The 446,018-nt window shown below is 35.1% G+C and overlaps 22 protein-coding genes across 38 annotated transcripts; 11 read left to right on the forward strand and 11 right to left on the reverse strand.

The window, feature by feature from the left end:
• Nucleotides 1-6,402: 6,402 nt before the first annotated feature.
• LOC123308202 lies at nt 6,403-13,350 on the reverse strand. 2 transcript variants are annotated; one of them, XM_044890777.1, is made up of 5 exons: nt 13,244-13,350; nt 13,139-13,190; nt 11,697-11,773; nt 11,364-11,511; nt 6,403-6,604 (listed from the first exon to the last, which is right to left on the reverse strand). In XM_044890777.1, the coding sequence occupies exons 1-5, from the start codon at nt 13,307-13,309 to the stop codon at nt 6,468-6,470; spliced, it is 480 nt and encodes a 159-aa protein (XP_044746712.1). In that variant the 5' UTR covers nt 13,310-13,350; the 3' UTR covers nt 6,403-6,467. The 2 variants fall into 2 exon arrangements, with proteins under 2 accessions (XP_044746712.1, XP_044746713.1); XM_044890778.1 differs by having other exon boundaries at nt 13,139-13,183; nt 13,244-13,312.
• Nucleotides 13,351-15,547: 2,197 nt separating this feature from the next.
• LOC123307652 (CCAAT/enhancer-binding protein) lies at nt 15,548-18,608 on the reverse strand. The gene is made up of 2 exons (XM_044890046.1): nt 17,133-18,608; nt 15,548-17,045 (listed from the first exon to the last, which is right to left on the reverse strand). Exons 1-2 carry the CDS (start codon nt 18,107-18,109, stop codon nt 16,994-16,996), a joined length of 1,029 nt encoding a protein of 342 aa, XP_044745981.1. The 5' UTR covers nt 18,110-18,608; the 3' UTR covers nt 15,548-16,993.
• A 5,814-nt stretch (nt 18,609-24,422) lies between these two features.
• LOC123307844 (long-chain fatty acid transport protein 4-like) lies at nt 24,423-54,409 on the forward strand. 2 transcript variants are annotated; one of them, XM_044890302.1, is made up of 10 exons: nt 24,423-24,886; nt 32,115-32,221; nt 34,340-34,490; nt 36,566-36,806; nt 41,280-41,514; nt 41,800-42,001; nt 42,721-42,916; nt 47,199-47,544; nt 53,813-53,900; nt 53,989-54,409. In XM_044890302.1, the coding sequence occupies exons 1-10, from the start codon at nt 24,791-24,793 to the stop codon at nt 54,298-54,300; spliced, it is 1,974 nt and encodes a 657-aa protein (XP_044746237.1). In that variant the 5' UTR covers nt 24,423-24,790; the 3' UTR covers nt 54,301-54,409. The 2 variants fall into 2 exon arrangements, with proteins under 2 accessions (XP_044746237.1, XP_044746238.1); XM_044890303.1 differs by lacking the exon at nt 24,423-24,886 and adding an exon at nt 31,868-32,019.
• Nucleotides 54,410-58,866: 4,457 nt separating this feature from the next.
• On the reverse strand, nt 58,867-68,126 carry LOC123307240. The gene is made up of 3 exons (XM_044889470.1): nt 67,869-68,126; nt 66,654-66,735; nt 58,867-64,361 (listed from the first exon to the last, which is right to left on the reverse strand). Exons 2-3 carry the CDS (start codon nt 66,724-66,726, stop codon nt 59,392-59,394), a joined length of 5,043 nt encoding a protein of 1,680 aa, XP_044745405.1. The 5' UTR covers nt 66,727-66,735; nt 67,869-68,126; the 3' UTR covers nt 58,867-59,391.
• Nucleotides 68,127-70,872: 2,746 nt separating this feature from the next.
• On the forward strand, nt 70,873-79,870 carry LOC123307852 (zinc finger protein 260-like). The gene is made up of 7 exons (XM_044890312.1): nt 70,873-70,952; nt 71,010-71,366; nt 71,422-71,594; nt 72,917-73,118; nt 77,976-78,156; nt 78,635-79,005; nt 79,061-79,870. Exons 1-7 carry the CDS (start codon nt 70,893-70,895, stop codon nt 79,748-79,750), a joined length of 2,034 nt encoding a protein of 677 aa, XP_044746247.1. The 5' UTR covers nt 70,873-70,892; the 3' UTR covers nt 79,751-79,870.
• Nucleotides 79,871-83,155: 3,285 nt separating this feature from the next.
• LOC123307771 (XK-related protein 4-like) lies at nt 83,156-112,865 on the reverse strand. The gene is made up of 5 exons (XM_044890197.1): nt 112,256-112,865; nt 103,651-103,979; nt 85,861-86,022; nt 83,928-84,204; nt 83,156-83,792 (listed from the first exon to the last, which is right to left on the reverse strand). Exons 1-5 carry the CDS (start codon nt 112,543-112,545, stop codon nt 83,582-83,584), a joined length of 1,269 nt encoding a protein of 422 aa, XP_044746132.1. The 5' UTR covers nt 112,546-112,865; the 3' UTR covers nt 83,156-83,581.
• A 326-nt stretch (nt 112,866-113,191) lies between these two features.
• On the forward strand, nt 113,192-114,783 carry LOC123307944 (trafficking protein particle complex subunit 2-like protein). The gene is made up of 5 exons (XM_044890448.1): nt 113,192-113,345; nt 113,404-113,573; nt 114,193-114,280; nt 114,364-114,443; nt 114,494-114,783. The coding sequence occupies exons 1-5, from the start codon at nt 113,313-113,315 to the stop codon at nt 114,537-114,539; spliced, it is 417 nt and encodes a 138-aa protein (XP_044746383.1). The 5' UTR covers nt 113,192-113,312; the 3' UTR covers nt 114,540-114,783.
• Nucleotides 114,542-115,879, reverse strand: LOC123307943 (queuosine salvage protein). Its single transcript, XM_044890447.1, has one exon. The coding sequence runs from the start codon at nt 115,741-115,743 to the stop codon at nt 114,754-114,756; it is 990 nt and encodes a 329-aa protein (XP_044746382.1). The 5' UTR covers nt 115,744-115,879; the 3' UTR covers nt 114,542-114,753.
• Nucleotides 115,880-118,946: 3,067 nt separating this feature from the next.
• Nucleotides 118,947-122,216, reverse strand: LOC123308201. 2 transcript variants are annotated; one of them, XM_044890775.1, is made up of 10 exons: nt 121,938-122,216; nt 121,783-121,867; nt 121,335-121,696; nt 121,175-121,276; nt 120,797-121,120; nt 120,182-120,743; nt 119,987-120,127; nt 119,397-119,931; nt 119,154-119,341; nt 118,947-119,094 (listed from the first exon to the last, which is right to left on the reverse strand). In XM_044890775.1, exons 2-9 carry the CDS (start codon nt 121,803-121,805, stop codon nt 119,174-119,176), a joined length of 2,217 nt encoding a protein of 738 aa, XP_044746710.1. In that variant the 5' UTR covers nt 121,806-121,867; nt 121,938-122,216; the 3' UTR covers nt 118,947-119,094; nt 119,154-119,173. The 2 variants fall into 2 exon arrangements, with proteins under 2 accessions (XP_044746710.1, XP_044746711.1); XM_044890776.1 differs by having other exon boundaries at nt 118,974-119,107.
• Nucleotides 122,217-123,317: 1,101 nt separating this feature from the next.
• Nucleotides 123,318-124,300, forward strand: LOC123307653. Its single transcript, XM_044890047.1, has 2 exons — nt 123,318-123,895; nt 124,242-124,300. The coding sequence occupies exons 1-2, from the start codon at nt 123,382-123,384 to the stop codon at nt 124,247-124,249; spliced, it is 522 nt and encodes a 173-aa protein (XP_044745982.1). The 5' UTR covers nt 123,318-123,381; the 3' UTR covers nt 124,250-124,300.
• Nucleotides 124,301-128,959: 4,659 nt separating this feature from the next.
• On the forward strand, nt 128,960-129,943 carry LOC123306842 (protein Vhl). The gene has a single exon (XM_044889006.1). It carries the CDS (start codon nt 129,188-129,190, stop codon nt 129,701-129,703), a length of 516 nt encoding a protein of 171 aa, XP_044744941.1. The 5' UTR covers nt 128,960-129,187; the 3' UTR covers nt 129,704-129,943.
• A 1,246-nt stretch (nt 129,944-131,189) lies between these two features.
• Nucleotides 131,190-134,426, forward strand: LOC123306339 (exocyst complex component 3). Its single transcript, XM_044888307.1, has one exon. It carries the CDS (start codon nt 131,521-131,523, stop codon nt 133,762-133,764), a length of 2,244 nt encoding a protein of 747 aa, XP_044744242.1. The 5' UTR covers nt 131,190-131,520; the 3' UTR covers nt 133,765-134,426.
• Nucleotides 134,214-143,015, reverse strand: LOC123306340 (UDP-glucose 4-epimerase-like). Of its 2 annotated transcripts, none has more exons than XM_044888308.1 (6): nt 142,604-143,015; nt 142,243-142,546; nt 142,073-142,186; nt 141,838-142,017; nt 135,338-135,451; nt 134,214-135,281 (listed from the first exon to the last, which is right to left on the reverse strand). In XM_044888308.1, the coding sequence occupies exons 1-6, from the start codon at nt 142,825-142,827 to the stop codon at nt 134,880-134,882; spliced, it is 1,338 nt and encodes a 445-aa protein (XP_044744243.1). In that variant the 5' UTR covers nt 142,828-143,015; the 3' UTR covers nt 134,214-134,879. The 2 variants fall into 2 exon arrangements, with proteins under 2 accessions (XP_044744243.1, XP_044744244.1); XM_044888309.1 differs by having other exon boundaries at nt 142,609-142,833.
• Nucleotides 143,016-148,142: 5,127 nt separating this feature from the next.
• Nucleotides 148,143-162,016, forward strand: LOC123306287 (A disintegrin and metalloproteinase with thrombospondin motifs adt-1-like). The gene is made up of 11 exons (XM_044888196.1): nt 148,143-148,768; nt 152,310-152,487; nt 152,547-152,960; nt 154,788-154,999; nt 155,062-155,253; nt 157,991-158,119; nt 158,178-158,430; nt 160,196-160,420; nt 160,470-160,587; nt 160,650-160,825; nt 161,697-162,016. Exons 1-11 carry the CDS (start codon nt 148,503-148,505, stop codon nt 161,955-161,957), a joined length of 2,424 nt encoding a protein of 807 aa, XP_044744131.1. The 5' UTR covers nt 148,143-148,502; the 3' UTR covers nt 161,958-162,016.
• Nucleotides 162,017-162,252: 236 nt separating this feature from the next.
• Nucleotides 162,253-203,024, forward strand: LOC123306286 (phosphatidate phosphatase LPIN2). Of its 5 annotated transcripts, XR_006536896.1 has the most exons (15): nt 162,253-162,565; nt 180,827-181,294; nt 193,571-193,738; nt 194,017-194,543; nt 194,623-194,798; nt 195,499-195,753; nt 197,140-197,248; nt 197,302-197,530; nt 197,761-198,019; nt 198,184-198,296; nt 198,350-198,498; nt 200,084-200,438; nt 200,546-200,649; nt 200,798-201,277; nt 202,058-202,259. XR_006536896.1 is itself a non-coding variant. In XM_044888192.1 (14 exons), exons 2-14 carry the CDS (start codon nt 181,115-181,117, stop codon nt 202,182-202,184), a joined length of 2,751 nt encoding a protein of 916 aa, XP_044744127.1. In that variant the 5' UTR covers nt 162,253-162,565; nt 180,827-181,114; the 3' UTR covers nt 202,185-203,024. The 5 variants fall into 5 exon arrangements, 4 of the variants coding, with proteins under 4 accessions (XP_044744127.1, XP_044744130.1, XP_044744128.1 ...); XM_044888192.1 differs by lacking the exon at nt 200,798-201,277 and having other exon boundaries at nt 202,058-203,024; XM_044888195.1 differs by lacking the exon at nt 200,798-201,277 and having other exon boundaries at nt 197,164-197,248; nt 202,058-203,024.
• Nucleotides 203,025-203,574: 550 nt separating this feature from the next.
• On the reverse strand, nt 203,575-246,206 carry LOC123307808 (dynein heavy chain, cytoplasmic). 2 transcript variants are annotated; one of them, XM_044890249.1, is made up of 37 exons: nt 245,775-246,206; nt 244,493-244,766; nt 244,180-244,435; nt 241,950-242,479; nt 241,604-241,847; nt 241,201-241,509; nt 237,081-237,216; nt 236,651-237,024; nt 234,778-235,143; nt 234,220-234,722; nt 233,879-234,161; nt 230,603-232,108; nt 226,742-227,402; nt 226,073-226,354; nt 225,725-225,959; nt 225,359-225,669; nt 224,621-224,709; nt 222,347-222,582; nt 222,045-222,222; nt 221,787-221,987; nt 221,206-221,734; nt 220,963-221,150; nt 220,411-220,880; nt 219,902-220,355; nt 219,512-219,746; nt 218,425-218,984; nt 218,144-218,345; nt 216,399-216,597; nt 210,917-212,432; nt 210,441-210,664; nt 209,232-209,687; nt 208,963-209,176; nt 207,867-208,061; nt 207,098-207,742; nt 204,903-205,100; nt 204,674-204,845; nt 203,575-204,061 (listed from the first exon to the last, which is right to left on the reverse strand). In XM_044890249.1, exons 1-37 carry the CDS (start codon nt 246,019-246,021, stop codon nt 203,799-203,801), a joined length of 13,941 nt encoding a protein of 4,646 aa, XP_044746184.1. In that variant the 5' UTR covers nt 246,022-246,206; the 3' UTR covers nt 203,575-203,798. The 2 variants fall into 2 exon arrangements, with proteins under 2 accessions (XP_044746184.1, XP_044746185.1); XM_044890250.1 differs by lacking the exon at nt 216,399-216,597 and adding an exon at nt 217,820-218,015.
• Nucleotides 246,207-246,411: 205 nt separating this feature from the next.
• On the forward strand, nt 246,412-248,398 carry LOC123306788 (CDK-activating kinase assembly factor MAT1). Its single transcript, XM_044888931.1, has 2 exons — nt 246,412-246,668; nt 247,215-248,398. The coding sequence occupies exons 1-2, from the start codon at nt 246,545-246,547 to the stop codon at nt 248,033-248,035; spliced, it is 945 nt and encodes a 314-aa protein (XP_044744866.1). The 5' UTR covers nt 246,412-246,544; the 3' UTR covers nt 248,036-248,398.
• A 1,658-nt stretch (nt 248,399-250,056) lies between these two features.
• Nucleotides 250,057-253,296, reverse strand: LOC123307654 (ras-like protein 2). Its single transcript, XM_044890048.1, has 4 exons — nt 253,051-253,296; nt 252,750-252,837; nt 252,487-252,674; nt 250,057-252,360 (listed from the first exon to the last, which is right to left on the reverse strand). The coding sequence occupies exons 1-4, from the start codon at nt 253,153-253,155 to the stop codon at nt 252,139-252,141; spliced, it is 603 nt and encodes a 200-aa protein (XP_044745983.1). The 5' UTR covers nt 253,156-253,296; the 3' UTR covers nt 250,057-252,138.
• A 2,332-nt stretch (nt 253,297-255,628) lies between these two features.
• Nucleotides 255,629-314,124, forward strand: LOC123306805 (transcriptional activator Myb). Of its 5 annotated transcripts, XR_006536957.1 has the most exons (14): nt 255,630-255,808; nt 289,218-289,323; nt 291,274-291,423; nt 301,229-301,461; nt 301,543-301,687; nt 302,099-302,396; nt 302,907-303,082; nt 303,140-303,355; nt 303,575-304,009; nt 304,934-305,101; nt 305,167-305,274; nt 306,451-306,575; nt 310,435-310,551; nt 313,147-314,124. XR_006536957.1 is itself a non-coding variant. In XM_044888955.1 (13 exons), the coding sequence occupies exons 1-13, from the start codon at nt 255,768-255,770 to the stop codon at nt 313,264-313,266; spliced, it is 2,313 nt and encodes a 770-aa protein (XP_044744890.1). In that variant the 5' UTR covers nt 255,630-255,767; the 3' UTR covers nt 313,267-314,124. The 5 variants fall into 5 exon arrangements, 4 of the variants coding, with proteins under 4 accessions (XP_044744893.1, XP_044744890.1, XP_044744892.1 ...); XM_044888955.1 differs by lacking the exon at nt 306,451-306,575; XM_044888957.1 differs by lacking the exons at nt 306,451-306,575; nt 310,435-310,551.
• Nucleotides 314,125-315,382: 1,258 nt separating this feature from the next.
• On the reverse strand, nt 315,383-316,885 carry LOC123307427. Its single transcript, XM_044889726.1, has 5 exons — nt 316,752-316,885; nt 316,478-316,661; nt 316,315-316,425; nt 316,115-316,238; nt 315,383-315,687 (listed from the first exon to the last, which is right to left on the reverse strand). The coding sequence occupies exons 1-5, from the start codon at nt 316,826-316,828 to the stop codon at nt 315,398-315,400; spliced, it is 786 nt and encodes a 261-aa protein (XP_044745661.1). The 5' UTR covers nt 316,829-316,885; the 3' UTR covers nt 315,383-315,397.
• A 4,807-nt stretch (nt 316,886-321,692) lies between these two features.
• Nucleotides 321,693-402,895, forward strand: LOC123308715 (sodium-dependent noradrenaline transporter-like). Its single transcript, XM_044891493.1, has 16 exons — nt 321,693-322,585; nt 380,403-380,471; nt 381,398-381,640; nt 387,604-387,735; nt 389,988-390,050; nt 390,147-390,330; nt 394,632-394,765; nt 394,822-394,961; nt 395,647-395,750; nt 395,803-395,927; nt 396,513-396,625; nt 396,679-396,819; nt 396,872-396,971; nt 398,272-398,372; nt 400,126-400,293; nt 402,121-402,895. Exons 1-16 carry the CDS (start codon nt 322,114-322,116, stop codon nt 402,217-402,219), a joined length of 2,388 nt encoding a protein of 795 aa, XP_044747428.1. The 5' UTR covers nt 321,693-322,113; the 3' UTR covers nt 402,220-402,895.
• Nucleotides 402,896-405,654: 2,759 nt separating this feature from the next.
• On the reverse strand, nt 405,655-436,665 carry LOC123308714 (ankyrin repeat and IBR domain-containing protein 1-like). 4 transcript variants are annotated; one of them, XM_044891490.1, is made up of 14 exons: nt 436,538-436,665; nt 428,005-428,300; nt 424,982-425,208; nt 422,974-423,153; nt 421,988-422,159; nt 415,110-415,270; nt 414,437-414,670; nt 414,206-414,380; nt 413,197-413,405; nt 412,747-413,047; nt 410,646-410,788; nt 410,378-410,575; nt 409,964-410,129; nt 405,655-407,637 (listed from the first exon to the last, which is right to left on the reverse strand). In XM_044891490.1, exons 2-14 carry the CDS (start codon nt 428,171-428,173, stop codon nt 405,818-405,820), a joined length of 4,155 nt encoding a protein of 1,384 aa, XP_044747425.1. In that variant the 5' UTR covers nt 428,174-428,300; nt 436,538-436,665; the 3' UTR covers nt 405,655-405,817. The 4 variants fall into 4 exon arrangements, with proteins under 4 accessions (XP_044747425.1, XP_044747423.1, XP_044747426.1 ...); XM_044891488.1 differs by lacking the exon at nt 436,538-436,665 and adding an exon at nt 432,259-432,382; XM_044891491.1 differs by lacking the exon at nt 436,538-436,665 and adding an exon at nt 429,179-429,235.
• Between the last annotated feature and the right edge of the window lie 9,353 nt (nt 436,666-446,018).

Genomic DNA, 446,018 nt, shown 5'->3' on the forward strand with positions numbered 1-446,018 from the left:
CGATTTGGGGGTGCTGCTCAAAAAATGAATCGAAAAAAGTTCTTTTCCGATATCTCTAGAACGGTACCTGGACAAATGAAAAAAAAGGGTGGACAAACATAGACCTACGATGGACAAACAACCCTGAAATTTTTGTTTCAAAATTCGCATTTGGGGGTGCTAGCTTCACATAGCTATATAAGCGGCTTCAAGACACAATTAGCTCTTTGGTCATTTCTATAATGAGCTTTCCCAACCTGAATCCTTGATGAATCTAGTCATCGTGCAAGCAGGCGCTGCATCTGCCTCTTCTAGACTAGGTCATGACTCCCCTAATTGTTCGAGCCTTCAACTTGAAAGACCTCTGCATGACTGGTCTGTTGAGGCTCACATTCTTTGTAGATGATGTTTCAGCTCCGGTGACCGGTGACATTTCTCATTTTTATGCTGAAATTTCCCAAACAGTTATTAAGAGACAAGATCAATAGTTGGGACTACAGTAACAAGCTCCACATAGTGGACCAAGCTATTGGCCTATTGGATTATTTTGAAGAAAGCCAGCAGCACAAAAATTTTGAAAGGGATTTCTATGGCTAATAGATTCATCCTTTGATCTGTGGTCCTTATGTGGACTTGATTAACACTTCGGAATTTGGGATAGGTCACTAAAACATTATTTCTCTATATCTATTTATTTTCTACAACTCGCTTGGTTTAAGCTGTCAGAAAACCATTAACACGCATGCGTCCCGAGCTCTCTAGATAGACTTCTTGATGCGCTTCTCTCACTCCACTACCGCCTGGCGGGATCACTGCGGTTCCACTATTGCCATTTGCTGATAGGTGATTATTTTCCTAGTTTTGGGGAAGTGGTCCTACAGATATCTTTTAATAGCCGATCAAATTTCAGGTTGTTTTCGAAATAATTGCTAACCCATCCTCACCTCATTTAAAAACGAAACATCACAGAGTAGTCGATTCATCGGTCATTTATAGTAGCTTTGATTTGTTGATGTGCATCATTTAAGAACACAAAAAGGACAATATGTCAGAAGAAGTAATGAGATGGGAAAAGATGATATTAAATTTCATGAAACATACTCATATCATATGTATTCAGTTCTTTTTGATACTCCTTTTGGATTTTCGTTCTCAACATCCCAAGAAAAAATACAACATTATTGTTTATAGAAATAGAATCTGAGTATCACATTGAAAGAACCTCTGAAATCAAACCAGAGGAAGATGAAGCGTGATCTGATCATAAGAATTTCAATTTTCTGATTAAAATAAAGAGTTTTCTCGAAATTTCTCGTATTATTCTTTCTAAATATTCAACCTCCAAATAAAAAACCTCATGTCATCACAAGAGCAACTGTTCGTATTATATCCCTTGTGGATCCCAATGAAAGTGATTTTGGTTTATTAGGTACTAAGATCAACAGAAAAAACTTTAATTCAATTTCTGATTTACGACTCCAGGGCCAGATTTCGTAAAATGCCAGGAATATAAAACAATAATTTGAACATGATTCAATAAACCCTGGTTGCATGGAAGTTAAAGTGACTCAATTTAGAATTTTCTTTGATCGAAATATCTTACAAAGTCTACGGTCGATTCGCTATTCAGCCCAGTAACCCGTAATTCTTCCCTTCAGAAGATGCTTCTTCTAACTATTCGCAACGATTATTCCAATAAACTTCATAAAATTAAACACAAACAACCATTAGATTCCTCTGATTGAAGGAAAAAATAAAAAGAAACAATAAACAGACTAATATCGAAGTTGATTTCCCGAAAGGAAAACCTTTTTTGGGAAAGTTAAATCCGTCAACTATTACATGATCTCCATGATTGAAAGCTATAAAAGAGAAAGCCTCTCGAGTACCTATACAGTCTAACAAAAAAAAAAAAAATAACCATAAACAACTTTGTCCATCTCAATAAATCGAAGTGTTCGCTATACATAGATACATATGTATCACATATGTAGCCTCGACTGACCCAGTACCCATGTCTTCATATTCTTTTTGAAATTTCCCCGACAACTTGAGGTCACTGGGAATTGTTCGCACGAGGAGCCAAAAACAGATGTGAGTCCTGACTCCTGACCTCGAGCTCGGTGCATCATCAGCAACATAACAAATTGACGTCTTATCTTGGTACTAGGTAACACAAACTGCAATTCCTGGTAATGGGGAGCAATCCGAATTTACTGAGAGCTACTTGATCTGATACTAGAGGACCAACCTCTTGTTACCCTGAGTCGAACATGCTATTCCTTAATCACCCTTTTTAGCCCTTCCACAACGTTCCAGACCCATTGATTGGTTCCGGTATTGGACACCTAGCCAAGTAGGTACCTACGACCTTGAGGTGAATGTAGAATATGGATATAAAAATTATTTTCATTAGAAGGCGAGCCAACTCAACTTTCAATCCATACAAATTGATGCTGCCAAAGATTGGATCCAATTTCCTTCAATCCAACATTTCCGCAAATAGAAACTGCATGAATAGCGCGGCATAAACAGCATGATAAATAAATACGCTTACCCAACGAAGGTCAGAATGTAGTCGAGGAAGTCATACCTGCAAGCCGACATTGATAATCAGAATTTTACTATGTCAACCTAGTTCTCCAACTTTCAGTTTTTGTTTTTTGATCGAGTCTGCGTGCAGAACTCGATTGATAATTGCCTGCTTGTATTATATAATAATCTGCGAGATTCTATAATAGTATGTAAAAACATGTAGACTTCAATGCGGTTGTTGATTATCTAATTTCTTTTCTTTTTTAAGGCCTTGCTATTTCTTCGTATGAAAAGTTTATGTAAGGAAATGATAAAGGTCTCATGAAGTGTAGTAAGGTCGCGAACGTTTGACGACAATAATTCTTGTGTTTCAGTAAAGGTTTAGATAGATTACACACTTCACTCTACGACCAGAAGTGTCATTTCTGAGATATTAGCCAAATTGTGTGGACTTATATGCTAGATTCGAAAGGACTTCTTGCAGAACAAATGGATGATACGAATAATTGAGAAAATAAAAAAAATAAGTCACGAAAATAGTTATTTTCCTATCAAAAAATAGGTTGAACGTGCACACTTGTAGAAAAATACTTTTTTCTACAAGCGTGCGCGTTCAACCCTTTTTCTACACGCATTTCATGTTGCAAAGAGTCACTTTCCTCAAAAAGTGCGAGAAAAACACATTTGCGTGCGGGAAAGAAATAGCAGTGGGTTTTTCCGCCCGCAAATTCTGAAGTAAATTAAATTCTGTCATGTCCCTATGCACCAAATGCCAACGATGGGATAGTATGGTAACGAAATGCAGAATCACGTATGTCATTATAATATCGTGCGTTCAAAAAAATTCGTCGTCAAGTAGGCTATGAAATTTTGAAGGCTGATGTTCGGTGGCTGAACGTATGTCTTTCCTTGAATTACTTCATCTTCCCAAAATGTAAACAATGATAACATTAACCTATATATCGTAATTCTGTACGGAAAGGCACTTTTCAGAAAAGGTTACCTGTTAATTTCACCCAACGTTCGAAAAGCATTTCTTTCATTGAGTAAGATGACAAGAATCCAAACAATCTGAGGCGGTTAGAAAAGTTCTTCGTAAAAATTTTAACCGTCCACTATTTTCATACGTAAGAGGCATGAGAGAGACATGAATCTTGAATTGATCGTGGTAGTATGTTTTTTTTGTAAGAAGGTTCTAGTTACTTCAGTCATATGAAAAGATCACAGTAAGATTCTCAATAATATGTTTATTTATTTTCTATAAATATTGAATTCATTTGGCCATTACTGAAAATCCATGACTAAACTAAAGAACTGAATTACATGAAAATGGCTCTTGGACAATTTATTAAAATTCAATTCAGCTATAAAAAGGCATGATGCTTTCTCCTTCATAACGTTCTGCTATTGAAGTTCCATAAAAGAAAGTAGGTCCACATTTTCCCTTTGACTGATGCATACTGTCAGTATGCTAGTATGCATCAGTTCAGTATGATACTGAACTCCAATTTTTCTCGGATGCTACAAGGTTAGGTAATCACAACCTTTTCAGTTTTCTGATAACATGTCAATCTTTATGGAAACAAATGGATATCTTTTTTTCAAAATCGGGTGGCATATGTCAACGGATACTCCATCCACTTGAGATAAAATCTGAAGAGAGGTTTGTCGAGCTTCTGTCACCATGTTTTCATTATTACTGAACTCTAGAGTTTTCTTTTTTGGTATACCACCTTTTGTTTGAACATACCTGTTTCGTCAACACATCGCAAAACAGTACAATGGAAAAATTCATTCTTAATAATCAACAGCAACATAGGCTTCAATGAAGTCGCCGGAACAGAATATTTCCATTTTCCTTCAATTTTCTTTCCAATTTTGAAGTAGAATTCAATAGTAAAAGTCTTTCACACGTCCGTAAAAACCATCTTTATAATTTGCTGATAATTTTAATTCAACAACAACCCAAAATGCTAAAATGACAGTTCACCTGGAAAATAGTAAAGCACGAGCTAAGAATTACGTTTAGTCACGAAATATCGACGTTCAAAATTCCATAGCCTACTTGACGACGAATTTTGTTTGTCTATGTTTTGAACGCACGTTATATGAAACAAAGATCATAGAGTAGAAAGATAGGAAACCAAGTGACTAAAATGATGTGGCGCCTTCTGTATTTCAAATGTGTTTTTAGTGCCCTAAAACTGGTTAGAATATTAATTAGAGAGCCATTCGCAAAAACATATGAAAATTTCTGAGATTGCAGATGACAATTTTGATCAAAGAGATTTTGAATGTTTGTTTCTCGTAGTGCATTTTGTTTATCTAGCTCGTTCTAGTTGCTGATTATTGAATTTTTTTGTCTAATTACTGGGTGAAAACCTCCAAATATCATTTGGAAATTATTGTATGGTGAAGAACTGTGGATCAAATAAAATGAATTTCCCGAAATTATGTTATTTACTTTACTAAGGAAAATGGAAATGTAAGTACTAAAACTGGTAACAAGTTAGTCGGTCATTTATTGATTTTCATTTTCAGTGCTCCGAAATGGATAAAATTTTCATGGAGTAAAGACAATCAGCAAACACTATACTACACCATGTATGTACATTGAACATTTTAATGTTGAGTAGGTACTGTTCATCCACGTAAATTGTTGTATTCAGGAAGTATCCCTTGCATGAAGGGCCCATTTAGGGGAATTTATGACTTTTATACGTCCATTCAAAGATTCTCAATTGCTACTCCTTCAATATTTTCAGAAATGCAATGGATTTATTGATTTCGATTTGGGAATCGAGTGACTGTCAAATTGTTGTTTGGAAAGTCAAAGTTTTATGAATCCTGCTGTGAGTCTTTCGTTCATTCAAATCAATTTGTATATTGTGTCATAAACAGACCATACCATAAATACATCATGAAAAAAGCATTAAGAAACTATACTGACGGGCTAACATAGAGGACTTTTGTATACCTCTGAAAGATTTTTTTTAATTGTGGTTCTGCAAATTCTGTGAAAATAATATGTGGGTAACTGAAATGTATGATGGAATATTGAATATTGGTTCATATTAATTTCTGTATATATTGTACAAATTCAACTAAGTTTATCAATTCAAAACAATTTGACGTATTGCCCAGAAAGGTGTTATACCTTTGACGTATAGCAGATCACCATACCTATACTCTTGTGTCCTAGACAAGCTTTATCCGTTGTCCATAGTTTAAAATTTCTGTGAATTTTTTATAAATTGCAAATAAAAATATACCACATCCGACAGCGTATTTCATTGATATCAGTTGATTCCAAACAATGTTAAGATGAAAACTAACATCGTGGTCAAAAAAAAACCATACTTCTGTTTTGTTGCTCAGGATGTTTGTTTTCTGGTCTCAACAAAATCGATATTGAGATTTAATACGAGTAATATAATTCGAATTTTGCGCCTATCAATTATAAAACAGAAAACTGTTACTAAACAGTTTTTCTGTATTGACAGTACGTTTTCAGCGACATCTCATTGTCAAATGTGTTTTCACTGGCCAAAATGTAATCGGTTTGTAGTACTACAGATATGAGGGCGTTTCCTATCTTTATACTCTATAATCTTTGATATGAAATAATCAAATAAAATTTCGTATATTTGGTAAATATACTGATAAAGGTATTTCAAGCGCTTGTAGAAAAAATATTGTTCCTAACTCTAACTCTAATAGGAATGAAAATGAAACTGAGGATTTGGTTATTGTTAAATCAAAGTGTTATTAATATTATTATATCGAGCATTTCATGAAGATTTTCACTTTTTTCGTGAAGAATTGTTGTCTTATTAAAATATATGTTTAAATATTGTACGAGTATACTTAGCAAGAACTTATCAGATGATTTCAAAATGTATATATTATAATATTAATTCATCCTTACATTAATATACCGAATGATTTTTTTTTCAAACTCCCATAACTGGATGGTGTCGATGATGCCCCCATCTGTGGTGTCGAACTGACATCTGAATATTATGATGCTGCTGATTCCATAGCTTCTTGCCCAAACTCCAAGCTATCAGTATTATGTAGGAGTGAATAACTGTAAAATTTAAATCTTCATAATTCCTTCATCATTCTTCAAAATAAATATGTAAAAGTGACTGAAATATTTGTGACACAATGCGTGAAAACGGTTGAAATTCGAATTCGAGGATTTAACCATTTCATCCCTATGTTCAATGGAGGGTTGATAAAAAACGTTTATCCATTTCTGACACGAAAAGGATGGTTAGCCTTAGAAAAACTCCTCATTAAAGGTGCTTGACAAACTACTGATGCAATTATACATAAAATTCGACATGTTTGACTATTTTTCTACATTTTGTAAATATGTACCGTAGTTTTTTTGGAGAAATGTTTTGTGCTGCATGTATAGATATTCAACTGTAACTAGATACATAAAAATTATTTCATTTTTCCATTACTCTTCGACAAAAGTGGAAAATTTTGAAAAAAAAAAAATACAGGAAATTTTCAGTTATCAGAAATCTAATATTGTCTTGAAAATTGCATCTCAAAATCAAAATTTTCACAAAGAGTTTGTTTTGATAGTATGCGAAGACATAACTGAAACAACATCCATCTAAAAACTTCTTCGAGCAAAAAGTCTTCAAAATAGAGTCTGAGTTTTCATGTTCTTGTATGATCTGTACTTCATGCTCAAGATTGTATATAATTTATTATCATGAATAAAAATATTCCTTTCTGCCTTCGAATATGTTACTCTCTATTACCATACCTATAACTTTTTCCCTTTCCTAGGATAATTTCGCTTAGTGATTCGATGTGGAAACAATGATCACTAGATTTACACTATCTCTCATCATCAAATTATAATCTTTATGAATATTCTGTTCATAGTTATTTAATAAATTATGTACTTATCACATTGGCATGCCATAATACGTTCATTTACCACTATTGTAAATTGAAAGACAATGTGGTTCACTGGACCTATAAATGAGCTCCAGATGGAAAATTATAAACTGCCTTCGATACGGTACTGCTAACCTTTTTTTCATGTCTGCATACTAAAGGGTTTTTCACGTTATGATCACGAGGTAGCAGATAAACGTAACAGCCAGTGTTTATACCTGTTTTGTGAATTATGCGCAATGGTCGCCAAAAAAAGTTCCCAAGAACTCTCAGATATCAGACTAAGAATCATGAGGGAACATCAGGGTCCGAACTAATAGCTCCACAACGGTTTTCCAGAGGATGTCAAGGGTTTATCACCGAGCACATTCAATAAAGCTGTCAAGAAATGACTACTGGAGAAGACAGCGTAAACTCTCGATGGATTATTCTGATAATCCTAGATTTTTGAATCATGCGCATTATGATTTGGGCCCACATCACGTCAGTGAAATCTACATATAGGCACTTAAAAGTCTCGTCGTTCTCGACTGTTTGTGTGAATAGGGGAAATTAAAGGAAACCGTTCAAAGAGGAAACACCTGACCTAATACGTCAATGTATGGAGTAGTTGGGGAGCCGAAGAGGGAAATTCAGGATTTACTCGGGCGTGTCAGATTAATTTAAGGGGACATACCTTGGACCCTGTAGAGTACCTCTACCAAAAATTAGACCTGTATAGTGTATATAGGGGGAATAGTCTAGGACAGCCTGTCAGAATAGTAAAAAAAAAAACGATCATTGTACATACTCGAGCGTGTCAGATTAAGATATATGTGGTTAATTACATGTTGAAAAGTATATATTCTCTTAATCTGACAATTCAAACGTGTCGAAAATGTGTGGGAGTGCGCCAAAGTTACAAAAAAAAAGCGTTACGTGTACAGGGTGGGCAAAATTCGATGTTTTAGCACTACAGTTTTTAAACCAGAGGAGATACACAAAATCTGATACCCCACTCTCGTTCTCTTTTTCTGAGAAACTAACAATAGTAGTAGTGATTTTTGGACACTTTCTTTTGTTTTCGAATTATAAGCAAAAATTGGAAAAATGGCGATATCGAAATAAATTTATATCTCCGCTTATACTGATGATAGAGATCTGAAATTGAAACATTCTACAGGCACTTTTTTACGTAGAATCCAGTGGCGTGCTCGCCTTTTTAGCAGGATTTTTAATTACGAAGCTATGACCCAAAGTTATGTTTTTTTAAATGAGAACACTAGTTTTCTGTGCAATTTTTTGAAAGCTTAATTTTTACTGATTTCAAAAATATATAACATCATATGGTTTGTATCAATATAAATAATAGAAAATGGTCAAAAACTTTTTTTCTCAATATTTCTATGGTTTCAACTTTTGACGAGCACAGAAAAATAGTTGAAACCATAGAAATATTGAGAAAAAAGGTTTTTGACCATTTTCTATTATTTATATTGATACAAACCATATGATGTTATATATTTTTGAAATCAGTAAAAATTAAGCTTTAAAAAAATTGCACAGAAAACTAGTGTTCCCATTTAAAAAAACATAACTTTGGGTCATAGCTTCGTAAATAAAAATCCTGCTGAAAAGGCGAGCACGCCACTGGATTCTACTTGAAAAAGTGCCTGTATAATGTTTCAATTTCAGAGCTCTATCATCAGTATTAGCGGAGATATAAATTTATTTCAATATCGCCATTTTTCCAATTTTTGCTTATAACTCGAAAACAAAAGAAAGTGGCCAAAAATGACTACTACTATTGTTAGTTTCTCAGAAAAAGAGAACGAGAATGGGGTATCAGATTTTGTGTATCTCCTCTGGTTTAAAAACTGTAGTGCTAAAACATCGAATTTTGCCTCACCCTGTACATTCTCGAGTGCGGTGGCGTTTTTTCTTATTTTGAAGCTAATGATTCAAGAATAACGGGAAATATATAATCTGACAGTTTTAGCAAGCCGAAACAAACGAAAATTGGCCATAAAGGTCACAAAAATCAGTTTTTTGGAATTATCTCCTTCCTTGGTCTTCAAATATTTTTCGCATTCATTATGAAAGTTGTAAAGCATAACATTTTCTACAAATTTGCCCAAGCAATTTTTTCTACGTTCAAACGTTTTTGAGATATATGGCGATTAATGCGAGGTGTTTAGCGATACATGCTGAAGCGAAAATTCACTCGTTGGAAAATAGTACATTCTGAGGTTCAGTAACAGACAACACTAAAATTTTCGTGACTTATTTCGAAATACCTTATCATTTTGACAGTTGGATGAATGTAGATTAGACTGGGATTCTACATTGACCTTGCCCTTTCGCATGTGTGGCTAATCTTCTCGCCCTTATTGCCCTCTAACTCGAGAACTGTTAAGAGTATGTAAAATTGCTTCGGACAAAAGTTGTGTAGAATTTTATTATCTACAACTGTCATAATGAATACAAAAACGATTAGAGGTACAGGCAGGGAAATATTCGAATAAAAAAGAATTTTTATCATCTTCAAAGTGTCAGAGTAAGAAAATCCTCCCTGATTAGTGTCAGATTAATGGGTCAACACGTTTACAACACCGAGATTAACCATCTGTATGAAAATCTGACACGCTCGAGTATGTAGAAGTAACGATTTTTGTTTACATTTTCAAAGGACCTAACCTAGCCTAACCTAACCTGACCTAACCTTGCGTCACGTCCAAATTGTCAGTCCCTTGAAAAGTAGCTTCCTTTGGATCTAATTAACACATCCTCCAAAAATCTGACACGCTGGAAAAATTTTTGTTTTAACCATTTTCAACTCTTGCGTACGGTCAGTCCCACCGCGCAAACTGTCAGATAAGCATGAATTCATTATCAGAGACACGTGGGGCATATACGGAATCTTAATCTGATACGCTCGAGTATGTACACCTGACGATTTTTTTTACATCTTTGAGACCCTGCAGACGCTTTCCCCACCACTGAAAGTGCATACATCATAGAATCTTTTTTCTTTCATAATCCACTAGGTCTCCACGACGCTCGAGTAAATCCCGATTTAGCATCGTCGGCACCCCAACTAGAGGAAACAGTGTCTTTTAAAATATCAGTATACCGGGTGATTCATAACCATTGGGATATTGCCTCTAGGAAATAACAATTTGAATCAAAATATGACGATGGTGAAAAAAAATCAAAGTTGTAATATTTTTTCGTTCTTTGTTAATAAATAGAGCGTTCATTTCACAGAGTCAACAAAATCAGCACGGAAGCATAAATATGGAAAAGTAATCTCATTATATTAATTAATTTCTTCGATTAAAACAAATTATTTTTTCATGTTTTTGAAAAAGTGATATGAATACGAAGAAATGATTCAGTTCTCAATTTCTTTTATTGTCCAAAATATTCAGGAGACTACGAGAACACTGTGAGACTCTTGTACGAGACTCGAGACGAAACCGAGAAAAGTCTCTTCTGGTATCGTAAATGACACACATGAGTGCAATTATCTTGAAGGCATTCTTGAAGGTATCATACTGACATTATTAAAGAACATCTCCAAAAATGTTTTATTGCTTTCTTGCTTCCATAATATCTGCTCAATTTCATTTCTATCAAATTACTGGTGTCTAAGAAAAACTTTTAAAATTTATTTTCAGCTACCATCTTGAAAGGGTTGTATCAAGTCTGATAAAAGAAAAATTATATGAAACACTGAGACTATTTTCGCAAAATTTTCCGCAACTGTTCATTCACACCATGCATAGTTTCAACCTCCTATCCATTGAAAATCGTTATAACAATAATCATGAAAAAAATCAATAGAGCTTCTTTCTATTCATTGAGTTTAACAACCCAATAAATGCTTTGATAATCTAGTATAGAGAAGAAAATGATTCTAGTTTACATATTAGGTATCTTACCGAAAAGTGTACAGGCATAAAGTGAAATACAAATTTTCTCCGAATCGTTCCTCTTTCCATGTATCATGAAAACCACAACAGCGGCAACTTTCGCAATTAATGCACCAAAACCAAAAAGTACAAAGAGAAAAATACACACCAGATCGCCCTACAAAAAAAAAATATAATTAAATGGACTATAATTTTAGTATTCCCCTTTTGTATTTTATTTAATTATGTTTGAATGAACTTCGTGAGGTAGCTTTCCATTCAATTGACCCAATGTACCAAAAGAAAGCAGAACAAAACAACTATTTCAATTTTCATAAATCGAAATGAACCTTTTTTACTTACTACCAAAATGCCAATTAGAAGCATAACTGCTCCTGCCATGAAGATGAAAGCGTGAAGAATGACAACTGCTCTCTCAACTAAAAAAGCAGAATGTGCAAGTTAAAACTTCGTATAAAAATATCATAATATGTATTTTCAATCTGCCAATGTAAAATCCCCACTAGAATATATTTTAAACATAGTTTGTTCATATAGCTAGAAGAGAATCATAAGTATATAAAAAAGATGGTCGCTGATATACAGGAAGTATTTTTGGCAGCTGAAAGAACACATCAAAATAAATCATTTCACCAAAATATCTCATATGACAAGATGATAGACTTATAATACCGCAAAGTCGAATGCAAGTTCGTGAAATTTTGAGTACAGATCTGTTTTCCATGACTTTAGTCAACGGTATGCAGCCACCTTGTAATTGTTGTTACTTTTTTAGTTCGATGAAGTTGTTGAAAGTTAAAATATTGATTATGGCATAAAATTCCTGTTTATGGTGAATATACGGGATGTTTCCAAAGGTGAGGCTTTTTTTTGACAGAAGGTCTATATAGAATATTCAAGGTGGCTGAGCTACAACTCCTAGAATTTCGTCAAAATTTCATCGAATTTCAAGTACGGTACTGTAGAAGGTGACTCCGGCAACAGAAAAACGAAACGAAACAAAACCTTGAAAAAATTGTTGTATCGTGCGATTTGACGTGAAAACATTCAAGAAAATTGAGACAGTATTATTACCCTATTGCACCCCATTTTTACGACAATTTTTGGGGTCGAGCAAGAAGGAGGAAAAAAAATCAATTTTTTTAGACTTGGTTGTATTTTTCTGTTAGTTGGTGTCAAAATGAGCCATTTCATAAAATCGTTAAGTTACTGAATAATGAGAAAAATTCGGCAATCCTAAGTTTCCATTTTTATTTCAACGTGAGAAACGAACGGCCAATATTGTTGAGTCAGTCATCACGAGTTAGTTTTTCCCATTGCTTTACGATAATTCAGATAACAATGATCTAAAGTCGTATATTGGGATCCATTTCAGTAATTATTTGTGAATTTTAAATTTTTGTATAGGTGATTAAACGCTTCATTTTGACCAGTTCTATCTTTTATTGAAAAAAAAACCTCAACTTTAAATACACCCTGTATACAACCATTGAGGGGGTTGAATACTCAAAGATAGATAGAAGTACTTATCTCAAATGCCAGATAGCGCGAAAGGAAGAAACAATTTCATTACATATTCTTGTTAAAAAAAAGTTATATACGGCATAATATATACGGCATTGAAAGTGCTGTGAAATTGAAATGAGCTTTTCACAAAATAACTTTTTCTGCGAAGTTCTTAATCAACGCCACGTTTTATGTACTCTTTCTTTCATATGTTGTTGATTGATAACATTCTCAGGCACCTGAGGCACCTGTCTCTTTAAAAACTTTAAGAACATCACCTTCAACAAGATCCATAACACGTCCAACAAACATCTCGCCTATGGCTATGACCTGCAAGGGTTATGGTATCAGAAGAACAGAAATCGCACAATTCAATGAATCACCAAAAAAGCAATTGCTGAAAAAGCGCATCCAACTTCCAAGGATATAAACCAAAAACATTGTTTCATATTTAAAATGCACAAATTTCGAAATGACCGAAATCTGACAGTTGTTATAAAAATAAGTCATTCTCTTTTTCTTCCAGAACAGTATTCTTGGCTGGGGGAATCATTGGATATATTGTACTCAAGAAGTGGATCAAGAAGTACTTGTTCTGCTTCTGGTCCATCTATCTATATATTGGATGATACTGATGTGTATAACATGTGGTTCCAACAGGACTGTAGATGATTCCACATACCACATAGCCCGTGGAACAATTCATTTACTGTGCGACACTTCCTGGTCATGAGGTCATGTACTCTTTTTCAGCGAGGACCATCTTATATAAAACCACTGTATTCTTTACTATTAATTTTATTTGAAGTTGGAGGTTTATTCCACAAGCCTCTATTGGTTGAAAGAAAAGATGTTGTATAGCTCAATAATCCAAGTTTGCCAACATTAATGTGAAATAGTCATGGAAAAATTCGACCAAAGTAACAGCAAATCAATGAAGGTCGTTTACCATTTCCATATGTAAAATTATTTTATGTAGGTACTTTGTTTTTCAATAATGAGGAAGAACAACAATTAAAAAGCTTTGTTTCGATTTGATTCAGATTTGCACAAATTTCGGAATTAAAATACATCAGGGATCTTCCATAATACGGATCCGTCCATATTCAGGAGGATATATTGAAAAATTCTTAGCCTACTATAGAACCAAACAAAATTTCAATGTCAAAATATTTTATTACTCAATATATTCTCCTCTTAATTGGATACATTTATTACAGAGAACCTGCAACGTCTCCAGACCTTTCAAAAAAAATGTTTCTTCTTGCTCTGCAAACCAGACCTCCACAGCTTTCATAACCTTCTCGTTGGAAACAAATTTACGACCTTTTAAACTTTTTTTCAGTTGAGGAAAGAGATGATAGTCGGATGGAGCCAAATCTGGTGAATAAGGGGGGTGTTCTAGTAATTCAAACCCTAAATCACGAATTTTTTCAATGGCAACATGAGATTAGTGTGCAGGGGCGTTGTCCTGCAACGAAACACCTTTGGATAGCTTTTCGCGTCTTTTCTCTTCAATTTTTTTCCGTAGAGTGGTCAGTAATGTCGGATATTGTTCTACCCTTATCTAAAAAATCAATCATGATTACTCCATGACAATCCCAAAAAACTGAAGCACGAACTTTTCCAGCAGATTTTTGGACACGAAACTTCTTAGGTCTTGGAGAACCAGAGTGTGGCCATTCCATCGATTGTTGCTTTGTTTCTGGATCGTAGAAATATACCCAAGTCTCATCCATAGTAACAATTCGGTTTAAGAAGTCTACATCGTTTTCAAATCGAGCACAGATCGAACGCGATGCTTCTACCCTTGCATGCTTTTGGTCAACATTCAAACATTTGGAGATCCATTTTGCACCAATTTTTCTCATGTCCAAATTGACATGAACTAGGTATATGATGAACGCGTTCGTCTTCGTATGAAATATTCAGTGCTTCAGATATGCGTTTTAGCCCAATTCTACGGTCTGATAAAATCATGTCATGAACTGCATCGATATTTTCGGGGACTGACACAAAAACTGGCCTTCCCGATCGGTCATCATCTTCAATGGAAAATTCACCTCTTTTGAAGCTTGAGCCCAATTTTTCACGGTCGCATACGAAGGACATTGATCACCAAGGGTATTAAGCATATCTTCGTAAATCTGCTTACAGCTTAACCATTTTGAATACAGGTACTTAATGATGGCTCGATACTCCAATTTTTAGATTTTCACAAATTCGTTGGACATCTTTTTCTTTCAATTTATTGCGTAACTCTGGTTTACTTTTTTGACCTCAAAGTTCACACAGACACTTGTAATGAGTTATTGTTCGTTGCTATGGTAACGCAATATTTTTTTTATGCATGGTCTAGTCTAACTAGATATTAATACATACTCGTACATCCTACTTTTCACGGAAATATGCCATGTTGTTACTCTTGTCTCAACCAATGTTGACGTACCAATAATTTTAACCACCTACTCAAAGGTAGATATTAGAGCCTTATTTTCAATCCTTATTTGATGACGATTAAATCGAGTTCGACACTCATGCATGTATAGGTAGGTAGTGATAGAATTCCGTTTTCTAATTACATCTTGAACTCTGAATTAAATACCTATGATGTAAATAGAAAAAAAATCATTCTCATCATTAATACGCTAGGTGTTGGTAAGAAAAAACTGAAGATAATACGAAAATATTCATCAAAATTTATTAAATAAAAACAAGAATGAAAGTAGTAAAAAATGTACACCCTAAAATATTTATATTACAAATATGTACTTCTTTGGAAATATTTAACATTAACGTACTTTACACTAACATACATAATTTAAAACTATATATTACATTATATAAAACTATAAAGTACAACAGTGATATATTTTTACAAAAATATATCTCTTCAAAATACAAATATTCTTATATTAGAAGGTACATTGCGTCAATGAAAAACTAACTCGTACTTCGAATACAAAATTCAAGATCACAATAAAGAACGGAATAATTATTTACTTTAATACCCGTCAACAAACTCTTGGTTGAAATGCGAATCAGAATCGGTGTTCGCATTTTTGTTCAATAAATTAATTAATAGAATATTTCGTGGGGAGATCCTGTACAAGCATTACGAAAGCAATTTTTACGAAAAACTGTCTCGTATTTGGAAACTAATAGAATGTTGTGATGTTTTTATAGTCACTGGGATGGATGATAATAATTGACAATAGCACCAAAGTTCCTGAACACATGGTGGTGTTCCTCAAAAATATTGCTGGATAAACAAAACTGACTAGATATTTCCTAATGTGCATGAAAATTTCAACTACTTTTTTGTTTGACACTTAATTCTCCACATATGGATCATAATCTATTCGAATGTGTTCCAATTGAGAGTATAACTTAGAGACCTATTCAGAAATAAACAGTTTGAAGAGCGGATTGAATGATCGATCAAAGAGTAGGTATAAAGTGAAAGTTCAAAAATGATTTCTTTCATCTCTGCAGTCCAATGTGTAAAATGTTTAATTAGGATTAAAAATAATTTAAATTATTTTCATTATCACATATTATTCTACAGAATTTTCTGAACTCCACCACTTATGTAGTTTGTTCATATCTACATACTAGATTAAGCTTCGATAGAATATGATCCACAGTAATTATCTAGATATTTCTTCGCATTCAAGAGGCAAAGCATGCAAATATGCTGAATGAAAAACTTCAGGATAACAATATGTATAAAAATGGTTTAATGAATGAACAAAATTGGTCCTTTTTCTTACATAAGACTGCTGGATGTGGGCTCAACTTGAGGAGTTGTCTTCTTCAGATATCCATATCTTGATACTTCAGTTCTTTTCAGAGAACCTTTGCGGAGGAGTTATAAAATTTCAATTTGGTACTAGACCAGGAAGTCATATATTCTGATAGTTAATCCAAATGATGGTTGATTGTTAGAATTTTAAATATAATTTCGAGAGTTGTTGACTTCGGATTCGAAAATGAAAAACTGACTAGATATTTCCCAAAATTCAACATGAATTTCGAACGCCACCAGCGTTGAGTTTATTTGTCTCAAGTTTATTGTCTCTGAATTTGAATCAGTTAAATTTTCGACTTTCAAGCTTGAATTTTTCTCGTGTCTACGGTCCATAGTCGTGGGCCATGTCCATTAATTGATGTCTTACATCAGACCTAGAGGGCAAAGGAAACAATCAGAAAATCACCAAACTACTTTTTAAGGATTGAACAAATTTCCGACTTTCAACTAAAGATTCTTACATGTGTTGTTGTTGGATATGTAGATGATCCAATTGTTTATTGAACTCTCTGTGGAACAGTTCAGACGCTTGTCCTTGCATATTGTTGCTGATGAAGTTTCGCATAATGGTCACTTCTTCGGTTAGTGCTTCGATTTTCTTAACCAGTTTGTCGTTTTCTTTCATTAGAAGTTTGACTTTTTCCTCGGTTTCTCTGGTTCTAACTTTCGCTTTTTCGCGACTTTTCCGGACTGCGATGTTGTTCCTCTCTCTTCTTCTTCTGTATTCGTCACTGTTTTTGTCGCAAGGTTTGACGCTCTTTCTTGCCACGTGGTTGGACATGAGTGAACTTTTGCTCTTCATGGCGTTCAAGTTCAACCCATGGTGCATAACTGGGCTTGGGGTAAGGGTTGTGAAGGTTGCGTTAGGGTTCGTTGGATACACTCCGGGCATGTAGGAGTTTGGGACAAGGTTTAAGTTACACGTCATTCTACGCATTTCTTGGGGATCTATAGGTTCTTCTTTGATGCTCGGCACGTCACTAGCAACGGAACTGTTCGAATCACTGTTCGAGTTTTGTGTACCGGAATAGGTAGCACCACTGTGCACAGGTTGGGGCATATAAGCAAGGGTTGTTCTGGGATAATTGTTGGCGGAAATGCCACCAACTTGTCTCGAATGGAGAGTTTGGAGATGCTTCCCCGACTGACTCTGCAGAATATCGCTGAAAAGTCCATCGCTGAAGTGTGAGTCGTCTATGAGGTTGTGAAGATCCAACGAAATTTCTGGCGAACTCAAGTCGTTCAATTCCCCATGCTGTTGAAACTGTTGGAGTTGATGCTGTTTCAATATGGTGGCTGTCTGTTTGGACGACCCGTTGTTGTTCAATGTTGTCAAATTATTATTGTTGTTATTGTTCATAATGACCGACTTTTTCACTTCGTTATTGTTCAATCCCGAATTGTTTTGCTGGTTGTCGTACATCTGCGGCGATTCCATCTTCCGCACGCACAATAATGATGTCTTTGAATATTCGGAACTTTCTCCCGATCCAACTTTCACTCAAACCGAAATCAGTTTATTTTCCGGCAGTTCATTGGGATGTTAAACCCATCTGAAGAACGTAACTCAGTTCATCATTTTCGCACTTTCCGGAAATTTTTTTTCTTGAATCACTAAAATTTTAATCTAAAATTCTATCGCGCGGATCGCGACAGTTTGTTTTCGATGGTAACTCGTTTTTTTTTCGGAATTTCCACGGAAACGCACTTTTCCGGAAGGATGAAACTTCTCAATTTCGAACTGATACGACCGAATAAAATGGCTCAACCGCAGCTACTACTTGGTCCACACCAGCGTGCGCTCGCCAAGCCAACTTGATGATATGTACTAAGCTTTCTTAGCGCTACTCCGATCAGTTTGTAAATGTGTAGTCCCCACGCTTGCGCTCGTTTTGGATTGTCACGTTGCTCTCTCCACACCAAGGAGGTGAATAGCAATGCACCGAGATTTTTGGGAGTAGTACATAAATCTAATGAAGTACTGACGTAAGGACTCGGTTGTTATTGATCTCAAAATGATCGATAATGATTAACACTGAAAACAATTTTTTGTAGATCTATTTCTTATGGTTACAAATACAAATATCCCGACTCTCGAGTTGTAGGAAATATTCAAGAATTCAGAAATTGGCTCAAGCATCTTATTAGATAGGTATCTTCCATGAGTTATAGTTTTCATTACTCAAAAATGCATTTACCATGAGATTCATAAATAGATGTCTCGTCTTTGTGAATGCATTCTCTAAACAATTATAAAGATAGTTTGTTATGTATATAAATTTCTCCCGAATTCTCTGAAGATAGACGCCTTCCAAGGATAAAAAAATTCGAACTGATAAAAGCGAGATCAAATTTGGCAGAAATGATGACTTTGTTGAACACTCATAACTAAATTTTTCGAACCCCTGTACTTATAAGGGGTTGCAACCTCCAAACCCTTGCAGTATTTACTTACTGCTTTTCGATGGAAGAAATATGAGAACAGTGTAAGCTTAGGAGCTTACACACAGCACAGCTCATTTCATTTTAGGGTTTTCAGCTTTCCTTTTTATCCCAAAAACCATAGCTGAGCAAAAATCAACTAAATATTACCATACTTAACTGTGTGTGAATTTGGTCAACTTTTGAATTGAGCAAGTATTTTGTTCATGTTTAATTTACTCGAAAACAATAGTTTTGGGAGTATGTAAATTTGCAAAGAAATGTGCTGTGGTGTAGAGTTGGAGAAATTCGACTAAGAGTCGAATATCAATATTTCATTTCTGCCATATTTCGTCGAGATGTTATTATCAGTTCATGAGGCAAAAAATTCTCTAATTGTTCTATCCTTTGGTAGGGACTATCTTAACCGGTGAAATTTTTTTATGCAAAATTAAAGTCATCTATTATTAAGTAACTATCCTAAGCAAAAGAATAAGGAAAATTTATTTTCCTGCAGATGATCTCTATTATTCCAACTGCTTCTTTTGTTTTGCTTTGAAGAAAGTGCGAAGAATTTGAACCCGATGAATAATTAATCGGTTATGATGAGAAATTTTCCAGAAATCGAATAAAAAAAATTAATTGTAGGGAATTTGTTAATGCTGATATGGAAAAAACAACTAAAAAAAAAGAAAGATAATGGATGAATGTGGACCTTCCAATGATAAAATATGAAATAAATCACAAAACGTTGCCATTCCTGATAAAGAAGTTCAAAAAATGTAGGAGAATATGATGAGGAACTACACAAAGTATTTGTAGAAATGAATCCTTGAATAATTATAATAAAAATCGTTAATTGCATTACAACATAGAATACAATGAAAAACTCTAGTGAAATTAAGCTACAATCACTCTATTCAAAAGAAAGCAGAAAAGTAATTCGAAAAATAAATACAAAATAATATCAATTCAGGTGACCATATAATTATAATACATATTATCAATTGATTTTAATTATTACTAATTTGAATAAATGATGAGGGCCTAATAATGAATATTATTTCAAATATTAATAAAAATATAATATAATCAATATAAAAAATTTAATAAAAAAATTCCCTATACTGTTTTTTATCAAATCACTAAAACGACTGTATTTATATAAGGCTTAACTAAACACTATAACAATGACGATTGGCAAATTGCAGGGTTTCTTCAATATCGAAAAAGAAGTCTAAATGAAAGTGGAATGAAATTCAAAATCAATTCCTCCTTTGAGAAACGAAAGTGACATCGAACATATCAATTGTTTTCGCTATCATTGAAACAATTTGGTCCTTCCGCCACCATTAATTTTCACATTCTACTTTTCCTGTGAAACTCCATTGAGGCACAGCATCCCTATTTTTGGAAAATTATCTGTTGAGAGATAAATGGGAAGATAGCCTGAAATATGATTTTCAACATTTCCAATGCAATATACAATCAAATCCCTCATAACAATCTATTTCATTCACTTCCCGGGATATTTTTTTTCATTTTCCACTTTCATCCATAAAAATTCTGTCAGTTCCGATTTGAAATAATCGAAATAAATATGTGATCAAACAATTTCGAAAGAAATTTACTGCTCTCGCTGAATAGAATCTCGTTTCATCTGAGAATTTTCGGCTTTCCCTATCTTAGAAATTCAAAATGCAGATAATTCTCCAAAATTATGCGCACATAATGCCTAAACTGCCAATATATAGTTGCATAATGGCGAAGGGCCAAATACGCATCATAGGCAACGGGATCTTTGAGCCAGTGTCACGGGCCAAGTCACGGCATCATCTGCCTCACAAAGCATATTTATGCCCGAGCTACGTCACTGTACGTCATAAACCTGAATCACACGTGGAAGAATTCGTTCGAATGTGGGTCAGAACACAGCTGAGGAATTCATTGAACTCCAAGCTTGTAAAATTTACATGTGGTGTCCTCTACACTAATTATTATGAAACAAAACGGAAAATAACCTTATATAAGAGGAGAAAGCGACATCTGACAATGAGCGTGTGTTCTATTGAAGAACAGAGTACTGTCCTTGGCATTCTTTAAGCCATTCTTAAAAATCAAACGAAAGATGTCAGGATAGTGGATTTGGTTTAATCAGTCTTCGTCATTTGAGCATCTCTTTGAAATTATGAATTAGGTACCAACTTTTCTAATAAGCTAGGATCTCATCTTTTTTATAAAGTACATCTCAGCAATTCGAAGAGATGCTCCGATCAATTTGTAGACATTTTAGTCATATTTTTCTACATGTTGACCTAGGGTCCAAAAACCGTGTTCATGAGAAATAACGAATATCCCTACTCTACGGAAAAATGTTCACCATCATTGAACATTATTTTCTGTATTTTTCCTCTTCCTTCAAATTTTCAATACTTACGTGAAATCATTACTTTTTTAGCTCTTTCATATTTACTTCCCGAAATTCAACTATCATTTTTATTGAAGATCTTGTGGAAAAACATCATCTGTTCTCAATGTATCTTCCGCTCCTGGCGCCGATGGGAGAACACCTCTGTTACTTTAGCGTTGCTCCAAAGCTTTCGCTAAGCCCCTCAACCTTCTTTTCAGACAATCTTTTCGCACCTTTCCCTTCCCTCTCACTGGCGATCTGCTACCGTTACTGCAATATATAAGGATGGCGACAAGTCCTTACCAAACAATTATCGGCACATAAGTTTGGTACCAACAATAGCAAACATATTTGAGCGTATCTTAGCTGACCAATTTTGGAGTTTACGAGGGTTAACCACTTGATTCCACAGGAGCAACACGTTTTCCTTCAGGGTCGTTCAACCCTCACCAATCTCCTTTCTGCTGGTGACCATTGGAGTAGAGTGCTCGACGTAGTATATTTAGACTTCTCGAAGGATTTTGACCGTGTGCCCCACAAACGTCTACTCAATAAACTGGAACATCTTGGAATGCGTGGTCGTTCGTTATCGTGGATAGAATCCTTTCTGAGTCAGAGAACTTTCAGGGTAAAGGTTGGTGGGACTTCTTCGTCTAGTGAGGAAGAGTTTTCAGTGGGGTCCCGCAGGGATCGGTGCTTGGGCCGGTTCTCTTTCTCCTGTGTACGCTGATTTTCCCCACCTCATTAACTCCAGGTGCCGTTGTATGCTGATGATACAAAAATATACGGAGTCCCAGCATTGAACGATATAATCAGCTGCAACAGGACCTCGATATTGTTACGTAGTGGATAGAGGACTGGTTGCTTCCACCCAACAGTGACAGGTGTTGTGTCTTGCATATGGGTAGGAATAACCCACCTGGGCATACACGCTTGTTGGCAGACCTGTTACCGTTGCTGAGACGCAAAGGGATTTGGGTTTGATCGTTACTTGTAACTTGGACTGGTCTGAGCATATCTCGTCTGTCTGTGCTAGAGCTAAGAGAATCACATACACAATCCAGCACTGATGGAACCTTTAGTTCTCTGATTCCAAGCAGAGACGAATGGCTCCGTTACAAGGAACTCTTTCTACTTTCTACAAGAACCTTGCTGGTTTACTGATGGCTCCAGAACCATTCAGGGATCTGGAGCCGAAGTCTATAGTCGTAGACCGCTGACTGAACTCAGTGCCAGTCTGGGAAAGTAGGCGACAGCATTTCAGGCAGAAATTTTCGCCATTGATCTATGCGCCAGTCATTTGCTTAACATGGGTTGGGCGGGTAGGTCAATAAAAATCCTAACGGGTAGTCAAGCTGCGATTAATTCTCTTGCAGCAGACAAATGCAACTCGGCACAGGTATTTGAATGCAGATCTAAACTCTCCAAATTGGGAAGTTTAAATAGACTGCAACAGATTTGGGTACCTGGATACTCTGGCTTCAGAGGCAACGAAGTATCGGATGCTCTAGCCAGAGAAGGCGCAACATCAGTGCTTATTGGCTCGGAACCAAGTATAGGAATTTCCAATTCTTCAATCAACAACAACATCTAGATAAGGCAGAAGGTCCTGGAGTACTGGCGCAACCGTCCTGGACTGCGTCACTCGTACAGGGCTATTTCAGTGCCTCCCAGCCCATAAACCAGTCGTTGGCTAGGATTTTCTAGAACCAATCTGAGGTCTATCTTGGCGGTTTTCACGGGACATTGTAGACTCAGAGCCCATCTTGAAAAGCTTAGCATCGTCGATGACCCGCTCTGCAGACTCTGCTTAGAGGAGGACGAAACGATTGAGCACATCCTCTGAGACTGCCCGGCGGCAGACAGGGTCAGACTTGGAGTATTTGGTACTCCGAAGATGGTCCTAAAGGAACTCAAGAATCCCTCCCCTTCCGACATCATCTCTTTCTGAGTAGGATAGAACTGGAGGGAGAGATCTAGCTCTGCGAGCTTGCCAGTGTGCTACAATAGACCGCAGTGGCAGATTTGGTTTATCCGTCCAACACACCCAGCAATCAGTAATCAGTACACAATCTAGAAATCCTTATGTATGTGTAGCATTCAGACAATGAGATTGCTTTACGAGAACTATGTGAGGCCGATTATGGAATATGCCGGACCAGACTGGTGGATTTCCCTCCAAGGTGATAAGAACTTGTTGGAATCAGTCCAGAGATGGACCAGAATCCCATTTGCCTCCCAAAATTGACCTAACTATGCGACCAGACTGCAAATGTTCGGCTTATCTTCTTTCGAGAAACGTCGCAATGTAGAGGCGACTTGATAGTTAGATACTTATCGAACAACAAATTCGGTGTTGATCTGCGGCATTTGTTCGAATTTATCATGAATAACCTTTGAGGACATGCTTTTAAGCTTGCCAAGGAGCCATTCCGGACCAACACACGGAAAAAATCAATATCCTCCTTACTTAAAGTAGCTACTTGTCGAGTACCTATAGGTACTCTACTGGAGTTGAATCTTAGTGATTATTTCACACATTATCTTGATTCAATACCAGCAATTTCTAAGAATACTGGATGGGAAAGTGTGACCCATAGCTAAATGTTTTCTTGAAAAAATTGAAAGAATTTTTTCTTGGCATATGACAATATCTTTGAAATATTAACATTGTGCAGTAGTTACATGTCAGCTCTTATTTTGATACAAAAATTGTCCAAGACGTGATATACTTAGCAGAGCTCGAAATAACCAATAAAATTCAACGTCAACGAGTCAAAATATTTCCATTTAGTAATGCAGCACCCTGTATATGTCCCTGATCCTTCAACGAACGTACTTTATTCAGTTAATTCAGTCATTTTCCTGTCCCGGTCGAAAAATTCCAATTTACTGATTGTCATGAGTGAACAATCGGACTATTTTCCAATTTAAATTGAAAAGTGGGTAACAGAATCATCCGCATCGGGCAGTTAGGACTTTGAAACCACCCAGAAACGATTATCCGGTAACAAATAAACACACATATCATTTTATCGAATTCCCGATAAGATTTAAGTTCATTGTAACACCCGTGCTATTCTTAGTAAGTTCCCTTTACGTAAATCCGAGTGGGATACGGGTATTTAGTTCTCTAACCTACAAAATGGATCAACACAAGATAAAACCGATTTGTTTATAACGCTGATTGACTTCTTTGAGCGTTACTGCGATCTTCATCTCTCGTCGTGATACTAGTGAAAATATTATTAAGTTTTAGTGAGAGTGACTTATGGTAGCACTTGAAGAATGGAGTCTTTAAGAACCTTTCTCGGATACCTGGATATCTTCGATATAGGGCGATTTCTCAAGAGAATCATTCCATCATTTCCTCAACAGGCGACTGTGAGTACCTTCATCAGCAACTTGTATGAGTATTATTGAAACTGCAATTCTTACTTGAAGTTGAAGTACGGTATTTTTTGGCATATAAGGTCCAAATATAGGTAGAAAATATTTAAAATTTGCAATCAAAATGTTGCACGATAACATATGATTCTTTTAATTATCAGACGTTGTGGCATAGATAGGATAAGAGAATTGATATCCTCTAACGGCCGTTTTCAATGAAAAGTCTCCTAATTGTCTACCTGTTATCATAATATGAAAAATTTCCACATTGAAAATATTCATAGAGAATCTTTGCGGAAACTAGTGAAAAATGGGGAAAAAGCTTTCGCGCGCTTTTTAACATTCATAACCATAGCGATTATTAACAACTTCGTAACTTACTTATAAGTAAGTAGACTTTAGGTTGATATATCAACCTAAAGTTTCATCGAATAAAAAAGACTTCTGGTTGGTTACTACAGCTCCATTACAATAGGGCATTCGGAATAGAAAAAAAAAACAATTGAATTTTAGCACAAAATTTTTGTTAATTTTCGAAATATCCGATCTACAGTGTATCAATTTGAAACCCTTTATATCTCGACCCCCAGCATAGGCAAATAGATATAGAAATTTTTTGTGTTGGGAGGTCTGACGTTACCGCACCCGAGGTAGAGGTAGGTTCGGAAAATTTATAAAATTTAATTGTGTTTAGAGCAATTCTGAGGCGTTCTGAAATTTATTGTAGTTTACTCAATTTCTTCTTCATCAATAGCAATAGCAAAATAAGGGAAAATGCCGTTTCACGTTACTGAACTTTGGAGAAAATCTGAAAACCTTGCTGCCGAAATATGCATGGAAGAAATCCAATCCAACTGAGAGGAACATTATTTAAGAAAATAATCACCCCAATTAATAATTCTGGCAAAAAATGGCTGAAAACAACGAGAAAACTCCAGAATAGTTTTTCCTCTTTTGGCTTCTTCTCTTCCTTCTTTCTCTCCTTTTTTCCCTCCTTCGTCCTTATCTTGTCCTTTTCTTCTTCTTTTTTTCTGGGGGGCTCTCTTCCCGCTTATATGACCCCCAGGCTAAATCGGACAAAATACAAAAAGAGATAAACTTTGGTTTGCAGGGGGACATTTTATACGGTTGGTTCCAATCAATTTGTGCCAACCCTGTGAGCGTGATGACAGCAACCCCTAAAATCTTAAATGGAAAGGAGGTTGAGTGAAACCTTGTTTTGAAGGCAATTCGATTACCTTTTCAAGAATGCCTTAAACTTGACCTTTCTTCTTATTTTTATCGTTTCGGATTGGTTTCTCTGAATTTACCGAAAATTTCTGGCAACAAATGCTAGTGTAGATCTCTGAATTAATTGTCTTTTGATTTTCGAGAGCCACAGTTTCAATATGACCGGTGTTCGTGAAGAAACACACCACCATTGGCTTTGTTCGCTTCTCTTGGAAAATTGAAACACCTACACTGCTAATTGGCTTTTTATTTATGACTCATAAGCATAATTCCACAATTCACCATCTCTCAGGAGTCACGATGCTGTATACTGAATTGGATGCACCTCAGTTTCGTTCTGTGAAAATTTTAGGAACCAACCGACACGTGCATTTTTTGTGCATCTGTCTGCATTTATCATCACCAATAGAAATAAGCTGATCACTATTCTTGAGTACGATCACAACTATGTCGGAAGTCATGATACAATAGGGAATACTCCTGACTAAAATGATGTATTTTTTATGAAATATCTTTGAAACGTCACATTTTGAATTAACTATTTCAACCGTTTCCCAAAAAAAGTTATTTTGAGTATTTACTTAAAAATGAAAAATAAAAAAGGGTGTTTAAAACTTATAGCGTTTCGTTTCTATTGCACAAGTTGGCAACATCGACTGAAATATACGTTGATAATGAAGGACAACAAATATACTATCTTTATGAGATAGACAAAAATGGCTGTCTATCAAGTCTGCTACGAACGAGGAAGGTCGTAAAATTTTAAGGAATTTTTATGGCCAGTTGCTGTTGAGGCCCGCCAGTGAGAACGCGCCTTATGATGGGTGTAAATCAACAGCTGTTATTTTATAAACAAGAAATTGTTATTTTTCAAACAAGCCATTGTTATTTTTCTTTTCTAGTAGGTGCTGTTGCCAAATCGTAAACTAGAAACGAAGCTATTTAAATTTTAAAACCTCATATTCGAAGAATGATTTCAAATAGTTTCCGCGGTGCATTTGAAAAATTCATGAATGAAACTCATAATTGTTCAGTTCAAACTTGCTTATGCTGTGATAACCCAAATTGAGGAGAATTCCCTATTCCGTGCAATCCTTACAGCGCGGAAATTTTCACCAGTTTACAGCAAGCCAGACAGAAGTCTGGCTTGCTGCAAACATTGCAACTTCCAGAAAAACTATAGTCTTGATAGACTGCTCGTCAAAAGTTAAGGTTATTGAATGAATTCGTATTATTTCTTCCAAAAGACTCAATCATTTTTTTAAATTTTTATTTGTTGAGCTCTTCTGCTTAGAAAAATATAATGTATTCACAGTATTAAAACACGTGAATCAATAGCTACCTGATTCTCACTAAGTTAATAAGAAAATCCTGCTCAATTTATTGTCAAAGTTGTGGCACAAGATCTCTGAGCTTTGGAAGCGTTTTCGTATGTGGTGTTTGGGCATCAAGCGTTCTTTGCAATTGTTTTCAACTCTGAGAGGAGGTAATACTAGATGTGAAAAACCCTGGTTTTCTCTAGCAGTAATTAATGGTGGTATATGTGAGATGTTCACAACAACAGTGGCCTGCAATTGAAATTGAATTAATAGTAAGAAATGCCCACAGATAAATCAAATTTTCCGATACAATATACAATACCGGCCCAAGCCTATTTTGAGGATTCAGCTTTAGTAACCAAGAGCTAGTGTTGTCAAAAACTGTATTTTGCTGACGGTGATCATTATATAGGCCTTATAAGAGATACGGGTCTCTGTAAATGATCGTAATCATGTAAATCCTGTATGTAAAGCAAGCTGGATTCAAATTATTCTGCCCTGCTCTTCAATGTTTATTTATGGGGCTATGTATGCATGATTTTCATTGTCGTAGTCACTATCATAGTCTCAGCATTATATCAGCTTAGTCTCAGTCGTTGTTTCAACGTTCAAGGTTGCATAATGATCCAGGAGAAAAGCACAGGTTCAATGTGATTTTATGACATCGTTAGTGTCATGTATAAACTGACCTTAAAGTGGAAGAACATAATTCCATGGGGAATCCAATTCATTTTAGACTATAATTTTCCGATGAAAAATCACCTTAGTTATCAATTCACCGGCTTCACGAAATTAATCCAATGCTAAAGTAGCATTTTTGTATCTCCATTTGAGACAATAAATATTATTTGGGCAATTTGTGAGTTGAATAGAAAAAAAAATATTTTCTTATTTCTCAGTTTTCTTATTCAAGAATTTAAAGCACTTTTTGAGCGTTCTCTTATATTGCATATACCTTATTCTCAAGTTCAAAAAAAAAAGAGAAAGAAAATCTTCTCCCATACATCATCTCATCAAAATATAAGAAATTTTTTTGTCAGACAATCTAAGTTATCAGCATACTCTTGGCTGAAGTTAAAATGGGATATAAATACGGCAGCAACAGTAGCACAAACAATTTCACAAGCTCTCAACACAGTGACACAGTGTCCAAATTCATCTGTTTCGTCTTTCTGAAGTCGGCGTCGCCTTCCACAGTCCCGTACTTAAAATAATGAAATCATATTGAACTTGAGGAAATGTTAACTATTCAATATTGAATATTGCCAGTACGATTGATTCAGTTATTTTATACAGGTGATTTTTGGCGAAAGGATTAATTTTGATGAGTTATACTTTTTCAGCGACTCACATTTTTCTTTCCATTCCTGGGTACTTTTTTAGTACGGCGATCGTTCTCCTTATCTCTACTCTCCATAAATGAAACATTAGGAAATGTCTCGGAATATGTCATCTAGAAACGAAATCATGGACAAAAAGATGGTTATCCCCTTTTTTAGGAACTGAAAGAATGTATATATATACAGGAATACAGGGTGACTGGTGACGTACAGGACAACGGCTAAGTGAAGATAGAGGACCTCAAATAGAATGAGAATTTGGGATTCAAATGTCCCATAAGGGTATTCGATTCGGAGATACATATAGGGTAATTTATGAAAAATGCTAAATATCATCGTTAATATGCTGAACTTTTGGCTGATATTTCATAAGCTTCTTCCTATAGGCATTCACTGTCATCACAAAAAAAAAATGCAGGCTCGTATTCAAAAGTTTCAATTTACTTGTCTGATGAGAAATATCACACGGTGTATGAGATAAAAAAAATTCACATAGAAATTTGAGAAGTGCGGGAAAAACTAATGAAAAATCTGTTTTTTGTTTGAATGGCACAAATTTTCTATTGTTTTAATGATATGTTGAATTCAGAATATTACAATATTTTTATATTCACATCATGAATAATAGTATTCCTGATAAAACAAATACATACTGAATTCGAGGCGCTAGAATGAGCCTGGCTTCAAATATTCCTTGAAATCTCGAAATCCATTTTTATCAATTAATCGTTTGATATCATAAAAAATTTCATATGTTGTATGAAACAATATTTTTTTAAGTCTAACCCCCTCAGAAACTGTTAGAAGAAAATTTGTCCTTATAAAGTTTACATTATTTTGATGAAGAGTAAATTTTGTTGGAAACACCAAGTGGATTATTGTTCCACATTTTTCAGTTTAGTAGAATGAACAGGAGTTCTGGAAGTAATTAAAGTCAAACTTATCTTAGGCGAGATGTACAGGGCGTGGTGAGAACAGCTTTGTTAGGGGGCACAAGAGACTTTGTGGGCGCCGTGAGATGTAACCCCTTCCTAACTATCAACTATCCTTGACTCGAATTTTGTGTTTTTGTTTTATCAGGAATTTTTTTTTTCATGATTATATAAAAATATTGTAATATTCTGATTTCAACACATCATAAAGATCGACCATAGAAAATTTGTGCCATTCAAACAAAAAACAGATATTTTATCAGTTTTTTCGCTCTATTCAAATTTCTATTCGAATTTATTTTATCTCATACCTGACAAGTAAATTGAAATTTTTGAATACGGGCCTGCAATTTTTTCTATTTTTTTTTGTGCTGACGGAGAATGCCTACAGGAACAAGCTTGTGAAATAAAGGCCAAAATTTTACCAGTTTGAGGTCCTCTATATCTACTTAGCCATTGTCCTTTTTGTCACCCTGTATATATAGGTATCTTTATCGAAAGACCAATCATAGAAAGTAGAATATAGGCAAAGATTATCTCTCTTTGATACAGGGGACATAATACCATGATAAATAAGGAAAAATGAGAGACGTGTCTTTTATTATTATTTTATGAATGAAATATTTAATTTTTCAATAATTAAAATCAAAATTGGGAAATTTCAATACACTTTCTACTTTCTAAAAAGATTGAACTCGTTCTATTTGCTCAGAGTGAGTTGATGAAATATCATATTCGAAGTTATCTCAATCATTTTCCAATAATAACATTTTTGAGATAACCTCAGAATATAATTTTCTGAATCAACTTTTATTTGTTTTGTCCCTCAACAAATAACTAATCATTTCATTCATTCCTGAAGTTTGTTTGACAGATGAGATAATAAGGATGAAGTCTCATAGCAGTCATAACAGGATAACTACGAAAATAATCAGGTTTTCAAAGTACCGACACCGATCTGATCAAAATGTGTTAAGGATAAGAGTAGTACCTACTTGCAGCAAGAATTATTGGGGCACTGCCTACAGATAACTGTGATAAGGCCTTACACATACAGGGTGACTAACCAATTTCGAACTGCTTGATCGGAATCCAAAGAAGCAGACTAAAACTCAATTCTTCGATTAATAATTTTAACATTTCATGAATCATTCATATACATATTCTCAACAATCCCTACAAACAATTTTGGAGGTGTATTATAGGTACCTAGAATTCATGAAATGCCAAAATTATTCATCGAAGCATCGAATTTCCATTTCTTTCTTTAGTTTCAGGAAGTCACAGACTAATCAAGCCGTTCGAAATTGCTGTTTTCCCTTATTTCAAGTTTTTCCTTGATAAATCTAAGAGTTTTCATTTTGAGCGTATAGAGTTTATCTGAGTTACCCTTCCTGTTTTTTCACGTAGAATCGACTGAAATAATAAAAAATATATGTTGTATGTTGTAATTTGAATACAATTTTGAATAATGATTAAATTTATTTGTCCAAATGGATGATCTTCTCATATAAACACCCTGTACATTTTCGATCAAACAGCAAAGAGTGTTATGATACTACATAATATCAAAATTAAAAGTGGTAAAAATTTCTTCAAAAAAAACATCTCTAACTGATATATTCAAACAAATCTGAGCTGTTTTTCATGAGAATCCCAATAACTCATGAAACGTTGACTTTTTACCCATGTTTACCGTTGATTTTGCCATCAAATCAACTATCTAACAAAGATATACTCGATGTGCCATTTTTTTTTCATCAAATGACAATTATTGTCACAGGCAATTATGTATTCACAGAATTGATTCAATCGCACCGGGATCTTATATATTATTATTTAGTGACGAACAGCCGGACGAAAAGTGAATCAGGACGACAAATACTCGCCTACGGAAATAGTCGACTTTTCGTTCTGAAATTAATACGTAAAATGCAATTTTTTGTTAAGGTCGACGAAAAATAATTTTATTTCTCCACCTAATTTGGGCGAAAAAATTATTCGAATTAATTGTTTATTCCCGTAATGTGGTAAAAGATATTATGTATTTTATTCTTTGGAATCCAATTATGTACTAATAAAATTTCAAGGAGAACCCGCAAAAATTACTAACGCATCATTGGTTTATCAATATCTTGTTCTCGAATAAAACTCATAGACAATAGAACCGAATAATACAATAGTTTAGTTTCGGCAGAATGTGGGTATCGATATGATGGGAATGGATGATTGAAAATCGATTACGCTATTTCAACTTTATGAATGAATAGCGTAACCATCCGTTGAGAGGAATGTCTTTTTTCGTGGTATACTTTATTGTATCTTTATTGAATAATTCAACCTAATAATCAGAAAATTCTCTTTCGTGATACTTTAAATTTTGAATCACAATTGTTTTCAGGATTTTCTAGCGGTGGTAATTACTATTGGCATAACATCATCTGTTCTTACAGTGTTACGGTCCAAACTCTTCAGAATCATCATCAAAACATTTCCTAGAGATATCAAGTGAGTACCTGTTTTACTATTACTCTGTATATATTCAAGAATTAGACACATAGATCTAATTGATTAAATTTTCATGACTGAATCAGTGCAAACATACAGAACCATCCATCTCTTACTTAATAAAGTTTTTTAACACTCTGTAGTGGAAACAGCCTAGATGACAATAATTATTTCGACTAAATGGCAGTAAATGCTGCGTAACAGTGGCGAATTTAACCTAAAATTTTAATCGAGGGATTAATAATCATGTAACCGAAAATGGTAGCAACAAAACATAATAACAAGCGTTGTTTCTTCTGTGGAAGCAATAATAACTGAAAAGCAAAAAACCTCAATCTAAAACCATCTGTTACTTTTGTAACAGCGAAACGCATTAATTGAAAATGAATTATAGGATAGGGATTGATAGTTATTCCATTCACTTTTATTTTAGCACACGGTTGGCCATGGAAACTTGACACACTTCACTCTGTCTCTGTACGGTACGAAAATGTGGGGTTATGATGCTTGTCAAAACATTTTTGGGTTTTAAATCAACGCTATGTTGCCCGTTCTACGTAAAAGTTTCTGTCATTACGTATTTTATCACAATGTCGAATCTCTTCGGAAAATATGTGTCGAACCATAGACATAGAGACATGGACTGTGCCTTCCCTTTATATCTATGCATGAAATACGGTCAAAAAAAGTGACAGAGAGAAAAACACGTCGGGAATGCAGTTGTCTTTTTCTAGAATTTTGATTGGTCTACACTCACCTCTATGTGAACAAAAAAGAGAAAGGTAATGTCCCGACGAGCTTTTCTCTCTTTCTAATAAATAGCCAATTTCATGCTGGCATTGCTCAGTCCATGTCTCTATGTCTATGTGTCGAACATAATTGAAGTTTATACAAATTGATTGAAGGCATACCAAATCCAGTTATTTGCATGGAAAATACAAGAGATCAGTATAATATCATAATATGCACTAGCTTGAGGAGAGTTAATGTTCGTTATCTTCTTATGCTAAAGTTTGAATACGTTACATCAAGGGCGGATTTAGGGGGGGGGCACAGGGGCACGTGCCCCCCCCCCAGACGGACGGATCTTTCTATACATACTTGAACTCTTAAAAATAAAAGTGAAGTTCATTTCTCACAGTTACTGTTGATTTTTTTGCTCGTCTGCCCGTTGTGCCCCCCCCCAGAAAAAAATCCTGGATCCGCCCTTGCGTTACATCAGTTGTAGATTTCAGAAATATAAACCCGAACATGAAATGCATATGATGCAGTGGTTGGGAATGGGTATCTTCCGAATGAATTAACAGATAATTACAAGAATGTTGCATCTTTGTCTTCAACAAAAATAATCTTGTATCAATATAAGTAAAAGGAATTGAAGGAAGTTTCGAGTCAAGATGAACTTCACCTTTGAACAAAAATTTCACACGAATAAATAATTAATAGGACAACTGGCGCGTATTTGTGGCTGTTCATCTTAATACATTGACATTGATTAGGTCGTATTTATTGGTACCTTAAATGAAAAATAGGAAAATCAATTTTCGGGAACTTATTCTACGATGACATTCATCGAAAATCCTGTAGTAAACTTTTCGCCTTAATTCACTCAAAAATAAAATTCTCAAATGCCACCACTTTTTTATGTCTCCCAATAGAAGAAAATTCTTCGTCATCCTCGTCATTCACAATCTTTCTGATTGTGGAAATATTCAGCTGAAATATAAGACGTTTAGATTCAGATGAAACATTATATAAATTCTCTTACATTGAATATGTTCACTATCGTCTGACGTATTGTGGATTTTAGAATAACTTTTTGAATGAGCGGACCTGAATTCTAAATAGCACTTCCTGAAACCTTGTCTCTTTTTTCAATCACTTTCGGCATTTTCGTATTAAAAATTGATATAAGGTGATATTGTGGCAACGGCGTTATGACATTAACGACACTTCATGAGTGCCAACCTTGCTCCGTTCTAGTAACAAAAACTTGAGAAAATTATTTCATGGCCAACCGACTGCTAAAATAAATGTGAATGGAGTATATAATATCACTGAAAATAATTCCCTCTCTTTTGTATAGTAGTAAACTGATTAACCCGTTTTCTATTTTAGATTGGTATGGATGTTTATAAGATTGAACTACTTCATACTATACAGAACTTGGTTAAACCGCACAGTGCCTAAACTTTTCAGACAAACCGTTAGGAAATATCCTAAAAAGATTGCTTTCCACTTCGAGGAGCAAAAATGGACTTTCGAACAGGTAAGTATTATTTTTAAACGAACTCTTGGAGAATTCGCGGCGTAAGGAGACAATTATTGAATTCTGGTAGCTCAGTGGTAGAACACTTGACCGGCGATCAGTAGGTCTTTAGATCGAATCCAGCCTGGAGATGTATTATAATTTTTTCAAAATTCAATAATTGTTTGTTACGCCGTGAATTCTTTATCATTTAAAAATTTATCATAGAAGAAAAAGCCTCTTCTTTGAAAAATGTTATAAAAAGTAAAAGGTTGTTGCTATCTTTATTCCTCTTTATTATGGTGATATTCCTTTATTTGCAAAAAGTCTAGAGCTGGCTGTAGATATGTAACGCAACAAGAATAGGGAATACTGCTTCTGACGAAAATGATGTATTTTTGTGAAATATCTTTGAAACATCACATTTTGAAATAACCATTTCAACCGTTTCCCAAAAAAAATTATTTTAAGCACTTAAAAATGAAAAATAAGAATGGGTATTTAAAATTTAAAGCGTTTTATGAGAATTGCTCAAGCTGGCAACATCGACTGAAATATGCCTTGATAATAAAGGACAACAAATGTATTATCTTGATGAGATAGACAAAGATGGCTGTCTATGAAGTCTGCGACGAACGAGGAAGGTCGTAAAATTTTATGGGATTTTTATGGCCGGTTGCAGTTGAAGCTCGCCAGTAAGTAGGCGCCTGTAGATCAACAGCTGTTATTTTATAAACAAGCTGATGGGACATTGTTCTTTTCATTGTCTTGTAAGCGCTGTTGCCAAATCGCAAACTCCGCACAAAGCGATTTAAATTTTACAACCTCATATTTGAAGGATAATTTTGAATAGTTTCGCGGTGAATTTGAAAAAATAATGAATGAAACTCATAATTATTCAGTTTAAACTTGCATATGCAGTGATAACCCAAATTGAGGAGAATTCCCCATTAACAATATACCACAGCACACCAAAGAACCTCGAAATTACGAGCTCTACTGTTGCATCTCTGTACCCGTAGCGTATTTCACTTTATTTCAAATTAAATAAACCACCAGGAACTATATTTTTTGTTTACGATGTTGAACCATAAAAAATACAGTAAATTCTTTCCGTTGAAACTCTGACTAACCGACTAATTCGAATATCGTTTTTTTTATATTCGTCTGCTCCTCATAGCTATCCATAATCTTTTTCACTATGTATATTGTATGTTAATTTACAGGTCTGTACTATAAATTTCATTCCATTTCGGACGAGCGAGAAAACACAAAATATAGGCATATTGCCTATGTGCGTCTCGCTGGTCCTTGGAAATTTTGAATATTCCTCGAGTTACTATTAGGTATTATATTTTGAACAGACTACTGGACTAAATTGAAATTGAAAATGGGTCCTCTTGTATAACTTTTACTGGGCGATATTTTCTGAACTGATTCATTCTTAATGATAGTTTAGCAACACACTGACAGAAAAGGACTTTCTTCCTTCGAAAACAGCATGTAAAAAGATTGAAGATAACTAACTCCAAAAATTAACCAAAAAGATAGATCCTATTCATTCAAGTTAATCACCATAAGTCATAAGTTTGATATACGATGCGCACAGTATTTTCCGGTTTTATAATAAGTAACTATATGCAGCAACAAAAATATCACTTTTCACGAATAACTTCACATTTTTCAACACTTCTCCACAATACATCAAGGTTTCCTTGCTCAAACAAAGATATCGCAGTGATTCAGATTCAGGAAGCGTGAAGACGAAAAAATTGGTCTACGACGCCCTATTTACCTATTTAGAAACACAACATGTAGATAATTTTATCGATATTAGGGAGGAGCACCTTTGAGAAACAACATTATTATCTGTCATTGAGGGAGATATTTTCGAATAATTCTGGCAATGATAAAACTTTTTAAATCGAAGAATGAACCTTTCTTTCGAGGCCTTTCCCTTCCGCTTCGATCTTCCCAAAACAATTTATTAAAAATTTAAAAAGTCTCGTCTTTAACCGAAAGAACTGCTTAAATTTGTAACCGCCTTTCCTAGATCAGCAATCAATGTACTGATCTACATTTGTAACTTTTTCTAGGTGGATCAGTTCTCGAATCAAATTGGAAATTACTTCAAGAGTCTAGGATACAAGAGAGGTGATACTGTTGCCCTCCTAATGGACTCCCGACCTGAATACGTATGTGTGTGGTTGGGCCTAGCTAAAGTTGGAATTATAACAGCTTTGATCAACACTAACATGATGTCTCAACAAGCCCTGCATCATGCCATAAAATCGGGAAATAGCAATTCTATAATTTTCAGTTCCAAATTCAAGCAGAGTGAGTTGAGAAACAATGCATGATATTTGCATTTTCTACAATAGAATATGTTATAGTTAGCCGATACTAGGATTAATAGGTCAGCACTTGCCATTGATTTTCTGCAACCCATTGTTGTTTCGCATTCAGATACCTATTCCAAACAACTTTTTCGGAAACAATTCCCTCTACTTCTGTCATTCATTAAATTATTCAGGTGCCCTATTTTTCCTCAGTGGATACCTTCTGATTTTGCTGAATGTTGATGGATCAGTTTACTGAGAGGAACCCTAAGATAAGATCAGAAAAGAAATAATTTTTAGCCTCCAAGTTGGTCTTATTCCATTACTTCTTCAAAATTCCTCGACACCTACCAATCTGCATCCTTGAAATTCGAGTTCTTTAACGGAATAAGAAATTTGTCAACCTTATAGCAGTGCAAGTCCAAAGCTTTACATTTGAAGACTTGATTGTAGATATATTTTAGGAGTCCTACTGCACTGCGATCATTCTATTAGATCCCTGCTGTTTTCGCCGCATAGCCATCTACAGCTCCTCCTTCAGTTACAAATTTCTCATGACTTCATTTAGTTAGAAGAACCATATATTTATTTAGAGCCAGACACATTGAGTCTTTCGGTCCGTTTCTCCTTCTGAAACTCTTTTGTACACAGAGTAAATAAATAATCGGTAAATTTTTTAGCCACAATATTTCACAAACAGGTGAGTTCTCACTTTGCAGAGACCAGTGAATGTACCTCAACAGCCTCATTCTGCTTTTCAGAAGCGAATATATCATTTCATTTGGAAAATGCAATCAGCTGTTGTCTTTCTCCTGGAGTATTCGTGCGGTGAGCATATTTCTCCCTTTTTTCATTTATACAGGGTGTTTCATGAGTGATTGGCCATAGTCTAAAGCCGGGTCCAGACTATGTAACAAAACATTTTATTAACAAAGTTATACAACAAATGTGTTATACAACTTTGTTATATAACTTGTTATAAAATAGCAGAGACATCCAGACTATGTAACGAAATAAAACTAAACAAAAGTGTTCATCTGGAAGCAGTGGCATCTGTAGTATTGAAAATGTCCTCGAACGTAGAGGATGTCATTTTGGCAGCAGCAGCTTGCGTTATTTTATGTAGACGAGTGAAATCTCATCGTTGAGAGCTAGGTGAACATTATAGTGGAACAACTCTTTTGAAGGATCTAGCAATGGCTGACATAGACCCATTTACAGGGGACATTAAATGTGATGGTACTTTAAAAATTTCCTAAGGATGACAAGTTTTGATTTCGAATACCTAATAAATCAAATCGGCCATAAAATAGGCAAAAAAGACACGACATTTTTAGATGCAATACCAGTAAAAAAAAGATTGGCGCTGCAGTAAATGTTTAATGTTTAATAACACAAGTGTGGACAAGTTGCGGCGTGTTTTATAACAAAGTTATATTACTTTCTTTGATCTTTACCGACACCTGACGGATAACATAAAATTTGCTATATAGCAAGAAAAATGTTGTATATCATTGTGTTATATAACTTTTTCACTTGAATTTCTCTAACAAACTATATAACTTTGCTATATAACCTGTTTTGTTACATAGTCTGGACCCGGCTTAATGGTGAATGCAGGTCATACAGTCCTTTCAGGAAAGTTGCTTGTTTTATATCATAAGGCTATGAGTTTCGGAGATACGGAGTGATTCATGAACATTGTCCTAAATTTTCGATTTCGATCGAATTTAATTGGTTTGTTCACTTCAGATTGCTCTTTCAAATATCAATATTTTCAGGGCAGTACTCAGAATATCATGATTTTTCTTTCAAGCCCAAATTTATATTTTACGAAAGCGCTGAAGTGCCACACAAAAAAAAATAATTCCAAATGAACAATTCCGACTTGCGTGTCGGAATTCTGAGATACATGTCAGAATTCTGACTTGCAAGTCGGAATTCTGAGATACAAGTCGGAATTCCGATTTGTAAGTCGGAATTTTGAGATGCAAGGCAGAAGGAGGGCTGAAATAGGTCTAATGACTTTTGTTTTTTTGCATTTGATCCGTGAATGTGTTTTTGGCTTCTTGGAGGAATTTTGGATGAATGAAATGATATTCTATTTTTCTCTTCGGTTGCACCATAGCTGAGCTGTTCCAAAGCTTCGTGCTCAGTGCTTGTGAAAGCACTTGGGAGTATTTTTGTACTCCCGAGAATTATGCTCCTGGGAACTTTTCAAAACCTTTCTTAGTGCTTAATGATTTATCTAAATTCCTACATCCAGTTTCATAATCAAGTTCAAAGTCACTTTGAGTTTCGTGCCTATACATGCCTTAAATGAGACAACAGAGTACAGAGGGCATTTTGCTCACATGATTCGGCAACAATCGAATGCAACAAAGCAAATGTCATTCGACCAATTCTAGCCCCACTACTGTCTTGCATCTCAGAATTCTGACTTGTATCTCAGAACTCCGATTTGTATCTCAGAATTCCGACTTGTGTCTCAGAATTCTGACTTGTAACTCAGAATTCTGACTTAGCAATTCGGAATTATACATTTGGATTTTTTGTGTGGCCCGCCAGCGTTTTCGTAATATTTCTTACATCTCTTACAGAAATTTCGTTATCACCATGAAAAACTACATAATTTATTCTAAGAAATTCAATTTTCGCTTTGCATGGCACAGGAACCGGACGAATTCATATTTTATGTCATTTTTCCGGTCCTTATTCGGTGATAATATTTATTGTCCTTTGCCGAGATTCCAAATTATTTTAAATTCTGTTCAATTCTTTTTCATTACAAACCTTCAGCACATACTGAGTGTTCGTAAAGAAGTGATTAAAATTATGTAAAGTCGATCCGCGAATTCTTCTGAAATTACAAATTGAATTTAGATACAAATGATGTAAACCCTCTTGGAAAATGTAATCCGTAAGTGTATTTGCTTCATTACACAAATAAGTATCAAAATTTATTCTTCCGAAAAATATTTACCTTATTATTTCCTTTCATAAAATAACAATAAAATGAACATATAAGAGATGTTCGAAATGGAGTTCTTCCATTTCCTAGCGCTTAAAATCAGATTATTTATTGCGCTTCTTATCATATCGGGATTTTCATCAACTTCTGCGCAGGCTTCTTCTATTCTCTGTCGCAAATGCTCCCGTGAAGTATCTTTCACTTTTTCTCGTACACTCAACGGGAACTTAGGGTTTAAAATGAAAAAAAGTTGAACAGGATTCAAAAAAATTCAAAATCTTGACCGAAGACAATGAATAATATTACCAAAGGACTAAAAACAGGACCGCATTTCGAAAAAATGATAAAACATTAATTCGTCAGGTTCCTATTCCCTTGTGACAAGTGTGCCATGCAAAGTAAAAATTGAATTCCTTAGAATGAATTATGTAGTTTTTCATGGCAATAACGAAATTTCTGTAAGGGATGTGAAAAATATAGATTTTGGAGCATGGAAGAAAACTCATAATATTCTGGGTACCGCCCTGAAAATATTGATATTTCATGAGCCGTTTTTAAGAGTTTTCTGATGTGAACAAACCCATAAAATTTGATCGAAATCGGACCTTGCATTCCAGACTTATGGCTATGGCAAATTTAGGACAATTTTCATGAATCATCTCGCGTCTCTGAAACTAATATCCTTAGGATACAGATACAAAACAAGCAACTTTTCTGAAAGGCCTGGATGACCCGCATTCACCATTAGTCTATGGCCAACGACTCATGAAACACCCCGTATATTTCCTCTGTTATTCGCCAAGATGGCATCTACCACGAGAATACTAGTACGGCGGTTTTCCTGTTGGACTGCTTAGCGTACAGTATATTATTTCTTGAAATACCCTAGTGAGCAAGTACCAAAACCACTCTGAGTTCTTTACTTACCATTTTGGATCTCCGACTATGACTATAGGAATGCAAATCCTTTTTCTTCGCCAGATTTCAGCTTGAAACCCATGCTTCAAGGGGCCAGTATCTGGTTAACCCATATTTGGGCTCAATTTTTACTATCCCAGTTCCTTCTTCTATTGACACTTAGGTATGTGAACCATAGATAACGACTTGAGTATTCTTAATTAGCAATGATCTACATTGCATGACTTCGAACGCGACAATAATTAACAATAGATGGTTTTTGTCATAAATTTAAAATACTATCATTTTTTCGAGTGAAGAATTAGCGTTTTCAATCATTTTTCGAAATAGCAAATTCTTTATACTTGTTTTTATGGAGACATACTGTTTATTATATGCTGGATGAAGTTTGGTCAACTTTTATATTTTATTGCGTCAAGTATGTGGCTAAGAAAAAAGAATCGTTGACTTGAAACAATTAAAAAATCTAGAAAACTTTCATTTTGTAGACCTTTTTCCACCTCCCATCCCACTTCATCTTTTTGTAACTCATTCCATTTACATCGATAAAAACTATCTTTTTCAAGTATTTTCTTTTCACAGTCGTACAAAAAGTTAGAACATTGATGCCTGAATTGAAAATGTTTCAATTCAATGATGGAACAGAAGAAATTATTCCGGATGCCGCTGATATGATGAAAGAATTACAAAGTTTGTCAAACAGCCAAAACTCTTTGGATTCTGATATAGACAAGGGAAAATCAGACGACAGGCTTATCTACATTTATACGTCGGGAACTACTGGATTACCAAAGGCTTCCATCATAAAAAATTCTAGGTAATTCTTTTCCTTTCATCAATAGATTGCTCTGGTCCTGAAGAAGAATTTTGAGGCAAATTAAAACAGAGACAATTTTATTTTATTTCACTTACGAAAAAACATCGATATTACGATACATCGATATTTAATAGGTGATATTTTTTCATACATCGATGCACCGGTTGATTGTTGTTTCATTTAATGATATTTGCATGTCTACGCATAAGCTATTCTTGAGTTAAGTGATCATTTATATGAAAGCGCAAAGTTAAAATTCGCGTCTGATTTTTAGTTTTTCTTCAGGTACCATATAGGATATATAGTATTTAATTTAGGAGTGCAAATAAAGCCTGAGGATGTGATATACACACCTGTCCCCCTCTACCATTCACTTGGAGGGATGTGCGGAGTTTCACAGGCGCTAATTGAGGGAGCCACTGTCGTTATTAGAAGTAAATTTTCAGCAAGCAATTTTTGGAAGGATTGCGAGAAATATAGTTGCACGGTGAGTAAATTGATTCAAGATCGTGAAATTATGTCGAACTACAGGCTACAGGTAATAAAAACGAATAGGGGGTTATGGCATCGTATAAAGACCACCAGGTCTCTATACAATGGTCATGGGTTGCCTAGAAATCTGCAGAATGGTGGGGAGCGCATCCCTGACCTATGAGATAGAATCTTTCATAATGAGTACGCTCCACCGAAGAAAAGCAGATGCTGACCATGGTTTCGGTCACATTTGACCTCATCAGAGCAACATAGATGGAAAAACGTTTTTCCATCGGAGCAGAAGCTATGTTGCTCTGATGAGGTCAAATGAGACCAAAACCATGGTCAGCATCTGCTTTTCTTCGGTGCAGCGTACTCCATTTGGGGCCCTGACAATGGCAAATTGGATAGATCAATTCAGATCGTAACACTTGATCATATTTATATCAGCGGGTCCATTTAGTTGTCCTGTCGATGGCAAATAGACTAGTTCAATTCGGATCGTAACACTTGTTGATATACGAGTGGTATGCATCTGAATTTAATTCTTATTGTATTCATTGCCAGGCGTTAGCACTTCATTATTGCGTATTAATTCTAGATATTTAAATTTTAACACAATTCCTAGAAATTTGGAAACATGTCTCGTATAATGTATTTCCACACTCAAGGATACATAATATTTGGTATGTACGCACTAATCTCTATTCATTCTGATCTTTTTGGTTCCAGATATCTCAGTACATTGGTGAAATGGCTAGGTATGTCATATTAGCTCACCAGAACTCTTCAGATAAACCCACCTACAAACTGAATAAAATGTACGGAAACGGTATGAAGCCAACGACATGGAAACAATTCGTCGAAGCATTCAATGTTGGTCAAGTTTACGAGTTTTATGGGAGCACAGAAGGAAACTTCGGTTTGTGTAAGTTGGCGTTTTGAAGAAATTCACTAGTATGAGGAAGTTAGGGTTGAAAATTTTCCAGATATTTATAGATTATAAATTTTCGGCTTTTCTTATATCCGTCAAATTAGTTCAGTAGATATGTGAAGTAAAGGGTTTTCCGATAAGGGCAGTTCGAAATTAAAGTAGAACAAACAATATGTGTGTGAGGAATCAATGAAATCCTTTCCTAATTCATTCACAATTCCATGAAAAACACTACTAATAGAAATAGACCGGATCAAGAAATATGAATTTTTCATAGGGGGTGTGATTGTGGCTTTTTTGATTGTAATATCTGTGCTACAAATAGGGGCCAGAATACTTACAGGCCTGACTAGTTTGTCTTAAGCGGAACTCCGTCGAACTACTACATTCTGACGCATTACAGAATAGACTAGTTTGGTCAAAAGATTATAGAGTTATCAAATTTTTGTGCGGACACGTATTCTGAAAAACGTGTTCCCTTAAAATATATAACCAAAAATATTTCGTTTCATGTGACAATAAAACAAAACGACAAATGTCGTTTTTACGCCAGTTTGAGGGCAGTATTCGATGCAGTTCGATGTGCGATTCACGAAAATGTCGAAAATATATATTTCATAGGGCATATTATTGGAAATAATCAAGTTATAAGGGTGCGAAACAGATTATTCAATTTTCACAAAATGAAAGTAAATCTTCACTCACCTGAAGATGCTATTGTGATAGCGAAACACGTGTCGTGGTTTAAGAACTCATTTTGAGAAAATCGTTTAATCTCTTTCAAATTTCGGCAAGCTCTGTTCAAATAAATTTTCGGTCGCCACTATTTATAAACTCGATCTAAGCGCTTGATACCTATGTTGGTGATACTTCGCCACCACACTACACGGCAAAGACAACACGGGGAATCACCGTTGTTGTTGTTGATACACCACGTAGACAGTGCCGGTTTATCCACTGGGCGCTTGGGGGTGGCGCCCAGAGGCCCGGAGGCGAGAGGGAAACAAAAGGGCCTGGGGCTAACAAAATTTCATTACTTTAGATAGCTGACAATTTCTTTAAATAATAATTTCCATATATCCCACATCTACGCCCTTGTCCGTATCTGTAAAGGTCCGTCGGTAAAGGGTAGGCGGTAGTCATCGAGGTTTGGACGCTGTGTAATTCTATATTCCATATATGCAATTTGAAGTATAGAATGACAACATCATAATCTTAGTACCATGAAAAATAGATTCAAATTCAACCGTGTCAAAAAAGATGCACTTTTATCTCAAATATGCCAGCCAGTATGCGTAATGCGCATCAACTTTTTCTCACATGTTCTCATAGAAATCATATTATATATTATTACTCTAGAATGCTAATCCAGTAGTAAGAAATGCGGCGAAAAATTGACAGTGGTCGTTAATACGAATGCGCATCATTAGTTTATTTTCTAGTAGAACGTTGCCGAGTTTCTGAATATTCTGTCGATCGAATCTTATGAAGAGGGGGCAATTCATGTAACGAAGGTATGTCGGACAACAACGCGTTTTGTTTCAGTCATTTGATTTTTCACTGTTGCACGATCTGCTCAGAGGTAAGAAGTTTTAATTCACATTTTCTGAAATGTACTTGTGTACTTGTCTATCATTTTAAAAATAATAAATGCAAAAAAAAATTCAAAACTTGAATGAATTATCGAGTTCCACTGATAGCGAATTTCATTGATGGTATATAGATATAGAAGTATTGCACTAGATCAGGATATTTCGAAATTGTTGCACTCAATGCTTAGGTACCTGTTCATCTAATCTAATTTGCGATAATATCGAATTGCATTAAGATCTTCTGGAATTTTTGTTGTGAGTTCCAAATATTTAGTTAGCACCAGTTGTGACCATGGAATTCGCTATATAAAACTCCAATCTTCAGCCAATTCACGGTTTGGTCAAACAATCAATGAATACTCAATAATACCTCTATCGACAAATTTAGATTTGGACTTATAACACGTCACCTCCGAGATCCCGATATATTTTCATTGAAACCTGCAACATCATTATACTGATTTTCTAAAACAAACAGCGGGTTTCATAAAACTTTTATTGCCCGATCAACGATTTGACAGTAACTGGATTTCAAAAACGAAGTCACTAAAACTTTTTCATTCCTACATATATTGAAGAAGTAGCAACTGAGAATCATTGAATGGACGTATATAGATCATAATTCGGTGGGAGAATGGAATTTCAAATTTTCCTGACAGAATTATTGATTGAAAACAAATTGACGTTTATTCACCAATCAAGCGTTGATTCCCTGATCGAGCTTTATGAAACCGGGGGTAAGCATATATAAACACAATTAGTCATCCATGCATGTGTTCAATACCGACAAGAAGTCCTGTATGAATCGAAAAATAATATCTCATTTATACCAAATAAACAATTCGACTGACATAGGGTAGGAAAGTCTAGGCAACGTTCGAGTTGAAATAAACTAATGTCGCGCATTCGCTTTAACGACAACTGTCAATTTTTCGCCGCATTTTTTACTACTGGATTAGCATTCTAGAGTAAGTATATATATTATGATTTCTATGCATGTTCTTTACGCTGTGAATCAGTAAAATTGCCAACAACCTTTTAGACAAGCGTCACCGAATGATTCGAATACTGTTACTTTTCGGGGCTTTTTCTCATATTTCGAAAAGCATTTTCATTTTCACTTTTCCGATATCAAAATATCAATTCCGGAAAGGAAACAATATATCTATGGGTAGCATATTTCATTTTGATTTTTTAATTGTAAGTGCAAACTATAGTCTATTTGTGGTATAAAACAATACCTTTCGATATTTTTTGTGCTGAATTGTGCTTGCTCTGTGGTGCTTTGTACCGTTTAAAAATAAATATGACAGACCAGCCAAAAATTTCGAAAAGGTGGGTTTCCACGGCTGATTTTATGTACCATGTTGTACCATTAAAAAATTAGCAATTAGGAAAAAGTTATCTCAGCACTTTCTTTGTTCTCAATGAAAGCAGATGCAACGAAAGTACTTAGCTAAAATTTTTCTTTTTCTATTTGAGATATTCTAGGAAATCAGAGATACAGTCGTGAAAATTCAAACGAAATAACTCAGTTGTACCTATAGAACAAAACCGTGTGGAATAAAAAAAAATTCAACGGCATGAAAGGTAGAGCCAAGCCCAATTCAACGGAAATTTTCATTCTCATAATCAAAAAGTGCTGGACCAACTTCACATTCATTGAAGAATAATATTCTGTCTTTCGAAATATACTATTCATAGGAGCGAAAAATAAGTAACAAATATCAATCGTGCTCAGAGAGAAAGTATATGATTTGTTTCTCGTGATATATATATATACCTATTTCAGAATTTTCAATTTTTCATTTATTTTCCATAAAAATGCAATTTTTTTTTTTCATCTTCATTCGAACATTTAAATGTGAACATAAAAATATATTGGTTTATTTTTGTTGATATGTTGGCGAATTCAAGAGATCCGTCAATGCCAAAGGGGCCCGTAGATCTTCTGCGCCCAGGGCCCGAAAAAACCTTAAACCGGCACTGCACGTAGACGTATTTTCCTTAAGATATGTTTATTTTGCTTGTTTTTATTTTTTTGGAAATAGGTACATATTTTTTGACGGCATAGGTTTATTTCATTATCCTTCCCTGAAATTTGTATAGCATAGAATATCTCTACTGAAATCTACTGAATTTTTGACAAGTGATGAAGTTAAAATCGAACTGGCAACCCTGGTATCAAGGCTATGAGCGTGGTAACATCAATCTTAAATAAAGAAATAAAGAGTGACACATTGTTTTGAAGGTAATTCGATTGCCTGAAACATTTTCACTAAAATGTTGTCCATTATTTGTAGACAAAAATATAACCTATTTTGAAATTCGATCCTTACGTTTTGAAAAACTTCAACTTGAATTTTTCGGCATGCGTATTCGTATTCTTACGTTCAATTATTCCACATATCTGGGCTGTGCTTCATAAAAAACTGATTTCAAATATCCCCAGTGGACAAAATCTAAAGGTGTCAAGTCTGGCGAGCAGGGTTTTTCAATTGGACCTCCTCTACCAATCCATTTCTCTTGGATATGATCTGATATCTGATCTTCGTCATTTGCCTCATGATCAAAACTTTATTGCACCAGATATGCCCATATTCATTTATGGAAGATGAAATCTTCCAAAAGTTCGACAGATCAGCGTCCGACACTTTATGTTACCTTTATCATGAATTTTATAGTTAATCTGGACAACAAAATTGGTGCTGTTGGCTATATACCAGTATATGGAGACTTCGCTGTTCCAATTGCGTTGATCAAATGTAACTCCAAAGGTGAACCTATCAGAAATGAAGCAGGTTTCTGTGAAATCTGCGAATACAACGAGCCGGGTCTTCTCATATGCAAGATATCCAAATTCTTGCCCGTGACCAAATTTGACGGCTACACAAACGAAGAGTCGACAAAGAAGAAGATCCTCCAGGATGTGCTAAAGAAGGGAGACTTGTATTTCAACACCGGTGATGTCCTTGTGAGGGATGATCACGGTTACTTCTACTTCAAAGATAGAACCGGCGATACTTTCAGGTAAGTACAGTACATATCATAGATATCTTGATTCGCTCTCGAGGTACAGGGCGTTTTTGAATAATGACTGTTTCAAATATTTCGCTAGGTATATGTATATCTTGGCTTATGTTCGAGATATTCGAAAAATTCCAAAAGCATTTTTTTCAGTAATTTTTATGTTTCATATGATATCTGTGACGGATCATAATATATAGTCCAAAGATTATAGAGTAGAAAGATAGGAAACGCCCTCATATCGCTAGTACTAAAAACCGACTACATTTTGGCCAGTGAAAACACGCGTGACAATGAGATGGCGCTAAAAACGCACTGTCAATACAGGAAAACTTTTCGATAACAGTTTTCTGTTTTTTAATTGAGAGGCGCGAAATTCGAATTCTATTTCTCGTATTGCATTCCAATATTGATTTTGTTTCTATCAGAAAACAAACATCCTGAGCGACAAAACAAAAATATGGTTTTGCTTTGTGATCAGGATGTTAGTTTTCATCTAAACATTGTTTTGAATCAATTGATATCAACGAAAAACGTTGTTAGATGTGCTATATGTTTATTTGCAATTCATAAAAAATTTACAAAAATTGAAATAGTGGGCAATAAATGAAGCTTTAACTAGGACACTAAAGTATATGGTGATCTGCTATACGTTAAAGGTGTTGTTTCTGTACATTAGGTTGTTCTGAATTCATGAACTTAGTTGAATTTGTAAAATATACATACATATATCAGAAATTAATATGAACCAATATTCAATATACCATCATAGCATACTTCCAGTTACTTACATATGTAAGTATTATTTAAAGAATTTTCAGAACCACACATTAAAGAAAAAAAACTTACAGACATATGCAAGACCTGTATGTCAGTATAGTTTCTTGGTGGTTTTTTTATGATTTCCTTATGATATGGTCTCTTCATGACACAATATACAAATTGATTAATGAATGAACAAAACACTCACAGCAGGTTTCATAAAACTTTGACTTTCCGAACAACAATTTGACAGTCACTCGGTTCCCAAATAGAAATCAATAAAACCTCTGCATTTCTGAATATATTGAAAGAGTAGCAATTGAGAATCATTGAATGGACCTATATAGATCATAATTTCCCCTTAATAGGCCGTTCATGCAAGGGATGCTTTCTGCATACAACAATTTACGTCGATGGACAGTTCTCAATTGACCTGCAGTAAAATGTTCATTGCACATGGTGTAGTTAGTAGTGTTTGCTGAAGTAATTGTCTTCAAGCCCTGAGAATTTTATCCACTTCGGAGCACTGAAAATTAGAATCAATGAATGACCGATTCACATGTTACGACTTTTAATACTTACGCTTCCATTTTCCTTAGTTGAGTGAAAAACTTAATCACGTAAAATACATTTTATTATTTGATCCACCGTTCTTCACCATTCAATAATTTTCGAACAATATTTTGATGTTTTCACCAAGAAATAAGACAAAAAACTTCAAAAATCAGCAACTAGAACGAGCCAGATAAACAAAAAGCGGAATGAGAATCAAAACATTCAAAACCTCTTTGATCAAAATTGACATCTGAAATTTTAAAAAAATGTCATATATTTCTGCAAATGGCACTCAAATTAATATTTTAACCAGTCTTAGCGTCTTAAAAACACGCGTGACACACAGATGGCGCTCAAATCGCTTTAGTCGCCTCGTTTCCCATCTTTCTACTCTATAATCTTTGATATAGTCCATTCAAGAATGATTGACATCTCGGGTGGCTATGGAAAATTGAATTTAAGTTGGTAATAACTCTTTAGTTGAGATTCTGTGTTGGTTTTTTGAATAAACAGTGATCTATATGTGAATCTATGCACTGACCGACGATAATTTGAATTTTGTTCTTCTTTTTATGTTCTTAATTCAATCTCACAAATTGAGAAAATAATTGTATCAATTTTGAATGCTGATTAATATGCTCAGAATTTCAATATTTCTTCTTTTCAAATATTATTCTAGGTTGTATTTATATTCCAGTTCTGTGATTGAAACTATAGAAATTATTGAATATCTTTTGTGACGAGATATTAAGCTGCGTCTGGACTTTCAAGGCCTATTGGGATGTCAATCATTCTTGAATGGACTATAAATCAATTACAATTTCATAGAAATAGAGGACAGTCGGTATTTTTCAAATAGGACATATTTTTGAAGGCAGTTTTTCAGTCGCAGATTTGTCGAAAAGTATCCCGTTATCGGTTTTTCAAAAATGTAATTCTTTTCAAGGATATATTTGACATTGGACATCTTATATATTCGACTTACTTTATTGCTCTTTCGAGTTCGTCCTATGTTGCGTTTCTATTCGAATATTCGATCCAATGTATGTGTAGGTATTGTTCATGAAATTGAAACTTTCAGATAATTAACTTTATCGAAGAAGATTACACAACAGACACAAAATGAATTGAATCTTTAAACAAATGAAAAATATTTATATTTAAGGTGTGCCATGTCAAGAATGAATAAGTCGAAAAACTGAATATATTCTGCTACTAAAGAACTTCGTTGGAACTTAAATGGGGAGTGCCCTATTCAAAAAACACCAACTCTACTCTATATCTATGAAATGGTAATTTCATAAAACAAAAATTACAGAAAAAAATGTTTTGGAATTTTTCGAATATCTTTAACATAAACCAAGATATAGCGAATAATTTGAAACATTTTTTAGAAACGCCTTGTAACTCTGGAACGAATCAAAATATCTGCTTTATGCTATCTAATTATTTCGAAAAAAGATATCGGTGGTCCTTGAAGATTTTTTCTCAGTCTTTTAGGCCTCTGTATTGATAGTCAGATCTCAAGACCTATCTCAGTTGTTACCTTCTCATTACTGTAACAGCATCTCAAGATGACGGCTCAATAAACTCATATATGTCGTTATCAGTTTGATCTCAAGAAGCGAGTCTTGAAACTCACCTTGAATATCTTGAGTAATGGTCTTGAGCTAAACTTGAGATCACTAAACAAAAAGAGAAATAAGTATTTCTATTTTGCTCGATATTTTATCACTATGGCTTGCAATGGAGTCTAATGAAGTAGATTTTTCGATTTCAAACGAACGGACATGACATCACATTCTTGTTTATCGAAGTGGTCGATTTCATCGTAGTAGTTGACCACGTCTTCCATGAATTCCATATTTTACTTCGATAAGGCCGATTTGTGAAAGCACAAAATAGAAATTCCTGTCAGTTCACATCTTGAGTCAGGTCAATCTAATATTTGTGTTTTCCAACTACATATATGTACAGGGTGGTCAAAATTGGTGATACCTGAATTACAACTTTTTCAACCCATCGAGATAGAGGAAACTGCAAGGCACATTACGGTCGTCTTTTTTCGAGAAACTATAATGCCATCAACTGCATTACTCTATCTTCTTTTGTTTTCGAGTTATGGGTCAAAATTATCTCTATATTTCTGTTCAAGCTAGGATGTTGAAATGAAAACATTATACAGACACTTTTTTGATAGCAATCCAGTGGCGCACTAAGATTTTTTCCAACAGTTATATTTGCTGAGCTATAACATAAAGATGTATTTTTTTATGAAAACAGTAGTTTAAAATGACTTAGAAGGACTGAGGGTGATGTATAATATATTTCTGAAAAAATGGCGATTGTTTCTAAGTCATTTTAAACTACCCTTCTCATCAGAAAAAACACAACTTTATGTTATAGCTCAGCAAATAAACCTGTAGGAAAAAATCATAGTACACGCCACTGGATTGCTATCAAAAAAGTGTCTGTATTGTGTCTTCATTTCAAAATCCTAGCACAAACAGAAACGGAGATGATGAGCAAAGTTGAAATCGCCCAAATTTAAATTTTGGCCTATAACTCAAAAACAAAAGAAGATAGAGAGAAATGCAGTTGATGGCATTTTTAGTTTCTCGAAAAAAGACGACATGAATGGTAGATTCATTTTTCTCTATCTCGTTGGGTTCAAAAGTTGTAGTTCAGGTATTACCAATATAAGTAGTATTTTTGTAGACCATTGTAGACCATTATATTTGAATAAGAGAATAAGACTTTTGAATAAGAGCCAGGAGGGCCTTCACAGTGAAGTGAATGTTAGGAAAGATTTATTTATGTTTGAAATTATATATTGTAGAATTAAATTAAGTTATAATTAATAGTTACACACAGATTATACTATATCTGGTATGATCTCTGTAACGTAAACCATGTTTATAGATGAATAAACATTATTATTATTATTATTATTATTATTATTATTATTATATATTAGATAATTTATATCGATACAGGCTTGTCAACACAGAATAAGAGAATCATATACTGATTGCATGTATTGCCTATATATTGAGGTGATTGGACTGCATTTGAAATTCGTTCCTTTAATTATTGTTGATTATTAATTTCCACCGCATAATTTTTTTTAATACTCTCCATACAAGATAATCCAAAAGATTCAAATCAGGTGGTATCGCAGGGCATAGCACCTGACCACGCCGATCATTCCATCTGCTATTGGAACTTTGGTGTAACCAGACCACAAAATGCAGTGGTGCAGTGTCGTAGCCTACCATTGAACTCAAGAGTTTAATGCAGCCTACTTCGCATTTCTAGTAGGTTGAGGGTAGTCGTCTATTAGGAAATCTTCTGTGGTTCCCCCGACAGGGTTTTAATTCGTTACCATCAGAAAAGTCGTAAACAAAACAATATTAAAACAATATTCACATTCTTCTTTACAAAAGTGCATGTTTAACAGAAGAACTAAACCAACAATGCCACTTTTAAATTGGTAAAAAAAACTCATGTCAACAGATGACAGATAACTAGAAATAAATTTCTCTGAAATTAAATTGGTCGCATACACGAACTTTAAAGTCCAATAACTTGGAAACGAATCCTCATCAGAAAAAAATTTCTTTCACGTTTTATCAAAAATTTCAATCTATAGAAGCCCCTTAATTTTTTGCCTCAAGTTTTGAATCGCCCTATATGTATTTCAGAAGATTATAGTTTTCGTTGCCAATTTACTATTGCATAGCACTTCGATGGTCGGAAACTTTTTTGTGATTGAATAGGTATACCGGCAAAATTCCTATATTGATTTTACCATTCGTTCTGCCAAAAAAGTTAAACCAGTGCAACATCGAAATATTCACCGTTTTTGAGTTACAAGCATTTTCATGGTCGAATATCAAAGTTCATATTTTTCATGAAAAATATAAACCTTGAACTCATATTCAATTGGAACTGCCTATGCCACGTTTTTAATGACGTGAGGCAGTGACGGCTCGTGTCCATAAGGTGTGGGTCGGCCCGACCCAGGATATACAGGGAATATCCTGGAATTCGGCTCGGCCGGCCGATCTACGCGTATTCAAGAAGCTTCGAAATCACCGTGCCCTTATGAATTCACTAGGAATTACGAATTTTTATGGTCAAAAAATCACTAAACTACTCTTATACGGTACGAATACCCTTTTTCAAAAATCAACTATTCATTCAATAAACAAAAAATCTAACTATAATTAGAGATATATTATATTTTCATTGACTAAACTACTCTTAAACGGTACGAATACGCTCTTTTCTAAAATAGACATAATATTTAATGATTAACTATTCATTTGATAATATAATATCTTGCAATAGTCAATAGACAATGAGGAAATCTAGAAATATGAAAACTAAACGCCCAAACCATAGCAAGGTAGGCCCAACCCGTGCTGGCCGACCATGTATGTATCTAGCAGCGACATAATACGATGTATTGTACAGTTCAACTTGGTGATAACTGCGTGCGACGTAGGTGCCATAACTTGAAGCGTTTCGCTATGCTCCTGCGGCTGGCCGACCTAGCGTGTTTAGCGTAAGGAAAGAGAACTTCTAAATAAAGTAATTCAAGTCGACTGGGGCGTCATGTTGATCGAATTAAGTTGTAGTTTGTAGTACGTTATACTAGGGAATTAATCGAGATTTGAATATTGAAATTGATCATTTGGAATAAGTTTCGAAGAAAAAAATAATTATAATTATTTTCTATTTCTCGATTATTTTTGGGTCGGCCCGGCCGACCCTGCATACCCTGACGAGCCGTCATTGACGTGAGGTCCAATATTGAAGGAAGCCAACTTTCTTAGAACAAAAGATTCCACAAGATACCCAACTTCTGGAAGCCGACATATACGTCTTCTATCTCATCTTCTCCAACTTATAGATCACTTAATAGCTATAGTCCGAATTACAATTTCAGATGGAAAGGAGAGAATGTATCCACTACAGAAGTAGAAGATATCCTCAGCAGTGTTTTAAACAAGGATGTAGCTGTATATGGTGTAGAGGTGAGAAATAGTGTATTCAATTAATTGAGCGATCCGTAATTAGGGATAAAAGATGTGAAAGAATATAAAAAATTCTTTGTCTTTCTAGATTCCCGGAAGTGAAGGCAAAGCAGGAATGGCAGCTATTGTAGACCAATCAAAATCCCTAGATCTTGAGCAACTCCTTCGCATCTGCCAATCAAACCTTCCATCATACTCGATACCGATATTTCTTAGGATTGTTCAAAAAATTCCACAGACTGGTACTTTCAAAATTCAGAAAACAATATTACAAGAGGAAGGTTTCGATAGAAATGTTATACAGGATGAACTATATTTTCTGAACCCATCCACGAAGGAATATGTGGAACTTGATAGTAACATATATGAGGATATTATCAATTCGAGAATAAGACTATAATCCGAAAATATAGTACAAAGAACCGAACATCTTCAGCATAAAGAATAAAATACATATGGTTGTGGATAATAGTAAAAACATCGTGATGGAATTAAATTTCAAAATTAAATTCTGATCTTTCTTTCCAAAATATTATCACTTTCCAGTCATTGTTACTCTAGAAAGACGGATGATCGTATATTTTTATACAAAAAGAAGTACTGTACAGTGTACAGCACTCCAATTCAAGTAGTTGAACTTGGGAGCCATGAACTGTTGTAGGAATCTGCAGAGAAAGTGAGGTTTTGGTTCAGCCTTTGCGTGACAGGTGGCGTATCGTGATGAGATATCTCAAAGCGACGTCCCAAGATCGCATAAGACTACCATCCTCCGCTCGAGGGATTCAGTGCTATACTGTACTGACGAGGGAAAATGATACCGAAACCGGTCTACAGTTGCACTTGAATTTTTCGACTTCTCTGGGATTTCCTCTGATAGTTCATGACTAACTCACATTATTGGAACGACAATTCCTTTGGAATTGTTGTTTCCATTAATTTTTCGTATATTTTTATACTCACAAGTCACAATAAATCGAATCAAATTAATGGTGTTATATTCTGTTTTTATCTGTAAGCCAATCTGTAACTTCCCATAAGCTTACAGGCAAAGATTATAGAGTAGAAAGATAGGAAACGCCCTCATATCGCTAGTACTAAAAACCGACTACATTTTGGCCAGTGAAAACACTTTTGACAATGAGATGGCGCTGAAAACGTATTATCAACACAGAAAAACTGTTTAATAACAGAGTTTTCTCTTTTAGAATTGAGGGGCGCGAAATTCGAATTCTATTCCTTGTTGACCAGAAAACAAACTTGTTGAGACCAGAAAACAAACATCCTGAGCGACAAAACAAAAGGATGGTTTTGTTTTGTGACCAGGATGTTAGTTTTCATCTGAACATTGATTGGAATCGATTGGTATCAATGAAATACGCTGTTGGATGTGATAAATTTTTATTTGCAATCTATAAAAAATTTACAAAAATTTGAAATTATGGACAACGAATAGAGCTTTGACTAGGATACAAGAGTACATGGTTATCTGCTTTATAGTTACGTCAAAGGTGTTTTTTCTGTGAAAACGTTTTGAATTAATAAACTGAGTTGAATTTGTGCAATTAATATCAGAAATTGATATGAACCAATGTTCAATTTACACAAGGATACACATTTCCGTTACTTACATATTATTTACAAAATTTTCAGAACCACAATTGAAAAAAACCTTACAGAGGTATACAAGACCTGTATTCAAATTCAAGCCCGTCAGTATAATTTCTTCATACTTTTTCATGATTTCTTCATGGTATGGTCTCTTTATGACACAATATACAAATCATAGATACAAATTGATTGACGAATGAACACTCAGAAGGTTTCATAAAACTTTGACTTTCCAAACAACAATTTGACAGTCACCCGAATCCCAAATCGAAATCCATAAAACTTTTGCATTTCTAAATATATTGAAGGCAATTGAGAATCTTTGAATGGACGTGTAAAAGTCATGTAAGGGATGCGGCCCGCCTACACTTTCGCGGAACTCGATTTTTTGTAATTTTTTTATTCTATTGTGTATATTTCCACGAGCTGAGTTCAAAAAAATACATACTTTTTTTACAGTGCTTTCCCTATTCATTAGGTTTGTTCCTCAATTTTACCTTGTATAAGAGTTCTAAGGTACCTAGTAAATACCCCTAGAATTGAGATTGGAATGCGGATCATTTGATAATGAGCGTTTACTGTATAATGTTTTCAACTTTTCAAATAAATATAATCAATATAAATATACAATCTATGACGCTAAGATGTGATAGCTTAACCCTCTAATACCCAAGTCCGCCTTGAGACTGGTTGCATATAAGTGGATAAAAAATTATTCTGCCCATGTCCGCCTTCAGTATAGGTTCATTTTGTGAGTACAGGTGTTAATGTAAATCAGTAAACTATTTGCGAAAAAAAGATGTAGATTATACATAAGCTAATTTGAAACTATACGGAAATAATTTTAAAAAGGAAAAAAAACTTGGGCATTAGAGGGTTGAATAGTGGTTTCAAAATGTAACTTTACCCAATCATAATAAAATAATTGGTATTTTGCTCTTACCTATTATGGCTAACCTAACCTAACCTAACCTGACCTAAACTAACCTAAAATAAACAAACAAGTATTAGAATCAAGAATTGAATTAAACTCAACAATAGTATCTAATTTCATTTAAATCTTCCATCGCATCGTGTAAATATGACGGTGCCAAGGAAATCTGACGTTAATTTCGCTGAAAAATAATTCAGTCATCTAATATTTTTCATTCTATGCTTACAACTGACAATCATAAAATTAGAGTATACTAAACATTACCCAGAATACTCTTAACACTCCAGTACTCGCGCGTCCGATAGATACATAAGCAATACGTGGAGCCTGATGGGGTATATTGTAGTACCCCGCGCGAGTACTGGAGTGTTAAGATTGAAACTTCAAGGTGGAGTAACTTTTGAACCAATGGTTTCCTAATGTTGAAACCACATTTATTGAACTCGCCTCGTCAAATTACATAAGATAGGACTCCTCCCGAAGTCAAAGCAGCAACTAGAATACACTTAATATTGGACCTTCAAACAAAATGGCGTAATTTTTGAACCAATGGTTTCCTAACGTTGAAACTTTTATTGAACTCGTCTCGTCAAAATACATGAGATAGGACCCGTCCTGTACAAAAAATCGACTTCCGCTAAAGTGTAATCGAGCCATTTGATCCACAGTTCTTCAACAATAATTTTCGAACGATATTCTGAGGTTTTCGCCAAGAAATTAGACAAAAATTTCAATAATCAGCAACTAGAACGGGCTTGAAAAACAAAAGGCGATATGAGGTTGTCTATGGATACAAGAATCAAAACATTCAAAACCTGTTTGATCAAAATGGCCATCTGACTCTGACATCTCGCAAAATTACATATGTCCCTCGAATCAAAATTTTAACCAGTCTTAGGGCCTTAAAAACACATTTGAAACACAGATGGCGCTCACATCACTCTAGTCGCTTCGTTTACCATCTTTCTACTCTATAATCTTTGCTTACAGGAAAATTGCAGTTCTGGACGTTTCCAGTAGCTGTGTAGCTTACAGGTATCCATAACTATTCACGATAAGTAGTTCAAAAGTAACACTGTAAATAAGATACCAGGAAAATTTCCAGAATTACATTATTTACGAATCTGTAAATCGGACACTTACAGATCGATCCGTAATCTACAGCAAAAATTAGAGACAAATAATCTTTGCGCTAGATTCGCTAGATTCGTAACTTTAATTAAGAATGAAAAGCAGAATATAACCATAATTCTATACTTATAAATGAAATTGGTGTGTCTGTCTGTAATTATCGAATATCTGAATTTCTTTGAATCCTTTGGGTTATTTGAATGTTATCTTGAAATTTTTTTTGTCTGTCTATTTGTCCTGGGTAATCTCAAGAAATTTTTTCATTTCGAATCATTAGGCGAACTCTCATGCTTTTAAATGCAAACTTTTATTGAATTTGTTATTATTGGAAAAAAATCTTTTGTCAGTAGATTCTACGTACAAAAGTGCCTATATATATAGAAGGTTCAAGTTTCAGATCTGTAACTTCGGAGACAAAAATGTTGTGAGAACATTTCTAGATCGTCAAAATCTCAATTTTTGCTAATAACTCAATAACGAGGGATCGTGTAGGAGGCTACGTTTTTCACCATTCTTTGTTTTTCTGAAAAAGAGCTCGGAAACGTGGCATCGGTTTTGCTCTAGTTCTTCTTTCCGAGATTCCCTCACTGGACATCGAATTTGGGAAACACCCTGTCTAAACAGGGCGTGAATTTATTTTCCTAAAATTACAAGTAGGTATACCTGAAAAATGAAAGCAACTATAAAAATTATAACAAATATGTTGAATTATCAATAAAATTAAATTAATAATCAATTAGTAATTTCATGATAATGGATTCAATATTTCTAATAATTTATTATTGAAAATCACTTACCAACCAAGTCAACTAACCAATTTTCTCAAGTTCTCAAAAACTTCAGTTTTCAGTTGAAAATTGGTAAAATAAAATTGTCTGAGCGCAAAAATGTTAAGCACAAGTTTCATTTGAGTTTTTCGTGCTGTTTTCAAGTATGAAAACGGATTTTCAAAATTTCGATAAACAGGGTGTTTTTTCAGTTCAGAATTTTTTGTTAACCTGCACCTGGATTTCTTGTGGTTGTTTGAGTTATTCATTCGAGCTTTTGAAAACATGTGTGTCAAATATGAAGAAAATGTATAGTCTGTTCCGCTTGTTACGATCCCAGGAAGAAATGAACAAAATTTATAAAACACAAAATGTGACAAAAAATGTGGTACATATATCTAAAACTACCTATGTTCGCCTTTTGTGCATTTCCGTTTCCCCTGCATATTTATTGAAAAATAAAGGATTCGCACTAGAATCCTAGTTCCGACATAAAATTTCATTTTAATGAAAAGAATGACGACAAATATCTAAAACATCAGATGGTTTTATTTTACATGAAATTCATGATGAACATATTTACATGAAAATGGGGAAATATATACAGTATCATCTAGTAATCTAGAATACAGATAAATAAGACTTAATATAAGTGTATTACAATCCTTTCCATTTCAAAACACATAAAATTAATCTGTTGAAAATAATGGGATGAAATAAAAGCACGTTAAAACTATAGGTTGACTAGTGTTCAATTGAAAATTAAAAAATTTCTTTTGTTGCAACCGCATCAATGTAAGCAGCAAAAGTAACATTGCTTACGAAAAACTTTGATTTCAAATAAGAAACTACTCTGAAAATAAAGCTAAAGATACGCCCACACATTTGCACCATATACAACATTTCAATGAAAAAAACAATAAGCCATTGTTATTTCAAACATTATCACAGAAATTTCATGAGAATGGCATTTGGTTTTGGAGTTGAATTTCATTTTTTTTCAATAATAATAAATTCCTATCTTTTGCACAACAACGAGTAGAAAAATATATTATTTAATTTTATCCAAAATATCCTTAAAAACTATATTTTTGGTGAACACTTGTGTCGAATCATTTAGCAATTCACCCTGATGTTTGGTTTTCACTACCTGAACTTTGACTGCATTCCAACATCTAACCCTAGAGAATGCAACATAGAGTTGACCATGAGCGAAAACGGGAGTTTCAAGGTAAATTCCCACTTGATCGAATGTTTGTCCTTGCGCCTCATTTATTGTTAGAGCAAAGCATATTCTTACTGGAAATTGCCTCCTTTTAAGAACAAAAGGAATAGTTTCATCAGTAGTAGACATGTCTATTCTAGGCACAAAAACAGTACGTCCTGAGAAACGACCCGTGACGATTTTGGCCGTTAAAAGACAATCAGTGACAGCTAATACTAACAGTCTAGTGCCGTTAATTAATCCTTCCGATAATGATAAATTTCGGAGAAGTATTACCGGCACACCGACTTTCAGTTTCAGTTCATGGATGGGAAGGTCACCGGGTGCGATGGTATTTAAAAATTCTTCTGGATAGTTCATCATATCATCTTCATCCCCTGAGGCTATGCTATCGTTACTGAGACACGTTATAATCGATCCTGGAAATGATTCAAGCAGTTTGTCGTTCAGCATATCACAATGTTCGTTTTTCGGACAAAGTATAGCCCGAGAAGAGAGTTGTTCAGAAGTTAGATCTTTAAGTTCTCCATATACTTCTCCAACAACATCAGTCGTCAAACAATGAGCTGGCAGTTGCACGCTGTCATTGGAAAAGCCGGTCCTATTTTCATTAATACTACCACTTCCGAGAAGTTCTAGCCAACTAGCGAAATATTCTTCCCCTTTATTCGCGCGCATATTGATGGTGAGTTTTAGCAATTTAAAATGACTCCAGGACATGCAATTAGTGAAGAAAAGATGACGTTCCCTTACTATGTCAGTTGCTACGGGTAATAGTTGCTTTACGTCTCCGCCAAGGAGTACGCATTTACCGCCGAATGGACGGCTGTCATTGCATACATCTTGTAGGAGACGATCAACTGCATCCAGCATATAAAAATTTGCCATAGAAACCTCGTCCCAAATTATTAGCTGAAGTTTTCTCAATTCGGCCGCTTCCTGAGATTGTGCCATAATGGAGGAACGGGAGTCTCCGTCCAAATCCAGTGGTAATTTGAATGCAGAATGGACTGTTTTACCATTTTTCAACAATAAGGCAGCGATCCCAGTAAAGGCGACAGCTAAGCAGGCAATTTGTCGTGAGCTGCAATAACTTAAAATTGTATTATATAAGTGGGTTTTCCCCGTGCCGCTGCTTCCCTGAAGGTAGAAATATTTGTCAACTTCATCCGAATCGATTGCACCAATGACACGGTCAAAAACTCTACGTTGATCTGAATTCAAACCACCAAGGTCACAATGTCCGGATTCTGTATTTAATTCTTCAGCTTCAGCATTGATACCAAAATTTATATCTGAGTCTAAAGGCAACGGTAGCTTGAATTCTTCTAAAGATTTACCCATACTTCCAAGTAAATTTTGGATATTATGTAGGGCATCATTTTCAGGCCTACTTTGAGAAAGATCTTTCTTGCGAAAATCTTCGCTCATATGTTGTTTAAATTTAGTCCAGAGAGCTGGGGGATCGCCGACTTCACAGTAACATAATATAAAAACGAATAATTTCCGCAAACAGCTTGGTATATCAATCAAAGCCGCTTGTGCTAATGCATTTTCCCATTCATCATCTAAAACGACCAGATGTCTAGCCCGCGCTGCCTGCTGGAACGTGGAGTACGTGATACCATCAACTGTGCGAAGCTCCGCAAAAGATTTCGGACCAGAAACATGCAACAATAACGTACGAAGATGAAATCTCTCAACATATTTAGGGCTTATGCTATACATTCTTGAGATCACACATACACGCGTCCTAACCCTCCGAGTCCAACGGTTGAGTTTTGTATTAAATGTGTAAAAAATTGGAATTTCACAATATTTATATTTACGAGCTTCAGGATCATTAATGTTCAGTTCGAAGAACGCTTCGAGAAGAGACATTTTTTCTTGTTGATTCAAGAATGCCTCTTCTTCCTCTCCATCTTCAAATTGCACGGTCCGTTCTCCAGGGAGATGAACCGGTAACCTTAAAATAGAATGGCTTTTACCTTGAATAGGCAAACCTAACAATCTCCAAGCCGCTTCCCCCGACGATATATATCGAGAATCTAAGAATGCCTGGATTTCGTCGAAGACAGCTTTCCCTTTTACCTGGAGAAGGGCAGCGTCTGATTCTTTATTCATATATTGAAAAATATTCTTGACTGATCCTACACTAGTGACATATTCGACGTTAATGTGGCAGTTATATTTCTCACACAAGTAAGGGTTGTAGGGCACCACATCCCTATTATCCACCGTATAAGAAATACAATTACGCTCAACAGAAGCTTTTCGGCCATCATTGCGTCGCCTATATGTTGGCCGCCTCTTATCGAATAAGGTCATTTCCGAAAATGATTTTGGATAATACTTTGAGCAATAACCATCCACCATGCATGGTGAATTTGGATCACGCTTGCCGCAGGGACCATGGATCATGGAGGTTAAAATTATCTCCAAAAGTCGAGGATTATCTGTGGGTAGCTCCGCACATATTAACTCGTCAACATCAGATGCACAACGAGGCTTATCTTCATCAGATAAAGTCAAGAGACAATGCAAATGAGGTAGACCTCGTTTATGGAATTCAATAACATACACATACGCTCTAACGGTACCGAAAATTTTATTTTTCAGGATGTCTTCGAACAAAGCCTTTCTTTTCAATTCAAAAATTCGTGCAATTAATTCTGGTCTGTCCTCCGCATTCAACATACTACTTCCTAAGTTGTCCGTGATCTCCGGCCATTTAGGATTGCACGTGAAGGTGATAAATAACGAAGGTCTACCCAATTTCGATTGTATGGCCATTGCGTCTTGAAAATTCTGTCGCATGAACCGGGGACTTCCAGTATAAGAACTTGGTAAGATTACTACCCTGCCAATTTTGCTTTTTCGTGATCCTTTTTTTCGACCAATATAATCTTGCAACCCAATATAATTATCTGCGCGTAGCTTAGCTTGATTGACTCGCAAATAATTTAACCGTTGCGTCTCTAATTGGACAAACTTATCCACAATATATTGTTGCGTGAGTCGTCCACAAAGAACTAAGGGATTGAACTGATTCAAACGAATCATTAGACGATAACAAATAAATTCACGCATGCTAACCCGCTTATGGTTGTCCTTTTTCATACAATCTAAGAACCATCCATATTCCCCATTAGGAAAGAGTAAGGGATAGCAAAGTGTATCTCCGATTGGAGATATTTTGGGAATATCTATAGTGTCGGAGTTGTCTTGGTTGTAATAAATTCGAATCTGTCCTGGTGGCGGCAGATCCCCATCAGCGGTACTGAAGACGGCACCAATTTCGTCAGAAGTTGTTGGCGCTGCATAGATTTTCATATTTGTATTAGGTTTCTCGTTGAAATAGAGGCCAATTCTCGGTATAGCACTGCTATCCGAAGTGAGACCTTGATCTTTGACCACTTGGCCTAAGTTACGATATATTTTGGTGAATGGATGAGTGTCCCTCAATAGAGCATCCAATTGTTCCAAAAGATTTTCATCACATCCGTCATGATCTTCATTAGTTGATCTTCTTTGTTTGGCTTCTGCTGAGTCAATAAAATATAGGGAGCCAAACTTCGGATCTGAAGTGTTAATATTCGCTAAACGGTGGTGAATTTGACCTGATACGACAACAACACGTGAACCATGTCCAATATCTGTTCGTAGAGTGGTTGTTGTTGAAGCTAGGGCTAATAGAGTATTATACTTTCGAATGTTTTTTAAAAATTCTTTTGATAGTGAATGATTACCGGTGATTAATGATTTGAGTAATTCTGGATAAGTGGAATTAGCTGGTAAACATATTGCACCTTTGCTGCAACAGAACATAATTTCATTCTGAAAGAATAATGCTCCACAATGAAGACATACATAATTCATTTCACCCAAATAGTGTGAGGGCACATTTAGTACGTCGCTAGCACTTTTATGTGCCATATGTTTATCAGGTGGATTACCAACTGTATCATTAGTTTTATACATTGAACTTGATGTGAGAGAAGGTTGGAGAGAATCAGATGATAGATTAGAATGAACGCCGTCATAGACACTTAGTTTTACATATAATTCAGTATTTTCCAACGCATTCACCGATGTTATTTGCACTTCAACAGGAACCAAAGTATAAAGAACATTTGAATTATAAAAATGCGACAAAAAGCTCAGTAAAAACTTAATATGATGGAATTGTATTAAACATGCAGTACCTTGGTGTTCGATATGCCTTCCGTCCGGACCTCTACTATGAGAATCGAATAGAAAGAAATGATTTCGTTTCTTACTGACACAGGTTGAAAATAAACCGCAGGTTAAAATAGCTGACTCATATTGCAGAAAGACATGCTCTAATCCGTCAGCTAATGTGAAAAAAGGCCCTTCAGTGTCTCCTTCAACGCATCCAGTAACTGAATCCATATCATTAATTTTCAAGATGTATGCAACATCACCAATTATGAACTTAGGATAGACTTCAATCACCATCAAATTGTTGTCAAATTGATTGTCTGAATAACGGGAATTCTTAACTGTGATAGACTTTTTATACAAACAATCTCCGTAGTCTAAAATATTATCTATGATTACATAATTCCATGTCTTGAAAGGAACAAGTTTGTTATAAGCCAATGCAACGGCAGCGATGGCCGTGCATTGGTTGTTTCGTGAAAGACTACTGAACCGATCATTATCTTGACATCGACTACCTCTCACAATATTTGAAGATCCAGGAATAAATGGTGTTGACGGTGGTGAATCCTCCATACTAGTAGTGTTAGGGGTATATCCTGATGTGGCATCATCTAAAAACAGTACAGCATGAGGAAGCTGGAGCTACACAGGAAGGTATTGAATCCTGAGCATCTCCATGTTAAAATTCTAATTACATTAATCCCAAGCAGAAAATCACATTTTCTGTACTATGATCACAAAACTCATCAGAAGAGTTGATTATAAATCTAATATCTCTTGTAGTCATTCGGGGCAACTGTGCGCACTTTTGCCTTTCAAGCCATACCCTGTTTCAAATGTTGAAGCTAGGAAAATTAAAACATATTCATAAGATAGAAAATTTCTAATCTATACAAAAACATCAAAAAGCAAACAAACAAGAACGTTTCTTTCCGCAAAAAAAAATTTACTAGTGAAAGTCGGAGTGCGTTCACATGCCCCGTATTGCGGGTAAGTGTGCGCACCCTCACGGGTAAGTGAACGCAGTGCTTAGTGAACCACACAAAACAAATTACAAAATAATGTCATCAAAATGTTACAATATTAGAGAAATGCTGTTTATTGTCAATACAGAAGCGCCTTTTTACAAGCAGTGCATTATTGTTCGTGCCTCCATTCCTGGTGAACGCAACACTTGATATTTTCCCCTGTTGGTGGCTCTTCATATTTTTCTGAACAAAAAGGATAATATTGATCGAATCTTAACCAAGAAAATCAACAAAGAATTTGCAGAGATGCTAAAAATTAAAAAGAAAACTAGTGAATTAGATTGATTGCAAATAAAAAGATAAAGAAACGTCGCACGGCGCACTCCTATGAAAAACTAATTTGGCGATTCTGCGCCCTTGCTTCATCCAAATAATGAGCCCCTCTTTCATATATGAAGGGTTCAGAACTGAAGTGAACCAAGTCCATTCAGCCTAGTTTTGAGATGAATGGCTTAGAAGTTGTTTATCTCCAACTAATTCAAAAGTGACTTCTTTATTCATTATTATTCTTATGTAAGCATATGCTTACATTCTAATCTTTTAAAATCTAAAGAAGTCAATTTTAAATTAATTGGTGATAAACAACTTCTAAGCCATTCATCTCAAAACTAGGCTGAATGGACTTGGTTCACTTCAGCTCTGAACCCCTCATATCGCATAGTCGAAATATACGCACTGCGAACACTTACCCTCTGCGCTTAGTTACCCCGAATGACTCTATGATAAGCTGCCTGAAACTTTTAACATGGTTTCCTCTCCACAGAGATGACTCTATACAGGTTGAAGCTAAAATAACTATTGGGTTGATGCGGCCGATACTCGATGAAAATTCATAATTGAACTAAAAATAGATTATACGATTTTCACAAAATGAGTTTTCAAACCACGACACGTGTTTCGCTATCAAAATTGCACCTTCAGATGGGCGAAGGTGAACTGTTTACCTTCAACCATCTGAACACGTGTCGTGGTTCAAAAACTCATTTTGTGAAAATCTATAATATATTTATGTATTATAATTTATTTATTATTTTACAAGTAATTATTGTTTCAAAGCTGTTGTTTTATTGTTAATTTGTTCTTGGCGTTGAGAATAATAATTTTGTTAATGAGTTCTTCAATTCAATTGAGGCTGTTAGTAGGGGAGTCCAAGAAGAAAATTTGGGATTTAATACCCTATATATATAGGGTGCCCATAAGAAGTTTGAGGAGAAATTTATACTGGATCTGTTTGAAATTTTGTACAAGGACATAAAGCAAATTGATCTTCTTTCTTAAAATATTTGCAAGGTTTCATGACTCCCGGTAACGAAATGAATATCAAATCGCTTATTTCTAATTGAAAGTCCTGTATGTTATTACATTTTCAAATGTATTTTCCGTTTCTACATTTATTTTGTGTGGCGTTCCCTGTAACTATCAAAGTACCCTCCATAGCTAATAAAAAAGATTTTTTTTTAATTATAAATTATTCTACTTGCATAATTATGCTTCAAACTAAAGCTTCAAACGTTGGATTTCAGAAAAAAGCATAAGTCGAGCCAACAGTTTATTTCACTTCCAAATTTCAAATTAGATGAAGCATCCTAGAACAAACAGAAACAGAGATGATGATCAATATGTTGAAATTTAATTAATTTCATTTTAGCCTATAGCTCGAAAGCAGAAGAAGATGGAGGAATACAGTTGATACCATTTTTTTTTTTTTTATTTTAAGTTTGAAAAGTTGTAGTTAAGGTATTACATTATGTCCATCCTGTACAATAAATAATATACAACTAAAAGCGTCAACAATATACAACAGCTTAAAAATTCAATCGAAGGAAATCAATATCGATGGAACGAAGAAATGGAATAAAATGAGATATCAAGTACCTTGTAGTGTGATCCTGGCGAATTTAGACGTTTTTCTGTGAGACCAATTTTTACTTCTTTTTTTTCTTGCCATCTTGTGTTGCTAAAAAGTGAAAATATATTATTTTTGAGGGATGGTGAATATAGAAAATGATGTGTTTATGAAAATTGGAAATCAGTATACATATTATGAACTACACACAATTAACGACATCAGAAAAAACAATTGCAATTTTGTTCACGAAAAAAAATTTATATTATTGTTATTGAATCATGATCATTATCATCATTGCAGAGCTCTGACCACATGGATCTTTAGTTTTACAATCAATCCAGAAGAGATGATGAAAAGTTGATGGCAAATTAGGCGACTGCCTTACTGGCTTCCTCATGGGTATAATTTTTAGGCAGCCAGTTTTCAGCACTTGCAACTATGTGTTCATGGCAATGGCAAGGCTGATCTGCTGATTTGTCTTTGCAGTACAAAAAATATGTAATGTATCAACAGTGTCCCATCAGAAGGTCCACGATTATTCAAAACTCAACTTGTGCTAACTTAAGAAGGCTTCATATGTTGGTCGTTAAAAGCACCACAAATCTTTTCGTCTATGCAAGTTTGGGATTGTTCCTCCAGAGGGTTGCTCTATTGTTCATCTCACGTTGTTAGACCACTGCTTTATATTGATCTTTCCCAAACCTGCAAGGAGGTGCAAGTCAAGCGGATGTTAACTATCATGACCTTTCTCAAGTAACAAGTTCATCTGCTTTTTCATTTCCTTCAATGAAGACTGGCCCTACCCATAAAAGGGGTACCTTATTGCCTCTAGCCAATTGCTATATGATATTGAACAGTTCTCATTTCAGCAGATAATTCTGTGCAACTCTAGGATCCACTAGTTGACCTGGCTATCATTTGAAATGCCTAGGGTTCCTTTTATTATTCTTAAGCACGAGTATAGAAAGCTGGTGTCTCTGCCTATAAGAGGGAGGGCTTATATCCCAGCGGCTTAGACATACTTAGTTTCTGTACACATACAGCAAACCCTAAGCCTCAAAAAAAAAAAAGAATAACTCTCTCTAACCAATTGAGTTACTTATTTCCTTAATTGATACTTCACCTTTTCTTCACTAAAATAATGTTCATCAAAAACAACCTTCTAACAATTATGTTAGAATATTAGTAATAAAGTAAATAAAATAAACTTATTGATTCGACCAAAAGAAAGTGTCAACTACCTTTAATGATTTGAATCATTTATGTTTCACCACATCCAGTTCAGATTTGATTTATAGGTCATATATACATCCAGTTGAGTTATAGGATTGGGGATTAAAATGTTCATGCAAATTACTAGTCACAATTTCCAATCAAACTTCGCTATACTCCTGACTTGCTATTATGCCTCCATATACATACTATATTTTCAATAATAGAGGGACTTGGGGGCACCCATATTACTATAGTTTGAAGGAAATCTTTTTCATTTGCATTATCAATTAACGTGCGTTCAAAAAAATTCGTCGTCAAGTAGGCTATGAAATTTTGAAGGCTGATGTTCGGTATATCGACGTTCAAAATTCCGTAGCCTACTTGACAACGAATTTTTTTGAACGCACGTTATATTCATTAACTAGCATAGTTACTTGGAAACAAACACAGAATTTATGATATGTGGAAAACACGAAACACGTCCAAGGTGTCCATAGCCAACCGAAATTTTAAAGATCCTTAGTCCTCAGGGAAATCAGAAAACAATCAACAGAGGTTTGCACTCAAGTCCAAAAAATTTTTAATGTATTAATGTAATGAAATGAAATAACATTTTTTTTTCTCAATTTAAAAACAGCAAAATAAAAATTAGCATAGGTAATGACAATCAGTGAACACAAATCACGGGGATCTTCGTTCACTGGATAAATGAATAGTTATAACAAAGAGTGGTTACTCTTTGGTTATAATCAAAGATTATAGAGTTAGGAAGATAGGAAACCGCCTCATATCGCTAGTACTAAAAAGCGTATACGTTTTGGCCTGTGTTGCACACAATTGACAATCAGGTGGCGCTGAAATCGTGCTCTCAAACTGTTGAATAACAGTTTTCTACTTCATAATTGAAGGGCGCGAAATTCGAATTCTGTTCCTCAATAAAAGGGCGCGAAATTCGAATTCTATTCCTTTTATTGAATTCGAGTAGACTTGGTCGAAACCAGAAAAAACATCCTGAGCGACAAAACAAAAATAGGCCCTTGTTTTGTGATCAAGATGTTTTTTTCATCTAAACATTGTTGTGAATCAATTAATATTAATGAAATACTGTGTTAGATTTGCTATACTTTTTATTTGAAATATATAGAAAATTTTGACAAAATTGAAGATTGTACATGGTGTATTCAAAGGTCAGGCTTTTTTTTAACGGAAGATACAATTGGTGAAAATAATTCACCTTGTTACACAAATAATTGAGCTCTGAATATAGGACACAACAGAACATGGTGAAATGTTATATATCAAAGGTGTAATTTCTACACAATACATTTTTTTCGAATTAATAGAATCAGTCGAATTTGTAAAATTTTTATCAGAAATTAATATGATATTCTATACAACATATCTCAAGAATTCTTTTACATATTAGTTACAGAATTTTCAGAACCACAATTAAAAACAAATTTACATAGGTGTAACCTGTATGTCGGTAAAGAATAACAAGTCAACTCCAAAATGCAAATAACTTCACTAATAACATGAATTGCATATCAACATAATAATACATATATCCAGCTATAAATGATAAAATTCAGTGATAAATTGAAATAGGTACGTGTATCTATTCTAATGTATAAAATTGTAATGTAAGAGCCTAGGAGTACAAGTGCATTTTATTTGGTTTTGAGAAAATCAGATTTAAAGTTAAAAATTATTCCCAAATTCGACCTGTCGGTTTCTCTAGTACTTTGTATTGCTCTGTCTTTTTCACTTGAAGTTTTGGACTTACTCTTTTATACCATCCTCAGCTTGTCCCACCACTTACTCATAGACAACGTGGTGATCGCCAAAGTGCAACTCTTCACATAGACTAATTTCATCGTACATCAGAGAACAAATTTCTTTTTTCTGTTCAGTATTTGGGAGATGCAACCTCAAAGAATCTATAATGACTCTACGTATTCCAGGAGAAACTTTTTTACTGCAGTTCACCAAGTCAATGTCTGGACATATTGAAAATCCTATTCACTTCAGAGTACTGAAAATAAAAATCAATCAATATCAGAGTCACATTGTACGAGTTTCAATACTTACGTTCAGATATTTATGGTAAATTCAAAAAATTTATATTCGGAGAATCTTTTGTACTACAGTTTCCACAGTTCCTCATCATACAATAGTTGACATTTTGAGCAAAGATATTTTTCTTTGATTTTGAAGTTTTCACCAAGGAAATACACAAAAAACTCTAATAATAAACGACTAAAATGAACTAAATAAACGACGAGCGGAAAGAGAATCAAAACAAAACGGCCATGTTTCTTCAAATCTTACAAAAGTCAAATTATGTTTCTCCAAATGGCCGTCGAATAAATATTTTAACCATTCTTGGCATCTTAGTACAACAATTGAACCACAAGGTGGCGCTACCGCAAGTGTATACGCTTGGTTTCCTATCTTCCTAACTCTATAATCTTTGGTTATAATCTTTGATAAATGGAGCATAATTGTTGGTTGCCTAGCGATTCGTTTGTAAATTCAAATTACCTGTTTTGTTATTATTATTATGTTATTATTATTATGTGCTACGGCGCTACCACCCATCAAATGAATAGTTCCAAAGATAATATCTTTGAATAGTTCCAACTGAAGTTTGTAGTTCCACAGCCGCTCTTTGCGTTGATTGAAGTATTATATAATACTTATTATATATATATATGTTATATATATTATTATATAATATATAATACTTCAATCAACACTGTTAGAAGCCACGGATACTCAAACATGTTTGAGTATCCGTGGTTAGAAGCAAAGATATCTTTGATTTAGAAACATAGACAAACTGTTTAGAACATAGTCTTTGTCTATGGTTTAGAAACAAAGAGGTTAGAAGTTAGAAAGCTGTGGTAGTTCCATTGAACTAAAGTTCAATGGGTAGTTCACACTTCACAAGTATCAATTCATAATAATAAACTGTCAGATGATTAAATTTGTTAATATCTGTTAATAAAAGTTTAGTTTATTTAGAATTTAGAAACCAAAATTTTGAAATGCGTCAATTTCGTATGCCTATTCAGCATACTAAAAATTTATCCAGATTCAAGAGACAGGTACTGTTTTGTTTCTATTGTTGTTTTCAAATAATTTTTATTGAATACTGATTCCAGCTAGGAAGTATACTTAAAGAATTGAACACATTCGACGAAGAAGAAAAATATGAAGCGTTCTCGTACTTACAAGGTTGTATTTCTGCTAAAAGATTTAGCCGAAAGAAACAAGCAAAAGGAGTTAAAAAAAAGCAATTATTAAAAAAACAGGTTTTCAAATGTAAAGAATGTGAATATACAGATTCAACCAGGAAGGGCATTTATATGCATCTGGAGAATCATTCAGGGTTCCCACTTTCTTGTAGATCGTGTAGAACCTCGTTCAATAATGATTTATCATTTGAATGGCATTTGAAATTTCATTGTAGACCAGCTTCAAAAAAGAATGCTGTATATGTTTGTAGTGAATGCCCAAGAGTGAGATTTATCAATGTCTGTGATTTTTTTTTTCTGATTCGAGTCTCCATTTCAGAAATTTTCATCCAAACAGAACCTCAAGAGACATACAGAAGGGCATAAAAGAAATAATTGTACTTATTGTGAGCAAGTTATTACCAATAGGAAACTCCTCATTCAACATTTATCTGATGTTCATTCAATTAAATTAGAGCGTGCAATAAACAAATGTTCTATTTGTGATAAAAGGTGAGTTGGTGCATGGAAATTTTCCTTTTTGAAATGTATGTACATATGCATCACAAGGAAACTTCAGTTCTTTGCAATTACTTACTAAAAAAAGGAAAAAATGGGATCACCCAGGAGCCTATTCAAGTGGCAAAGTCCACCCGAAATTCCACAGCCAAACAATTAAAATTCAAAGTTACTCTATTCTCCATTTCTTAAAATAGCAGTACCGCTGGCATCATTTCTGCCGTGATCTGAATGGGTACCCAACTCTGGTACAAAGGTGCTCGTTAGAGGGGACAAAGGAGGCTAAACCTCCTCATACAGCTTAGCACCAACATTCAAGTTCATATATTTCTGACCTACCATAATTGTCAAAAATAAATTAAATTTTTTTTTTCGAAATTCACCTCAAATATGTGTACAGGGTATTTCATGAGTCGTTGGCCATAGTCCAATGGTGAATGCAGGTCATCCAGGCCTTTCAGCAAACTTGCTTATTTTGTATCCTAAGGCTATTAGTTTCGGAGATACGGGGCGATTCATGAATATTGGCCGAAATTTGCGATAGCCATAACTCTGGACTGCAAGGTCCGATTTCTATCAAATTTTATGGGTTTGTTCACTTCAGAATGCTCTTTCAGACGGCTCATGAAATATCAATATTTTCAGGGCAGTACTCAGAATATCATGATTTTTCATTCAAGCCCCAAAATCTATATTTTTTACATCCCTTACAGAAATTTCGTTATTGCCATTAAAAACTACATAATTTATTCTAAGGAATTCAATTTTCACTTTGCATGGCACACTTGTCACAAGGAAATAGGAGCAGGACGAATTTATATTTTATGTCATTTTTTCGAAATGAGGTCCTGTTTTTATTCCTTTGGTGAAATTATTTATTGTCCTTTGCCGAGATTAAATATTTTATGGATATGGTATGGAGTCGGTAGGTATGTGGGACTTATAGAGTTTTTTACACTAAAGAATATTTTATGTAGACTGAAGGGAGAGGTTATGGAAGATATAGCGATGGTCTGTATATACACATTTGGTAACCGAAAGTTACCAGAGCGGTTACTCTGGTGACAGATATTGAACCGAATTGTCATGAATTCGACATATACGGACCCACTTACTAACCAGACGAAAGGAAAGTGTATATACAGACCACAGCCATAGTGAGAATCAAAGACTATAACTAACTCTATAGTCTTTGGTGAGAATCAACCTTATTAAGGAGGCACGTTATTACTTTTGATATATTATTATTAGCTGTTCGATGTTTTTGCACGGTAAAACAATATAATATGTTCATTTTATTTTTCAATGCTTTCTAGGTATGTCAAAAGAAGGTCTTTATATTACCATAGGCAACAGCACCACAAAGATAAATTCGTCTGCTTAGATTGTGGTATCATTTGTGAAAGTTCTGAAGAGATCACTGCCCATCAAATAGAACATGAGAAAAAGAAACAATTCACATGTAGCAAATGTAATCAGAAATTTAGTAGGAGACAACAGTATTTGTTCCATATGAAGGTAGAGTGAATAGAATATTTAAAGAAACTTTTGTGTAGATTGATAGATTTACGGCCAGTTTTATAATCAAATTTAAAAAACCTTCAAGCTTATAGTTTCTTTTCATGTAATTTTCAGGACTAAAGGAAGCTTATATCATAAGCGGTGATCGAAGTGCACTTCGGCACGAAAGCGCGAAAGGAGAAGGCGTTCTGTATTAACCTTCGTAATGAAATTCTAGTCTAGCACGGAATTCGAAGTCGGCAAAATTTCTTGCAAGCTGGATCATATGCTTATGTTACATGTTAAACTCATTCGAGTATTTTGTTAGAAGTTTATTGCGAATGATAGATTACTTGCCAATTTTCGTGCCGAAGTACACTTCAGGCCCGCGAGTTGATCACGAATGCATGATAAGTTTGATTATGCAACTTGCCATTATACAATGACCGCCAAAAAAATCTGTCCACCAAAAATTTGACTCGTGGCTATCACTTTTTCCATTTTAATAATGAACTTTTAGGTCGATTTCTCTCAACAATTATGTTGACATTTTGATTCAATTCACAATGGGGAATTCCCAATTTGGGTTATCACTGCATATGCAAGTTCAAACTGAATAATTATGTTTGAGTTAGATTCATGATTTTTTCAGATGCACCGCGGAAACTATTCAAAATCATTCTTCAAATTTGGGGTTTTAAAATTTAAATCACTTGGTTTCGAGTTTACGATTTGGCAACAGCGCCTACTAGACAATGAAAAGAACAATGTCCGATCAACTTAGTTATAAAAGAACAACTGTTGATTTACAAGTCGCTTTCCAGTCAAGTGCGCAAAACCCCGGGGCTTGACGCACTGGAGCTTCACGCTCTTGCTTTGACGAGAACTCTTAATATTAACCACAGAACACAAATAATATATTAACTGTCAAATTAACCACGCCCCGCGTACTGGAACGGTCTAAATTCGGAGCGGTACGCTCCCGGTGCGCCTCAGGTAATGACTGGAAAGCAGTGCAAGACGCGTTCTACTCTGTAATCTGTGACGCGTACTTACTGGCGAGCTTCAACTGCAACCGGCCATAAAAATCCCATAAAATTTAACGACCTTCCTCCAGAGACCCTTTCTCTATGCCTTCCTCGTTCGTCGCAGACTTCATAGACAGCCATCTTTGTCTATCTCATCAAGATAATGTATTTGTTGTCCTTTATTATCAATGCATATTTCATTCGATGTTGCCAACTTGTGCAATCGAAATGAAACGCTTTAAATTTTAAATACCCATTTTTATTTTTCATTTTTAAGTGGTTAAATTTTTTTTTTTTTTTGGGAAACGTTTGAAGTGGTTATTTCAAATTAAATGTGACGTTCCAAAGATATTTCATTAAAAATACATCATTTTCGTCAGAAGGAATGTTCCCTATTGGGAACATACACGGTGTGAGACGGTACAAATATTTTTTAACTGAAATTTTCAACATCCTATAGAATGCTACAAGCTACAACTACAAGAGGGGAAAATAGTGTCAATATGAAGCCCATGCTTTATAAACATTCTGGATCGTCCGTATAGCCAAAAAAGTTACATGTTTTTGAAGGAAAACCTCAAAATGTAGCCATGCTAACTTGACGTTTTGAAATTGGATGTGACTATTGCATTCAAAGTTCTTTTTTGAACGCGTGTAATTTTTTGATAACAGAGATGATAACGTTAATGAAAATCCAAAATATTCATAAATCATGGTTGTAGTTGCAGTTTACCTTCACCGACAGGTGGGAAGAAGATTATACAATTTTCACAAAATGGGTTTTTGAACCACGTCACGTGTTTCGCTATCACAATAGTATCTTAATGTGAAAATAGTATAATCTTTTTCAAGTGCTGAATTCTACACTTAACAGAATGTTACCAATTTTGGTTTAAAAAAACAGTAACTTTTTCCTATACATTCTCGTAACTTTGAATAAAATTTGAACGATATTATCATCGCAAAAGTAATAACTCGAAAATTACAAAAAAACAATGAAAATCAAACGAGTAGTTCACCTTTGAAAATGTGTCAATTTTGATGACTGGATTTTTTTGAAGCTTCACTTGATGGACTGGAAATTTCCTCACTCCTCACTTCCTCAATAAAAAGTTTTAACAATTGTTGAGACTTTTTATTAACAATAAAAGATATTACGGCAAAAACTGCACTTTAGTAGGTTTTGGTTAATTATTTCCAAAAAAATTATACCTAGTCTCACTCTGTTACTTGTTGAAAAGAAATTGAAAAAATCGCACAGTATAGACGATTGAGAACAAAGAAAACTTTTGCTATACCTTTTCGTCTTTTCGTAACGTTTTAACGTTACCTACTCTATATACTCACAATTCGCGAATTTGTAGGTTTTTGACGACGCCGACGCTCAAATCACGGTTGAGTGATAATGATCCTTTCAGTACGTCAATTCCAGGTCTCTAAAAGAAAAATCTGTCACAGAATGTTGTTCCATGAATGTTGATTATGTAACAAAAAAATTTAAGTCTGCACTACGTACACATATCGTCAAAAGTCTTGGCCTCCCTAGGTTTCTCAAGAAATAAAATATATATGTTCTGGAAATGGGACGAATATTTGCCTCTGTTTCATCTGCGATGTATTTGATAGAAAATCTTTGTTTGTTACTCTTTGCTTTATGTAGGATGAGACAAAATAGGAAAAATGAAAAAAAATAAAAAAAATAAATCTATCGATTATTTATTTCTGATTAATTCAACAACTGAATCCAAATTCAATACTCCGTATTACCACCTCTTCTTTCAATCATCTGCCCAATACGCCTAGGTATCATACGAATCAAGTCATTGATGAAATTTTCAGGCATATCGTTCCATTCTTCCTGAATGGCTAAGCTCAATTCATGAAAACTTGAACTTGGGTTTTGGCGATTGGATATTGCTCTCCCTTAGTAATCCCATACATACGGCACAGGTATTTGAATGCAGATCTAAACTCTCCAAATTGGGAAGTTTAAACAGACTGCAAATGATTTGGGTACCTGACACTCGGGCTTCAGAGGCAACGAAGTATCGGATGTGGTAGCCAGAGAAGGCGCAACATCAGCGCTTATTGACCCGGAACCAAGTATAGGAATTTCTAATTCCTTAATCAGGGAACGGAACAAGAGCTGGATAAGGCAAAAGGTCCTGGAATACTGGCGCAAACGTCCTGGACTGCGTTACTCGCACAGAGCCATCTCAGTGCCTCCATGCCCATACACCAGTCGTTGGCTAGGATTTTCTAGAACCAATCTGTGATCCATAATGGCTGTTTTCACAGGACATTGTAGACTCAGAGCCCATCTTAAAAAACTCAGCATCGTCAATGACCCGCTCTGCAGACTTAGAGGAGGATGAAACTATCGTTTCGTCGATGAAACTATCGTTTCGTCGATGAAACTATCGTTTCGTCCTCCACAGAGGATGTGCTCTATCGAGCAAATGTTTTGAACCCTTCGTGTGCGGTGTGGTGCGGCGTTATCATCCTGATAAATGAAATTATCCCCAAATTCGTTGGGCAGATGAACAATGATTGTTTCGATGATGTTTTCTACGTAGATGGCACTAGTCATTCTTCGTTGAACGATAATAGAGGAGTACGGTTACCGAACATTATACTCCAAGCACATTGTTCATCCGCCTTGGAAGGGCACAACTTCCCGGGGGGAATTGAGTCGCTCTAGTCTGCCTGGACCTCTCCAAACCCTTTCTCGCCGACTATCACTTTGTGAACCGAATCGTAACTCGTCCGAAAAATGTACGTTGTGCCATTGTGGTAAAAGCCAGTCTTGGTGGTGTTCTGCCCATTCCCGACGGGTAGCTCTATGTCCTGGTGATAGCCTAGGTACTCTTAAAGGACATCTTCCCCTTAAATTTGAGAAATGCAACCGTCTCCTTATTGTACTGGTTGAGACTACCCGTCTATAAGTCCTCAAAATATGTCTTCGAAGGGCTGTTACAGATACCGTTTCGATATAATTGTCGGGCAACACTGTCGGTTTCCAGGAAAAGAGCCACTATGCGCCTTACTGAAGTCCGTGGAGTATTCAAACGTTGCGCAATCTGCTGGTTCGACGAAATTTGTTGATGTAGGGCTACTATTCTTGCCTAGTCAAACTGAGAAATTGGATGTCTCGTCATTTTCCACAGACTATTCCCCATATTACAACTTTTGTTATTCGCTGAAAACTTCGAATACACCTATGTATTCTCCTGAACAAGAAAATTTTTTTGCTGGTTAATTGTTTTCATTTAAGTGATAAGGTAGTGAAGATTCGACACACAAAAAATTGTCATGTTACATTAAACAAGTTGAGAGATGATGGAGGGGGGCCTAGACTTTTGACGATGTGTGTTTATTTTTTGTTTGAAGTTATTGTACGTTTGAAGTTGTATTTTAATCGTATGATTTTTCCGTTGTAATCTATGAATACTGTTTATGGATTGAAACATCTTTCATAAATAGAGAGATTAATCTTTCAATGGAAATAATAAATCACTATATAAATAAAGATTATAGATCCTCTACACTCTATAATAACGTGATTGATATGTAAATTTTTGCAGTTACCACATAATATAGTCCAGTATTCCTGTATGATCTGCATGTCAAGCTTACTAGCACATTTATCTATATGTCCCTCATCGTAATCCCCTATTCCTGAAATATAACAGTTTATCTCTCGATTTGCCTTACATATTCGTATATGTACCTTTTTTATATTTTGCTCAAAGCTCTTATAGAGACCTTCACCAAAGTCTTGTAGAAGTTACACTGTCTAGTTGTTTCATTTTAAATTTTGTTGTTGATCTAAATGGTTTGATTTTAGAAACATGATAGCTATAAATGTCTGACATGTAGAGAAACGTTCGCATCCAAAATTAAGATGTTACTTCATAAAAAGAAAGGACATATTGTTGAAGGATCAAGACCTACATTTTCTTGTCCAGATTGTGGGAAGGATTTTTTTCAGAAGAATAAGCTCATGTTTCACCTGAGGAAGCACACAGGTAACAGTTCGCTTTCATTCTTTGTTTTGTTTATTCATGATATACTTACACGAAAGTATGCCGAATTTTGATTCTAGAGTATAAAAACTTCCTTATTTCAAACGGCCATATTTCTTTATCGGAACATGACTCTACTCCTGAAAGCAAAAAAAATGTCTCATCAACCATATGCCGGAAAAAAACCATTTCCGAGATCTTCAACAAATAACACTTTGGTAACGCGTTTAATTATCACAGAATTTTTTTGTTAATTCTTCAAAGAGGTTCTGTGGAAATGATTCTGCCTTTTCTTTGTATTTCCGGGTTTTTAAACGGAGAACAATAGAATTCTTACTAGCTTCCGATTTGGTTCATACATTAAGAATGAAAAAACTGGCAACTTTCAATTGATTTTAATATTTTATTTTGAGATAACGCAGATTTGTTCTGTTTTTTCTGATATGTTGATCTTGGGTAATGAATATGTCCTTTTTTGCAGAAGATAGGCCCTCATTGAGTTGTCATTACTGCGACAAAACTTTCCAGTCCCCTTACGCTTATTATAAACATAGTACGACAGTTTCACATGAAAAGTGTAGTCCTGAAACCAGTGTTTTTGTATGCGAAAGCTGCGGTAGCCAATTTCCAAAAAAATATTTGTTGGAACAGCACAATTTAAGAGTTCATAACAACAATAAAGAATATGTGACTTGTGAGTTTTGTCCATACAAAACGAAAAATAAAGCAAATATGAAACGACATCGGGACACCCATATTTCCAATGGAAAAACATTCATATGTGATCAGTGCGGCAAGGACTTCCATAATATTGCCAGTCTCAAAGGACACATATCCTACAATCACACTCAAGTGAGTATTTTTGTGTGAGAATAACAAGAGTATTCTGTTTTCAAATTTCTTTCAGAATAAACAATTTAAATGTGATCAATGTGAAAAAACATTCAAAAGAAATTCAGAACTTATCAGACATCAAGGAACCCATTCTGACAGTAGGCCTCATGTGTGTGAACTGTGTGGACAGTCATATAAAAGATTAACTCATCTAAGACGACATGAAAAGTCATCGCATAAAATTGAAACACAAGCTAGGACAAATCAGAAACTTCGTATTGATTCAGACGGCACACTTATACCTATTGAGCATAAAAACGAGAAGAATCAGCAAATCAAAGAAACCGAGTCAAATGATGTGGAAACAACATCTATTCCAGTATTTTCGCTGCTTACATCAGAACCATTAGCATTAGTTAAGAAAAGAGAAAATTGTACCAGTCAAATATTGATTGCAGAACCAGCTCAGGATATAACATATTTTGATAATATCTATACAAGTAATACAAATTCTGAATTGAATAACTTGAAAGATGAGATAATCTTGGATATGTCAATGATTGGCAATACTTCAGGAACTCATTACTTTTTGAATACACAGTATACAAATGATCAGTTGATTCAAGAGTATATAGGACATGAGAATATGCAGTTTGTTGAAAGCAATATAAGTAATTGTAACAATTCAGTGCCTTCTAATAGATATATTTTCAACAATATTCTGAATTTGACAGATAGTCAAGATTCTAACAAATTGATTTGAACATAGGTTCTCGTTTATTCCCGAAAGGAGATCGAGCTGTTGTAGATTATAATTGGATTGGACTCATTGATGGTAAAATTATCGTTTGTGATAGGATGTCCGTCTCGACGTAAGCGTCAGAAAAAAAAACTAGGGGGGGGTGGGTGGGTTTAGAGTGAGAATGTGATGGTAGGTACCTTCAATGAGCAAAATTCGCTCAATTGTGAGTTATATTCATCTGAAATTTTTTTCTCATTAATTGATGCAACACTAAGGCGGATCGGCCACCGAATGCGAAGTTGCGCGAAGCTGAGCATTTTCAGTACTAATATAATTGACAAGCTACGAATCGAGTGACGTAGCTCGTGATTTAGCATTGAAAAAGCACAGCTTCGCCCAACTTCGCATTCGGTGGCCGATCCGCCTAAACCAACTGAATTGAAACTCAGTAATTTGTCGTAAAGTAGGTACACCCTGAGACCTTATGCCCCATGGTTCACGCGCATGCAGTTAGAGACACGTGTGGGGCCACAAGTCCTAAAAGTTCAGCCCGGGAAAGGCACCAACTTAGTTGGATCTCTAGTATTTTCGAAAATTTATTTTGGGAACATTGGGTTGAGTTCATTACCTGGCTGAGTGACCGCTCTGGTTTTTTAATTTAAACGAGCGCGAAAAAGATCTCCACGTATTTTGATCGCTTTTTATTTTGATCTTTGTTTTTTTTTTCAAATTTTTAGCGGAACTATGTTTATTCTAAGAATTTGAATTATATTAGAAAAATGGGTTTTGTTTCCATTTGGGGAAGAGGTGAAGTAAGATGCACCACCATCTTTACATGCATTTATTACTGTTTATTTAAATACTGAAATATTTTGTTGAAAATATACCTTTATATTCAATATGAATCGTGTCACTCTTTTCACTAGCACTTATTTTTTGAACCCACAAATTATATCTGCGTCATAAAACGTTCCAAAGACATGGTCAGGAATCTGTAAAACTTTAGATTTGAATAAGTTAATGTGGATAACCTTAGCTTGTTTTTTTTTATTTCTCTTACTGGACATCTTTTGAAATGGATTAGAGGGAAATATAATGAAGATGTATTGGGATTTCGATATTTTAATTGTAAAAAAAACATCAATAGATATTTACAACAGTTTTTTGCCAACATTTATACAATTTGATCCCTTCTTTTGGTAGGCAATAAATCTTATAATTTGAGGTATTTCGACACTACTTTTAAAGAGATAATGCTACTTTCAGAGCTACAGTATTCCTGAAAATTTTATTAAGATTAGAAAACTGCAATGTTTCTTCAACAAGATACAATGTCTTGAAATCGGCCAATTCTAACATTTTCTAGTGGATCTAGAAGAAATCTATCTTGTTAGAGTATATGACAAAATAGAGTGCCAAACATGATACCTTTGTATACAGGGGATTTGAATTAAATATATAAACTGGACAAAAATATGTATTCATGTACTTAGATGATCATTTTTGCCTTATCATAATATATACTCAGAGTTACAAGCATAAGCGAGATGCAGTGTGTTTGTGGTCATTATTCAGCAATATTTCTTTTAGTGTGAGTTTAAACCTCACTATTTTTCGGGCTTAAACCCGATATAGAAATCTGGAAAAAAAACGAAATGGCGGAAAACCAACAAAGTATGCAGTTTTTTCTCTCGCTTGGGTTCAATTTTTTTCTATACTCGATTATCTTAGAATTACCGTGATCAGAGACGAAAAAGAAATCTCACGTGAAGTTGTTGAAATTTTTCGGCTTTACACAATTTTCAAAGTTAAGTACTTCAAACTCCTGGTAGTCCTACAGAACCTTAAATTGTGGCTCTAGGCTACCCGGAACTACCTGGACGGTTGTATCCAATAATCACGAAAACAATGTTACTGAATTCTACACCATATTTACTTTTATCACCAAAAAATTATTATATTATGTGATCAGAATCCATTACATTTTTCAAAACACACACAACTCATCACACTCAATCAAATATTACTGAAAAATGATCTTATGCACCCTGAGGCATCAATCTTGCTTATGCTTCGAAACCGGATATATGATATGGCAATAATGGTTCTCCTGATCTCCTCTAGACAATTTTATATTGTTTGTCAAGTTTATGGTGTAACACACTGTATAGACTATAGTATAGTATAATCTATATACAATGATAATACTATTCATAACAAAGCATCAAAATACGCTATTCTGTTTTCAATTAGAATTTCATCACATGTAGATATCAAGGCTGAAAATTATTGAATTATTTTATTTTTGAAATATACTTTATATTGCGAGTGTAGTTCAACGGACGAGCAATTTTTATTATTATCTTAAACATAAAAACTTACTTTCCAAAATCGGGTGCGTGAAAATATTAATAAATTATTGTGGAGCTATTTTTGAAAATTCTAAAAAAAATTAAATTCGAGTGGAAAAAGTTATAAATTATGCAAGTGAACAAAAACTACAAACATTTTTTAGTCGAAATCTCGCGCTTTGAAGAATCTACAGTATGCAAAAAGAGCTTCTGGTGGTTTGTAAAAATATTTATAATAAATTCCTGTATCAAAGTTTTATATCATGATTAACTGTATATTCAACTGAAATAAAAACTCAACTGTTTCAAGCGCTTCATATATATTAAATTAAAATCTTTGTTTGTTTCTTTGTGTTCTAAATTTTATTCTCACTTTTTTGTGTTCATCACTTCTATATCTTTGCATAAATTTAAACCGCACTCAACAGTAGATCACTAATTGTTTTATACAAAAATAAACAAATTAATATTTCTCTAATATAGAATAAAATGATAAACATACCCAATAGTTGCGAATACATATTCGCTTTCAAAAAGTGCTCAGTTCGCAAATCCTTTGCTCATACTGGTCTATACTATGTACATAAAAAAAATAAACACTCTTAATCACGAGAATAAATAAATAGTACTTCGAAACAAAAATGAAATATTCAGAATAACGTGTGTAGTGTGCAGTGATAGATTTTCGAAAATTTCATTTTGAAATATTGACCATTAAAGCAGCCATTCTTCACATCAATATATATCCAAATCTCATTCTGAAGGACAATTTACATTTGGTAATGCCACCTGCACTAACAGAAAATTTCAAGGCATGTTTATGGTACTACACATTTAATTAGTGCAAAAAAAATTCGAAATCTTGAATTTTTTATCTATGTCTGGAAAAGTTCTGGAGTTACGTAAATAAGGTCAAATAATATGATGATAAAAAAATGATCAACACATAGCCTACATATACTGAACTTGTAGGCTATGATTAACATTAACTGAATTCCACAACAACGTAAAATATGAACTTTCAACAAGAAATATACAATTTTTTTGTATAAATATCTCATAATAAAAAAGGCAATATTAGTAACACGTTTAATTGGCATATAGGAAAAGTTCCAAAATGCACATGTGTCAAAAAATATATATGTAAATATAACAACAGTACACCAACAAAAATCATACGATATACCTGTATGATGCATATCACAAAGATTTATACAGAAATACTCATAAATATAAAGATCACAAAATTTCAAATAGAATCACAAACAACAAATACTGAAAAAAAAATTATCAGAAATGCTTTCACATCATTGATGAAACAAAAACTCTCTATGTTCACCAATAAAGTTTTTGGAGGAAAAGATGAAGAAATGGTTTGAACACTATTCTCAACTACCTGGATGTCCTTCAAGGTTAAGTAGTGGTCTAAGAAATCGGTAAAAAATTCTCTATAAAAGTGTAAAAGTGTTACTATAGCTTAAATCTAAAGAAATACTAAAGATCAAGAACTAGATCTCCTCATGTTGTAAGACTTGCTGTAACCTGGCTTTCCAAAATTCACATCAGGCAACTTTTTTCTGTTTATTACTGTTGGGTGGAATTTACTATAATAAATTAGAAGGAATATGATACCTAGGAAAAATGTGAACATTTGAGTACCAGCTGCACCATAGTATATCAGGGGTCTGTCATTTGCGTTGTTTGCTACACACCTGAAATTTATAGTAGTTTATAATCGAAGTTAAAATTTTCTGCAAAGTAATAATGAATCAAATAAAAAGATTTCTTATTGATCGCAATAATATGTGAAAATGTTATTCTAGAATAATATGAAATGGATAACTCACCAAACGATCAGTGCTCCAGTATTTTCCATAAAACAAACTAAGTAATATGCAAGATAAAGATATCTAGTAGGACCATCTTTGGGTGATATAAATGCCAAAACATAAGCTAAGCCTAGTGCTACTGACAGTATAAGTTCTTCACATCTGCTACTGCAGGAACTCTGGTGATGACCAATAGCTAGCCAGAATGACATAATACCCCAATGAAAGGCACATATGCAACCCATCCAAACGGGAAAAATGGACGCTAAAAGTCCTAAGGCCAATACTCGAGACACTGAAAAAAAATGAGGCATGAAAATAAATCCAGAAAAGAAGAATAGCCAAAAAAGCATTATTCGAATAGTCTTTTTATAGAACATAGTAGCGCAAAATATCTTTTCAATATGAACCTGACAAAAGTTCTCATTTTGACATCTCTCAGAAGGGGTGCATATATTACCCCACGTTTTTCACGAAATATTACTGTTTTCGGACAGGGATCAACTGCTGCATTTTTCCAGCATCTCTCGTAAGCAATCTGTAAACTGTATGGTTTCACCAACATGATTTGTGAGCAAGTACTACTCTCATGCATATCAACATTTATTAACATCTTGGGAACCGAAAAAAAAATCTGTCTGGTAACCCTGTGAACACCTGTACACTGGTCCTGGCATTGACTAAATGAAATGGTGGAAGTCTGCTTGTGGCAATCAGACTTCGTGATTTAACTGTGCCAGAGTCCGGAGCCGTCTTATAGTACCTCCCCATACAAAAATTATAGAGCATAGTTGGTCTATAATCCTTGGTCTCTATGGACAGCTGTGAAAAGTATGAAATGTAAAGCCTCCTTCCCATTATATTCCACACATATTCAATGGAATTTGGAGAAAATCCAAGGCGCAGTAGGTGATCGAAAGTACTCGGGCTACATCGGTATCGCCACACGCCAAGTCACACTAAAGCGACCATTGGCGTAGCTCTCATAAAATTGGGCGGTGCAGTGCAATAAATTTAATCAAATCAATTCTCATTCACTAACCCGAAAAACTCGTGGAAGTTTCTGCAGCGCTTCTTATTACTTATTCATTACATGATCAAGTTTTTCGCACAAAAGTTGAAGGTATTTTAAATTATCTCCTTGATAACTTTTCCATTGTCTGTGCTACGCCACTGTTAACGCACCAAGTTCTGTCAGTGAGCTTGACAATGACTCCTTCTACGTCATACCGTTCCACGCGGTTTTAAATGAATTGCACTTGCGGCAGCTGTCATACTGCCACGAACAAAGAGACCTGGCGATCAGCTACTATTTATTACATCTACTAGAGCACTGTGGGCAAGCCGCTCGACAACAAAACCAATAAATATTACATCTGTCTCCACTGCGAAGTGTTACTGTTCTACGGCCATACCTATGCAAAATCAAAGCCATCTAAGATACTCTCTAAAAGGCAAAATCAAAATTCGTCGCCGAGGATAACATTATGACATTTTCGTCTCTCCATGCTGCCATTCCCTATATATACTCTTCTGCAACCGTCGACCACATACCACTGTCACAGTGGTCCTGTCTCTATGAACGATATGAAGGGCGTCCCAATGGCTCGAATGCGACATAGTAATAGCTTCCCCTTTTTTTACGAACCCTAGACAGTTATTTATGTTGCCTAGTAGGAAAAAGTTCTGGTAGACCTAGTTGTCTGAAGCACAAATCATACATTATCAATATAATATACTTTGAAAATAGTGATTCTACTGCTACTGCCATAAAATGAGTTGAAATTCTTTCTTCCTGGTGTATCACCCATGAAGTCAATATTTATACAATATTAGTTTGAGTCATAATCGATTTTGTAGATTTGAAATTTTTAATTTTTTTACTCAGATTTCTTCATAGACGTAAAGAAATGTATTCCAATCACACTGAATGACAACGATAAAAACTTACTTGCACTCATAAGATGCCAGCAGAAAGCAATCAAGGATGCGCTGAATTTGAGTTTATTCTTGTCATCCCTTGAATAGCGCACAGATCTGTGGTAAGAAGTTAGGGCCCAAGCAATAGAAATTAGAGCCATCATTACAGTCCATAATTGAAGTATTGCAATATCTAGAAAAAATGATGGTGAAATGAAAATTACATAGTACATATGAATATATTATATATTCTTTTTTTAGTGGAATATACAAATACATGGTCTTCAGAAGTAAAATGATCATGATATCAGTTGGCTTTAAAATAGTGTGTGCTGCTCCTTACTGAAGCGTTTTTAAATAAACATCATAGAATAATGTTAATAATAATGTTTGAATACCGTGTATAATATAACAATACCAGAGGAAAACAATACGCGGATTTATAACGTAAATGTAGATTTTCTCATTTAGGCACATCTCGATGCTCGAGCTACGGTAAATCATAATGACCATAAACAAAAATAATCAACCACCATAACTTAAAGAAAAAGGAGAAAAATCATTCAGTCGAGGAAGATGCTGACCATGGTTTCAGTCTCGTCAGAGCAATACAACTCCCACCTCGACGAAAATGGAACGAATTGATGGCATCTGTATTCGATGACTGCAAACGGAGAGAGAAAATGGGTGAAAAGTTGGATTAATGAAAGAAGTCTTAAAAAATTATCAGTAACTTCGGTGGAAGAGCAGGAAAAATTTAGGAGTTTCATTGAAATTTCGTTAACCCGGTATAACAATGTCAAGATTCAAATATACATTGGTATATTTTTGAGAATTTCAATTCAAAAGATTCACTCGAAAAATTTATTTCAAGGTATTCAAATAATATAGTAAACATCGCATAATCAATTATTGTAAAGGCTAGACTGTCTTGTTGTCACTTTTGCTACGATTAGGGTCGATAGCATTTTGACCTGCCCTCGCATACAAAAGGGGCATTGAATTAAAGAAAGAAGGAAAATTTTAGTACTTTTTCAAAACTGACGCTCGCTTCCTAAAGTCAAGTTATAACACATAAGAGGAAAAATTTTTTTCGGCGAGTTATTCATTCACTAATGTATGTGTCGTACGAAAATAAAATGATGAATTATTTAAGAGATTTGGAATACAGACAAAATGTAAATATGACCCCAATTTCAACGTTGAATTGTTAATGAAAGTGGTAGACAGTAGATTTGTATCATTATGTAGATTAAGAAGAGCTCGATTTTTAAGGACATACGAGTATTATGATTATTGAAATCGAATCATTTTGGGTTGACTCATATTGGTACAAAAATGGATTGAAGGAAATCGAAAACTATGGTCTATAAACTGTAAATTTCTCGAACAACAGGAGAGTGGCAGATATGAAAGATACGAAGTGTCCCAAATGAAATCCTTTATAACTAATCCCACATTGTTTTCAGGCGAGAAGTCAAGTTGGTAAACCAATAATTTACTTGTAACAACAAAGATGTACCTACTTTTTATCATTGATTTACAATTACGTATTGCAATGTTGTCAATTTAGTTTAATCTGAACAAGATTTGGGTGATTCAATTATTCATAGTGTAAAGTACCTCCTTTTAATGAATATAAAAGTAGTTTCAACACTATTATTGATGTTAAACGTATAATTAAAATCTCGTATCGTGGATTACTGAATAGTTTTTTCATTCAATATTATATTTCAACCTAGAAAAGATTTATTGCAAAATGATTTTATGGACCTGTTTTTTCGCCGTAGAAATAACATCCCAAGCCAATACTCTCCGTGATCGATCGCATTACAATTATTAATTTCAACAGAGCATCACCAGTCTGACCCTCAATGGTAGTCGATCTAGAACGTCGTTTTCAATATCTCGTAATAGGACCTCAATTCATGTAATATCCACAATAACATTCAAGTGCAAGGCTGCCTTCATAAACCCAGTGAAGGACGTAAGCACTTTCACAAATGATTGTTTGGTTTTCACCTTATAGCGAATTTACTTCCGCTTCGTTTCTCAATCAAAACCAAATATAAGGAGATAAAGTCTCCTTGTAGATTATAGAGACTCTGTTTGATACGGTTATATAACAATTCAGAAACCAACGATATGAAATAGATATTCGGTTTCATGAGCAACTAAATAGAATGCCATATAATTTCTCATCTAAGAATTTTGAATATTCTACGTCTACAAACAAAAAGTAGCTATCATCCTTATGGATAAAACTACAGCATCATTTTGTCTGATGCACGTGAAGAATTTAATAACCCAGTGAATTACAAATTTTTTTGGTATATTGGTAAATTGGAATTCGTCTTACAAAGACTTTATAGGACAAGGCATAAGAAAAAGCCAAAGGCTCGCAAAAACACTTGATGACTAAAGATGCCCAATTCCAAAGAAATCAAAGCTGAACGTGCTCTGAGAATCCATCCAAGCAGAGGAAACAAGTTATCAGAACATTGTTTGATGGATAAAAAAATGTCGAAGATAAAAAAAACGATGAAAAACAAAAAAGTACTTCAGGAAAGAAATCGAACACAAACTGACGTAACGGATGAGGATGAAAATGAGAGTTTCTGCATTAATTTATCGCAATGAAGAAGATAAAGAAAGGAGGCGCATCTGATTGATCCAAAGTACTCGGAGTCAGTCGGGTGTTGGCTCAAGCTAACTTCTCATTAACTAACTCGACCAACTAGTGAAAGACTCTTCAGTACTTCCAGTAAACAGCGTAAACAACGTTTTGGCAACGGATGTCATTTCGTCCGTGTTTCCTCTACTAGTTATGTATATCATAGTACAGGATGTCCGAGTTAAAGTGTCCCTATACCTTATCGTGAAAACTATAGGATCTAGAAGAAAAAGTTCTATACAAAACTTGTATGCAGTCGATTGAACTTTTATTTTATATAACCCACCTTAATACAGGGTGCTCTGTTTTTTCCTTGTTGGTATCAACTTTCTTATTTTAAAAGGAACATGCACTCTGTATATTATTGCATTTTTGAATTCCTTGTCTAATTTTAATGTAATTTTGGTATGACAACCATGGTCCTATAGCAATGATTCTGAGATATTCGAATTTTTCCTAAAATTTTGACACAACTAAAATGGCTGACACTAGTTTTCTAATGAATGTATAAAAACCAAATTTAGCCCATCTCTTGTCAACATATTAGATCATACGTTACATCACTATTTTTTGTAATCTGATATACAGGGTCTTCAAAAATTAAAACAGAAGTTCAATAAAAATGTTTTTCAAATGACAACCTATATTTTTTCTTGTTCATCATGTAGAGCAGGTTAAAATGAGCAAAAAATGTATATAAACTTTTTCTGTAAAGTGAATACTTTCAGAAATATGGACGAAATAGTGCCCGTAAGAACCAACGATAATTATTAATTAGTGTTGCTGCTATTGATTTTTTTGATAAATTTAATGAACTAGATAGACTAATGAATGTCAAAAACTCTATTACTCATAATCAGTACTAGTTCACACTTCCCAATAAAATAAAATTATTTCAATTTTGAAGAAGAGACTCAACTAACAGATACATTTTTCTCAAAATAATCAAGTAGTTGTCTGACAACACAAAAAAAACTCAAAAATACACAATTAGATAAGTGCTAGTATCCACAGTTGCCATATTCTATCAGCTTAATTAATTAATTATCGTTGATTCTTACGGGAAAATGCACTATTTCGTCCATGTTTCTGAAACTATTCACTTTACAGAAAAAGTTTAAATACATTTTTTGCTCATTTTAACCTGTTCTACATAATGAACAAGAAAAAAATATAGGTCGCCATTTGAAAAAATCAAGTTTCGATTGAACATCTATTTGAATTTTTGAAGACCCTATATATCAGATTGCTAAAAATAGAGATGTAACGTTAATCCAATATGTTGACAAGAGCAGGGAAAAATTTGGTTTTTATACATTCATTATAAAACTAGTATCAGCTATTTTAGTGAGCACCTACAGCTGTCAAAATTTTAGGAAAAAGTCGAATATCTCTGAATCGGTGCTATATAGGACCATGGTTGTCAAACCAAGGTTACCTTGAAATTTAACAAGGAATTCAAAAATGCAATAATATACAGGTTGTTCCATTCAAAATAATAAAGTTGATACCTACAGGAATTTCGATAGATTACAGACAAGTTTTGTAGCGAACATTTTCTTCTAGATCCTTTAGTTTTCACAATAAGGTATAGGGACACTTTAACTCGGGCACCCTGTACTACAGATTTTTTTATTTCGAATAAACATTGAATTCATTTTTGTTCAGGATATGACGTCAAACCATATTTTAAACACCCAGTATTTTAATTTTTTTCCAGTAGGTATGGTCTACTTATTAAAATCATCAAAAACTTAAAGATAACGAACCTACATTCATAAATGAACGCTGAACCAATTAATTGGTTTGAAATCTGTCCAAATCAGTTTTTTTCCATATATCTCAAATTATATCATTTGTTTTTTCCAGATTTGGTACAAGAAAGTATTTTCATTTTTTTCGATTAGGTAATGATCGCTTTTATGTGTCTGAACTTTCTAGATAAAAAAAAATGGTGAAACCCTCGAATCTAAGTGATTATTACGACAAAATAATGTTCCCCTAATTTGACGTTATGGAAGATCATAGATTATTTGTAATTAATAAATATTTTCTAAACGAACGAGAAAAATTGTAACGTGCGTTCAAAAAAATTCGTCGTCAAGTAGGCTATGAAATTTTGAAGGCTGATGTTCGGTATATCGACGTTCAAAAATTTCATAGCCTACTTGACAACGAATATTTTTGAACGCACGTTATTAAAAGAATAACATAACATAAGCAACGCCCATTTTACCCTCAATATTCTCTAATACTAGATTTATACATTAAGTAGTTTCTGAAAATTTTGCGTTTTACAACGTCCATGTGCTCTTTCTAAATCAGGAACCATAATGTTTTGACTGCTGAGTTGGTTATTATCGAAGCGTTTTATAGGCAACTCTTGAATTTATTAATACGTTGTAAAATATTCGAGTGTTAGCGATGTTTTAATAAACAACCTTCCTTTCTGAATTTATAGACTTTTCATTAGACTCAGGTCACGGTCAGTCTGGGAAAGAGAGTGAGTGACCAATCTTAAAAATTTCAAAATAAAAGATCCTAACAACTTGAATTCACATTTGGCGATTCACCGAATATAACCAATCACTCTTTAGGAAAACCATTTCCCATGAAAATAAGTTGAAAAATTCTTACTTTTAGGGAGGCAAATATTTACGTGTTTATTGGACTTTTGATGGCCTTGGTTATTTAAAACGTACATATGCATAAAAGAGAGGAAGTTATTGTACAGGTCGAACCGAAATTTAGTAGGTTGATGTTATTCTAAATCTTTTCCGAAAACGAGGGAAGGAAATTTGTGGGGATTTGTAGAATGAAATATTTCGGACTTCATAATAGGTACTTGAAATAAATAATTCTACAAGTTCGAATTTGCAAGCCCGACGATCTTACCTACCTATTCATGATCTAAAATGGTAACGAAAAGTAGAGAAAAAAAATGCTTGTTCAGATAATAGAACTGCTAAAACGCTGGGCAAACAATGAAAGTTTTTGGCTTGATAACTTTCACTGAATACGTAAAATTCCCAAGAATATCCGTCTCATTCTAAATCGTAGAACGTAATCCCTACCAGAAGGATCGGTTGTGTGATACGCACAAGTCCGAAAATTCCCATGTGGCGAATAAGTGGCATTGGAAATAGTTATAACTATGTTAATGGGATGTTTTCGTAAGAATTACCAAATTATTTTACCACATTACGACATATTGTGACATTACTTGGTATGGCATTTTTTATGTCGAAACTTTGAAGCACCTCTAAAATCTAAAATCTAAAATCTTATAAGGATAATAGATAACCCAAATAATCCAAAATGTTGACGTTTATGGAAAAATCGTGAAGGCTCCGAATTCATCGAAATACGTCAATTACAAGCTTGAGAAAATTTGAAGGTTGTTGTTAATAAAAAGATGAAACGTGTAGATAGCTGAATAAAAGTTGGTATACATCAAATTTTAAATCCCTATACAAAAAAAAACAGAAAGGATTCTACGTTGAAGAATATATTCATGATTTTTTTATTCTACCCCATAATCAGAAATTATGTGTATTAAAAAACTAAGATAATCATAGATACTTTCAAAACAAAAAACTCTCGAAAATTGTAAATTAAAAAATCAGAGTTAAAATAGAAAACTGTGATCAGTACTTTATTTCCCTCAACTATACATTTGACAACAAAGAAGGACATTTATAGCAAGTTAAGAAGGACACAAGTACAAAACATGGTACTTAAACAAAAAAGGATACCCGATGTAGGCGGAACCGTATTATGGAGGGAGGGCACAATGTCAAAACAATTTGGAAATAACGCATTCAGTGTACAGGGTGTCCCTATACCTTATTGAGGAAACTAAAGGAGCTAGAAGAAAAAGTTGAATACAAAACTTGTCTGTAATCAATTGAACTTTTATTTTTTATAACCCACCTTAATACAGAGTGCTCCGTTTTTTATCTGTGAGTATAAACTTTCTCATTTTGAATGGAACATCCTGTATATTATTACATTTTTGGATTTCTTGTCAGATTTTAAGGTAACTTTGATATGACAATCATGGTCCTATATAACACCGATTCTGAGATATTCGACTTTTTTCTCTAAAATTTTGACAGCTTAGGTGCTCACTAAAATAGCTGATACTAGTTTTCCAATGAATGTGTCAAAACCAAATTTTACCCAGCTCTTATCAAATATTGAATAATTCGTTACATCTCTATTTTAAGCAATCTGATATACAGGGTCTTCAAAGATTAAAGTTAAAAATTCAAATAGAAGTTCAATCAATTAATCATCATTTTATTATTATGATCAAGTGTTGAAAAAACATTCTCTTATTCTAGTTAAAAACATGTTTCGATATGTAGTCTTTAAAATTTGATATGTAGGTTTGTTATAAGGTTATATTTGTAATGAAACTACTTATGTATCTATCGAAATGAGCAGTTTTCCTCTTTTTAAAATTTTTTTTTAAATGTGGTGCAGTGTGATAATTAATTTACGCATACAAGGTGTTTGGAATTTGGAAGTTAGTCATTGATGATTGTCCCAAAAAAAGACTTGACCTGTCTTTTTTTTAATAAGGTTGGGATCCAGAAATTAGGAGAATAAAAATTTGTTGATGTCTCAAGCAGGATAAGTAACGTAGATCTCAATGTGATACATACTCTAAAAGAGCAATTCTTCTAGTAATAAATCTGGGAAATTCATCGTGCTCGAAGCAACAGTTCGGTCTTGACGAATGTTTAACTGGCATCATCTTTTTCTGGATTATTGTGCTTCCGAAATGGTGGATTTAAAAAATAACATTTGTGTAAGCCCTTTTACTATAAGTGCCACCTCCGCAGGAGGATCTTCAAAAATAAAGATGACTTAATTCAGCAAGGAGCATTTGTAATTTACTCCTACTTGAGAAATTGACAGCCAGTAAATATGGAATATTTTCACTGTTAACTGTTTAACCAATCAATGGTTTCATGATGTCGATAGGACACCACATGTTAATAGATATGTCGATCATAAGATCTAGAACATTCGATTATCGTTCCTTCCTTCGATCCTCTCGTCACGTGATAGTGAATCTATTTTCAATCGTTCCTCCAAAAAGTTCACAAAGATTTGTACAATTAGGTTAAAATAATAGGAATCCAAGATTCGAATGTTTTCAGTGAAGCTTTCAGTAACCTTCAATTCGTTACGAATAAAAAACCCATAAAAAGGGTTCAAGCGATGATAATTAGTGAAGGCTCTTTGTTGATTCCAAGAACAACAATAGTACTAGATGTTTTTCCCAAGGTCAAAAATCGGGCATAATTCACTGCTGAAATTCTTTCAATCATTCTCGGCCTATTCGAACTGGTTGCATTCAAGGTCTCTCTAGAGAGAATTTTTTTAACGAATGGTCAAGGTAACGAGGTCAAATCGTAGCGTAGTAATCCAAAGCATAATTGCTTTGGAAAAATCAGAACTATTTGAGAATAATACTTGAAGGTAGAGTTCCCGGCCGATAAAGCCCATCCCATTATCGATTGTACCATTCTTCTTTCTTCACAAAGGCAACCTTTTCAATAACCACAACCGTAGCGGATATGCATTTATAACCCCACCTATATCGGATATATTCTAAAAATTTGGTTCAGTGTTTCACTGAAGGTTTGCAAAAATTTATTTTGCAATTTTTTCGCAATATGATAAAGAATGAATTTGTATAAACTGGTACCCTCTATAGCCTAAAAGTCTGAACAAAAATCTGAATTCCAAATTTTTTTCTGATGACAATTAAGTACCTACTTCAAAAGTTACAAGTGGGTGGTGTTGCTTCAGATAGAACCTACACCAAACAAGCATAACTCGGGAATGGGAAGTAAAGGTACATAATACAATGCGGACCTGGTGTAATAAATTGTAATAAAAATATACATACCCAATAAATTGTAGTATTCTTCCGGTTTTGACGCGGTGATTTGGTTGATACAATTCGGACCTGTTATAATGAATTGTAATCAAAATGTAATAAATTGTAGTATTCTTCCGGTTTTGACAGGTTGATTTGGTTGGTGTAGGTTTTAGTCATTGCTGAAACCCCTCAATTGATTTTTAATTACCCTTATTTTTGACAAAATTTAGTGCCTCTTTCCCCTAAGCCGCAACCCCATATGATGACATCCGCTTTTCAAATGAAAACTTATACATATATAAGTGTGGGCTCATTGGGAAAGCTCACGATAATATCTATTTTTGAATTTTGTGATTTTGAGGCGAAAAACTTAAGTCTCTTGAAAAAAAAATAAAACCTATAGTTTCCTAAACAATTTCTTTAAATTAAAACCCTGAAATACGTCTATCGAGTTCTGACTGTATTTTTTTTTTCTGAATATTTTTCTCCAACTCCTTAGCCGCAAACTTCTATTTTTAAATAAGAAACGTATAACATTTGTAGGCTCATTGAAAATCTCACGGAAAATGGAATGTCACCATAACCTCTGTTTTTGTTAATTCTTTTGTTATAAGAGAAGCACAAAAAAAAATTAATAGTTTATCAATTAATTGAATTTATTGAAATTAAGACGCTGAAACACTCTAATTGAGTTCCAATACATTGTACTCATCTTCTAGCAATAAAATTGAATATTTTTCTCCGACCCCTTAGACTCAACTCCATCCAACTTTCGTTTTTCAAAGGGAAACATATACCATATGTGGGATCTTCGGAAAACTCACGGAGTATGGAATCCAACCTTAGTCCTTGTTTTTTTTATTCTGTGGTTATCAGAAAAAACACAAATGTCTCTTGAAAATTAATTCCACTTCTATTTTTCAAATACAAATATACACCAAGGGTGAGTTCGGAAAATAGAACCCCACAATAATGTTTTAATTTTACTTTGTGTATATCAGAAGAAATGCAATCACAGTCTGTCGAGATTACTTAATGAATAACTTGAAATTGAGACACTGAAATACCTCAATTGAGTTCCGATTGTACTTATTTTTTTGGCAATAAAATTGAATATTTTTTCTCTAACTCCTTAGCCGTCCTACCCAACAACGAATAGGAAAACTAATTTTATCATAATCTTTAATTTTATTTTGTTGTTTTTGAATGAATTTTTTTGAGTTTAAGTAAAATAAAGACTATGGTAAGATTCGTTTTTCCGTGAGACCGTGAGATGATTGGTAGGGGTGGTATTAAAAAAAATAAGTACAGGGTGGGCAAAATTTATTGTCCACTGAGAGGATCTGGAGAACCAAAGCAGCTAGAAGAAAACGGATGACACATACTCTAGCTCTTTTTTCCTGACTAGATAATCCATATCTGAAAACGTATCATTTCTAGATTTTGAGTTATGAGCAATAATTGATAAATTGCCATTTTCAATTATGCTGAATAATGATTCGACAATCGGTAATTCCGATCACAGAGTATTGAGTCCATATTGTCTTATTATTATTCAATAGTGAAACAGGAATCAGGAAAAAGTTCATATTTTTTCTCGTGAAATATTCGGGTGGATAGTTACCTATGATACATTGTTTTTAACCAGCAAAGCAAAAAATCACTTTACAATGGAGTAATTTGAAGAAAACTATTGACGTCCTACGGTGAGCTCAGATTGATCAATAGGAAATTTAGTTTCCATTGTTTCAAAAAGGAATATCATAAAATACCCACTGGGGGTTCTCTATTAGTCTATGAAATTACACTTCAGAACATCCAGTGTTTATGTGTATAGTTGGTTCTTTATTTTGTGAAATCCTGCCAAGCCTCAAGTAATGAAAAATAAAGCTATGAAATGTGAACCTAAACACCAATTTTGTTCAAACTTTTAATTCGCAGAAACCTGACAATCCACTTGGTTCTGTACCCGTTACTACTGATGGTTGGTAGCTTTCTGCATAACGCTGTCCAATTTCTGATAAACCAGACCACAGCAGGTTTATCTTCCTAGTGATAGTGCAATATGTGGGAATTTGTCGAGATGATTTTGTGTGAACGTTCATAAATGACGAAATATCCGTTTCCTGGAAACTATGAAAATCATAGATTTCATACGATTGCTCGATAACAAAACAGGAGAATTATTGTGTCGCAATCTTCTACTGAGTTTCTTACGTCACTGTACGAGGGAACCGAGAACAATGGTTTGTTTATTGCCATTTCTGCCTTTGAAAACATACCTTCTATTCACTCAATAGAAATCCCATATCTGGTTGTTAACTGAAAAATGCTGCAAATATTAAACATCGGTTTATTCCGAATACTATTCGTTGAACATACTCTGAAAGAAGCGTACATGTAATAATATACTAACTGACAAAGAATCTGCAACACCCCGAAGGAGCTGTTCAAATTTAAATTTTTTTTTGGTAAAACAGTTGGCCTATAAGTTAGCTGTGTTTGGTTCTTTCAAAAAGCCACGTTCGAGTTGGTTGTTTTTTTCATATTAATGAAAAAAACAACCAAGATGATACAGAAGAAATTATTGGGACTGTGACTATAAAACCAAATATGTAATCATCTCGCCAATTAGAAGCGGAAATTGGAATCCCTCGCAGAACTGCCTTGCATATTCTAAAACGGAACAATTTCAAGCCATACAAGTACATATCGTAAAGTTCATAGACTGCAAGATTCTGAATAATAGAAGAACTCAATTTTGCCAGTGGCACATGAATAAATGTTCTGAAAATGAAAATTTCTATAGATCAATTATTTAGACTGATGAGGCATATATTGGCAGTAATGGAATAATGAACCGATATAATCACCATTATTGGTCTGATGAAAATCCTCGCCAAATTATGGATAACGGAATTCAACAAGGGCGATTTGGTTATAGTGTATGGATAGCGTTGGATGAAGATGGTGTTTTAGCCTATCACATATATGAAGATAATTTGAATGAGGAAATATATGAGAATTAATTGCGTCAGCATATAGAACCATTCATCGATAATCTTCCTCTACGAGAATTAGAAAAGATTTATTTTCAACAAGATGGTGCATCTCCTCATAATTCAAGGAATATCAACAGTTTTTTGGACAGGAATTCTGGAAATAATTGGATTGGCACAAATGGACCTATCAAATGGCCGGCTCGATAACCTGATCTATCACCATTAATACCAATAATTGGACCTCTTTCAAATTCACTTAGCTAAGGATGAATTCTGCGTAGACGTGCTCTGGGCATTTTAACAACAACTGAACATTGACTTTGGATCTCCTCGAACAGCTGGTTTTTTCTAAAATTTAAAAAATTTGCAAAAAACAGCTACAATATTTAAGTAACACAAAATGTTTATATGAAAAAACCTGCAAGATTTTTTTCTCCAAATTTTAATCATTTACTTTTTGCTGTACTATGTAGGTATGTTTTACCAAAAAAAATTTAAATTTAAACAGCTCCTTCTGCACTTTGCACTTGCACTTTCTTTGTCAGTTAGTATATATAAAGGGAAATAAAAAATGATTTTGAATATGTACTGATATATTAAGTTCGGTGTCTACATACAGCATAATGACAACAATAAGCAAGACTGATTTAGACATACAACATAGTAGAGAAATAAACAAAATAAAGAATCTACCTTGTAGAGTCTACACGTTAAAAATGGTTCCTTATGTAACAAATTTGGTTCAATATAGGGTGCTCTCACTAATTTGAGAAATGTTTTGACAATTGTCCGTCAAAGCATTGGCGAGCTGTTGTAATGTCTGCGGTGGCTCGGGTAAGCGGTGTAATTGCTGTGATATTGCAGACTAGACATGCCTAGACGGGCCAATTCATTCGTTCAATGCGACTTCTATGCGGTAGTTGGCAATTTCTGGCTTGGTGTGGATGAGCTTGATCGTCGATTAACGAAAAATTGTCACCGATGACTGTCGCAAATTGAACAGTAATAGGTTCTACAATCAAATCACGAAGCCTTATCTCTGTCATGGTTGCCTAAATGAGGAGTGTAAGGTTTGTGTGTCCAATAAAACAAACGCCTCCCCAAACGCACACTCAGCCAGCACCGAAAAGAGTTGTTGACGCCATGAAATGTTCATTATACCGTTGAACCTCTTTCTCACCATACCAACATTCTCCATCCGACTCAACGTACGAAACCTTTGTTTAACAAACACACTAATTATTCAAGTTGGATGTTTTGTTACATGACTTATATAGGGATTCCTCTTATTTTATTGTTTTCTTAATTGTATCTTTTGGTTTCTTTGACGTTTCCTTTTCAAATATATTGTGTCTAAGGGGAGAATAAAATTATTATTATTATTATTTGATGACTCTAGCAACTTCTGAGATTTATTCGAATATTTTCAATGAACAAAAAATATAGTGATTTCGAAATAAGTTGATTCCACATTATGCAAGTAACGAATCTATCTTTTCTCATGATGCGTGATTTACTAAACTAATGCTTTCAAGCAGTTCTGAATCGGTGGCGGCCTGTTACTTTCAGAACTCTATATTCTCTACCGATCAGACATTTATGTTTGTTTCCGTTACAATAATAGTTGTAGATAACAAAAACCAGCTTGCACAAATCGATCGATCCATTTATTTTCAGGATATGTAATGTGTTTCAGTATCCTATATTTATTTTGCGTATCTACCCAATCTCCGGACGAATAAAAAAAATGGCGTTCGCTCTCCTTTTTTACTAAGCTTTAACGTTGTGGAATGGGAGTAAAAATCAATCTTATAGAGATGGAATAAACGGAATGACGTCAAACTGAGCCATCGATGCGGCAGATCGTAATTGAACATCTGAGTGATTTTAATTCAATCAGATTCCGACGATCGATTATGATAGGAAACAAGCCGCGTGTGTCAATGGGAGGAATTTCAATAATTTGCTATCAATTGAAGGCCTCGTCGAGCATAGTGAGTAGTGAATGAGCGCCATATCAAGGGCGGCTCGTCAGAGGAGGCAAGGGAGGCTAAGCCTCCTCATAAAGCTTAGAGCTAAAAAACATTCATTTTGGCATGTCCTTATTTTCTATATAAATTTTCCGAACACCTGAACTAGATATTCAGATAAAAATTAGTTCATTTTTCGGTCCTCCGCTCATAAAAATCCAGCATAACAATCATATAATCCACCGGCCGCGTACGCGTCCGCCGCGTCGAATGTGAATATTTCCTAGGACTGCCTATTCGGACGGAGGCTGTTGGGCCTGCTGCTTCCGTTGATAGTGTAACTCACGCATACGTTCTCTGGACTCACATACTAGCCGAACAAGAATTCAGCTGACTTACTGTACCATATTCGCCCGTAAAATGTACCAGAGGAGGCACAGCTCCCCTGTTCTCCATCGATTCTTTCGTGCCGTCTTCGACTATATTCGCATGATCTCCGGCGGTAGGGGCGTTGTTGGCGGTAGTTGTTATGATTTCAATTTTCAATTTGAATGTAACGAGTTCGTGGAGAACTGGAACTTCGGGAAATTTGTAATATATTCTTGTTAAGATAGGTGTTCTGTTAGGGCGTTAGGGGTAAGTACTGATACGGATTAAAAAATAAAATGGAATTGAATATTGGGAATTAACTGTACACGTTGTTAAAACCTTTACAAGACCTCCACCAAATTTAATTACACTAAAGTCTACCGAAAATCGTCAGAATAGAGGTTTCAGTGTTGTTTGGTACGATAAATGTGATTGGTTAACTGGATCGATCAAACGGGAAAAATTATTCTGCTGGCCATATTTACTATTTTCTCATCAAACAGAATATACTTCATGGTTCAAAACGGGGTTTTCAGATTTGAAAAATATACCGCGTTCTATCGAAAGGCATAACAAGTCAAAGGAGCATATAGCATCCCCTTGCATTGAAAATTAGTTTTAGAACTGGCAACTTTTCATTATATCGAAGAAGTATACTTTATTGACTGATAAGAGTTTGTTCCAACACTCCTCGAAAACTATAAGGCCTGCCGCAGACATGCAACTTTTCAGTTTTGCAACTGTTTAGTTGCAGAATTGAGCACGATGAATTTATATGGGGCCACGCAGACATGCAACTGAAAAGTTGCAGCGATTGCCTTTGTGTGCGCCCTCGAACCGCTTGCAATCAAACTGTTGCGCAACTGAAAAGTTGCATGTCTGCGGCAGGCCTTAGCCTCCTCAGCTCTCATGACCACGAGCCGCCACTGCGCCATATATATTTATATATTCAGCAATTTTATATGGCGCACGCATTCGATAGCGGAGTGTGATGTGTTTTCTCAATATTCACAGAAATACAGAGATCCGACAAATCGGAAAAATAGTACTTCGGTGGGAAGGATCTTGGAAAATTTAATAACTATTGAGGGGGTCCTTTTTGGTCCGAGTTGAAGAGACTCAATTCAATAAAATACTGACTTTTCTCGATTTTTTTTAAATCGTCTTCATGGCTCTACAATAGTCGGTACAACATTAAAACGTTATTTAAAGAAGGCAGCATTATAAATCAACAAAAAAAATTGCACTAATTTAAAAGAAAACAGATTTTTTTTGTATATGAACAATCTATCAAAGTAATGAACATGAATCAAAGGCAAAGCAAACGAAAACTGAACAAATCAACGACTTGGTTATATAAACATACATATAAAAAAGAGTATACAATATTGACCCTTCAATGAAATGAATTGAAGCTTCTTACAGTGTCAGTTGGTCTCTATTCTAATTTTCAGCAATAAATAATCCAAGGATGATACGATCACAGACATAATACATAATACGGAATCTAATTCGAAGTAATGAGGAGTGTAAATGAAATATATTCAATGTCAAATAATCAAATCTCAAGTAGGGAAAAGAAACAATATATAGACACACGAACATGACCAATATTACGTTAAGATGTGAAATTTCTTATTCTTTGAATTATATCGAAATAGCCCGTGTTCAAATTCTCAATATCACTCCTCTAATTGAGAGAATTTAGTTTTTTTTTTTTATTTCCAGCATTTCACAGAACAATCTTTTCTTTAAATTAATTTGGGTATCCAATATATTCACAATGTCAAAGTCGAACGAGTGTAATTCATTGAATGTCCAGCTAATGCTGCGTTATTATCTTTTATTCTAGCTGGATTGTGTATTAATAGTCTCTTTTGTGCTCAGCGAACCTCGTTCTTAGATACATATTCGTTTATCCTATATATACTTTGTTACACTATCCGCAAGGTATACTGTAAATAACAACAGATCTCAAGTCAAGAGCAGTTTTCGATTTTCACTTGGAATAAAATCGCCCCAACGGTATTGGCTGGTTTGAAGGCAATTTCAACAATTTTATTTCACAAGAGTTGACTCACCCTTTCAGTTAAACCCTGTATATAGGGAATCTTGAAATATCTTTTGGCTGTGGTTAGTGGTCTTAGGTGTGCTGTAAATTTCAATCGTGTTTTTTTCCGAATTAGTGTAATATTTTCTTTTCTTTTATTTATAAAGCTGCCTTCTTTAAATAACGTTTTATTGTAGAGACCTGAAGACGATTTTAAATAAATCAAAACGTCGGCATTCTGTTGAATTGAGTCTTTTTGACCCAGACCAAAAAGGACCCTCTCAATATTTATTAAATTATAATACAATAAGGTCTTTGAAAATACATCAAAATTTTAGCGTCTTTTGTTGAAAAGTTTCTTGGATTCAAAAAATTAATTTATTTTCCAATTATGCGATCCTCACAGAATTACTTGTGTATGGTTTTTTTGTAATCCCTATGTTTGATAATGGGCTATTAAAACTCATCTTGTGTGGTATAATATGAATTGTGAATATATTTTAAACACAAATTTCTCAAGTGGTTACATAGGTGAATGTAAATGTGAAAATCAGGACTCGATTTTTAATATCAAGAAAGGAATATTTTAATAGAAGAAATTTACCGGACATAACTCTCTGAGAAATATAAACCGTAGATACGTGTTTCGAGCTTTCGGCATTCATCAGTACCGTGAAAAAGTGCACATATGAACAACACTTGGTGGAAAGTCATATAAAAACGAACGGAGTCAACAAACAGAAGCACATTTGCACATTTGGGATTTCGGCTTACAGAACCTGCATTCCAGGACAACAGCAAACGACACCACGGAGGCAGCTATAGCTACCTTATTTTTTCTCAGAAACCGTCACTTTTATCAAGAAATTACAGAAGACCTTGTTTATACAAATGAATCAAACTATCAAAAATTTATTTTTCATGTATAATAATACAAAAAAAACTTTCTTGCGAAACAAATTTTAGATGTGGCTTTTTCTACAGCAACAAAAATGTTTTAATTGTGTTCTCACTCCCAAAGAATGCTTGCTCAATTTCATTTCTTTCAGTTTTCTGGTTTCTAATAAGAAAATGAAAAATTGCAAGAATTTTCAGGTGCCATCTTCAGCCCTGCATCTAAGCAATGCTGCTCAAAAAATAATTACAAAAAAATTAATATTTCAGCGCATACCATTTGAAAAGATTTAGTTATTGACATTTTTTAGGAGATCATTTTCGAAAAAAATCGTCCTTCTAATCAACTATAGAGTGATTCGAAGACCGCAGAAAACTTGAAGAATCTTCGGGAATTCAATAAAAACTATCACGAATTTATCTCCTACGATTTTCCAGATCTATAGCACTGTTGACTAACTGTGTATATTGTTTTTATTTCATGTGCATCATTCGAATAGGAACGGAATTGTGACGACCAATGTAGTAATCATTCAAACATTAATTTTGGCTCATATATCGAAAACAAAAGAAGATGTAATGATGCAGCTGACGGAATTATGTGCATGTTTCTCGAAAAAACGTAGTGGCAATTGCCATTAATTTTCCTCTATCTATTAGGGTTAAAAGGTTACAGTTAAGGTTTGGCCAATTTTGCCAACCCTGTACACTAGAGAGCAATGGGCGAAAATTTTGAAATTCCATAATATTTAGTTCGATGTCCCTTAGTAAGTATCAGCGCAGAGTACTTCAAAACCAACTGCAATGTGTTATAATAAATCATTCACAAAGACCATGTATAAATGAAAAACAGAAAAACATTGTAACTTTGACATCAAGACGAATTCCAACATACATTAAATGTTGCAAATTCTCGGCGTTTTCATGAGTATGAAAAAAAAAAGAAGAGTTATCATCACTCACCTTCCGGGAAGGGTTTCTTTCCAGGGTGTGTTACCTCCTCCTTCAATAAGATCACTAATTGGATCAAAGCTTGCGGCGCTGCGTGTAAAAAGCAGTGAAATAACCTCAATAAAGCACTATTGGTGTCTTCGTCTAACATTTTTCTGTAGTAAGTCATCTGTTCCGTATAGGAGCTGGTCGAACCAGCAATTTTGCTCCTAAGTCCGAAAATCAATGTATCCACATATCGAAGTAGCGGCGCCAGCTGTAGAAGAAGCACCACAATCCGTACTATCCAGTTCGTAACTGAGGTCCTTCCAACAGCTGGATCGTCGTGGTCTATAATATACCTAGAAATAATTTTAGAATAGGTTCAACTGGTTCATGAAACTTTTCATCATGTTGATTTAATTTTTTGCATAGTACTCTTGTGTCAAAAACGTACAATGAAACACAAAATAAATATTTTAAATCCTGATTGATTGAATCGCCTTCAAAACAGACCCCTTCGGAAATAATAATATAAATAATTTTTAGGCGAGCAAGCATAAAACAACACTTCCCAGCCAACAGCCCTGCAAAAATACCTGACTACTTCATAGCACAAATGACTTTTCGTTGAAAATTCAGGTATTCCGGAAAAACGCTTATTTCGAAAACAAATATGAGTTGTATTTTGGCGTTGATCGCTGTTCAAAAATATATTCTGACGTCACTAGTTAAATCATCGCCAATGAATAATGAATAGTTTTGAAAGCTTCACATCGGGATATGATGACACAAGCGACTGACAGCGATTTTCGGCTCAAACTATGCCAGAATCTGCTTTCAATATTCACGAAATATTTTCAAACATTTTTGAGTGTGACGTCACTGTTGCAACGCCAAAATACGTTTATCTTTCAGAATCTATGAAATATTTTTGAAAAACTTTCACGCCAAAATACAGCTTTAGTTTGCGATTCGTGAAACACATGAATTTCAGCGGTCAGTCATCTCTATTACTTGTTAGTTACTTTCTTGGAATTCTAAGAAAACCCAAGGAAATCCCTAATAGTTGGGCTTGGGGAGCCCAAGAGGGAAATTCAGGATTTACTCGAGCGTGCCAGATTAATATAAGGCATATAAGGCTGTAAGGGCAGATGCTTTGGACCCTGTAGAGTACCTCTACCAAAAATTAGACCTGTATATAGGGGGAATTGCTCGGGGAATTATCTAGGGCAGTCGGTCAGAATATTAAAAAAAAAAGATCATTGTACATACTTGAGCCTCGAATTGTCAGATTAAGATATATGTGGTTAATTAAATCTTGAAAAGTATACATTCTCTCAATCTGACAATTTAAGCGTGACGAAAATGTGTAGAAGGGCGCCCAATTTGTCTCGTGTACATTATCGAACGCGGTGGCTTTTTTTTTCTTATTTTGAAGCTAATGATTCGAGAATAACCGAAATAATATAATCTCACAGTTTCAGCAAGCCGGAACAATAAAAATTGGATATATATTATAGGTCACAAAAATCAGTTTTTTTATAAACTGTGATTTTTTTGCTGGTATCTTTTTGGCAACATTGTTTTTGACAGATCACGCGTGAATCGTGTCTTGTGTCAATGTAAAACTTGTTCAGTTTGATCTATAATTTAATCATGAATCGACTTACGAACGAACAACGCTTGCAAATTATTGAATTTTACTATCAAAATTCATGCTCGGTTAAGAGAGTGCATCGCGCACTTCTTCCAATTTATGGGCATTTTGGTCGGCCTACTGAGGGAGCTATTCGGAAGCTTGTGACTAAATTTCCAACGCAGTTTACACTATTGGACATTAAACCAACAACACGCATACGTAGAGTGAGGACCGAAGAAAATATTGCGGCTGTATCCGCCAGTGTTACTGATGACCGTGAAATGTCGATTCGTCGCTGTTCGCAGCAATTGGGCCTCTGTTACTCAACGACGTGGAAATTTTGCGAAAGGATTTGGGTGTAAAACCTTATAAGATACAGCTTGTCCAAGAATTGAAGCCACACGACTTCCCACAACGTCTAACATTTGGTGAATGGGCGCTGGCAAAGTTGGAGGAAGATCCACTTTTTTATCGAAGAATTGTGTTCAGCGACGAAGCTCATTTCTGGTTGAATGGATACGTCAACAAGCAAAATTGCCGCATCTGGAGTGAAGACCAGCCAGAAGCATTGCAAGAGCTACCATTAGCTTTGTTTTGGTTCGCACTTGAGGCGGTTCCGAATCGGTTCAAAGTAGTTGAGCAGCAATGGTGTGGGAAGCTACACGCATGCTACGCGCGAGCTTACGCTGAATAAATAAATATGCGACTGTTTTGAACCGTTCTGGAACCATCCTAAAAGCGAACCAAAACAGGCCTAATGCATCCTGAAAAAGTCACTGTTTGGTGTGGATTATGGGCCAGTGGCATCATCGGGCCGTACCTCTTCAAAGGCGACGATGGGCGAAACGTTACTGTGAATGGCGAGCGCTACCGTGTGATGATTGACGATTTTTTTTGCCCAAAATGGAAGAATTGGACATGCCTGACATGTGGTTTCAACAAGACGGTGCCACATGCCACACGGCACGCGAAACAATGACCAAATTGAGAGCCGCCTTCGGTGAACAGTTTATCTCACGTTTGGGGCCCGTCAATTGGCCGCCTAGATCGTGTGATCTAACGCCTTTGGACTATTTTTTGTGGGGCCATGTTAAGGCTCATGTCTACACGGATAAGCCAGCAACGATTGGTGCACTTGAAGCCAATATTGAAGCATTTATTCGTGAAATACCCGCCGATATGTTGGAGAGAGTGTGCCAAAATTGGACCTTGCGCATGGGCTATCTAAAGCGGAGCCGCGGCCAACATTTACATGAAATCATCTTCAAACATTAAATTATATTGATCGTTCTACCGAGTCCAATAAAGATTACATCAATTTTCTCAAATTTTTTGTGTTTTTTTTTTTTGAAAATCAAATCCTACACCTCTTAAAAAATCACCATTATCTCCTCTCCTTGGCTTCAAATCGTTTTAGCATTCATCATAAAAGTTGTAGAGAATAATAACATTTTCTACGAATTTAGTCCGAAGCAATTTTTTTCTACGTCCAAACTTTTTTGAGATATTTTGCGATATATGTAGGTACATTAGACTGGGATTCTACATTGACCTTGCCCTTTCCCATGTATGGCTAAGTTCCTCACCCTCTTACTCGAAAACTGTTGAGAGTATGTAAAATTGCTTCAGACAAAAGTTGTATAGAATTTAATTATCTACAATTTTCATAATGAATACTGTTACGTTTTCTTCGCTTAATTAAACCATCCGACTGATTAAAATTATTTATTTACACTTATACTAACACTTATAACTAACAAACTAACTGTGTCATTACTATTTATTTCCACTAGACCGTCGCTTCCACTGTGAACTATACTGTACTGTACTCCTACCTGCTCCTCCGCTGGGCTTATATCTCGACTTATATTATAGGAGCCGGAAACATTACCGTGCCTTCGCGATTGTTCTCGCGATTGTTCTAGAAGTAAGTCTCGGTGCACACGGGCGATTTTTCTCAGCGAGCTCGCCGCGAGAATTTCTCGCCGCGATTTAGCGGACCAAGGATTCCAATGGTACGATTCACACGCAGAAGAGTTGTTCACGTGTGAATGGTACCATTGGAATCCTTGGTCCGCTAAATCGCGGCGAGAAATTCTCGCGGCGAGCTCGCTGAGAAAAATCGCCCGTGTGTACCGAGACTAAGCGGCCGTCAGGGCCGGACTGGTTACAATACTAAAACGGTTAGAGGTACAAGAAGGGGATATTTAAAAAAATACATTGTTATCATCTTCAAACTGTCACTTGGGCATATACAGTACAGGGTATCCCAAATTGCTTGATTTGGGCTGTTTCTGGTACTTCTAGACTAGATACGTAAAAACGTTGAGAGGAGTCCTGGGCTCGATTTTCGTGAAAAGTCCATTACTGAAAACCGTTTCACGATATCTTCATTTGTCTTGAAGATATGACCAAATTTTGATATTTTGTCGGTTTCGAAAATATGACGTAACTTCTTTATTTTCGAAAATATCTGAAAGCGGTAAAAACTTTCTACAGGCACTTTTTTATTGGAACTACGATACCATATTTTACTTTTTTTATCTCTTGTACTAAGGGTGGAAAAAAACCAACTTCGTTATTTTGAATACGAATGCATTCTTTTTTTGGTCTCATATCATCAAAAAAAAAAAAATTAGCTCAGGACTCCTTTCAACGTTTTTACCGATCTAGTCCAGGAGAACCAGAAACAGCCGAAATCAAGCAATTTGGGATACCCTGTATATTAATTAATCTGACACGCTCGAATAAGTAAAGAAATGAATGCTGAAAGAGCATACATCATAGAAACTTTTTTACTTTCCTCCATCTACCTAATCTTCAAAATCCACTAGGTCCCCAAGACGCTCGAGTAAATCCCGATTTATCATCATGGGCTCCCCAACTATAATATATCTGCAACTATAAATGCCAAAGGTATAAAAACTAGCATATTCCCAAACAAATGACCTATAGTGTATACGATTCCCAGCAGGAATAAAAAAAGATGATATTATCAGATTTTGAATGTATTGGCTCCATTCTAAAATCAGTTGTTCTCGATCAATTCTAGTGATCAATAGTTTTTCTTTTGTTTCATTTTCTACTCGATCGCTATGCAACGCGAAACAAGCAATTTGACCCAAGAGGAATTCCGCCCGTAGCGGAACTACTGCTTAGTAGTTTTGCGAGAAGAAGAGTGGACATACACAAGAATTGCAGAAAGGTTTGGAGTTTCCCATGCAAGTGTGTCCAGAATGTTGCAGCGATTCAGGGAGACAGGTATGAATGTCCGAAGACCAGGACAGGGTAGACCACGGATAACAACTGCCATTCAAGAACGTTACTTGAGAGTTTCTTCGTTGAGACAACGGTTTGCAACCGCTCGCCTCCTTCAAATTCAGCTTGAGCAAACTCATGAGGTGCAAATTAGCACTCAGACAATAAGAAATCGCCTCAGAGAATATGATTTAAGGCCTCGTGTCGCGGCAAGAGGCCCAGCTCTTACCCCAGCCCATAGAAGGGCGCGTTTGGATTTTGCGAGAGAGCATATCCATTGGGAAGAGGCCGATTGGGAAAGAGTTCTCTTCACAGATGAGTCTAGATTCTGCCTCTACCATTGTGATCGACGTTTCCTCGTATACAGACGTCCACATGAAAGATATGCTCAGTGCAATTTCCTGAATACTACTGGTTTCAGGAAGGATCGATTATGGTATGGGGTGTATATCTTTGACTGCTCGCACAGACCTAGTGGTCGTTGATAATGGAGCTATGAATGCTGATAAGTATATAAGGAACATTCTTGAAGAGCATGTAGTGCCATTTGCCCCATACATTAGTGAAAATTTTATTTTTATGGACGATAATGCCAGACCCCATCGTGCGCGCATCGTTCAGGAGTACCTTGAAGAGGTTGAAGTCTCTCGAATGGAATGGCCAGCAAGAAGTCCAGATCTCAATCCGATTGAGCAGGTTTGGGACAACCTCAATAGAAGGCGGAGAAGTTCAGAAAATCATCCAGCTACTCTTAATGACTTAGGAATCCAACTCGGAGAAATCTGGGAAGGATTAGATCAGTACATTTTAAGATCACTCATTTTGAGTATGAACCGTCGTTGCCGAGCTGTTCATTTCTCTTCTTTCACATAAGATTCGGTGAAATCCTGAATTTTTCTTCCATTGAATGTGTCTTGTTTCGTTCAAAACCTTCCCGAGAGAACATAAAAAATAAGTTATAAAGTCAATGTAGAGTTAACTTTCATTAAAATTGAGATTTTCAGAATGTGCGTTAATTTTTTTGCGCAGTGTATATTCAAATATGTATACAATTGTTGTCAGCCGAGTTTCCAGCAAGACTTTGCAAATTTTAAAAATTAAATAAAAATGTTGCAGTAGAAAGTTTAAAAATACCTTTTCTTGATGGAAATGTTTTATTCCGAACATGCTGAATACGTTCTATAGGGTGAAATAATTTGTGCTTCAAAAATACCTCTAGCAATCCTTTGAAGTTAACTTAACAATTATGTTACAGTAAAAAGTGTAAAAAATACCCGTTGCTGGTTTTTTTTAATGGAAATTGGTTATTCCGAAACTCATTCCAAACATGCTGAACACAGTCCATAGGGTGACATATTTTCTGCATCAAAAACTACCCCCCCAACCAACCCTCCGAACTACAATGCCTGTAAACATTGTGAAAATACACGTTGCCCGGATTTTTGGATGGCAATGGAGATATTCCGAACATTCTGAACCTGAACAAGATATATAGGGTGAAATATTTTGTATATCAAAAACCGAACTCCACCAATCGCAGTTTTTACCTAGCTTTTGACAGTGACATATAACTTCCACTTCGGAGGGTTGGCGGGGGGTAGTTTTTAATTCAAAAATTGTTTCACCCTATAAGCCGGCCACAGACGCAGAGAGAAGACGGCGTGCAACATGTAACATGCAAAGAATGACAACCATCAACTCTCGCACTTATTGCCACACACATGAGAGAAAAGAACGCGAAATAATGCGCAAAGAACACTTATTAATAGTAGTAGTGCGAGAATTCGTCAGTTCGAAAATGTCATCAGTGGGAGATGAGGAATATTGTCTGATGGCAGTGGCATACGCTTGTTTGGTGAAAAAGAAGCAATTGAAGTCGCATCGAGAGAGGAAACCAAGGAGAAAATAGGTTAAAGAATGGATTTTGAAGAGAGACCAATTTTTCCATATCAATCTTCTAAAAGAATTACGTTTGGAAGTTGAAGACTGACAAAAAGAAGAAGGTCATAATACCATAAGGTCGGCACATAAACTTCATCCTCTCCTGCTCCCGATTGTTTAGATTCCAATACTTTTTTGAATTCCCGTCGGAGACCACCACGAAGGGTGTTAATTTTTGATTTTACCGATTCAATTGTTGCGGATTTTTCAACATCTTTCAATTTAGCTAGTAAGACATTATATGCGTAATTCTTTTTCGATCGGTCCATATATTCTTTCGATTTCGTTTTCCACAAAGATGGAAAGGACCTACGAATTTCTATGAACTCCGTAAGGAATTCGCGGAAGAGATTTCTCAGGTCCGACATCGTCCTTGGTGCATTTCGAGCCGAAACAGTACCAAATATGAACTCTTGATACTCTTTGACAGTACTGAAGACTGAAGCTGCAGCTGCTCGATTCGATTTACTGTATGTATATTGCCTACTGCACTGGTGTAGAAGTCCGTTCGTGCATAAAATCGGCCACACACGGACGTTCATGCTACGCGCATCATGCAATTTTTCAGGTTTTCAGGATAGTTCGGAAGAGATGAATGACGAAGAACATGCAACATTCATGCCCACACACGAGCGTGCGTATTCGTATTCCATCAAAAAATCCCGATGAATTGGTGTTGTTGGTGGGTAGTTTTTAATGAATAAATGATTTCACCCTTCACTCTATGTGTTCAGCATGTTGATTACAACCCATTTCCATAAAAAATCCCGAGCAACGGGTATCTTTACATTCGTTTTTTACTTTAAGATTCCGTTTACGCGAGGCAAAAGAGAGCGTTTTCCTCACTAATGTCTCAACAATTTACTCGAAAACGGTTTGTAGTATCGATATGATTCAAAAAGGTTATTCAAGATTTTCGTCATCACGAGGGACTTCTAAGAACGGTTTTCCATTAATTTCAATGACCCTGATAGTTCAACTTCGAAGGGGGTAGATTTTGATGCACAAAATATTCAACCCTATAGATCGTATTGGGCATGTTCGGAACAATTCATTTCCATCAAAAATTCCCGACAAAGGGTTATTTTTACACTTTTTACAGTGACATAATTTTTAGATTTTTTAGAATAATGAAAGACTACCTACCGAAACATCGAAAATTTAAACGGAATATATCTTGGCGAAATATGTTCTAGGCTCGGTTATCGGAGAAGGAACTACTTTTAAAATCGTTTGAAATAAAAAAAAAAATTGAAACCAATAAATAGTCTTTTATTAGATTGAATAACTATCAAATAGTCCCCGATTTGCGGAGATTTGAGATCGCTAGATATGTGACGTTTAATAGGAAAATTCGATCATTATTCAAGAGCGCATTCTACCTATAACAATTATTTGGAAAATATAATGTCGATGCAGATGGGGCACCATGAAAAAATATTGATATGTACTTTGTTCCCTCTCACTTTATTTGTCCCTCTGTAGAGTCATCGGTTTTCAAGCAATCATAGGTATATATTGTATACGCATTTATTCCTCTGAGGGACAGTTTATAAAAAACAAGAGGGAGGATGTCAGATTTATAAATCGTATATACTTCTCTCCGAAACTCTAGCATAAATGGGGGGGGAATAATTTTGAACACATTTTTCCATTAATGTTCTAATGTTGTGCATTGAAAGGGTTAATTGAACATGCAATTTCTAATTAATACTACCAATACCGACTTATACGTATTACTGTTGTAATTTTATATAGAAATCATGAAATCAATGTTAACAATAAAATGGAACTTACCACCTTAAACTAACTGTTGTCATTAGCATTGCAGGCACTAAGGTAAAGGTTAACGTTATAGCAAAATATGTTCCATACTGGTGTATCGAAAAATAGTACAACAATAAAACGGCCAGTATTAGATCCACAAAATAAGTAATTATTGATAAGGCAATACAGATCACATGAAAAATTCCGAAGTTATGAACATTTTCACAAACTTTATCAGGCGTTTCACAATATTTTAAACTCTCAATTTTTGCCAAAGACGAATCTCTGGAAAACCGCACAACAGTAAAATTCTCCGACATTATGAATTCAAGGGAGCCGACATTTTCACAAGATCAAATTGTATTTTCGTGACAACTATCGGTCTTTCCACGAACACTTCATATTTTGGAATCATTGGGAAGTTTCTTTCCTTCGTCCACAAACATTTTCAATATTTCATTTTATGCCTTCTATCGTAAAACAACATTTGTAAATAAAGTCCCGGATCAACGTTCCTTCAAGAAACAAACATACATTCATGCGAAACCTATCAACATATTATCCTTTCTAGTGCGACTGAATACTGAATTGAATAATATTTTCATTTTCATCCTATTATTTTTTACATTTGTCAGATATCAGCTGTTTTTGACACCTGCAAAATAATTGTCAACCACAAAGTATCACCGAATTTTAGGAAAAGAAGAAAACATAGACATAAAGAAGAAAATAAGTTCTTTTCATTTACATAATATTATAATATAATAGATACAAACTAATTTCTTCTTTCGGGAAAAATTTCCCCACATGTGCTCCTATTTGATTTGAAAATAAATCATTTTTGCTACGCCCAACAAATGGCGATTGTCACAGAAGACAAGAGCATGGTTGTCTATGCACAAGAGGAAGTTTGATCTACTTTTGATACAAAGCACAGAACCAAATTGTGATAGGTCGAAGAGGAACAATCTTTGTTTTGAACTAAAATTGATATATTTTTGGTCTATGGTTGTGTGTGTCAAATAGGTTAAAAACAGTTTGTTTACTATTTTCTGAATGAAAAACAAATTAATTCCTAAAGAATACTATGGCTGTATGCGTTGCTATTATTGGGAAAGATGTAAGATGAGATTTTAATCATTAAATCCTTTTTCAACTAAACTATATTGATTTTTTAGAATTCTCCTAAATTTATTTGTTGTCTGAACCCTGATGAGGAACTACGTTTTCAGTACAAAGTACTGTCATCTCTAGATATTGTGGAAGAGAAAATTAATGGAGGTAATAAACCAGTTGACAACAGAGAACTTTTTCTGGGAATGTTATATGCTATTGAAACACATAAAATGTATCCTTCAAAATTGTATCTGTATTGAGAAAATAATTGTTCACTTCAGATTTCATTCAAAATCTGCAAAGAACACAATAAATCTAGTGACCTGTACAATCTCTAAACTTATGTGAGGTTCCACAGTCTGAAGAGACAAAATACAAATAAAATGTCATGATCTTCTATAAACTGAATGAAAATGTTTATTCAATATTCATACAGGGTAGTCCAGTAAGAATATTACTCTCTTTATTCAAAAAAGATGCTCAAGAAAAAATAGAATCCTTGAAAATGTCCAGTCATATGTTAGTACAGACGCCATTGGTAGGGCAAAAAAAATTTCCATCACAAAACTTGCTACCACACAGAAAATTGAGGCCTAGCAAATCTCATTCAAGTATCTCCAACTATTTAGAAAATAATTTGATCTTCTAATCAAATTTCAACATGCTCTGTTAGGCATTTCCCAAATATACATCAAATTCGATTTTCTCATCATCTACTGTATTTTCCACTTGAACCTGTACCACCCTGTACAGTAAATATATTAAGTTGTCATTTTCCAAAAAGGTGTCATTGCTGAGGATAATAACATGTACATTAATTTACTTACAATGGAATTTTCACTTGGAATCAGATATGGGTATGTTACAAATACCAAAATTAAATTTATAATAGTTGTTGATTCTTCAAATATGGCCCTACGAGACAATGAAATTAGATCGGTAAGCTAAAATTGAAATTTAGTAGGTGAAAAACAAATATCAGGTATTATAAAATTGTTCCTTTTCAACTATATTCATTTTAGATGTTTAGGAAGATACACTCTGAATATACTGATATAGTTTGTAATCCATTCTACACACCAGGGGAACCAATCACATTCAAGCAAGTATTTATATTATTTTTGTTATGTATCGTAATGAATTTGATTTTAGATCTTTTACAACAACTATAAAAAACATCATGACTGGAACAGTTTGAAATGAGGCAAAGTAAATTTATTTATTTAAATATACACAATCACAGTTATAATTCTCTTAAGTGATTATAAAACCTTCCCTGAAAGATTCCCAGATATAGATATCCCAGCTATCTAGTTTAATTACTTGAGTCATCTTTTGATTGAAAATATAAAACTGCTTCAATTTGTAGACCCCTTGAATAATTCTTAGAAAGATAATTAAAGTTTATCATCTTAGTAATAAATTGATAGTGTTTTATGGAATGGAATTTTTTTCTTCAGTATATCTTCTGCATGTTTTCTTCTAAAGTCCCATAAAAAATGATCAATGAGGACTGAATTCACATCTGCCTTGGGCAACTTCTTCAAAATATATTCCTTTAATAACTCAACGGCATGAATTGTGCAACCTCTTATCTCAACTTCTTCTACATCCCCATTTTGTAATATAATATTTTCGCTCAATATCTTTGACAAATTATCTGAATACTCCAGACAGTCAAGGTATACTAGAACCTGAGGTACTCTATAATCAGCAAACATTGATATTTTATCAATATCTTCAAAGTGGCCCAAGCCTTCATTCTCAAAACAAGCCCATATATCTCCAACTAGAATTTGGGCACGTTTATAAAAAGTTACTGTTCTACCTCCATAGTTTGCTTCATCACAGAAGCATTTAAAATTTTCTACAATTGACTTCAATAATTTCTCAGCACTCTGATCTGCCTCTTTCACCATCTGTTCAAAACTACCACTGTACTTTTCAAGTAAAACGTTACCAACTTCATGTAAACATTTAACCCTTTCTGACAGAAGAGGTATTTCAATATCTGTATCACTTTTCAATATTTTAGAAAGTTCATCAGTGGTTATGGTAGAATAAAACTTAGGATCTAAAAATTGCGGATTATTTTTTATGGCTTTATTAATTGCAGCACACAGGGCAAAATATCCAGTATAGCCATCTACACGCCAACCTAACTCGTCCTCATTGTGCCAAAAACAATAATTCAGTGTATCAACTACAAGTATCCAATCTAAAGCCCATGGGTCATTTGATGTGGGATGAAGTTCAGTTTGACTAAAGTTAGATGGAGAAAGTTTTCCACTTTTAACTTCATCACAAAGTAAATCTCCTAGTTTTCTCAATCCATCTGTTTTAATTTTCACATTAGTTGAATGAAGTGAGATATATTCAGCTGATACTTTGGGCGATATCATGTTTGAAATTGTCTATTCAGAATTATCACGTGGAATGAAAGCTAGCGTATCCAGGGACAGCCTCTCTGAGTATTATCATTTATCTAACCAAAGATTATAGAGATTAGAGTTAGGTTTTGTATCTGACAAATGAAGCTACAACGGTACTTTTTTTTTTGGTAGATGAAATTAGTTGCTCTTTGGAATTAGTTGGGGAAACTCTTAACTTTGTTTTAAATTTCAAAACCACACATTTACACACCATAGACATAGTCTATGTTACACACATAGAGAAAGAAGTCTTTGTCTATGGTTACACACATTACAGAAACAATTTTTCTCTAATCTGTGTTTTAATCAAAGAGGTTCCTCTTTGTTTTAACCATGGAGGTAAAGGATTTTTACGTTAGATAGTATGGAGGGTACCCTGCATAGTAGATAGAGAAATAAGTACTTGGTACGGTACTATCACTAGATCTTTTGTGACCAGATCAGAGATATCTCTGGACCCAAAGATATTACCAAAGAGGAACTTATCTAAAACTAAGATGTCTAAAACACTGGTGTGTGCACTTGTCACTTGCATCAACATTTCAGAAAATTGGGGATATTGGATCAGTTTCGTGGCGGCGCCACCATATCATTTGCTTCGTTCTATCCTTGTTCTACCAAAGGAAGTCCAATGATACTCTCTCGTTTTATTTTCTTTTGCGTTGATATAGCGAATATCGATCAACGAGTGCAAAACATGTGCAAAATATGAACTGGTCCATTTTGTCAGCTGTTAAGGATTATTTGTGATTTACAGTTTAATTTTCTTTGTGACAACAAATCTGTCAATATTTCAACACTATCAAATAAGGGTTCGAAGGAGTATTTACAATTATTCTTCAAGATAATTTCCGTTTGACAAACTTAATTCGTGTGGGAGGTTATTCAATATAATTTTAATAAAACACAGTTGACGGAAAGGGAAGTTTCACTGTATTTACTCATGCAGAATATTCGAAGAATAGACTCGAATAGATGGATGTATTTCTGATTCTCAATACATTTTCACAATTCACATTACACATTACGTATTTCCAATACAGTTTCTTTGAAATATTGCTGAAGTTGCCATAAAACTTAGCAATATCCGTCCCGACTGTTCGTTCATCTGATTTGGTTATGCCTCAAATTCCAACAACACCGAATTCTTAGCTGTAGTTCTTGACTGTCCATACAGAAAACTGAACGACATGTTGAATAAATGAATGTTCTACATCCCTTTCTCGAAACTAATAAATTTTCACACATCGCTTATAAATACAACATATTCGTAAGTCGTAGTAAAGTATTCAAATTATTTTCAAATATCAATTGACAATGCTCTGTCAAATTCTAAACAGCGCTACCTACAGAGGGAAAAACGAAATTGATCCCATATCCCCACGAAATTAAAAACAAAATCGAATCAGTGAATACACCAGAGTTTTAGACATCTTATCTAAAACTAAATCTTTGATATTACCAGAGAGAGTCTCTGATATTACACAATATCTTTGTCGGGACCTGATTAGGTTAGGTTAGGCGCTCTGTTTATAACATTGAACTCTATGGTTCCCATAGAGTTCAATGGTTTATAACGAAGTAAACAAAAACAACCCGGGGCGTTGAAGTGAGACGTCTGATGCGGTTATTCAATTGGTTGCCGAACCATTAGAAAGAGATAGGTTGCTCTACACCTTCCGTCTCAGTTGGACACACTTTTCGTCGTATTCAGTACCTAAGAGGCCCTTCCAGTTCTTTTAGAGTTCTGTTGAAGTAAGAACTGCTGGCCAAAGTTGATTTGGGACCAGTCCACTTCTATAAAGCAACCTGTTGACAACTAGTATTATGTTAGCATACATTAATTGTCTCCAGGATGCCAAATCATATCGACCAATCAGAGTGCAGCGCATCTCCCGCCAAAACTTTATCTTCTCTCTGACCAACTTTTCCCGGGACCGCGTTATTCTCGAACGAACTTCTTCATGTAATGTTACCAAAGATCCTCTTGATGATACTGAGTTACCTTCGAATGTATTACAAGAAGGTAATTATTTAATCATTGCTTGTTGACTATAAAAATATTTGAACGAGTTTCTAATGTTTGCCTTTCAGCTTGTGGTAATCTCTATATTAGTTTATCAGTTCTAAAAAGCAATTTTTATTTCTACGTTTTAATGATCAATATGGATCTGCGTAACTGCGTGCAGTTGACTGTTGTTAATTCGTTTCGATTTCAATTTAGCTAAATGGACGTCAAGTCAAGAATGTTTGTTAGGTTGGGGTGATTGAAGGCTGCCATTCCTCCCGATTTCAAAAGCTGTAAACCTCCCTACTTTTCTGAAATCTCCTAATGAATCCCGAATTCCCATATTTGCATTGAAATCAATTTATACTTTCAGGTACGATTTTACCGACACTAATAGATATAACTGGGGCGATGGATTTGTAAACGAATCCAAAATTGGACGAGTTTGAAATTGATGTGGAAATTGACCAACTGTTCAATTTGTCGAGTGATGGTTTGAATTTATCGTTTATCAATGCCTCTGTATATTGAAGGTTGCGTATCAAATTTCAGTTGTATTAACTAAAAGCAAAATGAGTGTCCCCTATATAAATCTATAATGATTCAAGGTAGAGTTCATTTACAGACAAAAATCATAAAATGCTTTATGAGAGTCACCAAGTTATTAGAAAGAAATAGGAGGACAAGCACTCCTATGAATGATTTGAAGAGTAATTGAGAATAATTTTGTGACTTTTGAAAATAAAGACAAGGGTAAAATCAATTCAAGTTTATTTCTGCAAAAAAAGTACAAAGGATGTATTCTCAAAAAATAGACACTTATTAGTATAATTTTAATATAATTGTTAGAAAGTTACGGAGCCTATAGCATTTTTACATAATCAAAACTATCAAAGCATACAGCAACTACTGATAAAGAAATTGTTGAGCTTAAAATTGAAATACTATTGCATCTCCCTTCACACCTAAACAGCATATAAAAAAATACAAGAATAGGATAACAGATATTCTATTCGGACAAAATAAAAAAAAAATATCAATTATCTTTGTTTTTTTCCCAACACATATAGTCATACAAGAGGTAGCAACTTGTCAGTTCGAAAAAAATAAGACTCAACATATTCTAAATGTAACTACTGATAAGACCCTTTGTTAGTGGAAAAATTTAATATTGCTCCATCACCTCCCACCACCGAGAACATATAAAAAAACTACAAGGCTTAAAATATTATACATTACATAAATTCAAAAGAAATAAGAGAAAAGTAATAATAAATTTTCCTAAAGCAAAACAGCACTCCATCACCACTTTCCTGAAAAACTATGCTATGTTAAACATATATTATTTGAAAAATGATCAAACCATATTTACATTTTCAATATGTTCAGATTCTACTTTTTAGTGGGGTAATAAAATTGTTTTTCAATTTTCCTTTTTTTCCCTCTCTGATCTTTATTCTTTTGTAGTGTGTCATATTGCTTGTTGATATTTTCCACCATATTATCAAAATCTTCATCATCTAATGATTCCAATTTCATAAAAATCTCCTTCATTACAATCTACAATTAAAATCCCATGCAAAGCTATTCCCATCACCAAAGATTCCTAGTTTACCTCTCGTTTTTTGCTTGGATCTAGAGTAAGAACAGTATTTTGGTTCTGTATTGTCTCATCTAGGAATTCTTTGATTTCTGTCCTCTTCTGTACTCCACTTGTTGATGGTTCATCAATAGGTGGGTAATTTTCAGCAATACCTGGACCTGGAAAAGAATCGCTTCTCTTTTCGATCAAAGCAACTGCATGTATGTGTTTACATAATGCAGTTTTTACTGTGTATTCTGGACAAGTACATTGGTATTTATGAATGCAGATTCTACATTTATCACAATAAATAGTTCTACAATCGTCATCACACAATTCATTATAATCAACTATATAAAATTGGTCCCTCACCTTACTTGAGAAAACCTTAAACTCACCAGAATCTAGACAGACAACTTTCTCCAAAACTTCTTTTTCTGCCTTTATATGAGCCTCTCTATTAACTCTTGATTGGTAGGAATTAACATTTGGCCTTTCAGACTCGATGACTCTTTTCCACATTTTTTCATTAACAAGGTCTTCTAATAAGTCTAATAATTTCTCGATTCTGGAATTGATAGGTTGTGAAGTGAAAAGAGTAGTTTATATATATTAAATTGTACCGTAAATTTTGATGTCCCTTCATTTTATTATATTTAATTACTTTATGCAGGCTCTCAATAGCCATATTGGTATTTATTCCTACATTTATTCTGTGGCAGTGGGCCCACATCATAATTCTCTCATTGCACTGGAAATAATGACTGAAAATAAAATAATGAAATGGTTTTGACCATACTGACTATATGGTAATTTACTTCTGTAAGTATTTCAAGAAATCCAGTTCATTTTCTTCTTCAAGATATTTAAAATATTCATCTTTCAATTCTAGAAATTTTGAAATACTGGTCTCTTTCAAGATATTTCTCATTCTTAATTTCATTTCTTTCTTATTATCTGGTTTCTTCAATTTATTCCTGCCTTGAATATTCCAGTTTTTGATGACATGCCAAGTGCAGAGTAAGCGTCTTGGCTTTTCAACATCATCCATTGCTTCGCACCAAGCATTAAAATATTTTATGTCATCATCTGTCATAATGTATTTGCATCTTAGGGACTCTTGAAGTCTTGCTTTTAATGACCTGAAAAATATTTTCTGGATCGTTTGATCCATACGATTACTTATTAAAAATGCTACTGGGAATCCCATATTATTTTCATCCTTGACTAAAACTGTGGTGAGTTCCCAATTCCTGATATTTGTTCCATGGGTGCCGTCAATGCAAATGATTTTGCTGTATTTTCTTAGCTTTTTTTCCATAATTTTATTCATAAAGGCTAAAGCAAAATCCTCGTTTCTCAGCTCAGGGTAATTTTCCCCTTAAAAAGTTTAAATATCAGGAAAATACAAATAATCAGTGAAAAAATATTACCTATCTGTTTGAACAAAAAAACAGTATTTTCTTCTTGACTATTCATTTCTCCTACTTTCAGGGCTGTTGCTGTCATGTCATCTGTATCACGCTGTTTGTTTATATTGAATTTACGTATAATGTATGCAAGATCCCCTCTTGTTAATAAATTCATTCTGGTGAGCTTCCCTTCCTCTAATATTCTCGCATCCTCAAGTATTCTCTCTTTTGTAACACCAGCACATAATTTTTCAGCGAGCATTTCCTGTTGATCCTTCGATAAATGTTTGGCTCGGAGTTCATCATCATGGCCAGCATGTGTTTCAATATAGTTCACTGTTACTCCTTAAATAGAATGAATCAACACTAGTACAATAACTATATTATGAAAAGTGTTACCAGAATTAGTTATTTTAGCACAAATTCTAGATGGACATAATCCTGATATTTTAATGCTTCCTCCTGCTTTTGAACATCTTTGGTTACTTTTACTGTCATATCCTGAATAGAAGTAATTGAATAATTGAGTTACTTAGATAGACAGCTTAAATATACTCACCTCTTGTATTACTCCTATTGCAATTATAGTATATGTACTCATCATCTTTGATCTTTTGACCTCTTTGAAAGGCATAATCTATATTTCTATTGTCAACTGCTCTCCAAGCTTCAAATTCCTCTTTGTTTCCAAAATAAAGAGTTGATCGTATAATAGTCAAAAAATGAATTTTTTCTATATGATCCACTAACTGGTCATGGCTTCCAAATGATAATTTAAGTTTATCCTCACAAAGTGGACATTTAATATTCTTCGTGTCCTTTCCTGTAAGTGGCTCTTGCAGGTGCACCTGTTTTATATGGCGGTTGAATGTAGACACACTGGATAACCTTTTGCCACATATGTGACAAAGAAGCTGTTTACTACAAAAATAGCAAGCTGATGACAACAATCAAATCACCCCTATTCTGTAACTCAGATCGGAATGAACCATATGAATAAACTTTACCTTTCTTGATCCATATCGATCATTCAAACGTAGCAATAAAAACTGCTTTTTAGAGCTGATAAACTGATATAGATATTACCACCGGCTGAAAGGCAAATATCAGAAACTCGTTCAAATATTTTAATATAGTCAAAAAGCAATTATTAATTAATTACCTTCTTTCGCAATCTGTATAAGCGATAATAATCGCTGTTTTCGAAATTTAATGAAAGAACAAACTGAAATGCGAAATTTTGAACTTATTACATTCACAGATAACAGAGTATCATCAAAATTAAGAGGATCTAATGGTACGATTACATGAAGAAGTTCGTTCGAGATCGAGAATAACCCGGTCGGGGGAAAAGTTGGCCAGACCAGAGAAATGTTTTGGCGGGAGATGCGCTGCACTCTGATTGGTCGATATGATTTGGCATCTGGAGACAATTAATGTATGCTGTATTATGTTCGGCCTAATGCGCATGCGCAACTAAGTTAGGTACACGTGCTATTAATGGTGCAGAAGCCAGTTCTGTCGGGAATGCGAATAGATAAAGGCTACTCTCACTATTAATAGTTTCAAGCGACCATCGGCCATTTTGTATTAATTCACCAGTGTGTTAAATAGATCTTTAAATAAACTTTGTTAAAACCGTTTCATCAGTTTTAAGAGTATCCACCCTCACATGGTAGCAGCGCTTGTGTGTATGTGCGTGCGTATTAATTAACAAACAGAAGACCACGTGTTAAACAGAAGACTAGAAGACCACGTGTTAAACAGAAGACTAGACGACCACGTGTTCAACAACAAGCATGTTCAATCAAGAAGAGATGATCGAGATGGACCAATCCGATGCAAGCGAAAGGTCAACGATGGGAGTACCAGAAAATATTTTTGCAATGCTCACGAACACCAATTTCGTGAAGATGTTGGCAGAGCAAATAAACAACTTGAATCCTCCGGCAACGTCAACAGGAAGCACAGTATCAGAACAATCTGTGGAGAAGGTCAATATACCCACTTTCATAATACCTCAATTTGAGAACAGCGACAAGCTGAGGGGTCATTCCAATTTCCGCTCATGGAAACAAAGAGTCGAGCGTGACATTAGGGCCCTAGGAAGATCCCAATTTCTACTGCACAATATGGGTGGACCAGAGTGTAACATGAGCGTAGAAGAAAAAAACATGTACAACGCTCAAGTGCTACAATACTTGGAAGCATCTTTGCAGCACGCTCCCAGAGCTGTAATAGAAAATGAAGAATCGGCAGCTGAAGCCTTCAAGAAACTTATCCAAATGTTCGGCAAAAATGATGTTCAAAAAATGGTGGAAGTTTTGGACAATTTTGGAAAAATTACATTTTACCCGAAGATGAACCCGGTGAACTTCGTATCACAATTCGAAAAAGGAGTTCAAGAATTCAAGGAACTGGGCTTTCCGTTGGACCCGAAGATCATAGTGGGATATTTTCTACATAAAATCAAGGATGCTAATGGTTTCTTGGCGTTTTTCACCACAATGGCTACACTACCAGAGGAAACGAGGACGTACGAGTTCGTAAAGAATGCCTTTCTGGAGGTGGCGAATAGCCAATATTTTAAGGAAGCAGAAAACAGTATGTATAAGAATGAATCAAATGATAGTTTGGATATTTGTTCCGAGTGTTTTGGTATTACGGGTGAGAATCTCAATACTGAGATCAATGAAGTGTATACTGTATGCTCTTTTTGTATTGACGATCCCATTGGGGAATGTACTTTTGCTAATCCTAATTCAGTTTCAGTGCTCTGCATCAAATGTGGTAAGAGAGATGATAATAATTGTTGTGATTTTTGTTTAGAGAATAGGTCTGATCGAACAAACAGGGATGGTTCAAAGAAAGAGAAATATCCAGCAAAGAGGTCTCCTTATTTTAAAGAGAAAAGGACAGAAAAGAGTCCTTACACACTGGATCAGTTGGAGAAAATAAAGAAAATGACACCAGCTGAAAAGCGCGATGCAAGTTGCAGAAAATGTGGTTTGATGTTCCACAAGTCAAACACATGTGTGAACACAGAGAGATTCTGCTTTTTCTGCCATAAGAAGGGACACGAAAAGAAGGACTGTAGGAAACTGAAAGATCAAAAATCTAGTAAGTCATTGTTCGATTTGAATAAGTTCAGTATGTTTGCAACATTTCTAGTTGATTCTGGTGCATCTCACCATGTAGTGAATGTACAGAATATTTTGTTGAACTATCAGGCTTATAAAGAGCCGATATCTGTTGTTTTGGCATCGGAAACTGAAAGCACTATGTCAATGGGTCAGGGAACTCTTCCATTATTAGTACAGTTTGGAAAAAGTTCGCACATTGTACATCTAGCTAATGTTCAGTATGTCCCCGAAGTAAGGGATAATATTCTCAGTGTCCGTGCATTTAATATTCAGTTTGGGACAAGTCTTGTGCTAAATGCTAATAATGGATTTATTTTATCTAGAAAATTAAGAAGAAAGATCTCCCTGCTCTTTGTATCGGATGGCGTTTATCGAATCTCAGCAAGAGTCAATCCTGGTGATACAAGTAGTATCAACAAAATTAATGTAAATAAAGTAGAAAGTATAAATAAACAGTCAAGTTCGAAAGATAATTCTAGTTTTAAAATGAAACTCTCAGTTATCAAATCCAATAAGAAAGTCAATAATAGTAGAAGAGACACGCAAATTACGTAAAAGATTTACTCGTAATCAGTTAAAAATGTTGGCTCAGGAAGGTAGTATGTGGCATCGTAGAATGGGTCATATATCATCTTCTTACTTAGGAAAATTACCTAATGTTGTTCAAGGAGTTAAAGAACTCACGTATAATCTCAGTACTGGTAATTGTACAATTTGTTCTAAAGCAAAAATGACCAGAAAAACATGTGCAAAAGAAAGAGATCGAGCCACTAGAGCTTGTGAAATTCTTCATTCAGATCTATTAACTGTCAATCCGCCAACACATTACACTAAGAAAAAGTATATTTTAATTGTTCTAGATGATTATTCAAGATATGCACAAATTTTCCTGATGAAACAAAAGTCTGAAACTTTCAAGTTTTTGAAGTCTGCTTTGAACTATCTTCAGTCATTATTTCCTAGTCCTGGTCAATTCAGAAAATTACGTTGTGATAATGGAACAGAGTTCATCAGCGAATCTTGTCAACAAGTTCTCGATCAGTTTGGTATTCAAATTCAGTTAGCAGAACCTTATCAACATGAGCATAATGGAACTGCTGAAAGGTTCAATAGAACACTCCAAGAAAGGGCTAGAGCCTTGTTATTTGAATCAGGCTTTCCAAATACTTTCTGGGGTTTTGCATTTTCGACTGCTTGCTATCTATACAATCGTACGCCTCATTCATCATTAGACTTTTTGACTCCATATGAAAAACTCTATGGAAAACAAGCCGATCTGCAAAATATAAGAATTTTCGGTTCACAAGCAGAAGTTAGAAATGAAAATGTTCCAAAAGGTAAAAAGTTGAATGCAAGATCCAGCACAATGTATTTAATAGGATATACCGATACTGGCTATTTGTTGTATGATCCTAAAACCTGTAAGACTATTACATCTTGTAATGTTCTAATAAATGAAGAGTTGACATACAAGTCATATGAATCAAAGTTATCAGTCCCAAGTGATGAATTAACAGTTTCGTCTGAATCTGTTGAGTCCAGTGAGAATGTTTCTGTTACGCCCTCTGTAGGCAATTCTGTTGCGTCCATTACGGACATATCTGTTGTGCCACCTACTGGCAATCCTGTTGTATCAGTTGCAAACAATCCTGTTGAAATGAAATCAGTTGAACAAAACTCTGATTCTGTAAGAACTACAAGTCCAGTACAGAGTAGCTCCAACAATTCTGTTGATAAAATAAGTGCTACAAATATGTTAGAAAATGTTTCAGTTAGCTCTCAGATAAATAATGAGATAGAATATGAAGAAATATCCCAGCTAGATGATTTTGATGGCAATGAAACCAGTGGACTTGATATGCCGCAAATTTCAGTTAATGCCACAATTTTGAATCCATTTGGTTTTGTATATGATACAAAAATCTATCAGACAAGTAAAACACCTCAAACATATCTGGAAGCAATGACATGTTCAGAAAGTAGTAAATGGATTACTGCCATTCAGTCCGAACTTGAAGCTATAAACCAACATGAAGTTTGGGAAATTGTGGAAAGAAAACAAGGTATGAAAAGTATTCCGTTGAAATGGGTATTTACAGTTAAGGACAATGGTGTGTGTAAGGCTCGTTTAGTTGTTGTAGGATGCAAAGATACTGAAAAGTATACTCCTGAGGAAACTGCATCTCCTACACCAGCTCTATCAGTTGTTAAATTATTATTTGCATTGTCAGTTTCTAGGAATTGGCATGTTGAACAGTTGGATGTCAAAACAGCATTTCTTCATGGTGAAATTGATCGACCAAAATATGTAAGTGTTCCTGAAGGAATCAATCTTGATAAATCAAAGGTAATATTGAAGTTACGAAAAGCTCTTTATGGATTATCTATAGCACCGAAATGTTGGTTTATGACACTTGATAATTTTCTGAAGGATTCTGGTTTTGAATCAAATTTACGAGAACCATGTTTATATAAGAAAAAGGAAGATAGTAATATCGTTTTGATTTTAGTATATGTTGATGATCTATTAATTACAGGTAGTTGTAGAAACCTTATTCAGGAAAATGTGAATATGTTGAAGTCACGTTTTAAGGTAAAACAATTTGGCTTTCCTACAAAATTTCTTGGTTTGGAAATCACTAGATCAGAAAATCAGTTGTTTCTTCATCAAACACAGTTTGTTAATGAAATGTTGAAGGAATTTCGAATGGAAAACTCAAATTCAGTTGACACTCCTTTAGTTCCTCAAGGAAATCATAAAGTTCCGGAAGTAACGAATGAAGCAGATTTTCCGTATAAGAAAGCTATAGGTTCCCTGCTGTATTTAAGTATGTTCACAAGACCTGATATATCCTTTGCCGTAGGTTATTTGGCTAGATTCCAAGCTAATCCACAGCAGTATCATTGGACATTAGTTAAAAGAGTTTTCAGGTATTTGAAAGGTACAAGTCAGTTAGGTCTAAAATTCACAGTAGGATCTCCAATTTTGTCATGTTATTGTGATGCAGATTTTTCAGGTGATAAGTGTGGTCAAAAGTCGACCACAGGCTTTGTGATTTTTGCATTTGGTAATCCTGTTGTATGGTGCTCAAAACTTCAATCAACAATAGCACAAAGTTCAGCAGAAGCGGAATTTATTGCACTTACTCATGCTACTAATGAAATTCTATTTTTAGCACAATTATTAGAAGAGACTGTGGGTCTCAGAGCATTTCCAGTTAATATATATGAAGACAATGAAGCAGCAAGACGTAACTGTCTGGCTAGCACAAGTAAAAGCCGCTTGAAGTATGTGGAACGTAAATATTTATTGATTCGTCAACACGTAAGAGATAAGAAAATTAATATTGTGAAGATCAATACCAATGATCAGATTGCTGACATTCTAACAAAACCATTGAATGCAGCAAAGCTCACTAAGTTTCGTGATCACCTTGTATTCTATGAGGTTTGATTTGCATGAAAATATCCAATCCAAGCATAAGATGATAACCAAGTAATAAGTCATAATGATTCAATATTATAGGAAGAAAATGAGAAAAGTCAACGACAAACTCAAAACATGCTCTGTTTGATCAAACATTTCATAAGTAATATTAATTTTTTCTTTTCAGTCATTATGTATACCTTATCTGAGTAGTGTTATAAATGATCTTCGATCTCAAACATACTCTGATAGTGAATTCTGTTGTTTATCTTAGTATCTTGACAGGATCTTCGATCCCTTAGGTACTTTGGTAATATGTCTGTTGAGTGTTTTATCTGTATATTGTGGAAAGGTTCTTCGTTCCTGGAAACATAATCTGATAATACTCAAAATTTGTTGTATATTTGTTCGAGTTATATTGGAAGGGTCTTTGGTCCCTGGAGATATAATTTGATGAATATACATGTTGAAGTGTTCATTTGAGACATGTAGGAAGGGTCTCCGGTCCCTGGATACATACTCTTACGAATACTAGTGTCTTGATTTGGAAGGGTCTCCGGTCCCTGGAAATGATAGATGCGAAATCCAAAATTCTGACCACATGTGTGTAATGAATTAATCATGTTAGTCCGATATGATGGAACATACTATGTATGTGATCAGTCATGTCATTTATATGTTGATCTACTATGTGATATGCATGCATTATGGCATATGTATCTGTTGATCAGTTTCAGTTGATATGATGGTATAATATCACTTGTGGGAAGGGTCTCCGGTCCCTGGACACAATGTATTGATACCATACCAAATATTAAGGACAGTTGGTTCGCTATAAGGAACCCTATTCCATTGTCTCACAGCAACAGCTCTGTATGGTTCCACTGACAATCCTGTTGTAGGTTTAAGGCTTGATTTATATAAATTCTAATAAAATACTATCTATTGTATACTTTATATATATTCTATATTTCTTAGTTTATCGAAGTCAGTTAAATGGAACTTTCAGTTTTCTGTTGATTAGTTGTCAAGTCCTCAGTTTGGGAGGGGGTGTTGAAGTAAGAACTGCTGGCCAAAGTTGATTTGGGACCAGTCCACTTCTATAAAGCAACCTGTTGACAACTAGTATTATGTTCGGCCTAATGCGCATGCGCAACTAAGTTAGGTACACGTGCTATTAATGGTGCAGAAGCCAGTTCTGTCGGGAATGCGAATAGATAAAGGCTACTCTCACTATTAATAGTTTCAAGCGACCATCGGCCATTTTGTATTAATTCACCAGTGTGTTAAATAGATCTTTAAATAAACTTTGTTAAAACCGTTTCATCAGTTTTAAGAGTATCCACCCTCACAAGTTCAATGTCTTTGGACCAGCACATAGAGAAGCCAGCTGCGTCTGGACTATGGAGGCTACCCTCCATAGGAGGGTCTCTACCACAGAACTAATACTCTAGCCTCCATAGGGGGGTCCAGAGACAGAGGTTGTCTCTGGGAGGGTCTGGATTTTCAAGGCCTACAGGGATGTCAATCATTCTTGAATGGTCCATGGTTCATAGAGAGCTGTTGTTGTTTCTGGCATAGAGCATAGAAAAATGATATATTAAATAGTCTTCTGTGGTTGTGCCATCGGAAATCTGTGATTTTTAGTATTCCCTAAAAGTTGGGGTTTATTTTATCAAGCATTAAAATTAATTATCTATTTTTAATTTGTATGGATATGAGTAGTATTTTACTAGTACCATCGCCCTCTTCTCTCCAACAGGTTTGTGGATTTTCTAAAATTGAAGTGAAGTGCTTTTTGCTATCGTTTTCGAATCGTCAATAAATTTTAAATCTTTGAAAATGATTCAGTATCCGCCACTACGTTCTCAGGAGAGTGAAACTCGATGCTATATAAGATTCATGAATTTAACAGAAAGAAGAGTTAACGTTGTATGGGTTAATTTTAGTGGATTGTTTGTTTCCTATACAACTTTAGATCGAGGCCAATTTGTAGATGTTAACACCTTCAAAACTCATCCATGGATAGCATTTGATGATAAAACCCAAGACAGAATGCATATAGACAAAAAATTGGTTTATCACCCACAAACATTCAGAGAACATTTAGCTGAAAAATTACCTGGATATAAATATAGAGAAGGCGTTGAAAGCAGAATTATGATAGTTATATCTCTTCCTGTACATAGTTTAAAGTATACTGTTTTGCTATATCTTAAAAATCACTTGAATGATCCCCTCAAGGTTGATCAACTGGATTTACCTCGGTTATTAGCAGATTCCCTCAAAGATCTTATTGAAGAAAGAAAAAATTTGCAAAAATTGCCTCTTCATAGGATGTGTCCAAATATACCATAAAATGATCAAGAATTGTTATATGAACAAAAGAGTATGGATATAATAAATTGATCAGATCTGGTGAATTCAAAAGTAGATCTTGATTGCCTGCTAAAATTTGGAAGAAAAATGAATTGCCATAAGTTTTATTGTGGGTTTTTCATTCCATTAAATGGGAAGTTAAAATTTCTATGTGATAATATGAATATATGTATTATTAATCCTATATTTTTGCAGAATTAAAATGTTTTTCCATTTTGATTTCAAACTTTCCTTGTCTTCGTTACTTGTGAAATTGTTATGTCTATTTCATTTTGACTTACTCTATAAAAAGATATTATTTACTGTTGGAGAGAAGTTACTGTATTTTACTAAGTTGTATATTTTATACCTAATACATTTTTAACATAGTTATAAAATTGGCTCTTTATGTTATCTTAAATTTAACTCTCATAATCATATTCCTCTTCAGAAACTGTTGTCCTAAAAAAAAGCAGCAACTTTGTTAAATTTATAGAAAAAAAAAACATTGTGACGGTTCTTGGTATTTTCTCATCACATTAATTATTGGGATATTGATTGAGAAAGAAAGTATAAATTACTAAATACAGTTTTGAATGCAGATTAGGTTTCACACGGCCGTCTCTTAATTTTGTGTCCATCTATTCATGGAAAAACTACCAGCGAGCCAAGTTCAGCCCTTGGATTTTGCCAAAGCAAAAATTTGGCTTTGCCAAATGGAGAGATGCTTTGTTATATTAGTGTTCTGTTCTTTGCCCAAAAATTTGAGGAATTACTGGCAACTGGCATTACTATGTTATCTGTGCATAGACACCAGTGAACTCATAGAGAAAGAAGGCCTTTGTCTATGAGTGAACTCTAAAAGAACTGGAAGGAATCTCAGCTCTCTTAAGCTCAGTTAAGAGGGCTGTGAAGGAGTGGAAGGCACAGAACACGAATATAGTCTCTTACCGAATATGGTACTACCAAAGAGGTTCCTCTTTTGGGTATTCTTCTTCTTCTTGTTCGCGTCTTTTCGACGCTTGGGCTCGACTCTTTTGGGTATTACCAAAGTACTACCCACAGAACACGAATATACTACCACAGAACACTAATATTAATATTAATATTAATAATTATATACAGAGAGACAACTGTCTCTACGACGAAAAGTGTGTCTCATTGAGAGGGGAAAAATGGGAAGATGTTGGGCAACCCCACAGAACATCAAAGATTATAGAGTACTCTATAATCTTTGATATCCATCTGATCAAAGATATTACCATAGAGAATGGGAATGTCTCTGGATTGTCTCTGGATATTACACAGTAATATCCATAGAGAAAGGGAAAAGTCTCTGGTAATATCTTTGCATCTGATAGACACAGAGCTCTGTAATCTGTGACACAGAGACAAGCTCTCTGCTAGCAAAAGTAGCAAAGAGGAATCTATGCTGCTAAACATAGAGTGACATAGACTCTTTGAACGTTTGAACATAGAGAACTGTTGTAGTCTATCTCTATGGTCTGTGCTAATGATAATGATAATATTTATATTTCATAAAAGATAATTTCAAAGTGCTAATGAACTGAGAAATTGCAAATAAAAAATTATAGCATTCTACTCCTTTTAAAAAATTGTATCTACAAAAAAAAAATGGGTGTACTCAAGATATATTGCTGGGATGAATCGAGTTGAGTGCTTAATACCAAAGAGGTACTAACATCCTAGGACATTTCCATTTTAAAGAGCATACACTAGAACTTCAACCTTTAGTGTTAATAAGTAAGGGGCGTACTATAATAATTATAAAATTTCAATAATTTCCTAACGTTGAAATGGCTTCTCTTGACATGAAAGTAATTGAAGCCGAAGCTAGAGAATCTGCAAAAAAACATGTTGCAACAATTATAAAAAAGCATGGAAAACTCGAAAAAGTTGATCAAATCAAGAGAAAGATAATTCGTCAGAAGGGATCCGTAGAAGCACAATTGAAATCAACTATCCAACAACAACTTGATGGAGTTCACATCGGTTTGGAGAAGCTCAAGGATGCTCAAGTAGAAGTGGCTGAAGTTGACCAAGATTTATGTAAAATGGCCGAGCTATTTAATCAAGTGCCAAGCTTATATCATAAATTAAGTGTAGTTAGAGATGAAAACATGAAACACTCACAATATGTTACTGCACGAGAGAATTTGAAACATATTTTTACTGTTCCAGAAAGTGTAGAAAAAACCAAGCAATGGATTAATGAAGGAAAACTGCTTCATACTCACCAATGCTTGAGAGATTTGGAAAATTCTCGCGATGATTTATTATATGAGCTCCATAAACTACCTAATCAATCTCCTCACGACAAATCAATGTTGAAAGCTTATTTTTCTGAAGTTGAGGAACTTTCAGTTTTACTTGAGAAACAGTTACGTCTTGTGCTATCAAGAACCCTTAATACTGTGAGAAAAGAACCAACAGTAATCGTGACAGCATTGAGAATTATTGAGAGAGAAGAGAAGGCAGATGAAGAGGCTTTAAAACAAGAGAAACAAACAGGATTCATTGCTCCAGGCCGCCCAAAGAAATGGAAGAAAATGGCATTTGAAGTTTTAGAACATTCAGTTGCTACAAGAATTGAGGGTACTCAGGTAGATGAAAGATCAGATAATAAAAATTGGCTCATCACTCATTTAGAACTTATACGACAACTGATCCTTGAAGACCTGAGAGTAGTTAAAACACTTTGTGTTCCTTGTTTTCCACCTAGATACAATATAATTCATGAGTATATAAAAATGTATCATCATTGCTTGTCTGTACATTTACAAGAAATTATTCAAAATGGTCTTGAAGGAAATGAATATGTTACTGTTCTTTCTTGGGTATATAAAACATATTTTTCTGATGAGCTTCTTAGTCACCCTGATTTGATGCAGTTCACTTCAAAACTAGAAAAAGAAAATCCACTTCTCCCAAAAGAAGTGCTGAGTCAATTACAAAATGAGTATCTCAATAATATGGAAAAAAATTATGCTGAATGGATGAAAAATACTTTGAATTCAGAGAAACAAGAATGGTACTCATCTATAGAGCCACAAGTTTCCCATACATCTGGTACAGGTCCAATCATAATCTTCCAAATGATAGATCAGAATTTACAAGTTACTAAAACAGTGAGTGACCAACTTACTTTTGAAGCATTAAAGTGCGGTATAGATCATGTTATAAGATATGGAGGTTCATATAAAGATGAGATACTTGAATTCAAAAACACATATTTTAATGATAGGAAGCAGGTACCATTTTTTACACACCACATGATAACTATTGTAAATAACTGCCTGAAACTTGCTGATTTGAGCACTCAATTAGAAAAACAATATCTGATAGGCCTAACAGATATTCAAGAAGAAGATAAGAATATAGTGAGAGAAAAATTCAAAAAGTTGAGAACAGTATTTTTAGAATTACGAAACCAATCTGGAATATATTTATTAGAGGAACTCTTCTTAGATTTGGAAAAATATTTCTCTGACCTCTTCACTTCAAATTGGCTAGGATCATCAGTTGCTGTAGATACAATTTGCTTAACAACAGAGGACTATTTTCAAGATTATAGTGGTCTTGCACAAAAGAACTTTGATTATATTGTATATCAGGTGAGAAGAAGATATGTTGAAAAATACTTGACATCTTTACTGAGCAAAAGAGTATCTTTCAAAACTTATCAGGAATGTACTAACGCAGCTTCTCAAGTATTGAGAGAAGTAGGCCAATTGAAAAACTTATTAAATGGTTTATGTAAAGACATAAGTGGTGATGACCCATTTGAAGCAATTACCGTACTAGTCGAGATCCTAAAGAGCGATGATGATATGCTATCGTTTGAATTGCATAGAGTTGTAGAAAAGTATCCGGATATCAGCGATGATCAGTTGTTGAGACTGATGCATTTAAGAGGAGATTTGAATTGGTCTGATGTCAAAGATAAAGTATCACACTTGATAAGGCCTAAAAATTACCTCCCTCCCAGTATTTTCAAAGGACTAATTTTTCCCAAGCTGGTGAATTTGTTCAATAATTGATTTATGTTATCAGGATTATATATAAAGCTTAACATGGTGCAGTATCTAATTTAAACTTCAGCAAATTAAGAAGACATGGCGATTTTAACTGTGCTTTATATTGGCCAGACTTTTTTCTGGAGTGAGAAGTTACTTGATGGTAATGATAAATTGGCAGATATATCAGTTTACAACAAATGAAACGATGAATGTAAGATGCTCAATGTTTCAAGTTTGAATATCATTCAAGATTTAAATGTAATGGACTATAGTAGTATATTTTGGATATATTGATACATATTGATAATTTGATTGGCCAAGGTATGAACATTGTTACTTCTTCACCTGCAAGAGTATTTCATTTGGAAAGCATAAAATATTCAAAATTGGGCCGAATTTACACCTCATAAGCAGATATGAAATTTAGTTCAATCGTTTTGTAATGTGTGTAAATGATAATGCAACAGAAATAACTGACATTGTATTACTTTATTGATGAGTCCTGTATAACATGGAAATGCTTCAAACACTGGTTGTATATCTAACCAAACAAATCAACATATATAACAATAAATGGAGAATAAATAAATAAATAGGTTAGTGCAATAATTAAATGAAGATAAAATTTATCAATTTATAATTATACTCAATTGTTGCTGAATAAAATTATTGCTTGTTTTCAATGTTATTTTTCTTGAGAAAACAAAAATAAAATATCTCTGATTCATATAAAAAAAACTACAAATTCTCTCTTTGATGTTCACATTGTATTAAAAATGTTATTTTATGCAAGACGTTCTTTGGCAATTGAGAGTTCCCTTCATGATCATAATTAAAATTTTTGAGATCTTCATTTTTGTGTTAGTAATATCTGGGGAAGGAACTTTTGTGTTTCCATTATAACTATACAATTATTGCTAGTATTTTAGACACAGAAATAATTTAAAAATTTAGTATTACTACAAATCAAATCAGTTTAAAAGTTTCAACTCTTAACAATAATTTTCATCAGATGTAATACCAATTTGAAGTTTGATGTTACGAATATGGTAATTTAAGAATCATCTTCGTTGAATGTATGAATGCCAAGTTTCATTCCTCGAATAAATATCTAGAAAGAAATAAATAGGGGCGTTTCAGCTGAAGCCACTAGGATTGTTACTCTGCCAATTCCATGTATCTTTGCACATTTCATCAATATCCTTATCTGCACTCCAGTTCAGTTCACTCTTTGCCAGGCTGGCATCAGAATAGCATGTAGCGATATCTCCCGGCCTTCTGTCAACTAATCTGTACTCCACCCTTTTTCCAGATGCTCTTTCGAACGCTTTAACAACCTCGAGAACGGAATAACCTCGACCGGTTCCTAAATTGTAAGCTTGAAAGCCTAGGAATGAAGGGTCTGAAATTTTTTCTAAAGCTCTCAAATGACCAATAGCTAGATCAGTAATGTGTATATAATCGCGGACACCTGTACCATCCACTGTATCGTAATCAGAACCAAAAACCCTGAGAAATTCTCTTCTTCCAATAGCAACCTAAAATATTGCAATTTGAGATTTATTATTTCTATTTTACATGAATAATATTCCACCTGTGATATGTACGGCATTAGATTATTGGGAATTCCAGAAGGATCCTCCCCAATAATTCCAGAATGATGTGCGCCAACAGGATTGAAATATCTCAAGGATATCAATTTCCATTCCTAGAAACGAATTCAATCAATTATTAACATCGAGTGCTCACCTTTTACTAATAATAGGGAAACCCGGAAGAACACAGCAGTATTAATGCTTATGAGTATAGTGTCAACCTATATCTTTTCATCGATCCAAGCCCAAAGACTCAAATTTCCACTTTATAATCATTCTTATTGAAAAAATCATCACATTTCATTGATATGGGTACATCTAAGATGTTTTTAGACATCGCTTCATTTTTGTCACTTCAAAATCTTGTATCATATATCAACTTTGATCAGATGTTACATACGCATCATTTCAACTCCTACTCACTTCAATCAATCATAGATAAAGATTAAGTTACACATAATAATGCTACCTCGACACTTCGAACGGGAACGTCTAAAAAGATCATGCCCTGTAAAAGCTCGAATTTCGCAAGTACGCGAAAGTTTGGATAATATGAGAATTATTTTATTACCTATTCGTCCGAAAATTCTATACGGAGGTATAAAACCAAAACTACCAACACGGAAAGCTGGCAGACCAGAGGTTTCTCACACGGAGCCTTATTTGAGTTAGAGTCTCTCTAAAATCTTTGGATACGTCATATTCTCGAAAATAAAAATTATTTTCAAATATGAGAGGATGAATAAGGAAGCCATCAAAATCCATAGACAAAAAGGCGGCTACAGACGGCATGGCAAGCCTTGGCCAGCGTTTGAACGAACGTTTGTGGAAACGTTGGTATATTCTCGATATTCGTGCACCGACGACTATACACACGACATGATTATCTTGGCAGTCTTTTCGAGGCAAGTGAGAAGGCGAACGTTGAACAAGCGTGCGAAAAAATGGAGTCTTATTTTTATGATTGACGTTTTGTGGACCCCAAATAATGGGGAACATTTCATACAACTTAAGAAACTCTATAATAGTGTCATTGCTCCAGTTTCAAGTCATTTTCGCTTAAACGCTACGCGCGACTTCCTTAATAAGGGATACTTACAGATAGAAATTGTTAAAACAAATATGACTCGCGTGTCGTTCGTACGGGACGCCTTGGAGTACCCGAAAAATTCTTAGCAGTGTGTAAAAGCCTTCATACCAACAACACCGCTAGAATACAGCATAATGGCTCTACAACCGACCATTTCTTAACCAACCCTGGAATAAAACAAGGCTGCGTGTTAGCGCCTTTACTGTTCAATATTTTCGCCTTAGCTGTCTCGATAATTGCTGACATGAGTATGCCTGTAAGAGGTGTTGAAATAAGATTCAGATTTGATGAAGGCCTGGAGCGCCTCAAAGCAAAAACCAGTACAAAGTACAAAGTTTATCACGGAACTTCCATATGCAGACGACTGTGCTCTTATCGCTAGCAGCTCAGAGGATCTACAGATAATGTTGGACACCTATAAACACATATACGAAGCTTTAGGCCTTAGACTAAATATCGACAAAACCAAAATCCTGGTAAGTCCACCAGAAAGCCTTCAAACAGATATCAGCCTGTACAAAGAAACTATAGAACAGATCGAGCAGTTCAAATACTTGTGAAACTTCATAAATACTAGGGCTTACCTAGACACGGAAATACACAACCGTATCAATTCGGCATCAAGGGCATTCTGTAGGCTGAAAGACAGAGTGTATCAAAATCACGACCTCGATCTGAAGATCAAGACAGCTGTTTACAAAGCAGTGGTCCTCCCAACTGGACGCCCTACAGGCGACATATTAAACAGCTTGAACAAACGCAACAACGTCATCTAAGACAAATAATGCACATCAGATGGTTCCACAAATTTCGAATGCAGAAGTCTCGCAACGGGCGAGTTGTACAACAATTGAGACTCAAGTAACGAGGGCCCGACTCAGATGGAGCGGCCACATTCTGAGGATGCAAGACACAAGACTCCCCAAAGTAGCTCTATATGACGAGTTGACAGAGGGAGGCCGGAAACCAGGAGGCCAATATAAGCGGTTTAAGGATATACTACATCAATCCCTAAAATCAGTTAATGCCAATCATAACTGGGAAAACTGGCGTTAGACAGGTCACAGTGGAGGTCTTTGGTACACAATTATAGTGAAGACTCGAGAAGACAGAAGCGGCCAGATGCCAGATCTGGTTGGGGACTATCCGTGCGCGGAGTGTGGAAGGATAAGTAGGTAACGGTTGGGTCTCTTCAGTCACAGGAGGGCACACAGACGCAATTAGCCCTAAAAATTATAAGTCTGTTCGCACTGTTTTTTTTTTTGTCTTTTGGTAGATTTATTCCCGGTAACGGGATACAGCAATGTAATGTAATGTACGGTGATCAAGACCACTGGCGAGTCTCGACAAGTCCTTTCGATGTGTGTTTAAAATACCGCCTTCTAGGCCAGCGCCAGCGTTGGCTTTGCCTTGCCATATGTTTTGTATACATACGATGCGCAAACTTTGGAACGAGCGGAGGTTTGCCAAGGCTTGCCGTCTGTAGCCGCCTTAAAAATAATATAACAGAAGAGAAGACTCCTGTAGTACATAGCGCTGGGCTGTAAGTAATCGATACGAAGAGTATAAAACCAATGCGATGTGGAAAGGATCAAAGGAAGGACTAATAAAAAGGATCGACTATGAAAATAAAATAAAAAAAAATAATAAAGGATGGATACTACTCAGAGTGGGAATATAAATAAAATACAGTTCCTCCGACGCATTCGGATTAAAAACCCGGTGAGCTAAGTTTTAGGTAGAAAACCTGCAAGACCTCTACACAGTATCAGGCCCTGGAAGCCTTCATAAATTAATCGCGAAAAATCAGTTTGTATTCAGACTGTTTGTTACAAAAAAAACTTTTATAAATCGACTCATATAGATACAAGTTACAGACGGAATAGAACAAGCATATTATCTTTATCGTAAAATTTAATAATTTCGTATGGCGCAAAGTTTGCAAATTGGATAATCGTTTTAACATTAATAATAAATTATCTCAATGTGACGCAAATACATATTTGCAACGCAGAAATAAAAATTTACATTTAAAAGATAATGACAATGATAACAGGTGGATTAACGGAAACATAGCGAAAGAATTCCGAAAGGAATATGCATCATCGTAGCTTATTAGGAAAAAAAAATTGGTGGATTTTTCGTTCTTATAATGTATGAATTAATGAAATGGTAGATAAATGCTCTTTATGTGAAAAAAATATTAAGTTGTTGAAATCTGAGGTAGAATGATCAAATATGATCATTCTACCTCAGATTTCGAACAACATTTGGAGACAATAGGAACCTAAAGTGTGAAAAATGTGCAAACTGGGCAACAATTTCTGAAAAATTGTCTTTCCAATAATGTGACCTAGTCATGTACGGGGCGTAACGAATATCCCGTCATTTCAAGTCAAAAAAGTGTTCAAAGTTAGTTGAGAGGTGTTGAGAAGCACAAAAGGGAAATTCGTGATTGACTCGAGATACCTTGGAGCCAGTAGAGTACCTCTATCAAAAATTAGACCTATACAGGGTCCTGCAATAGTGGGTTAGGCTTCCATAGCTGCCAAACCAGACGTTTTAGAAATTTAGTTGAAAAGCATTCCCTTTGTACTTTCAATTCTGTATCTCAAGAAATTATTTTCTAATATACAGGGTGTTCCCAAATAAAATTATTTAACGAATGAGTGATTTTTTAAATGGAACACCCCTTATATTTTTGCATATTTTCAAAGTTCAAGCACAGAATATTACATACTTGACGACGAATTTTTCAAACGTTAATTGAAGGTTCTATTTCTTCAATAAATGTGAACCTAACTTATATCATTGAATTTTTCAATTCAAATATGAATAACTTTTATCTATCACGTCATCTTGTCACGCTTACACATGAAGATCGGCGACCTTCATGATTCAAACTTTAAGTCAATGTTATCTTTAGAATTTGTTTTATTCGATCGTAAACGCAATCGAACAATGATGACCAACTGATAGCTTCATGTGAGAAGGTCACAATATTTTACAAATTTAGCGAGAAGGCAACGCAGGGAATTCCGATATGTCATGTACATTCTATTGTTTGGTGTTACAATCAAAATTCAACGTCGCGTCGGTTGAATTACCAAAATTCAACCGACGCCGACACAATAATTTCGGGTAGGTACATAAACAATCTTTTTTATATCTACCAACTTCTCCAAACGTTGCTTCTATTCTCCGTTTTATTTTGAGACTTGAAAAATTAAAGAACAAAGCAAAGGGAAAATCATACAGAGTGGATGGAAAGTAACGAACCAAATTCCCGGTATTAATTTTATTTTGAAGAAATTTTCATTCTAAATTATTTTTCATGTATACTTGAAGAGCTTATTGTCATGCACCCTATTCAAGGGGTGGAGACAGGTTGACAAAAAAACCCTAAATATGAATTTTGTACGATACTTTTTACTCACTCCGTATAATCTGTCGCCTCAAAGATTCAAATATCGCATTTTCTTCTATTATTTTTTTCGACTATCAGAATGTCTCGAAACGTATGTCAGAATTCCATAATTATTGGGTAAGAAGAATTAAGGAAGAACAGAATACTTTCTGAGTTCTCATTCAATTGTGGATTTTGTTTATTTCCATAGTGAATCGAGAATATACTAAGAAAGTTTGTATTTATTTCCTGGTGAATTCTCGAACAACGTTACCTACTGGAAATGGTGAACCAAAATAAAAGTAATACAGTTCAAGAACCTCGGGATTTGATTGAATAACTAGGTCCAACCTAATAATACACATTAGAGTGAATTATACAGTTATAATCATTGTATACAAACATTTTGAACGTCTTTTAAATAACCTTATAACCTACAATAATCCTTCAAATCTTGTGAGATTATGAAATTGTTTGAATTCAAACGGTGTTACCCGTTCGAATCTGAACAAGACGTGATAAAATTCAAAAAAACTGATCTATTCAAATAAACGGACTTGTTATTTATCATTTGAATACCACCTGATAAGAAAATAAAACAATCTACAAATTTGACAAATACGAAAGGTGGCGTGATTTGAATCATAAATACACTTACATGAAATTGCTAAAGATAGTGCATCGAATTGAATCTATATAATAATATGATATCTTAAAGTCGACCAATTCAAATAATTTAACATCAAAACCAGAGACAAACTGTTGTCTCTCTAAAACTGACTTCCTGGATTTATAGATCACCTTCTGTTTATGCCCTAGTTTGATATTCTGTATATAAAGCCAAAAAAAATAAAGCAACCAGAAATTTAAACTTCTGAACCCACTACCAGTGGAATATTGTTACTTCGAAGTTCGAACTAAACAATGTTTCATTCAATACTAGCTGTACCCGCCTGCTTTGCAGCAAAAATTTTTTTATAAGAAATAACACTTCACGAATTTAACTTCATTGCTGCGCAATCTAAATGATATAAGGACCAATTGGATTGCTATTCCGTCTGCAAATGGATGATGCCCAACATAGCAGCATAAATTTGTAATAGCATTTTTACTTGATATTTTTTACCTCAAGAGCTGGATAAATACAGCGCCATCTAATAAAATGGAAATAAATAACGAATTGAATTTTTACAAAGTCTTTTTTTTTATACTAGCTGTATGCTTGTCTGCAAAAATTGAGATTACAAGTGGACTCAGATTTAACAAAAATAATATCTGGAAATGTACCAACATACAAATATCAATTATAGATCCTTTATGGCAGCACTAACCATATTGGCACCTATTGATCCTACTTAAAAGAAGGAAAATAATGTTCTACACCACCAATACTTTCATCGAATTTTCAATGTATTTTATAATAACCAGTCAGTAGACAAATCCAACAAATCAAATTTCAAAACAAACAGCCTACCGGATCTAGACTCATAATGATATATCTAAAATAGCAACTTTCCTTTATGTATTGATTACATAAATGTCAACAATTAATCTTTATATGAATCGAGCATTCTAATATCTTAAAGGTTCTGATCTTTTTTACATAATTCGTTTCTCAATTTTAAACCCTCAAAATAATTCAACTGGAGTCAAAAGCTGTTGTCTAATAGTATTTGATAATATGTTGAAATTGTTCATCTTTTGCTTCAATGCAGTAATTAAACTATCCAAAACAAAAAGAAATTTGAAAAACCACCGTTTCATATTTTCTAATTTAAAATAATACTGGTTGCATATGAAGCTGAATAGGTAGATCTATGTATTGAAATGCTCTCTTAATTATTTCATTATTTTTACTAGGCTGAAACTCGATTTATTAATTATTCATTAATAACAAGTTTGAAGAAGGGTTGCTTATTCCATCATTTTGTTATTGAAAACCATAAGTGAACCTTATTTTATTTCTATCAAGTATAATTTGAAAAAATCTGTATTGTGCTTACCGGATAAGCAGTACAAAGATCCTTGCCAATTTCTTCTACAAAATATTTCGTTTTACCATAAGGATTTGTACAACCTTGACCAGTTGGATGGTCCTCTGTTAATGGCAAAAATTGGGGAGTACCATACACTGTTGCTGAAGATGAGTAAACCAAAGATTTCACACCATTATCATGCATTACCTAAAAGCTTGAAATAATAAAATTCAAAATGAAAACATACTGCATAACTTTTTACCTGAAATAGATTATTTGACCCCCCAACGTTGTTTTCATAATATGATAGAGGTATTTGTGTAGATTCTCCTACAGATTTCAAAGCTGCAAAATGTATAACGGTGGAAATTTTATGCTGCAATCAAAATTTCAGATTGATTATAGAAATGGTTTCCTTCAAAGACTTAATACCTTCTTGAAAATTTTATCTAAGTCATCCTTATTTCTTATGTCCACATTGTAAAATACCAGTTTTTTTCCAGTAATCTTTTCCACCCTTTTGAGAGACTCTGGTTTGTCATCTTTGGAGGGGGCATGACAATTTGATAAATTATCAATAGCTACTACAGTGAAATTAGCATTCAATAATTCAACTACAGTATGAGATCCAACATAACCACCCCCTCCAGTCACAAGGATAGCTTGAGAATTTTTTCCTGTACATTGGCAAGATTTACACGACATGTGTGGATTGCTCCCTTCGAAAATCCAGTACCTAAAATTTGAAATTTAAAATTTTAATGAGCGGTAATATTTTTAGGTTAGATCTCACCTTACTTTGTCAAATAATCGAGCGGTATGATTGCATAGGACACAAACGCAGTAATATATATAGCTTTGAATAATGAGGAGGACATGGTTATCAATTTTCTTATCAGTCACTGCCACTCCAGATAGTAAATAATTTTGTACGGGGTACTTATTTGACGGTCGTCTACGTGGTCCAAAATTTCTTATGCTTACACTTTCGTCAAAAGAAGAAAGAAAAATTTTCATATTGAACCTTTTTCAACACTTCATTTAGATGATCACTTCTTCGATAACCGAAAATCTTCCAAAACGGAAAGGGGATGAATTAAAATCATTCAAATTCACGGTACTTTTACTTGGTTTGGTACTTCGAAACTGCGGTATTAGTACCAAGGGTGGCGCATGAGCGTTGATTTGTATGTTGGTTGTTGGTTGACGAAGAACAAGAGGAAGCAGGAAATCTGCATCGGAAAGAAACGTCACGTCACCACATAAACACTCAAAACGGGATGCTGCGAAACCGTAGATGATTGAATGAAGACGAAGAAGTGGAATGAACAGCTCCAGTTCTTCGTGGAAACTTGATGGGGATTATATTAGCACTAATTCAAAATCGCATGATGCAGAGGAACCTGTCTTTCAAGTTTAGTTTGGTCATCTCTAATCTTTTACCCGTTTACCGCATATTTCGTACTGTCAGGTGTTCAATCTATACCTGCAGTAGGTATTCTATGTAGGTATATACGAACGATAGTACTGACTTCAAAATGGGTGATTAAGCTCCTTTAGAAATCCCCCATCAGGTATTGACCTCAACATCAACGGAATGATTAATTTATATCTTGCTGTAATAGGTCATCTTTATTTCGAATACAGTTTTATTTCGTTACTCGCGAGTTCTATATTCAGTTGAATGAGATTTTGTCAGGATTTTTGTGAGAATATGCAAGTGGAGTTCCGCATTTCGATATTTGTTGTCCGTTTAATTTCATGGTTTGAAATCGAATAGAAGACAAAAGTTGGACGATTCTTCAGCCATTAATATATGTACCTAATGCCAAAAAATTGTTAACAGCTGACCATAGGATAATTAGAAATATAAATTAGTAATAAGTTTCGAAATTATTCATAAATCCTATTCTTCTTTACTATCAAAATCCAGAGGGAGCAAAAGCCAATAAAATAATTTAGTACACCAATATTAAAAAAGTTAGTTATGCCTATAATGAAAATGCAATGATGCTATACATATACAACATATGTATATAGCTTCTTGACCTATATCCGGGTGCATATATATGTACATATGTATAATTTTTTTTCACCAAGTTTACTAATTATTATAATAATAGTTACATGCCTATAGTCCATTTTACTCGGGAAAATGCATCTCAGGCACCTTTATAAGCTTTTTTTCATTAAAAGTTAAAAGGACTCCTACGAGTCTATTAAAAGAGGGTTTTGGCACCCCATGCAGACTCTTACTTCCGAAGGAAAAGAGCCAGGAGAATAAATACCGAACCAATTAAATTCAAACTCGGTATACTAGTGAAGTACCGATAAGAAACTTCTGAAAAATTTTCTGGGTATCACTAGCAAATAAAAATCTGAAAAATCATGGTAGCTGTGTGCATGCAGGGCCGGCCTAAGCATCACTGTCGCCCCAGGCAAGGATTTTTTCGGCGTCTCCTATATATTTTTTTAAAACATGGATATTGAACAAGTTTTTGTCTGTAATACGAGTAGCATAATAGCATCAAGGAACACCGGATCTTCATAAATGATGGAGTCAAAATCGTCTCCTTCCGCAGTTTACAATTGTTATTTACATGGTTTTGGAAACAGGAAGTTCAAGAAATTTCAATTTGAACTTATTTCTATAATATTTGTTAGCATGGAATATGAAAATTATTTCTGTTTTTCTGTGGGTATATTACAAAGGTGTTCAAGGGAGGGGGTAATTTATCGAATGAATTATCAACATGAACACATTATTGTGTTTCCAACAATTTCTTTCTTGAATATTTTTTTTTTCTCGGAATGGTGCAATATATATGTAGCTCTGTGGGAGGGGCGTAATTCTTCACCCCTCCCGCCTGTAGGACTGCCCATTCAAGGTTGAGATATTCATATTTCATATCACAATTCGATTATGAAAACCTGAATAACTTTTTCGAAAATTTTTGACTGTTACCTCATTAATCGAAATAACAAATAATTGAGGTAAACGTGGAAACGTTTTCACAATATGTCAGTGGTTATACAGGGTGTTTCATGAGTCATTGGCCATACCATAGAGAAAGGGTCTCTGATGGCCATAGCCTAATGGTGAATGCAGGTCATCTAGGCCTTCCAAAAAAGTTGCTTGTTTTGTATCCTAAGGCTATTAGTTTCAGAGATACAGGTTGATTCATGAACATTGGCCGAAATCTGCGATAGCCATAACTCTGGAATGCAAGGTGCGATTTCGATCAAATTTTATGGGTTTGTTCACTTCAGAAAGCTTTTTCAGACGGCTCATGAAATATCAATATTTTCAGGGAAGTACTCAGAATACTTTTCTTTCAAGCCCCAAAATTTATATATTTTAGGTATGGTACATCCCTTACAGGAATTTCGTTATTGCCATGAAATCATGAAAAACTACACAATTTATTCCAAGGAATTCAATTTTCACTTTGCATGGCAAACTTGTCACAAGAGAATAGGAATCGGAAATCGGACGAATCTTTCTATGTAATTTTTTCGAAATGCGGTCCTGTTTTTATTTCTTTGGTGATATTATTTATTGCCTCCTCAATTCCCAGTGAGTATGCTGTGAAAAAGTGATTAAAAGTAGGTATGCATAATCAAACTATGAATTCTTTTGGAATTACATTTTGAATTTAAATTCAAATGAAGTAAACCCTCTCAGAAATTGTAATACGTGAGTGAGTTCGCTCCCAAACACAAAAAAAATTTGATTTATATTCCGCAGAAAATATGCTTCATATGGCTTTTTTCTAACATTGAATAATACATCTCTGTATTAATTGAATTCTAGAAAAAAATTTCTATGCTTCCAATTGAAGGGTACGGGGGAAAAACCATAAATATAGAGACATGGACAGTGCCTTCCGCTTCCCTTTCTGAACATCGGGCTTGCAGTTGTCTTTTTCTAGAATTTTGATTGGTCCGCACTCACCTCTATGTGAACACAAAAGAGACAGGTATTTCTCCCCAACGATCATTTCTCTCTCTTTCTATAAAATAGCCAATTTCATGTTTCATGCTGGCATTCCTCAGTCCATGTCTTTATGTCTATAGGAAAAACTGGCTATGTCACTAATTTTTATAATTGGGGTTACTGCGCTCAGATTGTAGCCAATCCAGAGTATCTACTATTTCAGTATATCAGACTGGAAATAAGTGTCTAGGTATAAGTTATAACAACATCGTTATAAATAGACAAAGATGAGATGAATAGTTGATCAAACAACCTATCCGTTCCTCCACAAAAATGAATTGCACATAAAAAAGCCCATATCTCGAATTCAACAAAATGTGACTATTAGACCGGTTTTTCCCGTGTACTGGCCTGTACCCTTCAATTATAGCTGTCAAAATCGGTTATTGAGCCTTACATATTTAAAGAAAGGTTAACAGGAGAAATCTATTTAAATTTTATTCAATATACTTTATCTCCATGCCTAGGGAGGATTTTAATAACAGGTGAATTCACTTCCACAGGTCCTCACAAATTTAGAGAAGTTACGCAATATCTGAATATCAACCTTCCGAAAAGATAGATAGGAAATGGCGGACCTGTGGCATGGTCCCCAAGGTCCCCGGATCTAACGTCCTTGGATAATTTTCTGTGGGGTTTTTTGAAAGAGAAAGTAAATGCCACTGAAATAACATCCCGGGAGCATTTCAGTTGAGACAGAGGATAGAAGAATCCTGCGTAGAAGTTAAACAAAATCCCGATATAATAAAAAGGGCAATGCATAATCTGATAATCTGATTTTAAGAGCTAGGAAATGTGTCGACATGGAAGAACTCCTTTACGAACATCTCTTATGATAGTATATTTTCATTGTTGTTTTATGAAAGGAAATGTATCTAAATTCAATATGTTATTTATTCAATGAATTCACAGCTCGATTTTGCATAGGTAGTTTTGATCAATGTTTTACGAACGCTCATTGGGTGCTGCGAGGGTTTAAAATGAAAAAGAGTTGGACAGAATTTGAAATAATTTAAAATATCGATGAAAGACAATAAATATTATCACCAAAGGAATAAAAACAGGACGCATTTTGAAAAAATTACATAAAACATGAATTCGTTCGATTCCTATATTCTCTTGTGACAAGTATGCCATGCAAAGTGAAAATTGAATTCCTTTGAATAGATTATGTAGTGTTTCATGGCAATAACGAAATTTTTGTAAGGGATGTGAAAAATAAGTATAAATTTTGGGGCGTGAAAAAAATTATGATATTCTGAGTACTGCCTTGAAAATATTGATATTTCATGAGCTGAAAAAGTCTGAAAGAGCTCTCTGGGACAAAATCGGACCTTGCATTCCAGGGTTATCCATTAAACTAGGCCTCAACTGATTGCAATAGGAATTTATTTTGTATTAAATGCTGAAAATACAGAGAGTTATACTATTTCGGAATCTCAATGAAACGGGCATGTTTTTTCTTGCATTGGCTCTCAGGTAACCATATTATTTTATACGCGCTAGGTTGAACGGAGAAGTTGAGTTAGATCTTTTTTTCATGAAGAATTATTCATGCGCCTCAAAAATAATGAATTACATTCGATAGATCATCTATCCAGGAATACTATCCAAAAAACAGTTTGAAAAAATTCCTTCATTTAGAGTCTTGCCTGCAAAACGAGTGGCGAAGGGTGTTATTCTCTTGAATTTCCAATATCTCGAAAACCAAGGCACTTTTACTTAACGTAAAATATATTTTTTTGAACCGCCATAGAGTCCCGCAGGCTCCATATTATTCATTCATTACGCCACACCCTGTATATTTCCATTTACATTTTAACATGTCATTGGGGCGATATAAATAATTAATTAACATATACTCATGATTTAACTGAAAATTTCGGTATTTTGCCACTTTTTTGAGCTATTTTTAGAGAAAAATTAAAAATAAAATATTAACCTCCCAACAATAAAAAGATACCAACATCGATAATACATGAAATGCGTTTCTGCAAGACGATTTAATATTATTATAATATCTAGTTATTATGGTATCTTTTTCGGAAGTAAAATGCAGGAAAAACCGATTATCGTTATTTCATTTCCGGCGGTTTTAGCGCCCTTCAAGCATATCAGACATAATTTCATTAGACAAAGATTAGGTACTTATTTTTGAAGTTCTATCATCCAAGAGAGGTACTTTTTTTTTGATGAACATTAGTTCAATCCGAAAAGGAATATCTTTGATAATCATAATACCCATTTACAGTATTTTTAAAAATAATGTTTTTTGATTTGTGCGAATAATGAATCAGAACGTTATACTCTATAGGCTGTGTTCAATCTTGGTGCTCTAAATGAAAACTTCTGTTGATTTCCATACAAAGACATTTTTGGGATTCCACAATGATTATCCGGAAATTAGCATGAAACACTTGGCAAAAACATGAGTCGGTACCGGATCAATTCTGAACCAAAGGGGCCGACACCGATAGTCATATACACGTCACAAGTTAAGGATGATTAACTCTTCCACCTGTCTGTCTTTTCAAAAAGTTCGTTCACATCGAGAGGTGTCTGTGTTCCTGGAAATTATTCAAAAAATATGGTAATGCGACATATCCAGTGGTACCCCCATATATTTCAGCGTAACTGTACCTTAGAGTAAACAATTATTATAAAAGAAGTCAATAACAAAAAACACCATTGTCTTATGTGCAACGCCAAAATGATTCCCTTCTTACTTTTCATCTTGTTCCAAGTTAGTTTGAACGTTGAGAGTTTCACGATTGAGGCCTTGCATGATCACATGACTGATTCCGAGTTGGCATATTATTTTCAAAATAGTGATAGAGTCCGGGTGCCCAAATACGAAATCGTCTATCTACCAACAATAATACCCCTTCGAGAAGCTGATCGGTACGAAGCTGATGAAAGTGAGGATGAAGCTATCGAGTATAAGTTTTCTGCATTTGAACAGTAAGTATGATACTTTTGATTTTATTTAATTAATTTTTTGCAATGACGAACTTTAACACGAAGGCTGGAAAGGGTCCTGAAACAGTGTCTCGGTTTTTCATATCTACATTAAGAAACAGAAAATAGGAATCTATTTTTCTCTAATTACCTGATTTCTTGAGCTCTACTATGATAGGGTGGATGAAAGGTGAACTTCAAGACACTTCTTTCGAAAAAGTGATATAAAACAACTAGAAATAATGCTGGTAGTGGTAGCGCTAGTAACTCCTGAGAACTAAACGATTGAACAATATGTACTGAACAAAGTATCTCACGTCTTATAATTTCACTTTCTTATATCTATCAATAAAGAGCTGTTTCAAAGAAAACTAGCGAACTTCAGCAAAGGAAATACTTCGACGGAATTTTTAGAGCCTTTTGTTGGCGCTTCTTATGGATTGATTATATAGGAGAATGTATTGATATCTAGTTAGCCTAGACCAGTTCCATGCATAAAAAAAATATTTCGTTACCTTAGCAACGAACAATAACTCATTAAAATTGTCGGTGTGAAGTTTGAGGTCAAAAAAGTAAATTAAAAGAAAGAATATCTCCACCGAAATTGTGAAAATTGAAAAATTTGGGGTATCGAGCCATCATCAAGTACCTGTATTTAAAAGGGTTAAGAGGTAAGCATAATTTACGAAGATATCCTTGGTGATCAATGTCCTTCGTATGCGACCGTGAAAAATTGGACTGCAAGCTTCAAAAGAGGTGAATTTTCCATTGAAGATGATGACCGATCGGGAAGGCCAGTTTCTGTAATCCCCGAAAATATCGATGCAGTTTATGATATGATTTTATCAGATCGTCGAATTGAGCGGCGTTACACTAGCAGGGCACCTCAAAGAATTTTTACGATTTTTATGCCCTCGTTTTGCTCTCATTTTGCTCCGTTTTGCTCACCACTCAGTTTATTTTGCCCACCTATATACAATGAGTTATAGACAATTCAAAGTGCCCTGCTCGTTCGTTTTGCTCATTTATACTTTACGCGATTTCGAAAAAAAAGGAAATTTTTTCTTACCCTAGCTTGTGGCGTTTTGCTCTTTTCAAATCTGCAATTAGTTTTTCTCTACCACTTACCGTTACCGAGATATAGATAATAAAAGTCCCCTGCTGGTGTAATATATTACACTAGCAGGGCCCCTCAACGGATCTTTCCGATATTGGTTTCGATCGAAAGCCCTCGTTTTGCTCGTCAGTCCGTTCGTTTTGCTCATCAGTCCGTTCGTTTTGCTCATTTATACTTAACGAGTTTTTGAAGGAGACAAAATTTTGTTTCTTACCCTAGCTTGTGGGATATCTGCGTTTTGCTCTCGTTTTGATCTTTCCAAATGTGCAATTGTATTTTCTCTACCAGTTACCGTTACCGGGATATAGGTAATTCAAAGTGCGCTGCTGACCACTCTACAGGAAAAATTTTAAGAGAAAAGACGCGGAAAGCTATCCAAAGGTGTTTTGCTTTTGCAGGACAACGCCTCTGCACGCACAAATCTCATGTTGCCAAGCAAAAAATTCGTGATTTAGGGTTTGAATTACTAGAACACCCCACTTATTCACCAGATTTGGCTCCATCCGACTATCATCTCTTTCCTCCACTGAAAAAAAGTGTAAAAGGTCGTAAATTTTCTTCCAACGAGGAGGTAATAAAAGCTGTGGAGGTCTGGTTTGCAGAGCATGAAGAAAAATTTTTTTTGAAAGGCTTTTAAAAATGTTGGGTAATAAAATATTTTGACATTGAAATTTTGTTTGGTTCTGTAGTGGGTTAAGAATTTTTCAATATATCCTCGTAAGATATACTATAAGCTAATATGCATACATTTAGAAGGAAGAAGATCCTGCATATTTTAACCTGGATTTCTATTTCGATTTCGCTAACCTCTTCAGGAAAATTTGAAATTACCATACAGAATTTGTTGCTTGATCTGAATTTTAAGGTATAGATTTAATTTTCGTTAGTTAAGAGTTAAGGGTAGGAAATTCTTACCATGGATTTCATAAAAAAATTATGATATACCGAAGTCTTTAATGAGGAATTAGGTTTTGAAATAAAGGGTATGAAACTGTAGCTTACATCGAAGGAGAATAGCATGAATAGTTTCGCACTTGTTTGAGATCGCCAGTACCGCATAACTCGACGATGCCGACTAAGCTTTCTCAGACATGGGTAGTCAAATGTAGATAGCTATGTATCTGTGTACATTCGTTCTTTTCCATCACATTGTTTGCGATGATGATGATACAATCCAATGAAAATTCTAATCAAAATTGATGATCTAGTTTTCGACTACCAAAACAATTTGCTGCCGCTCCGACGACAAATGATTTGAACAGCTTGTAGAGTGAAAAATGCTTATATTCACAAAAAGTATTTATGTTTGAAGAGGACATTATTATATAAGCTTTACAATGATACGGCACGTTTTTTTCATCCAAATAGCCTTAGAGGGGTGACAACCTTAGTATAGGGAGATGGTCATCAAAAATATGTCACATTGATTCTAAAGTAGACGTGTTGTGCCATTTTTGTAATATTAATTCAATTTTCTTGTTATTCGACATACCGGCGAGGCTTTTTTTTACAAAAGGTAGAACTATGGTCAAAATGAAGCGTTTCACCAAAAATACCTCTACAGAACTTTAAAAAAAGTTAAAAAAGATTACTGAAATAGATCCTTATACGACCCTAGATCATTTGTTATCGCAAAGCAAAAACACTTAACTCGTGATGACTCAACCATATGGTTTCGTTTAGGATAATGGCTCGTTCGATTTTTACGTGAGAATGAAAATGAAAACTTAGGATTGTGGAAATTTTCTCATTATTGAGTAACTTGAACGATTTTATGAATGGGACTATTTCGTTACCAACTGACAGAAAAATACTTAGGTGATGGATGAAAATAGAATATCAGTTCAAAATTTCACCAATAAAATTCGTCTAATAAATTATTGACAAATTTTTTCACAATGGTCATCACAATCTTCTTCTTGTTCGAACCCTTCCAACAAATGGTCATAAAAATGGGGTGAAATAGAGTAACAATTATAGCACTTTGTCGACATAAACAGTTTCAATAAACTGTCTCAATTTTTTACCCCAAACTGCACGATACAACATTTTTTTCATGTGACCTGATCTGATGCAACTAAACAGATAGACTCGAATGTGCTGAACCATTCATTGTCCAGCGATATGTTTATTTTTTGTTTCGTTTTTCCGATATCGGAGTCACCTTTTACATTCCCATACTTGAATATTTTATAAAGACAATTTTGGTGAAATGACTTCTTTTGAAGAACTTCTGTCAAAAAAAAAGGATCACCTTTGAAAACACCCTGTGTATCGCCAGACACTAGATTCGTTGTCCGGTGACTATCAATGTATCTTAATCATCCTCAAAAAATGCTGAAAATACAAACTTGAGGATTAGGTACTACAAAATCAACAACATAATTACTTGCTCGAATAAACGAATAAACCTACCGAATTTTTTAGGCCCGTTTCTCTCAAACTGAAGAGAAACAAAAATTTAATAGCTCCCAATTTCAAGACCGTCATAACAAATGGCGATTATGATACCGAAATTATCACCAATCATTCTAAAAACTGCCATTATCTTCACGAAGACGACAGTTCGGTAGCAGCCATCAGCATCTGTCAGCCTCAATCTATCGTGAGTGAGCTCATACCGACTGCTGATGCTTTATTAACATCGATCGTTAATTTTTTCAGCAAGGAATCATAGTTTTGAAGAACGAAACACTAGAAATTCATCCCTTAACAGAACGACTTCAACGTTTAATGAAACTTCGAGAGCCTCTTCTGGAATCCATTGACGGCTTCGATTTCGATGAGAAAGTTCCGCATCTGATCAAGAGGGCCAATTTTCCTTCAGGCCGTCTAGATGATATTTTTCCAGTATCTGGCAATATGCTGGATACCAATGATCAATTAATAGATATTGATACCTCAGAAGAACTGATATTTGATTTCAACGCGAAAGAAGCGGTTAACACCAGACCAGTAGGGGGATTAACACTAGAAGTGGCGATGTTTTTCGACGAAGTGGCCTATAAAATGTTTGCACCCTTCATGGATTACGATAATAACAAGTTGCAGGACATGCTTCTAGCTTACCTTAATGGTGTAAGTATGATAAACTCTAGAATCTAAAAGACTGTCTAAGTTCAATAGAAGGTCTAGTGACTGCAGTCACTAGAATGAAATGTGATGTGTTGCTAAATGAATTCTCAGTTTAGGTGCAGAAAATTTAACAGGGGAACAGTAGGCTTCCAGTTACCTACCTCGCAACAATTTCTGAGAAAATTTAACTTTCTCTTCCAACCATGTGTGTAGTCCAAATTACTGGATGATAGATTAACTGATCAGTCTGTTTTACAAAGTTTTCCCAACTCTTGAATTTTTCTTGCTCGTGTAAAAAGTGTAGGTATAGTAACCTTCCTCTACTGGTCAGCAATTTGAAGTAGTCGCGAAACGTTCTTGCAGAGCTAACACCGAAACAGACAAGAATGAGGTCAATTTTCAGTGGAGAAGGACATAGTGAGAGTGACACATATCATTTCGAAGGTTTTGCATTACTATTTTGAATATTTAAAACTTTTCTGTTTGGTTTGAGGAATAGAATCCAGGGAATCGAGTTGTTAGGATTTTTGATAATTCACTTCTGTGAAGTAGGTAATTCAATTCTTATTCAATAATTAATAGATTAAAGAAAATGTTACAATACCAATCGAACTAGCCATTTGCCATCATTTAGGATGGCGACGGAAAGACCTCCTCATCAAAGATGAGTACATATGCCGGCCATAGTTTCGGTCTTATTCGACTACGTCAGGGCAACGTCGATGGAAAACGGTACGGTTCGAGTTCAAATACAATCGGAATTGAAATAAAGAACGACAATTTCTACACTCTTTCTGCAGTCGTAACCATGCTGACCATGTACGAAAAGAGTAAAAAACCAGAAATAAACATTCGGGATATGCCTGATGAATATTTTGAAATAGAGTGAAGAAACAACTCAAGAACATATTGTTCAGATATTCTTGAACAATAGGACTGCCCAGCAAATTCAAATCCCTTTTCAACAATATACAGGGTGAGTTTTTGACTCGTACAAATATTTTACAAGTAGATGATAGTGGATTCTTGAGGTCAAAAGAAGCACTTTTTTCCCTTACCATTTCTGAGGAATCGGCTCGGTTCAAAAGATACAGGCTATGGAAAAACCATTAAAAAATGTTTTTTTTTAGTTTTCACAAACGGTCTTATCAAGTGGAATGAATTTCCGAATATAGTTTTTCATTTATTTGATGAATCTTTTTCGAACACAAATATCATCCTCGTCTACCAGTTTTCTCATTATTATGAAGGTACCATGAAAATAACAAAAATTCAAAGAACCCAACTCTTGAAACTATAAGTTGGGCGCTATCTGATGAATATTTGAACGGTATGTAAAATAAAGGAATCTCTCATTTTTTTTACGTATAATGTGCCGTTTTCGAGTAATTTGATGTTCAAAAATTGATAAGTAGGTATCTGTGAAAAATTGGGTTCTTTGGCTGAATACATATATCTGTTTGAAAGATCCACAGATGTGTAGTGTCACAAATTCAGTCAGTTATTATGAAGGTAATTTTGTTTTTCCAGGGGTGGTACAGGCCATTATGAAAACTTATAATGGTCTTTTTATCAGGCCCGAATCGAAAAAAATGGTATTGTAAAAAAGTGTTTCTTTTGATCTCAAGAATCTACTGTTGAAATATGTATTTGTACGAATCGAAGACTCACTCTGTATAAACTCATCTTCTATTTGAAAATTCAAGAGGTTGAGGTTGTCGCATAACCGATGATATGATAATGGTTTTCATGTTGAAAAAAAAATCGTTTTCCATAATCTTGCTTTTCCGTTTTCTATCTGTCACCCTGTATATGTATATTTTTTTCAAGGTCCAAGCTCTCTACCATCAAGCTAGTCTTGGCACACCCCTTGAAATAACTTTAGTTAGACTGGATATAATGAAGAATCAACCGCCAAAAATGTACCATCACAACGGAGAAAGATCGAAATTGCTGGATTCATTCTGTGAATACCAAAATAGTTTGAATCCCGTTTCTGATTCAGACCCTGATCATTGGGATATGGCTCTCTACGTATCGGGGTAAATCACGCTGAAAATTCAATCGTTGTTTTATTGTCATTCTTCCTGCTTCATCATTTTAGATTGGACTTTTACGCTATGGAGAATGGCAAAAAAAGCGGAGCAACTATGGGGCTGGCAACTGTTGGGGGTGTTTGCCATCAACAGTATGCATGCATCATTGCTGAACTTGGAACTACCAACGCTTTTGGAAAACCTTATCCTAGTGCTGGATTCACCAGTGTTTATATCCTAGCTCACGAGATTGGACATAAGTAAGCATTTAAAAGCTCCTTCGGTGTTTCTTTCTGGTATTTTGTTGATTTTCGAAACATGAAACATGCTATTAGAGATCAAAAAATGATCTCTCAACAGCGTTCCGATGGAAGTTTGTTAGGCTTAATGTACAGGATGTTTCCTAATAGAATGTCAATATCTATAGGGGCGATTTTTGGGCCCATTTTAAGAAAAAAACTTCATATGAACATATGTCGCCTAAACGTCTTACCTTTTGAGATATAGGGTGGTAATGTTTTCAAAAATAAATCATTTATTATTGATATCTACAATACCACTTCAGATATTTTAATGAAACTTGTCATACATGTACTATGAATCAAGAGGCATTCTTTAATGTATCACGTATTTTAAAATTTCCATCAGTGGCGTTCGTACGTAATTTGACCAACCTATTTATCCTGAAATAAAAATTATTTTTGAAATTCCCAATCATTTCTTACCAAAGTTGATCACTTGATTTTTTTCAATCCGATGCACGGTTTTCGCTTATAAAAATAAAAAACGTTTTGTCTGCATTGAAATAAATTACATTATGTATGTAAGTAAGAAAGAATTATTACTTATCGTAGTGGGCTGTGGCCAAGAATTTGATATTTCTGTTGTCAAGGCGGTTGTCATTATTTCGTGTAACAGTTCATCAGTCTTATTTATATTCAGTTCTTCGCGTCTTATTTATTTTTGAAAACTTTACCACCCTGTATCTCAAAATGTAAGACGTTTAGGCCATATGTTTATATGAAGTTTTTTTCTTAAAATGGGCCCAAAAATCACCCCTATAAATATTGACATTCAAGTAGGAAACACCCTATATAATTAATCTGAAGAAAAAGAAACTCTAACATCCAGTTTCATAATCAATTTTGAGGTCCTTTAAATTTTTATACTGCTTTTATTTCTACTAAAAAGAGGAATTGAATAAAGAGCGTTAACTTTGAGCAGGGCCGGTTTATGAGCAAAATGCTGTGCGAGGAAGATTATCCTTGAGTATTCACCTTGAGTATTTGAATACTCAAAGGTATCATGGAAAATTCCTTACGTAGATTCGGGTGACTTGGGACGATTGTTGCATTCAACTTGTCATATTTTCAAAACGGTGACATATTTTCATCTGAAAAAGAGGTTCGAATATGCTTAATGACTCAGACTATTGATCAGGATATATACCATGCTTCAGAATTTGGATATAAATTTCGAAAAAAATAGAATATACTTGTCCCAAGTCACCTACTGATTTAGGAAGCTTGGAACACAAGTTGAAATCCATTAATTTCTCCACTCTCAAATGAAATATGTAGGTGGCTTGGAACGGTGTATAGGTACATAGTTTTGAAAAATTAGAATTTGTGATTATATAGTTGAAATTCGGTAAGGAAATTGAATGATAAACCCCTATTGAAGCGAAAGTAAATATTTTGCAACTGAAATGTAAAAAAAACTAAACAAAACAAGGGAACTTTGATTTCTTTCATTCTTTGGTGTATCTATTCGGCATTGTCCCAAGTCACCCTGAAACAAGAAAATAAATGAATGAAATCCATGTTGCCATTCGATAACAACCTTGTTTCATGACATATCTAATATCTCAATATCCCACATATCCAGAAAAAACAATTACACATGCACAAAGTGAAACACATATACAGGACACTAGAAATAAGGACCATAAAAAACGCGCTTTTACTTTTCTGAATTCGTTAATTTTTCCTGTCAATTCAAACGCTCTGGTTACAGCATGCTCAACAGGAATTAATTGTCAAACTTACCGAAAAGACGCTACACAATCTTATAAGTTTATTCCTTCAGTCATAAATGGTAAGAAACAAAGATATCTGCAAGGGGGTAATTGTCCCAAGTTAAAGGACTGTCCCAAGTCACCCGAGTCTACCGGTATTTCTGAAGATAAAATGACCTAAAGAGTCTTTCTTTTATGGAAATTATGAAACTACCAACCACCAACCGTGCATAATTATTTCGTTAAAACCTTGAATAATTATGTTATGAATAATTTACTGAAAAGAACGAAAACATTTTTTTTCTACAAGCGTGCGCGTTCAACCTTTTTCCCGCACGCATTCCAAGTTGCAAAGAGTCACTTTCCCAAAGGGTGCGAGAAAAACGCCTGCTATTTCTTTCCCGCACGCAAATGCGTGCGGGAATGGATTAGCAGGGGTTTTTCCCGCACGCAAATATTATAGAGTAAATTGAATTCTAATAATAATAATAATAACCGTTCTTTATTGGCCATCGACCGAAGTCCTTCAGCCTAGTGAATTACAAAAATACAAAAAAAAAAAAAAAATTCATTCTATTTCAGTTTCTTCACTGCAGCTCAGATAGTCTGTCCATCACACTTCGAGTTGGAAATTTTCTGTGTGGGTTAGTTACCGGGGGGTCCTTGTGGAACATGATTTCAACATCCTCTATGTAAAAATAAATATGGAGGAAAAAAATTGCAATTTTATAAAAAAAATGAAAAATTGAACATTCTGAAATAGGCATATATCATAAAAAACAAATCATATACTTTTTCTCTAAGCACAATTGATATTTGTTCCAAAGTAATGATCTGGTCTCCTCTGGTTCCAGAGTGTTTAATTTTCGGTTTTTTCTTAGGCCAATGAAAGGGGTTCGTGTTCTTTTCCTGTGTCCTTTACTCTTTTGATTTCTGTATGGGGAGAACCGAAGGATACCCACTTATATATTTTATTCCAGCTTGGGAATGCACCACGACAGTATGGGTAACTCATGCTCTAAAGAAGGATACATAATGTCACCTTCCAGAGGAACCAACGGGGAAACGCAATGGTCTTCGTGCAGTGCTAAAGTTATGTCGAAATTAGGGTACATTTCCAAAAAGTAAATACTTCTATTCAGAAAAATGACAATTGCCTCTTTTCAGCTGGGCGACTTGTTTGCGAGACGGAGGTAAATACTCTAAGCATTTGGACCACAAAAAGTTCTTAGATCATCCGGGGCAAAAATATACAGCGAAGAAACAGTGTGAAATATTACTCAGAGATAAAGATGCTGTGGCATCCCCCAATCAAGATCCCTCCAATATTTGTTATAACTTACAGTGTAAAACTCCACATAGGAGTGGATATTATTTCGCTGGGCCAGCACTGGATGGTACAACCTGCGGAAACAAAAAGGTAGCTACTAATATTTCAACTTTCACATAAATTTATTATCTGAAATTTGCTGTACAGGCTGTTCAAGTAATTTTTTAATAGAAGATAGAAGTAGTCAAAATGAAGAGTTATACGCAAAATACTTTCAAGAAGACTCATCCATAAAATAGACCTCAATACACGTCCCTTGATCGTGTATGATCCGAATAATCGAGAAAAACGTAAAATCGAGAGAACACCTATTCCATTATGATTTTGTAATTGACACTTTTGATTTTGGTTTTCGAATGGGAAAATAATAACATAATAACAACTTAAGATTAACGTATACTTCTCATCATCTTATGAATTAGGTGATTTTTTATGAAATAACAGGAATAAATTTGCGACACCAATTTGAGAAGAAGTAGAAAAAGTTCAAACACTATCAAATAGGTGAATTTGATCTCAATTATCCACAAAAATTGTACGAATTGTTAAAATTAGGTTGGTTTCTCAATTATCCACAAAAGTTGTACGAATTGTTAAAATTAGGTTGGTTTCCTCAAACATTTTGTGATTGGGTACAAGTCGTCTTTAATAAACGGTGTTCATTATTCGATCCTATTCTACACTGAACTCTTTTCAGGCGGCCGTTGTCAATAATCAGACACGTACTTGAAATTTCACGACATTGCATTTTACTTGGCAGGCTGATAACTTCACCAACCTTCGACAGTAAAAGAATAAGAAGAATATTTTTTGCTTCTATTTTTCATTAATTTTCGATCAGATAGAATTCAAAAGCCATATATTCTTTTTAAAAAGTGACAAAAAGAGATATAAGGAGTGGATATAAAAGGTTGACTTTGTATCTGACTAATTTATCCATTATTTTGTTGGAATCTGAAATATCAGAAAGTTTGGACACCAGATCCTTTTTTACTTTTTTCAAATGTTAATTTTGAGCTACGTTGTATAGAGGTAGTAAACAGTGAGTTTCATAAACATTGCGAACAGATTCAGGATAATAATCACTGAGTTATTTGAAGTCGGAAAGGTCTTTCGAACACAAGTAAAGGTACAGGGTGTAACATGTTTTCCAAATAAATAACAATTTCCTCGATTTCGGCAATCCATGAGAGGACTGCACTCTAGCTGGCTGCTGGAGGCAGCCCTTTTCAACAATTCTTCTGTTTTGAAAAGCTTTCTGATCTACTCAGGTATTTTTTTGAATAAAAAACGGTTTTCAATATTTTACTGACAAAGACATAGACTGTTTTGGTTCTTAATCGAATAAGAATTGTAGAAATAAATTTAATTTTGGAAGAAGGCACTGCGTTACACACACACACCACTGTAGTTGCTGAAATATTTCAAGACTTTTCGAAAAATAACGAGAAATTCGTTGTTCATTTGGAATACATTCAAACCCTGTATCTTGGAAACAAAACATTTACAGACAAAGCACTGAAGATCCTTTCTGACTCCAAATAGCTCATAGAAAACAATATCTTGAATTTGTTCAAAATGTTTATGAATCACCCTGAACATGTGTTTGTATAGATAATAGATTTTCCTCTCTTAGTAAAGAAATAAGGTGCTCATCTGAGATCGAAAAAAAAATTGAAGTTATAGTCAACATTGTTGAAATGGTTTTCGATTTATTATTTATCAGAAAATTTCGCGTTCCTTTTTTGGCTTTTTTTTGGCCTATAATATGGCCTCTCTGTTATCGGGAATTCCCGAAAAGATATAGTTTATTTCTCAAGGAGCCTACCTAGATTATACTGATTCTTTTGAATAGATCTGCTTCGGTGGAGAGTGCTTGAGTAGAAGCCTCCCAGTACCTACGCAAGTCGTTCCAGGAGGATGGAGTCCTTGGAAGGAGGGAACGTGTAAATCATCGTGTATCGAAAAATCTAAAGGGTACACCACCAAACGAAGAATCTGTAATAATCCACCACCAGTAAACACCGATCTTGGATGTGAAGGTACTAGCGTTGAGTTCGCTACATGTAGGGATGAAAAGGTGATCATTATAACGGCAATAAAACAACTTTCTAATCACATATTTCCAGATATGCAAAAAGAGAATAAGTGTCGTTGAATATGCTTCAAAAAAATGCAAAGAGTTTTCCAAGGTTTTGTCAGAATTGGACCCGAAAGGAAGCGGCTTGCAGGCCCCACACGAGGAAGGTAAAACATTCAGACCAAATCGAAAATACACTGGAGCCATATTTTTTGAATTTTTGTTGCAGGAAGAATATGGATGGGATGTGCTATTTTCTGTAAGCGAGGGGATTCTGGAACTTTCTACACCCCTAGAATAGAGTTGAATGATTTGGGGATCTCTCCGTATTTTCCTGACGGTACCTTATGCCACAGAGAGAACAATCAGAAGTACTACTGTATGCATCATCATTGTTTGCCCGAGGTAGGAGTTTTATTGGGATACTCTCTTTAGTCAGAGAAGACCTTGGCACGAACATTCTAATTAACTAATGACATATATTGTGGAAAACAGTGTTCACATTCACCTCACATTGTGGTTAAGTCTCAAATCATTGATGTAATAATCAATAATTTTAGAAAAACTTTGAAAATTTCGTCGCTCAAGTGTGTTACCATTGCATAAGTATTCAACCACATTTATGTTTATGGTTTAACTGAAAATTTCAGTCCCTTTCCAGAGTTTGAGCTATGCTTATGCGCCTGATGCAGGCATTCAGCAACAGCCGATACCTCTGCCGGAAAATTCGTATTCTCAATTTATTGTTTTCGAAAGTAGACGTCGTCAGTTTTATCTATCTTTATAGGTAAAACTGACACAAATTTGCGCTGCGCACTATATTGAACGCTACCAGCTGGAAGAGTTGTTGTTTTCTGTTCGAATCAGTCCAAGAGGAGTCATACAGGGTGACAATTTAAAAACTTGCCAGGCCAATTATGTCGCGACAAGGAAGTTTTCAGAGAAAATGCCGGAACAAGTCAATTTTTATTCGAAGGGGGACATATTTTGAGCAGAACTGTAAGCCGAAATCTCCTCAACCCTCTAGGTGTAGGGGCTTTCACACCTAAATTTTTTAAAAGGAATAGGGGTGAGATTTACCTCAATTGAAAGATCACTTGACTCTCTACATGTTTTTTCAGTTCTACCAAAAAAAAACCAAGAGAACCCTTAAAATTAAAGAGATACTAAAACTGATTATGAAACTGACCGTAATTTACTACACATGCTTTTATAGAAGCTATAAATCGATATATTGACTTCGAATACTATGGTAATCGATAATTTTGGTTTACAGAATTTCGTATTCACGAAGTCATCATCCTCTTTACTGTTCGGATTGGGAGATGATGTTCCCTTTTCCCAAAACGCCCATCCAAATGAAGTTGTTCCACCAGAAATAAAAAGCTATTTGTCTTTGGATTCGCAAGGAAACCCTCTCATGACTAGTTTGGGTTCGACAAAACTTAAAAGTCAAGATTGGGAAAGTAATGACTACATAGAAATACCAGAGCTGACGCAAAGGTTGAAAGGAGTTTTTCCCGATTACATGAAGTGAATTGTGTATTTTATTATTCATGAAACAAACTTTTTGTACTTTTTTAGGAAAATAAAATAATTTATAAAAGTAGCTGTTTTGAGATCATCTGGTTTTCTAACAGAAAAGTTTATCTGTATTTCTTTATTTGTGTATTTTGAGTCCCATGCCTAGAATGAAAATACTCGTAATACAGGAATATCGCCCCGAACACTACATTATACATGATACAGACATATGCATTTTGTGCTGCCTACCCATATAGGATGCTTTTGAACTACTTTCCTAGTAATCTTGACTACTTATCAGTTGTCAAACTCGAATAATCCAACAGTTAAGGATATCCTTTGTTCTTGTGTGATTTCTCGAAAAAACCTACAATAAACTATAGCACAAAGTATACATAGCTGCTTCTAATCACCGATATAATCCTAGTTCGGTATGTCAACACGTTATTCATTTCATTCACCATTATTTTGCTTTCATCAAAAGTGATTTCCCACTGTCACTTCTTCAATTCAAAATCAGCTGATTGAAATCAATAGATTTAAGGAATTCCCTTCTTGCTTTGTGTGGAACTGTGTTATTTCTGAGAGAAAAATAGGAAGTTCAGACAAGATTCTTATCAGGTATGTAAATTTTGGATATAAGTTTTTCTGGAAATCTATGTGCGTTTTGTATATCATAAATACGTTTCTTAATTTGATGTTCGGCTTTCTTGCAATATGGTAATATTTCGGCAAGATCCTTGTTGAATGTGGGCATTAGTCACTAATTCATCAAAAAATCCCAAATTAATCAACGGTGTGCATCGGATCAGAAGGAATATGAATGACCGATTTTCGTTCAACTACAATAACTTATTTCTACAAAGTATAATACATTCATAAACTCAAATTATAATCAATCTCATTATATGGATCCAGAAATTGATTTTCAGTGCTTATGTTAAATGTCAGCAGTCAATAATTCTTATGAAATTCAACCCTCTACAAATTCAACTTACCAAGTTAGCACTAATCTTTGCAAGTTGCAAGTAAAATGAGGATAATAATTCATTAAGACTCTAAATGTGTGAAAGATTCATATTTGCCTTTTGTTCAGATTTTCCTACTTTCTGTGGAAACCTTTCGGAAAAAACATATATGTATTGCCCAACACTGATTGATGTTACATTACATTTCACTTAAGTTCAAAGTAATTCAGACATGTAATGAGAAATTGGGCTACGAACTCGTATTCACCACATCGAATAGAAGGAATTATATTATACACTCGGTTATACATGTTATTATAAGTGTTATAACATTCAGGGGTGTTTGAGATCAAAATGTTCGCTATTGATATTGATCGATGTCAATGTGCAATGGGCAATAAATGTTGGGCAAAATAGCTAGCAAAATAGCTAATTTTAATTGATAGAAACTGCGTTTTTCTATTCCATTTCACATTTAATTTCTTCCAATTTGTGACTAGTTGTGATTCCAGTATAGGCATTAATGAATTTATATATGCCATAAATTCCTTAAATCAATCACTGAAATTATAATTATAACAATATTCCTGAAAATACATATTTTTATCACTAATAAATACGATGTTCATTTCTTCATATTCAGTTATTTTAGCTTTTCCTTCTGCGCCCAATATTTTTCATTAATTCTAATGATAATGCGCTATTTTCAATGCAGTGAGCTTATTCGGAGCAACCCTCATTCATTCATTCGAAATTGACGACGCAGATACCAAAAGAATATCTATATATACAGGGTGTCCCAAAACTAGTGAATCAAACGTCACACCACGATAGAGTAGATCAAATACTATCGAATGACACCAACATTAGTTGAGCGAAAATGTACCGTTTCCAAAAAAACCTAACCTGAAATTGCCAATTTTCGGTCTATTCTTCTAATCACAGGGCCAATTTGTGATTAAGGATAGCGAATTGCGCCAATATCATCATCTCTATAGAGGGGTTTATTCTGAATAATGAAAATTATGTGGAAAAAACAATTGTTTTAATTTACTTTTCTTAGGTTCTCGATTAACTACTTGAAATAATTTTAATCAGGTGTGATAAAACAATAATCTAGGATTAATATGATTTAAAATCGCTATCCTTTTTCACAAACTGGCCCTGTGATTGAAATAAAATATTTCGAAAATCGGCAACTTTAGGTGGTATTTTCATAAAATTCTGATTATTTTGGAAACAGTACATTTTCGCTGAATATTGGTGTCATTCAATAGTATTTGGTCTACTCTATCGTGGTGTGACGTTTGATTCACTAGTTTTGGGACACCCTGTCTGTAATATATTCGGATATGAAAACCTCTATTAAAAGTATGTTGGCTAAAAAAGAATATTGACCACGTTTGTTTCACTATTTGTCAAGATAACAAATAAAAATTTTCATAAAAATTTTAGTATTTCCAAGATTTAATAATGTTTCGGTTCGAATCAGGTTTATAATTGACTTATTAGCTCGCCTTTTAGTCATTAAACTCCATTTCAGTAACCTTATTCTGAAATAACAATTAACAATTGAAATAATAATTACCAAATGCGACAGTCCATATAATATCTCAATCAATTTTTGTGATGAATCTTTTTATCGCGTTCCATTAACATGATTCCATCAACTTTCATAGGTATTTCATTATGGAAATATAAGGTTTATTTTCGTTGCCATATATCTGATAACCTTCAATTGCACCGTTTTATTTTTATGAATCTTATTTCGCAGAATTTCACTCATTGATATTGCTTAAAATCTAGTTCTGATTAATAATAGAAGGAAACAATGTTTGTATTTGTTTAAATTAACTTTTTGAATTGCAAAATGGGAATATTATTTCGTTGACTTTGATTCAAAATTCATAGTTTATATTTTCGTCAAAAATTTTCACGTGCATGGGATTAAGCGTTAATACAATGAAAAAATTCTGAAGATTGTCTTGAGCTCGGTCTTGAGTGCTGATTATCTGATAATGTTTAGAATAATGTTCCATGGACTATAAAAAAATAATCATGATTTTAATCATGACGAATTATTGATAAACCTGGCAATAAACTGTTATAGGTACTTTTAGAGTTCGAATTCAAACATAGGTGGTGGTTTGAAGGGGTGAACTCGTATCGGAAAAATTGAAATGTAAAAGTTGTAGATAATTGAAATGTTTACAACTTGTATTCACGAATTTCCAACACCACCTACAATTAATGGGGAGAAACGCATAAAGGCTTTTCGTTTTTATTTATTTTTTGCAACAAAAAGTTTTGATTTACATACGTATATGGAAATCAATGAAAATTTAGATTTTTAGGTGTAAAACAAGCAGTAATTTTTTTGGGCTAAATATGACGAATTTTCGAAGCAAACATTTGTTTATTACTGATAAGCACTCGCTATCTTATTTTTTACCAACCATTTGTAGCGAATTGAATAACTATGTGTTGCTATACCTTGATATTCAGACGTTATGGTAGTAAGAAAGGATATAAGTCCTATCCTATTTCTTAGTTAAAAATGAGAGAAAATGTTGCAATGGGAGCAATTAAATCGCGTACTTTGTTATCTTGGGGAATAGCTATTTTATGGACATTCAGAGCAGATGAATTTATGACGCAACCAAAGAAGAAGTTGAATATAATGCTTAAGTAGTTGGCTAATATCAGCCCCTTTTTTACTTAAAAATATACGTAAAAGTTCACGTTCACTGACAGGAAGATGATGTCTTTTCAGTTAGAAATCTTTCTGCATCTCTAATCCATGAATAGTTGAATAATGAATCATAAACCTTGATTAAGGGGTTAAATTGGCTTCTGCTGTCAAAATTATTTGTAGCCAATTTAAATTTATAATTTCTCATTTGTCATTGGTTCTTTCCCTTCTTCCAGGGATGATTTTGCTGATAACACAACCTGTGCTTGTGTTACATAAATACGTGAATTTTCGAACGCTTGATAAGAATCATTGCCATACCTACGGATGGTAGCAAAAATTTAAAGATATTCATTCATTATTTGGAATAGGTATAGATTTTGTTTGCTGTATATTTTTAGTGTTTCGAATTTTTTTTTTTCTGCTCACGCCCCTCTGCGCATCTCCATTGCCCCCTTATTTTGTCTGGCTCTTCTACAGCCCTCTTAAAAGTCCCAAACTTCCACAAGGGAACTTCAAGGATCCATCAAATAAGTATACCAGTATTCAATATTCAAGCCCAATCATAAACATTCTAGTGAAATTAATAGTTTTCACCGAATTGGGGTCAGTCCTATTTTCGTGATTATCGAACAAATAAACGAATTTCTGATTTCTGTTACAGTTTTATAACAGCATTTATGCATAGAAGATAGAAATAGTCAACCAAAAAAACATTGTTACATCATATCCTCCTTTTTCATTCGAATAACCGAATAGTGATGAACAACTTTGTTAGGGAGTATATCGAAAACTGATTGATATTCATCAAAACCCCGAAATTAGGCCTTGGCCTGAAAGTTAATAAACCAAAAATGGTAATGATACATGCACATCTCCCAATTCGAGTTACGGTATGACCGGTTTCGTCGTATTGATCTTTTTCTGGTAGTTTTCCAAGCACCGGTATTGAATTTAAAATAAGGTGAACGTATCCAAGCATGGGTATTATTGACCAAGCAAGATCCCTCCATCGTCTTTGTATCATACCATATCGTATGATACACAAAACACTGTTCGTTATTGGACGAATTACCATGACGCCATATCTTGTGAGGCTCTTTTCCACGTGCTAGAGCCAACTTCCCGTATAGACAAACTGCGATAATATCAACAAACGATGTTGTCACGTTTATTCTGCGCTCTGACTTATTTCTAAACGAAAAACCTAGGCTGAAATAACACAGAGTGATATTGCTTTATATTTTTTTTCCATATATTTCCTTAATCTACCGAAATTGACAAGAAAATTTCATTATGCCTGAAATTTTGGCAAGACGCTGACAATTTTTAGTGCTACATGTTTGCCGGTAATTTTTAATTTTTACATGTTTTGTCCTGATATCCGTCTTTTGTGCAGAGTATTTTACTTAGAGTACTCTGTGTACTGCATTTTCAATGTCCGAATGTGATCTGGCCAGCGATCCCTCTTGACTCGCCTGCGGTCGCTTGACGAATTGTTGTACTTCGATGACTGCAGGTAGTAGTTAAATTTGGGAAAATGAATTGGTGTAGAAGTCTGCAGACAAAGTGAAATTTTGGTTCAAATTTCTTAACACGTTGCTCCGATTTCGCTTAAGACCCCATCCTTCGTTTGAAATATTCACGCTACACTGTACTGACGAGGGACAATGATCCCGAAACCCGTATACAGTTGCGTTTCGACTTCTGTGGGATTTCCTACGCCCGTTCATGTCTAGCTCGCATTATTGGAACGGAATTGTTGTTTCCAGTTTGATGCTTTGTGTAGCTTTGAAAGTTTTTTATGACCTTCCAAGAAAAAGTTATGGATGCCTATGGAAAAGAATATCTACTTGTAAGGAGAGGCGCTACGAGCTATCTATTTTTTACCTATCGTTTTATATATGGAGACGATTGCCGAAGTATACTCGTTACGCTACCCTAAAGATGTGGCAATATTCTTGAAACTGGCAGGCATTACGAAGTAATTTTTTTTTTCATATTTTCTGACGTCAATGGATTGAATTTTTTGAATAGACTTATTTTATGTCTTTACCTTCCACTTTTTTGAAATGAGCAACCTTTGTTTGAATATTTTTGCTTCTACATATTCATGAACATACAAATGAGAAGTGATTGTATGTTGCTCCCGACATTCCGGAATATCGCAAAACTTAATCTTCCCCATTGTTTAGGCAATTGAATGTGAATTATCATAATCGTTCAGATTCAACCTATTCAATTTTGAATAAAGATTTGTATTCTCACTTTGGATGATTTATCTTCGGCATAGACAATGGGTCAAATTTCGGCAACTCGTTGTGTTTTTTGTGTTTTTTAGCATAAAAAACGTTCATGACTGGCAGAAATAATAAAACAGTATCAACCAGGAGCAAAATTCAGTGAGTCGATATCAATGTACCGTTACAACGGTATATAACAAAAAGGGTTATTCAATTTTCAAAAACAGATTTTCAGTCAATTAATCTTGTGCAAGCTGTTATAACACTATGCAAAAATTATTGAGAAATTGCGTTCATTACTGGCATAAACTCAATACAAATACATGAATACATACAGTGTGAGCATAAAGCATGTAATAAATTTATTAATTCGCACTGGGATTTAAAACAAAAAAATGCTGGAACACTTCGATCTACTTTTTAAAAGGGACACATTTTAGGCATATTACCTTTTCTCTAGCTTCACCCCCTGAGTGGGGGTGAGGGCCACCCCTAGTCTTTGTAATGGGAAGGGGGGTCGAGTGATACTTCATTTTAAAGGTCTCTCGCTCCAGATTACAGCCCTATAGTTTGAAGTTGCTGGTGTTATCTTTGTTCACATGGCAGCTTGTCAAAATTCCTAATTTTATTAGTTATCTCAAGCTGTCGTATTAACAGAAATTACAGTAGCAACTTCAAACTCTAGGGTTATAACTACCTACCTCAATAATGAACAATAACTTACTTTACTTAATTAAATATTCGAACTGAAATCCTTCTTGTGCCTGACACTATCCCAAACGATCGACAAATTCCTGTTGGACCATTCCGAGGATCATTCTTAGGCTAGGCGCAAATAGAAACGCAGGTTGGTGAGGTGACGCAAAGTGACGCAGCTTTTTCCTGTGCTGCACGTACTATTTGACAAGTCACTATCACGCTTTATTTGCGCGGTCTTGGTATTTTCTAGGTTTTACAAAAACTCACGCTGCGTCACCTCACTAACCTGCGTTTCTATTTGCGCCAGCCCTTATAGTTTGGCAACTGATATTAGCACATTCGATTCTAATTCTAGTTTTTAAGTCCGCAATCTTTTCAGATTTTGTTTTATAAACAACATTTTTAAATTTCTGTTAATATGACAGCTTGAGAAAACTAATAAAACTAGGAATTTTGACAAGATGTCATGCTAACAAAGATAACACTAGCAACTTTAAACTCTACTTCTATAATCTGAACTGAAGCGAGCGACCTTTAATTGAGGTATCACCCACCCCCGCTCAGAGGGTGAAGCTAGAGGCAAGGTAATATGCCTAAAATGTGCCTCTCTCAAAAAGTAGATCGAATTTTTATTTTTTTATATCCCAGTGCGAAAAAATGAATTTATTCCATACTTTCTGTACACAGTGTATGATACATGTTAATGTTTCCTCGGTTCTTTCGTACTGAATGGGATGATTTATGTAAGTTCTCTAGTTGTTAATCAGTTCCCCTCGTCAAAACGACACATAGATACATAACCTCAACTAAACGTCTTACCATAAAAGTGAGCGCAGTATTTCGGGCATTCAAAGTGTTCTGTGGTGTTCTGATTATAATATCAGTTTCAGTGAAATGGCATATTTTCATCAGTTCATCTGTACGAAAAATTAAACAACAGTCCTTATATGATGCTCGATGATCTATGAAGTCTGACGTTGCATGCCCTTAGGAATGCGTGTTCACCATGTATATTATATTATCACTCTTATCTTATAAGAATGTGTGCACCAAGAATTAACCTAACTCCCGATTCTAGCGTTAGACTTCTTCTTTCATGGTGTAGAAAACCTGGCAACAACGGAAACTACGAAAAAGGAAAGTTGTTTGCTTCGTTATCATTGGTTTGATTCGGGAGGTGTGTTAACTACGCTTCTACTGGCCTACTTAGCAAAACAAGTGACGTCAGATTCCCCTCGGGGGACAACAACGCGTCAAGGCCGAAAAAATAAAATTCCACTCGAAAACAACAATGAATTCATATCAGACAGGAGGCATTGCGTCCTGTTGTTTCTAGCGAAATTATAAATAACGAGGAAACACTTCACACGTGCAATGCGTGACCTTAGAATTTTGCGAATTTCAGTTGTAAACAGGCCTCAGAATTACGCAGGAGTGTAATTTGCAATTTTGAAACAACACGAACGATAATTTTTATCACATTCGCAACAAAGCAAGTAAGGGTGACCCCTTACCCTCTCAGCACTTATTTGATTTATTTTTATTGCCCAAAAATTACATTAGTTACAGTATCTTTGATTCTTTGAGGCATCTTTCATTGCTCCTAACTTTTATTGCAAACTCGAAGCTTATCTTCGAGATCATCTCATAGATGTTGTTAACAAATTCTTATAGTTGGGGAGCCGACGATGCTAAATCCGGATTTACTCGAGCGTCGTGGAGACCTAGTGGATTTTGAATATTAGAAAGAAAGGTTCTATAATGTATGCACTTTCAGCGGTGGGGAAAGCATCTGCATATTTTCGAAGACGTAAAAAAAAAATCGTCAGGTGTACATATTCGAACGTGTCAGATTAAGATTCTGTATACGCCCTACGTGTCTCTGATAATAAATTCATGTTGCTCTGACACTTTGCGTGGTGGGGCTGGCCGTACGGAAGAGTTGAAAATGGTAAAAAAAATTTCGACCGTGTCAGATTTTTAGAAGATATGTTAATTGGACACAAAGGAAGCTACTTTTCAAGGGACTGACAATTCGGGTGACACAAGGTCACAGCGGTCCTCTGAAAGTGCAAAAAAAAATCGTTACTTGTACATACTGGAGTGTGTCAGATTTCCATACAGATGGTTAATCTCGGTGTTGCAGACGTGTTGACCCATTATCTGACATTAACCAGGGGGGTTTTCTTAATCTGACAGTTTGAAGATAATAATAACAAGGTATTTCTTTCCAATATCTCCCATCCTGTACCTCTAATCATTTCTCTATACATTGTGAAAGTTGTAGATAATAAAATTCTATAAAACTGAAGCAATTTAACCTAACCGTTTTCGAGTTAGAGGGCGATAAGGGCGAGGGGCTTAGCCACACATGCGAATGGCCAAGGTCAATGTAGAAACCCAGTCTAATCTACATTCATCTCCATAGTCCATATATCTCAAAAACGTTCAAACGTAGAAATTGCTTCGGAAAAAATTTTTAGAAAATGTTATGCTCTACAACTTACAATGAATGCGAAAACAATTTGAAGCCCAGGAGATGAGATAATTCCAAAAAACTTATTTTTGTGACCTTTATGGCCAATTTTTATTTTTTTGGCTTGCTGATTCTGTCAGACTATATTTTTTCCGTTATTCTTGAATCATTAGCTTCAAAATAAGAAAATAATCCACCGCACTCGAGAATGTACACGTGACGTTTTTTTTTGCAAGTTTGGAGCCCTCCCACACATTTTCGTCAAGCTTAAATTGTGAGATTGAAAGAATATATACTTTTCACCACATAATATGAGGTCATATCTTAATCTGACCCGCTCGAGTATGTACATTGACCGTTTTTTTACTATTCTGACAGGCTGTCCTGGACAATTCTCCCTATATACAGTCATACAGATCTTATTATTGGTAGAGGTATTCTACAAGGTATCTCCCCTCATATTAATCTGACACGGTCGAGTAAATTCCGAATTTCCCTCTTGGTTTGGGCTCCCCAACTTTAAAGAGATCTGTTCGTATTGGAATGCAATACAATAATTTTAGGAGCAATTCTGAATCAGATCATATCGAATTTCCATCATTTTAAAAATATAAAAAAAATCCAGTATTAGCTGCAACCATAAGAGAGCCTAGGTGGGGTTATGCAGTTAACGATCACAATGGGTCAGCTTTAAATTAGTGCCTTAGAAATAACGACTTCCATCTTATCCAGATTTATGCATAGTTTCTTCTAATGTAGATTCCAGACCTCAACGTAGACCAATTTCACTCTGTTCAAGTGATATTCTTCATACAAATGCATCTTTATTTAAGCCTAGATGGAACTTCCCATTCAAATTTAAATTTTAAAATGATCTTCTTTATAACTTTACTCTTCGTTTATGCTATGCCGCTGCTAAGAGACATTGCCAGTTTCTACGTCATCAAATCTGTTTTGGAACTTAATTGCACCTTCTTTTGCAATGTGCGAGTACAAATATAATACTATGTTTGTAGGTGATACTGGATTGTTTTGTCATTTTCGTATTGGTGGTAATTCCAAATTTTCACTGGCTCAGTAGAACCGCTGTTCTACTAAGCCAAACTAAACTGAACAAAGCTTATTCTATTGGCAAATTCGAATTAATGATGAGAGAAATACACAATTTATCAGACGAAGAGATTAGGTACTTTTATCACGGTTTGACTCTGCCTTTTTTATGTCTTTTTTATAACTTTTTTGCAATTTTTCATTGTTATGTCCATTTTATTATTCAGGTTTTACTTTGTGATGAAGTCCAGTTTTCTGAGGAAAATTGGAGTTCATCTTAGTGCATTTCTTTCGTTTTAGATTTCCGCCTTTGAAAATATTTTAATTCTCGAATATTCCGTACGTTCATTCCGATAGGCAGAGTAAATGTAAAAAACCGCTTATCTGTATTTCACGTTGTTTTTCTTACATGCCGCTGAAGATTTCGACGTTTTTCATCTGTTGATATGCGATAAACCGGAGCTGACGACGTTTTTCATTCTTGTCGCATTCTGGAATTTTCAGATTTTTACCGTGAGAGGGGATATGCCTATAAAAGCAAATTTTCCCCCCGCGACGGTCACTTTTGACTGTTACTTCAGTTCTTCGGCTGACTTTTCGACTTTTGACTGTTACTTCAGTTCTTCGGCTGACTTTTCGACTTTTGACTTTTACTTCAGTTCTTTCGCTTCGCTTCAGTATTTTCGATTTTTCGCTTTCTAACGTGGTGACTTCTGTTATAGATTCAATTAATTTTCGGTATTTCTTTCGCCGTTGAAGAATAATCATTTTGTGTTTGCATCAGTGCTTAGAGTTAATTTTTTAGTTTTTTTCTTTTAAATCCTTTGAGTTTCGAGTGCTTGAAACAAAGGAGGTAGGTCCCCGTCTGTACCGTTCAGTTTCTTTGTTAGACCTACGCCGTTACTTCTTTAACTTTGACACTGCTGTACTGTATCGTTTTCTGTTGTATTTTATCGTTCTTTACCCTGTTTCGCGAGTCTGACTTTTCCCTTCGCTATCAGTCATGGCGTGTTAACCCTTGGGGTACTGAAGGGAAAGTTCCGTCAACCCCCCTGTCCGCGTTCCGCGTCATAAGTGTTAAATCCGAAATCTCTTCTTTTCTGTCAGTCATGGCGTGTTAACCCTTGGGGCAGAGAATAAGAGACACCGCACGTAGTCAGTGAAATCCCGTAGTTGCGCTAAAAATAGACATTTTCTTCGCTGTCAGTCATGGCGTGTTAACCTTTGGGGCAGCGAATAAAAGTCTCGAACAGATCCACCCTTATTGTGTTTCAACTTGTTTCAAATAAAAAATAAATTATTCGCATTTATAATAGAAATTGAGCGTGTACGCATTTCACATAACAATTTATGTGTAACCTAAACCGACCTTGTGGGTAAGTACATATGCATTATTATTTCAGAACTAGCTGACCCGGCAAACCTAGTTTTGCCATTTAAACTATTTCTAGGGTAGATAATAATAACTAACTCATCGTGATTGCTCGATTGGTCGTAAGAAAAAGGAATGCCTTTTTTTCTGTTCTGTACAATTTTTTTTGGGAATATTTTGTTATATAAACCTTGCCCTCACAATAATAAACACAACAAAAAAAGAATTGTCCAATTTGGTGCGATCGTTTGAACAATAAAGCATTTTGAAGTAAACCATAGATCCTCTTCATTAATATAGAATAGATATTAATATCCAATATCGATTATTTTGTAGCGCATCCCACATATTTTGCGAATTATAATTAACCAAATTTTTCAAACAATAAAAAAATCCTGACAAAAATTTTCTCATCAAGTTGTCTTTGTGAATTCTGCATTATAAATATGTTCCTTGTATAGCGTAGAATACAGGGTGAGTTTTTGACTCGTACAAATATTTCAACAGTAGATATAGCCATTTTAAAGTTTCATAATGAGCTATGCCAAAATTACCTCCAGCTAAATCTGTGACACTACACACCTGTGGATCTTTAAAAAAAAATTGCATTTGGTCAAAGTACCCAATATTTCGAATTTCACATTTATTTTTTATTTTTGAACAAATTACTCGGAAACGGCGCATTATTCTAGAAAATATGAAGAATACTTAATTTTTATGGTACGTAATGGTCATGATGATAAAACTGGAATCAAAAACCATATTCCGAAATTCATTTCATTCCGTTTGTGAGATAGAACTAAAAATAATTTTTTTTATGGCTTTTCAACAGCGTGTTTCTTTTAAACCGATCCGATTCGGCAAAAATGGTAAAGGAGAAAAGTGTTTCTTTTTACCTCAAGAATCTACTGTTGAAATATTCGTACGAGTCAAAGACTCGCCCTGTATAATATGACAAACAGATTCTTCTTCTGCCAATTGTTGAAGAATTTCTGAAAGACCTCTGCTACTCCCTTAATTTTCGTTAAGCTTGTTAGGTCCTGTAACTGGGTTCATTATGTTCGTTGCGTAAATCATAAAGGGGATTATGAATATGCTCTTTGGTATTTCAGGAAGAGTAATGACATTGAAACCGTATGGTAAGCTACAAGCGTGCCATTGTGCGAGTTATCAGCTTTAGGATAGGACTGTGAGCCTATGTTTATACATATTTCTTCTAATTTTGCTGAAGAAAACCAGCGACAAGTCAGTTTTCTAGCAAATAAAACTGGTACAACTGGGGGACGCACGTAAAAACATTAAAGTTCATTAAATGTACATAAGTCATGCTACTATCATGAGTTCATTTCATTGTTTAGACTGAAGAAAATCGCAATTTAAACACCAGCGAATATTAATTATATCAATTTGCAGTTCTTGCAATCGAATAACCTCTGTTGCTTTCAGCTGTTTAGCGATTGTGGGTCGTTCAACTTGTAAGAACCACTTTCGAGATGAACGTGGCTGACGAAATAGTATGTTACATAAAAATGTCTGCGGATGGTGAAAAGATCAATGCATACTTAATTCGGCCTGAATTTTTTGTCTGGGCATCTATCAAGTCTTATTCACAATTGGGAATTACAGTTATTTTAAACAATTTTCATTCGGTACTGATATAGTTGAGAGTAGCCTATACAGGGTGTTTTCTCTTTTCACCCTTAAGAGCCTTAGGACCCTAATTCACAATCAAGTGATTGAAATATTACACACAAAATTGCATTTGCTATAATACTTGATAGGTATTATACTTTTTATTGCATGTGTTCAAGTAGTCATCAAGTCATGAATAGTTCGAAAAATGTTTTTTTATTCGGTCGTTTTGTCTGAGGGTGTTGTGATATGTGGTAACAAATAATAATTTTGTTCGTGGAACTTTTGAAGAAAAATACTCACGAAGTACTTTCAGCTAGAAGGTTAATTCAACCTCAATTTAAAATTGTAATATTTTTTGATACTGTTAGGCATCCATCCATATGTATTGCGAATGTTTACCGCTTCGCACAATGGAACATGTGGAGATAATAACTTGGGGGGTTTAGTTTTAAGTTATGGTACAACGCACGTGTGAATCATGGTACGTAACATGTTTGATCAACCACCGAAGTTGAAAAACACCTGGCCAATTGCCCCAGAACACCTTGAACTCTTCATTGGCGTAGTTGAACATTTATTTTCGCGTGAATGTGCTTAGCCTCTCTCTTTTCTTATTTACAACTGAATTCGAAACTGGAGAAAATCTTGGAATTGGTAAAAAAAAATTGCTATTACATTTTTTTTTACAGGGCGTTTGGTAAACATGCGACAAAAATTTAAAAGGTTATTCTCTAGACTAGACTATAGGTACATAATGGGAATATCGAGGAGAATATATTGTTCTTTAACGTTTTTTGAAAAAGTGGTTCATTTCGAAGATACAAGGTGTGAAACAAGTTTGCTCGTTCCCCGGACTTGAAACCTCAAGAGTATTTTCTTGTGGTTTTATCTTAAGTCATTACTTTAGGCCACTCCACTGGAAAATTTTGCGAAAACACATAATTTTTGCATGCAACTCAACTAGAAATGAACTTGGTATGCTTGGAAGAGTCGGGCAGGCAATAATGAGAAGAACTGAATTTCATTAAAAAACTTTTGTAATTATTGATTAATACAGGTTGTATTTGAAGGTGAGAAAATTCCAACAATCGTCGTAAAAATGGAATGAAATGTAGAAACATAATAGAACTTTCAAGAAACTGCCTCGATTTTCTACATTTTTTTTTTCACCCTAAATTGCACGATGCAACAATTATGATTCTCTCAAAAGTCACCTGATGCATCTAATCCGTTGAACTTGGTACTAAACCATTCATTGTCCAGCCATATGTTCATGTTTTGTTTCGTTTTTACGAAGCCGGAGTCACCTACCATAGTCCCATACTTGAAATTCAATGAAATTTTGGGGTGGTATCTCAGCCATCTTGGATATTTTATATAGACAATTTCTGGAAAAACGACTTATTTTGATGAGTTCTACAATTCGAGCTGAATTGGATAGGTGTTGTCCTAAAAACAACTTTTATTCATAATAGATATTTATAATGTTGATAATGTAATTACATACTCATAATTTACGAATACTGAGTATTTCCCGAATAGGACTATTCACAAGTAACAATTAGGGCTTTTAATTAAATTACAGTCCGAATACGATTAACTTAGGTTCTTCAAACCTTTGAGACCATTTTCACGATTTGGATTTTCTGTATATTTTTATAATACGCATTTGTTTAGATATGGTTTTTCCTAATCACATCCGGTAACTTTTACATGAAAAACTGATCTGTACTTTCGATTTATGGATGATATCTAGGATATTCTCCAGGAATTGTCAGGTAACTATGGTTTCGATTCCCACAATGAACTCGCAACGAATGATTCCTTTTGTGTGTTTTCGTATCAGTCGTATGACGAAAATCTGATCGACCTTTGTACCTTTCTCCTTGGGAGTGTTCGTTCACTGCAATCATTATTTGAACCAAATATTTCACATGGAAGTTCACCATTGCGATACACTCGTATATGATAAAACGCCGTAATGTGCATAATTCTGACAAAATTGGTCGCTTCACAATACTTCAAACAAGATTAACCGCTAACAGGAAAAATTCTGGGTTATCAAATTGTTATTTGTTTTTGAAGGAAAGATGCAAACAAAACGTTGACAAATACGAGTATGTTATTTTGTTTGTTATTCTCATTAAAAAAGTTATAAACCCCTCCTGAAATTCTGCAACTTGAGTTGCAGATTCTGAATACCTACAGAAAGTATTGGAAATTGCAAAATTTATATAATGTAATGATAAATTCCTCCATCTAGGCTTATTATACATCTATCGACTTCAATAGAGATATTATACAGGGAGTGGCGTAATTAATGGATGGTTTGATACCTGCGGGTAGAGGACGTTCAGAAAAATATGTTTTATGTCTAGTAAAAGTTCCTCGGTTTTCAAGATATTCGAAATTTTCATAAATTAAAAAAAATACACCCTTTTCCACTCTTTTTAGGTGGCAAGTCTGCAAATGAATGAATTTTTGTAATTTTTTTTTGTAGAGTATTCTTACATAGATGCGCTATCGAATTCAATTTATGATTTGTTGGTGCATGCTAATTTTTTTTAAACTAAGATCGAACTAAAATTTCCTATTATGCATATTTTGCAGCTAAGTTTGACCTAACGTGGTGTCAAAAAAAATATGGTCACATGAGTGCCAAGTTGAGAAAACAACATGCCAGCTTCATTGCAATTCTAGAATGATATAACTTACTGTATTTTCAGCATTTGATACAATTCATATTATAATGACTCAAGGTCTAGCAATGTAAACCTTGTTTTTAAAAATTTTTAGCAACTGAAATGAGACGTGCAAGCAGAATAAAGCAATCATTCGTTAGAAGGTGTAGAGCATCTAGTAAAGCTCCTGATGGCAACTTTGAACACCTTTCATGAAACAGAATTCAAAGAAACTATATTTTTAAATTGTTATTTTCTTCCGTTTTCTTTCAATATGAAGCCCCTTAGTGTGAAATTAATATATTGAAGTGAATTTCAAGTAATGAAGTAAATTTAAGCACTTTTGTTATTAAGAAAAAAAACTTAAAATAAAATCATATTACATTTAGTCGCACTTTACAAAAATGCTAAAATATATTTCATCATTTGAAATTAACTCAAAAATATTGATTTCACCACTGTGGAGTTTAATAATGAAAGAAAACGAGACAAAATAACAATTAAAAAAATATCGTTCTGCAAAAGATGTTCAAAGTGGCCAACACCTTTTAATGAATGATTGATTCATTCGGCTTGCATATAAACAACTTTTACTTTTTACAACTTTTACAAAAGGTGCTCAAAGTGGCCACCATGAGCTCTAATACATGCTCTACATTTTCTGATACTGATTGCTTTATTCTACTTGCATTTCTCATTTGAGTTGCTAAAAATTTCAAAATCAAGGTTAACATTAAATAAGGCCTCAAGTTATTGTAATAGAAATTTATTTTGTATTAAATGTTGAATGTTGGAAATACAGAGAGTTATACCATTTCGGAATCTCAATGAAACCGGCATGTTTTTTCCTATTTCGGCACTAAGTGGGAGCGCCTACCAAAGTAGCGTAGCACTGACATGGCACATACGTGACAAAGGCGTTGCATAATTTTCAGATTTGAACTGAGAACGACATATTTCACGCAATTGACACTTCACTCAGATGTGCGATATCTGAAAATTATGCATCATCTTTGTCATGTATGTGTTATGTCAGTGCTAAGCTATTTTGGTGGTTAATCTCATGAAAAAATAAGCGCAACAGGAAATTTGAGTTAGATCTTTGTTAAAAAAAACCAAGCAGGCGCCCCAAAAATCTTAAATTATATTCCATAGCGCATCTATTCAGGAATACTATCCAAAAAACATATTGAAAAAATTTCTTCATTTGGAGTCTTGCCTCTAAAACGAGTGGCAAAGGATATCATTTTCCTGAATTTTCGAAAATCTCCAATATCTCGGAAGCCAAGGGACTTTCACTAAACATAAAACATATTTTTCTGAACCACCATAACGTCCTCTACTTGCAGGTACCATACTATTACATTCATTACACACCCTGTATATCAGTTTATTTTAATAAACTGATCAAAATATCCAAAACGAGCGTTGTTCACCCTGACAAACAGCAGAGATGTTCCCCCTCACAAACAGCAGAGATGTTCCCCCTCAGAGCATTTGTACAATTTCAATTTCATTTTATAAAGAAAATAATATCAAAAAAATATACATGGGGAATAAATTCAAGAGATAAATAACAACCATGAGAGTTTCCCTGTTGATAAAATTATTCTCGTATTGGGCGATTGCATTTCTACAGTCTTCTTCTTGCACCCTATGTTCGGAGTAGAAATTGCACACGAATATCAGTTGCATCTTCTAGTCTTTGTCAGAATCTTTCATTTAGCTTTCTGATACGTCCTGTGATTGGCTCAACTTTATTCAGTTTGTACAAGAGTCTATTGAAGGGGTTATATAGGAGTTTTCTTGGGTTTCTCAACTTCCTGATTGTTCTGAGGGAGGATGTTTCTGCCACTTCGATTATCTTCCATAAGTATTTCTTAGAATTTTCATATAGGGGATGTCCATATTCAATTATTGGTCTATATATTGTTTCGTAGAATTTCGTTGCCGTTTTCATCTCAATACCTTAATCCTTTTATGTAAGACCTTTGAAAAATCTAGCTCTCATGGTGGCTTTTTTCTTCATGTTGTTAGCGTGCAGTTTAAAGCTGGTTTTGTTGTCGAAATGGACACACAGGTATTGGTATTTTATTGATGCAGTAGATTTTACTTTTTTATCGTTTATAGATATAGATGGAGAGTTTTCATTTATGTTGTGATTGAAAATTAGTAGTTGTGATTTCGCTGGGTTAACTTTGAGTCTCCATCTGTGCTGTGATGTCACCTGTATGAACTTGAAGGTCTTCCATGCAGCCTTCAAGTGTTTTCTCATGCGAAATAGCCATAGTCATCTGCATATTGTAGATGTAGAGTGTACTGATTGTTGTTAAGGTGTTGCCCCCATGTCACTTCAATATATCTTGAATAGTGATCCTTGAGGTGTTCCTTGCATGGGTGTGAAGAAGTTAGAAAATGTATCCTTTATTTTCACCCTCAATTTTTCGTCCTCTAAAATCTAAATAAGATTTAATGGTATGAACAAGGTAGACAGGAGTATTTTTCTTGTGTAGTAAACCTTTGTCCATACACTATCAAACTCGCTGCTGCTGTTTTTCCTGTTTTTCTGTCGTTCAGTTGAGCATTCTGTAGATTGGAACATAATATAGTGAGTGGATGCAGTGGTCATTTAATAGTTATCGTTTTAATACAATTAACAGGCAGGAAGACCTAGGTCGTTAGCCCCTTGAAACATTGTTTCAATAAAGTTTATTACTGCTACTGCTACTACTATTGTAGAAAAAAAATTCTCCGAAAGTTTGTTACAATTTACACAAAAAAAACCATTTGAACCCAATGCAAACATTCATTCGAAGAGGGGAACTGATTTCAAAAGACCCTCAGGAATAAGAACTAGATCCAGTCCTTGCTCCAACAGTCTCACACCTAATGCTGGCACAACAACAATAATTTAGCCCCCGGCATCGCAACATTTCCGAAACGAAAACGAATCGAGTCATGTGAACGGCTTGTTGTTCACCTTATTCAACCTCGCCAGCATTCCCTTCTGTTTATGTTTACGTTTTAATTTTTATCCGCTAATTTGCGATATTATTGTTGTTGCAGATGCCGGAGAGCGCCGCGCAGGTTCCCGCCGTCAATCCGTTGGAATAAAATCGACTGAAAGCGAGCCGTTGAATCATACGTGAACGTGTTCCCGTCAGAGCGTAGAGTTCGTACATGCGACAAGTGCGTCCTATTGTTTTTAAATCTTGAACCTTAAACCGTACGTTGAATCGCGGATAACCTGATAAATCGCCGGGTCCCTTGGACTATGCGCCTGCCAGTAGTGCGACCCTTGAAAGTTTGGTGATTTTTTTTCAGCGCGGGGGTGACTGCGAGCAATCATCCAAGATGAATTACATGGAACGGATGATCTCGAATGTCCGGGATTTTTACAAGGACATCAATCAGGCCACCCTTACCGGTGCTATCGACGTGGTGGTGGTTGAACAGCCGGATGGCAGTTACAATTGTTCACCTTTCCATGTGAGGTTCGGCAAGTTGGGTGTGCTGAGGAGCAAGGAGAAAGTGGTGAGTTTTTTTAAATCTTTTTCACTCGTACTCGATGAAATGATGGTGACTGCAGGGCCAGTCTGGATAAATAAAGAATAGGACCCAATGGTCCTAGTTTAAGCTTTCGTTCGGAAAAACTCTTGTGGCTTCAATGTTGTGCAGTAAACAGTGCATAGAAAATTTCACATCGTCACAAGTCCAACCAAAACAAAATCATTCGTTCGATAAAAACTCACTTATCAAAATAGAACACATCTGATTTCTGATATTTTTGTAGATTTGAATCGAACAAAAAATGCTAATCTGAATGAACCTCTTAATGAACTTACAGTTTAGAATGTATATTTTTTTAATTCCATCTAAGGGGTTTTTCCAGCCAGTTAGGAACTACATACCTGCAGCCTTGATGTCTGTTTGGACATCCTATGACGAAGCTTAATTTTCAAGAATAAATCAGATTTATGTGTATAAGGAAAATTATCTGAAAATCTAAAGATACCCTTCGCCAAAAACATGATTTTGGATACAGGGTGTCTGTAAAAAAATGCGAAGGACTTAGGGAGATGATTCTTTGTGAAAATAAGCAGGGGTAGTTTCTATAAATTTTTTTCGAAATCGACCTCCCTTCCAAGATATAGCCTTTGTAAGGCGATGAGACGAGTTGACAGTTATTAGGGGTTGAAAATAACAACATGTATTTTAGCGTGAGATAGTCATTCTATGGAACACTTATACGATGAAGTGGAATGAACAGTGATTCCTACTGCTTGTAGGTTGTGATTTATTCAGAGAAAAGTATCGAAATTTTGCAAGAGACTTTTTTTCTCCAGAATCGACTGGGAAACCATATGAGAATTTTATTTTTCGAAAATATATCCCACGAAACAATTTTTGAAGGAAAAGCATAAGGGGTTGTTATTTTCAACCCCTAATAATAAAGTTATGAGAACTAAAAAAAAATTATGAGAAACATCTACTTAGTGCTTCATATTATGTATAGTTTTATGATTCAGTGTTCTTTAGAACCCGTAAAAAAAATTAAAAACTGTCGACTCGCCATCGCCTTCAAAGGGAGAGAGGTCAATTTCGAAAAAAATTCATAGAAACTACTCCTGCTTATTTTCATCGAAGAATCATCTCCCTAAGTCCTTCGCATTAGTTTACTGACACCTGGTATAAAGGGGGGTTTGCCTAATACCTCACGACGTAGGTGGGATTCATTGGGAATTATCTTTGCACTTCCTTATCTATAATGGAGCCTAATCTCACCTTCTATTTATTCACTTCTATGTTTAATATCAACTCTTCACATTACCGAGGTGGTCCTTATACTAGGTATTTTGTAACTAACTTTATCGCGTCTTCCTTATTTTGAAAGTTACTACGTGTTGTAACCAGTGAACTCAATAAATAACTCAAAAAAAATCGTTATCGAGTTCACTGGTTGAAACAGATCAGAAGCTTCGTTTCTGTAATGTCACTATGACAACTTAAGCCTCGTGTTAAATTCTTCAGACGTTTTTATTACCCAAGAGAAAATTACTGATTTCCCTCGTTTGACAGGAAGTAAATTTTCAAGTAAGTGTTAATTTTATGATTTGTGATCTATCGTACTGGAGAAAAATCTTAAACTTTTCAATGAACGTGAAACGAATGAAAAACGATCGTCCGAAAATAGCTATTTAATCAACTAGGTTATTAATGGGATCGATTAATGATTGAGATATGGAGATCATTAATCGCTCAATCAATAAACGAGTTGATTACAAGATTTTTCCGAGGATTTTTCCGTCGACCACATTCCGAATTGGATGTGAATTCTGTTCAAACCTTAAAAACGGTAACAATCCGGAAACAATATCAGGAAACAGGACTAAAAGATGAAAGAAACTATGGTTTCATGACAACCGTGGCGACGTTTCGCAAGATGTCTCTTGCTTCCTCAGGCCAAAGATGTCTAAGAAAACCAATTCATCAATTGATGCAATAAAATACAAAAAATGGTCTGCCATAAAGATATTCTTGCTAATCGGAAAAAAAGCAAAAGGGCAAAATTAGCATCTAGTCACATTCAATGATATCGAAAAAACTGACTTAAAAACGGTAGTTCAAAAGCCAAATAAGTACTAGTTTTCATCACTATCGGTTCTATTTTTTGTTGTCTATTGAGTTATGCAGCGTTGGTCTAGTTCAGTAGCTGGATGGGTGATCGATCTCCATACAGGCTAAAATACCGTACTGTCTTTAATGAAAATTCTATTCTATTCGAAACACCTTGTGGAAACCCACCGGTATAAATCGAGTACAATTATTATTGCATCTGTTTGAAGAATTTCCGAGAGAATTTCCCAAGCGTGAATTCTGGGAAGCGCGTTCTGGGACTGTCCAGCCCGGAAAATTTCCGCTCTCAATTTTTCATCGTTAATAATAACTCAGACGATAAACCTTGAACCTTGCTACAAGCACTGTTTGATGAAAATAGTAATTGTTATATCTGGCTCATGTTCAAGAGAGTGGAAAAATGGCATTTTGCGTCCCACACGCGACTTTGATGCTTTGATTGAGAGGTGCTTTGAAGTGTCACTTTCCAATAACGATGTTTCACTGAAACTGACCTTATGTTAACAACGCTGCTGAAGTTATCCATGTATTTTTCTCGGTATCTACATAACATGATTGGTTATAGAAGAAGTGTTGCAATGTTGAGAGCGGTTCGAATCAGACCTTGTAGAGTGAGAGCTCCAGCTACTCAGAGCCAGAGAATGCAGAGTGCGATGTACCGACAATTTTTGTCGGTATAAACTCATTGTAACAACCCAGAACCTTCTTTATTCAAGACTTAAAAAGACTGAGGGGAAATTTCAAATGCCGAATCAGAAGTAGTCGCTTGAAGAACTGAAGGAGCCCTTATACTTCAGCAATTTTATGAATTTCTCCACCATTAATACCATTGGCCCAATGTTATCTGAATCAGTTCGTTATTTCGAATTATATACCGAAAAAAAACTTGATGGGGAATGAAAGAAATGAAAAGTGTTTACCTTTACCTTTACTCTTATGGTACTCTTGCCATTGGAACTGTTCGTCAATGACCCAAAAGTGCTACAACACCAGTAACAGTTTTTCAACTCTTTCGGCGAGAATTTGCAGAAAGGCAAATTGACGTATTCGAAATTCCACATGTACTTCCATTTCGCTAAGCATAGTCAGAGAACTAGAAGACGTCTCCATGAGAACAATTTAAATCTAACATCTTCGCGAGCTTCTTAACAAGCCTTAAGGGAGGTCTACAGCGTTATAGTGGTCAGTTCAAAAAAAGAAAATGAATATCTTACGACAGAAACCACTAATTTATAAGGGGATTTCATTATATTTCAATTCAATCAGTTCGTCACCTCGGAAAGTCAGAAATTTTTTTATTCGCTAAACGGAAAATAAAATTGTTTTCATTGAAGAACAAATATTCATTCGTGTTATTAACATTCCGAGGTGCAATTATCTCTTCTATGAATTTCGACATGAAGAAATTTCTCGAAAAGTCTTGCCATTGGCTACAATTCGTATCCTGGTGAAATTGAAAAAAGGCGTTCGTTAAGTGCTACCATCTTTTCTACGGAAGTGGAAACTATTGTAATATCCTCTTAAAGGTTATAGTGAATAACAGAGCGGGTGCGGGTACTCAGCACTTTCAGATGACTCATTCATCAGATAAACCAAGAAGATAATTGCAAATGAGGTGCAATTCAGTTCAAAACCCATTGGAATGGTGATGATGAAGAAAGTGTCAATGTCAGGCTCACTGGCAGAAATCGCTCCTTCATCAGTAGCGTAGCATAGACAATGTGTAGATTAAGAAAGAAGATAATTAAAAATACCTTAAACTTTTGTGCGAAAACCTTGTTTATCTAATGAACAACGCCCGGCTTCACTTTTTAAGGTTTAACCGAGGGTTTAACTGGGTGCACCAATGCCCCAAACATAAACAATTGAAATATAATGGGAAAGCTTAATTTTGTTATTGCAAATAATCAACCAAAATGGTATGACCATAATGTATCCACAGTATTTATGATATGATATAATTTCTACATATTCAGGTGAACTTCAGAAGTGTAAAATTTCCACTTTCCTCTATATTCATAACATATCTTTAGAATAAGAAAGACTGCTCTGAGTGGATCAATAAGCAAAGGAAATATTCCTCTCAAACAATTCGTATGCATCTTCCGTTCATTCAACAGTAATAACCAATTATTACTGATCTATTACCCAATCTACTGATTATGCGGAATTAGTCTCGTCATCAATGGGAATAGGTCGCCCTTGTAAAAAGCATTGAACTATTTCGTCGATCGGTTTCGTAATCTGTTCGTACCTATTTAATTTCAAATGGGGTTATTCGTTTATGAAACAGTAACAAACGGTAATTTTGGACCTCCAAACTTCCGGCCACAGGTTATACTGTTCGAGAAAAATTGAGTTGCCAAGAATTTTTGGCCCGAAATTTGCAGTCATTATCTTTTACTGGTGTATTCTAGAGTTGTCCATAATGTGTTTCAAGGTGGTATTGAAATATGGCTTTTAGTCGGATGTCTGGGGAAAATTATATTTATAAACAACATTTCGAGAAAGCGGGAATTATTATTAGGTGTAATTGAAATAATTAATCATGGAGAAACAAGGCACTGGAAAGTATTTTTTATACTATTTATACATGTGTAATTGAAATAATTAATTATCTAGAAACAAGACACTGGAAATTATTTTTTATATAAACACATATGTATTTGCAGATTTTTCTGACTAGCCTAATTTTTTGATATCTTTGTTTCGACTAAACCCTCACGTTGTTCTTCATACATCCACAGATTTAGCTATATAGCTTTGTTTTTTCAGGGGTGGCACAGCTCATTATGAAACTTTAAAATGGCTATATCTTTTTATCAGTACCGAATTAGATAAAATGGTATAGGAAAAAAGTGTTTCTTTTGACCAGTTAAAATATTTGTACGAGTCAAAGACCTGTATGATTCCTTTTCCTTGAAAGCACTCAACTAACCTCAAAAAATGTTTTCGGGGTGATATCGTGCAACATCTTATGAAATGTTTTTTTTTTGCTGAATGTAACTAAGTTAATGAATTCAGTGCATACAGAGCACAAAAATAATCAAAATCATTTTCTCACTAATTTCTCACTCTATTCATGACATTTCTGGTCAAATAGAGTCTTTGATCAATGAAATGGATTGCCAGGAACTGTGGTGGAATCTTCTAGTGTCAATACGTTCAAAAAGGGTTACGATCGATGCATGCATGCTCCCCGCAGGTGCTTTGTGAAGTGTATTAGTCAAACCTTTGCTATTCTGTACTTGATATTTGTTTTCTTTTCTTTTTTTCATAGTGCGATAATGCTTTTTTTTCTTTTTATTATCATGTCTAATCTAGTTCATAGGTTTTGTCTCAAATCTGTAATAATAATAATAATGATTAAAAAATCCTTCTATTTCTCCCACATATGCAAAAATTTGAGATTTGAAGAACTTGAAGAGAGTTATAATTTTCTGTAACCGAGAGTAATTAATCAATATGAACACCAAGATCTCAAAATATGTCTCTTTCGAGATTAAGATTGTCCTGCTCAATTGATTCTCTAATACTATATTTTATTTACTCGAAGAAAACTGTGACACATTGTATATCTTGGTGTATAACGACAAAATTGAAGGAAAGAAAAATTTTGCAGAGTTGTTTTACATTGATCTGCGTTTCGCAGGCCAATATCGTTCATTGCAATAAAGATTATTTTATCAATTCATTACGTTCTTAATCTGCAAAATAATACCAAAATGACGGCTTCCTCATTGTTTCTTGACAAAGGCGCGAAAATTAATTTACAACATTAGTTCCAGTTTGTTTTACGTTAGAATGAGTTCGAAATGACCGATCTAATCAAAACCTATTTCGTCACAACTCCATTTATAACTTGAGAACGAATGTATTTTCCTATTTGTTGTTGTTATTCGAGGTAGTTAATTTTATCGTGTATTATTTACAGGAAACTGTAGATAACATCTTATAAGCAAAGTTTCACAACTTTTCCTGAAATTAAATGTGTATTATGTACATGATATATTCGATTGTGTATTCCTAGGACACGTCCGCGTTATTTTATTGCCACTTAATTCTTTCATATCATACATATGTATACAGGGTGAGTCTTTGACTCGTACAAATATTTCAACATTCGGCCCTGTTAAAAAGATATAGCCATTGTAATTTTCATAATTAGCTGTGCCACTACTGGAAAAACAAAATAACCTTCAGAATAGCTAACTGCATCTGTGGCACTACACATCTGTGGATCTTTCAAACAGAGTTGTATTCAGCCAAAGTACCTAATTTTCAAAATTTCACAGATACTTTTCATCAAAATCAAATTACTCAAATCGACGCATTATACAAGAAAATATAAAGAATACTTTTATTTCAACGTTTTGAATTTTTGGTATTTTTATGGTAGGTAATGGTCATAATGAGAAAATCGGTGACGTAGGTGATATCTTGGGTTCGAAAAAGATTCATCAAATGAATGGAAAACCATATTCCGAAATTCATTTCATTCGATAAAACCGTATGTGAGATGTAACTTAGAAACTCGCTTAGAAATAACATTTTTTATGGTTTTTCAACAGCCCGTATCTTTACAACCGAGCCGATTCGGAAAAGGTGGTAAGGGAAAAAGTATTTCTTTTGACCTCAAGAATCTATTGTTTAAAAATTGATACGAGTCGAAGATTTACCCTGTATATTACATGTTCACTCATTGTAATTTGTATGGGACAGCTAATTCTCAAGATTAGGAAATTGGTAAAAAACGAGTTGAATAAATGACAACTAATTGGAACTCATTTCATAGGAGCTTTACATTCCATAAAGGAGAAGAAATAATATCTTTATTTTTGTATAATGTTTTTCGATCTAGAGAGAATGGATTCTGATCTTCGCTTGATTCCATAAATTATATCACTGTACAGGGTGGGCAAATTTCGATGTTTTAGCACTACAGTTTTTAAACCAGAGGAGATGGCAATCGAAATAAATTTATATCTCCGCTAATACTGATGATAGAGCTCTGAAATTGAAACATTATACAGGAACTTTTTGACGTAGAATCCAGTAGCGTGCTCGCCTTTTCAGTAGGATTTTTAATTACGAAGCTATGACCCAGAGTTATGTTTTTTTTGAATGGGAACACTAGGTTTCTGTGCAATTTTTTGAAAGCTTAATTTTTGCTGATTTCAAAAATATTTAACATCATATGGTTTGTATCAATATAAATAATAGAAAATGGTCAAAAACCTTTTTTCTCAATATTTTTATGGTTTCAACTTTTGATGAGCATAGAAAAATATAGCATCGTATGTTTACCACTGTCTCCTTCTATTAGTCCCTTCATCATTATAAAAATTTATGAAATATATCTTGATTCAAATTTTGTGAAAATTGGTAAAAAGCATAGAAAGAATGACATTACCGAAAGGAGACTGCTCTTGTTTTAGGAAGCTCTATTTTTCTATGCTCATCAAAAAGGTTTTTGACCATTTTCTATTATTTATATTGATACAAACTATATGATGTTGTATATTTTTGAAATCAGTAAAAATTAAGCTTTCAAAAAATTGCACAGATATCTAATGTTCCCAATAAAAAAAAAACATAACTTTGGGTCATAGCTTCGTAATTGAAAATCCTGCTGAAAAGGCGAGCACGCCACTAGATTCTACGCAAAAAAGTTCCTGTATAATGTTTGAATTTCAGAGCCCTATCATCACTATTAGCGGAGATATAAATTTATTTCGATATCACCATTTTTCCAATTTTTGCTTATAAACCGAAAACAAAAGGAAGTGGCCAAAAATGACTACTAATATTGTAGGTTTCTCAGAAAAAGAGAACGAGAATGGGGTATCAGATTTTGTCTATCTCCTCTGGTTTGAAAGCTGTAGTGCTGAAACATCGAAATTTGCCCACCCTGTACATATATGCGGTTTTCATTAAAAAACTTGTTCAAATTGGTTTATTACTTCATTATTGATAGTTTTATAATATCAAGCCTTCTGACTGTCTATAATCTATAGAATATTAAAAATTCACTTTCTGTATTGTACCTGGAACTTAGTATCTATTAACTGAAGTCAATGAAAATCTCCCAAGAAAAACTCCCCCGCCATGTCCTAGAGAATGGTGTTTTTTCAGTTGATCTATTGTGACGCCCACTCATATTGTCTTGTCTGAACGAACGACCGCTCATAATGTAACGAAGAGAACTTGAACTTGGCCTCGAAATCATTCAACGTATTCACCTGATGTCATTACTTGAACTAGTAGGGGTCATTGCTGGAATACTTGGCCTAATGACTTTTTTCACCGTCTGCTGAACAGATTGAATCTGTGCCAAAGACGAAATGGCGTCTATTTATTGTAGAGATGATTCAAGCCCTTTGTCGGCCAAACAAAAAACGAATATCGTCAAGCGGAGATCTATCCGAGATGTTGTATAGCTACATTTTACCATTTTACGAAAATACCCCACGAATATTTTTTGGTTTATAAGTAAAAATAAGAAATATTTGAATTCTTTTCTCCACCTTCTCCACTATGTACCTATATGAAAAACTCGAAGAGAAAAAAAGGAAAATTTTTCCTAATATTTTAATATCTAGTTCGTTGACTAGTGTAGCCTTATTTTTGCGGATAACATTTTCTCGTGGATACAAATGAATCACTCATACATAGACCCAAAAAATTTTTGTAAGCATTCTGGTACCATATGGTTTTCTTCTTAATACCAAATACACTTTTTTATAACACACTAATAAATCCAACAAATATGACAAAGTGAATGAGCGACAAGGTTTTTCTGCAAATTATTGACGAGGACCAACTAAAAAAGAAAGAAATTTTCATTTGTTAACGTCATGACATTTCTCTGTTCGTCTTGATTAAAGAGTCGATAGTTTTCTGTCGCACTTGTTTCATTTTCTTTTCTTGATCACTGTGGAATTATTTCATTAAGGCTCCTTGATGATGGAAATTGGGGTAGTTTTTCACGCACCTGAGCCAAATATCCATAATGCCTCCATTAATTGATTTAACACTCAATGGTAGCACTCTAGAAGTAAGTGAATATTTCCATTATTAGGTTCAATAACACCGGCCAACAGAAAAAAACATATTTTTGTTTTTACTCTGATTTTATTTTCTAGCTCAGTGTGTATTTTCCGAATATGGCACAGGTGTTTCTCTTATAGTCTTTATTTTTGAGTTACATATTATGTGATTATTATAAAGGGCGACAATTTAAAAACTTGCCAGTCCAATTATGTCGCGACAAGGATGTTTTCAGAGAAAATGTCGGAACAGGTCAATTTTCATTCGGAGGGGGGCATATTTTGAGCAGAATTGTAAGCCGAAATCTCCTAAACCCTAGGTGTGTATGGCCTATAACCTCTAAATTCTCAATAGATATTAGGGGGTGAGCTATACCTCAATTGAAAGATCACTTGTCCTCTACATGAATACTATGGTTTGCAAATTTTTATTGATTCCTTGAAGTAGTTACAGGAGGTGACAATTTGAAAACTTGCCAGGCCAATTATGTCTCGACAAGGATGTTTTCAAAGAAAAAGCCGGAGCAGGTCAATTTTTAAAGGGAGGGGGACATATTTTGAGCTAAATTGTAAGCCGAAATATCCTCAAACCTAGGTATAGGTGCTATCACCCCTAAATTCTTCATAGGTATAAGAGGGTGAGCTAAACCTCAATTGGAAGACACTATGTCCCTCTACATAACACTATTGTCTTCCAATTGAGGTACAGCCTCTCTAATTTAGGGTGACAACCCCTACACCTTAGATTGAGGAAAACTTGGCCTACAATTCTGCTAGAAACATGTCCCCCTCCGAATAAAAATTGACCTGTTCCGGCATTTTCTCTGAAAACATCCTTGTAGAGACATAATGGGCCTGGCAAGTTTTCAAATTGTCAGCCCCTGTAACTACTTCAAGGACTCAATAAAAATTTGCAAACCATAGTATTCATGTAGAGGGTCAAGTGATCTTTCAATTGAGGTATAGCTCACCCCCTAATATCTATTGAGAATTTAGAGGTTATAGCTCCTATATCTAGGCTTGAGGAGATTTCGGCTTGCAATTCTGCTCAAAATACGTCCCCCTACGAATAGAAATTGACCTGTTCTGGCATTTTCTCTAAAATCATCCTTGTCGTGACATAATTGGACTGGCAAGTTTTCAAATTGTCACCCTGTATGTATAGGAATAGCCTACCTTATTTCATTGAGAAATTAGTTATGCCTTCAAAAACGGTTATGACAGTTTTTACCGTGTGACTGTGCCACTCACGATAATGGCTTTTTCCAGCACTTTGTTTTTTTGCATATCCACATAAGTATTTTTTAAGTAGGTATGAATAATTTAATTTTATAGGTTCTGCCTTGCATAATTGATAATAATAGTAATATATGTATGTTCACGGGCGATAGAATATATTTTGTTGTTGTTTGAGTTATGGCCCTATCAAGAAGATATTGTTGTCTTAGTTCATCCAGATTGCGTTTGTGGGGACTATGTCTTTAAAAAATATTGAAAACCTATATCAGGCCTCGATGAAACCGTGTATTTTCAGTACACGTACTTAAAATTGTGAAGTCAAGTAATACCGTGGGGGTACCTCCATAATGTGTGCCACAAATGTTAGGTGTATATCGGAAAATTCAAATCAATCAATGAAGTCGAATTGACAGTTGGGAATGAATTTGATTTGGTTCTAATTTACTCTTTTTCGGAAAACTCTTTATAACAGAAAATTTATTCTCTTCATCAGGACCTAGAACAAAAATTATAACAATGTAGTTGTATGTATAAATGAAATTAAAGTAGACATATTATTGTATAACAGAGCGGGAATAAATTGATTCAGAATTCTCGAGAGAAATTGTCATGATCAAATATGATCAACACCTAACATTGTAATTAATACTGGTGTAAAATAATGGTGATACTAATTTAATTAATACTAGTATTACTGGTATAATGGAGTATGGAGTACTGGTTTAATAGAGTATGGAGTACTGGTTTAATACTAAGTGTTTCCGCTCAGATCAGCCGCTCCCCTATAGTCTATAGTCACATATATAATGGAATATTTCTGAAGAAAAAGAAGACAAGCTACCTAGTTTCTCTAATCCGAAAATATATTTTTGAATAACCCAATAATTTATCACCGAAATGGCGACTCAGTTTTTAGCGCTCATATAGTAGTTTCCAAAATAATCAATAATTATTATAAGCAAATTTCCATAAAACTACTCGAGCGTGGCTCTGTTTTAAGCTTCATTCATTGAATAAAAATAATAATTGAAAGCATCTTGTCGTAAACATTATGTGTTTATCAATTAGATTCATTAAAAGTGCAACGGCTAGTTATAAAGCTTCTGAATCTGGCGTCAATAAATTGGGTAACGTATGACTGTAGCATTCTTCAGGTTGCTGTCGTCAAATATTGCCAAACATGTTGCAACAGTATTGAGGTTAGTTAAAATTATTTCGGTCTAGAGAGGAGATAGAAGCCATATTGTACTAACGTCAATTGTATAGCTTTTATGCAATAGTGCTATGAAATAATTTCGTTCATAACTTATATGTTTATGAATTGTATATCCATTATAATGGTTTTCTTGATTCTTTGTTCGGAACTACAATGTATCGTAAGTCCAAGGATAGTTCCTAAATTGAAAATTGTTCTTTAGCTAGTACTAACTCACAGTGACTGTTCATTCATTTGGTTCTAGTATTCTCAGTAAACTGATTGAATTCGATTTTTTCCGTACATCCTCTGGAAAAAAAATGGTACTTAGCTTCAAATTCAGAGGTAACGTGATCCGTCTCAATTTTGGGTGATACAAAAACAATTATAGCAAGGACGACAATCTTATTGCGTTAGTAATTGTGCAAGAAAAGAGTTGGTGATTTATTACATCCTTGAAGGTCCCGATCGAAGACTATACTCAGCAGACCTTTACATAATTCCATTATGTAAAGAATAAATCATTACAGAGACATAATGTGACTTTTTTTTTGTTCGATGCTTTTCATTTATTTGGAGCTCCCAATATCCACCTGAAATTTCACTTTAAAATTACGTCAACTTTTACTCTCAAATCCTACGAATTTTATGTAATATCGCTTGATTTCTTCAATCAATGATATTTTTCAGGTTGATATAGAAATCAATGGCATTCCAAGGGATATTCACATGAAACTAGGGGAAAGCGGTGAAGCTTTTTTCGTGGAAGAGTTGGAAGACAGCGATGATCTTGAAATTCCAGATAACCTTGCAACTTCCCCAATTCCAGTATCAGAATTGGAAAACATATTCAGTCAGGTATGATTATAAGAAATTAAAAACAGGAGGAAAAAGTCTATTCTTCTCTTATTATTTAAAGATATCCCTCAATAACTTCTAGTAGTTTTTGACTCATTTTGATTTTTTTACTTGTTTTCTGATCCGTAAATTGTATCAAACAAATTTCATTTTATGCAGCGTAACTATGAACTGAGACCAGATGGCCATCACCCTGATTAGCCATTAGATTGGTCCTCGTTTTTAGTAATGCTGCATAAACCCACTATTACATCTCCAATATTTCGATTTCGTTTCAGACTCGAAGAAGGAGCTTCGATCTTGGAACCGAAGCTATAGCGAGCGAAAACCAAGTAAGCGATTATTCTAAGAGAAGAAATACCGCCGACAACAACACGAGCAAAACCGTTAGGGAAAGGGACTTCCTTAAGCGTCACATAGGCTTGGGAAACATCGACATTGGCGAGACCTCCGGTGATGACCTTACTCTGTCCATGCAGTCCACCACGGTGGGCCCCAGCAGCGAAGACATCAGCAAGAATGACGTCTCTGAAACAATTTTCAAGATGGATAGCCTGGAAAATGAACCCAGCCTAGCTGATACAGATCCTAAGACCAGTCTTCAAACAACGCCGACAGAATCTATATCTGAAACTACCAAGAGTAGTAAGAGGAGAAGGAGGAAGATGAAGAAGAAGAATGCGCCCAGGAGGTCTTCTAGTAACAACCAGTTGCCTACAGAGGGTGCTGAAAAAACCGGGGAGTCAGCTACCGAAAAAAGTTCCCTTACCAGCAGCAATTCCGAGTCTGAAATAAAGGAAACTCAGTAAGTTTATAAGTCAATTAACAGTGTAATATCATTATACGGCATTTCAGCATGTTTGAATATTATAATATTTTTCTAGAAGCTTGGACGAGCAGGCTTCAGGCACTAACAGAAAAATTTTGGACCCTGATATCCACTTCTTCAGCGACACTGAATTGACAGCTGGTGGAAACACAGACTCTAGAAATAATTCCACGTTGCATCTCATCGAAACTGTTCAGTCTGATTCGGAGATCGAAATGAAGAATAGAAAAGGTAGGAATGAAATTCTCAATTAAGATAATTAGGTTTTCATTCATCATTGGGAAATATCAGTTATCTGTCGTGCTTGTAAATAAGCTGGAAAATCAAATTTATACGAAAACGTAAACAAAAACAAAATCGATACCTACTTGTTTATCACCGAGACCGAAAAAGATTTTAACGATGTCTATACAGGTCAGTCTTCATGACGGGGAATCCGAGAGTGTCATTTGGAGGAAAGAATTTGATAGTTGATAGTTACTTCCGGTATATCTGGCAGTGTGACTAAAATAATTCAAATTTTTGGGGACATCCGGGATAACCCACTTAAAATGAATGTAATGAAAAGGTCTCGAGTAATACTGCGTATAATTTTTGATGAGTTCATGAGAGAAGCACCCTGTATAACATCCATTATCTCGAATTTGTATCATTCATTTGATTAGTAACATATTCACTGATTTACGATTTCATTTAGATTCGTCGCATTATTTATGTTTTGGTAACATTTTCTTCACATGCTTGGCAATGTTATTATTTTATTGCCACTTAATCTCAAATAAGAGAAAAAGTAGAAGAGGTTCAATCTGGTTGGGATAAACTGGATGCTTCATCCAGCTGCGTTCACATGCAATTTGCTTTTAGCGGCCTTAAATCGCTTTAAATGTTCACGCTTTACCGTCTCTTGCATGTAACCTTCTTTTCTATCCAGATTCTGAGAACGACGACGGACGTAGTTGGGAATGGGGCGGTTTTCCCCAAAATCAAAACGGCGAATCAGAGAACTGCACCAAGACAGAAGAACAACAGAAGATGTCGATGATCGCCACAATGTTTTCTTTCATGAAGACAAAACACATTTCACAGAAGAGGAATCAGGAAGGTGTCTACCTGACTGACATAACCTCAGGAAACTTGGATCCCGAAACAGCCGAGTTGTATTTTCCACGAAGCCGAAAGCCGCAAGGTTAGTTGAAAATCATAACAACATTTTTGGGGTGAAGAGAATAATTTTAACCATGAATGGAAATTGAAACTTAACTTCTTCTTTCTGAATTACTAAAATTGAATGGTTGTTTTAACATTTAAAAGAAGAAAGAGCAGGAAATCTGTTGACACTTTGAAACATGATTTCAATAAAGATTTTTAATCATTAATTTATCACATTACTATTCTCAAAGATGAAATATCAACTTCTACGAATACTTTAAACTTTGTTGTTTCTATAATTCATAAATGTATTTCAATCTTAAGAGTTGATATTTTGTTTATAAAGGATTTCTATGGATGAAACGATAGTAGAAAGTTCATATCCGAGCATCTTTCCTCTTCAAAAATGTTCGATTTCGTAAATTTTTCAATGGGCCTCGTTGAATGCATGTTATTTTTTTTTTATTTTGTCAGATATTCTTCCACGCCTACAATGTCATTCATTAAAGATGAATTGTCTTTTACATGCAAATTTTTATTGACTTCAAAATACAATATCTGGGAGGAATAGATCAATCGTGTTCACTTTTTTCATGTATTGTAAATTTCTTTTGAATTCATACCAACCAAGAAGATATAGCAAAGGAGGTGCAGTAGGAGATAGTAACTTGGGGTCACTTCGGTATCACCACACGCCATGATATACTAGCGTGAATTATCGTTGCCATAAAAAAAAATTAGGCGATATTGTGCAATAAATTCAAATAATTCACTTCCCATCTACTAATGCCCGGATTCTGAGCTTCTTCAATAACCATAATTAGTTAGTTATTTGTTCGAAAACTAATGAATGGATAAAGTGTCGTTAATTTTGTGTGAGTGATGTCACTTCCAATGTTTTACGACTATCAAATAACTGGTCGATTTCTTGGGATTAATCCATCCAGTTTCCTTCCACTTATTCTTCCGTCACTACTAAAAATCCCAAACGTTAGTATGGTACATATATACTAAAGTATGGTTAAATGCCTGTAAACAAGAACGTCAAGCAAAGTATGCTATCGTTGACGGGTTAACCTAATTCAAGGTAATTGAGAGTTTTTCTTTCCTAGCGGAAAGAGGTAATCATTAGATAAACAACGGTTGCGCACAAAAGTTGAATTTGTTTTCAATTATCTTCTTTATATTTTAAAAATGGTCTATGCTACGCTTCTTCTAACAAACTGAGGTCTGTTAGCTTGTTTGATCTTGTCACCTATTCTACGTCATCACAATTCCGATCGACTTTGAACGGAACTGCACCTCTTCTGCTATGTATTCTTGATATCAACTTTTTTTTTATAAACATGGAAGAATGTCGAAATTCAGAATCTTTTTTTCGTTGGGTCTTGTGTTGTAACTGTGGGATAAATGTGAAATACAGATGGCGACATGGATTGTGAATCAGGAAATGGACCGTCATTGGCTCAGAGCCCTAACAGCGTGGAAGGATCCAAGTCGGTGGATTCAGATTTCGACGAACAGAACAAATTGTACGTATTTAAAGGATACAATGAAACTCGTTTTTATGACAGTTGGGTTTTAGGGCTCAAACTTACATCAACGATATCTCCATATCTTCATGCGGCTGGACCCCAGAGCCAAATCCAGATAGATTCTTGGAAAATGTCATTTCGTTCAGTGATCTTTGCAATAACCCAACCATTTTGGAATCTGAAAGGCTGGTGGTTCGAATTAAGGATAAGTACTATAATTGGAAGGTTGCTGCTCCTCTAATAGCAAGTTTGATGATCTATCACAGGCCTTTACCACAGGTGATTATCTGAATAAGTTTATTGTTATTTCAAATTTGAGTTCAATTTCATATAAAGAAGATACAATTAAAATTAGAAGAAGAGTTTTTTGTGTCGCAAATTTCAAGTAACAAATTACGCGAAAAATTAAGTTTTATATTTGAAAAAACTCAATTCATAAAGTAGTGTTTCTAAAAATCATTTGCGATGGAATTTCAATGACGGAATTTTTGTAATGGCTTTTCTTACAGTCTTCTATAGATCAGTTGTGCAATGTCCACATGCCTTCCACCAGTAAATCGACTAGTCAGAACAAAATTCAAGCAAAACAGGAAGAAAGATATTCTTGGTGGAGTTGGAGACGAAGTAGATCTTCGCGTGAAACAACACCTGTAGTTGAAAATGCTGAAGAAATCACCGACCCTACAGGTGACCCATCGTTAGATGAGCAAAATAAACAACAAGGTGAAATAAAGGATCAGGAAAAAGAAGCTGGTACTCCAGAAGATTGTGAGTTGTTTAACATTAAGACCTATAAAAAATAAATAGATACTGCTGCAATATTGCTTCCCGCAAAAACAGTCATTGCTGCTTTATCATATGTTGTTTTTCCGACTATCATTTCAAATTGTACTCTAATTTCAACTTCAATTTGAAATATATGTTTGTTACAGCTAAAAACACCGATCTCAGTTACAAATCTACCAAAGACGAAGTCAGCGAGAGTCAATCTCAGAAAGCGCCAGAAAAATATAGGAAAACCCTGAGGTTGAGTTCCAAACAGATTGTAAGCGAAAGTAACCAAATATATATTTGAGCCTCACTAATGTTTGTTTTTAGGTGAGTCTTGATTTACAAGATGGAATTAATGAAGTCGACTTCAGTGTAACAACAGCTTATCAAGGAACGTCCCGCTGCAAATGTTTCTTGTACAAATGGAAATGGGATGATAAGATTGTCATTTCTGACATTGACGGTACCATAACAAAGTGAGTTAATAATAATTGGTCCTTAACAATTGTTAGACATTCTCAAATTACTGAATTATTCTTTGGGCTCTTCTATTGCTGATTCTTTCAGTTGACAACTAGTAGCTCCTAGTAGATTTATTGCGCTGCAGGTTGTTCATTTCGCAGAATACTCGGTAATACTTGGTAATACTTGTTAACCCAGTACCAACGATTTTCGGATAGTAGCGATTATTTTAGCAACTTAATTACTCGCTATTTGTTTAAACTACTAACCTGGTCTGATCAAGGCTTTATAGGTGAGAGTAAGCTGAAATACAGGGTAATTGACGTAAACTGCTCACTGGAAACTATAGGTCGATCTTCTTGGAAAATATATCAATCGAATAGATCAGTGTCCAAAACCCCCAGTACAAATTTTCAGCTGCAAAACTTGAAGTTGATAGTCTACGTACTTTACACTTGAAAAATATACCATTATTAGTTGTACCCGCCCGCTTTGCAGGACAAAATTTTTCATAAACAATACCATTTTAACTTTTCTACTGCGCGATCTAAACAATGTAGGGACCAATTGTATTGCCATTCTTTCTGCAAATGGATGATTCCTATCTCAAATGTAACAGTGTCAATTTATAACAGCATTTTAAGTTAACTCGTTAGGCTTCAAGAGCACGATGTGCACAGGATGGGCAAACTGCGTTGTCTACTGAGGGGATCTCGAGAACTATAAGAACTGAAAACGGTTGACACATTTCCCAGCTCGTTTTCAGAGAAACAAAGAATGGTTAAAACCGTTGCCTCCTACGAGCAAAAAATGAGATTTTTACGATTTCGAAAAGTTCTCATAACTTTTTTGTCTTTGAAGTTTCAGATCTGAAACTTGAACCTTTTTAGGCTAGAAACTATCTTTGTTTCTCTGAAAAAGAGTTCGGAAGTGTGTCGTCCGTTTTCTTCTGGCTCTTATAGTTCCCGAGATCATCCCCTCAGTAGACAACGAATTTTGCCCACCCTGTACAGTATCTAATGGAATCGGATTTTTTTTTAAACTTTTTTTCATGAAATTTGCTGTGTGATTTTGTATATCTGGATTCAGATGTAACTAAAAATAATAAACAAGAAATGTAGTATACCAATGAACATATATCAATTGTAGAACCTTTACGGCAACAATAACCATAGTGACACCTGCAGCACAAATTATTTAATCAAATTGCCCAAAATTTTATGTATTTTATAATAACCGGGCCCTAGACAAATCCAACAAATCAAATTTCATAACAAACTGTCCAGATCAAAAGTTATAAATGGTGTAACAAAATGACGACTTCTTTTATATAGTTATCAATGATCTCAGCTCGCGAATAATTTTTAATACGAAATTTTATAAGAAATTCAATTTTGAAAAAATTTGTCTAGGAGTCGCTATTCTTACATAGTTCATCTCGTCTTTCACTTTCTTACTTCATGTCAGCTTTAATTTCTTCGGTTGTTGGCCATTCAATTTGGAATCTCCCCCAAGTTTAAATCTCAGTTAAGATATGAATCAGGTAGTAAACTGAGATTTTTTTCTTTTAAAGAAATTAATTGAGATTATTAATCACAGGTCTGATGTGTTGGGGCACATTCTTCCTATTGTAGGAAATAATTGGGCTCAGAAAGGTGTAGCTCAGCTCTTCCATAAAATTGCTGACAATGGCTACAAGCTGCTCTACCTTAGCGCTAGAGCTATCGGTCAGGCTCGTGTTACTAGGGATTATCTGAAATCCATCAAGCAAGAAGATGTCTCCATGCCTGCTGGACCAGTACTATTGAACCCAACATCCCTCATTTTAGCATTTCACAGAGAAGTTATAGAAAAGAAGCCAGAACAGTTCAAGATCCAGTGTTTGACTGATATCAAAGCTCTGTTCCCGTCAGACTCCCATCCGTTTTACGCTGGTTATGGAAATAAGATTAACGTGAGTGGGTCATTTTCACATAAGTAGAATTTTTCGTTCAGTTTAATATTATAAACATTAATATTTGGTTCAGTATCCAATTATTAATAAATCTTTCAACTTTTTAGGATGTCTATGCTTATAGTGCGGTAGGAATACCAATCGAAAGAATCTTCACTATAAACCCCAAGGGTGAGCTGAAGCATGAGCTCACTCAAACCTTCCAGTCAAGGTGAGTCTCTTTAATGATAATGATAGTTTTGGGAAATAGGTACATTCAATGTGTATGCACAAGGAAATATGTGTCTTTTATCACTTTCTCAATCACGCTTTTGTTTTATAATTCTTTCTTTCACATTTTAGTTTGTTTTGATTTACAGTTACTCAGGCCAATCCTTGGTGGTTAATGACGTTTTTCCAGTTCTCCTCAACAAAATTTGTGATATTTCTGATTCTGATGAAATAGAATCTGATATGGAGACTAGTGATTTGCAAAGTTGAATGATAGATAATTCTTAGAAAAATTCTGAACAAACTGTGATTATGATATACCTGGAATTTTTGTACAAACATAAGTGTACAAATTATTATTTTAAGAGATGAATCATTGATCTGATTCTTAAGGAAACAAACATATGTATTTTATCATGTTCTAATAGCATTGCTTATTGACACTTATCCACCTCTTCCACACCAATGCACAAAACAGTAAAGGGCACACACATCCATACATAACCTCAAAAAAATAAAATACATATGTGCCCTAAAAACGTTATCATTCATTAGAAAATTGATGGGATCACTAGTGGTTTTTGACAAGGTACCAACTAAGTGGCAGTTGCTGACATTCTCAGACTACGGTAAGCATTGTGTGGTGGTATAAAGGCTTTCAAAATCCTTAAACCCAAAATTATTGCTGAAATAAATGACTTCACGTACCTGCTTATCTAATATTATTCCTAAGTAGAATATTTCCGAAAAGTACACAATATCAAATTATCACAATACCCTTAAAGATATAGAAAATTGGAAAGCTTTACAATAACCAATCACAAAGCAACTAATAAAAGAGCAGAACAGAAACATAAATTGATGGACAAAATAGAGTTTTAATATTTGCAATTTTGAGTGCTCCGATATAATCTTCAGTTTGGCTTGTGGTAGTCAAAAGCTAATTCTCTTGAATGAGTATCAAGATCGAGAATTTCTGAAACAACTACAACTTGGAAAGAAAAACGATGTAGAACCTATAGATTTAGGGTCACTAGGAGTATGTGTACCCAGGATTATTATTAACAAAATGAAAACACAGTTACTTCTTCAACATGAACATAGCTGGAATTCAAGGGAGAAAATTTAAGGAATAAAGAACCTACGAAGATATTATCTATGTCCATTCCATAATTTTTTGGATGAAAATAAAAATCTGGATTATCTTGAGCACATTTCTGACTTGACAATGGTCAGTCAGTTGATCTCGTTAAGATGTCAATGCAAAAAAATTCAAAACAATCAACCATCAAACACAATAACTCCTTCTATTTCCTATTTTATTAACAAAAATTAAAATTGAAAATGGATATGGTTTTTTAAAAATTAAGGTATATCTGGAGAAAACTGATTCACTGTATATTTTTCAGTTATTCGAATATGAGCTTCATTGTGGATCAACTGTACCCATCCAGAGTGGAGCCTGCAAATGACTACTCCCAATTCATATATTGGAGAGATCCCATCACGCCATTGGATGAATTGCCAGAGTTGTAAAAATCAAACAGAATGTAACAGTGGCATTCCATGAATATACACACCTTGAACACTAAATTAAAAGCATGAAAATTCCTCTAGTTTTTATTCTAAATGCTTTAGATGTATTGATTTATTGAAATGTATGCAGGGCTTAGATTCTTCATTTTTACTTTGTATTCGATATATTGAAGACTGCTGGCATTGTGATGAATTATAAATGAAAATGTTCATTTCGTTGTAATCGCAATTGAAACATTCAATAATCGGCATCACTTACCTCTAACATTTCTTTGCCTCCTCTATTATGAAAGCATCTTTCAAACAAAATGTTGTGATTTTAGATTAATTTTATCGTTCAGATTCCCAGGAATTTCAAATACTTGAATTTGGTTAGACATTGACATTTTGGAAAACCTGTGTTTCGTTTATTTATAAGATATTCCTTGGTTTTTAACTGTGAGCGTCATTTTGAGATCAGCCTTGATATTTGTAATGTTTCAGTTTACCTATCTAAATTATTCTTATTGCAGATATTAGCTTATGAATGTATGTTATGCTCAAGTCATGTTTATTACACAAAAGAAATTTATATATTGTATCGAAAAAGAAGAAGCTTATTGTGGATATGTATTTCAATATAGCTTATATAGCACTTGCTGGGATCGAGTGAAAGATTACTGTTAATTGAATTCCTTTTAGTTTATATTTAAACTTTCATAATGTTGATGTATTATGATTTTTGTGATATCTCAGTGATCATTTCTAGTTTAGAATTTTGAGTTTCCAAAACTAATTTTATTTTTGTTAGTTGTGACTTTGTAGGCACTATAGAATATTTATTAAAAATTGATCGAGTAATCTTTGTTCTTGATATACGCTTCACCTCGCTTGAAAACACATTTTAAACACATATTTCAACTTGTTTCTTGAGAATCTTATCTCAAGCACATGAAAAAATAAGGGGATTCAAAATTTAAAAGGCTTCTTTTGTATTTCACCAAGTGGTATCGACAACAGATTAATGATAAAGGACCACAGATTGAGATGAAAAAACAAATATCACATTCAGGTCAATTCTTTCTGTTGAGTTCAAAGATTATATCTATAATCTTTGGTTGGGTCCAATTCGAATTCATATCTTTGAAGGGAATTTAGTTTAAGGGGCGCTGTTGCTACTTTGTGCACGAAAAACGGAAGCTATTTGAAACATTGTTTTTGTGAAGGGAATTCAAAAAATTCATGAGGGTAACTCAATCAGTTTGTACTCGGATTTGTAGTACTGATCCAAGTTAAGAAGAATTTTCCCCAATTGACATGAGCTCTTCGAGGTCTTTGCTTATGATGAACATTCCACTGAGCAGTTGCTGAGGGATTAGAAAGTTGATTTCCTAAATGAAACTCCTTAAGATGAGAAATAATTCCTTTTATTGGATAAATATAATAATAAAATAATAGTAGGAAAGTCCTAATCTGGAAATTTAATATCACTCGGTATCAATACCTTAACATGGAGTGCAATTAATTCCTTGAAATATTATTTCAATGTTAAATAATTTTTACGGATATAATTGAATAAATAAAGGTAATAACAATAATTATTATTAATACTTAAAGCGTAACTTTTTGGGACTATTAGTTTAGTGCAGTAGAAGTAAGTAAAGCAACACCTCTCTCGTAGAAACTATGAGGCTCTTGCCCTGGTGCAATATTAAGATCAACGGTATAAAGCAATTCAGTACGTGTAGAATTAAGATAAATTGGTAAGGATAAACGGCTGCCTTGCCTATCCTCGTTACTTTTTGTCCAACGGAGTAGTGTTATTGGGAGCTCAATCATTATACTTGAAGTAAGCAGTAATTGATTGTTGCGGCACTGAGCCCCTTGGAGTTTAATACCTGAAAAAAGAGGTAAATTTATGATAAAAGTATATATGAATATATTTAATTTCAGCTTAGTTAGCTCTAAAGATTTTTGAGATGGTTGCATCAAGAGTCAAATGGAGAGGATCTCACTTATGGCTCTAAGCACCACAACCCGAAAACTGTATCGACTTGCGAGCTGAACTAAGTAGCAAAATATGACGAAATCTGTGGTCTGGCAGTAGCGGCAACAGTGCCATGTAACGGTGTCGAAAAATGACTTTATGTACAGTATCAATAGACGTGGAAGGCGCAGCTGTAGCAGCCTCAACGGCTGCAGAAGGGAAACGGAAGTCCCACTACACCGTTCATTCATTCCACTTGTTCATGAAAAATTACAAATAGCTCTCAGTCCGGCGCACTCCTTCAGTGGGGAGAGGGTGCGAAGAATCCCAACAATTCGCTAGAGAACTGTATCGACTTATTCAAGATGTACTTTTATCGCCGCATCTCGAGTATATCCTTATGGACAGAACAACCAATGAGGAGGTCCTCCGATGAATGGGTAAAAAGCAGCTTATGATGATCAACACGACTCAAGAGAAGAAGTTCTAAGAATAGGAGAAAAGACTAAAAAATGTATATTACCTGTAACTGCAAAGCAGTCATGTGGAATAGTAGATTTATCGTGGGAATCAGTAATCGTTACATCCAAATGCAACTCTTCTAGAGACCAACTATTTGCTTGAGCTACACACTGTCTCGTAGCTGTTATGTATGCCTCGGGATTCAGCAATCCTCCAAGCCAAACAGGGAAGCTCTGAAAATCAGACAATTTTTACAATGAAGTTCATGAACAGGCATATATTCCACAAACCTGTAATTCTTTGGCTCCACATGATGAAACTAATTCAGATACCTGCTGCAGTTGTTTCACCCTTTGACTGAAATCAGTAATCCACTGGATAACAGTACAACCTTTTGGTACAGTGTAACGACACCAATTTGTTGGAATGATACCACGAACCAATTCGCTCAACATTTTTCTATGATAATTTGTTTGTTTTTTCTCACCCTGTAACAGAAAAAATGCAAATTAATTTGCAAATAAGTATGGTTGAGGTCTTAGTTGGATATCTTATGCAGTCCATTCACTTTCATAAAAGCAGTCGGTTGATCAAGGGTCAATTTCACCAAACGGTTTTAACTTCGCTTAATTCAAACAAATTGTTTCTGACGTTGACATCTGCTTTGTCTATGAAGTGAAGTGAGGAGGGTAATTAAACCACGCAACACCTCGGTTTATATCAATGGTTAAATTGACCATAAATGATTTTCTCAAGTTTTGACTAGAACGGTGTGAGGTTGGCACTCATGAAATGTTGGTTATGTCAAAAATAATTGTTTCCACAACCGTTTGCAGACTCCTATTTCTTTATGCTGCGAAATGCCACAAATGCTTGCCAAAAAGCAATTAAAAGTATCAGGAAGTGTTATCTGTATCTGCGCGAGTAGTATCAGTCAAATGAAAATACAGTACAATAGGTGGAATCATCAAACAGTCGATCGGTATTATACAGGGTACCAATTATGTCACGACAAGGATGATTCCAGAGAAAATGCCGGAACAGGTCAAGTTCTATCGTAGGGGGACATATTTTGAGCAGAATTGTAAGCCGAAATCTCCTCAACCCTAGGTGTAGGAGCTATCACCCCTAAATTCTCAATAGAGAATAGGAGGTGAGCTATACCTCAATTGAAAGATCACTTGACCCTCTACATGAATAATATAGTTTGCAAATTTTTATTGAGTTCTTGAAGTAGTTACAGGGGCTGACAATTTGAAAACTTTCCTGGCCAATTATGTCTCGACAAGGATGTTTCCAGAGAAAATTCCGGAACAGGTCAATTTTTATTCGGAGGGGGATATGTTTCTAGCAGAATTGTAAGCCAAAAATCTCCTCAAACTTAGGTGTAGGGGTTATCACCCCTAAATTCTGAATAGGGAATAGAGGGTCAGCTATATCTCAATTGGAAGACAATAGTAGTATGTAGAGGGACACTGTCTTCCAATTGAGGTTTAACTCAATCTCTATTCCCTATGAAGAATTTAGGGGTGATAGCCCCTATACCTAGTTTTGAGGAGATTTCGGCTTACAATCTTGCTCAAAATATGTCCCCTTCCCTTTAAAAATTGACCTGCTCCGGCTTTTTCTTTGAAAACATCCTTGTCGAGACATAATTGGCCTGGCAAGTTTTCAAATTGTCACCTCCTGTAACTACTTTAAGGAATCAATAAAAATTTTCAAACCATAGTGTTCATGTAGAGGACAAGTGATCTTTCAATTGAGGCAAATCTGACCCCCTATTTCCCATCAAGAATTTAGGGATGATAGCCCCTTCACCTAGGGTTTAGGAGATTTCGGCTTACAATTCTGCTCAAAATATGTCCCCCTCCAAATAAAAATTGACCTGTTCCGGCATTTTCTCTGAAAACATCCTTGTCGCGACATAGTTGGCATGGTAAGTTTTTAAATTTTTTTTAAACAGATACTATTGAACTAAAGTTCAATGACAGATACACTGCTATGCTTAATTAAAAATGGTTGAATTTTTATCCAAGGTATATTGTTGAAGTGGCCATCCAATCAGCTATCTAACGATTCAAAGATAAACAGGGTGTGCCATTTCAAATAAGAAAATTGTAGGCTGTTGCCAATATAGCCGGAGGTTGCAGAGGTCTGATTATATTTTAGGGAGAATGTTTATTGTTGAAAACCCCAACATGCAAGTTTTCAGCAAAAAATTGTGATTATACCTCTATAATCATCTAATATTCTAATAGTTCATCCATCAGGGGACCAAAAACGTTTTCCATAAACGTCCAACAGACCATCGCGGTGAATAACATGTATAAACGTTAATTATGTCCAGAACCGACAAAAAAGTGCTGATTTAAAATCAAAAGTTGTTTTGACAAGCATCATAATATCTAAAAGCAAACCGACTACTTTTTTAAAAGTGAATGGATTATGTATCATTCATTCTGACTGATATACAAAAAATAATTACCTGACAGATCAAGACAACATCATTCAAATCATGTATGACATCCTCTAATAATTTTGACGCTGAGTTAACTTCCCTCTCGAAGAACCTATACAAGGGATCTTTGATGTTCTCAACAGTTCGTCTCAGAGTTTGCAATGTTTTGGGCATGAGTTGTAGCCAAGTGTTTCCAGAATTATGTAAGGTCTTCATCCAAGACGGTCTACCATCGATCTGCGCGACATCAGTGCTGGAGCTATCGTCAACCGAGTACGCTAATTCGTCGTCGTCTTCCAACTGCTGCATCTTGAGAAGTTTACTTATCAGATCTGTTCCCCTAGTCGTTAATAAAACTTTTTCGGCGTTATTCGGTAGACCCAACCAAGCTGGCGTTTGACGGTCTGACAAACTTTCAATCCATTTAAGGAAATGATCTCTTCTGGTACCATCAGGCATAGTTATGTGGCGGTTTCCACCAGGTCCATTATCGATGTTGGCTACAAGAGCAAAGTCTGATTCGAAACTCTTGGGGGTGAAGAGTTTCTTCAAGAATGATTGAAGAAGTCTTTGATCAAAATCATTATCGATCTTTCCTCCATAAATTGATTGGGACAGTAAGGTCACTAATGCGTCCCAAGGAACCTTCTCAGGTGGTAAATTGGTACGACCCTAGAATTTACAATTAATTTATTTTAAGTATTTGCGTCTATTATCATTTTTTAATCAGTCAATCAAGAATGAATAGAAATTAGTTTGAAATGATATGAGTAATAATTATTAAATAAAAACTTACCATTGCTGTCGCTTCAATCCAAGTGTCTAAAGTATCACAGGCAACTCTCAAGTCAGATTCGTTGAATTCATAGTGTTTAGCCCAACCTAGGGGGCAATATCTTAGACGTTCTTGAACAATTGCATGGAACCAAGCCAATAAGAAATAAAGCCTAGCTCTTTCATTTGGTGCTTTCATCATTCTGCTAGCAGGAACCTGCAAAAAATTACCAAGTGAATCGATCAGCGCATCACATACAGGGTATTTCACTTTAAACTAGAGACTCATATACAGGTTGTCAAATATTCATTTTATCATCTGAGAAAATGGTCCATTCCATTCTTTGATCCAGTCGATCGATCGAGATCACAGAATACTGTAATCTGTGTTGATATCAACGCAGAACAAAATAAAACGACAGAGTATCATTGGACTCATGAAGAAACTCATGAAATGTTTTGTTTGATACGTCTGAAAGTTCCCATTTTAGGTATAGGGTTTATTCAGGTAACCCCACTCTTTTTTTACGTAAATTCAACTGAAATAGTAAAAAAAGTAGGTTGCAATTCGAAAATGTCGAGTTTTGATGAATTCGATTTCCCTTTCATATCTCGAAAATGGCTGAATCGAAAAATTCAATAATATCATATCCGAATTACTCATAAGAAAGAGCTTGTTGAACGTATAAGAATCATTTTCGAACACGAGTTAAAACAAGTGCATCATTGAAAATTTCACAATTTTCCTCCATAACTCAAAATCTAGAGATGATAGTCCGGTTCTGTTTTCAGATTTAGGTTAGTCAGAAAAAAACAGCTTGACAATGTGTCATTCGTTTTCTTCTAGTTGCTATAGTTCCTGACAACGAATTGTGCCTACCTTGTACAGTTCAAAGACTTGCCACATATATGTTTGCCAAATTAATGGTGAACCCTGTATATAACAGGAATCCTTGACTTTGAAACTATGGAATAAAAATTTAGATTCGAAATTTCTTATTATTTCCAAGTCACAGCCCCGGATATCTTATCCACAAGAACTGATTCAATGAATTGTTGAGATCACACTCAGAAAAAATTATCTGATCAATATTCTTTCACAATATTGGGGTACTTACAAAGCTGAATGTCCTCAGAAGATTAGCTCTTATACCAGGTGGCGGTTCACAGACTAATATTCTACCAGCTCTCAGTAAGTTGACTGGTAATTTTGGATTTATTTCCATAGTAAGGAATAACCGGAAGTTAGTGTGAGGTTGTTGGGAATGCAGTTTCTTTTCTAGCTGCACCAACCATTGTGGGGCCAAGTGTACGTTCTTCAACATAACCCACCTTAAAAAAAAAAAGAAATTGGAACGTGCCAAAAAATTTCCTTCCGCTATCCTACCTTCCAGTTTTGCAAGCCATATTTATAGCCCGATCTGCCTGGTTGAATCCTTCTGCTGAACCAATTGCGATACTTGAGATTTGTTTGTTCAACTCTGCTGCCAGATCGTCCACGCGACCAGAGGCATCGAAACCGGGCACAGAGCACAGGAGTACTGGTACACCAGCTCTGACTTCTTTATCGATACAAGTACTGAGATCGAGTTCCTTTTCTGCGTTTGGCATGAAGTCTTCTCCTAAAACTGCGCTCACGAAGAGTTGTCCTGCCGCGATAACTCTATCAGGTCTGAAGGTTTGAATTGCCAAAAGTTGATACATGGCCAAACTAACTGGACTCATCTGTCTTTCTTCTATCCATAGACCGGGGACACACTGCTCTGGTGTGCTCTGTTGCAGCCATGCGCTGAATTCGGGCATTTCTTCGATCTTTTCGGGCAATTTCTTGAATGCTGGCAACCTATAATTATAAAATTATAATATGATCTTCTCGTCTTCTCGTTGCAAACAATTGTTCAATCGAAATTATTGAATGAATGAACATTAGTATGAAACTTTGCAATGTAAATAGTTTTTGAAGAAACAGATAGTTTAAGATTAAATGAGATCGAGGTGCCAAGAAATGTGTGTGAAGAAATTTACCGTGAAGTACAGTTGACGAGAAGTTTGAAAGTTTAAGAAAAGTCACTTGTAGCATTTTTATTCCTTCCGTAGTGCATACCTGGGGTGATATTTTCACTATTTTCCGCTTTCTTTAGTCCGTTTAACTAGCCGAAAATACCGGCCTACCGTTTAAACTTGATCTAGTCATTTTAGGCTGTGAGATTACCGATTTCCGTGACCGTTGGACCGCCGTTCGGTCCCAAGAGGTTGGGGCTCCTACCGTATTTTTGCTCTTGTTTTTTTGTATATAATTTAATTTAGGCGAAATAAAGATCTGATCATTAACCGTATTGCCAGTTATTATTGCCAGTGAGAGTTTGTTCTGTTGTTGTATTCCTTACTAAGTGTGAATAAACCTTTTCCTCAGAAAGGGATTTCAGGGTTTCCTGATTATTTGAGATTTAGTTAGTAGTTTTTTATCATTTGTATGATCACAATTATTGACGCGTATTTGAACAGGAGAAGTGATGTATCAACATTGTTAATGTTCCAGAGATTTTTTAACTTGGGATTATCCATCTAGTGGTAATGATATTGTGATATTACTTACCTTGAAGCAAGTCTTGTCATTGCCTCTTGCTGTTCACTGTTTAAGCCATCTAATGTTGGCCCAGAAGAAGTGTTGAAAACTCCCTCCTTTCCACGTAAGAAGAAATCGAATTCTTGATCTAGACTAGGTTCAGATGTTCCTTTTAGATGTATACGACATAACAAAATGGCGAATGTTAGTCTGTCATTATGCAACATTCCTCTTGCAACTCTTTCATAGCAAACCTGTAAAAGAGTGACGATTTGTTCAAAGTGAGATATGAATATCAAAATTGATGAATATAATGCAAGCTTTTCTAATCCAAACCAATCGTTTGAAAGCAGATTCGGCGCATAATTGGAAAATTAGAGATATTTGCCATAGCAAATGTTATTATTGTAAATATTATATCATAATTTGTTACGCTAGCGTTTTAATACTGAAAGAAACTAATTTTTATAATCAATATGTAATGAAACCTGTTTTAGTGTGCTTACCGTGAATAAATCCTTGGTGATAATATTCAACCTTGCTTGATACTCAGATATGCCTTCCAGATGAGGATTGCTCAGTAGCACACTGCTGAACATATCCAAGAACATATGTAGAGAGTACTGATACAGGAAATGAACCTGGTTAAGACTATCCATAGTGAAGTAAGTGTTACTGCACGCCTGAGATAAAGGTAGATATTGCTGGGACACAGTTTCAATTTCAGATATGACTTTATCGGTTTCCTCGACCTTCTGTCCAATCTCAGCCGCTTCTTGTTTCAGAGTTTCCAGAGTTGTTATGACGCTGTCGTCGTCCAAAATCTTTCCTTTAGCATCGTTCAATGCTTGCAGTAGAGATTTTTCGAGTTGTCTCAGTCGAAGATGGAATTCTCCTTGTAATTTGAGGAGATCTGATCTCTTGGCATCTATATCTGGACGTTCCGCCTTGAGTACTTGGTTCAAACATTGGCTCTGTAGAGAGCTCCTTGTTACCGTGAAATTCACGAAGGTCACTCTCGAACATATATCCGGAGGGAATTCAACAGTTGGATCTCTGGTTGAAAGGAAAATAACAAAGGATGGCGACAAGTCGATATCCTGGTCGCCCAAAGTGATCAAAACTCGACCACCAGTTCTTCTCAGTTCTCTGTTCAATACAGGATTCAGTATTGGATCATAATTTTCTACATCTTGCACCAATAGCGGATTACCGAAACGCAGTGCCGATTCCAAGTTCTTTCGGAAGGAATCATCCAAGAAACTGGTCTTTGTAATTTTCTTATCTTTGAATTCGTTCATTATGTATTCCGTTGCCTGGCCAGATGGATCTATGATGAGAGGATATCTGTTATATCTCTTCAACATAATGGCATTTTCTGTACATAAATCATCCGTAGGTAAGGCATTGGCTTGCCAACGAAGCCTTTCATCTGGATTCGAAAGATATTCTGTCCTTGCTATATCTGGTCTGAACTGTATATTGGCCAGAGCCAAATGTTGGCACCAAGTACTGAAGAGATTCTGACGATAATGCTGATCGAAGTAACCACCATATGCGATGAAGGCAGACGATAACAGTACATCCCCAATGATGGTTGACATTTGGGACTTGAAAGTTTCGCTGGAGGCTTCCCACCTTTGCCTCTCGATCACCAAAGACGCTAATAAAGCTATAGATCGGTCCACTTTGGCTTGTACATTGCCCAAATCGGTCTTTATAGCCTGAGCCTGTGCGATAAGCTGAGCATATTCTTCCTTATACGCAGCAATACTTTGTTCCAACTGACTGATCAAATTTTTAACTTCTTCACCTCTGTTTTTGTTAGTTTCCGCTTGTCGCTCCAAGGAGCTCAATTCTAATCTGAGTGGCTCAACTTTCTTGAGCATATCAGCATAGAGAATTTGCGCCATAGCCCATTTAACTAAAGGACCGCATGCATTACTTGCATGGTTGACTTTCTCGAAATTGTAATCTGGGTTGTTCAGATATTTGCTCTTCATTTTTTCTCTGACGTCATCGCTATATGACAGAAAATAAATTCATATAATTAAAATATCAAACATGAGGAGAACATTGCACAAGAATTATCTCATATTCAAAAGTGACGTCACATTGAATTTGATTCATTTTTTGGCAGTAACCCATTACTGATGAATATAGATTCTATTGGAGTTATTGGAATTTAGAGATTACAATAACTCTAGATGTACACCAAAAGTGAGGATACAAATCCTACTCAAGTTGTACAATGCTTAATTCAGTTCAAATACAAATAACTGCAAGAATGACTCATGTTGGTTGATTCACTTTGGATATACATCGAACGTGATATCATGCAAATTTTACTTGGCGGCAAACACAGTACAAGCAGTTTTGTTTAGATTCGGGTAGTTCTCACAACGAGTTGACGTTAGACTGTAAATAAAATCGTTGTATTTCATGAGCTAATTTTTCGAGGAGCAGAAATTTAGAAATTTTGATTTCGACCAAAGTTTGCCACACCCACTGCACTCGTCTATAAGAAATTAAATATTCACCATATAAGATGAACACAATACATATATTGTATATTGTCGATTGGCCATAGCCAATCGACGATGGTTAGACAAACGTTAAAAGACTTGCACTGTGTTGATCACGCTCAAGTATTAAGGGTTTTTCTTTCTTAACCTCATCCAAAATTCTACAGAGAACTACAGAACATATTGTTTGTTATTGTCGTTTTGGCAAGCCCAATAAATAATAACATTTTTGGATTCCCAATCGAATTTTGATATGATTTCGATAATTACCTCACTGATATTCAGAAGCTTTCGAGCGATATTTGAGCTTTTCTGCAAATATCTCTTATTAGAATTGATTACAAAAATGATCATAGCTATTTGATCTTTAACCTCAGAAGGATGAAATTTTCAGCAACTAATACGTTCTCCCTGTAATCTTGATGAAAAAATTTCACACAGAATTCACAAGAAAATACCGAATTTTGATTCGAGTCCTTATTTCAATTGGGAACCAATATTTTCTTTGTCGAATTATAACAAATTGTATGCCTGAAAACGAATAGAAAATGTCCCATCAACCATATGACCTAAAAATGCCCGTTTCCCTAGTGAAAAAACGTATTCTTATTATTTTTCTTCTTATCAAATAATACAATATTGAAAATAGAAATATTGAATATTGAAAGTAGGAATTTACATGAGCGAAAGTTATATTCATTCAATCCCATTTGAGTTCACGGACTAATCATTATCACCAACATTGAAATAATCTTTTAGGCCCAGTTTCACAATCATTGGTAACCAGTGGTGGTTTATTAACCACTACCTTTGAGTTAACCCAAGGTTTAAAAAGATGCTCGTTTCACAACAAAAAAACGAGTGATGGTTTTTTGACCATCGGTTTAAATTTTTTTCTGAAGGTTGGTAATGTTTTTCGTGTACGATAAATCTACTTTTGGGTTATTTATTACTGACATTTCGTATTTCTGTGAAACAAGAACTTAAGAATATAGAAATTGTTATGAGTATGACAGAAAACGAATAAAACGTATGAGCACCGTATGAATGTTTGATGTTCTGTGCTGATATGAGTTTCATAATTGCCTAAAGGTTATTTTTCGTTTGGATTTTGATTTGAGTGAAGATGAAGCGTTCGTTTTTTCTTGTGCGAAATAAGAAAAAACAGTGCAACTGTGCTGGACCAATAGAAATTATTACTTTATTGAAAAATTCAAACAAAATTGAGTTTTGCAATTATAACTTAAAGTTCCTTGAATAATTTAAATCTATCTAGGTGTTTTCCTCAACAATTCTACAAAAGCCTATTTTTATTGATTATTTGAGTTTGAATTGAGATGCTTTAATATATTTCAAAAATTCTAATTTCACCACTCTAATTTAACATATTTGCATAATAACTATTCATAAGATTCAGTCTAGTTCCTCTAGTTCTATTATTTGACAATAATTCTTGATCCCCTATAGGGGGCACAGCAACATTTTGATATGAATTCATTGCTTCTTCTTCTCCTCATGAAGGAGGTTGTCTTTCATTTTCATTACAAGATATGTTATGTAAAAAAGCTGTGAACTTAATCGTCATCATTGCATCTATACTTTTAATATTCTCATTGAAGGAGCTGAGATTCTTCGCTTCCAAGCTTCCAACTGCCTTCCTTTCCACTGTGTTTCTGAATCTACAGAAGAAATCCAGGTCGACATACTACTCAAAATAATTTTTCCTATCTCCAAATGTTCTGGGCCTCACTGTTTCCTCATCACTACTATGAGTTTTCATCATAATCGTCCACGATAATCGTAAATAATAACTAATAAACACCCAATAAATGTGAAACGCTTCCTTACCAGTATTCCCGAAGAAATGCTGACTTGTCTCTGACAGAACTCAAAATATGTTATCTATGCAGAAAAGCATACGCCACGAAACTTCTATGTCCAGGCAACTCATAGTTAACTCATGAAATTTTCGGGGTCAAGTCGACCACAAGTTTACTTTAGGTCAAACGATAAACCACACTTTGTGAAACAGAATTTTTGATTTAACCACTGGTCACTACATAACTTTGGGTTAACCATATATTGTGAAACTGGGCCTTAGAGTTCACGCAAAGACATGCAACAACTATGATTTTGTGTATTATTTCTTGAATATCTCGAAACTGGTTCATTTCAGAAATACGATTGATAAGACATTTTTTATTGGTTCAAACAAATTATTTCCTATCTGAAATAAGGAAGTTTTTGATGGAAACTCAAATAAAAATTCATGTTTTGTGAATACCCTGTGAATAGAGTATCTAAAAACAATGAAGGAGGTATAAAGAAACGGCAACAAGAGACAGATCCTAGAACCTGTTCCTCATTCCACATCTCAGTGTGAGCAGAGGAAAAATGTACCATACATATCTTCGTATGATGAGAATAAAGAAAGTACAACATGGCTTCAATAATATTTCCTGAAAATTTCATCCTTCCAACGTCAAAGGGCAAGTCGCCCTATTACATTTCTGTAATAATCCCGAATAGAGAATATCTAAAGTCTAAAGCTCAAATACAGGGTGTTTTCAAAGGTGAGGTTTTTTTCACAGAAGATAGAAGTCAAAATAAATCATTATACGTAAGCCTGAATAAAATATTCAAGATAGCAGAGTTATAACCCCTGGAATTTCTCAAAGTTTCATTAAATTTCATTTAAGGGACTCTGGAAGGAGAATCCGGTATCGAAAAAACGAACAAAACAAAAATATATGAATGGACCGACATTGTTTACTATAGTTCAGTACATCCGAGTCTATTTGATTAATTGCATCAGGTCACTTGAAAAAATTGCTGTATCGTGCGATTTGAGATGAAAACAGAGTGGAAAATTAAAACATTTTACTGGCAAAGTGCTACTATTGCTACCCTATTGCACCCCATCTTTAGATTTTATAAGATTTTTGGAGGGCTCGAACAGGAAGAAGATTGTGACAATTGTGAAAGAATGTGTGACTAATCTAGACGAATTTTATTGGTGAATAAAATATTTCTATTTTTATTTTATTTAATTTGAAAATTCGATGGAAATCCAACAGTGTGTTTATTTATTAGAGAAGCTATTTGAAAAAACGAAGTTGATAGCTACTGACAAAAATATTTTAGATTTTCTTGTAATCGGATAACACACTGAAAATGAATTTCCTGAAAACATCTTTGGCAGTTTCTATTTGGTTGAGTTTAAGAAAAATTAATTCTGTATACAACTCCAAAAATGAACCAATTCGATTTTCCTTAGACAAAACTTTCTTTGGGATATTAATAAAAACTCCATAATGTAGCTTCTATTAATTTTTGTGCAACTAAAAATTATGAGGTTGCCGAATAGATATACGAGTAAGCTGAATAATACTGCATTATGAATGAAATAAACAACTACATAAAGAATGAACAACACTCCTACTCAAACAAGGCACATGCATACCTAATATCCTCTGTATTGAAATTGTTTACAACAGTGTTGATGAAATTGTCACGCATGATGACGGCTCTTATAGATTTCCAGTCACTTGCATTTTCTCCTAGTAGCAAGCAAATGGATTCTAGAGCCAATTTTACCACTGCTGGGGGATTTGCCATTGTTCTGATTTCGACCAACTGCTGTTTTTTGATTGCCTTTACAGCTGTACAAATAAAACAAAAAATATGCAATATGCAAAAAGAAGATGTCAAAGCTAAAAGTAAGATATTCGAGCTGGGTAATAAAGATATCACAAAAAAAACATCAGAGAAATACAAAGATCCAATCATCCTTAAAGGATGTAAATATAGCGAAGACTGATATAGGATTTCTTTCACACTTATAGAATTTAAAACTTTTTTATACGACCTAAAGTTGCATTTTTATCATCTTAATTTTTTACTGATCATATAGGGTACTCTTGGACATTTTGGGCTAGGAGAATTATTCAACGTTTGGTGGAATCGACTCTTCTTAGCACATAAGCTAAAATTATTTTTGACTCTACAGACTGGTCCGATAGTACTGAAACACGATATCTCTGATTTTTTTAAAACATATATGGTATAATGAACTATAGTCCAATCACTTTTATGGAATTAGTAGGTTGGTCTTGGAAATTTGATACTTTCTACACTGTATATAGTATGAAAATGCGAGTTTATGACGTGATTTGTTTTAAATCAGCGCTTGATTGCCCGTTCTGAATAAAGATCTCAGTCAATACGTATTTCTCAAAATGTTAATTGACTTCGAAACATAAATGAATTCGAAAATAGGTGATGAACATAACTAAAGTTAACATGAACTGATTCCTGCTTTTTTTAATTTTGATTTCAATTCAAAATAGCAGTTTCTGTTTGCTTCTTTTCTCTTTTGCAAGAGTCGGCATTTTTGCAGCGCAAAAAATAGGAGTTGGTAAGTGGTTGTTGGTTATCTACGAATGGTAGTGACAACGTTGCTTCGACATTAATGACATTTCATGTAACCTTACTCCGTTATAGTTACAAAAACATAAGAAAATTATTCCATGTTCAACCGACTACTTTTACAAGTACATAGTCTCATTTGAAAAAGTAGGGTGGTATCGTGTTTCACCACTTTTGGGACAGCCGATTGTAAAATTAATGTAAACTTCTGCCCTAAATAGAGTCGATTTCGCCAAATTTTGTATCATTCTACCAGCACCAAATTTACAAGAGTTGTCAACCAATCGGTGTATACTGGCGCTACTTTGTATTTTTCTGCCAAGGTAAGACAAGGGATAAGAAATAATTGTTTCAAGGTCCGCTAAATAAGACAGTGATACAATAAAAGCAATAGAAGTTGCGCATACAGTAATGGCATGTAGGGAACACTTATTGTAGGCATGTATATAGCCTTACGTTAAATTCTCACTGGTGAAGTTAACAATTGTGGCTATGAAATTATCTCTCATTATGACCGATCTAATAGAGCGCCATTCGTTAGCATTTTCTTGAAGTAGAAGACATACTGATTCCAACGCCATCTTAACACTAGTTGGTGGATTTGCCATGGATCTAACCTCCACCAAGTGCTGCTTCTTTATTGATTTTACGGCTGATGAATGGATGGAGTTATTAAAATGTCATCAAAATGAATAAACTCATAACAACTGCTTTTGATTTTATTTGTAGTCTTTTTATAAAAAAATGTTGTAGGAAATTTGTGACAAAATGTGAACTCACCGTTTTGGGCATCAATGACAGCTGGTTCTACTTGAGCTAAGTCAGCCATTACTTCTTGACGTTTTTGTTCAATATGAACAGTTTGTACAGCCAGTTGCTGTTGAATTTCTTGACTTTGAACTTTTTTCTTCTCAGCTTCTTGCTGATCTTTCACCATTTGCTTGAGCTTGGCGTTAGCTGCATCGTTCTTGGCTTGGAGTTCCTACAAAATAAATTATTATGGTTATTCAAGAATAGACCGAATTTGACGCCCAATGAATGTAATTTTAGCAAATTCTTACTTGTTTTTTAACTGCTAAACTCTTCTGCATCTCTTCTACTTGTTCAACAGTTTCAGCAATCTTGCTGAGACCAACATTCAAATGAAGTTGCTGTTCTTCCAAATCAGAACGCTTTTCATTATATAATTTCACAAAATGGTGAATAAAGTCCAAATAATGTCTGGGAGTGATAGCCATAGTTCTACTACCCCTCTTTGCAAGACGGGCGTTAGCTTTATGTAAGGTTTGATGGACATACACACAAGCATTGATAACGGCTTCTCTGTGGCATGGGGTAGCACTTATCAAGGTACAAGCAGCCGGGAAGAAATCTGGAGCCTTCCATTGGGGCCTGTCCAAATCGAGTCTATTTGTGAATTCTTTTCCAACTTGATATAGGGCACCATCAGACCAATCCCCAAACCAGTTGAGGACACATCTGTTGAAAAGAGCGGGAGATGTCGCAGCTCTGTCTTTCAACCCATCAGTGGATGGGTTCATTGTGAAAACTACATGTAGGTTCCTCATGACCTGTTGTGTGAACCATTTGTATAACTCATCGTTCGAATCAAGCATTAGACCTGAAATTTAAATAGAACTAACTATTGAGCTGGTATAATTTATTTCATTCAGTAGATACACCTACATCAATATCTCAAAGCAGATTCCATTCAGGCTATAAAAAATTTGGATTTTGATTTGAAATTTTAATTATTCCCATAAATCACGGAAGCCCAAAAATGACCATTTTCCAACGTTAAACCTTGAAGGTATTCATGCTTCAGTAGAACTCAATTTTCAGATTTGTTTGCGTTATTTCACGTTGAAAAACAGTTTTCTGGCGGAAATTCGAAAATTTGATAAACAACTGAGAATTTTATGAGGAATTAATTTACAATAACATAATCGGCTACCAATTTGAAAAATGAATCTCAAAAAATTTACAAGAAGTCATCTTTCTAGTCAAAGCTCAAATCTGAAATCGCCAACCTGATTTTCCACCCGTTCCCAAAAATAATTTAACGAACTCAATTTGTGGGTATAGGAAAAAAATAGTGAATAGGGAAAATTAAATGATAGAAGTCACAGTCTAAGAAAAAACCTTCACCTTCTCTTTGTGCTCCTTCTTTACATTGTGTCATCAAGGTTGTATACTCGTCTCCTTCGAAAAGACCAGGAACTTCTCCATTGGCCAGTAAAGTGTTCATTCGCTCCAGGAAACTGGAGTCCAGCATATTGGATTCATCGAGAATGAATGCAATTTTTTCATCCTTGCACCCACTTCTTCTCAATACTTGCCTGAGATCTTCATCGAAATCTTCTGCTGTGTATTTATTGTGTACCTGAATGAAATAAATGTAAATTGTGATTGTTGATTTTGAGGTTAAGTAGAATAGCTATAGGCTAAACTTCGCCTCATGATTGTATTCATAGAGTACAAAATAAAGGACCTTTATTATTATTATTATTATTCCATTTCCAAAAGAAATATATTTACCTTGATTTGGAAGATAGAAAGACCGTTCATCCAAGCCACAAATCGTGAAAGTGTAGTTTTTCCAGCACCGGACACCCCAATTAGAAGTAAATGTCCTTGAGGTTGTCTAAAGATCCTATCAATCCTCAAAACGTGGTCTAAAACTTCGTCAAACAGGACCAAAGGAACGTCTAATTGTTCCTCATAGAACACCTTCAATCTGGCCTTCACATATTCCCTCAATTCTTCCCTATCAACAGGAATATAATCTTTGGATAACCAGTTGCTGTATAGAATGGGTCGTTCTAAAGCTGTTTCACAGTTAGCTGAAGGGAAGTGTTTCAATGCTACCGCATCAATATTCTCATTCGTCCACCTTCTTTCAGTGTCATCAACTAATCGGTCTTGGAAGAGACGTAGAGCTTCATGAGCCCATAATCTCACCAAACCTTCAACTGCTAAATTGTCCAGTGGCCTGTAAAAAATTTGTGTAACAAAATAAGAAACGTTAAGATAATGTTTATTTTTACCTTATGGCCTCGCATATTCCTCTAACCCATCTTGTCATCTCTCTTGGGGAGTATACATAATGTGGTTGCATATCTTGTGTGAACCTATCTTGGGAAGCCAAGTAGAATTCGACCATCGCATTTGTCAATGGTTCAGCATAACCCTTGAGACCTGGTGTTAATCTAAGCATAGCCCTAGTGAAAGTGCCATAAATTTGTTTGAGTGACGTCTCTCCTGGGTAGTCTACGTATATAACTGGAACATGTCGTAAGAATCTGTGTGACAAAGGCTTTCTCCCTGGATCTGTGGGTGGATTACAAGCACCGACAAATTGAATACGTTCCAGGGATACCCAGGTTTGGTCTGAAGCTCTATAGAAACCCTTTTGTTCAACGATTTGTCGCAGGAACATTATGACTCTCTGTGTTCCGTACTGATCCATATCTGGCAGATTTATTTCATCACAGAAAAGAACCAACCATTTTCCAAGCTGAAGAAAAAAATCAATAAAACATTACTTACAAGTTCCTAATTTGAGTTAGCTGGATATATATTGATATTTCTCAACTTACCTGTACAGGGGATAAAATAACTCCATTGGGTGTTTTACGATATTCACAATAGTGATCGAATGTTTTCAACAATAATTCTGGACTGGTTGCTGAGGAGAAGTTGAGACCAACAACTTCCATATCTGGTAAGGCTCTCAAGGCGGAGAATAGCGTCATTGTTTTACCAGAACCAGGCGGACCACAAAGTACTGAAAAGTAATCGAGTTAAACATAAATGAGATGAAAAGCGATAATTTCACCCACCAAGTGGCTTATGTTCTGCTAGCCAAGTATACAGTAAGGATTCATGTCTCACAGTATCCAGAGTTGGCACCACAACATCAGGGGATGCCACTTTATGAGTCTCCACTTCAATCTGAGGTACTTTATTTGACCATGGTGCCCATTCACCATCAATATTAACTTCATTATCAATTATATTATTCGTAGAAGCTGGCAGAGGTATTGTAGTAACAGATCTGATGAAGTCTCCAAGATCCGAACGAACTTTCAATTTAGCATCTCCGGCAAAACTCCACAATATTGAGTATATCAAACATTTTGTGATATATTTCTCAATTTGTTCATTCGGCATTGGAAATTCTGCATGCTGATGATTGTATTGCAGCACATTTCTGACACATTGATTTAACATGGAGAATAATGAACTCAATGCCCTTAGTCTTGTGAAGTCCATTATATGTTCTTGTGTGTTGGCATACTCAAGGCATTTAACTACAAGTCCATCTGGCCCTAAGTAGGGTTGTAGAATATTGGCAACATCTATTTGTACCTGAACAATGAAATGCATGTAGAGAGGAAAAATAACAAACAAATTGACAAACCTGGAGGGTGGGTGAGAGCGTATCTTCCTTGTTCTCTGTAGTTTTTCCAAAACTATCATCTTCGCCTTCCTCCAGGGGAATATTTTTGAGTCTTAGTATATAATTCTCGAAAATCATTTCGGTAGATAATACATCTTCGGAGAACCAAACCATACCACAACGTGATACAGTCGCCAAGGTGGCATATTTCAAATCTTGCACCTAGAAATCGATCATTTCAGAGATCTTGCCAATAAGAATTCAATTAATTGAACCTACTTCGAACATTATTCTGACATTGGGCGGTAGAGATAGACGTTCACCATTCGGCAATGTCAACAGTTTGTTGTCATCAAGAACTGAATTGAGATTTTCAACCCACTCGGGATCTACATCTCCATCGAAAATAATCCATTGACGCTTGTTTATCTCACCTCTGACATTGTCTATTATTTTCCTGTGAAAATGAGGAATTCATGTTACTAATAACTTGAATGATGAACTCTTGTTGAAAGTATGTGTGACATATATAAAAAAATATAGCTAACAACCAAAGTAGGAGTCATGGAGTGACTTTTTACCTTAGTATATGAGTGAACAGACCATCAGTCCATTCTCTTGTGTTTGGATCTAAAACACCATAAAGAGCTTCTTTGCTGATAGCTTTTGGATCTATAACATGAGCCACCCCTTCTGTGCCCTCAAACCTCTCCAGTGCCTTAAGTAGTACTCTCCAAGCGCTACTCTTGCCTGACCCACTGGGACCAACCATCATCAAACCATGGTTAAGGTTGGATATTTGATATAATTGTAAAACCTAGGAATGTATTGAATAAGTTTATATAGTTTCAAAATTGAAGCTTTATGAACGCAAGTTATAAAAACAGTAACAATATGAATATTGTTATCAAAACATGCAAGTTTGGGGTGTACAAGTGGGTGACATAAGTTTACCACATTAGTTTGTTGTGGCGAATTATGGGATTTCAGTATTAATATATGTATAAAAAGGTATGAGCATTTTACACCATAAGAGAGTTTTCTGCGACCATGAACTGATGAGAATTTTATGAACAATGCCTTTCTCCCTCAATAGCAGTTTCTGTATTCTACCGTTATGTTCGTACATTCTAGAAATATACAAGACGTTTTCAAAGGTGAGTCTTTTTCGTGCCAGAAGGTAGAACTCAATAAAATCATTTCACCAATAATCGCCTCTCTATTTAAGATCCCTTGAAGTTCGATGCGATGGTTTGGTACATTGGATACTATCTGAATAATTGTTTGGGGTCATTAAAAAAAAAGAAAAAAAAAGATATATCTTTGGAGGTAAGGTAGCAACGGTGTAGGAAAATTTAGATCTTGTATTTGATGTCACCCAATAAAATAAATCATTCACCAATAATTCCCTCTCTATTTAAGATCCCTTGAAGTTCGATGCTATATGGTTTGGTACATTGGATACTATCTGAATAATTGTTTGGGGTCATTTGAAAAAAAAAAGATATATTTTTGGAGGTAAGGTAGCAACGGTGTAGGAAAATTCAGATCTTGTATTTGATGTCACCCAATAAAATAAATCATTCACCAATAATTGCCTCTCTATTTAAGATCCCTTAAAGTTCGATGCTATATGGTTTGGTACATTGGATACTATCTGAATAATTGTTTGGGGTCATTTGAAAAAAAAAAGATATATTTTTGGAGGTAAGGTAGCAACGATGTAGGAAAATTCAGATCTTGTATTTGATGATTGTGACGTTGTTCACATATAATTGCTACCATATTTTTACGTCGGGTAAGATTGTGTGGAAAACTTTGAACAAGAATGAGATTGTGGTGACAACTTTGAAAGAATGTTGTGAATAATTCAGACGAATTTTACTGGTGAGTTTTCGAACTCATATCCTTCTGTCAGTAGGTAGAACGTATTGAAATTAACCAATTCATAAAAAAATCAAGTTACAAGCTAAGGAAATTCCTTCGTTTCCATTTTCATTACTATTCAAAAATGTAACTGGTCAATATTGTATGCAAATATCTAATTATTGTGATCGATATTTGATAAAAAGCCATTTTTATGGATTTTTAGTTTTAACTAAAAAGTAAATTACCTGATTTTCACTAGAATGACTTATTCAACCACTAGACATGTTTTGCTATCACAGTAGCATCTTAAAGTTGGTGAAGGAAATGAGTTTACAGCTATGTGATAGCAAAAAAAATGTCTAGTGGTTCAACAGCTCATTTTATTGAAAATCTGGCTAATCAGTTTTGGTTTGATCTGAGCGAAATCCGCATGAAAGTCTCTACTCTGTAAAAAAAAAAGAGAAAGCAACGAAACGGACATTACTTGTCTCTTTTCCATGAACATAGATATTATGATCATAAGGAATGCTTGGTTCATTCTCCACGATTATGGAATGTCTAACTTCTTCATTTTGAAAGGTTTTGTATACTCGATTTTTGGTCAACCTTTTGTTAAAAAAAAATAATGACCTTTGATCCTGTATTATTATAAGAGAGAAAAGAGCACCAAGAATCTTCTCCAAGATAACATTGGCCAGGAAAGCCAAATTTCAAATATAAATTCAAAGCTTCTACGCATTATATTATTTTCAATTGACTTTTCATCTCATAGTTTAAACCTCCTTTCAAATTTTTTACATGAATGTGGTACACCTTTAAACTTTACCAAAAAAAAAAAAATTGCGAAAAGCAGTGAAATACATCAATTGAATCGTCATAATACCTTCTCAACCCAGGTTTCTCCAACAAAAGTTTTCTGTGCAGCATGTAATAAAGACGTGCAATTTTAAATAAACAACATAATGTAAAACTGAAGAAAATATTACCTTTTCCATCCATAAAGAGCCTTGCTCGTCACCTTCCCCGCATACCAGGAATTCTTCCTGACAAACTTTCTTAATTTCATCCTTGAGACCTTGAAAAATAACTCATGCTATCACAAACATCGAAAATGAAAACAAAAATAAAATAAATTACATCACTTCAAGATTGTAAGTACCTTCGATGTGGATCAGAAGATTGAATACACACTGGGTTTTTCGGGAAAAAACATCTCCTTTTTCATAACCAGAAATAAAATTGGATCGAAAAACTCTCAAACCAGACAAGCGAAAAATTTCTCGAAATTCAAAAAAACTCGAGAACAGTCGATTCTGAGCATGATCAGTAAGGTTCGTCACGCTTAAGATAAGCAAAATTTCACATCAATAGATTCAAAATTGCAGAATCTAATGTGCCCACAATCATTTTGGAAAAATTTTAATAACCCAAAAACCGTTACTTCGATTTCCGCCAAAGTCAACACGCCTCTTAGCATTGTGGATCCGCAAAATCCTGCCGAAATTGAGATCGATTGCTTCCAAATTGCGACTTGTCGCGCGTCCACAAACGACAACATACACATGGACATTCTTAAACTGTTTTCTGAATGGCATTTGTTGTTTAATTTTCTTAATGTAACATAAGGGGGCATTTAACGAACCCCAATAAGCTCCACAAGATAACATAATCTGTTTTGACTGCAGAAAAGACAACACTCATGAGAAGACTTTTGGAGTATTTACCCTTCATTTCAGCTCTGGTGTACAAAACGTTAGGGAATACATCATTCAGAAGACTAAATAGCAGCGGAATATCTTCAGCTACCAATTTGGGAACCATAGTTTCGCACACCGACTGGATCAAGATTTCTTGTTCCGGAAGATTTTCGGCAATGCTGGCCTCGTCTATGTTCGTTTCGCCACGTTGCGCCATTCCCTCCTTGATACGCTGGATTCTATCCCTCTTCACATTACCAGCAGAAATGAGCACCGATTTCAGTGCTCGAAGGCCGAAATCGTAATGGGACTGGTTAGATAGCTGCTCGTCGCACAATCTACAAAAAAGCAATGTGAAATGCATTCTCATGAATATTATCGAATTTTTCTCACTTGAAGAAGGGTACGATTTTGCATGCAAGTTTTTCAGCAGATCTGAAACCTTGCGAGAATAACATAACCTCAGCTATAAGTTGCCTATCTGGTGTTGTCATGGCCAAAGATCTGAACAGTTTTTTCAAGTTGTCTGGAAGATTTGATCTTCCAGCATACCCTGGATTCATTGTTATAAAGATCGCCATATCTGGGGATACTTTGACTTGTTTTCCAACCAATTCCACATTTATGCCTACAACAAATAGCAACACATGAATATAAGAGATCTGGTGGTGTAAGATTAGTGTACTACTAACAAATTTAAATTTTTTAAATAAAAGACGAATTCAGCACTATTTTACATACTTGACAATGATGCAGTACCCCCCTTGGCTCTTTCCTTCTCCATTTGTGATTTCAGAGCTTCTTGAATAGTTTGTATTTGTTGAGAAACCGCTGATAACATTCTTTCCTCCAATCTGTTGAATTCGTCGAAACATCCCCAGGCTCCTACTTGGCAGAGACCCACAAAAATTCTTCCCATAGCTTGGAAATCAAAGGTCTCGTCACAGTTGAATACAAGAACAAATCGTCCAAGTTGATTTCCTAGTGCTTTCACCGACTCCGTTTTACCCGTTCCAGCGGGACCTAGAAAAGGATGTGATAATATAAAAAAATGTTTATCCACGACCGATGCATAAAATTATCATAATCTATCCGCTTCCTTGACGTTCCTTGAACACTTGTGATTCATGAGCCATTATTCGCTGGTCTCTCAAACTTCATGGTCACAACTACAAAAGGAGAATTTGAACATATATTTTAGAAATTATCTTTTCCCAATCGTGGATGAAGCATAATAAATATGCTAAGGATTATTGAATGATTTACCAATTGAGAGTTGAGGCATCCAAGTGAATAATAACCATCATAATATGCTCATTGAATAATATACTACATTCGCAGAGGAACAATAATTTTTCACAAGCCATCCATTTTCATTCTGAAATCATGAAAATTTTAATTGATAATTACCGAATGGTGATCCACCAAGTCTTGCTTCTAAGGCCTGAGTCATTGTGAGATAACAACGATCGGTTAGAGGCGTTTGAACCAATTTATCTTGAACCCCCAAATATTCAAATCCATAGTAGAATCTCGCATTTGCCATGTGAATAGTTAATTGTTTCAACACTTCACTCTGTCTGGGATCGAAGTAGAACCTCATTTCGCATAACCATTCGAATGCCTTGTTACTGCAAACGCCATTGGCTATAAGGCGTCTGCTCACAGTTCTCTTATGAACGAATTCATTAATTAAATGCTCCAATTTTTTCCTTCTAAGGGCGGGTTGCTCCTGAAGAACCGAATCCGCCAAAACTGTCAGAGTGCTCTCAACTTGTTGAAGAACTTTTTCAAGAGGTCCTTTTTGTTTTTCACCATTCATTTTAACCAGAGCACCCTCGACATCCTCACTCCAAAGGATCTGAGCTGCTAAAACGACAATTTGAGCTTCGTATTTGTCAACCCATTCCATGTAGAGATTGGGATCAATTCCCTCTTTGAACTGTTTGATATCTTGAACGGCATTAGCTAAACTTGAAGCTAATGTGAACCTCATTTCTTTTTCTACAAGGGTTAACCACTCATTGATTTTAGGGTAATCTACTGTTGAGACAGGATTGCAGAATAACACCTGAAAGGTAACATACATTTTGTGTGAGTGTCACCTAGACTTCCCCACCACGGATTAATAAATACAAAAAGGTGGATCAGCTGGTAGAAGAAATAAAAGTTGATTTCAAATATTAGATAAAATAAACCTCACCCGAAATTATACAGAAGACCACAAAAAATAATAAGGATAAATTCAGATGCATACCACCCGCTGATATGAATATCAACAAGTGTTACGATCTGAATTGAACTAGCCAATTTGCCATCATCGTCAAGGCAAATGGAGTACGCCCCATCGAAGAAAAGCAGATGCTGATTATGGTTTCGGTCTCATTTAACCTCATCAGAGCAACATAGCCTTTTTCTCCGATGGAGAACGTTTGGAATTGATGGACCCTTATTCAATACTGGCAAGCGCCACTGAGTACTATCCAGTAACACAGCGAGTGGTATGCACCTGAATTTATCCTTATTATTGTATTCATTTAGGCGTGATCATTCTTTATCACCACAAAAAATGTTCATGAAATTCATCTTCAGTGAGTTAGCCAGGATGACGAAAAAGTCTAAAATACTTTAGAGTTTTTCTCACTTATATCGTAGCTATCAACTTCGTTTTTTAAAATGGCATACCTAACAAATTATCACATTTCCTAAACGAATTTTGGTGTGATTTCCATCATGACCTTAATGATTTCCAGCTTCTCAGAGATATTATACAGGGTGAGTCTTGACTCATAAATATTTTAAAAGTAGATTCTTGAGGTAAAAAAAAACACTTTTTTATGCCATTTTTTTCCGATTCAGCCCTGATAAAAAATAATAGCCATTTTAAGTTTCCATAATGAGCTCTGCCACTCCTGGACAAACAAAATTCTCTTCAGAATAACAAGCTAAATCTACGACACTACACATCTGTGGATCTTTGTTTTAAACAGAGTTGCATTCAGCCGAAGTACCCAATTTTCCGAATGTCACCTATATTTTTTATTTTTGAACATCGAAATACTCGAAAACGGCGCATTATACGAGAAAATATGAAAAATACTTTTATTTAAGAATACGCTCAAACATTCATTAAATGTTTCAAGGGTTGGGTATTTTGAATTTTTGGTATTTTCATGGAACGTAACGATCATAATGAGAAAACTGGAAAACGTGGATAATATCTTGTGATCGAAAAAGATTAATCAAATAAATGATGATGGCCATTGTGAGAATAAAGTACAGTGTTAATTCTTTGAAAAACTATATTCCGAAATTCATTTTATTCGATAAAACCGTTTGTGAGATAGAACTACAAATAACATTTTTTTTATGGTTTTTCAACAGCCTGTATATTTTATACCGAGCCTATTCGGAAAAAATGGTAAAGGAAAAAGTGATTCTTTTGACCACAAAAATCTACGGAAAAATATTTTTACGAATCTAAGACTCACCCTGTATACCTAAAATTGAACATTGTTCACTGTTTATTAACGTTTCGACAAGATGCCTGATTTCTCGAATGTCATTCTTATTCATGGCGAGTGCAATAGAGTTGTCGATAAAATAATTAGACTCTTGATTGAGATATTACTTGTCCGACCTATACCATCAAAAGACACCATCAACATACAAAATGTCTTTCATATCAAGAGGTCCCTTTGGAAATGCAAAAAAAATCGTTACTTGTACATACTCGAGCATGTCAGAGTTTCATACAGATGGTTAATTTCGGTGTTGCAGACGTGTTGAACCATTACGCTGAAACTAATCAGAGGGATTTTTCTTAATCTGACAGTTTGAAGATGACAAAAAGAAATTTTTTTGAAATATCTCCCTTCCTGTACCTCCTGTACCTATTAGTTTCTGTATTCATTATGAAGGTTGTAGGTAATAAAATTCTATACAACTTTTGCTAGAAGCAAATTTTCATATCCCTAACCGTTTTCGAGCTAGAGTGTATTAAGTGCGAGGAGCTTAGCCACACATGCGAAAGGCCAAGGTCAATGTAGAAACCCAGTCTAATGAACATTCATCGCCATATATCTCAAAAACTTTCAAACGTAGAAAGAATTTCTTCGGACAAAATTCGTAGAAACTGTTATGGTCTAAAACTTCGATAATGAATGCGAAAACAATTTGAAGCACAGGAGAAGAGTAAATTCAAAAAACTGATTTTTGTGACCTTTATGGCCAATTTTTATTGTTTCGGCTCGCTAAACCTGTCAGATTATATTATGTCCATTATTTTCGAGTCATTAGCTTCAAATTAAGAAAAAAAGCCAAGCGCTAGAATGTACACGTGACGTTTTTTTCAGCAAGTTTGGCGCCCTCCCACCACATATTTTCGTCACGCTTAAATTGTCAGATTAAGAGAATATATACTTCTCAACATGCAATTAACCACATATATCTTAATCTGACACGCTCGAGTATGTACAATGATCGTTTTTTTACTATTCTGATAGGCTGTCCTAGACAACTCCCCCTATATACAGGTCTAATTTTTGGTATAGTGACTCTACAGGGTCCAAGGTATCTCCCCGCATATTAATCTGACAAAAGAGGACTGCAAATAATAAGTCAGAAATGCATTTAGATTAGCTTTGAATTATAAAAAACTATTCAAATTTATGCACTAATTAAAAAATACTATTCTATATTCTATATAGATCAGATGTGGACGATTACCTTCAAATGAACTCTCAGAATTTGAGGTATCTTCTCTAGTACAATTTGTCTACTGATACCTTAAATTGTAATAATTCAAATAATTTTCGATTTTTACAAGAAGAAATGCAATAACTGTGAAAGTATGGTTCAACATAATCCCAAAGTATTATTTCTTGAATATCTCAAAAATGGTTAACGTTAAGACTTATGGGAGGGTTTTTATTGCTTTAAAGGAGTAGAATCATATTCAAAGAAAATATTGGATTCTATTTGAAATAGAAAAGTTTTTGATGATCCTGAATGGAAAAAAGTTGTCTAGAAGTTCAAATATCTTTGGAAGGCTTTGGAATATCAGTGATTTCATGATCGAAATCACATCAAAATTCGACTGAAAATCAAAAAATTTGACAATTTATTGGGCACGCCATATGAAAACGAAGTTTATAGCTATTCTCGTTACAACTGGAAGTGACAGAAACTTTTCTTTGTATAATATTGGGTGAGGTTAAGAATGAATGACACTGTATATCAATAATTTCCAATAATACTAAATGTACTTACTTCTTCTCCTTCTCTGGAAGCTATGCCCTTAATTACAGTATTATCTTCGTTCAATATGATAGAAGCGACCCCAGCAAACATCTTTTTGAAGTGCTTTTGTAGCCTAGCGATATTTTTGCTGTTACCAATGATTTCCAGTAGATCCTCATCTCCAACAAAATAAAACCTTGGAAAGGACGTACGTTCTCTTTCGAGATATTCACCAAGGGCTTTCTGTATTTTTCCTAGTAAATCTGCAAGACGTTCCAGTGCTCTTTGAACACCTGGTATATTGAGAACGTCCATAACCATTGGAGATTTACCTACTTTCTTCATTAATCCTAAGAATTCTGAACTAATGCTCTGGAACCTTGAGGTCTCTACTGGAAGGAGAGTCTTGATGTCGGCGCTACCGGAAAATATGCCTTCCAAGTATACCCAGCGACGTTGCACGTCAATCCATACATCAAATAAAGCATTGATTCTGTTCAATTTTTCTTCCCAAGTTAGGGCTTCTTCTTCGAATACCTTATAATATGGGGAAAGTTTCATGGCTGCAACGGAATTTATGTGCTCTTTCACTTTATTGAATAAATCGTCCCATCCTCTGATTAATTTGCATTTATTTTGATAATTTATCAGATCTAATTCATAGGTTTGCCAAGATTCTCGAACTTGCTTCAAGAATTCCTCCAATGCCATTTCTCCCTGTGCAATCAAAATCACATCTTTAACGATATTCTCGTTTTTCAACAAGTTAACATCCCAAACTTGCCCCAAAGTTAAATCAGATAACACCCAGTTAACGCGAAGTTGCTTCATAAGCTGTTTCCAGTGTCTTTCTTTCAAAGCATCGGATTTCAACTCAGTGATCATCATGTTCACTTTGGTGTAAGTCTGAAGCGTCTTTTTCACATATTCATACGAAGCATATTGCCTTAATCTTGCTGGCAATTCTTTCAATTGTGTGGACATGGAGTCTAGTTGTTGACGTAATTTTCTTGGTTGTACAGACAACCATGGTTTTTCTCTTATTTCATCTATCTGATTCCATATCTTGGAAAGTTCAGACCATACCCCTCTCAAATCTTGCAGTTCTTCAAAGACAACTTGCATTTTATCCTCGCTGGTGCTAACGCCACCCAGTTCTTGAAGTTCAAGTGCTTCTTTAGCTTTAGCAACATTGTCCCTTTCTTCCTTCAATCTAGCATATTTACTCTCAAACAATTGCAATTGTGTCAATGCTTCATCAGGTTTCAGATGACCTTCTACAGGTTTGCTCTTCTCCCAGTCGGTTAGGAAATCATTAGTACGAGTCTCAACAGCTTTGTCTTCAGCCACTATTTTTTGTTGTAAACTAGCAACTTGTGTTTGTATGGAAGAATCTTTTCTCTTGATGATTTCGTTGAAAGCTCCCCATTCTCCTTCTAGATTCTCTACATGCAACCAGCTTGTGGGGAATTGGAATCTTTGACGCTCTAAGATTCTTTGACCTTCTCTGTATGTTTCCACTTCTTTTTCCCATGCCTACAAAATAGAAACCCGTTTGAGCACACTTTCAACAATAACAACAAAAAGATAAACTGATTCAGAAAGCACGTTTTTTGCAAAATCCTTGTTTCTCGCATTTTCATTTTTCATCAGAGACCACATGATAAATATAAAAATTTCTCTTTATATACAATCGTCTCCCCTGGGTACTAAGTCGTTATTGGAGTCTACAAAATTGACGAATACGACGTAGCTTAAGGATTCAATCATTTTTCTTTAATGTGAAGTGAATATTTTACAATTTCATTTTCGGCAAAAAGTAGGTATCTTCTGTAGTATTCACAGACATGCTCAAAATTGAGCAATCTATCATAGGAATTTGGACAGAATGAATGAACAATCAATTATGATTTTGCTTATGTTTCGGAAATATAAATGTTTTACTAATTATATGATGAGGTATAGTATATATTCATTTTATATGTTTTTATTAATAGTTATAAATGCCTTTTCCAGTCTTGAAAAAGGAACAAGAAGTTCCGAAACGTTGGCAAAATCATAATTGGTTGTTCAATCCTTCTGTCCAAATTCCTACGATAGACTGCTCAAGTAGGTAAATTATTTTATCCTTTATTTTCGATTTACTTCATTCCATGGACCCCATCTACCTCCTATAAGTAATTCTTTAAAATTGCCTATCATTTTATTGAAGTTGATATAGAGCAGGGTCTACAGGGTGGGCAAAATTGGTGATACATGAACTACAACTTTTTAACCCAACGAGATAGAGGAAAATGGATGGCACATTACCGTATTTTTCGAGAAACTAATAATGCCATCAACTGCATTTCACTATCTTCTTTTGTTCTCGAGTTATAGGCTAAAATTGAAATTTGGGCGATTTCAACTGTGGTTATTATCTCCGTTTCCATTTGTGCTAGGATGTTGGAATGAAAACGTTATACAGACCCTTTTTTTGATAGCAATCCACTGGCGTACTATGATTTTTTTCCAACAGGTTTATTTGCTGAGCAATAACATAAATTTGTGTTTTTTCATAATATCTGAACGAATCTAAGGGCGTATGATATATTTCTGAAACTGGAAAAAATGGCGATTCCTTCTAAGTCATTTTAAACTACTATTTTCATAAGAAAAAACACAAATTTATCTTATAGCTCAGCAAATAAACCTGTTGGAAAAAATCATAGTTCGCCACTGGATTGCTATCAAAAAGGTGACTGTATAATGTTGTCATTTCAACATCCTAGCTCAAACAGAAACGGAGATAATGACCAAAGTTGAAATCGCCCAAATTTCAATTCTGGCCTATAACTCAAAAACAAAAGAAGATAGAGGAATGCAGTTGATGACATTGTTAGTTTCTCGAAAAAAGACGATCATAATGTGCCATCCATTTTCCTCTATCTCAATGGGTTAAAAAGTTGTAGTTCAGGTACACCCTATAAGAGTTTAGCTTTTTGCTCTCGATTGCCCGGATAATCCAGTGCATTGTAGTGTGGTTGCAATGTAGTATAGTGTAGTGTACACCACACACTGAATGCATATGTATGGGGAAGACCTATAAAAAGCCTGAACAATGAAAAAATCGCACAAATTAGGCATAATTTTAGCAGTCGCTGTCTCAAGACCCATCACTGGAGAAAACCTCAACAGGCAACCTAAAAGTTTCTCAGCTCTAAAGCCATGCACACATGCTCATAGAACCATGATTGCTTGTAAATGTATAATATAATATCACTGTCGAGGAGTTTTTTCTTTTAAACAACAGCAAATTTCTCCTACCTTCATATTCCTCTTCAGCTGCTGCACATAAGTAATGAATGTTACTGCATCTGAAGTACTTGCTGCTTCTATACTCTGGAGTTCCAAATCGTTTCTAGATTTAGAAATATTGGTGTGGAATGATGCCATAGCATTTCCTAGAAGAGTTCCGAATTTTCCAAGGGTATCTTTGTGCCAAGAGTCGTATTTGAGGGAAACCTTGCTCTGAACTTTGGCAAAATCAATTACCACAGGACCAAACTCTCTTCTGGTATCTGATGTATCGAAGGTTGTTCTTGTTTTCCTTAAAAGAAGAAATCGAAATAAGTTGCTAAGATTTAATATAACTTTCCATTTCTTACTTAATATCATTCAAGCATTCCATCCATAAGCTTATATCTTCACCAAGGCTTCCATATAATTTTTCTGCCTGCAGATCCCACAAAGTTTGGTAGGTCAACCACTCATTAACGTAATTCCTTATTTCCGATATTTTAGCTTCGATAGCTGTATAAGCATTTTCCAACGGAGCTGAGAGAAGTGGCAACTTCGTTAAAATGTTTCTGTATGTTTGAGTACTTGGCTTATCAACACCAACTTGATATCGACTGCTTTGTAATCTTTGTTGGGATGTGACAATAGCTTGCCACGCAAAAAGCTGCTGCATTATCTGGAATCTTGCTTCTTCAATGCTAGGATATAAGTACATTGTCTGATTCGTGATTCTGACTTCGTGCACAACCACTTGAATCTGAGGATCACCACCTGGCTTATGAGTCGGTTTGTCTGGGGCATCAGTATCCATGCTGAGATCAATTTCTTTCTTTTTGCCACTAAGAGCCTCGGTCCAAGCTTCAATACCAGCCTTTAAAAAATTCGTAATGTTTATAAAACGCATTTTACCTTCAATAAATGTTTACCTGTAAGCGTCTTGCTAAATTTTTTTCAACTTCCTCATCTAGTTTGTTAACCCAAATATGCAAATTCGAATACTGCTTCAGCGATAGATCATCGACGGCGTGTTGAATTTTCGCGAGAATGTCTGAAAACGTGGCAGCAGAATAGGGACACGTCTCAAGAGATCGCACGTCGACTTCTAACTGTTCTCCAACAATGACGAGTTCTTCTACTCTTTCTTGGAAACTGACGACAAGATCTGACAGCCTTTGTACATAAGAATCGAGCTTATAACTTTCCCATACCAATTGGATTCCTTCAGATATTACGTTTTGTACATCTTTCCGCATACCGGCCACTAGAGGAATGATACTCGCCTTATCTTCAATCTGAGGGAGTACGAAACGATAAGTAAATGATTAAAATCACATACCACAATAGAAGTACTACTTGCATCGAAAGTTTTAGCTATATAAATAACATTTCCTCAGCTATCTTAAAAATTGTGAACACCTTATGCTTTATAGCATATTTTTCAGGTATTGATACGAATCAGCTAATGCTATTAAACAAAATAATTCGTAATTTTTTCCAATTTCCGCTCTGACTTATGATTCAAAGAAACTCCACCCGCAGTGTCCTTTATTAGTTTACGGAGACATTACAACAATTACAGATGAAGGATTGTAAGATACTCACGAGTTAAATGCACAACCTCAGATTAGTTTCATATAATGGGTTACCTTCAACCCTTTTCCCGCACGCATTTTAAGTGGCAAAGAGTGACTTTCCCATACGGTGGTATTCCTCTCCCGCACGCATTTGCGGGATAATAGATAAAAATTAATACATAGCTAAATTTCAGAAGATCACATGTATTTTTTGTTTTAAATTGAAATGTGGGGTTAAAACATACTGTTTGCATTCGAAAACATCGTCTTTTTATAAAATACAACTTTAACAATATTATTTGAATCCCCTGTATATCAGAACCTGAAGTTACCTATAAAATAACATTGATATCTTCCCGGTAACCAATTTCACAAAAGGAATAAAGTTTCTTGCAAGCCTTCATCTGTATTTTCTTCAAAAAACGTTGAATAAATCCAAAATTATCAACATAGGGAATTCCACATGAAATGAATGTAGAATACATTTGAAATTGTAATTATATACGTGGTGTGTCATTTGAAATAAGCGAGTTGACATCCACTTCCGGTATATCCGGAACAAACCGGTCCAAAAACCTTGAAAGTATTTCAAAAATGAAAGTTTACCAGCCTAATCCTTTTCTACAAAATTTTAAAGAGGTCCAGTATATGTATATTTAACTGTTAACTTATAATGGGACACTCTGTATCTATAAATAATACTTAATCCCAAATTCCCTTCGGTGTATGCATTTTGTTTAGATTCATTTAATTGACATGGCATGTCCTATCTTCTTCATGAAAGATAGAAATCTCTAGACATCTATGATCACAAAGTATGTCCTTTTAAATCTTATAGTAAGTAATGCTTCTAATTATATCCTTTTTTGATAAGTAAAAGAAACACTAGAAATTAGCCCTATGGCTATGCAAAAGAAATTAAGCATCTTCTAGTATATACTTAAAATGCATGTCTACCATAAACAAACTTTAAACAATTTGAAGATTGCTCATATACACAAATTTCAGAACATGCAAAGCTTTCTTGCTGTTAGACTAAATGATGAATTCAAAACTCTACCTTTGATCCACTTTGAATACTACTCCTGTTTGCGAGCTGATGGGTAAAAAGATTCAATAAGTGCTATACTACAATGTGTATATGTGAATCGATGCGAATACCTTGTGTGTTTGATGAATAAATTTAAGATTATGTTATATATGGAAAAATATCATTGAACTGTACCTTCTCCAGAGTCATCTCATAAGTGCGCACACTCTCGATTAGTGATATAGCAAATGGATAGAGCTGATTCGCTTGATGCGCCTTGTTCACAATTGCCAGAGGGACCCGGAAACCAAGACACTTCAAATTTCTCACTTCCTTAGCCAGTGTTATAATTTCAGGTAAGAAGTTTACTTTCAACTTGAGAACGTTACCCCTCCCACTTCTCGATCTCACAGCTTCGGTGGTGAAAATCCTACCGGACACTCCCAAATTTCTGTGTTGCACATTTCTTGCCCAATCATCGAATATCTCTTGTGTATTTAGCTTTAAACGAAAACTATCGCCGTCAGCCTTCAGTTTTTGACCTTCAATGTGATTTTCCCAGCCTTTTCCTAGAATGAAAGGTGAAATTAAATCGATAACAAAATCGACTTAAACTTAATTATACCTAACACATCTTCTACTCTTCTGAGGTAAGTGGTCAGCTGATGATCTATCTGCTTCGCCCATATAATAGATCCTGCTACAGGGGGTAGATCTCGAACTTTACTGATTTTGGCACTATTGCTTTGAGGATATTGCACCTGAAAATAATGTACATGTTGCAGAAATATTTTGGGTGTGCAGACTGATTAGAATATGTATATCAGGGATAGCCAACCAATCGATCGTGGCAGTGATTGTAATTAAAACGAGGAATAGACACTATAGACAGATGCCTCTATTACCACCCATCATGTGATCTTTCATTTAAAATTTTCACAATTTTACAACTGGTTTCGTCAGTAAAGAGTAGATATTAAGTATCATCAAGTTGGTTTTTTATTAGTAGATACGGTTGTGAGGTAGATACCCTTTTTTGGCGAATGCAACACATCGAATTGAACAAATGCATAAATTTAGTTGAGCCCTTAAAGAACCAAATACGAAAACCCGTCCAAAAATTCCCTTTTGAAGTGCTCTTGGGACGATTATGCAAACTCTATGTTTCATTCCCTCGAAAAAAAACTTTGGAAGATGTGAATGTTTGAAGGTACCAATAAATACCTTATTATTATTATTATATCAATGTATTAAGATAGATTTTTTGTTAGTACATGTTGAAGGACTTCGGTCGATGGCCATTTCCCAGAATAAAGTACAGTGTTATTATTATTATTTTTAAGATAAACAGCTACAAATACGCGGCAGTTGTCCTGTTAATTGTTTATTCATGTGAAATTTTTGTTCAAACATGAAGTTCATCTTGACTTGAAACTTCCTTTAATTCCTTTTACTTATATTGATGCAATATGATTTTTGTTGAAGAATTTAACATTCTTGTAATTATCCGTTAATTCCTTCGAGGGATACCCATTCCCTACCACTGCATCATATGCATTTCATCTTCGGGTTAATATTTTTGAAATCTACAACTGATGTAACGTATTCAAACTTTAGCCAAAGAAGATAACGAACATTAACTCTCCTCAACCTAGTGGATAATATGATATTATACTGATCTCTTGCATTTTCCATGCAAATAACTGGATTTGGTGTGCCTTCAATCAATTTCTACGTAATAACTGAAACTTTTAGGTAGAACGGGCAACATAGCGTTGATTTAAAACCCAAAAATGTTTTGACAAGCTTCATAACGCCACATTTTTGTACTATACAGAGTGAAATGTGTCAAATTTCCTTGGCCAGTGCTAAAATAAATGTGAATGGAGTATTAGCACTTGAGGTCATCGCAGATCTCACTCCTCTATATCTAGTGATAGATAGGATAGCTCATGAGACCATCCTCAGAATATCTAGGGAAGGAACAGGTGATGAGAGAATTAAAAGTCAGAGAACCTGGTCCTCTCTAAACGAGTAAAACTCGTGAGCGAACCTAGCTAGTGATGCTGTGATTGAAAAAGTAAGAATCGAGAAGAACATTAACACGATATGGGGTAGAAGGGAAGAATAGGAAAGGAAACACTCTACCCAAATACCATTAAATGGTATACAGGTGGTTCAAAAACCTCGATAGGGGCTGAAGCTGGAATATACGGGGTGAGCACCAAGTGTACGCTATCGTTAAGTTTCTGCTCGGGTGTTTTTCAAGTAGAAATACTTGCAATCGAAAGATGCGTAGATAAAAACCTGGAAATAAACTATCAAGGAGGTGACATAGTGATCCTTTCTGATAGTCAAGCGACTATCACAGCACTGAACTCCTATCTCATCGACTCAAAGCTGATATGGGCTGAAGGAAACTTGATGAAATATGCAAGAACAACAAGGTCTCTTTAGTCTGGGTTCCTGGTCACTCTGGAGTCAAAAGAAACGAGGAGGATAACACACTCGCCAAAAAGAGAGCACAAACGCCATCTACTGGCTCAGCGCCTTTCTGTGGTACAGAAAAATGGTCCTATAAAAAGAAGTTTCTGAAAAAGGAAGAAACCAAAATAAATGCATAAATGGATCTGAGTAAGAATAAGTTACACCTCCTCACTGGCTTCTTCACAGGACATTGTCGCCTTAGGAAGCATATGATGAAAATGGGCTTGTCAGAAACTGACGAGTGTATAGATTCTGTGCGGAAGAGGAGGAATCTCCTATTGACCTGGTTACAGAATGCCTCGCCATTGCAACCCTGCTCAAGGAATGTCTTGGCCGAGAAAATTATTGGAGGAATGAGGACTCAGCCTCCTTGAAACCCTCTCAGACACTGCAGTTCATTTGAGCTCTAGAGCTGGAGTACAGGCTGAAGGTGGTGTAGTTGTGAGAACAGCACAATAGACTTTAAGGTTGCAGTGAAATGCAGGGTGCGTTCATGCAGAATTCCTAACAACCAGTACATAAGAAAAGAACCAATCAATCTAATCGGTAGATAGCACCTTTTTTAGGTCTTAGTTCCTAGAAACCATTAATCAAGAAGCAAAACTTTGGTTGGCTAGGACTTTCGTGGACAAGCGAGAAAAATATAAAATCCTCACTGTTCCAGCGTGCTATGTTCTCGCCTGCCTCTACGTTTTCTATGAAACTAAGCAAGATACACCAAACACTCGGATCTTCATGATCCAGGTCAGGCAATAATTTCGTAGTGCCGAAGCATCGACTCAAGCTGACCCAGTCATCCTTCACTTACCAGGTACTACCTTTGAGTTTTCGAGAGCATAGATGAGAAAAATTCAGGAGAAACGTAAAAAAAAATTCTTTTAGAAAAACCACCCTACAGCTTAGAAGATTTTTGCTCACTACCAAAAAAAACAGCCTACTACTTCCTTAATTCAAAAGGCGCACCAAGTATATCTTTGCATCATTAAATAGCTGATTTAATGGCAAATTCGACAGTATGCCATACTTTCGTTAAAAAGTCAATGGTTTAAAGGTTATGGGGATTCCTATGAGAAAAATGGTGAAAAGAAGAGGTCATACTTATTGAGTATTTCTACTGGGAAAGGTTTATGAGAAGAAATCATTAACATTTTAAATTCTGCTAGTATTATAACAATAGTTGCTCTTTGTTCCGAGAATGTAAAAAATGAAAAGATTATCAAGTTGCAGAAATAGAACTCATCAAAACTCAATATCCTCAATTTACAATCTACATTTTCTATTATTTCAGTTCAGTCTATCATTGAGTATATATTCAATGATTCTCTGTAAAAAAGGGAGGGGTTAATTAAATGAAACCTATAGCTAAAACTCGCTATAGCTATAGCACTATACATAGTTTTCAAGGAAGTTCAGACGATTGAAAGCAATTTGAACTTGCTGTTCCCTTATTTCAATGTTTTCCTTGATAAGTTTTTTTTTTAGTTATAGTGTTTACTTAGGTAACCCTCCCCTTTTTTTTTCATAGAATCGACCGAAATAAAAAAATGTAGGTTGTATTTTGAAAATTTGATTAATTCAATTTGTCCAACTTAACGATCTTCTCATAAACACCCTGTACATTTTCGATCCAAACATCAGTGTTATATAATAGGAGAATTGAAAATAACAGATTCTTTTGAAAAAACTTAGAAGAAATATTCCAAAAAGTGTGCCCTCCCTTATTCACTATGTTTTTTTGTTTTTCATATGAATTCCAATAACTCATAAATCATTGACTTTATATCGAAAGTATTGATACAGTTGAAATTACCATTAGCTATGCAATGCAAAGCTATACTGGTTGTGCCCTTTGAAAAATAGGAAAGTAGAAGGCTATTTCCAATATACCTGAGAGCTGCATAGATCTGAAAGTATTTTAGGGAGAAAGTTCATAGTCAAAAACTTCAAAATGAATGAATTATTAGTTCTTTATAACCCTCTAATAGTTCATCCATCGTGGCACACCCTGTATAGCAAGATTAATCAGTATTCGAAAATTAGTCACATTGAATCATTCATGGGAATAATAATAATAATAATAACTGTTCTTTAAAGGCCATCGACCGAAGTCCTTCAGCCTATTATGGGAATAATCTCTAAAATATTGTAAATTTTTTGATTTTGTTTCAGAGATTGGGAGTGAAAACCCTAAAAAGTTTATGAAGAGATGCAGAATCCTCCCAGAATAAATTTCAATCGATATCTGAAATTTACGTTACCTTGAATTTCTCATGTAAAGCTTCTATATCGTCTTTTACTCTCTGGATGAGATGAGTTTGATATTCTCGAATGGCTCCCCTGATATGGGGTCTCACAAAAAGAGCATTGAATCTTGAAAAAATACGGAACATTTCATTGGCATTCTTAGCTGTCCCTAGTTGATCACGCAGGTGAGCTGTTATGCGAGTTTCCACCCTATCTATCCTCTCTTCGTATCTCTGAACAGCAGCATCCCAGGCATCTTGACCCTCTTTAGATATATCTAGGCAATCAACTTCTTTCACATTTTCATAAGCCAAATTGACTTCCTGTTGAAATGAAGAAAATAAAAGTAATATGCAAAATATGGAATAAGAAATTGTTTGATATCTTTAAATATGCAATACAAAAACATTTACTCACTTCAATTGCATTAGCATCAGCTGCATCAAGAGAAAATGCTGCCTTGTTACTATCAACATCTTCAGTTTCACCTGACATTTTGTGAATGTTTGGTCTAAGGACCCTGACAATAACAGTTCTCAGTTGTTCGTGCTGTCTCCTGAATTTTCTCATATGCTCCATTCGTGTTTGTAACTTTTTGTGCTGTGCAGAGATGCGCCACACCATCTTCAACTGCTCGTCACGTTTCTTTTTTACGATATCCCTAAAAATTTTCTGTGGTGATTTAAATTTGAAAAAGTAGCAAATGAATCTTAACATTCTGACATTAAAAAAAAGGTGAAATGATTTGTTAAAATTTACTTGCCTTAGAAGAGCCTGCAACTTCTCATACTCATCCTCCCAGATGGAAAAGACTTCGAAGCATTGCGTCATAACCTTTTCGAAATCTTCGAAAGTAATGTGCATAAGTCTTCTAGTACCTAAAACCTTCAAAAGCTGCTGTCCTAAATCTCTAGAAATGGCTTCCACCAAACGCAGGCATCTGAATATAGGGTACTTGGTTGAACGTATTTTTTTCAAATGGGAAAAAATCAGTTGAACTGCTGATCTTATCCGCTCCAATTCTGTTGCTGATAGCAAATCATTAATTGGAAAATCTTTCATCAAAGGATTGTAATCATTAACAGTAGCAATGGCCTGTTTGAGGCCAGTGTCTGTATCAAATGAAACAGTGGCATGGAAACGTTTTCCGTGTTTTAAAATATCAAGAGTGAGAATAACTTCCATGCTTTCCCTTTTTTCTTGAATTCTGTGAAGAGCTCTCTCCAAATTCAACCAGAAACTGATTTCTTGGAGAGCAGTTCCAGATGATGGATCCCTCTCTAATTTTGTAACCTGAAATAAATTAACTTGTTATTGGTGCATATGTCATGTATTCAACATGTATGCATTTATTCAACATCTCATGAACGCATGATTCAGCTGGGTGCTCAGAAAACGGACTTTTGGTCAATCCTGATAAGACAGAGATGGTTGTTTTTTGTATTCTGCATTTTTATTTCAGAACTAAATAAGAGGAACAGAACTAAATATGCATATATATTGAGATCAGGAGAAAAAGAACTACCAAAAAATAGAAAAATATCCAGGGTGACCTATTTGAAAAAATTAAGCTGCATTGTACATGTTGTCCATCCTGTATACAGGTTGTCCCGGAAACCGACGTCAATCCGGCACATAGTGATAACCTGACCAGAATATCAAAATTTGGTTCTAGTAAAAGTGTCTTGGTTTTGGAGATATTGACAGTTTTGTGAAATTCGTCGAAATCATCACCTCATTGATTGTTTGCAGTAGCACGGCCTCAAATGTTGATGTTTTGTTGTTTTTTTCTAATCCAATATTAAGGGTGAATCAGCCTATTCAACATGATCAAAGATTATCCCAAGGTAACTATGGTGTGCTCAAAAAAACATTTACTCACACAATTTTTTTTCTCAAAAATCAATATCTCAAAAACCAAGACACTTCTACTAGAACCAAATTGTGATATTCTGGTCATAAATGAATTGAGATATCACCATATGCCGGATTGACGTCGATTTCCGGGACACCCTGTATATTTCAATTGGCGTGATCATTTTGGAAAAATTTCATTTGATTTCGTAAAATGTTACAGATAACAGATTACTGGGTGTGCTGGTCGGACCAACCAAACCAGCCACCGCGACCAGAGCTTACAAACAAGCTCAGAGAGCTAAACCTCTCCCCTCTCCCTCTAGTCCCATCATACTCAGGAAGGAGATGATGTCAGAGGGGGAGTGGTTCTTGAGATCCTCTAGATTCAGCTTGGGAGAACCAAAGGCTCCAAATCTGACCCTTTCCGCCGCCGGGCAGTCATAGAGGATGTGCTCAATCGTTTCGTCCTCCTCTAGGCAGAGCCTGCAGAGTGATTCATTGACGATGCTGAGTTTGTATAAGTGAGCTCTGAGCCGACAATGTCCCGTGAAGACGGGATTTCGTAAAATATTAGTTTGAAACAGTAGTGTAGTGTAGAACTTTCATTTTTTCAACATGTCCTTCAGTTTTCTATAGGGACAATCAAGAACTACTTCTAAGAATTCGGAGTTGCTAAACTTCACCCTTTGTAATTGGAATTTGATCTCAGATGACCAGTTGGGACAGATACAGCTAGCAGTTTTATGGAAACTCCAGCAATATTTAATCTAAGGAACTGTATTGTGAATTGTGAGCGTGTATATTGAAAAACAAAAAACATAAATCTATTTGAGTCTGTTCTTCAAATATTCTTCATTTTTTTGAAATTATATTGAATTACCCTGCTTGTGAATACAATTTTTTAACAGAAATTATCTTGAAGAAGAATAATAGATGCTCCTTCGACAGTCTTAAAATATCTGCAGATTTGTTTTTAAAATGAAAATTATAGTGTAAATCACAAATATTCATTGGAGTTTCTTTGATAGAACAAGATTAGAACAAAGCAAATGACACGAAACAAATCTCTTATTCTAGATTTTTTCCAATGTCATTGCATTAAAAAATCGCTGTAATAGTTCAAAGCAATATTTCACCTTTTGGATTTCCTTAATCCATCTATTAACTCCATTCTGCAACTGATTCAAAAAGTTGGAATCCTCAAATAATTCTCCAAAATCAGCCACTTTGGGCTTCCTTCCTTCATCTGCACATTGTTTGATAACTTGAGCAACATATGGATGTACCTGTAGAGATATTTCTGGTATATCAATATTCTGTTGCAAGTGCAAAAGACCCATTTCTAATTCAGCTATTGTTTTTTCTACGGATGGTGCCATTTTGTCCCCATCCCTTAAATGTAATTACGAAATAATGGAATGTTTTACTAAAAGTTAAGGCATGTCCTACCTATCAGCTCTACCAGACTCTTTAACATAGGACTTAAAAAAAGGAGCAACTGTTTTACTTATATAAGAATGTAAGATTTCATATGGAGATCCATCACTGAAATTAATTATCCGGAGTTGGGATTTAATGCTCTTGTCCGCTTCTATTACACTGCCTCGTTTTATGATTACTAGGCTGGACATCTTAGAGCTAGTATAATGAACCTCATTATTAATGAAATAAGTAACAGGCTCCTTCTCTTCCTCTCCTTCAGGTGGTTGATCATTATCATCATCTGAAATGAATTTTGATGGATAAAGGAAACTGGCCATGAATGGAATAGATGCAACATCTCATTTGTATTTTTCATTCAAATCAAAATTTTGAAGATTTCTCAAATACACGAAAAATTTGGACTGTCCCTAAATATGAACATTTACTGAAATTTTAAAAGAAGAAAACACAAGTAGAGCCTCAAAAAAAGCAGACATTTTCCTTTCATTTCTTATCAGAAAGTTTAATTATTCTAAAACATTGTCCATCTTCTACATTCGAAAATTTAGATTATAAAGAAATACACTTTTACTAGCAGTGCTTGGTAACAGTGTTCAGTTTCTATATATTCATGAAGAAACAAATGTTTTTAATTTTGTATTAAAATTTTTTATGTCTTTCCACATAAATTCATTCCAGCAATATTAGCCATCGAGTAATATTAGCCAAGGTTAGGACCCAAATTTCAGGAGTACATTTGCCATGCTTCATTAATATATTCAGTAGTAATCTTGTTATGTATAAACCGAAAAAAAATTCCAGTATTTTTTCTTCTACAATTTTGTATGTTTTGTATCATTCAATTTTATGAGTATCTCTCACAATGAGCTAGGATCACTGGCCAAAATATTGTAAGGGTTTAATTAAATGCATCGATCTAAGAAACTTATTTTGGGTGAAATTAGAAATATTCTATTTTGCCAAAAAGTCAACGAAATAACTCTCATAACCCTCATTGTTCTAGAAATAAATTATAACAAAAACAGCATACTTCTAGATTTGAATATATTGCAATTTAGAGATATTCAACGATGTAATTGGCAAAATTGCAAATAAATTTAAAAAACTGTTGATGTACCTATTGGGAAACCAGGATTGTAAATGATTCATCCATAAGCGTATGCATAAATGACAATTAAATTATGATTAAAGTTCAAGTAAAGTATGTTTGTAGGGAGCACTTCAATGCAAAATGATAAAAAGAAACAAAAATCATCATAATGAAATCTTCATAAGGTTTTCCTTATACCTTTTGATGAATTCCTTTGAACATATAATGTTGAAACAGAAGGATCCCCTATAAACTTCCTGATACATTCCTGGTTGATCTTATCATCAAGAGCTGCCAATAAATTAATGGGTTGAGCTTGTCCATCATCTTCTGGTAGTAAAACAGTAGCCGCTTTTATGATATAATTTTTGAATGTAGTGAAATCTACCAGTGCTACATTTTGAGCCTCTGGAGTAGATTCACTTGCTTCCAGGGAATCTCCCATTGTTTTTTAAGACGACATACGCAATAGATATATCTATTAATTCAAATACACATATTCAAACGACAGACAAACAAAAATTTCATCAAGAATTATATTTTTTAACGTTTTTCAAAATACAGTTCACTTTTCAATAACGGCACTTCAAAAATCACTTGCCGAAACTTTTAATTAATTAATGACATCATATGTCATCAATTTGATTTTGATTTATCCGGTTCGGTACCGGTTACATTAGGGATACGAGTACAAAACTCGCCCAATCGATACGAAGCTTCTTAACTACTGGACTCTTTGGAGGGTAGATCTACTCTACCAACTCTTTTTTCGGCATTTTTTTGAGTCTTGTCAAATTTATGGAGGGTAGTTCCATAGTTAATCGAAGGTCAGAGCCGTCAAAGGCAATTTTCTAACCTATATCTTTTGAACTTTTACCCCGTATTTTGATTTTTCACATAGCAAACAAATGCAAACGAGAGAGTTTCTATAATATTGCCATTCCAGTGAATTAAAAAAACCTTCTAAGATGGAAGATTTTGTTTGTCCACGATGTAGAACATCAAAATTTCAAAATCCATCACTGAAAATGATGGTAAATGTTTGTGGACATGGACTTTGTGAAAACTGCGTAGATTTACTTTTCTTGAAGGGTAGGTTTTTGTTGAACAAACGCATTTAATATATTCATGGTATTAAACTAAAGTATGAATTGGAGCGATTGTAATATCTTGGTCGTGCTCTGTATAACTTTTATCAGAATTTCGGTTCATGTTCACCTAACATCAATTTGTTCAGAATTAGGTTGGTAGTTAAAGCACAATATAAGCTGATATTGTAGGGATATTTTGAGGAAACCTGTGGATCAAACAAAATTTTTTGATAGGGATAGGATTTGGGTTATGAGATTTGGATATATTCAGATTAATTGTTCATAACTGACTTGAAACACATGCCAAGATGTATAAGTCATTTAATTGTAGTGATATACACTAAATTGAGTTTCTGAAGATTTTGATATTGACAAATGAACTACTATGGAATGAGATAATTTTAAAAACCTAAGGCTAGTGTGAATAGTTTGCTAGTGATTTGATTCTATCTGCCCTTATGAAGTTATCAGCTTCGGTAGAATCAGAGAATATAATTCATAATGAAAACAACTTAACCTTTTATGAATTGAAATATTTTCCAAACAGGTTCAGGGAATTGTCCAGAATGTCGAATCCCTCTACGAAGAAATAATTTCAGAATTCAGTTATTTGAAGATGCAACTGTTGAAAAAGAGGTTGATATTCGAAAAAGAATATTGAGAGATTTCAACCGAAAGGAGGAAGATTTTAAGAGTCTAAGGGAATACAATGATTACTTAGAGGAAGTTGAAACCATTATTTATAATTTATGTAATAATATAGACGTAATAGAAACAAATAAGAAAATTGAGCAGTATAAAAAAGATAACAAAGATGTGATCCAAAAGAATAAAGGCAAATTAGGTAGAGATGAATATGAGTTAGAAGAGCTTTTGGAACTTGAAAAACAGCAAGATGAATTTAGACGTAAAGAAATAAAAAATGAAGAAATTCTTGCAAAGAAAAAGAAGATTAAAGATAAGGAGGCATTATTGGACGAGTTGATGTTTTCAAATACCAATGCGAAAAATATTTTGGAATCGTTTGCTGAAAAAGCTAAGGAAGAAGAAGTTAAACCACCGCCCCAAAAAATGACTCAATTTTCAACTGGAATTCAATTTGGTAGACAAAATCAATCAATGTTTCTACCTATACCAAATGATGAAAGCCCATTGTATAGCCACAAAACTATCAGTTATGAAACTAAAGGTCCATCTCCACCTAATGATCATGATATTATTTCCAAAGGATTCCTTAGTAATGTGAGATGTGAAGTTGAACAAGAGAGAGCTGGAGGATTCCAATCTACAATCTCATGTATGAGAGCAATCCAAGATGCTTTGTGTGGATTGTATCATACTAAGAAGCCTCTTGTTCATACTCATTGAGTTATCTATATAGGAGATTTAGTTTAATTTTTACCTATAAATTGTTATTATGTTGAAAAAACAAATATGGAATGTGACTTATTTTACATAAATCTGTTCTAATATTGGAAAACCATACAGTTTACTTATTAGATATAGATTTTTCAAATAAATAAAAATTTCCAAGCTATTTTCAGAATAGCACCAAACTATGTTGAACTTTTGAGTATTCAACACAAAATTAATACTCAATGGTTAAAGTGACCTCAAGTAGTAATTTTGGAATATATATTTTTTCATTGATTTCCACTTGTTTCAAATGAAATGTTAAACTCTTTCCCCACCATTGAATAATCTGAAACTGTTATTAAAATATACTGAAGATTTGGTATTTTTTTACAACAAATTTTTTTTACACATGGTTATGTAAGAGTTATTCGTGCAACCAGTTGGGAAAAGCGTTAGTTTTCGCAGTGAACGTATTTCTCGCTTCGCTCGAAAAATAGTGTTCCCTAACGTGTTTCATACAATATTTTTTTCTAATTTTGAATAGAACGTTACTATGAATTCAAATTAAAAGTACCAAAAACGGCTTTAAAAGCTTCTGTCGGAGATTCCTTTAAAAACCATTATACATACAAGGGCATAAACATTACTTGAATCCTTCAAAATCGTCTAGTGACGGCAATTTTTCACTCCGTTACTATGAAAGCAGGTATCGTTTCATCATCAGTTGCGAAATATTTTACTTTGCGTGACTGGTTCCAAAAAGTGAAACTTTTAAAAACCGTCGCTTTATATGTCAAAATTAGAAAAACTACATTCAACATTTCGTGAGAATCATCTTATGTAATCCTATCATTCAAATATGTCTTAATGTGCAAATTAAAAAACTGACAAAAAACTGGAAGATAAGGTCCAAAAGAAATAATGCTCCTTTTGCAAAAAACCGATACTTACTTTCAGATTTCGTTAAAAAAAAAAATAAATACAAAAATTGATATGAATGAACTGTCATTCTGAAAAGGTGAAAATGAAATAAACACTTAGCTTGGATTGGATAAATTATAACTAACAGTTCATTATGAGTACGTTTCAAGGAACTTCAATTTGCGATCTCATATGTTTTGTTTTTTTTCATTTGCCTTCTATCGAAATTATGCTCAGTTTGCCAAACGACACGGGCGCGCATATTCCCTTGATTTACAATTTTCAAAATGCGGTTGTTAAATTTCAATTTTCTATTAATCTCATTTCAGACCTCTCAAGTTTATTTTCTGGTCTAGACTATATGAGAGTGCTCATATTTTATGCTAGGGGAAAAAACATTAATTGTGAAATTATTAGATACGTTCGATCATTTTTAATATTTTGAAATCTTGAAAATTTTTTCCATTTCGACTCTTTGATTTCAATTCAGAACGGTACATTCAAAGTTATGGCAGTAGTTATCATGGAGGTTCCTACCTCCATAGTTATGTTTTGACACTGAAATGTTTATTGAGGCTACGAGGAATCGCCCTCAATAAGGAATATTTCATATCAAGAGATGCGCGTGGATGGAATTTTTAGAAGTCTAGCTCTCGCAAGGGGATGGACCCTATATTTTCTTTCTTTTTGTGCGAGTAATGGTACTTCGAGTATATACGCCACTGAAGCACACGATTGTATGCTTGATATTTTTGTGCTTAGTGTAATGCGAGTTTATACGTAGACTAAACACAATGGGTTGAGACGAGAGAAAAGCATGTTGGTAAAGGACCTTCATGGAGAAAAGGAAGTTACAAAAACACTTCTTCTCACAACACTCCGTCAGGTTTTGGAAGTGTCCCTAAGCAAGTTCATTAAGAAATTATATTACATGTCTTAGGTTAGTACCTAGTGATGCGAATCTGTCTAATTCTCAGTGGATCCCCATGAGTTCCTGTGAGCTAGGGTGTCGATGTATCAACAATTTTATCCCCTACGCGAAAGGGACATCCAAAAAGTCCGTGCCCTGAGGCAATTGCCTCCTCGTAGTAAGGTTCAAAGAAAAGTTCACCTTCATCATCAATAACGATTCCGTTTATTGCACAAAAATTAGATGGAATTCAAACAACATTTAAATATTGGCAGACAGCTGCCCATTTTTCACAGAAAAGCTCTCATGTTTTGTTAAATCTCAATTACAATTTATTCAGGAAAATGATAAAAATATATTCTTCATAAACAATATATCAATAAAATTGAATATCTTAATTAATATGTAAATGTAAATAGCATCTGAATTAAAATATCTGTATTGATCTTCCAATTTATTATAAAAACTATTTTATTTGGGTCACATGGATTCAAGGTAAATTAGATTTTATTAATATATCTCAAAATTAACACCAAGTTTGTTTTTGATGTCACTAAAACCCTTGTATATAAAGGTCTATAAACAAGAATAAAACATAATATTATTGTACAGTTGTTCAGTGGTTAGTTTATTATGCAATTGACATTAATTTTTTTACTTCTGCCTATAGATAGATGGCAGTGAATTTTTTCCAGGATGAAAAGATTTCAGTCTGGAAAACTTCATTGAGAATGTTGCGTATTAAAATTGGTATATTTATTGTACTGTGTAATATTTAATACAAGAGATCTTTTCATTATGAACACCAGTTTCTAGAATCATACCTTAGCGCTGATAGAGATAAATATACACTTAGAAAAATATTACTCTTATAAAAATAAAATTGGTGTTTCCAATAACCTCCACTTTGATAATTCACGCATTTTCCACTGAAATGTAATTTTTATCAAATATCCGGAACATGAATTGGATACACTTATCTAACTCAAAGGAGAGATGCTTCACAAATTCAAAAAGGAAAATTACTAGATCCATTCTAGATCAGCAAAATATATATTCAAAAAGAATATGTAATTAATTACATATATTGAATATGAGTGTATAAGAATAAATAATTATTTTATGTGTTAATAGACACATATTACAAACATTCAAAAACGATTTGTTAACATCAATTCAGTTTTAATATTCTAATAAAATGCGTTTCATAAAATATAAGAGAAAAATCTGTCCAAGAATCTCCCCAAATAATTAAACACAATGGTAAGGACTCTGTCTCCTCTACTATCATTTGCAAAGTGATGATTATTAAAAAATTGGATATCAGCATATCCAATTACTTACATCATTTCAGGGTGGTTCATAAAAAGTGTCCACTAGAAGTATTTACATAACCTAATGAGATTTTTATCCGAAAATTTGAATATCATAACGAATGACCGGGACCTATTTATCTAGAATATTCTTGTTTTGGAGAAGCCTATATTTTATTACATGATTGGATTTTCTACAATCTTTCAACTACAGCATATTTGAATTTCCCCATACCCAAACCTCAAGGTTCTGGTGATATTAATACATTTGTCTCAAATTGGATGTAAAGTTTCAGGTGAAATTGAACATCCTCGAGAAACATTCTGATTAATTTAAGGTCTTCTACAGTGTGTCATTAATAGAGATTTACAGAAAAAAAATCTACTCACTAGATACTTCTACTGGACATTTTGCATGAAAAACCCTATATACTGTCAAAATATTGATAGTAAAAATCAATTATCTGAAAGTCATAACTGTATAAACCAAAAATATAAAAATGTCCTTGAATTTAAAAAAATCTTGTCACAAACTTTTTTGCAAGATATTTTTGATCTTCATCACCAATCAGCTTATTCTTCAAAATTTTTTGAGAAGTGATTTTATATTTTTATTCCGAGTATGAATAATTGTATATGAACAGGCAATGAATAAGCAATGCTTTCAGTATATTGGTGTGCAGTTAATTATTTTTTGATTATTATGCGAATAAGATACATAAATTTGTGTTGAGGATATTCTTGTCCTATCAACATTGTGATGTTGAAACTTTCTGGATAAAATTCAAATGAAATTGAAGATATCCTATCGAAAGAAAAAAATATCAAATCATGTTTCTTCAACAATTCAAAAGATAAAGAGTAGTTCTGATATGTTAATTAATGTCTTCAAAACGCATTTTCTTAAAAAAATAATATAAATTTCTCTCATAAAATCTTATTGTGATGCTTCTTTCACCCTAACTAATTTTTTAAAGAACGCAGCATTTCTTCTTGTTCCTCTTCATGTAACTAGGTTTGAGAGGTGGCCTTTCAGACATCTGAAATTTTCTCACAACCCTAACCAATTCATAGAATGCATTATCAACATTCATCTTCATTTTGGCACTACACTCAATGTAAGGAATTTTCAGTTGTCTAGCTAATTGTTGTGCTTCTTCTTGATATACTGTTCTTTGGTGTTCCAGATCAACCTACCAAGGAAAATGAATATAACGGCAATAAATCAATGATAATGTTGTCAAATTACTAATACATAGTTAATGAAAAACTAGTGAATTTGTTATGTTTATATGCAGGGGTTTCCTAAAGAATTATACCTTATTTCCAACCATCAACATTGGAAATTCATCTCTATCTTTAACTCTGAGAATTTGCTTATGGAATTTGTATATTTCTTCGAAACTAGATCTTTCAGTCACAGAGAAGACTAGTAAGAAACCTTCACCGGATCTCATGTATTGTTCCCTCATAGCACTAAATTCTTCTTGTCCAGCAGTATCCAAAACTGAAATGATTATGAAAGTACATCCAAATCAGGGTGTAGCATTTAAATTACTGGATTACAATAATATTTACATACTGTCAAGTTTTGCAGGAATTTCATCGATAACACATTGTTTGGTATATGAATCTTCAATTGTAGGATCATAGTCTGTTACAAAATAGCTCTGAAAAATACAGATTGTTCAAAATTTGTGTAGGATATATGCTTACAAGGTTGCAGATACTTCACTCCTTATAGGGAAGTGAAGTTTTCATTTCAAATTCCCAATAGTTTGGAATGAAATTGAAGTTACTAACAACAAAGCATTAATTAACTATGAGTATTCTATTGAGTTCAATCATATAATTCAGAGGGAAATTGACAGGAGTATTATTACTTGAATAAACTGCAAAGTGATGGCAGATTTTCCAACACCACCACCACCAACGATCACTAATTTGTAAGTTTGATAATTGATGCCTCTATCATTAGGTTTCGACATTGTGTTAAAGTATTTTATTACTACGATATCTATGTAATTAAAATAACTTATTTAACACAAATGAACTCTATACAAGTTACACCTACTAACGAACAGAACTTCAACTCAACTTATGAATTAACACAACTCCAAGACCAAAGATTCTGAGACATATGTCATAGAAATGCGATTATTTCACATTCGATTCGAATTCTGTGATGATATGCACCAGAGGTGTATTAATGAATATTTTTTACATCATTCATACACAAGCCATCTTTCCAAGATATACATTATGTTCATTTTTCAGTTATCCATATAGTGGCATATAGGTAGCCGTAAAATAAACTTTACAATATAGCCAATCCATATGCATGGTGGATTTATATTATTTATTTTCCCAACAGTGTCAGCACGAAAACTGCCAACCCAAATTGGATAATTCTTTTTTTGTTATGTTAGTTATTGTCGGGTCAAGGTTTATGCTACGAAATATTTCAGAAAAAGTCGTGAGGAAACAAAAAAGGGTTTGATTTTTCTTCCGGCACATCGAGCAATCATAGAGTATTTTTTGTGTGGATTTTGACAATGGATTAATACACAGATATTTGTCCAGGTTGATTCGCGGAATTGGGTAATAAGGAAACAGAAGATTCCGTAAATAAGAAATCGAGGATGGGTTGTCCCAGTTTTTTCATTAGTTATATGCATATTAGACATAATGGGTTTAGTCTATGGTTATATGCTACCCGTGCGAAGCCGGGGGTATATAAATTCGCAGAGTGTTCCTAAATTAATGCGGCAAAATTCAGGGGGTGATTGCTCATATGAAATTAAGATGGGTCTTATCTGCAACAAAATTTCCTCAGCTAATTCTTTTCCGAGAAATCACCCCTAAAAATTGGTGATTAAAATTACCTTTTAATTTCTTTTTCTAAAATTCCAGTGAGGTTAGAAACTTGAAATTCTTTTTTTTTTCGTGCACTAGCAAAGGGCTAACCCCGGGTATTTTTTCAATATTCCTGTTACATTATGCGAGGGTGGAATAAGCAACCCTTACTTTATTCAATATAAAAACTTTTTTCAAGATGAATAAATTAAAATCCTTGTTTTGTTTATAAATGTTTTTATTTTTGAATTTTTTTCCCAAAAAGCCATTAGCTGAAGAGAAAAACTATATTTAAAAATTATTTTAATAAATTGAGTGGAAAACAGCACAGCTGTAAAATGTGGAAGGATTCATAATACATGTTGGAAAAGACCACCACCAGCCAACATAGACGAATACTGGAATTAAAAAAAATAAATAAAAACTGCATTTTAGTCACCACTATTTAGGGGTGATATTTCGGAAAGGGGTGGGCTGAGGAAATTTTGTTATAGGAAAGATCCATCTTAATTTCATACCAGCATTCACCTCCTGAATTTTGTCGCATGAATTTAGTTAGGCACAACCTGTATATCCATTTCAATATACAGATCAAATTTGATTTGATTAATACATATATAATGACAGATGTAATTCTGCATGTCGTTACCATGGTTATATCGTTGGCGTTCGGTGCTTACAGACATAACAGAATTTAAATTACTCTTTAAGATTTGTGTGCGGGAAAAACTCCCTTCCTGTTACACGCAAATGCGTTCGGGAAAGAAACATTTGTATAGAAAAAAAAATTTTGAGTATCGCCAAGTAGGTGATTCTAATGGCCGAATATTTATTTCAAAATGAAGTGTATTGTTTCCCAAAATCTGCTTCCAAATAAACTAGTAATGTAGTCCCCATTAATGAATAGGTAACATATATTCATGCATATAATACAGAAGAAGAATGATTATTTTTCATGAATAAAATAAATGAAAGAGGTATCGGTTCAATAAATAAGGAATATTCCAGAGACTCATCTTTTTGTACTTCCGGTTGTACCGAAAGTTGTGCGAAATTTTGTTTTTTCAAATGGGGTACCCTCTACATTATTACATAATATGTGCATTTATTACTACATTTTTGCATTCTCCTGAAAATGTTAACTACAGTTTATCTGATGAGCTTCCTCCAACTCAAACCTTTTTGCACAAGGTTCTGGAGATTCACTGTTTCTTATCCATTAAGTAGAAGGTGGAATACAGGATGTGGCAAAATGTGTGAAAATAAAAAAAAGTCTGGCATGAACTAATGAACATATAAAAGGAACGGGGAGCGATGACAGATTATCAAAATTTTAAAGAAGGTAAAGATCAAGAGATCAAGAAGGTCAGGAAGATCAAGAAGAACGCTGAGAAGTTATCTTTGGAATCAAAGAGGCGATTAATACAATAATTACTCCTTTCTCATTCTTTCTTTGTGGTCCAGAGTCTCTGATTGTTTTGTGCGGTTCATAGAGTCTATGGTTCGGCTAATATTAGGTGGAATTGCTCTATTACGGCCCTGTCTATTGGTGTTCCAGCCTTCATCAGTCGCGCTTGCGTTCTCGGCCACCTCGGCATCTGTCAAATCTTAACGAAAGAAACGATCTTCCTCATTCGAATTTTCAACTGTAAGACGTCTAGTCCTTTCGGAGTGTTTAGTATCAGTGTTGTTCAAGAAATTTCGGGTATAAGTGACAGTGGCCCTACGGGGCAAGTTTGAGGATATGGCTCATTTCAATTATCCAAACATTACTGGAGTGGAAATGTGAGTTGAGAAAATTCGTTATCTTGTAGTTAAGTAGAATTGCGGATAAACAAAATTTGATAAGGAATGTATCTCTTCAAAATCTGTCATGGTTTTGTTTACCTATTCCTCTAGACTTATAAAACATTTTTTCATCAAGTTAGCCCAGATTCATTTGGATATTGCCTATTTTGTTTCAAAAATTTTTATTTAGTTGGCGCCATCTTTACGACTTTGACTTTTATTATGGTTCAAATTGAAAATGTGGAAGTAAACATTAAAGTTTTGAACTCATTAGATAATAGATTATATTGTTCGGTAACGCTTCTCGTAGTATGCTGAATTTGATTCTATTATTACACGAGAAAGACTCCTGCATTTTGACAGGTTTTCAGCGGGAGGTAATGAAGAGGTTAGGTTTCCAGCTCTTTAAAGTGATGATTATGTGTAAACAATTGCCGAGTTTCTTTAATCCATACCATCGTCATACCCACATTATATTTTAAGATAATTAATATTTCATTAACGATATCGTGTTGAGTGTTTGAGCTCTTCAATTCTGAAATTGGTCGATTTTCAGTATGTACCATTATCTAAGTACATGCATCGATTCAGATCACGAATGAAAAATGAACGCATTTCTACTTTTTACATCGACTCATTCTATAATTCTCTGGATTTATGTTGGAACATAGTTCATGGCGATATTATTTAATTATCCAGTTTGTTGCATTTTATGGAACACAACGTTGATTTATTCCAAAATTATCTCCTTCCGAACGGATTAACGTTTGTAGTCACTGTTACGAAAACTAGATTCATGCACATGCAAGTCTCTACTTTCCTCCTAACTGAATTGAATTCCACATTAAGTGTCGATTGCCAGGAAAGATATTCTGCCCTCTATTTCCTCATGCTTTTTTTGCAAGATGAAAAGTTTTGAATAATAGATAACGTTTTGGCCATTCTACCATAATTTTATTCTAAATTTCATTTTTCGTAGCCCTGCTTAATTCGTTAGAATGATGAACAAAATTGGTCATAATTTATGTGACTTTTTTCATTACTTTGAAGGTGTACTAAATGTATAATCATGGAACAATTTGTCACTGCGTTCTCCCGTTTTGTTTTCATTATTGGATCTTAGACTTGCAAAGAGTGTAATTTTAGTTATTTCTAAGCTTAAAACCTCTGTTTCAACTCAACGTAACTTTGATGTACGTAGGTGGAATAATTTTGATGAACAATGAGATGACCACGGCCATATGGAGTAGCTGCTATTATGCCGACAAGATGAAACCATTTAAATATTACATAACAAATCCGGTTTTCCCACCGTCGTTTCATTCATACTTCAAACAGTCGCTAAGAAATTCAACCTGTGAAGATCTGATTGGCGCCCTGCTTTGATCGATGCTGTTCTATTGGCGGATTCGCGAGATTTGAATACGAAATACGTTGGATATTTGCCCGTTATGATGTAATCTGAATCGTAAATTGTTTATAACTTCGAATGTTTGCGATAGAGGAAATGTTTCGTTCTTCGAAATGGCGATAGGTCGCGAAAAATACCCGGAATTTGAGTTCGTAATGTCTTCAGTCCAAGAGATTCGAGATGTGGGTCTAACATGCAATTAAATCGATGGATGGGTATATGTTTATCGGAAACTCAATGAGGAATTGATCCATTTAATTCATTAATTCAGAATCGGTTCTGGAACAAAATATTAATCATTGCGTAGCTATGAATTTAGGTGACTTTCATACTTGATGAAGTTTCATGGGCCCCACTTTAATTTTTGATTGAGATGTTCTTCTGCAACTTCAGTTTCAAGTATTTTTTTTCGAAGGAAATAAGAATAATTAACACAAACGACTAGTTTTGATTTATATCGTTCCAAAGATTTTTTTATTTAATTTTCATATTCGGCTTCATTGAGAATAATAATTATTGTATAAATTCTACGAAAATTATTCAACAGTGACAGAAACATGATCGCAACAGATGACCTTTAATTCAATCTTGACGTGCTTTAACGGATATAAAATTCATCTATTGTATGCGTATGGCTTCGCGTTGTTATCTACTTATAAATTTTATCCGTCGAAAATCACTTTAATGAAGCCATTTTCCAATAATTCCCACACTAATTCTTCACCATTCAAATCGCTGGATCAAGTAATCAAGAAGTTTATATGCAAGTCCAATTCTAAAAATTTGGAATATTTTCAAAATTTTCTATGTAAGAAAATGGTAGAAAGTAGAGATTATCGATTCCTTAATGTAAGTATGTCCACATAATGATTGTCCAATGTGATAATATATTAGGTTATCTATGATATTAGTCCATTCACTTTCAAAAAAGCAGTTGTTTGAAGTTGGAAATTTCACATATCCCTCACTGTGTAGGACGAAAATTGTTATGACGTTTGTCAAAACATTTTTAGGTTTTAAATCAGCGCTATGTAGTCCGTTCTACATAAAGGTCTTAGTAAGTACATACGTTTTTCTCACAATGTGAATTTACTTCGGAAAATAAATTAATTCGAAAAGATATGATGAACATAATTATTAACGTTTACATAAACTGATTGAAGGAATCGCTTATCTACGGCCGTTTTCAATAAACCTATGTATCCATCGTTTCACTTACTGACGATAAGTAACCATTTGTAACCATTCTAAAATATATCTACAGATGGATGAGGGGTTCAGAGCTGAAGTGAACCGAGTCCATGCAGCCTAGTTTTGAGATGAATGGCTCAGAAGTTGTTTATCACCAATTAATTCAAAAGTGACTTCTTTAGATTTTAAAAGGTTAGAATGTAAGCATATGCTTACATAAGAATAATAAATAAAGAAGTCACTTCTGAATTAATTTGTGATAAACAACTTCTAAGCCATTCATCTCAAAACTGGGCTGCATGGACTTGGTTCACTTCAGCTCTGAACCCCTCAGATCATAGAAACGAAATCACATGCATTTTCTATCTTCAGTAACTGAAACAATGGATAGATAGGATTAAAGAGTCCCTCATTATATTCCAAAATATCTTTCGCATAAAGTAGTGTGTCAGTATTGAAGTGTTTAAATTTCAAATAATAATTCCCAATTTGTTGTTGCAACTTTCACCATTTTTTTGGGTTTCCCAATAGATGGAAATTCTTTGTCATCTTCTTCACTGTTCCAGATTGTGGAAACATGTAGTTTTTATATAATTCGTTCATATTCGAATGATAGGTACATAATATAAATTTACTTACTATTACTATTAGAATGAACACATTTGAATTACGAATAGAAGTTTTTAATACATACTTTTTCTTTGCTTTTCGGAATTTTTGCAGCGTAAACAAAAAGGTTGTGCAATGTCGTTTTTACATCAACGACATTTCATGTATGCAAACCTAGCACCATTCTATTTCTAAAAACGTAATTCATGGTTAATCGACTGCTTTTATAAAAGTAAATAGACTATAATATGGTCATGAAACTGTCTTTACAATAATTATTAGTTTAATGAACATAATTGTTTCACTATTTTGTTAACAATGTAGTATCAATTGTTTTCTAATTCAATCATGGAAATAGTTGATACCTAAGAATATGTTTCATTAGGAATTTCTGTAATCGATTTCTGTAAGATAGAGTAGGTGATTGTTGCTTGGAAAGTTAACCTCTGGACGGCGAAAAATAAATTCATAAATTTGAATATACAGCAGCTTTCGATAATTCGACACCTTATTCCGGAAATGTTTACATATTTCTACAACTACCAGCTGTGAACACGGGCTCACTTCGTTTCTTGGGGTGGGACATTCCTTTCTGGCATCTTCGCGCCATTTACCGAACAGCTGACGTCGTTAATATTGGGTCAGTAGATGTCAGATCCGCTGACGACTCACAAAAGACGAAGAAATATAGCAGTCTGGATTCAAAGAAGAAACAAACAACTTTTTGGCTCTCGGCAAGCCGGGATCCCTCCGTCTGGATCCCCCCAGCTCATTGTGTCTTCCTCGTAAGACATTTCATAGGTAAAAATGGCTTTTCGGGATTGCGGGGATATATCTACGAGTCTGCCGTGCGACAATGGGGAACGGGGCCGTTGTTTCCACGGCAGATGTTCCGACACGCGTCGTCGACGTCTCAAGGAATTCATTGATGCTTGGTACGTACTAGGTAACATCTTGAAGGAAAGTACATAGTCGATAGCACCCTTAATCGCGCAGGCCATATGTCTGTTGTCCCCTTCGCATATGGCGGTGAATGTTTAATTCCTCTCAAGATTGATACCAGAAACTAGCTCAGGCAATTCGATCGTGTAATTGCTTCGATGTAACACGCCTACGAGCAGTTGCGCGGGTTTTTCGACGGTTTTTCTTTCATTTCTTTGTATCCGAGGAAGGATTAAGGGAATCTGATGCTGTCGGAAATGCTCCCATGGACCGGCGGCCATGTCCGGTGTCATGACGGAGTTGTCGCAACTTCCGGTACGTTCATGTGGTTCTTTTAGTCGCGTGCTTTTTCTAGGACCGAAAGCGTCATTATTTCGACCAACTTTCTGTTATTTTATGGTTTCGATCTAAGGGTCGCCAACTTGATTTCAAGACAAGATCAAGACAAGAAGAAATTTCAGAATTTCAAGACAAGACAAGAAATTTTATGTCCATACCAAGATTTTTATGCAAGAAAACAAGAGATCTTGTAATATCTTGTCTAACCATGAATACGCTAACACGTGTTTATTTGAGAAAAAGATAACATTTTTCAACATGAAATACCTACTTATTTCTTTTTATTGAACAAATTTTCTGCCAGAAAAATATAAATTGAAAATAATTGATGATAATCTTGTGGAAACTTCAATTGGAATCCAGATTTGCAATTTTCAATTTCTTTTTTTATGTTTCTTGAATCTTGGTATAATTTTGGCTACCTTATTATTTTTGCAGTTGGTACTTGTGTCCACATGAATTTCGAAAGAAATTCATTGTATTGCCACTAGTACCTACCACTATCTTGAATTGGTGAATGCTGCTGCTTTTTCCTTTTACTGCTGCTACGGTTTCAGTTTCAGATTTATTATTTTCACTCCCATTAGTCGCTTGAGTTTCACTGATAATTTTATAGTTTTACACTCACGTTTCTCTCTATTGCCTGTTAGTGAATATTCTGAGTCAGAATCGGAGCCAAATAGTTCAACAGACGTTCTCTTTGCTGAAGAGTCAATGTCACTTATGGTAAAATAAGACTACCACTTTGTGATATTCAAGTTCGTATTCAAGAGTAGGTAGAGAAAGAACTTGCAATTCAGTTCAAAGCCGATTGAAAGGGTGATGACGTAGAAGGTGGCAAATTCAAATTCAATTATCAAAACTGGATCCGTTAGCAGTGGCGTATCGATGAACAATAGTAATAGATAAAGTTAAAAAGAAGATAGTTTGAAATAACTTCAACTTTTGTGCCACAACGTTGTTATTATTTAAATTGCACTGCCTGATTATATATTATATAATGATTATATGATAGAGGTGGGTTCAAGTTTTACTAAGTTGAATCTTGTATCACGTCTGAGGAAGGAAATTTTGAATATTTGTTGTAGCTTTGCTCCTATTCATTTATTAGTATTATTTTCTGTTATTTTTCTGGTTTAATGTATTTGTATTAGATAGTTTTTTATAATGTATCAAAGAAATGAAAAATACGCTTGAAGATGTTTTATTTCTTTTTTCATAAAAACGGCGCTCCATACGAAAAAAAGGAGGGAGAACGAAGAATTCAAAAATGATTGGTAGTTTGAAATATCTCAGTGGCGTACCATTTAAAAAAAAATTGATATCATTGCCAGTATGCGCGCCAATGATGAACATAAAATTCTCAATTGCATGTCAGGAAATGCGTAATAAATACATCTTGAAACCCACCAAATTTCATTCGCATATCTCGATCGGTTTCAGAGCAATAAATATACCGGGTGGCCCAAATCTTTTCTTGTGGTGTGTGTAGGATGTCCCATGGCACAATTTAAAATTATTGTCACATATACAGGGTGTTCGAAAACAAAGATATAGACCAAAGTTACACTTTTTTAAATGTAACACCCTATATTTGACCTCAAAAATGGAATGGCAAGCTCAAGTTATGATGAGTTTCTTCAAATTACTTTATAGCTCAGAAGCACCCTTTACAAGATAATGGCGAAAACTTGAAAATATGATGAATGAATGAAGAAACTAGTTACGCCAGCGATACAGACAGAATTTTTTCGAGTAGACAAGTTGGCTACTCCTACATATAAAAGAAAATTTTAACTCTAAGAATATATAGAGTGATCAGAATCGATTCACAAACATCAACTACAAATAATCGTATTTATTATTATTTGAAATGGCACACCCAGTATTTCTATATCTCGTTGAACGTAAGAATTAATTTCGAAACTATCTTCATTAAATTTTCCTACATCTAAACCTGAGCAATTTTCGATTCTTAATTCAGAACTAGTAAACCATTTTCGCCATTATCTCGTAAATGGTCCTTCTAAGGTATAAAGTGATCTGAAGAAAATCATCATAATTTGAGCTTGCCATTCCATTTTTGAGGTCAAATACAGAGTGTTACATTTAAAAAAGTGTACCATTGGTCTATATCTTTGTTTTCGAAGACCCTGTATATATATGACAATAATTTTAAATTGTGCTTTTGAAAACCCTACGCACACCAAAAGAAAATATTTTCTAAATATCTTTATTTACTCCCTCAAAATGAGCGCCGCGTCTGGGGTGGACCACCCGGTATAGTCAGTTCTCAAGTAAAACTTTAACACCCCGTATCTCGGAAAACGAAGCATTAGCGGACAAAAGTTATGTGATTATTATGCAGAATCAGCCTGTATGTGCTGAAATACGACAAGTCATTCAACACTTTCTTGTCGGTGAAACAATTTTCAGATGACCATTTATATCAATCATGATAACTGATGCTCCTTTGAATTCGAATGTATTCATGCTACTACTTACTACCTACTACTCGGATTTCGCGCAAAAATATGCGTGTAGCGGGAAAATAATAGTATCCAATCAACCCCCTTGTTTGCAATATGGCATGGACTACAACACGGGGGTGTCGGGCAGCTGCGTCATTAGCTGCCTAGGCTGTCTGCCGTGCCCGAACCAAAAGAGAGTTGTGTGCAGGGGGGCCCCCGCGACCGGATGGTGCATCTGCGTGCTGGTGGATTCGGGTTGGTGTTTATTGATGGAAGCAAATAAAAAGGACAATAGGTGAGGTAGATTATGGAAGAGGATTTCGATGGCTCGTGCCTACAATCGTCGATGAAGAATGGCACAAATTTCACTGTAAACAAATGGTATTTTGCGGTTTTGGATGACCTGAAACCGATGGGGGTGGTAGGTACGCTAAGCCCTGAGCCCGGGCATAAACCTTTTGCTCCTTTCACTTTTATTTAACGCAGGTGCTAATAATGAAGTGTCATTAAATCTATCCCGCAAAGTTCCGACAATACCAATAATGGCCAAGTTTCCTTGAACTCCAAAATCGAAGTTAAGAGGAGTTATACCACGGCAACCCTTACCATCCGTATAAGGCGTAAAGGGGGAAAGACTACAATGTGGGGTGTTGACGGAAAATTTGAACGATAAGTAGGAGTTACGAATATTAAAATAGTTTTCACTTTCGTCAAAAAGATGGCAGCACTTAACGAACGTCTTTTTTCAATTTCACCAGGATACGAATTGCAGCCAATGGCGAGACTTTTCGATAAATTTTTTCATGTGGAAATTTATAGAAGAGATGAATGCACCTCGGAAAGTTAATAACATGAATAAATATTTCTTCTTCAATGAAAAAAAATTTTTATTTTGTTTTCCGTTTGTCGAATCCAGTAATATTTTACTACTGCTTATTCAAAGTTTCACAAAGTTGAAGGTTCAATAAAAATTCGGACACTTTCGTTAACTTGAAGAGGTTCTAACAGTAAACCCGGCAAAACCAGCCAACTATCGCCTAAATACATTGTAAATCTTTCAAGTAATTATTGCTAAGTGATTACTCCATTCTTCTTTACCGCGCTTAGGCACTTGGGACGTCTTGTAAACACCTAATCTCATTACAATTTCTTTAAAGATCTTGTAACTGTCATCTTCCATTGTTACCCTGGCGCAGCAGAAAGCTAATAGGAAGGATTACGAATGCTTCCATAGTAGGCGTCTGAAATCCCTGGGTAAAGGGTCATTTGGGATTCGGATCCATTCACGCACGTGGCAGGTTCAACAAATATTCGGACACTGTCGTTATCTTGAAGAATCTTCAGAAGTAGTTCTTAAAGTTAAACCGGCAAAACAAGCTAACTATCCCCTAAATACATAGTAAATCTTTCAAGTTATTATTGCTCAGTGCTTATTCCTTTCTTCTTTATTGCACTTACGCACTTGGGACGCCTTGTAAACACCTACCTAATCTCATTGCAATTTCTTAAAAGATTTCGTAACTGTCATATTTCATTGTAGCGGATCCATTCATAAACGTCTTAAGGCTTGTGACCCATTCATTTGCCTGTGTAAAGTGTTTACGCAGAGTAAGTTGATACTCTTTGGTTTACGCTAGTTTGTTACCTACCTGAGATGATCTATTTCGAGCAGTGAAAGTGAGAAAGATTTTGTAGAATTACCGGCGGATGCTTCATATTGTTCATCAAGGGAGGAAATAAAAAGTAGAACTCGGAAAAACAATAGTTTTTCGATAATGTATTTAATTCTGTACAATTTTTCGATAATGTTGTAGGTTTTCCTTCGGTGCCCATAATTTATCATACGAAACAAAGTGAAATCCCAGAAATGTTTCATTATGGTGTATTCAAAGTTTCAAAGAGTTCCGAACCGTTTCCGTGGAAGTTTAAAAAAAATTCCGACCCTTTCGTTATCTTGAAGGCGAAACCAGCCTCAACTACTCCTGTATACACCGTAAATCTTTCAAGTAATTATTGCTCAGTGGTTTCCTTTTTTTTCATCGTACTTAGTACTTGGGACGTTTCATAAACACCTGATATACCATAATAATACCCTTGCAATTTTTTCGGATTCAAAGAAATATACCTGGGTCTAGTTTACCCCACTGACTTAGTTTTATTGCTGTCGTTTACCCTGAGGCAGAATAAAGCTACTGAGGTTATATTTTTCTGATTTTGCAAAATCTACTAAGATTTCTACTCATCCATTTTAATTGGTAATATAGAAAAAACCGAATTTTTGGAATATCATAACCTCTCCATCAATTTTTGGTAGGTTCGGGTAGGCTCGTTTGTGTGAAATTCTCCTTTCAATTTTGATTCTGAATAATAATTCAATAAAATACGGACGCTTTCATTATCTTGAAGGGGTTCTAAAAGTAAATCTGGCAAAACCAGCTTGAATAACTCCTAAATATGTACATCGTAAATCTTTCAAGTAATTATTGCTCAGTGGTTCCATTCTTCTTCATCGTTTATACTCAGGCCCTCAGGCACTTAGGAGGTCTTATAAACACCTGTATAATAATACTTATCATTGCAATTTCTTCCGATTTGAAGAAAGTTACCTGTGTCAAGTTAACACCCCCTTAAAGCTAGCAGAACCACTTTGAAATATCAGATTTTTTTTCGGACTTAATTTTAGGCTAATTCATTACTCTAATGAAAAATTTTTTGCTCTCCAATTTTTGGGGAACGTTACGCTAGCAGAACCTTGAAGCTTATCGAACATTAGGCAAAAAGCTGATATCATAATCTTACAGATCATAGAAACTTGTTTCTGTAATCCGTGATTATTAGACTATGGTTTCATCACAGAACGCCTCAACTACTAATGTGTTCGGTGATGGAACCATAGTCTAATAATAAATAAATTATTAGTCTATGGACGAAACCATAAAAATAATGCAAGAAACACGAAAGAAACGCCTGAACAATGTCAAAACTGACCTTGAAAATTCAATTAAATTTTATACAGAGTGTTTCCTAATTGAATGTCAATAATTATGGGGGTGATTTTTGGGCCCATTTTAAGAAAAAAACTTTATATGAACATATGTCCTAAACGTCTTACCTTTTGAGATACAGAGTGGTAAAATTTTCAAAAATAAATCATTTATTATTAATATTTACAATACTACTTCAGATATTTCAATGAAATTTGTCACACATCTATTATGAATCAAGAGGCATTTTTTAATGTGTCATTTTTTTAAAATTTTCACCAGTGGCGTTCGTACGTAATTTGAGCTACTTATTTTGGCAGACATTGATGCCACAGATTTTTCCTGAAATAAACATTATTTTTGAAATTCCCGATTATTTCTCACCAAAGTTGATCACTTGACTTTTTTCAATCCGATTCAGGGTTTCCGCTTTTAAAAATAAAAACCGTTTCTCTGCATGATAATAACAATATCGTTAGTACATACATAATAATAATATGACAATAACAACATGCAGAGATATACGTAGATTTTGTTTCTTCAAATGAAACCCGTACATCGGACTGAAATGGTGTTGTAGATATTAATAATAAATGATTTATTTTTGAAAACTTTACCACTCTGTATCTCAAAAGATAAGACGTTTAGGACATATGTTCGTATGAAGATTTTTTCTTAAAATGGGCCCATAAATCACCCCCATAAATATCGACATTCAATTAGGAAACAGCCTGTATATCACTTGGATTTGAGAGACGGGGACATTCCAAGGATTGTAAAATGATGAAAGCAACCGAAAGGTACAAATATAATTAAAAAAAATACGTTTCCATTGAAAGAGCTTTTTCTATTATTTACAAGAAAGGAGATTTTTTCAGGATTCAGGAGATGATTATTGGAGGTCTTGTGTGTCCAGATATTTAGCCGCTTCTGGACTTCTTTCAAGGCCTTCTGGGATGTCAATAATTCTCGATGAACTTAAAACAGATTTTCAGAAAAATGGGTTTCTAAACTACGATACGTGTTTCGCTATTACAATAGCATCTTCAGGTGGGTTTAATAACTCATTTTTGTGAAAATCGTGTAATCTGTTTTAAGTTCAAATATCGGCCATATAAATCCTAGATTCTTGAATGGACTATACTCCTATGAGGAGAGTCCTTCTTCAAAGCGAAGGTTTTCGAGATTTTTCACGGTGACAACTTCCGAACTTTTTCCCAGGAAGCAGTCCATGGCGCACCGGATCCTCTTTCGTTTTCTTCCTTTCTGCACCACAGAACACGGATGGCCGATGATATATCATTTCCTAGCTCGCACGGGAGTCTAGGGGAGCATCTCGCATATAAGCTATTTTAGGGGCGATTTATGCAAGCGTGCCATTGGCCAGATCGGCACCCCTTGATCTCGTAGAACTGAATAGGAATAATCATTAGACGTTTTATAAATGGGAACTGGGACTAGTCGACTTACCTGTACCACTCCGCGCTATTCGGATTAGGTTTTTCTTCTCTATTCATTATAGGTACGGCGTTTCGTGGGAAAATTTGAGTCACGCAATGTGCTAGGTTTGAATTTCACAGGGGAGGTTTGCGTAATGTTGACGATGTTTGGATAATGATAGGGAGGAATTGAAAAGAAATGGATGGGTGCGAACCCATGTCGAAGAATTAACTAATTCAAAAAGTATAAATTTACTTTCTAGGGATCGTATATTTGCATATTCATTTACGCATTTGGCCCATTTTCGTCGTTTTTACATATACATATCTTGAATATATTATTATGAATAATTAATATTTTCAATATTCTTGGGTGAAATAGCCACTGATTTATCAGGAACTACCTGTTCCTTCCCACAATTTTTCCGAAATGGCAGCAGAATGGTGGGGAGTTGAAAAGTAAAATGTAATATACTGCCACCGGTGTGAACTTAGCAGCCACTTTCCAGCAGCCACTTCAGATCTAGCGGCCGTTTGACCAGTGGCGTCGAGTACTTTTTTTTCGCGTACTGTGCTTACTGAAATCGGTATTAGGTCTCGGAAATGAATGAATTCTTTCAAACCTAGAGTGTTTATTCATTAGAAGATGATAAATACTATTTGAAAGATTTTTTATTCCAAAAGAATGTTGAAGTGTCAGTACCAGCCATAACATGGATATCGAAATATAATCGAAATTAGGTCTAAAAAATGAATAAAGGGTTTGAAATTCGGTGTATGTATTTATAAACCCTCAACGAACGATATTCCGAGAGCTTTTTCATTTGCAGGACTTGGAAGGGTGAATTTCACCCCCTCTCCTCAGAGTCCACAGAATAAATCGAAAATAGGTCTTAAAAATGAATAAAGGGTTTGAAATTCGGTGTATGTATTTATGAACCCTCAAGGAACCATTTTCCAAAAGCTTTTTTATTTGCAGGACTTGGAAGGGTGAATTTCACCCCCTCTCCTCAGAGTCCACAAAATAATTCGAAAATAGGTCTTAAAAATAAATAAAGGGTTTGAAATTCGGTGTATGTATTTATAAACCCTCAACGAACGATATTCCGAGAGCTTTTTCATTTGCAGGACTTGTAAGGTTGAATTTCACCCCCTCTCCTCAGAGTCCACAGAATAAATCGAAAATAGTTCTTAAAAATGAATAAAGGGTTTGAAATTCGGTGTATGTATTTATAAACCCTCAAGGAACCATATTCCAAGAGCTTTTTCATTTGCAGGACTTGGAAGGGTGAATTTCACCCCCTCTCCTCAGAGTCCACGAAATAATTCGAAAATAGGTCTTAAAAATGAATAAAGGGTTTGAAATTCGGTGTATGTATTTATAAACCCTCAAGGAACGATATTACGAGAGCTTTTTCATTTGCAGGACTTGGAAGGGTGAATTTCACCCCTATTTCTAATAATAAAGAAAACATCGAAAATACGTCTCAAAAATGAATAAAGGGTTTGAAATTCGGTGTATGTATTTATAAACCCTCAACGAACGATATTCCAAGAGCTTTTTCATTTGCAGGACTTGGAAGGGTGAATTTCACCCCTATTTCTAATAATAAAAAAAATATCGAAAATAGGTCTCAAAAATGAATAAAGGGTTTGAAATTCGGTGTATGTATTCATAAACCCTCAAGGAACGATATTCCAAGAGCATTTTCATTTGCAGGACTTGGAAGGGTGAATTTCACCCCCTCTCCTCAGAGTCCACAAAATAATTCGAAAATAGGTCTTAAAAATGAATAAAGGGTTTGAAATTCGGTGTATGTATCAATAAACCCTCAAGGAACCATATTCCAAAAGCTTTTTCATTTGCAGGACTTGGAAGGGTGAATTTCAACCCCTCTCCTCAGAGTCCACAGAATAAATCGAAAATAGGTCTTAAAAATGAATAAAGGGTTTGAAATTCGGTGTATGTATTTATAAACCCTCAACGAACGATATTATAAGAGCTTTAGCATTTGCAGGACTTGGAAGGGTGAATTTCACCCCCTCTCCTCAGAGTCCACAGAATACATCGAAAATAGTTCTTAAAAATGAATAAAGGGTTTGAAATTCGGTGTATGTATTTATAAACCCTCAAGGAACGATATTCCAAGAGCTTTTTCATTTGCAGGACTTGGAAGGGTGAATTTCACCCCCTCTCCTCAGAGTCCACAGAATAAATCGAAAATAGGTCTTAAAAATGAATAAAGGGTTTGAAATTCGGTGTATGTATTTATAAACCCTCAAGGAACGATATTCCAAAAGCTTTTTCATTTGCAGGACTTGGAAGGGTGAATTTCACCCCCTCTCCTCAGAGTCCACGAAATAATTCGAAAATAGGTCTTAAAAATGAATAAAGGGTTTGAAATTCGGTGTATGTATTTATAAACCCTCAACGAACGATATTCCAAGAGCTTTTTCATTTGCAGGACTTGGAAGGGTGAATTTCACCCCTATTTCTAATAATAAAAAAAATATCGAAAATAGGTCTCAAAAATGAATAAAGGGTTTGAAATTCGGTGTATGTATTCATAAACCCTCAAGGAACGATATTCCAAGAGCTTTTTCATTTGCAGGACTTAGAAGGGTGGATTTCACCCCCTCTCCTCAGAGTCCACAAAATAATTCGAAAATAGGTCTTAAAAATGAATAAAGGGTTTGAAATTCGGTGTATGTATTTATGAACCCTCAAGGAACCATATTCCAAAAGCTTTTTTATTTGCAGGACTTGGAAGGGTGAATTTCACTCCCTCTCCTCAGAGTCCACAAAATAATTCGAAAATAGGTCTTGAAAATAAATAAAGGGTTTGAAATTCGGTGTATGTATTTATAAACCCTCAACGAACGATATTCCGAGAGCTTTTTTATTTGCAGGACTTGGAAGGGTGAATTTCACCCCCTCTCCTCAGAGTCCACAAAATAATTCCAAAATAGGTCTTAAAAATGAATAAAGGGTTTGAAATTCGGTGTATGTATTTATAAACCCTCAACGAACGATATTCCGAGAGCTTTTTCATTTGCAGGACTTGTAAGGGTGAATTTCACCCCCTCTCCTCAGATTCCACAGAATAAATCGAAAATAGGTCTTAAAAATGAATAAAGGGTTTGTAATTCGGTGTATGTATTTATAAACTCTCAAGGAACGATATTCCAAGAGCTTTTTCATTTGCAGGACTTGGAAGGGTGAAATTCACCCTTCACTTGGAATATCGTTCCTTGAGGGTTCATAAATACATACACCGAATTTCAAACCCTTTATTTATTTTTAAGACCTATTTTCGAATTATTTTGTGGACTCTGAGGAGAGGGGGTGAAATTCACCCTTACAAGTCCTGCAAATGAAAAAGCTCTCGGAATATCGTTCGTTGAGGGTTTATAAATACATACACCGAATTTCAAACCCTTTATTTATTTTTAAGACCTATTTTCGAATTATTTTGTGGACTCTGAGGAGAGGGGGTGAAATTCACCCTTCCAAGTCCTGCAAATGAAAAAGCTCTTGGAATATCGTTCCTTGAGGGTTTATAAATACATACACCGAATTTCAAACCCTTTATTCATTTTTAAGAACTATTTTCGATTTATTCTGTGGACTCTGAGGAGAGGGGGTGAAATTCACCCTTCCAAGTCCTGCAAATGAAAAAGCTCTTGGAATATCGTTCCTTGAGGGTTTATAAATACATACACCGAATTTCAATCCCTTTATTCATTTTTGAGACCTATTTTCGATTTATTCTGTGGACTCTGAGGAGAGGGGGTGAAATTCACCCTTCCAAGTCCTGCAAATGAAAAAGCTTTTGGAATATCGTTCCTTGAGGGTTTATAAATACATACACCGAATTTCAAACCCTTTATTCATTTTTAAGACCTATTTTCGATTTATTCTGTGGACTCTGAGGAGAGGGGGTGAAATTCACCCTTCCAAGTCCTGCAAATGAAAAAGCTCTTGGAATATCGTTCCTTGAGGGTTTATAAATACATACACCGAATTTCAAACCCTTTATTCATTTTTAAGAACTATTTTCGATTTATTCTGTGGACTCTGAGGAGAGGGGGTGAAATTCACCCTTCCAAGTCCTGCAAATGAAAAAGCTCTTGGAATATCGTTCCTTGAGGGTTTATAAATACATACACCGAATTTCAAACCCTTTATTCATTTTCAAGACCTATTTTCGAATTATTTTGTGGACTCTGAGGAGAGGGGGTGAAATTCACCCTTCCAAGTCTTGCAAATGAAAAAGCTCTTAGAATATCGTTCCTTGAGGGTTTATAAATACATACACCGAATTTCAAACCCTTTATTCATTTTTTAGACCTAATTTCGATTATATTTCGATATCCATGTTATGGCTGGTACTGACACTTCAACATTCTTGGAATAAAAAATCTTTCAAATAGTATTTATCATCTTCTAATGAATAAACACTCTAGGTTTGAAAGAATTCATTCATTTCCGAGACCTAATACCGATTTCAGTAAGCACAGTACGCGAAAAAAAAAGTACCCGACGCCACTGGTCAAACGGCCGCTAGATCTGAAGTGGCTGCTGGAAAGTGGCTGCTAAGTTCACACCGGTTATACTGCCTTCCTTGGAGAGTCGTCTTTTCGAGCGAATGAAGTACTGATGGGTCAATCCGGGCAAATAGACAGATAAAAATCTTGAAAAAAAGTTAATTAGGTTTAGATAATATCAATTATATCCAAAAATATCCAATTATCCCAAAAAACTCGAATCAAATCAGGTATTAGGAATTTACAGACAGACACTCCACTTTCATTTATTAATATCTATAGATATATAGGGTGAGTCTTTGACCCGTTCAAATATTTCAACATCAGTAAATTCTTGAGGTTAAAAGAAACACTTTTTTCCTTTATAATTTTTTCCGAATTCGATTTGAAAGACACAGGCTGTTGAAAACGGTTTTATCGAAAGAAATGAATTTCGGAATATAGTTTTTCATTTATTTGATGAATCTTTTTCAAACACAAGATATCACCCGCGTCTTCGAGTTTTCTCATTAGGAACATTACGTACCATAAAAATACCAAAAATTCAAAAAACACAACTCTTGAAAATAAGTTGGATGCTATCTAATGAATATAAATAAAATAAAAGTATTCCTCATATTTTCCCGTAGGTATAATGCGCCATTTGCGACTAATTTGATGTTCAAAAATTAAAAATATCAATGAAATTCGAAAAATTGGATACTTTGACCGAATGCACCCCTTCTCAAAAGAATCACAGATGTGTAGTGTCACAGATTTTACTAATTATTCTGCAGGTAATTTTGTTTTTCCAGGGTGGCACAGCTCATTATGAAAACTTTAAAAGTTTATAGTTAAAATGGTATAGGAAAAAAGCGTTTCTTTTGACCTAAAGAATCTACTGTTAAAATATTTGTACGAATCAAATACTCACCTTGTATAGCTTAAGTCTTGACTTCTAGATACACATAACAGAAGATTCCTGAGGTGAAAAGAACCACTTTTTCCATTTACCATTTTTTCCTGTTCCGCTTGTTTGCAAAGATGCAGGCTGTCGAAAATGAATAAAAAAATAGTTATTTTTCTATCAAGTGATACTTTAGAAGAAGTTGAGTGCGGAAAAGATGTTTTTCACGCACTGTTTGAGGAAAATGACTTTTTATAACTTGAAATGAAGTTGTAAATGGATTGAATGCGCACGCTTGTAGGAAATAGTTATGCCGAGAGTTATGCGAATTGAGTCGCCACTCAATTCGCTTGAGCGAGGGCAGTGTAGAAAACTGAAAATTTAGAGAATTTGTTGAAAAAACTTAATTTTCCCGGCTGGTGGAGATTTTGTGACTTTTCACAAGTATATTCCTAGCTCGTGTCCATTTCGAAAGTTGAAAAATTAGTAGTCGGATTCATAAAATGAAAAATATTATTTGCTTCAAGTTGATCTACTCAAAATAATTTTTTTGATCTGATAGCGATAAAATACTGGATTCAATGTGTATTTTATTCATTTCATAAATTCTATTCCGTGATATTTTTATTCCAATTCTGTGGGACGTTTTAAAAAAAATCTAGTTTAGGACGCACAAAATGTCGGTATCTGAGCCTCCTTTGCAAATCACCATTTCTTGTAATCAGTTTTTAATTGGAAAGAATCCAAAAATTGGCAGAGATAAGTGTTTCAGAGTTGCATATAAATGCAACTCAATGCTTATTGATTATTCAAACGAAAATAATTTCATTTGAATAATTCATTAACCTCTGAACCAAAATTAAATGTTGATTCCCGTGAATCTGCGCAGAAATATAACATAAATGAAAAATACAGTTGGACATAACATCCAAACGAGATTCCCTTTTGAAGGTACCTCTATTAAATAAAATTTTGATTATCTATTTATGGAATTTTTTTGAGCCTTGGTTCTTCGTTTTTAGTGGTGTTAAATGATCCAACGTTTCCATTTCCACTGAAAGCTTTTCTATGTAGCTTTCAACAGTTTCCATCACTTTTGAGTCATTAGTATTTCCCTCTGTTACATCTTTGACGAAGCATAGAAAGGAATTTGAGATGGCCAACTTCAACCATTCTTCTCAATTCAATTTAACGTGAAGCTTCAGTACGTGCCATATCCACCGTGCACATGAAACCACTTTCGATCCCTCAAAAAATCCAAATGACACCTTTCGAAGATCCATTCTTCCCTTTGTCAAAGTGAAAAAACTTGTTACGCTCATATGAAACAAAAAGATACTTTATGGTCCTCCGGACTGGGAACCATGATGGTGGTGGTGATGGTAACCTATCAAAAAACAACAATTGAAATTGAACAAGGATGAAGCTAGGCCTCCGAGGATATCGATCGGTCTACACCATCTGCCAAAGGGGGCACTAAGGGACACCTGCCCTGCCTGTATTATGACCCTTCACATCTGATTATTTTTATTTTATATTCTATCAACGCTAGTCATACTCTCAGCGTTACGCAAAGGTAGATATATGGTAGTTTGAATTTGAAGTCCAGGGTCTCCAATGGGATCAATTTACTGTGGTGAAACTCTGCAAATTCGACATGTAAGATTGTTATTTCAAGAGAACCACTTTCATTACATTCCCTGTCATCTTTCACTCCTTTGTTGCCATACCCCAGCAACCAAGACATGCTGGAAATTCCATATTTATCGTACTGTGGATCCGTTACTATTTATATTTTTATCTATCTATTGTTTATTCTTACCTCTTATAAATTTTTAGGTTGAATTTAATTTGAACAAAATCTCCTCTAATGTATTTAGCCAAATTCATCATTCAGTTTCCTGTGAAGGAATATTTGTTATTCAGTCCACTTCTACAATGAAACGAGATAATTCTTCATTAAATTGAATCCTTTGAATAAAAATCTGCATGTAATCAAAACACACGATTATAATGGTTTTTAGATGATAAGAATATATTTGGATGTTTATTAATCATCCGGCGAAAAATACCGCAATTGGTAGCGAACAAGATAACCTAGTTTTAAAGCGCCATGCCATTCAATTCGCAACAGATATTATACTCGGAATGTTTGTTTACATTTGGTGTACTTTTGAACAGGAAATGATGTCATCCAGAAAGCCATTCTGTAAATGATACCGATAAGATGATACATGTGTTTCGAGATGCAAAAATGGAACTATGAATACTTATCACTATTTAATTATTGTGGGGATATATTTGCTGGGAAATTGGTCGAACTAATCGAATTCGTGGTTTTCTCCAAAGATGCAGCAGGACGTAAAATCTTCTTGTTGTACTGGGTGTTATTAAATTGGAGCTCCAAAATGAAGGAGCATCTTCATTTCTGGAGAAAAACAACTGTATTCGACATAGCTTTTCCTTTTTGACCTCTTTTTGGGACCGGTCTGAATGTGTGTTTTTAGAGACTACCACCCCTTAAAACCACCCCTACTTCGAGCAAGATGCAAATTTGCATCTAAAAATCTTCTCTGGAACCTTGGGGTTTTTGTCAAGAAATAAGGGCTAAGTGTGAATTTCTACAGCATCAAATATCACATATCACGTAACATTTATCAAGAAATAGTTGAAATGTCATCATTAATGCAGACCATAAATGAATTTATATTCTTTGTCTACAATGATAATCAACAAATCGAAATTTCTGACGAAATATCTCATGCATTTCTCAAAGCTTTAGTAAACACCCTATACACGTCTTTGACATATATTTTAACAGAAGATTCTTGAAGTCAAAAGAAACCTTTTTTCGAAAAACTCATAGACATAGAGACATGGACTGAGCAATGCCAGCATGAAATCGGCTATTTTATAGAAAGAGAGAAATGATCGTCGGGCATTTACCTTCTCTTTTTTGTTCACATAGAGGTGAGTGTGGACCAATCAATATTCTAGAAAGAGACAACTGCATTCCCGACGTGCGTTTCTCTCTGTCACTTTTTTTGACCGTATTTCATGCATAGATAGAAAGGGAAGGCACAGTTCATGTCTATATGTCTATGAAAAAACTAAATTTCCTTCGGAATAACAAGATAAATCTATGACAATACAAATCTATGGAACTTTCAGAGTTGCACCCAAGAATCCAATTTTTCGAATTGTACAGATATTTTTCATTTTTGAAAATTAAATTACTCGAGAACTACACACCTTATATCTAAGTATCACGAAATGGAATAAATGGTAAAGAGAATTTTTTTTTTTTAGTTCAGGAAAAATATATGTACAGGGTGGATAAAATTCGTTGTCTACTGAGGGGATCTCGAGATCAGAGAAACAGAATGGTGAAAACCGTTTTTGAGATATTAGCGAAAAATGAAATTTTGATGATTTCGAAAAGTTCTCATAACTTTTTTGTCTTTGAAGTTACAGATCTGTAACTTGAACCTTCTGCAGGCCTTTTTTTACGTAGAATCCACTGACGACCACCAAATATTTTTTCATTTCGAAACATTAGGCGAACTTTCGTTTTTAAAATGCAAACTTTCATCGAATTTGTCATTTTTGAATTGGAAAAAAGGTTATGTCAGTAGAATCTACGTATAAAAGTGACTGAGATGGTTCAAGTTTCAGATCTGTAACTTAACACAAAAAAGTTAAGAGAACTTTTCGGAATCGTCAAAATCCCAATTTTTATTTATAACTCAAAATCTAGACATGATAGGTCGGTTCTTTTTTCAGATTTGGATTAGTCATGAAAAAAGAGCTCGAGAATGTATTTTCTTCTAGCTGCTACAGTTCTCGAGATCCCCTCAGTAGACAACGAATTGCCTACCCAGTACAGGGTGGGCAAAGTTCGTGATACCTGAACTACAACTTTTTGAGCCCAATCAGATAGAGAAAAATGCATGCCAAATTACGGTCGTCTTTTTTCGAGAAACTAATAATGCCATCAATTGCATTCCACTATCTTCTTTTGTTTTCGAGTTATAGGCCAAAATTAAAATTTCAACTTTGGTTATTATCTCCGTTTCTGTTTTTGCTGGGATTTTAAAATGAAATCATTACACAGACACTTTTTTGATAGCAATCCAGTGGCGTTCTATGATTTTTTCCAACAGGTATATTTGCTGAGTTACAACATAAAGTTGTGTTTTTTTTATGAAAGCTAGTTTAAAATGTCTTAAGAAAAAACTGAGTTATGATATATTTCTGAAATGGAAAAAATGACGATCCTTTATTAGTCATTGTAAACTGCTGTTTTCCTTCGAAAACACACAACTTTATGTTATAGCTCAGAACGAAACGTTGACTGATGAAAAAAAAGAGAAGATCAGTAATTAGTTTATTCATTCCCATAACCCCTTATACTTATACTAAGCTGTTGGAAAAAATCATAGTACGCCACTTGATTGCTTTCAAAAAAGTGTCCCTATAATGTTTTTATCTCAACATCCTAGTACAAACAGAAACGGAGATAATAACCAAAGTTGAAATTTTAATTTTGGCCTATAACTCGAAAATGAAAGAAGATAGTGGAATGCAGTTGATGGCATTATAAGTTTTTCGTAAAAAGACGAACGTAATGTGCCATTCATTTTCCTCTATCTCGTTGGGTTAAAAAGTTGTAGTTCAGGTATCACCAATTTTATCCACCCTGTACAAGTCAAGGATTCACCCTGTATATTCAGATTATCCATCCGACTTTCACAGGACCAATTTTACCTTTGTCCCAGTTACGCTTCCTCAATAAATAGAAGCGTTGACGTACATCCACCAACTGTTGTCTAAAGATACGAACCCATTGGAGGAAAGTCAATTTTATTCCCATCCATCTAGCGCAATAGGGCGCACGTGGTCTTAACCACCATATGCCTACTTACCCCGATGCACCTGTCGAGGGTGTATGTGGGAGCTATAAGAATAAGGGACGGCGACTACTTGGACGTTGAACTAGGAAATGGTTAACGGGGTTTAATGAACCGATGATGGGATCATTCACCTGATCCCCGGGATATTCGGGAGATTGTGATCTAAACGACATAATCATAAGTTAACACTACTAAGATCTCTGGTGAAAATCTGTCCATCTTCTGTGGCACATGGGTCGTTAAGCTGATTATACTAGAGTGTTTTATCGTTGAAATCGATTTTATTCTTCGCCATTTGATACGAGGATGTGTTGATATCTAGTTAGCCTAGACCAGTTTTATGCATACAAAAATATTGCGTTACCATAGCAACGAATAATAACTCATTAGTGTCAGTGTGAAGTTTGAGGTCAAAAAAGTAAACCAGAGTTACGCAATAAATTAAAAGAAAGAAGACGTCCACCGAAATTGTGAAAATCGAAAAATTGGAGTATCGAGCCATCATCAAGTATCTGTATTTAAAAAGGTTAAGAGGTAAGCAGATTTACGAAGATATGCTTAATACCCTTGGTGATCAATGTCCTTCGTATGCGACCGTGAAAAATTAGACTGCAAGCTTCAAAAGAGGTAAATTTTGAATTGAAGATGATGACCGATCGAGAAGGCCAGTTTCTGTGTCAGTCCCCGAAAATATCGATGCAGTTCATGACATGATTTTAACAGACCGTCGAATTGGGCTTAAACGGATACCTGAAGCACTGAATATTTCATACGAACGCGTTCATCTTATAGTTCACGTCAATTTGGACATGAGAAAAATTGCTGCAAAATGGATCCCCAAATGTTTGAATGTTGACCGAAAGCGTGCAAGGGTAGAAGCATCGCGTTCTATCTGTGATCGATTTGAAAACGATGTAGACTTCTTAAACCGAATTGTTACTATGAATGAGACTTAGGGTACATTTCTACGATCCAGAAACAAAGCAACAATCGATGGAATGCCGACACTTTGGTTCTCAAAGACCTAAGAAGTTTGGTGTCCAAAAATCTGCTGGAAAAGTTCTTGCTTCAGTTTTTTGGGATTGGCATGGAGTAATCATGATTGATTTTTTGGATAAAGAACAATAACAGGAGATTACTATTCGACATTACTGACCACTCTACGGGAAAAAATTGGAGAGAGAAGACGCGGAATGCTATCCAAAGGTGTTTTGTTTTTGCAGGACAACGCCCCTGCACATAAATCTCATGTTGCCATGCAAATGATTCGTGATTTATGATTTGAATTACTAGAGCATCCCCCTTATTAACCAGATTTGGCTCCATCCGACTATCAACTCTTTCCTTAACTGAAAAAAAGTTTAAAAAGTCATAAATTTCCTTCCAACGAGGAGGTAATAAAAGCTGTGGAGGTCTGGTTTGCAGAGCAAAGAGAAACATTTTTTTAAAGGTCTAGAGACGTTGCAGGTTCGCTGTAATAAATGCATCCAATTAAGAGGAGAATATGTTGAGTAATAATAATAAAATATTTTGATATTGAAATTTTGTTTGGTTCTATAGTAGGCTAAGAATTCTTCAATATATTCTCGTAGTTTCATGAACATTTTGTGCTGACTCCAATTCGTTGCCAAATGGCAACACGTTCGATATTAAGGCTTCATTTTCAAATCAGAGTAGCTTTTTGTGTACCTTTTTCTTGCTAATTAAGGCTAGTAAGCAGGCTAGACAAGAGACATTTTGTTTCCGAGGTGCATATTAAATTTCTTCAGCTACTTACATACCTTTATGAAAGTAAGTACTCACCTATTTGCTGTAAATTCAATGTGGCCTTAGCTGCCAATTACCTCAGCTCTAGAAGAGTGTTACTGATATACATATCGCTATCTCTATCCTTTTATCCTTTTTTGATTATTTTTAACACTTATATTCAAACACTTGTAAAATATAGCGGATTTCGTGAAGAATTAATTTGACAACAGAAATTGACTGTTATTATCGCAGGCACATATGTTTTCATTAAATCGTGGATTCACGGAAACAAGTCAACCTCCTCTCCGTTTTATGGCCTCATCTAGGTGTCTGTAATTGCCAATTCCCTGAGCTCTGGTGAAGTGTTACTGTTATCCATATCGCTATCACTATCCATTCTTGATTATACTGACCGCGTACCTAATTCATTGGCATAATCTAGCCGATTTCGTAAGAAATTAATTTGACAACATCAAATGACAGTTATGTCATTTATGTTTTCATCAAATTCTGCATTCACAAAATTGATTCAATCTACCCGGGATCTAATATATTGCTTAGTGACGAACAGCCGGACGAAAAGTAAACCAGTACGAAAAGTGAATCAGGACGAAAAGTACTCGCCTTAAAAAATTGTCTATTTTTCTTTTGGAAATTAGTAAGCTAAATGTAATTTTTTGTTCAGGTCGACGAAAAAAGAAGTTATAGAGGTTAAGTAAAAAAATTCCTCGACCAAAAAAATCAACAGAATTTGGAAAGTTTTTTATCGAGATTACTCGAAAGCCGCTGTCGCTAAAAAATTTGAAAAACTAGACACTTGGAGCTACAATTTCCTGTCTTCAAATCTGCTGTTCTACCATTTTCCTTCAAGTTACAGCCTGATGAAAATCCCCTAAACTTTCGGGGTTTTATTTTGGTGCTTCGATTTTTTTCAGTAGTGTATCTGCCATGATCGGATCCTCTTCAACAAAGGGTTTCCGTTCACATAAGAATTGGATAACCAAGCCGATAATCTTTGTGAAATTGCGCAATTGTCCATTTTGACCCCTTCAAAGGATTCACGCTCGAGTGAATGAAGAAAAGTACCCCTTCCTGTCTTTGTTTTTACCTTCGAGGGATAATGTTAATGTATTTGACCGGATATGCGTGGTAACAAATTATAGGACAATCTTTGTCCGTTACAAGAAGGCCCATCATAGATTGATCTGAAGATCTACCGTTCAAATATATCAATGAAGAAGTTGCATTTTAGAATTCTCGATAATTTGCCGAATAAAGCTATTATTTTGACATTGAATATAGTGGAATGAAAAAAAAACTTTGTTTCCTTTGTTGTTATTTCAAAAATACACTTTCATTTAAAAAAATATTGACCTTACCTTCCCAATTTCTAAGTATTAATTATGTTTCATAGCAAAATTATTTTAATCATTTCAAATATTGAGTGGCCATTCTTGAGACAAAAAGTTCCTTCTGCAAATGATGATTCCGTTTTCTTCCAGCATCCTTAGAAGATAAGGCTATCTCCCAGTGATATCATATGACTTGTTTTAATAACATTCAACACCTAAAAGACTACCCAAATTTAAAGAATATTGGTATAGTGTCGTCCAATTGAGATAAATTTTTTTTCTAGGTATATTCTGACTCAATAAATAATTAACAGGTCTTTTCATGTTTGAATGAATGAACTCGCTCTAACTTTCATCGATCAACCCTAACTGGTTGTTGTTTTTTCTTAACATTTTTAACATATTCTATTCCTTTTTAATTCGACATCATACTTCATTAACCTTCTTAGGACACCTGCAACTTTGAATATATTTCCCACTAAGAATTTTCTTCGATTCAATGTGCGAACGGCTGGAAGGAAGTCTGGTCGAAGGAAAGCACAAAGGGTTCACCTCTAATTGAATTATATACCGTCGAGATATGAACAAGAGACTGGACGAGATAAGAAGTTGCGTAAGGAGTATAAGAACTAATAAAAAACCAACTCGGGAAGCATCTAAATGGTAATTCAAGTGGGACTGTAGAACGGATATAACGCTGATAACAGGAAGCCTTCCCTCCAGAGGAACTGGCAATTGCGAATATATTATGTATTTGTTTCATATTAGTACAGTCGCCGTGCTTCTATTACTTAAGAAAAAACTTACAATTTAGAGTAAATAACTTGGCCTATTGTCAGTTTATGGAGCATTTTGTGCTGAAAATTTGCATGTTGGGATTTTCGACGGTGCACTTTATCCCTTAACTTCCTATTGTATCGGATAGATTATTGATTAGATAACAATTTCACCAGTCTGCTATACCTTGGGTGAAAACTCAACTGTTTTTGAATTATGCTGCACTTTTTTGAATATTTCTGCAATTTCGAAATGCGTCATTAGTCTCTGACTACCGCAAAACACTGAAGGAAACTAAAATTACATTTTCCGATAAATAAGTATGGCATCTCATGAGTTGTTTATGAATTTTCAACAACTCAAACAAAGTATAAATTCATTAGATACAGGGTGTCCGTGTTAAAGTGTCCCTATACCTTATTGTGGAAACTAAAGGAGCTAGAAGAAAAAGTTGAACACAAAACTTGTCTGTAATCGATTGAACTTTTATTTCTTATAACCCACGTTAATACAGGGTTCTTCGATTTTTCCTTGTTGGTATCAACTTATGTTAAATGAAAAACCCTGTATATTATTGCATTTTTGAATTCCTTGTCAAATTTTAAGGTAACTTTTGTATGCGAACCATGGTCCCATATAGCACCGATTCTGAGATATTCGACTTTTTCCTAAAATTTTGACAGCTGTAGGTGCTCATTAAAATAGCTGACACTAGTTTTCTAATTTATGTATAAAAACCAAATTTTGCCCAGCTCTTGTCAACATATTGGATCATACGTTACATCTCTTTTTTTAGCAATCTGATATACAGGGTCTCCAAAAATTAAAGTTGAAAATTCGAAAAGAAGTTCAATCAAAACTTAATTTTTTCAAATGGCAACCTATATTTTTTAAACTTTTTCAGTGAAGTGAAAAGTTTCAGAAATATGGACGAAGATGCATTTCTCGTAAAAACCAACGATAATTAATTAATTAAGCTGATAGAATATGGTAACTATGGAAATGAGCACTTATCTAATTATGTATTTTTGAGTTTGTTTTGTGTTGTCAGACAACTACTTGAATATTGAATGTTGAGAAAAATGTATCTGTTAGTTGAGTCTCCCTTGAAAATTGAAATAATTTAATTTTATTGAGAGCGAGTACTGATTATTATAAGTAAAAGAGTCTTTTTGTCTTTCATAAGTCAATCTAGTTAATCAAATTCATCAGAAAAATCAAAGCCAACTATATAACATCAACACTAATTAATAATTATTGTTGGTTCTTACGGGAAAATGCACTTTTTCGTCCATATTTCTGAAACTATTCACTTTACAGAAGAAGTTTGAAAACATTTTTTGGTCATTGTTCTACATGATGAACAAGAAAAAATGTAGGTTTCCATTTGATTGAACTTCTATTTGAATTTTCAACTTTAATTTTTGAAGACCCTGTATATCAGATTACTTCAAATAGAGATGTAACGTATGATCCAATATGTTAACAAGAGTTGAGCATTCTTGATACGTTCTTTAGAAAACTAGTATCAGCTATTTTAGTGAGCACCTTCAGCTGTCAAAATTTTAAGAAAAAGTCGAATATCTCAGAATTGATGCTATATAGGACCATGATTCTCATACAAAAGTTACCTTAAAATTTGACAAGGAATTCAAAAATGCGATAATATACAGTATGTTCCAATTAAAATAAGACAGTTAATACCAACAAAAACGGAGCACCTTGTTTTAAGGTAGGTTATAAAAAATAAAAGTTCAATCGATTACAGACAAGTTTTGTGTTTAATTTCTTCTTCTAGCGCCTTTAGTTTCCACAATAAGGTATAGAGACACTTTAACTCTGATACCCTGTACCTAATGAATTCATACTTTGTTGGAGTTGTTGAAAATTCTTAAACAACTCATGAGAAGCCACACTCATTTATCGGAAAATGTAATTTTAGTTTCCTTCTGTGGTTTCCGGTAGTCACAGACCTTCTAGCTCCTTTAGTTTCCACAATAAGGTATAGGGACACTTTAACTCATACACCCTGTACAATTCATGACATGAAAATTATCCATCAGAACATCGAATTTTAGTCGGATGAATCAAGCTCTTGCCCTCTTTATTTAATGAACGAAAAGATTCTATTTTTGAGAGTCCTATATCTCAAAAAGGGTACATATTTCAACCCATGTTTCTTCACATGTTCCTCACATGTTTCTTCACAAAATATTAAGTTTTTCAGAATTTTCGCTGCGTTCTTAGTTAACGCCCTGTACAAACGAACCCAGATCCCACTAGATTGCACCTTCATCCTGCGAACTCTCACGAACAGGTGTGCGAATGTAATTCCTTAAGTGAAAACTCATGTGACCATTTCCACCCCATTATTGCACCGACTATCGCGGAAACCTCTGCCCCTATATCGAGGACTCGAGACCTGATTTTCTGGTTTTCGAAAAATAAACACTAATGAATTTATCCCACACTTCACCCCTTTTCCGCGAGACACCCCTGAGATCGCATAGATCAAGACCTGCCATCTGCGTCGGTCATGGTACCTTCGTACAAGTTTAATTCCATACGAAGCCACGCAATAAGATATTTTGCATTGTTGTTGGACTCACCCTTGTTGATTATCATAATAGAAATAGGACATTCCCATACCAGTCCTTGCCTATGGGAAAAAACGGAAGATCGTCGTCGTAGAAAATTGAAGGGGTGAAGATTTAATGGTTTGAGAGTTGAATGGGAGAGATGTATTGGATCTGACGAATTAGGTCGAGTATTTACTTGAGTTATCGGGTTTGAAGAGGTGCATTGATAGTTTTTGTCACGGTAGCCTAGATTTGTGTATCATTTTTCAATCGATCCACTACCTAAGTAAGTAGCACGGATAACGATACATATACATATACATATACAGGGTTTTAAAAGGTGAGGCTTTTTTTTGACAGAAGGTAGAACCCATCAAAATAAGTCGTTTAACCAAAAATTGTCTATATAAAATAATAAAATATCCAAGATTGCTGAGATACAACCCCTAGAAGTTCGACAAAATTTCATTGAATTTCAAGTAAGTAAGGGACTGTGGAAGGTGACTCCTGCATCGCAAAAACGAAACGAATCATAAACATATGGCTGGGCAATGAATGGTTCAGTACCAAGTTCATCGGATTAGATGCATTAGGTTACTTTTGTGAGAATCATGATTGTTGCATCTTGCAATTTAGGGTGAAAAAAAGTAGAAAATCGAGGCAGTTCTCGAAAGTGCTTATGTTCGAACAAGGAGATTGTGATGCCCATTCTGAAAAAATTCGTGAATAATTTAGACGAATTTTATTGGTGAGATTTTGAAGTATTCTATTTTTTACACTTGTGTCCTAAGTCTCTTCTGTCAGTTGGTATCAAAATGAGCCATTTCATAAAATCGTGTAAGTTACTAAAAAATAATGAGAACAATTCGGCAATTTCCATTTTCATTACCACGTAAATATCAAACGAGCCAATATCCTAAACGAAACCAAATGGTCGAATCAGGAGATAAGTTGCTGCATTGCGATAATTCAGCTAACAAACGGTCTAGGCTCGTATTAGGATCTATTTCAGTAATCATTTTCAATTTTGTCATTTTGAAAGATTTGTATAGGTGATTTTTAGTGAAATGCTTCTTTTTGACCAGTTCTACCTTCTGTTGAAAAAAAAATAGCCCCACTTTTAAATACACCCTGTATATGCGTTTGCGGTTTTGACTAGTCAATAAATAATGCTATTTGATTTTCTATGAGTAAGTTATAGATTGCATTACATATTTCTGACAAAAAAATCAGAACTAGAGTAAGATACTTAACATAAAGCCTTCTAGTTTCCAATCGAAACAGTCGATATACTGTTGTTATCTGTGTCTGAAATCTTTATTGATTGCCTTCGAATAGAACCTTTATTAATTGAATCTTTTGCTTCGTTCACGGAAGCAACAACTAACACTGTTTTTTTTATTGACAAAAATGTGTTCATCTCACCACATGAAAATAGAAAATGAGGTATAATTACCTAAAAAATGTGACGTAAACTAAGTTAATTTCCAATTTCATGACTTATTACTTTCTTACCGATCTTAATCAGGATAGATATTGTAAAAATCGGAATTATATGTATGTTGTAGGCTATAGTTTGCGCCATCTAGTGGAAAACTACGAACTTAAATTAAACACATTTCAAATTTATCGATCCGAGTTTGTAATAAAAAAAAATTCCCTGAAACGAAGAGGCGTTTCGGAAATATATAAAAATTATTTGTTTATTTGGAAAGTAACGCCCTATATCTATATAAAGAGGATCTATGGTTTACTTCAAAATGCTTTATTGTTCAAACGATCGCACCAAATTGGACAATTCTTTTTTTGTTGTGTTTATTATTGTTAGGGCAAGGTTTATATAACAAAATATTCCCAAAAAAAAAAATTGTACAGAACAGAAAAAAAGGCATTCCTTTTTCTTACGACCAATCGAGAAATCACGATGAGTTAGTTATTATTATCTACCCTAGAAATAATTTAAATGGCAAAACTAGGTTTGCCGGGTCAGCTGGTCTTGGATATGAAGTCTTTCCAAACAAAGGCATATACAGAATCTTTCCGACTCTAACTACCTCTCATATTTATATCCTGAATTTGTTCTCAATGTATATCTATCTGCTTAGACTAGTTCGGAGACTTCCGTCCGTGATTCTGAATATGTAGTGTGATAGACAAGTGAATAAGGGGTCATAAATCACGAGTGATTAATGATTGTTTCATAGACAATGAGTGAAAAATGGTTTATTAATCACAAGTGATTTCTGAATATCATAATTCTCAAGGAAACACATAGAGATTATGATTACTGTATGCATGTATAAGATATATCACTCGATACATCTCTAAATATCGGGATCACTCAACTGATACAGGCATACAGAGTGAGTTTTAAGTTTTCGGAACGCCTCAATTATTTTAGAAACGGACAGAACGATTTTTACATATTTTTGTGTGCAAGGATCTTGTGATATGGCCGATTTTACTTTTTTTTCTGGAATAATGATGATGGGTTTTTTTGTTTCGAATGGATTACCCTGGATGTTTTTGCCTTTTGAAATCCTGAATATTTTCTATATAAGGTTCCCTAAACCTAAATGCCATATGGCTACATTTGACTATGAATTAAACTCGTTTAATTCGAATAATCTCTAAATGTTTGTCTCATATTAGGGTTATGTCCACATTTAAGTAGCAGAAAAATTTTGCATAGTAAAGGCAATCACAGCAGATACTCAAAACGTATTTTTTTGAATTCGGGATAGTGTTAATGTAGCTATAAATTATAGCATTTGGGTAGGGAACATTGCATGAAAAATATTCAGTGTTTTACAAAGATTTCAAAAGGCAAAAAATATACAGGGTGATTCATTTGAAATAAAAAAGTTCATTATTATTCCGGAAAAAAGGGGAGATCTGACAACAATGTGATTACCACCATAACATCGGCCATATCACAAGATCCTTGCACATCAAAATCCATAAAAATGGTTCGATCTGTTTCCGAGATAATTGAGGCTTTCTATACTCTATATTTCGAGCACTTCGTCTACCCAATTCCGGCAAATTTCCCGAAAAACCCGCTTTACCTGCCCAAGCCGCGCGGATTATACAGAAACATCATAAATAGTACCGCGTAGTCTTTTTCTCAGCCTCCGTCTCCCTCCGGATCGAAAACGCTGACAATGGTACCCAATTTGCGAGACGGCAAAGGTCAAAAATTCCCACACAAAAATGAGTCACCGCATGTCTGGTGCCCTTCTGGAAAGAATTGTCTTTCGATTTCGCCTAATCCCGATCGCAGGGGCCTGTTCAGACGGAAAAGGTGGCCGTCATAATGGAAAGTTCGCAAGCAAGAACGCAATAGGGTAAGATGGACGCCAGGTGCCAGGAAGAAGGAAGTCGCATTCGGCTTTTGCCTATAACTCAATGCGGATCGTGGAAGACATTAAATTTTATCGATGTGAAAGGATCGTCGAGGGGTCGATCGGAATCGATAAGGGTTGGGGGCACACGCAATAAAATTAATGATTTTCATTAGCGCGTAGGGTTTTTTTTAATTGGTGCTCCGGGATAATTTTGTTCGTATATACATAGTGAGTCTTTGACTTGTACAATTTTAACACTAGATTATTAAGGTCAAAAGAAATACTTTTCTCCTCTGCTATTTTTTCAAACTCGGCCTAGATAAAAAGAAAAAGCCAGTTTTCATAATGTAATGAGCCACCCCTGGAAAAACAAAATTCCCTTCAAGCTGAATCTATGACAATACACATCCGTGGATATGTCAAACAGAGTTGCATTCAGCCAAAGTACCCAACCCTTCGAATTTAACAGATTCTGATAATCTTTATTTTGGAATATCAAATTTCCAATAGAAAATATAATATTTTTCGTCGACCTGAAAAAAACAAATGACATTTTACGTACTAAATTCCGAACGAAAAGTCGACTATTAGTGGGCAAGTATTCTTCGTACTGATTCACTTTTCGTACTGATTTACTTTTCGTCCGGCTTTTCGTCACTAAGCAATATAGTAGATCCCGGGGTGAATGAATTAATTTTGTTAATACAGAATTTGATGAAAACATAAATGCCTGTGACAAATTGATTCTTTACGAAATCAGCTAGATTTTACATGTGAATTAGGTGAGTGGTCTAAATGTTAGTACCCACTATAATCAAGAATGGATAGTGATAGCGATATGGATAATAGTAACACTTCACCAGAGCTCAGGGAATGGGGAATTCTCCTCAATTTGGGTTATCACAGCATATGCAAGTTTAAATTGAATAATTATGAGTTTCATTCATGAATTTTACAAATGCTCCTCGAAAAATATTCAAAATCATTCTTCGAATACGAGGTTTTAAAATTTAAATCGCTTCGTTTCTAGTTTACGATTTGGCAACAGCGCCTACTAGAAAATAAAAAGAACAATGGCTTGTTTATAAAATAAGAGCTATTGATGTACAGCCATCATAAGGCCCGTACTCACTGGCGAGCCTCAACAGCAACCGGCCATAAAAATCCCATAAAATTTTACGACCTTCCTCGTTTGTCGCAGACTTCATAGACAGCCGTCTTTGTCTATCTCATCAAGATAGTGTATTTGTTGTCCTTTATTATCAACTCATATTTCAGTCGATGTTGCCAACTGGTGGAATAGAAACGGAACTCTTTAAATTTGAAATACTTATTTTTATTTTCATTTTTAAGTACTTAAAATATTTTTTTTTTTGGGAAACGGTTGAAATGGTTATTTCAAAATGTGACGTTTCAAAGATATTTCATAAAAAATACATCATTTTCGTCAGAAGAAGTATTCCCTATTATAAGTACATATATCATATTTTGAATCTACATGAAATACCCCAATTGTCTGAGTGCCTTTTATAGGTAGACCACTTTTTTCGATAAATTTCATGGTCATTGTAGTTGAAGATAATCTTTTCTTGAAATGAAGAATATGAAGCTGAAAAAGCATTTTAACTGATGAAATACTCGATCTCACAGCAAATGAATCAACATAGTAAATTGATATAGAAATAATTAGTGACCATTTGTGACCAGATATACAACTGCGTCTGGTTGTTTAAAGGACATTTTTGTAATATTTTGGTGGTGCAGTATGATTTGAATAGTAGACGGTTACATTATTTTTTGTTTAGAACTTATAAGAAGCAATATTTATTCCATTCGAAAAGTTGTTCACCTTCACCCTATTTGTTTCAGCATCAAAGAGGAAATGTTGAGTGATAATAGCGAAAAAGAAGATTCCGACGATGAGGTCTTCACAAGGAGGAAGCCAATAAACAAGGGAAGATGGAGCAAAGAAGAGGCAAGTGATATAGATTGTTTTATAAATTCTTACTCAATTGATGTGGTCGATATTTAATGAAAATCCATCTAAAATAAACTAAGACCAAAGTAAATTAGTGGCATTAAGTATCAACCCTAAAGGGCTTGAATAATCAAATAAGTATAAATAAATACGTACGAAATAATACAAGGGGTATAATACAATCATAAGAACATTCTTCAAGTGAATTTCTATTGAACAACTTAATTTTTGGTTAATTGCTTTATTTTGTGAGGCAATAAAGTAAACAACTAGTTATAATACCCTTTTTGGTAGATCACATGATCTTCCTCAATGTATAGGTTAGAAATAAATCAAATGTTTTATGGAAACAATTATAATCATACCGAGAATCATACCTACTCAAAACGTCGAAAGAAAAATTAAAAATATAACAATCATGTATAACCTGTGTGATGTGTAGTAATTTATACAAATGATAATTGTGAATCAATTTTTTGCTCTTGAAGTAATTGATTCACCTAGTTGATTGAAGTAATAAGTCTTCATTTTCCTCAAACTTCACATTTAACGAATCAACCTAACCTAACCTAACCTAATTCTCAATTTTGATGTTTGTAAACGCCTACTTTATTCATAAATGTAGTTATGTAGGTATATCTAAATGTTAAATTAGTTACGTTTATAAAAGATCAGAAAGGTATATGATTTTGGCGAGTTTTTTAGTGCTTCTACACGCAAATTTCCATTTGCAGTGCAAAATTCAAGACTGATTCTTCGTTCTTTATTTCTATCCCTTGTAAAAATGGCAAAACACACCTGTAGTGAATTGGCAAAATGGCGCCTTGTAAACAAACAAATTTGCGTGAGACTCTCAAACTCCACTTGAGTATAACACACCAGGAACGGGTTCCTGGTACTTCCTCGATAGAATGTATATTAGATCAATTTTCTACTTATTATTCATACTATGGTAGTATATTATGCCTTACAGCCTACGGTACTGGTCTAAAGGTGTTCCTCAGAATTTCCATGAATGTGGATGAACGCTCAATTTGTCATAATCGATTATTCCTCTCATATTAAAATAATATAATACTCAAGGCCCTCTGTAATCAACAGTTTTCTTCTTACCAGGCGACGTTTTGCCGGTTCTTTTCAGCCAAAGTATGGTAAAATAACGTACAATTACACGAAAAAAACATCTGTCTAATTGATATCACGAACAGAAGGAGAAGGGGACAAAAACAGAACTACTGTCTATTCCTCATTATTTATATTTTATAATCGTAATGTCGTAATCCATTTCACCTGCTACCACTTGGGAATTGGTCGCTTGATTGGGATTCCTTCTAGGTCCCTTTCCAGTTGTAAATGAAGACAGAACATGTGTCGAGCTTTTGGGGCATAAGGGCATAAAGAGGCGCCAAACGCGATGAATATATTCAACTTTTTTCTATTAGGGTCTTCGGTGTCTTCTCAGTTTAGATCGTTTATTAAATGTGAATATTGTTACTTGACGGAAATCCATAGATAGAGAATATTATTATTAGTTGAAATGGGGAGTTGTTAATTACAATGAAAACACAAAAGAGTTGTGATTAAAGATTAAGGACCAGATATTTGCCTCAAAATTTATGGTTGTTTTGGATTTGAAGGTTTTTTCGATTTTTTTCTTCTCCATATTCAGAGAAATGCCGCTCCAAGGGAATTGACACTCAGAACTCAATTGGTGGTGGTGAAGTACCGATGCGAACACTTTCGTAGAGCTCGTCAGTACCGATATATTGAACTGATTACCTCTAATAAGAGCGAAACCCTCTATGTGTAGGTCCTTCCTAGTTCAATTTAATTTTGTATCAATGAGCAGAATATAATATGGAATATTCAAATACTGTACATTGCTAGTTGTGCAAATTTAGTGACATGTTATATCCATAGAAATAATGCTTTTTTTTGTTTCAACAGGATGCTCAATTGAAGCATTTGGTTGATCATTACAACTGTAAGTGGGATCAGATTGCCGAGCATTTTCCTGATCGATCCGACGTACAGTGTCAGCAAAGGTGGACCAAAGTTGTCAACCCGGCTCTAGTCAAAGGACCATGGACCAAAGAGGTGAGTTTCTATAACTGATAAATGTTTCCAATAACCACTTGATATTACGTCACCATTTTTCGAGCGATTATTAGACAGTTTCTGCTTGTACGGTGACCTAATTCGTTTTTGTCAATTGGTTATTGAGACACGTGGTGAAGCTTAAAATAAATTTAAGTTTGTTTTCAGACATTTACATTTACAATAAAACAATTGATCCTACAAAATTAAAATTCAGAAACTAAAGTACCAATACAAAGATTCATTTCATACAAATTTACAAGTTACGTTTCATATGATGTACACTATACAGGGTGAGTCAACAGTGCTCAAAAGGTCGATAATCCTCGATTTATGAGAATTATTTTTGACTTTATAGGATAGTACGAAAGTGATGAAACACCTCATGAAACCCGATACCTCCCAGAATCTACTTGAAATTCTGAGTTTGGAAGTGTTTCTATGCCTATTCTAACCTATTCCATGGTTATCATGGTTCAAATAAGAGATTTTGAAAACCGTTCGAAATAAATGTATAACTTCTTTTTATTAAATTCCCGAAGATTTTTCAGGTCTGCAGTTTTTCGGATTACTGTAGGCAGAGAATTTTTCGGAAATGACCATAAAAATGAAGATCACCCAGTAGGTTATCCAATAGACAAAAAAAATTGAGGGAATGCCATTTGAAAAAATTGAGTTATTTACATTTCTTAAAGGTAATTTTTGAAAAATCGCAGTGTCTGTTGGGGAATTCAATAAAAAAATCGTGCATTTATCTCGAACGGTTTCAAAGATATGATATCTAGTTGGAACTATAGTTTTAGGGAACTATGCAAGAACAGGGTGTCCGAGTTAAAGTGTCCCTATACCTTATTGTGGAAACTAAAAGAGCTAGAAGAAAAAGTTAAAAACAAAACTTGTCTGTAATCGATTGAGCTTTCATTTTTTACAACCCACCTTAATACAGGTTTTTCGTCCATATTTCTGAAACCATTATAAAAAAAAGTTTAAATACATTTTTTGCTCGTTTTAACCTGCTCTACATGACAAATAAGAAAAAAATTTTGGTTGCCATTTGAAAATATTAAGTTTTGATTGAACTACTATTTGAATTTTCAACTTTAATTTTTGAAAACCCTCTATATTAGATTGCTAAAAATAGAGATGTGCCGTATGATCCAATATGTTGACAATAGTTGGACAAAATGTGGTTTTGATACATTCTTTGGAAAACTAGTTCAGCTATTTTAGTGAGCACCTACAAAACCTGTCAAAATTTTAGGAAAAAGTCGAATATCTCAAAATCGGTGCTATATAGGACCATGGTTGTCAAACCAAAGTTACCTTAAAATTTGACAGGCAATTCAAAATGCAATTATATACAGGGTGTTCCATTTAAAATAGGAAAGTTGATACCAACAGGGAAAAAACGGAGCACCCTGTATTAAGGTGGGTTATAAAAAATGGAAGTTCAATCTGCTATCTCCTTTAGTTTCCACAATAGGGTAAGCGGCACTTCAACTCGGACACCCTGTACCAAAAACATCACAGCGTCTATTTTGCAAGAATTGAACGGATACATATTCAGTCCAGTTTTCAAAATAAGTGCAATATTTCTCGATTTGAAAAGGATTTAATTTTCATTTTACTGATAACTCTCCACCAAGTTTATTTCCCGTTTGATGAATCCTGCATATCGTCGACTGTGATGTAAAATTATGAAATGAAGATTTTGATGAATTTTTCGCAAAAATATTCTTTTAGGTTGTTCTCCTAACTAGCCATAAAAAAGGAACAATGAATTCAATCTATTCCGTCGATATACCTCACAATTCATCAGGTATTTATCGGTATGCAAAAATTCAAATTGGAAACTTCGTTCAACTGAAACACTAACGGTCGAGCGATAGCAGTTCTGGTTTTCAAATTATTTCTTCTTCCGCCTTCACGTAATTCTTACCAACGTAGGCGGCTTGAGCGATATCTTGCGTCTTTCTTCCAACGGAAGAAGATTGATATTAATCCGGATTCGCGTATACTAACTAGCGAATAGCTGTCAAGGCCACATTCCTCTTTTGGTATAGTCAGCATGTGCCGATTATGAACAATAGTGACTCACGATGAAATTTTTTACATTGACCAGCAACCAAATATTGATGGAAAATATCATTACCTATCAGTGAAATGAACCGAAGCGGTGGTACTTAAGATTGTGGACTATTATAACTCATAATATAAATATACGAGGATATATTGATATCTAGTTAGCCTAGACCATGCATAAAAAAATATTGCTTTACCATAGCATCAAACAAAAACTCATTAACAGTGTCAGTGTGAAATGACACAATTACTATGGATGAGACTTGGGTCCATTTCAACGATCCAGTAACAAAGCAACAATCGATGGAATGGCGACACTCTGGTTCTCCAAGACCTAAGAAGTTTCGTGTCCAAAAATTTGCTGGAAAAGTTCTTGCTTCAGTTTTTTGGGATTGCCATGGAGTTATCATGATTGAGTCTTTGGATAAAGGTAGAACAATAACCGGATGTTTCTATTCGACAATACTGACCACTCTACGGGAAAAATTAAAGAGAAAAGACGCGGAAAGTTATTCAAAGGTGTTTTGTTTTTGCAGGACAACGCCCCTGCATACACATCTCATGTTGCCATGCAAAAAATTCGTGATTTAGGGTTCGAATTACTAGAAAACCCCCTTATTCACCAGATTTGGCTCCCTCCTACTATCATCTCTTTCCTCAACTGAAAAAAAGTTTAAAAGGCCGTGAATTTTCTTCCAACGAGGATGTAATAAAAGCTGTGGAGGTCTGCTGTTTTTTGAAAGGTTTAGAGACGTTGCAGGTTCGCTGTAATAAATGTATCCACTTAAGAGGAGAATATGTTGAGTAATAAAATATTTTGATATTGAAATTTTGTTTGGTTCTATAGTAGGCTAAGAATTTTTCAATATATCCTCGTACTTTCTACAGTGTGAAGAATATGCAATGTCTTCATCTGTTAGTTTATGGAGACTTTTTAGTTAATGAGCAGTATTATTTTTGGGATTACAATATCTATTAATACAATATTTTTCAAATCTGAAGTTCTGTTTTCAGACTAACAATTATACAGTGTGTCAATTTGAAAATGTACCACCCTTAGTATCTAGGCTCCCATGAAGAATCAGAAAAAAAATACAAAAAGAGGTCAACTTTGGCTTGTAGGGGATATTTTATACGGTCTTCAATTTTTATAAATCCTGTGAGCGTGATGACAGCAACCCCTAAAATCTTGAATGGTAAGGAGGGTTTGTGGCACTTTGTTTTCAAGGTAATTCGATTGCTTTCCCAAAACTGATTTTTTTTGTTAGTACTTTCGGAGAATAAAAAAAAAGTATAAAAGTTATGATAGCAAGAGTTGCAATGAAACATGAAAATAGTGAAAACTATTTCATTCTAAAAGATGTGTGCTCATTTTCTATTCTTCTACATCTTGGGGCTGTGTTTTTTACACAACTCACTTTAAGTATCCCCCGAGAAAAAAATTTAAAGGTGTGCAGTCTGAGGAGCGTGGTGGCCTCTTCAACTTTAGAGAGATAGATGAATCAATGCAAAATGTTGATTTCATTATTACTGAAGACCCTCGAAATGAGATAAGGACTGACATCTTTTAAATTAGCATGAGTAACTAATCCCAGTAGAGTCCTTCCGTTATACACGTGTAAAGTATATTTGATATTCAAATTGTACGTCCTCTTATACCAAGGGCAATGAAATCATAATTATTGCGTATACCATATACAATTCAGCATTATCGATTTAATGTCAACTTATTCTCGTAAATGGTTAGGTATAAAATATTGTCAAATAATTTTATAGGTAGATATCGAAATAGTTATCAGTTTTCTGATAAAGGTTCCTTCTTATAGTTCTTGATACAAAATAATTCAAGGTATTCCATTCATCTTGCTTCAAGTCGATCTTGAGAAACTTTTGAACCAAAAAAACTGATTTGAAATCCTATAAAATGAGTCAATTCACTGTTAAGATTTACCGTCATTTTTTTTTTAAATAAAATTACAGGTATATAGGTATTATACAGATATTTGGAGGGAGAATATATGAATACGTATTTATTTGTATTTCAGAATCAGAAACCTATACCTATACTGTCGCCGATTTTATCGGCACTGAAACTGCACATTTTACGATTTTTCGAACTGTTTTCATAAAGTAATATTATAATATTCCTCATTCTGATCTGAAAACCATTGAGGTTGAAGTTTTGTTTTATCAACAAACATCTCATCCCTAATTACATCCACATTCCAGTGACTTTTCCACCACGAGAATTGTTATGTAAATTGTATTTTACGAGCTTACATAACCTGTGTGTTTATCTTCCATTCATGACTAAAACTTCTTCAACATTACTATTGACCTTGGCGTGAACAGAAACTTTGGTGGTATGTACCTAACGAAGTTGAGTTGGATGCTGAAATTATTTATCTTATTTGTCTACCTAGTTTCAAGTCGACTCTTGGAAGAAGCATTGTTGACTTCTTGAATGAACTTTAGATACTTTGGAGAATGTTAATTCATGTAATATATAGTAGATCATTCGAGATACCTAATAATCGAAGATGTTCTTATTCAGTATGCAACTAATTAAATGTATCGATTAAATTGGGAGAAAACACCAAATACCATTCGACTTAGAAATTAGGAGCTGCAAAGACTGATTCTAAAGGGCCATAATAATTAGATTATCAAAGAAAAAATTATCGATAAGAACACAGACCCACAACCGCTCTATGAGATACAGGTTGTTTGTTGATATTGAAAAAAAAATTAAGAATTTTTCCCCATTGTCCTTGGAAACTCTTTTTTTCCAATTTGGAAATTGCAAAGTAAGCATGAAATTATGAATAAAATTAAATACAGTCCACTGGGCTAAAACTTACGATGACCCATTGTTATGAGAACATAGGAAAAAAATTCGAAAAGAATACGAGTGAATAAAAAGTAACGCATAAAATTAATATCTTCTGTATTTACTATTTTGTTGATTTATGCCTCAACAATCCTATTTGTTTTTTAAACTGACCCTAACTTTTTGTGTCAGAAATGGGATAGTTTTTTTGTTGCTGAGGTTGATTTGGCCATGAAGTGTTTTTATCGTCCCTTTTTTATTATAAGGATGAAATGGTTAAATTCATTGAATTAGAATTTTTATTTTATTTATGTATTTTGTATTCAATGACATACATTTTGGGAGTGATTGATGCTTATGCAGTTAAAGAAAACAATGCATTTTTCGTTGCTTAAAAATTCGAAATCAATCAAAAAAAACATTTCAATGAGCAAATCAGCATCATTTGTTCATATGAAGAAGTGTACATTTAATTTTTTAAGTTAAATCTCCATACAATGAAGATTATAATAGCACCCAATCATAAAATCGAAGTGCACTTTAAACTATAGATATCCTCAGTACACATGGAGATTCATAGAAATTATGCTTCGTATATTTATCGACGAAATTCAGCATGAACAAAGCGAGATCGTATTATAGCGATAATTTTTGCCATTATTATCGATGCGTGTCATTTGAAGGGATGCAGTTTCGAGAAACCAAACCGGGTTTTGTGTTACTTTATCAGCCCATACTACCTACTCATGAGAAAATACGAGACAATCAATGGGGAGTGCAGTTGACGTGAACAGTGGTGGGCAAGCCTTAAATATAGAACCTGTTATAGATCGTTGTGTACTTTTCGGTCTTCCCTTCACGATGAAATCATTTTTACGAAGTGGGGACATTCCTGAAATACTAAATACCCGATAAAAAATTATATCTTAAAGTGTATGAGAACTGTAGGTACATTCCTCATAAAAAAGAACAGAACAAAAATATAGAACAAATTTTTTATTCCATTTTCCTTTCCCGTTTTCTGCCTCCTAGGAACTGATGTAACTGCTAGACCGAGATTTTGTACACAGATTCAATTATCACTTATTATAAAGTTTCGAATTGAGAGTATTTTTACATACTGTTCTTGTTCATAAAGAGCATTTTTCTTGAAAAGATCACTTTTCCATAAAACGGTTGACCAACAGAACCTTTTTGTGTAACTAATATTAATTGGAATTTCCACCATTGGAGAATAGGCTGCAGAAAAGTAGCTATCAACAATGGAATCGTATCTATAGTTCGAATTATTCCTTGGAAATTGACAGAAAACTAAAAAATTTTTTTTGTCTCCCGAAGAAAAAAATTTCTTGTTTCATGAGGTACAGTTTTCTGTTGCGACATTCCTTTAGGAACAACCTGGATATTTAGAGTAATGGATTCGTGATGAAATGGCATCCCGCCTATTCACACATTCCCTACATACATGTGATAACCATCAACAACTCTTCTTTACCAGCCATGTCCACGATGATCGACTTCGAAGAACGGGTCATTTCGTCAATATGTATTTCTCCCCTCATTTCTTATCCGTCAGAGCGTAGAAAACAATGGGAAAGAACCCCCTGGATAAAGGAAGGCAAACTGGTTCCCACAGTGCCTTTATTTATGTGTACGCTATAGAGGTGTGTAGTTCGTGAACGAACTAGTTCAATTGAACTATTCCGTGTAAGGAACGAAAGGAACTAGTTCACGAATAGTTCGAAGTATAGTTCACTCGTTCCCTGAATGAGAGAAACGAACGATGAGTCCGCAACGTATTCGTATCTCCCTCACCCTAAAAAGTTCATCGAATCTCACTGTATTTTTTATTTTATAACTATTGACCTCAATATATTTCGTTTTATTGATCTTTTTTCTTTTATTCTCGAAACAAATCCCAGAACCCAGCAAAAAGCATAAGGCATGAAATAATGTACACTTCCACTTGTTTTCTCGTGAAACCCGTTAACCCGTATCAGAGTTCAGTTTCAATTCAACGTTAGTCCAGTTCCAGACATGAAAGAACGACTGCATATCACTAATTCATACAAATAACCGTCAATCGTTCCATGATTCATAATGGAAGTGAACGATTGTGAACTAGTGAACGATTCATGTGAACTATTCACCATCGTGAACGAGAACTAGTGAACTATATCCTCTGAGTGAACTAGAACTCCCACCTCTAGTACGCTACATTACGAGCAATGTTTATGAAGAATTCTCAAGTGACTAGAAGGGCATTGCTCCCTTCCATCATGCAGTTCCATGGTGGACTACAAATTACAGGGTTGCGTCATTCAGCAAGGTGCATAAGAAATATAGAGTGCCGACACTGTTCTCTGGCGAGAAATTTCTGGTACAAACAAAATGAAGATTACATTTATTTCTTGGGAGGATAAGTTTGGAAGGTCAACTAATTGGGGTGGTGACAGTAAGGGTTGATGCGATACTCTTTTTAATTTGATCTAAAGTTGTTCTCCTGGAATTAAAAATCGACGTGTCCGAGGATTTTTATATGATTCAGTTCTGCCGACCTAGAGAGCCGCTGTTTCTAAAAGAATATCCCAACTTATGTTTTTTATAACTTCACATAATAATCATTGCCTATTCATAATCCAGAAATCTGAGATATTGTATAAGGACAACTTGTACCTCTCCTCCCTTATGTGGGATTGAATACTCTAATGATGACCTAAAACTTCATAGTAGAATTCTAAAAATGTTTTTTTTTATTCCCTGAATTACCCATTTGCAATTACGACTTTACTTATTCACTTATTTATTTTGACTCATTCTCACACCAGTTATACACCGTGACTAATTTTTACACATATGTGGCGCCTTGCGTGCTTTACTGTTTGTGCCGTCCATCTGGTTTCTGCCCATTTCTGAAGAGCTGGGAGCTTTGAAATATCGACATATGTTTTGTGTTCCTTGAACTATAACTTCCTCCGCTTTCATGTCAAATTTCACTTTGGGGTGCGGGAGTCATGGTGAATTTATCTTCGTCTGTTCAGCGTTCATGCCCATCGAAGATGTGCAGTCAACCGAATGGTTCATTAACAATTTCATAAGTATCACCCAAAAAAATATTAATTTATAAAATTATTGTCCCTATCATTTTAAGTGCAACTTAGTTCAGACGAAAAAAAATTCATATCAGAAATACATAATTAACTTGGACTTCTCTGCAGCCTCAAGCGTCCACCCATATTGATAATGAGCACCAAATAATTCATAAGCTTCATCAGGAGTGAAACAATACGCCTTGTATTATTTGAACCTCGTTATAATTAACTATTAACTCTTCCAAACGAAATTTGAAAAGAAAATATATGATATGATAAAGCCGAGCTCCTCTCCGTGATTTTACCACCAGGGATTTATAACAAAAAATTGATTTAGTTATGCTGTGATAAAAATAAAAATTTTCATAGTTTGACAACCACTAACTGAGATCAGATCATGAGCGAAGATTATAGAGTAGAAAGATGGGAAACGAACCGACTAAATACAATGACTTTAACTACAGTGACTCTAACGAGACAGTGGCGACAATTGTGGTCTCGTTTTTTATCGTTTTAGCAAGAATATGGCGGATTTGGTCACGTGACGTGACGTGAGCCAATCCGCATTCCGAATTAGAGATCATAGCATTGAAATCTGTGCTTCTAAGCCGCCATATTCTTCTAAATTTCCAATTGTCGCCACTGTGTTTGATAGAGTCACTGTACGACTAAAGTAATGTGAGCGCCATCTCGTGTTTCAAATGTGTTACTGAGACCCTAACACTGGTTGAAATATCAATTTGAGAGCCATTTGCAAAAGCATATGAAATTTTGTAAGATTTAAGAGGGCCATTTCGATGAAAAAGGTTTTGAACCTTTCGATTCTCACCATCTATGGCATTTATGAGGTCAATATTGTAAATAAAAATAATTTTCATACCCCTCTTTAACTTCACAACTGAGAATTTTGAATAACATTCACTGAACATACATTTCCCAGAAGATTGATAACAATCTTTATAAAATCCACAGAAATGACAAAAACTTGTACTAACCAAAACTTCGCAAAGTGAAATTTCAGCTTTTGTGTCCCTCAGGCAAAATGGCGGTAATGTCAAAGTCAGCTGATCCTAAATGTCATATTCAAACGTTGAAAGTGTCAATCATGTCTTGAAAAGAAAATTCTGAACACAATATTCTTAGAGTAGGTCCAAATCTTCTTGAAGTTGGAATACACTCTCCAATATATCCTTATTCTCAGATACACTTTTAGATCTTCCGCGTATATGAAAAAATCAGGCCTAACGGAAACACTTCTTACTGATATTAATCGTGAAGAAGAGGTGAGAACCCTGAGGAACACCAGTGGTATTGAAAAATATTCTCGATCTTTGAGCATAAGCACACACAAACTGAAATAATCCAGAATTGCGACTTGTTGACTAAGATGAAGCATTTTGGAACTATGCCAAATTGCGTGATTATTTTTTCGGTACTCAAAATTGAATATTCACAAATCACATACGCGTGCGCATAATAGTAAATTGCCTTAGAAGCTCTTAGAGTAATCTGGTAAAACTATCATATACAAATTATCCCACAATTCTTTCAAAAAATTGGGCTTATCCATTAAGTACTGAAAGACAGGTTCATAATAAATTTCAAAGTCCTTTTTAAAGCTTCTATTAGCTATACTGAAAGGAGGATGATTTGAAATTCATGATGAAATTGGCAATTTTCCATTGCGACCAGTTTTTCGGGATATCTTGTAAAACGCCAGATATTAATTCCAAGAAACTGGAATTTGAATAGATATTTCACTTAAAATTTTTCTCATATAAATTCTTCACTCGCCTTGCAGGAAGACGAACTGGTTATAAAGCTAGTTAATAAATACGGAGCAAAGAAATGGACCACGATAGCTCGAAGCTTGAATGGCAGAATAGGAAAACAATGCAGGGAAAGATGGCACAACCACCTCAATCCGGAAATAAGGAAATCCCCATGGACAGAAGAAGAGGATCGGATAATTTATGAATGCCACAGAAAACTTGGTAACCAATGGGCAAAGATAGCAAAATTTCTTCCGGGAAGGTAAAGAATATTTTTGAATAGATAATATTGAATTCAATGTTCCATCTCGTTCAAGACTCTTGAGTATATTTTTATTGTTAGAACGGATAATGCAATCAAGAATCACTGGAATTCAACTATGAGGAGGAAGTATGAAACTGATATTAGGGAAGGAGGACATATGAAAAGGCCTAGAGGAAGAAAGTCAAGAGGATCTGATAATAATATTAGCGGAGCTACTAATCAGGTACACGATACAGAAATTTTCAACCTCACACAAAATAAGTGAAAAAATTCGTAATAAATCTTTATAATTTACAGTATAAATAACGCCCTTGTTGCTCAAATAACTTTTTAACTGTTGAAACCATACATTTGCTTTCAAATGCTGTTATTGAACTTTAAGTCCAATTTTCTTAAGGGTTAGAAATTAATGAATTATTTGATCACATTGAAGAAGAGTAAATAAAAGGTTCTCTCAATAGGTATTCAATTGGTTTCCCATTTTCAAATGAAGAAAGGGGCTTTGTCGAAAACTTTTGCATTTTTATTAAATTCTCCATCTCATGAGACATGTTAATTTGAGTCTTGGTAATTGAAAAGCCCTTTCTTCTCATTGGGGAGAATGATTGTTTTAACAGATTTGAATCATTTGCAGAACTGGACCGAATATTATGAGGGCAGCTCAAGTGGCTTTTCTGGCACACCAACACCTAGTCCAAGCCCCATAACTCCACCACTAAACAATACTAATTGTAATTATGACAGTAATTCATGCCCGCCTGAATCCTCCCAAAGTGGTTGTAACTACACCTCGTATTCTAATATAAATGTGTACAATGGACAACAACATAGTCCCATCCGATTGACACCTCTTAATGAAGATGCCATATCCGAGTTTGACATCAATGGTTTATGCATAAACAGTCCAGAAAACAGAACGTTTATTAGGAGGCGTAAGTAACCAATAATGGCATTATTTTATTGATTTATTGATTTGGAACTTGCATTAAGTATTTTCTAGTTACAGGAATTCAGTCGTTTTTCTTCAGACTAAGATGTCTAAAAACATGTATGCACTCGTCAATTTATGAATGCAATGTCATTGGAAAAAATCGAGAATAAGAGAGATGCGTTTCGTGGCGGTTCCACCATGTCGGCGGCTGAACCACATGTTCTAAATAATAAATTTTCACACCATTAATTGTTGTAACTACAGCACATTCGCAAATCGTAGGAATGTATGCAAATTATTTATTCAAATATCAATTGACAATAATTGGCCAATTCATAAACAGCGCTTCCTACAGTGGAAAAAACGAAACTTATCCCATAATCTCAAAATTGGAAAAACAAAATCTTATCAGTGCATACCCCACGTTTTTAGACATCTTACTACAGACCCATTTTACTGTTCGCATCGGTATTGATTGTATGCATTTCATTCAAAAACCTTTGCTTTCTAGGACTGGTGCCCTCCAACTTCCAACACCAAAATCATAATGTACCTGCTAATTCAAATGCTTGTGATAATCAACGTGCATTTGTACCTTCAATATTAAGAAGGAATAATATTAAACAGAAACCGGAAGAGGATAATAGGATTGCATCACAGCCTACCATCAACATGATGGAAGAAGAGGTAATAAATCCAAGTTACCTTGAAATGAATTTAAACTCATATTGCTATTTGATACAGGATGCAAACGCCCGAAATGTCTCTGAGAGAGCCAGTCCTGCAATTTCATTCAGCCCTGTAAAAACGGAGCCAGCGTCGCCTGCAAAACAACTACCGTTCAGTCCCTCCCAGTTCCTCAATAGCAGCCCTAGTATCAGCTTTGATACTGTTTTATCTTCTACGCCGTTGAGACGATGTTTCCAAGCATCTTCACCTTCAAAAAGATACATCAAAGTGGTCAGTATCGTTATTGATTTTATTTGATATAGGCCGAGTTGCAGGAACGTCCGTTAAGATTTAATGCCCCATTAAAATTTATAACTATAATTTTTTAAGGGAATAATGGAGGATTGAAATTTTAATGGAGAATTGAATCTTAACGGACTTTCCTGTAACTGGGCAATATTTTGATTCATATTTGAATATACCCTAATTCCCATTCAAATCAACTTTCAGGAACAGGACTGTGACCAATTGAAAAATGGTTATGGTCCTAGTACTTCCGGATACAGTCCATTGAAAACACCAAATAGCTCACAACATCAGGTCAGTACAGAACCAAGCACTTCAGGATATAGCCTTTCGCGAACATCAAAAGAACAATGTACATCTGATTATGGTCCTCTGGAAACACAAAATGAATCATCTCAACCAAATTGTTCAGAACTAAGCTCCTCTACTTTGGTCACAACTCCAACAGGAAGGTTTAGTGTACTGCAAACCCGTACACCGACACCATTTAAGCAAGCCTTAGCCCATATTGTGAAAACATCTGGACCTATCGCGAAAGCACCAGATAGCCCAACAAGATTGGAAGACCTTACGGAAATTTTGAGGAAAGATCAGGACTCTTCCAATGCAGAGAATGATTCATCTATGGTCATGATCTCGGTAAGTTTGATTGATGGATATGCTAAAATCAGTTGGAATTTGAGATGGCGAATATTTCTAATTTCAGTTCAAGCAGGAAGATCATGTTAATAGTCTCTTTACTGCCAACCGCATTCACAAATATTTTCATTCCACCTCTTTTTTGCCAAGTGTTCTACCGATAGTGCCCATTATCACATGTCATTTTTTTCAAAACACTATGAATCTCCCTCGAAAAACACTCATCATAGCATAGCTAGAGGGAAATGTAGCATATCATTGTGTATCATACAGAGTAACTAGAATAGAGCATGACACATTTAACCTTTCATTTTCACATAAATAACGTTGCCAAATTAACAAACACATAGCACTATACATAATGACAATAAAATTCCATTCCGAACAACAAGCTCAATTTATAACCCATCTATAATGTCTTATATTATTCCGTGGATATTTAAACAGAGTTGCATTCAGTCAAAGTACTCAATTTTTCGAATTTCACAGATATTTTTTAATTTTGAATTACTCGAAAACAGCGAATTTGTGTTATTTGTATGGTGTAGTGTTCTGGAAGATGTGGGTGCAGTTTTGTGTTCAGAGAAGATCCATCACTTAAGTGAAAAACTCATTCAATTTTGTGAGGCATGGATGAAAATTAATTTTATTTGTAGATTTTCCAAAGCCTGAATCTTTTCAATCGAGTTGTATTGGAAAAATTGTAAAGAGACAAAAATGTTTCTTTTGACCTCAGGAATCTTCTGTAAAAATATATGTACAAGTCAAAGACTCACTCTGTAGACCTCACTCGGTAAACTTTTAATGGACACCCTGAATATTGTAGATTGTTTTAAGGGGCTGCGACCCTGAAGTGCCCATGCGTTCTATTTGTATAGGTTTCTGAATGATGTTTTAAATGTTTTATTTGAAATTGAATTACAGAATGACAGTGGTTATTCAACTGTGAAAAGAAAGGTGACAACAGGCCCAGATGGAAAAGAAAATGTTTTACCCAGTAAAAGAGTACGAAAAGCACTTGCGTCGGTTTGGACGTGTTCTCCGATCAATGTCAACAACACCTCAGACTTATCCTTTGCAGTTGAAACACCTGTATGTTGTAACAATAATATTTCTGTAAGTAAATTATTTTCATTTTTTTTTCTGTATTTTTTCAGAGTCGTTCTTTAGGGGAAGAGAATTCTGACCTTTTCTCAACTCCATCGTCGATTATGAAAAATTCACTTGGAGTAGCGGTTCTCACCGATTCTACCGGATCTGCACAGGTACATATTTGATTACATGTGTGGTTGAGACAATTGCTTCTTGCTTGTGTTCTTTCCCTGATTGTTGTCTGCTGATGAATTTCAACCATCAAGACGCAAAAAATATTTTTACAGAGCATGGAATATTCAATAAGAAACTTCAGCACTAACGCTTAATCTTAAATTAACAAAGCTATGATAAGAAGTCAAGTTTTATGTGTTGCATTTTATATTGTGTTTCTCTGTGTTGAAGATCCCATCCAAAGTTTCCATCTCAATCTCCATCTCATATTGGGTTTGGTAACTTAATAATATTTTTTTTTTGTCAATACAGTGGAGTGTCGATTTTTCCGAACGAATTTGGGGATGGGGGTATTCGGAAAACCTATCAAACAGAAATTTTTATTCGAATATTGATATGGGACCATTAATTTATTTATTAGAGGCCCTCCCTTTGATATGGGACGAATCTTCGTCTGATCACAAAAATCGAACTAGAATTCGAGATACATGGATGGATATTTGCTTAGAATGAATGAGGAAAGTGAGTCAAATTTTACACTACTAATTTCTAAAACGCGATGTACCAGAAGCTATATCTATTAATTACCTTAAGAACCCTGTAAAATTTATATTTGACATTTTTCGTCAATATGAACCAAACTAATGAATGTATTCCAATTGGCTTTTCCATACTGTATGTTTGTCCAGTGGTGAAACACCCGGTGTACTTTGCTTGTAGTAACGTACAAGGGCCTCACTCGCGAACAGTTCGGTTTAGGGGTCACGGGGACAGACATTTGGATATTCGATGCTCTACTGTAGTACAGTAGAATCTGCTTTCAGTGAAACCACCCAACACTTTTTGGTTGTACGATGTATTGTTAATTTAATTAATTTTTTGAATTTCACCAAATATACATTATAATAATAGGTGATGGGTAAGAACATTGAACGTGAATGATTTTCCAACAACTGCTTGAGTGTCTCATTTTGTAGAAGGCCGGGATCAATTTATTATTCGATTGATTTATTTGAGTTGATTGATTTATTTGAATTGTCATGACCGGATTCTACTGTAGAGGTGAAATTTACAAGACAGTATTTATGATGTTCTGTTATCTTGATTGATTTATTTTTTATAGTTCTCGTCTTGATTTATTATTTTTTATTTAGGATTTTATTATTACCTTTCAGAACAATTACTTCTGCGAGCAGTCCTCATATATTAATTCAACATATTTGCAAAATTCCGTGGGGGTGACCGAATATAGTAGTGAACACACTGGTCAGAACACACAGACAGAATTATCAAATCAGTGGTATAACAATTATGGACAGAATCTATTCCTCTGAAATCTCCTTCCTATACTTCCCTAACCGTGATCATGCTTGCTTGTAGTTTATTTTTCGCTTTTTTGGCAGATAACATCCTTGCACTTCATTCATCTTCATCAACCAGCTTGATTTGCATGTTGCTTCTCAGTTCTCTAACTAGTCCTAACACACTATTAGTCGTATTATTTATCGTACTTTTTTTGCACAACAATATTCTTCTGTTTCTTTAATTATATTTTCTAATGCAGCTTCAGTAGTTCTTTTGCACAGAGAACGCAAGTATAAAATCTGGTGAAGTTTAGGTTCATAATTTTGAAGTGAAAATCTCATTTTCACAAGAAAGATTATTAACTATGATCTGATTGCTTTGAAATTTGAATAGATTTCCATCTGATTTTGTTTATGCGTGTTCGTTGATTTATAAATCTCAAATTTATACTTGTTAAATGTATTGTTATCTTCTGGAAGATATATAAAAATAGTGAGACTTCGTCAAAACTTAGTAATATAATCTGTTGTTGTAGATAAATCACTGTTTTTTATGTAGTTTTTCCGTTGCACTTGAATATTTTATTTTTCGTTTTCCTAGGACTTAGGATATATGTAGATGTGATGAAATTTTGGTGCTCTTCTATTGAGTCTCAATCTTTTGGGGCCGATGTCAAAGTAAGATGCATATTTCGTAAGGAATTCTTCAGTGACATCTATATAATTTTTTTTGGACCAATTATCATAATTTCGTATTCATTTTCACCCAATACTCTACCCTTCAGTGTCCTATTGCAAACTACTTTCTCGACACTTCTTTCAATAATTATTTACATAGCGATTTTTCAAAATGATTTTTGGACTCGGATAGTGCGTCAGAAATCTAATCTAATTTTGAGATTTAGATTTATTGAGTGCATATTGATTATGCACGGTTAAAAAAACTGAAGAAACTGAACCACCTGTGTTCAACATACCGGGTGTTACAGGAATCTGGCTCACCGTAAAATATCTTAATGTTGAAATTTGGGACATGGCCACTACATATTACTTCCTATCGACTAGGGTCATTCATTCATTCATTTCTTGGTAACCACGTCACCCCGGTTAGCAGCCCCTCTAAACCAGAATGACGACAATCTGGGCTCAGCACAGTGAGGCTATTTACCCAATCTCAGTTCAGATCTTGGTCGTTGTATTTCTGGGGTTCCGAGGAACTGTAGGAGTCTTGATAGAACCAATCCCCAAAAATAGTTTTTAACAAGTCACTAGGTATTCGTATTCAATAAAATTCATTCCTATTCCATTGTAAGCATTTGTGCAAAAGTTTCACTTATTTTCCATCAGTTAGTTGCGAGGGGTGCGAGTATACCTTACTCTAATTATACTGCATTTAGGTCATGACATTTTTCACGTATACCTACTCTCCGATTTCCTGATTTTTAGAGTTTTCACTCCCAATCTCCGAACAAAATCGATTAAAAAAATTGAAATAAACGATTTGCTCATGCGTAAATTTTTGTACTAATTTTTTAAATTGATTTTGTACCAGAGATTGGGAGTGAAAACCCTAAAAAGTTTCAGGAAACGCAGAATCCTCCCAGAATAAATTTCAATCGATATCTACTTTCTGATCACACATCATTTCAATAGAGAAATAATTTTAGTAGTTTTTTAATCTTGAAGCAATATTATTGAGGACAGATCAGAAATATTGAGCTCCTAATAATATGAAAGAAAATGCCCTCAATGATACTGCTTCAAGGCTAAAAAATTAATTAAATTACTTCTTTATCGAGATGCTGTGTGCTAATGAACCTAGATATTATATATATGGATATAAGTGATTAGAGTTGTAGAAGAAGACGCAGCCCTCGCAAGTGTCTTGAAAAAATTATGTGTAACTGCTTTCACAAATGGTCAATTTGCAGTGGGAATGAATTTTAATGATTTATAATAACTGTAGAATCAATATACCTACACGGAATTTTATAATTTAGAAAAAAAATTTTCGACGAAATTTCACTTGAAATTCAATGAGAGAAATTTAATTTATTGATATCGGTTGAATGACCGTCGATCGGAGTCTTCCTGTCAGCTACATTCACGAATATTATAATATATAGTTATTCTATGAGAAAAATAAAATTCAATGTAGATTTCCAATATTCAAAAATATACATTACATTAGTAAGAAAATCTAAAGCTAGAGCCATTTCCAGTAAAAGTCATAGATACCTTTTGTACCACAAGTCTTGAAAAATGAAGATTTTTTTGGGGATAAGCCTGATTCCTGTGACAAATGGTATATTGTGATTACGAAATATCTTAGGTGGTAAAAATCTCATCGTGAAGAGATCAGTTTTTTTAGTATAATTATAGATTTCCATCAATAGGTTATCGGACACATCAATTCCATATTTGATCCATAAGAACTTTTCGCTCTTTATAGTATAATAATAATAATAAAGGAAATTAATTCAGGTGCATAACATCCGCTGATATCAAATCAACAATGTTACGTTGTAAATCGAGCTTACAAACTATCATCTCTCGAAGTATTAACAGAAAGACCATTTCGTCGAGAAAGGGTAGATTTTGACCATGGTTTCGCTCTCATTTGACCTCGTCAGAGCAACATAACCCATACCCATACCATGTCAGTGGCGGATATTCCATCTTCGTCGGGGTATGAGTTGTGTTCCTCTGACGAGATCAAATGAGACCTAAACCATGGTCAGCATCTACTCTTTCTCGACGAAATGTTATTTCTGTTAATGCTTGGAGTGATGGTAGATTGTTAGTTGGTAATTTTTTTTTTAATATCAGCGACTGTTATGCAATTGAATTGAATGCCAAGCACATAAAAAGAGAAGATAAATAATCATTATTATTATTCGATAAAAAGCGAAGGAAAATGATAATGTTATCCCAATATCGAGAACAATTTTATTGATGTCATGCAGACAATTATTGAATTCTGGAACATTCTAGCTTCCAAACGCTACCGTTCGTAAGCGACAAAACTAACATCTGAATTCTGGAGACGGCTGTGATTCTAGCTGAAGCGCTTCCGAGACTTTGCAGATGGAATCCTCACGTCTCCATCGGTAGCTCGGATGGCAAAGCACCTGACCATTCTAGATAAATATTTTTGTCTTGTCTTGTCGCCTGCACCAGCGATTAGGGGCGTAGGTTCGAGTCCTTCTCGAAGAGGTACTTTTTACAGAATTCAATAATTGTCTGCAATTTGACCTGTTCAAAATTTCACATTTTTATGAAATACTTTCTTCTCTATTCGAAAACGAAAGTGCTGTTTTTGAACACTTCAAGACTGAATTAAATGCGAATACGTATAAGGTCCGATTGTCCAAAAATTCATTGTGCAGGCAAAAAAAATTATAAAAATGGCTGTTGACGTAAAATAGTTGTAATAGGATTCATTGGGCTATTTCCATAACTTCAAATTTCTCTGTCCTTACATTTCGGCTAACATTCGGTTTCAGTCCTCAGGTAATCTCTTGTTATTACCCGAATAAAGTTTTCTCTTCAGTTTCACTTATTCGAAAAAATGGTGGAAATAGCCCACTAAAGGGGGGTTTTCGGGGCCCCATAAATGAAGGGTTGAAGTATTGATATTTGGTGAAAATGTGTATGTGATTATTTGACAGTAAAAACTCATGAGCAGAGGTCCACTGCATAGGTTAAAATACATAGATGTTCTGTTCCCAATTTTCCCCCTTTCATTCTTTGTATCATCTTATCGAGTGGGTTGATCCAACAATTTAGATTAGATTAGGGAAACGTTGTTGCGTTTGTTGGTAAATCGTAGCTTTCACGTCCTCTTCCCTACAGCGCCCTGCCCGGGTCAGCTCCCAATCCCAACATCTTGAACGAGTCCAGGTGATCCAAAAAAGTGCAGCTGCTAAACGCATCACCTTTGAAGATGATGTGAAACCCAAGGCTCTCAAGGTGAGGTTAGCTTTTATGTTGCTTATGTGATTAATGTTTTCATCCTATCCATTTCTTTTCTGTTCTATTGCAATGTTGATTGGAAATAATTAACATAAAGAGCTTATTGCGTGAATAGATAAATTATCAAGGGTGCTTCAAGTAACTGAACGATAGAAAATTTGAGATATCATTATAAGGTGTAATTAGGCTCTACAGAAGGTGTTTTTGAGGCTGTTTTTTTGACAGAAGGTGGTCAAAATAAAGCGGTTCACGAAATTTTCCAATACAAAACTATCAAAATGACGGAGTTGGAAAAATCATTGATCCTAATACGTCCCTAAATTGTTTGTGAAGTGATTTTTTTTCAAATTTGTCAACACAGTCTTTTCTTTTTCTTTAAAAATTGTCCACATGACGTAAAAATGGGAGAAAAATATGGTAGCAATACATAATAGGACCATAAATAACCTGAATAGGACTTTGTCAACGAATATTGTCACAAGCACTTTTAATTCATTGCCTCAGTTTTTCTCCACTATTTTGAATTCCCATAACAATCCAGTTTTTTTAAGTGACCATTCAAATAGTATCAAATGTACCGAACCATCGTAAACGATGACACATCAGTTTTATTAAATAAACCTTAGGGTATTATAACTTCGTCGTCCTGAATATTTTGAAGAATGGTTTTTGGTGAAATGATTTATCTTGATCAGTTTTACCTTCAGTCAAAAAAGATTCACCTTTGAAAAACAGGGAGTTTTTCCTTTGCGCGCATTCCAAGGAACGAAAGCGTTAATTTTGTCTGAATACCTTAGAATTTCCGAATTTTGAGTGGTCTCGAAAAATTGCGTTGGACCTTTGAGTATTCAACCTCAATACTCCATGGTTGGACTTATTGATGAAGAACTCGAAGTCAAATTCAATTCTGCTGTTCTTTAGTGGGCAAAATCGGCCCGATAGTTTCGAAGTTGAAAGCATTTGAATATTTTCCTCTGTATGATTAAACAAAGTTTCAATGGAATTGAACCTCAATAACATTAATAATTGTTTAGTACCAATGTGATGAGTTGTGCAAAATGTCATATCACTAGAAATAAAAAATGGAGAGATGGTTGGTCTTGAATTCAAAAAGTAATTGTGAAGTACCATGAAGTCGCTAGAGAATGAAAAGCAATTCAAAATAAAACTCTCAGAATCTATTCTCCAGATTATCAAATTTTTTCTTCAAAACGTTATTTCAGAACATAGTAGGTACTTACTCGTTTTTGACGTGATCGAACTTCAATTTTTGGAAATATTGGAAAAATAACTTTTTTCTCGGAGTCTAGCAGTTCAATATCTGGATAGGTGGATCCTCTGGTTATGAATTTGGAAAATCGGCATTGTACACTTTATTAATTTGATGTCATTTGTTTTTTCTGTGCCCCTCTGTACGGCTGAGCGCCTCGCCCTCATCGCCTTCTATCTCAAAAACGGTTGAACCCATAAAAATATGCGTCTGGCAAAACTTTTGCAGAATTTCATGTTATACAACTTTAATAATGAATAATGCAAAAAAATTCGAACTAGTAATAATATTGTCCAAATAGGAATGTAATTTTTTTTTCATTCAATCCCTAAAATAAGATTTGAGTCTTGAGAAATTTCAGAAAAACTGATTTTTCACGTTATTCTCGAATCATTTCCTTCAAAAAACGGCAAACTAAGGTGGCTAAAAAGATAAGATACGCACTCGTCAATTTTCGAATACTATGGCATTTGACTAAATCGAGAATAAGAGATTTGTTTCGTGGTGGCGTCACCATATCATTCGATTCGTTCTATCAAAGACTATCAATACTGATCTCTTCATAAACTTTTTAGGGTTTTCACTCCCAATCTCTGAAACAAAATCAATTAAAAATGAAATCAACGATTTGCTCCTGCGTAAATTCTTGCACTAATTTGTCAGGAGCAAATTAACTAGAAAAAATTCATTTTTAATTGATTTTGTTTCAGAGATTGGGAGTGAAAACCCTAAAAAGTTTATGAAGAGATGCAGAATCCTCCCAGAATAAATTTCAATCGATATCTATCAATACTGATATTGTTCATTCCAAGAAAATCCAATGATAATCTCTCATTTCATTTTGCTCTGCGTTGATATCGATCTCGATCGATCAAAGACATGAAAGAAAAAATGGACCGGACCACTTTGTCAGCTGTTAACGAATATTTGTGATTTATACTTTAATTTTCGCTGTAAAAACAAATCTCCAAATATGAGTTTTCACTATACTCATGAAGAACAAACTGGAATAAATTGATGTATTTGTTTCTTAATAATACTTGCTCACAATTCACAATACGTATTTCCAATACAGTTCCTTTGATTAAATAATGGTGGTTCAACAACACTGTTACTGCAGTTCTTGATCGTCCATACAGAAAACTGAACAACATGTTGAAGAACTTGTTAGTACTTGTAAAGAAAATAAATATTTACTACAAGCTTCCAAAAGTTCTTTATTAGAAATAATGAATAGTTGGTGACATCTGCACGCAGATAGTTCCAAATTCACAATTGAAAGTGGAATCTTATCTTAATTATAATTAACATACGCATTGCAGATAGACGAACAATGGTTGGAAATTGCTTGTGGAAGAACCAAAGATCAAATTGAGCTTACAGAGAAAGCCCATGAGTTCCTGAACACGAGCAGCATAAAACCCCGCTCTTTGAATTTCTAACATCAAGAGCACCGTCGTCGATTTGTCAGAATTCATTTCAATTGTTGAATAAAATATTGAAAATGATGGAAAAACTTAATTTTGTACATATTTCAAACTTTAATCATCAGTTTTGAATTTCACTAAGGAGGAAGCATCGTTACCTCATTCTTAATTTATCACAAGCTTATTTCGAATCTGAAATTTCAACAGAAAGTTTTAATTTTCTTGATTTTGTGTTGTAATATATAACTCGTGTGTGGAATTTTTATCTTGATTGTTTTTATTTTATAGGTTTACTCTATTTATATTGTGTAAATAATTTTTGATATTTAAGTGTTTTTGCATACAGTATTTTTAATATAAATTTGGAATTGATTGATGTAAATTATGAAAGTTTCACACATTTCTTTCTCAAAATTGTCGTGATCAATTTGGATCGCGATTTTATCTGAATTGCAGACAAAATTAGAATTTTTTTTGTGATATTTAGTTCGGAACATGATTTTTGTCAAAAAAATATGGGGACATAAGCTGATTGCACAGGCGCTGGAGAGAATGAGTAATTACGTATTTATATCGATTCAAACCATACCGTATTGATTGTATCAGTTTTCTTCATATTTTTTTGGGCATAATCTTAAATTGTTGTATTACCCAACTTGATAAATTCATTGCTATGTATTTTTTTCTTAGTTGGCCTTAAGGTACAAACTTAAATATATATGTAGATTCAACCTGTGTATAGTGCTAGTCACAAAGTTTTTTATAATTTATAGTAATTTAAGTCATATATGTTTGTGTTATTTGATCTGTATCAGGTACAGGTAGATTATAAAATTCTTTTATACATAATAAACGAATGATTGATTGATTTAACGCTTGTTTTTATTTTTTTCGTATAGACTTTTTGGTTATTTGATTTCATATTTCAAAGCCGCATCCTATCCAAAATTAGAAAAAAAATTGTGTGAAACACCATTTTTCATATTTCGCTTTCTTTTGCGAAATACGAACAAAGATAAATATTGCATTTTTCAAATGGTTGCACAAATAACTAAGTAGGTATTTTATATCATTCCATGCATACATGCACTTTGCCAATTATATTGAGTTTATGCAGAGTTACTAAGAACTAATATCTAAGAAAGGGACCAATCTAATTGGCCCCCATGAGATTGTTCCTTGTCTTAGTTAAGAACTGTCACTTTCGAAGATTTCATTTCACACTTTTTTTTTATGCATATAACATTTTAAATTTAAATTGAATATAGACTTTTTCCAGTGCATGGCATTTTCGTGAACAATATTTTCTTCCTTAGAATCCTCTGCGATGTATAAGGAAGGTTGAAAAAATCGAATAAATCCGGTCCAGCCGTTTATACGTCATGCGATGACGATGTAAAACAGAGCTTCATTTTTATTTATAAAAATTTACATATTTATAGAATGCCTGGATCGTCCAGGAAATGAATTGAATATTATCTTTTAAGTTAATATCATTGAGTAATGATGTTATGAATGTTGTTGTCCATTACATAGGTTGCTGGTAATGTATACATTACCCAGGGATTGTATAGAACACCTGTTAGTCCACCGGGAATGTGTAAAATAAAACACCCTTTTGTTCAAAATTTAACTCGAATAAAATTACTAATAAGGGACATTGGGAAACTACTTGAAAATCCATATCCCTAGGTTTTCTTTTAAGATATGCTTATAAAGCTGGGAGCCATTCTCGGACCTATTTTAGCAATAAACTTCATATGAACGAATGCCTTATATAGTTTTGAGATAGAGGGTGATAATTGATAGTTTCGAGAAGAAAATCTTTTTTAATAACTATTGTGCCACGGTGCGAATACTTGTAGACAGGCGGATGCATGCCTTTCGAATGAAGGCTACCTCTTCCAAGATTTTTATGAGGTTCAGGAAAGGATGAATGTTCAACACTTCTATCAAAATTCTTGATAATTGTTCAAAACTTACAAATTAATATGTATATATATATATATATGTATCTTTTCAGAATCAATACTTTTTCATCATTGTGTATATGATCCTCATTTTATTCATTTTCATTGGATATATAGAGCAACAGATATAGAATCGAATGGGTCTTTAAGAAAAAAACAAGTTCAAAAGAAAAACTTCATTTCTGATGATTATTCATCATTAGCTCGTATTCTTTTTTTTTCATCTTCAATTCGTACTGTACAATTCTGTGCTGTAATTTTGCTGTATTCAATTTTTGTAAGTAATACATTTTTTTTATGGCTTCTAGGTTGATAAATCTTCTGAATTTTCTTCTATTATTAAAGTTGAACGTCTTGGGAGGGGAAACATTCTGGGGGGAATTACTGCAGATTGGGGTATTTCTGGTAGAAGCACAATAAGAGTGTGAATTGAGATCATTTGGATTAGGGATGAGATTGGCATCACCTGAAAAATATATAATCTAAACAACGGGTATTATATGAAAATCTATGAAAATAAATCAATCTCTTTGAAAAAAAGCTTTCTTGAATATTAACATATTCATTCCACAACTCTGTAAATCCTTATATGTATTCTAAATACATGTGAATCAAGAATATTTTGATTTTACAATCAGTTTATATTCAATCAAAAATGAACTGCAGAAGTAGTAACATAAGTAAAAAGTATATTTCTAAAAAATTTCTGATATTTTATATTTAAAATTACATAAAGTTTTTTTCGGACCTGTGTATTGAACTATCACGCATAGAATTGATAATTATAAAACCATAAAATCTTAATCTTTCTTTAATACATATATTATTAGTTATATCTAAATTTTCCAAATATTGTTGAATTGCTGATTAAAAACCTATGGATCTAAACTCACCAAAATATACCGCAGCACTATCAAAAGGATTTGAAAAAGGCTTGACATCTTCTATCAGGGATGGGACGATCTCATCCTTCGAGGAAGTCTTAAATGTTCCTTCATCGGTTTTGTAAATATCATCCTTAAAATGTTATGTTTAATTTTATCGATCTAATTTAACATCAACAAAATTGTTCTGTAGTTGTAGAATGACAAACCTTTTTATGTATTGCCATTTTTTTAAATTCTGCTTCTTTCGGATCCTCCTGCCACACCACATCCCCCTCGATGTCACCTGGAGATTGAGGAAAATGGAGAAACCTTTCTTTCTACAGAATAAAAATATAAGAATATGATATATATTTCTTGCTCCAAACCAACATTTTCTGAACCTATTTCCTGCTTAGCCCTTCTTTTTGAATTTTCATATAACGTCTTCAACTGAGCTGCACTCCTTTTTTCTATCGCTAACGCATTAAATATTCTTGATATCTGCTCCCAGCATTCTTTTTTCTCAATAATACTGATCTTATTCGTCGCTTTACATTCAATAATATCTTTTTTGCTGAAATTTAATGGAGTGAATATTCATGGAAACGTTATCAATATGCTTCCAACATCGGAAAGTGTATTAAAATTCAATTCAATACTTAACGATTCTATTATAGAAAAAAGGAGATTCTTTTCCTCTATAGAAAAATTTTTGCCCCTGTTGAATTTTTTTTCGCTCATTTTCAAAAAATCAAATAGTGGAATCACTCAAATAATCAAAACGTCGAACACTGTCTATAAATTTGGTGTTTTGGTTTGTGAAAACAAACTTCCGTTGATCGGGAAATCAAACTTGACAGTCAATACTTGATTGAGTTGATTGGCGAATCAACCATAGACAACGAAGAGGAAGAAGGTTTGTTGGACCATAGAGGAAGTAGTCCTTTGTTATTCTTCCTACGGTGTGGAACCACAGAACACTAATGTGTGGAACCAAAAATTAACTTCCTCTTTGGTGGAACTGACAAACAAAAAACAAATAAAAAACAAAACATATGAAATGTCAAAATTATTTGTTGGAACATAGAATTTGAATATTTGTGCGGTTTCCGGAAGTGACAGACTCATCAAGCAGTTCGAAATGGATGATTTTCCCCATTTCAAATTTTTTCTTGATAACAATTGAAAGTTTTCATTTTAGGTAAAAGGTTTATTTAGGTATAACCCCACCAATTGACTGAAATAATAAAAAATATAGGTTCTAATTTGAAAATCTTGAGTTTCGACTAATTCGATTTTTCCAACTTGATGATTTTCTCATGAGTTCCCTGTACATTTTAACTCCAAAAAGCAAACAGTGTTATAATACCACATGATGGGAAAATTCAAATTATTTTTTTTTAAAACCTGTCCACAAGAAATATTCAAAAAAGTATGATCTACAGTTTTCACATAGAAATCATAATATACTTACTACTACTACTACTTACTTACTTAGTAATACTATATAATATGATTTCTATGAGTTTTCACCATTTTTCCATTACATTTCCAACATCAAGGAGCACTCTAAAGTTATGACCATTAGACAGAAGATATCCAGTCCTGCAAGGATGACATCTCCAACCTCCAACGTACTCAGTCTGCTCAGAGGACTGACATTTGTTATTTGTTCAAAGTACAAAAGCGCAAAAACGCTCGAATCAGATGATCCAGATACACAGGTAGTAGCTGATATTATAGAGAGAATGATGAAGCTTCTACTAGTATTTAATTAGGTTCCGTCAATTCCAAGCGTTTTTCATTGGAGACCAAAGCCATAGGCAGCATCTACTCTTCTTCGGTGAAAAGTGTTCTCCCTTTCGTTGTCCAACGACAACGGCTTGTTCGATTCAGATTATAAAACTTGTTGATATTCATATCAGCGGGTCTGCGGGTGGTATATCTATATCTGAATTTATTATTATTTCTATAGAAAGAGTTAATTAATCGTACAATAACAAACCTACCTGAAACTATCAACGATTCTCAAGACAAAGATGATGTGTCCCAGATTCTGGATTGCATTTGTGTTTCCTCCAGTCAATTCATATATGGAATAGTTCGATTGCCATCTATATAAGGACCTCGTATAGAGTTATTTTTCCCGACCCTTGCACAGCTACATCCATATCACCAATATGAAAACTCTATCAAGCTTTACCCAGTATCGACACATCAAGATCCAGGATTATAAAACTAAGGGAGAGCGCTCACCAAAGTAGCGTAGCACTGACATGGCACATATATGACAAAGGCGATGCATAATTTTCAGATATCGCATATCTGAGTGAAGTTTCAGTTATTATTTTGCATCGCCTTTGTCATGTATGTGCCATGCACAGAACACACCCATTGGCTTACTTTATGGTGCCATGTCAGTGCTACGCTACTTTGGTGGGAGCTCCCACTTATGTATCGCCTTTGTCATGTATGTGCAATGTCCGTGCTAAGCTACTTTGGTGGGCGCTCCCACTTAAAGGCAGAACAACGAAATACATGCCATTAGGAATGAATTCAAGAAAAAGGCAGAGTTGTGGCTGTGGAGTAGCGCAAAATTCGCCCCCCCCCCCCACAGGATTTCATGCGCTGGTCCACCGAAATGACTTATTTGAACCTCTGTCTATAAACCAGAATGTCCAACTACTGCCCTAGGATATGGAGTGCATAGAAGTCCTGGTTACCAGAAAAACAAACAGTTTCCCTATACAATGTTCGGAATAGTATATCTTACTTTTTCAAAATAAACCACTGGTTGGCTATTGGCAACCTCTTTCTAAAGATTCCTAGCTCGCATTTTCCTTTCGCAAATATGTGCAGCTGATGATGATTTGGTTTAATTTATATCTGCTTCTTCATCATGAAAACAGAATATTTTTATCACAGGTGACTTCAGTTGCCTCTAGATCTCAAATATGGCCCTTGCTACAATTTCCAGTTGAATCTTCCCCCCGTTTCCACTTTGCAAACTTCCTTCTCAACTCTGGACTGCAATATGTAGTCGGTATAGAGACTATGGTAGTTGGTAAGCGAGCCTACCAGAAAGCGTTCTGGTCAGATAGCATCGCTATGGAACCTGATCATCATGTCTGAGGCAAACAAGACCTCTGGAATATCTTACTTTAGTATCTTTACTTTTTATTCAGTAACTCAACATTTATTGCTGTTGATTCTGGAAAGACAGGAGAAACTATAATTTTATAGAAATTCGGACTCTTGGTACACTCAATCTCCACTTTATATTGCCATTTTTGTCCAATTTCAATTAACTCGATTTTTTCCGCAATTCACCCTCTTTATAAGAAGTCTTTTCAGGGACTGGTGATCCTTGTTTAGAAAATGACGCGGGTTCCTATAAATAATACCTTAACTCCTGAAATTCTAATTCATTCGGCGATCTTGGATTATTTTACATTTGCCTTTGGGAAAACCCAGAAAATGTCACGATTTCATCTAGCTTTTTTCGGTCATTTCCGTTCCGGCTCCAGGGTCAAGAGTATTAGCTGAGCACGGTCAGGTTCTTCGACTTTTGGTTTCTTTGGGGATAGGCAGCGGTCTTGACAATTAAATTCAATTCAATTCGTTCGTTGGCCCTAAGAAATTGGAATAGACGAAGAAGATGTCGCAAAGAAGGTGCACTATTAGATCGGAAATACTTGGGTGCCTCCGGTATCGCCATACTTTACTGCCAATTCACAATGATATTAATGGTTATGGTAATGTTAACGGTGAACTACAATGTAAACGCTTAAATAATAATAAGTAAGAGAGTTACTACGATACTGTTCACATCAATGTTAATGTCAAGCGTAATGTTAATGATAATGATAAATATTTCTTGAATTTATTATTATTTAAGCGTTAACATCGTAGCTAACTTTTAACATTACCATTACCATTAACATCATTGTGAATTGGCAGTTACACTGTTGGCCATCAATGTAGCCATCATCGGTGGAATTCAAATAATTGATGATTTCTTTCAATGAAACGACCGAAAAACATTTTAATTGTAAGTTCAGTAAATAAGACATCTGAATGATCAAAAAGAATCGAATATCGTATTTGGTTGCGCTAATAGTTAATTTGAAAAGCGAAAATCGCTTATACGAGGATATATTGAAAAATTCTTAGCCTACTATAGAACCAAACAAAATTTCCATGTCAAAATATTTTATTACTCAACATATTCTCCTCTTAATTGGATACATTTATTACAGCGAACCTGCAACGCAGGTTTAAAAAAAAATGTTTCTTCTTGTTCTGCAAACCAGACCACAGCTTTTATTACCTCCTCGTTGGAAGAAAATTTACTACCTTTTAAACTTTTTTTCAGTTGAGAAAAGAAATGATAGTCGGATGGAGCCAAATCTGGTGAATAAGGGGGGTTTTCTAGGAATTCAAACCATAAATCACGAATTTTTTGCATGGCAACATGAGATTTGTGTGCAGGGGCGTTGTCCTGCCAAAACAAAACATCTTTGTATAGCTTTCCGCGTTTTTTCTTTTCAATTTTTTCCCGTAGAGTGGTCAGTAATGTCGAATAGTAATATCCGGTTATTGTTCTGCCCTTATCCAAAAAATCAATCATGATTACTCCATGTCAATCCCAAAAAGCTGAAGCAAGAACTTTTCCAGCAGATTTTTGGACACACGAAACTTCTTAGGTCTTGGAGAACCAGAGTGTCGACATTCCATCCATTGTTGCTTTGTTTCTGGATCGTAGAAATGTACCCCAGTTTCATCCATAGTAACAATTCGGTTTAAGAAGTCTACATCGTTTTCAAATCGAGCACAGATCGAACGCGATGCTTCTACCCTTGCACGATTTTGGTCAATATTCATACATTTAGAGATCCATTTTGCAGCAATTTTTCTCATGTCCAAATTGATGTAAACTGTATGATGAACGCTTTCGTATGAAATATTCAGTGCTTCAGATATCCGTTTTAGCCCAATTCGACGGTCTGATAAAATCATGTCATGAACTGCATCGATATTTTCGGGGACTGACACAGAAACTGGCCATCCCGATCGGTCATCATCTTCAATGGAAAATTCACCTCTTTTGAACCTGGCAGTCCAATTTTTCACGGTCGCATACGAAGGACATTGATCACCAAGGGTATTAAGCATATCTTCGTAAATCTGCTTACCTTTTAACCCTTTTAAATACAGGTACTTGATGATGGCTCGATACTCAAATTTTTCGATTTTCACAATAATTTCGGTGGACATCTTCTTTATTTTAATTTATTGCGTAACTCTAGTTTACTTTTTTGACCTCAAACTTCACCCTGACACTTCTAATGGGTTATTCTTCGTTGCTATGGTAACGCAATATTTTTTTTTGCATGGAACTGCAAATTATCGAAGACTGTCATTCATCCAGTCAATAGAATAGAGAAATTTGAGGATTTGATGATAAAACAAGAATTGAATTACCATCTAAAATTCATGAAACTGAGAAGCATTGAATGAGGATAATGAAAGCGTTTTTGGTTAATTGGATTTTTTTCTTATTCACCCCTCTACAGTCACACGAATATGTTTGAGAGCAGGTTTTCCCTGAATATTCGATAAGCCGCTCATTTTCATCATAAGCAGATATCAGCGTGCGTATTTCCATCCCCGTCACATCGAGTGTTGTGGATAGATTCACGAAGAAATGATAGCATCCCTTAGTTTCGCGACAGACATCACACCGGTGGCAGCAGAGCTTAAGGCGCGTGTCGCTGCTCATCTGATAAAAATATTCAAACTTTCCTGAACTTAGACGATGTGGGGGCAAAGATTTTAATTATTACCTAGACCATTCTTGAAACACCAAATTCATACTCCTCTTTCAACTCGTATAGTTGGTATGATTGTGTTTATTTATAATGTTAATACCCGAAAATTTTGAACATTATTTGGCGTCGTTTCAGACGGCGTTTTTAGATAGTTTTGAGATTTCATAGGGAATTTATGTGATAAATTTATCAACGATGTCGTCCAAAAACATATACGAAAATTTACCGTTGAAAAACTTGAACAAATCTGATAAGAAGCAGTTGGAAAACGAACCACTTGTTACCCAAAGAATAAAGACTATTCAGAATATTTTCAACCCCATAGATCTAAAATCGAAAAAACGTAAAAGCAATCCGGATATCTACAACAAAATCCCTGTGAGCAAGAATAAACCAAAATCATCGAAAAGTATTTCTGAGATGTTTTGCAGTAAAAACATCAATGGTTTGAATGAAACCGTCGGGAATTCGAAAAAAGAAAATAACTCTAGTAAGAGTAGCGAGTCTTTGTGTAGAAATTCAGGAGATAAGCAAGATAACGAAAGCGTGAAATCTGGAAATGGAGTAGAGTCAAACATCAAAGATAAATGTTTGAATATTCACTCAACACCAACATCGACATTTGATGATGGATATGAATCTTGCAATAGCACTCCTTTGGTTTCGGGTAAGTAAGTTTGAAGTTTTCATTTCCTTAGTTCGTAATTGCAGATAATGAGATCGATAAAGCGTTGCCTCGATGTTCAACAAGTTACGTTGTACGTTGTAATCTTGACACGATGGCATGTTTAAGGTAGATTGAAGTCACACAAAGATACGCCTTGTTAGTTCTTTAGTTTTCATTCAATGAATGAGTAGGTAGGTTTTGAAAGTATACATTTTTGAGATTGGTCGATTCCGAAAAAAACATTTAAAAAATCCGTCCACCTGCCTTGCAGTATTATTCTCGAAAACCAGCGGAAAATTGGATTCAAAAATCGAGTGTTATTCGAAAACAACCGAACAAGATTTTGGATATAGAAAATACAATAAAAAAATCATTTCCCTGAAAAAATTGCCATGGAATGTGAAATACAAAATTAACTTTTTTTCATTGTTGCATTACTGGCAATTAGTTTCCGAAAATTGGTCTTCATTCTATATTACGATAAGCCTTCAGATTCCAGATAATTTTTGCGAAATCCTCTTGGGTCATTACTTGTTTGTATAATATAGAGCGGAGTGAAAAATGAAAGATGAAATTGGAAATGTTTTACTTTTTCGTAGTTTTTCTTTACCTCCAATTTCCTCTTATTCTTCAATTGGATTATATTGAAAATACTAAATAGTTGTTCATAAAGTAGAATAGTTCAGATTGAAATTTTCAATGTGTTATTAATTTTTTTATTATGTAATGTAGGTACAATATTGACTAAAATTTGCACCTATTTATAATAATTCAATTTCTCATGTTTTGAATTATTTTATATTTGAAGCTGGGTCGTTTTTTACAGAGACGGCCTCACCGAGATTTTTTATCGAAAATCAATTTCAATCAGCTCCGTCTGATATTTCGGTTTCTTCAATTCAGAACGAGTAAATTCTCCTCCCAAAATGTTTCAATACAGTGTCGATCCAAATTATTGGAACGTAGGCTTAGTAGGCTAAGAATGGGTTATTTAATTTGACCGAAGTAATGCTGTTGAAGAAGATATTTGGAGTAGAATTTGAAATTTTGTTTGGTTTTTTTTGATAATAATTTCTGTATTTTTATCTTCAAAATCGGTGCATAACTTTGGACGAGCAATATGATATGATTAAATTGGGAAGAAGCTGTCCAATGATATGGATTTAGAAGATCATTTCTACATATTCTTTTTTGAAACACGATAATAAGACCCGTTTTCGAGAAAATTTGTCACAGAAGGGAATTTAAATTATACAGGGTGGTCCAGATCGTAACCAAGAAATTTTAACCACGTATTCTACATCAAAAATAAGCCCTAGTTTGTCATATAAACATATGTCGATAAATGTTTCCTCTCCGAGATACGGGGTGTTGAAATTATAGAAAAAAATGTTTTTTATTAATAACTCTCACACTGCTTGAAATATTTTTATGGAATTTGAGAAATAGGTTTTGAGCGTCAAGAAGCACTTTTTGCATAATATCATTTCTTTTTTATTCTACCAGTGGCGTCCGTACTGCAGCGTCTTATTATTATTATGTATCTACCATATCAAATTTTGGCGATTTCTTCATGCATGAGAATGTGTTTTATTTTTTTAACCGGAAACGGTGCCTCGTACAGCAAAAAGTCAAGAGACCGAATTTGCTCCAAATTAAATAAGAATTTAAATAGTAGTTTTTATTGTCGGAAAAACCAGTGGCGTATCATTTTTTTTATCTGAAAATATTCATTCTCGCTGCAGTTCGGACGCCACTGGAAGAATAAAAAAGAAATGATATTATGCAAAAAGTGCTCCTTGACGCTCAAAACCTATTTCTCACTTTTCATAAAAATATTTCAAGCAGTGTGAGAGTTATTAATAAAAAATATATCTCGGAGAGGAAACATGTCTCGACATATGTTTATATGACAAACTAGGGCTTATTTTTGATGTAGAATACGTGGTTTAAATTTCTTGGTTACGGTCTGGACCACCCTGTATTTGTACATTTGAGGAAAATATACATATATGCTTTAGAGTGTTAGAATCTATGGTTAGAACATTGCTGATAAGGGTAAATTCTAATCGGTGCATTAATTTTTATGGGAAATTCCTGGATCTTTTTTCACAACAATATTTCATTGAGGCATATTTGGTTTTATCGCAACAAAAAATTGACTCTATGACCCTACATATGTATGGATCTCTTCAAACAGAGTTGCATTCAGCCAAAGACGCCAAAGTACCCAATTTTTCGAATACGATAGATATTTTTTATTTTTGAACGAACATCAATTCACTTGAAAACGGCGCCATACCTATACAAGAAAATAAGAAGAATACTTTTATTTTAAAAAACGATCAAATATTGATATCTTGTGTTCGAAAAATATTAATCGAAGAAATGAAAAACTATAAATCGAAATTCGTTTCATTCGATGTAACCATTCATGAGATAAATAACATTTTTTTAAGTTGCCCGAAATTATGCGAATTATTGTAGCTTTGCCAACTCAAATGTGGTGTTGAAAAAATTGAGAAAACGAACTACTTTTTCTTTTTGAATATGTTCATACGGAAAATAAAATCAAATGAAACTGGAGAACACAATTCTCTCTGTCGACAAGTGCCAAGGGCACCACGGAAATATCAATAATGGAGACTGCAATTCAAAGAATTGTCGTTTCATTAATGCGAGCTATTAGTCATGAACCAGTGCAGGAATTCCCACAGGGGCTGAAACATCTAATCACAACACAGTGTTTGTCATGGATGGGTGTAGGATTCTACAGAGTAAGTGAGTATTGGTTCAGTCTTGGTGGGATAGGTGGCGTATCGTGATGAGACTTGAAAACATTCCTCACAGTGACGCCCTTGTTTCACTTAAATACCCCATCCTCTGGTTGAAATGTTTATCACTGCACTGTACTGACGAGGGACAATAATCGAAGTCGATCTACAGTTTGTGATTAGATTTCGCCTAAATGGAACGACTATTCTTAGAATTTACGTTTCTATTATTGATGAAATCAGAAGATTCTATAAAAAATGATTTGAAGCACTTTATCATGCATGACCATCTTAAGCATGAAACACTTCTCACATCTCCAGAGAAGTTCATTTTATGGAAAAACGAAGGTTTCAAATTATTTTCAAAATTATGCAAAGAAAAGTAATTCCCAAGTCAAAGAAACTAGTTATCCTTGAAATCAAACTACAAGGAACATTATGTCTGAATTCGATATCTCCTGAATTTAAGAAACTTCGTAACATGTTTTGATCCAGACTCTGCTCGAGGAGTTATTTCAGTGTATCTTTTGAAATAAATCACCCTGTATAACTTGCTGAAAAATATGTTTTTCCGAAGTTCTTCTCCTGTTGCAACCTTTGCGCCACGATTTTTTATTGATTTTGGTGAAGAATCTTTTGTCCTTGGGAAACCCCACCAACATTGAAATTTCATAGTCTTTACTGGAAGGGCCTTTAGAACAGATCCAGTCTTGAAATGAAAATATCCAAATAACAAGCGAGAGTTTGTCGATTAATATTACAGGATAATGATAATAATAATTAATGAAACCTAATGTATGCCCATCGAAAACAACATAATTTGAATCACTAATCTATGTGTATTATCGAATTCAATTTCATGCAAACATGCCGATACCTATTTCGTTTCGAAGCATAAAAGCACTTGTTTTATAGTTTGCGTATTTATGGAATAAGCACACTTCTATAGGTACGTATTTGGCACTCGCTAATACCTATACAATGGATATTACATCTATTTTCATTCCAGTTTATCGTAATAATGGAGAATCAAGTTCTGCCTAAATTTCTAATTGGTGCTGGTATAGGTATGTTATTGATGTGTGGCAATGGTTGATATTCAAAAGGCTTCAGGTTGATTTAGTATCGGATCGACTTGATTTTCGTTATTTGGATTACTGATGTGCTTACATACTGCGCATACATGCTTGGATGAATCAACAAGAAGGAAAATTAATTTTTTAACGAAACGAAGTAGAATCGTTGAACTGAGATAACAACGGCTTATGTCACTGAAAAAGAGTTCACAATACAAGAACTCTTTTGGGAGAGTGCTTTTTAAATTCCGTTAATAAAGGGTTGAAATGATGATTGGGTGGTTCTGTATCTACCTTAGACGAGAGCTTTATTCGAAATTGCCTAAAAAGCGTGATGATGAAGCAGTGTAGTATTCTCCCAGATAATATATTTTTAACGGGAAATTTTTGAAAAAAAATTCGTTTTAGTTGATGTTCAGCATCGAAACTTAGTAAATGGGTGCCCTTATTTTTGATCCGTGATATTTTGTTGATGTGATGTTTTTAATCGAAATGTTTTATCTGCGATTCAAGGCGTTGTACCCTCTTTTTATGTCCAGAAAACAAATAAACATCTATATGCTTCACCAATACCTGAACATGAAACAACAATATAATTCTTATAATAATAGGTAGGTACATATGAGGATATATTGAAAAATTCTTAGCCTTTTATAGAACCAAACAGAATTTCAATGTCAAAATATTTTATTACTCAACATATTCTCCTCTTAATTGGATACATTTATTACAGCGAAACTGCAACGTCTCTAGACCATTAAAAAAAAATTTTTCTTCTTGCTCTGCAAACCAGACCTCCACAGCTTTTATTACCTCCTCGTTGGAAGAAAATTCACGACCTTTTAAACTTTTTTCAGTTGAGGAAAGAGATGATAGTCGGATAGAGCAAAACTGGTGAAAAAGGGGGGTGTTCTAGTAATTCGAACCCTAAATCACGAATTTTTTGCATGGCAACATGAGATTTGTGTGCGGGGCGTTGTCCTGCCAAAGCAAAACATTTTTGTATAGCTTTCCGCGTTTTTTATCTTCAATTTTTTCCCGTAGAGTGGTCAGTAATGTCGAATAGTAATCTCCGGTTATTGTTCTGCCCTTATCCAAAAAATCAATCATGATTACTCCATGACAATCCCAAAAAGCTGAAGCAAGAACTTTTCCAGCAGATTTTTGGACACACGAAACTTCTTAGGTCTTGGAGAACCAGAGTGTCGACATTCCATCCATTGTTGCTTTGTTTCTGGATCGTAGAAATGTACCCAAGTTTCATCCATAGTAACAATTCGGTTCAAGAAGTCTACATCGTTTTCAAATCGAGCACAGATCGACTGCGATGCTTCTACGCTTGCACACTTTTGGTCAACATTCAAACATTTGGGGATATATTTTGCAGCAATTTTTCCAAAATTATCCAAATTGACGGTCTGATAAAATCATGTCATGAACTGTATCGATATTTTCAGGAACTGACACAGAAACTGGCCTTCCCGATAGGTCATCATCAATGGAAAATTTACCTCTTTTGAAGCTTGCAGTCCAATTTTTCACGATCGCATACGAAGGACATACGAAAGATATTGATCACAAAGGGTATTAAGCATATCTTCGTAAATCTGCTTACCTCTAACCCTTTTAAATACAGGTACATGATGATGCCTCGATACTCGGATACTCCAATTTTTCGATTTTCAAAATTTCTGTGGACAACTTCTTTCTTTTGATTAATTGCGTAATTCTGGTTTACTTTTTTGACCTCAAACTTCACACTGACACTTCTAATGAGTTATCGTTCTTTGCTATGGTAACGCAATATTTTTTTTATGCATGGAACTGGTCTAGGCTAACTAGATATCAATACATCCTCGTACATGTACCATGACCCATTAACATTACGCCTCAATAAAAACAAAAGTTCAACTAAGTGTCTTCTGGCCTTTCAGTATTTGTTTCGCAATTGGGCAACACAATAATTTTTGCTATTGAAAACATGAAAAGTTTTTGGTAAAAAGAGGATTATTCTAATAACCTTATGATTCAAACGCATACTATTCTTAATTTATAATATTTATTTATACAACAAGTGAGTTAAATGAATGTTTATTTAGAAGTTGAAATGTCAACCCCCGAGCCCGGAAGGCGATTAGGTTTTTTTCTTCGAAGGAATGAACATTCATCCATTTAACTCACTTGTTGTTTACAAAATTTACAACTTATCCTTGTTGCTATGTGTTGAGTAATGTCGTCTTTCAACGTCAAAATGGGATGAACATTTTTATTCCATTTTGATTAGGAATCAAATGATAACACTTTCACGAGAAATATCTGATTCATGAAATGACATGAAAGCTTCGATTGACTGTTGCTAGGGCATTATAGTTACAATCCATAGCAACAAAAGCAAGATGACGTTTATCCACTCATGCTCATGTTTTTTATTCCACTAGTGAATTAAAACAATTTATTTCACTGAATGGATAAACCTCAACTTACCCTTGTTGGCACGGGTTGAATAATGTTGTCTTTAAACGTCAAAATGGAGTAAGATGATTTTCTTGTGTAATTTGCCAGAAATTTGCCGCCTGTAGTCCATGGTCTAGTGGTTAATATGATGGCACTGTAATACTGCATATGGAATAGGACGACGAGCAAACTCAAAACCGTCACATAACATGCTGCCAGCCGAGTTTACGAGACATCGTCAACGACGTGATAATCCAGTCGGTTCTATTCGACAAAAATTTAAAAAATAAAATAACTCCCTGCAATGCGAGTGTATGTTCGACTTTCAAAGCACCTGGTGGAGTCGAGTCATGGCCAACGCCGGCAATATTGCCGCAGAGGAATGCGGTAATATGAAGGAGTTCTCACTGACGGAATTCCTCCTTTTATAATAGGGCCTCATCGACAACATCTCTGCTGCGTCTTAAGGATTCAGCATCCAATATCTTCGATTCGTGAGTGTGCGGTTATGCGATATACAAACGCCGACAAAAAATTTGGCACCTGCTCATCGAGATCGAACCTCATGAATTAAGCAGTGATAATGGATTTTGTTCTAATACTTCTGATGATATTAGGAGGATATTCAAATTTGTGCTTTAATGGAATCCATTCTACTATAAAGATAGAATAAATTACGGAAAAAAGATGAATTAAGCTATGCAGGTCAATTTGTACTATGAAAAGGCAACAACTTAATGCTATATTTATCAACGATTTATGCATAATACAGAAACGTACGCTTTATATTGAACTTGAAACATTAAGGCCCTTATTAATAGTCAGATCTCAAGTATTGAGAATGTCTTGAGTAGCGTCTTGAGACATCAGTTTAGTTAATAAATTTGACTTGAGATTCTGTCAAGATGACGTCTCAACTGGCGATATCACTTTAGTAGGAGCTTATTAATAAATGTGTCCTCGAATTATCTCAAGATAAATTCGTCAAATTTTGAGTATGGTCGAACCCTGACTCAAGATGATCTCGAAATGAAAGTTGGGTTGGTTTGCTTTGTGAACTGATATAGTAATTGTGTTTTGTCCTTCCAAAAATCGGCATCTTTAAGGTCAATATGGAATCCATGTAAGATGTGGTCAACTACTACGACGAAATCGATTTCATGAAGTTTATCGCAACAAAACATCAGACTTTTCAATTAATGTCCAAGCCATTGTTGGGAATAATACAGAATTTTTGGATATTGTAGTAAGATGGGCAGGAAGCATGCACGACTCCAGGATCTTTCAAATGTCCAAAGTTCACATGAGGTACACACAACGTGTACTGGATGGGCATCTTGTTGGGGATAATGGTTACCCATCATTACAATTTTTACTAACACCTATAACACCTCCATCACAAGACGCTCTCTATCAATAAGGTACATCAAAGATTTACAACTTGCCAATAAAATTTTGTGTATTTTTTTTATTGCGACTTTTTGCATTGATTGACTCTGTGACAATTTCCCCTATAGCGTCCTCAACGGAGTTTCACGACATCTCGTTGACTCACATAACTCCAAAGATGGAAACTCTGTCTCCCCCTCAAGTTTGAATTATTGAGGATACTCTGGTTCTGTGGGAGGAATCTCACAAGGTCTTCTACTTCTGTAGGCCTCATGCTATAGGTCGGCAGTCTGATGTTACGTCCAGGGTTCTGCTGTTTGTAAAGCTAGAGTGTTCTACTTCGATGGCACTACTTCCCACGGATTACAGAAAGTTGTTTCTGCAATCTGTGCTCCTTGCGCGGTCTTGTCGAAAATCAATCTCTTCATCAACATCCCTTTTACCTAATTTCGCGAGTGAATTTGTACCCCGAGATCCCTTCTGGACCACATTCATAGGCGGCTCATCAAATATGTGACATATTTCGTTCGTTCGAGATCGAGGAAACCTGCTTCGTTACACTTTATTGTGAGCCACAGTGTTGAAAAATATCAAGCAAAAATAAAAATACTTATTTCTCTTTTCGTTTTGCAGTCTCAATTATATCTCAAGACCATTACTCAAGACATTCATAAGTTGAGTTTCAAGTCTCGTTTCTTGAGATAGTATCAAACTGATAATGACTTGATATGAGTTTATTAATAAGCCCTCATCTTGAGATGCTGTCACTATCTTGAAAAAGGATCTACTGAGATAGGTCCAGAACAGACATTCAAAAAAGGTTACATCGCTGAGGAAGGAATACCATCAAGCCGAAGAAAATTTGGCAAGGTCACGAATGAGATGGGATGGAGAGATAATTGGAATGCTATCTTCCAGGAACATAATAGATCCAGATAGCCTTCGAAGTTCTTCGTTTCCTTTGATTCCAACCCAGAAACCAGACTAAAAAGACCTTGTTGTTCTTTTATATCAATTTATATCATTCATTAAGTACTAAGTAGGTAGCCTATGAGTTAAGTAGATTCAATTCGTCTTGTATTTGTTGGTCAAGATATTTCCTCACCCTGTATGAATATTTACTTGACATTATTCAGTTGAATTTAAATAAAACTGATACTTCTTATAAGATACTATTAGATTGCTCGCAGAATAGATTTTCGATGCATGCGATCTATACAAGGTGTTTACTAAACATGCGGCAAAATGTAGGTAATTTTTTGTCAGAAAACATGTTGAAATACTTCGTGAAGAATGATGTAGAAGAACATATTTGTACCTCATCCAAGAAATGGGGTTTTGAATATGGGATTTTCGTTGATAATATACAAGGTGTATTTGAAGGTGAGGCTTTTTTTTCAACAGAAGGTAGAACTGGTCAAAATGGAGCGTTTCACCAGAAATCTCCTACACAAAACTTTCAAAATGACAAAGTTGAAAATAAAATTGAAAATGATTACTGAAATAGATCCTAATACGGCCCTAGACTGTTTGTTAGCTAAATTATCGCAAAGCAGTTAGAAAAACTCATCTCCTGATTCGACCATGTGATTTCGTTAAGGATATTGGCTTCAAAATCTCACCAATAAAATTCGTCTAAATTATTCACGAATTTTTTTCACAATGGGCACCACAATCTTCTTGTTCGAACATTACAACAATGGTCGTTAGAATGAGATGAAATGGGGAAATATCATAGTACTTTTTCAACATAACTAAAATAAGCACTTTCAAGAAACTGCCTCTATTTTCTAAATTTTTTTTCACCCTAAATTGTACTACAATAATGAATCTCTCAAAAGTGACCTGATGCATCTAATCCGTTGAACTTGGTACTGAACCATTCATTGTCCAGCCATATGTTTATGTGTTATTTCGTTTTTGTGATGCCGGAGCCACCTTCCATAGTTCCGTACCTGCAATTCAATGAAATTTTGTCCAATTTCTAGGGGTTATATCTCAGTCATCTTGGAATTTTTTATATAGACAATTTTTGGTTAAACAACTTATTTTGATGAGTTCTACCTTGTGTCGGAGAAAAGCCTCACCTTTGAAAACACCCTGTATAGCGCGCGAAAAAAATAACCCAACGAGCCTATAATTCTTGTATGAAGAATTATTGGCGAAAATTGTCACACCGATTTTTCATTTCAAAAGCAAGTTAGCCGATGTCTTTTTGAATTTGATATTTCTCACTTCCAGCACACTACCCCACACTACTATTTTTTTGTCAAATGGGAATTAATAGATTGTGATATATTATATTTAAATGAAAGGCCATTCGATTACCCATTTATCGGTTTCACTAAAAAGAGAATCAGTCATGCTGTTATATTTTATTGAAACATAAATTAACAATTTGTGATTGGGGAGAACTGCCATCAGGCCATTATTCTTGATTCTTGTATACAAATAATCATTGAGGAAAATCTCACATCGTCAATAATTTTTATATGCAAAATTGAGTAAATTCATGTTGGAGGATTTTCCTTAATAATTTTTCGTACAAGAATTATAGGCTTGTTGTGTTACTTTTTTGGCTCGCTGTATATATTCCTTTAGAATTTTCGATATGTTGATAGTCTTTCATTATTCTGGATAAAAAATAAGGTTATTCGCCAACTCTTTGTAGTGTAGTAGACTAGGAATACTACGATTACCAAAATATGACAAGATGATTTTTAATGCATCAGTGTTTTCTTCCCTCTTCTTGTATTTCTCGGTAGAAAATAGGCTGATGAAGATATCCTTGATTTTTTGTCAAGAATCGTTCGGTCATATATTCGGAAAGAAACTTTTCAATAACATAAAATATTATATGTTGAGGAGTTAACAGACATTTTAACAGTCAGTTTATGTTTTCCTGAATACTTTTCCTTTTTAATGAGCTAGTTACTGAAGAGTCTACTTGGATCGTTGTTGGAAGAGCCCTTGTGAGAACTTCCCACTGCCTTTAATCAATGCTAACGGATCAGACATAAGATTAAAACATAGATATGCATGCATTTTATACAGGACATTCTATTTTTCTAATGAAATTATGTTTTTTGAGTATCATCCAAAACTGAAATCTGTTCGAATGTTTTAATTATAATTATTATCATTTAATATTATAATTACTTACCATCTGGATCATATTTAATCTCGTTCCGATGAAGAATACCCCATATCATATTGAAAATAAATATGTAATACAAAAAACGAGAGTTTCGAAAATGGATACACAGCGCAATTGGTTATAAGGCAGTGGCTGTTCCAGGAGTGATTTTGAGGGAGGGTATAATTTTATATTTGAAATTCTGTAAGGTGTTTGTTGATATAAAATAGGAATATCTATCGTAATGAAAGCGATATGGTCGAAAGAAAACTACTCTAAAACTTATTCTTAGTTTTAGAGGGAAGTAAAACCAGTCAGTCAAATATGTCTCTTAAGTTCTCAAAGAGCAACTCTTCTAGTAATAAATCTTGAAAGTTTATCGACCTCGGTGCAACCGTTCGGTCTTGAGGAATTTTTAAACGACCACATCTTTTTGTGAATTTTTCAAAGGTCAACTTTCGACACGAAATTTCCCTATTACCAGGTTTGAAAATAGTATTTCAGTTTGATCACACCCCCAAGTTCATATTTAATGTAAGGATTTTAATCTACTTTCAGTAAAAGCACGACTTCAAACATGCATTTAGTTCATCATCTGCGTTGATCGTAGAATCATTTGAAATTTATTTATTTATTTATTTATTTAACCTTGTACAAGGGTTGAGGTTGATCCTATAAACCCAAAAATAAAAATAAACTTGAAAATGAACAACAGTAGAATTAAGAATAAAACTAACATGAGATTCCCGAATTAAAGAGAAAAAAAAAACAATTTCAATGCGACCTCCATTCGTCCAGTCTTTTCTTAAAGGTGTTGACTGAAGTGGACTCCACAACAGCATCTGGCAGCCGATTCCAAGCGTTGAAAACCCTGTTTGGTAGGTACATTTGACGAGGCGATGTTTTGAAAGGTTCTCTCGACAACTTCAAGCGATGGCCACGCAAGCTATTGGTATTTAGCTGGAAAATGTTTTTCATTTCATCACCAAAATGGCCGTTCATCGCACGAAATGTAAAAATAAGGTCACCTCTTGATCGACGCTCGGCAAAGCTGGGTATGTCGAAAATAGTCAGACGTTCCTCATAGGATGGGCGGATGTGTGAGTACGGCATACGTGTGACCCAGCGTTGTACAGATTCCAAAAGATTTTGATCGAATTTAGTCGAGGGCCACCATACCTGTCCAGCATACTCCAATATCGGTCGGATGTATGTCTTATAAAGAAACGCCCATGTTGACACATCAGAGGACTTGAATGTTTTGCCAAGGAGGTAAGTTACCTGTTTTGCCCTCGCCGCGATCGCCCCCACATGAACGGACCATCCCAGATCCGAACAGACAGTGACTCCCAAATCGGCATGGTGAGTTACGGGTACCAGTCGATGGCCATCGATAGAGTAGGAAAGCTTGGGGTTATTCTTTCCTATGTGAAGAACACAACACTTTTCGATATTTAAAGGAAGCATCCAAGTGTGACACCATTCAAAGAGGACATCCAGATCATCCTGGAGAGTGCGACCATGAAGAAGGGGCAGATTGAACAATTTGGTGTCGTCAGCAAACGAGTACATGCAGGACCTGATAAGAGGGGGTAAATCGGAGGTATAAAGTAGGAAAAGAATTGGCCCAAGTACAGATCCCTGAGGGACACCAGATGTAACAATTCCCTCCTCAGAGTAGGCATCACCGACTCTGACGCGATATCTGCGGTTGGTTAAAAAGGCCTTAATCCAATCCAAAAGTCCACCTCTTATTCCCAGATGTTCCAACTTAGCAAGGAGGCGCCGATGAGGTACTCGATCGAATGCTTTAGAGAAGTCGAGGTAAATCACATCGACAGGAGATCCGGAGTCTAATGCTTTTGTCCAGTCACCAATAGCAGATAATAAATTTGTTGTGGTTGAGCGGTTGGGACGAAAGCCGTGCTGGGAATCCGGAATCAATCTCATCTCAGAACAGAACTGTAGCAGACAGTCACACACAATCCTTTCTAGGACCTTTGAGACCGAAGAAAGTATGCTAATAGGGCGGTAATTTGAGGGATCAAGTTTATCACCCTTCTTGAAGATGGGAGTGATTGATGCAGAGAGCCAGTCTGAGGGAATACAGCCTGTAGTGAGCGATTTGGTGAACAGTAGGTGTAGGGGAACAGCAAGAGCACTTGCACAATTCTTGAGGAGACGCGCAGTGATTCCATCGCGGCCGGGAGCCGTATCCACCTTTAGGTCAGACAGATACCTCTCAACAGTGTCCCGAGTTACCTGGATATTAGAAATTTCCCGCGTCACGCGGTCAGTGGATGGAATAGGAATATTGCCATCGGGCTCAATACAGAACGAAGAAGCAAAGCTCGTAGACAACACATTGGCAGACTCGCCATGACCGTCACATATATCCCCGGACTCATTTCTAACAGTTGGGATGCTAACTTTGCTATTCAATGAGGCTCTCACATACCTGAACAACCTCTTTTTATTCCGAGACATAACTAATCTCCTCTCATATGAAGTCCTTGCAGTTTTCACAGATTGAGACACAAAGTTCGAGAAGGATCGGTGATTTTCATAGTCAACAGGCGACTGGCTGCGAAGAAATCTTCGCCAAAGTGATCTTTTTTGCCTAATAAGTTTCAGAATTCGCTCGTCGATCCACGGCTTCAGTGGGTTCTCCTTGGTGGTTCTCATCTGCTCGCCTGCAGCGACAGCCCTTCGAGTCTCCGCAAGGAAGACTCTCCACGCGGAATCGATATCAGAGAGGTCCATAGCATTAACCCAGTCGACAGCATTAAGGTTGGTAGAGACTTCATCGTAATCAATGAATCTCAATGTTTTCTCTCGTCTGGGTGCAATGGGTGTGAAGTTCAATTGAATTTCGGACTTCAACACTGAGTGGTCCGATTTTCCCAAGGGGGGCAAGTATTTGATATCTGAGATAATGTTGAGGTCTGGGACAATGAAAAGATCTAGCAGGGAAGGGACCTGACCTGCCCTGAACCTCGTGGGCTGGGACACCAGCTGCCGACATCCGGAGTTAAGAATGAACTCTGCATATGGATAAGAGGCTGAGCTCAGTGGAGGCATAACTGCAAAGGTCCAGTCGATGTCTGGACAGTTGAAGTCACCAGTAATCAAGAAGTTGCGATGAAGCGAGGAAGCTCTATTCAGAAATTGTATGCAATCAGAGTCCGAGTTACAGGGACGGGGTCGGTAGACACATCCAACAAAAACCGAAGATTGCTGATCATGAATGTGTGAGAAAAGGTTGTCCACGCCCGGCCAATCATTCCGAACCAAGTCCAGTTTGAAAGTTTTAGTAATTTCATTGCTAATGAAGATGCAGACACCGCGATAACCTACAGCTTCGGAACTATCACATCTATAAACAGAAAAGCCTGGGATCAGAATAGTAGAATCGGGGATCGACGGTTTTAACCAAGTCTCTGTGATAAAGATGATTAGTGGTTTATGTAACTGAACCACAGTAATGAGTTCATCAAATTTGGAGCATATTGACTGGATATTGGTGTAGAGAATTGGCCAGACTGTAAGGTCGTTTAATTTTTTGTACCCCTGGAATAAGAGGGCTGCTGTGGGCAATTCACAATTCTGGGAGTGTGTTGGATATATTTGATGGTGAGATCCTTCTCGCCACGCTTTTGACGCTCTCTCAGCTCCTGTCTGACTGCGTTTAGTGTAGCTAGCTGTGTTTTCGTTTTATCATCCTGGATTGATATGTCTCGAAATTCTGGATGTGCGCGTAGGGAAGCCTTATTGCGAAGTATGTTAGTAACAACTTCTGGGTTAGAAAACACTAATCTCATCCATCTAGGCTTGGAATTGGAAGTGGCCTTTGATCTAAGTCGGGATACACTTACGAGTGAAAGGCTTGATGACTTGTGGATGTGCTCCAAGATACCAGATGCCAAGTTGGTATCCATTGAGCTATTGGCGCTCTCCGGTGCGTTGGTTATTATAATGTTATAAGACTTTTTTACTCGATCTAGAATTTCAGAAGATGATAGGGCATCCGCGGTCACTGGTGGACAGCCTCCAGCAATGGAGGATTCAACACCGGCCATCCTGTTAATGATAGATGACAAATTATCGGATAGTGCAGTCTGGCTCGAGCGCAGTTCACAAATCTCCCCCTCACAAAATCTCAACGCAGCATCATGATCAGTGAGTGTTTTGGCGTGCCTTGTGATAGCATCAGAACAACTGGACAGCTGTTTAAAAAGGTCATCCTGGCGTCTTTCAATGCGTTCCATGCTGGAAGTTAGATTTCTCATCTGATCCATTAACACCTCAAAGTGTTTAACTGTCATTATCATCTCACCCCCACCAACATCCCCGTCCAAGCACGCCGCGGATGATTGGGATGCCTGTCGTTGCCCCTGGGAGCCACTACGAAGCTGCCTCACACCAGGCGCGCACGCGGAGCATGTCCATCCCTCCCGACCCTCCCCCAAACCAGCAACATCGTCTCCTGACCGATTAACGCAATCATAATGGAAATGCTTCTTACATATCACGCACCGAATAAACTTCGCAGTGCCAACCTCACTACAAATAGTACAAATGCGCGGCATGGTTGCTGTAATCAGTATTCTTTCTGAAACGGAATGGAGAGGAAGAGACTTTTCACCTTCACGGACCTATGTGAAGGACTTTCACAGAATGGGAAGGTCACGGTCAGGAAAAGGAAGAGAAGATATAGCAAAAACAGAGAATACCACTTCGGGTAGACACAGTTCGAGCAGACTAGAACCCGGGTACACACCCTGTATACTTCCCAGGCTCAAGGACAATCGACGCGGCGACAAGCAACAAAGAATGCAAACCAAACTCTAAATTCTAAAAGTGAGCTTAACTACAATATTATAACGAGAACGAGGAAATGTTTGGCGAAAATCTCCTGCTAAAGGTAAGCGTCCACAGTTCCGCATCGTACGCAACGTACGGATCGCATTAAAGTAATCAAGCGATGAATACGGGCAGTACGATACCTTCGTATCAGTGGACGCACTTATATGAGTTTCAATACAAATAATTCTAAAATACTTTCGATGCGATCCGTGCGTTGCGTACGATGCGGAACTGTGGACGCTCACCTTAACAGAACCCGCCCACCACTGAATCGGTTTTGATTTTGTCGAACGTCATACAACGTTCTGTTATAATATGCCTCAAAGATTCTATTTTGTCATCGTACAGTTTCATATTTTTGCACAGTTTAGGATAACTTGACTGTAAGTACGCTGTTCGAACACATGCTGTAATTCCAGATAAGCCAAATGCCAAAGTAATTCCTCCAGTTTCAGTTTTTATTGTTGATTTAAATGCGCAAAATGTTAGTTTTTTCAAAGCTTTCGGATAATATTGTGTTCGTATCAGAGCTTCATTATCAATTTCTCCATTAATTTGCATATCTGGGTTTCATATTCCGATCCCTATCTGGAGCAAAATATCGTTAAAAATACCATATTTGTATTTGTTTCACAAATCCATAGATTGCATGTTGAGATGATGATCGAAAATAATTTTCGAATTCGATGAGCATACAACGAAAACACTGCTTTTGTGGGCTTGTAATCCAATGAGTCTCATTCTCAAGCAATTGCAAACGTAGACGGACTTTTCTGTATGTGGCACATAAAACACCAATACAAGCAGATATTTAAATGATGTTGTGCTACGAATACTGACTTGAAGCGTGAATTGAAACACTCTTCGTAACCTGGATGAACTGTGTGAATGCGACCTAATGCCTCGGTGGAAAATACGTTTCGTTGGCCTGGATCTGGCTGTCCTTTTCTTCTGTATTGAAATTTGATGATGATTGTTTCCAAGTGGGCATTTCTGAGTGGATATTTCTGCAAAATATCAAAAAAACTGGTCAGCGTAGTTGACGGCGGTTAACCTCGTTGTAATGTATTCTCACAGTAGTGGAATGAAATCTTCGTAAATTTTCCAAATGTATGTCAATGTGAACAGCAGTTGGATGTCTATCGTTTAGGGCAAATAAAGAAAGACGCCAAATTGCTTTCTTACTGGCCACACAACGTCTTATTTGGTGTTGAGTAACTTAATCGTTGTAATTCTGCAGTCTAACTCAGCCATGTCACTATCATACTATCATACATAACATACCAAGCCTAGTTGCACACACACACCGATTTTGGACGGCCCGGAATAAAATCGGCCGATATTTTATCGGTAGCAGTTGCTAGCACACTAACCGGATTTTTACCGTCCAAACGATCAGCCAACTAAAGTCGACTGAAATGGTCGGTAAAAAACATTGAACTCAAGAAAGAACTCCTTCCTGAGTTCAATGGTAAACAATCGGTGCTTGTACAAACGTGTACTTAGTCACGTACGCCACTACATCCCGGTATTGCCGGTATTGGACGGTTTTTCACGGGCATTCTACCGTCACCGATCAGTGGTCGGCGTATGTGCAAGGTCCCGTTCCCACACGTTGTTCACTATTGGAATTTGGACGACCGATATAAAATCGGCCGTCCAAAATCGGTGTGTGTGCAACTAGGCTTAGGGATCTATAATATGATCGTTGAGTCTGACAATTGTTGATCTGCCATTATGTTCAGTTGATCGGCGCCGATAGAGTAGATAACCCTCATTTCTGGTAATACTTTCAGCATCGAAAAAAAAATCGAATTCAATTTAGAGCACGGGCATGACATTTTGCATTTCTGTCACCATTGATGGCATATAGAAGCTGAGTATGCTCTTCTAAACAGAGTTTTCATAGTTTAACCTGATAAATTTCAACCGCCTTGTGGGCTGATCCTTTTCTTGAAATAAAACAATATCATGGGATTCCAAGTGGTCACCCACAATAATAATGTTAACTTCATCAATTTTCGGCGCATTAAAACGCAGTGTTCTCCAACAGGCATCTGTAGTCATTGGATGGCATACGAGCTATTGCAGTTTTGAAATGAGAATCTAATTTATTGTGTTGATGGTAAAAAGTTCGTAGTTGTTGTACCATTGAGACGATCAATTGTAAGCCCAAGTTGATATACTTCTTGTGCTGAATCGGTCATAAAATAAATCTGCAAAAATTTGAATCTTGTATAGTGAATATATACTTGGTGAATGATGTGAAATATTTGTTTTTGTATTATAATTCAGGGGCGGATGGGACCACCGGGAAACCGGGAAGATTCCCGGTGGGCCGGTCGATTGTTGGACCAGAGGGCTGGCCAGTTCGTATCATTTTTTTTGTCTTCGGCGGAACATATTTTACGTCGATATTTTTATTCTTACAAATATTGAAAACCAATTCAAAATGAATGTTGGGAAAACTACCATTAAATATATTTTTCGATAAGTTTTGAAAATAATATTGATAAAATTAAATTACTCCTGAACAACCGGCATAAACAGGTTGGCTTGAAACGTAATGAAATACAGAAGTTGCAAAAAACTCTACACGTGATTGTATGATTATTATGCTGAACTTGCCTTATACGAATGTTTTAAGTTGCCAGTCCATGGGACACGTGGTGTGAAAGTAAAGTTTAGTTATGTGATATTAAACCTCTGTTTTTAATATCACACTACCAAACATTTCTTTATTACTTTATTTAATATTATTTGACAGAAACTTGCTCGCTATAGGAAAAATAGAATCTATGTCGGCCAACTTAGTATTTGAAGATGCATAGATTGCAATTCAATTATGTAAAACGAAAATCTCCTAAGAAAGGTTGAGGCTATTGAGAAAATATATATTTTCTGACAGGATAGGTCTCTTCTTTGAGATCTAGCTCCTTATATAATCTACACTGAAACGAGTTATATAAGTATTCTTATTTCTCAACAAAAAACTCCTATAACTCAATTTTCTTGTTTCTACAGTCAAAATTATCATTATTATAAATTTTTGTGTTTTCCACATCACGAAACTAGCAACATAAGGTGTGTTTAGCTTAATGGCCATTTAATTAGTTGCTGCATCAATGGTTTATAGATTTTATTCAAGTTTTGAATAACATGTATGAGTGTTCTTCAAAATTTATGTAGGAATAGTGGGTGTCTTACGTAAGTGGGTCACTGGATTGCACCTTATTCGTTTAGCAAAATCTTGAAGTGAATATAATCAATATGATGATATTTCAAGGTATATAAAAATATGATATCAAAAAACCTATCTAACATAATCATGGAAAGGTATTATGGTAAAAAACTAAAAAACCATTTTCCAAATTAGTGAAAATTCTTCAGTGTCGACTGGCTTAGAAATTAATGGTACATAAAGACTATTTCTAACCTTTTTTTTTTCATTTAAGATTCCACCAATTTCATTCAGATTTACCCTGAGGATGTTTGAAATCGAAATTTTAATTTTTTCAACCATACCTATAGACAACATGGATACATTTTCCGTTGATTCTATTTACTCAGAGTTGTTTTGAATAGAAAGGATTGAAATGAATATAAAACTAACATAATGCAGATCGTAAAGGAGAAGTTAATTTGGGGGTCGATTTATAGTGGAAAAACAGTGGGTCTTTCATATAATATTTTTTTTTTTGAGCAGCCCATGTTTATATACAGCTTCCTGAAGAAAGCATATGAAAAGAAATGTTCAATTTTTTTCTTAGAAACCAGAAAACGGACAAAAATCAAATTGAGTAGTTCTATATAGGCAACAAAAATTTTTTAGGTGTTTCGCCAACTAGGTGAAAACTTTCACTTAAAGCAGGAAATCGAAAATTAATTTCTCGAAAGTATTATATGAATAAGGAAAAAGAATTCTCGCGAAACGATTTTAGAGGTGTTTTTTAATATCCCTTGCGATTATATGGGAACATGGCCCAATTTTTTCATCGCCTTCTCGCTCCCACAAAATGTCTGCTCAATTTTTTGACAGTTTTCTGAATTGTAAAAAAAAATTTGAAAATTGCTTTTAAGGTGTCATCTTTAGGGGCTGCTCTACAAAATGTCTTTTTCAAGGCAACTCATGCTAGCTACTCCACTGAACCCCCACCTTAAAAGTACTTTTTTCGTCCTTGAAGTGGGCCGGTCTGGGTGAAAATTCCAGGGCCGGTTCGAGGTAGCCCATCCGCCCCTGATAATTACATTGAAAGTGGGCATAAAGTTATCCTGAAGCACATGTTCTGGTCCAAATAATGTCATTTGAAAGCAATTGTTTTACTGTTGAATATGGATCATAAAGTGTATACTGTATAGAATTGGTGTACCTACCTAACATATTCAAAAAGTAATTTTACGGGACTCGCATAAGGCCAGGCGCAAATAGAAACGCAGATGGTGAGGTGACGCAGGGTGACGAGCTTTTTCCTGCAAGTCACCGTCAAGCTTTAGTTGCTCGTTGCTCGGTATTGTTCTTTTCTTATTTTACAAAAACTCATGCTGCGTCACCTCACTAACCTGAGTTTCTATTTGCGCCTGGCCTAAATGTGAAGGAATATTTTGACATTCTATAGTTCGAGAATACAAAACTTGATGTACCAATCCAAAGTTCGCCGGACATATCAACAAAGAATGCCATCCTTAATTTTGTTCCACCACATTCCACATTGAATCTACAACCACCTGCACTTCTCGAATAACATCATTACTTTAATGAATTTCGATATAAGTACCGGGTTGTTTATGGATATGTTCCCGTGTTATGAAAATTTACACAGCTAGGCCTTTAGTTCATATTAATTTTCAGAACCAGTCGATGTGGATCTGCAGTTAAATACATTTCCACCAAAAATGAATAAAATAAACCGGTGGTGTAAAACTCATGGTTTTAGGAAAACATTGACCAAATGAATAAAATCGTCTGTACCTACCTTTTGCCACAGGCATTCTATACCCTAAAAACATAAGTGATTTGAAATAGTCTGGTTGGGCTATGTACATTCTACAATTAATCACCCTCTATATTATAGCAATAAATCGTCTCTATTAGGAGGAAATAATATAACACAAATATAAAAAGTCATTGATCAAAATACTTAATCACTAGAATTCCTTTTCACTTTCATCCGAACAACGAAGCGTTTCCTTACCGTTTGGAAAGTTTCCAAGTTGAAATTTAATTCAGTTCCTTGGAGGGATGATTAAATGCAGGGGCGAAAAAAGTGTTTCGAGTAATGCATGTTAGATGTATGCAAATGGTGCATTCACGAATTGAGTTATGAATAGTTCCGATATAAGAAATCGGGTGAGTGACACCAATTTCTTAAAATCGATAATATTTTATTGCAATTTCTCAATTCCTCTATAAGTAGCTGGATTTATTATTCGTTCATTTTCTTCATGAACGCTGATAATTACTTTTAATGAACCTAAAATATTTACCAATGCATTAGACCGGTCAATCTGAAAGAAAAAAAATTGTCGAATGCTAAAAAAATTGAAGAAAAAATGGAGAACAAAGTTCAGAAGTTTCTACACATTTTCAAACCTTAATTGATTAATTCACATACGTTCGTATTCCTTTCTCTGAAGAATTCTATTATGACAGATATAAATAACGTTTCTCCACAAAGAAACCCCGCATTTGAAGGTCCTCAGTACCTGAAATCCTTCCTTGTTCTAGATTTATCATAGGAAATCGAAAAAATATCCTTCATATTTTCATTCAAATAGTTTATATATTCTTCATTTACTTTTTAACGAATTTTGAAATCGTTCAATATCATCGTCAGTCGTCACTGAATGAATTCGTCACTGAATGAATAGTCCTCCTAGATCTCAAGATACGAATTTTTTCATCCTATGGCCATATTGATTTTTTCCATTGGAAAAAATAAGAAATTTTAGTTCAGCTTTACCTACACATTACAAATATTGAGTTGTACAAAATCGAAAGAGAAATTTTCAAAAATAATTTAAAAAATACCCCAGTCATACTAAAAATATTATTTTTGAATACATAATAATAATGAGTACCCACACCAATATAAAAATATCCATTGGATTCCAAGTGCTACTAGGGGTATTTTAATAAAAAAGTGTTGTCAAAAATCACCCTGTCAATAGTCAATTCAAGTCTGTACGTATTGAGTATAATGTTGAATACAAATACGTGTAGGTATTACGTTTGCTCTTTCAATAGAATTCAATATGGTTGACATAGGAGAATCTTATCCAATCACTTAAATACATTGAACGATTTCAAGGTAACATGGAAATCGTAAGCAAATAAAAGAAGATTTGAAAGATTTTGTAATACCTACCATATACAGGCTGTCGGTGAATAATTGCGACAAACTTCAGGAGTTGAATATGCATGAAAAAATAATGACATTATGCTATATAACTCTTGTCCGCAAATGCTTCGTTTTCCGAAATACGGAGTGTTAAAGTTTCACTTAAAATCTGACTATTTATTTATTGGTCTGAGGGAGGTCATTTTGAACATTCGTTTTAGTGTTCCGCCTATTTATTAGCGTTTCTTCTGCTATTGTTCTGATTTGATGTTATTGTATTGGATATAGTTTTTGATAATGTATTTAAGAAATGGAAAGTAGGTACGCGTTAAGATGTTTTATTTTTTTGCATAAAAATGGCGCCCCATACGAAAAAGGCAGGAGTAATTTTTCATCACGTATTTAACGAAAAATTTGTTAACTAACTGATTGTTAGTTTGAAATATCTCAGTGGCGAACCATTTTTTTCTCAAAAAAACTGGGATCATTACCTGTATGCGCGCCAATGATGAACATAAAATTCTGAAATTGCATGACAGAAAAAATGTGTAATAATAACCTCTTAAAACCCACCCAATTTAATGCTCATATCTCACATCTCGACCGGTTTCAGAGCAATAATAGTCAGTATTTGAGTAAAATACCCCGTATCTCGGAAAACGAAGCATTTGCGGACAAAATTTATATGGTATAATCTCATTATTTTTTCATGCAGGATTAACTCCTGAAGTTTGTCCCCTTTATTCACAAAAACCATGTATTCATTACAATTCTGTAAAATGTATATTAGAAATTGAGAAACATCATGTTGAAGAATTTTCGAAGGCACAAGAAACGGAATTTGTCTCCAATCGAATTTGTTACCACCCTTCATAAATATGTAGATCTTATGCTGTAATTGGGGAAAAACTGAGCCAAATTATTCACGTTAGATTTGATTAATTTCAATGATCCTGGTTTTTCAAACGATTTTAACATCGCATTACTCTGTCCTAAACTCCTTATGAAATGGCTTTCAACTTAATATCTAAGGCTCTCGAACCTTTCGAGCCTCTCGATGCCATTGAGTAACAATAAGTTATAAAGGCCATGTTCCCATCTATGATTGAAGAGGGTCAAAAAATGATTCAAGTATAATGCATTTATCATTACAATAGATAAATAAGCAAAAAATAATGTACCTACTGCGACAAATATAAATATTTATTGATTTTCGATAAACTTCCACACAAAAATCTGTTGATATTTACGATGGATCCGAAAAATCAAGAAATGCGATTGAGATAATTTCACGAAAAACTAATGGACAATTTTGCGAAACTCGATTAGTAAAGTGCCTGCAGTTTAATTTAGTAATCAAGTCGTTAGTAGAAGAGCGTCAATCCTGGGGCAAAACAATTATTTTATTATCAACTTAACCCTGAAATCTGACATTCGAGACACTGTCTTGGTCTGTCTGAAATGTATACTCGTTAAATCCTGAAAATATACCGCGCAAACTTTCCTTGACCTTCTCAGGTGATACTAAGAATAGGCAGCTTGCATTCGTATATTCCTTTATGACCATTTCCGTTGGTTGGAATAATTGGTTATCCTGCCCCTGCAAAGGTTTTATATTTTCAATGAATTATTGGTTTCTTGAAATAAAAAAAATATGGATGCTTATTCAACTCGAATGTTGATTTAATGATGCAGATAAAAGGTTCGCCATTCTATAGAAAATACGTTCTTTTGTAACAATGAAACACTTTTATGCAAATATGCATTCGGAAAAGACATATACTTGGCGAGTCTTTGTCTAGTACAAATATTTTAAGAGTAGATTCTCGAGGTAAAATAATCTTTTTATTCTTAACAATTTTTTCCGAATCGGTTCGGTTTAAAAGTAACAGGCTATTAAAAAACAATAAAAATTTTTTTTTTAGTTCCATCTCACAAGCGGTTTATTAAATGAAAAGAATTTAGGAATATAGTTTTTCATTATTTGATGAACCTTTTTCGAACACAAGATATCTATCACAGCCACGTCTTCCAGTTTTCTCATTATGACCATTTCTTACCATAAAAATATCAAAAATTTAAAGAAACCAACTCTTCAAAATAAGTTGGGCGCTGTCTGATGAATATTCGAACGTTTTGTAGAATAAAAGTATTCTTCATATTTTCTCGTACAATGCGCCGTTTTCGAGTAATTTGGTGATCAAAAATTGAAAAGTATCTGTGTAGTTTAAAAAATTGGGTACATCGGCTGAATACAACTCTGTTCGAAAGATCTACAGGTGTGTGGTGTCGCAGATTGAGCTGGTTATTCTGAAGGTAATTTTGTTTTCTAGGGCTGGGATAGCTCATTATAAAAATTTAAAATGGCTATATCTTTTTATCAGGACTGAATCTGGAAAAAATGGTATAAGAAAAAAGTGTTATTTTTGACCTCAAGAATCTACTGTTTAAATATTTGTACGAGTCGAAGACTCACCCTGTATAAGTCGGAAAAAAATGCAGAAGTTCATTCCTTGTTCGAAAACAAAAATTTTTTTTGGAAACGATTGGGTTCAGAGCACGAGGCCAAGAGTATCTTTTTTTCTGACAAATTCTGCCAGCTTTGAAATAATGGCATTCACAGCTGCAAATTTTCAGCTTTCAATAAGGGTAGTTGCCCTACTTGAACAAGCTATTAAAATAAGCAGTAAGCGAATGACATAATATTTTCACAACAATTATTTGGGGATTTCTTTTTCTTCCCTATTCAACCATAGAGGAACACCACCAAAAATTTTTTTGAGTGCCTTTTCGCTCGCTTGAATGTCTACTTAATTTTATTCTTGTCAGTTCGGTTTTCAAAAAATTAAAAGTTGCTTTTTCGGGCGCCATCTTTAGAGGCTGTAACTAAGCAGGGGATCTCGAAAAAGAAATGTTTATATGAAAGACACACCCTTCTTTTGACAAGGAATCATCTCCTAATATTTTTCGCAACTTTTTATTTACACTTTACACCCTGTATAGAGTACAGGTAAAATGAAAACTTATTATTTGATGAAGAAAACATGGAAAATGGAAACATGTAGATAACTGATTTGTTAAATTTGCAGCATTTTACATTCATTCAGAATAATAGAATCAAAGCAAAGCGTGATTTTTATAAAATTCAGAAACCTTATTATTTCTGTTTAGCAAGGAAAAAGTAAAATTGGGATAAATTCCACTGACCTTCAATAAATTAGAGAGAATCTCAATTTCCGTATAGCTTCAGCTTCACATTTTCAATACTTCATTTTTTGATACTTGTTCAATAGAGGTAAAATTCACAAAAGGTCCAAATGGAGTCGATGGATTTTTTCAAATACGTAGGTACTGAAATCGAATTCAAAGGGGGACTTCATTGGATTCCTAGAAAATCAGGGTAAAGCATTTGCCGACAATTGGGAACGGTTCTTGTATGGAAGCTGAGGAATTTCAGCATCAAAACTCGAATCCATTGTGATCAGCGTGGATCTCATCCATCCGTATGGAGTGACCGACATTTCGAGCTATTTACTTTGAGTATTTCAGTTTTTTTACTCCTTCGAAGTTAACTTGTGTAGTGGGACATGATAATGAAATAACGGGATGAAATAATTTAACTACTTTCTCGCCTCATTTCAGTTTCGAAAGTGTCACTTTCTCGCACTTGTTAGAAACATAACTAACTTCTTCTTTCTTTCTAACTACTTGTTAGAAAAATAGCATTTCAGTTTCGAACGGACAATCCCTTTTATTTATGTAATTCGGAAAGTGTAATTTTAAATTTAGATTAGTACGAGGATGTATTGAGATCTAGTTAGCCCATACTAGTTCCATGCATAAAAAAAAATTGCGTTACCATAGCAACGAACAATAACTCATTAGAATTGTCAGTATGAAGTTTGAGGTCAGAAAAGTAAAAACCAGAGTAACGCAATAAATTAAAAGAAAGAAGATGTCCACCGAAATTGTGAAAATCGAAAAATTGGAGTATCGAGTCATCATCAAGTACCTGTATAAAAGGGTTATTAGGTAAGCAGATTTAAGACGATATGCTTAATATCCTTGGTGATCAATGTCCTTCGTTTGCGACCATGACAATTTGGACTGCAAGCTTCAAAAGAGGTAAATTTTCCATTGATGATGACCTATCGGGAAGGCCAGTTTCTGTGTCAGTTCCCGAAAATATCGATACAGTTCATGACATGATTTTATCAAACCGTCGAATTTGGCTGAAACGGATATCTGAAGCACTATACGAACGCGTTCATCATATAATTCAACTCAATTTGGACATGAGAAAAATTGCTACAAAATGGATCTCCAAATGTTTGAATGTTGACCAAAAGCCAGCAAGGGTAGAAGCATCGCGTTCTATCTGTGCTCGATTTGAAAACGATGTAGACTTCTTATACCAAATTCTTACTATGGATAAGACTTGGGTACATTTCTACTATCCAGAAACAAAGCAACAATCGATGGAATGGCGACACTCTGGTTCCCCAAGAGCTAAGAAGTTTCGTGTACAAAAATCTGCTGGAAAAGTTCTTGCTTCAGTTTTTTGGGATTGCCATGGAGTAATCATGACTCTACGGAAAAATCAAAGATAAAAGACGCGGAAAGCTATCCAAAGGTGTTTTTTCTGCAGGACAACGTCCCCGCATATAAATCTCATGTTGCCATGCAAAAAATTCGTGATTTAAGGTTTGAATTACTAGAACACCCTCCTAATTCGCCAGATTTGGCTCCATCCGACTATCATCTCTTTCTTCAACTGAAAAAAAGTTTGAAAGGTCGTAAATTTTCTTCCAACGAGGAGGTAATAAAAGCTGTGGAGGTCTGGTTTGCAGAGCAAGAAGAAAATTTTTTTTTGAACGGTCTAGAGACGTTGCAGGTTCGCTGTATTAAATGTATGCAATTAAGAGGAGAATATGTTGCGTAATAAAATATTTTGACATTGAAATTTTGTTTGTCTCTACAGGAGGCTAGGAATTTTTCAATATATCCTCGTATGTAAATGCACCTCAGAAATGGGATTTCAGAAAACGTAACAATTAATTCCGATCCGATTGTATTTCTGAAAGTGTGATTTCAATTTGAGATTCATGAATTTTTATTAACAAGCGTTACTTGTAATGAAACCATAGAGGATTTGATAAGTTTGAGTGGGGCATATGAAAGAAGCGAATTATTCATCACAACTTATTCAGAATTCGGCAATGTGTAAATATATTGTAAAAAAATGTTGTGGAAGACTTATGAAATCTTCGGAGTCGAAGGCCTTGAGGAAAAACAGATACCTATAGAAATCCCGAGACAAAGAAGTGACGTTGTGTAAGGGCAAGTTGAATTGACGATCGTAAACCTTTGAGTTTTGCCTCGAAGAAGACAATATATTTATATTAAGAATATATTGTGTAGAGTGAACTCACCGTGTATAGGTACAATTATAAACTTATGAGTGCAGTTCGAATTTTATTTAAATTAGGAAAGGAAATATAGGTTTACTTTGATCTGAAAGAGAATCATACCCTAGACAAAGATAGAAAAGCCTATATGGTGAACATCATTTTAGGTATACTCCATTCACTTTTATTTCAGCACTCGTTTGGCCTTGAAATAATTTTCTCAAGTTTTTGTAACAAGAACGGGGTAAGGTTGGCACTCATGAAATGTCGATAATTTCATAACGCCGTTGCCACAACTGATATCAATAAATATTACAAAATGCCGAAAGTGATTGAAAAAGAGAGAAGACAGGGTTTTAGAAAATGCTATTTAGAAATGAGGTCCGCTCATTCAAATAGTAGGTAACCCTGATATTCTATATATTAGACGGTAACAAACATATTCAATGTAGTTGAATTTATATGATGTTTCATCTGAATCATAACGACTTATATTTCCACAATCAGGAAAGACTGGGAATGAAGAGGATGACAAAGAATTTCTTTTTATTGGGAGAACCAAAAAAGTAGTGGCATTTGAGAATTTTATTTTACGGTGTACGAATGCTAGAAGTTACTACAGGATTTTCGATTAATGTCATTGTAATAAGTTCCAGAAAATTGATTTTTCTATTTTTCATTTGACTTGTCCTATACATTGTAAATGTTTTAAGGGATCAATAAATGTATAACTATTATTATTATATCAAAGTATTCAAAATGAATAGCCATAAATACGAGCGAATTGTCCTGTTATTTCATTAACATATTAACATACTAAGATATGTGAAATTTTTATTTAAAGGTGAAGTTCCTCTTGCTTTGAGACTTCCATTGATGCAGGATGATTTTTGTTGAAGAATCTATCATTCTTGTAATTAATTATCCGTTAATTTCTTCGAGAGATACCCATTCCCAACCGCTGCATCATATGCATTTCATCTTGGGGATGGTTTTTTTTTAATCTGCAACTTATGTAACGGTTTCAACCTTTAGCCAGAGAAGATAACCAACATTTCTCCTCAAGATACTCCATATTAGGTGTCGATAATTGAATTCTCTTCAATAGCAAAAATAAATATATTTAAAAACGGACCTCTTGTATTTTCCATACAAATAACTAGATTTGGTATGCCTTCAATCAGTTCGTATAAACGTCAGTTATGTTCGTCACATATTTTCGACATATTTTTAGTGATTCGACATTGTGATAAAATACGTAATTACTGAGACTTTTACGTAGAAGGGACAACGACAACATAGCGCTGATTTAAAACCAAAAAATGTTCTGACAAGCGTCATATCCCCAAATTTTCGTACTATACAGAATGGAATGTGTCAAATTTCCATGGCCAACCTAGTGCTAAAATGAAAATGAATGGAGTACAATTATAAACTTGTGAATGCAGTTCGAATTTTATTTAAATTAAGAAGAAGGGAAATATAGGTTAACTTTTATCTAAAAAAGAATCATACCCTAGACAAAGATCTAGATCAAGTCTACATGATGAGCATCATTTTATATATGTAGTAGTAATATTTTAAGGCCAACAGGCATGTCTTGTCTTGAAATGCTAAAGCTGCGACATGTTACATAGTCGTATGTTGTGTAGTTCTCTACGACTATCACCTCCTACAATATATAATGCAATAATGTTAATCATTCGTCTCTTCTATCGTCTCCAGTCGAAGCTATCAGCGTGTTCCAACCACGAAGTTTTTTTCATTCTCTAAGGGCACTCATGCTGGCATAAAGTCCTTATACCTTCGATTTCCGATTCCAAGCAGGTGTATAATATCGAAATACCGCGCCCTGTCGAGATATTCATTTACATGTAATTGCTCTCTGGCCTCGGGAGGATTGGAGATGGTCTTATATTTTTGACGACCTTTTATGCTCACATTTTTCTACCTACAATTGATTACTGTGTTCTTCATCTGATAATTATTTAACGATATTGAATTCGTGAATATGCTAGCCAAATCAACAAATGATAGTCGAGGGCCAAGTACAATTATTTTTTTGGAATAAGATTTCCTCAGTTGGTGAGAAATGGAGTAATTGGAACAACATGGTGAATATAGTTATTTTCCTAACAAATGTGGAATGTGATACCTACTTTTCCGCAAGAGACTGCAGACTGCTGTCGAGTGCGGAAAAGGTACTTTCCACATGAGTTAGGAACAATATTTTTTCTAATTTTGACTTATAAAGTGACTCATCTACGTTTTGAAACGTTTTACTTTTCGCAACCAGTTACGAAAAGTAAAATATTTCGCAACTGATGCTGAAATAGTTATTTGTGCAACCAGTTGTGAAAAGCAGTATTTTATTATTTATTCAATTTTCCACTCCGTTACTATGAAAGCAAGTATCGTTTCATCATCAGTTGCGAAATATTTTACTTTGCGTGAATGGTTGCGAAAAGTCAAACGTTTCAAAACGTCAATGAGTTTTGAAAAGTGTCACTTTATATGTCAAAATTAGAAAAAGTAAATTTCGCCATTAATTGTGAAGAATACAGAATCAATTTCAGACTAAACTACTTGAACTATGTACTTTTTTACCCTCATATATGTTATGAACAACAAATTTATTAATTAGGTAACTTTAGCACTTGAATGGGAAAATTATTTATAAATATTAATAACACAGTTTGAGCAATTAGTGATAGTGACTCCAGCTGACAACGTAGTTTTCTGTGTAGCATTAATTTGCGTATTGTCCATGCTTGCTTCGCTCGTTGCGAAGATATACTCTCATTACGAAAAATAATGCTTTTCCTAACTGGTTGCACAAATAGGTAACCATTTTCTACTAGCGTGAATGGAACACTTTCATGAAAAGTCTTTAAGACTGACGTTATAAGAAATTATAATATTTTTGTGCGCTTAGTCGCATAGAGAAACGTTTGAATTTTATGATTGGCCCATAGAGACATGCCAAAATTTCATGATTATTGCGACTCTTTTATATTTGCGTGCGGAAAAAAGCCCTGCTATTCACATTCCTCACGCATATGCGTGGAAGAGTACTTCTTTCCAAACGTCAATGCGTGTGGAAAGTAATACTTTCGAAACGCTATTAGGAAAATGATTTTTGTGATTTCCGGCCAAAGTACACCTAAAGCATCGAAAAATTTGAATGTAAAAGCTGTAGATAAAATTGAAATGACTGAAATTTACCAATTTTTATAATAACGTCAACTTCGTGGAAAAAATGGAAAAAACGATTCGATTCAGATGAAAATCCGTGAAAATATTTGTTGAATATGAGTTTGAATTTTTGTAGAGAATAAGAATAATTTTTTGCTACTAGCTCTTTGAAAGTATCCCTTTCCTAAGATGTCTAAAACACTGGTGTGTGCACTTGTCACTTTTTGCAAGCATCAACATTTCAGAAAATCGGGGATATGAGATCAGTTTCGTGGCGGCGCCACCATGTCATTTGCTTCGTTCTATCCTTGTTCTACCAAAGGAAGACCAATGATACTCTCTCGTTTTATTCTGTTTTGCGTTGATATCGAATATCGATCAACGAGTTCAAAATATGAACTGGCCCATTTTGTCAGCTGTTCAGGAATATTTGTGATTTACAGTTTAATTTTCGTTGTAAAAACAAATCTGTCAATACTTCAACACTATCGAATAAGGGTTTGAAGGAGTATTTACTATTCTTCAAGATATTTTCCGTTTGATAAATTGAATTCATGAGGGGGTAATTCAATATGATTTCAATAAAACACAGTTTTATTAATGGATATTAATATATCCAATATATTCAGTTGACGGAAAGGGAATTTTCACTATATCTACTCATGAAGAATATTTGAAGAACAGACTAGAATAGATTTACAATGTATTTCTGTTTCTCAATACATGCCCACAATTCACATTACGTATTTACAATACAGTTCCTTTGAAATATTGCTGAAGTTGCCATAAAACTTAGCTATATACGTCCCGAATGTTCGTTCATCTGATTTGGTTCTGCCCCTAATTCCAACAACACTGAATTCTTGGCTGTAGTTCTTGAATGTCCACACAGAAAACTGAACTTACTGAACGACATGTTGAATAAATGAATGTTCTACATCCCTTTCTCGAAACTAATACATTTTCAGACACCAATAATCGCTTATAAATACAACATATTCGTAAGTCTTAGGAAAGTATTCAAATTATTTTCCAATATCAATTGACAATGCTCTGTCAAATTCTAAACAGCGCTACCTACAGTGGGAAAAACGAAACTGATCCCATATCCCCACGAAATTTAAAACAAAATCGAATCAGTGAATACACCAGAGTTTTAGACATCTTACCCTTTCCACGAGCATTGACGTTTGGAATGTAGTAGGTACTTTTCCACAAGCAAATATTTAATATTTGTCGCATCAATCATAAAATTTTGGCATGTCTCTATGCGTCAATCATAAAATTCAAACGTTTTTCGGTTTCTCTATGTGACTGAGCGCACAAAAATATAATTTTTTTTTCTTATAATGTCAGTTTCAAGACGATGAGTCTACTGTGGAAGTCTCTCATTATAAAAAGCAACGAAACTGTATTCAGATAAATCATCAGAAGAATTTTCTTTCGATGTAGTTCTCTTTTTTTTCTTGTCTCCTTTTTGTTTCTTTTTTTGTCTTTTTTCGTTTTTTGTTATTCTAAACTTGGTTAAGTAGATTATAACTGAATAGAGTTCGCTCATATGTTAACCTGTGAATACTATTTATGGGTAATTCCTGTTTGTATTCCTTTTACTTCAAATAAATAAATTAGCAAAGTCCGTTATAGACGCTGCAGAACAGGCTACTTCAGATTTATTGCCGCAAAAATCTTGTTTGAGGTATGAAAGCAAAGAGACAGATTTCTCGAAATGGTGCTTACAAAATGAAATAAGAAATGTGATGAGAGGAGAGGTATTCCTTGCCTATTTGGGAGAGCTCAGTAAGAAGTGCAAGTCGAACACATTGTGGTCGATATATTCGATTTTCAAGAGTTTGATGAAAATAAGAAATGGCCTGGATATCAGCAAGTTTCTTATTTCATTTAACTCAATGACATGTAGTCGTTAATTTTTTACTCCCTAGAATTGACATAAAATTCTGCCATTTCTCTATGCTCCGAACGACTGGAATTGCTAATGTATCAAGACGAAAACTCTCCGTGGAAGTGTTTCATTTACGCTAGTAGGAAAAATATAGTTCCTAACTCATGTGGAAAGTGCTTTTTCCTCACTCGCCATCTTGACCGAACTCCGCTCCGCGTCGTTCGTTCAAATGCAATCTCTTACGGAAAATTATCACTTTCCACACTTGTTAGGAAAATAACTATTTTCACGAGCTACGATGAAAGAATCTAATTTTGGAACTCAAAATTTGGTTGATGAAATCACGAATTTTCAAATCTATCAGTGCTCACTTTTTTCTCTATAACCTTAGCTTAATGATAAAATAAAATAATGTTGTTTGAAATGAGAAAAATAATTATGTAGCGATATATTTTCCAAAGAATATACGATATCAAGATGATGATAATATGAACATTGACATGAGACAATTGCTCCAAATATGATCTGCGTAATACTGCTCGGCCCTAATACATTTGACAAATGTTCGTCAATTTAATATGTCAACTAGAACTAGCCCATGAAGAAGGAACAGAGTTTCCCAAAACGTCGGCATTGCTAGGAGAAAAATAGAGACTACATATGCTGCTTAGTTCATTAGTCATAAATACGATTATTACATAAATGAAACGCACTACAAAATGTGATCATTGAAATCCGAGTGGGAGTTGTACCTATTACATGGTCAAATAAGACCTAAAGCATGGTCACCTACTCTTCTTCAATGGGTTGGTTTTTCTGTTGGGCTTAACGATGGCTTAGTCTAGTTCGATTAAGATGGTTATATTTGCCGACATTTATTTCAACTGGTGTAATGCGTCTGAATTAATTTTGAATAATATTCATTTTCAACATACAGTCACATCGCAATTTCCTTGCTGTTATTGGAGAGGAGGATCTAAGAACCAATTTCAGTCTCAGAATATGTCTTAATTGATACTGGAACAGGATCTGATTTTCAGAACGATTTCTACCAATCTTTGTACGGTTAATTATGATGAGAACACGATTGAAAACCAATTAATTGTATCATCGAACATATAATGGGAGAATAGAGAGAAGAAGCGATAATCAAATGTTTAAGCAATACTATTGAACTCACCATTGTGGTATCTCCGAGATTATAAATTAGTTTTACATGGTTACCTAGATTTTACGAGTACAGGGTAGACAAAATTCATTGACTACTGAGGATTTCTCGAGAACAATAGCAGCTAGAAGAAAACAGATGACACATTTTCGAGCTCTTTTTTCCTGACTAATCTAAATCTGGAAACAGTACCGGATTATTTATTTCTAGATTTTGAGTTATGAACAAAAATTAGAAATTGCCATTTTCAAAAATGCTGAATAACTCGCTAGTTTCAACTCGTCCTCGAAAATGATTATTACATTATACAGGGACTATTTTATGAGTAATTCAAATATGATCTCATTGAAGTTTTGGATTCAGTCATTTCCAAGATATGACAGGAATTTCTGATTTTTCAAATTTAAACCATATAGTTGGGGAGCCGACGATGCTAAATTAGGATTAACTCGAGCGTCGTGGAGACCTAGTGGATTTTGAAGATTAGGTGGTAGAAGGAAAAAAGGGTTCTATGATGTATGCACTTTCAGCGGTGAGGAAAGCATCCGCAAGTTCTCGAAGATGTAAAAAAGAATCGTCAGGTGTACATACTCGAGCGTATCAGATTAAGATACTGTATATACCCTAAGTGTCTCTGATAATGAATTCATGTTAGTCTGACAGTTTGTGTTATGAGGCTGGCCGAACGGAAGAGTTGAAAATGGTAAAAAAAATTTTTTTCGAACGTGTTAGATTTTTGGAGGATATATTAATTGGACCCAAAAGAAGCTATTCTTCAAGGACTGACAACTCGGACCCTCGGACAAGCTCACAGCGGTCCTTTGAAAATGCAAAAAAAAAGTTACTTGTACATACTCGAGTGTGTCAGATTTTCATACAGATGGTTAATCTCGGTGTTACAGACGTGTTGACCAATTACTCTGATACTAATCAGGGGGGGTTTTCTTAATCTGACAGTTTGAAGATGATAAAAAGAAATTTTTATAAATATCTCTTCCTGTACCTCTTATCGTTTCTGTATTCATAATGGAAGTTGAAGATAATAAAATTCTATACTACTGAAGAAATTTTACATTCTCTCAACTGTTTTTGAGTTAGAAGGCGATAAGGATGAGGAGCTTAGCCACACATGCGAAAGACCAAGGTCAATGTAAAAACCCAGTCTAATGTACATTCATCGCCATATATCTCAAAAACGTTCAAACGAATAAAAAATTGCTTCGGATAAAATTTGTAGAAAATATTATGCTCTGCAACTTTTACCATGAATGCGAACAAAATTTGAAGCCCAGGAGAGGAGATAATTGAAAAAAAATTTTTTTGTCACCTTCATAGCCAATTTTTATAGTTTGGGCTTGCCGAAACTGACAGATTATATTTTTTCCGTTATTCTTGAGTAATTAGCTTCAAAATAAAAAAAAATCTACTGCGCTCGGGCATGCTCGGTGACTTTTTTTTGCAATTTTGGCGCCCTCCCACACATTTTTGTCACGCTTAAATTGTCAGATTAAGAGAATATATACTTTTAACCATGTAATTAATCACATATATTTTAATCTGACATGCTCGTTTTTTTTACTATTCTGACAGACTGTCCTGGACAATTCCCCCTATAGACAGATCTAATTTTTGGTAGAGATACTGAACAGGGTCCAAGGAATGGCTTTATATTAATCTGACACGCTCGAGTAAATCCCGAATTTCCTTCTTGGGCTCCCCAACTAATCGTTGAAAGTTGCTGAAAATTTTTGCTGGTTTCAAAAATGTATAATATGTAACTATTCGTCTATAGTTATTTTCCTAACAAGTGCGGGCAAGACACTTTCCAAAAGAGTTAGAAACAATATTTTTTCTATAAGAGCTTGGAATATAATACATCAATTTCACGAAACAAATCAAATTTGATTTGATCAATTCGTATATAATGTCTTTGTTACCGTTATCTCATCGTTGGCGTTCGGTGCATATAGAGACATGACCGAATTCAACTTACTCTTCAAAATTTGAAAGAAATAGCAGTTTTTCCCGCACTGTTTGGGAAAGTGACTTTTTTTATAGGGTCACCTGAAATCCAAATCAAATCAAATCAAATCAAATCAATTTATTTCCCTCAAAAAATCTTACAGGGTATGACAAGAAAGATAAATAATTGTATGACTTGATACATACAAAAGTAAGGTTTCAAGTTTCAAGATATACACATACATGTATAAGACAAGCAGACAAATAACACACATAGACATACAATGTGGCAGACTAGAACTAATGAGACATGAACTCATCCATTGAGAAGAAAGCATTCTTGGCAAGAAGGGACTTGACCATCCTCTTGAAAGCCTCACAGCGAAGAGAGGTAACCTGAGCTGGAAGTATATTATACATTCTCACTCCGTGGAAAATGTGGTTATTCTGCGTTCTCTTCAATCGACGTCTGGGTATTATGAATTTGTCTTTAGCTCTTGTTTGGTGATGGTGTATAGCGGAGTGTTTCAGAAGAGTATTCTTATTTCTATAGCAGGAGGCACTCGAGAATATAACAGCATGGAGCTGTGAGTATGCCATATCTCTTAAAAAACGGCCTGCAGCTGGTCATCCTATTAACTCCAATCATCACCCTTAATGCACATTTTTGCTTCATGAAAACCCTATCAGCATCCGAAGACCCTCCCCATAGGATTATACCGTAGGTCATTCTTCCATGGAATTGCGTAAAATAGGTGAGAAGCGCTTCCTTTTCAGTCAGTTAGTTCTTAATCTGTCTTATGGCGAATATTGCAGTCGAAAGCTTGCTACACAACTCATTAACATGTTGTGTCCATGTCAAATTTCCACCGACTGTCACTCCCAGCAGATTTATATTCTCGATGTTGTGAAATTTTGTTAATATTACCAGTTTTTGCGTTTTGTCTGTGTTCACTTTCAAGTCATTGCTGTTGAACCATTGAACAGCCCCTTCCATCGAATTTCCTGACTTTTCACGGAGTAACTTTTCATCTTTTGCTCTGTTTAGGAATGAGACATCATCAGAAAAAGCACCTTTTCATCCGTCGCCACGTTATCCACTAGGTTGTCGATATAAATGAGGAATAAAATTGGTCCGAGTATTGATCCTTGGGGCACTCCTGACGTGATTTCTCTCATAGATGAGCCGCTCCCATTTAGGTCCACAATCTGTTTTCGATTTTTCAGATATGCTTTTATAAATTTCAATGGTGTACCTCTAACGCCAATATACTCCAATTTAGAGAGTAGTTTGCTATGACTGACACAGTCGAAAGCTTTGCTGAGGTCCATGCAGGTTACTACGGCCTCTTCAGATTTATCCAACGCCTCAACGAAAAACTCCATCATTTTGACTAGCGCGGTAGTAGTCGACCTCATCTTCCTAAATCCATGTTGTTTGTCACTTAGTAGGTTATTCTTCTCCAGGAACGAAGTAATTCTTGTTTTGACAAGAGATTCAAAAATTTTCGACATAGCTGGCAGTATCGATATTGGTCTATAGTCATTCGGGGTAACTGAGCGCAGTGGGTAAGTGTGCGCAGTGCGTATATCTCGACTATGCAATCAATGTATGAAAGAGGGGTTCATTTGGGTGAAGCAAGGGCGCAGAATCCCCAAATTACTTTTTCATAGGAATGCGCCGTGTGACGTTTCGTTAACTTTTTATTTGCAATCAATCAAATTCACTAGTTTTCTTGATAATTTTCAGCATCTCTGCAAATTCTGCCAGGTCCAAGTTCCGAGTCCGACAGTGTTAAACAATATTTCATTCGATCATGGGCATATTTATCTAAATATATAATAAAAAATTTTAGGTTCTCTTAGCTGCTCAACTCTATAAGAACGTCAATTCAAATTTTGGCTTGCTGGGGAAAGTGTGCGCGGGTTAGTGTGCGCATAGATTCATTATATGGGCATTAGTTCAATGAGGAATAAATTATGCCATTGTTGATTTTCTTGGTTAAGACTCGATCAATATTGTCCCATTTGTTCGGATAAATATGAAGAGCCACCAACAGGGGAATGTATCAAGTGTTGTGTTCACTAGGAATTGTGGCACGAACAATAATGCAGTGCTTATAAAAAGGCGCTTCTGTATTGACAATAAACAGCATTTCTTTAATATTGTAACATTTTGATGACATTATTTTGTAATTTGTTTTGATTGTGTGGTTCACTAAGCACTGCGTTCAGTGCGTTCACTTACCCCATGAGAGTGCGCACACTTACCCGCAATACGGGGCATGTGAACGCACTCCGACTTTAACCATTAAATTTCTTTTTGCGGAAAAAAAAACGTTTTTGTTTGTTGGCTTTTTGATGTTTTTTTATAGATTAGAAAATTCTCTATCTTATGAATATGCTTTAATTTTCCTAGCTTCAACATTTGAAACCGGGTGTGGCTTGAAAGGCAAAGGTGCGCACAGTTGCCCCGAATGACTCTAATTGTTGTGATCTTCATTGTCGCCCTTCTTATGTACCGGTATGATTTTTGCTAGCTTCAACTCGTCAGGAAAGTAGTGATCCAGCCTGAGTCACTGGATGATTTGCGGACTCGGAATATTAACGAATGCCGCCAAATTACAGAAATCTTGAGTAATATGTATTAGCATTAATGAACAAATCACAAAAAATAAGTAGTCTATTTTACCGGTTATTTCGTTATCGATGGAAATTACGAAGAGAAAGTTCTAGAATTTTTTAACGTTATTTGATGTAGATGAGAGTTTATATTATTAATTTTATGATTGATGAATGATGTTACCTTTTAATTTATGTTCAACTCTTTTGAAAACTCTAATTTATAAAGTTACCTTCTTTTTATACTATTGTTGTGTATATGTGTATTCTTAATGTTTTCAGGCCTGATGTAGTAGATGAAAACCTACGAAACTTCGCCAAATATAGTAAAAGAGTTTTCGGTGTTTGTCCTTGTCCCCACTAAAAGGCTTTTATTCTCGATAAAATTTCAATGACCTAATTACCAATTACATAGTCGATCCGTAAAAATGGGCTCAATATTTGACGAAATAGCCCGGACCGGTGATAAGATCGTCCTGAAAAGGGGAGATAATTAAGAAATTCTTCCAGTTTGGAGGGCGACAATTAAATGGCATTCCTAGAATTTCGCACCTCACTTTTCACGGATCGAAAGGTCGGATCCCCGAAGAATACGACTCAATCAGTGATCGGGTTAGATATTAGGAAGAGGGCGCCAAACGGGGAAATTTGATGGTTTTAAGAACATCGACTGGGGGTTATTGGCAAACTTTTGTCGCCAAAGAATAGGGGGAGATCATCTCGAAATACTTTGAACCAAACGAAAATTTATCGTTTTGATGCAGGTTATAGCTTTCGGAATTAAGAGGATTCATTGTAATTAAAGTAAAGACGTTCATAGGTAATTGTCCCTTGTCTAACTTTGTGTATATGTTACTGGCAATGTGTATAATACGGCATTCTATAAAATGCAAGTACTGTATAGAATGCCTGAAAAGGTCAGGCAATGTTCATTTCATACATACGAGAAGACGGCGTGCAACATGTAACATGCAAAGAATGACGACCATCAACTTTAGCACTTATTGCCCACACTCATGAGAAAAGGAGCAAAGAACTCTTATTATAGTAGTAGTTCGTAGTGCGAGAATTCATCAGTTCGAAAATGTCATCAGTGGGAGATGAGGAATATTGCTGATGGCAGTGGCGTACGCTGGTTTGGTGAAAAAGAAGCAATTGAAGTCGCTTCGAGAGAGGAAACCAAGGAGTAAATGGTTAAAGAATGGCTTTTGAAGAAAGACCAATTTTCCCATATCAATCTTCTACAAGAATTACGTTTGGAAGTTGAAGACTGACAAAAAAAGGTCATAATACAATAAAGTTGGCATCAAAACTTCATCCTCTCCTGCGCCCGATCGTTTGGATTCCAATACTATTTTGAATTCCTGTCGGAAACCACCACGAAAGGTGTTAATTTTTTATTTTATCGATTCAATCGATTTTTCAACACCTTTCAACTTAGCAAGTAAGACATTATATGCGTAATTCTTCTTCGATCGGTGCATATATTTTTTCGATTTTGTTTTCCACAAAGATGGGAAAGACCTATAAATTTCTATGAACTCCGTAAGGAATTCGCGGGGGAGTTTTCTCAGGTCCGAAATCGTCCTTGGTGCCTTTCGAGCCGAAACAGTACTGAAGAGTGAAAACTGAAGATACAGTCGTGCTTTCGACTGCCTCGACTTCAATTCCATCCTGAGTAAGCTGTCTAACATGGGCTTCAGAGTTGTTTTCCTGAAGTGGGTGCAGGACTATCTGGAGGGTCGCTCGTTATTTGTTCGAGTTGACCAACACTACTCGAGAAGGTATCCAGTAGATAGGGGTGTACCTCAGGGATTCGTGCTTGGTCCCCTAATTTTCATTCTGTTTGTTAATGACCTGCCGGAATACATAAGGTCTTATGTTCTTTTGTTGAATGTCTTGATCGTTCTCTTTGCAGACGATGCATCTTTTCTTGTGTCAGCTCTGAATGTTTCAGATCTGAAAGAAATATGTAAGATTCTTGTTTGCTCTTTCATGGATCGTTCATGTCATAGGAATATAATTATATTGAATGTAAACAAGACCGACCCCAAACAAGAATCTCCGTGGACTAGTTCGACTTAACTCTTCCCACTGGAAATTTTAAAGCATCTAACCAGGTGATATTTCTAGGGGTGATGATAAACGAAAGATTAGATTGACGGATCGTGTTGATTCAGTCTCTAAAAACTGAGCAGCATTTTTATGCCTTAAAAATATAAAAAAATTTATAACCTGTAGAAGCATTTATTTTATTATGCTCATATATACTGCATTCACATTTATTTTAGCAGTCGGTTGGCCATGAAAAAATTTTCTCAAGTTTTTGTAACTACAACGGTGTAAGGTTGGCACTCATGAAATATCGTTAATGTCATAACGCCGTTGCCACAACTTATGTATATCAATTAATATTACGAAAATGCCAAAGCCAAAAGTTATTGAAAAAAGAGCAGGGTTTCAGGAAGTGCTATTAAGAATTCAGGTCCGCTCATTCAAATAGTTAAACCCAGATATTCTAAAATCCACAATACGTCAGACGCTAGCGAACATATTCAATGTAAGAGAATTTATATAATGTTTCATCTGAATCTAAACGACTTATATTTCAGCTGAATATTTCCACAATCAGAAAGATTGTGAATGAAGAGGTTGACAAAGAATTTCCTTCTATTGGGAGATCCAAAAAAGTGGTGGCATTTGAGAATTTTATGTTTCAGTGAATTAATGCGAAGAGTTTACTACAAGATTTTCGATTAATGTCATCGTAGAATAAGTTCCCGAAAATTGATTTTTCTATTTTTCATTTGACTTGTCCTATACATTGTAAATGTCTTAAGGTACCAATAAATACCTAATTATTATTATTATATCAATGCATTAATATGAACAGCCACAAATACGAGCCAGTTGTCCTGTTAATTGTTTATTCATGTGAAATTTTTGTTCAAAGGTGAAGTTCATCTTGACTTGAAACTTCCTTTAATTCCCTTTAATTATATTGATGCAAGATTATTTTTGTTGAAGAATTCAACATTCTTGTAATTATCTGTTAATTCCTTCGGGAGATACCCATTCCCAACAACTGCATCATATGCATTTCATCTTCGGGTTAATATTTTTGAAATCTACAACTGATGTAACGTATTCAAACTTTGGCCAAAGAAAATAACGAACATTAACTCTCCTCAAGCTAGTGCATATTATGATATTATGCTGATCCCTTGTATTTTCCATGCAAATAACTGAATTTGGTGTGCCTTCAATCAGTTTGTATAAACTTCAATTGTGTTCGTCACATATTTTCCGAAGAGATTCGACATTGTGATAGAATACGTAATAACAGAAACTTTTACGTAGAACGGGCAACATAGCGTTGATTTAAAACCCAAAAATGTTTTGACAAGCGTCATAACCCCACATTTTCGTACTATACAGAGTGAAATGTGTCAAATTTCCATGGCCAACCGACTGCTAAAATAAAAATGAATGGAGTATAGCTGCATCCACATTATGCCGCTGTGTGCAGCTGTGCAATGCCGCTGTTTGCCGCTGAAAAATTGCTGAACTCTCGGTCTCCATCAAAGGAAGCCAAGAGAAATTTATAGTATGTTAATGTGGATGCCTCCTCTCTTGTTGGCTTTGCCGATGAGATTTTTAAGATCGGCAAAGCTGCTCAGCACACAGCTGCATAATGTGTATTCAGCTTATGAATTACAACACGGTCTTGTGGGACAGTTCATCTGAGCCGGAAGACGTTTTTAAGGCGCAGAAAAGAATTATACGTCTTCTATTTGGTATGAAGCCGCTAGATTCCTGTAGACCAAAGTGTATTGAACGTAAAATATTAATGAAAGTGTTAACGCTTTAAGAGCAAGTCTCATTCAGATCGTAATACCTGTCGATATTCGTATCGGCGGGTGGTATGCATCTGAATTAATTCTTATTCGTAAAATATTAAGTTTTTCGTGTATTTTTATATTTAATTCCTTATTGTTTGTTAAGAAGAATATTGATTGTCTCAAAAAATGCTCCGACTTCCATAAATATGATACTACACAAGTTTCAATTAAATGTTCATTTCAATAATTAGACGTTGAAAACAATGAAAATACAAGATTTCTAGCAAAATTCGAAAAAATGTTAGAAGCCATTTATACAAGCAAATTAGCTGTTGAATCTACCTTTAGATTTTATAGAATTGTATTCAGTTCTTCGGAGTGACGCAAATTCACTCAAAATTCGACGAAGCCTTCAAACCATTCCCGAATATTCTTAACACAAATGAGTGAACAGAAAATTAGGAGAGTACATTTTGCCGAAACTTTTTCCGGAAATTGAGACTATTATTTTTCAATAGCCATGGGTGTAAGGTGATCGGTAAATTTTGCTAGATCCGTTGACTATGATTCTTTCACAAATTAAATAAAGAGTTCTTTGAACAAATGAGGTCTTTTGTGAATTATTGTTAAAAGTAGGTACCTAAAGGTTTTTCTTGAAAAAATTAACAACAGGTATGTACTACGCGGGCTCAGTCGTATAGTTAATTTGGGATCATCTTCGAACTTAAATTTATATAGTAGACTGATATCATTCTGATATTATAAAGGGGATCACAAATATTTTTTTCGACTGCCTTGTCAGTCCCATATAATTTCTGCTCAATTTCATATCTGCCGGTTTTCTGGTTACAAACAAAAAAATTGAAAACTCCATTTCAGGTGCCACCTTTAGGAGGCCGTATCTAAGCAGCAGCTGCTTGAATTTTTCTTATTTTAATGACCCACACTATTTTTGGACAAGGAATCTCCCTTAAGATTTTTTTGGAAATGTAATTTTCACCCTGTCTGCTGCGTTATTTGCAGAGGTGCTCCTAAGAACATTACTTATTCAACAAATTGCTAGATATTTTGCTGTAATGGAAGTACACTAATCAGTTATTTCAAAAATGTTCATGAGAAAATAGATAGCTACCTACATGAATTCAAAGTCACATGTATCTATGTTGACAACGAACAAATCGATCAAATAAAGGCGACACAGGTTAATGATTGCTGTCGTGCAGAATGGAAGGTCATACTTCGAGCTATTTTCCTCAATTTTCCTCAATTCCTGTTCGGTACATTCGAGATAATATGGAACTTTCATTTTAGATGCAGTTAACCCAAGGTTATTCGATTAAAATAAGTTTCTGAAAATGTTAACTTCATATAAGCAACAATTAGATTTCAGACTTTCCCAGTAAATATGCTTCCAGTGTTTCGATTTCGTAAGCATCTACTGGAAAAGATAATCAAGGGTTTACCTACTCAGTTAAAATTTAGCGTGGTTGCTCGCTTTGATGCGATTTTTTTGTAGTGCTGAAATGAATCGCTAACTTTGGTATTAACTTAGTCGTAAGTTAGTTCAGACCGAACTGGAGGTTTCAGTAACCCAGTTAATTCATTAAATTGAGTACGCAATGTAAAACGACAACCGGAAAAGTTTTTTGTACCTTATATCCTGTAGCGAGTGGGATACTAATACTGAACGGAATACTGACCAGGAGGGAAGCACGAAGGCCTGATATTATCCAGAGAGGAGGAATGATAACAATCTTGTGGAATGTTCCAGCCTTCTTATAGGACACTGCCACATCTGGAAACACCTAATGAGATTTAATGAGAATAGGTCTAACTTCAGCGAAAAATGACTCATGCAAATTTATTGTAATTCCAGATATTGTAATTTATCAGAACTATGAAACTGGTAAGGGAGCTGTACCCAATAAACACAAGGACATCCGATGGATGTCCAATGGATATCCAAATCATGTAACATAGGTATCCATTGGATGTCCTTTGACGTCAAAGGATGACCAATGGATATCCCATGGATATCCATCATGTAATCTTGATGGCCAGGCGACAAGAAGAACTCTAGTGAAAGAGCTGCAGATGGTATAGCGACGAGCACAGCTCGGATGGGACGCAGTTATGTATTATATTGAGACAGTTGAGTATGTACAATTGATATTGGATACATACTCTAAAAAAACTACCAAGTGGAGCAAAATATTAGATTTCTGTAATCAGTGGCTGCAGTTCAGTTATTTAGAAGAAGGAGTAACCTCTCAAATGATATGAATCCAAATCCAATCAATTAATAATGAAAAAAAAAGTTTCAATGTGATCACCAAACAATGAAACAGTTAACCTATGAATATCCTAAAATTTTCAATGGATCTCTTCTGTATGGTTTGAAGAATCATAAAACAGAAATTCAAGAATATAGTGCCAGTCACTAAGTTATTCTTAATTAATACTATAACGTTGATAAAAAATGATCACCGAATCGTATCAAATTTTTTGCCACGTTGAAGTGTCGGTGGAGGGTATGGGAAATTTGAAATGGCGAGCGCCGAAGGCGCGTGGCCGGGTAGAGCGGTAAATGGAACGCAAGAGTAAGAATCGAGCTTTCCGAAAATGCCTAGATCGTATTTTTACCCCGTCTAGAAGTGTCCGAAAATTGCGTGAGAAAATCGCGAAATTCACGATTTTCGCGAAAAGGTACCAAATTGATTTGATTAACTTGAGAGATCCGCGGTAGCTCGAGAGCCGGGATGGGTGTCGAACTAAGCTCGAAGAACCCGAAATTAAAATAGGCCTGTTTTTTTTCCCGGAGCCCGAACGATATTACCTAAAAAAGCGTAAGAATTTTGAAAATTTTTGACGTCTATTAAAAATCGAGTGACATTCCACAAAATTAAATTATTTTCTATTGATTATCAGAGAAAATTAAGTGAAAGTGCACTTTGACAATCGATGTCAGAGTGTGATTTAAAGGTTAACGTCAGTTTTGACGGCTTGGCAGCGATCACAGCACGAGGTGCCTTGAATCGATCGGGCTTCCAAAAAACGTTTTTGGCCTAGATATTTATAAAAGGGGAATCGAGCGAGGGCCGAAGGCCCGAGCTACGAACAAAAGGCGTATGGCGAGGGCCGTAGGCCCGAGCTACGTACGAAAGGCGAATCTGCCAGTAAAGGTGAATCTACCTACAAGGTGGATCTCCTGGCTATACTAGTAATACTATAACGTTGATAAAAAATGATCACTGAATCGTATCAAATTTTTTGCCACGTTGAAGTGTCGGTGGAGGGTATGGGAAATTTGAAATGGCGAGCGCCGAAGGCGCGTGGCCGGGTAGAGCGGTAAATGGAACGCAAGAGTAAGAATCGAGCTTTCCGAAAATGCCTAGATCGTATTTTTACCCCGTCTAGAAGTGTCCGAAAATTGCGTGAGAAAATCGCGAAATTCACGATTTTCGCGAAAAGATACCAAAATGATTTGATTAGCTTGAGAGATCCGCGGTAGCTCGAGAGCCGGGATGGGTGTCGAACTAAGCTCGAAGAACCCGAAATTAAAATAGGCCTGTTTTTTTTCCCGGAGCCCGAACGATATTACCTAAAAAAGCGTAAGAATTTTGAAAATTTTTGACGTCTATTAAAAATCGAGTGACATTCCACAAAATTAAATTATTTTCTATTGATTATCAGAGAAAATTAAGTGAAAGTGCACTTTGACAATCGATGTCAGAGTGTGATTTAAAGGTTAACGTCAGTTTTGACGGCTTGGCAGCGATCACAGAACGAGGTGCCTTAAATCGATCGGGCTTTTAAAAAACGTTTTTGGCCTAGATATTTATAAAAGGGGAATCGAGCGAGGGCCGAAGGCCCGAGCTACGAACAAAAGGCGTATCGCGAGGGCCGAAGGCCCGAGCTACGGACGAAAGGCGAATCTGCCAGTAAAGGTGAATCTACCTACAAGGTGGATCTCCTGGCTATACTAGTTAATACTATAACGTTGATAAAAAATGATCACTGAATCGTATCAAATTTTTTGCCACGTTGAAGTGTCGGTGGAGGGTATGGGAAATTTGAAATGGCGAGCGCCGAAGGCGCGTGGCCGGGTAGAGCGGTAAATGGAACGCAAGAGTAAGAATCGAGCTTTCCGAAAATGCTTAGATCGTATTTTTACCCCGTCTAGAAGTGTCCGAAAATTGCGTGAGAAAATCGCGAAATTCACGATTTTCGCGAAAAGGTACCAATTTGATTTGATTAGCTTGAGAGATCCGCGGTAGCTCGAGAGCCGGGATGGGTGTCGAACTAAGCTCGAAGAACCCGAAATTGAAATAGGCCTGTTTTTTTTCCCGGAGCCCGAACGATATTACCTAAAAAAGCGTAAGAATTTTGAAAATTTTTGACGTCTATTAAAAATCGAGTGACATTCCACAAAATTAAATTATTTTCTATTGATTATCAGAGAAAATTAAGTGAAAGTGCACTTTGACAATCGATGTCAGAGTGTGATTTAAAGGTTAACGTCAGTTTTGACGGCTTGGCAGCGATCACAGAACGAGGTGCCTTGAATCGATCGGGCTTTTAAAAAACGTTTTTGGCCTAGATATTTATAAAAGGGGAATCGAGCGAGGGCCGAAGGCCCGAGCTACGAACAAAAGGCGTATCGCGAGGGCCGAAGGCCCGAGCTACGGACGAAAGGCGAATCTGCCAGTAAAGGTGAATCTACCTACAAGGTGGATCTCCTGGCTATACTAGTTAATACTATAACGTTGATAAAAAATGATCACCGAATCGTATCAAATTTTTTGCCACGTTGAAGTGTCGGTGGAGGGTATGGGAAATTTGAAATGGCGAGCGCCGAAGGCGCGTGGCCGGGTAGAGCGGTACATGGAACGCTAGAGGAAGAATCGAGCTTTCCGAAAATGCCTAGATCGTATTTTTACCCCGTCTAGAAGTGTTCGAAAATTGCGTGAGAAAATCGCGAAATTCACGATTTTCGCGAAAAGGTACCAATTTGATTTGATTAGCTTGAGAGATCCGCGGTAGCTCGAGAGCCGGGATGGGTGTCGAACTAAGCTCGAAGAACCCGAAATTAAAATAGGCCTGTTTTTTTTCCCGGAGCCCGAACGATATTACCTAAAAAAGCGTAAGAATTTTGAAAATTTTTGACGTCTATTAAAAATCGAGTGACATTCCACAAAATTAAATTATTTTCTATTGATTATCAGAGAAAATTAAGTGAAAGTGCACTTTGACAATCGATGTCAGAGTGTGATTTAAAGGTTAACGTCAGTTTTGACGGCTTGGCAGCGATCACAGAACGAGGTGCCTTGAATCGATCGGGCTTTTAAAAAACGTTTTTGGCCTAGATATTTATAAAAGGGGAATCGAGCGAGGGCCGAAGGCCCGAGCTACGAACAAAAGGCGTATCGCGAGGGCCGAAGGCCCGAGCTACGGACGAAAGGCGAATCTGCCAGTAAAGGTGAATCTACCTACAAGGTGGATCTCCTGGCTATACTAGTTAATACTATAACGTTGATAAAAAATGATCACCGAATCGTATCAAATTTTTTGCCACGTTGAAGTGTCGGTGGAGGGTATGGGAAATTTGAAATGGCGAGCGCCGAAGGCGCGTGGCCGGGTAGAGCGGTACATGGAACGCTAGAGGAAGAATCGAGCTTTCCGAAAATGCCTAGATCGTATTTTTACCCCGTCTAGAAGTGTTCGAAAATTGCGTGAGAAAATCGCGAAATTCACGATTTTCGCGAAAAGGTACCAATTTGATTTGATTAGCTTGAGAGATCCGCGGTAGCTCGAGAGCCGGGTGGGTGTCGAACTAAGCTCGAAGAACCCGAAATTAAAATAGGCCTGTTTTTTTTCCCGGAGCCGGAACGATATTACCTAAAAAAGCGTAAGAATTTTGAAAATTTTTGACGTCTATTAAAAATCGAGTGACATTCCACAAAATTAAATTATTTTCTATTGATTATCAGAGAAAATTAAGTGAAAGTGCACTTTGACAATCGATGTCAGAGTGTGATTTAAAGGTTAACGTCAGTTTTGACGGCTTGGCAGCGATCACAGAACGAGGTGCCTTAAATCGATCGTTTTTGGCCTAGATATTTATAAAAGGGGAATCGAGCGAGGGCCGAAGGCCCGAGCTACGAACAAAAGGCGTATCGCGAGGGCCGAAGGCCCGAGCTACGGACGAAAGGCGAATCTGCCAGTAAAGGTGAATCTACCTACAAGGTGGATCTCCTGGCTATACTAGTTAATACTATAACGTTGATAAAAAATGATCACCGAATCGTATCAAATTTTTTGCCACGTTGAAGTGTCGGTGGAGGGTATGGGAAATTTGAAATGGCGAGCGCCGAAGGCGCGTGGCCGGGTAGAGCGGTAAATGGAACGCAAGAGTAAGAATCGAGCTTTCCGAAAATGCCTAGATCGTATTTTTACCCCGTCTAGAAGTGTCCGAAAATTGCGTGAGAAAATCGCGAAATTCACGATTTTCGCGAAAAGTTACCAATTTGATTTGATTAGCTTGAGAGATCCGCGGTAGCTCGAGAGCCGGGATGGGTGTCGAACTAAGCTCGAAGAACCCGAAATTAAAATAGGCCTGTTTTTTTTCCCGGAGCCCGAACGATATTACCTAAAAAAGCGTAAGAATTTTGAAAATTTTTGACGTCTATTAAAAATCGAGTGACATTCCACAAAATTAAATTATTTTCTATTGATTATCAGAGAAAATTAAATGAAAGTGCACTTTGACAATCGATGTCAGAGTGTGATTTAAAGGTTAACGTCAGTTTTGACGGCTTGGCAGCGATCACAGAACGAGGTGCCTTAAATCGATCGGGCTTTTAAAAAACGTTTTTGGCCTAGATATTTATAAAAGGGGAATCGAGCGAGGGCCGAAGGCCCGAGCTACGGACGAAAGGCGAATCTGCCAGTAAAGGTGAATCTACCTACAAGGTGGATCTCCTGGCTATACTAGTTAATTAATACTATAACGTTGATAAAAAATGATCACTGAATCGTATCAAATTTTTTGCCATGTTGAAGTGTCGGTGGAGGGTATGGGAAATTTGAAATGGCGAGCGCCGAAGGCGCGACGCGGGGACATGCTGGGTGTAAATATCTAGAGGAAGAATCGAGCTTTCCGAAAATGCCTAGATCGTATTTTTACCCCGTCTAAAAGTGTCCGAAAATTGCGTGAGAAAATCGCGAAATTCACGATTTTCCCGAAAAGGTACCAAATTGTTTTGATTAGCTTGAGAGATCTGCGGTAGCTCGAGAGCCGGGATGGGCGTCGAACTATGCTCGAAGGACCCGAAATTAAAATAGGCCTGTTCTTTTTCCCGGAGCCCGAACGAAATTACCTAAAAAAAGCGTAACAAATTTGAAAATTTTTGACGTCTATTAAAAATCGAGTGACATTCCACAAAATTAGATTATTTTCTATTGATTATCAGAGAAAATTAAGTGAGTGCACTTTGACAATCGATGTCAGAGTGTGATTTAAAGGTTAACGTCAGTTTTGACGGAATTATCTTGGCAGCGATCACAGAACGATAAGCCTTACATCGATCGGGCTTTCAAAAAAACGTTTTTGGCTCAGATATTTATAAAAGGGGAATCGAGCTATGGACAAAAGGCGTATCGCGAGGGCCGTAGGCCCGAGCTACGGACGAAAGGCGAATCTGCCAGTAAAGGTGAATCTACCTACAAGGTGGATCTCCTGGCCATGCTAGTTAATACTATAACGTTGATAAAAATGATCACCGAATCGTATCAAATTTTTTGCCATGTTGAAGTGTCGGGGGAGGGTATGGGAAATTTGAAATGCCGAGCGCCGAAGGCGCGTGGCCGGGTAGAGCGGTAAATGGAACGCAAGAGTAAGAATCGAGCTTTCAGAAAATGCCTAGATCGTATTTTTACCCCGTCTAGAAGTGTCCGAAAATTGCGTGAGAAAATCGCGAAATTCACGATTTTCGCGAAAAGGTACCAATTTGATTTGATTAGCTTGAGAGATCCGCGGTAGCTCGAGAGCCGGGATGGGTGTCGAACTAAGCTCGAAGAACCCGAAATTAAAATAGGCCTGTTTTTTTTCCCGGAGCCCGAACGATATTACCTAAAAAAGCGTAAGAATTTTGAAAATTTTTGACGTCTATTAAAAATCGAGTGACATTCCACAAAATTAAATTATTTTCTATTGATTATCAGAGAAAATTAAGTGAAAGTGCACTTTGACAATCGATGTCAGAGTGTGATTTAAAGGTTAACGTCAGTTTTGACGGCTTGGCAGCGATCACAGAACGAGGTGCCTTAAAACGATCGGGCTTTTAAAAAACGTTTTTGGCCTAGATATTCATAAAAGGGGAATCGAGCGAGGGCCGAAGGCCCGAGCTACGAACAAAAGGCGTATCGCGAGGGCCGTAGGCCCGAGCTACGGACGAAAGGCGAATCTGTCAGTAAAGGTGAATCTACCTACAAGGTGGATCTCCTGGCTATACTAGTTAATACTATAACGTTGATAAAAAATGATCACCGAATCGTATCAAATTTTTTGCCATGTCGAAGTGTCGGTGGAGGGTATGGGAAATTTGAAATGGTGAGCGCCGAAGGCGCGTGGCCGGGTAGAGCGGTAAATGGAACGCAAGAGTAAGAATCGAGCTTTCCGAAAATGCCTAGATCGTATTTTTACCCCGTCTAAAAGTGTCCGAAAATTGCGTGAGAAAATCGCGAAATTCACGATTTTCGCGAAAAGGTGCCAAAGTTATTTGATTAGCTTGAGAGATCCGCGGTAGCTCGAGAGCCGGGATGGGTGTCGAACTAAGCTCGAAGAACCCGAAATTAAAATAGGCCTGTTTTTTTTCCCGGAGCCCGAACGATATTACCTAAAAAAGCGTAAGAATTTCGAAAATTTTTGACGTCTATTAAAAATCGAGTGACATTCCACAAAATTAAATTATTTTCTATTGATTATCAGAGAAAATTAAGTGAAAGTGCACTTTGACAATCGATGTCAGAGTGTGATTTAAAGGTTAACGTCAGTTTTGACGGCTTGGCAGCGATCACAGAACGAGGTGCCTTAAATCGATCGGGCTTTTAAAAAACGTTTTTGGCCTAGATATTTATAAAAGGGGAATCGAGCGAGGGCCGAAGGCCCGAGCTACGAACAAGAGGCGTATCGCGAGGGCCGAAGGCCCGAGCTACGGATGAAAGGCGAATCTGCCAGTAAAGGTGAATCTACCTACAAGGTGGATCTCCTGGCTATACTAGTTAATACTATAACGTTGATAAAAAATGATCACTGAATCGTATCAAATTTTTTGCCACGTTGAAGTGTCGGGGGAGGGTATGGGAAATTTGAGATGGTGAGCGCCGAAGGCGCGTGGCTGGGTAGAGCGGTACATGGAACGCTAGAAGAAGAATCGAGCTCTCCGAAAATGCCTAGATCTTATTTTTACCCCGTCTAAAAGTGTCCGAAAATTGCGTGAGAAAATCGCGAAATTCACGATTTTCGCGAAAAGGTACCAATTTGATTTGATTAGCTTGAGAGATCCGCGGTAGCTCGAGAGCCGGGATGGGTGTCGAACTAAGCTCGAAGAACCCGAAATTAAAATAGGCCTGTTTTTTTTCCCGGAGCCCGAACGATATTACCTAAAAAAGCGTAAGAATTTTGAAAATTTTTGACGTCTATTAAAAATCGAGTGACATTCCACAAAATTAAATTATTTTCTATTGATTATCAGAGAAAATTAAGTGAAAGTGCACTTTGACAATCGATGTCAGAGTGTGATTTAAAGGTTAACGTCAGTTTTGACGGCTTGGCAGCGATCACAGAACGAGGTGCCTTGAATCGATCGGGCTTTTAAAAAACGTTTTTGGCCTAGATATTTATAAAAGGGGAATCGAGCGAGGGCCGAAGGCCCGAGCTACGAACAAGAGGCGTATCGCGAGGGCCGAAGGCCCGAGCTACGGACGAAAGGCGAATCTGCCAGTAAAGGTGAATCTACCTACAAGGTGGATCTCCTGGCTATACTAGTTAATACTATAACGTTGATAAAAAATGATCACTGAATCGTATCAAATTTTTTGCCACGTTGAAGTGTCGGTGGAGGGTATGGGAAATTTGAGATGGCGAGCGCCGAAGGCGCGTGGCCGGGTAGAGCGGTAAATGGAACGCAAGAGTAAGAATCGAGCTTTCCGAAAATGCCTAGATCGTATTTTTACCCCGTCTAGAAGTGTCCGAAAATTGCGTGAGAAAATCGCGAAATTCACGATTTTCGCGAAAAGATACCAATTTGATTTGATTAGCTTGAGAGATCCGCGGTAGCTCGAGAGCCGGGATGGGTGTCGAACTAAGCTCGAAGAACCCGAAATTAAAATAGGCCTGTTTTTTTTCCCGGAGCCCGAACGATATTACCTAAAAAAGCGTAAGAATTTTGAAAATTTTTGACGTCTATTAAAAATCGAGTGACATTCCACAAAATTAAATTATTTTCTATTGATTATCAGAGAAAATTAAGTGAAAGTGCACTTTGACAATCGATGTCAGAGTGTGATTTAAAGGTTAACGTCAGTTTTGACGGCTTGGCAGCGATCACAGAACGAGGTGCCTTAAATCGATCGGGCTTTTAAAAAACGTTTTTGGCCTAGATATTTATAAAAGGGGAATCGAGCGAGGGCCGAAGGCCCGAGCTACGAACAAAAGGCGTATCGCGAGGGCCGTAGGCCCGAGCTACGGACGAAAGGCGAATCTGCCAGTAAAGGTGAATCTACCTACAAGGTGGATCTCCTGGCTATACTAGTTAATACTATAACGTTGATAAAAAATGATCACTGAATCGTATCAAATTTTTTGCCACGTTGAAGTGTCGGTGGAGGGTATGGGAAATTTGAAATGGCGAGCGCCGAAGGCGCGTGGCCGGGTAGAGCGGTAAATGGAACGCAAGAGTAAGAATCGAGCTTTCCGAAAATGCCTAGATCGTATTTTTACCCCGTCTAGAAGTGTCCGAAAATTGCGTGAGAAAATCGCGAAATTCACGATTTTCGCGAAAAGGGACCAATTTGATTTGATTAGCTTGAGAGATCCGCGATAGCTCGAGAGCCGGGATGGGTGTCGAACTAAGCTCGAAGAACCCGAAATTAAAATAGGCCTGTTTTTTTTCCCGGAGCCCGAACGATATTACCTAAAAAAGCGTAAGAATTTTGAAAATTTTTGACGTCTATTAAAAATCGAGTGACATTCCACAAAATTAAATTATTTTCTATTGATTATCAGAGAAAATTAAGTGAAAGTGCACTTTGACAATCGATGTCAGAGTGTGATTTAAAGGTTAACGTCAGTTTTGACGGCTTGGCAGCGATCACAGAACGAGGTGCCTTAAATCGATCGGGCTTTTAAAAAACGTTTTTGGCCTAGATATTTATAAAAGGGGAATCGAGCGAGGGCCGAAGGCCCGAGCTACGAACAAAAGGCGTATCGCGAGGGCCGTAGGCCCGAGCTACGGACGAAAGGCGAATCTGCCAGTAAAGGTGAATCTACCTACAAGGTGGATCTCCTGGCTATACTAGTTAATACTATAACGTTGATAAAAAATGATCACTGAATCGTATCAAATTTTTTGCCACGTTGAAGTGTCGGTGGAGGGTATGGGAAATTTGAAATGGCGAGCGCCGAAGGCGCGTGGCCGGGTAGAGCGGTAAATGGAACGCAAGAGTAAGAATCGAGCTTTCCGAAAATGCCTACATCGTATTTTTACCCCGTCTAGAAGTGTCCGAAAATTGCGTGAGAAAATCGCGAAATTCACGATTTTCGCGAAAAGGGACCAATTTGATTTGATTAGCTTGAGAGATCCGCGATAGCTCGAGAGCCGGGATGGGTGTCGAACTAAGCTCGAAGAACCCGAAATTAAAATAGGCCTGTTTTTTTTCCCGGAGCCCGAACGATATTACCTAAAAAAGCGTAAGAATTTTGAAAATTTTTGACGTCTATTAAAAATCGAGTGACATTCCACAAAATTAAATTATTTTCTATTGATTATCAGAGAAAATTAAGTGAAAGTGCACTTTGACAATCGATGTCAGAGTGTGATTTAAAGGTTAACGTCAGTTTTGACGGCTTGGCAGCGATCACAGAACGAGGTGCCTTAAATCGATCGGGCTTTTAAAAAACGTTTTTGGCCTAGATATTTATAAAAGGGGAATCGAGCGAGGGCCGAAGGCCCGAGCTACGAACAAAAGGCGTATCGCGAGGGCCGTAGGCCCGAGCTACGGACGAAAGGCGAATCTGCCAGTAAAGGTGAATCTACCTACAAGGTGGATCTCCTGGCTATACTAGTTAATACTATAACGTTGATAAAAAATGATCACTGAATCGTATCAAATTTTTTGCCACGTTGAAGTGTCGGTGGAGGGTATGGGAAATTTGAAATGGCGAGCGCCGAAGGCGCGTGGCCGGGTAGAGCGGTAAATGGAACGCAAGAGTAAGAATCGAGCTTTCCGAAAATGCCTAGATCGTATTTTTACCCCGTCTAGAAGTGTCCGAAAATTGCGTGAGAAAATCGCGAAATTCACGATTTTCGCGAAAAGGGACCAATTTGATTTGATTAGCTTGAGAGATCCGCGATAGCTCGAGAGCCGGGATGGGTGTCGAACTAAGCTCGAAGAACCCGAAATTAAAATAGGCCTGTTTTTTTTCCCGGAGCCCGAACGAAATTTCCTAAAAAAGCGTAAGAAATTTGAAAATTTTTGACGTCTTTTAAAAATCGAGTGACATTCCACAAAATTAAATAATTTGCTATTGATTATCAGAGAAAATTAAGAGTAAGTGCACTTTGACAATCGATGTCAGAGTGTGATTTAAAGGTTAACGTCAGTTTTGACGGAAATGGCAGCGATCACAGAACGAGGTGCTTTAAATCGATCGGACTTTTAAAAAAACGTTTTTGGCCTAGATATTCATAAAAGGGGAATCGAACTATGGACGAAAGGCGAATTGCGAGGGCCGTAGGCCCGAGCTGCGAACAAAAGGCGTATCGCGAGGGCCGTAGGCCCGAGCTACGGACGAAAGGCGAATCTGCCAGTAAAGGTGAATCTACCTACAAGGTGGATCTCCTGGCAGTGCTAGTCAATATAATAACGTTGATAAAAAATGATCACTGAATCGTATCAAATTTTTTGCCATGTTGAAGTGTCGGGGGAGGGTATGGGAAATTTGAAATGGCGAGCGCCGAAGGCGCGTGGCCGGGTAGAGCGGTACATGGATAGCTAGAGGAAGAATCGAGCTTTCCGAAAATGCCTAGATCGTATTTTTACCCCGTCTAAAAGTGTCCGAAAATTGCGTTAGAAAATCGCGAAATTCACGATTTTCTCGAAAAGGTACCAAATTGATTTGATTAACTTGAGGGATCCGCGGTAGCTCGAGAGCCGGTATGGGTGTCGAACTAAGCTCGAAGGACCCGAAATTAAAATAGGCCTGTTCTTTTTCCCGGAGCCCGAACGAAATTTCCTAAAAAAGCGTAAGAAATTTGAAAATTTTTGACGTCTATTAAAAATCGAGTGACATTCCACAAAATTAAATAATTTTCTATTGATTATCAGAGAAAATTAAGTGTTAGTGCACTTTGACAATCGATGTCAGAGTGTGATTTAAAGGTTAACGTCAGTTTTGACGGAATTGGCAGCGATCACAGAACGAGGTGCCTTAAATCGATCGGACTTTTGAGAAAACGTTTTTGGCCTAGATATTTATAAAAGGGGAATCGAACTATGGACGAAAGGCGAATTGCGAGGGCCGTAGGCCCGAGCTACGAACAAAAGGCGTATTACGAGGGCCGTAGGCCCGAGCTACGGACGAAAGGCGAATCTGCCAGTAAAGGTGAATCTACCTACAAGGTGGATCTCCTGGCCGTGCTAGTTAATACTATAACGTTGATAAAAAATGATCACTGAATCGTATCAAATTTTTTGCCATGTTGAAGTGTCGGTGGAGGGTATGGGAAATTTGAAATGGCGAGCGCCGAAGGCGCGTGGTCGGGTAAAGCGGTAAATGGAACGCAAGAGTAAGAATCGAGCTTTCCGAAAATGCCTAGATCGTATTTTTACCCCGTCTAAAAGTGTCCGAAAATTGCGTGAGAAAATCGCGAAATTCACGATTTTCGCGAAAAGGTACCAATTTGATTTGATTAGCTTGAGAGATCCGCGGTAGCTCGAGAGCCGGGATGGGTGTCGAACTAAGCTCGAAGAACCCGAAATTAAAATAGGCCTGTTTTTTTTCCCGGAGCCCGAACGATATTACCTAAAAAAGCGTAAGAATTTCGAAAAATTTTGACGTCTATTGAAAATCGAGTGACATTCCACAGAATTAAATTATTTTCTATTGATTATCAGAGAAAATTAAGTGAGTGCACTTTGACAATCGATGTCAGAGTGTGATTTAAAGGTTAACGTCAGTTTTGACGGAATTATCTTGGCAGCGATCACAGAACGAGGTGCCTTAAATCGATCGGACTCTTGAAAAAACGTTTTTGGCCTAGATATTTATAAAAGGGGAATAGAGCGAGGGCCGAAGGCCCGAGCTACGAACAAAAGGCGTATCGCGAGGGCCGTAGGCCCGAGCTACGGACGAAAGGCGAATATGCCAGTAAAGGTGAATCTACCTACAAGGTGGATCTCCTGGCTATACTAGTAGGTAATAAAATCAGTAAAACAACGACAGTTTTTTTCAATATGATATGCTCGAACAGGTCGCTTAGTATTTTGCGCCCTTTTTTATCTGAGAAAATATAATACAGCGTGTATCGAGTTTGCGATATGACGTCATCCATAAATTTTTCAAATGGCAAAGCGATTTTCATGACAATTCTTGAAGGATATAATCAAGTTACACATTCGTACCAAAACTAGTGAATCAAACGCCATACTACGATAGAGTAGACCAAATAGGTAGTATCGAAGAACACCAACATTAGTTCAGCGGAAATGTACCGTTTCCAAAATAAATAGAATATTTTGAAAATACCTAAAATTGGCAATTTTTGAGCTCTTTTTTTCAAACATAGGGCCAGTTTGTGATTTTTGATCTAATTACTTGGAATAATTTCGATTATGAGTGATAATATAATAATCTAGGATTAATATGAGCGAAAAAGGCTATCCTTAATCACGAATTGGCCCTGTGATTGAAAAAAATGGTTAAAAAATCGGCAATATTAGGTATTTTCATAAAATTCTAATTATTTTGGAAACGGTACATTTTCGCTGAGCTACTGTTGGTGTCATTCTATAGTATTTGGTTTACTCCATCGTGGTGCGACGTTTGACTCACTAGTTTTGGGACAGCCTGTATCTAACAAACAACAGCTAATTCGAAAATGTAGAAAACTGATTAAACTCAGTGAAATATTTTAAGCAGTTCAAAAATATTATATTGGGAGGTATTTGTTTATCATTCTTCATCAAACAAAAAGGATGAATACACGTAGCACCAGAGATGGTGCTACGTGTGTATTTAAAATAATAACAAAAGAACTACTATTTCCAATTTTCTCAGATCTGAAATGAAGATTTTATATGAATAATTTTCAATTCATCTTTAATTATCACTTCCTTTCGATTAGATTCAATAAAAAATAAACCTAATTGGTTTATAATAGTTTACTAAATAACCTTTCTTTGCAGGGAAGGTACAACCGTATAAGCGCAGTAATACAACGTCAAATCTAATTCTAACCTGTACGTTGAGGAAAAGTGAGTATCTTTAATATTCTTGTACCCCCCATTAGAGATTGCCCTTAATGAGTTATAAAAAGCCCTTAATGAGCATTTTAAATATTGTTGTATTTGCTATGTTCACTACATCCCATTAGAGATTGCCTTCAATAAGTTCGTCACATACCTATGTTGTGATTTATGTGACCCTTATATTATAGAGTTTACGTACAACTAAACTTGAATTTTAGTAGTTCATCATCAAAAAGTGATATTGAATTGAACTCGAATTGAATTCGAAGCGATCGTTTTTTATGATGAAATACATGAAACTGTCCCTTCTTCAGTATATATTCTCTACATGATATGTGATATACTAACGTGCTTTCAAAGAAATTCGTCATCTAATAGGCTATGGATTTCCGAAGTTTAATATCCTGTGCTTAGCTGTTACCAACAATTTAAATTTATTTTTCAAATTTGATGAAGCTGTCAAGCAAAACTTTTGCGTGAATAAGTTAGAAATTCTTCTGAAAATGATTTTATTTCGATTAATTAAAGACGAATGGACACTGAATAACAAATTTCCAGATTCCATAGCCTACTTGACGGCAAATGTTCTTGGATGCACTTTACATATCGAACACCTCAAAACTGGAACAGTTTTTTCACAGGAGTTTTTATTTCTTACATTCTGTATTATACCTGTCTTTCTATAAGACGAGATATTTTTGAAGAAGGCCCTATAGATATAGAGTAAATCCTTTGATCAAACATTGAGTTGCTATTTCCTATATCTGCATTGTTTTATTTGAACAGCAGAAATTCGCACCGATATTCATTTCAACCAATGTAAATTACTTCATCATCCTTGAAATGACACTTAATTCAATTCTTCCCTTATTCCTTCATGTGACGTGAATGCGTCAGACCATCTCTAATTCCATAAATTCGTCCATTTCCAGAAGAACTTCACGTTCAGCTCGAAGAGGACGAGAGAGGATACGAATCCTTCGCACTTTCGGCCAGCTCCAGCCAGGATGCGGACGAGGGGGAGACAGGGGGTCTTTCAGTTAATTCGCGGTTCGAAGATGATAACAGAGAGACCTGGGGATCCAACGCAGACTTTTTATTATCAATTATTGGCTTCGCAGTAGATTTGGCTAATGTGTGGAGATTTCCTTATCTCTGCTATAAAAATGGAGGAGGTAAAAATGAAAAAAAAAACCCCCTATCAGATTTACGCTGCAAGAACGGATTTTTTTTGTCGAAAGTTAGTTTTTAGGCGAGACGGGTATAAATGCAAACAGAGGCTTGCCAATTTTTTAAATATGTGAACCCAATGATAGCCATATCGAAAAATCATTTGTAATCTGAGTAGATGCTGACCATGGTTTCAGTCCCACTTGACCTCATCAGAGCAACATAAGTCTTTCTGCGATGGAATGCTTTGACAAGGTCAAATAAGACCAAAACCATGGTAATCATCTACTCTTCTTCGATGGAACGTACACCCTTCCGTTGTCCTGACCATGACAAATTGGCTAGTTCGATGACTGTAACACTTGTTGATATTCATACAAGCATCTAAATTAATTCTTTTTATTAACTCATTGCCAGTTATGGCGTTACCTCTCCATTATTGAAAATATCGTTCTCTCTTTCAATTTACAAAACCAACAGAGTGATTTGAAATAATGCCATATTTATAGAATTATACCTACTTTGTTTGTACATATCCTCGAGGAACTAGAAAAGGGGAGTACTTTCATCCACCAATATTGTACTTATGTTATAATAAACATTCCAGCGGTTGTTAGATCCTTTATTTAATTGGTAGTTTAAATTTGAATGAATTGGAAAAGTAGGTATCTGAAAATATTTACGATTATACAAGGTTCGAATGAATATTTGATTGATGTAGCCGATACCTGATGAAAATTCATAGTTGAAACGTAAAACAGATTATACGATTTTCAGTTTACCTTCACCCACCTGAAGATGCTATTGTGATAGTGAAACACGTGTTGTGGTTTAAAAACTCATTTTGTGAAAATCGTATAATCTGTTATACAACTATTTAGAGGATATCGGATACCATTAAAAATACAGGGTTGCTAGAATTATCGAGTTCAAGGTGGAGGGAGAAATAACCTCGCCCCCCTTGATTCGGAATCCCAGAAAAACAGATTGGTTTCTTTACAGAAGCAATCTGAAGAATAATTTAGAACAAATCGGAATAGGGCGAGAAAAACACCGTCATTACGATTTTGAGCAACACGTAGAGCAGGTAAGTGAGGCAATGATGGAGGCATTTCACTCTAGCTGCCCATTGACCAAGGCTCGATCAAGTAAAGAAGCTCCTTGGTGGAATGACAACCTGTCAAACCTTCGAAAGGAAGTCCGTCGGCTCTTCAACAGAGCCAAACGAGACAGTAACTGGCAAGGGTATACTGAGAAACTCACTCAGTACAACAAGGAGATCAGGAAGGCCAAAAGACTTAATTTTCAAGCCTTTTGTGAAAATATCACTTCCACTCCCACAGCAGCCAGACTTCAGAAGGTCATGGCAAAAGGGGGAACTAACCCCATTATGTCGCTTAAGAAGCCAGATGGTTCTTACACTGAAGGAGAGAAGGAACGAGCCAGTCTTCTTCTCAAAACACACTTCCCAGGTAGTGAACCAATAGATAATACTGAAACAGCAATGAAGTACACCAAGAACTCCCGCAAGGAGGACTGGGACATTGCTAAGAAAATATTCACAAGGCAACGACTTGAATGGGCCATAAGCACCTTTCAGCCGTATAAATCCCCAGGAGTGGATGGGGTGTTTCCGATACTCCTGCAGAAAGGAGTGGAGGAGATCCTCCCTCATCTATTAAATATCACAAGGAGCAGTTTGGCATTGGGTCAAATACCTAGAAGATGGAGAAGGGCAAGAGTTACCTTCATCCCAAAAGTAGGGAAAAAGGACGGGACTGACCCTCGATCCTTTAGACCCATTTGCTTAACATCGTTTCTTCTAAAAACGATGGAGAAAGTAGTGGATAACTACATAAGAACGGAGTATCTGGAGAAAATACCACTTCACAATTGTCAGCATGCTTACAGGGCGGGACGTTCAACGGAAACCGCCCTGTATCAGTTGACTGAAGTCATCCAGAGAACTCTGAACAACAAAGAAATCGCCATGTGTGCCTTCCTGGATGTATCTGGGGCCTTTGACAACACAACACACGTGTCTGTCAGAGATGCACTTAGGAGGCGAGGAGTGAATGATACCATTTTAAAGTGGATGTATGAGGTGTTAACGACGAGAATAGCTGAGACATCGATGGGCGATGAAACCGTCTCTGTCAAAGCTACTCGTGGAACACCTCAGGGAGGGGTAATATCTCCCCTCTTATGGAGTCTAGTAGTAGATGAACTTCTACACAGGCTAACGGAGCTAGGCTTCGAATGTGTAGGCTATGCTGATGACATAGTCCTGATAATTAGAGGAAAATTCGAAGGCATTCTCTGCGACATAATGCAGAAGGGCCTTAGAATTATTGAGCAGTGGTGCTTATCTGTGGGGTTGAACGTTAACCCAACCAAGACCACAGTAGTTCCGTTCACGCGGAAGAGGAAACTTCCAGCCATGAAGACGTTAACATTAAACGGTAATATCTTGGAGTGGGGGTCTGAAGTCAAATACCTAGGAATAACCCTGGATAGCAAACTTCTGTGGAATAAGCATGTTGATAATGCTACTGGCAAAGCTACAAGGGCTCTGATGGCGTGCAGACGTCTATGCGGCAGGAATTGGGGCTGTAACCCAAAAATACTGCGATGGATGTACGTCATGATTGTAAGACCTATAATCACATATGGGGCAGTAGCCTGGTTTGCTAAGGCAGGTCAGGTAAGTACGAGGAGAATGCTCGACAGAGTACAAAGGCTTGCCTGTGTGTGCATCACAGGAGCCATGAGGACGTGTCCAACTAGGGCGCTTGAGATCATCACAGACCTCACACCTCTACATCTAGTGATTGATAGGGTAGCTCATGAGGCCATCCTCAGATTATCTAAGGAAGGAACAGGTAACGAGAGAATCAAGAGTCAGAGAGTTTGGTCCTCCCTGAACGACTACATCTCATCTGCAAACCTTTCTAGTGACTTAATGATCAAGAAAGTAAGCATTGAGAAAAATTTCAGTACAATGCTAAGTAAAAGAAGAGATTGGGAACGGGAGTACACCGCCTACAATCTTAAAGAAAATACATTAAAATGGTATACAGATGGTTCTAAAACCGCTACAGGAGCTGGCGCTGGGATTTATGGGCCAAGTACCAAGTGTGCACTATCGTTAGGCTCCTGTACAAGCGTCCATCAAACGGAAATACTGGCAATCGAAAGATGCCTAGATGTAAATCTAGAAAGAAACTATCAGAAGTGTGATATAGCTATTCATACAGATAGTCAAGCTGCCGTAAAGGCACTGAGCTCCTATGTCATCGATTCAAAGCTGATTTGGGAGTGCCGGAATAAACTCAATGATGTAGGCAAGAAGAATAAGGTCTCTTTAATCTGGGTTCCCGGTCACTCGGGAATCGTAGGAAACGAGAAGGCCAATAAACTTGCCAGGGAGAGCGCACAAACGCCACTCACTGGCCCAGAACCCTTCTGTGGTATAGGAAAATGCACCTACAAGAAGGAGTTTATGGAGAAGGAGAAAGCCGAAAGGGAAAAACTCTGGCGGAATCTCCCAGGAATGGATCACTCCAAAAAGTTCCTTCGGAACTTTGAAACTGCTAGATCCAAAAAATATCTGGATCTCAGTAAGAACCAACTACACCTACTCACTGGCTTTCTCACAGGACATTGTCGCCTAAAGAAGCATCTGTTGAGAATGGGTTTGTCGGACACAGACGAGTGTAGATTCTGTGGGGAGGAGGAGGAAACTCCTATTCACCTGGTTACGGAATGCTTTGCCATTGTAAGCCAAAGAAAAGAGTGCTTTGGACGAGAAACTTGTAGAGTGGGGAATTATCCTCGTTGAAGCCGTCCCAGATATTGGATTTCATCAGATCTCTAGATCTGGAAGGCGAGCTGTAAAGGGCGCGATGAAAACAGCTCTGTTAGGGGGCACAATAGACCTTAAGGTCGCAGTGAACTGTAACCCCTTCTCACTATATACTATATACTATATAAATTACAAAAAAGTTGCGTTATTTAAGGATGAGTGTGTTGGTGTAAACAGATATCTCGAAAAACTGAAAATCAAGATTATCTTTTTTTCTTAATAACTCATTTGTTTTTGGAGATAACTACACGAAATTCGGTTTACTTTTTTGTAATTTAAGCCACCCTGTTTTCGATATTCCTGTAGTCCGCCCCTAAATTGTTCTAACCTTTTATAAACAGGGTGTTTTCAAAGGTGAGGCTTTTTTTTGACAGAAGGTAGAACTCATCAAAATAAGTCGTTTAGCCAAAAATTTCATTTACAAAATATCCAAGGTGACGGAGATTCAATCCCTAAAAAAATTTCATAAAATTTCATGTACGGGACTGTGGAAGTTGACTCCGGCATCGCAAAAACGAAACAAAACATGAACTTATGGCTGGACAATGATTGGTTCAGTGCCAAGTTCATCGGATTAGATGCACCAGGTCACTTTTGAGAGAATCATTATTGTTATATCGTGCAAAATAGGGTGAAAAAAAAATTTGGAAAATCGAGGCAGTTTCTTGAAAGTGCTTATGTTAGTTATGTTGAAAAAGTGCCATGATGTTTCCCCATGTCATCCCATTTTTACTACGATTGTTGGAATGTTCGAAAAAGAAGATTGTGATGCCCATTGTGAAAAAATTCGTGAATAATTCAGACGAATTTTATTGGTGATATTTTGAAGTATTATTCTATTTTTTACACTTGTGTCCTAAGTCACTTCTGTCAGTTGGTATCGAAATGAGCAATTTCATAAAATCGTGTAAGTTACTAAAAAATAATGAGAACAATTCGGCAAAAGTTTCCATTTTCATTACCACGTAAATATCGAACGAGCCAATATCCTAAACGAATCCACATGGTCGAATCAGGAGATAAGTTTTTTCTCACTGCTTTGCGATAATTCAGCTAACATACGGTCTAGGGTCGTATCAGGATCTATTTCAGTAATCATTTTCTTTTTTTTTTCAACTATGTCATTTTGAAAGTTTTGTATAGTTGATTATTTAGTGTATTTCAACCAGTTCTACCTTCTGTTGAAAAAAAAGCCTCACCTTCAAATACACCCTGTGTTTAAAGGAAATAAAGGGCGATTCTTTCTCAAAAAATAATATGGGTTTTTCATAAAACGTTCTAATTGAGCAGCCCCATTTTATATACAGCTCCTTAGATCCTTAGATGTCACCTAAAAATAACTTTTTTTAAGACAAAATCTAGTATTTTGCGAATTTGGAGCTGAATAGTTATTTCTCACTGGATGTAACTGAATGAAGTCAATTTCTAACCGTATTTCTTCCAGGACATGTTTTGTATTAGCAAAAAATTTCTTAATCCGAATCGTAGATTTACTTTGAACGATTATATGATTTTTACAAAAGAGAATATTTGAACCACGACACATATTTCTCTATATCACAATAGCTAACTTCAGATAGCGAAAGAAGTGTCGTGGTGTCGTGGCCACTCAATCCAATAGTAGTTTTAATTAGTTGATAATATATTAACAGCTGAAGTTTGAAAGAAAACTTTTTTTTCTTTTATAATGTTGGTTGCAACTAGCATCCTCTTCCTTCGCATGCTTCTAATAACAGTAAGAACAATATCCCAATATCTATGAGTGGTATATGTATACCTTATATACTTAATATGGTATTACATGATTTTGGACCAGCTCATACACCATTTTGCAACACCCAAATAGGTCATATTTATCGGTATTTTCATTGAGCATTACAGCAATTTGACATCAAACTGAGATTATCACATTCTTTCATTAGCAAAAAAACTATTAACTAACGGATTTCCAAGCGAAAAATTAAAAATATTTTACGCTATATTCCGAATTATTTTCGATCATTAGTTCCCGTAACGGTCTAGGTCACTGCGGTAAATCTGATAAGGTGTTCGTCCTTAGAATACCCGTCTTAATATGAAATCGATTGAGAGATAAAATTTTAGGTGCCTTCTTAATTCCCTACACTTTGATGTTGATATTCGGAGCAGTCCCTCTGTTTTATATGGAGCTTATTCTGGGACAATTCAATAGGCAAGGGCCAGTGAGCCTCTGGAGAATTTGTCCATTATTCAAAGGTAGGTAATAGCTATCTTCACAATCAGTTCTTTGCAGTACTGACGGAGTTTGGTCTTTGGTCAGAAAATATATCGATTGATAACTATTCGAAGAGGTAATTATATCTAGGTATTCATATGTTTCATTTAGTAAACCTGAATTGAAGGTCATGGTGAAATCAAATCTAGTACTAATTTCGTATTATTCGAGTATGAAGTTGCAAACCAAGAGTTATAAGAAAACATTCAGGACTTCCATCTCATCAAAAACCCCAAAATTGGTGGCAACCAGATGCAGCTTCGTAGATAATGGGTCCCCAAAAAATTGTTCTTTCTGTGGTTGCAATAATTTGTACCTACCTAAGTTACAAATTTTTTGAGAAATTTCAGCTTCGCACCTATTGGTATTACAACTTATTGGGATAATAATATTCTGATGACTGTGTTATTTACTTTATCAAGATGTAAATTATTTTCAAATGAAAAAGTTAAAGAAAATTCAATATTATATCCAAAAAGAGACGAATTCCAATGAAATGAATTAAATTTGCTCTTCATTATTATTCGTAATATACATATTGAAATAGTGTATTGCAATCATCATGTGTCCCAGTATAAGTGGTCAATTATTTACAGTTTTATTCTACACTGAAAAAGACATATTACATGTTCAATGAATTTTTATGCCTAAACTCACCCTAACCCGACCCTTAAGATGGATTTTTTTTTCTGCGTAACTGCGGCAGATAAAATCATGAAATTCAGTACGATTCTCTACATTTATGAGCCCAAACTATAGCTGCGGATATACCATGAAAATTTCAATCACGTGGATCTCTAACTGTGGGCTAAACTAAAATAGCTGACACTTAAAAAACCCAATTTTGCCCAGCTCTTGTCAACATATTGGATCATACGTTACATCTCTATTTTTACCAATCTGATATACAGCAAGAAAATGTATCTAAACTTTTTCTGTGAAGTTAATAGCACTCATTTAATTGTGTATTTTTGAGTTTTCTTCTATGTTGTCAGACAACTACTTGATTATTTTGAGAAAAATGTATCTGTTAGTTGAGTCTCCCTTTGAAATTGAAATAATTTAATTTTATTGGGAGCGAGTACTGATTATGAGTGAAAGAGTTTTTTTGATTTTCATTAGTCTATCTAGTTAATTAAGTTTATCAAAAAAATCAAAGCAATCTATATTGCAGCAGCACTAATTGATAATTTATCGTTGGTCCTTACGGGAAAATGCACTTTTTCGTCCATGTTTCTGAAACTATTCACTTTGCAGAAAAAGTTCGAATACATTTTTTTGGTCATTTCAACCTGCTCTACCTGATGAACAAAAAAAACATACATTGCCATTTAAAAAAATTAAGTTTCGGTTGAATTTCTCTTTGAATTTTAAATTTTAATTTTTGAAGACCCTGTATATCAGATTGCTAAAAATAGAGATGTAACGTATGATCCAATATGTTGAAAAGAGCTGGGAAAAATTTGGATTTTATACATTCATTAGAAAACTAGTATCAGCTGCTTTAGTGAGCACCTACAGCTTTCAAAATTTTAGGAAAAAGTCAAATATCTTCGAATCGGTGCTATATAGGAGCATGGTTGTTATACCAAAGTTATCTTAAAATTTGACAAGGAATTCAAAAATACCATAAAATACAGGGTGTTCCATTTAAAATAAGAATGTTTATACCAACAGGGAAAAAACGGAGCACCCTGTATTAAGGTGGATTATAAAAAATAAAAGTTCAATCGATTCTAGACAAGTTTTGTAGATTTTTTAGTTTCGACAATAAGGTATAGGGACACTTTAACTCGTCAACCCTGTACGAAGAAAAATTCATTGTTGTTATCATACTTTTGTATTAAGTACTAAGTTGAATACTTTATAAATTACTTGATGATTTTGAGCGTGCTGCGGATAACAGTTTCAGAGACATCTGATTGGAATTTTATAGTTTCTTCACAGTATTAGTTCGAGATTCTGAGTACCAATTGTCAAAATGTCTCGATGTTCGCTGGGGAAGTACAAATAAAATCCAAATTCATACCTTTGACGACATGTGCTCCTTCAAAAAAGGAAGGAAAAAAAAAATTTGAACTTTTCCAAATATTTTTGATCGAAGAAGAGGGTAGTTAATTTCCATTAATTTTGGCACATCTTAATTCATCCCCATATTCCAACTGAATACCTACGGATAATGCCAGAAAACCAGAAAAAGCGCGAACTTTTTTAATCATATCATATTTTCCAGGTGTTGGATTTTGTGCTGTGCTAATTGCATTTTACGTTTCATTCTATTATAATGTTATCATAGGTGAGTGGTATTACTTAATATCTTATAGGTAGAAAAACGTCAAAGCATTTAGGTAATACTTTATAATAAGTAAATGTAATACCTATTCTGTTACAGCCTGGGCACTTTATTTCCTTGGAACTAGTATAACTTCAGAACTTCCATGGCTTCATTGTAATAACTCATGGAATACTGAGAAATGTTGGGAAAGCATGACACCACTTAGTGGAGACAATAAATCACTCAGTATTCCGAATAATTTTTCCACGAATCAACATACACCAGCGTCAGAATTTTTTCAGTGAGTATGAAATTAACATGTTTCGGTTACGATGAGAACTCATCACGCCAAATAAAAGAATGAATCAAACGGTTCATCCCATTTGTCTCTTATGCTCACGACACAAATTTATTTGTGTTTATTATTGACAAACTTTTTTCGGTGAATTGCTCATCTGATATCAATTTCCGTGCCATAGAAAGGGGAATACTATTATAGGAACTATGAGATTTCTAGAATGAACGTGATAGAGTTGAAAATTTTTTCAACCCAATTTGTAATGTACATAATTTCGAATCTATTACTGAAAGATTCAATTCTTCACTTGAAATTTCAATTTGAAATGAGGAATTCCAGAATGATCCTTCCTTAATGGAATTTCATTTCATAGAATTGCGATACACTACAACATTTTGGGAATTTTCAATTTTAGTCGAGATACTTATTCCTGTTTTACTGAGACCAACATTTACCCAGAACGCCCATCCCTGCTCTCAGTAGGTCCAAGAACTGTGGATAAGTAAAATTTGAGATATTTCTATCGAGGCATTATGAAGTTTCACGAGATCAAACTAGGTCAGAATGAGTTGAACTAGTAATCCATTTATCGTTATGACGAAGACAATTTTGCGATTGTCAGCACGGAAATAGATTTTAGTATGTCAAATTAAAAATCGAGTGAAACGTTCAAGAAATCATCGGAATGAAGCAGTCACGAAGTTGTCCGTGAAGTCCTTGCAAGATATACCGATAATCTCTCAGACAAATCAAATTTTTGTTGGTTTGCTTATAAAAAGCCGATGTCTAACGTCTTCGACTCAAGAATCTCATTTCTTGAAATGAGGCGCCTGTAAGCTCTGTAGGAACTATCGCTTGTTAGATAAGATCAAAAAACTCCTCAGTTTCTGAATGTAAACAAAACTTAGCGAAATCTAATTGAAAGAAATCTACCTATTTGGGTATTTTCTGAAATGAAGAAATCTACTAAAGAAATGTCGAGTTTTTCATCGAGGATAAATCATCGCTTTCATATACAGGGTGTCAGCGCCACGGGGCAGCAGTCGATTACTCTAATTATATTAATTTTAAATAGAAGAGTAACACTTTACTCTTTTTAAGTGAGCATCTCCTAAAATTAGTGTTTCGTTTCTTCTGCGCAGCTATCTAATTCGCTATTTTAAATGGAACACCCTATATATTTTTACATTTTTGAATACCTTGTTGAATTTAAATATAAGTTTGAAAACACAATTATGTCTGAATTCTCAACGGTTTTCGTGAAATTTGACTTTCTATTAATTTTGACAGTTTGAGGTACTTACATAAAGGACTATAGCACCGTCCCTATTCTATGTAATTGATTCGAATTTGAACTATGTCTAGTCAATAAATGATACACTAAATTTTTTTTTTGTAAATACCTATATTATACAGGGTTAGAACTATTTAGAGGGGGACTACAGGGATATCGAAAACCGTTAGAAATACAGGGTAGCTTAAATTACCAAAAAGTTGCGTTATTCAAGGATGAGTAGGTGGGTGGAAACAGTTCCCAAATATCTCTGATGGTTCCAGAGATATCTCGAAAAAACTGAAAATCAAGATTTTCATTTTTTCTTCATAACTCATTTGTTTTTGGAGGTAATTACACGAAATTCGGTGTGTAGTCATAATCCTATACCGGTTGTCCCAGAGCTTTTAGGCCAGCAGATATCTCAGTTATTACCTGCGGAAAAAAAAAATTGAAAAAAATACTTGTCGTAGGAGACCATACGCTCTTTCATGCAGCATAGCAAAATCCACCCCCTGATAAACAACCCCTAACTTTTGTTTTTCAAATGGCACCCCCCTGTTTGTTTGGCTTCAACTGACAGCTCTTTTTAATTCTCAATCAATGATATATCATAATATGTAGTTGTAAAGATAGTCACTCGATAAAATTGAATTCGTTAGTGGGTACTGTTAATTGGACTGATCGAATTAGTCCACATTGTAGAGACAAGAAAAAGTGATTGGTGACTTGAAGCATGTGTGGCAAGTGCTGGCCAACATTTTGAACATTTTCTTTAGTATAATGTTGCAGTAACAATACAGCTGAGCGTATAAATTCGTATTTCATTTGTATTTTTATTTTCCATAATTCTGCAAGCCATTCTAGCTACCATGATACATCATTGAATGAGAAATGAAAAAAACTGTAAGTTGAAGCACAACAAACATGGGTGTGCCATTTGAAAAACAAAAGTTAGGGGTGGTTTCTCGGGGGTTGTTTGTCAGGGGGTGGATTTTGCTATGCTGCATGAAAGAGCGTATGGTCTCCTACGACAAGTATTTTTTTCAATTTTTTTTTTCCGCAGGTAACTGAGATATTTGCTGGCCTAAAAGCTCTGGGACACCCGGTATAGCGATTATACTGGTGTACTCCTTTTTTGTAATTTAAGCAACCTTTATTTTTAACGGTTTTCGATATTTCTGTAGTCAGCCTCTAAATACTTCTAATCCTGTATACAGGGTCCACGAAAACGTAGATCCATTATCAAAACAGAAATTCATCAAAATCTTAATTTTTTAATAGCAATACCCCATATTTTTTTCTGTTCATTGTTTAAACATTTTTTGTTCGCTTTTAGTTATTTTGAATAATTAACAGAAAATATATGAGTTGCCAGTTAAAAAAAATTTCTCTGTAAATAATCATATTATATACCATATATAAATATGGGTTGCCATTTAAAAAAATAAAGATTTTGATGAATTTCTGTTTTGATAATGGATCTACGTTTTCGTGGACCCTGTATATAATATGAGTATTTACAAAGAAAATTTTTCAGTGTATCATTCATTGATAAGACAGAAAGTCTATCTAGTGCAAGTTTGAATCAATTACATAGAATACGGACGGAGCTATAGTCCTCTATGTAAAGACCTCAAACTGTCAAAATATTAATGAAAAGTCAAATTTCTCGAAAACCGTTGAGATTTCAGACATAGTTGTGCTATCGAACTTATATTCAAATTCAACAAGGAATTCAAAAATGTAAATATGTAAAGTTGATAGAATTAGAGTAATCGACCGCTGCCCCATGAGAGAGAGAGAGAGAGAGAGAGACATTTATTCATGAATTGCAACACATACAATTGCTTTCACAAGTCAAACTCAGTAAGATAACTGAAATCACAAAACCTAACAACGGAAATATAAACAGTATGCGAGTATATAAATTCAAAATTGCAAGACATCATATAAATAAGACCTTTTAAAACATGTCTATAACAGAATTATTCACAATTACATAATACAATTAAAATTTGTCAGAGCATCAATTGGTAGAAATTTAGTTATATTATAGATTATTAAATCTACATAAAGTGGGATTCACAAATTGACATACTTGTGTACTCTTCTACTGAATAAAAGATCTTGGATAGAAGAAAGTTGAATACATGTTTCCTGAATTTCTTGGCTGGCAGACTCCTCACCCCAACTGGAAGTTTGTTGTATAGAGTGGTCGCGCAGAAGTGGCGGGGACACCCTGTGTAATGTGTCCGCAACTCGATTTTTTTCGAAAAGAACGTTTGCTCTCTCTAACCTCAAATGAACACAATAAGATTTTCCTTCGAAAATCTTTTGAAAAGCTACCCGAAATTTCGGTAAATTTAGAAAAAATCGAAAACAGCTGGATCAATTCCGACCAAAATCAATGGGCTTCGTGTAGTTTCGAATCAGCACCAAAGTACAAAATTCCAAACCCACAACAGTTTTATTTTTTTTATTTCAATAGCTCAGCAACTTTTTTTTCAATTTCCTCCAAAATCGATATGCTTCTTAACACAGTGGATTTGCATAATTCTGCTTCGAAATTGTGACTTGTAGCGTATCCACAATAGATTACACATACACAGACAGATTTTTTTTACGGATTCTGAATCCTCCTGGCTTTCGTGATGATATTTATTGCAAAAATGATGAGGAGGCGCATAACAAGCGCCTATAAGCTCCGTAGGTTTGCTTACAAGAGACGGCCTGAATAATTAAAGCTGTCGGCTTGCAAATCCAGCGCCTAATTTTGCTAACTTTAACCTCTCAATGTTTCAGCAACCTTTATAGTGTTAATTAAAGGTTGCCACTTCCATGAAACCTGAAAAGTTGTTTAGTGATGAACACTATGAGGCTCAAAAGAGTTCTGGAGGATTTTGCTATGCAACATTCAAATGTCATGGTAGAAATCCATAATTTTTTCCAATTTCTTTAGCACTTCCATAAAAAATTCATTTTTGTTTTTTTTGTTTCGATATTCATATCAGTATATTATCATTTTTAGTCGAGCTGTTCTTGAGATGCAATGGAGTGATGGTCTTCATGATATGGGATATCCCAAGTGGCAATTAGTCTTATGCCTAATCACAGTATATGCTACACTTTATATTTCTTTATTCAAAGGTGTCAAGTCTTCTGGTAATTTAGAAGCTAGCTATCTAGGACGATCATTTTAATAACGAAATCTTTTTTAGGTAAAGTGGTCTGGATAACCGCAACAATGCCTTATGTTGTTCTCACCATACTTTTAATTAGAGGTTTGATGTTACCAGGAGCAGTCAAAGGAATTTCTTATTATTTGAAACCAGAACTCTCCAAGTTGAAAGAGACACAGGTACGGTTCATTTTATTCACTGGGAAATGAAAAATTCTTTCGCTATTAAAGCGAATTGATAGCTTTTGCCATCATTTTTTTAATGCAGAAGTATTAATACAGAAACTGTGCAGTTACTGTATATCAAAAACTGCATTTTCAAAGTGCAGAATTATCAATATAGAAACTGTACAGTAACTGTATATGAAATACTGCATTTTTTAATGCAGAATTATCAATATAGGAACTATGCAGTCACTATATAATATATATATATATATATATATATATATATATATATATATATATATATATATATATATATATATATATATATATATATATATATATATATATATATATATATATATATATATATATATATATATATATATATATATATATATATATATATATATATATATATATATATATATATATATATATATATAGTCTAATTAAAGGAGAGGAATGGCACACTGATGGAGAAATACATTAATTTCGTCTTTTGGCGATTTGTCTCCATTTCTGTAGTCCATCAATGATAAGGTGTTCTGTCTGATTAAAGTTAGAGTTGCCTTGTCTTCAGTCACATAAGGAGCTTTGTTACCTTTTTCACCGAAGATTAATGATTTTAGCTATTTGGGAAGAATATTTGGCGTCAACCTAGAGTTTATTGAAACCCCATAACGATGTATCATTTCAGGTTTGGTTGGATGCAGCCGTTCAAATATTTTACTCTGTAGGAGCTGGATTTGGTGTACATTTGTCTTACGCCAGTTACAACACTTTTCACAACAACTGTTATAGGTATTTATTGCAACAATTCACGAAAACTTTTTTTACTTATCTGAAATTTCAGGGACTGCCTTGTTACTACAGCTGTGAACTCATTTACCAGTTTTTTCTCAGGATTCGTTATTTTTACCTATTTGGGATTTATGTCCTATAAACAGGGCGTTGATATCAGTCAGGTCGCAGCAGAAGGTAAATAAGGATCATTCTTATGTTGCATTAGGATATTCCCTAACGTGACTTGATGGTCGATAGTCCACTGTCCAGAGATCTGGACCTTCAAGTTCATAGCTACTTCTAATCAGAAGAGAAAAATCATGGCACACATTTGTTCTCTTGCATTCACAAGCTCGTGGTTGAAGAGCTTTGACAAATTAAAATGAACACATTTTTCGGCTTTTACCTTCGCCAAACTTACTCAAGGTTATATCATTGATAACAGCGACTATCTTATTGAAAATTGATGAAAAAAGTCTCTCTTGGCTTGTCTTGCTTATTGATGTTAATAATACTGATATAAATAAACCAATCCAATGGACAGATGGCAAACACGTGCATGCCATCTGCCAATTAGATTGCTTAGGCATTAGTTCTCAGTAAGTTTGCATAAACTCGCCATGAGTGAATACCTATAAATTTCAACTAGGAGAAATTTATCTCCTGAGGAACTGCATCTGTTGATAAGAACCGTCATCGATCATCACAACATTTTTTCAAATCAAATATCCAATATACATAAAAGATAATCGTCCTTCCAATACTTTTTATCGCATGTAGGTCCAGGTTTAGTATTTCAAGTCTACCCAGAGGCGGTGGCCACTTTGCCAGGATCCTATATTTGGTCCATGCTCTTCTTCTTTATGCTGATTATGCTGGGACTCGACTCAGGAGTAAGATAATTGAGAACAATTTTGAATAGGGCTTATAATTCGAACAATTTCAGATGGGTGGCTTGGAGTGCGTCATAACAGGGTTGATGGACGAATTCAGTCATTTCTTCAAGAAGAGAAAGTTTGGTAGAGAAATATTCACTCTTATAGTTATATCAGCTTCGTTTTGTGTGGCATTGATAAATGTCACTCCGGTGAGTTTATGAATATTTTTGTGAACTTGTGTTTGACTTTTCATTGTTTCAGGGTGGCATTTACATGTTTCATCTCTTCGACACATATGCTGCCGGCATATCACTTTTGTGTTCCGCCCTTTTTGAGGCTGTTGCGGTATCGTGGTTTTATGGTAAGGCTTCAAAATCAATTTTTTTATAATTATGTAATATCGAGGAAACATATAAATTATTTCTCAAAGCAGGTTATATGGGGCGAGTCTTACAAATAGTATATTCTTAAGGTCGAAAGAAACACTTTTTTCCCTCACAATTTTTTCCGAACAGCTCGGTTTGAAATATACAGGCTGTTGCAAAACCATAAAATAAAATTATTTTTAGTCCTATCTCACAAACCTTTTTTCGAATGAAATTAATTTCGGAATATATTTTTTCATTTATTTGATGAATGTTTTTCGAAGAAATCACACACATCTTCCAGTTTTCTCATAATGACCATAACGTACCATAAAAATAAAAAAATTCAAAGAACCCAACTCTTAAAACTAAGTTGAACGCTATATAATGCATATTCGAACGTTTTGTAAAATAAAAGTACTCTTAATATTTTCTCCTATATCATTTGTCATTTTCGAGTAATTTGATGATCAAATATTAAAAAATATCTATGAAATTTGAGAAATTAAAAGATCCACAGATGTGTAGTGTCAAAGATTTACATAGTTAATTTTGTTTTTCCAGGGGTAGCACAGCTATTATAAAAATTTAAAATGGCTTTATCTTTGTATCAGGGCCGAATCGAAAAAAATGGTATAGGAAATAAGTATTTCTTTCGATCTCAAGAATCTACTGTTGAAATATTTGTACGAGTCGAAGTCTCACCCTGTAGAATTCTGAAACTAGCTGTTTTCTATTACAAGTGCCGATACGAAGTTATGATCAAATTTAAAGTCTACTTCGAATTTAGAAAGTACTCTTAGGTTTTTGTAAGAAAAGTGTCGGCAAAGCTAAAGATGGTTTTTCCTGACGATAGGTGCAAATATACTTGGTAACACAGAAAAGCATCCAGTATATTATACAGGGTGGTGACAGATCCGATGCTTACCACTACTACATATGTTCCAAACTATACCAGATAGATATTCCGTTTACGGCCAAAAATTCTACCTTTGCAAGTCCTCCAACAAGTAGTCCCTCAAATCCTGATATCATCTTTTGTTCAATATTTATAATAAAAAATCTGAAATATATAATATTCTAAAATGACTTATACATTATTTCTACTTCGGATGAATTCATTGAAATTTTGAAATATTTTATATCAATTATCTGAGACCACAAATTTTATTACGTTTGGCTTAGCTCAATCTGAAATAAATGAAGAAATAAATAAATAAATTTAAATTTCGAATACATATAAAACTATCAAATTATTGAGAATACAACGGAACTCATTACAATGGAACATTTCAGGTCTGGAAAGGTTCACACAAGATGTCGACGCGATGCTTGGCCATAAACCTGGACTTTATTGGAGAATATGCTGGAAATTCATCAGTCCACTTTTTATCATTGTAAGAACAGAATCATATACGTACCTACTTAAATCTTTGGTGATTAGAAAAACCTATTATTCATTTGTATCTAACGAATCTCGTCCTTGATGTTCAATAGGCTAAAAGGATATTTGCTTCAAGATTGCTGGGGTGAATAAATAATACACTCTTATTCAAATCGTCGACGTTTCGATCTTTTTTGGGATCTTCTTCAGAACTGCAATATTATTTATTTTCCATTTTGGAAAAATGAACAATCTGTGTTTAATACAAGTTTTTTCTTTTCCAAAGAATGTTCAAATCTAAAATATTAATCTGAAAAGGATACAAAACACAAAACTAGATTCATTAACGTTAACGTCTTATTATTTTTAATCGAAAAACAATTTTCTTATCGCTCCACAAGAAAGAAGTTACCTCAACATTTCTCTATTTAAAATCCGGTGGTTGTGCTCATCCCGCAAGGGTTTTGAAGTCACGGGAGATTTCTCAAATCAGAAACAGATGGGTAAGAGGGTTTAACCAGATTTTCATTAAAACTAAAATTTCCGTAGGCCACCCTATATTATGTATGTCTCAAAATCTTGAGAAATGGAATGAAAAATTATAACTTTTCTGTTTGGAATAATTATTCATTGATATTGCCGAAATTGCAGAATTCGTTTCTTACTCGGTTTCTAACAATTGAAAATTCTTCAGTGAAACCTGTATTCGAGAGGATATTATTCCTGCATACAAATCACCTGACTGATGGTTCAAATTCACGAAAGGTTGAAATTGCTATATTTTATAATGCGATATCATCATGAGTTTTATTTGACACGGATTTATGAATCTTCCATAATTCACATAACCCAGCAGCGTATTATTTTTGATTTATCACGGTTCCCATTATTGTGTAGCATGGAATATGTCGATTTTTTGCTTATGGATCAAAAGGTTTTATGATTGAACCAGATTCAATAGAACATAATGACTTTTTTGATTCGATTACAACGATTATGTATCTCTACAAAATATATTAATTTTTTTTATTTGGAAATTTTCTCTTTACTTTCGAGACTATTAGAGGTTAACCTCCCAGAATCATCAATAGGTATACAGGGTGTCCCCGATAAGATGAAAAACATTTTAATATGAGATAGGGAACACCTAGAGGATCACGAAAAATCCCCATATGTAGTATCTAAGAGTTCTAGATTATGATTTATTAGTACAGGATGTTTTTTCAAATTTTAATGGAAATTGAAACCACTCCATCTCCTGAATGGAATCACCGATTTATCTATAATTTGGAATGGAGAAAACTGCAATCAAATATCATTCGATTTGTAGGACCCTATCACACAAATTTTTCCAGTTCTTAAAAGTTCGCGAAATCACCCTGTACGATAAACGTAAACTGTAAGATTCATTTATTCAATTCGCCAAATAATATTGCACGGCACCATCCAGGTTGCTGAGGACTGATTCTTTTTCTTGATATTCAATAGATTTTTCTTTCATGACGATATTTAACATCGTATTCATCTCATAACGGAGTGAATTTCAAATCATTTAATCACTCGAATATACATTATTGAATGTGAATGTCAGTTTCCATTTGATCGAATACATCAGTTTTCTAGGTTCAAATATGGCAAAATCAGTTAGCATCTTGACGCACGGCCCCCTTCCCCCCTGGGAGCGCCAATGGTCAAGGTTATAAAATGTTTTTCGAATTGACAATTAAAAGAGTAATTAAAAGAGTGATTGCCATCATTTGTTCCAGACTGTCGTGTTATTTGGGCTCCTTTACCATGAGCCCCTTCAATACAATGACTATTTTTATCCAAATTGGGCCGAGTGGGTCGGTTGGGGTTTGACCCTCTCATCCATATCGATGATACCACTATGTGCCATAATTCAAATCATGAGAACTCCAGGAACATTCTCCGAGGTAAGTGATCAGCAGATATTACTACAATTTCCTCTTTTCTGTACTCAAGTGTCAAGCGTTCACCCACCAATAAATTTATCAATTTCATCCTACGATGCTTAAATTTACCGTCTCAGAACATTATTCAGATTCTCGATTAAGGAAATTTTTTTTATGTATTTAGTGATATTGGGCTGGTTATACCCATATGCCTGCGGTAGGGGTGATCAAGAGAGTAATATATCATGTTTGTAAGGGCTTCTTTATACACATTCTTACCAAATGGATGGAATTTCAGTTTTCAGTCTACTGAAATTTGTTGATGGTTAAGCTATTTTTCCGTTTCCAATTCTAATTTGGTTGACATTAGTCAATATGGTATATGAATATACAGGCTGGCTCCGGTACACCAGCGATATAGACATTTTTTTGTTCGAGTAGTCAAGTTGACTACTCCTACACATAAAAAAATTTCAACTCTGGAATATACAGAGTGATCATAATTAATTCTCAAACATCAACTACAAATAATCGTCAAAAACTGCTGTAAAACTATTAGGTTTAGGAGTAGGAAAACTTATGGAGATAGTTTCGAAACTAATTTTTACGTTCAACAGGATATGTTTGAGAATTAATTATGATCACTCTGTATATTCCAGAGTTGAAATTTTTTTTATGTGTAGGATAAGCCAACTTGTCTACTCGAAAAAATACTGCCTGTATCGGTGGCGTAACTAGTTTGTTCATTAATAGCTATTTAAAAAACTCCATATTTTCAATTTTTTGCCATTATCCCGTGAAGGGTGCTTCTAAGGTATGAAGTGATCTGAAGAAACTCATCATAATTTGAGCTTGCCATTCCATTTTTGAAGGTCAAATTTGTTTTCGAACACCCCGTATATATATGACAATAAATTTAAATTGTGCTTTTGAACACCCTACACATACCACAAGAAAGATTTTGAAAATATCTTTATTTACTACCCCAAAATGAGTCTGGGGTGGGCCACCTGGTATAGGGTGTTGGTGAAGATGATTCTTTTTCAAACAGAACCATATTCGGGAGGGGGATATCGACTTTTTATCAAGATTTTATTCAGCAGGTTAATAAACTAAGGACGTTAATTCCTATGTTGTTTTGGCTCAGCATTTAGACGTCCATTATCAGGGAAAATGCCATTCCATTCTTTATCTAAACGGTGCACATGACCATTAAAATGCAACGTGAAATGGACCTAAAAAAAATGCTTATACTATCTATAAATTTTTCCTGACCAAAAATCTCGTAATACTTTTTTTTTCTACAAGCGTGCGCGTGCAACCTTTTTCCCGCACGCATTTCAAGTTGCAAAGAGTCACTTTTCCAAAACGTGCGGGAAAAACGCCTGCTATTTCTTTCCCGCACGCATTTGCGTGCGGGAATGGATTAGCAGGGGTTTTTCCCGCACGCAAATCTTATAGAATAAATTAAATTCTATCATGTCTCTATGCACCGAACGTCAACGATGAGTAACCCATGGTAACGACATGCAGAATTACGTCTGTCATTTTATATGAATTAATCAAATGAGATATGATCTGTATCGTGTAATTGATATATTTATATATTTCAAGCGCTTGTAGAAAAAATATTGTTCCTAACTCTTGCGGAAAGTGTCTTGCCCGCACTCAACTGCTTACCCGAACTCTGCTTCGCATCGTTCGGGCAACGGCAGTTTCGTGCGGGCAAGTATCATTTTCCGCACTTGATAGGAAAATAACTATTCTAACTACTGCTATTTTCGAAAAAGTTCGAACGAATTTCAATGAATCCGATTTCAGCATCGAATAATGCAAGTTCATTTTCAGAAAATTGCTCTTAGTATATCACCTGAAGAAGAACATGATGCTATAAGAAGAAACAAGTTAATAGGAAGATTCAAATCCAAGCATTGGCTGTTTGTTTGAATTTCGACTACTTATGATCGACCCAATGAATGTGGAACAATCAGTTCCTATGTAAGATTGAATTACAAATGTTTATGATATTTAAATATATGAAAATAATTATAGACAATAATATTCTAGTAGCTAGTAGTTCAATTCTAGATCTATGTATACATCTTTGTTGATTTCTAGTAACGCTGGTCGTTGAAATTATTTGTTATACATAATATATCGTGAAATATTTCATAGGAAATCTGTCCAAATGCTTCAAGAGCAAGTATCTCATATTGTATGGAAAATATATATAATTGTTTTCACATATTGGGGGTAGATGACTACTTTCCGAATATTTTTTTTGAACTTGTTGGATATAAGGGCTTAGCAATTATTGAATTTTGGTGCCAAACTGTAATGCCCTTTGGAATTTGTCCTCTTTCTGATGAATAAATTTGAATTATCATAATCAAAAATTGGGAGGAATACTTGAATGTTGTATAATTGTAGAACATTGTAACTTGTATGAATTACCAAGAACAAAGTATTATATATATCGAGTAAAAAAAATGACACGTAATATTCTGGGTAAAGCCTTCATACCCAGAATATTGGAATACATTTTTAAGCGAATGAGTCACCTGTACATTTTGATTTTGTTATAAAAATCATCTGGATTATTGAATAAAAAATTCGAAGTAAATTCTCAAATTTTTATTTTTTCCTAAAAAATGACGGTTGTTTTCTTATATGTTCCCTACGAACATCTAGTTTTTTCTAACATTTACATTGATTTTTGTATTACGTTTCATCGTCTATACATGTAACTTGAATGTAACAAGAACCTGTAAAATACGACAATATCACTTATTTTCAGGGAATTGCGAATTTTCACGAATGTTAAAAAATCAGTAGAAAAAGTTGCGTGAGGTTACATTCAAGTTATTGGAATAATTGTCATATTTCAATTTATATTCGACTACATTGAAAATTTCAAAAATAAATGGTATGGATAAATATTCCTCAGTCAATTATAGAAATTCACCTACAGACTGCTTCATCGGTATAATAATCAGTGTTACAGGTAACAAAAAAATATGAAAACTACGTTTGAAACATATAAATGAACGCGCAGTTAAAAATTCATTGTTTTGGAATGAAATTTTATACTTCTGAAGTTATAAAATATACCCTAGAAAGAGATGGGGAAGTCAACTCAAAGAGAATACTTCTACATATTTCGATTCCAAAGATTGATGTGAGGGAAGTGAGGTAGAATAAACTATAATTCCTCATCAATTGGGGTTTTGAAAATTGTTTTAAGTTTTGTTTGAAATTATATTGGCCTTATTGAGTACCTATTGTTATATTGTTTTTCAAATTTTGTATGACATATCGTGCATTCGCCACGCATGTCCAAATTGCCTATTGAAATTAGGAACTACTTTATCCATCTTAAAATTTCATCAGAATTATAAAACTCATTCCATTCAATGTTTTTTTCTCACAACAGATTATTCAATCCGTTTCATATATTATAGAGATGCTTCGTATACTGCAAGCAATCCAATGATAACTTATAGATGCTCTTATAATGCGTCATTTTAATACATATCAGACTTCCAATACATCGATAATTATACAAATAATTGATTATCGATCAACATAAAAATATTCAAAATATTAAAATCAGACAAATAAAAGATTATATGAATTGTGTATATAAAAAGTTATTTATATAAATTGCTACAAAAAATAGTATAGATACTATATGAATATTCAACTTGTTAAATGATCATTTTTTATATCCATTTTTGGAAGATAATGGCGACCGAAAATTGATATGGATGGAGTTCCAACGAAACTTCTACACATTTTTCTGGGGTAGGTAATGGAAAGTTTTCGAGCTGATCTCAAAAATAATTTTTGATGATTCGAATTTAATGTTCGGAAAGAATTTATGGTTTTTTCAAACGGCCGGCTAGTCATTGGAACACATCCTTTCATTTTATTCTACATTTGTTGTGTATCCGAAATATATACGAAGAGCTATTCTCTATACTCCATTAAAAAAATTTCGTAATAACTGTGTTGTATATTTTGTGTTATTCTTGACATATCAAAAGATTAAAATATTAAATTCTGTGTTTCAAGAATGACTGTAGTCAAGTCTGTTCTTATCGTTTTATGCTTAGCTATTAACTATTTTCTTTTGGTTTATTTTTTACATTCTCTCACAAAAAATTCTCTCCATATTTCTTGCGTTCTTGCTTCATTTTATCATGTTTGCTAGTATGTTTCTATAAAACATTTCAATTGATATTGGTATATTAATCTTCGAAACTAAACATGAAACATTGTGCTTGTTGTTCCAAGGTACTTTGCAACTTTTCACTTTGAAATTTGCAGTTCCACTTTTCAAATGATTTAATTTGTATTGAAAATATTCAGAAGTGAGAAGAGAAGAGAAGAAAGACGATGTGAAAAGACAGGTGAAAACTTATAAGCAATTTTTGCATTTGGTTGCACTAGAATATGAACTTTTCAAATAAAATTTGAAAAAATGCTAGGTGAAGTGTTGTAAAGTACTTTGGTGCAAAGGGCATTGTATGTGAAATGTTCCTCAGAATTTCAGTTACTATTGTTCCTTGCTCTACAAGAACAAGAAGACATTAGTACATAAATGTTTTTAGCATTTGTTTTTGATAAGAATCAACCCACGTGTAGATCGGAATGAAATGAATGATTTGTTGAATTTTTCTGAATTGTTTTTCATTTTATATGTCTACGAACAACGAATGTACTAAAAATGAAGATATGGTGGAACTCTTGAAAATTTTAAAAACCTAAATATCAAAAAGTATTGGTTGAGTATGGAATTTGTTAAGTATCTGGCTCTACTGAATGAATTCTGAATTGTCAGATATACGTGAATTCTTGGGACGATACCCGATGGACTATTTATTATAATATCCTATATAAAATAGTATAAAAAAGCTTTACTAACGATAGCCTACCGAAAACGAGGCTGTTCGGTTCCATGCTGTAAGACAGTTGAGTTTGAATCCAAAGTATGATGATACCTTCGTTTACTCATGATAAGTATTCAATTAAAATCATAGTTGTTTCGAAAAACAAACAGATGTCTTCTAAAGTTTAAATTCGTGAAAAAATTACACAACTCGTACAACAGACCATTGAGTTTTCGATTATAAGCTATGTCATACTAGGTTATATCAAACAAATATTTTTTTTTATATTAAGTACAATTCTTTCGTGGTTTTCAGGTCTGAACTTTCACAATTTTTTATATCAACATTACTCTCTAAACTTCTTCGATTACTCGCAATAGTCGAGTATAAGAGAAGTCGTTCTACATTATTTTGTGCCTTCCAAAATTTTTCTCGATCAAAAAGAGATCGAGATGAAAAATGAATTAAAGAATATGATTTTAATCGATTAAAAGTAAAAATGAAATATATTATCATTACTCAACAAATAGGCATATGAACCAGATTTAACTTCATATTTTGGTCAATTCATATAATAATCTAAACATACTCCTACAAACCTAGTTTTATCACATCACATTTTGAAACAACCCTAACAAAACAGTCTTATGAAATTACAATGCAGAAGTGACGTCCTCCTTCTTCTCCTCTTTGTCCTTCTTCTTGAGTTTTTTCTTCCTTTTTGAGTCCCTGGTTTTTGGTGATCTTTCCAGTAGAAAGAGGGCCTCATGGAAATCGTCGGAGCTCAAATTCGATTCTTGAACGTGTAGTACGGAACTTAGAGCGCCGTCAGTCGAAGACTTTGGAAAACGAAACATTTCCCTTTCGCGTTCCGGCTCGTTAGCGCTCTTCGATCTGCTGTTTCCATTCTCTTTCCTTGGACTCTCGTTGGGGCTGAATTCAAGGTTGTTCTTCGAGGACGATGGAGTGGCCGACCGAACAAGGGATGGAGTGCAAGTTTCCGCTTGCGTGTTGTTCAAACTACTGCTCGAAATATTTAGAGAGCACGAATTGATAGGCAGCGGAACACTTAAACTAGAAGATCTAGATTGTCTACCGCTCGAAATCAGCGACATACCTGGCGATTTAGGTTCAGGCGTACGGGAAATGGACACTCCCGAAATGAATAACGTCGGCGATTTGGGTATACCAGTTTCTGATTCATATTCATTGGAACTATCAGTTTCTAGCGCTTTGCAACGTTTGTGATCTTGACAGATTTTTATGCGAAGGACGTGATTGCTCGTCTTGTACGTCTTCCTTTTGGTTTCAGCCAGAAACCCTGTAGATTTCGAGAAGCTGCTCTGGTTATCGCATTTTTTCAGTTTGCGCAGTTTCGGGCTGTGTTTTTCACTTAACGATTCACCCGAGTGCTTCCTGGTAATCTTAGAATCGTCATTATCTATTAAATTCTTCTTATCACATAACAGTTCGAGATTCTTGTTTATCGCACGGCTAAAATAACTAGTCTTTGGTAAGTGTGACGAACAGAATTTCGCCTTGATTGAGGCGAACGGATTATGACTATGTTTTTTGTGCTCTGTTGGTTCAACGTCAGTCTTCTTGTTTTCTTTGTTTTCAATATCACTATCGATATTATCTTTGGCTTCATCTTCAGCTACCTTATCGTTGAAATCCTTGCTCTCGTTCGAGTTGAATATACCACAAACTTCCATATCGGCGTTTATGGAATCTGATATTGTGGTATCTTCAACGGAGCTTTGAGCTTGATAAAGTTCTTCTTCAGGGTAAGTCTGCTGAAGTAATAAAAATTGTTTGTTCTTGGAAGAAGATGGTAGTGTTAACATTTTCCTAGCTAATTCCTCAGGCTTCTCATCATGTTGACTGCTATGGTCCGAGTCCAAGTGGTATCTAGGTTCTTCCCCGTTTGTTCCTTGCCTGGACCCTCTACCACCCCTTCTGATTCTCAGATCCCCTGTTGAGTGGGATCGCTTCAATCGGATATCCGGGTCTTCGTACTCGTCCAAGTCCTCGAAGGCGAATCCATTCTCGTGAATATCCGATATTTGAAATCTACCGTCCTCTTTTCCGTTGCACGACCGGAAGAATAAACCCCTGCTTGCTTCAGATTTTAGTTTATCAACGTCCAATTCAAGACTTTTCAGGTCTATGGATCTGTTAGCCAAGGACTTCAAAAAGTAATCCACGGTGAAATCGGCGTTGGATTTGGGATAATTAGAGGTGTTTCCACCATCGGCTGAGTTCGCGCATTGTCTACCTAAATCGGCATCTTGAAGGCTAAGTTGGATGGCTAATTTGAGTTGGTCATCCACGCTTTCATTGCTGTTATTGGATATGCTTGAGCTTGGATCAGGTGTGATTGTGTTCGCTTGTGCCTGTTTCATCCTATCTTCGATCATTTGAAGTCTTGACATCTCCAGTGCTATTATCATTTCTACGTTATAATCCGATTCTGTGAAAAAAAAATTTACTACTGAGAATTTTTGTTAGACATTAAGGGAAGGTGAGGTGCAGTGCAAGGTAATATGCGTTACATTCAAACTCTGATTAGGCTTGTGGGTTGTTCTAAAACAAACTGCGTATGTACATACGTTGTGCCCACCCATAATAACAGGCGCCCTACCATTGTGTAAATTGTAATAATGTTTTCTTTTTGAGTTATTTTCTTTAATTTATTTTTCTCATATTCCACTTTTCTTTTTTTTTGTGATTTGGTACGGTAAGAATTCAGCATTCAGAACGTAAATATTTTGTGCAGCTTGTGAAGATCTGGAAGAAGGCTAAGCTAGCTTGACTTAGATCGTAGCCTTTGTTGATTTTTATATCAATAGATGTTATGCATCTGAATTAATTTGGCTTATTTTTTATATATTTTCAAGTTTCTGATAAAAACGAGACTGAAATGAAAGTGTAAAGACTATGGTAAGATTCGTTTGTCCATGAGCAGTTCATTAATGTTTCATCTAGGGGTTGGAGAAGAATTTTATTGACAAACAATAAGTACATACTTGGAACTCGAATAATGTATGTTTCAAACTTTTTAATTTCAAGTTATCGAATTTTTTATTTATTTTCTTCAAGAAACTTTTGTTCTTCTGATGAACATGAAATTAAACAAAAAAAGATTTTGGTGGGTTTCACTTTCCTTAAGGTTACCAATGGGCCCACACATTATACAGGGTGTCCCAAGTTCGAATGCCTATTAGACGTTTCTGGAGAACAAGACATATTTGAAATCTGAAAAATTGGGATTATGATATTGTTCGAAATTTTCTACTGAGCTAAAATATTTGGAGCTTGAGCACTTTCGGCTATACAAGGAGTGAAAATAAATTCGTTGAAAAAAATTTTTTTTTCGAATTTTTATTTTCTTATATGATCGAGTATTCAATGCTGAATACATTTCTGTCAAAACCATCGTATTCATTAAAATAGTTTTCAAAATATCGAAAAAAAAAATGAAAAAAGGAGGATATGCATGCATATCCAGTATTATGTTTGTTTTATTATGCCTATTCTAAATATCATCAGCACAAACCGTTGTTACATTGTTGAAGTCGAAGAATGTAGAAATATTGTACATTTCCTAAATTTTGAAAAACTTGTCATACGTAGATTCAAATTAATAAAATCTGCTTCATATCACAGATTCCAGAAAGAAGTTTCTGTGATCTGTAGATCTTGTGCTTCATATCAATAATCTATGGTCATAGAAAAAAAATTATCTCAATAATTCACAAGTGACCCATCCACGAGTAATAATCTTATCTGAAATTTATTCATTCAAATTCTGTATTTTACGTTTTTTTTTTCAAATAAATGAATTCAGAAGAGAGGACTGTCAGCGAAAATGTATCTGCTATGACCAGAGATTATTGATATGAAACAGATTTTATTAATTGTACTCTACGCACGTCATAAATTCAGAAAATTCTAGATTACTCAGGAATTATTCATTTGAAGAGCATTGACATATTAATACACTATCATTATTTCTCTTCGCAGACTCAAATCTTGATCCCAATTTTTGACACAACACCCTCGGACAAGTGACAAGATAAGCACCCGAACTTGGAACACCCTGTATATGTTTCCATTTTGAAAAGACAAGCTGGGGTTGCGGCTTACGGGTTGAGGAAAAACTATTGATTTTATTTCCAAGAAATGGGGATAAATAAAAATCAAGGGATAGGTTTCAGCGTTTTCAAAAATCAATCCCATAAAACCTAAGATAGGTGAAATTGAGATTTTTGGGTACATTAGCAGCGCCTCAACAATTTTTTGCTCATACATCCTATATATTTTGAATTTTTTTTGAAATTATCACCTAGGCAAAACTTGCGTCTTACCATGAAGCTGAACGGCTGAACAAATTTCATGAATGAATACTTAGGGTGTTGCCCCTAGGTTAACCAGATGTACGATATGTTTGATACCTAGCGGTTATGCGGGTTATGTGTCAACCAACCGATCCCGCTTACCTGAAATCTGGTAAATATATTTTCTTTTTGAAATAACTGTTGTATAGAACTGTCAATATTTTTATTTTTTTCAACACGAGAAGTCGAGCATGAAATTGAAAGATCAGAGAGGTTAACAGCATTTTTGAAGAGTTTGGTCTGTAAGTGGCGTTAATTTATTTAACCACCATTTTCGGGGATTACGGATCACCTGATCTGTATCCCGCTACCCTCGGCTAACTTGCGAACCATATACCTCCCCTAAATTTTGACGGTTGCCGTCGAATATCTGTTTGATCTTAACTTAATGGTACTTACGAGGACAATTGCTATGTGTGCACAATAACCCACACTGATGATCCTTGTCTTTGGGCGTGGAACTCCTTGTATTGAAGTGTTTGTGAGCCAATTCATTCTCGTCATCAGAATCATACTCAGGCCATTCACAGTCCTTTAACCACACGCTCGTTTGTGTGAAATCGCTCTGTAAATGAGCAAAAATGAAATATTTTCCTATTGATTGAAAAAACTATCAGATGTCTTTTCGAAAATGTAAATAAGACGAGATATTTCAATCAGTTCTCTGGAGCACTCCTTTTATTTCCACTAACGAATCAAGTAGCTTGTGCTTTTCGCACATTATTAATGAGCAATAATTCATAATGGCTTAACCCCCTTTCGAGGAGACTTTCATGGGTGCCTGGTGTGGGTAATATATCTCAGAGAACTTACATCCAAATGTTTCCTTTTTCGTTTCCTTTGATGGGGTGGCGTTTCTGGAGGTATAAGACCTTGGGCAACTGCTCTCACAAATTCATGACGTTTCCTTCTAGCTAATGCCGTTGTCTGTACAATCATCGTCTTCGGAGTTCTTAGATAGGACCTGGCAATCATTTCGCTGAGTTTTTCGGTTACTTCTTCCAATTCGTTCTGAAAATCCGAAACGGTCAACGATCATCAATTATGAGATAGGTACTTATATCGAGTACGTTCTCTATACCTGCATGAATTCGAAAATCGACTTGTTGTATCCATCATCCACTAGGTAATATCCATAGACGTAGGATCCGCAAAGAACTCTTCTGGCTTTAAGTAATTCGCGAACGCCTTCTTCTATGAATTTTGTACTTTTTTCTCCTACGTCTGAAAAATATGCTTACTGTTTTATGTGAAATTCAATACACATACATAATTATATTTGCATTGAATATGAAACCAAGGATGTTCTATTATATGAATTTCAAACAGTTATGTATGACCATAAGATCATCTAGGTCACCACCTTTTCTACTCAACTTAAGCAGCTCTGAATCACGAAGTTTTTCATGAGGCAAGTAAAAGGTCTGAGGTTGAACCTATTGAAAAATTTAGAAATTTCCAGATCGAATTGTCTAGTTCTCTACTAAATTTTTGCAGTTACGTAGAGGTTCGGTGGAATTGCCATAGTAATAAAAAAATATTTGTTCTTCCTCATTTTGAACTTTTCGCTAGTTTTGAAATATTCTAATACCAGTTGTTCATATACATACGAAGTAGCTACAATGTAGCGGAACGCCTTATGTTTCATTAGAGTAAATATAAATCAACCTTTATACAGGGTTCACTATGAAGTCCCGTATTTGCGCGGCTTGTAACTTTTGATAGGAGGGCCATAGAGTGCTCAAATCTATGCATAATATAGATTTATACTTGAATATTTTGTCCGAGATAATAGACTAGATCACCATTTTTTTCGGTTTCTTCAGAAAAAACCTATATCTATTGGTTGATGGTTTTAGATACATGATTCTATCGCTTCTAAGAGGTGATAATCGCTTTTAAAGTTGCCATAGACTTTTTGTTGCAAATTTGGCACCCTCCCAAACATTTTTGTCAGATTAAGAGAAATAATGCCAGAATGATAACGCCTTATCTGAGAGGCAATGAATACAATAAGAAGATTTAATTCAGATGCATACCACCCGCCGATATGAATATCAACGAGTGTTACGATCTTTATTGAACTAGCCAATTTACCATCGTCGGGATAACTAAATAGAGAACCTTTCACCGAAGAAGTGCAGATGATGATCATGATTGCGGTCTCAATTGACCTCGTCAGAGCAATACAGCTCCTTCTCCTATGGAAAAACGCTTGGAATTGACATACCCTAATTAAATACAGGTTGTAGCTTCTGAGTATTATCGAGTAGCACTCGATAGCCACCCCAGTATGAAACGAGATCCGATTCAATCCCTTCTAGATCGAAACCCAGATAAAGACAATGACATATGTCCTATATTTCCTCTAATTCAGTACTCTGGCCTGCTTATTGTAGAAAACATGCGTGTAAGAATTGGGAGCACTGCAGAAGTGATGACAGCGGCAAAATAATGAAAGAATGATAACGCTTCAACAGGGATGCAATGAATACAATAATAAGAATTAATTCAGATTTAATTTGCCATCGTCAGGACAACTGAATTGATTATTATTAGTATGAAGCGTGTGTTTTGCTTGCTGAAGATATAACGAATAGATCGAAAAAAAAATACTTCCACGAATTCATATCTCATTGCATAGTACCTACCTATACTCCTCCATTTTGTATATAATATGGACCTACTGATCAAATCCACCCAAGTAGCGCAGTGTCATAATATAAACATGATGACTTCTTTATATCCTTGTGAGCGCAACTCATTTGCAATGTTCAATGTTTTAGTTTATTTCTGTTTTGTAAGCTGCGAACGTTACTATGACGTCACTAGATATATGGTAAATGCTTTAAATTGACGGGCCCTACTTATTTAAGTAGGACTAGCAGTACCTTTTGAGTATTATTAAGTACTCGGGCGCTATCCAGTAAGCAACTAGATCCAATTCATGGCCCTCTCCAGCCCAGATTGGATTCGGATCTTGTTGCCTACTGGATGGCGCTCGAGTACTTATAGCCACGCGAATTTTATAAATCCGTATTCATCTAAGAATAGTTAGTAATCCCAACCATAGGATATGATCGGAAGAGATTGGTATCTTTGCCACATATTTGCAGCAAATTTTCAATCCTTTTCAGTAAAGTATAGGTACATTTTTTGTTTTCTGTTTTCGAAATGCTCACCTTCTCCCTTTTTCAACCCCAAGCTGCTTGCCAACACCTCCATCTTCTGCTTCACACTAGTAAGCAAAGGTTCTTCTAATTTCTGACTATTTTCGTGGTTCTTGAATCTAGTGTAAAAATGTAAAAATCTTGATGTCTCCTGCAGTTGATTGTTTTTGTCTAAAGCTTCTGAAATGAGAGAACACTGCTTTTCATCAGCCTTGTGTACTGATTCGAATCGGTTACAGCGAAAATATCCTCCTGTTGCGGAACTGTGCCTTTTCCATGATTCTTGACACACCCAACAGAAGTCAAATTTACACTAGAATAAAAGGGATAGAATTGAAGAATGGTAACGGAAATACCATGCTGAAGAATTCATCTAATGAATATCTTTTGTTCAGTTACATAAATTTAAACAAAGCTATGGCATGTGGGTAACTTTCACTGAAAAGTATCTTCAAGGCTCACCTTTGAACACTTTATGTGGTTACAACCTTCGTTCTTTTGGATTGGACTTTTACAATTAGGACAAGGCTTGGAATTGGTCACTAACCATAAAAAATTAGCAGCATCTTCACTTCCACTACATGAAGCTTTGAGTTCTTCCGGTTTCACTTCTTTCGTTTTCATCATCCAGTCTTGCCATTGACTACATCCGCACGGAGCATGAGCTTCACCTGCAGAAGATATTATTTATTAAAACCAGCCGACAAGACAATGAAATATTTTTTGATTCATTTTCCGCTATAATCTGGAATGAGTTATCAACAGTGAAATGAAAACGACTTATGAGTTGATAAAATAGTTGTTCTGAACGTTTTATAATATAAACCGAACAATTGAGTCTTATTTTTGTTATAATTTGGAGTGTATTGTATTGGAGCTATCGAGTTCTGAAACTTGCACATTTATTAGGCAACTTTTTGAATTATTTGGAATGGTGATGATTTTGTCCTACTAGCAAACCAGCTTCCTATGTGACACCAAACATTTCAAAATCTGTCCCGTTGACAGGACAAATTGGATGTTCTATCATTAAATGATCATAGTTCCCCAATTTTAATATTCAAAAAAGCCCAAAGCCTGAAGAACGTCAACTGATTTTTGTGAAAAAATCATTAATTCCTGGATTCATCTCCAGTAGTTATCAAGAAAGACACTGGAGTAAGCAATATCATAGGTAATAGGTTTTTGTCTGAATTTAGCTTATTACATTTATAGCTTCTTTCAAAGCGTAGAAAATAAAAAAAGTTACTTTTTTGTTTTTTGCCTCCACTCAAAACTTGTGACAAAGTAAGTGAAACACTAATAATAATAATAAGTATGTTTCATCTTCATTACGACGGAAAGAAGTGTTCATAAAGATGGCCTTAAAAAGATCAGTTATTCTCGTTAGATTGAAGCAAGAATATTTAGCGTTTGAGGTTTATCTAGATTCAGAATAATAGATGGAGAAAGAGAGAGATGGAGTGAATACCTAAGCACTCCCAGCAGAAGAAGTGGCTGTTTCCACAATCGACGGCATGGGATGTGATTGGTATCGTTTTACTGAAACTTCTTCTGGACATTTGTTCTGCTTCCGGAAGTCGTACCGCTCTACCACAGCCAGGAATCGGACACCATTTGATGCTCTTGTTGCTTTCAACAAAAGCCTACGGAAAAATCTAACTAATGCGAAAATAGTCCCTAAAAACAAGCTGACACTGACCTTGATGTCGAACTGCAAATATCTCCTGGCCATATCTGGACTAACTAATTTTTCTATGAATTCCACAGGAACTAGAATATGGCACTGATAGGCTGGACAGAGAATATTGTGGGCATCCCCATCTTGTATTTTGGTAGTTAAGTAGCTCTCCCAGCAAATTTTGCAGAAACAGTGTTTACACGACATTTTGACGGGTTGTTCTGTGTTGGTAATCGTAGATAAACAAATTTCGCACTGGAAAAATTTAACAATGATTAAATTCAACAATGCTGAACAGATCTCTTAATATTACTAGATCCAGACATACATTTACTTGATACCTGATACCTACATGGTATGGTTCATTTTCAACTAATAAGCAGTTTATACATATTGAGAGAACCCATAAGCTGATCATGACTTTGCAATTGATTTTTTTTATTTGAAAATAGTGTATACTGTATGTAAATGAAAAGGGAGAAGAGGTAGTAAGAATTGGGAAGTATCTGAAGTTTTTTGCTTGACGGAATGCCTAGCCATTGCAAAAAATACTATGGAAGGGAAACTGTAGAGTGTACTTAGGAGCGGTATCATAAAACTTAAGACAATTAATTGTTTAATTGTTTCAGAAGCAAGTTGTTAGATGGATATAGAAATACTATTACTTTCTCAACCGTAATGGTTGATAACTTACTGTGATTTCGTTGATTTCTTCTGTCGTATCGGATGTGGAAACGCTGGAATCGAACGATCCAGCGTGGTTGAGAACGTTTGAAGGCGCTTGAACTCCTGCTAATTCACAGCACTCAATCGGATCTTTCATCCACTTTTCCAGGAGAAGTTCTCTCGACCATTCTAGAATAATTTTCAATTCAATTGAGATATTTGCAGTCTCGATTTGAATGAAAGATAGTTCTTTTTAATCTAAATAATTTTAAAGTGTATAACCCTTTCATCAGTCATATAAATTGGATGAAGGAAATTGCTCCAAAGCGGTATTCGAAGAACCGATCTGTAAAAATAATCACACTGAAACTCTATACTCGAATATACAGGGTGTCCCTCTAGTGCCGCAGCGGACGATATAACTGTAGCGGTCAAAGTTTGGCCAAATTTTTTTATTCAAACTTGTATTACTCCAAGAATAGCACAACGGATCAACCTAAAAATATTTTCGAATATATCGGGTGTCCCTCAAAGGAGAAATGAAGGGTGATTTTGATTCTTCAAATGGAAAACACTTTATTCAGTAGTGTTCTACAATTCTCTGGAATTTTTACTTAACTTAACTTTTTGTTAAACGAATAGTTATTTTGATGAAAAAAATCATATGCATTAATCCATGTAAAGCTGTTATTGATATGTGCAAGGGTATAATTAAATAACATAGCCTCTACAGTTATCATTTTTTTGGCAAAATAACAAATATTTTGCACATGTGTGTTGAAGTGTTCACTTAATAAATCAACAAATTTCTTCGCAGTTTTGAGTGCCTAGTGCTAAAACTGAACCTCCAAGGCGTGGGAAGATTGAAAAGTATTCCTCTACCTCCTGATTGTATAATTTGGAAAAGTATCTGAGTTTATTTTACTTTTTTCACTCTTTGAATAGGTGGAAAATCAATAAACCGTCTTATCTATATAACATCTGGAATTCCTAAGATGTTGAATTCAATCTTCTTATCTGATCACACCTGATACATCGTTATCTCATCACATTGATGAGTCATCCGATGGCGAATAACACGATGTCCACTTCTGAGTACAGGGGTGCATCAAAAAATGTAGAAACAAGTAAAAAATTTTCACAAGTCTTAAAAAATTCTCAGTTCCCTAAAAAAGACCAAGCAATCATCCTGAATCATATATATGAGTTGAATAAAGTGGATTACGCAAGAGCTGTTGCAAATATAGTGGATGCAAAAAATATTATAGCCATATCTAAGATATCTAATAACAGAATATGCGTTTATCTAAGCAGCAAAGAATTAGTTGATAAAATAACAGCAAACGATACTCTTGAAATCCAAGGCAATGACGTAGGAGTAAGAAGATTAGTCACCCCAGCAAAACGCATAATACTCTCCAATGTAAATCTGTGCATTCCACATGATGTTCTTGAAACGGAAATACAGAGAATTGGATATAAACTCGCTTCACCTATGAACTTCTTGAGAGCAGGCATACCAGGGGAGGAATTTTCACACATCTTAAGTTTTCGCCGCCAACTATATGTATTCCCTAATGATGCTATCGAATTTCCTGATTTCATAGATATAAACCACGATGATATATCGCAACGTATTTTTCTAAGTTTTGACGCAGTAACATGTTTTAACTGCAAACAGCCTGGCCATATAGCTAAAAACTGCCCCATTTCAAGCCAACCAAATACAGATACAGCTGACGATGACCTCCTCACGACATCAAATCAACAGACGAGGTAAGAAACAATGGACTTGACAGAAACGTTCCATACACCATACCACACTAACGAAGACCCTGCTGAACTAAACCTAGATATGACACAAGAAGAGCAGCCCTCTCACCACTCCAAAAGTTACAAGAGACCACCATCCACACCAATTACACCCAGTACACCGGACCAGAACATCCATCAAGTAGATGGATGACATCTGACGATGAAGTCATATCCAACAAAGAAGAAATTACGGAAAAATTCGCAGACATCTATGAAAGTAAATCTAGCGACTCCAACTACAGGGAGGCATTTCTAGAACATAAACAAAAAGAGGAACAACAACCATATAATTGTGAAGATGATGAGGATAATCAATTGAACTCGCAAATCACATATGAGGAACTAGAAGACACATTAGGACAAACCCCTGATTCCAGCCCCGGACATGATAATTTACCTTATGCTTTCCTTAGAAATTTACCGAAAATAGGAAAATCTTTATTACTTGATATATATAATAAAATCTTTCAAGAAAAGGTGTTTCCAGAAACTTGGAGAGAAGCTACAATCATCCCAATTCTAAAACCGAATAAGAATAAAAATGATCCTAAATCATTCAGACCGATTTCACTAACCTGTACTATGTGCAAAATACTGGAAAGAATCATCAATAAACGTCTACAGTGGTATTTAGAAAAACACGATTTGTTATCACCGTTTCAAAATGGATTCAGAAAACAAAGATCAACATTAGATAATATCGTTTATTTAGAATCTGAGATACATGAAGCATTCGCGAACAAACATCTTTTAGTTGCCGTCTTTATGGATCTACACAAAGCATTTGAAATGGTTTGGAAGCACAAAATAGTGAAGACTCTACGCGAATGGAAAATAAAAGGAAATATTCTGAGCTTCATCGAAAATTTTCTGAAAGACCGTATATTCAGAGTCTGCTTGGGTGGCTGTATATCAACCCCAAGGGTACAAGCGAATGGAGTCCCCCAAGGAAGCGTACTCAGCACGACACTTTTTTTAATAGCAGTCAACGACATAATGACCTTCTTCAAGTTACCTGTAAAAGCGCTGATATTTGCAGACGATCTGGCATTCTTCTCAAAAGGACCGGATATAAATCTGCTTATTAAATTTCTGCAAGAATCTTTGGACTCTCTACTTTCTTGGACTGACACGAGTGGATTCCAGTTTTCACCAGAAAAAACTCAATGCATTGTATTCACTCGAAAAAAAATACCCTATTCAATTCTCACCTTGGGAGAGAAAGAACTTCAATTTACCGACAATATTAAATATCTTGGAGTCCATTTTGATAGCAAATTGAACTGGAGGAATCACTTTGAAAGTATCAAGAAAAGTTGTAACAAGGACCTAAACTTACTGAAAATACTGGGAAAACAACATTGCTTAATACGTACTAAAATCGAATACGGAATATTGGCCCACTCTACAGCAAGAAAAAGTTACTTCAAATCTCTTGAGATTATACAGAGCAAAGCTTTGCGGATCGTCGTAGGTGCATTCCCTACAACCCCCACCTTCCCTCTTTGGGCCCTACTAGGTGAAATGCCTCTTAACTACAGGATACAAATAGCCTCCATCGTGTATGCAGGGAAAATACTATCTATCCCAAAACACTGCAATAATTCTATCATAAAGTCAACTCGTTTTACATCGTTATATGCTGCAAACCCGAACATAATTCCACCATTTCACGAAAGACTCAAAAAAATTGTGACGAATTTATATTATGAAATCCCTGACATAATGAAGTCGGTTTCTTATACAACACCTTGGACGATAAGAAACCCCAAAGTTGAACTGGAACTTTCTGAATACAAAAAGAATGAAATACACTTTTCTATAATACAGAAAACATTCGCAGGATACTTAGATAAATACAAGGAAAACATCTTTTTATATACTGATGCTTCCAAAAATGGTGCCAATAACAATATTGGCCTATCAGTGGTTACCCCAACTATAGTGAAGATGTTCTGTATTGAAGAAACTTCAATATTCACTGGTGAACTGATGGCTATAAATCAAGCTCTCCTCTTTATTTTGAAAGAAAAAACCCCTGCTAGGTACTACTGTCTCTGTACTGATTCTCTATCAGCGATACGCTCCCTTCAGAAAATATATACAGACAATGCACTGGTAAATGAAATAAATCACAAACGTCAACAACTAGAGAATCTAAGTATAAATATCACTTTCATTTACACTCCATCGCATACTGGAATTGATGGAAATACACAAGCAGACGCAGCAGCAAAATGGTCATCAAGGAATGTAGATAGAATGCTTAGCGCCCAAACCAAGGAAGATCTAAAAATTACCGCAACATGTAGAGTTGAAGGTTTGTGGAGATCAGAATGGCAGCAAAAAAGTACGTTCCTGAAACAGATTAAACCTAATCCACTCAAAATTATGACTCTTCCCAATAACCGCCTTGACCAAGTCAAAATATCACGATTACGACTAGGCTATACCAGGCTCACACACGCTTATAAGCTTAACAGAGAAAATGCTCCAGTATGCACCGAATGTGATTAAACTATTACCGTCGACCATATTCTGATAGACTGCCCCAATTATGAACTCCAACGAGAACAAGCTGGTATGATGAACTCCCTACAACAGGCACTAGGACCAGAAGCTGAGAAACTGGAAGCTACAATCAAATTTCTTCAATATACAAATTTGATCGATTCAATCTAGATCTTTTATTCTATCTAATAGTTCTCTTTTGTTGAATACTCTATTATATATATTTCACATATATGTAAATGAAATGTAACTGTTCCGTAGTGCTAATGATCTGAGAAATCGAAGCACAATAAACTTAAAAAAAAAACAAATATTTCGAAATCAGTTGAAGGAAAATATCTTAAAAGTATACAAGAGTATGCAGAAAGTTCCAGAGAATTGAAAAACACTTTTGAATATAGTGTGTCCTATTTGAAGAATCAAAGTCACCCAATCAAGAATCAAGACACCCTATGTATTCGAAAATACTTTTAGGTTGTTCTATTTAGGGACTAATTCAAGTTTGCATGATATCGTCCGCTGCGACACTAGTGGGACCTGTATAGTAGGTAAGTACCATCAGTGTGTTTCACATAAGGGGGTCACTGGATTTTGTGACTTATTCATTGAGCAGAATTAAAAACTGTACCATCAGTACTATAGTATTTTTCAAGGGCTATCCACATGAGCCATCGGAAAATTTTCTAACATAGACATAGAAAGTTATTATGGAAAAAGTATTTTAAAATAAAAATCAGCTACACTGGTTTCCGAAATTAACTAACAGAGATTATTTCTGACTAATGACATTCCCCAATTCAACTTCCGGTTTTTCCGAACACGCCAACATTTTTCCCGTATAATATAGGTATTGAGAAAATTTCGGTTACATTGTCTGAAAATACAGGTTGAGTCTTTGACTTGTATAAATATTTTAACAGTAGATTCTTGATTTGGAAAGAAACACTTTTTTGATGTATCTTTTTTTTCCGAATTAGCTCGGTTTGAAAGATATAAGCTATAAAAGTATTTTCATATTTTCTCGCCGTTTTCGAATAATTTGAGTAATTTTGTATTACCATACTTTGGCTGAATACCACTCTATTTAAAAGATCCACAAATGTGTAGAGTCACAGATTTAGTTAGTTATTCTGAAAATAATTTTGTTTTTCCAGGGGTGGCACATCTCATTATGAAAACTTGAAATAGATAGGATTTTTATTACGACCGAATCGGAAAAAATGACATAGAAAAAAAGTGTTTCTCTTGACCTGAAGAATATAATGTTAAAATATTTATACGAGTCGAAGACTAACCCAAAATTACCCCGAGGAAATTTTAAATCGAAATGCGTGGAATATATCATATCTATACTACTTATGATTTTTATAAAAACTTGATCTTAAATGTAAAAACTTCAATAGTTAACTTCAAGTTTATTGAGCCGTAGACAACACTTAGAACATATAGAAATATGAAATGGAAAATAAACATTCCAAAGACTGGAGTGAGATAGTTGCTTAGTGTCGCCAATCACAATTGAGACAGTTGACTCAGACATCATTGTCACATAAATTTTCAGTACGAATAGATAGGAAGTATGTAAATTTTTCAATATAACGCCGCTGCCTTAGTGTCGCACTAGACAGAGAAACTGCTGTGTACTACAAACAAGGTCCTTTCGTTTGCATAAAAAGTGTAGCACTTTTCTACACTCGATTTGATTTACACCAGTGTAGAGGAAGTGCAGTTTATTTACACATAGTCAAAAGGAGGTATAGATAAGCTACACCTCCTCTACTCTGGTGTGAATTCAACTCGGAATTCAATCAGCAAACGGATACAAAAATGGAGTGTAGAAAAGTGCTACACTTTTTATGCAAACGAAAGGACCTATAATTGTGTTCAAATGTATCTATGTTCCAAGAGACAACATATATATATTTTCCGACTCAGAGTACGTTGGAATGAAATCGATTGAAATAAATAAAAAATTATCTTTTTATTTATATAGATATATTGGAATTAAAAATTGAAGTTATAGGATACTAGTCGTTTGTAAAATTATTGATTTAAATTAAGGGTGTTTCGACGAAATATAGAGCTTTAATATAATTTGACTCTCATTGGAATTTTGCCCTGAAAAATAGTCGAAACACCCTTAATTTAAATCAATAATTGGAATTAAAAATATATATAAGATTCCTAGAATATGAGAAAAATTTATTTAGGTTTACTCTGTAATAAAAATTACGCCGTTTTTGGAGAAATATAAAGTTAAAATAAAAAAAATTTAAGAAATCGAAAGGTTCTCATGCAATTACTTTCCATGCATCTGTGATAGTTTTTCTGACAGTACATTCGCTCTTGAACAACGGTTGACGGTTCAATTCTTAATTTCGCATAATGAATAAGTGATAAAATCTCAATAGATTCAACCAGCTTTTGTGAGACATATGAAATCGATAAAACTTGTGTGGTTATCAAAAGTGGCAATATGATTGTAAAATTCCATATACAAACTTCCCATCTCATAACTAATATACAAAGTAATATGAGAATGCAGTCAAACAATTCAATGTCAATACGCCATATTCTTACCGTTATTCCTAAGAAGGGCTTCGGCAGTGAATAATGGTATCTTAAGCATATCAGACGTATCTACAAGAAGTTGATCCTTTGCCTCCTGCAAATCTTGACTTCTCAGTCCACTATAAACTTCGTCCTGCTCCTGAATAATTTCATCTTCATTAACTGTATCGGTGTTATCCGCCTAAGAGAAAATTATTATCAAAAAGTGAAGTCGGAATTGTTAACATTCTTTTAGGTACATTTTGTTTAAAGAGTATCTGTAATTGATCGTTTGAAAAGCTTGCTTGAAGGGATATTTGAATTTTTTATTTCTTTGAGTTGAGACAACTCTTCCCTATAGTCCTGTGAAGTTTCAGCTTTACCCGTCAGAAAAATGGTGGGTTAATGTGTGAAAAAATTCAAAATAAATTTTTGCTCATGGAAATATTCGGATGTCCGAAATAAAATGATTGATGAGTTTCTTCTATTTTTTTCATTTACTTAGTCATTGTTTAACCAATATATCTCACCCTCCGATTTTAAATTTTAAATTAAGTGCGAATTCATTTAATAGTCAAGAGCATATCGAAAATTTGAATTTTAAAAAGGATTGGAATCGTCAATTGAATCTTTGAAAAAATATGATGGCACTCTACTAAATAACAGTACCTATTCGAAATACAAATCTATCGAAAAATGAGACGACGAATTGATATTTCATGTACTTACTGGCAGTTAGTCTTATGAAGACTGTGTAAGCCTGTAATGACAATAACTGTAAAAATTGAAAGAAGTTTTTGAACGTCTCGGCAGTTTTGCGCAAATCAATAAATCATCTTCATTATCTCAGAAATATAGCTCCCACATTTAATAATTGTTGTTCTCTAGCTCCCTGGGTACCATCCATTGACACCTTGTATAGAACATTTCCATCGATCAATTATTGGTACTTTTCTGACACATCAATAGCATTGATTTGAAGGCCTATTTTTCACATATAATGTGCAACTACTTACAAAAACCATTCTGCTCTCCAGAAGTCTTGCTATATCATGATGAGATCCTCTCATTGCTAAGTCACAAGGAGTGAGCTTGTCATTGTTCTCTATGAATAACGGGGCGCCATGTGCCAGAAGTAACTCTACACATCGTTTCAATCCTTTGCTTGCAGCCCAGTGGAGGGCAGTATTGCCATCCTGGAAAAAAATTTTGAACTTAAATACCTTGGTAAAGTTTCAATATAACGTGATAAGTGAATCTCGGAAATAATAAAGAATACAGATTTAGACTGTCAGAATGTTCATCCGCAGGGTGTTTACTGAGTAGACTACATAATATCGCTGAAATAAATGCAACTTTGCAATTAATTTTTTTTATTATAAGCTAATTTATGAAAACTACTCGTTTTCGAAATTTGAAATACCTTGTGTATGGATGATATTGATCGAAATTTGAACCAACCAGGTTGTTTGCTTGAATTGCATTTCTTGTCGGTTTTAATTTCTACCCCAAAGGGAGCGGATGCAATTTTTATCACAGAATGTTTTCCTCTTTTTTTCGCTGTGAATAATTAATGAAAAGGCCCTAAAGACTAGAGGAAGTGGTCAGAATATGAGCCCTGCAGTTATTATGGACCCCCAATACATTTCCAATAGAACATGCGCGACATTTATGAATTCCTTGCTGAAACACTTCTATTAGACCCTCAAACATTTCCGTGCACATGCGCGCAGCCTTGATTACATCTCTGTAGAAACAGGTGGTGATAAGTTTAAATGAACCGATATTCTGATTTTTTTATCCAGAATGTTTTAAGGATTCCTTCTCCACAAGATAAGTCAGTTCAAACTGACCGGCCACGGAAATTGATGGCCAAAGTACTTTAGAGGGGTGACTAAAATATCCTTACATAATTTTTTGTTCATACTAAAGCTTCGAGGATAAAAATGAACTATTTCGTCTACGATGAAGACTATGAAGAGCATATCCTCAATTTTTCAAGTTCAAAATGGTCGTCTAGGAAAATTGGTGTATAAAAGAATGTATCAGAATGTACTAAGAATTTTTTTTGATTCATTCTGACAGGCCTAGAACTCCACCTTCAACGATCAAAACTAAGCGATATTCTGTTTTTTTCTCTGTTCAGAATGTTTTAAGGATTCTTTCTCTAGGAGATAAGTCAGTTCAAAATGACCGGCCGAGAAAATTGATGGCTAAAGTACTTAGAGGGATGACTAAAATATCCTAACATAATGTTTTGTTCATAGTAGACCTCCGAGGATCAAAATGAACTATTCAGTCTACGATGAAGCGCATATTCCTCATTTTTCAAGATCAAAATGGCCGGCCAAAAAAATTGGTGGATAAAGGAATGTATCAGAATGTACTCAGAAAAACCAACCGACATTCTATTTACGATGGAGCGCATGTTCCTCTCTTTTTCCAAAATTTCAAATGGCCAGTATTATAGATACGAAATACCTACAGGTTTTAGAACAACGAAGGATAATTTCCGACCTGATTTTTCCTTTCAAGATGATTATGAACTATGACTCGCCGGAGATTAATATTTGTGCATTATCATCTACAAGAAACAGGCTTCTGCATAAGAGAGGTTTCAGGACAAACATATATAGGTGTGACCAGAATATATAAATACTTCGATAAATACGTTATCAATATTGAATATTTTTATTGAATCATTATCTTTCCTCAAGAGAAAATGTGAAAGAATTTTTTGGTTATGATACATTCCTTTTTGTTTCTACTTATTATGTAGTTGATATTTGAAATGGCTGTTCATTTTTGTAGACATCTTATATTATTTCAAATGATTTTATTTTTATGTGGATGATTTTTGAGTGTAACCTGTTTGTACCTCATTTCTTTCAATAAACAATAATCAACTCAAAATGTATGCAGGAAACAAAATAATTTGAAGAGTTTTCTTCATAAAATGAATCATTTCAACTACAATCTGAGTGATATCTTTTTGGAAAGTATTTCATTGATTGTATGTCTAACCTTATCCTGAGCAGCAAGGTCGACTTTCTCTTTTTGGCCTCCTGCAAGCGTGACTCCTTTCCAATAGAGAAGCAACTGCACGCAACTGGCTTTACGTTCTTGAACGCTGAAACTTTTGGTTTGGTTCAATTGGCAGGCCGCGTGCAGTACGGTTTCATTCATAGCATTCTTCTTGTTCGGATTTCCACCTAAATCGTTCAGGAAAGCTCTCAGTAGATGCTTCATTCCTGAAATATTCATTTTCATCATACAGTGTGTCACATAATGGACAGTTCTCATATTATATTCCATATAATAATTTTCACGTCCGATCCAGTTGTTCAAGACACGAATATGACAACATAAAATTGATTATAGCGAATGTTCCCGAAGAAGTTACGGAAAACTTTTGTCGCGCTCTCGACTTTGATGAGGGACACTACTGAATAGAGTAGGAGTTGTAGCGAGATGATTCAGATAATGCTGAATGACACAGTGAAGCTAGATAAATTGATAAATATCCAGAAAATTGAAGTCTGGTAATCTTCAAGCTTCAGCTTTTTCTAGGTCATATTCTTTAGAATGCGGATGAAAAATAATTTATTCTACTTCGACAACTAGATCTGTACTGAAACCTAGCATAGTACTAAGAAGAGATGCATAAGGAGTTTGCCCATACCAGAATTATCATGGCAAAGCTGCTCATCTCACCAAGTTACTTTTTTTGCTTCGTGAATTGAGCATGGTGCTTTTAAAGATGATTATCTTTGTTGACGGGCGTCATTTCACCACGAATCGTCTACATGAAATGCTCAAGACGAAATAATGTCATCCTCAAAAAAAAATTTTTTTTCAATGACTTCTAGTTGGGGAGCCGAAGAGGGAAATTCGGGATTTACTCGAGCGTGTCAGATCAATATAAGGAGACATACCTTGGACCCTGTAGAGTACCTCGTACCTCTACCAAAAATTAGACCTGTATATTGGGGGAATTGTCCGACAGAAGAGTAAAAAGACGATCATTGTACATACTCGAGCGTGTCAAATTAAGAAATATGTGGTTGATTAAATGTTGAAAAGTATACATTCTCTTAATCTGACAATTTAAGCGTGTCGAAAATGTGTGGGAGGGCGCCAAAGTTGCAAAAAAAATGTGTACATTCTCGAGCGCGGTGGCGTTTTTTCTTATTCTGAAGCTAATGATTCAAGAATAATGGAAAAAATATAATCTGATAGTTTTAGCAAGCCGAAACAATAAAAATTGGCCATAAAGGTCACAAAAATCAGTTTTTGAATTATCTCCTCCCCTGGACTTCAAATCTTTTTCGTATTCATTATAAAAGTTGTAGAGCATAACATTTTCTACAAATTTTGTTCGAAGCAAATTTTTTTACGTTCAAACGTTTTTGAGATATATGGCGATTAATGCGAGGTGTTTAGCGATACATGCTGAAAATGAAAATTCACTCGTAGGAGAATAGTTATTTTCCTATCAAGTGCTTACCCGAACTCTGCTTCGCATCGTTCTAGCAACGGCAGTTTCGTGCGGGCAAGACACTTTCCGCAAGAGTTAGGAACAATATTTTTTCTACAAGCGCTTGAAATATAGAAATGTATCCATTTCACGAAACAGATCATATCTCATTTGATTAATTCATATATAATGACAGACGTAATTCTGCATGTCATTACTATGAGTTTCTCATAGTTGACGTTCTGTGCATAGAAACATGATAGAATTTAATTTACTCTATAATATTTGCGTGCGGGAAAAACCCCTGCTAATCCGGCGTTTTTCCCGCATTTTTCGGGAAAGTGACTCTTTGCAACTTGGAATGCGTGCAGGAAAAGGGTTGAACGCGCACGCTTGTAGAAAAAAGTACATTCTAAGCTTCAGTCAGAGACAACACTAAAATTTTCGTCACTAATTTCGAAATTGTCATCATAGAAATACCTTGTCATTTTGACAATTGGATGAATGGAGATAAGATGTCTAAAAACATCTCAAATGTAGATAAGATTGGGATTTTACATTGAACTTGCCCTTTCGCATGTGTGGCTAAGCTCCTCGCACTTTTCGTCCTCTACCTCGAGAACGGTTAAAAGTAAAATTTTATTATCTACAACTTTCATAATGAATACAAAAACCATTAGAGGTACAGGCAGGGGAATGTTCGACAAAAAAACATTTTTATCATCTTCAAAGTGTCAGATTAAGAAACCCCCCCCTGATTAGTGTCAGATTAATGGGTCAACACGTCTACAACACCGAAATGAACCATCTGTATGAAAATTGGACACGCTCGAATATGTACAAGTAACGATTTTTTTTTTACGTTTTCAAAGGACTGTTGTGACCTTCCGTCACATCCAAATTGTCAGTCCCTTGAAAAGTGGCTTCCTTTGGGTCCAATTAACATATCCTCCAAAAATCTGACACGCTGGAACTTTTTTTTTAACCATTTTCAACTCTTCCGTACGGCCAGTCCCACCTCGCAAACTGTCAGATAAGCATGAATTCATTATCAGAGACATGTTGGGCATTTACAGTATCTTAATCTGATACGCTCGAGAGTGTACACCTGACTTTTTTTTACATCTCTGAGACCCTGCAGACGCTTTCCCCACCGCTGAAAGTGCATGCATCATAAAACCTTTTTTTGTTTCTACCATCTAATCTTCAAAATCCACTACGTCTCCACGACGCTCGAGTAAATCGCGATTTAGCATCGTCGGCTCCCCAACTATTCTATAACCGCATTTTGAAAGTTTTGTTCAGTAATTTTTACTGAACTGGTTTATTTAAACCAGTACTAACTTCTTCTGGAAAATCTCACCTTTTGTGAATACCCACTATAGTAAGTTGATATTGATTTGGATTTCTGTATTTTACTCAAACTGCCAAGAACAAAGAACTACCAGAAAGTGTACTCTGTTAACCGAAGTCGTAAACGATACTTTTCAAGGACACCTATATCAATGCTAATCTTCTGGTGGAGTATTGGAGTAAAATTCGATTAGATTTGAGCCATAAATTAACTCACCATGTTTGGCAGCATAATGTAAAGCAGTGTTGTGGTTGTGGTTCTCGCCGTAGCTTAAATTGGGATCGATGTTCTTCCTGAGTTCCAAGGAACTCTGGTAGAGCTGCATGGCCGCGTATTCGTCCCCATGCTGAAGGTATTTCTTGAACTTGGAAGAAGTACTCCCCATCCTTCAGGCGGCGACCACAAATTCAGGTGGGACTGATCCCGAGCGTGCCGAGGCAATATGTAAGGAGGGACAATTGGCTTTTTCGTCATGAAACGCTGCTTCTGAACAGAAACATCCAATTGTTCGACTGAAAAAATATTATAATAGTGAAAATTGAATAGTGACATGTTTTCTTTTATTAAGAAAATGTGAAAAATTTCATCTAGAGACTGGAAAAAGTTCAATGAGCCAGATTACAGCAAAGTCTGGGATGTTTTGTCTTATGTACAACAGATGTTGATAGAAATAGTGATATATTTAGACTTCCTTCCTATGTAATTATACAGAGTGAGTCTTTGACTGGTACAAATATTTGAACAGTAGATTCTTGAGGTCAACCCAACCCAACTCTTGGAACTAAGTTGGACGCTAACTAATGAATATTTGAACGATTTGTAAAATAAAAGTATTCTTCATACTTCTCGTATAATACGCAGTTTTCGAGTGATTTGATGGTTTAAAAGTATCTGCGAAATTTGAAAAATTGGGTACAACTCTGCTTGAAAGATTCACAGATGTGTAGTGTCACAGATTTAGCTTATTATTCTGAAGGTAATTTTGTTTTTTCAGGGGTAGCACAGCTTATTATGAAAACTTAAAATGAATAATGGTATTGGAAAAAAGTGATTCTTTTGACCTCAAAAATTTTCTGTTGAAATATTTGTATGAGTTGAAGGCTCACCTTGTATATCACCTAGCGAAACGTGTCTTTGCCCTTTCATTATCTGCCAGAAAATTGTGAATCAGGATAATGGTTTTAGTTCAATTAAATTCTGATAATAGTCCATCGGTGGAGTTTCAATATATATGATATAAATAAATCAGGTTCTACTCCACTTTTGTAAAATCTATTTCCGTTAACATACACTATGCATTTCGGCAAGCTAACTTGCCATCATCATGTGTTCAAAAATCTACAAAATGCATCAAACAAATGAAAAGATCTAAAATTAAACTATAACCTACCGAAGCAGTTGTTAGATGTCAACAAGGTAATCAAACATGAATAAGATAAAATGAAATCATTGGGAAAACCACATCATTAACGACATCTATGTTGTACACGTAAAATAACAAGGAAACCTACATATAATCACATGTTCAAAAAAGGAGGAATATGCGAAAACACATGAAGTCCAAGAAAGCAAATTCAGATGTCGTTCCGTTGCAACCTCAATATTGTTCAGAATTACAATTATGTATATACAATTAAAATACATTAAGAGGGGTCTAAACCGTTATAGTGGTCAGTTCAAAAAGAGTAAAAGAATATCTTACGTCAGAGACCACTAATTTATATGGGGTTTTCATCATTATTCAATTCAATCAGTTCATCACCTCGGAAAGTCAGAAAATTTTTTGTTCGTTAATCGGAAAAAAAATTTTTTTCATTGAAGAACAAATATTCATTTGTGTTATTAACTTTCCGAGGTGCAATTATCTCTTCTATGAATTTCCACATGAAGAAATTTCTCGAAAAGTCTTGCCATTGGCTACAATTCGTATCCTGGTGAAATTGAAAAAAGACGTTCGTTAAGTGTTGCCATCTTTTTGATGAAAGTGGAAACTATTGTAATATCCGTAACTTTTACTTATCGTTCAAGTGTTCCGGCTACACCCCATATTCTGGTAGTCTCTCCCCCTTTACGTCTTATACGGATGGAGAGAAAGTCCCGTGGTATAAACTCCTCTTAAAATCTAGGCACCTTGTATTGAATTGAAAAAAGGCAAACAGTCAAAGTAAGTCTGTTCATTGACGCAGCTGAACTTTTGATTTTTCAACGCTCTATTGATCTCCAAGATCTCCAGAAGATCTAATTGAAGACCCTTCTCACAAACATGTAACACTCTTGGGTGTTCTTGGGTCGAAATTGGGTCTGACTCTAAGATGTGGTTGGCGAACTGTGATGGGGTGTTGACGATCTCTTTATCTTTGTTTTTTATATTTGTTTCACATGTTCAACAACCCTTGTTTCTATTCTCCTTCCACGCTTTGACCTAAATAACTGTATTTCATTGGGATTCGAAGCAAAAAAGACACTAGACTTTTGTGTGATGGGTGTTTTTTCTGTGTTGATCAGATGTTTAGCCAGGGTATTAACCCTCTGACTGTTTTCTGTTTGGCTGTTATGCTTTTTGATAGCTGATCAAAAAACCTTATGCTCCTCTAGTTCTTTTGTTGAATTTCATCAGTGAGCGACTTGTTCAATAGTCAAGTGATGTGTTTATGGTATATTGGTTCTATTGTGGGTCTGCTGCCAATTCTTTTTGAAAGTTGGTGGAACTAAGAGAAATGTTGAACAATCTGTGAAACATGGAATGAAATGCGGAAAAATTTTGACTGTAGGGGTGGTTAGATGTGAAAGGTATTATGGAGTCAGTAGTTGTTGGCTTCCGGAAAATATCAAAATTTAAACTGCAGTTATCTCTCTCAATAATCAGTCAGATCCAAAAATGCAAGCTGTCATCTCCAATTCGTACGTAAATTTGATGGAAGGGTGAACACTGTTCAACAAATCGAGAAAACCTCTCAATTCATCTTGTGTGCCCTGAAAATAATTTTTAACTTAACATTTTTACAATTTTACTATTATTGTTTTCATATCTTTTCACTATTTATTTTTCATACCAACGATGGTCCTTTATTTTTGTACATTTTTCTGTTGCTGTCGTACATTTTTTATTTTTAACGGCAGATGTCTGAATGTGACCCCAATTATGAAGGGTACGAAACTTATGTAGCTTTTACTCATCTATAATATATTAATAAAAGAGGATCTATGGTTAAATTCAAAATGCTTTATTGTTCAAACGATCGCACCAAATTGGACAATTCTTTTTTTGTTTTGTTTACTATTGTTAGGGCAAGGTTTATATAACAAAATATTCCCAAAAAAAATTGTACGGAACAGAAAAAAGGCATTCCTTTTTCTTACGACCAATCGAGCAATCACGATGAGTTAGTTATTATTATCTACCCTAGAAATAATTTAAATGGCAAAACTAGGTTTGCCGGGTCAGCTAGTTAAAGATAACTTGGAGCAGATGCGAAAATTTTCCTTTTCATTATCTACACCTCCAATGACTGCGATATATGACAGATTGAAAATTAATGAACTTAATGTAATTGCAATTTCCTCCTTTGGGTCCTAATTCTACAAATTTAGATTTTATTGCCTCACAGCTCCATCTGGCCTTTATCAAGTTCTCGCTGGACACTTTTCATAAGCCTAGTTTGTTCTTCTTCTTTCTGCCCTCCATACAGTGAACTCTAAAAGTTTTCACAGTTCAATGGGTAAGCCGATTCAATTTATCGATAGCGAAGTGTAGTCTTTTCGGTATTCATGATATTCATTTCATTATGTTTTGTGAGGCAAATCGGCCGAGTGTTATGATGACGCTATATAAATTTATTCTATACCAATTATATAAAAATATATTTCCAAATTGAATTTTCATGTGGGAGAGCCCTTTATAACTTAAACAGGGTTTTATATATGCTTGTAACATCGCAGTTTGCTTCGATTTGAATTAAAATGTGTTGGTACCCACTAAAGAGTTTTGAACTGAATATCATAGAATTTCACAATTGAAGCCCACTATGATGTTCAACTATGTATGTACTATGTAGGCACTCAATATAGCACTATAGCAGTATATGGATCATATTGGGTCAACAGAGCATAAAATATAGCAGCCAGTATAGAATAAAATTGATTTGTGAGTTCTCAGAATATTTTTGGGAGAAAAAAACGTACATTTAAAAAATTCGTAGTCAAGAACGCTATGCAATTCTGAAGCTTTGATATTCTTTTCTTGAGTGTAATTCTCGCATAATTTCATGAAAGTATTAAGTTAGTGCTTAAGATTTTTGCGATTCTGAAATATGCCAGGATATTTTTTTAAGAAGTGAGTGGTGGTAATGTTATTGGGATGTTCATATATTTTCGCATTGTAAAAATGTGATGTGCTAAAAGCATGTTAATTGTAACGGCATAACTGACACCATAAAGCTCGCTCAGTAAAAAATGGTTAGTGATACTCACATTTTAAACGGTATCTCTGAAACGTACTGTAACTATATATGGAAACTACATTGAATTAATGAATTCGACATCGTTTAAATTTGCTTCCAATTGAACTCCAACTACGTAAGTAGGATAAAGCGCATACATATACCATATTTCGCCGATAATAAAAATCTACCTCTATCTGAGCACTGTTTGTACGCGATGCAAGGTCAGCGAAGTGATGTTAACATTATTTTGCATTGAATCCAAGCACGAGTATACAGGGAGATAGATTGAAAATTGTTCTTTTAACTAGGTACAAGGTGAATCGAAAATGTCAATCAATATTTCTAGGGATTGAATAATAGTGGGTGTCTGTTTTATGAACTCATGGCCGAAACCGCTCATTAAGGGACCTACAACCATCGGAAAAAGCCTAATGAGCATCGGTTCGTCCTGAATGATTTCTAAAAAAGTACTGTTATATATCCAAAAAATTGAGTATCATTTGAGGATTTCAAGACACATTATTTGCTTGTACTGTTTCAATTCTTCGGATTTTCTAAGGGTAGTTATAAAGGGGAGGGATATAATTTTCTGCCCTTATTACCAGATTTTTCAAATTATCAGTATCAAAACTGTTCTCAAAAGAGGTGAATAGATATAATATCATCCAACAAATTACCGTTTTCGAGTAATTCCCTTTAAATAAAATAAATATACAGGGTGTTTTCTAATTGAATGTCAATATTTATGGGGTTGATTTTTGGGCCCATTTCAAGAAAAAAAAACTTGATATGAACATATGTTCTAAACGTCTTATCTTTTGAGATACAGGGTGGTAAAGTTTTCAAAAATGAATAATTTATTATCAATATCTACAATACCACTTCAAATATTTCAATGAAATTTGTCATACATGTATACTATGAATCAAGAGGCATTTTTTAATGTATCACTTTTTTCTTAATTTCCACCAGTAGCGTTCGTACGTGATTTGACCTTCCTATTTTGGCAGATATAGATGGTACGCCACAGATTTTTAATGAAATAAAAATTATTTTTGAAATTCCCAATCATTTATTTTCAAAATTGATCACCTGACTTTTTTTAATCCGATTCACGGTTTTCGCTTAAAAAAATAAAAACCGTTTCTCTGCATGATCATAACAATATCCTTAATACATGCATATGACAATATCACCATGCAGAGACATACGTAAATTTTATTTTTTAGGTGAAACCCATGAGTCAGACAAAAAAAATTCAAGAGATCAAATTTGCTCATGTTAGTGGCGTGCCACTGACTGTCTAAATAATACCACCCTGTATCTCAAAAGGTAAGACGTTTAAGACATATGTTCATATACAGTTTTTTTCTTAAAATGGGCCCAAAAATCACCCCCGTAAATATTGACATTCAATTAGGAAACACCCTATGTTCGTCTTTCAAGAGTATATCTTAGGTGAACAAAACTTGTCGACCAGTAGTTTTGAATAGTTGAAATTTATTTGGCCTTACTAGTTCTCCATCAAATTTTTGATATAGTTTTTGAAAAAGTTTTTAAGTTAAGGATTATGATCAATTTTATATGAATTCCATAAATTTATCGATTGATCTTCGAAATATAATCATATAAATATTTTATATGCACAAACTCTAGGTACTTGATGAATTCAAACACACGACCCAAAGAAATTTGAACTATACAGGGTCCTGCAATAGTGCGTTAGGCTTCCATAGCTGCCAAACCAGACGTTTTAGGAATTTAGTTGAGAAGCATTCCCTCTGTACTTTCAATTTTGTATCTCAGGAAATTATTTTCTGATATACAGGGTGTTTCCAAATAAAATTATTCAACAAATGAGTGATTTTTTAAATGGAACATCCCTTATATTTTTGCTCTACCGTGATGCAAAATATTAGGGATATTTACCAACTGTACGGATCTTATTCAGAAAAAACTGCAAAATGTCGACGAAACAGTAATTCGGAAAAACCCCTTTACAGATTTCCAGAAGCGATAGAAACATGAATTTGATCAGGATTTCACTAGGGATTTCATTTAACTTAAGAATTTGCCTAGTCATCGTTCCTAAATTATCAACCTCTCCTATACAGGCTGTCCGTTATCAATGTCCAAATATGAAGAATTTCAAATTGTTTTTTCTCGATTTTTTCAAAGGTAACACCTTGTATTTTTTTCCATGATGATGTACACAGTTTAAAACCTTACATTTTTTCAGAAGTAACCAAGGGGCTATTTTCACTCCTGCGTCCAGCAGGCACGAAAAATAAAATCAGAACGGAAAATTTTATTTAAATATTGGATACGAAAACAAACAGGCGTTGAAAAAGACAAGGAAAAATCGTGTTAATCCATTTCATGAATAATAATTTTTTTGGATGCCGATAAAACTCTGTAATATGTACCGTTGGAAAAATATCCCAAATTTTTTGCATCATGGTAGAGGTATTGACGAGCATTGAAAATATGCAAAAATATTTATTTATTTATTCATTATGCTCCGCATAATTTATGAACGGTACAACCCATTTGATACATAATAATATAAGGGAGGTTCCATGTGAAAAATCACAAATTTGTTGAATAATTCCATTTGGGAACAGCCTGTATATCAGAAATTAATTTCCTGAGATACAGAATAAAATGTACAAAAAGAATGCTTCTCAACTAAATTCGTAAAACGTCTGGTTTGGCAGCTATGGAAGCCTATAGCACTATTGCAGAAGCCTGTATAAGAATTGTTTGTGGATAATATGGTGTAGGAAAAGGGTGGTCAAAATTGGTTGTACTACAACTTTTTGTACCCAACGAGATAGATGAAAATCTTCTTTTGTTTTTGAGTTATAGGCCAAAATCGTTGATTGAAGTATACTTCAATCAACGCCAAAATTTAAATTTGGCTGATTTCAACTTTGGTCATTATCTCCGTTTATTTTTGTGGTAGGATGTTGTCATCAAACAAATGAAAAAATATTATCCAAGATTCATTCCATTTGATAAAATCTTTTGTGAGATAGCACTAAAAATAACATCTACTGTTGAAATATTTGTACAAGTTCGAAGGGTGATTCCAAAGTTATGGGTAATTGAAGAATTTGGCGAAATCGGTAAAACACTATGTATCTTGATCATATAAACAGAAATAGACCCTTTAAATGTCATTCTGACTCTCCTTAGTGTCCTTTATTTAACCTTAGTCCATTTACCATTGAATCACCTTGTATATACTCAATGGTTATAGTTGGTAGTAGGTAGTATGAATACTATTCATATACTGAAGTTATATAAATTTATTCTATGCCGATAATGACTGTACAATTTTGATACGAATTGAATTTGAGTGGGTAAAAACTACCGCACAAAATTCATATAGATACATAATTTACTTTTTTGAAGAAAAACGCTCGAACATGTCAATTTTATTGCAAATTACGCAACATTTGATGTACAATTGAAGGTTTCGTCATGTATTCTCTAAGAGGGATGGTGGGTGGTTGAGTTTTTTTCAATGGCAACCCTAACTTTTTGTGCTCAAAACGGTTAGACTTTTTGTTGCTGAGCATTGAGTGGTCAAACTAAGTCCCTTTCCGAATTCACTTTGAGGGATCCGAAAGGATTTTGAGGAAACGAATATACGACTGACTCAATGAAAGAGTTGAGATATACCAATGAATTTATAAGAACATGGAGTTATCTGTAAGAATACCAAGTTGAATGCAAATTTACACAATATTTTTCTAATTCTCAATATGAAAATGATATTCAATCTAAGAAGGAAATCAACCTATTCGAAGGACATTAATGAAGATTTAAACAAATTAACATCCCCTCCAGAAAACGTTAAATTGTACATTGCCAGGTAATTTCAGAATTATCTTATGATAATTTCGGTAGATATTCTCAATCTAATGAGGTAATAATTCTAATAATCACAATGCCAGAAGTGATCATTCATGAAAATACGTTTTGAGGATAGTTGTAAAAACATGAGATTTCATCAATGGAGATCTGTTATTGTCAGCTAGATGCAACAGGAAGGGGAAGAACATTTGTAGCTAACTCCCTCACATCCAAATAATCCACACTTTTAGGACTTTTCGCTCTCTGTTGACATCGAAGAAATATTAGAAAATAAAATTTTCAAAAAAGAACCGCCCTTGCTCCAATCAAAAAACATGAAACACATACCTGAAATCGTTCCATATTCTCAAAGCACTCGGTGAAAAATATGGAAGTTGCAAGACCGGACACAAACACATACATACTGGAAACCAGGAATTACTTACATTTACAACTAACATCGTACTATCTGACATTTTCCCTCACATTTGTGTGATTTCCATGATAATTGAGTGACATTTTCGGTGTAGTCTGGAGCTGGAACCTCGCCGTCACGACGCCGAATCGATGGCGACGCGCGTGCGTCGCGAAGAAGGCGCCGAGGCGCGCTATTTTCGATTTGGTTTTGTTTAGCAAGTCTACGTTCTTCCAGACACGATCCTAATGAATTTGTCGGGTTTGTACAGGATGCGTTTCGGAAATAGAACGGCATTTTGAAGACGACGTTCAATTAGTGTCTGCATCTTTATAATTAGTTTGGCAAACGTTGAGAAATTGCAATCCTTCTGATGACCAAAGTTGGGAATTGATATACTTTACAAATAATGTTATTTCTGAACACGAATTTGCAGAATTTGAGTTAATCTCAATATAGTTTATAATAACAAAAAGAGAGAAGAGTTGATAGGTTCCAGGTCCAATGAAACGAAACCAATTTAATAATTTGCCTACGTTCCGGTTTATTTAAAACCTTCTTCGAAGGCTCTGAAAAAGAGTAGGTAATAAATAGATATGAAATTGGCACTAAGCAATTGTACAGACGAATAAAAAGTAAATAAAATACTCACAGATGTATCAGAGTATGAAATTCAAATTTTCTATTTCAGAGTCACTCTCCCTTATTTCCGAGATGTTTTTTACTCTTCTGAATCTTTGTATATTTTTTTATATTTATTTCTATTATTAAAAATTCTCTTTTTTTGAAGCAAACTTTTATCTAAGCTCAGTGCGGGAAACTTGGCCCACTGATTATGTTCCCGACCATAGCATGAGTCAAGTCTATCGCACTCCTTTTAGTCTATTCAACAGATGTTTCCTTGAAACTTTTACAACTATTATTGAGAGGCTCATTATTTGTAAAACAATATTAATCAATGAAAGCAATAAAACTAAATTACACCACGCACCTAGTAATTTTTTCCGACAGTGTGACAAACAATAATTATTCAATTTCTTACTTCCTAATAACAAAATCACGTTCAACCCTCTCACTCGAGAACTGTTGAGATGGCGGCCAAAATGGAGCCGCCACTAGTGGTGCCTTGCTACGAGTAAAGATTATAGAGTTAGGTTGGGTTAGGTTGTGTTAGGGTTAGGTTACGAGTATATCGCAAGCTATTTACGATACCGGTAGTGCGAAATTTGAATTGAAATATTCGATGACTCCCGGACTACCCCTACTATTCTCGAAGGCTATTTCTCAAAATAAAAAAAACTGTTCAAGAAAAGATGATATTCCACAATATTTATAAATTTGTGGTAAACGAAAAAAAAAACTCCTAGTTATACAGGCCAACAGAAAGGATGAACCAGAAATAAATTTGTCCATTGAGATGAATTATGAATGACGCTTTGAGGAGCATCATTGTGCTCGCCATATAGTATCGGACCCGAAATCCACGTCTTCATCTTTTTCTTTTGAAATTTCCTCGTACACGGCAACTCCCTGGAACGCAATTATACACACGGGGAGCCAAAAAAACATACATGTGATTTCTGACCGCGAGCTCGATGCATCATCGGCGCCGTAACAAATATACTTGTTACCGGATGTTTTTTCGAAGTGTGGGAATCTGAAGTTTCACCTCTTTTGAAAGGTCAAAGCAAAAAAAAATAGCTGTCTCACAACACCTGATATCCTGAAGAGATCATCAGTTAGATATCTGTAAGGCTTATCAAAACTAATTTCAAAATTCTTTTCTATTTCCAATTTGGATAAGTATAGAATTTATCAACACCACCCCAGGAGATATGCTGGATGGGAATCAACCAGTAACGGATAGTGTTTTCAGTAGTTGGGTATCACAAAAACTTTTCAGACGTTTAAATTTCGTACAGGTAAATGGTAAATTCTTTACCATCACCTACCTAGAGATCCTATTGATGATCGTTGTGGTATATGAGATATACCGTATTGACCGTAGTGGAATAGTTGTTCTTGGAGCTGGCCGGCGAGGAGCAAAAATCACCATTATCAGCCAAGTTGTAGTTTAGCAAGAACTCACTGTAAGATTTTGGTGAACGACTTCGAAACAGTCGTACAAACAAAACGTTTATCCTGTTCGGGAAAAGCTACATAGTTAGGGTTTGTAACCATTTTTCTACAAAGTAGTAAACACCGATGATATGAATTTTGTACGTTATGTCCTGCTCACCTTCTATAAGTAAACCTGCAATTCATTCAGGAACGGAGTGACTGATAAATTTGCCTTGTAGAAAGATCCGCCATATAAGCACATATTCGACATGAAGGACAAACAGCCTTTTATGTGCTTTTAAGGTGGTTATACCTTTTAAAAATGTGCGCTTTAGTTAAATTCTAGCTCTATTCGTTTTCTGATTGAACTCGCTAAAGTTAGGCAGAATCTCAGTAAGTGGAAAATTGAGGTTTTACGCATTCACATTTTAAGTTAGTAGAGTAGTAAATCATCATTTGAAGAAGTTTCGCATGAAAGGTGAATTCGTCGATTCATATTTGAATGGTAACATTGGAAACTGAAGGGATGACGTGATGAATGCTACATTTCTAAAAATAGATTTAATTAAGTTTTCTATACCAAGCTTTTGCAACTTTTTCATTGACAGTTCCATATCTCTGTATTCGCCAACTGTAAAGCATAGTGCCATTCCTCGAACACTCCTGAAGTTCATCGCCTACCAGTTCGATCTGTCAGAAATAATTGTCGACGGTCCAGTTAACGGGAAAGGAAACAATGAAATTCAATTACAGCCTTTATTAATGGACACATGATGATATTTTAGTCCCAGGTATCGATTCCTGGAAGAGGAAAAGAGACGACTTTTTCTCCTTTGAAACTTCAATCGATAAAATGCACGAAGAGAAATCATGTATGGGGCATTTAAAGATTTAATATTCTCTGAAAAACATAGTTTAGTTGACATTTTGGACTTTGGATCCGGAAAATTATCCGCCAGTTAGAGGTGCTGGGTTCTGTCTTCTCCCATTAAATGAGGATTGGAATTTGATCATTTTGCAGTACCCATGTCTTCTAAGTTTTGATTAATCGTTTTTACGTTGTTTTCTATGAAACGCTCATCGTTATGTACCTACAGTAAATAAACAAATAATCGAATATTCTAAATTTCGTCATGCAGTAGAATTTACATCTTCTGTATAACTTCCTATTTACACAAGTTGAGACGAAGCATTGTACCATTTTGAAATCGGCATGAAAGGTGGTTTTTGAAACAGTTAGCTACTCAGGCTTTCATACATATTTCTTCCAAAATGAACGCTCAAACATTGAAAAAATAAGATAATTATTGGATTTTCCACACCTTCGTATACTTATGATTGAAGCTTTCACAGGAAGAGAAATCTGAAATCTTCAATCAAAATTAAATAAGTAATCATCGCATTTTATGATGGAATTTGTGACTGTGATTTTTTCTTCGAATTACATCAACAGCTTTTGGTACTGTTCTTGGAAAATCTATTGGAGTATTCTATGAAGAATATTGAAGCAGGAGAAAATTAATATATTTCATTTATCTGTTCTCTGGGTCCTCGGAAACGTAACTCGTGGTTGAAAAAATAGTTATTTTGAAGAAAAAAGACATAAGAAACTCTTTTTCTGCAATTGTTTTTCAGAATATGGGTACTATAGCTATGATATTCGAGAAAAGGAGTAAAAAATAAAGGAAACAAGGTATTTCTCGTACCTACGCATGCGAATTTAATACTCAATAAACCTAGTCAAATCTGAATTTTAAGACAGCATAGTACCACAGTAACCAAAATTTTTTGAAACACCATTTTATTCAGTATTTATTAATTTTTGTAATTCAATTGAATCTTAAGCATCTCATCGGGCCCTTATTTTTTGGGTCAAAATCTTGAAACACATGGAATGAACAGATTTTTTGATTTGTGTTTGGGTTAATCTTTGATAATTTCGAGTAATTTTACCACTGAAAACGAAAACGATAACATTTATTTATTAAATATCAATTCTCTGCTTCCGTAATGTTAAACGCAAAGATTATAGAGTAGAAAGATGATAGGAGACGCCCTCATATCTCTAGTACTAAAAACCGACTACATTTTGGTCAGTGAAAACACATTTGACAATGAGATGGCGCTGAAAACGTAATATCAATACAAAAAACCTGTTTAGTAACAGTTTTCTGTTTCAAAATTGAGAGGCGCGAAATTTGAATTCTATTCCTTGGTTCGAATTTCAATATCGACTTTGTTGAAACCATAAAACAAACATCTTAAGCAACAAAACAAAAGTATGGTTTTGTTTTGTGATCAGAATGTTAGTTTTCATCTGAACATTGTTCGGAATCAATTGATATCTTAGAACATAGAATATCAGGAAGGAGCTTTTTCGAATAAATGTGACGGGAATTGTGCGACGGAAACGGCCATATTGGTCTTCCAAGTTCTGATTTGAAAAGTGGCAGATTTGGAAGTCAAATGATTCTGTTATCTGTGGTCAAATGAACAAAGTGATGTTTTAACTTAATTTTGGTAATTTGGATTCTTGAAATTTGCTGGAAATAAGGATTTTGGATATTTTAGCGTGAATAATTCATAGGTAGGTGATTTTTTAAGCTGAATATCAGGTATTAATTATGAGTTTCTGAATTTCATGACATAACAAGGTTATCTCATGACAATAACACTCCATGGGCGTAGGTGATGTTAAGTCATAGACCTTTATACCATTAAGTATATAGCCAAGGAGTGTTAGGCGGGGTGAATTTCCGCTTTGATTCTCAATTTGAACAAAAGCGTGAAAAAGCTTCTGACTTTACGTCAGTGCTTTCCTAATTTTTTTGATTAATCAGAATCAACTGACTATTGAAGTTAGTTTTTTGGAAACTTCATTGTCCTACGCCACTGTTGAAACGGAAATATATGTCGGCCATATTTCTCCTCTATTCCGGTCAAATTGAAATGAGCAATATGCTCCTTCCTGTTATTCTATATTCTAAGATTGATATCAATGAAACAGGCTGTCGCTGTGCTATATTTTTATTTGCAATTTATAAAAAATTGTTGTTTCGAATTAATACACTTAGTTGAATTTGTACAATTCATATCAGAAATTAATATAAACAAATATTCAATATACCATCATAACATACACATTTCAGTTACCTACTTACATATTATTTACAGGATTTTTAGAACCCCAACTAAAAAAAACTTCACTGAGGTATACAAGACCTGTATCTTAGCCCGTCAGTAGTGTTTCTTTATAATTTCTTTATGATATGATTTCTTTATGACCGAATATACGAATTGATTAATGAATGAACAAAACATTCACAGCAGGTTTCAAAGAACTTTGACTTTCCGAAAAACAATTTGACAGTTACTCGATACCCAAAACGAAATCGATAAAACCTTTGCATTACTGAATATATTGAAGCAGTAGCAATTGAGAATCTTTGAATGGAGGTATAAAAGTCATAATTTCTCCTAAATTGGCCCTTCATGCAAGGTATGCTTCCTGCATACAACAATTTACGTGGATGAACAGTTCTCAATCGACTTGCAGTAAAATGTTCATTGCACATGGTGTGGTCAGTAGTGTCCTAAAAATTGTATCCACTTCGTAGAACTGAAAATGAAAATCAATGAATGACCAAGTCACATATGTTACCAGTTTTAATATGTACTTACATTCCCATTTTCCTTAGTTAAATTCGTTTTATATGATTCCCAGTTCTTCACCATACAATGATTTTCGAACGATATTTTGAGGTTTTCGCCAAGAAATTAGACAAAAATTACAATAATCAGCAACTAGAACGAGCTTGATAAACAAAAGGCGATACGAGAATTGAAACATTCAGAACCTCTTTGATCAAAATCGCCATCTGACATCTCACAAAATTTAATATGTCCCTCGAATTAACATTTTAATTTCTTAGGGCCTTAAAAACACATTTGAAACAAAGATGGCGCTCGCATAACTTTAGTCGCTTCGTTTCCTATCTTTCTACTGTATAATCTTTGGTTGAACGTTTGTTACCCAATTAAATTGGTGAAACTAGCGAACACCGAATTGAAATTTTGGTTACCTACTGTGTTGTCCTGAAAATTCAGATGTGACCAGGTTTATTTAGTATTAAAATCACATCTGAAAATACGAGAAACACCTTGATACTCTTTCAGCTTTTTTCGAATACCTTATCGATTTTGAGGAGTTTTGATATACAGAGAGGTTTTTTTTTTTGGTTGAAACTTATTCAACAATTTTTTCCAGGCCGGACCTGAAATGAAAATCACTTACTATGTCAGTTTAAACTAGTTGTTGTGAAGAATAAACTCACAAAATATCATCGAAATATACAGGGTTAGAACTAATTAGAGGGGGACTCCAGTGATATCGAAAACCGTTAGAAATACAGGGTAGCTTAAATTACGAAAAAGTTGCGTTATTCAAGGATGAGTGGGTGTAAACAGTTCCCAAATATCTCTGATGGTTCCTGAGATATCTCGAAAACACTGAAAATCAAGATCATCATTTTTTCTTCATAACTCATTTGTTTTTTGGGATAACTACACGAAATTAGGTGTGTAGTCATCAATCCTATATAGCGATCATACTGGTGTACTACTTTTTTGTAATTTTAGCCACCCTTTATTTTTAACGGTTTTCGATATTCCTATAGTCAGCCTCTAAATAGTTCTAACCCTGTATACGGTGGTCAAAAGTTATGGGAAATTGACAAAATCAGTTAAATACTCCGCATCTTGATCATAAAGAAAGATTGACCCTTTAAATATAGGTTTTTCGAATATGTTCTCTATCTACCATTGCTTTCGCCCATTCACCAATGAATCTCCTTGTATATATACATACTTCGATATGCCCAACAGAAAATGTTTTAGTGTTCCCCTTAACAATGAACCTGATGATACTATTTCTAGGTCTCGTTAAAACTGTTTCCACAATTGATAATAATCAATTAATTATGACCAATCAATTAGTTCAATAACAGTAACGTCGAATGAAGTTTCCTTCATCATTAGATTTTATATGAATTTATCAGAGCGTTCTTCCATAATGAAGGCCTTACATACATTTTCGTTGATACTGGCAATCAGATATATACCGAGCCCTGTTCGATACTCTGATACTCAATTAACTGCCCTAATTAGATTGGAGAAGTCTCCACTAGCCATTAGGTGCAGCATTTCAAAATCGAATGGAAGTTGGAGAAACTTGAAAATAGAATAAGGTTCGAACTCTGCGTTGATAACTCCTTTTGCCACTATGATTCTGTCATTCTGAGTAGGAGTAGCTGAGTGAACGATATAAATTCATTAAATGATCAATCAATCCTTCAGGGTAGAATGCATCCTTAATGAAGGCTCGAAATTTGTTGTAATAGTGGGGGGGGGAAGGGGGTCTTATTCCAGTTTGTTTGGACTCAATTTTAATGTGCCTACATGTTTCGGCCCATGGCCATCATCAGAACACAATAGTGAGTCCTAATTCATATTAAAAACAGTTCTTCATAAAAGCCATCCTGTGGGATGGTTAACATTCACATTCACATTGACATGTAGGCACATTAAAATTGAGTCCAAACAAACTGAAATAATCCCCCCGTGATTATATCCAGTAGGATGAATTTCAGAGAATCTTTGTTGTAATAGTGTCTAATGAAGAACCACCAAAAATGAGGAAATTAGTACTGAAATTCGTAGCGCTTTTAGGCTCCAAAAAAATTATACACAGGTACTAATATATAGAATTTTGATCTTCCTATCATTGTTGAATAACACCGTAGAGGAAGTGGCCCCAATATGAGCCATATGAGCCACCCTTTTGTTTTTTTTTACTAAATCTTTGGATCTTACGAATAAATATCCAATGAATGACACACTGCAAGCTCAGAGGTTAACCTATGGTATATACAAAAGAGATTATCAAAAAAAATAAATTTAGGTGGGATTTGTGTAAAAAATTGAACAATGTACATATGTATATCTGGATCAGACTGCGTGTAATATGGGCCCCCTAGTAAATAATTGATAGGTAACAGTTTGAAATAGGCATGCTGCATCACGGTCATCAGGAACAAATTTTCCAATTTCGTCGATATCCATATCCTCATCGTCTGGGACAAAGTCCTGACTTCCATCCTCAGATTCGCTGACCTCATTGTTTTTTTTTCATGCTTTTTTTGTTTGTTTTCTTCTTAGCTCTTGATTCTGAAAAGACTGTTTTCTTAGGCGTGCTAATGCTGGATTTCTCTAACTCTTCGGAATATAAATCCTGTCCCCAGGTGTGTTAGGGGGGGCTCAGCTAACATCCACTAAAAGTGGAAAATGTAACAAAAACATTTATTTCTTATAACTATAAAGAATTATGAAGAACAAATAAAAAAAAAAATTTTTAATTATGCCAGAATTGACAAGTTTTTAGTTATTAAATAAAATAAAAACCTTGATCTCTCGTAAATATAAATCTACAGAAAAGAAAAAACGAATATTAAAAAGTTTACTAGTTTTTAGTTATTAAATAGAAGCTCCAAGCGCCTTGGGCCAGCATTAGCAAATCTGGTCACAACCATTTTTTCATCAATGACTCTCTAGTAATTTATGTGCATTAAAGCTAATCCATTCGAGGAGTTTTCCGCCATAGTGCTTCTGAAGGTCTTAAGTCTCCTAGAGGAAGAAAAACTGCGCTCTGTTTCTTCAGCTATTTTTACGGAAAGTACACAAAATATTTGAAAAAATATGTACAAATTGGGATAAAAATGTTTTTTTCCATCTTTTTGATTCACTGGAAAGAAGACCCTTGTCACTGTCTGGTTCATCAATATCAGATATTTTTTGCTGTATTTCACTGTCGGAAAGATTATTTAACGTTGCTGGGATAATGCACTGCAGCGAAAAAACTTTTTTGATAAGTGAGGAATATTTGGATGCCAATTCATTCACCCCGATGGCTCTAGAGAATTTTCCACGACCCACCCCGAAAGAAGGACCAGATGACAGCACGAACAAAATTCTTGCGAATTACCTTGACATTCAATAGATGGCTGTACTTGTAGCTTCGTATAATAATGTTATTGGCCTTTTTCTTATTTTAATTGAACAATACTTGAAAATTCTATGTGCTGAATGATCACATGAGGGACCTATTGCAAAAGCATTGGGGGGGGGGGGCTAGAGCCCCAATAGCCCCTCCCCTGGGTACGCGCCTGGTTTTGATCATCAGATGCATCATCGTATGAAATACATATTTTCTATTTCAGATTCACTCTGCGGGAAACTTGCACCACTGGTTATGTCTCCAGACCATAGTATGGGTCAAGTCTCCCTTTTAGTCTATTTAACAGATGTTTTTTTGAAACTTTTACAACTTTTATTGAAAAGGCTCATCGTTTGTAAACCAATAATAATCAAGGAAGGCAATGAACTAAAATTATTTA

This window comes from Coccinella septempunctata, chromosome 2 (genome assembly GCF_907165205.1).
Source record: "Coccinella septempunctata chromosome 2, icCocSept1.1, whole genome shotgun sequence".
NCBI classification, from domain to species: domain Eukaryota; kingdom Metazoa; phylum Arthropoda; class Insecta; order Coleoptera; family Coccinellidae; genus Coccinella; species Coccinella septempunctata.

Bases quoted from the DNA above. Each gene is read 5' to 3' on its own strand.
- LOC123308202 (XM_044890777.1), bottom strand. From the start codon at position 13,309: ATGAAACAATGTTTTTGGTTTATATCCTTGGAAGTTGGATGCGCTTTT. The intron at 11,774-13,138 runs GTGATGTTCTTA...CTGCTTTTTTAG, and splicing joins TGTTATGGATCTTGTTGAAG to TTGAGAGAGCAGTTGTCATT. The intron at 11,512-11,696 runs GTAAGTAAAAAA...TTTTTTTTGTAG, and splicing joins TTCTAATTGGCATTTTGGTA to GGCGATCTGGTGTGTATTTT.
- LOC123307652 (XM_044890046.1), bottom strand. From the start codon at position 18,109: ATGGAATCGCCGCAGATGTACGACAACCAGCAAAACAATTCGGGATTG. The intron at 17,046-17,132 runs GTAAGAATCTTT...TTTGCCCTCTAG, and splicing joins CATATCCAACAACAACACAT to GTCTGATGTAAGACATCAAT.
- LOC123307844 (XM_044890302.1), top strand. From the start codon at position 24,791: ATGGAGTCTTTAAGAACCTTTCTCGGATACCTGGATATCTTCGATATA. The intron at 24,887-32,114 runs GTGAGTACCTTC...AATTGTTTTCAG, and splicing joins CATTTCCTCAACAGGCGACT to GATTTTCTAGCGGTGGTAAT. The intron at 42,917-47,198 runs GTAAGTTGGCGT...TGAATTTTATAG, and splicing joins AGAAGGAAACTTCGGTTTGT to TTAATCTGGACAACAAAATT.
- LOC123307240 (XM_044889470.1), bottom strand. From the start codon at position 66,726: ATGGCAAGAAAAAAAAGAAGTAAAAATTGGTCTCACAGAAAAACGTCT. The intron at 64,362-66,653 runs GTACTTGATATC...TACTGTTTTTAG, and splicing joins CGCCAGGATCACACTACAAG to ATGATGCCACATCAGGATAT.
- LOC123307852 (XM_044890312.1), top strand. From the start codon at position 70,893: ATGCGTCAATTTCGTATGCCTATTCAGCATACTAAAAATTTATCCAGA. The intron at 70,953-71,009 runs GTACTGTTTTGT...TACTGATTCCAG, and splicing joins TATCCAGATTCAAGAGACAG to CTAGGAAGTATACTTAAAGA. The intron at 79,006-79,060 runs GTGAGTATTTTT...AATTTCTTTCAG, and splicing joins TATCCTACAATCACACTCAA to AATAAACAATTTAAATGTGA.
- LOC123307771 (XM_044890197.1), bottom strand. From the start codon at position 112,545: ATGTCGGAGAATTTTACTGTTGTGCGGTTTTCCAGAGATTCGTCTTTG. The intron at 103,980-112,255 runs GTAAGTTCCATT...AATTATTTCTAG, and splicing joins ACAACAGTTAGTTTAAGGTG to GTATATTATAGACCACGACG. The intron at 84,205-85,860 runs GTAAGTTTTTAT...ATTTTTTTTCAG, and splicing joins CTGGCATCTTATGAGTGCAA to TGTCTCGAGTATTGGCCTTA.
- LOC123307944 (XM_044890448.1), top strand. From the start codon at position 113,313: ATGGCTGTATGCGTTGCTATTATTGGGAAAGAT. The intron at 113,574-114,192 runs GTATCCTTCAAA...ACTTGGAATCAG, and splicing joins GCTATTGAAACACATAAAAT to ATATGGGTATGTTACAAATA. The intron at 114,281-114,363 runs GTAAGCTAAAAT...TATTCATTTTAG, and splicing joins GAGACAATGAAATTAGATCG to ATGTTTAGGAAGATACACTC.
- LOC123307943 (XM_044890447.1), bottom strand. From the start codon at position 115,743: ATGATATCGCCCAAAGTATCAGCTGAATATATCTCACTTCATTCAACT.
- LOC123308201 (XM_044890775.1), bottom strand. From the start codon at position 121,805: ATGATCGATATGGATCAAGAAAG. The intron at 120,128-120,181 runs GTAAATTACCAT...TTTTATTTTCAG, and splicing joins TTCTTGAAATACTTACAGAA to TCATTATTTCCAGTGCAATG. The intron at 119,932-119,986 runs GTACAATTTAAT...TATCAATTCCAG, and splicing joins AAGGGACATCAAAATTTACG to AATCGAGAAATTATTAGACT.
- LOC123307653 (XM_044890047.1), top strand. From the start codon at position 123,382: ATGTATAAGAATGAATCAAATGATAGTTTGGATATTTGTTCCGAGTGT.
- LOC123306842 (XM_044889006.1), top strand. From the start codon at position 129,188: ATGATTCAGTATCCGCCACTACGTTCTCAGGAGAGTGAAACTCGATGC.
- LOC123306339 (XM_044888307.1), top strand. From the start codon at position 131,521: ATGGCTTCTCTTGACATGAAAGTAATTGAAGCCGAAGCTAGAGAATCT.
- LOC123306340 (XM_044888308.1), bottom strand. From the start codon at position 142,827: ATGAAAATTTTTCTTTCTTCTTTTGACGAAAGTGTAAGCATAAGAAAT. The intron at 142,187-142,242 runs GTATTAAGTCTT...TTTTGATTGCAG, and splicing joins TAGATAAAATTTTCAAGAAG to CATAAAATTTCCACCGTTAT. The intron at 135,282-135,337 runs GTGGAATATTAT...GCAATATTTTAG, and splicing joins TAATGCCGTACATATCACAG to GTTGCTATTGGAAGAAGAGA.
- LOC123306287 (XM_044888196.1), top strand. From the start codon at position 148,503: ATGTGCAACGCCAAAATGATTCCCTTCTTACTTTTCATCTTGTTCCAA. The intron at 148,769-152,309 runs GTAAGTATGATA...CGAATTTTTTAG, and splicing joins AAGTTTTCTGCATTTGAACA to GCCCGTTTCTCTCAAACTGA. The intron at 160,826-161,696 runs GTAGGAGTTTTA...TTTGGTTTACAG, and splicing joins ATCATCATTGTTTGCCCGAG to AATTTCGTATTCACGAAGTC.
- LOC123306286 (XM_044888192.1), top strand. From the start codon at position 181,115: ATGAATTACATGGAACGGATGATCTCGAATGTCCGGGATTTTTACAAG. The intron at 193,739-194,016 runs GTATGATTATAA...ATTTCGTTTCAG, and splicing joins TGGAAAACATATTCAGTCAG to ACTCGAAGAAGGAGCTTCGA. The intron at 198,297-198,349 runs GTAAGCGAAAGT...GTTTGTTTTTAG, and splicing joins GGTTGAGTTCCAAACAGATT to GTGAGTCTTGATTTACAAGA.
- LOC123307808 (XM_044890249.1), bottom strand. From the start codon at position 246,021: ATGGGAGATTCCCTGGAAGCAAGTGAATCTACTCCAGAGGCTCAAAAT. The intron at 237,025-237,080 runs GTATAATTAAGT...CTTTCATTCTAG, and splicing joins AAGAGTAGAAGATGTGTTAG to GAAAAGGCTGGGAAAATCAC. The intron at 212,433-216,398 runs GTATGCATGTGC...TCTGTCATATAG, and splicing joins TTCAATACAGAGGATATTAG to CGATGACGTCAGAGAAAAAA.
- LOC123306788 (XM_044888931.1), top strand. From the start codon at position 246,545: ATGGAAGATTTTGTTTGTCCACGATGTAGAACATCAAAATTTCAAAAT. The intron at 246,669-247,214 runs GTAGGTTTTTGT...TTTTCCAAACAG, and splicing joins AGATTTACTTTTCTTGAAGG to GTTCAGGGAATTGTCCAGAA.
- LOC123307654 (XM_044890048.1), bottom strand. From the start codon at position 253,155: ATGTCGAAACCTAATGATAGAGGCATCAATTATCAAACTTACAAATTA. The intron at 252,838-253,050 runs GTAATAATACTC...TGTATTTTTCAG, and splicing joins TCACTTTGCAGTTTATTCAA to AGCTATTTTGTAACAGACTA. The intron at 252,675-252,749 runs GTATGTAAATAT...TAATCATTTCAG, and splicing joins AATTCCTGCAAAACTTGACA to TTTTGGATACTGCTGGACAA.
- LOC123306805 (XM_044888955.1), top strand. From the start codon at position 255,768: ATGGCTCATTTCAATTATCCAAACATTACTGGAGTGGAAAT. The intron at 304,010-304,933 runs GTAAGTTTGATT...ATTGAATTACAG, and splicing joins CATCTATGGTCATGATCTCG to AATGACAGTGGTTATTCAAC. The intron at 305,275-310,434 runs GTACATATTTGA...TCTTCCCTACAG, and splicing joins ATTCTACCGGATCTGCACAG to CGCCCTGCCCGGGTCAGCTC.
- LOC123307427 (XM_044889726.1), bottom strand. From the start codon at position 316,828: ATGAGCGAAAAAAAATTCAACAGGGGCAAAAATTTTTCTATAGAGGAA. The intron at 316,426-316,477 runs GTTGGTTTGGAG...TTTATTCTGTAG, and splicing joins AGGAAATAGGTTCAGAAAAT to AAAGAAAGGTTTCTCCATTT. The intron at 316,239-316,314 runs GTTTGTCATTCT...TAACATTTTAAG, and splicing joins AAATGGCAATACATAAAAAG to GATGATATTTACAAAACCGA.
- LOC123308715 (XM_044891493.1), top strand. From the start codon at position 322,114: ATGTCGTCCAAAAACATATACGAAAATTTACCGTTGAAAAACTTGAAC. The intron at 380,472-381,397 runs GTGAGTATCTTT...GTCCATTTCCAG, and splicing joins AACCTGTACGTTGAGGAAAA to AAGAACTTCACGTTCAGCTC. The intron at 390,051-390,146 runs GTGAGTGGTATT...ATTCTGTTACAG, and splicing joins CTATTATAATGTTATCATAG to CCTGGGCACTTTATTTCCTT.
- LOC123308714 (XM_044891490.1), bottom strand. From the start codon at position 428,173: ATGGGGAGTACTTCTTCCAAGTTCAAGAAATACCTTCAGCATGGGGAC. The intron at 425,209-428,004 runs GTGAGTTAATTT...TGAATATTTCAG, and splicing joins ACATTATGCTGCCAAACATG to GAATGAAGCATCTACTGAGA. The intron at 410,789-412,746 runs GTGAGCATTTCG...CATATTTTTCAG, and splicing joins GGGGTTGAAAAAGGGAGAAG to ACGTAGGAGAAAAAAGTACA.